Source organism: Candoia aspera, chromosome 3 (genome assembly GCF_035149785.1).
Source record: "Candoia aspera isolate rCanAsp1 chromosome 3, rCanAsp1.hap2, whole genome shotgun sequence".
Classification (NCBI taxonomy): domain Eukaryota; kingdom Metazoa; phylum Chordata; class Lepidosauria; order Squamata; family Boidae; genus Candoia; species Candoia aspera.
In genome coordinates, this window is record NC_086155.1 from 56,704,929 (window position 1) to 57,192,515 (window position 487,587).

Genomic DNA, 487,587 nt, shown 5'->3' on the forward strand with positions numbered 1-487,587 from the left:
GATATGATACTATGACACCAAAACAGGGCTGGGTTGAGACAAAGTCCAGTAGTGATCAGTACCAAAGGCAGTTGTAAAAGTAAGTATACTGAACTGTGTACACCCTATTGCCCAGACCATGGGTGATGAAGATTGGTGGATAAGCAGTTCAAAGTGAATAACAGGGCAGGTTGTTTTTATACCACCTCCACCTCCATTTATATTTATACAGTGAAGGAGAAGATGAGGAATGAATTGGATGGGAATGTCTTTGAAGGTCAAGTGTTCTTCTGGGCAGCCTCCATCACAGTCTTCCAGAGTTCCAGGAGATAGAGTCTTTAGTTCTGCATCTCAGTGCATTGATGCATTCCTCTAACTGTGGAGGAAAGGTCAAAGAAAGGCAGAATGAGAAGGTACATCCAGACAGACTGACTGTAGATATTTAATTTGTATTCTTTGCTACTTTTGCTATATCATTTCTTCCAATCTATATTCCAGTGCACACATGTATACCACAAACACCATGAGGGGCAATAGCATTTTTATGTTCCGAGTAACCATCTTGCAGGATGCAAACAAAATCATTACAAAGCAGTTCTGGATGGAAACTTAATCATTACAACTGTAAGCCCCGCAGTATGTGTAGTGTACTTAGCAGGGCGCTCAAAGTACAGTCTAGCCACTTTAAAGATGTAGTGTTCTATTGGTAGGTCAATATTTGGCAAAAGCCTGCCTGGAGTCCCTTCACCTTTCTCTAAATGAAGTGGGGGCCAGGTGATGTGTTGTGCCCTTCCTGCCCTGTCATTCCACATATTCTCAAAGCACTGAGGTGTGTCACCTCCTCCCCTGCTTGTTGACTTTTGATTTCTCAATTGCTTTCCACCTGAGGTGACTTTACATCTTTTCCCTCTGTTAAGTAAACTTAGGAATGTCATTCCTGTCCCTTTTTGAAGAGCATGACTGAAGAATAGGTGTCCAACTGCCCCTCTCTTGCCTTCTTGATCCAGTTTGCACATAGCAAACTGAATAATGAGTGAAATAAATATGAAAGATGTTCAGGCTTACTTTTTCTGAGGACTGACCCCCCTGAGAGTCTCTGGAGGTGGCAGAGGACCTTTCAGATGTTGCTGTCTTTTCCACTAGGGATATCAGGATGGAGAAGGCAGACCAACACTGGTTCTGCTTTTGTTCCTCCATAATTTTTCTGTGGTATAATACAAAGGCAGCCTCAGATATGACTGCTTTTAACTTCTATTTTAAAGAATTCTTGCTAGAGAATGGACACACAGCTCTCAGTGCTCAGTACATTTGCAGCCTCAATTGGGCCAATGGGATTATCAGTTGTATGATGGCACAGTACGCAGAGGAGGCCTCTCTAAAATAGAGATCCCCCCTTACATAGCTGAAGAATGCTGGTAGATATGTTCCTTTACTATGCCCTGCAGAGTGCAATTGTCACCTTGCTCCTGGGGGGCTTATAGGGATGTTGCTTGAAGCTGCTATGACTCTCCCACTCTGTGGCAGAAATCAGTGTCTGCAACTCCAAAGGCGCAAATGCTCTCTGCAGTGGGAGACATTGAAAAGGTGGAGATAAAACTCTCTTCTCCTCTTGCAGCCCCAGATGGACATGGAGTTGATAGTGTATGCAGATTATAAAGCTATACACTCCAAGGTCCAAACCCACAGCTGGGTTTGATGCATGGTCCATCCAGGACCCAGCACCTGCTTCCAAGTACAGTGTTGCTTTGGCTGATGTGACAGAATCAACATACCAGTTGTAATTACCAGCAAGTTCTTCTACTTCCTCTGAATTGGTTCCTGATGCAAGCTCCAAAGAGGGGAATTGAAGGAGTAAAACAAGTACCTGAACCAAAACCTCCAAACTAACAATGGCCTTGAAGTCAAGGAATTTTCCTTAATAGCTTGCTTAGGCATTTGCAGATGCTGGCTCACAAGTTATTTTAAATCAGCACTTACATTTTTAGATGGAAACTAGAAAGTAACTAACCCCAAAAACTGATGAGTGCCAACCTCCACTTAATTATTCTATTTATTTCACTATAACAGAAAATCTAACCCATGTTATGATGGACATTTGATATCATTACTGGTCAGCATTTATTATACAACTATGTAAAGGTTGCTTGTACCCTCCTTCAGAACCACAGAACCTGTGGCCTATCCCCAGCACTGTTCAAGTAAATTTGGCTCAAGCAGATTGTGTGGCCTTCACTTGTGTCCTGACCAACTCGACTAGACACGGAAGAGGTGCAATAAAGTTCTTTATTTGCAAATTGTTAAACACAATAACTAAAAAGCAATAAGGAATAAACTGGTTTCCAAGTCAGTAAGGTGGCCAGCAAGGCGAAGCAGGACTGGAGTGGGAAGCTGGAATTCACACAGCAGCAGGGCAAGGCAAACCAGGTAGAACTGGAAGGCTGGAATCACAGAGTAGCAAGGCAAGGCGAAGCAAGGCGGGACTAGAAGGCTGGAGTCACAGAGCAGCAAGGCAAGACTCTGAGGCAAGGTTGAACTTGGTAGCAGGCAGGGCTCTGAGGCAAAGGCTGGACCCAATAGTAAGGCTCTGAGGCAAGACTGAGTTCAGTAGCAAGGCAGGGCTCTGAGGCAAAGGCTGGACCCAGTAGTAAGGCTCTGAGGCAAGACTGAGTTCAGTAGCAAGGCAGGGCTCTGAGGCAAAGGCTGGACCCAGTAGTAAGGCTCTGAGGCACAACTGAATTCAGTAGCAAGGCAGGGCTCTGAGGCAAAGGCTGGACCCGGTAGTAAGGCTCTGAGGCACAACTGAGTTCAGTAGCAAGGCAGGGCTCTGAGGCAAAGGCTGGACCCAGTAGTAAGGCTCTGAGGCACAACTGAGTTCAGTAGCAAGGCAGGGCTCTGAGGCAAGGCTGGACTCAAAAGTAAGGGAAGACTCTGAGGCAAGTTGGAGCTTGGTAGCAAGGCAAGGCTCTGAGGCAAATAGTGGCATGGCAGCAGGGCAGGCAGCAGAGGCAGGAGGCTCGGGGTCAGCAGACAAGGTAAGGAGGTTGGCTGAGGTGGCGCGTTCCAAGGGCAAGGCAGGGGAAGAGAACAGTTGTCTCCAACAACTGGCTCTGGCTTCTGGCGCTCTTTATATCTTCAGCTTTCCCACCTTTTTTGCGTAGGAGCCAGTCGCTTTTCTTGCTGCTCAGCCCGCCTTTCCAGTCTCCTTTCTTGCACACCGATAGGTGGCGGTGAATCTGCCTCCTGTCTGTCTTCAGTCAGCGGCTCTGGATCTTGCTGCTCCAGTCTCTCTCTCACTTTTTTTGCAATTGGCTGATCCTCCTCCTCCTCAGACTCAGCTTCCATCCTGACAACTTGTAATTTGGGTAATGGGGAATTTTTCTCCTTCACCTCCAGCTGGCCTGCTTCTGGCAGGAGTGCTTTGCTTGGTGGTCTTGGATCATCAGCTGATTCAGGTGAGGACAACAAAAGAATCCTTGTTCTGGCCTACCTGGAGTCCCCTGGATTGTAGTCACTGAGGCATTGGAGCTAATCCAACAGTGAATATGCCATTACAGAACACGCAGAGAGATGCAAGAACATGGGAAGTTGGTTCTTTTTCAAGGTGAACATGTCAGTGCACTCAAGTAGCAAACTTCAGTGTGCCATGCACTAAATGAATGGCAACTAGATGGAATGCTAGGTATATGGAAAGGAAAGTTAGCAGTGTGATTTTGAGCTTCATCATAACAATTCATTCCTTATCACACATGATTCACAGCCCATAGCAAAACAAATGTCCAGGATGCCTCTGACCAAGGCTGGGTACACAGACCTCTCTTTGAAGTTTGACCTGGAAGCAGCATGAACTTCCAGTGGAGACAAGCCTGGGTCTGCTATGTCATCTCAGTGCTGTCCAGATTGATCCCTCAAGCTCCTGCTATTTTCGCTTGCTGAACCCACCCAAAGGACCCTGCAGAAGAAGACAGGAATGAGTTGCAACCCAAGGAAGTAAGAACCACATAGAAGCAATGCTTTTGTACTGACATGTTTGAATTATCTTTTTCAGTGGTGCAACAAGCAACAAGTACAGTAAGATCCCTGTTCTTTAATATCTGCATCACAAACACATGCATACTTTAGATCTTAATAGGCTGAATAGATCCCTAGGAGCAATCCCTCCATACCTAGCAGTTGTTGATCCACCCTGCTGGGCTTGCCACGGGCCACTCAAAATGTCGTCCTGGTGTCAAAGGAGGGAGGACAGTGATAGATCAATGGCCTGCCATTATGTCCCTCTAGTAACTGAAAGAAATAAACTTTTAGCCTCTTGAACTAGCTCAGCACCTGGGTCAAGAATATTCACACACCCCTCCCTTCTTGAATGTTTTATTGTATGTACTACTTGAATGTTTTATTCTATGTACCGTATATGAAGGCTGACTGAAGGGGAGCTGGTCACCAAGATCTCTACCACTTCGTGCCAGGAGTATATACCACCATGGTGTCCTCCTCCCGTGAGTACAACCTCATCCTGGCAGTCATGTTTAGTGGGGAACTAGTGCAGCTGAAGTGAAGCCCCATGGGAGCGCAGTACATGTGTATTGTGGAAGTGAAAAACTGCCATACTACTATATTGAACTGCTCTTGACATTGGCTATGGCGTCAGTGGAAGAGAAATAGAAGCAAGGAAATCTCTGCAAAGGAGCAATAAAGAGGCTGGCCAACAGGTGAGAGACATGGCACAGAAGTGTGGGTAAAAATGGGGGTGGGTGGGAAATTCTTCTGATGCTTCTGTTCCCAACATCCCATCCTTACCTACAATCTTATTGGCAGGGCTACTTTTGAACATGGATTGATCCTTCCTTAGAAATGGTCCAGCTGACAGATTAGAGGTGCAAAGCACCTCTGGACCTGTGGCTTACTGTTTGTGCAACATCACAGGTTGATGAAACTGGAGGAATCCACAAAATGCTTTCCTTAACTAACCTCCTATTAAATCAGTAAGAGCAGTACCACTTGCCAGTTTGGTAACTGTGGCAGAACAGGGCATAGTAATCTGGGCAAGAAATGTTATGCCAGCATATGTGTCTGTTGTTTTAAGGGCTGGTGGATAGCAATAATTTCTAAAATAATCCCCAAATTTCCTCACAGTTTTAGTATATATTCACCTATGGCTGTATCCTCTCAGAAAAAGTTTGGAATCAAATAGTAGGTACAATGAACACATAGATGCCAAATTGAAAATACAACTGAATCACTTTAGAACTGTCAAAAGCTCTAATTATTCAATTATTCAATGCTTAATTAATGCTTCACATTAACTAGTACGTTCCAGTTACATGGAAGTTCTCTGAGGGTAAAGTTGGGTCAAGTAGAATTTTGTTGGTAGAAAGGAAAACATTTAGAATAGATAAGTCCCCCTTTGCGGGGAAATGGGCGGTGACAGAAATCTGAAATATAAATAAATGTAAATAAATAAATATAAGTTCCATCATCCCCAACAGGTACAGATGAAAAAATGTAGATTAGGCATGAGTACAATTCAGGAATACAGGTTAGTCTTTTTTAAAACAATAGCTAGAAGTTCACCAGCATATGCAAAACAGCAACTCGCAGAATCAATTGCCTTTTATAAACTTTGAGCTTACCCAATCTATAGAAAGAAATATAGGTCTCTGGGTTACATTAAAACAGAGTTTCCAACCTTCTACCTGAGAATTGGGTGGAATTTCTGCTGATGCTATTGCTCAACAGGTAAGAGCCTGAAATGTTTGCTGATTTCCTGCAGTGCGCCAATGGATTCCAGTCAAACTTTTGCTCCTCCCTATGGATCAGGTCTAACAAGCGGTTTGAATTCTTTCCCTGGATATGTACAGTATTATCACTGCTGTTTGATTGTCATGCATTTCTTTCAGCAAAGTGGAGACTTGTGGTATCCAGGTCAGAGTTACTTTTTTATTGCACTAGCATTCTTACATAATTAAAACTAACAAAAATACATTTTAAAAAGTAAACTGGAACTGACAGAGCTGCAAAGAAAGATTTATCCAGAAGCCTGTACCAGATGGCATTCTATATTAGCGAGCACTCAAAGCCTTGCGGAGGGCAGCCTTTGCTCTCAAATTGCATAACTCTATGCCCTGCTTCTCAGCAAGCAATCATATTAGCCTGGTCATCTTAGAAAGAGCAGAACGCCCCCTCATGGTTGTTGGAGCTCATAGCAATGCTGTAGTGTTTAGCAAAAAGCTATGCTTCTTGTACACACCCTTCTGCATGCCTTTTCTAATATTTTTGCACCCTAGTGATTGGGAGTGAGGAAAGATGCCACCATCTATCCCAGCTTTCTCTTCAAGATGGCTTACAACCATAAAAAAGTACAAACTGTAACGCAACAGTAAAATCAAATCAGAATGAAAATCATAATTGAAACAATTTAACAGTTAAAAGATTGGCAAAAGAGATAAGTCTGTGCCATTTTCCTAAATACTAGGAGAATGGGGGCTTAATGCACCTTGCTGGGGAGGACATTCTACAGCTTGGAAGCCATACAGGAGAAGCCTCTCTTTCATGTACCAGATAGCTGCGCTTTTGGCAGCAGGGTTCCCTTCAGAAGGGTATCTCCTGCAGACCTAAGTAATCAGGCATGTTCATAGTAGGTGAGGTAGGTTGTTTCCTTGAATGGACAGACTCTAAACCATTTAGACTTTAAAGGTCAGCATCTTAAATTGTACCCAGTAGTCAATTTGCAGCCTGTACAGATATTTCATATTAATGTCATGTATTGTATCTTGCCTTGAGTAGCAACTTGGCCATCACATTGTGCTCTAATTGCAATGTCCATACTCCTTTTAATGCATAGGATATATTGCAGTAGTCAAGATGGATTATAACCAAGACAGGAGTATGTATTGCCAAGTCAAATCAACTCAAGAAGCATCACAATTGGTACACTAGCCACCATTATGCAAATATTACAAAACAGTCTCGTGCAAATCCAGTGAGAGCTGGGGAACAAGGACCACTTCCAAATTGTAAACCTGCTCTTTCTGAGGCAGTACAACCCCATCCCTGAGTCCAGTTTTCTCCTTATTAAATACCACCTCCATCTTGCTTGGATTTAATCTCAGCTTGTCCTCCCTATCCAGCCGACTATCAAAACTAGATAATGTTCAGGGGCATCGACTGGTTCCTTGGAATTAGTAGGGAACTGTCATCAGAATGTTGATGGCACCCTGCAGCAAAGCTTTGAAAGACCTTCCCAGCAGTTTCAGTGTTAATGTTAAATAGCCTAGGTAGTATGACAGTCTGTGGGTTACTGTAAGTCAACAACAACCTAGGTATCAAACTATAGTCCCTCAACACTATCTTCTGACTGCATCCTGTCAGGAAGCATCATTCCCACGTCTGGGCAACATTAGCATGGACATTAAAATCTCCCAGGTCAAGAAATCTAAGGTAGCCCATTTCCATGCTAGAAATCATTCTGGCTACATCAGGAAGAAAGACAGTTGTACAGCGGGATGGAGTACAGTATCACTATCCTAGCCCAACCATCCTACAGCAAACTCATAATTGACCACAGTCGGATGGAGTTCCTGGTAATGAGATGGAATTCCTATAGACTACAGCCACCCTGTTATCCACTCTCCAGTTCAAGCCTGCTACATTACAGAATAGCAGACATAAATGAGAGATATTAATTATCCTGTCATCTCTCAGCCAGATCTCCATAATACATGCCAGATCAGCACTTTCATCCAGTAATAAATCCTGGATAATAGATATTTCACTAGCAACTGAACTGGAATTAAAAAGCAGGACTTTTCAATTGGAGGACCCACCTCTGTGAGTTTAATTTCTTTGCTATAATTGATAAATTAATTATACATTAATAAATTTATAATTAAAAATTAATAAAACCATCAGGTTGAAGCAAACCCTCCCCCATTAGAGCTCCAACTTACCATCAGTGCTCCTATATAAGAGCCAAAGGTTTGTCCTTCCACAGAGCAAACTCCTCTGCAGTTAGTTCTTCAGCAATGATCCCATTGATCCAGGTCAACTTTCTCTGCCCAATGGGCAGATGATGGAATCTTTGCAGAATGGCTTCAGCTGGGAAACTGGGGGGTATGTGACTGTAAGGGTCAAGTCTGACTCTGAGGCTGAGGAAGGGGAAACTGAAACCTATGCTAGGCAAAATGGGGAAATCAAAACTCAAAGTGACTTAGCAGAGTGGGAAAGTCCTGAGCAGCTGATTGGACAAAACTAGGAGCTGGATTCAAAGCCGCCAATCAGTGCAAGGGAGAGGCAAGCTGAAAAGCACGCCAAGGAGAAAGAAGCTTGATTGGCTCCTGAGGAAAAATGGCATGAAAGGGAACAAAATAAAAAGGACCCAGGGCAAGGACCGGGCTGCTGGAGACAAATGTTCCACTGAGCCAACAGCTTCTCATAGAGAAGAAAAGCTGGAACCATTCTTGGAGCCCTGCCCTGTAGCGGCTATGGAACCAGAGCCTTCCCAGCCTTCCAAACCCTGCCTTGCTACCTTGCAGTGAGTCCCGCCGCCTTGCCCCGAATCTCAGTTGAGTTTTGCCTTGCTGCCTCGCCAAGAAGTCCAGCCAAGTTGAGTCCTGCTGCCTTGCCCTGAAGCTCGGTCAAATCGATTCTCAATGCCTTGCCACAAAGTCCAGTCCAGTCAAGTCTTGTCACCTTGCCATGGAGTCCAGTCAAGCCTAGCCTTGTCGCCTCGTTGCGATCCTTAGCCGAGTTTTGCCTTGGGGTTTTACCGCATTCTCCAACCGAGGCTGGTTCAGTTGCCTTGCCACCATCTTTGGTCAAGTCCTGTCCAGTCACCTTGCTGCCAGTTCCTGCCAAGTCCGGCCTTGCCTCCTTGTCATGGTCCTCAGGCGAGTCCTACCTTGCTGCCTTGCCACGATTCCCAGTCGAGTCCAGTCCAGCCACTTTGCCTGGTTCTCCAGCTGAACCTGGCTTCGCTGTCTTGCCAAGCACTCTGCCATTGCCCGGTTGGGCTTGAATTGAACTGAACTATTATTCAAAGGACAATTACCAGTTGTATACAGTTGTATTGTAAATAAAGAATTCCATTTTACTTTCCTCTGGTCATCTCATAGTCTAACCAGAATAGTGACAGAAACCATTTCTTGGCTATATTGAAAGCCTTCTATGATTCTTCAGCAGCTGTTTTTTTTTTAATTTTCTGTAACTTATTTTTTAGTTCATTTTAGTAATTGTATATATTTTATTTATTTTAAAATTTTGCACCACCCAGAGTCATGTATGTGAGATGGGTAGCCATATAAATCGAATGAATGAATTTATAATAATAAAAAGAACATTCCTGGTCTCACAAAGAGAGGCGAAGTAGTTGTTACCTTCTCTCCAAATAGTTGCTGGTGAACTAATAGTGTGCTTGAAAGTGCAAATAAGAAGTTTAAAAATTAGAATAATTATGTCATAACAATATAGTTAGAAAGCATCACTTATGCTTTCAATTCCAACCTCCTTCAAAGTTAATAGATTGTGATGCTGCCTTTGAATGGAAACATCTAGGAAAAAATAGTCTACTACCTCAGTAATTGGTGCCACTGTCAAATGCTAATCATTATGAAGTTTTTTGAAAATTCCATTGAATCTTCCTTCCTATAACTTAAAGGCTTTATTTTGTGTCCAGCACTGTGGGGCAATAGAAAACAGGTACCCAAGGCATTCAGTTTGTATCCCACTTTTCAATTCTTTGGAATAATCAAAACAGCAACTAATACTTAATATACAGAGTATAAAACAAAAAGTAAAAACATAAAACCAATGCAAAAACCAATTAATAGTTAAAGGACTAGTTAAAGAGATACATTTGGCTGCTCAAAGACAGAGTGAGGTCCAAGTACAACCTCCAAAGGAATTGCTATAAATGTAATTTTCTTGCTTGCCAGACAGCTTCAAGTGCTCAATACATATGAATACAGTACGTGCGGAAAAATGTCCTCCATCACGTACACAAAGTAGTAATCTCAGCACCTCCCTCTACTGGAGAAAGAAAAAAGGACTTGGTAGAACTCAGGCGGAAGTTAAACGGGCTGGGAAATCCAGAGGATTAACATTATTCTTCCCAATAGCCTTAGAATTAATGTATTGGAATTCTCAGGAAATAGAGAGTTCAAGAAAAATGAAATAGAAGAAAAGAAACTTATTGTGAAGAAATAGGTAATGTCCAGCCTAATTTGTTTTAGATTTTTTTTCCTTATACGATGCTTAGCTAAGTCTGTCCCAATTTTTCTGTACTAATTATGATGCTGGGTTTTATGTCAGTGTTGAATCAGACCTCAGGCTGTGTACAAGTCTACAAGAAGATATATTATTTTCTCTATATTTTCTTTCCATGATCTGTAATTTTTTTAATCCTCTCCAGTCTCTCATACATAGTTTCTGACTGGAAACAAACCATTTATAGCAGACCAGGACCATAATTTTCTTTTGTAATTTTCTTTTACATTCCTGTCTATAATCAAAACAGCTCTATCATTATCTATCCACATTTAATATATACATTTTAAAATTGAAAAGGGGTATTATATTTTACCTTTTCTTTTTTCAAACAAGGTTTGATTTTGTCTGTTTCTTGTGATATTTGTTTTATCTCCCAAGGAAAAGGTGAATCCTCAAGCAACATATCTCTAAGTTACAGAGCTAGGAAGCTACATTATAGAAATTCCTTTTTTTTTTTAACCTTTTAGTCACCAAAAGGCAGCACAGAGTCTAACATCCTTATCTCTCTCAAACAGCAGGGTCAGGGGAGAACCCCATATGAAGCACCCAGTTGTGGACAGCAGGAACAGCCAAGCTTATATACCCCAAAATAGGAAACAGGATCACAGTTTGAAGACTCAAAGGCTTCCGGAAGAAGCCATTCCACCATAAGAATGCATATTATGTCCCTGATAAACAAGTGAGGCAATCTTCAGAAAGGCCTCTCTTGCAGTTCTTACCACATAATACTGAGGTATTTGTTGATTTGTGAATGTTTCATTATTATTCATCAATGGAAATTAATTCTCAAAGGAGATAAAAACAATTTAAAAGCCATGAACTGATAAACAAGTATTGTGGCTTTGTGAGACTATACATCTAAAGTCTGGAATCTCACTATCAAGCAACATTAACTCATATCATTACAATGTTTTCTTACAATCCAGAATAAGTTTATTCTTTTATAGAAAATATAAAAGGAAGGAGTTTGACATAATATAATAGAAATGCTAGTGAATATCCTGTCAGCTTGAAGGCAGATGCTCATTATGGGAAGAGATGAAATAATGAATAGATCATAAGAAATGGAAAGAATGACGAGGTAAAAGATTTTATAGCTCAGCTGGTATAGATAGCTGTTGATCACTGGTGATCACATCTCAACAATGAAGGAATCCAGAATGTCTAGTACAAGCAGAGTATCCTGGGATCTTTTCAGATCAGGCTGCATCCAGTCTTGGCTAAGTATGAAAGAATTTTAGGATTTAAATGCCTGTGATGTAAATTGATCATAGCCATAACTATATATATGGAGAATCTAAGCTGGACAGGACTGATAAAAGGGTTTAGGATGACATGCAGGCTAACAGGTGTGTGAAGACTGAACACAAAGTAAATGCAGCATTTAGTCATCAGCATTATCTTAATAACAAAGACTAGGAGAATATTATTCTGTGCTTTGAAGTTAAAAGACAATTAGGAAGAGAAATCTTAATAGGACATTCAAATCTAGCAAATATCAAATATACTTTCAGATATAAAATGAAATAATCACAAAGTACCAGATCTATTTAGTGCAATACATGTATTTAACCTAAATCCATTACATAGATTTCACAATGAAAAATACTTAAAAACCAAATTGCTGCATTGTAGTTATAATAGAACATTATTCTTTAGCCACTTTCATTGTCTGATGCTGATTCTCAAATCACTGGGACCATATTCAAATGTTGCAAGATGGAAAATATTTCTCTCTAGAAGGCATGAAAATATTACAGGAGATAATGGCATTTGATCCTTTTGTTTTACTGGCTATATATGTATTTGTGAAGCTACCACTCATTATCCATGAATCTACTGAAGGAAATATGGGAGGGGGTGAGGAGAATAAATGATGTTTTAGCTGAATATTCATTCATACTATACTACTGGTTACATCTGTATCAACTTTGGATCTTTCAGTTTTTATACTGATAGGTTTTCCATGAACATCTGTGTAAGAAAATGCAATTTTCTAGTCCCAACATCTCTCGAACAAATATGCCAGCTGTATAATTTGAGTGTGTGCCCAAATCTGATCTTTACCACTTTTTCTTGTTTTGCATGCTGTCCTATAGTTCTGCTTAGATTACAACTTGAACACCAAGATTATTAAATCACAGCTATCACTCATATTCCAACGGACAGGCAAGTCCCACCCTTAGGAAACATTTGCTTTTGGGCCCTGAGTACATAGGGTAGCGATAATCCCCAGCTCCTTTTTGCTGCCTGGCATTCATATCTGGCACTATCAGACATCAGTCACACTCTCAGCCAGATTTCCCTCTGGAGGGTCTTATTTTGTTGATATCACAACCTACTCACACTGAGTCTTCTAGGTTAGCAGGACTGAGGTTGCAGGATAGGTTCAGCTGAGGTCTTGGAAAAGATCCAGCTAATGGGAAAAAAATTAGGATTTTGAGTCTGTACTTAATCTTCAATAAAAGCACAATGCAGAGGAAAATGGGGGTGAGAAAGCAATGCCTGAAATAATGGTCAGCCAAACTTATTTATCTATCTTGGTGACAAGTAAAAACTCAGCTAAAAACAGCCTTCTCCTGGGCCTTCCAAATGTAGTGGGTCTCCAGCTGCTAGAATTCCTAGAACTTATGACCACTATTGCCAGATCAGGAATGGAAATTTAATGGTAATTTAAATAAGTCTGTCAAAGAAAATATTAGAAAGAAAATAAGAATCTACTAGGAAGGTAATGCCACACAGGGACAATCCAGTCAGGTATTAGTTTTCCAAAGATGGCCTCTGAGAAACCCACTCACAAGGCTCTCTATTTTGTTCTCTCCCCACTCCATTACTGGGATTAAATGAAACATTTTCTCTAATCTGGAAGCTGGAAATGCCCCTTTTGATTAGCACCCACTGATAGCTTTGTCTGTCATTAATCTGTCTGGTCTCCTTCAACAGCCATCTTCAGTAGCGGCCTAAACAACCTCCCTTGAGCCAGAAAATTCCATATGTCGAATATGCAGGAGATTATAAATTTTTTTGTTTTATCTGTCTTGAACCAACTGCCAAGCACTATATGTGTGACAGTCCCAGTACCAGGATCTTAACCTTAGAAATTCTCAAGACAGTCCATGAGGAAGCTTAAAGAATTCTTTATTAAAATCCAATTGACACAAGACAGTTGCAAAGCTCTGAATAAGGTTTTGGCACCAGAACATTCAAAGTGATTCATTCTCTCTGATCTAATCCCTCCTCCCTGTCTTGCAAACAAGCTCTTTCTCACTCCTGAATTCCCCACTCCCAGCTCGTTAGAGTGATTTAGATTCCAGGTGTCTTATCAGAGTGCTCTGCCTTGGCTGTAACGGGTCAAGAAGGAATGTGCTGAAGCCTTCTGTCTGTTTGCGAAGCTGCAAAGCTGACACGTAAGCTGACACGTGTTTGCAGTGCTTTATAGCAGGTGAGCAAAGGGAGCCTGACAATGTGTGCTACCTTGAGGTCCTGAAGGAAAGGTGGGATATAAATCTGACAAAATCATCATCGTTGTCGTCATATTTTCCTCATAACTTCAAGAACTTTTTCCTGGCTAGATGGTCCTGTTCAGTCCTTTAGTATATTGATGAAGATATTGCTATTGTTAATCTAGTCTGTATTACTTTGTGGTTATTTACCTTGAACTTTATTAGTCATTTCTATCTTTTTGGATTCCATCACAATCTATGTTGGGTTTAATGTCCTGAATTTGCACCTTTGGTGCAAATAAGATTCCACAAATGAAACAGTGACTGGCCAGAGGGCTCATACTAATTCGTGCTTTCTCTTTACCAGTCTGCCTATTTTGTTCATCTTTTGCCTCCCGTATCACGATCACCCAAACACTGCAATCCTATTCATTATAATTGCGAAGCAAGTTCTGTATTCTCATATAAGTGGGTAGGATGACCCTATCTTAACCTGGCACTTTTCAGCTGTGTTGGATCAGAGCTCCTATCACTCCCAGCCATCACACTGTCTGGAAGGCACTAAATTGGGGAAGGCAAAGGTAACCTTAATCTGGGAAATTAAAAATAATCTGGCTCAGATATCAGAACATTTCTCCTCTATCTTTTTCTTTTCTGGATTTTCAATCATCTTGTTTTCTTCAAATCTCAAAATGTGCAGTTCTTTTGAAAACCTAATTAAAGACTGCCTCATTATGGCTGTTGGATTCTCCCCTCCCCTGAAGCCAGTGGAGTTACATAATTTTAGCTGTTATATTCACCTGATGTGAAAATGCAGTACAGAAAATCAGCACAAGAGGGCATATTAGAAGCATTTAGTTAAATTTAGTGGAAGTAGAGCATCTTCACCTTCAGTCCAATGTTAGAATTTGTATCATGTTAAAAGTGCTGCTCCTTAGAATCCAACTTGCATTCAAGAACATAGAACCACTAGATTGACTTCATCTGGCATTATATTTCACACATAGAATACCAGGCTTTCTTTGTATTTGTCCAAATAGCTTCATTTCCTTCCCTGCACAAACCTAGCTAACAGCAGGAGCTACCAATACAGGATAAGCTGCCCCCACCCGACACCCAATGTTTCATTCCTTGCCAACAGTCCAGCAAGTAAAACCACAGATCCCATTTACCCTTTTTGTAGGATCAAATTGCTAAGGGATTCATACTTCCCTAGCATATTACAGCATTACTGCCTGTCTCTCTCAGGGAATTTCTCTTTCCACCAACTCCCTGTCCAGCTCTCAGAACAGGCACAGTAGTTCCAGAGTGACACCAAATGCTAAAGGCACAATTGTGAGGAACTCATTGTGAACAATTGTGAAGAACTCGTCAGAACATTCTTGGTATTGTTTTACTTCCTCTCCACTTTTCATCTATTTGCACAGTTATATTCCTTTCTTTCTCTGCTACAATGTTACCTTCCTCATTAGCATTGGTATTGTACACTTTCCTAAGAGCCCCTATTTTGCAGGAGATGTAACAGTGCAAAAGATCCCCAAATGATAGCAATTTCCAGCAAGCTAAGCTTAGGGTCTACCTGCCCAGACACTTTAGAGCAGTGTTTCTCAACCTCAGCAACTTTTAAGATGTGTGACCTGCAATTCCCGGAATTTCTGAGGTTGAGAAACACTGCTTTAGAGGCTTTCTTTAGATTTCACCACCACTAAATGTGATTAGAAAACCCCCTCAGTTGTTATTGCCTTGATCTGGAGATGCCTTCTGGAAGACTGCTGTATTTAGTCCATGCAGTATTGGGCCAAGATATTCCTTTTCCTCTGGGGTTTTACCTTAACAGTTTAATTTTGAAATTAAAAGTGCCCATGTTAGGTTGGCGTGATGGTTTTTACATATTTTGTTTTTCTTTCCACTGTGCCATTTATGTTGTATTTCCACGTTATTGCTTTTATTAATTTTATTGATATGTGCATGTCTTTGGCATTTATGGACAACTATGGGCTGATGAAACATAATCATTTTGCCTTAAAGGGTAAAAGCATCATTTTAGTCCATTTTCCTTCCCTTCTGGTATGCCCTCTTCTCTCTCATTAGGATACCGATGTCAAATATTATCTGAACAGAGCAACAGACAACCAAAGGTCTAAGTGGCAGTTGTGAAATGTAGGCTGAAACATCCTGTTCCACTTCTCAGAAAGATTCAAATCAATCTTACACTGCAGATTTTTATACCAAGGTGATGAAGAAGACAAACTCTGGATCTAGCTTTTCCAGCATTACAGGAAATTTGGAGGAGCTTGGGAGCACAACTCTACCAAAGCCAGTTACTCATAAACATACAAAGCTCATCTAGTACAGCTTTCCCAATTCACCGGGCATTCACTTTATTCATACTTCTCACCAATTTGCCAACAAAGGCTTTTCTGAACAAGCCTGGAAAAATCATCCAGAACCTTGATCTGTTTCTTTATCAAGATTTCTACAAAATCTCTTCAATTTTATCCAGTTTGCGGCATGTTTTGTTAATATTCAATCATAGGGGGAAATTATTTCCACCTGAACCAAATGTATTTATCTCCCCTCAAGTATAAAATTAGCAGTACACGTAAAATCTAAGTAGCTTGTTGAAGCCAAGTGATGTTTTAATGGGTTAACCTTATCCAAAAATATGTCTATACTAGATTTAATGAGTCATAACTCGCCCAAGTGCTTCCAGCAGGAGAAATAATATGTTTTTATACTGTCAGCTTGTGTTGAATCCCTTTTCTGTAGTAGGAAAGTGAAAATGAATCTTTGAAGGTTGTCTGTGTACATTTCCAGAAGGGCAAATGTGTTAATCCTACTGTAGTGTACTAAAGGCCATGAAAGTTTATACTGTTTGCTACTTTTCAGTGTGCTGTAAGACTATGTTGCTTTCCATACACATACTGTACACAGCCCAACAAGTGAAACATGCCCTTTTCACCTTAACTCTTTCCCAACCTGATGCCCAGAACTCTGCAAGATAGTTGCCCCAACTTCATCTCTAACTAGGGGTTCAGAAGTGCTTCCAAGTTTCTGTACTATTCTGTACTCTTCCATTTTGCATCCACCTAAGAAATAAATGACAGAAAAGGATGTTTCTCTAGCAGAATTATGCAGTGGATGATTTTGGCTCGTGATTCTTGCATGTGGCTGAAACTTCTCCAGTACTCAATTCTAGCCACAGCTTACATTGTTTGGGATAATCAGTTTTGCCAGTGCAGGTAATGCCACATCAAGTCTACACAAGCCTAGCTCCTAAAATGGAGTACATAAGTGGCTGTGGGAGGGAGAGAAGATGGAGCAAGACCTGCTAGAGCTTAGTCACCCCTTGTTAATTTAAAAGGAAGCCTCAGTACTTAGTGAGGAGTGAAACGACCAGTAGATCCAGTGCAGGAACTCAACTGAGCCAGAGGGATAGGCAGTGCCCAGCTTCAAAAAAAGAACACATTGATGAACTTAGGATCATTTTAAACTGAGAATCCAAACTCCTTGTTTGCATCTTTCCACAGCCAGGAACATAGCACTGACTTCTAAATTTCTGTCTGGCTTACTTTAGCCACATAAGGAAAAGAGGAGAAAAGATGATAGATAGATAGATAGATAGATTTATAAAACTGTCTTCCAAAGAGGTGTAGTTACTGAAAAATGGCACATGTTAGATTTCCTTATATTGTGAAATGAGATTTGGCAATGAAGATCTCCAATTTAAGGATTTAGTAAAACTTCTAAAATATGTTTTTTCTTCAACCTGATTGTACTAGAAGTATTGATGCTGTTATATTTAATGTTGTAACAAGATTGCTTTTTATGTATTTTAAAAGTAGCTTTAGGATTTAAATTTGAAAGCTAGCTTTGCCCTTAAAGATGGTATATGCATCTCTTAAAACAAATCATCTCACTATTCTTATTTAAAGACCTTCTTTCCAATCATGTCAGAAGCAAAGTTGTTGCTTTTTATTATATTTTATTTACTTTATATTGGATCAACAATATTTCTAGGTATGCATACACATAAAGCTAACATTCTGCATGGGAGATGACAATTCACAAAATGTACAGACAGGTGCAGTGCCCATACCAGAGCTGAGGTCATTTATTAAATGGGCCCAAGCTATTAAAAAACAAAACACATATTCTCATTTACAGCATTTTAAAAAAAAGAATTAAAACTTCTTTGCATAAGCTACATATTAAGAGGTCTTTTTCTCCTCCAAAAAGTAAGTTTCAAGTATAGCAGAAATGGACAAAAATGCCCTTTATAAAAATAAAATCCAAAAGCTGCTTAGAAAAAAATGCAGCTGCAGCAGTACCTGGTTTAATGATCATCCTTCAGAGGATGTCACCAACACCACAGATAAAAGTCTGGAAAAGACACCGTGACTTTTAAAAAGGTATTAGTCTCAACTCCCATCAGCCTCAGCCCACTTGTCAAATGTCCTGGGCAATCGGAGCTTTGAAGCAAAATATAGAGGAATAGGGGGTTCCCAACTTGCAGATAAAAGTATCCTTAAGAGTCTATCAGTTAACACTCACAGGGTAAAATGAACCGCCCCCATCAGAGATCAGGTCCACAAAATAGAATTTTAATGGATGCAACCAGCATCTAAAGTTACAGATGGTTTAAAAGCAATGGCCAATTAGATAATAATTAGCTTTCTGGAACAGACTATTCTAGCAGTTTAAAGGTATCTTTGCTTGTGCAAATGAATACAGAGTTCAGAAAATGCCTTAGATCCGCTGCTTTCAGTGTTGAGAGATGGAGTGGCATTCCCAGTAAAATTCATTAACTTACGAGCATTAGAACTTTGTCAAATTTACATAGTAGTTAAAAAGCAGTACAAATGGCTTTCTTCCATATATGATTTACTCCTATAAAGCATTTTGAGGTATTATAATATGTACAACCATATTTTAGCTGTAACCCTATGCATACTTATCTGGGAATAAAACATAGGACAAACTGAGATTTACTTCTGATTCAATATATCTAGGCTTGCACTTTAAATCATAATCGCAGTACTATACGTTTATTTGAAAATTTATTTGTTCCTCTTGGCGGGTTGAAATATGCTAAGCCATAAACCATGGTTATGTCTACATTTATATAATATGCCAATCAAATACATTATGGTTTGTTGTGATATGTAAACCAAGTGGTGATTAGCTGTTACATACAAGCATGCATAGGATTGCAACTTACAATGACTATTCTATGCTCAAAAGTGGAAAGGTTTGACACTACCCACAATGGAGGAATGGCTGGTGAAGATGATGGAACTTGCGGAGATGGCTAAATTAACTTCTTTGATTAGAGAAAAAAGAGTATCTACATTTATGGCTGAATGGAAACCCCTTATAGACTTTTGCATGAAACAGAAAAAAATGCACTTACGATTTGTGGTTTTGATGATTAGAAAAAAAATTGGGATAATAGAAAATAATAGTTAATTTTATAATTGTACTTAAATTTGCTACAGAAGAAATTGGAAGCTTCTTCTATTTCTTTTTGTTCTCTCTTCCTGCACTTTTTTCCTTCTTTCTTTGCTCTTTTTATTCTTTATTAGTTTGTATTAGTTTTTATGTTCTTGTAAAACTTTTAATAAAATTTATTTTAAAAAGGATTGCAACTTACACTGACTTTCATTGCTTAATAGCACTGAAAAAGTAGAGTTTATTTCTATTTACTTTCGAAAGGCAATTCTTTCAAGGCTCTGTCTATAAGCAAGTGGTTTTACAACCTCTCATAATAGTGAATCAAGGTAATTGTTGGTCCTGGTTTGGCAGCATCTCTGAGCAAGAAAAAGAAGGGGGAAGATGTTCATGCATTACAGTCTAAAACATTTACTTAAGACTGAAGCTACAATCTTTTGCCCACTTATATGGAAAAGGCTCCACAGAACTCAGTTGGATTTACTTCTGAACAGCAAGTGTAGTGTGCTCTGCAAACCCATTAAATAAATTTTTTAAACATGTATATTAAGTAGGAAGCCTGAAGTGTATGTTTGTAGCTTTACTTCTGCACACAGAACTTTGCTGCAAAACACTTGTTCCTAAACACTACAGCTTGCACAACCTACCAATACAACTCTTGTCTTTGTTCAGGGCATATATTATTTTACAGCCTATTCCGGAAGTGACCATTTTAGTTTCTTCATATGGATAATCCCAAAACACGCACTGCTGTCAGCTGGAGACTTATTGGTGGATGTTACTTGCTTTAAGAAGGGTTACATCATCACAGGCTGTTTATTGGTCTGAATAGATTGACCATACTGGAAACTTTACAGCTGAAATAAAATGTCATTAAAAAAAATTTTAATACCAAAAAAGCTAATACTAAAGGTTGGCAAAAAATGAACAATTATTTTTAAGAGGTCAAGAAAGCTTAAACATTTGCTTTTAGTCTATAACATACATATTCTAACTCAATCTGGATGTATATGTGTGGATTTTGAACTCCTTTGTTTTGATACTACCCCTTTGAAGAACAAAAGGGATTAGTATTTCCACCCACTTTAATTTGTCCCCATCTCCTCAAGGAGGTCCACTTTAAAAAGTAGTTTTACAAAACAGCCTTTTAACATGACAAGAGAAAAAAATAAAGACTATTGTATAATAAAACAAACAATAATTAAAATCTTATGAACAGTTGGAGACAATCAAGATGGGATCTGCATTACAGCTGTGTGTACACTGAAGATTTGGGGACAGGCAGAGATATACTGCCACAGTTACACTGCCCACACCAAACCTCCAGGATAATTTTTCTTAAACCACAGTCCTTATTGCAGGCAGATTTGTGTAACTATTCACTTTAAATACATTTTTTTCCATAAGAATAGAGTTCCTCTTTAAATATTAAAATGTTTCATTAATATATACATAAATTAACTATTCCAATAAGAAAATATTCCATCCCTTCATAAATAGAGTCCTCAATCTCTTGTAACCTCCCCGCTCCCCTCTTCTTTAGCCCTACCATAGTCCACCCCACTGCCCCAGGGAGCCTGCCATGCTTCACACATGCCTCTTCATGTGCAGGGCCAGATGATCTGATCGAGAGAACGCACGGTCACATAGTTGGCACTGGAAAGGCCGGACACCTGTATGCTTGCGGTAGTGGCGTGTCAGTTCATCTGACCGTGCAAATTTCCAGCCGCAGCCTTCCCAGGTACAATGATAAGGCTTCTCACCTGGGAAAGAGTACAAAACAGCTTGGTGAACTTTCCAACCCAGTGAAAAGAAGTGCAAAACTTCCTTTTCACATTACATACACAGCACAAAACTTATTGGGGACTCATCAAACTCCCATTAGGAAAGGCTACCAACCTGAATTGAATTTGCTGTCTGTGGATTGCATCCTTTACCTCCTGAATCCTGCCTCCACCCATCTCCCTCCGACTGGAATAAGGAGGGAAGAAATTCTATGGCCTAGCTGATAGCCTGTACCCTGGGTATTCTAACAGTGATCTGGCTGACGCACACTTTCCTGGGAGTGCCCCACTGAACTGGGGGAAGGGGGTTTACTTTTGAATAGACAGAGCTCAAATCCATAAGTGATTTATTTTAAGCTATTTGATGGACTGAATAAAGCAATCAGCCCAAATGCATTGTCCAAGAAGCCAGAAAGTTAAGCGGGACAAATTAGCAATACATTTGGAAGAATCTTAACTTCGGAGGTCCGGTAGCTCAACCCTGACGCAGAGCAGGATCAGCCGCAGAGCTCTGGCCCCGGGCCGCTGCAGATGTCTTCCCTTGGAAAAAAGCCTCTCGTGCCCTTTCATTCTATCCCAACACGGGTGGGAGACACCACCCGAAGGGGCTCGCTCCCCGACATGCACCAAGCTGGGAAGGTCCCCCTCTACCTATGCCCCTCCCGCCCCACCCCCGCGCCCTTACCTGTGTGGGTCCGCATATGCGCCTTGAGGTGCGAACTTTTGGTGTAGGTCTTCCCACAGCCGGCGAATTCACAGTTGTGGGTGGCGGTGCGCTTGCGGGCCCAGGACCGCCGGCCCCTCTTCGGCTTGCATTCCTCCGGAGGACCCATCGGGGCGTAGTAATCCAAGACGGGCGAATTGGGCGGCGTGACGAGCAGTCCGGGCATGCCCTGGGCGCGCGGTTTCAAAGGCTCTCGAAAGACGCTGAAGTGTCCGTGGAACTGGGGCTGCATCTGCCCGGCGAAGTTGGGCTGGAAGAGGTGGGGAGGTCGCGGGTAATGCTGGGGGGCCCCCATCTGCGCGCCCAGATCGCCGCCCACCAGGCACGGGGCCCCCGGGCCCATTTGCTCGGCGGGGAAGCCGGAAGGCGCGTGGTGGGGCAGCGGCGGCTGGAGCAGGGTCTGCATCAGAAGGGGCTTGTGGTCCAGGGGCCCGGGCGCCAGGCATTCGGGCGGGCCGCTCAGCATGCAGGACTGCCCGTCCATCGGCTCCTGCTTGACGCGCAGGTGCTCTAAGGGCAGCCCCCCGGGCAGGCCGGGGGGCGGGTGAGCCAAGCCGGGGGCGCGTAGCTCGGTGTATTCCCGCCGCTGGAGCTCGCAGTGGCTCGGCCCCACCGAGGGAAGCGGTTGCTGCACGTCCTGAGTGAAGAGCTCGGCTACGTAGCTGTGCCCAGGGCTGGGCAGGTAAGGCGCCCCGAACTTGTTAGAGGGCTGGTAGTTGGAACTGTCGCTGTCGTAGGTGGTGCCGCAGCTCTCCGGGGTTTCTGGCAGGGGGTAGTTAGGGTTGCCTCCGGGATGCGCGGGTCCTACCCCGCCATTGGGCTGCCCGTTGGTGGTGTGCGCCAGGATGAACTCCAGGTCGACGAAGTTGCCTAGCTCGTCTGCTTCCCTCTTGATAGCGGTGGCGCTTTCCACGGAAGGAGAGGCCAGCCTCTGCGGGGGAGGGGAAAGCATGGGTTACGGTGTGGAAGGAGTTAATGCGCCCAGGGAGCCAGATCCCAGCATCAAGGACAGCACCCCCAAACTTGAAAAACGGGTTACGCGCTCCTTCTCTCCCCGAGCAGCCCCAGCGAGGGCAGGACGCGCTTGGCCTTCTACTTGCTTTCCCGGAGACCCACAAGGCCGGGCTTCTCTGAACCCCGCACCGTCCCGGCGCCTACCGCGGAGTCGGAAGAAACTCCGAATGGCTCTCCTAGGTACCCTCCTCCGGGGAATGATGGAGGAGTAAATCACCTTGAACCCTTCAGTCCCGCCCTCTGCGCACCGCCACCGCGATATTTTCTTGGCGCGAACCCCCTCGCGCCGGACGCGGAGCGATCGCCCCGGTACTTGTCTGAGTGTAAACAGATGCCCCGAGCCAAGCGCCCCTTGCCGAGATCCGTTTTGTTCTGCCGCCAAGGGGACTCAGAGGGGCTCGAACCTACGCATATTTCAGCCCTATCCTGCATATAATCCTGAAAAGACACTCAAAGGCAAAATGCGTTTTGCGCACAAAGATCTGCTTCAAGGAAGCCACTAAAAAGATGAAAAGGCGGAGGGGGTCCCGCCAAATTCGGACGTCCAACCTAACTTGCTTTCAGTTAAAACGAAACTGGTAAGCAAGCCCAGGAATCTTTTCTAACAGGTTTGCCCTTTCCGACGGTGGTTAGCTCGCACGGAGTTGGGACGTCAGATAAAGGATTCCGCCAATTATGGGAACACAATTTTCTGGGATATCAAATCAGCCCGATCAGGAACTCCACCCTGCTTAGTCTCTGCACGTACTTCTGGACCAGGACCAGAATAGCCTAATAAACGCGCCCACCTCGGATAAGTCGAGAGTGGTGTTGCCTCTAAGCCGCTCCGGGCAGTGGGTTGGCGGAAAAACGCCACTCCGGATTCACAACTCCAGAACTTTTCCCTTACAAATCTAGCTAGTATTGATCTCCTAAACTACGCCTTTGATCCATTTTTCAAGAACGCGGTTAAAAAACAATTTTACTTGCCGCAGATCTGCACGTCTCCTTCGAGTCCCCAGCCCATGCAAAAAGAGCAGAAGCCGAGCTTAGCTACGCGCATCTAGACCTCGAAGGAGAGACTGCGGGTGGTAGCACCTCAAGGCAATTTGGAACAGAAAATCTGCCCGGGGGAGAAAGAGCCTTTGCGTTCCCCTATTCGAAATTTCCCGGCCGGTCCGAAGCTCCTTCTAGCGATATTTGGGCTCTTTACATCTACTCTTCATTTCCAAAGGCTGTAAGATCCTCCGTGCGCGTCCCGAGTTTAACGACACTCGCTCCCTAGTTGAGAGATCGCAAGACCGCTTTCCCGAAGAATTCCCTCCGCCAATAGCTCCCGTACCATCTCGGGCCGCCTCTCTTCCAGAGGCACCAAGCCGGCGAAGGTGGAGATGGATGGCAAGGCAGCTTCCTCCACTGCTACGCTCATCTTGCGCGGTGGCTCGAGCTGGAAAGAGCTCGGTAACTGCCCACGGTCCGGCAGCTCCGCTCCAGGCACTGATCGAGCGCTGAACTCTTCCCAAAGCGAAAAAAACAAACAAACCCCAAACCCAAAACTTTCTGTACGAGTTCAGCTTGTGAAACAGCTGAGCCGGCTGTAATTGGTCGAGGGTAAGATTAATATTCATGACAAGCCGCTTTGGATTTGATTTCGCAGGGAAAAGCCACGCCCACCACAAAATGTCTAGTTGAAAACACGATTCCTGCCAGGAGAGGAGCAAGTGGAGGAGGCCGGATGCAGAACCGGCCGAATGGTCCTCCGGGGTGCTGAAGTATCAGTAAAACAACTACTTCGCAGTAAATTTTTGAAAGTGGCAGCTTCCCCTCCATGTGTTGTAATGGCAAAGCAACCCTACCATAACTTCGGCCCTACAGATATCTGGCATCTTTCCAGACTAGCAAAGCAGCGATGACTGGGAGTGATGGAGGGAGAAGTCTAAGTCGCCTAGGAGGGCACTAGGTTGGGGAAGGCAGTCCTATGGCATCTGACCACACGTGGGAAGGTTCAGATTACATTCCCCATTCAGTGATGAGGCTCACCAGGCTCTGCTACTCTCAACCTATGTTACCTTACAGCAGTGTTCTTCAATCTTGGCAACTTGAAGATGTGTGGACTTCAACTCCCAGAATTCCTCAGCCAGCATAGCATAGCGTCCACACACCTTCAAGCTGCCAAGGTTGAAAAACACTGCCTTACAGGATTCTTGCACCAATAAAATGAGCATGTAGGAGAGGATCACATGCCTTGGAGTACTGTAGCTGGGAGTTTAGGGTTAAGGGAAGCTACAGCTCATTTTGGAGAGTCATAGCATGAATTCTGATCCTACCTAAGACATTCTCAAGTCAGTGCCCCCTTGTTTGCCATGCAGGCAGCCTCAGACTTGCAGATGACCAATTTACACTTAGTTATTGATCAGTCAGTACTTGGATTAGCAATTACAATACTTTTAAAACTCAGAAGAGTAGATCACTCTATTATGTGGAAAACCCTCTCAGTGTTACAAGGAAATGTGCTTGGGGTCCTATTTTACTGTAGCAAGATTTAGATGCATTATAGTAGACACTAGGAACAATAGATGAAACAGCCAGAAGCAAGTATCTCTGTATTAAAAAGTCAGAAAAAATGTCAAAGTAATGAAAATGACTGTTCTGCACTTTTGGTGTGGAGATTGGGCGAAGGTGTCAAGAGAATACAGTATATGGATTTTAAGGAAGGCAATGAAGGAAGAGATTACACTATGCACTTGTTTTGGCTGAATTAGGCTGCTCATCCCTTGTCATCTGTAAAATGCAAGTGGGGAAACTCTGGCCCTGCAAATGTTATTGAACAACAAAGTTCAGCATTCCTCACCGCTGGCCATATTGACTGAGGCTGCTGGATATTAATATTCAGCCATACCTGCAGGGTGACTTCCTTGAAGTGCCATGCACATTGGTTATTATAATGATAATATTAATACTGAAACTACTTGCAGATCTACTGTAATCCAGAGCACTGTTTCTCACCTTTGGCAACTTTAAGATGTGTAAACTTCAACTCCCAGAATGCTGGGAGTTGAAGTCCACACTTCTTAAAGTTGCCAAGGGTGAAAAACACCGATCCAGACAATATCCAGCATACTTATATATTGTTACTTATACAATTTATATAGTATTGTATTGTGTTGTGTATTGTATTTTGTATTGTATTGTATTTTGTATTGTATTGTATTTTGTTTTGTTTTGTATTTTGTATTGTATTTTGTATTGTATTGTATATAAGATACTTATATATTGTTCACAAAACTGACCATGAAGAAGTTAAACCATTCCATTAAAGAAGTGTCTTCCATTATTGAACTACTTTTACATTTAGGAAATTTAAGCTAGAATTTATTTAATGTAGCATACTGATTGCTTTTCTACTTTAAAAAAAACACCCTGATTTGATCCCATCTGTTTTAATGTGAGTATAACATATTTTAGTTTTTAAACTGTTCCTTGGTTCACATAAGAAAAAGAAAGGTATCTACCCATTTCCTTTTCTACACCTTTCGTGTACAAGATTCCACATTTAGCCTTTCTCAACATAGTATCCTTTAAATGTGCTAAGCAACAATTCCTATTAACACCCCTCCCCCAATATATGGTCAGAACTGGTTAGGGTAATGGGAATTCCTGGTTGAGGAAGACCACTCAACCTTACTCTCAAGTTTTCCCCCAAAATCCAGAAAGAAATTTGAGGTCATGCAGAGTGCTCTAATTGGTAAGAAAATGATATTCCATGAATTTTAACTATGTTCCATTAGAGAAAGAAAGTTAAGATCCAAGCCTGGGTTGAAAACTTAATAGATTTTCAAACTGAATAGGCAGGAAGTTGCACTTTAAAAATAAAACCTATTTTCATTTCATTGAAAAACACTATTTTTTTCTATTATCCTCAGTGGAAAAAATGGTGAAAGGTCCCCTGTGCAAGCACCAAGTCATGTCTGACCCTTTGGGGCGGATGCTGCTTTCACATTTTCTTGGCAGACTGTAGCGGGGTGGTTTGCCATTGCCTTCCCCAGTCGTCACCTTCCCCAGCAAGCTGGGTACCCATTTTACCAACCTCGGAAGGATGGAAGGCTGAGTCAACCTGAGCCGGCCACCCGAGAATCCAGCTTCTGCTGGAATCAAACTTGGGTTGCGGGGAGAGTTTCAGTTGCAATACTGCCACCTACCACTCTGCGCCACACAAGGCTCTATTATCCTCAGTGGGCACCCCTTTATCCCTTTCCTAAGATATTTTTAAGTATTTGACCTGAAAATTGTTCAGCCTATTGTCCTCACATATTTTCACAAGTTGGGCAAATCCAGTTTGACTATTCTGTTTAAGATTTCTTCAAGGAAGGTCTTTTTTTTTATTTCTTTCTCATTATGGTCTCTATGCTGTGAATCCTTTCCTGCTAAATCTAACTTTTTGAACTGCTCAGAAATGTCACTCATCTTATTGGTCACAGATCACATAGATAACTCATGTCTAGTTTGTTGTCTGTTCTATCTTCTCAATCGTATTCACCAATGCTGCTGTTTCTTTAAGTACTTGCTTATTTTCTACCTGAGTTTGTTTCTTTCTATTTAACACACTTGCCTGCACTAATTCACTTTTCTTTGTTATGTTTTTATAACATTATTTTTAACTTGAAAATTGATGAAGCTTTTGGGGTGGAACCAATCTATAGAGCTAATTGGCCCATTAGGAAAAAAAAGTCATTTAGGGTCCACAGACAGTGAACATTGGAAAACTAGGAGGAACCAAACCCAAAGGGGAAGGAATGTTACTGGACTGTCTAGTACTCTCTCTCCCACTCCTTTGCAGTCACATCTTTCACTCTATTTGCACTCCATCCCACTTGAAATTAAGCTTTACAACTGGAGTTAAGCAACTCACAGATTAGGATCCTAGAGCAAGGACAGCAGTCCCATTAGGACTATGATGTACGAGGGAAAATTAAGAGTTGTTTCTATACTGGGCCTATGTTGCAGACCAAAATGGAAGTGAGGAGCATGGGGGTTTACTTTGGAGCAGAATCTAAGCTATTCAGGACCTAGAAAACTTATACCTCCAGTTTTTCACAAGACCAGACTTAGCCACCTGACGAATAATAAAGGAGATGCAAGTACAGGCGCTTGATACCCATGAGGGCAATCCTGTTCTTTCTTCTCTGCTGTCATAACCCATCTTAGGTCCCTTTATTGGAGATGCTTAAGTGCAATTATAGGGTAGCATACACAGAAAAGTTCATAACAACCCACTTCAGTGTGCAGGAATTCTCCAAGACTACATTGCTTGCAAATTTAGAGAGAATACTATTTTTTCATCCTAGGCTGGACCTTGGGGCCCAAATTCAAGCTCTTCAGCCCAGTCTCTCCTTCATCTAGATACCAAAGCAAAGCAGATTACAGGGTTTAGAGGAAGAGAATCTGAGTTGTCATGGGGGTGTCACAACCCATCAAAGTTAACACTACTTGTTGCAGTGGCCTTATTTTTCTAAAGAACCAGTTTATAATTAGGGAACAATAATCTAGGACATAGCAAAAGATGCTCCTTTACTTCTTCACTTATAAAATACATGATCATTGAGTGCTACAACATTTTGCTTATTCCTAAGCATCATGATCCATTGCACTCATGGAATCAAAATGGTGCTATGATTTCAGGGAGTTTAGAATGTGACCCTGCTTGTGCTGTGAATGTTTTCAAAATTAGGGCTGGCAAAACCCTTTTGTTGTTGGTTATTTTGCTGTAAAATTTCAGAACTATAGTAGGTGTTTTAAACATGGAATGGGGATTGGGAAGAGGAGAAGAACATTAGATGCATGTTTCACAACATACAGTACACAAAGCTATATAAAATGGTCCCCAGTTAAACCATTAGATCCAGATTTTAAAATGATCTGCCTACTCCACTGTCCAGAGAAGTGATAAAATAGCAGTACACACATCACTGATCTTTACAGAAAGCTACTGAATAACAACTCTTTACCAGGTAATGTTAACCTATGTATTAACATGGAGGGGGGCAAGAAAAGTGGTGTAGAAAGTAATAAAAAAATCAGATAAAATTAACAAATGTTATTAAAAGCATAAGCTTTCACAAGCTGTACTTGTTAATAAAATACGTTAGTTAGAAAAGGTGCTTCCAGACTCCTCCGAATATTTTGCTACCATGGACTAATACAGCTTTCCTCCTCTGATACAAAAGTAATATAAATGTAAATGACATGTCCCAATTTGGAAGTGCAACCACAAGAAGATTCATATCCTTCAAGAGGCAGAGACATGCATTTCCTTGTGTATGGACTTAACACTGTGCCCCTGTTCCCCACAACAGTTTTGAATGTCTGAAATTGCTCAGATAATACAAGAAGGGAAGGAGGCAAAGAAGAGATTATTTCTACTCTTTGGATGAATACATAATGGGTGGTTCATCCCATAAATTGATCTCTCAGTATCTTTTTGGGTGGACTATTTGATGAGGTGATGTACTTGTTAAGTAGCAAAGTCAGCAGGTTCATCGAATTCTGTCCATGTCTTTTGCCCATCTGCACAACTGGTGGTAAATGTCAGAACTGTGGGATGTCTAGCCTGCACAACTGTTTGCCTGCTTTATTCAAATTCTCTCTTCTGGTTATGCCCTGTAGTGCCACAATGGGAGCATGGATGTGATTTTATGGCTGTGTCCTTTGACAATATACTCTGAAACACATTTTCTTAGAAAAAGTGTAAGAACCTGCAACAAGAAATTGCAATTTGGAATTATACTGTTCAGGATGCTAGCTATCCTGACACACTTTTTCCAGAATATGCCATTCTATTCCCTGGGTCTCCCTTCACCCCTACCCTGTGTCACGCAATGTAAAAGCCCAGTGAGTTTACTCAGTTCTTATTGAACTGTTTTGTTTTGCTTCCTAAATATGTTTTACATCTCTACAAACCCTGGAATTCCCCAACCCAGCCTCTTATGCATGGATGATACCATTTGGGCTATAAAAAAGATCCATACCTGAGATTTCCATACTTAGCATATTAGCCCTCATTGCAGGACTTGCTTCCAATGAGATGTGCTAATCAGCTGATAACAGTGTATATGACCCTATGTTAATGCTCAGGGTACACAATCCCAGTTCATTAAGCTATTTAAAGCAATAACCCCTGATCAATTGCACTGCTTTGGAATAAATTACTTCAAGATCCTGATTTGCATATGCATTAGGAAAAACAGACAAAAATCCCAGACACACACAATTGCCTAAGCACTTAAAAATGTACTCCTAATTGTGTGACAATCTGAACTTTCAACTTTTCAGAGAGCTGAAAATATTTCAAAACATTATAAGCCAATATTATTTTGAATGTTGACACTGGTTCCCCAATGAATAATCATCCACTATATATGGAAGTTTTTGAAAAAAAAAGGTATCAAGAAAAGATACCAACTTCATTTGGGAAATACAGACTATGTTAATCAAACCTTATGTGACAATTAACCAATTATTCCTTTAGTTACCACAGCATCCTTTGTTTCTGCATAGTTGTAATTACATGAGCATGTCTCACAGATTCTTTGTGTTTGAGTAGCATTTAAGTCTCAGTCTTCATCCGATCTCGGAGTTTTTTGTTTTTCAAAACAGCAGCACCTTCAAGTCTAATGTCTTTCTTAGATAATGTGAACGTACACTGGTAATGTCCGTTGAGTATTCCAAGCAGTGACAATTTTATCACTACGTATGGAGTCTCAGCTGCCTTCTCTGTGAGGTACAGTAGCTACAAATATGTGTTGCAGGAGAAAGATAATGGGTCTTTTTTTTCTAGTCCCTTATTTGTGGTACACAGAAATCTGCCAAAGTAGTTATAATTACTTGAGCATGTCTATTTTGTGAGTCATTGGCTGAAAATGGGCATATGGTCCATTTCTACCCAAGTACAGAAGGCTGACTGTTTAGTAGACCTCCATCATACATGAAAGGGGCACTGCTGATCTCAGTATAACATTTCCCCTTAGTTCCCTCAGTCTAGGATGTTCTGCTTTTGTGAAGTTGGGGCTTTCCAAGCCTTGGGCATAAAAGGCGGGGCCCTTCTGTTTTTCACTTGTCAATCCTGGCAGGATTCCGTACATAAACTAATGGGAAATGTTTTCAGCCTCTTGAAGAACTATATGAGAAGATGCCCATTAGAAAAGCTCAGCATATGTGATCTTTCCTGGTAAGTTGGGACTTGGCCTCCAGCCACTCAGTACCAGGAATTTCCTTAAAGCTGTTGAGTTTGTCTAGCCGAGATAGGCTTTATCTCTCCAGGGCTATTGCCTGCACAGGGCTCCCCATACCCAGTTACCTTTCTAAGAAGTTTGGGCTGATGTTGCAGCTCAGAAGGCATAGAAGACTCTGGCAAATAATGTGCATATAATTGCCATCAAGGAAAAGGCATGCTGGCTTCCTAAGGCTGAATCTAAAGTTACTTTTCCAGTTACTCTCCTTACTAGACCTTAATTATCAGGGTGGAGTAGCACAATAAATTGATGCTGTAATCCAGAAAAGCAACAACTATGCAAATCTTTCTCCAAGAGATCCAACAGTCTTTCCCAATGTACATAATGGTCTCTACAAGGAAATTGTCTTGTGGCACACTATTCATATGTTTCATCTTTGCTTCAAGTTCAGAATTAATTCACTGGTATTAAATCAGTCTCACAGTGGTGACACAAAGCCTGGAAAGTCCTTTTCCCTCCATGGTGAATTCCAAATGGAAACACCAGGTTGATCTAGTTGGTGCTTTTTTACACTTTAAGGTAATTCAGTAAGCTAGTTGTTAACATTGTAATCAAACTGTTTTGGAATCAGATACAAGTGCAATCAAGTACATTCTGTCCTTGAAGTGAGAGAGCTATTCACTGTCACTAGAAAGCAGGACAACTGCACAGCAGAAAAGATAATTTAAAAAATAAGCAGTTGCTGGATGATTCTGTACAAGCTATATCCCACAGCCTCCTATAATTTAGCGCCATCCACGTATGTTGGAGTACAGTTTCCAAAAATGGCCATGCCGGATGGGAAAGCACATTTACAGGGCATCAGGTTTGATGGGCAGCATTTGAATCTTTATTTTTGAATGTCAGCATACATATATTTGGTGGACTAGCAAAATATACACACACATTGTATAATTTTATATATACATACACACAAACCTAATTATATTTAAATATGTAGTGATCACATGTAATAATTTCTGATTAGGTTATATCAGTGTTTCTCAACCTTGGCAACTTTAAGACGTGTGGACTTCAACTCCCAGAATTTCCCACCCACCATGGCTGGCTGGGGAATTCTGGGAGTTGAAGTCCACACATCTTAAAGTTGCTAAGGCTGAGAAATGCTGGGTTACATGATGTTAAATGTCAAATGTACTAGAGAGAAAGGACCATAGCTTAGTAGTAGAGCATGTGGCCCAACTCCAGTTCCTGAATCTACATTTTCAAATGGCAGAAGATGAGAAAGTAGACTTCTGTCTGAAAGCCTGGGGCACTACTGGCTTCTGCCATAAGGTGTCTTGCATTCATGTAGAACAACCCACTGTAAAGTTTTCTTAACCAAATTGGTGCCTTCAAAATGTATTGGGGCTATAGTTCCCAGAAAATGTAGCCAGCATGGCTAAAAGTCTGCTAGGGAGTTTTTGGAACTGTTGTGCCAGTGTATCAGGAGAATACCAGATTGGGGAAGACTACTATAATGGAAGAAGAAAGCCTCTTCACAGAGACAAGGAATAGTTACAACATTAAAGTAAAAGTGCTGTCTCTGCTAATGATTTCTATTTTGTTTTTTCTTTATTATTATGTTTTTGTAAATCTTAATACATTATATTGTTTCAATATAATATTTATACAGTATTAATTGAAGATTATTGGCACTCTATTGTTTAGATATCTTAAACTATTGGAAATAAAGGAAAAAGTAGTACTCTATCAATATTAATTACAATTTAGGATGACTGTATTACAAGCATAAGATTATTTGATCATTATTTTTCATCCAAAATTGAATATAACATTAGAAAAAAAATGCAGCAGAGATTGCATCAAAGTACAGGTAGTCCTCACTTACTGACCACAATTGGGACTGGCAACTTCATTGCCAAGCAACGCGGTTGTTAAGTGAAATGTCACATGACCGCGCTGGACCTATGACTTCAGTTCTGCTGCGGTCGTTAAGTGCGACATCATGTGACCACGACTTGTGACTTCCTGCTGGCTTCCCCATTGACTGCTTGTTGGAAGCCAGCTATGAAGGTCACAATGGCGATGATGTGACAAGACACTGCGACCATCATAAACTTGTGCTGGTTGCAAAGTGCCCAAATTACGATCACATGACTATGGGGATGCTGCAACAGCCACAAGTTTGAGAAATGGTCATAAACCTACTTTTTGTGCCACCATAATTTCGAATGGTTGCTGAACTAGGCGGTCGGTAAGTGAGGACTACCTGTATTTGTTCCACGATAAAGGTTTCGGTTTTGAGCTGTTTTCTTAGTGTTAAGGTCTCCATTGTATTGTTACTTAAATATTAATTTTTACATGTTAATAAAAGGTAACAGTAGATATAAGCAAAGCAAATTTAACAACAATTAAAATACCAAAACATTAAAAAAAGAAAATTAACTATTAGGTATCTAACCTCCCCTTTTTATATATCTGCTGCTTTATAGTGTTTGTAGACATTTAGGCCCCCTTAGAAGCCAGACTGTGATTATATTTGCCACGCTGCGTGATATATTGTATGTATAGGAGCCATTCTTGTTTAAATTTGGTTAAACTGTAAATATATACTGTTAGTTATGCCATTGGTGCATATTCTCCAAGTTTAAGTTCCCAATCAGATATTGTCAGGATTGTATCTTACTTCCAATGCTGGGCAAAAATTATTCTCACTGCTGTAAACATATATCTCATTAAATTGTGAAGTTTCTTATTGATTTTTTATGAATAAGAAAAGTTGTGGTTTCATTTCAAATTTAATTTCCACAATTTTGTGCATTGTACTCTATCCAGCGCTTTTGGGTTTTTTACATGTCTACCACATGTGATAAAACAGTCCTTCAACATTTAATACTGTATGTTTGGTTATCTTAGATAATATTGATGGAGTTATATACCAACTGTAGAACATTTTGTACCAAAATTTCTATTTTGTGTAGTCATTCTGAATTGGAAGTATCATGTTCCATACAGATAGATAAGTCTCAGAGATAGATTATACGTCAACCATTTCTTGAACCAGGTTTTTGTTTTTGACTTTAGTGAAAAAACAAGTGTACTTACTCCCAATTTACTAGACCAAAGGGATGTGAGCAAGCTTGCTCAAAGTTACTGTCTACGGGATTGTGAGGAAGAACCCAACTTCCTGCCCTGTTTACTTGACTGGTTAATCATAAAAGGGCTTGGATAATCTTGGGCTATTCTCTACCTCAGTTGAATGTTCCACATAGATCATCCTTAAATCAATGGGGAAAGAAAGTAATTCTTCACACAAATATCTGTGGTTACAACAGCCATTAGATAACTTGAGGTAATGGCCATTAGATAAGGAGGCTTTACAGAGGAATTGAGTCCATAAAAGAGGATATATCTGTCACCTATGAACACTAAATGAAATATCAAGAGTCAGCAGCACTCTCTCACTAGAGGAAAAGGTGGAACAGAAATGTGAATAACACAATTTGTAGCAATAGAATCCAATACAGTACTTGGAAATCCTTTCATACACCAAAACCAGGGCAATATGAACTATGTAGGCTTATTACAGGGAACTGGTGACTCTGAAAGAAGCTCAGAATTGGAACTGACCCACTCACCTCCCCAACCCTAGATTAACCCCACAAGGTCTCCATGTAGCCACCATTTTTCTTTGCTCGTCCTCAGAAAAGAGGATGTGAAACCATTCTGTGATCTTGGGGGAGACATACTGATTTTCAAAAACAATCTCTTGGAGCACTCTTACTATTAGATAAAAAGAGGCAGATGGCTTAGGCAAGCACCTCGATATTATTGTTGTATTTTAACTGCCAGGGAAGGAGACAGCCAACCTTGAAATAGTAATTTAATGTTGTAATTTTAATCATCACTCTGGGTTAAGCCTTGGGCCCCAAAGGAAGCAGTCCTTCTTACAGAGTCACAATCTGGTGTAGTTTTGATTTGGCTGCAACCAAACAACACGATGTATATGGAGAGGGGGAACCTTGCTTAAAAAGCAAATTGCCATAATAAATGTGCTTCTGTTTGAAAGAAGGTTGTCCTAACCTAGATGTCTTTGCATAACCTTCTAAACGTACGTGTGGTTGAAGGGTGTTGGGGTTGTGTTGCACAAACCCAGCTCATGTGGTTTGGAGCTGGGTTCTGTGAGAATGCAGGCAACTGGGCTAATTCAATAGAAACTGCGGCTCACTAAACCCACGTTAACTCAACGTTAGCAAACTGTTCAGAAGCATGTCAAACTTCTACATAAGCTAGTAGGCTGCTTACATTAACCAAGTCCAACGAGAAGACATTTCACCCCAACTACAAGGTCCCTTCGAAAAGGCCTGAGGATATCCCACCAGGGCCAGCAAGAAAGAAAAACGAAACGGAAGAAATAGAAGTGACCTCGGTTTAGAGGCAGTTTCACTTATCACGGTCTAGCAGCTTTTTCCCGCTGATAGAAAGGAAGCAATGCTATCAGGCGTCTCCGTCTCGCTAAAGAAGACCCGCAGGTGGTGGGGGGAGTCAAAACTATGCATCCCCCAAGCCGGATCAGGACAGGTGATGCTTCGAATCCCGTCCCCAACGCCCCTTTAGTCTAGGCCAGTGTTTCTCAGCCTTGGCGACTTTAAGATGTGTGGACTTCAACTCCCAGAATTCCCCAGCCAGCCATGGTGGGTGAGAAATCCTGGGAGTCGAAGTCCACACATCTTAAAGTCGTCAAGGTTGAGAAACACTGGCCTAGGCGTTGCTGGGGGTGCTTCGGACGCCTCGGGTACAAAAGTACATAGCACATCCCTACAGCTCCTCCCCCCAGCCTCCGCGTTATTTCCGTGCCCCCAAGCCCGCGAAGAGCCCTTTTGCAGAATATTCAGAGTGGGTTTTCTGGAGTTCAGTACCGGTTTTCCCCGACCGGATCATTGCCGGCTGTATTGGGCCACAACTCGCATCATCCCCAGCTAGTAATGGTCACTAGGAATTGCAGGCAGCCCAGACACACGCAGGGCAGGGTTGTTTACGCTAGCGCGCGTGCATTAATAGAGGCTCTGGGAGGCGTCGAAAGGAGTTTGTAATGTAACTCTCCTTAATAAGTACAGTTCATTTGCCGTGTACTATATGTATTTATTTGGATGTGGTTCCCATCCCCCGAATTTAATAGAGCTTTCTTCCCCAGTCCCCCGCCTCTGTATGCTTTTCCTTGAGGGCGAAGCAGGTGCGAATTAAGAGCACACTAAGAAAAGGAAAGACCTCAAACTGAAAAGTTGGCGATTGTGAACTCTTCCAGCCTTCTTTTACAGCGCTTTTAAATCAATATTCAAATCTCATAATGCTTTGAAGGAATTCACCTGCGCTTTCAGCCGTTGTGGCAAGAAACCTCATTTGGTGTAGATTATGTAAAACTAATTACCGCGTTTCGTCCCTGCTTCCTTATCTGGAAATAAGCCTGATTGTATTAACGCAGCGGGATCCACAGGACTGCGATATCGGACCATGGAAATAAAAGGGAATTTTGCTAATCGCCTCCTTGACTTAAAAGGCGTTTCGTGCCTTTTTCATGTTTGGCCCTTGACTTCCTGCGAATATTCTTCTGAACCTCTCCTTAACCGAAGCTAAACTAAACAGGAATCTTCCACTCCGTCAACGTATTTCTGTTAATACACATTCAAAGAGTAGGGAGAAGAAACATATCTGTCCCGTTCTTATAAAAAAACAGTTTTAATTCTAAAAGCAGAGTTCCAATTTGTGTTGTTTTTGCATATCTGTTATTGGGAAAGAGTAACCTATTATTTTGTGAAAATCGTTTTAAAAATGCATGTTAGGACCCAACATTTCCAGTGAAAATGTGCTGTTTAGAAATGTTGCTTTCTGATTACTTTCCTTTATACATTGAACTTGATAAATGCACATTTGCTGGCCTATAAAGGGTTACATTTCACACACCTGTAAAAGTAATTATCTCCCTTGAAAACTTCAATAGTTACAGACATGCAAAATATCAATTAGATATTTCCATATTAGCACATGTAACTCCACCTGGTATTAGGAAGATTTATGGTTATGGTTATTTTCCAGGATGGATTATAAAACAGAAGCTAACTACAATGCATTGGAGGGCAGGAACTATTCTGATTTTTGTGCATTGGTGTGGAAACACACATGCAGTTTAAATCCCAGCTCAATTAAGATAACATTTTACAGTATAGCATTCTGAGCTATACCAAGTTTTTCAAATGTGCATCTAAATCTGCAATCCTATGCTTGTTAGGAAGTCAGGTTCATTATGTCAATTGGAACTTAACTTTTGAACATACTTAGGATTCCTTTGTAAAGACTCAGTCTGCTGACATCCATTGGAATTATGCCATTGGGGAGCAGGATTGCCCTTTATTTATACTTCTGGCACTGATTCATACACCCACTTACATACATAAACACACGCGCACACACTGGAGTTTCTTGAACAATTCCATTTTGGAACATTCTGGCTTGCTTTGATCGTATCTCCTGATGCAGTGCTAGGTCTGGCCACTTTATTGTGCAGCTCTTAGGCCCTTTGTTATGGATTTCACTGGCCCTCGGCATTTCTCCTTATATACCCGTTATTTTTAAACCTGCCTACGCAAATCCCAGATCCGGAATGAGCCACGGCTCAGGGCCAAGGGGAAATGGACACGGCACAAATTTCCTGCCCTTTTTACCTCTCTTCCTCTATAACATGCTAAGCACAACTTTATTTTCTCCCACTACTAACTTTCACTGTTACAGGAAAGCTTGCCAGCTGCCCAAAGTACTGTGCAAGGGGGCAGCCCCCCAGGGTTTGAGTCATACAGGTGCAGAAAAGATTAGCCTAGCAAGCTGGGCCTTGAGTGTTTCCAAGGGCATTTTTCACATTTATGACATTGGGACGAGGCCAGCCACTGAAGCAACAGGTAACATGGCAGCTAGCATCTTCTATCTCCAAATGGTGCATCAGAGGGTAGTCGAATCACTACATTTTGAGTTGTAAACTGTAGTTTATGATTTAGCATGTTGTAGAAACACAAACATAAGACAGGTACATTCCAGCCTCTAATGGAAGCAGGGATGTCACAGTCAAGCACAAAAGTACAAATGATCATCCACCCTACTTTAGCCCATTTGTATCCCAGTTGCTTCTCCAAGTGAAGACTTTGTAGGATGATGACAGCTATATTACCTCTTCTATTTTCCCAGGAGGAAAAGCTCAGTGATATATGCCACTTATTCTCCAACTTTATTGGTTCCTGATTGGGAATTCTGACAATTTAGTCCTAATGCAGCTGGAAAGTACATGGTTAGGAAAGGCATAAACAGACTTGTCCTGGTTGTGTTCCAGGTAGTTGTAATACTGTATATAGAAAACTCATTTATACAGCACATTTGAGGGATCCAAAACCATACATATACAGAGACTTCAAACTGCTGCCTGATAATTCAGAATTATTTGTATATGGTATACATTGGGATGTCTTTTCTTGGTTGCAAAATCTGCCAATCTTCTGGAGAATCCACCAGATGGTCTTGGATTGACAGTTGCCACATTCATTCAATGCATGTTTTTGCAAGTTCAGGCTTACATTTTTATGATATGTCAAATCTTTTGAACCCAAGTTTTAAATTGTTTTGCCAAACTGATTCTGACTATCTCTTCAAATGCTTTAAAGTAAGTATGATCCAAAGGAGAAGAGATATGAAGATGCAATCCAGGCACTTTTGAAATGGATACTTCTCTGAGTAGTAGATATGAGCTGAATGACATAGTGTGTTCCAGAAAATAAAAACCTGTACTGAATCAAACACTGAATCAGACTGTAATGAAAAGGCTCATTCACATATCCAAGATTGTTCATTATAACCACCTGAAGGAAGAAGCAATCAGTTAAGTAATATTAATGTGTTGATAGGCTCCCCTTCCTGATTTTAATTCATGTGAGTGCGGTGGTATTAAAATACTCTGTCTCATTCACAAAGGTGACTGCCAGAAGTCTGGTCCACAAAATTGCGCTGCCTCATCAGTTCTTTTCTTCTGGAGCTGCAATTCCAGCTGCCTCAAAGAATTTACAGTGCAGGAAAGAATCAGTGCATTTGAACCAGCCAAATTTTTAAAAATGCAGATGGATTTTTTTTCCTCCCCAGAATTTGTGTTCAGGGCTCAGAAAATATAATGGCTCTTGTTTCTTTTTTGTCCACCAGTAAGTGTTGGCTGCTTAATTAGGGTGTCTGATTGACAGTTACCTCTGTGAATGTGTGTACTGAATGCCATATTCACAACAAGTATATCTTCAAATGCATTCTGCATGATATATCTGTGTAACATTCATGTAAATAAGTTATTGAATAATAGAAAATTGCAGAACCTGCCTGTGTGAATTTGTCATTGACAAAACATTTTGGACATGAGATTTATCACTAGTAGTGGGGGGAAAAGGAACAAGGACCCAAATTAAACAACTTTCCCACTGCAGATTTCATACTTGGTTTTTAAACAAAAACATCGCCAGCCATGAATGGATTGGCTTGTTTTCAGTGTGGGTCTTTAACTGGATTTTAATTTGTTCTTCCTTCCAAATGAAACCTGTTTACTGCTAATTTAGTATAGACTTTTAAACTTTCTACATCCATCTTTTCAGTCAGTGAATTGCTCCTCAAACTTATGTTAAATGAATACAGAAAGCATTACCTAATTAAATAACTGGAAAATATTTCCTAGAGTAAAATAGTTCAATGTTTTTAACTCAAGTCATTTATTAATCCACAAATCATGAAATGTGATGTAGTAAATCATCCCACCCAACCCCAAACTAGGAGAGAGATAATTACAGTAATTGAATTAATTCTTACTTTTATATAAAGTCAACATGATAATATACACTAGTTTTACACTGGGATGGAGGAGCGGACTGTGGGTTATATTGGAAATTCATACAATAGGTTTTGGCATAGTGTTGAGTCATTTTAGTATTAGGACCTTAGCAGCTATTCTGTGCTTACCTTAAATTTAACCACAGAGCTATTATACAGATCAATTTTACTAACTGTAACATAGTATACAGGGAAGGAACTACAGTTGTTTTTCCAATTTGCAAGACAGCAACAATGTAAAGCATTGCTAGGTCTACCGTTTAGCAATTAGCTAAATTTCTATTGCTTGACAAGAATCAAATTTCTACTGCATGACAAGAATCTTTGACATATTCCTCCCTGTCTTTTAGCTTATCAGCTCCTTATAGCATTTGCTCTGAAAGGTCATGTGACACAAGAAGAGTTAATCAAAAAATACTGTTTAGTTTATAATATCGCTACAGGGCCAGATACACAAGTAGTTGCCCACACTATATGCAGTTCAGTTCTTTTAGTAAACTATGATTTTGGAAAATTCCACCCCCACCCCATGTTAGGACTGTAACATATACTCAGGCATTATGCTTACATAAAATTCCCATCCTCCCCATGCACATACTCAGAGTAGACAGCCTTGCTCATGTAGAAGGAACAATACCCTCCCGATTAAGCAGTAGCTCTTTTTATGTAGCATTATGTAAAGCTTCCTCCCTGTGCTCCAGGAAGTGTCATATAATTATCCAGCTTTCATGTTAGTAAATAGGTTTGCTACACATCACAAAAGAGCTGTAATTTTTGGAAGCAGGTTTGTTCACTGTTCAGATTAGTTAATCTCTTGGGGCTAAGGTTCCAAAACAGTTTTGGTTGCTGGTAAGCAAGAAAAAAGATGCTCAGGGATACTGGAAGGAACATGGTTTGTTTTTCTTTTTAAAGTACAGGAGGGGTGTTACATTTTGGCCCCAAGGTAGCATCTGGTGTGCCAGACATGGGGTTGAAGATAACAGATACCCAGACACATACCACACATATTTGTCACTGGGGGGCTGTAAGAGGGAAAGACTTGTCTATTTCTTGCACCAAAACTCAGCTTCTCCCTATGAAACCTCAGCTTCTTACCCCTCAGCAAGGAGGTCTTCTGATTCTTCCTTCAAGAGACCTTAGTGTGGATTGCTGCTTTCTTGCTTGACAATTAGCAGCACAATATTTGGGAGGACTGTTTGCCCCACTTCCCAGGGTTCCAGCTTGATGCTTCCCAGGAGCCAGTGATCTTAGCCAGGATCTGCAATTCCTGCTCCTTAGGTGCAGACTGATCAGGTAGGCAGCAGGGAAAGGATCCTTTCAAGAGATCTTGCCACTTACTTTTTCCTTTCCCCTCCTTCGTAGAAGTTTGCAGTCTTCATTTTTCTCTTCCTTGCTAGTTAAGCCAATACTCACACACACTTTTAATTGAATTCATCACTAGACTTAACTTTTTCTCCTGCTACTGGCCAGGTTTTTTACCTTTTCAAATTGAATCTGCAGCAAAATGCTGCTGATGCATTCGAATTGTGGTGTTGGCGAAGATTACTGAAAATACCATGGACTGCCAGAAGAACAGACAAATCAGTTTTAGAAGAAATACAACCAGAATGTTCCCTATAGGCGAAGATAACTAGGCTTAGACTCTCATACTTTGGGCACATCATCAGGAAAGACCGATTGTTTGAAAAGGACATCATGTTTGGTAAAGTTGAGGGCCAGTGGAAAAGAGGAAGACCTTCAATGCGATGGATTGATACAATTACTGCAACAATGGATGCAAACATTGGAACAGTCAGGCATATGGTGCAAGACTGAACAGCATTTCGTTCTGTTATACATGGGGTCGCCATGAGTTGTAAATGACTCGACAGCAACTAACAACAACAACAAAAGTCCTCTTATTCAGGGTTCTACCTACCTACCTTTCTACATACTTCATGCCCATTCATATTCAGTTCTCCTTTAGCATTTTTAAATATATACCCACACATTTTGGCAAATCTTGAAAATCCTCCAAGCCTAAATACTACCCTTTATATGCAGATAGTGTTGTTTTGTCTACCTCTGCATCAGCACTTAGTTTAGAAAAGGAGTTTGCTATGAACATAGAGAATCTTTCCCTTGAAACCTACTCTGCCTATAGTCACATGGATATAGTCTATATCCATTGCATAGCTTCTTGACATTGTTTGTTTTCAGTTCCTTCTAAAATATACTTATGGGGCACAATTAGGTGACTGAATCATTATGAGCAAAACTGGCAGTTTTGCCAGCATGGCTTAGTTTAGGCAAGACCAATTTTCAGCAATGAAACATCTGGCCAAGGATGGTGACCTACTGGCTAATGACACTACTTTACATAGCACTGGGAACACTAGCTGGCTATTTAAAACAAATTAACTTTCCAGGTGAACAAGGGTTAAGTGAACCAGCCTTATTCTTTCCCTCCTTGCATTAATGACTTTATTTCATAATATGAAGACAAAAATCAAGGAACACGTATGGAACCAAACCTCATATCAGATTCAGCAATCCTCATAAAATGTCCCTTGCCCTCTTAATTCCCAGCAGATATTTTTGGGGTGGGGGTGGGGAGATAAAAACTCAAAGAGCAGTAGGAAAACAAGGGAGGGTTACAGATGAAGATTCCTGGTCTGGACACACATTCATGCATAAAATTCTTTGAATGCTAGTCTTGCCACATAAAGTATATGAAATCATGTGCTTCCGTTTTACTGTGGGTATCCCATAGACCAAAGCCAGCTCAAAATGCCTGCAAATTGTCCCAGTGCAACTGGTATTGAAAAAAGGATGCTAGAAACAGGCAAAATAACATTTTCTTCTCTCCAATAAAAGCAGCAGAGTGGTTTGAAGTTTTTAGCCTTAGAAATATAGAGGAATATGTTACCTGCAAATACTCTACTCGAAGAGAGATACCCCTATATTGGCTTCACCACTTAGTTTAGCAATGGTGTTGAATAAATAACCCGAGATTTATAGGATTATTATTGCTTTAAATTACACTAAGCTAAATTAGTGAGGCAGGGCTATAGACACATTAGGAATACATCAGCCATACACTTTCTGAAAAGAGAGAATGTATTCACAATTTTGAAGGAGAACTTCTATTCAGATCTGCAGACAGCCTTTTTTTCTCCTCTAGGACACTCCATTTTATGTCGCCTAACCCTGCAGAGTAACAGTAATCTAAAACTAATGAGCTACTCAATTTAGAAACTATTTATTTTGCATAATTCTGCAAATGTTGAGGTATTCTTGATTGTCAGGGACTCCATTTTGTGCTCTGCTTTTGTCAGTGCTCATTACAGAAGGTACTCACCACAATCAAGGAGAGAGGTGGCCTTTATTATCTAGAGCTTCTAAGAGGGAAGCACAAATGGTATTTCAAGAGTAAACCTGGGAGGATCCACCTTGCATCTGAAATCCACATCTTCCCATCCATAGCATGAAGGACTTGGAGAAAGCTGAGAACTGGAGGCTTTGATAGGAAACAACATCTGCATGGCTAAGGATACGTGGGACAGGGAAATATCTTTTTTTCTTTAGAAAAGTTTCTTAAACTAACACACCCTTTCCCCTCAGTTTGCTTTCTCAGAATGTTTCCCATTACCTCTCATACTAAGACTGCTTGGATGTCTTATGTGTGGGTATTGTATGTGTCTGAAAGCCACAATAAATATTGCAATAGGGTATGTATCTCTCCTTGGCTGTTGAATAGCAGGTGTGGTTCTCATTCCACACCAAAACCAACAGTTGCTGTGTAGCAGATAACCCTGTGAGCAAATATACACACATCAGGGAGATATCAGAGTGTGAACAGGTAGGCAGTCTTCCTAGGAAAGCCTGTCAGTGTTTAGCCTGGGGATGGTAATGAGAGTATTAGTTTAATATGTAAACCACTGATACACCTTGGTAGTCAATGATATATAAGTTTAATACTGTAGATAAATAAAATAGTGGTGGCAGTAGCAGGAGCAGAAAAATCTCACAAAAGTCGATTTGAGGTTAATAAAAGCTGCTTTGTGAATTCTTGAAGGAAATATTGGTGTGTTTGTATTTCCAAGTAGTGATGTGAGAGAAAGTAGAAGAGCTTTTCAAGTAAAGTTCAGTTCTGCTTTTCACCAGAAGTACCTATTAATTTAAATCAGAGAAGCATCCAGGATGTTGTGGGTGCTTTCCAAACATATGGGGATATACTTTGCTATAATTATCAGAATTAAAACATATTCTTGTATGTTCTATTAAGAAATTTTGGAATAATTACCTCCTCTTAGTTTGATACAGGGGTGGGCAGAAGGTAGATGTGGATATCCTGGTAGATCTGGTGACTAGTAGTTTGTTGGCAAGGTCTTCTCTTTCCCAGCTGTTATCAGCTGAAGTAACAGTGTGTTCCTACTTTAAATTATACTGATGAAATAAAGAAAAGAAATAGAAAACATGGATTTCAAAAAAGAATGCCATGTGATTTCACTAGGTGGCTTTACACATACTAAGCCACAATTTTTTAAATTGTGTTTTATTGAATAAGCCACAATTGGCTGGATTCTTACCTGCTAACTCAAACCATGGTTTACAAATCACAATAACTGGGTTTGTATAATACCATACAAGGCACATTACCGCTTAGTACAATATGTAAATTCAGGACTGCCAAATAGATTAAATGGTTTTTAGCTATGGCATTGGAAAGCAGAGAAGTGATGGGTTGTATGAATGTTATGGTAAGCACTGATTGTCTGCAATGCAGATAAACCATCATTGAAACTCAGAGGATTGAGATTGCATGTCACACATTAAGCCATAATAACATTTGTTTGATTTTCATGATACAGTATATGAATCAATCCTTTTTAGTTGTAAAACATATTTTATGGCTTAGCATAAGTGTGAACCAAACTGTTATAACTAGTTCAACAAATCATAGTTAAAACAAACCACAGCTTAGCACAATTTGTGAGCTTAGCGTTATAAATCGGCTAAAACATGAAGAAAATCACTTCTTATGCAAAGGGTATATGAAGGTAGATTCAACTGGCTTTGTAAGAATTCACTTGCATGAAAATATGCTTGTGCCATTACATATTCTTTCAAAAGAGAGATGAGAAAGGATAACTATTTAAGACAGACTGCCACACTCAGAAATGTTCCTCGCAAAGGGATAGACAGGAGGCTGGGAACATTATTTATTAACACAACCCTGGCTGCTCCTCTCTAGGTACTTGTCACGGGAACTGCACACCCTGCTGCAAGCAAGCAAAAATTAAATCTGTGGAGTCCCAGGCATGTAAACAGAGTCCTCAGGTGGGGCAATGTGCCAGCTAGCAGCAACAGCATGCAGGATGTCAAATGCTGAAATGGATTCTTAAAGCCCACAGGACGTGTCTGTGGCAGGGAAAACAAGGAGGGAAGTGCATTCATATCAGCTTGCCTTGCATGGAAGGGGACCAGTTTGAGTGGTGGACAAGACTATATTTCTGAAAGGTGATCTTGACTTTAAAGATCTTTGCAGCTTGTGACCAGTAGACCTTGGGGACTATCTGCTGGCCTGTGCATTTGCTTCAGATAGGAGATCCCCTTCAGAGTCCCTTCTCTGGGTCCTCTTGCTTCAGAGTTGTGGCAAGGGGCAACCCAGGACAAGGTTCATTCTTTATGGTGGCTCCACAATTGATGGCCCTCTCCCAGCTTGTCCCTCTGGAAGGCTTTCTGGGATCAGATTAACTCTATTAATATGCCTTTGTTTCTTTATAGGCCTTTTAAATGCTAGTGAAGTATTTCAATAGTTACCAGCACTAGACATACTGTAAATTAGGACAAAATTAAACTAAATCTTTTCTTCTGATCATAATACTGTACTTTTAAGCTTTCCAAATCATTTTGTTCCATATCCCACCCAGAAGGACATTTTTCTCAATCTGTTCTGTAGCAGAATTGTCTACATCAGTCTTTCATAACCTGTTGCCTTGCAGATGAGTGGGTACCACTACTCCTGAAGTTCTCAGCTACCAATAAAACATAAAATTTCATTCACTTCAAGCTTAATTCCTTGAGACTTCATGGACACATCTATACCATTTTCTTGCCAATAATACAGTAGTAGTGTTGCTAGTTCTGACAAATCTGAATATCAACAGTTTGGAAATGGCTGATCTACACCAACTGGCAACAAATTCCAGGGTCTGAGAAAAGCCTAGCTAAAGATGTCACAATTGCACTAAGAGGTTTTTGCAAGTACTGATTATGCTTTGAAATAGGATTATGCTTGTCTCCAGATAAGCATCTGATATTCTTAAGCAGTGTCAATCCAATCAGGCCTGACTAAGCTGACCATATTTCCTTGAGACCAAAACGGGACATTGGGATGGCAAAATGGGGCAGGGCTGGGTGATGGGCTGGATCAGCAGGCAGGAACTTCTCCGGTTTTCTCGGGCTGGGAATCTTAGGATTCCTTCGTTTGCGAGAAGCAAGGCTGGGCTGGAAAGTCTAGTGAAAAGTTTTCCCTGACAAGCCGTTCCTCCTCTGGCTGTGCTTTTACGTTCTTTTCTTCCCGCCGTTTCAAGGCAGGAGCCAATCGGCTGGCCCTTTGATCACTGCCTATCAGCTGATCCTGTTTGTTTTTTTTTAGGTTTCCTGCTGGGTTGAGCTCTGCGGCTTTTTTCCCACCGTTTCTGCTGAGCTCCCCCTCCTTCCACTCAAAGTCAGACTGCATTCTGACAGGTTCATGGTTCTCAAATGCAGTCTGACTTTGAGTGGAAGGAGCAGGAGCTCAGCAGAAACGGTGGGAAAAAAGCCGCAGAGCTCAACCCAGCAGGAAACCTAAAAAAAACAAACAGGATCAGCTGATAGGCAGTGATCAAAGGGTAGGTTTTTAAGAAAACGGGACAAAATGGACATTTATATTAAAATGACGGGATGGTCTGGCAATGTTAAAAAAAATGGGACTGTCCCATTCAAAACGAGACATATGGTCAGCCTAGGCCTGACCCTGTTTCTGAGAGCAAACCCAATTAGGTTTGTTGACAGTGGTATGAACACTCTTTCTTAAAGGGTTCTAGAAAGCCTAGGTAAAAGGTAAAGGTTTCCCTTGACGTAAAGTCCAGTCGTGTCCAACTCTAGGGGGCGGTGCTCATTTAAATGTTTTCAGCCATCATTCCTCTCAATTAGGTTGAGAGGAACGTTAACACAGTTTGTACATGATACTCATTCTTTGTGATGTTTCATGAAGTATGCAATAACCAAGCATTATGTAAAATGGTGCTACTCTCAAATGACAAGTTATGGAACTCTCTGTCTGAGATAACTTACGTTCTGCTATCCAGTACAGCTTTTTGTTATTCAGTGCACTTTAACTGAGTGATCCACAGTTCCTGCCTTTCTCTGGTTTCCAACTGAGAAGTTCCATTTCTAGGATCTTTCAGTTCACGGATCACACACACACCCACACAATTTGTCTCTGCTCTATTGCAAATCGCATGAGTCTATAAGCCATGGCACATATCCAGGCCATGGGGTAGTTTCTAGGTCTTGGTAGGTAGGGCAGTGTTACCCTACACAGTCACACTCATAGAATAATTTGGAGGTTAATTGTGTGTGCAGCACACCGAGGGATATGGATCCAGTATGTAGATGACACTTTTATCATAATACAAAAAAAACAACTGGAAGAAACACACAAAACCATCAATAACATCTTTAATGGAATAAAATTCACAAGGGAGGAAGAAAACAACAACTCACTACCATTCCTGGACAACCTCATCAGTAGAGGAAATGATGGTAAGTTAGAGACACAAGTCTACAGGAAAGCTACCCACACCAACCAAGTGCTCCACTACCAAAGTAACGATCCAACCTCCCACAAGAGAAGCTGTGTAAGAACATTATTCAGATGAGCACTTACATACTGCAGCAACCCAGAACACCAGAAAAAAGAAAAAGAACATCTGCACAGCATCTTCCAACAAAATGGATACCTGCACAACTTTATCAAAAAGTGCCTCACCACCCAACCCACTACAACCCAACCAATGCAAACTGTGAAAGGGATAACACTGCCATACATCAGAAACATCTCAGAAACCACCAACAGACTGCTACAACTGCATGGCATCACCATAGCACATAAACCAACTAAAACTCTTCAAAACAAATTAAGCAAGCCAAAAGACCGAATAGCCCAAGGAGAAAAAACAGGAGTTATTTACAACATACAGTGCAAAGACTGTAACAACCACTATGTAGGACAGACAGGCAGAAGACTAGCAGAGCACATCCACGAACACCAACTAGCAGTCAGAAGACATGATGAGAACTCCTTAATCTCACAACACATGGACTCAACCATAGTTTCAACTGGGAAACTGTGAGCACCCCAAACCAAGCCAAATCCAAAAACACCAGAGAATTCCTGGAAGCCTGGCACTCAGACCAAGCAGCCATCAACAGACACATAGAGGTAAACAACATTTACATTCCATTCAAAAGAGACAATAGAAAAGCCAAAAGACCAGTACACTCCCTTGCCAGCAATCAACACCCAGATATGCAAAAATCAACACTAGGATTAACACCAGATGAACCATCAAACAGCACAATACACCCTAATCAAGGAACTATTAACTCAGGCAATCAACCAAGCAGCAAACAACAGCCCAATCAAAGAACTCCCAAGGAGAGAACAACACCCCTACCAACACAAGCAGGGCAAGCCACGGTATATAAACAGAGAGCAAGGCCCTCTCCCTGTTTGCACTGAAGATGTTGCCTAGTCTGACAATGAAACGTCTGCAGGAAAACAACAAGGCTCAGGGAGCACCAAGGACTCCACAGAATAAAACTGATATTCATTCAAGATATCTGGGAAAGATTTCTGCTTGATCTGAAACCATTGTTCCCAACGTCTGGATTTACCAACTCACTGAGCTATGATTTCCTTAATCTTGGTTTATGGAATACAATATAATTGGCAGGGTTCAATCAATATCCTAAAAGCCCTAAACTATAGCTTAATATGATACATGATCCCAGCCAAAGAAAGCAGAGAATACTGAACTAACTGGGACAATGTTCTGCACTCCATATAGCACATTGGTATTCTTAACTGATAAATCTTTAAATACAGTAGCTATTTTAAAATAATACAAATATATCTTGTAACAGTTCAGTATAGGAGCTTTTAAAAACCCAACAACAGACTGGCTTGTAAACAGGATCCTGGAGCAACCTTAGGCATCAGGCTCTCCTAACAAAATTTTAGACAATTCCTACCCCCTTCCCAGGACTAAATGGGGTTAAGCCCAATTTCTGTCAGATAAGAACCATACTCTCTTTCTCCCTCCACAATAAGTGTTAGATAAAATTCAGGACCTAGAGATCATGATGTTTTGCAGATTGAACTATACATAATCCTCCTGCCTCTATTATTCTGTCATTGAGAAATGAGAAAAATGCCATTTCCATAATATCATTTTTCTTTTACTGAGCACTTTGAAAACTTGCCCCCCTGCGGTATGTTCTTCAAGATTAAGGCCAAGATGGTGTTCATTTTAGAACCTTCCTTGTGTTTGAAGAAGTATAGGAAACTCTTTAAAAGGATGGTTTCTTACAACTCTCCCTGTCCTACTAAAACAAAACATCCCAGATAGTTCCATACAGCAGCTTCCTCCATCCTCTCAGCCCTCCTTGGGCTACCATATCTGCATTACAAATTAGGGGTTGTCCTGAGTTTTGCAGGTCAGATCAAATAACCCTGCTGGCTCTCCCTGCCTGTTCTACAGTCATGTAATTGAATGGAACATATCCAGCATAGGAAAAACCAAAACCAACCCACTAGTTCCAAAGTTGCCTCTCCAGCTGGGAAAGCAACATCTGTCCTACCAATCATCACTGGTAATTTTCTCCCTTCTATTCCAAATGTCATCAACCTACAACATCCTCTACTTGCCTACCTAGAACAGCACTCAGGCAAAATGGGAATTTTCCATCAATATTAAAAATATCAGAGCACATGAGATATTTTGTCTGGATATCTGCCCTCCTCATGCCTCATTGTTTTGGAACAATATGGGCAGATTATCACATGCTGTGCCTATAAACATTCAATTCCATTTGTCCATTAAAAAACCTGCATTGTTTGGAAAAATAATCACAGCCTGCAATGCAGAGGAAGAAAGATATTTGTACGGCATTTCAGCCATTGCACTTTCAGCTAGGACAGGACAGCCTGCAGATCTTTTCCATTCTATAACTCAGTTAATTCAAAGGGATTTCTTTCTCTTGCCATCTGTGCATATGTGTGTTGTACAAAAGGAAGACTTGGTGTTCAGAGAGAATTTCTGGTCAAATGGGGAATCAAGAAGAATGTTGCAGCCTAATCCTCTGATATTTTTCAGAAATAATACTATTCTTGTTGGAGAACCTGACAGAATATTATACTTTAATTATTGCAAAGGCAAGCCAAACCAATGTGCAGGTCACCCAGCAATTTCTCTATAAAAGTGGTTAGTCCAATACTCAAGTAAAGTGAGCAATTTGCAAAACTGTGAATTTACCACTCTCCAATTTTCTCATTCTGGCTTGATATTGCACCCACTATTTAATATAGTGAATAATGCATTGATTTGGAAGAAACAGAGCTTAATATGAATGTGTTGCTTCTAGAATTCCAGGTTCAATCCCTGGTATTTCTAAGTTGAAAAAATAGGATAGATATCAACTCTGATTGACAAACTTACATTGTTCTTGCATGCACACTCAACAACAGTCTTTACTGTGGTCATTAACCAGCACAAGGAAATTAGTATTCAAATATCCAAAACCAAATTGACAACATCAGGGCAATCAGGAAAAGTACATAATTTTGGCTAAAGGACAATATTAGATCAAAATATGCTAAGGGGCTTGCTCAGGCTATACATACTGTATACAACAACAGCAGCAGAAAAAGAGTAAAATTAGCAATCTAGGTAATATGAACTTTAAAATAGCAATATAAAATTCCAATACAATACATATACACATTTATCTATTTATCTATATATACACACTGTACATGCATGTTTGTAAATAAAACAATAAAATTATCCAAAAGGGATTTAAAAATTATAAACTTCTCTTACAGACACCTGTCAAACCTGGGAAGGATAGAGCATAACAGCTGACATGGCAAGTACTCACCAAAGCATAAAAAGGAAGTTAAAAAGTAGCCAATGGTTAATGCTGAGCCGTTACTGACTATCCGCACTCAGGCAGGTTCAATTGCTCTTAATTATTCCTTGCCTAATTCTGCTTGCAGCCACGCAAAACCTGGCAACCTCGTATGTTATTTCAGGGTTGATACCAGAAAGTAAAAATTGCTTATACCGTTGAGTATTATATCCTGATTTGCTGGTCAGGAGTGGGGTGATTAGAGCATTTCAAAGTTCTGTATAAAACTGGCAGTATAGAATATAGATTGTTTCTACCTGTCCTGAGATGCAAGGACATACACGTAATGAATATGGTATCTTTTTGTATCCTCCAGCCAGAAGTGCTGAAGGAACAGCCTTACACTGGGCTAAGGTAAAGGCCCTTCTCTGACTGGGGATGCTGTGTGAGATACATGGCTGGTGCCAGAGCATATCTCCTGTTATTTGCCACGGGAAGCTGAGTGGTATTACTAGCATCTGTTTGATGGTCGATGTTGAACAGATGTGTGGCCCTTGCTTACTCATAGCCGAGAGATACTAAGTAAGTGGGGGAAGGCCTAGGAGACAGAGCTTATTGTAAACTGCTTGTTTCCACCCACTTTGAAATGTCTTCTAATGTCAGTGGAGCTAAGCCCATAGGGAAAAGTGTCACCTTCAACCAGTAATGTAACACAGTTTGCCATATTCTAGTCTCTAGTCTCACCATTCTAGCCTCCATGCATAGTGAAGCATTGGAGACACAGTGAGGAACTTGGAAAATTGCTTTTAAAAATTTAGATTGAACACGTTTCATTGGTGCAAGGTTGGGGTGGTGGTCCAAGTTGTGCTCCATATAGTAATTGAGCTAGGGGGCAGGCACACTCTGCAGAGAGGCTTTAAAATTGTTTCTGCTGATATTAATAGAGACTATTATAAAGCCTTTTTTTGCAGGGGTGTTATCACTACTGGGAAAAACTAGCTTTCCTCTTGCAAATTGCCTCCTTCAACACTGCAATAAGGCTTTGAAATAGCTTCCATAGTAATCAGATTTATAAAAGCTAATGTGGGAGGGAGAGAGGATCAATGGAGTGAATGGAATGTGGGGAGCTACCATAGTCACCAACAGCAGGCAATACTTGTCTTGCATTTCTCACTTAGATAAATCTTTTTCCTCACCCCCCCAAAACATTAGCATGATAATACTGAATGCCTTATATGAGGTTATTATTATAAGATTATATACATACACACACACACATTCTCTTTGAGCCCTCAAATGCTAACTAAGTATTGTGAAGATGTTCCAATTTTATCAGAGAGCCAGTCTGGTATAGTGGTTAGGGCATCAAGCTAGAAACCGGGAGACTGTGATTTCTAGTTCTACTTTAGCCATGAAGCCACCTGGGTGACCTTGGGCCAGTCACACTCAGCCCTAGGAAGGAGGATGAAGGAGGCAATGGCAAGCCACTTCCGAAAAACCTTGCCAAGAAAACTGCAGGGACTAATCCAGGCAGTCGCCACAAGTCAACACCAACTTGAAGGCACAAACATACACACAAAATGATCAGACTTTGCTTTGTGAGTTTTTCAAATACTGAATACTAATCAGATGTTGAAATGCAACATTGGGATGCAACAGGTGTAGCATTAAAAAGGGTATTACAGAAGCCAATATAGAACTGAGTTGGGTATAACCTACAAAGTAAAGGCTGAACAGAAACACAAGGTGAAAAGGCCTATTTGCCTACCTTCAATGCGGGGAGCCAGTTGATAACAAAATGTGGAAAAACAGTTGTACAAGTTAATTGATTCCAACCACAGTTTAAGACATTTCTTATCAAGTTTAAGTGTACTGCAAGGGAAGTATCTACAAGCAGGGTATTTTTTATTTTTTTCAAACAGAGGAAATTTTCTTTGATAAAGAGAATATCATAAAATGCACCTGGGAGTCAACTCACCTTAAAAAGTGATCTTTTAATTTTTCTTTGCAGCTTGCATAATTTCTTATTAAAGTACATAAAATCCAGTCTGGAAAAAGACACGCACTTCTTTTACAACTGCTAAGAAAAGTGCATCCTTACTTTTTTTAAAAAAAATATTCACCTCATTGGAAATCTTCCAATCAGAAGAATTTTTGAAGACTCAAATCCATTGCAGTATGATTCAGAATTTCAAATGATATGGAGGCCTTTTTTCTCAGATGAATTCTAAGCTCTCTCTCAAACACACTCCACAAGCGACATTATATGCATGGTTTTGTTGCTTCTTGTTTGGGATGAGTTTCCTTTGATCAAAGATTTAACACAGTATTTCTCAAACACAGCAACTTTAAGGTGGGTGGACTTCAACTCCCAGAATTCCCCAGCCAGCCATCTTAAAGTCCACACATCTTAAAGTTGCTGAGTTTGAGAAACACTGGTTTAAAGGAATCAAAAGCTATAGGCAGATTTTGGACAACTATATTAGAAGATAATTGAAAAGCAGTAGTGGCACATTAACTCTGTTAAAACCAGCTATACATGTCCAAGCTTTCAGTTCACTCAAAACCCCTTTTAAGGCTAAATATATACTTTTCTTAACCTTCCAAACCAGTAAGAAATTGAAACAAAAAACTAGAAAGAAAATAATTATATTGAATCTATCCACAGTTTTGCCTTATGATAAACAGAGGAGCAATGTAGATTTAATTAAATCAAACCTCTTTTGAAAATATAAAAACTATATTTAGGTAACTAGTAGCTCATTGGAAAACTAGTAGCTCATGGAAGAATCTTGTGCACAATAGAGATCTGAATAGTGATAGCTCTCCTCTCCTTTCTCATCTGCCTGAATGCAAAACTAAACCATGTGAAGAGGTGTTAATGGGCTACAATAGGGAAATCTTAAAACAGCAGCTATGACTCATGGATAGGAATGCTTTGTGGCCCAGAGGTATAGCCTAATTTATTTAATTTCTTATACCTTAAGTGCCCCGGCCAGTAAAACCTACTAAGAGTTTAACCAAGATCCAGGATAAAAGCCACATGCAGACAGAACAGTTCTAGGCATGTCTTACTGAGATATGCTAATCCTGGAAAGTAGGTACTGGCCGACAACCTAAAAGTCCATTTTTTATGGCATTTCTAGAAAATTCTGTCCTTGCTAGTTTTAGCATATTTCTTATTTGGTGGTCAATGACCAAAATAAAATGACTGACTGGCATATTTCTTACATTACATGTAGAAAATAGTTGTATAGTTTCTACATCAAGACAATTTTGGTTTGAAGCAGTGATAAGCTTTCAGGCTAATTCTGGTTTGTCTGCTGATTTTTTGGGTTACACCACATTCTAAGATTCTGCTCCTATTTTTAAATATAAACATCTTTTAGAAGTAAGGCTTTTGCCTAATCAGCCAGGATACAAACTGAATCCATTATTTCTTTATAGAAACTGTTCTCTTTTTTTCAAGTGTTACTTTAACACTTTTTTCTTCTAAATATAATCTTCCAGAAACAACACCGTTGCTATTCCTACCTTTTCTTCACCTTTCCCTTTCTCCTGTCCAAGACTAGCCATTATAGGACCATTGGCATTTGACCAGCCTCTCGTCCTTCCATGGACTGAAATGTTTACCCTTTTGGCCTTGAACCCATGCCTTTATTTGCACTTGTCTAGCTTGAGTATTGCCACTGCTATCCCTTGTGGTCCTTGCAGTGCCTGAATTGGCCACTCAAATGTTCATCATACTTTCAACTCTCTTCTAGGTGGGAGAGAGACCCAGATCCAAAAGACGGTCTGTGAGGGAGAAAAATTTACCACATTTGTCATTTTCATCTTGTTCAGACCTTCTAGTATTTGTCAGGATCCACAAGCAGTTCAGTTTAAAGAAGAGCAAGACACATCTATCTGAGTGGTTTCAGCTCTCCCTCAAAATGGTTCAGAGGATCCAGGTATGAAAAAGCAGCACTGGTGACAATTTTCTCCCTAGGAACAATTTTTACATTTCTCTATTTGCAGAGGATGGAGATAACTGCATTATCTGAAGATTATTTTCAGTGCCATTAGCAATCTCTATGGCTGTGTTCACACAACAAGCATCCCCAGAAGCCTCTGTATACAAACCACAATGACTAAGCCAAAATCAAATAATTCACATGGTGTTTTCATGTGCTTTGTGAATCAGGCCATCAACTTAAACCATTAAGCTTATCTTGCTTTAGGATGTGAGTGAACAAAGCAGGGTTGGTTTGTTAATCCTGGTTCATGGCTTAGCATGTTGTATGAATATGTAGAGTCTCAGTCTCTAGCAAACCACTAGGGTTGGTGAATGGATAAATTAAGCTAGGCCAGGTTCTTAACCATGGTTTGTTAAAAAAGGAACAATAGTTCACAGAAATGCTAAGCCAAGCAAACAAGTCACATTATAGTGCAGCGTGTTAGGCCACTGTCTAACATAGATAGCTACTACAATGAACTACTGACAATTTTATGGTACGGTAATAGCACTACTCATGATAAGTACTTTCACCCTTTTCCTTTCTCTTCCCATTGCTCCACTCAAATCTCAAGCAGAGAGGATAATGCTGCATCTGTTCATTGTGTAGCACACAATTTAAATTTAGTACTACAGGATGCAGTTGCTGAAATGCCAGAGTTTTCCAGCTTGTTGTGAAGTGATATAGACTTAGTACACCTTTTTTTAGTGGAAAAAGAAAAACACCTAAGGCAATTTTCATTTCTCACATGCATCTTCCCTTACACTTAAACAAGTGAATTGTATATGCAAGGCATCCCACTGTGACTCTTTAATTGCTTTGCTGACATTATGAAAGTATTATCTGTGCCACATGATTTAAAAAGAACATGGTATTGTGTCAGTTTATTTTTCAGGAGAATATCTACCTCATTTCAAAGATGCAGCAGGCACCAAATCTGCATCTATGCAAGGCATCATAGCTAATGCAAAACGTTACTCAGTTCCTTTTCAGTTATTGATACAATTTTGAGGAAACAGAAGCAATTTCTTTTGTCCCAGAGTATGGCACACTGAATTCACCTTTAGCCATTTGAGGATTAAAAAGTCAAATATTTTAATAAGCTTTGCATGGATGAAAGGCTGAGGAATCCCCAGGAGAGCTTTCAAGTCACTTTGTTTTACAGGTATTAACATTAGCACAAATCAGCTCTCTCCCAGCTTTAATAGAATGAATAACATTATTCCGCAGTTTTTCATACTTCAGCCAACATTGCTTTTTGTGCATCTGATGACAGTTTATTCAAGCCTGCATCAGATCTACCACAAAGTCCAGAAAGACCTACTGCCAGATTTTCTTGGGCAACTACTAAGCTTTCATTCTGTATTTCATGAAGACATACATACCTCAGTCACTGTGAAGAATTCAGCCCATCTCCTGCTAACAGAATTCATTATGATGTTAAGGCTGATTTGTTGTCCCAGATCAGTGCAGAGCACTGTTGCTGTTTTTGAACTACTCCAGTGACTGAAGCAAGTTCAGAAAGATTTTTAGCAAAGTGAAAACTGATGAAAAATTACTTGAGTCCAATTGATCAAGGCTCTAGACTTGCCATACTGAGTATTGAAAATGAGAGAGCTAGAAGACTTAGCCTAGATTGCCAATATGTTTGCGGAAATGAAGGCATAGTGATGAAAGTGCAGTAATGATTTTTTTTTTTAATGAAAAAAATGTCCCCTCCTCTTTCTGGACTGCCAGTACAATCCTGGTTGACTTTGCCTCATGAGTTGATTACTACTATTTGGGTGAAGCTGAACTTTGGTTACAAGAGTTAACATTCACAGGCATGGACCACCACTGCAACAGCACATCACTTTGTTTCTCATGTTTTGAGTTTTTCAGCCTATTATGTTGTTTTACTATAGCATAATAAAAGTAATATTTGCTCTGGGGCCCAGAGATCTCTACCCATGCCCCTGATTGGTGGTCATCAGGGTTTGATTAAAAACCCAAGGTGGACCTGCAAAACCTGTCTGCCTACCTGTGCCCTGTAGCACCACCATACTTTTTAGCAGGACTAAGTATGAGGGCTAAAATCTATCCAGTCTCTTCCATTTTAGTGTATCTAATCCTTTCTAATGTCATACTTTTCCAGCTTAATTCTGTGCCATCCCTTTAATTGCTGTACCAGACATTAGGACAGTAGCAGCAGTTAAAATGGCTTCTTGTGCTAGGAAGCCATTTGGAACATAGACAATGACATCAACTTGAAAATGGGCTCATTTGAGGGGTGATTCTTCTTCCTTGGCAGAGAGGGTCAATTTCGTGCTGGTATAGTTTTCTACTAAGTCAAGGATGGGTGGACAGTACTTCAGCTCAGTAATGGGGAAGGACTCTGAGGTGGATATAGTCCTGAAATCAACTCTGTAAGGAAATAATTAATAACTATCTCTTTCTGGAATACCAACGATGATGAGGAAGAGAGGATGAGGAGTTTTGATGTGAGATGGATACAGACTTAGAATAAATTTATACTCAAATCATCTGGACATAACCCAATGATTTAAATATTTTTTACTGTAAGTAAAGCAGGTGATATTATTTCAAAACAGTATCAGTATATTTGCAATTTTTTCTTATTTATGGACAACATTTGCCTTTTGGGGGAAGGACCTATTCGTGTTGCATTGTGTATTGTATATCAAATAATTTCTTTGCAATGCACTTTATTTATACACTAAGATTGTTTGGTTTTTGGGGGGGGGGTAGTTTTCCAATAACAAGAAGAAAGAGGAGGTTGCAGAGTTCAGCTTACCACACAAAGATCGACTGGAATACCAGTACAGTTATACCGAGGGGTATCTCAGCATCATTTGTAGCAACCTACCCAAACCATGCCCTCCAGATGTTTTGGAACTACCCCTCCCAGAATTTTCAAGTAGCAAATGTGAAGTCATGTTGCTCATCAGTAGGGCGAGGATTTCTATGACATATCATATTTTTTCTGGAACCTTTATTTGAATTTGTAAGTAAGTTAAAACATGTTTTAGAGTAATCTGGTGAGAATTAGATGCTTTTTATTTTGCCTGAAAAGTCATATCTTGACTTTTTAAAGGTACTACATCATATTTCTGCTTAATTTTATAACAAACATCATATTTTGGTCATATTTTGGTCATTGGCAATCCTCATGATAAGCCAACAAGTTCAAGCCAGCAAAGAGAGAATTTGCCTGTTTTTTTTTTCTTATTTGCTCCCCAACTCAGGGAGGTGTGTGTGTGTGAGAGAGAGAGAGAGAGAGGTGGGAACAAAGACTTCTCCCCTGACCAGGGCTGGAAAAAAAAGGTAAGAATTTGCCAGTTTTGTTTTCTTTTTCTTATTTGCTCTCCAACTCAGGGGTGTGTGTGAGGGAGGGAGGGAAAAGGAAAAGGCTTCTCACCTGGCCAGGCCTGAAAAAAAAGGTGAGAATTTGCCTGTTTTTTCTTATTTGTTCCCCAACTCAGGGCTCTGTGTGTGTGTGTGTCTGTATGTGTCTGTGTCTGTGTGTAAGAGAGGGAGAGCAACCTTTTTTAAAATGACTTCAGCAGGCAGAGGCTTCTCCCCTGACCAGGCCTGAGAAAAAGAGTGAGAATTTGCCTATTTTTTTTTTCTTTTTCTTATTTGCTCCCCAACTCAGGTGTGTGTGTGTTCGAGGTGGTGGAGTCATATGAGAGCTGCAATCTGATTTCAACATGCCTAAAAGTAGATGTTCAGTGAGTGTGAAATTGCAGTGTCTTGTTCAAGAATTTGGGGAGCAGATTTTCAGTAGCGATGGTGATATTTTGTTTTGTAAATTGTGTGAAGTTAAGGTATCGGCCCAAAAGTGTTTTAATATTCAACAACATTGTGACACTGTGAAACACAAGAGTTGTTTAGCAAGATTTACCTTCACTGAGAACAGGCAACATCTCCTTTTCGAGAAAGCTTCTTCTTCAACTGCAGGTTCATCAAATACTCAGAATTTTGTAAGGATCTCTGTACAATGATGGTTACTTCAAATATTCCCTTAAGAAATTTAGGTAGTGGTAGCCTCAGGCATTTTTTGGAGAAGTACACCAGTCACCCGAATCCAAATGAATCAACTGTAAGGAAAAATTACATCTCTGCCTGCTTTGAAGATGTGTTAGAAAAGATAAGATCTACTGTTGACAACAATAAGATATGGGTTTCAGTAGATGAAACAAGTGATGTAAATGGAAGATATGTAGCCAGTGTTATTATTGGCACTTTGATATGTGACAAGCCTGGTGAAGTATTTCTTCTAACATGTGAAACTCTACAAAAAGTAAACAATTCCACTATTGCTATGCTCTTTGATGATTCTATGAAACTACTCTGGCCAGATGGTGTAAAAAGGGGAAGTATCCTTCTCTTTGTAAAACAGATGCTACTCCATACATGACTAAAACAGCCAAGGGACTTAAACTTCTTTATCCAAAAATTATCCATATCACACGCCTTGCACATGGTTTACACAGAGTGGCTGAAAGGATTCGAAGCAACTATCCTGATGTAGATAAGATAATTTCAAATGGGAAAAAATGTTCATTAAAGCTTTACTTTGAGTACAAAAGTTCAAAGAAATTGCTCCTACTTTGGCTCTCCCTCCCCAACCTGTTGTGACACGTTGGGGGACTTGGCTGGATGCGGCTGTGTATTATTTCACAAATTATGCTTCCTTGCAGCAGATAGTTAAAGAATTTGACTGTTGTGAATCTTCTTCCATCAAGATTGTGCAAGATTCCTTTTCTGAAACCTTGGCTGGAAACTTAGCATATATAGGATATAACTTCAGTGGATTATCAAGAGCAATCACCCACCTTGAAACTGTAGGAATGGAACTTAGTGATGCGCTGAACATTGTAAACAAACGGAGAGTGATTTAAGCAAGCAAAGGGGAAAGTGGCTGAAAAAATTAGTGATAAATTGCAAAGAGTACTGCAATCTAATGTGGGTTATTCAACACTTTGCAAAACAAGTAATGTTCTAAATGGACTCAAAGCAAAATTTGAAGACTTCGAGCCAGAATTTTCTCCGGGTCAGTTTGCTTTTTTCAAATTTGTTCCTATAACCTCTTGTAATGTCAAACAGGGTTTCTCCAGATATAAGAACATACGTGTATGTTTTGAGTTTGATAACCTCAAGATGCACATGGTCATCCAATGCAATTCTGCTGTTAATGAAAACTGATCCAGGGATGACCATTTTACTCTCAAAATGTTCATTTGATTCCTTCAATACTAGCACTTCTGCACTGGAAGTGAAGAAGAATAAACCTTTTAATTTGTGTGTATGTGTGTGTAAGCACAGATTTTAAAAAATTGGGTGCTAATTTCAGAAAAATTGTAAAGTTATATTTTTGCTTTAAAAGTTATATTTTTGGTTTAATTGGTCATATTTAAATGGTTTTAAGGTCATAAACGCTTGCATATTTCTAACATTTTTAGGTCATAGAAATCCTCGCCCTACTCATCAGTATTTAATCTTATTATGTCCAATGATGTCTTCATGTACCATTACATTATTTTAATTGTGCTTCATTGCAGAGTTATCCAATTAAAAAAATTGGAGAGGACAATCCACCTTTCACAGCTGCATTACAACTAGAAATCCAAAGCTTAATTACAGGTGGAAATGAGCCTTATAAACAGTAAAAACATTACAGGGTTTCTAAACTCACAGCAAAGAAACCAGGAAGTAAAGGACAAAGATTCACATTTTTGTTTAGAAAGAGCTTATTTGGAATATTTAATATTTTAATATAATAAGAATAATGGATTTCTACTATGGTTAAGTATAATTTATATATAACCTCATGAAAGATATCACTACTCCCATTTTTAAAAATGGAACATGTTTGCCTGTGGACATGCATGGATTATATCCAAGGTTTCCCAAATCTGCTCTGTGTGACATTCATAACTATTAAGGGAACAGTTAACTATTAAATTAACTCAGTGCAATAGGAATTGTGCTTCCCAGTTTCTTTGGAACAGACCACACTGACTTTGTCATTATTTGTTTTTCATCTGTTTTCCAATTAAGTTCTAAATTAAATGACAACTTTTCATTAATTTATCTCAATACTATTATAGAACTATCATCAAGATAGGCAGTCCAGCTCTTACAGAAACATTTCATACAAAGAACTAATTTGATTAGTAGAAACATTTTATGACAATAATAAAAGAATAGTAGATACATATTTTAAAAATGGAGGGGTAAATAATCTTTATTGCCTTTGTATACCCAACAACGCTAATGCCAAAAAAGTAAAAATAAAAAAGTAAAGACCTTAGTATTTTTTCAAAGCCACATTTTTGACTAGATTTTAAATATCTGATTTGCATTTTGAGGCTCAAAACTGTTTTTGAGTATTTTAAAACAACAGCTTATGCTTTTAAGAATTACCATATATTTTCTTCTGTTATAATTAGTTTTGTAGTTTTTCTTTGTGACAAGACTCTTGTGCTTTTGATATCAGTATTTTGAAATAAACAGAAGTGTACATACTGTATTTCATCCCCTCCTGTCCATCTATAATGTTTTAAAAGCTGCAAGAAATGGGCAATTTCCTAATCTCACCCTACAGCTATTGCTTTTCCTGCAGCAAAGCTGTATCTCCTTTATACCAATCCATTTTCTGTATGCAAATTGTGTAATATGCCATTATTCTGGAACTAAGAGGAAAATATTTATGCATGTTGAAAAAAACAATTGTTCAGATGAATTTAGCATTGGAATATTCTGCGATTGGCTCATAGCTTCAGTTCGCTTCAAAACAAAATTTTGTGTATCATAGTTTCCCTTTGGCTGATCATTAGGAAGTTGTCACTGTCTATCTGTCTCTTTCACTTATCCTTTCCTGGCAACTGAGTCTCACAAGGGACAGTAAATCTAGTACTGCAATTAGAAAATTCTTGTGCTGTGACTCCAGACCTATATTCTGGACAATTGGGGCCCTCCCAAACAGAATGACATTTAAAGATGGCAGTTGCAAAACAAAGGGACTTTCACCTGCTCTGTGACTACCATCTCTTAGTATGATCCTATCTATAGGTGGTTTTTATACATTTTGTATACAACCCTTTCCCAGCCCCATTTCCATTGGTGGGCTAGAGCGGGTCACACAAACAAATGACTACCCAGAGAATTTGGTTCCTTGGAGGGGAACATGCACATAGAACTGCTTTCCCCAGTTTGGTGCACTCTCAGGGTATTGGACTTCCTCTTCCAGAATTCCTATGCTAGCTGCAACTTGGGGGTTGAAGACTGCAGATCTAGAAAGTACAAGGATCAGAGCAGCAAAATGCTCAGTCATGTTTACTGCTTGGAGATCTTTCATTGCCATCTTGCAGTGCAACTGGGAACTGATGTAAAAAAAAAAAGGTATATCTGTGGGCTCTGCAAACCACCTACGTGGTGCTTATAACAGGTTTTATTTATTTTATAGTTTTCATTCTGAAGTGAGGCATTTGGTTTGGACAAGGGATAGCATTTAATGGATGTTTCTTTTCTGCAAAGTTAGGAGCTGAGTTTCCTGGTCCAGAGCAGTCAATAAACCTTGGCTTGTGCACCTTACACGCTGGACTCTGATGATATTGGTATTTTTTTTTATTAATCCTTCCTGGATTTCTGTGCCATTTTTTTCTGGATGATTTCCAGCTCTTGTAGGAAGTGCTATAACACTGGTAGCTACAGTTTCAAGAGAATCCCTTCACTGTTGTTTTAACCCATTCTTAATAATACTCGTTAACTGAACCTACTTGTTCTAGGAATGGTGCCTGCTTCCTTCCCTGAGAATCACATGCTCTTTGTTGTACGTGAGTGGTAGTGGGATGACACAAAGGACAGGCTTGGATTTGCACACTCCTGGGCAAGAAGCAAGGCAAAGAAAAGAGCTGTCAGCCTGCTGCAGAGCTATAAACCACCTCCAGTGACACCTGCCCATTACAGAAGGAGACAGCGTGGAGCTGGCAGTCAGAGCAAGGCTGCTCCCACACAACTGAATGAGCAACATGCCTGGGTAATAACAGCATCCGAAAGGAAATGTACTTTAGCGGGTGTGGCCCAAATCTCAGGCGGTAAAGTGCACCTGTTCCTCTGACCAAGCACCCCTGGAGAAAATGCCACAGAGAGGCTTGAAGAACAACTAGGAGAGCCAGACTTTGGGGCTCGGGTGGGGAGGGCATAATTCTTCCAGTAGCCAAAGAATAACACAGAAAAGCAAGGAGAACAGATGGAAAATGATTGACATTAAATGTAGTTCTGTCTTTGCAAACATCAGAATATTGTATTTGTAGGATCAATTTGTCAGAAAAGATGGCTGTAGCTTGGGTGAGATACGCAAGTACGACCCTATTTAAAAATCCTGTTTATTAGCTCTTTCTAAATCTATGGGATAGGCTATGAGATCTGGACTGTAAAAATCTGGGTGACCCACTAGATGGCAGCAAAGAGAGAAGAAAATTCTAATTATCTTTGCTCCCATCAAATGGTCATCCAGTGTTTTGTAGCCCAAATTTGCTGGCCCTGCTTTAAGAAAAATGCCTAGCCATCCGAAAAAGGTGGCCACTTGTTTGAGGTGGAAGAGGAGGAGGAGGTGGAAGCTTTGGGGAAAGGGAATGATACCGGAGGAGGACAATCTAATACAGTCTTCCTCAACTTTTTGACCCTGGAGGAACCCTTGGAATATTTTTCAGGTCTCGGGGAACCCCCGCACATTCAGGCTCAAATATAGGCCAGAAGTTACAAAATTATTATATTCATTTCATGGGTAGGCCTGTACATATGCATTAACAGTGTTCTTAAACTAAAAATAAAGAATGAAACTTACCTCTTTAATGTGAAGTTGCCCAAATTTGAAATGGTTTTTTAAATAAATTGTGATCTCCCAGGGAAGCCCTAGCGACCTCTCATGGAACCCTAGGGTTCCATGGACCCTGGCTGAAAAACCCTGATCTAATAAGACATGAGGCCAGACATAGATGATCTGCTATGAGGAGTTTCTATTGATATTGGATCTACGGTTAATTTGGGTAGGAGGGCAACATTATATTCTGTTCCTTCCCACTTTCCTCCAGAACCATTTACAGGCAAGATTAAGTCAAGCTGATATACCAATTTGTTATTTATTTGTTGTATACTACATTTCACAAATACAAACAAGGTTCTCCTTTCTCCTGAACCATTGGAACTGTTTGCTCAAACTTTTGCAAATCAGTGAGAGAAGAACTATACTTATTATCAGGAGACATTTTTATGAGGAACAAATTTCAGACTGCAGCAGATTTGGACTGACCAATCTATATTCTATAAATCATGGAGGCTCATAGAGTGGGAGTGATATCTAGAGTATATATCTGAGAGCTTTAAGCCCAAGCTGATTTCCATAACATAGGTGATGTACACTATCCAAGTGTAGAATTTTGTATACAATAGTTCTTCTTTTTTTTCCCATGGGAACTTTTCTGGATCACAGTTTGATACTACTTTATATGTAGATGTTCCCATTAATTCAGATGACATTACTGTGACTTGAGAAATCAGTAGATAAAGGATAGAAGCTTGCAACTGATAACAGAGTGGTTGCACTCTCTGAAGAGGCAAATATGCAGCTGGGAAATTTTCTTGGTGTCAGCATTATTTATGGAGGTGCAGGTGCTGTCATGCTCAGAAGTGCTTACCAGCTCAAGTTGGTTTGATAGCTGCAATTATATCTAGGGAAAAAGATCTAGTCAATAATTGTACATACTCAGGTTAGATTATACTTCAGATGTACCTGCCTTTGAAGACAGTATTGAAATTCAAAATGGTAAAAACACCAGAATAGCTGAAATAGTTGTAAAATCTAGATGTTCAGATTATAGTACATCAATTATGTACTTAATACTTCCACAGCTACTTAGTTATTTCTGGACCAGTTCATGTGTTGGTTTGGGCATTGAAGGCCCTCAGTGATAAAGTATTTCTTCTTTCTGAACCTGCTAGCACAATAAGGTCAGTATCCTATAAGCTGCTCTCTGGTGTCGATTAATAAATGTTAGATTGGTGGGTCTTTCCATTGGTTGCTATGGTTGGTTTCAGAAGAATAACATAGTATATTTATTGGATACTGACTGTGGTATTTTAAAATTTTCCCTGAAAAATTCCCTTATGTGAGGGCAATGTGTCCTCAAAAAGTAGCTTGCTAATTATTGAGTAGTGTGTGATTGGGGGCATAAAGTAGAAGATTTAACTGCCGAATTTCAGTATATCTAATTTATTTCAAAACATTATACCAGGAAACCTATAAATAGAGGTATTTTGATGTCTTTTAACTCTAAGTGTACAATTATTGTTTAATCCTGCATCTTAGCTAAAGAAATCTGAGAGAGAGATTTCCATTCCCATCAAAAAATTTATTGTATACATTTGGACAAATCAGTTATGAATAAATTCTACTACACATGCAAACAAACATGAATCCAAAAGGCCAAAACACTCCTATCTACCAACCCAAATATTTGTGAACATGTTTGAGTTGCTCTTATTCCAAAATTATACCTTGATCTACTGAGAGATAAAGTACTTTAATAAGCATCCTTAAATTTTAAAAAAGGAAACTATTATGGTCACTTTACTAACACACCCTGTTTTGGAGACAATGCAAGACAGCTTAACCATTTATAGAGTAAATGAATACAGCCTGTAGTCAGCAGAGAAGAGCCTTCAGCCACATGTAATTGGGGAAGGGAGTAAACACTTGGGCAGCAATCCCAAACTTACAAAAATCTCCGTTGTCTACTATACAGGACTGTTGTAGGCAAAGCCTCTAATGGCCATTGAACTAGGCTGGACAACCCATGCCCCATGGACTGCCTGCCGTGCTCCCCTTAGTGTTTTAGTGGGGCCACTAAACCTCCCTTCTTATACTTTTATACATGCCTATTGACTACCTTGGAATCAGTCTGTTGTATTGTTGTGTTTTTTATTATTGCTGTTAGCCGCCCAGAGTTGTGTTTCACAAGAATAAATCTTTTTAAATAAATACATTTTAAATAAATAAAGTTCAGTGAGATTTACTTCTGTGTATAGATGAACAGACTTGTATTGCTAAGGACTCCAAAAGAGATGTGACTCAGAAAACGAGAGTAGTGGTTTCCATGATCTTCCTCCCCTTTTGTAGAAGGGTAACAGCCCACCAAGCAGCAATCTGGGTGGTGCTCACTGAACTTAGAATATAAGTATATTGAGCTGTGAAGTTCCCCAAGTGGAAGTTGTGGGTACAAATGTATCATTTGGGGCTCCCAGCTCACTTTCCTGCTCCCCTTTTTAATGTCTTAAACATTTTAATTTTAATCACTGGTTCTGGTAGGAAGCAGAGGAACAGCTTCCAGAATCATCGTGCTTTTCAAGAATACCTTGATGCCACATAATTCCCTTAAAGTTTGTAAAAGAAGAAGGAGAAGGAGAAGGAGAAGGAGAAAGAGGAGAAGGAGAAGCAGCAGAGTCAAAAGTTGCTGGTTAGTTCTTCGCTTGTAATTTTTTTCACCAGCCTAGAAAAAATAATAATCAGCTGGGGGTTGAGAGCAATTATCTTGGGGGCCAGAATGAGGATGACAGATAAGCCCACCAGTTTTCCTTCTGGGAACTTAGTGTTTTGTGGTTGGTTAAAATAACCATGGCAACTATAAGCTAATTGGCCATCTCCTTCTCCTTATGGTAACCATTTTCTCTCAAAATGTCAACTGAGCCCTCTGGTTCTAAAAGTGGGAAACCTCTGATTTTTGCCTTTAAGATTATATCAGTTCATGGAGGTCTGTGACATGGGAGGTTCTGTCTAAACACGAGAGCTTTGGATGTTTAATTGCCATGAAGGTCTATCTAGGAGAGTGTAGAAGGTAGGATCATGAAAGTTTGGTTGCCCCTTCTCCTATTTTCAAGAGCTTGCCAGCTGAGGTTGTGAACTTGAGAGTAAAGAGAAACCTATTCAGAAAAAGGGTGCCAGATTTTGTACTGGTGACTCAAACCTAGGCTGGCAGAACAGGTTAGGGCTGGTACTGCTCACTTGCCCGTGCATGTGAGAGAACACCAGTGACCCCACAACTTTGCCTTAAACCTGAGTGCCTGGGTGCCAGTGTTAGTCTGGACTAAAACCAATTATACTGACCTAGTTGAAAATCACTAAAAGGTCAGATCTCTGCCAGACAGAATCTGAATTCTTCCCATGAACATTAACTAAGAAATGTTCTATATCTTTACAATGGAAATGGATAGTTTCTGGGGACTGCTATCACTTGCAGCTAAATTCAGAACAAATTTATTTCAAATCCTAAAATGTATTTGCTTTAAACATTTAAGAATGGTTAATAGTTAACTAATAACTATTCTTAAATGTTTAAAACAAATACATTAAAGAGCCAAGTTAACAGTTTCATTGGCTTTGCTACCTGTCAGCGTAGTTTGAATTCAGGAAATGTCATCTTGGGATAAAAGGGAAAAGTCAGGGAAAAATTAGGAAAATTGGGGAAAAGATAGTTTTTTAAAGAATTGTTTAAAATTATTATTTAGACCAGGGGTCCCCACTCTTCAGCTCATTGACCCCTTCATGAAGTTTCAGATTGTTCATTGACTCCCAAACATTTATTATATGAAAATAATTCAATAAATACTACTTTGACTAATAGTACTACAAATCAACAACAACAACAACAACCCTTGGATAGTCCCATCGACCCTTGGGAGCCAATACTAATCACTTTGGAGAACTCTTATTTAGACAGTTCAGTTGCCATTTATCTGTCATTTTTTGTACCAGTTTCTCTATTTCACCACTTAACTTAATAGAAGCCAATGGAACTTTATTTCAAGTCTCAACAAAAGAATGTTAAGTGTTGAATGGAATTAAACTTTATATCATCCATCCATCCATCCATCCATCCATCCATCTGATTTATAGAGCTGCCCATCTCACATCAGTGACTGGATGGGGTAAAATACAAGCTACAGAATGTGACCATTTATCTACAATCTAAAACAGACTTTTTCTTTTTTCCCTCCTAGCTGTTCAAATTTTTCCTTTTTTTCACATTCCATCTTCTGTATTGATTTTTGATTCCACATTCAGAAGCCTTTCTTATCTTTAACAGCAGTTCTTATGGCTTAGTCACACCAACAAACTGGAACAAGAATTACCAGATTGTGTTTGAAAGTAGCTGTTTTCCAGTTAGAAACAAGACCCATTAATTAAAAGGGAGAGAAATTTTCTTAGGAATGAAAATCAGTCTTCTACTATAAAACATACTTTAAAGTTTAGCCAGGCGAGTAGAAACATAGAAAGAGTCTGGTTTTGGACCTGTGTGTACAATACAAGATGTAAAGCTAGCATTCAGTTTATATAGCATGCTTCATTGGATTGTTCTCTCTGTGTGCATGTTTGCATATGTTACTGCACAAAATCACGTGACTCATATTTCATGCATTTTCAAAAACTGCAGAATCTTCAAGTTTTGAGCTCTCTATCTAGAATCTCTTTTTCACTACAGTAGTATTTAGCTACAGTCAGAGCTACATTATCCAGTTTGTGAACCTGTGGTGTTGTTTGGACTTCACAAACAAGGTAGTGTATGAGTCATATTGATTTTGAAGTCATGCCCTGCTTTCACTTCTCAAAAGTCATGAAGCATGGCAGAGAAAATAAAGAAATGGTGGGAGGCTTAAAGGATTCCTTTCCATCTTGCTCTTCCTTGGGACACAGACTCTTTTTAAGGCAAGGATGCTTTTTCTCTAGTGCACATGCTAGGATTTTCCTGTCATTTGAATAAAAATTCCCTTATTTAGTAAAAACATTGTTTACATTTTCAAACAATCTTTCTTGGCTCACATTCTTTCTGATTGTCCAGGCCTTGGCCCTGATGGCTTATAACCTGTTCAGAGGAAGAGAAGGTTGAATTCTTTTTTGTACTATATGAAGTTCTACTTGTACCAGCTTTAATTTTAAATTAATTTTGGAATTCTTTGCCTTATTTTGTTGTTTGGCCTGTAGGTAAGGAACATGCACCTGTTCTGACTCAGGCTGGAAAATTAAGGCTGCCTCTTCTGGTCATTTAAAAAACAAGCATATAAAATATAGGCCTCACAAGGGCCATTGACATTTATTTCTTGTTTTTTAATACTTATATCTATATTTATTATCTTGTTCAATCAATGGCTTTGCAAAGTACTTAACTTTAGCTTAACTTCCATGTTTGTTCTCGCATCAGCTTGAATGATTCACCACCAGTCCTTCCTTAATCTGTCCACTTGCCACTGACAGAAAGGTAGCCTCAACATAGATTAGTAAATGGCTAGCTAAATCAGGGGCTGAGATTTCAAAGCTTTACAATACATTGTAGTTTGAAAATAGTATTTTTCTCTTCTCCTGACGCAATTGATGCTGGGGATAAAATCTTGCACACTTCATTGATGATATGTCTGCTGATGTGGTCAGGGGTCTTCCAACTTCTAATTGCAGCTTTAGACTGCAGCAGAATGCCCCCCTCCCCTCTGGTCACTGTTTTCTAAAGCCATTCTGGCTTGGGCTCTACCAGGGGTCAAGTATCTGCTTTCCAAAAAGGCATCTACTAGCACAATGTCAGATCCTACACAGGCTCCTTATATAATTCTGTTGAAAGACTGATGAACCTGTTTTTGAATCAAATCAATTGAAGTCTGGAAAGAGAGCTGGGTTCTGCCCATTGTGTTTTGTTCGTTCCGTCAACATTGGGTGCCTCACACATTTTCTATTGTTTCTGCCAAAAAAAGGTGTCTGTTTTTTTTACTGCTTTTATTACTTTTTTTGGGGGGGACCATTTTGCATGCTCCACTCTGGCTCTAGGGACATCCATGGACTACTTCCAAATGCTGCCATCCACAAGGTTAGAACTGGACATACTGCTAGCACTGCCATTTGTTTGCAACACTAGACAAGGACAGAGCTTGTTCATCATCAATTGCTCCCTTGGGCTTGACCACACAACTTTCCTCTGTGCCCTGTCAGATGGAGTATTTTGAACATGGGCTTAGTGGCCTTTCAGAAGAGTTTTTAGTTGGACATTTTGACAGGTAGCTAAACATTGTTCCAAGCACTCACTTGTACACATGTTCAGAGTGATTGGTGGCTGCTTTCCCCCAGAAAGTGATGCCTGGTAGAAGGGGAAACCAAGCCAGGGGGATCCACCAATTGCTTTCCTTAACTTGTCTTGCTTTAAAACAATAAGGGCAGCACCAGTTGCCGCTGTTGCTACTGAGACTAAATACTGTAGGGTCAGCAACACATTTTATGCCAGCATACTTTTCTAGCAGCTCAAGGACTGGTGGACACACTTTAATATGGCCATCTAGTTTGGGCCAAAGATACTGCTGACTAATAAGAGGAATGTAAGAAATTATATTTCACTGAGTCAGACCATTATTTAATCTACACCAATATTTTCTGCATTGACTTGCAGTGGCTCTCCACAGTTTTTCTCAGCTTTATGGGGAGATGCCAAAGATTAAATCTGGGACCTTCTGCATGCAAATGCTCTCTACCTAAGCTATGATGCTTCCCATATAGCAAAACAATTCCTTTATGATATCTACACCTGTTCTCTTTGTTATATGCAAGCCATTTTATACACACACACTCCAATATAATGATGGACAATTTGCCAGAACTATAATATGTCCCAAGAACAAGATTTTTAGGACTTACTTGTCTGATTATAACAAATACTTCTCAGCTTTTGCAGTTGTGGGTGATCCATAATTATGCCTGACTGTTGAAGTTCCTGGCTTATAGCAGCTATGGAGTGACTGCTAAATGGATAAGGGGAGTGGTGACCAACTCTTTACAGGAGGTCATTGTTCCAGCAAAGAAATGATGGTAGGACCTTTATAAAAAAAAAAGGAAAAGGAAAAGCTGTCCATGAAATGCACTTTATTAGATAATTTTTGTTCAATCTCTGACATTCTATTCTTGGACAAAATGTCTGAGTGAATAGTAGTACTGTAATGTCAGGTATTCCTGGATGATGATCAGATCTAGTCATGGTGACATCTCATTTGGATTACATGTAACATCCTTCTGAAGAAGCTGTCTTTAGGATTGCTAGGAAGTTGATTGTCATGATCACCGTTGCGATGCTTGTGACATCGCAACGGCTCGCATGACAATGCAGGGAAATGGGTACCGGGCGGATTAAGGGAAAAGGCAACTAGCTAAAAAAGAGAGCAACAGGTGCTGGCAACAAAGTATCAACTCTAGCTGGAGGCGTGGAAGAGAGAGATACAATGTTGCAAAGAAGGTAATTGACAAGGCCAGACCACGAGGCGCACCCGAGCTGTCAAAGAGATTACGAACCTGATCGCCCGGCAATGAACCATCACCGGCCAGGGAAGTAATTAAGGAAACGCCCGGAGCACAGGAGGGGCTCCACGACCCCTCACCTACCGGCAACGGAACCGACGGGGCTTGGAGCGCACCCGAAGTAAGAAGGGGTGGAGCGCTGACCGGCGCAGGCTATTTAAATCCCGTTCCGGTGCGCTCCACTCACTCTCAGCTTTTCTAAAAGGCATGCACTCTGTTCTATCAATAAAGCCAGAACCTAAGCCCATGCTAGTGTCTGTGTCTTTACTAGTTAGCAGGCAGAGCCTGACATAAAGCTGAGAGTCACCAAACCAAAGTCGCCAAGCTCCACCGGACAAAATTTTTTCCGCGGGAGAGACCAACTGGCGAAAAACAGAACCGGGGACAGCGATGGAGCCAGCACTTCACACCAGAGGTGTGAAGGACGGCCTGCAAGAGGCAGAGGCGACCCGAAAGGGGACACGGACACCCTCCCTGCCCACACCGCACCCCAGTTCCAGATCTGGAGCTCCAACCCAGACGGGAGAACCCCGACGGAAGACGAAGTCGGGGACCAGCAACTCCTCACTTGGGCTGGTGGAGCAGGACCCTGGATGGGAACACCCTACTCCACCTGGAGGCTCCGCTACCCCCAAATGTCCGAGCAGGAAGGTGCAAGACTACAGACCGGACAGCATCTGGCAGCACCGACGTCGGATGACCAGGGCATGCCAGACAGGGTCACGGCCCTGGAAGCCAGGGTACGATACCTTGAACATATGCTCCAGTCCCTGGCAACGATCGTAGGTGAGCGCTCCAAGACTGAGGCGGCACAGGGGGCAAGAGGGGATTGGGGCACCATACCCACCCCGCCAACAACCCCGAGCGGAAGGGGCCAAGCACGAGACTTTGTCGCAGGGCTTCATGGCCCCAGGCCAGTGGGAGCCATCCCTCACCACCCACAGGTAGGGGTCCCGCAAATTGGGAGGTTTGCCAAAGACTTCCCCGTACAATTCAACGGGAACCCTACAAACTGTCCTTCTTTCTAACAAATGCGAGGGACTACATGGCCCAATACGGCCATTGCTTCAGCACAGAAGCCGCTAAAATCTCGGCAGTGGCCACCAAGCTCCAAGACAGGGCTGCGGACTGGTACGTGCAGATGTCCGAGTCCGGAGCCCCAGCCTTGGCCAATTTCCACGACTTCCTAGCCAAGCTGAAGCATTACTTTGAGGACCCCCTGGCAAAGGAAAGGGCCAAGTGCACACTTCAAGCGCTGCGCCAGGGAAGAAAAATGGTGGCCGACTACGCCCTTGAGTTCAAGGTCCTTGCAGGCAAAATCACGGAATGGTCTGAGGCCACCCTGATCGACATGTTCAAGCATGGCCTCAACTGGGAGGTGCTACAATGGGCACTCTATAGGGACGACCCAGCCTCCCTTCACGGGTGGATTTGCCTAGCCGGAAAAGCGGAGCATGCTCAGCACACGTTCCTGCTCGCAACCGCAGATGACAAAATCCCTCCCAGCACCAGAGGACCAGTCCCACAGTCGGACCCGTCCTGGAACGCAGACCAACAATGGAGGCTTGCCTGCGGGCAGTGTACCAGGTGTGGGAAGACGGGCCACCAAGCGGCGGACTGTTCCAAAAACAGGACAACAGATTGCCTGGCCAGACCCACACCGAAGACACCGCACAAGCCATCCAACCCCCCCAGATGCCTGACAGGAGTGTTAGCAACCCGGGACGAGGACGCGGATGCCTACCTCATAGGGGACGTGATCGACGCCCAAGAACAGCCGGCGGAAAACGCTCCCCACCTGCTCTAAGCAGCACTGCTGGGCAGGTGGTGAAGAAGGGGCGCAACAACCCCAGGGTGAGTGACGATTGCTTCATCCTGGCAGGGACAATTAAACTCTCTTATGGCCCTAGAGCCATTGTGGTCGAAGCTCTGGTGGATTCTGGGTTCTCCAGAAATCTGATCCACCCGGACATTGTCGCCGCACTAAAACTGCCCTGTTCCCCCCTCCCTAAACTGCTGGCGTTCCAACAACTAGACGGCTCTACAGTGGGGGGGGGGGACCGGCTACCCAGAGGACCGGAAAGGTCACCCTGACAATGGGCACCCACAAGGAATCCATAAACTTTGTGGTAACCCAGATAGGGAAACCCATAGTAGTGCTGGGGATCCCCTGGCTAGCATGTCACAACCCACACATAGACTGGAGGACGCGCTCCATCAAGTTCAAAGATGGGGTCTACCAGGCACCGACACCGGACAAACCATCTGCTCCGACGGTGGGGAGGGCAGAAGTCGTCGACCATACCCACAACACCCCCCCCCCCCCGAAGGACTGCCGGAGCAATATGCAGACTTTGCAGATGTCTTCGGAGAAGAGGAGGTGGACCAATTACACCGCAAGACGGACTGCACAATTGAACTGCTCCCAGATGTCCCATTATCCAAGCCCAAGATCTACCCCATGACCCAGAGAGAATTAGCGGCGCTGCGGGAATTCTTGGACAAAAACCTCTCCAGGGGCTTCATAGAACCAGCGAACTTGCCGGTTGGAGCACCCGTCCTATTTCGGGAAAAGAAGGATGGCACCCTGAGACTATGCACCGATTACTGCGGATTAAATTCCGCTTCCCTATCCAACAAATACCCCCTACCCCTCGTAAAGGACATGCTAGCACACCTGTCAAAGGGAAGGGTGTTTTCCAAACTCGACCTCCGCGAGGCGTATTACAGAATCTGCATCAGGGAGGGGGACGAGTGGAAAACGGCATTCAACTGCCCCTTGGGCTCCTTCCAATACAAGGTACTGCCATTCGGTCTTGCAGGGGCCCCAGGGGTCTTCATGCATGAACACCTATTCAAGGGCGTACTGGTTTACCTGGATGATGTCCTCATCTACACGAGGACGCAGAGGGAACACAAGAGGTTAGTGAGGCAAGTCCTCACTAAGCTCCGGAAAGCCAAACTCTACGCTAAGCTGCCCAAATGCGAATTCCACAAGTTGCGCTTGGACTACCTAGGGTACAGAATCTCTGACAAAGGCGTAGAGATGGACCCCGCGAAGGTTCAGGCAGTTTTGAGCTGGGAACGCCCACGCACCAGGCGCCAGCTTCAAAGCTTCCTCGGGTTCACGAATTTCTATAGGTCCTTCACGAGGGGGTTCGCGGAAATCGCCCTACCCTTAACCGATTTGCTCAAGACCAAAGGCGTTGGGGAGACGTGCAAGGTAAAAAACCCGGGGGCCATACTTAATTGGACTCCTGCCTGTCAAACAGCGTTTGACAGGATAAAAGCACTGTTCACAGCGGAGCCAATTCTAGCTCACCCGGACCCCGAACGGCCTTTTGTGGTGCAGGTGGACGCCTCTGACTTCTCAATAGGCACCATCCTGCTGCAAAAGGATTCCGCTGGAATCCTGAAGCCATGCGCCTATCTCTCGAGGAAATTCTCGGAGACAGAGAGGCGCTGGCATGTGTGGGAAAAGGAAGCATTTGCGGTTAAAGCAGCGCTGGAGGCTTGGCGTCACCTTTTGGAAGGGACGACTTGCCCATTTGAGGTCTGGACAGACACCACAACCTCGAGGCGCTCCGTACGCCCCGGCACCTCAGTCCCAAGCAAATACGCTGGGCTCAGTTCTTCAGCCGGTTCAACTTCCAGCTGAAGTTCATACCAGGCAAAAAGAACTTCCTGGCAGACGCACTCTCCTGACTGCCTCAGGATGCAGAGCCTATCTCCGACATCGTAGGGACGGTGCTTTCCGATTCCCAGCTGGGTATGGCAGCGGTCACCCGGGGTCGCGCTCGGGGACAGCCTGCCCCCCCTTGCAAACAACTACGATGCAACCTACCCCTAGACGCAGGCAACCTCAAATGCCAGGTGGGCTACAGGCAGATTTTATAACGGCATTAAAATCTGACCCCTGGCTCCTCGCCAACCCCAACAAGGTCACTATGGACCAGGACCTCGCATGGGCGGAGGGAAGGTTATATGTACCCGACTCACAACGGCAGGCGATCCTCAACAGATCGCATGACAGCAAACAGGCTGGTCACTTCGGGTTCTTGAAAACCCTACACCTGACTCAGAGACAGTTTTGGTGGCCCTCGCTGAGGAAGGATGTCAAGACGTATGTGGCGTCCTGCCCAGTGTGCGCTATGGCCAAGCGACCGGCTGGCAAACCCCAGGGGCTGCTGCAACCCGTGGCTGAACCCTCCCGCCCTTGGGATGAAATTTCAATGGACTTCATAGTCGACTTACCGCCCAGCCGAAAGAAAACAGTCATTTGGGTGGTAAAAGACTACTTTTCAAAACAAGCGCATTTTATCCCCTGCGCCTCGATCCCATCAGCCCAACAGCTGACGAAACTGTTCCTAGTCCACGTGTACCGCCTACATGGCTGCCCCTCCCACTTGGTGACCGATAGGGGTACACAATTTACCTCAAGGTTTTGGCGGGCTTTTTTTGAAACTGATAGGTACCCAGCAAGCCCTGTCAACCTCCTGGCATCCCCAGACGGATGGATCCACAGAGATCCTTAATGCCACACTGGAGCAATTCCTCCGCTCCTACATAAACTATCACCAAGACGACTGGGTGGACCTCCTCCCGTTTACAGAGGTCGCATACAACAACGCGATACACCAAAGCACGGGAAAAAACCCCTTTGGGGTAGTGTCGGGTCGGGAGTTCGTCCCCATCCCTGAACTACCTCAGCCTCCGTCCCCAACAGTGGCCGCCTGTGATTGGGGTGAGAAACTCGCAGATTCCTGGCTGGTCATCAAGGACGTGCTTAAAGAGGCACAAATGGCGTACAAATTACAAGCGGACAAACACCGGTGCCAGCAACCAACATTTCAGGTGGGGGACATGGTCTATCTATCCACCAGATTCATAAAATCGCCGCAACCGTCGAAGAAGCTGGCCCCCAAGTTTATTGGACCATTCCAGGTGACACAAATCGTGAACCCAGTCACGGTGCGCTTGGACCTGCCCCATAATTTAAACAGACTGCACCCGGTATTTCACTGCAGCTTACTCAAGCCGGCAAGTGATCCCTCCCGGTGGCACCCACCCACGCACGCCCCCCCTCCACCAGTGATGATAGACGGGCAGCAACACTTCGAAGTGAAGGAGGTACTTGACTCCCGCAAGTGGCGGGGCTCCCTCCAATACCTCATAAAGTGGAAACACTTTCCACACCCTGAGTGGGTTGCTGCCCATGACGTTCAGGCCCCCGACCTGATCCGCACCTTCCATACCGCCTACCCCTCCAAACCCGCGGCTTAACCTTCTCAAAGGGGGGCAGTATGTCATGATCACCATTGCGATGCTTGTGACATCGCAACGGCTCGCATGACAATGCAGGGAAATGGGTACCGGGCGGATTAAGGGAAAAGGCAACTAGCTAACAAAAGAGAGCAACAGGTGCTGGCAACAAAGTATCAACTCTAGCTGGAGGCGTGGAAGAGAGAGATACAATGTTGCAAAGAAGGTAATTGACAAGACCAGACCACGAGGCGCGCCCGAGCTGTCAAAGAGATTACGAACCTGATCACCCGGCAATGAACCATCACCGGCCAGGGAAGCAATTAAGGAAACGCCTGGAGCACAGGAGGGGCTCCACGACCCCTCACCTACCGGCAACGGAACCGACGGGGCTCGGGGCGCACCCGAAGTAAGAAGGGGTGGAGCGCTGACCGGCGCAGGCTATTTAAATCCCGTTCCGGCGCGCTCCACTCACTCTCAGCTTTTCTAAAAGGCATGCACTCTGTTCTATCAATAAAGCCAGAACCTAAGCCCACACTAGTGTCTGTGTCTTTACTGGTTAGCAGGCAGAGCCTGACATTGATTCAGAAAGCTGAAGCCAGGTGCTGACTGGGACCAATTACAAGAAATGCATGATTGGTCCTTTCTGGACCATTTTGTCCTGCCAGTATGCAGAATGTGTTGGATAGAGAGTGCTTTTTATGGAAGGCCAATTCACCCCCTTTGTGATGATTTTCCACCTAAGCAAAACTGGTGCTGCCCAGAATTCAGCTGCCATGATATATGTTTCTGTGTCAATTTTCATCTCCTTTTTATTGCTGTGTTTTATGTACACTGATGTTATATTCTGATACATTTCATTGACTGATTCATTATGTGCCATCAAGTCACTGTCAGCTCTTAGCAACCACATAGATAGATTTTTCTCCATGTCAATCTGTCCCTTTCAGGTCTTCCAATGGTGTACTCATTGCCACTCTGAGTCCATCCACCTTGCTGCTGGTCATTCTCTTCTTCTCTTTCCTTCCACCTTTCCCAGCATTAGAGCCTTCTCCAGAAAGCTAGTCTTTGCAAACATATTGTCCTTGTTTATGACTGCCTCATTTAGTGACTGTTCACAGTTATGACAGTGATGAAAATGTAATTTTACAACCGAACCTCACATTTATGACCTTCTCAGGTCTGTAAAGCAAAGGAAAGCTGAAGTAAGATCATAAGCACAGTTATGGTTTCACTTAGTGACCGCTTTGCTTAATGACTGTGTTGTCAGTCCCAGTTGTGATGGCTAAATGAAGATTATCTGTAATGTTTATGAAGTAGGATAATCTGAGCCTGATGCATTTCATTATGTTTATTTTATTATCACTAGCTGCTTTGGACACATTCCTGTAGAAAGTAATGATATAAATAAAGGAAGAATGCTTCTGTAAGCTTTCTACTGGGGACAAATATTCTTCCCAATAATGAAAGGGCAGAACGCAGCTTCATTCACTTTCAGAAAATCTAACTAGCTTATAGCATTTAATTAATTTATTTTTTATTTATTAATCAAATTTATCACCGCCCATCTCCCAAAAGGGACTCTTTACATTTAATGTATGTATTACTCTTAAATGAACCTTCCCTAATTTTATATGGCCATGCTAGCCAGGGATGATGGGAGCTGGAGAGACCCAAGTTTGGGTAAGTTGTTTTAAATTGTTTTGTTTTGTTTTAACATTCTCTTCCTTGTAGAAATTGCTTCATCCCTTCTTTAGGCCTGTTGAACTTGTTTGCTCATGGATGTTGCCCTAAATGATTTGATTCTAATTGGCATGGCATTGTAAGCTTGCTAGTCTCTGGCACAGTGTATGCATTTCACAGCCTTTTGCTGGTAGAGTGTTTTTCATCTCCAATTGCCATCAGCAAGTGCTTCCACACCCTCTAAATCTTTGGAAAGGGCATGATGTTTTGATGCAGCTCTGAGGCTTCTCTGACACAGCCACATCAACGTCTTCTCCCCTCCCTGTTCCCCTTAGATAATAGTGCTTATTGCATGCACTGTAGGAAAAAAAGAAGTTGGGGAATCTATGTGTGTCTGTGAAAAACTGTCTTGTTGATTTCTGTAGAATCTCTTTGTAAATTTTTTATCTGAAAATTATTAATTCCTACTTGTTTCTGGTGTGTTCGTAGGGTGCACCATGCTCCTTTAAATAAGTAAAGGAAACAAGAGGGTACTGCATTTGTATATAGTACAAATGTACTGATAGTAATTCTTGTGGAACCTGTAATATTCCAGACTGTCCCTTTAATATCGGCAGCTGGATCTTGGATACTTGGAATTACTGCTGAAATGTGCAGGGACAACGACATTGGAGAGCCAGTTTGGTGTAGTGGTTTAGGTGCTGGCCTAGAAAGCAGAAGAGTGTGAGTTCTAGGCCTGCATTACACATGAAAGCTGGCTGGGTGACCTTGGGCCAGACACCCTCTCAGCCCAACCCACCTCATAGGGTTGTTGTTATGGGGATACTAGGAGACAGGAGTATTCGGTATGTTCACCACTTTGAGTTATATATATAAAAAGGTGGGAAATACTACCACCACCACCACCACTACTGCTACTACTAATGGTTTGAGTTTACAGTATGCTCCCATTAGTGAAGGGAATGAACCAAAAAGCAGTTGGAGCAACTGCACTTCCTACAGTAAATGAGAAGAAATGAGAGTATAGACCTAAACCATGGTCGTATATTTCCCTTTGGGGGCAATCTGTCAAAGGCCACCTTACCAGACATTCAGCAAGTCAGGTGTCAGAAAAACATCCTCAGTGCATTATTCTAAAGATGGAGTGGTAACAAGGCTGATCCATATGACTAGCTTGCCCCAGCTCAAGTACCAGGGTCACTGCCCATTTCTTGAGGTCAGGAATGCACAACGTCATCCTCTACCTGTCCCAAGCTTGCTAGAAGCCAACCTCCATCTTGTCTTTTTCTGCCATGCATCAAAAGTCCCATTTTCTGACTTGGGCTAGCTCAAGTCCTGCTGTCGATTTTGCTTGCTGCACTTCATTTCATTGTAGTTAACCCCCTTCACTCTGACTGCCAACTGTTCACTGTGAGATAGACATCCCATCTCTTCCAGTTTTTTTTTTAAAGGTAAAATTAACATGGCTTCTGCCACTTTTCTATTCTAGCCCCCAAATAGTAAAACTTGTGTTTTCTTTCTTTGTTTTTTTCAGTCCAGGAGGGATAAAGAAGCAGAGGAGTCCACCAATCAGGGACCATGGTAAAAAATGGTCTGGGCAGAAGATGAGGCCATCACTGTAGCCAAATTGGAGGAAGGGGATGAAATCCAGGAAGGGACTTCTTAAGCCAGCTTGACTTCCACCTAGTTTACAACTAGTTTACACACAGGGGTGAGGCTGTTAAGACTGCACATAGAAAAGCACACAATGGAGAAATCCCTATTTTTCTTGTTTTAAGAGTACAATAGTTTATAGACTGGAAATCATCAGCCACCTTTTAAATACCTGGAACAATTCTCAGGGTCTTAATTGCATGGTTCCTTTTGCATATTTTTGTGAAATAATGAGTGATGGGTGGGGTTTTCTCCTATATTCTTGTACTGTGTAACAAAGCAACAATAATTTAAAGTCATTTAAAAATTAGCTAGAGGCTGCAATTTCTTCCTTGTATCACACCAGTGAAATGCACATTAGCCATGCATGTTAGAAATGCTAAGCAGTATAAAAATTTCTTGTCATTTCTGTATTACAACTAAGTCTTCTTCAATATTTTGTGGAAGTTTTGTCTTTTTGTTTTCATGTTCTGCCTTTAAAGTGCCTTTGGAGGCGTTACATTCCCCTCCTCCTGCTGCATCATTGTTCAGCTCTCATCAGTAAGAGTTTCAGACAGGTAGAGGTGCTGCTCAAATTTCTTCTGTTTCTCTCCACCAGCCATGCTCTTCTCCATTCCTGGTTTGAAAGCACAGAAATTCAAGACTGGTTACAATGACCATCGAATATCCTGTGAAGAACTGATTTGACTGGGAAACACAAATATGTTTCATGCAGAACAGTCCTGACTTTTCTGAGAAACAGAGGAGTTTTCAAACCCACATGGTCTCTCCTGCATTGCCTATACGAGGCTGCCAGCAAGCTCATTGCCCATTTTGGACACTTGTGCAGGATTTCTTCATTTTTTGGGTCAGTGGAATTTTGAGTCATGGAGACTTTTGCAAAATGAATGCTGTGGGGAATGGCTTGGCCATGTAGCTTCAGGAAGGACATTGCTATCCTCCTCCTCCCCCCCCCTCTCCCTCACACACATGCACATCTCAGAAGATAAAGCTGAATGCATGCATGCATGCCAGGAGGGACAGGCATATGGCCATGTAGATTTTATTATATTTGTATTTTTACTGTATTTTGTATTGTAATGGTTTTGAATTTTAATCCTGTTTCATTGTAAGTCGCCCAGAGTCCCCCCGTAGGGGAGAGATGGGCGGTGAATACATTTATAAAATAAATAAATATAAATAAATAAATATGGGCAGACAGTGCAGATATCAACAGGAATGCTGTTGCCCACTGCTGAGGGCTATTAGGACCCTGTAACCTCAGCTCATCTGAATCAAAGAGAAATTGCTTTCACTCTTTCAGCTGCTACTCAATTCATATAAATCATAAAGTTGTTGGTTGGGTGCTCTTCATTTTGTGCTGGACCAAAGCCAATTGCAAGACACTTATCAGTGTAGCGATATGCCTGCACTGCATATGTTGTGTGCTTAAAATAAATGCCATATTTGCTCTATGCCATGTAACAACAGGCAACCTCTGCTACAGTACCCTGTCTTGACCCAGGCACGCCCCAGCATTCTTTGGCACACTGTTTCAGGAGACTCTGCTACTCCACTAATGCCACTGAATCAGTGTGGGCAGAAGCAAGCCAAAGGTAGAGGCAGGACAGTCCTTTGGAGATCAGAGGCAGACCTGGCATCTCTAAGAGTGAGGTGCTTAGCAAAAAACCACCAAAACAAAACAAACAACAAATATAAACACAATACAAACAAAAAGGCCTTCTTGGTCCAGCTATAAAGTTGATTAGCTTTCCAAACAGATTATCTGTCAGAAGTAGGTAGGCTGACCATACATCCTGTTTTGAACAGGACAGCCCTGTTTTTTTAACATTTCCAGACTGTCCTGTTGTTTTAATATAAATGTCCATTTTGTCCTGTTTTCTAAAAAACCTTACTTAAAAATTTGAAAATTCTCATGAACCTGCCAGAATGCAGTCTGACTTTGAGTGGAAGGAGGGGGAACTCAGCAGAAATGGCGGGAAAAAAGCTGCTCAACCTGGCGGGAAACCTAAAAAGAAAAAACCAGGATCAGCTGATAGGTGGTGATCAAAGGGCCAGCCGATTGGCTCCTGCCTTGAAATGGCGGGAAGAAAATAACATAAAAGCATGTCCAGAGAAGGAACGGCTTGTCGGGGACAACCTGTCACTAGACTCTCCAGCCCAGCCTTGCCTCTTGCAAACGAAGGAATCCGAAGATTCCCAGTCTAAGAAAATTGGAGAAGTTCCTGCCTGCCGATCCAGCCCATCGCCTAGCCCTACCCCGTTTTGCCATCCCAATGTCCCATTTTTAACCCTGTCCTGTTTTGCCATCCCAATGTCCCATTTTTGTCTCAAGGAAATATGGTCAGCCTAGAAGTAGGACTACCTGATCTGAGCTGCAAAAATCCAGACAACTACTAAAGGCCAACAAAGAGAAACAGAAAGCATTAACTCTTTGCTGACATCTTGGTGGCTAACCAGATTTTTGCAGGTCAACCTGGGAGCTGCAGCCAGAGGACAGTTTTACAGGTTGGCTCAGTAAGCTATGGCTAGTTGGCAGACAATCATGCATGTAGCTGTTGACAATCCAGGCATCTGTAAGCCACCCAGAGTCACTGTGTGAGAGTTGGGCGGCCATATACATTTGTTTAATAAATAAATAAGTCTTACATACCTTACAAAACAGGTAGGCATAACTATCTAACCACTACATAATATATCTATGGTTTTTTTGTGTGACGTGTAAGGTCTTTTAAGCTTAAATTCTCTATTTCAAATTTCTGAAGCATTCCTGTGCTCCATCTCCCACCATCACCTTCTTTGGTTACAGTGAACTAGTACCAAGTGCCAAAGCTTCTCTCCATATGATTGTTCTACATCAGAAAGTTCTTTGTCATCAGGTGTAATCTCTACCCATTTCAAGACATCATATCATATTTCCAATTTGTTACATTATAATCACTGATAAAACTATCAGTCTGACCCTACTGAGAGTTTAGTGTACCTAAAGGTGCCACCTTCTGCCTAAAGCTTCATTCTTGCTCCAACAAATACATTCAAAGCTTTTCTTCCTCTCTACTGGGAGAAAAAAGGGGGCCCCTGTGATGAATATTGGGAGGAAACATTCCATTCACACATTACAAAAGGCACTTTGATCTTTATTGATCTTTGCTCCTTCAAAAGTTTCAAGGCAGAAATCCATAATGGAGGGAACCATATCAACATCAATGTTCAGTAATTGATTCAGATCTACAGGAGTAGTGCTTAAGGACTGCAGATGCCCAGGTTCAAGTCCACCTTCATCCATAAAAGTTCACTGGGTGATTTGGGGCCGGTCATTATATTTCAGCCTTAGAAGAGAGTTGCTGTGGAAAAAAGTTGGAGAAGAAGTACCAGATATGCCACCTTGAGAAAAGGTGGGATGTAAACACAAGAAATATGTAAATTGCACTAGTCTCAAAGGCTACCTTCCCAGAATGCACAGTAATACTCACCTTCCATGTATTCCATAACTCTTACTAGCATTCCAGAGGTTATAAGAAGGTACTGAGTGACATGAACTTGTTCTGTTTGCCCGCCCACACTCCTACTGAACACCCTTGGGCACCTAATCACTCTGCAATCTCCTTTTGTTCTTTCAAGGCCTAGTTCTTACCAAGCAATGAGGACTAAGATCCCCAGTTGTTATGGCATGTATTGTCCTGTCTAGGCCTCATGTGGCACATTAGCCTCCATACATTTTCCACATTCCTGCTTGATATGACTCAGAGGAACTTGTTTACCAGGATCAGCTGTTCTTGGAGAATTCCAGTATCTCTTATGCTGGAATTGTTTACTCTTACTTTATCCACCATTATCAATTTCTATCCCTGAAAGTAGGGATATTGGAGTACCTGTTCATCAGGACCATAACTTGAAATAGCCAGGCAAAGCAGATGCCAGGAGATCTTTGCTACAGACCTCCAATGCATTTTCCAACCCTTAATCTCTCTTTCTTTGTCCAAACTCTCTCAAAGAGCAGCTAAGATAGTCCTGACTTAACTATACCACTTCAGACTACAATTGCAGGCTCACTGTAGGAGCAGGAAGTTCAGTAAACCTTCTATCATCTATAGGTTGAAGAGATGCAATAGACACAGTTCTACTGCTCTTCATCCACCCTACCCTAATAGCCATTCAAACTTTTGCTAAGATGTTGCTCTCTAGAACTTTCTCCAACTATGGTTCCATCTCCTCTTACGATTTTTGTTTCAGCCTGAACTCATTTTGTAGGAAGACATTTCAATTGCCAGTTGCAAACCTAGATAAGCCAGCCTTTATCACATGGTCAGAAGTCATGTAGGCTCATGGAAAAACAGAAATAAGCATGTGAGATTTAATCCCATCTTCCCTTCTCATGTGTATTTTAGCTGGTTTCTGGCCATAAGAAGAACACTGCTATCACTAAAAACTCAGAAGGGTTAAGCAAGTTCACCATCTTCCACCTAGTGGGTCCAACAATCCTTTGCTCTTGCTGTGCAGTGCTACTGGAGTCTATCTGCTATATAGGTGGGAGAGGTGTTGAGTAAAAGGAGAATTAACAGTAGAGGAAAAGGCATCTCTCATTTATATTCCTGTGTTGCCTCTGATTTAGTAAAGTGGTAAATGTTGTATATGTACATTAAGAATCCTAAGGACATGTTGCCTTGCACCAGTTGGGCTGGGTGGGAAACATAGCTCGACATCTCTCTTTACAATGTAGTCTATGTATGCCTATTCAAAAGTAAGCCCCACTTAATTAAATGAAACTAATTTACATCCATATATAGGTTTGCAGCTTTGTTATGCAAAACAGTGAATGGGGTACTCAGATTAACATAGAAGAACATAGCATTTTAAAATTTGGGTGCCTTAAATCTGTTAAAAATTGTATCCATGGGAGGCTGTTTAATGTGAGATTATCACTCCATGCAAGGTTTGGATCTGATGAAGTTTTTTTTTAAAAATTAGGTTGTGCTCTTCATATCTTTTAATTTAAGGTACACAAGGGTAGGGGGAAGAGGCTGTTACAAAAGCATATGCCCAGAGACAAGTGTAAATTATTTTGAAATGAAAGTGTTCAAAAACCTGAACTGAAAGGGAAATCATATAAAATGCCAGTAGATTTTCTGCTGTTCAGAGATTTTAGTGTTCTGAATTTCACTGCAAGGAACATTTTTTAATCCTCCTCATCTGCCATGCTGAGATCTTTTTTTTTCCAGGGTTGTCAGCCAATGCCAGCTACATTAGACCTGAAAAGAATGAATCATTCCAATGATATGGCGTACAAGCAGCCCCACCCTGGGCACTGTGCCAATAGTCAAGTATACAGTAATGGCAAGAGTAAAAGAGAGTGCTCAGTAGAGAAAGCTTTACTTCGAAACAACTTTGAAATATCACTCATGAAAATGATCCTTTTTCTATCCTATAGGTGTTCAAGGCAACACACCCTAAGTGAGTGACCTTTCTTCGCCATGATCCACTTGCTGCCATTTCACCAGCTGTTGCTGCTTCCTGCATCTTTTTATCTACTCATCCAAGAGAAGCTTGACAAGAGAGAACGTAGCTAATGCTGCACCTCCTTTTACTTGCAATCCTAGTTCGTCTATCCTGATAAAGAGACTGGGTGAGCAAACTATAATGTATGATATGAGGTAGAAGGAATCTTGGCAGTGGATCCCCTATAATGTTTGTGAACCATGACAGTTGGTCAACCATGCCAACATTAGCTGCTGGCCCTGCACCCATGCATTCATTCTGAAGAGGAGTTCTGATTAATCTAAATGCTGCCTCACTAGCTTCTGATATTTCAATAATCCTAATCAAAGAATCTTTCTATGATAATTTTTGGAGTTATATTTTTCTTAACAAGCCAATATGCTTTCTTCAATGTTCTTCTTTTTTGATTCTCTTCTTCCTTTATTATTCATTTTGCTACTTGATTGTTCATTTCTGTGAATCATACCTTAATTATTAATTCTCACATGAAAGATACTGTGGTTCAAACTTCTTGGAATCACTTGACCTAGAAAATGTTGGGTATGCTTTAAGCTGTATTCATGAACAGAACAGATGGCTGGACTTGATGGCTATGAAATGTTATTAAATAAATTCAATGAAAATACTGGACATTAATCATAAATATCAAACAAAGGTAAGACTTATACTTTCTTCCCATCCTGCTTTTTGTACGACTCATGATTAAAAATTCTGAAAAACTTGAAAGCTTGCACATTCTTATGGCATTTTGGTTGGTTTAGATTGGTTTTCACTTCCCTTTTTGTTTGTTTATCAAATTTATACACCACCCATCTCACTCTGCAAGTGACTCTGGGCAGCTAGTATATTTTTAGTATATCTAGGTATAGATCTTTTAGAGCCAAGGTTCCACTTCTGAATTTGAGACCACAGATTACCAGCATGAGCTCTGGCTCTGCTTCAAGATCATTATCTAGTTCATTGCTGGCTTCCTGATCTTTTTCCAAGTGGAAACAGAGAGACCACACCATTATGGCTGGGATCGGCATAGTTTTGCTTGCTCTGTGAACTGAATTCCTCAACAGGATCAATATCCCGCTGTGCTGAGCAAAATATGCTTAGGTTTGGCTTGAAAATATTTTATGTTGACTATATGCCAAGTATTAAATCCACAATGGGTGAGTCATACCTGGGCCTTGTGTGTGCAAATAGAGGGTAGTTATGTCAAATGAATGTATATGCATTTATCTGACACAGAGAGACGGGTTGCCATTGTGTAAGTTGGTGTACCTGATTATGAAAGATATGTGAGAAAAGAAAGAAAGAAGAAAGAAAGAAAGAAAGAAAGATCAAGCCCAAATAATTAGACTCGATTTGCATGAAGGAAAATTTGGAATTTGACCGTTAACATACAGTACAGCACTATCAAAAGGAATCCTGCCTTCCCTTCCTGTTCTGTGATGTACAGCAGAATTAGAGCTCTGAAAACATGTGGATCTATCCTAAATGTATAAAGAAAATACATTTAAAACATTTAATATATTTTCAATTCCTACATTTTAGGATATTATATAGTAACACAAACATATCTTATGTATGAAATGTATGTTGGTTTTATGGATGGTAGAATTACATGGCATCTTATAAAAACTATGTGGCAATGGGTAATTTGTGTGCAGCCTCATTGTAGGAATCCTGTATTTTTTCTCCATATCTCCTCAAATGTGCAAGAAAAGAAAGAGGAGAGAGACTCATTGTGATATGAGAAACAGTATCCAAATTCTGGATGAATTCTACAAACAGATGTTCCTCACTTGCTAATAATTGGTACGAACTGAAATAGATGAACTGAAATAGAAGCTTCATATGGTCCTCTGAAATACTTTAGCAGATTCTATAATTTTGGCTGGTTTCATACACTGGTGTGTTTTGATCATGGCTGGCTGAATAAGTCATGATTGGCTAAGTTCACACACAACGTATTTCAAACCATATACACTTACTTACAACCCACAACGGCTAGGTTCACATAACATGCAAACCTGCAAGGTAAGACTGCTTATATGCCACCCCACCCCCACTGTAACAAATTATACATTCTACACCACAAGGAACCACTGGAAGTACATGTTTTGCATAGTAGTTACCAGATAGCTAGCAAGAAACAATATTCCTACAACTCATTGGCTAATACTAAAGTTGAGTAAAGTTGTTTCTGAACATCGAAAATGATGCTGGGAAAAGCAGGAGTAGTTCACACAATTACAACGAAAGAATCTCTGTATGCAAATGACTGTCTATGCAACAGCTGCTGAATTTAGAAATAGCATATCTCAGACTTAATGAAATTCTGCTGTCCTAAACTTATCAGATCTACCATGTCTACATTCTCTTTAAAAATAATAATTTCCACTGGATTCATCCACCAGTTTCTAAAGTACCTCTGATGCATCTTTTCCTGTCCTGCAAATCCTAACCAATATCTCCCTATACTTCATCCCTCTGTTGGCTCATTGCCTATATACCCTTACAGCCTTTCACCTTACTCCACTCTTAAAATGACTGATGACATTGAACAAGCTAGAGCAACGTGAAATATGGATGAAATTATACTTTTTAATTTTGCTGCTCTGAGTAGAACATAGAAAGATGTTTGGTTATGGAGTTAAATACATTGTAAAGGAATAGAGTTCTGAACTTTGCTCATTATAAAGTATTAGGACTATCCCCAACCAAAGACAAAAGAAAAAGAAGAGAGGAATAAACCTCTCTTTTATTCCTCATACATTGAAAACACATTCATATTTAGCCTGCACAGCACACTGTCCTTATAGGGTTCCATCCAATGGATGGCAAACTGGGGGATTCCCAGGGGTACAAAACTCATCCTGCACTTAAGGCCATCTGCAGTTTTCATTAATGAAGCCTAAATGTATTTTTGGGGGGAGGGGGAGACATTAAAGAATCAGAAGAATGGGGAAACTAGCAGAATTCTCTATTTTTTTAAAAAACGAGTTAATGATCTCTCTTTTGTATTCCTACAACATGATTCTCATGTTTTGACAACACTGTTTACCTACCATCTTGGTTGAACATGTGATGCGGGACTTTGGGGTGATTTGTTATATACCACATTGACATCAGCTCTGATTGACCTTGAGGATCTAGGCGATAACTATATGGTACCCAGATAGAAGAATGTCAACAGCTGGACATGGAATAGCAACCTTTTCATGTACCTCTGCACTCACAAAATTGAAGAACCACATACCACTCCCTGTTGGGCCAGGGCACAAACAGCCCATGAGAAGTACTGCCCAGTCATTGTAAGGTAAGGAACAGGCCTGTCACGTGCACAGATCCTTAGTGGCAAGTGAACAGACCAGTGTCTATAAGGGCATCACTAACCTGTTGTCTTAGTCATATCAAAAAGAAACCCGCCTTCATGTTACTGGCACAACTGGACTGACTAAACTGGTTTTGCCAGTGTTAGCATCCAATTATATTATTCACTGAGAGCCTGTCTCTTATTCTCATCCACTGCTGGCTGTGTTCCATGCTCCCTGCACCACAAAAGAGCAGGAATTATTGCTTTCCCTCTGTTAAGAATTATTCAGACAGGACTGGGATAATAAAACTGGGGGAAAAAAGCCAACCTTAATCACATACATGTCTGTGATACTACATAAGAGTGACACAGTATTGGCAAAGACAGTATTTTTTTTTACCTGGGCTAGTTTTTATCTCTGAGAATATGTAAGCTTTGGGAGTGTTGAGGTTGTTTATATAGGCAAATTTCCTGTGTACAGTCCTGAAATACGAGCAGAACTATGGAATCCCAGGAAGAGTCGGAAAACATTTTATTCTCCAGAAACAGGTTGATCCAATAGGAGTCAAATGTTCCAGTGCCACAATGTCAGTGGTAGAACAAAGACACAGATTTAAATAAATATCACCAACCCATTATCACACCAAGTGAAGGCACAACTTAAGAGACTATCATATAAAGCAAGGCAAGAGTTCTAGACAAGCTGATAAGAAAGCAGCTACCCAAAGGTTTGGAGGCAATTTGGAACCCAAACTATAATACTTATTGTATAGACCAAGGGTGGAAGATCTGTAGTTTTTCAGATGTTGCTAAATTATAACTCTCGGTATCCCTAACCACTGGTTGTGCTGGCTTGAGCTGCTGGTACTAGAATGTTCTTTTGACATGCTCAGAGAGCAACCTTCCATTAATTTGTCCTTTTGGAATGCCCTTACAGCAAGTAGTACATTTCAGACATTAGAGCTCTGATCAAGCAAAGTGATTATTTTAAAAGCAATTCTGGGCTGCTGTTCCAGAGTGCTCAAACTAGCTATATTCAAAAAAAGATGCAAGTAAATACAATCTCACAACAGCAACAAAATCAGCCAGTAAAACTATAAAGGCACCAAAGACATTGGCTAAATGAAAATTGAATTCAAGAAAAAATGGGCAAAGATGAATGCCAGGACAAAGAAATGTCAGAAGTGTACAGACTATTGCTGAAATTGTGTAACATGTAGTACATTATACAGCTTATGTTCCCTTCAGTTTGGCTTAATATGAAATAAACACAAATGGTTTAAGCAGAGCCAACAGCCCAGTTCATATAACACACTCAACCCAATCTGCCTCTAACCTTATCCGGGCTCCTTACCAGGGAAAAGGCCACCATTTTCGAGAATACAGAGTCTCATCTACTTTTTCCCGTCTAGTCTGGTATCTCCTCAGTCTTCAGGATAGATAAATATATGACTAGCAGTGAGATTTCATTATTTCCATGGCTACTTCCCCATAGTAAGGGCATGGAGAATCCATTTACATTGTCCAGTTGTCAAATTCCATGTTCTACGTATGTAATTCAAGAGAATATTATCCTCTGAAAATTTTAACTTTTGTTGCACAGTCATATTTATATAATCCACTATTTTCTCCCAAAATGTAGTATGTATAGACACTGTAAAAAACATGTGTTTTAAAGAAGCATTATCCTTATTACATTTCCAATAAAAGGACTTAGATAGTCCTTTTCTATACAAATGTAGTGGAGTCCCATAAATTCTAAATACTATTTTTTGTTGTATAAGTTGTAGTTTAAGGTCCATTGACACTCTTGCTATAGAAGTTAAAACTCTCTCCCATTGTCTAGGCAATATAGGAATCTCGAATTCTTTATTCCACTCAGTTCTTAGCATCTGCATATCAAACTGATTTATTGATAACAAATATCTATAAAAACTAATAATAGGTTTTTTATTTTTAAAGGATTTAACAAGTTGTTCTAGTACCTCAGGTGTTTCAGAAGCTGAAAATGCTGCTGGTCCAAATAAATAAATAAATAAACAAATGTTGTAGCTGTAAATATTGCCCTTGGGTTACATTTGATAAACGATATTTATTTCTTAACACAGCATATGTTAAAAATTCATCTTCATTGTCTATCAGTTGGTCCAAAGTTAATATCCCCGCTTCCATCCAATTTTTCCATATCACCATCTAACCCTAAAGGCAATTTGGAATGGGAAAAGGGGTTGAATCTTTTTTTATTAGACATTACATTCCATAGCTTTCTGACTGACATAATTGTTTGCAGAGATAATAGCGTATTTAGATCCTAATACTGTCCATCCAACCAAAGGTACTATATATGTATATTCCAAAGTTGCCCAAATCAGAAAATTAACACCAGTTGTTGGCTTCCAACATTTAATACTTGACAATAGGTAAGCATGATGATATAGCTCCAGATTTGGAAAACCAAATCTTCCCTCATTAATTGGTAATTGCATTTTTCGCAAAGATATTCTCAGAATCAAAGAACCCCATAGAAATGTTCTAAACAAAGAGTTTATTTTCTGAAAATATTTTCCAGATATATGAGCTGGAATTCCTCTCAGAATATAAATTAATCTGGGAATAGTATTCATTATGAGATCATTCACCTTTTCCCAAAGGGTGTAGTTTAATGATACCCTTCTATAGATATCTGAAGAAATCTCTCTATGTATTTTATTTATATATTCATGTTACTAACTGAATTATATCTTTTGGTCTGCATATACCTAGATATTTAATGAATTTGGTACAAATATGGAATTGATATTCCTTAAATGGATGGGTAACCAAATTTTCACCTATTAGCATCAGTTCTGATTTGGACCAGTTAATAGAATATCCTGCTATTTTAATAAAGGCATCTATCATTTGCATCAACACTGGAATAGTAGTATGAGGTTTAGAAATAAACAAAAGAATGTCATCTGCAAATAAAACCAATTTGTATTCAACTGAGTTACAGTATGTACTACTCCGTAGATCTCCTTATGTTGCCTAATAGCACAAGCCAAGGGTTCCATGCAAATATTAAAAAGCAAGAGTGAAAGTGGACATTTTTGTCTAGTTCCTCTAAATAATGGGAAAGTAGCAGAAAACATGCCAACTTTTACTTTAGATGTGGGCGACTCATATAATATCTTGATCCATTTTAGGAATTCTGAAGGGAATCCAAACCTGTTTAGTATGGCAAACATGTACTGTTTATCTATTTTGTCAAAGGCTTTTTCAGGATCTAATGATAACATTACAAATTGGTCTTTGTTTTTATTCAAGCCTATTAAATCTAAAACTAGCCTAATGTTGTCTGCTGCTTGCCTAGTTTTTATAAACCCTGCTTGATCATTCTTAATAAAGAACAATATAACATGCTATAATCTATGTATTTGCTAACACTGCTATTTAGATCTTTGTATCAACATTAATCAATGGATGATAATTAGCACACTGAGTGTTACTTTACCTGATTTTGGTATAACTGTAATATAAGCCTGATTAAATGCCTCTGATAATATTCCCTTATCAAATATCCCGTCATACAATTGACAGAGTTTTGGCACCAAAAGATCTATAAATGTTTTATACCACTCTATAGGCAACCCATCCAATCCTGGTGTTTTACCACTTGCCATTTTTAACATTATTTGTTTATTTTCTGCCTCAGATAGTAGAGCAAATAAAAGTTGTTTCTGTATTGTTTTTGTATATCATCTAAGTGTGGTAGGTTAATTTTATTTAGAAAGGCCTCTATATCTTCATTTGATATATCCTCTGGTTTGCTATATAACTCTGAATAGAATTTGAAAAATTGACAATTTATATCCTTTGAAGTTTTATATATTCCATCTCTTTCACCTCTAATAATTGCAATCATTGCCCTATCTTTCTTCCATTTTAAGTGATTAGCCAAAATCTTGCTGGGTCTTTTACCATTCCCCCAGTATCTCTGTTGTAAACATGTTAGCATGAATTCTGTCTGCTGTGATATTATAGCATTTAGTTCTTATTTCTTTTTCTGTATTTCTCTGCACAAAGTAATAGATGGGCATCCAACCAACTGTGCCCATAAATGTTTCAATTCATCTTTCAAATTATTTTCCCTTTTATTTTTAATCTTACTTTTGTATGATGCATAAGCAATAATTTGACCTCGGATATATGATTTATATGCTTCCCATTCAAATCAAAGTATTGCAGTCTCTACCCACATTTGTTGTACAAATTTTTATCATTTAATAAGGAGACATTAAAATACCGATTTCTGGATACCTTGACCAGTTTCTGAAATGCACATTTCAAAGTAATTGCACTATTGTCTGATACATAACAAAAGTCAATATTACATTCTTAATTTGGTGATATAAAGTCGATGATACTAAAAAATTGTTGTTGTTTATTCGTTTAGTCGCTTCCGACTCTTCGTGACTTCATGGACCAGCCCACGCCAGAGCTTCCTGTCGGTCGTCAACACCCCCAGCTCCCCCAGGGACGGGTCCGTCACCTCTAGAATATCATCCATCCATCTTGCCCTTGGTCGGCCCCTCTTCCTTTTGCCTTCCACTCTCCCTAGCATCAGCATCTTCTCCAGGGTGTCCTGTCTTCTCATTATGTGGCCAAAGTATTTCAGTTTTTATTAAAAAAATAACCAATCCTAAAAAATTCTGGTGCACACTTGAATAAAATGTATTTTCTCTTTTAGTTGGAAACATCAAGTGCCAAGGGTCTATTAAATTAAATTCTTCCATATAAGTCTTAATTATTTCCCTCACTAATTATTGTTATTTTTCATGCCAGTGTATTTTTATCAGTCAGGATCCAATATTTCATTAAAATCCTATCACCACTTTATCATAAATGCACTCATTCAGATGTTGAAAACATTAATAGAACATAATAGGAGAATCTAAATTAGGCCCATAAACATTAACCATAGCTATTACAGTCCCTGCTATTTTAGCGCATAAAATTAAATAACGCCCATTTACATCAGTAATAACCTGTTGAAAATCCTTTTTGAACCAAAATGGCCACACCTTTAGCTTTTGTGAAAGTATCTGTGAGGTAAACCTGTTCTACCCAATCCTTCACTAATAAAGATTTATACTGCTCCATTAAATGGGTCTCCTGTAGATAAGCAATATCTGCCTTTAACAATTTTAAATATACTAAGATCACATTTTGTTTATTTGATTCTCGTAACCCTTCTACATTAAGACTAACTTCATCCATTAATTTTATTTTGACCCACTTATCGATGTTCATCCAATACCAATTCATTTTATGACCTGTAGGTAAAGGTAAAGGTTTCCCCTGACATTAAGTCCAGTCATGTCCAACTCTAGGGGGCGGTGCTCATCTCCGTTTCAAAGCCGAAGAGCCGGCGTTTGTCCATAGACACTTCCGTGGTCATGTGGCCGGCATGACTACACGGAACACCGTTACCTGCCCGCCGAAGCGGTACCTATTAATCTACTCACGTTTGCATGTTTTCGAACTGCTAGGTTGGCAGGAGCTGGGACTAGCAATGGGTGCTCACCCCGTCACGTGGATTCGAACCGCCAACCTTCCAATCAGCAAGCTCAGCAGCTCAGCGGTTTAACCCACAGCGCCACCGCGTCCCTTATGACCTGTATCATTTATGACCTGTATCATTTAACAAATATCTAGTAATGAACTTTTCTATGGACCTGCAACTTAAGAATCCTTTCCTAGATAACTGATATGATGGAAACAAAATCATGCTGGAACTGTCCCATCCATTGCCCTGAAACTGGAATGGCCTAATTTGCTTAAATGATTCTTCTATGGCTCATCCTCAAGGTGATCCAATACTTGATTTTTTTTCCTCTGTTCTGGCTTCCCTTCTTTAATGCTAACACAAGAACAACATCCTACTCATCTTGTTGATAAGATTCTCACTTAACTAAGTTGCTTCAGTATTGCTGAGCTCAGCAGTCTTTCTCACTCTGGATTTATGGTGGGTGGGACTAGTCTGGAGGAAAATCTAATATTGCAGTTGTGTGCTATAGATATTCAATTATTTCCTATTACAATCTGAGTTGCAAATAATATTGAGAAATCATAAAGCACGGATGTTCAGACATCAGAAGCACCTAGGTGTACTTGCAATAATTACATTTACCATGCTACTCTGACTTGGCAATGGTTATTCATGCCTTGGTCATGCCACTAGGGGAACAGGTTTCTTCTTTTCAGAATAAACTACAGAAATAACCCTAAATTAAACTGAAGTTTATCTTCTCCTAATAGGAGAATGTGCCCACAGTGTTCCTAAGGTACCATTACTGAGGCTTATTATGGAAACTGAAATGGTGTCTGACAGGACATGCAGCCCTGAAGGATAATTAAACAACAACAACAACAGGCTGAGAACAAGCATTAGGGGCCTGGTATGGATGAGAAGATGCTGAGCAGTACACGGTACATAGTTTACTTGGGATCATTCAGCTTATATCTTATAGCAGGCAGCAAACTGAGCTGCTTGGAGTCACAGTGGCAATAATTTTATTATATGATTTGAACTCTATGCTAGTTAACTAGCTTTTAATTACTTCTTTTCCTTCCTTCCTTCCTTCCTTCCTTCCTTCCTTCCTTCCTTCCTTCCTTCCTTCCTTCCTTCCTTCCTTCCTTCCTTCCTTCCTTCCCTCCTATTTTGGCACTTTTCTTATCTGTTCAGAGCAACTTACGCTCTCTATGTGACTCTGCTCATTTAAAAGCAGAAAACAAAATGCTGATGTGGACATAATGCACTGTGTTGATTGGATTCTACATAGGCTTTCCATGAGAAAAGCAACAGCTTCCCTCTGTATAAATTGCAGAAAGTGGATTGAAACAACTAGTTCAACTGGAGTTATTTTGTGTGAGAAAGAAGCCCGGGGAGATCTGTGTGAATTAGCACAGAGTTGGATACTGTTTTAGGCCACATCGAACTGGTGGCTTAGTTAGCCTGAAAGATTCAGCCAATCAGTCCTTGTCTTTCATGGCTCTTTTGCATATTTAGAGTCTGTTGGTTGGAATAATCTTTTACCAAGCACCCTGACTAGTAGATCTGCATCAACTAGTCTAATGACAAGTAGATCTGCATTAGGATTATGCACAAAAAAGCCACAAACCAGAATTAATTAAATATATAATAAATCTGGAAAAAGTATTAAGAGTAACTGCATATAAGTAACATATACAAATCACCATTTCATAAACAAACTCGTCCTACAATAGAATGGGATTGTTCAGTCTACTCTGGAGAATAAGTATGGTAGAGGATATGAAGCTCTGTGCTCTTTAGCATACATAATGTTAAAGCTGTGTAGAGAGCTGAACACCGCTATGGTAAATCCTCAATTTAATAGATCTTAGTTTAGTGCATTTTTATTTAATGGATCCAATTTGTTGGACCTGCAAGATTGTTGTAGTTGGCAATTGTTCTGGCTGCAGTGTTCCCAGGCTGCCACGTGACCTCAGATGTGGCTCTTCTTTAGAGTGCCAATCTACTATGCTTGTGGCTGCCAATTCTTTTAATTTTATGCTCAAATGGCCATACCTCATGCTTCCTCTTCAATTCTGTTTTTCCCTCATGTATAGTTTTGTGGCTCATAAAAGCCTATTCATAATTGGTTTTAACAGATACCACATCACCCTAATTAGTCCATTATATCAAGGGTTTACTGAGTTTTATAAATCCTATCTTAAAAAAATATTGTATTATTATTCGAATGGTCACTCACGCCCTTGTTATCTCCCATATAGACTATTGCAATGCACTGTACATGGGGCTACCCTTGAAGAGTATCTGGAAGCTACAGCTGTTCCAGAATGCAGCAGCTTGGGCTATCTTTGGTGCCCCTAGAAGGGCACATGTAACACTTTTGCTGCGTTAGCTGCATTGGGTGCCAGTTTGGTTCTGGGTCCAATTCAAAGTGTTGGTTATCACCTTTAAAGCCCTACATGGCATGGGGCCAGGCTACCTGAAGGACCACCTCTTCCCTGATATGTCAACCTGTCCCACCCAATCATGCAGAGAGGGCATGTTGTGGACCCCGTTGGTAAGAGAATTCCATCCGGCAGGGTCCAGGAGGCAGGCCTTCTCTGCAGTAGCACCCACCCTCTGGAACATCTTGCCCCCGGAGGTGAGGCTAGCCCCATCGCTCCTGGCCTTCCGGAGGAATTTGAAGACTTGGCTCTGCCCACTGGCTTGGGGCAGGGAGTGGAGTCATCATGTTTGGGGATGGCTAGTGCCCTAGAGCTGTCGTCACATATAAGGACTGAGTTATTATATGCCATTTGGATTCTATTTTTATTCATAATTATTGTTTTTAAATATTGCATTTTTTATATATTGTAATTTTATTGTATATTTTTTGTTTAATTGGTTATTGTAAACTGCCCAGAGCCCCTCTGGTGGGAGGAGATGGGTGGTGACAAATTTGATAAATAAATAAATTATCTTTTGATTATTGTTATTACATTTCATTATGTTACACTCTTCTGACATGTCTTATAGATTTAGGGCCACACCTCATTGATGCAGCACTGTTGAACTTCATCATCTTTTGGCAAAACTCCCTGCTGTAACCGGTTAGTTGGGTTAGAATTTGATCAAGAAGCTTTGGGTTGGCCTGAATAAAATATCTGTACATATGGTGACAGTGCCTGCCCCATCTGACACAGAGATGCATGTGGGAGCATGTTTGTATGAGCACAAGAGGACAGACTTGAATCTGTTGCCTCACTGTGTATGTTGAGCAAATATGGCTGTGGATAATTACTTTGACATACAATGTTTAAACATTTTGTAATGAAATGCAGCATTGTAATAGTACTTCTCGTTCACGGTAGTGTTACATCTAGCTTCTGTTTTATTTAGTTATGACAAACAAAGTAAAGATATATGCTTCAGGGTTTTGGTTATTGTTAAACAAAATAATACAAAAATAATACAAAATTATCTCCATGAACTAGAGAGAAAGAAATGTAGTAATACAATTAAATTGAACAAACATTAATGTAAAGTGTAATGCACAGGAACTAAGAAAACCCAGTGGAAGGGAGATTTTTAACCTCCTCTGCAAACAGTAAATCATGACCAACATTTTGTAGACTTTTTAAAGAATAATAGTAATAATAATATGATTATGGATGCAGCAAGGAAAGCAGAAAGATTAGGGTTAATATTACTGTCCAATTTTCCTCCATGGTTTTTCTTTATAAAATTTTCTTTTCCCCTGACCACAACAGAGAAGCTGTAGAATCTTTCCATGGAAGCCTTCAAAGAGAGCTACTGATTATAAATCCTAACCCCATCATAGCTTGCTTGTAAATACACAACAAATCTGCAATCAGAGAAAGCAAGTAGGATGTTTGGAGAAAGCTAACAACATGGTAATGGGTGCATCTTTGTGAGGCAATAAAAACTGCGTGGGGGGGGCGGGGATTCCTGGTGCTGAAGTGCAGGTAACCCTCTTTTCCTATACAAATTAATAAGATGAGGGTTTTTTGAATGCAGTGGAACAAAACAAGGGGCTTATAATGCACCAGGTGTACTCTCCCAGTTCTGTACATCCAATTTAACACTTGACACTAGAAATTCCTCCGACAGGTATTACCCTACTGATCCAAATATGTACCTTCACTCCAGGAAAATGGTAAATAGTATTCTGTTCCCCAGTACATGACTGTTTATAGTCTTCCTTCATCAAGCAAGTGCTTATAAGTATTAGTTGCTAGCTGAAGTATACAATCTTCAGAGTAGAAGTTGCTCCACTACAAGAAGAAAAACAAACTAGGCAATGAATATATACTTTTAGTTCCCTTTGTAGATCAATAACATAACCAGAATATTTTGAAAGCTACAAAAGGGACACGGTGATATTTATTGCTCTCAAAGAATAAAATATAGTAGAAATGCTAGTATAAAATGTTTTAGATATACATCATTTATGCACAAATATATAAGGCTATATTTACTGTAGATCTAAATTTGTTTCTTATTTGCTAATAAAGCAACCATAGGCACAGAGGAAGAATGATTGCATGAAGTATATAGAAAATACGTTTTTTTTATTTTTAAAAAAAATATTACTTAGGCTTATATGCTGCTTCAATTGCAAACTGATTCTAAGATAGCCATGAAGAAATCTATTCTTCCTTATAAAAAAAAAACTTGGTACAATTAAGACTTGGAAAAATTAATAGTACTATCTCATACATGTCTACTCAGAAGTAAGTCTCATTTAATTCTATTAAGCTTTCTCCAAAATGCTATACAAGAACAAATAAAGAAAATGCTATACAAGAACACTAGTAGCCGTGTGTGATGCTCAGCCGGCCTCTCTGACAGTTTTCTGGTGACTGTCGGAGTACACCAAGGCTCTGTGCTGTCGCTGCTCCTATTTATCTTAGTCATGGATACCATCACATGAGACCTGCAGCGAAATGCAACCTGGACCATAATCTACATGATGATGTCATGCTTGCTTCTGCTACTAGGAATGAACTGCAGTGGCAAGTACAGGCATGGAATGACCGCCTCAGCCATTTTGGACTCCACCTGAACATAAAGAAAACTGAGTATCTAGAGACTGTAACCACACATGGGATGCTCCAAATAAATGGAGAAAACTTAAAGAAGGTAGATATCTTTTGGTACCTTGGCTCCCATCTCCAAGGTGATGGTGGCATCAGTGGTGATGTGTGAGCAAGGGTGAATGCGGCCTGGTTGCGCTGGTGAGAACTCACCGGTGTGCTTTGTGACAAACAAATATCAACCTGTCTCAAATCTAAGATCTATAAGACGATTGTTCGTCCTGTGGCACTGTATGGAACCGAGTGTTGGGCAGCAACAAAGGATATAGAAAGCCGCCTCCACATTATGGAAATGCGTATGCTTCATTGGATATCAGGCATCTCCCTGCTCGATCACATCACAAATGATGCCATCCGACAACAACTAAGTGTGTCATTAATTACAGAGAAGATGAGAGAAAGTCGGCTTTGTTGGTATGGACATGTCCTTAGAGCAGAACCTTCCACTGTCGCCAAAATAGTTTACCATCTTAAAATCGATGGCCAGAGGCCACATGGGCAACCAAAACAGAGATGGCAAGACACCATCAATAAGGACATGCTAATTGAGGGTCTGCACCCTGAGGATGCGGATGATCGGGCAAAGTGGTGTTTCAGGATCTGAAAAGGAGACCCAGCGATAGCGGGAAAATGCTAGGAAGAAGAAGAAGAAGCTTTCTCCAAGATAATTATATTATTTCATGGTGATTTGCTGATTAATATAAGGTTGTTTATGTATTTTAAGAATTTACATGCTGTCCTTCTACCTAAAGTTTTTTCCAGAAAGGCTTACAAAATACTGGAGATTCCACAATCATTCCAAATCAACAGGTGCATGCTTGGAATGTGTGTGCTTGAATATGTGCATGTGCTTATGTATGTATCTATCTGAAAAAAAGGAAAGATTAAAAATAATCATATTAAAAAGATTTTTCTGTGACATCTTCAGATTCAAGTGAATTTATTTGTTTGTTTGTTTATTTATTATCCTGCCTTTATTATTTTTATAAATAACTCAAGGCAGCGAACATCCCTATTACTCCTTCCTCCTCCTATTTTCCCCACAACAACAACCCTGTGAGGTGGGTTGGGCTGAGAGAGAGTGGCTGGCCCAAGGTCACCCAGCCAGCTTTCATGCCTAAGGCAGGACTAAAACTCACAGACTCCTGGTTTCTAGCCCAGCACCTTAACCACTAGACCAATTTCTGCACAGAACCTCTATAGCATTAAAACTGAATACATAAAATTGTTTTTCTACATATAGAATCCTGAAAAAGTAGACTTTCCAATGGCATGGAGATAGTCCTGTGCACATATTGTTCTATTCCTGTAGAAGCTCTGATAGACATTATACTGAATGGATATATTCCCAATTTATTAGCATTTGTTCACTTTAAGGATAGCCATATTGGTCTGTCCATGAGATAACAGTTTCAATAGGATCCTTGTGCATAGATTTCTGCTGAGTGCAAGTCACACTGAGGGCAGGCAACAGCAAAGAGAAAACTATGGGAAAATTATGCTTTTAATTGGAAGCTTAATACTTATTGTGCTATGGTTCTCTTCAAGGGCTTAAAGAGAACATATAGAAATGGAATCAAATTTACAATGCCAATTTTAAAAATCCTGGCAAACTAAAACTACAGGAAATCATTATAACTATACCTTGAAAATTATTTTCAAAAAAGATACACATATATGATACAAACAAATAAAAAAGCACTGGAATCCAATCACCTGAAGACAACTAAAATACATTCTGGTCATTATATGCATTACAACAATTCTCGAATCATAATTATACAACATTCATATATTCTAATGATATCCAGAGAAATTAATTCAAATATTTGCAGGTAATATAGCTCTGAAACCACAGATAATTTGTAGTCCACCCCAAGAAGGCTAAATATAGCTACCTTATTTTTTTCCTGGCTTCAAAAAAGAAGAAAACCTTTATATTAGGTCCCAGATTTGAAGGCAAATAGAAATAATCTTGTTTTACTATTTAAAATACTTGAGGTTTGAAATACTGCCAATCATGTACTGTATTAAGATTGTAAACATAACTGGAGCTGAAAAAGTTGTGCACATTGACAGGAAGCGTAAACCAGTCTTGCCGTCCAAGAATGGAAAATGCTTCAGTAGAGGCCATTGCAATTCATTCAGGCTTCTTGCCTTTTCTCAGAGGACTATAGCTTTCTGCTGTCCCATATATGTTTGCACTAAGATATTCTAAAACAAAGAATATTTTGCTTTTTGAACCAACTTCGTGCTTCTAAAAGCTGTCTTTCCATTCTTCCTGATTAAGCTCTGAACTGAAAAGATAATTTTATGTTTAGAGCAGCTGTTCAAAGGATAGAATTTACAAAAGACTAGAATTTCAGATATCACAACATTCTTGTTTTGTGTGGCTTCTGTAACTCTGGGAGAGACAAGGGCTATTGAAATGTATATTTTATATGCTGACTCCAGATGAGCGCCTTTCAGTTTCTAATTTCATCAGCCTGGTCTGAGCAGAGGGAGTCTAGCAGATTCCTTATTTTCCTTTGATCACATCATTATTTAACATGTGGGTCTAAGCAATGGATTTTGCCTGGCAAAAGAGGGTCCAAGCAATTTTTTTCTCCTAATGCTAATACTGACAGAAAGACCCATTACCAAGTTTAGTGGTGAAAAGGGAGCAATTCTAAACATACTGTTTCACTTCCATCTTTTTTGTGGAGGGCACTCTACAAAAAACATGCAGCTGTTTAAAGGAATTCCTGACAGGAGCCACATGAGTTCCCTATGTTCTCCAAAACACCTTTTTGCTCTCACATCTGAAGCCCTGTACAGCTATAATATATGCACATTTCTCAGGCTAATATGCATTGCACAATATTTAATATAAGATTACTCAAGAAATACCCTTTACAGTGATTTGCTGAAAAGAGATTAAAACATGATTCTTCTGAAATGTTTAAGGACACAAGGTTTCTGCATTAAAAACAGGATACTAATGTAGATACAAAGAAGTACTGAATCTTTAGTATTTATCCCTTGTACGTGTACAATATTTCTACATCAGACCATCTAACTAATTCTAGCCGCAAATACAGCTAACCTGTATTCCTCATTAAGGCTCTAAGCTACCTTTGTTGAGCCCTCCTGGTAAGTCAGATGGGTAGGGCCAGCTCCCAACATGGGGTCTTTGCAAATCAAACTATAACCCTTTGCTAATGAAGCCCCTCTGGCCAGTCTCTTACTTCAAAGCCCCAAAAAGGAATTGCACAGGTGGATTGGGGGAAATGCCAGGGATCCAATTTCTTCAGAGGCCAAATTACAGGCTTCCTGCAATGGGTTACCTGTCTTGTGCTCAGGTGCAAGACAATCACAGGCCTGCCTCCTACAGGGCCATACTGTAGACCTGTGGTTACACCTTCCTCAAACCTAGCAGGCTAGGGTAGCAGTTGTGGCAGAGCAACCCACTTTGGGCTATAGAGGAATGGCATAGGGGAGGGTCCAGATTGTACCACAAAAGGCTCCTGTGGGGATGCTCTATCTCGCTGAACAATAGCAGCAGCAGGTAGTAATGGTTACCCGTAGGGGCCTTAATATTTCAATGGCACAGATGGCTCCAACAGGTTCTTGGGATGAGATGCTGTGTGAAAAATAAAAATAACACAAGCAGTGAAGCACTTGTGGCACCTTAAAAATCAGGGCATTTATAGTGGCAAAAGCTTTTCATTAACTTCAATCTTTGTCATTAAAGAGTGTTTGTGAAAGATACATAGCAAGAAAGTGGAATGATTTATAGAAATAATGTGGTTTGGTTTAATATAGAATAAGAGATTGGTTATAGACATTTTTGTGTATCCCTGCTGTTAAAAGTTGGAAGTCACATCTTTCTGTAATTTTGAAAAAAAAAATTCTTTTGTGTTTTCACACATTTTTAGTTCTTTTTTCTTTTTTTTTCTAGTTTTTTGTTTTTTCATAGCTGTTATCCTTGTCTTGAAACTTAATAAAATTCTTTAAAAAAAATACATAGCAAGGAATTCTTCCCTCCAAAATGGCTTGGTGGAAGATAGTAAAAAACCCCAACCCTAATTGTTTGGAATCTGCAACTGTGCTTCTAATTTGAAAAATATCTTCCTTGACCTTGCTTCTCTAGCTTTCAGGGGACTGCGATGGTCCTAGCTGATCAACAGCATTGATTGTGTAGCATGTTTCTGCATGGTATTTAATTAATTAATTTGGATGGTCATTCATTTACTTTTCTAAAACCAACATTCAGCGAGATATTTTAAAAGGTTACATTACCTGTAATTCAACAAAAATACATTCTTTCTCCATAAGCACAATTATTACATATTAAAATTGTTAAGTTAACCACCACCCATTAGTTCAACTCTGATTTCTGTCAATATACATTAGTTTATAGTTCTTCAAGCATGGCATATGTGAGATATGAATGTGTGTGAGAGAGATGTAATATGTAGGTGGGGAGGAGGTGATACTGAATATTAAATAAAGGATGGATATGGGCTAAGGCATGTTGTGGTTTCGCTTGGAGCAGATGACAGAATCAAGAAGCAGACATTTCCAGTTCTCCAAATTAGCTATGGATGAATGGATTTCAAATGAAACCCAAATTCCTGAGCCAACAGGGAAATGGATTTTCCTCAGTGTTTCTCTTATTTCCTTCCCAAAAGTTGAAGGAGTTGAAGGAAGAATAGTGATGAAAGAATTATTAACTGATAGATGAGTCAACTAAAATTCAAGTTGATTCATCGGCAGTAGCCAAACTAATTAGTAAGAGCAAACTTTAACCAGTGTGCTGTTGAAAGTGAAGGGCATGGTTCTCTAATTTGTTGGATTTTTATTTTTTCTGGTGTGTTATTATAACAGGACATGAAAAAGCAAATACTGAAAGCAAGCTTCTTTTCAAACAAGGAGTGGTAGATTTTTAATTAGTAAATTCTACACTGTCACACATTTCCTTCAAAAATTCAGAATATGTCTTTTGGCAATTTTTTTGGTGGGTGGTTATTAATATTTTTAGTTATACTCCCTGCTGCTTCATGCTCCTGTCCCAATTCTGACTTTGTAAGAATCCTTAACCTGCTCCGGTTAGGTTAAGGATGGTGCCTTCAATTAAGTTCTGCTGGATGTGGCCTTGTAGGCCACCACACAGATCAAGCCAGAGGGCTGTATAGTAGTTCTGCAGAGATGGTCCTTTTCCAAAGCTTCAAGTGTCTCCAAATCATGGATCCATGTTTTACTTCTTGGCAAATAAAATTTGGTCAGTTCCCTCTTTCTCAGCTGTCACCTGTCCTCCCCATCCCACATCTTTAAGCTTTGAGGTGCAGATTTTCCAGGTGGGAGTAATTCAGGAAAAACAGACTGATGTAATATGAATAGACTGCAGAAGGTATAATACTCAACTAAAAACGAACTGGAGTTTTATAGTTAAAAACAATAGGGTGCCAGAGAATACTTTTCCATCCATTGCTCAGTTTCTTTACAAAGACAGCACCCATTACTTCTCATTGGGCAGCAAATGGCTTTCATCCGGTCAAAAGGGCAGTGGCTGGGGCTTCTGAGAGGGCAATAATTCCTCACCTTCTCTATGACAAGCAGATTATTCAACCAAGGCAAACATATGGATATAGAAGTGGCAGAATACAGTTTCTCCTCGTATAGAATGTTTCTGCTGGAAAGAATTTCAGGGTGATTTTTCTTACTGTAGACAGCATACAGTATATTCCTATGTATTAGACATAAAACCTTCACTGAGTTGAATGAGAATTAACTTAAAGCTTATTTCATTCAAGCAGCAGATGTTTTCCTGATTACCCCACTACAAATAGCAAGTAAGGCTCACTGGAGTGAATTGTTGCACATAGATAGGTGTGGCCCAGCCTGACCTTCTTGTTGATATGTTAATATTTTACATACAGGAAGCTGTTTATATAGATGAACCTTTCATCTTGTCAGTCTCTACCCCAACCTCTAAAACAGTACAGTCAAGAAACAGGTTTACCAACCTCTTTGTCTTATGAGAACTAGGCTCTTCTGTCAACTTACTAAGGAGCTGCATTCTGCATTAAGACAGAGTAGTCATCTGATCCTATACTTCAAATATACAATAAAAACAAAACATTTATATGTCTCATGTTTCAGTTTCCTTCTCAGAACCTGTTTGGCAGCATTCTTAGCTTCATAGTTTATCTACATTAATAGTTCCAAAACTGTGGTCTGGAGTCCTTTCATGTCCATGAGGATTTTACATGTGGTTCCTGATGTGTACTGCCAACATTTTACAAGGTCACCAAATCTTGCTATATTTTGGCATTCTTGCAATATGCCTCATGAAATTTGGGCATTTTTTACCCCAGATCTCATAGGATTTCAAGTGGGAGCACCAACATGTCTTGAGATTTGGTGATCTAATGAGATTCAGCCATTTTGTAAAAAAATCAATTTTTAAAAATAATTTAATTGGAAGTCCCATGAATACCATTCAGGAATGCATATGCAGCATAGTATGCATAATCATATTACCAACATCTGGCTAATCTAGTAGTCCTCAAAAAACTTTAGATGACAATGTAGCAGTTTGCAAAAAGGAATCGATGGGAAAAACTAGTTTAGGCTTTGCCCAAATGGATCATGAAACAGAAAATATTGGAGACATTCTTTTTTTTAATAAAAAAGAGTCAACTTCGAATTTGAATGAATGGTACTTTATACACATTCTCCCTGTTCCATCTATCCAGTATATGTTTGTAGTTATTTTCTGTGAGAACTGATTATTTATTTGGTTGCCTTTTCCAGCTAGTAATACTTTGTACTTTCATCAGAAATCTGGTAAAACCTTAAAAACCTTAGGCATGAAAGCTGGCTGGGTGACTTTGGGCCAATCTTTCTCTCTCAGCCCAACTCACCTCACAGGGTTGTTGTTGGGGGAAAAATAGGAGGAGGAAGGAGTATTAGGTATGTTCCCCACCTTCAGTTATTTATAAAAATAATAAAGGAGGGTTAAAAATATCTAAAAACTATTTTTGGAAATCTCCAAATTCTTCAGGACTTATTTTTCTTCATTGAGTGTATTTCTGAACTGTCTTTCAAGATAATGGTCTTTCTAAATTGTCTGACAATATAAAATGCTAAAAAAACAATATTAGATTAGTGATTCCCTTTACATTTCAACCATTTTAAACAAAGCCAGTTAAGTTAAATTAGAGTTTCAAATATCTAAGAGCAGCAAATACCATAAAAATTTCAAAATTAAATGTCAGAAAAGCAAATACGATTTTAAAATTAGCCACAGATTGCTGTATTAAATCCTAGGAAGCTCAGAAACAGATAGATAGATGGAAGGTAAGCAAAGTTCTACAGTTGATGGAGGGGAACCAACCACGGTGAAAAAGGCTGGATGACAAGTCCTGAAAATCAAGAGCTGGGGAATGAAAGAATTCAGATTACTTTGTCTTCCCCACCTTATGTCCCATTCTGCCTGAATTGCACATTGCTGTATTCATTGGTGCCTTGGTGATTACTTGCGGGGAGGGGGGGTGCCTCAGGGCAAGAAACTCTTCTCTCAGATCAAGCAATCGGCTTTTGGCTGAGAGCCCGCCCAGTAGTCAAGTCCCGACATGGGATACTACATTTTTAGCATGCTTTTCTTCCTATAGCTCTGCAAGGCCTTGTGACGAGATTTGGCAGCATAACCTACTGAAATGACATAACTGCTCAAAATGACAGAGGATGGGTTCAGAAGGGATCAAGAGAGGACACAATTGACCCATGTTAGTTAAAAACATTGAAGTTAATTTGAAACAGGCCAGGTACTACTCCATCTTGCCAGGTCTGTTTGGCCTGCTGACTGCACAGTCAGGTACATGCGGTATGATTTTAATCTGCTAAAGATAATCCATGTCCCCCTAAATATTGATCTCTGCCTTCATTAGAATCTCCCTCTCTTTCCTTCCACAGAGTAGTGTCAAGGGAGAGTGTGCAGAACTGGATAGGCAAAATGACACTACCTGGCCGTGATGCTGCTCCTTGAGCAGAAAGCCAGGGCTGTATTCGTCAGAATGAGCAGCAGGACCTCCAAAACTGTCCCCATAAAACTATTCCATCACACCCTTGTGTAATCTGAGCATTCAGCCAAGCAGAGAAGGAAAGTTGAAACTTCATACTCAAAGCAGTTGTAAGAGTAAACCAAATGATGTTCGGTAAATGCCTGCCACAATTAATAGCCAGGTGGGATATATCATATATACAGAGATATTTCACAGGCCACTCTTTTGATATTATCATTGTTGCTGTTGTTGTTATTCTATATTTGTATTCCACCTTTCTAGGAACCATAAGAAGATCATAGACAATGATGCCATCTGTGTGATGATAGGCAGAAAATTTTATTTTATATTATTGTTCTGGTCCTTCAGAACAATGTGATTAAAAAAATTAAGTGGGTTAAGATCAGCCAGTGAATCACCTACAGTGGTGCTTAAAAGTTTGTGAACCCTTTTGAAGGTTCACAAACTTGTAAGTACCACCATATATCCAACTGGTTTGGTTTCAGTAGGAAGGCAAATATGTTGAAATAATAAACACCAAATCAAAAAAGCAAAAAAATAAATAAAAATCCACTCATGTAATAAAAATCCATTCATGTGACTGTGATGATCTGTCAAGGTTTCCATATGGCCAGATGTTCTCCTGTTGATATTACTCCTCCTTCCTCCTAGCAATTAGAATTGTTCTTTCCATCTAATATTTTCTCATCATATGATTCCATTAGACCTGGCAACTTACAGGTCTAAGAACCCAGAGTAGTTAGATGATGATGATGATGATGATGATGATGATGATGATGATGATATTATTTTATGTACATTTGTAATCCATTACCTCTTTTATGATAGGGGTTCAAGGACAAAGGTTTAATGATGGGACCCAACTCTATTGCTCCCTCCCATCTAACTCCAGGGAACAATCAGCACCTTTGAATATTGCTTAAGCTAAAAAAATGGGTTCAATGACAGAGAACAAACTGAAATTGCATCTAAATAAGATGGAAGTGCTGCTGGTAAAAAGAAAGCTGGATTTGGGTATTGAAATGAAGTCTGTTCTGGATGAAGCTGGACTCTGCCAGTTTCACAGTTTCAGGATGTTCCCTCATCCCTAGTTGCCACTGGACCTTGCATGACCTCTGGGGAGGATCATGTTTGTACAACTATGGCTAGAGTGCTAACTGCAACCCTTCCTGAGACATATCAACAATTATGTATACCGTGGTTACATCCTGTCTTGTGTACTTCAACACTTTAAATGGGACTGCCTTTGAAAAATGTCTGAAGGTTGCAGTTGGAGTGAAATGTAGTGGTTAGACTGCTAATAGTTGGACAGTACAGGGATCATATGATTCTTGTACTGAAAGATATGTACTGGTTGCCAGTTCCTTACTGGGAATAACAGGAGCTGGTGTTAACCTTTCAAACCCCAAATAGCTTAGGGCTGAACTATCTCAGGGACTCCCACTATTTCTCCCACTATGAAACTTCTTGGTTACTTAGATCTGCAGGAAAGCTATTTTGAAGATGCCCCTGCTTCCAAAAGCTCATCTATCTGGCACACAGAAGAGGTTCTTTGCTTTTATGGTTCTCAGGCAATGGAACGTACTGCTCAAGGAGATGCATTTGGCCCCTATTCTCTGTTCAGAAAAATGGCAAAAATCCATCTCATCCACCACTGCTTTTAATTTTATTTTTTTTATTTTGTACTGCTTTTAGTTTTATGTTTCATAATTTATAGTTAAGAGTTAAAAGCTGCCTTGAGTATTGCATGACCATAAAAGTGGGATACAAATTTAATATATTAATACATACAAATTATCTTTGGATTATTAATATTATTTTATTAGTCTTAGGTTGCATTATTTGGGGGGTTTTTTAGTATAAGATACCTTGATGAATTTAAAATAAAAAAAAAACCAGACACGTCATTTGATACAATAATAGAGAGGTTTCCTTGATCATTTCTGAACCTTATAGAAATTCTCCAAGCCCTGCTGTCCAGTTATAGATGCTTTAAGTGCCCCAGTCAGGGACATTATAAGCTGATCAGGAACACAATTAAAAGCAAAAGGGTGAACTGAAGGGCAACCACCTTCCTGTGCTTCTCCATCCTCTGGCTAGAAATAAATCTAGTGTGCTCTCTCAGTCTCCCTGGGTGGTGTCTGTTTATTTTCTGAAAGTGATTCTACAAGGAACAGATTTGCTGCCAAAACTTCATGGTGGGAGAAGGACAAGTTATACTAAGGTCATTTCCAACACAATGTGTCTTCCAACAATAGGAAAATGTTTTGTTTCAGAGCTAGTAAAGTGCCTGATCCAAGGATAAGGCTGAGGAAACCATTGCAAAATCCACTTGATTTTTGTTGTTCAGGATATGTAGCTAAACATGTTTTTGTGTACCTGTGTGAATGTGTTCAAAAAACATTGGTATCTTCTGTTCAGTCTTAGAACTAGAAGGACAATTAAGACCTGTATTCTCCACAGAATGGAGTCTTAGTTCTGTATTCATTTCAGTTCGATTGCTTTGGAGTTTGCCATTGTGAAGAATATGTTAGCTTTTTTCCAATATCAATGCTCTCTAAACCATAGAGAACATGGCATCTGCTCCCATATTACAAGCTAGAAGTACAAGAGGAAAATTAATTAACAGTAGGAAATTCTGCTTGCCCATAAATAAATAAATACATACATACATACATACATAAATACACACAGACACACACACACACACACAGAGAAATACTGTACATGTCCCGGAAGATATTTTAAAGAATTGAACAGCAACATTTTTAGTGCAATTTTGCAAAATTCGGCAAATGGAGGATACTGATATATCAGCTAATCTTCAACTCCTTCCTTCTATCTTCTATGTCCTCAATTTAGCATTCATAGTACACTTGCATTTAGATCTGGGAGGCAGTTAGAATTTCAGAATAAAGTTTCTACCAGGTCTCAGTTGTAGAAAAAAGTCAACAAACACTTGTGAAGCAAAAGTTTAAGAACCTCTGAAATAATTATTTACTTTGCATTTGTACAGATACCAGTTATCTTTCTAGGCTGTGTTGGAGAGGTTGTAATCAAATTAGTACATATTACTATCTCTGGTGGCAATGTTCTTCTGGTTACTCATGCTGTTCCAGTTTCTTTTTAAAGAAATTGGAAATATTACTCAGCAATCTTTCATAATTAATTCTGACATAGCCTCCTATTGTCCACATTCCCTAACGCTTTTTATAGGTTCTCAAATTTATTATAGCAAAACACTGGAAAATGAAAGTACCTTTTTGTTTGAATAAATTGTATTTAAATGTGTGGGAAATAGCATCAGCTGAAAATTAACAAAACACCAAAAAGTCCTATAGTTAAGAATTGTTCTACTCGACCTTAGTCTCTATTTTTCCTCATAGATTACAATATCTATATAACTGTGATTTGGAATAGAAATATTGAAGATGGATGTTTAAATTGCCATTTCCTTAAGACTATAAAGGTACTTGCATGCTTTGTTCTTTAACATTTGTTCATGTGTGGTTTTGTCCTTATTATGCTGCTTTGCATTTTTAATATTTTGTTGATACATTGAATGTTGAAATAAAATTTAAAGTATGTTATTCTGATTTTTGTGCTATATTCAGTCATCTCTCTTTCATATGCCATCATCAGTTTTAAAACACAATAGATTTCACTAAAAGAACAGAAAAGGGATACTTCCACACCACTTTTGCTTTTACTGCCCACAACACTCCACGCACCCAGACGTAGTCTTCCAACAGCCTACAGCTATTATCATGCAGATGTATTGAACTGGACAACGCTCCCTTCCAAGGCGAATGAGGGACTGCAAGAAACTAGCCACCAGCTGCCACCATACACTATCTCCCCATTCTTACACATTTTTGCTTTTTTTTTCCTACCACAAAAAGCAAATGTCTATGGTTGCCAAGTCCTCCTGAAGCCTAGCATGAAGGTACCAAGGTACATTGGCAACTTAGCTGATTTATCAGTGGTGAAGAGGAGGAAGGTCACAATGGAAGGTTGACTAGGATTTCTCAACTTTGGCAGCTTTAAGATGTGCAGACTTCTACTCCCAGAATTCCCTAGTCAGCATGCTGGGAGTTGAAGTCCACCCAGCTTAAAGCCACCAAGACTGAGAAACACTGATCTAGAACTAGCCTTTAACAATATGTTCTATTCTTCAAAGAGATGCATTTGGATAATATTATATATGGATTTCAGAGTTTACTTAAAATCTTGTTTCATTCATCTTCAAATCTTGTTACTTAAAATCTTGTTTCAACAAAAAGTTCATATGCTTTTTGTTCCTTTTAAGAATCCCAGGAATATTTTTCCACCTGTCAAGAAGATATGAGCTGCATGTTTCTAGCCTTGTCCCCACATGTTTGCTTGGGAAAGCTGGAAATTTTGCTGCATGCCTTAGGCTTAGAAAGGAGAAGGCAAATGGAATAATAACACAACATATAATTGTTTTCAAAACATTGGAGCCCTTCCCTACCCTCATAATTTTGAAAATGCTAAATGGATAATCAGACACATGAAGAATTACAGAACTTATGGTATTTCCCAAAACATCAATAATTCCTCTATCCAACCCCCCAAATTAAACACCACACAAAACCCAGAATTTAAAATAAGATGGGCCCAATAATAGTGTTACTTGGAAGTTCAGAAGTCATTATGTTAGCTCCTACAACCAGCATCCAAGGAGTCTAAAGCTTAACGGTATGACCTTGGGCAGGTCATTCTTGGTACCCAGCTAACAAAGAGATCCTATAACATCCTCCCACCCTTTCCCTTTGTAACATTGACAGATACCATTCAAGCAGATAAATACCTACCAGGGGAGGGAAGCCCTGGGATTCACACTCCCCAATGTCTCTGTTTGATAACACGCCCCTTGGAACTCCTGTTTTAAAAAGGTGGTGTGATGACTGTATTACTCAGCTTGCCTTTAAATTCAATTCATACATTGTTAAAGTAGAAATCTCTTTAATGGAGTGTAGTATACAGTAAAGTGGAAAAGTTGCGAATAAAAGTTCCCACACTTTCTCCAAGTTAAACACCCCAATGAACTCAACCCCTCCCCCTTCTTCGGTATGCAGCCCCCCTTCTTGCGCCAGTTCATTCTGTTCTGTGCAGATGTCTCCAGCAGCTTGGCAGCTTGACCTTGGATGCCAGAAATAGTCCAAACAAGATGCTTTCACACTCCTGGTGTGTCCCCCTCCTACTTTTACCAACCCACAAGTCCTGACACATGTTCACTTGATTCATGAATGAGAATCCGATCAGATGTTCTGGGATCATTTGATCTGGGAGCATGACAGGTGGTTGTAGTCTGAATGCATATTCCCTTAAATGTAAAAACTCAGTATGTCCAGCAGGTAATGATGCTGTGCAAACAAAAGCTAATAAGGGGATCTCTGCCTCATTCTATCCCTTTCAAGCACACCAAAACAAAGTAATACTATTCAGTTCTCAATCATACTTGGTTAAAAGTCAAGTGGTCCTCAGACTACTGAAGTCAAGAAATAGTTTACTTCTCTGGAAACTGTACAGCATAATATTTAATACAGAATCTTTTCTGTGCCTTCTGTTCCTCTCTATTCTCAATTTTCCTTGTAATCCACACAAACGCCTTGAAATCTGAATGTGTTTTACACAAATGCATTGTACTGCATACCTATATCTTCCCTTGATCTGATGCTAATAATCCCCATTCTCATGCTGTCCACATGTAACTGATCAGTAGACAGAAAACTGTTATAATTCCTATGTAAGGTGGCTACATACCAAAGAAGGCAGAGCTCCTCCACTTTTAATAACTGTAAAAGGGGGACATTTCGTCACTCGGTGTTTACTTCTCTTATGAAAAGCTTAGCTACTAACTGACATGTGAAACTGTAAGTAAAAGGGGTAGGCATAGGAGTAAGCCAATCATTACTGCTCAGGTGACAATTACTAATGCTTTTATTACCTGTAGGCTGGACTACTGCAGGGCCATCTATGTGGAGCTATCTTTGAAGACTACCCCAAAACAGGCAGCCTGTTTACTGGCAGGTGAAAGCTACCAGAATCACATAACATCAGTACTGCAGGTAGTCTGTTGAATTCAAATAGGCTTCCAAGAACAATTCGAAGTGCTGGATGTTACCTATAAGGCCCTACATGGGTTGGCATCTACGTAGGTGCCTTCAGGGCCACCTGCTTCAAATAGAACCAGCCTACTGTATTCAGTGTGTGAGTCCAAAGAGACTCTCCCCCCATGTGAGAGTTGAGGGAGGGGTTGGAAACAAAGTTTTGCTTGGCGTGCTCCTTCCTTATGGAATAACCTTCTCCCAAAGACCCAGATGGCACTTCCTGAAGACTTTTAAAAGGGCAGTCAAAATGGAATTGTTCCTGAGAACATTTGATCTATAGTGTTGCTAGGGGTGGTCACTAAAGAAGGATATATTATGGTTTTAATAGGTTGGTCTTTTGTTATATGTATGTTGTTGTTAGTTGCCATCGAGTCATTTACGACTCATGACGACCCTATGTATAACAGAATGAAATGCTGTTCAGTCTTGCGCCATATGCCTTACTGTTCCAATGTTTGCATCCATTGTTGCGGTGATTGTATCAATCCATCGCATTGAAGGTCTTCCTCTGTTCCGCTGGCCCTCGACTTTACCAAACATGATGTCCTTTCCAAGCGATCAGTCTTTCCTGACGATGTGCCCAAAGTATGAGAGTCTAAGCCTAGTTATCTTCGCCTCTAGGGAACATTCTGGTTGTATTTCTTCTAAAACTGATTTGTCTGTTCTTCTGGCAGTCCATGGTATTTTCAGTAATCTTCACCAACACCACAATTTGAATGCATCAATTCTTCTTCTATCTTCCTTTTTTAAAGTCCAGCTTTCACAGGCATATGTGGCAACTGAGAAGACCATGGCGTGAGTCAGAAGCACCTTTGTTTTTAATCTGACATCTTTACTTTTGAAAACTTTAGATAGGTCTTTGATGGCAGATTTTCCCAGTGTGATATGTCGTTTGATTCTTGATTACTGCTTCCCTTGGCATTGATCGTTGATCCAAGTAGATTGAAATTGTTGACAACTTCAATTTCTTCTCCATTTATTGTGACGTTGTTTATTGGTCCATTTGTGAGTATCTTCATCTTCTTCACATTCAGGTGTAGTCTGTATTGCTGACTACCATCTTTGATCTTAATCAACAAGTACTTCAAGTCTTCTTCCCTTCCAGCAAGCAAAGTTGTATCATCAGCATATTGTAGGTTGTTAATGAGTCCGCCACCAATTCTGATACCCCATTCTTCTTTGTACAGTCTTCTGGCCACGGCTGCCACCTGCTCTTTGAGCAGGAGCAGTGAGTCCAGGAGGACCCCCAAGTTACACACCGGGTCTGTCTGGGGCAGTACAACCCCATCCAGAAGTAAAGATGACAAAGTCCCTGATAGAGAACAGCCCTTAACCCACAGCCACTCCATCTTACCAGGGTTCAGCTGAAGCCTGTTGTTCTCCATCCAGACCCCTACAGCCCACAGGCACCGAGAGAGGGCAGTCACAGCATCACTTACCTCACCTGGGATGGAGATATACAATTAAGTATCGTCAGCATATTGATGATATCTCATCCTGTGGTGACGGATGATCTCACCCAGCAGTTTCATGTAGATGTTGAATAGGAGAGGAGAGAAAAACAAACACTGCAGCACCCCACAAAGGAGGGGTCGAAGGTCAGATCTCTCACTTCCTATCACCACCGATTGGGATCGGCCCTGGAGGAAGGAGGTGAACCAGCTCAAAACCACACTGCCCACCCCTAACTCCCTGAGCGGACCCAAAAGGATACCATGGTCGATGGTATCAAAAGCCACTGAGAGGTCAAGAAGAGCAAGGATGGATGCACTACCCCCATCCTGCTCCTGCCAGAGATCATCCATAAGTGCAACCAATGCTGTTTCCATCCCATATCTGGGCCTGAAACCTGACTGAAAGGGGTCTAGATAATCCATTTCCTCCAGAACCCTCTGGAGCTGTAATGCCACCACTTTCCCAACCACTTTCCCCAAAAAGGGGAGGTGGGAGACTGGACAAAAATTATCCAGTGCAGTAGGGTCCAGTGACGGTTTCTTGAGGAGGGGTTGTACCAGCGCCTCCTTAAAGGCAGTTGGAAACACCCCCTCCCTCAAGGATGTATTGACCATTGCCTGGACCCAGCCACATGTCACCTCCCAAGCTGCTTTCACCATCCAGGAGGGAAATGGGTCTAGATGACAAGTGGTGGCATTTACTGTCTAGAGGATCCTGTCCACTTCCTTGGGTCCAACAGGATCAAACTGTTCCCAGATAACATGGTAAGTACAATCCCTTGGTATCTCCACAGACCATGCCTCATGCTTGGAATCTAATGTAGAGCAGATCCAAGCGATTTTGTCTTGCAGATGCTCTGAAAACTCCTCTGCACGCCCTGTAGGTGGGTCACTGTGGCCACCTTCTTCAGAAGGGGTTGAGTAATTTTAAACAGGGCCATTGGGTGGCATTCTGCAGACACAATAAGGGTGGAGAAGTATTGACACTTCGCCACTCTTATCGCCACCAGGTATTAATAGCAGCTCTAACCAGTGTTTGGTCGGATTCAGTCTTTGTCTTCCTCCAGTGGTGCTCTAGATGTCTCTTAATCATCTTCAGAACCCTCAGCTCCTCTGTAAACCACAGGGAGCATCGGGTAAGAGAGGTCGCACAGGTGCAATCCTGTCCAAGGCCCTAGCTGCCTCTCTATTCCAGGCGGCGGCCAGGACCTCCACTGGACCGTGCAGCAGATCATCAGGTATAACCCCCAGCTCCCTCTGAAACCCTACCGGGTCCATCAGTCGCTGGGGGTGGACCAATCGAATGGGTCCAGCCTCCCTGCAGAGGGGGGTGGCACAAGAGAATCTCAGGGCCACCAGGGCGTGATCTGACCATGACAATGGGGATAGCTGTAACTCTCCCCTTAGGTCACGTTGCCACTACTCCAACAAGAAAACTAAGTCTGGGGTGAGGCCACTGTCTCGAGTCAGGTCCCAAATAATTTGAGCCAGGCCCATGGCTGCCATGGTAGCCATGAACTCCCTAGCCGCCTCCGAGGCATGCCCCAGGGACGGCAGGTTGAAGTCCCCCAGAACCATAAGTCTGAGGAACTCCACCACCAACCCTGAGATGGCCTTCAGCAGCTCAGGCAGGGAGGTTGCCATGCAGCAGGGAGGCTGGTACAGCAGCAACACTCCCAACTGCTCTCGGGCACCCAACTTGAAAAACAGGGTCTCACAGCTGGCCACTTGTGGAGCAGGGCCCCTGAAGGCCACTAGAGACTCCCGGATGACAACTGCCATCACTCCAATATGGCCTTGGTGACAGAAACGACGCTGGAGATCACATGATAGAATTCCATAAGACCAATGATTTAGTTATTTGCCACTTTTTTCCAACAACACAGTCAACGACTATATATACTTGTATTGCAAAGTATGTTCCTTGATAGTGTTGGAGCCTTACATAGGCTTCAGTATATCTAATCTGATGTATGTTCAAAACTTCAATTCACACAAATGAATTCAATAGTTCCTGACCATTTACACAAATTCTTTTGAAGTTATTTCGTTCTGTATTTTAATTTTAGGGAAATAAATCAGTATTTTTCCATTTAACTTATTGCATGGGTCCAGTGAAGTTCCTAAAGGAAATGACATTCTCCAAGTATTCCCATGACAAAATTGTTTTACATCTGTGCAGAACTTTGTTCCAAAATTAACTCTTTGCCTCTATAAATAGTAGAATTACAAATGAATAAATATAGCAAAACTATATATAACAACCATGGAGAAAATTTATCTATGTGGTCACTAAGAGTTGACCACAACTTGATGGCACATAAATCTAACAGGGCAGGTGATCTCATTTAATTACTTTTATTTTCATAAAGTATAATTTAAAAATAAGAAAAAAGAAATTACAGTAAAAGTATGAGAAATAGAAGGAATAGAGGTGCAGAACAGAAAATAGAAAAAAAAAGAAACAAAAGAAGAAATACAAACATATATAGACATTTAACAAAGTGACTTCCGACTTCCTTTACAAAGGATATAAACAAAAAACGTTTCATACAACCCTTGTTTAACTTTATATTATTGCTTCTACTTTTCCTGATAATCTATAATTATAACTAATCATCAAAACCATATGTCACTATTTCACTATGTTCAGTTTCAATGAATGAAAGTCAATGAATGGCTTCCAGTTGTTCTTAAATTTTATCAATGTTTTTCCTTTTATAATAGCCATCAGTTTCGCCATTCCCGCTAATTCTGAAAGCTTAACTAACCACTCCTCAACTCTGGGTAATGCCTGGTTGTTCCAATGTTGGGCCAAAAGCCGTCTTGCAGCCATTGTCATATAAAGAAGTAAAGTACCATGCACTTTTTCTAGGTATATGTCCATCATCCCTAACAAAAAAATTTCTGGTCTCAATTGAATGTCCATTTTCAAAATCTTTCGAATAGTTATATAGATGTCCATCTAGTATTCTTTAACAATTTACAAGACCACCAAAGGTGGTAGAAGGTTCCTTCATGTCTTTTACATTTCCAGCAGACATTCAATACTCCTTTATACATTTTAGAAAGTTTATCTGGTGTCAAATACCATCTATATATCAACTTATAGAAATTTTCTTTAAGATTATAACTTACTATAAATTTAAGACCCTTTAACCACATATTTTCCCATTGTTCAGGTTGGATGTTATATTGAAAATTTTTCACCCATTTTACCATACAATCTTTTACTAATTCCTCTTCCATTTCCAATGTTAACAATAATTTATACATTTTAGTTACAAGATGATCATCATTTGAACATAATTCGGTTTCAAATATAGTTTTATCTCTTTCAAATTCATAGAATTTCTTATCAGTTTTAAATCTTTCTGTTAGTTGCATATATAGAAACCAATGGCACTTTAAACCTTGTGCAGTCAAATCTTCTCTAATTTTGAATCTAATGTCCCCTTGATGATATTCCAACAAATTCTTATATCTTATCCAATTATAGTTACCCATTATCTCTTTTCTATGATCGGCTTCTTGTGGAGATGCCCACAAAGGTAGCTTGGGACATATTCTGGGTTTATATTTATTCCAAATTCTTAGAATGGCATGCCGAATATAGTGATTTCTAAAGTCCGCATTGGAGCAGGAGAGGTGAGCTCATAGAGGTCTGGTAATAAGAAGAGCAACTGTTAATATTTCTGTCCTGAATTCATTATTCAAGATGCAAGGCCTTTTTCAGGGTAGGCAAAAATTAGCACTTTGATCTTCCTTCCCCCATTCATCCTCATCAGTTGGGTCTTGAATTTAGATGAGCACATTTATAACTTATCTCTGTTTCCTAATAGGGAATATTTAATGTTTAATGGTGCTCCTTCACAGGAGGTACTTGTAAAGTACTCTATTTCTAGCAAATACATAACCAATTGAATAAATGAAGCAAATAGGAATTCAGCTGCTTCTCATTGTTCTGCTTTATTTGCCAGCCCTACGGAAACAGTGATGCCTCATTATCGTTCTATGTATAAATGCTGTTATGGATACCATTTTTTTTTCCTGTTAGAAGTGGTATGTTTAAAAAGCTGTGTTAAGCAAAATTTAGTAAGTAAGAGTTGTCTCATCATTGCACCTGCAGGACAGGAAATATTTCAGCTCTCCAACTTTTGCTTATGCAATTGTTGCAACCATAGCAGCTCTCCCAGAAAATAAGTAAGTTTGTTTATTTTATTAATCAAATTTATATGCTGTCACAATCACAGGACTCTCGGTGGCTAACAAGATACAAAAATACAGTTGAATATAAAACCATAAGACTGAAATAGATAACATCCAAACAAAATACTAAAATAGATAACATCCAAACATAATACATGACATCAAATTCCAAAAGCCCTCCAGAAAAGCTCCATCTTCACTGATCTTCTGATTTTCTGGAAGGCAGCCAGCGTTGGAGACAGAAGAACCTCCAACAGGAGGTCATTCCAGAGGATGTAAAAGTTGTAAATTTTGAGTGCCCCAGTGTGCTTGTTCTGTCTGACAGTCATAGTGCTTTCCTGTCATGTCTTCCTGTCCACCAAAATTCCATTTTCTTGCGCAACTGATGGTATAGCCAAGAAGATGGAGGGTCACATTCTCTAAACAGAACAGCCATTTCTTTGTCCTGCACTTAGCACCATGACCACCTTCTCAGATTCTCTTTCCCCACAGTTACTCTTTGGAAACACTCCTTCTCTGTCAGATAAATATTATTTCTGGGCAAGTATATGTGAAGCAGGTCCTTTTGTTTTGCCTAGCTTGTCACCCTGCTGTTTAATTACCTCTCTCGCTGTGTACAGTAGGCTGTTCATTAACTTCTAACCACAGATGGCAAGGAGCTGGCACTGTGCCACTGGGAACAGTTTGGCAGTGCCAATCACAAGTTGCCAGCATCTCTTATGCAAAACTGAGTATACAACTATAAAGCTTCGTGTGAGCAGAGAATATCTACTCTTAACAAAATATAGTAATTCCTTCTCCAATGTTTGATGCCATCTTCCTAAGCCTTTTGCCTCCGTTTCCACAGTTGTTCTATAATCTCTACTTTACTTCAATACTGAAAAGATCCCAAAGCTAACTGCATGGAGTTTATCAATATTTCTTTGTGTCAACTGCCACCAATATGTTGCACAAAGTGCATAACGTCAAGTGCATAATTCAATATTCTAGTGATCAATAGCCTCGAAAAAGGATTCAGAGAATTTCACAGCTCTGGCCAGAGCGGTACATATTCTAAAATTCTGTGGTCATGCTATAAAATTGATGGTTATAGCATTCATTAAAAGAAAAGCCCAGAAAAAAGCTCATGATCCTCAACATTGTGATGAGTCTTAATAGTACATGGGCAATCCCTGATGAAATCTCAAGAGCAGTATGTCAACCTTCCTTGATATGTTATTCTCCAGTTCTGTTTGTATATAACTCCCAATGACTTAGCATGATGTCTGAATCACTTTAGTGTCTTATTTAGCTTTTTTTGTCCTACGCTGTAAGAATAGCAGTAACAGAATATATCATAAAGGTGGGAAGAAACATATGTGTATGTATGTATAGGAAAGCATACACATATAGGCTTGTATGGTAGTCAAAGATCCTGGTATGGAATACAGGTTTTTGATAGCTCTCCACCCAGGTAATGGAACCAAACAAACTGATTCTTCATTAGCAGGAAACCCATGCTGCTTGACTCATTATGCAGTAAGCAAGAGCATAATGCAATAAAGCATTCTTTATCAGGGTAAACTGGACAGCAGCACATGTTTCCATTTGCCTGAGTCACAGAAAAGTTGCATTGGTTTACCTAGTACTAGTGTAGATGTCCAGAGGACATCTTTCTTCCTCACTGTTAGAAACTTCATGATAACATTATGTTATTCTTCTGATCTTCATTGTTAGAAAATAGAATTTGGCTAATTCATAAATGCTACAATCCCATAAATGAAGGAGGAAATTAATTATGAGAGCAGAAACAACTATAAAAGAAAGAAGTAATTAAAGGAACAGTACTGAAAAACTGGCAAGTTACATCATATTATTATTATTATTATTATTATTATTATTATTATTATTATTATTATTTTGCACAAGCTAGAGAATGCAAGTTATTTAGCCCTACCCATAAAACTGATGCTTTCTGCTTTCTCGGAATACCTTTTAGCTTATATGTATCCCCTTTATGTTCTGAAGCAGTAAACGAAATGAATTCAGGAGATGAAGCATCTCAGTGGTAGTGAACAAAATTAGAAGTGAATTAGGTAGGAGATTTAGGCACTTGTGCATTGTGTAATCTCAGTATGTCACAAACAGCATGGTCTTGAGCAAACAGGAATGTTGTTGTTTATTCGTTTAGTCGCTTCCGACTCTTCGTGACTTCATGGACCAGCCCATGCCAGAGCTTCCTGTCGGTCGTCAACACCCCCAGCTCCCCCAGGGACGAGTCCGTCACCTCTAGAATATCATCCATCCACCTCGCCCTTGGTCAGCCCCTCTTCCTTTTGCCCTCCACTCTCCCTAGCATCAGCATCTTCTCCAGGGTGTCCTGTCTTCTCATTATGTGGCCAAAGTATTTCAGTTTTGCCTTTAATACCATTCCCTCAAGTGAGCAGTCTGGCTTTATTTCCTGGAGGATGGACTGGTTTGATCTTCTTGCAGTCCAAGGCACTCTCAGAATTTTCCTCCAACACCACAGTTCAAAAGAATCTATCTTCCTTCTCTCAGCCTTCCTTATGGTCCAGCTCTCGCAGCCATATGTTACTACCAGGAACACCATTGTTTTAACTGTGTGGACCTTTGTTGTCAGTGTGATGTCTCGGCTCTTAACTATTTTATCGAGATTTGTCATTGCTCTTCTCCCAAGAATTAAGCGTCTTCTGATTTCCTGACTGCAGTCAGCATCTGCAGTAAGCTTCGCACCTAGAAATACAAAGTCTTTCACTGCTTCTACATTTTCTCCCTCTATTTGCCAGCTATCAATCAAGCTGGTTGTCATAATCTTGGTTTTTTTGAGGTTTAGCTGCAAGCCAGCTTTTGCACTTTCTTCTTTCACCTTCATCATAAGGCTCCTCAGTTCCTCTTCGCTTTCAGCCGTCAAAGTGGTATCATCTGTATATCTGAGATTATTAATGTTTCTTCCAGCGATTTTAACTCCAGCCTTGGATTCCTCAAGCCCAGCATGTCGCATGATGTGTTCTGCGTACAAGTTGAATAGGTAGGGTGAGAGTATACAGCCCTGCCGTACTCCTTTCCCAATCTTAAACCAGTCCGTTGTTCCGTGGTCTGTTCTTACTGTTGCTACTTGGTCGTTATACAGATTCTTCATGAGGCAGACAAGGTGACTTGGTATCCCCATACCGCTAAGAACTTGCCACAATTTGTTATGGTCCACACAGTCAAAGGCTTTAGAATAGTCAATAAAACAGAAATAGATGTTTTTCTGAAACTCCCTGGCTTTTTCCATTATCCAGTGGATATTGGCAATTTGGTCCCGAGTTCCTCTGCCTTTTCTAAACGCAGCTTGTACATCTGGCAATTCTCGCTCCATGAATTGCTGAAGTCTACCTTGCAGGATCTTGAGCATTACCTTACTGGCATGTGAAATGAGTGCCACTGTTCAATAGTTTGAACATTCTTTAGTGTTCCCCTTTTTTGGTATGGGGATATAAGTTGATTTTTTCCAATCTGATGGCCATTCTTGTGTTTTCCAAATTTGCTGGCATATAGCATGCATTACCTTGACAGCATCATCTTGCAAGATTTTGAACAGTTCAGCTGGGATGCCATTGTCTCCTGCTGCCTTGTTATTAGCAATGCTTCTTAAGGCCCATTCAACCTCACTCTTCAGGATGTCTGGCTCTAGCTCACTGACCACACCGTCAAAGCTATCCCCGATATTGTTATCCTTCCTATACAGGTCTTCTGTATATTCTTGCCACCTTTTCTTGATCTCTTCTTCTTCTGTGAGGTCCTTGCCATCTTTGCTTTTGATCATACCCATTTTTGCCTGGAATTTACCTCCAATGGTTCTAATTTTCTGGAAGAGATCTCTTGTCCTTCCTATTCTATTGTCTTCTTCCACTTCCACGCATTGCTTGTTTAAAAATAATTCCTTATCTCTTCTGGCTAACCTCTGGAATTTTGCATTTAATTGGGCATATCTCCCCCTATCACTGTTGCCTTTTGCTTTCCTTCTTTCTTGGGCTACTTCTAGTGTCTCAGCAGACAGCCATTTTGCCTTCTTGGTTTTCTCTTTCTTTGGGATGTATTTTGTTGCCGCCTCTTGAACAATGTTGCGGACTTCTGTCCATAGTTCTTCCGGGACCCTATCTACTAAGTCCAGTCCCTTAAATCGATTCTTCACCTCCACTGCATATTCCTTAGGAATATTAGTGAGCTCATATCTAGCTGATCTGTGGGTCTTCCCTAATCTCTTTAGTCTGATCCTAAATTGTGCAAGATAAGTTTGTGATCGGAACTACAGTCAGCTCCAGGTCTTGTTTTTACCGACTGTATAGATGTCCGCCACCTTTGGCTGCAAAGGATGTAGTCAATCTGATTTCGGTGTTGTCCATCTGGTGAAGTCCATGTATAAAGCAGTCTCTTAGGTTGTTGGAAGAGAGTGTTTGTTATGCACATTGAGTTGTCTTGGCAAAATTCTATCAGCCTATGTCCTGCTTCATTTTGTTCTCCCAGGCCATGCTTACCTGTAATTCCAGGCATCATTTGACTGCCCACCTTAGCATTCCAGTCTCCTGTGATGAGAATAACATCTCTTTTAGGCGTGCTGTCCAGTAGGTGCTGCAGATCCTCATAGAACTGCTCTACTTCAGCTTCTTCAGCATCTGTGGTTGGGGCGTATATTTGGATCACTGTGATGTTAGATGGCTTGCCCTGAATTCAAATTGAGATCATTCTATCGTTTTTTGGATTGTATCCAAGCACTGCTTTAGCCACTTTACTATTAATTATGAAGGCTACTCCATTTCTTCTGTGGCCCTCTTGTCCACAGTAGTAGATCTGGTGGTCATTTGATGTGAAGTGGCCCATTCCAGTCCATTTCAGTTCACTGACGCCCAGAATGTCTATTTTTAATCTTGACATCTCACCAATAACCACATCCAATTTGCCCTGGCTCATAGATCTTACATTCCAGGTTCCAATGGTGTGTTGATCCTTAGAACATCGGATTCGCCGTTCACCACCAGCACCGTCGGCCGCTAGCCGTCCTTTCAGCTTTGAGCTAGCTGCGTCATCACGTCTGGGGCTAGTTGAACTCATCCTCTGTTCCTCCCCAGTAGCATTTTGACCATCTTCTGACCTGGGGGTCTCATCTTCCGATGGTATACCGACATATCTCTGGTTGTACTGATCCATTTAGTTTTCACGGCAAGAATACTAGGGTGGGTTGCCATTACCTTCCCCAGGGATCGCATTTAGTCTGACCTCTCTGTCATGACCTTCCCGTCTTGGGTGGCCCTTCATGGTTTAGCTCATGGCATCATTGAGGTGCTCAAGCTCTAGCACCACGACAAGGTAATGATCCTTTGCTGAAGAAACAGGAATACTCAGATACAAATACTCCACAAATTTGCTCTTAGTGACAAATTCAGGAGCAAAAATTATGTGATATTGGGCATATATTATTATCCTCCAAAACAGAATGCTCAATCTTGAGATTGAGAATAAAATCAGGGAAATGTGCAAAGGGAGTATGTGATAGTATTGCATAATTTCAATTATTCTCATGAAGACTGGATAAATGCATGTTTCAGTCACAACTGTCAGAGGAAATGTCTAGGTGGATTAGAACAATTGATCCGAAATAAGTGAACTTTGGACTGGAACCTAAATTGTGCTTAAGACATAGTATAATATAGTATGTAAAATTTTTGGAATCACACTGATTGATTGATTGACCGACCAACTGACTGATTGATTAATTATGTGCCATCAAGTTGGTGTCAGCTCTTAGTGACCATGTAAATACTTTTTCTCCATGATGATCTATCCCTAACCTGTCCTTCAGGTCTTCTATAGTGCCACTGCAATTGAGTCTATCCACCTTGCTGCTGGTCTCCTTCTTCTTCTCTTCTTTCCCAGCATCACAGCTTTCTCCAGAGAGCTAGGTCTTTACATAATGGGTTCAAAGTATGATAATCTTAACCGTGTCATTTGTACCCCGTGTGAGATTGGAATAATGATAACAGATCTAATATATACAGAAGCGGAACATAGTGAAGGATGTCCAACACAGTTCCTTTTCAGTCAAAAGAAGACAATTGAATGAAAGGGTATTATGGCACTTTCAAGACTAAACAATTTGTTTATTATGCATACTGTAATTTTTGTGGACTGTAGGAAGTGAATTGGAATATATGCCCACCTTAAGAATTATATGATAGTTCTCAAGAAAATACAGGTCTATCAGTGGGATAAATAATCTTTAGAAGAAAGATAGAAGAAACTGAGGCTTATTGATTTAGGAAAAGGATATGCTATCGAACCTTATAATATTGTGAACAGTGCTAAAATAATGAATAAAAACTAATTAAACTTTAAAACATGACATTATCCAATGAAACTGGCTACAGAAAAAATAAAACAATGAACATTCTGAACACAAGATGCTGGGATGACTACTGAAAAGATGAAGGACTGGACAGATTCATAGAGGATATTTATTTGTTTATTAATTTAATTTATTTATTTGTCAGATTTTTATCACCGCCCATCTCCCACACGGGGGACCCTGGGCGGTTCACAATAAAAACAATTTAAAATTTGATAAAATCATAAATACTACCAATAATCAATCAGTATAAAATGCAAGTCCAAGCCAGAGCAGATCTGATTCAGCCCATGAGGGAATAACACCAGTCCTGGCAGAACTAGGGAACCAACCAGGCCCAAGAATGGCTCTTCCCCTCCCTACTCCAGGCAAGGTGGCAAAACCAGGTCTTCAGCTGTTTTCTGAAGTCCAGGAGGGAGGGGGCTAACCTCACTTCTGGGGGAAGGATGTTCCAAAGGGCAGGAGCTGTTGCAGAGAAGGCCCGCCTCCTGGACCCCGCCAGATGGAATTTTCTTACAGACGGGGTCTGCAACATGCCCTCTCTGCATGATCGGGTAGGATGGGTTGATGTAACTGGGGTGAGATTTCAAGGTAACCTGGTCCCATGCCATGTAGGGCTTTAAAGGTGATAACCAACACCTTGAATTGGACCCAGAAGCAAACTGGCAATCAATGCAACTCGGGGAGCAAAGGAGCTATATGTGCTGATCTTGAAGCACCTAAAATCGCCTGTGCGGCTGCATTTTGGACCAGCTGTAGCTTCCAGATACTCTTCAAGGATAGCCCCATGTAGAGCGCATTACAGTAGTCTATATGGGAGATGACCAGAGCGTGAGTGACCATTCGAAGGGCCTCTCACTACAGGAAGAGGCGTAACTGGCGCACAACACAAAGTTGCGCAAAGGCCCTTCTGGCCATGGTTGCCACCTGCTCTTCGAACAGGAGTCATGAGTCCAAGAGGGCCCCCAAGTTACACACTGAGTCTGTCTGGGGCAGTGATATATCAATCACTGGCTATTAGCTAGTTAAACTAATAATAAAATGTCTATAATTAAGAAAACCATGTTAGTACACATTAGGTAGAAACAATATGACATACTGTACAGTCCTATAGTAAAACCTTGATTTTATTGATCTACTTTCAGCATATTTTGGATATAATGGACAAAATCTGAATGTGTACATTTTATGTAACTTATATATGTTTTATATGACTTTTACCCAAAATTATATATTACCCAAAATTGTATAATTTTGTATACTCTGTGTGTGTGTGTGTGTGTGTAAATACACACACACACACACACACTGATTTAATGGACATTTGGCTTTAATGGACACCCCTTTCCCCAGACTGAGCTGTAAAATCAAGGTTTTACTGTATTTTTATCAAGCATCTATGGAGGGGAGCAATGTGACAAAATATACAAGATGATACAAACTCCATGACTTATGTATTTGTGTCCAGTCAGTATCAGGATGCAAGTGCAAAAAGTTTGTGTCATGATGTCATTGCACATGTGTCCTCATTTCTGCAGCATCATAGACACCAATGGTGCTAGACTAACTGGACATAATTTAATTTAGCAAGCCAGATAATTTGCTAAAACCTACAGGGAGCAGTTCCAGGAGCTAAACAACTTTAGACAGTATCAGAATACAGGTAGTCCTCACTTAACGAACATTCTTTTAGTGATGGTTCGGACTTACAACAGTGTTGAAAAAACCAACGTACAAATGGTCCTCACACTTATGACCATTGCAGTGTCCCCATGTCATGTGATCACGATTTGGGAACTTGGCAACCAGTTTGCATTTATGACCATTGCAGCGTCCTGTGGTCACACGATCACCATTCTTGATCTTCCCAGCTGGCTTCTGGCAAGCAAAATCAATGGGGAATCATGTGATTCACTTAATGCCCATGGTGATTTGCTTAACAACCACTGCAAAAAAGATCATAAAATTGGGTTGGATTTGCTTAATGACCACTTCACTTAGCAACCAAAATTCCAATTGTGGTCGTTAAGCGAAGACTACCTGTATTAACTCTTTGTTTTAGGTCAATGCAAAAGCACACTGCCAACACTGTAATAATGACTCATACTCATTATATATTTAGTCTTCCACTCACAAACACACACACACACACACACACACACTTAATCTCTTAGAATAAGTTTCTTGCATATAGATGAAGCTTTCCCTCAAAGCCTGGCATATTACAATTCAGAAAAAGAATGCTGATTTTATTTTCCTGGAGATATTAGGAATTAATGCTAAATAAAGGGGCAGGCCTGGGAACCATACAATTGCAAAGCATATAACACTATGGTCAAATAAGAAGGAATCTGAAGTGCTGACCTAGTCACTGGATGTCAAGGAATGAGATTAGTTAAAGAGGAGATACCTGCCAATCTTTAATTGTACAATTCAAAGCTACAGGCTCTTCAGAAGATTTTTTTTCACCTGAGTTGCTTGTTTGCTTGTTCAGTCCCAAAGAGCAGAGTCAAAGCAGAGACTTTGCTTAGTGGCTGGCAGGAAGTATCTATCTTTGTTTATTGATGCAAGCAGTATATTATTTATACCACAGACAGAATCCGGAATACTCCCAAATAGGAGAGGCTGTGCCAGAGGAATTGAGAGGGACAAAGAGAAAAGAAAAGGCCCTCCATATAGAGAAATGTCCTAGATAAAGAGATCCTCCTAGGGAACCTGCTCTGAATTTGGATCAAAAATAAAACGAAGCTTTCTGTAATATGAAGTGTAACATAGTATGCAAAGCTTCCCTAACAAAGTTCTGAAAATAGAGGATTTCATCAGGATAAGTTTAAAATCTTCTAAGAATACATCAGTGGTCTTTTTTTTTTCTCCAGAGTTTTAAACATTCTCCTCTGCCTTTGGACTGAGATTATTATACCAAGGAGGTGGGATAATGGAGATATGGTGATGTGGAGAAGACTACTGTAATAGTAAAGTATCAAGGGAATGTTGCAGTTCTCACTGTTTTAATATGGAACAAATTAAGGAAGATGATTGGTAGATTCCCCTGACTTTATTTGCTCTCCCACCAAACAGCCGTCAGGAAATACCCACTAATAACTCTCCGTAACATGAGGTGGGACTGGGGAGGAGGTGGGCTTTGACAGATGGCTAGGGTGGCAGATTTCACCCTCTCTCCAACCTTGCTCTGGTTTTGTGCAGGTGTTTTGCAGAAATATGTTCACAGTGAGTCTAGGCAGGCTCTTTTTGGACACAGGTTTAGCACTTTTTTGGAATGGTCTTCTAGGATAATGCTGGAATAGCCCTATTCCAGAAAAGAGGCACCTTCCAAACCAATGCCACTCCATTTAAAAGCACCTCCTGTAATTCTAAGAGATTTAACAATACTATCTTGAGAGTAAGGGAAGGGAGGGGAGTGCTGAGCTTTAAAGCAAAAATAATTGTATTCTGTGGTTCAAGAAGCTTTACATTGTTGGACTGGAATTAATCAGCATTCAGAATGATTACTGTACTGTTATTACTCCAAATCCACTAATTGTATGTTATATGTTGCCCAGCTTTCTTCTTCATGATCCAAACCCTTTCCAAGGGCTTGGAAATCATAAAGGTAGCAGTTGATAATGCATGAGGAACCCAACATTGCTGTTGTTTGTAGCTGGGTTGTAAGTTGTTCCAAATTTAGACAATCCAGTTTTTTACTAAGTTCCCATGGTATTGCACCTATTTTCTCAATGGCAGTTGGTGCCACTGTCATCTTCCAAACTTTTGCAATTTCTATTTGCAAATCTCAGTATTTTGTAATCTTTTCCAATTCCTTGTCTTCAACATTACTATCTTTTGGATGGCTACATCAATATACCAATATATGGTTCTTTTTAATGACAGTGTTATGTTCTAGGTATCAATCCGTCTGAATTCTAACATTCTAAAATCCCATAAAATTGTTACTGAAAATTGTCATTTTCAATAACTTTATTTGTGATTTCATGTCTCCAGTAATTCTTATTGATTATGAATTTGTACTTTTTACATAATGACAGTGTAATATTTTCCCAACTTGATAATGCATTTTTACAATTAGCTTGTGTAATTTTGCTGCATACAGTTATTATACGGTCAATTATTTCTTCCTTATCTTGTAGCATGTATTATTCAAACTGGTCTTTCTATTTTTGCTTTGATCTGTGCATAGTGCTTATTCTTGAGCAGCAAAAAGCATTCCTTCTATTTCCTTTCTAATGTACCATTCTTAAGGCACTGCCATGTACTCATGTTAACCAATTTTCCTTAATTATCTTTTAAAAAATGTCTGTGGCATACTTTGGTTTTCCAATTTTCTCATCGAAATGAAATTGTTGAAATTTATAGTCATATTTAAACTCCATTTCTGCAACTAGCCATTCTTTCTGAGATTTTTTTCAACAATATTTCTTTACTTGTCTTGATGGATTCATTAAGCCAGCATTTCTCAACCAGCGTTCCATGGAGCCCTAGGGTTCAGTGAGAGGTCACTAGGGGTAGGAGAGGTCACTATTTATTTAAAAAATTATTTCAAATTCCAGCAACTTCACATAAAGAGGCAAGTTTCATTCTTTATTTTCAGTTTAAGAACACTGTCAATGCATATATACAGGCCTACCTATGAAATGAATATAATAATTTTGTAACTTCTGGCCTATATATGAGCCTGAATATGCAGAAGTTCCCCGGCACCTGAAAAATATTTCAAGAGTTCCTCCTGGGTCAAAAGGTTGAGAAAGGCTGCATTAAGCCCTCATTTTTTCTCCTGTACAATTAGTTTTACTTACAACATTTATTGCCCACTACTCTTTCTTGGGGGACGCAGTGGCGCTGCGGGTTAAACTGCTGAGCTGTCGATCGGAAGGTCGGCGGTTCGAAACCGCGCGGCGGGGTGAGCTCCCGTTGTTAATCCCAGCTCCTGCTCACCTAGCAGTTCGAAAACATGCAAATGTGAGTAGATCAATAGGTACCGCTTCGGCGGGAAGGTAACGGCGTTCCGTGTCGTCATGCTGGCCACATGACCCGGACGTGTCTATGACAACGCCGGCTCCAAGGCTTAGAAACGGAGATGAGCACCGCCCCCTAGAGTCGGATTCGACTGGACTTTACGTCAAGGGAAACCTTTACCTTTACCTTTACTCTTTCTTGGAAGATATGATCTATCAATATCACCATGAGGATACGGCATTATTCATAGCCATCAATTTTCTGGTTTTCAGGCCAAGGTTATCAAGGTCCAGCTGACTGTTCCTGCAGTATACCAAATTATTGGTATTGCACATGAGCTGGTATTCTGGGCTTATTTTTCTATTTATTTGGTTGTGCAAAATATCTGATTTCTCCAAGATTCTCAAATATATATAAGCTTTTTTAGGTGCAGCTGGTTGATTCATTTATGAGTTGAATACCTTCTTCTGAATTAATGATTTTCCCTTTCTTTATTTCAATAATCACACATTAATCAAAGTCCAAACTGCATTGCAATATAACTAGTAACTATCTGGACAGTATTTAGTCATGATTCCAGTTTCAGCTTTTGATTAGGCTATCCATGTAAAAAAGATGGGAGGCATTTGGCCTTGCTCTGAAAATTGGTAGCCACATTTTGTCTTATATACTATCTTTGTCAATGAGATCGTTGCCAGCTTGATTAATAAAAGTGATAATCACCTTGAAAGATCCTATTTTTATTTTGACTTCATCTAATTCATCACTATTAAGCATTAACTTTGACTTCTATGTTTTATTTATTGTTTCTATAAAACCTTGGATATTTTCACTAACAACAGAAAATTCTATCTTTTTCATGATCCAGCCATGTGGAAAGGAATCAAATACTTTCTTCTAATCAATCCAAGCCATACATAATGCACTTTTTAAGAAATTGAATTGTTTAGGATTGCTTTATCAATAAGGAACTAATTTTTGGTATCAAGTTTTGCAATTTTCTTTTGCTCAACTGGGTAGAGAAAATTTTCCTTTGGATAAACATACGCTGAATTTGCTATTATTCCACTAAGCCTTTCAAGCATGAGAGGCATTCAAATTACTGATTTGTAATTTTGGGGTGTGGCTCTTTTTTCTTTATCTGCTCTTTTTTCTTTATCTTTCATAATTAAAAACTTCTTCTAGTTGTCATCTAATCTTCATTTGTTTTATTCTTTTTTATTCTTTTTTTTAAAGATATTTTTTATCCAGTCTTTATTATTTTTATAAATAACTCAAGGTGGGAAACATGCCTAATACTCCTTCCTTCTCCTATTTTCCTCACAACAACAACCCTGTGAGGTGAGCTGGTCTGAGAGAGAGTGACTGGCCCAAGGTCACCCAGCCAGCTTTCATGCCTAAGATGGAACTAGAACTCACAGCCTCCTGGTTTCTAGCCTGGTACCTTAACCACTAGTCTAAACTGGCTCTCTTGACTGTTCAGCTAACCATACATGTAGGCAGTTCGATATTTAAGCCAAAATCCATGCAACTTCTCAATCCAAGGTGTATCCCAGTTCTTGAGTTTCTTTGACTGCTTCTGAATCTTTACTTTTGTTACATTAAATTTTCCATCATTTCCCCTTTCAATTCATTTTCTGTAGTGTAAATCCATTGTTCCACTTGTTTTATTCTGTGGGGTGATCTTACTGACCTCTACAGAACTGCAAGCTTTCTTTATAATATATATTTTTTAATCTTTAATGGTGCTTGGAGCTAAGATTCCTGTAGAACTGGTACTGATTTATTCTGAACTGTAAATTTTGATTATACTGGCTTATACAAGCATCAATCTGCTTGATTTTTCTTGATAATGCCTCTGTTTTAGGTATTGAACTTCAACACTAGTTGTGGTTCCAATGTTATATCATTTTTTAAAGTTGAACTTCAGTTGTTCATTTTCAATTTTCCTAGTTTTAGTTTTTTCAAATTGCTCAGCTCTGCCTGCAGTTTTTTCACTGTTAATTCTAAATGAATTTTCCATTTAGGTTTACCATTGTTGTTGCTGGAATAATGACATTGACATGGGACATCAGTTTCATTCCTCTTGCTAATTGGTTTTTAGATTTTAAAGATATTTTCCCAAATCATGTGAAGACCTTCACAGAAACAATTTAAAAGAGCATAAGATATGCCTTTGCTGAAGAAAAAGAGAGTTTGCTGAAGAAAAAGAAATCCAGAAGTGACTAGGTAAAGGTAAAGGTTTCCCTTGACGTAAAGTCCAGTCGAGTCCGACTCTAGGGGGCGGTGCTCATCTCCGTTTCTAAGCCTTGGAGCCGGCGTTGTCATAGACACTTCCGGGTCATGTGGCCAGCATGATGACTCGGAACGCCGTTACCTTCCCGCCGAAGCGGTACCTATTAATCTACTCACATTTGCATGTTTTCGAACTGCTAGGTGGGCAGGAGCTGGGACGAGCAACGGGAGTTCACCCCGCTGCGCGGTTTCGAACCGCCGACCTTCCGATCAACAGCTCAGCGGTTCTGGAGAAATAATGAAAAAAACCTCCAATAAAATCAATAGGATCAAAGCCCATAGATTTGAATGAGATACCTAACTTTTTAGGAACTGAATGTTCCTTGTCCAGTGTTTACTAATTACTTTAAGAGAATCCAAAGTTCTTCGTTCATATTTGCTGAGTGCTTATTAAATATTGGGAACAGAATATTTTGTCACTGGAAAGTATAAAGCAAATGAAGTTTCATACACATTCACAAGTAATACAACTGTTGTACAAAGCCTTTATTAGCCAATATTTGTGACATCATCAAAATGTGTGACAACTCCTACACACTTGTGCAATTATGTAAATTTAAACAAAATGTATTTTATATTAATTATTTTAGAGGCAAAGTATTCATCTTATGTACAATAGAAACATAGACATATTTGTGAAAACCTAGTTTGTGAAACCAAGATAGTAATCCATTGAATAGTACAGCCCTTTAAAAGTACCTACCTAACAGCAGCAAGTTTTTATTTTTTTTCTTGCAGTCATACAAGTGATAGCTATAATTTCTTTTTCAAATTTAGTTACTAGAGGTTGCAGTTTTCAGCAGATCAATGTACACCTCCAACCTTTCAAAGTATTGCTAAAAGTGGTAGAAATGGCCGTACAACTTTTCCCTATTTCTTCTTACAGAAAGTATAGCAGCTATGTATTCTGGCTGAGTTACATCTGCTCAGATTATAACATTGAGAATACATTTTAATTTATTATTCACTTGCTGTAAGTGGAGAAGTTCCATGTAAGTTATTTAAACAGAAGGAAGTTCCCAATGTGACACATGCCATGGTTTCCCAATGACACCAATCTTGGATCTTATTAAGTATGGCCTAATCCTACAGTTAGCTATTTCCAAATGTATTAAAATGTTACATGTCCATTCTCCATAGAATCAGGCTGTTCATTAGTAGTTAGGGAGATCATATGAAGTGGAGAATATGACAGAGAAAGACCCTGACTGTTTAACAGCAACAATTAAGGCTCTAAGTTCTTTATTTTTTACGCAGTTAATTTTACTTTTGTATTGTTATTGTTTTTAATAGACATGCTATAATTATATCTTTGTTGTTCAGTATTTGTTCATCATTTTGAGATATCTTTGACATGAAAATCAAGACAGAGAGAGAAGGAATGAGAGAGAGAGAGAGAGAGAGAGAGAGAGAGCACTAGTTTGGTGTAGTGGTAAAGGCATCAGGCTAGAAAGCTGGAGACGGTGAGTACTAGTCCCACCTTAGGCACAAAGTCAGCTGGGTGACCTTGGGCCAGTCACTTTCTCTCAGCCTAGGAAGGAGGCAATGGCAAACCACTTCTGAAAAATAAACCTTGCCAAGAAAACTGCAGGGACTTGTCCAGGCGGTCTCCAAGAATCGGACACAATTGAACCGAGGTAGATAGATGATAGATAGAGATAGATAATAGGTCAGTTTTTCCAAAGAAGTCAGCTCTTTATCCTGGTTGTAAAATGTGAGTGCATATGTGAAACATGTATGGCAAATAAGACCCATTGCTTATCATATGCGAGCTGGCAGTCTTCTGGAGGACAGACAGAAGCATCCCCAATGGCTCCTTCCAGTGGTGAATGCTGCCCTCTCCTGGTTAGTGCTAGAGAACCAGTGAGACTCTCCTAGATTCTGTAAACTGGAAATTTCTTTAACCTGTTTAATATTACCTTCACAGTTATTTTTCAACATAGACAAAGTAAAGATGTTTCCATTATTACAAAATGTTTTGAGCTGATATACAAATATAGTAGAGATGTGTGTACTTAGCTGATTATGGAGAAAGGGGAGTGATCGGAAATATTGCCCAACATACTGTTTGAGCACACATGTACAACCAGCAAGAGAGCCAGTTTGGTCTAGTGGTTAAGGCTCCAGGCTAGAAACCAGGAGGCTGTGAGTTCTAGCTCTGCCTTAGGCATGAAAGCCGGCTGGGTGACTTTGGGCCAGTCATTCTTTCTCAGCCCATGACGTCAGGCTCAGGTGACAAGTCAGTCGATCAATTCCTGTCGCAACCAAAGGATCAACATTCGGTTGATCTGAAAAAGTGGACCCTGCACCTGTGGGAAAATGCTAGGAAGGGAAAAAAACACATGTACAACCAACAGTATTAGTGCTAAAATAATGCTAGTTACAGTATTTTAATAAGGCCATGTCAATATAATTAACCATCCAAATTCATGAATGATTCTTGGGTTGCCAAGATCTTACTTAAGGCAACCCAAGATGACAAAGCAGTGTATAAGTTTTCCAAAACGTTTCATCAAGTAAAATGGGAAATGTATCAAAATCAAAATGGGATAAACTATTGGAATCTGCATTTAAGGTTCCTTCTGCCTCGGTGCATTTCTAGGGAAGGTTGTTGAGAAGATGGTTGGGCAACAGTTGCAAAGGATCTTGAAGGAAGCAGATTACAGATAGTCCTCGGTTGACGATAGTAATTGGGACTAGAATTTCCATTGCTAAGCAATGAAGTTGTAAAGTGTGACTTCACGTGACTGCATCACTTAGCAATGGCAATCCTGGCAGTCCCTGTTGCCATTGTTAACCAAATTCCACCATTGTTAGGCAAGGACCACCCCAATCCAAGCCATTCCCAGCTTGGTCACTCCCAGCCCCGAGCCTTGGCAAGGTAGGGGACTGCCTCCTCTGCCTCCTCTTGAACTCCCCCACCCAGCTATCTCACCCCATCTCTGCCATTTTGGTCACCTGCCTACTCGCTGCCACCAGCTGCCCCCACCACCCAGCCCCGCCCACTGCTGCTCTCACTGCACCTCACGCCACTACTGCCACAGCCAGGGCTTTCTTTCATGTGCCTGGCTTCTTTCACAAATGAAGGCCCTAGACAGGGCACAAATGGAGGCCCTGACTGTGTGCAAACAGAGGCCCTGGGAGGGGTGCGAGAGAATCCCTGGCTGCACCAGTGCAAAAGAAGTCAGTGTGAAAGAAGGCCCTGGATGGTACAGTAATGGCACACAGTGCAGTGGTCACAGTGGTGGGCAGGGCTGGGCGGCAGGGCAGCTGGCAGCAGTGGGTAGGCAGGCAGCCAAAGGTGGTCGTAAATGCAGGTGGGCCTGAGTGGGCCCGAATGGGTTCATGTGAACATAGGAGTGGTGCAATGGCCAGAACACCAAGGACCGGTCATAAGTCCCTTTGTTCAGCGCAGTTGTAACTTTGAACAGTTGCTGAATGAATGGACATTAAGGGAGGACTACCTATATCTGGACCTGTGTCAGTTGGGTTTCAAGTCAAGGTAAAATACAGAGAGAACATTGGTCATTGGTCATGCTTACCAGTGATCTTTGATGAACCTGGGATGGAGGTGGAGTATCCATCCTAATGCTTCTTGATCTCTCAGTGGCTTTCAATACCATCGATCATGGTATCATTCTGGACCAACTGTGGAGTTTGAGAATGAGAGGTTCTGTATTATGGAGGTTCTCTTCCCTCCCTTATGGTTGATTCCACTTAATGTTGACAGGGGAAGAAGTCATGCCCACGGCCCCTCATTTGTGGGGTATCTCAAGACTTGATACTCTTGCCCCTCCTATTTAACATCTACATGAAATGGCTGGATCAGTTTGTAGTCCAGTATCATCAGTTTGCAGATGACACCCAGTTATACATCTAGGTGATGCTGTCTATGTCATGACCCAGTGTCTGAAGATGGGGAGTGGGGAATGGGGGGAGATGACAAGACCAAGTGGCTGTGGTTTTTTGAGATCCCTGGATCTGGGGATTTTTCATCTTTTGCCTTGGTTGGGGTTGCACTTCCCCATGCAAGACTGATGCACAATCTGGAGATCGCCCTGGACTCACAGCTACTGCTCAAAGAGCAGATGGGAGCTGTGGCCAGAAATGCCTTTGCACAGATCCATCTAGTGTGTTAGTTGCACCCAGTCCTATATTGGGAAGCCCTTCAGACAGCCACTCATGCCGTAGTCATCTCACAAATAGACTACAGGTAATGCAATGTTCCTTACATAGGGCTTGTATTGATCTAAAACTGACTGACTGAACATAGGGCTGCCCGTGAATACCACTTGAAGAAAGTACAATTGGTCAGAACACAAAAGCATGGGCAGTGATGAGCATGCCATGAAATGCCCGTGTGTCACTGCTGCACTACAAACTGCACTGGTTCCACTTGGCTTCCAGGTGGACTTCAAGGTGCTGGTTGTTAACTATACAGCCTTTTATGGCATAGGATCTGGTTATTTGAGGGTCCACCTATCTCCAATACTTTCTACTCATCCAATAAGATTGAGCAGAGTTGGTGTACTCCAAGTCCCTTCAATTAGACAATGTCATCTATTAGGACCTAGGAAGCATTCCTTCTCTGTGGCAGCACCTGCCCTGTAGAACAGCATCCTCCAGAGATCCATATGGCTGCCACCCTGATGATGTTCTAAAGGGCCTGGAGTTGGTGGTGGTTGAGACCCTGTTAATTTGGTGCATTGTGTTGCTTTCCTCTGGACATGCCTGATCTTTTTATTTCATTGTTCTCCACTTGTTAAAGTGTAAGCTGCCCAGAGTCATTTGGAGTCAGGTGGCCTATAACTTTAATAGAGCAAGCAAGCAAGCAAGCAAGCAAATAAACACATTTCAATCTTAAAAAGAAATATCAGTAGTGAATGATACTCAAGCCACGAAGTGTGGATTTAATTGAATGTAGAGCAAGGCTATATTCAACTGCCCTATGAAATGTAAAATCCAACCTGATATTTAAAACCCTCCCCTTCCCTAAGTCTGCACTGCTTTAAAACTGGAAAACCTAAATTGAAATTTATATTGCCTCTGCGATGAAGGTGACATCATGAGGATGTAACTAAAAAAAAAACAAATTGAGCCACCTTCATGCTGCTTTTAGCAGCACATGAGGATGAGCCCTCTGGCTGAATGTTGGAAAAAATTGTTTGGTACAAGCAGTTTTCAACAGTAGAAACAATTATCTAGAGCAGCAGTTCTCAAAGTGTGGTCTGGGGACCCCTGGGGGTCCCCGAGACCCTTTCAGGAGATCTGCGAAATCAAATATTTTAAAATTTCTCAGTTTTAATTTCTAATACAGTAAACATTGATAGATATAACCCACATAAACCAAAGCTCTTAGGGTCCTCAATCATTTTTAAGAATGTAAAGGTGTCCTGAGACCAAAATGTTTGAGAGCTACTGCTCTAGAGGTACCTAGGGCTTAACTTCGTGGGATGTGTACAAATGTTTAGGTTGCTTTAATCTGGATTCTGCACTGGATAGGGAGTTAGACAATGTAGCTTAAACAGCTCTATGACTTTATGAAATTTTATTTAAAAAAACAATTTTAATCTGCTTGCTTCACAGAATAAATTATTTAAGGATAAATAAATACATGCAGTATTCTCTGCAAAAAAGCAGAGGGACAGAATGTCTGCTGGAATAAGGATGACAGAGAGAATTTTTGTTCTACCACATCATTATTATTAGCAAGACTCTTGACACTAAGTTTGTCTCTTCTCACACAGCTCATATAAAATAGCATATGGATTTGATGCTAATTAAATAGCCGTCATCGAATACTATCCACATTCGTTTAGATTTATTTTTCAAAATTGCTCAGATATAGGCATTGATGGTTATAACACAAATGGGCTCCGGAACTAGCAAACTAGATCGCAAATAGTATCCGAGCCTTGATTTGAGCTGCACTGCATGGTGGGATCGAAGGAAGACTAAGAAATGTGCTGTGAGAACTAGAAAGCGGAAGTAGCCTTGGAAGGTTTATTATAGATGTTGCACAGCCGGTCTATGGTGCTGCTGGTCTGGATCTCGGAGTAGTTCGAAGTAAAGTTGGAGGTATAAAGGGGGAAATGCGATCGGGCGTGCTTCCTGAGGGGATGGGAGAGCGTGGGGACGGAGGATTTTATCAGGAAGCGGGAACAGTTCAAAACATAAAATTAACGGAGTTAGTAAGATTGCTCAGCGGACCTACGAACTCCTTAGTAGAGAGTAGCTCATAACATATGGACGAGGGAGGGTGAGAAAATAGGAATGAACTTCTGGGGTTGGGGAGACGAGAATTTGGGCAGTTCGGAAGGCAGTAAGTGCGACATTTATTTTAGTTCTTTAGTTTCTTTTCCTGAGATATATCGGCCTTCAAGTCTGAAGATGGAATAGTATTAGATGTCTATAGGATCAATATTTTGTGTCCACAGATTGTTAAATCTAAGTGTTTGTATGGTAAAATGTAGTCTCCTTCACTGTTACTCCATATTTACTGACAAGCTATCACAGGGAAATATGATTTTAAAGCAATATATTATTGCTAATACAAAACAGTATGATAGTCAATCACATGCTGTGCTTTTTAAACAGAGTCTTTTATAATTCCCCTTAGCTACTTAATAGAATATTAACAAGTTTGTTTTTTTAAAAGTTCCAGTAAAAATCCAAAGAACAATAAATGAGTTTAAAGAAAAGATATCACAATGAGGAAAATAAGAAAGAAGGTTTAAGCATTCTACTGTAGTGCTTTATATGCACCAGCTGAAAGACTGGAAGTACTATCTTGTTTGACTCTACTCAGAAATAAATTTTACTGGGTTCACTAAGCATTTTTCTCAAATAGATATGGACTGGTGTGTTATAGATAGAAGATTGCAGTCAATACACTTAAAAACAACTGATGGAAATGCTCACTCATTGAACTGAATTAATTCCTTCTGAAATATTACTGTGATACTAACATCATTCTTAAGAGTTGCAGTGTTTTTTATGTGGATATTTTTACTGAATGGTATATTCATTCTTAAGTACACTTGATGCCTCTGTCTTGACAGTGTAAGAAGATTCATTTGTGTCTGTCTGTAACTCCAGAAAGTAAGATGACAAATCTCACTGTCATTTTATAAATAAAAATAGCAATTAATACTTTATTCTTCATAGAAGATGTTCAGCAAAGCAAAATGGTGATGGTGGGGAAGTTTGAAAAAAATGGCTTTCGTTCTAGTCATGAATTCAACATTAATAACCTTTTCTTTTTGTCCTCCTCAGACATATTTTCTTTGTTTAGTGTTTTTCATGGTGAAGAGTTTAGGAGAAATTAAAGTTTGTACACTACTTGGAATCCTTAGTTGGCTTAATAAAAGTTATTGCCTTAATATAAGAATATTTCAGCTAGCCAAACACGCCTGTCTTTTGCTTCTAGTCTTTTTCCTCATGAACTCTACCAATTGTTCTTGCAGATACTAGTGTTTTGGCTATAACTAATAATAAAGTTGTATTATATGCAACATTATATCATATTTATTTTTAGATTATTTTTATGATACAAGGAATAGACAAATAGCAAAGAAAGAGAATATTATTTGAATTCTGACAAACCTTCAATAAACTAAACATTTCAGAATATGTATATATATATATATATATATATATATATATATATATATATATATATATGCATGCATGCTAATGCTTTGCACACTTTGAAGATAATTTGGAAGAAGTTGTTTAGATCGCATGCGAGTGTAACATTTCACTGCTATTCATTAAAGTAGCCCTACTTTTTCAGGCTTCTGTGTGAATCATTTTCTATGTGTGCACAGCCCTAATATTTCTGTGCATATGTTTAATTATGCTTTAAAACTATGTTTTCTGTATTCATTTATGATATCAGCCCCCTCTTTTTTAATAATAACAATTGGGATAGATTTCAAATTATATCTTTATTCCATGTTCCTCATATTTGTTAACTTGATGACAGAAAAAGTATATTGCACCACAAATTGTGTTACTTTTTCATCATAATTATGTAGACTTGCTTATTACATTTTGTGAAGCATGGATAATAGCTTTTTGAGTCTAGAATTCTCATTTGACTCAACACACATGTGCAAAATTTGTAACAAAAAGTCTAAATGTTTTGTTTGGTTAGACAACACATTTGACCATATTTATTTATCCCTATTTCAGAGATTCAGGATTTGGTGTTTTTTTTTCTTTTCATAAGGTTAGAAAGGAGGGGATATCTGAACTTGGTAATCATCAGGATGGGGGAGGATTAGCCAAAACAGACAGAATGATCTAAGACTACATTTGGGAGACAAGTTTTAGATTTTGCCTTTTGTCCACATTTAATGCCTGGAAACCATTTCTTAAATGAAAGTAGATTTTCTCAGGATCCAAACACCAATTTCCGTATTCTGTTTTGAATGGCAAACACGTTGATGCAAAAGATACCATTGATACTTATTCTTCATTTAGATGTTTCAGATGCCTAACATGCTATTATTTAGTAGAGAATCTAGGGTGAAGAAAAGCAATTAATTTTGCAAAGGTTACTCTATGTCTCTGGGTATCTGTGTTTTCCTTTTTTTTTATTTTAGACAATCAGAATGGCTACAGGAGCAGATGTCCGGGATATACTTGAGCTGGGGGGGCCAGAATCTGAAAACATAGGAACCATTAATAAGAAAGACATCATCAATTCTGATAAGGTACAGATGGGGATGGCTGACTGAGATAAGTCTTCAAGATGATGAATTTCACTTTAGGTTTTGGACTACTTCCATTGAGTCCTTAAACCTGAGGCTACACTTGCATGATACTCTCCATCATGTGTTGTTGGTTACAGTGCGTGAGCTATGAATTACAGAAATTATGTAGAACATGGCACAAGAAAGAATATTTCTATAAACATGCAACAAGATTATATTGTTATTTAGGATCTTGCCAGCATGATTCTCTCATGGAAGAATCTTGCCACTTCTGTGCTTGAGGAACCTAAGGGGTTTTAATAGAAAATATAAAAATAAAGTACAATGTTTCGTGTGTGTTTATAAAATTTGATGCAGTTTTAGTCTCCCAATTCTGATGTCCTTATGTATTTGGATATCTAAAGAAAATACTGTCTTTGTACTTTGTACTTTCACTTATTCCATTTTGTTTAATGGAGTCAGTGAAATATTACAGGAATTTAGAGCTAGAATACATCACTTGTATGGCCTCTGATTGATTTATCAGTCTAGATTAAAAATTTTATTCTACTTTTTTTTTCATAAAGTCTGCATGTTTCTACATCATAATTTTGGAGTTCACAGAACACCTTATAGGCACTTCCCCGTGTCTCATTTGCATATTTATCTCTGTTTTGTCTTTGTAGCTTTGTTTACCTTATTTGGCAAGAAGGAAACAGGGCTACCCAGCACAATGACAGGAATGAGTAAGGATGTTAGAATGAGAAGGAATGCGATTCGTCTGGGGTAAAAGAGATTTGTTTGTTCATCAGTCAGCTGCCTCTAGAATCTCCACTAACTCCCCCCCCCCTCATTCTACGTTTTGAGAAGCAAAAGTGAAACGGGAAGTAGAGGCTTTGGGAACTTGGACTATGAGAACATGTTTCAGGATATCACTAAGGAGGCATAACATTGTCTTAACTCAGAAAGGCAGAATAACCAACGTTCTTCTAGTAATTGACCTTAATGCTCCCACTAAATATTTAAATGAATATTTTTTTGTTTCAGAAAAAATCCAAGAAATCATCAGAGACCCTAACATTTAAGAGACCAGAAGGAATGCACCGAGAGGTCTATGCGCTGCTGTACTCTGATAAAAAGTAAGTGTTTTGTTACTCATTTGCCCCACTTAAGTGTATACACTCAGTCAGCTTTTCATCTTCTAGATTTCATGCACATAAAAGATTTGACAGATCACTTTTTAAATGTTGCCTTTCTTCCATTTCTTATCTTTCCTAGAGTTCCTGGTCCTTGTGATTAGGTCAGGAATGTGCAGTGTTTTGGCACCTAGGACCACACTTGGTTTTTGAGTGTCATATACCAAGCTGAATTTCCGAAAGAGGGTAGAGGCAAGACAAAATCAACTTATTTAAAGTTGATTTAATTTTAAAGCATTATAAAAATTATTAGACTTGCTAGGACTGCTCCCTTCAATGCATGGAAAAGCCACCACAAGCCTTCTTTTTTAATTTTCTTGAAAATAATGGGTGAAATTTGAAATACATCTAATACTTTCTTAAAAATAATTTCTGAAATTATTTAATTAAACTAAGTGTATGGCTTATTTGCTTGATAAAATTGTAATTTGGGGGTTATTTATAAAATATAAAATCAGTTATTTGTTTTCCAAACTAAACATCTTAAGCTACCTAGATATATTTATTAGCTAGGAAAATAGCAATTAACTAAAAAGTGAAAATTACAATTCTTCAATATTATAATAAAAAGTAAGGCTTTAGCATATTACATCTCTATAAGCAAGTATTCTTATATCCTCATACCAAAAAAGGGAAACACTAAAGAATGTTCAAACTATCGAACAGTGGCACTCATTTCACATGCCAGTAAGGTAATGCTCAAGATCCTGCAAGGTAGACTTCAGCAATTCATGGAGCGAGAATTGCCAGATGTACAGGCTGCGTTTAGAAAAGGCAGAGGAACTCGGGACCAAATTGCCAATATCCGCTGGATAATGGAAAAAGCCAGGGAGTTTCAGAAAAACATCTATTTCTGTTTTATTGACTATCTAAAGCCTTTGACTGTGAGGACCATAACAAATTGTGGCAAGTTCTTAGCGGTATGGGGATACCAAGTCATCTTGTCTGCCTCATGAAGAATCTGTACGACGACCAAGTAGCAACAGTAAGAACAGACCACGGAACAACGGACTGGTTTCAGATTGGGAAAGGAGTACGGCAGGGCTGTATACTCTCACCCTACCTATTCAACTTGTACGCAGAACACATCATGCGACAAGCTGGGCTTGAGGAATCCAAGGCTGGAGTTAAAATCGCTGGAAGAAACATTAACCATCTCAGATATGCAGATGATACCACTTTGACGGCTGAAAGCGAAGAGGAACTGAGGAGCCTTATGATGAAGGTGAAAGAAGAAAGTGCAAAAGCTGGCTTGCAGCTAAACCTCAAAAAAACCAAGATTATGACAACCAGCTTGATTGATAACTGGCAAATAGAGGGAGAAAATGTAGAAGCAGTGAAAGACTTTGTATTTCTAGGTGCGAAGATTACTGCAGATGCTGACTGCAGTCAGGAAATCAGAAGACACTTAATCCTTGGAAGAAGAGCAATGACAAATCTCGATAAAATAAGAGCCGAGACATCACACTGACAACAAAGGTCCACACAGTTAAAGCAATGGTGTTCCTGCTAGTAACATATGGCTGCGAGAGGTGGACCATAAGGAAGGCTGAGAGAAGGAAGATCGATGCTTTTGAACTGTGGTGTTGGAGGAAAATTCTGAGAGTGCCTTGGACTGCAAGAAGATCAAACCAGTCCATCCTCCAGGAAATAAAGCCAGACTGCTCACTTGAGGGAATGGTATTAAAGGCAAAACTGAAATACTTTGGCCACATAAGGGGAAGACAGGACACCCTGGAGAAGATGCTGATGCTAGGGAGAGTGGAAGGCAAAAGGAAGAGGGGCCGACCAAGGACAAGATGGATGGGTGATATTCTAGAGGTGATGGATTCATCCCTGGGGGAGCTGGGGGTGTTGACGACTGACAGGAAGCTCTAGTGTGGGCTGGTCCATGAAGTCACGAAGAGTCAGAAGCGACTAAACGAATCAACAACAACAACAACAAGCAAGTATTCTAAGCACCATGTAACTCATTTGATGTGTCCAAGAAAATTTGGGGCTTTTTTCTCAGATACATGGCCTTTGGGAAGAACAGTTAAAATGTATGCATGCAAAGTCATAGTTTTTTTTCTAAAAATGAAAATTCAACTTAGATACTTTTTGGCATTTAAATTTTGTAAGAGCAGTGCTCTTATGAAAACAATGCTGAACAGCAACACTATTTTAATCCTTGATTATGCTGGCCTGCTGTATAATAAAATATAACCACCCCATACTTCATCTTAGTTAATAGCAAATCTCCTAAATATTTTGCTTTTTTATTTTAAAAAAAAAGAAGACATGATTTCCAAGCATGGTAAGCTATTGTAATCTTTTCAAATCTAATCTCTCAAAAACATTTGCAGATATTTCAAACATAATTTTGTCCTAACCAACTGGATACCTGTGAAGGAGAAATCTGAAGTGTACCAATCTGTATTTCAGAATGACTACATAGGACTTGCTTATCCTGTACTGTGAATTTGGACTCTGCTAAGCTATAACGAGAGTCAGTTTGGTATAGTAGTTAAAAGCACAAGGCTAGAAACAGGAGAGTGGCAGTTCTAGGCCAGCTTTAGCTAGCTGGGTGACTTTAGGCAAATCTCTCTCTCTTTCTCTCTCTCAGCCCGAGGAAGAAGGCAGTGGCAAACCACTTCCGAAAATGCTGCCAAGAAAACTGCAGGGACTTGTCCAGGCAGTCACCAGGAGTCAAGACTGACTCGAAGGCACAAAAAAAGAAAAAGAAAGGCATAGCGTCATAATATAAATATATAAAATAAAACGGGAATAAATTGTTAGGGTATAATAAAAATAAATAATACAGCTGGGTAACAGTATCAGTAAGGGAATTCCACTTGGCAGGGTCCAGGAGGCGGGCCTCCTCTGCAGTGGTGCCTGCCCCCTGGAACACTCTGCCCCCAGAGGTGAGGCGGGCCCCTTTGCTCCTGGCCTTCCGAAAGGCTTTGAAGACCTGGTTCTGCCACCTTGCCTGGGATGGGAAAGGCAATAGCTCTTCCTGGGGGTGGCTGGTGTCATAGAGTCCTCCCTGCTGAATGTAATCTCCCCCATTTGGATTTTATATTTTATATTTATTTTTATGTTGGTTGTTGCATTATAATTTATGTGTTTGATGGTTTTAAATTGTAAATTTTATTGTAAACTGCCCAGAGTCCCCTGTTTTTGGTGGAGATGGGCGCAGGTAGAAATTTGAATAATAAATAAATAAACAAACTTTTAAACTCATTCCTATAAACAGCATTGTCAGTATAGCTGTTTTTCCTCACATCTTTATCCTTCCCTTTTTTGTTTTTTATGTCATCTCTTATTTTATTATAATACAGATAAATGTCAACAATATGAGGGAAATCAGCAAGACTATTCAGATAAAAACATTCTTGTAAACCCTTTTCACTGGCCTTTGCATAAAATAACACATTCAGGACTTAATAATAAATTACTTCCAAACTCACCTAACTACAGTTTTGTACAGGTTATATAAAATAATTTGAAGGTATGCATTGTTATCTTGTCTTTAAGTTGTCTTTACAGTAACTCTTCTTCAGAAAAACATGGATTGAGCAGTAAATATGTCTTCAGTGATCCTTATACTGGCAGTTGGTTGGTTTAGGTCTTGTGTTTTTCTTTCAGGGATGCACCCCCTCTTTTACCAAGTGACACAACACAGGGTTATCGTACAGTAAAGGCAAAACTTGGTTCCAAGAAAGTGAGGCCTTGGAAGTGGATGCCATTCACAAATCCTGCTAGGAAGGATGGGGCAATGTTCTACCACTGGAGAAGGGCGGCAGAAGAGGGCAAGGATTACCCTTTCGCCAGATTCAACAAAGTATGGAGGCTTGATAAGAGTTTTATTGTATGTGTGGGATTGGTATGCTTAGTAAAAGTTCATAAAAAATCTTTAAAAAATAGTCCCCAATACTCTTTTTTACTTGCTATGTCTAGTGCTAACTCCCACATCAGTTTTTAGTGATCTACAACTATAATTTACATTGCAGCTATAGAAGGCAGCCGCAGAGCCATGTTTGTTCCCCCATGTGCTCCACAGCATCTTTTTGCCTTTGAATCTGAGGCACTGTATAGCCATCCTCTTCAAGTTCAGTCAAAATGATGGATGAATCTAGGAACTATAGAAAAAATGGTGGAGGGAACTAAAGATGTAAAAATGGCATTTTGAGGAACTTTTGTTTTTGGAACAATGAGATTTCTATCATGAATTTCTGTTATATGCCTCAACATGTCTCCTGCTTGATGGAACTATTATATGCATGGATAAGAAGGACCTGTTGTGTGAGCAATCTTTTCTCTCTTTGGATAGACAGTACAAGTTCCAGTCTATTCAGAGCAGGAGTATCAAATGTACCTTCATGATGATGCCTGGACAAAAGCTGAAACAGACCACCTCTTCGACTTATCACGACGTTTTGACCTCCGTTTTGTGGTCATTCATGACCGCTATGATCACCAGCAGTTCAAAGTAAGCCTCTAATCTCATTCAGTCATTCTAATCTGTAAGTGCTGCTTGCAAAAAGATGAAACAGGATGAGCTTGCTAGCTCCACTCCTTTTACCTTACTGTTCTCATTGTCATTTATGTGGGGATGACTGTCTACCAAGGAGAGTTTAGTTTACAAAGACACTATAGAAGGTGTCTGTGAAATCAGGCTCCAGTTATAGAAGGTGACAAGAACAGTAAGAAAGGTATGAAGGTAACGCGTGCATCACTACAGCTCCTCCTTACAAGTAGAGTTTATAGGTGAGGAGAATGTCATGAAAAGGGTTCTGTTGACTGATAGTTTTATATAAATGCTGTTTTGGTGCAGTGTGCCAAGGAACTTAAAATTTAAAGAATCCATTACTTTATTTATTTAATCAAATTTATACACTGCCCATCTCACTACTTGTCCGATGGTCATCCCATAGAAGAGTAAACATTGAACATCAAGTGAGAACTGACTCACATTCCCTGGTTAAAGATTTTTGGCTTCTTGTCCTTGTGTGGGATAAGTGAGATTCACTGAAAAAAAATGGAAATTGGCTTAATAAACCTGTCAGATACAGCTCTGTCCAGGAGGTTAGTGTATCACTGGTATTCTCCTTATTACTCCTCAAATATGCTTCAACTTCTATCACAGGGTAGCCAGAAACTGTGCCTAATTATAATCCAGATTCTGACTTTAACTCTGGAATTAGCATGAGATTTGGAAGCTTTTTGTTTCTTTGTTGGTTGCAGGCAAAAACAGATAAAAAGCATTAACAGTTGTGAAATACAAAACTATGTGATGTTAGCATGTGCCACATGGCCAACTTTTCACTCAAAGGCCCGCAGAAAAGATGTCCAACTTACACAAAGACCTTTGGACACTTTACAGTTAGGCCAGCTTAATTGAATGGTTGTGGAGAATATTGGATAAGATGATGCATAAACAAGAGTGGCACAGTTTGATAATTTTAGAAGATGGTTGTTTAATGAAATATAGAAGCATCAACAGATTAACACTCTTTTTTCTGATTTCTTGGACTGTCCATATTAAAGATTTTCAAAGTTTTTCTTAATGGAAGATATATATGTCTAAGAACAAATACTAAATGATAAATATGTCTGTATAAATACATTTTTCTCATAAAATTGAATATTGGAAAGAATATGTACTGCCTGTTCTTTTCATTGTTGAATTAATAATAACATGGCATCATGCGTAACCTTAGAGTACCAACCAGTAAATCTTATTCTGATACTGTAATGTCTTGGTGCTAGTTATAGTCATTTCTCGTGTGTGTTCTTTTATCCCTAATCTCTTCATTTCTTTTCATCGTTTCTATTTTTAATCCTTGTTCTTAACTTAGAAGCGGTCAGTAGAAGACCTAAAGGAGCGTTATTATCATATCTGTGCCAAGTTAGCCAATATTCGTGCAGCTCCAGGCACAGACCTGAAAATCCCTGTCTTTGATGCTGGCCATGAAAGGCGCCGGAAGGAACAATTAGAAAGGCTGTACAACCGAACGCCAGAACAGGTAATGGCAATGAATATTAGAAGGCAGATAGGTTTTGAATTACTTAGTGCCAGAGTAGTAGCAATGGCCACTGGTTGCTGGTTCCATTACCCTTTGAAATTGTTAACATGATTCCTCTTGAAAATAATTAGTAATATATTGCCACCATTTGAAGACCAGTAATCAATATGTGCATATGAATTGATCAGTATGACTAATAATTAAAAGAACATACTGGGTTGAAACGTGTTACTCAATTTTTGTTTGAGAAATCCTGGAATAGGGTACTGAATAGTGTGCTGATGGTACTTATGAGATAGTACTTCTTAATTTTGGATAATTTTTCCCCATTAAGAGATGGATATTTGCATTATTGCGCAGTTATTAAGCATTTTCACCTTACTGTATTTTTGGAGACTGGTTTTTGTTAAGACATTTAGACATGAAGCTTCTGGCAACAGTTCATTGATCTGGTATAAGGACATAGAATGTATATGTATATGACTTTGACATCAAGAATGTAAATAGACTTGGGAACTGTAGGGTGATGGGTCATAGAACCATGGCATTTAGTGCTGCAAGATCGGTAACTTGAAAGCCTTCCTAGGCCTTTAAATGTTGCAAAGAAAAGAATCCAAAATATAAAGCATCCTAAGTATGTGAACTGGGTGGTGGGATGTGGCCAACACTATGTTAGCTTGCAAGATAATATTTGGATTAGGTATCCTAGTTTGTATAGAATAGTGTGAGTATGCTTGGGTTAAAACTGGGCTTTGGTTGTACTTGTGGCATCTTGGCCAGAAGGTGCCCAAACTGATTGTTAACAGTCCTTACCATTAGCAGGAAATACTGCTTGAGGTCCCAAGGAAGAAAGCATTTGAATTAGTGGACTATTAAGGGGTTGTAACGAGTGCACTGCAAATGTGAGTGGCTACTTATAAATCAAGAGAAAGGCATGGCTTCTTTAAGGCTCTGTCAGCAGATACAGCAAGTTCACCTATATACCATCCTCTTGTGCTAACTAGAAGATGGAAGTTGGTAGTAAAAGTTTCTTGAAGCACGGGAGGGATAAATCAGTCCACTAGGAGGGAATTCCAAAGAATGAGAGCAGTGATGGAAAAAGCTTGCCCCTGAGGCCTTGGCAGATGACAGTCTCAGAGAGACAGGACCTGGAAATAGTTAACCCTATGACACTTGGTTGGTTGGATAGATGAATGCCAGAGGATGCAGCCTCTTAGATAACCAGGATCAGAAGTATATAGGGTCTTAAAGGTGACAACTAGCATCCTAAGTTGCACCCAGAAGCCCACTGATAACCAGTGGAGCTCCCAAAGCAGAGGTGTCATACAAATATATTGGAGCACACTTGTCATTTCCTGGGTTGCCACATTCTGTACCAGCTGTAGCTTCCAGATCTTCTTCAAAAGCCATCCCATGTAGAGCACATTACAATAATCCAACAGGGAAGTGACTAGGGCATGAGTGACCATGAGCAAGGGCTCTCCATGAGAATGATTACAAGTGAGGGGCCAGATGTAGCTGTACAAAAGCTATCATAGCCTTATCTATCACCTGCTCTTTAAGCAGGAGCTGTGAGTCTAGGGGGACTCACAAATTATGGACATATAAAGATATGTCCCTTGAATCAGTAGGCTCGCAAACCTGGAGCCGCTCTGCTGAGTCTGTTCCTCTCCATCCTGACCCTGATAATCTCCAGGTTCTGGGTCAGCAACACCACCATATTTCTTGTCCAACTGAGAAGTGATGGAACTAACACTGCAGAGGGCCCTATCCACTTCCACAGGATTCACAGACTCAGATTATATCACAAGAGAAAGCCACAGTCATCTTCATAGATATGGTCCAATTAGAGTCCATCTCTTTCTAAATCTGAGTGATTTGGTCTACTAAATGCCATGAAATTCCTCACAGCAGCACTTCGGATGATCCAAGTAAACATCCTTCCCTAAAAGGAAGTGGGTTGTCTTACAAAGGGCTACTGGGAGGCATACAGCCAGTGCAATAAAGTAGGAAAATATTTTTGTGTCTTTTCTGTCACTTCATCTCCCTGGGCTCCTCAGTAAATCAGGGAACAGTAGCAGACTTATGCACAGAGAGAGACTGCTCCAGTTCAGTCCAGTCCAAAGCCCTGGGTGTCTTAATTATTCCAGTGGGCAACCAAAGTCTCAGCTGAACTGCCTATCACACCTCCAAGAATTCTCTGAAACCTTTGGGATCCATTAGGAACCTGGGGTGGACCCATCTAATGGGCCCTTCCCCTCTGTAGAGGAGGGGTCATTATGCCAAATTCCATAGCAATCAGAAAGTGATCTGTCCATAAGGGGTTGAACTTCAACACTCCCCACTTTCAGATCATGTTGCATCCATCCTGAGACAAAGACTAGATCTAATATGTGACCTTTAATGTGTGTCAAGCCCTCAATAAGTCGGGTCAGATTCATGGTTGTCATGGCTGCCATGAACTCATGACCTCTCCTGGCCCCTCACCAAGGGAAGGCAGGTTGAAGCTAACTGGGGGAACACCACCACCAACCTGGCAATCATGTCATGCACCCTTCCTGCTCTATAGCAGAGGGAAAAGTACCCAAGCAGCAGATTCAACTGGTCGCTCTGGCCCAATAGCACAAACAAGGTCTCACGTCCATCTACGGTATTTCTGGATAGCACCTCTAAAGGCCAAGAGAGTACAGCAGATGACAACAGCTATTCTCCTCCCTTGCTAATGGCTGGTACCTAATCTAGAGCCCAGGTGGACAAATTTCTGAGAGGAGACCCTGTCCTTTTCCCTGAGAAGGAATACATCAATACAGGTGTATTACAGCAGATGCACTGTCCAAAGTTGCCCCCTCCTTCCCAACAGTTGTAAAAGAAGAACCTTTCCTCCACACTTGCCTCCAAAGCAGTCTGGACAGAATCAGAAATCCATATAACAAAGTCCATCAGGAAGGATTCCAAACTAAAGCCCATTTAATGTTAGTAGCCACCAACCCAGACTTCGTACAACATTCACTGTACCTTCTGACTTCCGGTGGGGACATGGACTGAACAGCCGTGCTTGCAGGCTCAGGGGGTGGAGCTGACAACGCGGCAGTTTTTTTGGGCTCAGGCAGGTTTTCCTGAAGCCCAGGAGTGTTTTCTGGAAAAAGAAAAACAGCTGGAATCACCCCATCTGTCCTCCAGACGGCTGCTTGCACCAAGAAGATTGCAAACAGTGTTCGCATTTGACTGGTAAGAGCTAGCTGGGAGGCTGGGACGTCACCATTTTCCAAGCCACACTGTAGTCTTAAAGGGACACTAAGACCGGTCACCCCATTTCTAGATCATCCAATTTATATTTCTTTTAAGTATGCATACCCTAAGAGAGCTTTCTACAGCAAGGAGAAGTGGTCTTGTGCTTATCATTATTTTTGGAATCAATTTTTAAAAACTTCTTTTTAAGTTTTGGACTTTGTTTTCCCTCCAAATATTAAGGAGGATTGAGAGTAAATAATTGTCTCCCTGTTACTACTTTTGTACTAAATTTGAAGATATTAGCATTTTCCTGTATGTTGAATCGGCTGATAGGAACCTTCAGCTTTCTGCTTCTACTTTCCCTGGGGAAATGTCTGCATATCTCACTTTCGCTTGTGTAAACACATTCCGGAACTTTTTCATATCTTCAGCTTTCTCTGGTTAAGCTCCTAGGAGGCACCATAATCTACTGTGTGGGGCATCGAGGATTTTAAACAGATTTTCTCTGACTTCCACCAAGATTTTAAACAGATTCTTTCTGGCTCCTACCAAGTTTTTATGCAAGACATTCAGGACATTATGGAAAATATGAGGTCTAAAATGTGTCATCTGGTTGGGGATGTTGTGGATGAAACTGAGGATTTTAACAGTGACAGAAATGAGATTGGGATTTTTATTGAAATGCTGGACGAAGATTGGATAGTTGAGTTGGAGAAATTTAAGGGAGAGAGTGAATTGGAAGCCACAAGTGAAATGGATTTTCTGGTGGAATGCCATGAAAAAGAAGGGGTTATTATGTATGGGAGGTTTCCTGAAGAGAAGTCGGAGTTTTTAAGGAGGGGCAGTTGGGCTGTTTGATCTTTCTAAGAAAAAGGCTCTGTGTACATTGTGGGATATGTAAATGCTCTGGTTTATTTTGAAGTGGGATAAGGAATAAAGACTATTTATCTGGATCGTTTTTAAGGTTTGGCTGATTTTATTTATCTTTAATGATTTGGATTAAGAAGGAGCCCTAAAGAAGATTCCCAGGCAGCAGCTGAATCCAATAATGAAGTCACCGCATTGTGTTTCTTCTGTATCAGGCAAGCTGGCCAAGGCCTCTGCAGCTGCTCTCCAGCATTCCTTGTGTTGAGAACCACCAGTGTAGCCTCTTTTTGGCAGGTGCACTAGCCCTTCTCCAACTTTCAATAATACCTCAGCCCCCAAACTGAGGTGTCAACCCTCCATGACACTTTCCAACATATTCTAATGGCTTTCCAACACTCACTCAAACCTCTTCAAACCACTCCATTTGCGGCACCATAATGGGGGGAAAAGTCAGTCTCCCCTCAGAATGAATGGAAGGTGGATAAAAGGAAAGAGGTTGTAAAAGTTACTTGGAACAAAGTGAAAAGAATTATATTACAGTCTCATAGAAGTGTGTAGAGTTAAGTTAATGAGAAGTATGAAAAAGTTTTCTTGGTGGAATGATGAAGGGAAAGATGCTGTGGATGAGAAAAATGCATGAAAAAGTATGGTTACTGCAAAAACTGATGAGAGAAAAAATATTGTACAATGTGTCTCGAGAGAAAAAGACAAAGAATGTAATCAAAGAAAAGCAAGGAATGGTTAAAATTAAAAGTGGCACAGAAAATGTAGGACAATTTTAATATATTAAAAATTAAAATTGTTTTGAAAGTAGGTGAAAAGAGCTTTCATTCCAGCAGAAGGACTGAAATTAAAAATAATTGATTTGGGATGAAGCAATGCTGAAGCAAGCTGTTATCTCTAGGTGTTCACTCTAATTTGTGAGAAATGGTTGCTAATTTTTTTCTAGGACAGAGTGCTTCTTCACTTGGCTTCAACTGGTAATGGTGGGCTGCATGATAGAAGGGCAAAGGGGCAGCAAAATAACCTCACCCAAGCTGTCTGCAATGCCAGGGATGACGTATAAGGTGGGGCACCACTCCCCCCACCTTCTGGAGAGCTCCATGGCAGAAACAACCACAAGTGTTAGTCTCTCACTACTGGGCTTGTCCTGCCCCTTACCTGCTCTGGAACGGTTGTTGCCTAATTTTGCTAACACCCCTGGTTGGAAAAAGTGTGCTAGAGATTTGTATGCAAATAATAGTGATATGTCAAGGAGTAAAATTAAATCCTATAAAGGTTAGTATTCAAGAAAGAAATGGATGAGCAAGAAGTCATAAATTCTGTGAAAATATTGTAAAATGACTGGAATGCAAGTGCCGATGGTATAACTGGAAAAATGTTAAAATGTGGGTATGGTTTGCTTAAGGAGTGGATGTGTGACTTGTTTAATATGTGTGTGAAGACTGCCTGACACTTGGAAGAGTGCGGTTACTTTTACCTGTACAAAGGGAAAGGAAGCAAGAGTACAAAAGCTACTTGGGGATTAGCATGCTTGAGAAGGTGTTTGGCAGGATTCTGATCAAAAGGGTAGAAGAGGCAAAATGACCAAAATTTGAGAAGTGCTTTACCCTAGGCAGATCACTGAGCATTGTAAGTGATAAAATTATGAAAAGTTTTGCACTACTGTGGAGCTGAAAGTTGGTTCACGAATGCAGCAAGGGCCATATATAATGAAATCATGTGTGAGAATAAATAGAATGCTTAGAAAATGATTCAGCTTTGAGCAGAGTAAGACAAGATGTATGATGCCTTCTTGATGTTCAGTATATGGAAAATATATAAGGAATACTTTTGATGAGGGTAGAGGTGTGTTGTTTGAAGGTTTCAGAGAGAGAGAGATAAAATTATACACACACACACACACACTTTTGTATGTATAGAATGCCATGCTGTTGGCTAAGAACTTGAATGATTTTCAGTAAATGCTTGATGGGCTGTATAATGCAACAAGGAGGATGGATCTGAAAATGTAGCAAAGATAAAGTAGTTTTACATTCTAGAGCAAGGAGTTGAATTGTGAATCCTGGTAGAATGTTTACCGAAGATGGAAAAAATTTATTGAGAAATTTTAAGATGTGCAAATGCTAGTAGGAAGGTAGTAGATAGTATAGGATCTTTTGTGGTGAATGAATGAATGAATGTTAAAAAAAGCAAAAATGTTATACATAATAAACATGTTTTTGCCTATATTGTTATATGGATATATGAGCTGAGTATATCGTGAGAAACTTAAAAATAAGTTAAATGCAATTGTTTCATCATATAGAGAGAAAGAATGTAAAACAAATTCTTTATGTGTACAGTCATTTATATTTGCTATATTCTAGGCAGCTTACAATATAAAATCATAAAGCAAATAATCAAGGAGAGTGAATGGATTGAGAGGAAGGGGGAGACTGAGAAAGTATAGACATTTAAAATATAAAAGGCAGTATATGAAGCAGTGTATGGATGTGGTGGTTGTGGAAGTAAGTATGGTTTTCAGGAGTATTCAGAGTTACAATTGTTGCATATGCTAGATTTGTCTATATTTCATTCCTTAACTCAGGTCATTAACTTATTTGGCTTATTGTTCCCTTTATGTCCTTTGCATAACATTGCTCACCCCAAAAGGGAATAACATGATAGGTAAACCTGTATCTGTATATGAAAAGGAATACATTATATGATCTTTGCAGCATTATTTTCTAGGGGCATGCACAGCATTTGAAAGAAGTACTTCGCAATGCACTGGAGTACAAAGAAAACACCTCTTTTTGAGCTGTTAATGCACTTGCAGTTTGTCAGGTTTCTGTGGCAGCTTTGAAGACTGCTCCTGGCTATTTCTGCTTGAATAAGCTTCGAAATGCATGTTGCTTCTACTTGCCACTTTGTCCCTATGTATTGCAAAGCACCTTTTTCAAATGGTTTGCCTATAGAGTCACTTTTTGATCGAGGTGGCATACGTCCAAAGAGAGAGAGAGAGATGGATAGATGGAGATAGAGATAGAGATAGATAGAGAGATAGGTAATGAAATATTCCCTGGCTTTTAGAAACCATAGGACAGAGGATCATCATCTAAAAATAAAATAGTTGCCATTAGGTGGCTCTCCAATACTGCTTTACCCATCCTGTAATCCTGCTGCATTACCTCTTTTTCATCTATAGGTGGCAGAAGAAGAATATCTAATCCAGGAGTTGCGGAAAATTGAAGCTAGGAAGAAAGAGAGGGAGAAGCGGACACAAGATTTGCAAAAACTCATTACAGCTGCTGACACAACCACTGAACAAAGACGTGCAGAGCGCAAGGCACCTAAGAAAAAGCTGCCACAGAAAAAAGAGACTGAGAAACCTGTAAACATCTTTTGCTTCCCTTGCTCATTTTCTTATGGTGCTATGTTACAGTTTGACTGCCAGGAATGGTTGGTTGTCTGTATAAGTTTTGCTTCCTTGATTTGGTTTGCTTCTTTTCAGACCTTAATATCTCTTGAAGCAGTCATACAGGAAGCTACGGTGTGGCCACAGTTAAGCTGGAAGGAAAGGAACTGAAATTGCTAGGCTGGAAAAGAGATAAAGTGGGCTTAAGACAAACCCTCTCAAGGGACATAGTGAATACACAGTCAGGAAGTTGCTCTCCTCTGTGTCATTCTGCACAACAAACATGGTCAGTGAAAGATGCCAATTTTAAGCTGTAGTGTGAATACTAAAGTTGGATGGAGAAGTCTATTTCCAATTGCATTTGGTCATTCATTCAAGTTTCTTCTTTTCCTGTTTCTAGAAATTAGTATGCAAATGCCTATTTAACATTGGAATATGTTTTCTTTTAAAATACACAAACATACAATATTTTATTTAAACACAAGCATTTCTTTTTTTAAAAAATAGTTTTTTAATATTGAAATACAGGCAAGGCACCAACTCAGGTAAATAAATAAATAGTGGTTATGCAGAGAGAAAAGAACATTATAGTAATTCAAATAAACTGAACATAACAAAAATGGAAGAAACTAATTTAAAAAAAGGAAAGAAAAAGAAACCATATAATACCCATTTCGTATTTAATATAAAATTAATTAAATCCTCAGGCTTATTAAATCTAGACCATAGATAATGCACTTTTAAAGATGATTTCCCTTACAATGTGCATCACAAAAGTATGAAATCCAGAAGATAATGCTATTTTGATCTGCTCAGGAGGATCAGAACAATTCACATTGGAATTTATAAAATCTCAACTGCTCAAGCATCCGACTTGCTGCCAGGTAGAAAACCTGCTGTTAAGATGATGTATTGATAGTAAAAACATTCTCTCCTCTTAGTCTGACAGTGAGCTTCTAAGATTCAGCATAAGTGAGGGAGTTAAAGAATAACTGAAGCAATCACCTGTACGTGATTGAGTTTGTGATCCCTCCCCCCCATTGCAGAATGATGTTTTCCTGAAGATACAGACAGTAGACAAGACTGGATAACTTGGGGAGCAGCTTTGGCCTTGAGTGCCTGCTTGACACTTTTTAGCTGTCATCTGGAATATCTCACTTGTTCTGTGAAATACTAGTAGATCATTCATATTGTGGTCTGTAATCTCTAGATCGTGGTTAGATTTTGCATAGAATATAGTGTGGAATGGCAGCATGCCATATAATTTGGGAAAGATGAAGAGGGGACCTCAGCACAAATTTCATATGAAAATGCATCATTTTGTGTGAGCAAGACTGGCTTTGTATCTGTAAATCCTCTGTGCAGACTGAGATTAGGAAGTCACAAACATTTGAAGTCTGTGCCTTCAGTTTCTCTTAGCTTCTTAGTCATCAGTCCCTCACTAGACAGGTTATTTTATTCCAGTACATGTGGGATTAAGTAGCCATTCAACTTGCTTTAGGCATGTCTGCCTCCTTCCCACAGTATTGCCTGGGGCCCTTATGCCTGCATGCCAGTAAACACCTCAGGGTTCCTAAAGGCAGCTTATGTTGTTGCACAAGTGCTGTTTCAACCATGACAGAGTCCATTAGGAGTCAATTACCAACTGTAGCAGGAAACCACTTTTTTTTTTTAAATTGCATTTTAACTAACAATTTGAATTGAGGGCTGTATCAGCATCATCTCAACAAAGGCAAGTCATTTACCAAAGAGTCAATTGAGGTTGAAGCTTTTACAGCTCATGCTTGCGTGTGAGGTATAGCAACTTGTTTAATTGCTCTGATGAGAGGCAAAGGCAGGTTGTACAGTGCGGGGGGAGTTAACCTGCCCTTCATTTTCATTAGAGATTAAATGGAAAATTGTTAAGGGGAGGTAATAAGAATTTGCCTAAAACTGTTCTGAGGTTACCTTGAACCAAATAAAATCAAGGCTTTAAAAAAGAAGTTTAGATGCCTCCACAGTGCTTAGTATGGTGCAGTCCACAGGATCTAGCATGCATGGCAAGTGATTTGATATTTCCTATTTTCATGATAGTATATTACTTTGGCTTTGACTGCAAATTGTCCTGGGTATGAAATTTAGTTAATTAATTAGCACCAAATATTTTGGCCTGCTGATATGGGTTGAGGTATTAGAAGGAATTATTTTAGCTACTCTTCAGTAACTTGCAAGGACAGAATAACTGGTTTGTTGTTACTGAGGCAGGTTTCCTGTATAGAAAGTGAGGTTTTCCTTTGCTTGCAGCTTGAGTAAGTTGAATTTGATGTCTTTAGTAACATAGGTTTTGGCCAGACACAGGTAAGAATATTTGAACATGACATCAGGAAATTATCTTATATGTTTTATTTTCTTGACCATTGGATTTGTTTTTAGTGGATCCTTGATTTTAGAGAATATATGAACCATCTCATGCATCTCACAGCGTATCTATTTACACAGCTTCTAAGAAGGCTGTTCAGGAGGAGTAAAAGAAAGATCAAGAGCTGATAATAGTTTTTCTTTTGAAGAAACATATATGAAGTTTCCAGATCATCCCCATTTTCTAGTGAACTGTGGGAGTTTGGGGAGGCAAGGATTGTATTCCTTTTCCAATAAGCAACTCTGTGATACGTGATAGCTTTTCTATCCTTAATACCACTGAGCAGTTTCTAAGTAAAAAAAATTGGATCACCCAGCTGTGAAGAAAGTGGATAAGATCCATCAGCCCATTGAAACAGCACCATATTTTTCTTTCTGATTCCATTCAGTTGTAATAGGGTTTTTAAGAAGCCATAGTTTGTTAAAATGTGAATGAACAATGTGATTGTGCACTCTTATCTTGTGCACTTTCTGCAGTAGAAGCTCTGCAGTTTCTTATATCACAGTTTTCTGTCACTTCTGAAGTTCAAAATAAAGGTTTATGTTCTGCCTACAGAGCAAATCCTAGTTAGTAATTCTGATCCATAGAAGGTATTTAAATGGCATAGTTTCCACATGCAGACATTAAAGAGAAACTGTGGCTTAAGTATCCTGGATCTGGCATAGTCTGAAGAGAAAGGATTGGGAAGACAAGCATATTTACATTCATTAATAGTTAGTATTTAGACCTTCGTTTGTTGGAATGCCCTGTTATGTCAGAGCAGAATCACTATAACGTTAAAGAAGGTAAAGATATAACCCAGACAGTTGGCAAGCAAACCTGAGTGTATCCATATTTTGTAGATTTAAAAACTCATATTTGAGATATGCAAGTGCCCGAATTTATATAACAATGAAAATTCTCTGCCTATCTTAGATTTAGATGACAATGATTGAGGTTAAAATGATAAATTTCAAAATATAAAATAATATAGTGCTGTAATGAACAAAACCGGGGTTTTGTTGGACATGTATATTGTCTTTTTATGTTAACAGTGCAAAACACTATATGGGAATAACCACTTTTGTTCACTAGAACAAAGGAAAATGTAATGTCTTTGTAGATGGCCATTAACACACCTGTTTCTGTGAGCAGATGCAGAATTTGCTTGTGAGAGAGGGAAGAAGAAAGAGTCTGTGATAGAGCCTCTTCTATCGAGCTTTTTTTCTGTGCCAGGGATTCACCCCCACCCATACATATTTTTAAAATTATAGTTTATTTGTGTAAGAATTTATGACATTGAAACATTTGTGAATCTGTAGTGTTTAAATAGCAGATAAATTATATGCTTAGCTTGTAATGGGGAAATATGTGGCTAGAGGGGAAAGATGTTATTTCTTGTGAAAAATGTGAAGCTGCAGTATAAAGCATAAGGAGAGAACAAAGATTAGGATGAATGTTTAGTGTAAATAATGTAGAAATTAAAAGGTTAACAGCGGATGACCCAGATGTAGATCCTGGTTTTCTGGAGGCTGGAAAATTCATGCTTTCCTGTATAACAGATGTTCTGCATATTTTTCTTGTTTTATACAACCATGTACATCACACCTTTGGTTTATTATTTGCTTGGGAAACTATGAAAATACAGAATCATAGGAATGAGGTAAAAAGTTTTATAATAGATGTTATACCATAAAGGAGGATTTGGGATTTGACAATGAGCCTTCTAGTGATGAACTGAAGTAAAAAGATAAGACACCCAAATCAACACATTTTGAAATGGGCTAAAGCAAATTATGTATTTAATTTCCTAAACAAATCATATTTGGAGACCTTTGGGCCCAGATACCATTTTAAGGGCCTGATTAATGAGAGACCTGGTGGATTTTAGTTTGTAGGAATAGTGCTGCCTTTAATTTAAAAAAACATAAAGATAGATTCAGATACTTTGCCTTATCTGATAGATGTTGGATAGTTTTGAGCAGTAAGCAAAAGGACATAGGCATCCCACAAAAGAAAAGTAATTTTTAAAAAAATATATCCTATTGTATGAAAGGTACCTGTAATAGTAATTCTACAAGTAGTTTTCTGTTGTAAAAAAGTAATTTCTTCTGTTAGTTTTTAAATATGTTGCATGTTTGTTTTGTTAGATGATTCTAATTCTGATAAGAAAATACTTCACCTTGAATTTCACATTTTCCAATTCTATTTTCTTGCTATTGATACAATCCATGAACTGTTAGATTAGTAGTGTCACAAGAAAGCTAGCCAGCTCTATAGGACTAAACTTTAGCCCATGTGAGAGAATCCCGTAGTGAGATGTATCCTTTGGAAAAGTCAATTCTGGGTACATTTATGTGGGAATAAGCACTAGTGTACTTAACTTAAGTGTGATACTTGATCCAGCTCTGAGTTCACATCTTTTGAACCTTTCTTATGGAATACTTTCTGTGGATAGGTTCATGTTTGTTTTTTATGCACTGTTCTCACTTTCAGTTCTAGTCTGTTTTTGAGGAAAGATTATTGAATATATAAGGAATTAATGTCTAACACCACTAACTAATTCAGAAGCAAATATAGTGTAGGTATAGTTGGAGCTACCTAGATGCCATGCATCACTTTGTGAATAAACTGAATCTAATCTGACTTCATTGTCATACCTCACTGTTCGCGTGCCTTGAATAATTTTAAATAGATACTAGATTTGTACTAGAGTAGATTGCAGATATCTTAATGTACTAAAGCCATACTTTTACAATTTCAATTACATTTAAACTAGTGGATGGATGTAGAAGCAGCACAGTAAATGAATAGTTCACCTCATTCCCTATTCATCAGGTCCTTCCAATTGTACTTAGAAGGACTTTCATCTGAATTCAAATTTATCTCTGACAGGTGTTTCTCTAGCAGGAAACTCTGCTTAGGTTTTTGTCTTACCTTCACATCTTACCTTGAACTGTCCTTCTGTTTTAGGCTGTCCCTGAAACAGCTGGCATCAAGTTTCCAGATTTCAAGTCTGCAGGTGTCACGCTGCGGAGTCAAAGGGTAGGTTAATGTTCTGGTCTTTGAGGCCTATGGGGATACCTGTCTGCTTAGTTTCACTTTTTCCTCTCCTGTTAATGGTCTAATGGAGCATGAGCTGCAACAGTGAAATGGCTTCAGCTAAACTCTTGAGTATAGACTATGTAGTTGTTTTATCCCTGAACCTGTCTCTTTCCTCTTAAGTAGGGGTGGGTAACTTTTGGGGGGTCAAGAGATGTACTTTAGTTTTTAAAATGCTTTTTTTTTTTTTGAGGGCCACTTCATGATATCAACTAGGGTAAAATATTTACCACTTTGGGGGACTTCTTAAGTAGTGAAATGGGTCTGTTAAATCTTATGGAGCATTAAATCATCTTTTTTGTGTCCTACCTTGCCCAATTGCAGGCTGTTACACTGTGGAAAATCAGTATTATTGCTCTAGGGGCTACAGGTTTTCCCCCTTGCTCTGATGCTAAAAGTGCTTTAATCTGATTCTCTGCTTCAACCTATCATTTCTCATAATGGAACTCTAGCAGAGAATGGAAACAAGGGAACAGAAGAGGAAAACTAGTGATATCCATGATAAGGGAGCTCTGCCTCCTGAATGAAGACTGATATCTCCAAGTGGTATACAGTTTTTGAAAAGATAAATCTGACTTCGTGATGTAGATTCCTTTGTAGGTTTCATATATCAACATGCAAGAAACAGATCCTTTCGGAGTACATATGTTTTGGGAGTAGAGCAAACCTAGTTATTTCATTTCTTGGAAATTCTAAGAGTATTTTTAGAATAAAAAATATTCTAAGAGTATTTCAAGACCTAGTAGATAACAATTCGGAACTTGTATCTGAAGGTCTAGGTTTAAAATGCCAGTTCAGCAACCCTCAGTTTGTTAGTTAAATTGGAAGAGAAGTGGCTGAACTCCATGCGAGTTTTATGGAATTGACTGAGAAAATAACTAATAGTTGTATAAAATAATTGCCAGCTAGCCAATCCCGCCCCACAACCTTCACAGTGGAGTTGTCAAGGGTATAGCTTTGTTGTGTGCTATGTTTCAAAAGCTTTAATGCTGGTTGTGTATGGTCTGTTTTCAAATGTCAGGTTGGGAAATACATGGACGGTTATATTTGAAACTAGATATCAGAGTAATTTTGGAGCATGATTTGGAAAGCTACTTTAAACTTTTGTGTGTGGCCAAAATTCTTGCTATTTCAGAAGGTAAGAGGCTCTGGCCTGGTTCAGATTTGGAATCATAGAGTTCACAGCAAATCATAGTTGCTATGAATATGAATATTGGACTCAGTGCTCTTCTTTTAAATCTCCTATTTTAAATATGCTAGTTCTAAATTGAAGTTTGGCCTTTTGCTCAATCTTGGCAAATGTGATTTTTTTTTTTTTTGCATGAAAGGCAAGAAGAAGTGTGTGAGCTAAGAAGGATCAGCTTGATACATCAGGGTGTTCAGATAAAGCCAACAGCTTTCCCTTCCCACCATGGGCATCCAACAAGAGGTAGTAAATGGCATTGCATGTATCACAACATAATCAAACAACCTACCTCATGACATATGCAGCCTAATTTTGATGTCATTGTGGCTTCTGTTGGATGCCTGCCCCTCTCATAATCAGCATAAAGAGGAGGCAAGGATTTTGATTAGTCCAAGTGGGCAATCTAAATTTAGGTTGATGGAGGTCTTAGGCCATTTACTCATGAGGCTCTTCTTCTGAACTGAAATTGAAACTAGCATTTTGTCAACCTCATTTAGCTAACAATAGTGATCCGATTTGGGATATGTTTTAAAAAACAACTTTCTGGTAAATTAGATTACAGCCAGCTTTGGACCAGCAGACCTGTTTAGAATTTTGAAAGAATATTGTTGGTTTTCTAACAGAGGAGCTGCTTTGGGGTGCGGGTTACAAGTTACAGAATGGTTCCCATGAAAGGCATGAGGCCCTATGACCTCCTAAAGCATTTAATACCAAAGGGCATTTACTCTCTGTCCTCTGAGATACTCTCTACTACTCCATCCTTCCTCCAGTCTGGGCAGGTAAGCACACTTTGGGACAAAGTGCAGGGCTTTTTTTAAAATGAATTATTTTGGGATCCTTGTGGGGCCTAGAGACATTCTTGTACATAAAGATGATACTGGAGCCTGGCGCTTTGCTTTCCACATACCCACTTTAAATAGAAAGTCAGGGAACCTGGCAGAAATGGGGTAGGTGAGTACAGCTGTAGCTGTGCTTATAGTAACATATTGTGAACCTTCAGTTATATTTACCTCAATATTTGGATTATTTTTCTAAAACTATAAAGCTATAGATTGAAAAGAGAGAGGTGGTTATTATATAATAATAAAGCTATAATATTAAAAGGAATTGTGATATCTGACAGGATTTTCTACAGGGGTTCTCTAAGGCAGAATTCTGGGAATTGAAGTCCGTACATCTTAAAGTTGCCAAGGTTGAGAAACACTGCTCTAAAGCTTTTTCAAACTGGTTCCCTGCACAAGTTTTGGACTGCAGTTTCTGTCATGTCCAGCCAGTTTATCCAGCATGCCTGGGAAAGGCTGCCACAGAATACAGAGAAGCTTTTTCTTTGTATTCCTTCTCTTTCGCTGGAACATATTGTCCAGAGAGTCACAATTGGGGAATGAATTACATGGAAAGGTGGTTAAACCATTTATTTAACCTTGTCTGAGCCCCAGTTCATGCATTAGGGATGTAGCAAAGCTGTCATTTCACTGTGACTTGGTTCTCTTGCTTCACTGCTAACATTCAAAGGATAGAATTGCATAGAGTTATGTGGCTTAAGCATTATCTGTGTGGCATTTCAAGAGTTTCTCTAAGTCATTGGACCTGGATCTGAGAATGCAGGCTTGTTGGGCCCCCATTTCTACTAACATGTCTCCTATGGCAGCTTCTTCCTATTTCTGTTCTTGATTGGCAAGATTTGGAAATAATGTACAGTATGACATGCAAAGGTGGGTTGATATGGAAGCTCTGGGGAGCAGTCAGGAGGGGATTTGTTAACTGCCTGAATTAAATCCTTTTTCTAAGCAGTTTATTCATATTCTGTCTTTCCATTTAATGCAGTAGAGAAATCAACATGAGGTTTACTGCTTAAGAAGAAGGAATATTTTTTTTTTTTTTAATGCTAGGGCTCCCTGCCCCTGCCCCATGCTTTTTACTCTTTTGGTTTAGGATGATCATAGAAAGTAACAGGTATATTTAGTATAAAACACAGCATATTTTGGCTGTTTTTTGAAATTGGTGTACTCTTTGTAGCAGAATACTCCACTAATAAGATAAGCACAGATATTGAAATATTTCTTATGTGCACTGTTTCGGGTTTGGTGAAATTGTGCACCTATCCAGGACCTTCTGTTTTGGAGAAGTGTAGGATAGTCATATTTTCTTGTGTTCTCTTTCTGGGTGACAGTGATATTTCAATGCAGGAATTCTGATCTGTGGTCAAAATCTGCAGCCTAGAGAAATTTGAAGGGACATAGGTACTTTTAGCTGCAGCCAATTTCTAATTAAAATTTAACTTCTGCCTTTGAGTGTTAAAGGACCAAATCTGGGTGCTGTTCCTGTGTACTTGCATTTTCCCTTTAGGCATTTTGTCTTTATTTCTCTTTGCAATAGCAGGTTACAGTGGCCATCTTGAAAAATGGCTGTTTTTCCCAGGCCCCTGTGTGCTAACCTTGGTCATTTTTAAAAAAAAAATGCAAAATCTACTTAAAATCTTTTTCAGAAATGGAGATACTTTATAAATGGTGTTCCTTTGATCCTCATTACTATCAGTTGAAGCTAGAATGAAAACATGCAATTGCTTCATGTTAGGATTTCATAGATTTAGTTTTATTAAGATGTGATTTCCTCTGTGTAAATATATATAGTAATGCAATTCTAAGTCACACTTCTGAAGAAAATGTAAGAGAAGAAGTAGTATGTTTGGGGGTTCTGATTCAACGTTGTTGCACTGTTGCATCTTCTGTATGAGATGAGACAAGAGGTCTGGACTCTAACCTGCTAAGTCTTTGATAATGAGGGAAAAACAGTAGGGTGAAAGAAAGTTTTTAGCAATCTCAGAACCATGGAGTGCTCTGGGGAATGCTATGGTGCAATTGTTTAGTTCACAGCTGGACACTTTCCACCAAGAAAGGCTTCCAGCTGGTAGTTTTACTTGTTACCTGCTAACTAGGATCTTGTAGACAAATTGGTGGTCAGACCAATTAAAAAGAAATGGGGGGAGAGGGAGTTTTCATTCCCATTGATTCACACATCCATCCTCACTGGCTTTTAAATATTTACTAGCCAACTGAGCACTTTTTTAGCACTGATTAATGAGGTACAATCCACTGTGGTGCTTGCTTTCTCTGAGCACAGAGAAGGAGGGTGTGGGCTAGGACTATTCAAGATAAAAGAGTATTTTCGTCTGTGTTAGGCACAAGGGAAGGGGGTTACTTGAATACATGTGTGTATTAAATGCACATTCTCAATATTTGACTTGTCCCACTATGAAATGGCTAGATGTGATGCCTGTTTGCTGTTCTGCAGAGGCGCTTTGTCAGGTGCCTTCTCTCTGACATTAATGCAAAGCCAGACCTCATCAGCTGCTAACAGGGGAAACATCTGTCTTTCTTCGCTTGATCAATACTGTCCCTTCAGAAGCTGAGCCTCGAAAGCAGTTACATAAAATACCAGTAATATTTATTTGGATTTGATAAATTTAATTACTTGGAACAATTAATAATTTATCTCTTTAGTATTGACGGTGCTGCAAGGCATTTTGGTGAGATAAGCTGATGGTAATCAGCGCCTCCTTATTAGCTGGAAATTGTGTGTTGTTTATGATGGGGAAAACTTCCGATGGTTAGAAAGATGAAGTGTTCTTGTTGTTTTTACTGACACGTTCATGTAGCAACTGTACTCAGAGCCAGAGTCCGCTACACAAATGAATAAGGTAATAGCTAGGGACACAGAGCACATGGCTGGATGGGGAGGTATGTGTGAGTTGAATGTCATCTCAGTTTTGCTCACAGATATTAAGCACTGATGCAGTTCAATAAAAGTGGTTGGTTTGCAGTTCATCAGCAATACTGCAGTGGCCCTCTAGCCTTTTATTAAGGGTGACTGATTATGATTTTTTTTGTGATGGGGGGACATGCGTGGAAAAGATGATGTCAAATGCTGTTGTATTGGCAAGCTTTAATTTCTTTATCGGTACATTTTATTGTACTAATATATTTTAAATATTAACGCCAATTATAAATAATTACAATTATTTTTAAAAAGCTACTTTCTGATAGATTAGATTACAACCAGCTTTGAGCCAGTGGGTACATTTAGAATTATTATAATTATTTATAATTGCTATAAATTTTAACTATCTATATGCCTTTGAGCACAAAGTTGTTATTCATCTTAAAAAAATAAATTGAATTTATTTTAACATTACAATAACATAGATAAGCTTTATAAACTGAAGACAATGTCTCCAGTTCCTGAGGGTTTGTTTGGAGAGGAACTGTGGTAGCCAATTTTCTTTGTCTTATTTCTTTCATCTGGTAGTATCCCATAAATCTCAGTTTTCTTCTCTTTTCCTATGGCATCACTGTGCAGTTAAGGATGCATGTTTTAGCTGCAATGCTGTGTGCACTTATTTGGGCTTAAGTACCACTGGCCATAATGGGGCTGACTTTTTAGCACACTTTATAGGATTCCATTGTTAACATTAAAAACGGAGTCATTTCAGAGGGCATTCTCTTAACCTTAAGCACTACACCATCTTTTATTTCTTTATTTTTCACTTGTGTTCTTTTAGTTGGAGGATTTTATGATGTTATTTGTCATCACTGTAATCATGCAGTGGATGTTTTAATTTTTTGTTTTATGCTATGCTATGCAAGCCGCTGAGAGTTTAATAAATAAATTTACCAACCCCTAGAGCCCTACTTTGTGGGGTCCCTCATGCTCTACCCTCTCTCTGCTTCTACTTCACATCTACATGAAACTACTGTGTTTCGCTGTGGGGTTAAATACCATCAGTATGCTGATGATACTCAGCTATACATCTCTACCCCTGGCTGACCAAATTATACTGACAAGGTTCTTTCCCAATGTCTGAAGGCTATATGTGTCTGGATGGAGAAGAACAGACTTCAGCTTAACCCAGGAAGACTGAGCAGTTGTGTGTGTGAGGGCTCCTGCATCCAGGGAGTTCCCATCTGTACTTCTGGACGAGGCAACACTGCCAGATTTGGAAGTCCTCTTGGACTCTTGGCTCCTATTTGAAAAGCAAGTGGCAGCTGTGGCCAGGAGGGCCTTTGCATGAATCCATCTTGTCCACTAATTGCACCAGTTCCTGAATTGTAAAGCATAACTCACAATACACCCTGGCCACTTCCTGGTTGGACTATCATAACACACACTACATGGGGCTGCCCTTGAAGAGCATCTGGAAGCTGGAACTTGTCCAGAATGCAGCAGTACCATGGTACACTCAGGTAATACCACCGCTTCACAAGCTGAATTGGCTTCCAGTAGCTTCCAGGTATGATTGAAGGTGCTGGTTACTACCTATGAAGCCCTTCATGGCACAGGGCTAGGTTACTTCAGGACTGCCTATCTCCAATTGACTTTACACATTCCACAAGGGATGCTCCAAGTCTTCTTAATAAAATAGTGTCATCTGGTAGGATCTAGCAGGCATGCCTGCTCTGTCGCAGCACCTATCCTCTGGTTAATCCCCAAGATTCGGATGGCTCCAACCCTACTGGCCTTCCATAAGGCCTTGAAGACCTGGCTTTTCCCCTCGGCATTGGGTCAGGGACGCTGTATGGGTCAGGGTGTTGGGTTATACTCAACTGTCTGTAATGATTGGGAGTTGAATGACTGGGTTACCCTTGATTATATTTTCTTTTATGTTCTTTTTTTACCTTGTTGGTTTTGTTTTTGTTCTTAATCCTATGTTAGCTGCCCAGAATCGCAATTTATGAATTGAGCAGCCATAAAAATTGATTAAAAATACGTGATAGTTCATGATTATGAATTGCTGATTTCAGTGAGACTTGATTTTACTTAATTTTTCTCTGGATAGCTTCTAGTATGTATTTTTGGATATATTTGCTTATAACAAGACTATATTCTGTCTAATCAGATTTGCTAGTAAGAATTGTATGCATTTCTGTTTGTAGTGCAGTTGTGAGATGTGATTTTTAAGCAAGGTGTGGAACTCTGAATAGCTTTTAATTTGGATTTGGCTGAACATTACATTTGGGGCATATTTCATGACAAAACTATTCTGTTATCAGTGGAGAGGAATGTTTGCCAGAATTACTTCTGCTTAACAAGGCCTTGAAGTAACTTTTGCAAATAATATTAGAGAGAGGGAAAAAACAGTATCAAGAATTGCATATCATAAAATCAGGTGTGAATTGAAAGAATTTAGTTAAAAGTATGTTGTTATTACAAAAATAACATTCCAGATTCCAGATATGAGAAAGAATAGCTGGAAAGGGTAAATACTTTGCATAGTTGTGCACAATCAAACATTAAAAGGAGAACTCTACTGAACCTGCACCTGTGGATAGGAAATGTCAACCAGATGTTGGATTACATAAAGGAAGGGAAAATATCCTAATGCTCTTGATGACTTCATTCCTCTTATCTGAATAAAGGCTGTGTCACCATTCACTTTACCTTTCAAAGGAAATTACTCTGCTGGAGTTTGAGAAAACGGAGATGCATTAAAATGTGTTGGAAGTAAACATAAGCATTTTAGGGCTGTCAAATCTGAGCTGTCAACATTTGGATATTCCAAAAATTTTAATTTAGAATTAAGTATGTATTTATTAACTTGAATTATTTTGTATAACTCATGACATTTTAACACAGACTTGCCAATTTAAGAATATCCTTCCGTAGAAATCTCTGAGCCTGAAGGGATGAGAGATGAGTGGATTACTTGTGCAAGGTCACAGATCCACTTAGCGCTGCACACGTGGACTGCAGTCAGTTAGCCACAGTCAAGACCTGTTTCCATTTGTCAGATTTCTGAATATTAGATCTTACATTGCTGCTTGTGTTGTGTGGACTGATGTGTTCTCACCAACTGACAGTTAAGTGTGTATGGAGAGGCAGAACTAAGGAAGAGAGTGGATTCTGGTCAGGGGTCCAGGTAGATGGGGCCAAGGTGACAAGAAGGTTTTTGCCAGCTGACTGTTGGCTCATGTGAGGAGGTGGCAAGTGAGCTCTAGCTAGTGAATGTATAGAGACTGCAGCAGAGAACGTGGTGGACCTTCATACTTTGAGAGTCGCTCTTAGATGATGATACTGTGTATCCAAAAGGTTGGGTTTGAATTTTGTAGATCATCTCAATCTACCTTTCCTTTGCTCATGTCCTCCAGGATAGGAGAGACACAGATTGTACTGTGGAATTTAAAGCAAATTTGGGCATTTCTTTTAATGAAAAGCAATTCAAAGCTTTGGGCAACTAACAGGGTATAAAAATCTAGCCCTGGGGAGATTACTAGTAACTCTGAATGATGTAGAAATGTGGGCAAATTACCTTGTAAAAAGAATCTGGCTCTTAGTGGCTGTTATTCAGCTCAGATTTGGTATTCCTCTTCTCGGAGAGTTTTATGAGTTCAGGCAATGACTTGCAGCATATCCAAATGTATAGTAAGGTAAATGGTCATTGTTAATGCTGTTCATGTATAATAGTTATTTGTTTGTACATCTTCTTAGCCAAACAGTGAGCTTTGTAAATATGACAGTTCTGTGATATTCTGTAGTGAGCTCCGATTGTTAGTATTTGCAAACAGCTTATCCATTGTGATGTGAAAATTAAGTATGAGTTCTTTGCTGGCAAAATCCCCAAAGAAATAAGCCTTATTTTATTTATTCACATAAAGCACCAATTTACAAAATAAAGTGATGGTATTGCTTATTAGGAATGAATTCCTGATACAGTTTTGAATGCAACTTAAATGTTAGAAATGACAACTGTTCAACTAGAAACCAATCTATTCTAATCCATGAAATTAGTTTCCACGTAATGAATGTTGAGAACTGAGACAGGTAATGTTACCTTTTCTGACAACGTGATCTAGTACTGCAAGCATTTCCAGTTTGTGGGATGGAGAGGGGCTTTGGAAGTGAGCCAAATACGAGTCTTTAGGGTTCTTACGGTCAAACTAGGGCCATTCCGGTTTTTGCTTACTGGACTGCTTGTATTGCACTGGTGGCTAAGCAAAATTGCTGCCGTTCGGCAAACCTCTCTGCTCATCTAATCATGTGCCTTTGATTCATATATTGATGTGTTGTCCTTTTATTTATTTTTCTCTTGCTGCACAGTTCATACATTTACTGGTTGTTTATAGTGAGGACAAAGACTCAGAGTCCTTAAATCAAAAGCGATGTTGGCATAATTATAAGCACAAGCTGGCGTTGCAAAGAGGGCTGCAGGGAGAGGTTGTCAGAGGAAGAAAGCACCCAAAATATATTAACCCAAAAGATCTTAGCTAATCACTTCTTCAGCATGAGCAATCCATTTTTTTAAAATTTGATAAATGGTTATTTGGGGACCTGAGCAATAATAAATAATTCTGGTAGATTGTTACAAAGAGGAAGGACTGAAGGTTAGCTGTTGGCTATTGCACGGACTCAGAATGAAAGTATTCCCTATGTTGCACTGAACTGCTGTCAAGAAAGTGCTTTGTTGCGTTGTGAAAAAAAAGTAGCTGTTGTTAATTGAACACAATAGGTTTAAATACTATTAAAGAGACCTCATTCTCTAATAGCCATTCTGAACTGAACCATAAGACAGGATAGAGAGCCAGTCTGGTCTAGTAGTTAAGGTGCTGGGCTAGAGACCACGAGGCTGTGAGTTCTAGTCCCACCGTAGGCCTGAAAGCGGGCTGGGTGACCTTGGGCCGGTCCCTCTCTCAGCCCAACCCACCTCACAGGGTTGCTGTTGTGGGGAAAATAGGAGGAGGAAGGAATATTAGGTATGTTTGCCGCCTTGAGTTATTTATAAAAATAATAAAGGCGGAACAAAAATTAAATAAATAAATAAATAAATAGAGTTGCGCGGGTAGTCCTCACTTAACGACCACAATGGGGACCGGAAATCTGGTTGTTAAATGGTCTGGTTGTTAAGCGAGTCACCGCATGACTGGACCCAATTTTATGACTATTTTTACAATAGCCATTAGGCAAATCACCACGGTCATTAAGCAAATCCAGCTTCCCCGATGGGTGTTTTTTGCTGAAAACCAGCAAAAAAAGTCACAAATTAAGATTGTATGACTGTAGGCTGCTGCAACTGGTCGTAAAAGTGAGCCAGCTGCTAAGTGCCAGAATTGTGATCATGTGACTGCAGGGTTGGTGCGATGGTTGTAAATGTGAGTACAGGTCGTAAAGCACTTTTCTTGAGGCCATTGCATCTTCGGACCATTGTTAAATGGTTGTTAAGCAAGGACTACCTGTAGTTTCAGACATGTGATCTGCTGATTCCATCTGAGAGGCCGCACAGTTGTCTTTTGGCTACGGTTAACTTTTTTAGACAGATCTTTGCCAAACTGACTTATCTTCAGTTCTGCTTCATGTTTCATTATTTTTCTTCCACTATGAGCCAGTTGGAAGATTATATTAATCTGCCCCTGTCTTGCCCTGAAAAGGAGTGAAGAGCTGTGCTACATTGTGACTGTAAAGGCTTGCCCATATTCCATATGATCTTAGAAGCAAAACCAGAGATTACAGGGTGTGGGCAAGCCTTCACAGTCACAGTGTGACAGTTCTTCATATTGGGTATGCGCAAACATTCACAGTTACCAAAGCAGAAAAGCTCAAGACATGAGAACAGAATGAATCTGGATCTTTTTTTTTTTTTTTTCAATTGATGGGAGATGTAAGTATTCATGTAGAATACCATAACAATTCGATCAAATTAAGATTTGGCATATTCCTCTTCCTCTTCTTGGCATTGTCATTTTTGTAGATCATTATAACAAGTTTTCTTTTCCATTAATCTATCTCATGTTTTTTGGCTCTCAGGGACAAACTGTTCATTCAGAAATGCTATGTGCTATGGTTGCTCTAATCTAGAGACCACAAAACTGAACGCTCCACATGTCAAAATCATAGCTAATAGCAGGGGTGTCCACAGGAGTGGTCAAAGAAGTCAAGATGGCACTATGATCACACAATGGAAGCCCCACCCTTTTTATGTGCACATTAAAGGGGAATGGGGGCTTTGACTGCATCCACCTCTGTGGATGCTTCTGGCTAACAGTAAACTAGCATGTCAAGAATAACTATTCTCAGTTAGATTTTCCTCTATTAGACTAGTTTTCTTTGTTGCCAGGATTTTTTAAAAGCATGGGAGATAGGTGCCACTCCAAGAAAGATTGTAGCCCATGGTTGTTCTTTTGGGGGATTCTTCAGCTTGAATTGTTAGGGCAATTGTACTATATGACCTGCAGAAGACATGCTAGGCCATCAGTGGTCAAAGGATGATGTGGGGACAGTTGTTGTATTCACTTTTGCCCAGGGCATCCACAGGGAGGTGGTCAAAAAGACAAGATGGCAGCCATGGGTGGATAATCAAAATTCTGCTCCCCCTAAAAAAGAGGCGGGGATTTGACTGCATGGTTGAGGCTACTATGTTGACTCTCTTTACTCACCCCAAGGCTGCCTCTGCATCCAACGTTGTTGTTATTTAAATAATTAGACATTTTTGGTTTCCTACAGGGATTTAGAAGTATTTTGTGTGATGTGGCACTTTAATTGTCTGGGAGTCCTTAGTAGCTACATCTCATGACAGAGACTTGATCAAAGTATGAGGTACATGTTCTTCACTGATAATGGTTTAATGCCATGCTCTTTCCTTTGCTGAAATTCAGTCAGAGCATAGGATTTGTTCCCACTATTATGCTGAGTGGTTATTTCAGCATAGCCAGTAGATCTGTGTCTGGTAGTTATTTTAATTTACTACAAGGTAATGTCTTTCTTTTCCCATTTTATAATTTGGGCCACATACTTAGAGAGTTTTAGTGAACTCCATAGATATCAGAAAGGCGGTTCTGTTGCAGAAGCTGGGTTATTCAGAGTTTTTTTTAATAGGAAATTGATGTTGGATGTTGCTCCCCAACATTGCTAGGTTTCTCAAGCAAGCAAGCAAGCAACCCCCCAACCCCCAGAGCAGCATGAAAACACCTTAATTGTATAACCTGCAAGCACTTAGCTTTATCAGTGAGAAGCCTTACTGTTTTGTCAGATTAGATTGCACCAAAAGTCTGCAGCTTTTCAGAACAGCAGCTGTCTCAGCTGTGTTGTGCTGTCTAGTGTTGAAGCGAATGGAGCATTGGGCCTTCCCCATCATTGAGAGTGCCAAGCTAACGGAGCCTACCTAACAGATTATCAGGGCCCTGTGAGTAATAGACTCCTCATTTAGTTTTAATACATTTTGCATAGAGAGCAATCAACCTTCATCAGTCTTAAAGATAAATTGGCTTAGCCAGCTAAATTTTAAAGATATTAGTCCAACAGTAGTCGCATAAATCATAACATTTTCTTAACGATGGTAAAATTAAAATATACTCTTGCTTGAAGAAGCCAATGGAGCTTTAATATTCACAGGGCAAATCCTCCCACAAAATTAAAGGGAAGCTTAATTGATGTTTTCTAAAGCCAATTCAAACAGTACCACTTCTTCTCAGTTATCCCTATATATCTTCTGTGTTCTATTGGTATGTATACATCCATCCAGACCACTTCTACCCTTTGCTAATATGCAAGTGTCTTTCTTGGGTTGTCAGTCCTCCATTTGATTATCTAGATAGAGGAAATCATTTACCATTGACAAAGCTCCAGTTGGCATATGAAGGACATCTTTCTTGTGTCTCTCTCCATTTTATTTTAGTAAGTTTCAAAAAATTACAAAAAGGGTACAAATCTGAAGCTGTGGGAGGAGTAAGACAAAACCCTAATGAACATTCCGTGGCATCGATAACTTTTGAATTTGAAACTTCCTGATTTGCAGCTCACTCTCTTAGTGATTTTGATACACCAGTGCTCTGAGCTCCTGCTTGAGCCAGAGAACTACATAATGAAACTGGGCCCTAGAGCTGAAAACAAAAGATGAAGACAAACAAGGATGCTTTGGTCAGTACAGGGCAAGGCTTTCAAACAGGGTATGAAGGAAGATGAAATAATGTTTATATGAGGACATGGTATTCTCATATAAAAGAATACCAGCTTTTCCATATTGAAGTGGTTAAGAATAATATAATCAAACAAAATGTTATTAAATTACAAAGTGAAGCTTTCACATTGCATTGTTTACTTTTGCTGGCATCTTCAGTTTACTGTTACTTAGTTTAGAGAGACTGGGGAATCTCACAAAGTTCAAGGTATTGCTACAAGACAGCCTATGTCTGGCAGAAAATGCAGAGATACAGAGAAAAAGAGATTGATGGACACAGAGTGAGAGAAAAGCACACATACCAGGATATTATTCCCTACTGCCAAAGGTTTGGCTAGAAAGTGGCAAACCTGAGTTTAAGAATATAGATTTAAAATCTATATAAATTCTTCATTGGCAACCAACAGAAATAAACATTTCACTCTGCTGCTGCAGCTGATCATGTGTCTGAGCTACACAGATCTGTGCTGCATCTTTCCCCCTATTTGAGCATTCTGTTTCTACGCCCCTGTAAGGGCAGAACAAGAGTAAACCCATTGGCTTCTGCCTCCCACCTCCCAGGTTCCCATTTCCGCTTGCATTTTTTAGTTGGGAAAAACGATCTGCAATAAAGGTCCTTCTCAATATGTGGGTTTGGAATCCTGGAAAATCAAAATTGTATTTGTATAGGGGCTTCTTTAAGTGAAGGCAGTATGCTGCAGCAGCTGTTATCCTTTCACACTGTGAGGTTCAGAGTGGAACCCATGGACTTGGCCTCCTTCTTGGCCTTATGTGATAGCAATTGTGTGCATGTGTGGGCCCCCATAGGACTTAGGAGGATTTCACACTCTTTTTCTTCTCAGTATGATGTAACTATTATGTGCTGGTCCATTCATCTGAAACCTATGCAATGCGGGGACAGTAGAGCCTTTGTGTTATGTTCCAAGAATATCTATGAAAGATGCTATTGTGAATAAGTTCTAAAATATATCACTGAATAGAGGTTGAAATAAGCTGCAAAGTTTTTCAGATTGTTTCTCCCCAAAATTTGAAGTGTAACGGGCTGGGAATGTGGCAGGGCTGTCTCTATCCTGATGCTGGGTACTATCTGAGTGCATGCAAAGCTCAAATCACTGCACTCAAATAAGAATAAAGCACAAAGCTGAACGCTCCTAGAATGCAGAGTACAACCAGGACTGCCTGTTATAATATAGCCAGCACAATGGCCTTAGTAAAATAAATAGTACAATAAAATATGTATTATAGTCTCAATTTCTCTTGCACCATAAGGACAAGTGAAGTCCTCCATATATTATCTGCCTTCTTAGATTGCTGATGGCACAGTATTAAGCCGAGCTGATACAGGCCCTATGTTGCCTTAGAGTAATTAAATAGGTTAGGTGTTTGCCTGGTTGGAAAAGATTCAGAACTCCTCTGGGATAGGTGATACCTTTAGCTACATTTGGTTGATGATCATACTCAAATGTTGTTTTTTGTCTAATGCTTTTGTTTAGCCTTTTCAAACCTCAGAGATAATAAAGCATTGGATGAAAATCTGTATGAAGCCAACTTAGATGATACATTTCTATGCCACGTGGACTGATACTTATCTAGCAAGGTGAGAAATGATGAACCCACTGGAATAAGTTTAGTTTAAGCCAGTAGTTGATCAAAAAGAGTCCAAGCTCTCGGTTCAACTGCAGTGCTGTTTCCTGTTGTGATGCTGAATTAGGCACAGTTGAAGCTACTGAAAACAGAGCCTGGAGGAATTTTGATTAGACCCCTTCCAGCTTAAAACTATGGTAAGAACAGACCTGAGAGCTGCACAGCAATTGGGCCAGAGTTTTATGGTTTTGATGGTTGCCAAGATATAACGTCCACCTAAAGTTAGGAAATGTGTGAACGTAGCTGATGCACTACAGTGGTCATTGACAACCGTTCTTGTGCCCTCCATAAACTTGTTGCAAAGAACATAATTCCTTGCTAATATTTGTAACTGGATCTGTAACATTCATGTCTGTTTGTCATGTATGATTTGAAGGGCTTTTAGCAAAAACCTTTACTTCGGTCTTGTTACAATTAATGGGCAGAAATTCCTGCCTGCAGTATATAACTAAGGCTGAGATTGCTGCTCTTGTTGTTATGAAGGGTTGGAATAATAATAATAATAATAATAATCTTATATGCCATCCTACTCTGAAACTGAATTTGAAATTTGAAGTTCAAATATACCTGCTGGCTTGTTTGGGATGAAATTCCAAAGTATCAAAGCCTGCAACTGATGGATAATGCAAACATTAAATAATGATGGAGTTAGAACACATCCAGATGCTGGTCTGTATGCTGGTCTGTATGACATCAGATAGCAGTTCCTGAAGATTGCATGTGACCAGGAGAAGTGTTACAATAAAGCTGGTTGAAAAGCAGAAGTAATTGTGGGTTAATGGAGAAGGTACCAAGCTTCATCTAGAGCATCTCCCTAGAGATGCAATCAAAGACTGATTTAAAATTTGTATATACTACCTGTAGGGACAACTTGGGTGAGTTTGTGTATTTTTATAATAGTTACAGTACTAAGTCCTGATTCCAGGTAGACTGACATGGTCAGAATCCAGCCAGCTTTTCTTTCAAGACTGTGTTGGCATCTTAACCAGTCCAGTAGCTTTCATAAGAAATACATAATGTACAGTTTGCTGATAGTACTCAACAGACTGATTGGTTAATACTTGTTTGGATCAAAACCCACACTTCTTTATATATTAGAATGACATGCTAGGCTATAGTTCACGGGATGTGGGATGTGATCGATACAAATGGAGAATGTATTGGAGCCCACCAATCAACTTTAGATTTTATTAAATCAGGTGTTACAAGACTTGCTTCCAGAGCCTTCCCAGATTTTAACTGAGCTATAAGATTATTAACTTCCAAAGGAATAACTATGCCACTTTGGGAGATAGTCTCATTTGGGTAAAAAGTGAGAGTAGCGATTAACATCTAAAAATAAGCCATCTTGAAATAAGCCATCCAGTCATCTGCAATTGCTTGTATACTTATGTCATTTTCAGCAGTTTTTCTGAGCCCCTGCCCATAGAGTTGTAGTAAGAGGCTCCTGCTAAGTATGATCTCATGCCAAGCTTCGGTTTCCAGCCCCTACCTAATGCCCTCTTCGGCTCAAACGTGAATGTCTGTTCACACTTCTGTGAATTGAGTAAGAGTGTGCATGCTTTGTGACTCTTTGCATCTTTTGTTAGAAAACTGGCTCTGTAAATGAATCCCATGGCTCTGGGCTCAGCAGGTAAAGGAAGAAGGAAGTCTGTTAGTGCGTGAGTCTAATCAGGCTGGCAAGAGCAAGTAAAGTAGGGCAGCATCACACATTAGCTACTGTGTAATTGAGCTCTTTGATGGGCAGGGCACTGCAGGAGAGGGTGCAAAGCGGAGCAGAACTTTTGTTGTTAATTCAGTCACCCATGGAAGCTGTAAAGCTGTACATCTCTGCATCTCGGTGCCTAGAGAACTGAAAAGCCCTTGCAAGCAGCCTTTTCAGTCCCTGCCCTTGGCCCTAGTCTGCAAACTTTCAGGCCTTCTCTCTGCCTCCGGTTCTCAGCACTTGATTTCCCTTTTCTCTCTTTCTTTCTTTGGTTCGCTTTCTTCCCCATGCACTATGAAAAGCAAAGCTCCCATGCCGTTTGAACTAGGCGGCTGTGAGTGAGGGCTAGCTCAGAGCTGCGTGGCTGTTACCTTTGTATTCCAGATGAAACTGCCAAGCTCCGTGGGACAGAAGAAGATTAAAGCCTTGGAGCAGATGCTGATGGAACTCGGAGTAGGTGAGTAAAGAGGGCAGGGAGAGGGAAAGAGAGAGACCCGTGGAGCAGTGCCTTTGTAGTCAAGATGGGCTATTTTTCCCCCTAGTAATACAGCCAGTTCCTTCAATAACACTATGTGAATGGGTTTGAAAATAATATGTATTTTGTTTAAGGAAAAAGAAGAAGAAGGGGTAAAAACCAAAAAATGATGCACAGGATTTAGGAAAAAATAACTTTCCAGCAGAAAACTGTTTGAACACAGCCTTTGTCTCTTTCTCTCTTGTTTGGGTTCTTTAAAGCATCAGAAGTAATAGAATAGTATTAAGGAGGTAAGTCTCTTCATGTAGGGAGAAGTACTTAGGAAGGAGTTAGTGATCATTGTCCAGAAGACTCTGACCCCTCTTTGGTACCTTGCAGCTGTTCTTTTGGACAGATCCTATGTGACCAGTGTGAGGATCTCTCTGGAATGTTGTGAATTCCTCCCAAGCACAAATGGCTGCCTCGTGTCAAGGCTGGATCTGGATTTTGCTATCTTTATGTCCAGAGAGTAGCAAACTCCTTAATACATTGAGTCTAGGAACCCTTGGGTGTAGCAGCAAGCTTGAATAATGAACTATCTGGTCATTCAATTAGCGCCTTCCCAGCAAGACGGGCTGGCATCTAAACCCTCTTCTCATACTGTTGAGGTGGTGGCAGGAATCTGAAGGCAAATTCTTGTATGTCCAACTGCCTGGGCAATAGAGGAGCAGTTTGGGTTTACTGCTGTATATGACTTAGAATGAAGCAAAGTCACAGCAGCCCCACAGCTAACACAAGCAGGTTCTGGGCCTCCCTCACTTCATTTTTTTCTCTTGCTTTCTCCAGATTTGAACCCAATGCCAACAGAAGAAATTGTTCAGATGTTCAATGAGTTGCGCAGTGATCTCGTGCTACTATATGAGCTCAAGCAAGCCTTTGCAAACTGTGAATATGAGTTGCAGATGCTGCGCCACCGCTATGAGGCACTAGCCAAAGCAGGTAGCACAGGACCTAGCACAGATGGTGGCTCGCATCCTGATGGTCAGTCAGGCTTGTGCACAGAAGAGGCCAAAGGTGACAGCAAGGAGCAGATCATTGATGTGGTGGGAGCACCCCTCACACCCAATTCAGTGAGTATTAGTCAGGAGATCTTTTGTTATTGCCCAGTATTTAGCATCCGAAGATAAAATCTTTGGGGAGCCATTAGAATAACAGAATGCCTGGGCCTTTGAGAGAGAACCTTGTTCCCATTGTCAGGCTATATACCCAAGAACTGCTTGCTTGCCAGTAAGCAAGAAGGGAGCAATTTGGCATGCAGTCATAAGCCCCTGGAACAAAGTCCAGCTGATGGGGTGAAGTCAGCATAGGGAGACGTGGGCGTTTTCTCAAGGACAGACTTCCAGGATGCTCCATTCAGTATATGCAATGTAGTCTGTTGTCTCAAAAGGGCCTGACACTCCAAATCCCCCACCCCACCAAATTAAATCTAGGGCTTCATCACCTTACTCTTTACATTGACATTTTCTGAAATCTCAGACGGCTATGTTCAAATTCTAAGATACAAACTTTGTTATAATGGGGTCAGTGAGTTATTAGTTACATTTGCTTAACATTGTTGTGATCAGGCTGTTAGTCAGCTGGCCATCACTCTCTTCTTGATCATTGTACTGCAGCTATCCAGTGCATTGGCAATGGCATGTCACAGTCTTTACAAAATTGGCTTTTAAAATTATTTTTTGCCTGTTAAGGATCTTTCTCTTTCAGTGTTTGAGATTAAATTGGAATTTTATGTAGCAACTCATTCTTTGGGGCAGGATAGAAGTCTCTCCTGGGAATGGTCTAGACCATGTTGCTGAGCACCAGTACCCTGCCATTCTTGGGGAACTCAAAATCTCATTCATGTCTGGGTTTCAGCCAACCTCATAACCAGTTCTTATTATCCAGTACTGAGCCATATTTCTGTATAGCAATTTTCCATTACATGTTGGACCCTTGTTCTGCACTTTATTGTTCCCATCCTGGACTTGGGATAGGAACAGAATGAAGGCAGCATCAAGAGGGTTAACATGATCTGGACTCTGACATATTTGAAAGAAATATAATCAAGTTAATTCACTGCAAGGCAAGTTTGGTACCTAAAGGGCCCCCTGTTAAATACAGCTCTGACCTTTACCAGCTGGTTACACAAAGACGACACAATTAGATTAGTTCAAGACAAAAGGTCAAGCACATTCACACTGTGACCACTTTATGCTGTCTTTGGAGAGGAAAGAAATTCCACCCAATAGGAGGGGCAGCTCAGGAAGGTTTATTGTTATTGCCAGGATAGAGGGGAGGGGCATACATTGGTTGGAGGGTGGAGAGAATTTTTCCTTTATAAATTTGGGAAGAGGAATACTGCATGGAATGTCCATTCTACTACCTTGGTAGCATGTTGCAGAAACCTACCATATTGCACATACCTCTTGGTCTTTGCACTAGGTAAGCACCATGAGATTCTAAATGGCAATTGTTTGGACTACTTATTTCTATTAGATTGGCACCTAGGCTGGAGGAAGTAATGCTGAGATGGCCAGTGTCATGCTATTGAAACCAGCTAGTTTTTTCTTGTAGAGAAAACATGTATTCATTGGTGTGGGTGAAGGGGACTACAGGTAGTCATCGTTTAACAACCACTTGTTCAGTGTCCATCTGACACTGAACGAGTGGTAGCTACAACTAGACCTCGTACTTATTTATTTATTATTCACATTTCTATCACCACCCATCTCCCCCTAAAAGGGGGACTCTGGGCCGTTACTTATAACTGTTGCAGCATCTTGCAGTCACATGATAGCAATTTGTGAACTTCTCTGCTGGCTTCCCACAAGCAAAGTCAATGGGGAAGCCAGCAGGAAGTTGGAAGTCATGTGAGGCCCTTGCTTAACAACTCGCGTGATCCTCGTTTAATGACAGCAACCGAGACTGCTGGAACTGCTGTTGCTAAGCAGCAGGATCACATAGTTTTTCAACTTACATCCATGTTACTTAATGACGGAGTTTCTTGTCCCAATAAGCATTGTTAAATGAGGACTACCTGTATACTGATGTGGGAGTATAATTCCACAGGATTTGAGTGAATAAATAGACATTTGGCTGAAATAGATCTCAATGAGCAAATTTCTGCCAAGTTTAAACATGGGAGCCAGTTGGTTGTGGCTGGAGTATGATGGATATGGAAATGGGTTCTTATCCTGGTTAAGTTGTGAGACTATGTAGTGAACTTGAGTACTAGAAATACATAAAGTATAGTTCACATTGCCAAATGTTTAGTGACAGATGGTGGGTACGAACTGTGAGTTTTTTACATACGCCTGTGGCATATGTGGGATTCCAGATGTTTAGCTGTGTGTCTTCTGAGCAAAACACAGCAAAGACCCTTCTTTTATCAAAGGTATTTATTGCTACATAAATCTGTGGATTACAGTCTACCTTCATCAGCTGCCTGGAGTAGATAGAGACATCCTGGTTCAGACAATATCTGAAGCAGGCATTAGGATGTAACCTTATTATATTCTCTAGGAGTTCTGGATTATATCTTCTCTTGCTCTCTTGTTCCTCACAACGTCTTGCTCCTCTCTTGCTCCTTGACAACACTTCCTTTCTAACCTAAAACTTTAAAAAAAAATCGTTCCTGACCATGCATTCCATGGATTCACATGCATTCCCAGATTAAGCCACACATGGTTGCTCTATCACTAGGCAGTGATTTGGACTGGATGGAGGGCGACTTCTGTGAGGGTGACTTTTCCTCCTCATAACTATTCAGATATTTCAATTGGGAGCTAGTTCTATGGCAAGGGAAATGGTTTACAGTTCACTGATAACTGTCAAACATTTAACATATGATACGGCCACTAAATATCTTGTTCCTTCAGATTAAAAAAAAATGACCTCAATAGGCTTAGCTTCTAGCAGTCTGAGAGTCAGCTTCTTCTAGCTCAACCCAGTGCACTCTGTACAAATCACTTTGGGGTCCTTTAAATATTGTGAGGTCCACTATTGGTGGTTCCCAGTGAAGGTCATTTTCTCCCCCTACTCCAGCTGACCCAGGAAGGATGTTGCTCTGGGCCTTGAGGGGGGCAAAAAGTGAGCATAACTTGGAACAAATTAGTTCCAAGCAGAAGTGCAACCACTTACTCCAGATTAGAGCCTTTGATTTGCACAACTTGGACTCCACTTGTCCATCCATAATGAGTTGACTCTCTTCAGAATTCCTCACATCAGCACTCTTGTTCCTAGGCTCACAAGTCAGCCTATTAAAGGGGAAACGAAAGGACCTTGCCTCTAAGAAGTCTTGGGTTCAGAGTTAGAATCATTTGACGTTTAAGCTGCCTTTATCTGAACTCCTGCTGGCTCCTTGTTTTCTGAGCCTACTTGAAAGTGCAAAGTTACATTGTTAACATCAAAAATCTTTCCTTTAAGCATGGAGTTAGAAAAGCTCACTCATATGTCTCTATAAAATGTGTATCTCTGTCATGGGGGGCGGTATGTATTTTCATTTTAAAATAATTCCTTTCCATTAACAGTGAGGCAGGTTCCCAGATTCTTGTAAATTATAATATAGGGCATTTTTTTTTCTAACCACTTTTCGTTTTTGCCCACAGCGACAGGAAAAGCCAAGCTAGGGAAGGTGATTTATATGAATTTGTGACATATTTGAAAGATAGCTCTTTTGCCATATCAAGATTATCAAACACATGCACTCATCCCCATTAATTCAGCAGCCTCACTGAGCAGCTCTGAAGCTTCCATGCCTTTGTTTTCAGGTTGTGCTGGCTGTTTAAAGCACATCTTTTGACCTTGTTTCCCCAAATACTAGCAGGTACCACATGAAAAACAAAAGAATGGAAAGCTGCTTTGCTGAGTCCACTAGGAGCCTGCTATTCCAGAGAAGAGGAATAGTGCATCCCTAAGAAGTGGGAGAGTGTGGGCTTTATGTACTGAAGTTCTCAATCATTTATGTCTCAGAAATTTACAGCAAGCCTACTTGCTTTAAAGTGGGGAATGCGGGTCTGTGTTCCCAGAGACTTGATTGCAACTTTCTTCTCTACTTGATCACAGCCAGTGATTTTCTTTTAGAAAATGCCTTTCATTCATTCATTAACCCAAAGTTGCTTTATAATCCTTGGTCATCTCTCTAAATTATTTTGTTTCTCCCCATTGGCCTCTTGAGCAATTGAAATATTATTATTTTGGGCACTTGTTAGTCCAAATGGAATATCCTCAACTGCTTGCTAAGGCAGTAGAAATGGAATTTCTATATCCTTTGGAAATGCCCTGTGATTTGCTTAAGGGGGAGGACGTGGATCAGCCAAGGAGATTGTATGTCAGGCAGACGTATAGTGTCCCGTCTCTTTAGGCAAACTTATGTCGTATGTTCCCTCCATTACCCAATGTATACAAGCCAGAAGTAACCATCTGTTTCATGCTATGGCTTTGGCTATCAGAATTCTACATTTTGTCACTGTAGTGATTTATAAGAGCAACTGTCTCCCTTTTCTTGTGGATAGCCTCAAGTAAGCTTGTATTCCATCTGTTATGTTCTTTTAAGTACTACGTCAGGATCTGCACGCAGGGCTTTCTCCTGCATTTCCGCCCTGGATATATCTCACTTTTCGTTTTGCGAGGTTTCTTGGAAAGAGGTTTTTTTAATTGAATCAGGGATTTCTTTGCCTGAAGAACTGACTCCTGTTGACAATTCTCTTTTGCTTCTTGTTGGAACAGAGAAAGCGCAGGGAATCTGCTTCCAGTTCCTCATCTGTCAAAAAGGTGAAGAAGCCATGAGCAGCATGATGGCCCAAGTCCTGGATCTTGGAGGACCAACTTACTGACGGCAGGTGCAAGAAGGATCTGTCTCCCCATACTTTAGTAGGGACCGTTATGTTGGAAGGATTTTGTTTGCCTTTGCTTAAATCAGGAAAAAGAGTATTACTGCCCTGATAAAGAGGCTGAGATCATAATCCTGAATTGTTGCTGTGATTCTATTGTATATTTTTCCTATACCTGAGTTCTGTAGACTTTGATGTAAATATAGAACCCATAATCTCTTGTTCCAGAATCTAAATCACTAGTCATTCAGAGGGAAGGGCAGGAGGACAGACCCCTATGTCATCAGGAGTTAGGGCTGCATCTTGTGCTGGAATGAACATGGGCAGGGTAATTAGTATTATGGTAGGCATGTATTGCATTACCAGTAGATAAGATTGACCCCTGGTTGAGCACTAACTCTAACCTCCTCCTCCCATTCTCATAAAGTTGACATAGGCTTCTTTGTGGCTTTGCAGACCATCTTATAGGATGCTAAATAGCTAACAGAACTAAATAGTTCCCCCCAATATTTCATCTTGTTAAAGAATTCTTGCTTATTAATCCAGAATCAGTGCATCTAAATTAGATGTTAAAGCAAAGAATATTTCCTCCTTGACAGTTAGGTAAGGCAAATATACATTGCAATAAGCATTATTTTCAGGGTCATTCTCTACTGGACGAAACAGCTACTCCTTTTGCTATGATAGTGCCCCACTATCTGTCAGATTAGTGTGTAAGTATTGGTACAAAAAATGTTGGCTCAGCCATTTCCAACTTCATACCCTCCAAGTGGGTTGGGATCTCCATTCAGTATAATTGTTCTTAAGGGTCCTCACAGCACAATCTTTTCTATTTACTGAGAAGCATATCCCTCTGGGTTCTGCACGGGTATTGAGGAATGCAGAGGTCTCTTATTGCAGTGCTGTTGATGACCCAGTTTTTATTTGTAGCATCATCTAGGGGTGCTGCCTGGTGTGTCAGTTGTGTTGGTGTCCTGTAAAGCAGCAAACTAAATATATGCTGGTTTTTCAAGAACAGGAAAGCATTATTATCCTATAGTTGGACTTAGCTTCAGCTATAAGTGTTGTGAGGGTTAAGTAAGGTGAGACCTCCAAAGCCAGAAATGTATATAAAATAAAAGTTCCAGTGAACAGAGGGGTTCTTTGAAAGGCTACTAACTGTCTTTTTTCTTAGTAAATTATACAAAATAAGAAAATATTTGTATTTATGCATAATGCATATAGATCACAGAATTCTAGTTTTGTTAGTATTTTTAGTGCAGAAAACACAGAACAAGTTCCAGGATATTGGAATGGAAGAACTCATGGTTGTATGATTAGCCCTGCCTTGGCAATATGAAACTCAAATATTTAGTAATAAATCAACAGGATAGACTCTGGACTACACTGCCTGAAGCTTGCTGACTTTTTAATGGCTGGATGTCCCTGTTGCTACATAGAAAGCTGCTTCCTCCCCTCCCCTTTTGAATATTCATCTTCTTTCAGATACATGTCAGAAGAAGACTATGACACCTCTGTCCTGCAGCTGTCAGGCCTAACTCATGTGCTTGCCTCCTTTTCCCCTCAAGTGCAACTGGGAATCAATAGTGCATGACAACGCCCTTTGATTTACATTCTTGCTGGCAGAAAGAAAGGTCAAAGGCCAAGTTCTTCGTTTTCATAGAAAACTAATTAGACGACTCCATCGACACTGAATCAATAAAACTGATCAGGTGATTACACAGAGGGAACCATTAAAATCCCTGTGACCTTTGATCCTGAGTCCCTAACCTGAGAAGGAAGAGGCTTGGTTACATTCCCCAGTGCCTTGGAGGGCAGACCCTGCAAAGTAAAGATGGACTGGCCTGAAAGGGAGGAAACACAGACTCTGTCTGTCATGAGTGCATATGCTGCTGCTCTCTTGTCTCTCCATTGGCCAAATCATCTATGGGAAGTGTAGACACAATGCTGCCATAGGTGTACTGAAAAGCAATCTAAACTAGATTAAGGGGGGGGGGGAAAGAGCACTGATTCAAAGCAGTCATTCAGCATGTTCTTCAAACACCTGGTGACGTTTCCAGTCACCCATTTATCATTGTTCTCCAAATCAGAAGAGGTGGTTCATAGATCTTAGGTCAAGTAGCAATCAACAAATGGCTGGCAATTATTCACTGGTCTTCAATGTTTGACTGCTTTAAAACGGAATCATTGTTTTTAAAAACCCTTAGTTCTTGCCTTAGCTGTACTATATATTGTATATTTCTAAAAATAATGGAAAATATGTGTTCTGTATATAAACAGTACCAATGACCAGTTGTTACCAGCATATATAACCTTATGCTAGTTTCTCTTGTATTCCTAATAGGGAATTTGCTTTCCTATTTCCTGTGGTTCCAGAGCCAATACATCCCATGTACAAATTATCCCTGGTTGTGCAATGATAGAGATGTAAATATTTGCCAGCTCAAGATTCTCATTTCACACAAAAGCCCTTTAATAATTTCATGCAACTTTTTAATTGTGCCTGATAGCTTGGCTTCATCCTAGTCCCTTCCCACTGCCTATCGCCATTCCCCTTCTTCAAGAGCACAAAGTCTGGAGCTGAAAGGAGAATTCTGCTTGCAGGAACATAAATATTAAGAGGAGTAGTTCCTTTTCTCATAGTCTCCCCTATTGAAGAACTAAGGAAAGAGATACTAATCCCCAAAGGCTATTAGTAAACTACAACTGGAAATGTTCAGTGTTATAAACACAGGTGATTCCAGAAAGCAAATATATTTGAGGATGAAGCCAATATCTACGCAGAACGGCCAGCGTTTTTGTAATTAAAGAGGCTTTAGAAAAAGGAGGCAATACACCCAGTAAGAGATTGCTGGCAAGGCCACGCCTTTGCACCCCTTGCAGCACATAAGGAGCCAAGTTCCTTTCCCCCAGACTTTATTCAAGTGGCACATTTACAGCAAGGATGGGAGTAACGAGCCAATGAAGAGGTCAGGTTGGGTTCAGCTGGAACATCCACACACCATGCATTATTACTGGGAAGGCCCAGTGCCTGTATCAGCTCACAGCCTGACTGCTGCATGGGCAGAGCCCTCTCGGTGTGGCTCCCAAGTTGATGGCAGCTGGCGCCTATGCCCCTGGGGGTCCATTCAGCAAAGGCCAGGGAAGGATATTCTTTCAGGAAAACACTGAGCTAGGAGAAGAAGAAACATGTTGATCCTCCTCCTCCTATACTGATGCAAGACATTGAGAACTAGGGGGAAGAATAGGCCATATCTCTCAGGCAACACACCGGTTTCAGCCATGGTGAAAAGGGCAATTAGTCAGATTGTAAAGGGAAAAGAACAGGGATTTTAATCATTATGCAGATTGCTATAGTGTATTGAGGCTGGGAACACAACCCCTTGCTGGACAAGCAGTAACGGGCATGTCCACTGCCCGCAATGGACTGCGTACTACATGGTGGTCGTGTGCAAGGACAAAAAAGACAGCAGGGTCCCTGACATTCTGAGGATGCACCAACAGGAGACTAGGGTGCAAGAAGTGCCGCACATCAGATGAGCATCAACCAGGATGCTCTAGCATGTAATAGCCCCTGCTGAATGAAATCCCAGGAATATAGGTGGCTTTTGGTGGGCATGGAATACAGGCACTTCACCTTGAACAGAAAGAGCCGAGCTTCCTTAATCACATACAGGAGGAACGAGGGATGGGGCTTAGTGTTTATTTAAATCAGAAAGGAAGCGGGCAAAAGGCTGCTGAAGAAGGGGGGCTGTCTGGATGCTGCTCAGTCAATATTTAGCTGACACGCAGGAGACACAGTAACAGATTCACACAGGAGAAGGGGGGCTTGACCGCAGCTGTTGAGATAGTGTACTCAAAATAATGAGGGCAAGTGCCCAGAACATAGCACCACGGTCTTGCTACAGGCGCAATTGTGAGCACAGAGAGAGAGAGAGAGAGAGAGAGAGAGAAAGACGCCAATGGAAATCAGAAGCCAACAAAAGGGAAAACAATCTACGTCTCTAACCATGTGGAGCAAGCGCCCTAGGGGGCTGCAGGCTGGACCAGGCCGGGCAGGCAGCTGGCCCTAGAGAGGGAGTCACTTCAGGCCTACACAGAGAATCCAGTTCCATATATACAGCCTCTACTGGCAGAACAGCAAAACTGACGGAGTCGTGGGGTTGCTCGTTCCTCTGTCCTCTTTCTGTCATTCAAATGCTCCAGCCCATCGCACCCATGTAGCAGGAGCCGGCCGCATGCAGCCCTGTCCGGCCGGCCCCAGAGATCAAAAGGGCTTGGAGGTCTGCTTGAAGATGAACCCTCTGTGGGCCAGCGTCTTCATGATGTTAGCAATGTTCTTGCAGTCATCTGGTATCCAAAGAAGAAAACAAAGAACAAATTTCACTTGTGGGTAAGGAAAAAGGATCTCTCACACACACACAAACACAGATGCATGTCTACAGCAAGCTAAGCATAGTGGGAAAGGCATATGTAGCAACGCATACAGAGTGCTTCATTGAGGAAAATACACTCCTAACATGCCACAAACTATGACCTTACCTGTAAAACCTCAAGCCCCTATGAGCATCTTGACAATTAAACATATTATGATGACTGATATCCTGTCTTTTGCCCATACAGCACAATAGAAAATAAATAATTGAAACAATTGAAAAGAATAAAACTGGCAATTACTATGATTCAACATTTTTTCAACATATGCAATGAAGCAGGGTGAATTCTAATCAGATTGTACAGAGCCCATTTTTACTAACAAAAAGGAAAATAGGAAGTATGCGAACTACTAAAAATGGCAGCTACAACAACAACAAAAAATTCTTCACCACTACAGTGTGCATGGACAATGCTGGCTTCTCCCATTTCCTTGCTCTATCCATCCAATCAACATTTTATTTTAGTACATGGGAGGAAATTCTCAGCACATGAACAGGAAGGAAGATAATAGCAGTTTAAAAATGGGAGGAGAAAATAAACATAATTGCATGGGCAAAGATATGGTTCTTGATAGTTGCTTAACTATGCTACTAACACTGGGAGCAGGTTTTGTCTCTGACATTTATTTTAAAATCATTTGTAATCCGCCTTTCTTTCAGAAACCCTCAAGTCAGCTACAGTATAACATTTTGGGACAATACATTTTAAAATAATGATATACAACTGCCTCAGTGAAATACAGGATCTTCACAAATTTGTTATTATATCAAACTTTGATAAAAGCAGAAAGAGACCGTCCTTAAAGTCTTGATTCAGAATATTTAGGGCAGAGATGGGGAACAAACTGCTTTTGTATCAAGTGCCACAGTCTCTTGGCAGTACCAAACACAACCTGTATAATCAAGTCCAACGAAAGCACTACAGTATTGTCTTTTTCAGCCTACAGTGTTCTGAATGCCGAAATTCTCTTCACTCTGGAAATAGCAGCCAAGGAACTATCTACCAGATGAATCTGGCAAGTTACTAATTTTGCAGTTCCACACATAAATACAGAATAACCTATAGAAACCCTTTTGTGGCAGGGAATTGGTCATCCAGGCTGTCCATCTGGCTGCTGGCTGTGACTGAAGACTCCAACAATATTTAGTTTTCCTCCATCTCTTTTAGGGGAAAGAATTCAGGGGGAGATTAAAACTTCTGCCCCTTGTATTCAACAGGATCTATGAGTGCTTGCAGCCATTGTTCAGCTGTACCACTGAGTGTAGGCACCAGTAAGAGAAAAGACCTTTTCCTCTTCTAACCCCAAAACAGAATGTCTGCTGCCAGTTTGTTGCCTCCTCCTGCTGGAGGTTGTCTACTCAGGGCTAGGAGCATGGGAATAGATCTAATATTGCTAGATCTCAATTTTAAATATATTTCAGCTCTTCACAAGTAGAAGAGCCACTGCTTTAAATTATGCCCACATTATATTACCTCTTGTCCTGGGTTGAGTTCAAATGAAACAAGTTCCTTTTCAAATGTAGCAAAAGGTAATTCTGACCTGATCTAATTTCCAGCTAAAACATTGACATGCCTGACCTTGGATTCGTTGTATATGTGACTCCACTAGAGAGGTGCCAGATGAGGATACAACAGAGAGCACATGGTATTAGGTGGATGTACTCTCCACAATAGCACTATCTTGGAGAAAGTCTTTAATGTAAGGCTAGCATCAGAATGACACAAATGGGACTAGCAATGCTAGAAACAACAGTCATATTCAGAGCATGTTCTATCTAAATACTTCCGATTCTATGCTTGTAAAACTCATAATTTATAAGTATTTTTTCTTTTTGAAAAGTTAGATTATCTAATTCATATAAATTAAAATTAGTACAAACTGGTGACAGTGAAAGAAGTATCAAGGACAAAGATATCATTTATCTGCCTTAGATTCCTTTCCTTACAAAAGTCAACAATGAGAGCTAGAACCATGATTTAAAACTTAGATTTAAGTTTTTATAGATCTTAAATTATGTATTACATCACAAATGAGGAGCTAAATTAGGAGCTAACCACAAATATTTTTGTTAAGAATATACTTTTGTTCAGAACTTTTATCACAGGCCCTGCTAGCTGCTTTCCTCACATTTAACAGTGGAAGAATGGTAGCAGTTAGAACAAAAATTAGGGCAGAAATATGAACAGATACAGCAAACCATTCCCTTCTGAACTAACAGGGAAACAGGACTTGAGCTGATTTGTGTTACCTGGGACTAAACGCAAGCAGAGTTTGCTAAAATAGAAGCAAGGCTTAAATTGATTCCTGGTGTCTATATTTCATGTTGAAAATTGGCTTGTAAATCCATGTTTTGATCTATGGTGGCCGTCTCCTTAAGAAAAAGCAAGAGTAAATGTGTAATTTCTCCCTTGACAGCACACAGTGGCGAGGTGATCCTTCTTCCCGCTCCCCTCCGACTTGGGACAGCTCCGCTGCCTCCCATCAGCACTCTTTCTTTCTCGCCCCACGCCTTGATGTCTCCATTTCATTAGTGTGCGCCCATTCATCACGCTGTTACCGTAAGGGTGACTTTGCCCACTTGCATGTGGCAGGCAGGGCCTGGATGACATGGGGTGGCGCTGCCACTCTAAAGGGGGAACGAAGTAGAACACACACACACACACACACCTGCTAGTAAATGGATGTTGTGGCAGAGGGACAGCTGCATCATTACTGATGTGTAAATGATAAAGCAGTGCCTCTACATCCATCTCTTAACTGTAAATCCAGGGAGTGCTTTATAATCAAGCGGCAGCGATAATAATGTGAAATTAGGTCTCTCTATCAAAGGGGGGAGGCCTTTTAATCACGGCTTAAAGGGTGCAAGCGCTGTTTATCATAATTGAACTGTATCCAGGCTAATTGTGGCCATATTTCACTGTCTAGGAGACAGGCACACTGTCTGAGGAATGAACACAAGGGGCCGAATGGAGCAGGAAACCGCTGTCCAACCAATCTTGGCCCCAAAGTGATGGTACTTCACTATGCAGGGAGGGTATCAACAGATATTCAGAACATCTCCATCACTTTCCTTCCGATTAACCTATGTAGTGCAGGTAACACAGCAGGGGAGCAGCAGAAAAGGAAACTGTAATCTTGACCTACAGAAGTTTGCAACTGCATACAATTTAATGGTTGTGTGTGAGTCTACCACCACCCATCATTTTGTACCAAAAAACTAGAAAGTAAAAAATCTGTGATAGAATTATGCAAATCTGCATTCAAGCCACATACTGTAATGTATTTGAGAACAAGTGCAAAGCAGAATTATTATAACAATTACAGGAATAGAGATCTTACATAATGAGTACATCTTGGCCAATTTAGCTCAGAGTAGTATGCAGAAGACCCAAGATCTACAACAGCAGTAATAGGGCAAAAGTAAAAGGGACATCTTGTGTGGTGAACAGTTGCAAATGGTGTAGTTATAACAAGCATGTATTCTTTCTGTAACATTTTCCCCACAAATATTGTATCGGCCTTAGCCAGAGATTTGGGGCATATCTAAAGTGATCTTAGATGGTAAATAGAAACTATATCCACAAGCCTCAGACACAATCAACTATGGGCACTGCCAAAAACGGGGAAAATAAAAGGGATTCCTCTTCCCCAGTGAGAATCTCATTCTGTTGGGAGGCCTAACTGGTTTTATATCTCAGCTGTACATCTGCATGGAAGTACCTCAACAGTTTCTAAGCAGAGCACAATCATTCAGAAAATATGTTAACCGAACATACAAACTTAGAAAACATGTGTAATATTAAACTCTGAATGCCTGAAAAACATAGCTATTCTAAAAATTTCTCCTACGACTTCCCAGGGTAGGTGGGTATCTCACAGAATAACAGAACTGGAAATCGCCTTAGAGGTCATCTACTCCAACTCCTTGCTTACTATAGTATGTACTAGAGCATTTCTGATTTATATTCCACTTTTCTGATCAGAAAAGTGGGGGCTTACACAACATATAACAAGCACAAAACTAAATTAAAAACACAGTTTTACACACACACACACACACACACACACACACTTATTTGCTGTAACAGCCTGTCCCGCTCAGACAATGTTTCCCAACCAGAGAGCTATAAGCTAATACATTTTTAAGTGCCACCTCGATAATATGGTTCTAGTGGCCTTACTCTGAGAATAGTCCATAGATGAAATGGTTTGTGAAGATTATACAGGTAGTGCAACTTTCCTCATCCTAGCATCCCCCATGTGCTGTTAGGATTTGCCAGCCAGCATGCGAATTGGGGCTGGAAATCCTGGTATTTGCACCCTCAACACTTCTGGATGGCTATAGGTAAAGGAAGGTTGCAAGAACATAATCACATTGTATAGTTTTTAATTATTCAACTAAATGGCCAATCCTGGTAGCAGTGATTCTATGTGTGAATCAATTGAGATAATAAATAGATCCTATGTGTGTAATATATACAATTTGACATTGTGTTTTCATAACCAAAAGGTATCAACTGAAAGTATACCATTATGCATCCCATACTATTGCATATTTCCACTAAGAAAATTAACACAGGAAGTTTGTTGCTGTCTGTAATATTAAATGATTACATATATGTGTGAATCAGTCATAGATCTGATACTATGGTGACAATTTTTAATTTAATCCCCCATCTCCTCAGATGTAAGGTTATCAAGAAAGGCAATTCTCACATTAACTGAGCTTGAGAGGGCACAAATTAATAAGATGCAGCACAATCTACATGGATTCATGAAGCCACTCTGTGTCAGAGTCAAGATACCAGATTGCATGATTCAGCTGTCCTTGTGGTCCATAGCAGTGCCCACCCTGAAACAGTCCCCTCAGACCCATTCCTTGAGAGGTCAAGAGCTTGGGGCCCAGACTATAACCTTCTCAGTGGCAGCCCCTCCCTGTGAAACAGTTTTCCCCTCTGACAGCAGATTAGCTCCCACCTGCCTATCCTTTAAAAATTGTAAAAATAATTCTCTCCTGCAGAGCTTTTGGAGAGAAGGACATTTAATCATGGGACAGCAACTGAAATAATTCATATTTGTTATATATCATTTTAATGCTTTATTAGTGTAAGCCACCAGGAGTCTGACAGGTAGGCACCATACTCGTTTCTGTAATAAATAATCAATTATTCAATCCATCTGGGAGGGTGACAACACTGGATGGCACAAAGCCTCTCCAAATACTACACACACTGCACCCATTCCATTCTCTCATTTTTTCTTTCCCTTTTTTCTTCTTTCCAACTGTTAAACCATTGACGTGAATAGACATTTTCTTTAAAGTCTTTAAATTTTCCCATGAGACGGAGCAATTTTCAGGAGAACACTGAAGCACAAGGCATTTATATGTATGTTTACTGTGTCTTTTTTTTTGGAATATCCTAGTGCAAAGAAAGCAAAACTGAAACAAGAACAACCACCAAACGGTTGCCCCCCAATATTTTATGATCCTCCATTTTAAGCCCTGGCTGAACCAAGTGGTCTTGAACCACTTGGTCAGATGGCTGTGGAAACATGCCATTACAAACCTTGCTTGCCACAAGTCATTTAGCAAGACTGACTTCAAATCAGCATGAAGGTAAACACGCTTATTACAATTATCCGTGTACAAAAAAATCAACAACAGCCGAACAACTTTCTAATATGCAATTACAGCCGCTTATTGATTTTACAATGTAATCCGCTCCGATTGATTTAATAACACAATTATAGGCTGGCTCTCGGGATATTAGTGCAAGAGATTTTCATAAACTCCAAAGCAAAAAACTAAGCGGCTTTTAAAACAACACTGTCAGATAGCTGTTTGGGGAATTATTAGCCATATGAAATCTCCTAAATCTCCTCGTTGTTACCTTGAAAAAGGATTTTCTGTTACAAAAATGGCAACTGAGAATAAGAAACCTCTGACTATAGAGCACTGGAGGCTTCACCAACCCCGATAAGCTTAAAAAATGGGCCCAGATGGCTGCAAGGAGAACTGCTTTTCAAACACCAAGAAAAGAATCCACGCATGATCACTTATGTGCATATGCATATAGAGAGTGGACATACCAGTAGGTTGTTATATAATTTAGGCATATTTGTATGACAGCATGACAGAAGAGCACATAAACTTTCTCACCAAAAACTTTTGAACTGTAAGAAGCCATGCCAAGCCACACAATTCCTGTTCAGTTTTGCAATCCCTGCACTATAAATTTGTTTCCAATTTGCTCTTGAGGTGTAATATTCAACCCAATTTGAATAACATTACATTCTATTGTTCATGCTCAACCTTTACATTGGGAGTTCCTGACCTTAAAGAATTCCCTATTTTTTACCCTTGAGTTATCTTGGTCCCTCCTAAAATCCATCCCTTGGTTGCTGCACTGCAACATTTGGAAATGTATATAATTCTCTTAAAATGGTCCAATCTCTGTGTCCATTACTGAGTTGAACTGGAGTATACTGCTCTTCCTTCCTAATGTCAACATCCTCAAAGATTCACAGAGTGCCAAATCAATTAATGAGTGTAGCATCTATTCCTTGGCATATAGTCCCTCTCAAAAGAAAGCATGCACAGAATTGCTATTGTTTAGGCACTTACTAAAAACATTATTTGCCCTGGCACTTGAGAGCCCATGACGATGCTGTCAAAGTAATTACTGACACTGTTATGCCTTTTGTTGTTCTATTTTGTAAGAATCAAATTTAATTCTGTATGCAGCCTGAAGATATAGTGAAGGACAAGCAGCATTTCAATACAAGTAGTCCTCACTTACTGACTGCAATTGGGACTGACAACTCCATCGCTAAGCGATGCGGTTGTAAAGTGAAATGTCATGTGACCATGCCCGACTTACATCAGTTCGTCAGTTCTGGCTGCAGAGATGGTTGGTGAACCTGGTTGTTGCTGCATGAGGCAAAAGGAGGTTGGCCTGGATTTATTTATGGAATTTATAGGCTGTCCCAATCTGTCATGACTTGGGGGTGTGGGGGCTCACAAGGTACAACAGTAAAAAGAGAAGATTAAAAACAAAGAAATTACATTGCCCAAAAGATAAAGTCTAGAAAAAAGCCAATAACCAAAATACCACATAAGGGGTCCCTCACCCAATCTCTATTGTGGCCAATTTAGCTGGATCTGTGCAAGCACCTACCCACACAATGAAATCTCCTGAGATCTGTTCAGTCCCAAAAAGACACAGGCTGGTATATCTACCCTTCCTTCCTCCCCCCCCCCCCCAACTAAAGTGTGCCACATGTTCAGATCAACTGATAAACCCACCTTTCCTAGTCTTGCCTATGGGCAAAGAATAGTTCCTAAACACACAACATGCACGAGCTTCATTCTTGGCCTTCGATGTATTTGCCAGCTTTATGGGCCCATTTTTCTTGTCAAGCTGACAGCACTGCTAAGTGGATTTCTCTGTGATATGCGGACAGATTATCACATTACCCCAATGTCCAACACAAACATATTACTTTATATTCAATAGCTCTAATGAATATAAACTGCTTTTTCTCTTTTTGGGAGGGGGAAGAAGCTGGTGGGAGGGGGCAATCTATAGATTTTTAATGAGGGCTGCTATTTACACGCTCCTCTTTAAAACAGGTTTAGGTGCAGCCCCTGGCTGGAAAATCAATGCTGTTATTGTTGGAATATTGTATATTGATATTGTAATAATAAGACACAATTGATTTAGGGGTGTGTATGGATGGGGTCAACCCAGGGTTACTTTGCCTGCAGAGTGGCCCTGTCTCTCCAAGTCGACCATTTATTTTAGGTGACCCGTTTTCCCTTTCAAGCCCAGTGAATAGTCCATCTCCATCCTTAATCCCCAACAACCACACATACAATAAAAGAAGAATGTTCAGAGTACTATAACACTGAACACGTAAATAGTCAAGAAGGTAGGCATAGGCTCTCATCAGAAAGAAACAATCAACTGAAGTCCATCCCAAATGTAAGGAGTAAACTCCTTGGGGATTTTTGAGAAGCAGGGGACCCATTCCATAATTTGTGTTGAAAACCAGTTGCTAGACTTCATCAGAATCCTAAGACCATTCTCCACAATGGCTAACACTGAATGCTACAAAGGAGAATCCAAAACAATAGAAGGGGATCCCATTCATTTATTTGTCCCCATAAATGAGATGTATGTTTTTAAGTATATTCAAAAGGTGTCTATTTTTCATACATCCCTTATGTGTCGTGAAAAATTAAGTAAAAATTATCAGTTTCTCAAAGCTGGAACCAAAAACTTTGGCCCCTCTTGTGTATATGATACAGAAAATTCCCAAGGATACCTGGCTATTGTGGTTACTAAACTGGGACCTTGCATCTTTTAAAATATAAGCAGGGTTCAAGGACAGGTCCTTGTGTTGATCCGCAATAACCCAGATACATAAAAATGCATTTTTAAGGATGCTGATGTGGGTAGTAAAGTTAAAATGCTATTTAGGAGGACTACATTTGAATTACATCTTCCATCCCCAGCCAGTTCCTGCTGTGGAGCAAAGTATGGAAGAGAAAGCACCTCTGCAGTACTAATATGCCCACACCACATACAGTATATTTCCCAGATCATGTGAAGAGATGAGAATTGTAAGGTGGAGGATGGGAAAGTGAGTAGAGAGTGGCCAATGGGAAAAGAAGAGGAAAAAGAAGGTAAAGGAGGACATCTGAGCACCCCAAGGAGCAGTGTAGCTTTTCCACCTTGAATGGTTCAAAGATTAAGGTCAGCTCTGTCTTTTTGTAGATAAAAATTTAAATTCTGACCTCAGCAGATGTGCAAACACCAGAATGGTGCAAGACATAGCTAGGCACAAGGGGGATATTAAGACTAGTGTTGCTGGTTACAATAGTCCCTTCAGAAATACGAATGAGATGCTGGAACTAACAAGTGTACATGCCTGGCCTTGGGAAATGTGCTCATTTGGAGGGAAGCTGGCTGCACCTGCATTATAGCCACTAAGACAGATCACCCAGTGGCCTGAGCTGAGCAGGTCCATATTTAAGCTGTCCCCATGCTTTATGGTCTGTACAGGAGCTGATGCAGAGGGAGCGAGAGGCCATTTGTCACTGCTGGAATGGCAGATTCCTGCTAATGAATAATATTAGTGCTCTCTTTGTACAACAGCTCTTAGCACTGAGCATAGTGGGGGGAACATTCATCGGACAGCTGCCTTGTTTCCAACTTCCTTTTATTTGCCTTTATTACCAGCTGAAGGTTCTGCGCAAACAACTCATGTATCCTTACCTTCTCTGTGGCATTAATATAGAATCTCACAATTCTGCTTGTGCAATTACAAGGAAAGGTTTTCTGTCTTATTATTATTATTACTATAACATCTGCCTTTGCAGCTTACTAATAACTAAGTCCATAATTAAAACTACCATCCTACCCAGATCCATAACTGAGCAACTATTGTGCATTTGAGAGAATATTAATGTATCTTTCACTTTCCAAGAGACAGGTATCTTGCAGCACTATTTAGTATCCCACATTAACTTCCACTCCTTCAAGCTTTCCATGGGCAAGCTTCATATCAGGTTCATTCAAGATCCCAGCTTAAATATGAGCCATCAGTCTGATGTAGCTGCAGAAAAGAAAATGCTATTTTAGGGCACATTAATCTGAGCCCAGAGTCCAATTAAGAGTAGTAGTTATTCCATTATATTTTGTTGCACTCAGACCTCAATTGGAGAACAGCGTCCATTCTGGGTACCATAGTCCAAAAAGGACAGTGACAAATTGGAGTGAGATCAAAAGAGGGCTACCAAGATGGTGCAGGGTGCAGAAACCAAGCCCAACAAGATTAGCTAAATGATCTGGGCATGTTTAGTTTACAGAGGAGACAACATGGGAGGGATACAGTAACAGCCTTCAAATATCTGAAGGGTTGTCACATAGAAGAGGGAGTAGATTTATTCTCTATGTACCAGAGGGCAGGGCAAAACCAATAGGTTAAAATTGCAAGAAAGTAGGTTCAGGCTAGATGTCAGAAGGAACTTCCTGACTGTATGAGCTGTCAGCCAATGGAACATACTGCCACATGAAGTTGGAAGTTTTGCAACAGAGAGATGCTCTAGAGGAGGAACCTGGACTAGATACCCTCTAAAGCACATTCCAACTCTGATTCCATGAGTCTAAGATTTTTCTTAATTCACAAAAAGCCTACAACAATAAAGACATACCCACATTCTGAATCTTGCCAAGCATTGTCTTCTGACTTTATAACAAGAGTTTCTACTATGATCAAATTCATTTCACAGTAACCTGAATCAATACTACAGATAGGATAGTCACAAAATAAAAAAAGAAAAAGTAGGTAATATTAGGTTCATATTTGTTGTTATGCTACTGTCCCTTTCAGGGTTCAGGAGCTTGCAATTTCCCCCATTCTTCTTCATGCTTCCACAATTCATAGCATCTCCTTAGGTTCATAAGCTAAGCAGGCTCAGAACAGGTAAAGTACACGGATGGGAAATTACCAAGAAATACCAAGACTTGGGCTTTACTGTTTAGCCTACAGTGCCTTCTCAGAAGGCAGTGGTTAATCACTTGGACATTGTTGCCAATAAAATTGCAGGAATGTGTCCAGGAAGTCACCAGGAGTTCATATCAACTCAAAGGAAACTTTAATTTTTTACCAACTTTACCTCAGTCCTAAATATATTTATTTATAAGCAAATGCTATTGACTGTACTTTTTTCTGGCAGAAGGAATTGCCACAGTAGAAAGTAGAAGACCTATTCATCATGATGATAACTTCTTTGTCAAAGGATGTGGATTCCAACAATAACTTGGTATTCTTAAGAAATTAACTTCCTTTAAGTACGATTGATATTATTGGTTATCATCTTTGGTTATTTATTTGCTAGTCTTCATTTTTGGGGTCATCTTATTTTGTATGACAGAATTCTTGCTTTATATCTACTGTTCAAGAATGATAATACAAGTTTTAAAAATGAACACGTATAGTCAGTTTGTCTCTAGTGGGTATCACTTAAAGATGCATTTAGTTGATAGATGGCTGGATTGGGAGATAGCAACTGGAATACAAAATTGTAGTCAAAGCTAAATATGTAAGATTAGATTAACAGAAATTATTTTGCTATGGCAAATAAAGAGACAGTGTAATCCAAATGTATTCTGCCTCAAAATCTCAACTTCCCTAGCTACCTTTTAGATCACAACACATCATATATATCAGGAACATGCCAAATTCAGTGTTGTCTAACACTATTAAAAAGCCAAGCCTGAGGTGTGTGTGTGTGTGTGTGTGTGTGCGTTCATGTGTGTATATATCTAGATAGACAGATACACAAACACACACACTGTGTGTGTGTGTGTGAAACAAACAATACAAAATGAAATGTGACATCAATGTTGGCATAAATTTAGCATAATTCCCCTATCTGGTGACAGCCAGATGTTTTGATCTATAATTTGTACCCACCCCAGTGGACGTGCTGGCTATAGTCTCCTAGGTATGACCCGTTCCATAGGGATGCTTTGGGAACAATTAGTGAGAAAATACTTCAAAGTATTCTGCATACTAAAGTTCCAATTTAGGACCACACTGTTGTTCAAAACTTTGAAAGAAAAAGTCCTAATACTGACTTCACTCAAACTTAGAATAGGCTGGGCATTATTATACTGTATTTATCTGAAGGGAAAACATATCATCCCCCCAAGGACACAAAATTCTGTGCTATGCCCAGCTTCCTTACCTTGTTAACCTAGCACTGTCAACTTCACTGAACTCCAGTAAAACCCATCCTGGAGTTTCCCTCCAACAATGTATATATACATATAATACACTTGTATATGCCTATATGATTGTGTGTATATCATAGAACTGTAGAATTGGAAGGGGCAATTTAGGCCATAAATCCAATCCCAAGTAATGTTTAACTCATGCATCGAATCAAAGTCTCCCAGGCAGAAAGTAGTTTGGTTTCTGCCTGAACACATCAGTGAAAAAGAACCCACCACTTCCCTGCATAACTGGTTAGTTCCAGTATTAGACTGTTCTTACCGCTGGGATGTTTTTAATACCATTCAGCTGAAATCAGCCCTCTTATGATGTAAATGCATTATTCCATGTCCTGATGTTAGAGCAATGGAAAACTGGTCTCACTATTCTGTGCAACCTCCCTTCAAGTATTTGAAGAGTGCTATCAATTAAACTCTGCTGATGTTGCTGCTTCAAATGATGTGCCAGCAATTTACCAGCTTTGTCACCAGACTCCCAACGCTTTAATTTAAATCTACTCAATCTACCTTATCAACATAAAAATCCCCTAACCCTAACTGTAACTTAGCTAACACAAATGCTTTGTAAGCCAGTTCTGTAGGCTTTTTTGCTCCAGTCTTCTCAGGCGAAACATTCCCAAATTCTATCAATCTCTCATCAGTTTCTACACCCTGATCATCTCAGTTGCCCTGGTCTGAACCTGATCCATTTCTTTCCCACTGAAAAAAGTGAAACTAACAATTCCTGTAATTTGGAAACTAGTTCTGTTGGTGCCTTTCTTGCAGCCACATCACACTATTGATTCATATGCAATTTGCAATCAACTACTATTCCATCATATTTTTCACCAGTAGAGTTACCAAGCTCTTCCTATACTTGTGCATTTTATTTCCATTACCTAAGTGAAGAATTTTGCTTTTGTTAACTTTCATTTTGTTACTTTCTATCCATTTCTCTTACCTATTGAGATAGTTTTGAATTTTATTTCTGTCCTTCAGGGAATCAGGTATCCCACTCAATTTTGTGTCATCTGCAGATCTGATAAGCATTCCCACCAAGTCATTAATAAAAAGGTTGAAAAGTACAAGGCCCAGGATTGACTGTTGTGCCATCCCATTTAATAATGCACTCCAGTTTGATGAGGAAGCTACCCAATCAAAAAATAAGGTAAATCTATTTATCTTTAATAAATAATTGTCTTCTGGTAATTCAAGTGGAGGTTACTGGACTAGGAAACTCTGGGGCTGTGGGGCGGGCTATCCGATCAAGGTGATGAAGGGCCAGGGATGTTACAACGGGACCCGGAGGGAAGGCCATCTTTGGGGAAGACCCCCCCGGTGTTTGTTACCAGTGGCGTGTTCCGGCTCTCTGTGGTCATACCCAGGCCTTGGACAGCAGATCCCCACAAACCCTGGTCTCCGGCTGCTGCTTTTCAACGCCAGGTCAGTGAACAACAAGGCCCCCCTCATATGTGACTTGATTGCAGAGAAGGGGGCAGACCTGGCATGTATCACCGAGACCTGGCTGGGCTCAGAGGGGGGAGTGGCCCTTTCTGAAATACTGTATGCCCGGCCGGGTTTCAGGAGTGGCACTAGCGAAGACACTGGGGCAAGGGAGGAAGGGTGGCAGTTGTCATCAGAGAATCTTTAGTGGCCCTCAGGGGCACTGCTCCACAAGTAGCTGGTTGTAAGTCCCTGTTTTTCAAGCTGGGTTCAAAGAACAGCTGGGGTGTTGCTACTGTACCAGCCTCCCTGCTGCGTAGCAGCCTCCCTGCCTGAGCTGATGGAGGCTGTCTCAGGGTTGGCGGTGGAGTTTCCCAGACTTATGGTTCTGGGGGACTTCAACCTGCCATCCCTGCGACATGCCTTGGAGGTGGCTCGGGAGTTCATGGCTACCATGGCAGCTATGGGCCTGGCCCAGATTATTCGGGACCCGACTCAAGACAGCAGTCTCACCCCAGACTTGGTTTTGTCTGAGCAGTGGCAATGCGATCTGAGGGGAGAGTTAGATCTGTCCCCGTTGTCATGGTCAGACCACACCCTGGTGACCCTGAGATTCTACTGTGCCACCCCACTCCGCAGGGAGGCAGGACCCATTCGATTCGTCTGTCCCGGGTGACTTATGGACCTGGTGAGGTTTCAGAGGGAGCTGGGGGTTATTCCTGAGGACCTGCTGCATGGTCCAGCAGAGGTCCTGGCCGTGGAATAGGGCTGTAGCCAGGGCCTTGGACAGGATCGCACCTGTGAGTCCTCTCTTGCCATGTTCAACCCATCACTCCCCGTGGTTCACGGAGGAGTTGAGGGTTTTGAAGAGGGTTAAGAGACTTCTTGAGCGCCGCTGGAGAAAGACGAAGACTGACTCTGACCGAACACAAGCTAGAGCCGCTATTAAGGCCTACCTTGTGGCGGTAAAAGCAGCGAAATGTGAGTATTTCTCTGCTCTTACTGAACCTGCAGAATGTCACCTGATGGCCCTGTTTAAGATTGCTCAATCTCTTTTCAGTCAGGTAGACTCAGTGACCCACTTACAGGGCCATTCGGAAGAGTTTTTGGAGCATCTGCAGGATAAAATCACTCAGATCCATTCTAAGTTGGACTCTAAGCATGAAGTGGAGTCTGGGGAGATGCCAAGGGAATGTACTTACCTTGTTATCTGGGAACAGTTTGATCCTGTTGGGCCTGAGGAAGTGGACAGGATAGTGCATCCATCCTTGCTCTTCTTGACCTCTTAGCAGCTTTCGATACCATCGACCATGGTATCGTTTTGGGGCAGCTCAGGGATTTGGGGGTCGGCGGTGTAGTTTTGTGCTGGTTCACCTCCTTCCTCCAGGGCTGGTCACAATCAGTGGTGATAGGAGAGGAGAGATCCGTCCCGTGACCCCTCTTGTGTGGGGTGCCGCAGGGTTCGGTTCTCTCTGCTCTCCTATTCAACATCTACATGAACCTGCTGGGTGAGATCATCCGTCACCATGGGATGAAGTATCATCAATATGCTAATGATATTCAGTTATACATCTCCATCCTGGGTGAAGTAAGTGATGCGGTCTCCACCCTCTCCAAGTGCCTGGGGGCTGTGTGGGTCTGGATGGGGAATAACAGGCTTCAACTGAACCCTGGTAAGATGGAGTGGCTGTGGATTGATGGCCCCTCAGTCTCTAGAAGTTGTTATATTTGGTGCTGGATGAGGTAGCACTGCCCCATTCGGAACCAGTATGGAACCTGGGGGTCCTCCTGGACTCACGACTCCTGCTTGAAGAGCAGGTGGCAGTCGTGGCCAGGAGGGCCTTTGCACATCTTCAGGTTGTGCACCAGCTACGCCCATTCCTGGATCGAGATGCCCTCTGAACAGTCACTCATGCCCTTGTCATCTCCCATATGGACTATTGCAACGCGCTTTACATGGGGCTACCCTTGAAGAGTATCCAGAAGCTTCAGCTGGTCCAGAATACAGCTGCGCAGACAGTTATTGGTGCTGTAAAATTGGCACATGTGATGCCACTGTTACGCGAGCTGCATTGGGTACCAGTTTGCTTCCAGGTCCAATTCAAGGTGTTGGTTATTGCCTTTAAAGCCCAAATGGCATGGGACCAGGTTACCTGAGGGACCGCCTCATCCTCATGACATCAACCCGCCCCACCCAGTCAGGCAGAGAGGGCATGCTACAGAGCCCATCAGTAAAGGAATTTCATCTAGCGGTGTCCAGGAGGTGGGCCTTCTCTGCAGCGCCCTTTGGAATATCCTGCCCCCGGAGTTGAGATGGGTTTCCTAGCTCCCGGCCTTCCGGAAGAATTTGAAGACCTGGTTCTGCCACCTTGCTTGGGATGGGGAAGGTAACAGCTCCACCTGGGGGTGGTTGGTGCCACAGCACCCCCTATTGATTGTGATTCCATCTCCTCTTGGATTTTACATTGATTTATCTTATTTATATTTTTAGATTGTAATTTAGGTCTATATGTTCTTATTATTACTTTTATTGTAAACCGCCCAGAGCCCCCCGTTTGGAGAGATTGGCGGTGATATAAATTTAAATAATAAATACATAAATAATAAGCAATGATTAAAACTACCTGCTTCTAATGTTAAGGTATTCTATTTACAAAGCCAATTTGCTATAGTGGCTAAGGCATCAGGCTAGAAACTGGGAGACCATGAGTTCTAGTCCCGCCTTGAGCACAAAGCCAGCTCGATGACCTTGGGCCTGGCACTTTCTCTGAGCCCTAGGAAGGCAGCAATGGCAAACCACTTCTGAAAAACCTTGCCAGGAAAACTGCAGGGACTTGTCCAGGCAGTCTCCGAGAATCGGACACGATTGAACGGATTAAAGAAAAAATCCTATTTATAGAATCAATCAATTCCGCCCTTTGCATAAACCAACTATTCATTATTTCACATATTTCACAAATAGGCACACAAATAAGGGGAAGAGGTAGCTACACAGGAATGGAAAGGGAAAAGAAAGGAGAAAAAGGGGGAAAATAATAAATCTTGTTTAGGCATTTCAAAAAAGGGTTAAAATTATTAGGCAAACAGTTCCAACCAAGTCTATTCACAAACATCCACTCAGCAGTGATGCCTATGATCATTCACTTCTGCTCATTTCTTTGTTTTCAACAATTTCTTTTATTCGTATCTGTAAATGTAAATAAGTAAAGGTTCCTTAAAGTGGAGCTCATTTCCTGGCAGTTACATGAATATTTCCATGTAACGTTCTTGACAATGACAGGGAAGCAGTTTCCCATTACTTTCTTCCAGGATGTCCTCTCAATCTCTCAGTCCAGTCTACAGCTTTGGTATTTTCTAGTGGTCTCCACTCTATGTACTAACTAGGCCTGACATTGCTTTACTTCTTTTCCAGTTTAGTTGCTACATGCTGCCACCTTCTTTAGGTGAACATAAGGTAATCCCCTTAATTCATAAGTTTGTGAGAAAACAATGGTCTTCCTATCAGATATATACAGTATTCGACAAGTACTCTTATTTCTAAAAAATGGCTATAGTTCTTAATGCCAGCCACTGGTAAGTGTCAGTTAATGATACAAATTCAATTCCTGCCATCTTCAGTTAAATGGAATAAGCAACTAACTCAACATCTGCCAGCTTTTACTGCAAACCCATCTGGGAGAATAAATAACTTGTTATGCAAGGTAAACTCACTTAAATAGGTATTATGTGACTACATGTTAATAAGGATCGGGTACAACTGTACAATAGTTATCTCTCAGAGAGCCTGGACGTCAATCAGATGGAACATGGCTGGTATGGACTTATGCTGATCTTTGTGAGATTCACGGACATGGACAAAATCCTACAGCTGTGAGTTCCACAGCAGAACACATTCAGTAAAAATAACACTGCATTTTTTTTAATAAAGTACCAATAAATGAACAGGACACTAACTTCCTTCCAAGCCTGCAAGATGATGTGAATATATAACAAAAAAATACAAGAATAAATTTGGGCATTCTTTCTCCTTTGTTTGACCACAATGAGGTCCTTGAGACTGCCGGCAGGTATCTCAGATGATGCTGACAGCAGCTGGACAGAACATTAAGAATAACTTACCTCATTATCTGCAATTACATTACTGCCACACACCTCATTTCTTCGCAAAGAAAAGAAAATTAGTTTTATATTGACTTCATCCTAGCACTTTTCCCAACCGGCCACTGGATAAACCATTCAATGTTTTAAAGTGGGGGCTGGGAGAAGGGGGGGGCTTCGATCCTGTAATTAATAACCATTTCTCCTAACTTGTTGCCTAGAGGTGAGATTAGCCTCAAGCAAAGGAACTGGTTTTTGAACAGAAAGACATGTGTGAGTGGTTTGATGGGGCTTGGTCTTGCATTAGACCCTGAAGTGAGAAACTTAATTCACATATCTCCCTCTCAAGCACAATTCCAAAACTACCTTAGCTCTGAGGTGAGGAGTTCCCAGATCATCTAAGCATTTTTGCCTGCTATGTGCAACATGCTTCATTTCCCATCCCTGTCTGGGAGACATCACCTTTCAAATGTATACGAAGACCTTAAATGACGCTTGCCCTAGAGGCCTAGATGCACAAACAGAGAAATGGAGGGAGCCGTGCAGGGAAGGGGCAGCAGGTTATAGTTAAGACAGCTCAGCTTCTTCAATGTCATCTCCTTAAGTGTCGGCTTGCTGCAACCTCTCTGTCCATTAGCTGTAATTGCTGGCAGGAGAATGGCAGCATTTTGAAAAACAGAGACATTGCTTTGATGGGTAGACAGAAGGGGGAACTTGCTCCCTGCCTCAGGGTGCAAATGCCAGGCCTCCAATAGGTCAGGGAGAAGGGCAGACAGAACCATTTGAGAGGCCTTCACATCTCCATTTTGCCTTGCTCAAAATCTCAGCACTTTTTAGTTTTTTATTGTTTTGGTGCCTTCAAGTCAATCTTGACTCCTGGCAACGTCCATGAAGTTTTCTTCAAAAGTGGTTTGCCATTGCCAATGCCATTGCCTTCTTTCTAGGGCTGAGAAAGTGACTGTCCCAAAGTCACCCAGCTGCATCTAAGGCAGGATTAGAATTCAGTCTCCCAGTTTCTAGCCTGGTGCCTTTAACCACTACACCAAACTAAATCTTATATGTATATTACATTTCTTATATTCAAAGAGAGTACTAGCTAAGCCCTTGGAGTTATACAGCAAATAGAATTCATGGCCAATCCTCAACTAAGTAAGGCTAGATCTTACTAATGAGCAGGCACTTTAAATCATTATAGTGTAAGCTGCCTACAGCCAATAAATTGAGGCAGCATACAAGTTTGTGTAAATGCCATGGCTGTGAGCTGGCCTGCAAACTGGCCAACCACATCTTAGCCTAGTGTGTAGCACAAACCCAGTCATGTGTCATAGTTTATGGTTCAGAATTGATGCAAGCCTAGAATAGTGGGTTAACTGAATAATCCCCAGTTAAATTAACCATGGATAAAAGTGCTTGTGTGAAGAAAGCTCGCCCCAAGCCAACTCTGGACAGAATCCAGACATGCATACTCCAGGAGTAGGATCAGCAATAATGCAGAAGCAGGGAGCCCTTTCCAGTGGCTGAGGCACATTGTCTTAGCTCTAAAACGGAGGTTAAGAAGTCATTCTGCCACTCATATTCCCATATAGTTCCTCACAGCTTAATCCTAGTAACCTGGCAGACCTAACCTGGCTTATTTGAATCTACTTGCAAGTCTCAGAATAGGATTGGTTATTTATTATAAACTGCATTTAAACAAAGATAAAATCAGAAATCTAAGACCTGCCTAGAAATGAAACAAGGATGAGCTCTTTTCTCTGCCAGCCTTTCCATTCATGACCCACCCCAATCTTTGCTTATATAGTGGGAATGGCCAACATAAGAACATACAGAGAGGCACATTCAGAGGGAGCTGCCTTTCATTTCAGATCTCTTCTATTTTAGGGACCATTCAATAAGGTAGAAAGCTTCCATGGTTAAAATCCTTTTGACTTTTTTTTTAATGATGTAAATAAATGCCAGCAGCACATCAGTGAAATTTATCTAGTGATTTGTGAAGTTGTTACATTTCCTTCATTTTACTCCAGGAGCACCAATATTTCAGCCTCTTGGAGGTTTGTTGATGGGGAAGGTGGACTGAGAAAAGCCAGCTAGGGAACTTCATGGCTGAACTGGGATTACAACTCTGGCTTCCCTAATCTAAACTTAAACTTCAAGTCACTGCCTCATGCCAGTTTTCCCATACAGATATGGCCAAGCTGTTTTGTATGGTGCACTTAAAGAGAGGTATTAAATATAGCTGGGCTTCAGAAGCAAAAATACAAATTAAAGAGATGCTTGTTTTCAGTGATGGGGGACAGATATTTTTCCTAGGAAAAGATTTCATAGCTAAAAGGCTTCCTCCCCCAATAAACTGATAAATTAATGAATTAATTAATATAAATGCCAGTTAAACCCAATAGTGTCAAACTTGTAATTAACAATGTTCATGTGATCAAGTAAAGTTTTCAATGACTTCATTTTTTTCTTAATATTGTATGGTCTATAGAAAATAGTATATCATTATGTTGTCATGCCTTGAGGAACTAACTTCAGTAAAAGTAATTGTTGTATCAAGTTATTAACATGGCACAGTTTTAAAATCTTACTTACTAGTTATAGCTAGTTTTTTATTGAAAATAACACATTAGTTTGCAGTCAATTAGGGCTCCAATCCTTTCTCCCCCATCACTGTTCTCTATCACAGCTGTAATCATTGAACATAGAGCACTAGCTCGAATTGTGCCCACGAATACTGCTTCTGCTCAACTCCTGATTGACACCCTACTGGAAACAGGAAGTCAATGGAAACAGCCACCCTGTATTTCAGAAAGTTCCCAATACATCCATTATCAGGCTTCTACAGTTCCCTCTGTGCTGCTTATATAGTCAGGGACTCCTGGTCATCTAAGAAAAAACCAGGTAGCCTGTGGTGAATGACACCTGCCTGAGGCCACTCCCAACCGTAGATCTGTGTATGAGAGAAGATGATCTTTACCCTTTTCCCTGTACAAAGATGAATGAACGCCTAATATTTATTTTGCTCTGGACTTGCAAAGCTAAACAGGGAGCCCCACTTTTCCTGTCTGGCTCTAAGCTGGAATAAGATATGAGGAAAGGCTTGTTTCTGTATTTGCTGTGCAACTGAAGCTCAAGGTAGCCAGCAGGCTCACAGGCAGAACAAGCTATTTAAGCAAAGCCCTATCTCTAGGAAGAGGAGCGTGGTAATGGCAGACCCAATTTTGGGGCTGGCTATCAAGGTTGACCAGAGGACAAAGATTCTAATTCCCTGGTCCAGCATCAGACATGTGAAAACCTGAAACTTAAGTCTTAAACATGTATTGTATTGTGTTTAAATATGATACATCTTCCTATGGGAAGATGGGAATCTGAAGGTAATCAGGTAATCAGTAATCAGCATTATGATTACTGTTGGCTTGATTCCTTGGATACAGCTCTGACTAGATGGGAGGCCAAGCAGCTGAGGAACTTATTTTCTCCAGCATTTCCTTCTTTCCTGGCCAACCTGGTAACAACTTCCTCCCTATCCCCAGGAATGAGAGCAGCAATCTTCATTAGCCTGTTTTTTTTTCCCCTCTGGCCACCATCCAAAGGAAAGAGGCACATTTCAAGATAGCAGAATCTCTTTCTTGATTTTCTCTGGGAGAATTTTTAGCAAACCATATTTACATATTTGTGGGCCACCATGCCCCAAAGAATAATGCTAAAGAAAATGTTCCAGCATGCTATTCCACCCATCACTGACAGTTTTTCTTATTTCCATCAGTTTTGTTAAAGACGACAGCTGCCAACTGTGGTTTAGCCATAAATGTGACTGCATCATTTCTCTATGATTTGCTTTCTTTTCTGACCATCACACTGTGGGAATCCCATAGGGTAGCTATTTCTGGTAAGAAGGTACCCAAGAGAGAACCCACAAGCAAATGTACAACAAATGGATTCTCTCTCCCTGCCTTCTTCCAAGTAAAAAGTAGACTTCAAGTCATATAACATGGCTATCAGAAAACTTGGTAGGAGAAAGCACCAGGATTCCCAACCACCTCTCCAGCAAGTATATTTATAATTGTTGCTTCCCCACCATGGGAAATCAGTGACCCACAAAAAGGTTGCTAGAAGGAAGGGAGAAAACTTGTTGCTTCCATCTTCATGCTCAAGAGTTCAAGATTGAGGGAATATATATGTTGTGTATGTGTGTGAGAAAGAGGGTGGTGGTGGTATGTCAGAATGAGGATGCACTGTTTCCAGGCCAAGAAATTTACCCATCCTTTGTCTGGAAATATTAAGTGAAACTCAGATAGAGAAAGAGACTCTCACTATTCTCAACCACTGTTTGAAACAAGGCTTTTATGCTGTGCTACCCCTATAAAACACTTTCTCGGGGGAGATTAGGCTGCCATGATTTAAAACAACTGGTAAAAAAAAATGTATATTGAGTTTTGCTTTGAATTCTATTGAGCCCTGCCTTGAATACTTTGTGTCTAGAAAGACAAGTAGAAACACCCTTACATAACAACACTAACTGGCACCAATACATGCACAATGCTGCGTGGTGGAATGGAGGTGGAATGAAATGCTATCAGTTGTGGTCCTCAGCAAGGCTTTTCTCTCTCCATTCTTGAGATTTTAAAAGCAAAAATAACAGTTTTGTAATCTCAGAGAATACTTCAAGAATCAGAGAAGTTGCTTATGGAAATTTTGAAAGATCTATTATTATAGATTAAAGGTGACGCTGGGAAAGTGTTCAAATGTGCCTTTAATCTCAATTTTATATTAATGGACACAGCAGCAGGTGGGAGCACCTAGCTGTCCTTGGCTGATCTGGAAAAAACTAAGCAGGGGCAGACCAGGTTAATGTTTGGATGGGAGACCACCAGGAAATACCAGGTATTACAATTAGTATAGGAAATTCCAGGTGGTATTTCCTGTACTAACTGTAACCCTCACTAGATATGGCATGGCTTGCAAACGTGGCATCTCCACAAGCCAGATATTAACATACCGGTAAGTTCCCTTCCTTCTCTTTTGTGTTTCCAAATGTCGCAACCTGTTTCACGGCCAAGTGTTCTGAACAAACTTCATCTTGCAACCAATGAACGTACTGATAAAACTCCAATAAGTTCACAAATCCGAATGTTGGGGAATACAAACCTATCAGCAACTGATTATAAATATAGTCTCCCATCCATCAGAGAGGTGTCCAGAAGCTCTTCTAATACATGAGCTAAAACTTTTGAGTACCCTCCCTTTTGTTTTTTTGCAACATATGTATTGCCAATGTCTTTGTAAAAGCAGAAATCAGGCAAAAATGCCATTAGCAGTGCCATCGACAGACAAAGCAAGGCAGGAGCTGTACCTCCACCCCTCCCATTCTATGAGATAAGGACCAGGCTGATATTGAAGGATAGCAGCCGGTTTGGCAATAACGAAGAAAAGGCAATTTCATCTTTATTAGTGGGAGATTTCTCTTTTAGTAATAAGCACACTTCAAATAATTAGCGTGTTTTACGTAATAATGAAATTATGGAAATGCAGTCCACTTATTCAAACAAGTCACCATTACCATATTTTTAAATATTAGACTTAATTAGAGTTTATCACTTCACAGAAGTACGAGGAGTGGAGAATTTTTTTTCTCTACTTTGTGCAAAAAGAAAAATCCTCATAAAGTGTTTATTAAGAGCGGGTAAGAAGGGGATAATGATGTGTTTGGAAATTAAGGCAATCAAACATTTAATGCTATGCACTCCTGTAGGCAAAAGCATTCAAATGAGTCAATTAGACATCCATTATCCAGGCACGATTAAACACGGCAGGACGAGAGGCTGTCCGCCCCAGTGCCTGTTTGTGCCGAGGACTTATGCCCACTTAAAGCTGGCTAATAAAACACTAAACTTAGAAAAGGATGCAAAAAAAAAAAAAAAAAGAAACAGAAAAAAGGAAAAGAGAAACAAAAAGAAAGGTAAGATGTAAGGATTGGGTTGCCAAGATGACAGGCAGGCCACGAGAAGAGGGACAATGATACTGTGGCATCTTGTGGATCAGAGTTTCATAAATCACAATAATTAAGTTAACACGAAAATCAACTTCACCATCCCGTTAAATTACAGCATTTGCATATTAGGGCTTAAATGAAGTCTGTGGCTTGGCAGGACAAGGAGGGGGTTGGTGAGAAAAAAAGTAGGTTGGGAAGGGGAGGGAGTGAGCGAGCTGATAAGGGATCCATTTATTATGGTGAATAACTAATTTCAGAATTTATAGTGCTGGATTTTCGTCCCCATGCCATTTATATTACCAGAGGAAATTAAGGGGCGGGCAGGAGGCTGGCTGGACATCTTTCTGCGTTATTGCTTGTCTGCCATTTGCAAATCATTATTAATTGTGGCCCAGCGCATGGTGCAGCAGGCCACAGCGCCTGGACAGACAGTGCCAGCACACATATCTCTTCATCAGGCCCCCAGCCACTGGCCCTGAGAGGCAATTACCCCTCCCTGATTGGTATCAGATAAGGAGGGAATTTTTACAAATTAGAGAATAAATAGGATTTCCACATGTGGAGCAGAGAGGACTTGAGAGGTGGTAATGAAAAACAATACATCACCATCAGCTAGACAATCCTATTCATACACTTTTGTATTATGCTCACCACTCATAAAAATCCCACCAAATGACAGACACTGACAGCATGTTGTGCAAAATCAGACTCATTCTCCACAATTAGAATTTCCTTGGGCAGTTGAGGAAAATGTTCCCTCAAAAACAGCTGTACCTAGAGTGGTACGATGAGTCAAAGGTTCCTGCCCATTTGGAAGCCATGCCTTCAGCCCTTACAGCAATCTGTGACGCAAGGGACGGACCACAGCACTGGTGATACTTGTTTTTGAAGCATGCTTGGAAACACTGCTGAATTACCATTTCACCAGTGCAGGGCTAAAGTAGCTCTGCTGGAAAAAAAAAATTGCTTTATGGGACAAATCAGTTTCAGAGAGAAGAAAACAATTTTAACCATCATGTCATATTCTTGTATTCTATGTTGATATTATTTTTCTAACAGCATGTTCATGTAAGTTAATCAAGTCTGTCTTACTAAGCATATTGCATTTTTAAAATATCTTCCCCACCTCACCCCAAATACCTCATTTTGCCTTCTGCTCCCCAGCTTTTTGTTTCTGGCACTGAATTCGCAAGATGGCCATCTTCCATTATCATTATTTTCCAAGGAGTTAGACAAAATGAACAGGCCTTGCATCTAAAAAGTTTGGATTGTCTTCTTTGAGCTTAAAGGGTTGCAACCTGTCATGAGTAAGGATGGCGAGCAGGGGGCTCCCACCCAGACTGTCAAGCGCATGCGTAGCACTGAGGAACTGTTCAGCCATTCAAAGAGACACAGATCGGGACCGCCTTAACCCTTGGGGGTTATATGTCTGGGTTTTTCCCACGCTTCTTCAGTTTGTTAGGATTCTTGTTAAGTACTAGTAATAAATATTAGAGACCAGTTCATTGACTCAGTGTGTTTCCTGGTAGTTAGGACACAACCTCAATGAATAAACGCAGTGAAACCCTGGTATAAACAGGAGTGCTTAGGCCAGTATGGCACTGGGTGCTTCCTCCATTTCAGCCCCTGATGTCTTAATTTTTCTGGGATTAAATTACATTTGAAGGGCTTTTCACTTCTGCATCTCAAATAGAATCTGGAAATACAAAACCTGGATTAGTAACTCACATCTACAGTTTGTTTCAGCATGAAATCTGTCTGGAGAACACCAGTGCTTGCACATTCTTTTCTGCCACTTTTGGTTGGCCTTAAAAATGGTATTACTAGTTAGTTTATTTTTTTTTAATAGATTGCTTTGTAAAGGCTTCCTAAGACCATTAAGTGGTACTGCATGTATCTATGTCTGTCTGCTGGGACTTTCAGCCTTTGTAAGGCAAGAGACTACGTTACACAGCTTGTACAGGCAACAGGAGAGTTCAGAACACTAACACACATCAGAGCAAAGGAACAAACTCCCTTTATGATGAGACCATATATGCCCTGTTTGCCCAGAGCTCTCCAATTAACAAGGACCCTGTCAAACCAGAATTACAGATACCAGTTTCCTATGTATCCCTCCTTTAAGTTATACCAACTAGGTCTGACTGGGAATAAAAAAGATCTTGCCATGAGTTGTTTTCAAATGTCCTCATATTGGCTAAAAATATCTAGTCTGAAATTCAGGTCCCAAAGAATGAAGATTTCCCTTTCTCAACTGTCATACTATCATGTCAAACATGTCATTTAGCAATGTTAATTCTATCTGTGGACCACAGAAACCATATACACTCAATTCCATGCCTTGCTTCTATAGTGCTTCCTTTATTTGGGAAACAGGATCAAATTGCTTAAAAGGAGAGTGACAAAAAGGCAGAAAGCAAGCTGGAATCTTTCTTTTAGGACTTAAATTATTAAGCCCACGTTATAGAATAGTTGCTAATAAACAAACCTTACCCCATGCTAATAAAGTTATTGGTTTGATCCACATATTGTTGTGCTCAATCATAACCTTTAATTAATTCTAAACAAATTCTGCTGTCACATTTGCAGATATAGGTGTTCTGATCTGGTCTGAGACCCCAGTACAATAATAAGACTTTAACTGAATGTCCCCGACTATAATTCTAGACTAAACAAGGACATGTGGTTTGATACTTGCACTGTAAGGAAGCAAATTTGAATTTTCTTTCCAGAATAAATATCAATAACCTTCACCCCAATCCAGGTTAGAACTGCAGTGTGGGTCGAATCTATTCCAACCAAGGCACCAATCCAGAAGGCTTCTCCACTTTGATCCATATACAAGTAGGGAAAAAAACCCCATATGTTATTGTCCCTTGCAAGATAAAGAATTCTGGGAATTAAATAATCTGGAGGGCACCAGGCTGTGAAAGGCTGTTCTATAGGAAAAATATATCTTTAAAAAGATATATTCAAAGATTTGCCATGGTCAAAGTTCAACAAAAATCATGTCCCCCATTTTTCATTTGAAGCCTTACACCTATGTACAACACCTAGCTCACTCTTTTTCCTCTGAACAGTATTAACGATGTTTTTCTATGTAATCTCAATTGAAATATATGGCAGCTCTGCCAAGGTGTATCAGTATGATTAAACAAGCTCCATTCATTTCATAGGAGATGCTTGGAGGAGATCATTCTTCCACTGGTTTCCACTGTTTCTATGTTAATAAGATGAAATATTTTCAAACATATGTAATAAAGTAAAGCAAAAACAAGATTTTCAAGTAGAAATTGTATTTTTTTTTAAAAACCAGCAAATATCACAATTTGTTAATTCCTGAGTTTTAGTCAATTTAGATTCCTGAGCTATAAGAGCTGGTTTGATTTAGCCACCATTTACCAGTTTTGCTCTGCTGGGTATTCTTAGGTCACAGATTTGCACACACAACAGGCAGGGTAGAGGAGTGTCAGTACTCATAAACTAAAAGTTCCTCCTTTCCTCACTGCTCCAAACCAGCTAGGTGTTAGACTATCTCAGCAATGGGGACACATTACTGTTTCTGGCATAGTGGCACAATTAGAAATGTGCAAAAGGCCAGAGAGACAGGGGCAGACAAGAGAACCCAGTTCATGTTGGCACAATAGAAAAACAGTGTTTGGAGACCTCTACCAGTACAGCAGTAACTTCAGAGGAATTCACAATCAAGAGACTGTGTTAGCACCAGGAGATCCAGTGTATTCCCTTTTTGCTAGAATCCAACTAGCAAGAAGAACCCTAGTTTCTGTTCCTTGATCTGCCACAACCCTCCTATGTAACCACAGACAAGAACATACTCTAAGTTATTTTCCAAAATTTACCATGTGCAACACTAATATAAAGAAGTGAGAAGACATCAGCATTTGCAGCATCATGCCACATGAGAAGAGGAAACACAATTCATTTTCACAAAACACTGTTCTAAAAGTTACCCAGGTAAACCATAGACTGTAATACACAGCAGTACAGTACATGCATTGTAAGTAGCACCTGGGGCCATGTTTTTGGTATACTGCCATATATTCTCCGGGGGAAGGTCAGCTCTCTGCTTGCTGTAAAGGAACGGAGTCATGTCGAAACACTTATCCTCAAAATATTTATGGTAAGTTTATGTCTGGCTGTTAAAGTCAGCAGTAGTTATTGTGAGAAAGATAGACCTCTTCTCCTTGGAACTCTAAGCCCTTGCTGAATAGATGGTTCTTGGCTGCTGTAGCTAAGATTTTCAAATGAACGTTTAGGTTTCATTTTTAGTGCAGAGCCAGTGTGACCCAAAGAAAGCACTAAGTTGTTGCTAATTTGTAGCTACTATAGAATCTGTAGATTTAACAGTCCTGTGCAGATACTGAAAACAGAGATCAGCTTGCATCCTTGGGTGCCCAGGTTCACTTGGATTATAGTCAGGTATTCTGGACATCTCTACAACAAAAGGTTTTGGGGTTTTTTAAGAAAAATAAAATCATATGAAATCCACCTATCCATCTCTAGTAGGTGATTTATTATGTTTGTTATCCTATACTTCACAGAGAACTCAGTCCTGAAGCTTCTTTCTCACACAAAGAATGGGAAAAGGGAAATGAGAATAGCCCATATCCTATGAAATTCCTGACTGCACCCTACTCCAGACAGATAGATGGTGCAACTACGAGCAGCGTAGAAGCTTCTTTGACAACTCCATTTTGCTTCGCCTTGTGAAGGAATTATCTTAATGGACCTGTTTGTGCACCAGCATCCCCTGCTGGAATGACACAGATCCTACAGTTGCAGTAAGCCACTTGGTGGGAAGGTTTTGCATCACTTAACTAGATAGAAAAAAATTGCTTCTCACTTGCATGGTAGCAACTGCTGCTCTATCTCTGCTGTAACTATGTCCCCTAATCCCTTATCAATCATTGTCCCATCTCACTAAAAAGCCTCATGTAACCCCCTGTTCACTTCCTAGTCCAACAAAGCTACTGGGATTGGGTCCTTAATTATGGAGAGATTTCAAAGTCAAAATGAGAGAATCTATTAAATAAAGCCACTTCTCCCTGAGAATAACACATCATGTCAAGGAAAAAGAATAAAAGGGAAGGGTTGCAATTTTGGAGCTTCCAAGAGTCTAATATAAAGTTCTCTGCTTTAAAGCTAGGCGAGATGGCCTAGTTATTGTGTTGAAAGGCTTCAGAATGAAACTGCAGAGTTATACTCAAATCTTTCAAAAAAGCCCAGCTTCATTTTGGCAGGTCCAGCAAGGCAGAGGCACTGATTGCACACAGAAGGGCAGCTCTCTTTATCTTGGAGGGAGACCTGCCTATTTTTAAACATTAGCTCCCAATCCTCAGCCCAGCCCTTTGTCTCTCTTGCCTTCTGAAGGACAGATCAAACATGAGACCCTTGTCATTGTTTCTCTCCCAGCGAGAAGGATGTGGAGCTGTAATCTTCCCACAAAGCCACACACTTCAAAGGAATCAAAAGTGCTTATTAAAACTCCTGGAAAACTAATTTAATAACATCCCAAAGGGCTGGAAAAATCAGCATGAGGCACACAAAATATAGTCAGGGTGATGGACTATTTTATCTAGCCACAGATGCACAACAGCCTCCTGTGGTCAAGAGGGAGTTTCTTCCATCTCTGCAAGGAAGATTCTACGTTTGTTTTGTACCTTTAAATGATTTCTCCAGCATTTTGCCTATTGATCCCTTTGCTAGGACTACTTCTAAAAGTTCGCAGCTACCTCAGAGATCCTTCAGTCTGCGTTAGCTCTAATGAATGCCTCCAAAAACTTTTATAATGAAGGGTAACTATTGTATTTATTTACACAATTTCTATCCCATCCAAATCCAGAGACTCAGGCTGGCTCATATAAAAATCATAAAAATCATAAAATCAGTAAGTTAAAACAACACACTTCTTAAAACCAATGGCAGCAAATATTATTATTTATTATTTATTTAAATATGTTAAAGCTGCCCACTCCAACAGAGTCTAGGTGGCTTACAAAATTGACAAACAGTAAAAACAGCTAAAAACAAAACAACACCAACAGCCCAGACCTAAACAGGCATAGCCATAACAAAAAACCACCACAGGGACCCCACAAACACAATCCCAGGCCTGGGACGAGAGCCATGACTTAAGGGTCCTCTGGAACCCCAGAAGAGCAGGCACCATCTGTATCTCTGCAGGGATGCTGTTACGGGGGTGGGGGGGGGGGGTGGAGGCATGACAGAGAAGGCACACTTCTTCAGTCCTGTAAGATGACAATATTTAATAGAGGATACCTGGAGTGCACCTACTCTGCTGGGATGTATCGGGCAGACAAAAACAACTGGAGATAGGTGGTCCCTCAGATATTCAGGCCCTATGCCATGAAGCCCACAAAGTCCAGAGTAGAGTCTTGTGTTTGCTGACCTCCTAAAATCTAGAACTATGGGATCTTGGAAGATAAAGCATTCCAAAGTGATGGGGCCTCCAGAGAAAGCCTGCCTCCAAGCCCACACATGTCAAACTCCCAAGGGGAGGGGGTCTACATTATCACTTTGTAATATGGGTGTGGCACTGCTGGGATGGCTTTCACTGGCCAGCAGATAGGCTGCAACATTCTGTACCAGCTATCACTTCTGAGTAATCTTCAAAGGCAGACCCAAGGAGAACATGTTGCAGTTCTCCATTCTTGATATTCATTATGTCACATGCCAGTGCCTCCCTCTTCAATGAAGACCACAGTTGGTGTACCAGCTGAAGCTGGTAAAGACTCTCTTGGCCCAGGCCTCTATTTGCTCCTCAAGCAGAAACTGAGAGTCCAGGAGTACTCTCAAATTACAGGCCTGCTCCTTCAGGGGGAGTGAAACTCAATCCAGAATCCATGTAGGATCCATCTCCAAATCTGATGGCATCTGAACGAAGAAAAATAGCATCTTGTTGTGATTCAATTTCAACTTGTGCTATCCCATCTAGTCCCTTACTGTCTCAGACATCAGGTAACAATATCCATTGCATCTCTTGTCTCATGTAAGATGTAGATCTGTAACTGAGTATCATCAGCACACTGCATACCTCACTCCAGTCTAATACATCATTTCACCCAGCAGTTTCATGTAAATGTTAAACAATATAGGGGAAGGAAATGATCCCTGTGACACTCCTTACAGGCTTCACCAAGACCTCAATTGTTCACCTCCCATTGCCCTCGAATGGAACCAGTTCCCACATGTAGTCTAGAAGGATACCATGGTCAATGATACTGAATATCACTAAGAGATCCAATAAGACCAGGAGAACTGCATTCCCCCAACTGGGTTCTGACGGAAGTTATCCACAACTCATGCAGTTTCAGTTGCATGACCAGGTCTGAACTCCAGCTGAAAAGGATCAAGATAATCAACTTCCTCCAGGATTCTTTTTAGCATATGCCACAGCATCTTCTCCAATAACTTTCCCAAAAAGGGAAGGTTGGACACTAGGCAAAAATTATTCAACACAGCTGGATCAAGCAAAGTGATGGCTTCTTCAGGAGGGAACATACTACCTTCTCCTTCAAAGCCAAAGGCATTCTCCCCTCTCTCAAAGTACCACTTACCATCTCTCAAATCCAGCCACATATATCCCCCCTGGCTGTCTGAAGGAGCCTGGTGGGGCAATGGTAGAAGCTACAAAAACCCCATTCACATTCTTTGAGACCACCATATCAAAATAATCACAAATAACTCAACAAGACATTACCCACTTGTTCCAACATCATGAAATCTAAGTCAGAGCAAATACCAGTTATTTCTTCAGCCAAATATCTTACAAACATGTTACAGCAGCCTGGAGGGAGATTGCCCTGCCCATCCTTCCCTAATAGGATACTAGCCACTTTAAACAGTGCTGCCAGACAGCATTCTGGCAATGCAATGAGAGTGGAAAAGTACTGAAACTTCACACCCTCATTACTGCACTGTAGGTCTGAATGCTGGCTCATATGTGTGTTTAGTTGTACTTATCTTCTGCCACTGTTGCTCAAGCATCTCTTCTGCTGCTTTGTATCCCAGGCCATGGAATCTCTGAATCTCTGCTTTCTGAGAGAGTCTGCTTGGAGAAAACTGCAGCTAGTGCCATAAATTGTCCAACATTTTGCTGAAAAACTGAACAGATCAGTCAGATGGATGGGGCAGAATATCTTAATTGGTCCCCTACAGTTGCAGAAATCAGTGATATTGATGAACTACAACTAGCAGTGACTGATCTGATTGGGACAAAAGACTAAACACATTGTCCTCCATCTTCAAATCACAAACCATCCGCTCTGAAACTAGACCAAGTATGTGTTCAGTCAGATATCAGCTGAGACACCCATGTTTATAAAGGACACCATGAATCCCTGGGCTACTTCAGATCCCATTGCAGGACATGGGGATTGAATTCTACCAAGCATTAACAACCAAGGAGAATCCAACACTAAATTCAGAAATGAAGCTGCTGAGCAACAGAGTAGGTAGTACACCTGCAGTATCTTTGCCCCACAACCCAACTTCAGGTACAGACACTTGCATCCAGTCACCTGCAGAGCAGGGCATCTGCTTACAGGCAAGGACGATTGCTGCCATCCTAATTAATCATATTTGGATCTTACAGGCCAATCTTCCATAATGTGATGCCCAGAAGACTGAGCAAATTCACACATCTTTCTTGCCCTGGCATGAGGACAGCCCACTAACTATTTCCAGAGGACATGTTTGTATGTCACCACCTGTATCTCAGCATCTACTGTACCTGCAGCTGAGGCACTCAACAATGGTTTTAAATGCTCCACTCTGAAAGTGGGCTCCTCCTTATTCTGCCTCCAAATGCTCTGTGGGGGCAATATAGACTGAGAAAGTCATGCTAGACTGTCTCCAACAAATACAAGGAACATACAGAGATAACCCTTCTGAGGTACCGCCAACTTTTACAGGTGTGGTGTGAGTGGTAGTAGGTTAATCAAAGCACTGTTGAATGATATCTAATACTTTAAAGATGAATAATGACAACTTAAGCTGATACATAAAGTAATCTAATTTTTCATATGCTTATATGAATTTAAATGCCACCAGTAGCTACTAATATCTCAACTGTCCTGATACCATCAATTATTTAAATAAGTTATAAAGCACACAGGGTTCATGGGCAGCATGATAGAGTATAAGGCAAAACATGCAGGATTTGTGACTAATATACATATAATGTGATCATCAACTTTTATTATGGCTTAGCAGGAGGAGAAGCATAGTATGTAAATCCCAGAAGGTTACCATGTATGGTCAGTCTTTGTTCTGACATTATCCTCATTACTTGACATAACCATTTGGATGTATATCCCCATTTTCTTAAACCTGTAGCTAACTTGAGAAAATGCCTGCACATCAAATTATCTGTAATTATTTCCTTTATGAACAGAATGGAAATCAGTTATAAGATAACTCTGGGGATAGTTATCTGAAAACAGTCTTGGAGGGGAAAAAATCTCCATGGACTCCCTAGAAATAACTCATTCTGGAAGTTAACTTTTGATTGTATCAGCACTGACATTTCAAAAGATAACTAGTTCAATGAGTTATTACCATGAATATACTGAATCAAATACTGTTTTTCCTAATGTCCATATTTACATAAAGTTCAAACATTATAGTTGCAGCAGAAAAGGAAGTTAACATCTGAGAATATTATTAACAGAATGCCTGAAAACTCAGGTAGAATTTTTTAAAAATGTCGTATCATAAAGAAATAAATGCAAGTTTGATATAGAATGCTGCATTTTTTTTCACACTGGGCATATTTATAGCTATAACACCTCTCTCTCTATAACTCAGAAATGTGTAATTGGATTCATCTGAAAGGCTGGGTATCAAGGGGCAGGGTTTTACTGATGCAATTCTGTGAGTTTTAACTGTTATGCAATATGATGATTTTTTAAACATCATTTTTTCCAATAAATCCAAAAACATTTGTATTATTTACCTTAGGAAGTTTCTTGAGTATGTAGAAAGTACTATCTCATTTTTTAACAGGCCTTTTTTATTCCTAAACAGATATAAACTAGGTAACTGAGTACCTGATAAAGGGAACAAAGGCCTGCAACAAGATGGTACTACCTACCCATCACTTGTATTCATTCAGTTCTCTCAAGGTGAAGAGTTTCAGGATTTAAAAAATATATCATTGCTTTTTCTGCTGTACTGTATAGCGGTAAAAGCAGGGATGCCCAATTTTCAGGCTTCAGGTGAATTTCTTAAGGCCATTAGCCTAATTTCAAAAGCCCCCTGAAAATAATGCATTCAAATCTCTAACAACAATGATCTGACTCTTCACGTAGGAGCAAGGGAGGTAATTGAAAAAAAAAAAAGGAAATGAACTGCACACTTTGGACTCTGGCCCAATTTACTGTCAGCTTACCACTAAAATCCAGTAGAAAATAAACTATTTTTTTCTGTAATCCTGAAAATAGGTGCTAAAGAAATAAAGAAACAAACAATAATGAATATTCAACCAAAGTGGTTATTAGATGGAATTATCATATATACGGATCTGACTGCAAGCGTGTGTGTGTGTGTGTGTGTGTGTGTGTGTGTATGTCTATTTTCACACATGAATGCATAAAAGAAAGTTAGGAACAGAAAGAAATGTCAGGAAATTATGATGTCCCAACTAGCCATTCTGCATTCTTCCTTTGACCTATGAAGTTCTATTTCTCCCATTGTTGAATCAAAGCTATAGAACTTGATAGCTGCATAAACTGCAGTATTAAGTTCTCACATGCAGAAATCCAAGTGAAATATGATGCTTGATTCCTATCAAAATTGCACTGGTATGCTGTTTAATTATCAGTTTATTCAACCAGATGTGAAAACTGTGAATAACTACAGTCCTTTTTTTTTTTAATAAAGCCAAAGAGATATCTGTTTGTAACCTTATAGGGGGTGAAGAGTTACTAAATTTGTTTATATTTGTTGTGATGAAGGTTGGAGGTCACTTCTTTATATATTTCTTTTCTTTTTATTATATTCTTTAATTTTTCTTCTTTTTTTCCTACATTTTTATTCTTTTTTTCTATTTTCTTCTTTCTTTAACTTGAGCTTGTATTAGTTTTTACTATTGTAATCAAAATCCTTAATAAAAATTATTTTTTTAAAAAATAAAGCCAACGGTGACTATGCAGAACCAATTTAATCAGAGATATATTTGGAGAACCATTTGTCAAAGGGCCTTCTCAGAAGCCTTTCCTCAAATGTAAGACTGTCCAGTCTGAAAACATATCTCAAAGAACCCTTCTCAGGAAGTTACATTATTTAGAACTTAATAAACTTAAAGTGGGCACACCTTTCCTCTTACAAGCATGGTTAAAGCATAGCTTTTAAGCTATTGCTCTGGAGTGTGAAAGCAGGGAAGCCGTTGCTAGCTGCTTTTTAAAAAGGGGGTCTGATCAGAGAAAGGCCAGTTGAAGCTGGCAGAGTCAGATCCTTTAAGAAGGGGAAAGAATAGATGAGTCGACCCCCATTAGCAGGCTGCTCCACTCTGGATCATTAAATATGTATATCTTATTACACGCCTTGTTAGAGGATCGAGCTCTATTGACTGATAATAAATTCCAAGCCTCATCCCAGCCATAAATTTAACTGGAGACGATGAAGACTCAATAATCTAGTCATGCAGATAATATGATAGGGCCTTAAAAAGATCATTACATTGGATGTCAAAATTAAAAGTGAAATACTCTTTATTAACACTATTTCCACACTCAGGCCCATTACTTGTTATATCCCTCCTTCCTACCCAGCCTGTCCATCTTGCTGACTGATGATCTGAGCTCAGGAAAAACAAGCCTCCAATTCTGAGAATTCCCTGAGAGTACAGGTTGTACAGTGGTTTAATTCCAAAATAAGAGATTCAGGAGTGAAGCCTGCTTGAAAAATCATATTTTCTGAACTGGAAAGCCACACTTCTGATCTTAAATGGACGGAGGTGGGGTGAGTGCTGCAGATTTTAAGAGGCAATAAAGAGATTTTACAAAACGCCAGAAGCTACTCTTTATATGTGGTACATGCTCAGGGGCTGATCCCTAGCTCTCAAAATACATCCACATCTGAATGTGACAACTTCTAGCTCAAACACAGCCCTCTGATACCATCCTCACAGACTAGAATTGCATTTCCTGCTATAGTGGCAAATCCTAGACTCTCAAGTGGAAATTCTAGAGTGCTGGAACAGAAAGTATGGCAAAGGTTTCTGTGCAAACCTTCCACTATCCTAAAACCTAGCACAAGACAACAGCCAAAGGCTCCAAATTTGTAGACTGCAGGCATCTCTTGCCAAGGCCACAAACACAACATGAGGAGAGAGCTTAGAGGGTTTTGTTCACCTTTTACTCCCCAGTGAGCTACCCCTCCAGACTTGATTTCTCATGTCTAATCAGAAGGTCACAACCATTTAAACCCCTTTGATTAAGGCTGGCGGCTCCTGCTCTTCTCACATTGGCCCTACTGGCCTCTTTGTGCTCCTGCCTCCAGATCAATTGGATGTATCAAGTTTAAAGTGGTTCCACCAAAGGCTCACACACTTCAATTCCACTGTACATCCCCCCTTCCCACCTTCTTCTCTAGACAAACAAGGTGGAGGGCACGCAAATCGATAAGGCAGCACAGATCAGCTGCCAGGAAACCAATCGCAGATCAGATTGAAACTGACTTCTGCTTGTATCTTACCAGCTCTCTCTACAATAGATTGGTTTGAGAAATCCGATGGAAGAGAAAGACAAAAGGGATGGGGGTGGGGATCTGATAATACTCCCTGCCACCGCTGCTCTAATCTGTGACAGCCCAAGGATTTGCTGAAAACCATTATCACATTGCACGCTCCCTCCTCTGATAAAACCCTGGCTAATCTATTTGTTGCAGGGACTGAACAAATGCAATTACTAAAACAAGGAACAAGGTTTTCCTTTTTACTAAGAATGTGAGCAGGATGAGGGCTGGTGGAGAAACCCATGGTAGACCGTAAACCTAAGCATTGGCTAGTGGATGGGCTGTTCAGCAGGTTTACCCCGTGTACTGATACAAGGCAACTTTGCTAGTCTACATCTTGAGAGCAAAATTCACAAGGCACAACATACTGAATAATGGGTGTAACTGTCATGAGATTTTTTAAAAAATTGATTTAATCCAAGACAGAATGAATTAGAGAGATGAAATGGCAGCCTTAAAACTATGACATATGGACTTTCTACAGCCATGATCAAGTTTAATCATGGAGGGAAGGCAGGAATGCAAATTTTGTTCCTTCCATGGCTTTTCAAGTTACTGTACACTCTTTATAACCTTTCCTCCAAACCAATGTGTTACTTATATCAGCCCTGGAACTGGTTTAACTGAATTCCTTCCTAGTGGTTTCACTGGGAGAGATCTGGTTGAGGAAAATCCTGTCTGGGGAAGGATGGAAAAGCAGAAATACTCTTTCTTTTTTCTCTGTTGCCAGCAAGGCTTCAGCATGGAGTCACAGCTTTCCACGATGCAATATAGGATCCTCGTGCATGCCTTCAGACCTTTTACTTATGAAGACATGAAATTCATTCAAAAATGATTATTCATGCCCATATTTTTGTATTTTGGACAGCTTGTATCACTGTTCCATATACCTCTAGGTACTAGGGCTAATGCCATTATGAAGTATTTAGCTAGAGACATCTTTCCAGGACGTATCAAATCCTAAAATCCTATCAGGGAACTTGAGGCAGAGCAACAGATCCATAAAAAAAAAACATTAAGGAAAAGGAACTATATCTGTTGGATGCAAATAAATATAAAGGCTTATAGACTCTAAGCAGATCAGATTAAACACAATGCTGATCAGATGGGGCCCTGACATTTTGAATGAGGCATAACCACATTACTTATTTGATATTATTTATTTGATATTATTTATTTTATTTATCAATAAATAAAAGGAGGGACTTTGGGCGGTATTAAAAGCTTTGTTAATGTTGTTAATATATACAGCTAATATTAGTGTGTGTACATGCATGCGTGTATATAGTATGCTGAAAAAAAATGGTTTATTTTAGTCCAATCTTTTTAAAAGACCTGCTTAAGGAGAATGATAGAGATCAGCTTCTCCCCTGCCCCTCCCCTGCTCACCCCCCTGCCAATATCAACATCCCAGCAGGGCCAAGGCCTGCCTAGATTAGACTGTACACTGTCCATTGATGTGTCAATGATGAAGTCAGTCCCTTGAGATAGAGAAACTGGATCAGTTAGAGTATTAACGTAACTTTGTAATTAAAAACTGAACACTGTTAGGGAATAAGAACTGCTTGTAGGTGATGTGCACTGTTACTCTTGTTTATGTGGTATAGTAGCTGCCACCCTCAACTCTTTTCTGGTCATAAAGTCTTGCTCTTTGCGACAAACTGATACATTTTTAACAACCACATGATTAAAGGGACAGAAGCCTGCAAGGATACAGAAATGCATTTATTCAGGGCCGCAACTAGGGTCTGTGTCACCCAGGGCAAACATGGATTTCATGCCCATTTTGGCACCCCCCCCCCCAGCACAGAGCCCTGGGCACATGCCCCGCTTGCCCCCCCCAGTTACGGCCCTGCATTTATTGACCTCTATAGTGCCATCTTCTGGGGGCATATAGTCAACATCTCTTTGGCTTCCAATTCTGTTGCACAAGAATACCAAGAAAAAGATGACAGTCCTACTTGGCTTTTTGCATTCATGATAGGGATGTTGTGGGAACAAGATGCAGGGAATGTTGAGAACTTGAATAATACTTGGTCTTTTTCTGTTCCATCCTCATTTGCCCCTATCCCTAATATCCTCCGAATTAGAAGGGTCCTGAGTTAAGTAAGTAGCAGAACCCAGATGACCTCTGCTAATCTCAAAAGTCTAAGCAGGATGAGACCTAGTTAACCTTTGGATGGGACACCAGAAAATCTCAAGGCTGTTGGTTAGAGAGGGAAGTTGAAAAAAGCATCCTGGAAGAAGGCAACGGCAAACCATTTCTATATCGCTCCCAAAAAACAATATGGACATGTCCATGAACTCACCTGGAGCTGAGCTGCATTTGAAGGAGACTACCTTTTATTTGAACTCTACTCAGCTACACATTTACCTGTCTCTTTATGCCAGATTTTAGATTGTGAAAAAAGAGAAAGGGAGCAAGATTGTGCAGAGCTATCTTTATTTCTGTGATATCACACCCTCTGGCAATCAGTTAACCCAAGTGCTGCTTTTCCCTCCCTCCTCTAAATAAAATACTGCTCAACATAGCTGGGCACACACAGGGCAGCATTACAGCAGTATGTCAAACAGAAGGACATTTTCCTTCTATCTCAGCTGCTGCCCCAGGTTACATTCCACCTATATTCAATCTTTACGCCACTAACATATTTCCTCTCCAGTTTTGGATTATTTTTTATCATCAAATTACTGTAGCGATAAGATAGACTCAATGTGATAGCAAACACAGCCCCCTCCCTGCTGTCTCCCAGCTCAGCATCAGCCACCAGGCCTGTGCTGCAAATAGGCAGAGTGCTTTATTCAAATGTCATTGAGGGTGAAGAGATGCCCGATGGCTGCCTTATTCACTGGCTGAGACCAAACAGCAAATGACAGCAAATGACAGCAAACGCCTGGGAAATGGAAGAGGCTGTTAGCAACTTAGCTGTGTTCTGCCAAAGCCTTTGTGGGGCAGCAGCAAAGTTTCACACACTCACAGACTCAACAAAAGTGTAGCTGAGGCCAGCAAAAGAAATATAGGGCTCCACCTACATGCAGATGAACAGCATTGGTGAACAGCTTATGCTTAGAGTTATGACCAATATTCAGCTACTGGTTAGGCTATGCAAAGTCAAGATATCTATGGCCAGTTTCTGTCTTCTACCAGATGTTTCCAGAATTTTAAAAAAAAAACAAGAAACAACTGAGCTTTGATCCTGTACAACAAGAAATAGTACAGTACTGACCATTCATTTTTAGCCTCCATTTAACCTTAGAGAGGGGTTAACTGTAGAGAAGGATTATCTCTGGGACTATAGAAAGGGGAGGTAGTTAATCTCCTTCTCATAGTCCTCAATCTGATCCTTCTTAGTTGCAACTAACATTTTAAGAACTAAACATAATGATTTTTGTCACTCACTGTTATATCTAATTTGAGCCTGAATGGACCCTGGTTCAAGAAGACCCTTTTCTCTTTTGTCTCACAAAATAAAATATCAAATACAAAACCAACAGGAACAATTCTTAGTAAGTCAACCATGGTTTATTTTGTGGAAGTAAACCATAGTTTACAATGTTTGTTCTTGGCTTATCAATTACAATTGTGGCTTATGGTACATAATGTTGAATTACTCCTGATTTGTATTGCATCCAACTCTAACCAACTGAGGAATTAGCCAAATAAACTATAATAATTGGGTTGGCGCACTTCAGGTTCCTTCGATTAAACAATGTCATCTATCAGGACCCCAGAAACACACCTTCTCTGTATCAGCGCTTGTCCTCTGGAACAAGGTTCCCCCCAAGATCTGGATGGCTCTCACTCTGCTATTGTTAAGAAGAGCCATGAAGACCTGGCTTTTCACCCAGGCCTTTAGCGAGGGAGAGAGAGACCCCTCATTTCATTCCATCTGTCTGTCATGTGCCATCTTTTATCTTTGATCTGTTAACTTTTCTTCTCTTTTCCTTTTATCGATTTTATTGTAATTTCTTTGTTTGATTGTTGTGAGCTACCAGAGTCATTGAGAGTTTAATATATTATTGTTGTTGTTGTTGTTGTTGTTATTTGCAAAATTGACCCTGGTTTATTCAACAAAATTGCTAAAATTAACTATAGCTCAATACAATGTGTGGAACACAGCCACTGACCCCATATCCAAAAATAAATAAACCACATTATGGTTTAGTGCATTATGTAAATCTCTATCACAGTACCTTTCAATATGGCTCCAGGTGCACTGATAATAATGAAAGACATACGCCTTAAATACCTACTGTACTGTTACCCGGATAGTAGTCTGGAATCTAATATGTGCTCTTAGGAATTTGAAAAGGAACACATAACTTCTATATTTAGCACATTTGCTCAAAAGACATACAAGCCTTGCAGACTTCTGGGGGTGTGGGGGGGACCAGACTGAAAGAAATGTCTCTAAATAGCGAATAATGAATTTTTAAAAACTTAGGAATTATTCCTATTTTGTATCATAAATCAATTCAGCATGGGACCCATTAATGATGTAAAAGCATATTGGGAGATGGTACCCACCAACTGCTTTCAACCTCACTAGCAAATGTGAAAGCATAGCTATTCATTTCTTGAGTGAGCTTTACCAGGGAGTCAAAAGAAAGCAAACGGCAAGAAAGAAAACCAATGCAGATGGAAGGATCCACTTATGTTTGCAAGGCCAATGAAACTCGGTAAAACCTTATGTGATGAATCTGCTCTACTTCTTGTTTACTCCAACTGCTTCTGTGAACAACTGCTTGCCCAGCTAGCATGTCAGGACACTCCTTCTAATCCCTATTAATTTAAGCAATGCTGTGCTGCCGTTTGCCCCAAACTCTTTATTATTTATCAGGTTTGTTTATTTGTAGCTAACAGGTAGTGCTCAGCATGGGCCCCCAGGATAGGGACAGGGGCTGTTAATCATGCTGGCTCCCCTGCCATCCGCTATCCGTCAATTACTCCTGCTTCCTTTAATTAGTAATGAGAACTAATATCCCTGGCTTGCACACCGACTGGAGCGGAACTCCCCTCCAGGGGAAGGAGAGAGTCAGGGCCAGGCGAGGATTTGAAATAAATAAGGGAAATGGGGTTCCTCTTTCTCAAGCAGCCACTAAGCCCCAGGCTCCTGTCACTCCTGAAGAAACAAGCCAACCCCAAGGCCCTTATTTATCACCCAATTGAGAGCACCTACTGCAAAAAGCAAGCAGGAATTATTTTACCAAGTACTAGGCCATACTCCACAGAGATGTCGATCATATATTCTTAGACAGAGATGAGCAGGCAAGATTGGCAGACTCAGGTGCTTTTTGTTCATATATGCCTAATCTGGCATTGTTCAGATATGTTGGGACTGTAACCTCCAGCATTTCCAGCCAGCATGGCCACAGAGTTACAGTCCTCCAAAATCTGAAGAGTGCCAGGTTGGGGGAGGCTAATTAATATACAGAAGGCTTTGAAAATAAACCTTTGGGAAAGAAAGGTGGAAGGGGGTTAATTCTAGTGAACAAATACATTTAATCATACTTTTCAATCTTGACTCACATCCATTTCTCTCTGTTACGCCAGGAAGCTCATTGTTAAAGCCATAATTCAGCTTTTATTTCAGAAGCAGTTCTGCAACCTGGCTTTGAAGCTCTGGCTCCAGAATTCTGACCTAGGATTCCAGCTCCAAATTTTCAGAGGCTAACTGAAGAGCTACATTTTCCATGCAGCAATCTTATTTTTGCACACCTACGGGAAAAAGTGGGACGCGGTGGCGCTGCGGGTTAAACCGCTGAGCTGCTGAGCTTGCCAATCGGAAGGTCGGCAGTTCAAATCTGCGTGACGGGGTGAGCTCCCGTTGCTAGTCCCAGCTCCTGCCAACCTAGCAGTTCGAAAACATGCAAATGTGAGTAGATTAATAGGTACCGCTTCGGCGGGCAGGTAACGGTGTTCTGTGTAGTTGTGCTGGCCACATGACCACGGAAGTGTCTACGGACAAATGCTGGCTCTTCAGCCTTGAAACGAAGATGAGCACCGCCCCCTAGAGTTGGACATGACTGGACTTAATGTCAAGGGAAACCTTTACCTTTACTTAATGGAAAAATATTTTAAACTATAAGTATTTTTAGACTGGAAGTCAAAAATATCAGAGTCTAACAGCCCAGAGTAAAGATGAAGAATATTTTTTATAGCTCTACTGGCTTTCAACATTTGTGGAGAACAGGACTAATGATATAGTGTCCAATCCTTCATCGCAGAATGAAACTATTTGTAGCATAGCCAAATCCATTCGGTTTTCCTGTGACTTTTCAAATACTAGTAAAGGGACAAAGCTGAGTCAAATGGCGATTAAACCTGTCTGATGCAGGGAATCCTGTATGGGAGTAGGCTCACCCAATGACTCAGCATATGGGATACAAATTATGCCCCTGTGATTTATTGACTGGGGAAGTTTTTATTCTGCAGCCTGTTAAAATAGATAGTTCTATTTACGGCTAGGCCTTCATGCTATAAAAACTTAGACTAGATGCTGAGCTTATGATGACTCTGCAGGTGGACATCTGTATCAACACATCTGTATAGTCTGCACTCTGGATCCAATCCCCAGGAGCCCCAAGGGAGTTTTTTTTAATGCATTTAATATGTGAGATAGTTATCAAGTCTTCAGGCCTCTTGGTTTACTAGATCTACAGAAGCACATGCAGAACTCTGCAAATCATGCAGCTATCATTACTGCACCTGCAATCAAGCAAGTGTTGCTTCTGCCACCCATACTAGAAAGTGAGACCAGTAATGGTTGTTAGTATATACTATTCAAAGAGGTATTGAGCAGTATATACTAACAGGAAAAAGTTATCCAGCATTTCAGACAAGAGTCTGCCTGTCTTATCTGAAGGTGCCAAGGACTGAATATTGGAATCCTAATCTGAAAAGTAACAATCTTCCCCAAAGTTAAGAGGTCTCCCAGACAAAGAGAGGAGTCAGTTTCCAAAGGATAATTTTTTTAAAAATGTCTCCAGGATCTTGCCTTGGGCTGTGGCACAAAAGATCCTCACAATATGCCTCTTGACAATTGAGAATACTGTCAGGCACTGTGTGCATAATGTCATGTTTGAAGGTATATAAAATAAAGAGTTTTCCCCACCTAAAAGTCTGTGAGGCAGGTGCTATAAGGTATGAAAAAAGTGCTACTCTGTAATACCATGAAGTCAGCATATCAAGAAATTTGTTAATTTGGTAGCCCAATTTCTGCCAAAATTAGAAAAGGGCTATTTTCTGTTTTATATTGTAACTCAACAAATTTAATCTATTATTCTACCTTTTAAAAGTATCTTGTATTTAGACAAATTGGGGTTGAAGTGTTGTATAATCACACAGTGAAGGTGAATTGGTCAACTTTAAGTTGTCCTATTATTTGCAAAATTAAGATCACTTTTCTAATTCCTTTCACGCATGCTAAATGCTCTGAGCTGGAGGCAGATACTGTTCTGCTCCTCCAAGAAAAATCAAGTCAATAAAAACCTGGGAGAAAACTTAAAATGGCCTGAAACAGAAGAGTTCAGAAGTGTGCTGCACAAAGGTTTTGCTTGAATTGGCTTAGAAGCAGCAAGGCTTACACTAAATCTGTCCTCTGTGATTTCTCTGTAGCCTGGATTTCACAAAACTAAATACAGTAGGAAAAATGCCCTGGACACAATCATTTCATTGTATCATGCTTATGGTTAATTACTAGCCACGCAGTAGTCTACAACATCTGGTGAAAAGCTGCAGTGGAGTCTAAGTTGCTTCAGCCAGTTTTCAGAAGCAGAGCTGTAGAGAGGGCCGGAATCAGCAACATACAGTATTAGAAATGTACAAACGTTTTCTTGGGAATCTCAAATGTGATCTGGTTTTACTAATATTCTCAGTACTGATACTGAGTACTTTTAAAGCCTCAAAGTACTTTCATCAGTACTCAATAAATGCTGAGCTAAGGAGAAGAGCACAACACTTTATTTTTTTCTAGAGGACAAATAACCAGCCTATTCATGAGCTGTTTCTGAGATAAACATCCACCTCACTCAAGAGATCTTTGAAGTAACAGTACCGTACATAAAAGAATTAAGCTTTTGCCATCCAGAAGGAATTTTCCAAAGTGCAGCCCTTCAGTGCAGTCTCTCATTTCTAATTAAGCTAATTCTGATTTTTTTTCCCCTCAAGGCTTAAGGGGCTGTTGGGGACCAAAAACATTTCTTGCCACTTGTACTTTAAGCCCTATGCCTTCACATTTGAAATGACAGGTGTCCCAACCCTCCCTCTAGTAACTGTAACTAATTCCAATTTTCTTCCTTGCTTTGATATGAGGAACAGGAAAGATATTGACCTCACCACTCCACTGTATTTCAGAAAAATTGAACAGTTCAATAGTGTATTACATTTAAAGGAATAATACTAGCTTGACAGTTCCAAGCAAAAGAAAAGACCAAAAAAAAAGTTTTTTTCATGCAGAAACATGGTTAAGTGACAGTTCGTATAGTTGCCTTAACTGTACCCCGGTCTTAGGCCTCTGATGGGCAGCTATCTGGATGAGTCTACCTTTAACATTTGTTTGTCACAATGCAGTGCCTAGCACTACCACTTAGTCCCACTCTGTGCACTTATACTATTCCAAATAGCTTCTTTGAAAAATGTGTTTGTTTGGAGTGCAAAAGAACAGTGGCACCCAGACCATTATCTGCTCATAGACCACTCCCCAAATCCTTTGGAGTAGAACTGTCTTTTACATTATTATTAGCAATACAATGTAGACACCTGTATCCACCTGCAGTCACTTTTCTGTGTTCGAGTATCTGTTTACTCCCATACCCATGGGTATCCCCGCATCGTTTGATGATTTCAATTGCCAGAACTAATTAGTTACCTAACTAATGCACAAGTGCATTGATAGTGGTCAAGGTGAATAGATATATGCTATTTTTCACAAAAAGTATACAAATAAAAGGTCCACAAACTAATGAAAAATGTAGAATAAAGTTATATTCACCAAGCCAAACTATAACTAAACCAAGAAGGGGTCAAATCCCAAATCCCCCCTGGAAGGGCTCTGAGCAGCTTCCAGAAGGCAGTCCAGGTAGAGCCAACCAGATGTTTACTGGCATGCTATTCCAAAGAACTTGTACAGCCAATTAAAAGCAGGTCCTCCTCACCTTCCTAAAGTGGGACATCACTAATAGTTTTTCCCAGGGAGGTTGAACTGACCTAGCCAATCCCAGTGGCAGAATGTGGTTCTGCAGATAGCAAGTCAAGCCACATAGGGCTTAACATGCTCATACCAGCACTTTAAATTGCACCTGGAAACCTGTTGACAAATTGCGCAGGGCCTGTAGCACTGGTATAATGTGTTCCCATTGATAAATGCCAGTCAGCACACAGGTCGCTGCACTTTGAACCAACTGGCCACAGCCTCCATCTGCTGTTCTAGCAGAAGCCTTGAGTCCAAAAGAGCCCCCAAGTCATAAGCCTGCTCCTTCTGGAGTACTGATACCCCATCAAGAGACAACCCTGAAGCAGAGAACCCAAATGGACAAACAGTAATTCTATCTTACTGTTTAAGCCTGTTCTCCCTAATCCAATCCCTCATAGCCTCCAAGCATTGGGACAGGATTTCAGTGGCATCACCAATCTGGCTGGGGTAGTGATGAAGAGCTGAGTATCATAGGCATATTGATGATATCGAATCCCAAACTTTCAGTTATCTCTTACAGTAGCTTCATGAAAATGTTAGATAGGAGGGGGGGAAATAACCAACCCTTGTAGCACCCTGCAAGGGAGCAGCCATTGGGCCAATCTCTCCTGCTTCCTCCTCCCACCAACTGGAACTGCCAACAAGGAAGGAGCAGAACCACTGCAATATAATGCCTCCAATCCCCAACCCCTGCAGATGGTCCAGAAGGATATCATGGTAGATGGTATTAAAGGCTGTTGAGAGATCCCATGTAATTCCTCCATGCAGATCCTGACAAAGGTAATCCACTAGTGCAACAGATGTCATCTCTATTCCATGTCCAGGCTTGAACCCTTACTGTAGAAGGCTCAGATAATTGTTTCCTCTCCATAGTTGTCTCCACCACTGTCTTAATAACCTTCCCCCAAAAGGTAAGGTTAGAGACCAGGCAATAGTTGTCTAGTACCTCTGGATCTATAGAGGGCTCTTACAAAGGGGATGCACCGCAGCCTCCTTCAAGGCCGCTGGTAGCATCCCCTCTTGCAGTGAAGTATTAACAATCTTCCTGATCCAGGAAATTACCTCCACCCAGCTATCCAAAGGAGCCAAGAGGGGCAGGAAACAAACCCATAGGTGGCAGAGGACACCTTAGAGAGCACCCTATGTATTTCATCAGAGATCATAAGCATATACATTACTGCAAACAAACAATAAAATATAGACAGCACAAAAATTTGAATCATATAATACACATTGCAATTCGAAGAATCTCAATATTTCAAGTTTAATCTAAATAAAATATCACTCTAATATGGACTTTCCTTTTCCTCAAAGCAGGATTAAAATAAGCACATCAATATCTATAACATCAATACAGGTGGGCAACCAAAATCAATGGCAGATGAATAAGGTGTATATTATTTTATCAGCTCAGAACTCAAACATATAATATCACAAAGATTCAAATCTCTGCAACATTCCAACAAAAGCACCAACAAAGGTGTCCAGAAAACTAGAACACACTCTGTTTCACCACAGCTAATCTACGCACAATCATATATTGTATGTTTACTATGTGATTTTATCTAAATAAGAGAAAAAGGAGACAAAAGATACTGGAAACAATCAATAAAAAATCCTTCCTCTAGAACTTTTTTTCCCCCCAGCTGTCAGGTAGCTCCTTCCAAGGATTGCTCCTGTTGCTGTTATAACATCCTCCATTGTCTAGTTACAGATGGAGGTCCCGCTGCTGCTGTTGTTGTTGTTACAGTATTATATTTTTATCCCACCCTTTTTAATGTATTTTGGTCAATTCAAGGCAGCAAACATGAGTTCCAGCAAGGAGACTGAAAGCACTGAAGCAAAGAACAGGAAAACCTTGCTGTTAGTTCTTAAGATAGCAAAACGCAGTATAAACACAACTTTTAGTTTAATCTACTTATGAAGCCCATGTTTCAGAGGATAACTGAATCTTTCTATACCATGGAGGAGTCTGTTGTATAGGTCAGGATAGCCAATTAGTCCCCCAAATTATCTGGATGGAAATATATCATGAGAAGAAAGAAACAGAATTGGCAGTTTTGTCACCAATTTTCTCCTAAATAGGCTGCATCTCTCAGAAGTGAAATTTTGAAGGTGATTAGCTCACAATGTGAACTTAATCATTTGGGGTATTTAAAAAGCCCCATTAAATTAAATGGCCAAGATATTGAGGTTTAAGCAGTGGCTGTGTCCAATGCACAGTAACTCCCAAGCTCATTACTGGCATTGCCAATTTTGCAGTCAGAATTACAGATCCATGAGAGGCTGAGTTATTTAATGCTCATTCACAGAACACAGCACAACAGAGCTTTGGGGGAGATGAAATGGCTACACTACAGAAAGACAACTGAGCAACAAAAAGGCTGATATGACATTTGCAGGTTAATAGAGAAGAAGTGAACAAGGGTTTGCATGGAGCACTAGGGAGTTGTTACTAGATATCAAACACAGTCCAGAGGTCCAACAGGTTAAAAAAAAAACTGGACAAATCCACAGCCCATGTGTACTTGTGGTCTTATTTTATATATATAAAAGATATATATATTTTATATATCTCCCAGTATCTCCTGTACCAGGGTGCCACAACTGCTCCACAAGGAGAATGAAAGAGAGACTTGGTAGATAGACATTTGTTAACACTTGAATGTGTTACATAATTTATTTTTGTTTAATTTAATGGTACAGAACTGGGAACAATTTTATGTAGGAGAAAGCTCAAAACTGTTTCCTTCACATGAAGTTAGAGAAGCATTCCAGCTAGCTGTTCCCATCTTCCCAATTCTGACACTTTCTCCCCACAATCTTACTGAAAGCCCTATCTGACCAATGTAAGATGCAACAAATGAATTCAAATTTGCTTTAATGGCATTTTATATGCTTCTATTGATGTGGTTTGACATACAGTTGCTTTAAGAGCTCCCTAAGTTGAGATTATGGGATGTATATCTAAGAAAAAAAATAAAGTTTTCTCTCTGTTTCATGGCAAGAATATAATCTGAGTCAATTAATAACATTAGTATTAAAGAAGATGCATACCATAATGAGTTGGAGCAATCACTTTTTTTTAGAAAGAGGAAGCTGCATTAGAAAGAGAGACCGATAGGGAGGCAGACTGAAACTGAGACTTTCTGGCCATTCTACCTGCATGTGTGTATGCAGAAACAGTGGGGAACAGCTCTGAAGCAGCCATGGGAGCCAAGAAAAAGATCTGGCTGCTTTAATTCAATTCAAATTTAATTTAATTTAATTTAATTCAAAAAGAAGTGCTTCATATACATTTCTATGTGTTCCATGCCAATTCTTTTGAAGGATTTGCACAATGCCATTATTTTAAATATGTTTTTAATTTCATTTTCAGATTCAGCGGACCACATGTCACATATGCTAAATAACATGAGCCTGTCTGTTACCCCAGAATAGGATGGAAATGCTATCAGCCCTCAACATTTCCTTTTTGCCTTTAATTACACAGAACAGAAAAAATAAAGCAATAGAAAAATATATTAGAGAGTGGGTTTGTTTTTGCTTTCAATCAGTCCTTAAGTTTAAAGCATTCAAAACTTGTAAAAAGCAGCTTTGGAATCCTTGGTGCTGAGCATGGTACTTTGCTTGCAGATGTTTCATTACCTGACTAGCTAACATCAGTTCATGATGTTAACTAGTCGGATAATGAAATGTCTGCAAGCAACCAACCAAGCTCAGAGAGCATCAAGGGCTCCACAGTTCAACCCTGAGCTACATCCATCCATCCATCCATCCATCCATCCAATTTATCACCACCCATCTCCCCCCAAGGAGTGACTCTGGGCGGTTTACAACAAGACGCAATTAAAACAATGCAATATAAAACTATAGAATAAATATAATACATAATAAAATATAAATATGGTGGAAACCAGATGGCTAAAAGATCTCTATAAACCCACAAGCAAAACAGGGCCATTCTAGGGAGCTAGCCATCCCCAGGAGTGACTGTTCTCCCTCCTGCCCCAGGCATGGTGACAAAACCAGGTTTTTAATTGTTTGCGGAAGTCCAGGAGTAAAGGTGTCTGTCTCACCTCTGGGGGGAGAGTGTTCCAAAGGGCAGGGGCTACTGCGGAGAAGGCACACTTCCATGACCCCATCAGATGGAACTCTTTAACAGAAGGGGTCCATAGCATGCCCTCTCTGGATATACATACATACATACATATGTACATATTTTCTTGTATTGAAATAGAAACTTCTACTGTATGTACTCATACAATATGGTCCTTAAAAGAGAAAAATAATCATACATAAGAGTCCCTTAAGATTTTGCTTATACTATTTTAAAATACTTATAAATCTAGCAGAAGTGAGGCCTACAGGACAGTAGCAATTGGATCAAAAACAGCTGCTTATTCCTGCTCTAAGTGAACGAAGAGGCCACTCCCAAATACACACACACACACACACACACACACACACACACACACACAGCTTTTGAGTCAGTTTTTGACTCCTGGCGACTGCCTGTACAAGTGTCTGTGGTATTCTTCGTAAGATTTCAGAAGTGGTCCGCCACCGCCTCCTTCCTAGGGCCGAAAGAGAGACTGGCCCAAGGTCATCCAGCTGGCTTTGTGCCTAAGACAGGTCTTGAACTCATGGCCTCCCTCCCACTTTCTAGCCTGATGCCTTAACCACTACACCAAACTGGCTTTTACATCCAATCCAATCCAATCCAACATTCTTTATTTAAACTATCTACACTCCTGGAACATAAGGAAGGCTGAAAGAAGGAAGATTGATGCTTTTGATCTGTGGTGTTGGAGGAAAATTCTGAGAGTGCCTTGGACTGCAAGAAGATCAAACCAGTCCATCCTCCAGGAAATAAAGCCAGACTGCTCACTGGAGGGAATGATATTAAAGGCAAAACTGAAATACTTTGGCCACAGAATGAGAAGACAGGACACCCTGGAGAAGATGCTGATGCTAGGGAGAGTGGAAGGCAAAAGGAAGAGGGGTCAACCAGGGTCAAGATGGATGGATGATATTCTAGAGGTGACGGACTCATCCTTGGGGGAGCTGGGGGTGGTGACGACCAACAGGAAGCTCTGGCGTGGGCTGGTCCATGAAGTCACAAAGAGTTGGAAGCAACTAAACAAATAAACAATAACAACACTCCTTAATGGTAGAAATGCAACTTCTTTTAAGTGCCCTGAAAATGGTAGGGAGGAAGGAGCAGGCAGCAGTTTTTAAATTACTTGCATCTATCACTCCATCGCTTTCAGGTCAAAATATACTGCTCCCATCTTAATGACGTCATTCCTACAGCCACATTGGTTTTGGTCTGAAGCCAACAGAACCCCCCGAATCAGAACTGAATAACCCAATTCCCAATTATGAAAGTACCTGTCATTCAAACAATACATTTCTGCAAGTGGCATAACGTGCTATTTGTCCTCTCTTCAATGTTGCATTATAGATCACAGAATAGACATCTTAAATAATGTTCTCTTTCATCTTAATTATATACTGAGCTATAAGCAGAATCAAGGGATCAGTGACAATAGTAAGGAATCAGATCAGGCAGGAGGCATCAGGCTGCCTATTTCTGCTTTAAAGCACCTCAGACTTCCCATTCATATCTGTTTTCTCTCCTTCAAAATATTAAGGTAGGTATTCATCCCAATTGAGCTAGGCTAAGATAAGACACCAACATACCAGTACTCAACAGTATACAAACTCAAATAAATAAACAAGAACATCTAAGAGTAGACTAATAGATATACTGTGTAGTACAAAGAAAGCACTGGATCAGACAGGCTTTGGTGAGAAGCTAATAGGAAGAGATAGCAAGAGATCCTGGCTGGAAATTATGAAATTTGAAGACACACACATGTGAAGGATATCACATTGCAGAAGACTGCCCTAATAATATCATAGAACTTTCTAGCTGTATGCATTTCTCCTAAATTTGCAGTGATATCTACATGAAACTGCCAGGAGAGAGCCTCTAGATCTGGACTTTTCATAAACCAGATTATTTTAAAGACTATTTTGCTTATATGAACTTCCAGCTCTATTCTCTGGTTCATTTTTGTTGCATATTTGATTGGGATTTTTCAGTGCTAGTGCCACAGTTATAGAATTCTCTGCCTAGGGAGAACAAATAAACATTCTTTCTCTACATTAAAAGAGATGTGGAATATTTTTGCCATAAAAAACACAAATATAGATATAGATATATAAGATTATTTATATTTACAGAACTTGTATGGCCACCTATCTCATACAATGACCCTAGGCAGCTCACAACAATCCATAAAACATAGTTAAAAACATACCCTTCCCCCCAGGCGCCAGACCAAACATCCTCACAGCTCAAGCCCCTCATCCTAGCCCAATGCTTGGGAGAAGAGCCAGGTCTTTACAGCCTTCTGGAAGGCTAAAAGGGTAGAGGTCCCTCTCATCTCCAGCGGGAGGCTGTTCCAAAGGACTGGGGAGACCACTGAGAAGGCACACCTCCAAGGTCCCATCATAACTCTTGATACTGTTAGCCCAATTACATTATTTCATGGAATTATTCACATTTATAAGCCACACTGGTTAATTTGCAAAAAAAACGATGTAATATTAAATACATACATACATATGTGCATACTATTGTATGAGCATAGTGAATTTGTGTGTGCATGTGTACACACACACACACACACACACACATATAAAAATAGTGATTTAAAGAGCCACCAAAACCTCTCTGCAAAACTAATATAATGCTACTAAAATTAAGTAACCCCAAGTCTTTGCCTCTGCCATAGATTTTAATTCAATTGAAATTTTGTTTTGACCTTCTCTCCCACAACATTTATTCCTAAGCAAGCAAAAACTGTTTTGCAGCTTTTTGGCTTGGAAGAACGATGGTATCCTAGTGAGCAGCAAGAATATACAGGGATAAACTATCATTCTGGCAAAAGGAGAAATGCTTCTAAGTCAGTTTCTGTGTTAGCTATGATAAAAATCTCTTGAACTAAATGTACTGTGAATTTTTAGAAAAAAAATCAAGATAAATTTATTGAGCTCCCCAGTGTTCCACTATAATGGTTACCCAACTGCTTTCTCCATTGCCAAGGGGTATTATCCTGGTGAATTTGAATCTACAAAAAAACTTTTTATTCTGAGTTAAGAGTTCCAAATGATGTGTTTTCTAGAACAAAAATAATCCAAGGAGTGGAAAGAAGAAAGAGAACAAGCTATTCTTTTTAACTACATTGCTGATTATTCTAAGCCAAATTTGTGTAAGTCTGGATTTAAATTATTCCAAAATGCAACCCAGTGCTTAAGACCCAGGGACCTTTCCAGCAAATCTGGAATTCAAGGCTGTGTGCCCAAGCTTAACCAATCACATTCCAGGGATACATTCATTGTGCCGTTCCACAGATGCAAAGCAAAGGGGCTATTTCTAATGATTTATAATTGTGTTGGGAAGATTTTGTCAGTCCTGTGAGTGGGAAGTTCAGGAACCAGAGCTACTATACAACTGCTAAATAATATTTGTTTTTTGTAATCTAAATTGTAAAGATAAACAAACTTGAACCCTTCCAATGCTTTTCATTATTATTCCATTTGTCATTGCTGCAATATGTAGCAGGAACTGAAGGTAAATAAAAGTGGGGCTGTTGGGCTGCTGTCAAGTATAGTGAGCCTAGCAACAGGTAGGAGATACCACAGGAAAGAGAGAAGAAACGATTTGCTTCCATTACCATCCTATTAAGATTTCCAATTGGAGTAATGAATGAAAAGAAAATCTGAATGTTATCCTTAAGGGGAAGGAAAGAAGTTTTCACCAAGTTTCCTATAGGCAGAGGAAACAAAATATTATATTCCGTTTCACCAGTCGGATCCCTGAAACAAAATTCCAGGTGTATCAAGAGCAGCAACCATACACTACTTGATAAAACAAGCCTGGCTTTTCTTTTTTTTCTTTTTAGGTATTATGTTTTTCTTTGCCCAATGACAAAAACTCTCAGTGTGTATAATATAGTACAGCTATTAAAAGCTAAAAACACAAACTAAATAAAGCAGAAAATCTTCATTTCTATATAACTAAGCCATTAGCATTTCAAAAATGTAATCGTTAAAATGCTCAAAACAAGAGGAACAGAATTCCCTTACGCAGAAAATTGAGGGCCAAACAACCCTCTGAGGAAAAGATGTTCCATAAGCAAAGTCCCACAACTGAGGAGAAGCCATCCACCTGACTTCATTTGGTCAGAGCTTGGAGAAGGTCCTCCAAAGAGGGCCAAATTGCCTGGGCAAGTACACCTGGGAGAAGACATTTCTTTATATATAACATGCCTCATGCTGTTCAGAGCTTTAAAGGTCAGCATGAATTGGACCCAGAAATGAAATGGAAGTACAGCTGATGAAGCACTGGCATAATGTGATTGACTGACCAGTTCCAACTAATAATCTATCAGCTCTATTTTATAAATGTCCAAATTAACTTCACGTACAAAACATTCCAGTAATCTAAAGAGGATGTTACCAGAAAAAGTGTATCTTACACTAGACCACCTCTGTCTAGGTTTGGTTGCTGCTAATACATCAGCCTAAACTCATAAAAGAAGAACTTGCCCACTGAGGCCACGCCTCCTCAGTGACAGTCCTAGGAACATCACAGAAGTAGTTACTTTATGATATTGCCTAAACTGTTTTCTAGCATGACCAAAAACAGCAGTGAATTTAAGCAGTAACATACCAAACATCCAATTGGTTAAAAAAAGAGAAAAAAATGGGTGCAAGTCCAGTTATAAAACCAGGGAGTAACAAATCCTTCTCAAACAAGGCAGCATTACTAGCATTTTGGGTTTAGCCACCCACTCAACAATGATGTACTGACATATTCCCACACCTAGAAGAAGTTTGTGAAGGACAATTTTCTACATCAATTTTCAATGCTCTGGCATCATGTATTAGTCCACCTCTGGTGCTTGCCAGCTCCCTCCTTTCATTTTCTTCACAATGCATTGGAACATAAGACAATCATTCAGAAAGAATTATCATCAGGGGGTAATGCATTAATGGGAAAGACAGCCCATGGGGGACAGTTTCTTCTCTACTCCCAAAAAGACGGGGCAAAGCATTGTCTCTTCAAGAGTAATATCACAAGAGGCAGAGATGGAAGGCCTTCAGCCCACGGAGTTTTGTTTCTTATTAGTAGCAATTTACCATGTGAAAGGGCTGGATATTTATAATTATGCTCAGAGTGGCCACTTTGAAAAATCTATATATCTCTAGGCTCTGCGTACATCACCATGTCAACTCTCTGAACAGAGACATCCATCAGCTACCATGCATCATAGATCTTGGTGAGCACTTGGGGAATGTTCACTGATGCCTGTGTCCCAGATCCTGATTTAAACAGCATTCTAGTCCAAATCAGGACACCGCTATACAGATTTAGGTACAAAGACATCTCAGCCAGAAAATCAGAGAAGCATACATTATGAATCAAACATTCAATCATGATACCCTTGGTTTTAGCCAGAAAGTTATGTAGGAACTAACAATTCAAGTAATAATTTTAGCTCTGTCACCAAAGAATGAATTCAGTTTATGGATGTTCTCTTTCCCCATGAGATGTAAATCTGCATAGACACTGAATTAAAACCTGCAACAACTGAAATCGAGATAGGATCCAAAAGCTCACCATCTATTTTGCCAGCCATATAAATCAACAATATCTGGCCTTTATAAAATGCACGTACAGACACAGTGTGTGTCTCCTCAAAGTGCTTCTGAGATTTCAACTTTCTCTAAGTAATTCTCATCACAAGGATGAAGATACAGATATTCAGCAAAGCAATAGATCTGCCTTCAGATAGAACTATGCCAAAGTAAAGGGTTTTTTTTCATACTCATTGGGGAATGTTCTCAATACTTCTTGATGGGTTGAAGTGGGGCCTTTTCCAGAATGGATCTGGGTATCCTCTACCCCACTACCTTAGCCATCCTCCTAAAAAAGAGTGAATGAGAGTTTGCATTAAGCAGAGATAGGGCTAGAAGCCATACTTCCTTCCCTAACAGTCTGTCCAGGCTGTTCTTAAAAATTTATTACTCTGTTGCAACATGAAAAATAAGACAGAGAAGCAATCATTAGTATAACCATAACTCCCTGTACAATAGTCACACTTCCAAATTGAGATTTATGATTGCAGCTGCCAATATTTTAGAGCAGGGTGCGGGCGCCGGCATCAGCAAAGCCCCGCTGCTTGCTGCCCCAGCTCTGTTACAGTTTATCACAATCTGCAGAGATTATTGCAATGAATAATACAGAACAGTCTGGCAGTGAAGAACTATTCCTGATCAAACGCTTCTGTAAACAACTGAATAAATAATATTTCTCATCCCCTCATTGAAGCTGTTGCAGGCCAGGGGAGATTGCTCATTGTACACTAGAAGAAAGTGCTGAAGGCTGGGGAGGGGTGAGGAACACATTAATTAAATGTAGCACCAGGCATATGGTGGAAACTCTGCTTATTCTATTCACTATCAGTCACAGCTCACAAAAACTTCACCCTTTATGGAAAAGGCAACCAGTGGAGAAGGAGACAGTATGACCAAGAGCATATTACAGGTCTGTAGCAGAGGTAAAAATAAATTCCAAATCTCCTGAGATTCAGTCCAGTGGAACTGATTGTAGGCAATCCAGGGATAGGCCAAGAATGCTTTTTATACATATATGATTGTTTAAATAAATGAAAAGATCAGTAGACAGTTGACAGAGAGGGGGATGTTGTAGAGGGAGAAGTTGCTTAGAGGCAGGTTCAGCAGCAGGTGTAAGTATGATGAAATACCATCCTCAAAGACATCAGAGCTGCCTCTCAGGCCATAAGCAGTTAGAAGGTATACAGGACAGCCAGAATTTCCACTTGCATAAATGTCAATAAGTAATGTAACATAATGAAGATTATGTGCCAACATCTGCAAAAAGGGCATCTCTTGGAGGATCATAAAGGATAAAGTTCAACTTTGAAACAACCCTCAATTTCTACTGCTATATCCTATCTGTCTCTGCCTCATTTTAACTTGCTCTACAGCTTGGATTTTCACTATGACAGCTGATGTACTGGGGAAGTAGAGTTTAACGGCACTTTTTCAATTAAGTAGTAAAAAAGACTGAAGATTCCCCACTTTAATTCTCTAGTTACCCCAGCATGTGAATCAATAAGATGCAAAGAAAGCATACAGTTGTGGGAAAAAGTAAGTGCACCCTCTTTGAGTTCTATGGTTTTACGTATCAGGACATAATAAAAATCATCTGGTCCTTAGCAGGTCTTAAAATTAGGTAAAGACAACCTCAGATGAACAACAGCACATGACATGTTACACCGTGTCATTATTTATTTTACAAAAATAAAGCCAAAATGGAGAAGCCATGTGTGAAAAAGCAAGTACACCCTTACTGCTTCCATAGGTATTAAGAGGCTAAGCAGCAGCCATGTGCTGCTAATCAAATGCTCTTGATTAATTGATCATCATCAAGTGTGACCACCTCTATAAAAGCCAAAGTTTTAGGGGTGTGCTGGTCTCGAACATTCAGGTGTTGTTAACACAGTGCCAAAGAGTAAAGACATCAGCAATGATCTTAGAGAAGCAATTGTTGCTGCCCATCAATCTGGGAAGGGTTATAAGGCCATTTCCAAACAATTTAAAGTCCATCATTCTACAGTGAGGACACTTATTCACAAGTGGAAAACATTCAAGACAGTTGCCAATCTTCCCAGGAGTGGACGTCCCAGCAAATTCACCCCAAGGGTCAGACCATGCAATGCTCAGAGAAATTGCAAAAAATCCGGGAGTTACATCTCAAACTTTGCAGGCTTCAGTTAGCATGTTAAATGTTAAAGTTCATGACAGTACAATTAGAAAAAGACCGTACAAGTATGGTTTGTTTGGAAGGGTTGCCAGGAGAAAGCCTCTTCTCTCTAAAAAGAACACGGCAGCATGGCTTAGGTTTGCAAAGTTGCATCTGAACGAATCGCAAGACTTCTGGCACAATGTCCTTTGGACAGATGAGACCAAAGTGGAGATGTTTGGCCATAATGCACAGCACCACGTTTGGTGAAAACCAAACACAGCATATCAGCACAAACATCCCATACCAACTGTCAAGCACGGTGGTGGAGGGGTGATGATTTGGGCTCATTTTGCAGCCACAGGACCTGGGCACCTTGCACTCACTGAGTTGACCATGAACTCCTCTGTATACCAAAGTATTATAGAGTCAAATGTGAGGCCATCTGTCCGACAGCTAAAGCGTGGATGAAATTGGGTTATGCAACAGGACAATGATCCCAAGCACACCAGCAAATCTACAATGGAATGGCTGAAAAAGAAAAGAATCAAGGTGTTGCAATGGCCCAGTCAAAGTCCAGACCTCAACCCGATTGAAATGCTGTGGCAGGACCCTAAGAGAGCTGTGCATAAATAAATGCCCGCAAACCTCAATGAAGCAATGTTGTAAAGAGGAGTGGGCCAAAATTCCTTCACAACGATGTGAGAGACTGATAAAGTCATACAGAAAACAATTACTTCAAGCTATTGCTGCTAAAGGTGGTTTTACAAGCTATTGAATCATAGGGTGTACTTTTTCACACATGGCTTTTCCATTTATTTTTGTAAAAATAAATAATGACAAGGTGTAATATGTCATGTGTTGTTTATCTGAGGTTGTCTTTACCTAATTTTAAGACCTGCTAAGGACCAGATGATTTTTATCATGTCCTGATACGTAAAACCATAGAATTCAAAGAGGGTGTACTTACTTTTTCCCACGACGTATGTGTTTTAAAAAATTATAATACATGAGTCTGCAAAAGAAAGGCAAGGTTTATTTTAATATATGTACACATAACTTGGAAGGTGCGGGGGGGGGGGGGAGACAAGAACCCATAACCACTTATCTTAGGAAAAGCAGACAATTTTTGCTTTATGAAGAGTGTGTAGGTGAGTGGGGGTAACCATGAGACTGGGTCCAGAGAACAGAAGAGAAGCACAATCTGCTTTAGATTTCAGCTAGAACACTGAACTTACTAGAAAGATGTATCCATGCCTCCCAGAAAGAACATTATGCAAGCAGGAAACCAACCTGTTCTTATGTTTGCCAGAAAAGAAAACAACGAGAACCTCTTTGCCTCTGCCTGCCAGGCAAAACTCCCAGTTAGTCTGTTCTGGGTCCAGAGAGCTGAAGAGCACCACAACCTGGCCTTGATTCCCATCAGCCTGGGGATCAAGAGCCACTACCAGCTACTGTTCAAGTCAGAAGAGTCAAAAGGGAAGATGAGGCCAGTTTAAGCTGCTTGAGCATCAGTTTATTGGTCTCCTGTTAATTCTACCATGAAACTCATCTCCCTCACCATGTTTTCCTCTCCACTTCCCTTCCTCGTTGCTTGTTTTAGCTTTTTAAGTTGCGTGTCTCAAAGCAGGGTCTCTCTCTCTTTTTAACAGAATTAACTTTTAAAAAAATTATCTGAAAGGTTAGATAAATCAAATAAATAAAATCACATTAATTAATTAAGATAAGATAGTTCATTTTATTCATACTGACATGTAACAGAACACTTGATCTTCCTGCTACTTTATAGGTTTCAGTGGCATGAAAGCAATGGAAAATTGAAGCACAGAAGGGAAACAAAAAACAAAGCAAAAGTGACCTTATACACCAGAAAAGCAGAACACCATCCAAAGGAATTCTGCCTCATTGAGAAACTTAGGCATAAAAGGATGAACCAAAACCTAAGCCATAAGCATTACTCTGATTCTTTGGATCTCAGCTGTTGCCTTTTGGAGAGTATTCTTCCACCTGACAAAGCCAGATTTCACTGAATTCATCCCAGTCTGATTCCTCATGCACTGTTGAGCTAGAAGTCCCTTCATGTTCATGTTGATTTAGAATGATGGAAGTTGTAGACCAATGCATTTGAAGGGCACTACATTGGAACTGTATAAGATAAACATCAAACAAGTTTTGTCCCACCAAATTAGCCTGTCCTCCTCACTGTCTTCAAAGTGAAAAGTATATCATGACATTAGCCAACAATTCTGCCTTAGACCTTTCATGGGCTCTAGCTCTTGTTCTTCCTCCCTGCCTTCAGCTTTGCTGCAACCAACTTCCTTCCTATATGAAACAGATCTGCCACCTTCATCTTCAACATGAATTTGTGGCTGTTTTTGGTTTCCCACTTGTACAATTGCCATACAACCAAATGCATTGTTTTTGATGGCTGAAGTTATGGGGTTTTAATAGGTTATATTGGATAAGCATATCTGTATTATTAAACACCTAGCCTATCATTCCCATCCTACTGCTATACTAAACTCCTCAATGATATTCCATAATGCTTTAATAGCCCAAATCCTTCTGTTTCTACTTCTCTCACTGTAATTTATAATTATAGTTCATGGGTTTTCTCAGTAAAATAGGTATAATACCCCCAATTCTGGAAAAAAAAAGTAAATTAGATTAGTAATTTACTTTTCTGAATTTAAACTGGTACATTCACTAAGAGCAAGTAGATGCAACATAAATTCTATGTATTTCCAGGGTATAAGTATCAACTTGTAATAAAAAGGCAGGTTCTTTTGAGTTGAGTTTTACTTCTGATAACTTCATGGATATGTCCATGTAGTATTCTTGGCAGTAATATGGAAGTGATTTGTCATGCTTTCTTCCAGGAAGTTTTTTTTTTCCATTTCCCAGTTAAGTCTACAATCCCAGAATTCCCTGATGATCTCCCATCTAGTCCTAATCAAATCCAACACAGCTTAGCTTTTCAAAATCAACCAAGATTTGCTAGATGCTTCCACCTAGATGAGAGTCAGGTTGGAATAGTTATCAACAAATTAATAGCAAACGTAGATCAACAGAAAGGCCATCCCTGTTTTAGAAATGTCTGTAAAAATATTCAACTTTCAGAGGCTGTCCAAATACCCCAACATTCGGCAGGCCAAGAATCTCGCCACTTTGCATCCCATTTGGAAGCTGATCACCCTGCTTCCTCTAAGGGCCCCTGGACAAGGGCCCAGCCTTAGCAGAGGAAGGCTCTGACTCTGTGCTCTATGAGCAGGGATGGTTCCAATTAATCCCCTCTCGGCTTGGCCTGCCTGCTTCATTACCTCTCCTTGATGAGTACCATCAGTGGGCCCTGTATGATTTTGCTAATTAGCCTCACTTCGTTTATCATTTCCATTTTCTCTCAGTGACGCACGGCTTGCTGGGCGACAGCTTCATCTCCTGCTGAAACAATGCAGCCCCTTCTGTGCCTGTCTCACTTAGCGCTGTCACCACAGCCATTATGAAATTGGGGTTTCATTTACACACTAATTAAACATTACAGCTTGTTCACAATTACAACACGGGGATGAGGAGGTAACTAATTACTTAAGAAATGAGCTAACATTTATCTCCAATCCTTCTCCCCTTTATCTGGCTCCCCGCCTTCTTCAATCAAGATTAAATTGTTGCTCAGCGGAGATGGTGCTGGAGGCCTATGGTAGTCTCTGCATACACAGTATACCCCTTTCTGAAAGTTTGTGGGTCTTGTACCTAGAAGTATAATTCAGTCCCTAACTGCTGGTAGATTGAACTGAGCTACTACACTTATCCTTATGAGACACACAAGCTAAACAAGCAAATATCTCAGTCCTGACTCTAAGTATTTTTGGTTGGTGAGAGGATAGAAGATGGAGGTAGAAGGGATGTATGAGGCTATATTCTCCATAAGCAGATTTTCAGAAGGAACATACACACAAAGATTTGAATCTTTCACCTGGAAAAAAAGACAAATTCATTTTTTATTTACTTTTTAGAAAAGCTTCTGAGTCTCTCTGTTAAATCACTGCTGTGCCTCAAGTTCTTCTTTCCAAAACTCCTGGTGTTAGTGGTTGCAGCCTCTTCCTAGTTAAGCCTGCAGCCTAAGCCTGCAGGATTTGCTAACACTTTTTCTTTCAAAGACCATTGACCCTGCCTCATATACGTCTGAATTCATGCTGTTATTATCAAGAATCAGGCAATATAAGCAATGAAGGAAATCAATGGTTCTTATTTCCCCTGGGAAGAGTAGGCAGGGAGTTAACTGCCACATCTCTAGAAGGTGGAGCCAGTACTGCTGGCTCCCTTCACACTGGTCATTCCTGACATACAGAGAACTGCACTTTTCTCTTACACTGCCTCACCCGAGACTTTTCTCTTCCAGTATCTATGTGTGAAGCCAAACATTTGCTCTGAGCACTTCCCCACATCTCATTAAAGTCTTGGCAATAGAACTTCCTTGAACATTCACATTTTGTAATGCAGTATGACATACATACATTCAGGATACCAGCTTAACTCTCTGAACATCAAGTTAACTTGTATACCCATCCTTAAGGTAGGAAGGAATAGATACATTATGTTACAACTTCATATACTGTATGTCTTGAAGATTTACACATCAGATACAAGCTTAGACATTGTGTTGAAAGTTCATTGTCCACATCAGTTTTCAAGAAGGCCACAAAAGTGTGATTAACACTTTTTTGAGCCAAGGGACATATTTGGAATTTTAAGAGCATGTCATGGATGCTATGAAGGGGCAGATCCAACTCCTTAAAAGGCTGACACAAGACAGAACTATAATCTGAATTCTAAATAGCATAAAGTCACAATTGACAGCCAGCTTCATGTAGAGGTTAAGATTCTGGATAAGAACCGTAGCCCTCTCTTCTGCACAGAAGCTGGCTAGATGGCTCTGGGCATCAGTCTCTCATAGCCAACCCACCTCACAGGGTTGTTGTCAGGCTCTGCCTGCTACCCAATAAAACACAGACGCTAATTTGGGGTTTAGGTTCTGATTTTATTTGGGCATAGAATGCATGCCTTATGTAAAAAGCTGAGAGTGAGTGGAGCGCACCAGAACGGGATTTAAATAGCCCGCGCTGGTCAGCGCTCCACCCCTCCTTACCCTGGGTGTGCCCCGAGCCCCGAGTGTCCTGTTGCCGGTGGGTGAGGGGTCGCGGGGCCCCTCTGGTGCCCCGGGCGTTTCCTTAATCGTTTCCCCCGGCCGGTGATGAGTTTAAGCCGGGCGATGATGTCCGTGCTTCTCTTGACAGTTCGGGCGTGCCTCGTGGTCGGGCGTTGTCAATTTCATTCTTTGCAACATTGTATCTTTCCTATCTGCTTTTCCGGCTGGAGTCGTTACTTTGTTGCCGGTGTCTGTTGCTCTCTTTTGTTAATCAGTTGCTTATCCCTTAATCCCTCGGCACCCCTTTCCTTGTATTGTTATGTGAGTCGTTGCGCTGTCATAATCATCGCAACGGTGATCATGACATACTGCCCCCCTTTCGGAAGGTTAAGCCGCGGGTTTAGTGGGGTAAGCAGTGTGGAATGCGCGAACCAGGTCAGGCGCCTTGACGTGGCGGGCAGCGACCCATTCAGGGTGTGGGAAGTGTTTCCACTTCACGAGGTAGTGAAGGGAGCCCCGCTGCTTGCGAGAGTCGAGCACCTCTTTAACTTCAAAGTGTTGCTGTCCGTCTATCATCACCAGGGGAGGGGGCGTGCGTGGGTGCCACCGGGAGGGATTACTTGCCGGCTTTAGTAGGCTGCAATGAAATACTGGGTGCAGCCTCTTTAAATTGTGTGGCAGGTCCAGGCATACCGTGACTGGGTTAACTATTTGTGTCACCCGGAGTGGCCCAATATACTTGGGGCCCAGTTTCTTTGAGGGTTGTGGTGATTTTATGAATTTGGTAGAGAGATATACCATATCTCCTACCTGGACTGTTGGTTGCTGTTGCCGGTGCTTGTCTGCTTGCTTGGTAGGCTGTTTGTGCTTCTTTAAGCGCGTCTGTGATGACCGGCCAGGAGTCTGCGATCCTCTTGCCCCAATCACATGCGGCCGTTGTTGGGGACGGGGGTTGTGGCAGTTCCGGGATGGGGACGAACTCGCGACCTGACACTACCTCAAATGGGGTTTTCCCCGTGCTTGTGTGTATTGCGTTGTTGTAGGCGACCTCTGCAAACAGGAGTAGGTCGACCCAGTCGTCTTGGTGATAGTTGATGTAGGAGCGGAGGAATTGTTCCAGCGTGGCATTAAGGATCTCGGTGGCACCATCCGTCTGGGGATGCCAGGCTGTTGATAGGGCTTGCTGGGTACCGATCAGTTTTAAAAAAGCCCGCCAAAACCTCGAGGTAAATTGTGTGCCCTTATCGGTCACCAAGTGGGAGGGGCATCCATGTAATCTGTACACATGTACTAGGAACAGTTTTGCCAGCTGTTGGGCTGACGGGATTGATGCGCAGGGGATGAAATGCGCCTGTTTAGAAAAATAGTCTTTTACCACCCAAATGGTTGTTTTCTTTTGGCTGGGCGGTAAGTCGACTATGAAGTCCATGGAGATTTCCTCCCAAGGGCGGGAGGGCTCCACTACGGGTTGCAGCAGTCCCTGGGGCTTGCTCGTCGGTCGTTTGGCCATCGCGCACACTGGGCAGGATGCCACGTACGCCTTGACGTCCCTTCTCAGTGAGGGCCACCAGAATTGCCTCCGAGTCAGGTGCAGGGTCTTTAAGAAGCCGAAATGTCCTGCCTGCTTGCTGTCATGCGATCTGTTGAGGATCGCCTACCGTTGCGAGTCAGGTACGTATAGTCTGCCCTCCCCCCATGCTAGGTCCTGATCCATAGTCACCTTGTTGGGGTTGGCGAGGAGCCAGGGGTCAGATTTTAATGCTGTTATGAGATCTGCCCGTATCCCCCCCGGTAGTTGCGGTTGCCTGCGTCTGGGGGCGGGTTGGCTCGCGGTCATTTGTGCAGTGGGGGTGGGCTGTCTTTGAGCGTGGCCCCAGGTGATCGCCACCATACCCAGCTGGGACTCGGAGAGTACCGTCCCTACTATGTCGGAGATGGGCTCCGCGTCCTGGGGCAGTCGGGAGAGTGTGTCTGCCAGGAAGTTCTTCTTGCCTGGTATGAACTTCAGTTGGAAGTTAAACCGGCTGAAGAACTGAGCCCATCTTATTTGTTTGGGGCTGAGGCGTCGGGGCGTCCGGAGTGCCTCGAGGTTGCGGTGGTCTGTCCAGACCTCAAACGGGCAGGTTGTCCCTTCTAGAAGGTGACGCCAAGCCTCCAGTGCCGTTTTTATCGCAAACACCTCCTTCTCCCATAGGTGCCAGCGCCTCTCCATCTCCGAGAATTTCTTTGAGAGGTAGGCGCATGGCTTAAGGATTCCTGCGGAGTCCTTTTGTAGTAGGATGGCGCCTATGGAAAAGTCAGAGGCGTCCGCCTGCACCACAAACGGTCGTTCGGGGTCTGGGTGCGCAAGAATTGGCTCCGCTGTAAACAGCACTTTCAGCCTGTCAAACGCTGTTTGACAGGCGGGAGTCCAATTAAGTACGGCCCCTGGGTTTTTTACTTTGCGCGTCTCCCCGACTCCCTTGGTTTTGAGTAAATCTGTTAAGGGGAGGCTATTTCCGCGAACCCCCTGGCGAAGGACCTGTAGAAATTAGCGAACCCGAGGAAGCTTTGAAGTTGGCGCCTGGTGCGTGGGCATTCCCAATTCAAAACTGCCTGAACCTTTGCGGGGTCCATTTCTACCCCTTTATCAGAAATTCTGTACCCTAGGTAGTCCAAGCGCGATTTGTGGAATTCGCACTTGGACAACTTAGTGTAGAGTTTGGCTTTTCTCAGTTTGGTGAGGACTTGCCTCACCAACTTTTCGTGTTCCTTCTGTGTCCTCGTGTATATGAGGACATCATCGAGGTACACCAGCACACCCTTGAATAGGTGTTCATGCAGCACCTCGTTTATGAGTTGCATGAAAACCCCTCGGGCCCCTGCCAGCCCGAATGGCAGTACCTTATATTGAAAGGAGCCCAGGGGACAGTTGAATGCTGTTTTCCACTGGTCCCCTGCCTTGATTCGGATTCTGTAGTATGCCTCACGGAGGTCGAGTTTGGAGAACACCCAGCCCTTTGACAGGTGGGCAAGCATGTCCTTCACCAGGGGTAGTGGGTATTTATTGGATAGGGATGCGGAATTTAATCCACGGTAGTCGGTGCATAGTCTTAAGGTGCCATCCTTCTTTTCCCAAAATAGGACGGGTGCTCCGACCGGCGAGTTCACTGGCTCTATGAAGCCCCTGGTAAAGTTCTTGTCTAAGAATTCCCGGAGAGCTGCTAGTTCTCTCTGGGTCATGGGGTAGATCTTGGGTTTGGGTAAGGGGACGTCTGGGAGCAGTTCAATTGAGCAGTCCGTCTTACGATGGGGGGGTAGTTGGTCCGCCTCCTCCTCTCCGAAGACGTCTGCGAAGTCGGCATATTGTTCCAGCAGTCCTTCTGGGGGGGGGGGGGGTTCGTTGTCTTGGGCGACAGCCTCAGCCCTCCCCACTGTCGGAGTAGGTGGTTTGTCTGGAGCTGGTGCCTGGTAGATGCCATCTTTGAACTGTATGGTACGTGTTCTCCAGTCGATGCGGGGGTTATTGCGTGTTAGCCACGGGATCCCCAATACTATAATGGGTCTTCCTATTTGGGTCACCACAAAGCTTATTGATTCCTTGTGGGTGCCCATTGTTAGGGTGACCATCTCGGTTCGTTGGGTGGCCAGTCCCCCCCCCCCCGCTGTGGAGCCGTCTAGTTGGTGGAACGCCAGCGGTTTGGGGAGGGGAAAACAGGGCAGTTTGAGTGCCGCAACAATGTTGGGGTGAATCAGGTTTCTGGAGCACCCAGAGTCCACTAGCGCTTCAGCCGCAATGGCTCTGGGGCCGTAAGCGAGGTTGATTGTCCCTGCCAGGATGGAGCAGTCGTCACTCACCCTGGGGTTGTTGCGCCCCTTCTTCACCACCTGCCCAGCGGCGCTGCTTAGAGCAGGTGGGGAGCGTTTCCCGCCGGCTGTTCCAGGGCGTCGCTGGCATTCCCAGCGAGGTAGGCGTCCGCGTCCTCGTCCGGGGTAGCCAATGCTCCTGTCAGTCGTCTAGGGGGGGGGGGGGTTGGCTGGCTTGTGCGGCGTCTTCGGTGCGGGTCTGGACGTGCGGTCTGGTGCTCTGTTCGTGAAGCAGTCTGCCGCTTGGTGCCCCGTTTTCCCGCACTTCGTGCACAGTCCGCGGCCAAGCCTCCGTTGTTGGTCTGCATGCCAGGTTGGTCCCAGCTGCGGAGCTGGTCCTCTTGTGCTGAGCGGGGTTTTGTCGTCCGCGGTCGTGAGCAGAAACATGCGCTGTGCGTGTTCTGCTTTGCCGACTAGACAAATCCACCCATGAAGGGAGGTTGGGTCATCCCTGTAGAGTGCCCATTGGAGCACCTCTCGGTTGAGGCCCCTTTTGAACATATCAATCAGGGTGGCCTCTGACCATTCGGTGATTTTCCCCATGAGGACTTTGAATTCCAGGGCGTAGTCGGCCACCGTTCTTTTGCTCTGCCGTAGCGCTATAAGTGTGCACTTTGCCCTTTCCTTCGCCAGTGGGTCCTCAAAGTATTGTTTTAGTTCGGCGAGGAAGGCTTGAAAGTTAGTTAAGGCTGGGGCTCCAGATTCGTACAGCTGGACGTACCAGTCTGCAGCCCTATCTTGAAGTCTGGTGGCCACCGCCGAGATTTTGGCGGCTTCTGAACTAAAGTAATGTCCGTATTGGGCTATGTAGTCCCTCGCGTTGGTTAGAAAAAATGACAATTTCGTGGGGTTCCTGTCGAAGTTCACAGTGAAGTCTTTTGCAAACCTCGCGTGCTGCGGGTCCCCCCCCCCCGTGGGTGTTGAAGAATGGCTCCCACTGGTGTGGAGGCGCGGGCCCTTGCGGTGGAGGCTCGAGCTTGGCCTCTCCCGCTCGGGGTTGTGGCTGGGGTGGGTACCTGTGCCGCCTCAGTCTTGTAGCGCCCGTTGACAATCAGGGACTGGAGTATGGATTCCAGGTCGCGTACCCGGGCTTCTAGGGCCGTGACCCTGTCGAGCGTGTCCTGGTCGGCTGGCGATGGCGCTGCCAGGTGTTGTCCGGTCGGCGTTTCGGGGTAGGGGAGCTCCCAGCTGGGGTAGGGCGGACCCATCCGGTATCCTGCTCCGTCGGCCCAGTCTAGGAGTCGTTGATCCGCGACCTCGTCCTCCGTCGGGATTCCCTCATCTGGGCTGGGGCTCCAGGTCTGGAACTGGGGTGCGGTGTGGGCAGGAAGGGTGTCAGTGGCTCCTGTGGAGTGCGTTGTCTCCGGCTGTCGTCGGGTCTCCTCTGCCGCTTGCGGGCCATCCATCACGCTTCGGGTGCGGGTTGCTGGCTCCATCGCTGTTCCTGGTTCCGATTCTTGCCGTTTGTTTCCTCCCGCGGAAAATTTTCGTCCGGTGGGGCTTGGCGAGGTGGGTTTGGTGACTCTCAGCTTTATGTCAGGCTCTGCCTGCTACCCAATAAAACACAGACGCTAATTTGGGGTTTAGGTTCTGATTTTATTTGGGCATAGAATGCATGCCTTACGTAAAAAGCTGAGAGTGAGTGGAGCGCGCCAGAACGGGATTTAAATAGCCCGCACCGGTCAGCGCTCCACCCCTCCTTACCCTGGGTGTGCCCCGAGTGTCCTGTTGCCGGTGGGTGAGGGGGCGCGGAGCCCCTCTGGTGCCCCGGGCGTTTCCTTAATCATTTCCCCCGGCCGGTGATGAGTTTAAGCCGGGCGATGATGTCCGTGCTTCTCTTGACAGTTTGGGCGTGCCTCGTGGTCAGGCGTTGTCAATTTCATTCTTTGCAACATTGTATCTTTCCTATCTGCTTTTCCGGCTGGAGTCGTTACTTTGTTGCCGGTGTCTGTTGCTCTCTTTTGTTAATCAGTTGCTTATCCCTTAATCCCTCGGCACCCCTTTCCTTGTATTGTTATGTGAGTCGTTGCGCTGTCATAATCATCGCAACAGTGATCATGACAGTTGTTGTTGTAGGGAAAGAGGAGGAGAGAGCATTATGTACAGTGCCTTGAGTACATAAGGGTGGGGTATACATTTATTAATTAATTTCATTCATTCATTCATTCATTCATTCATTCCTGTTCTAGCATTCACATCAGGCTCAATGATATGTAACATTGTCAGGAAATTGACTATACACAGAAGTGCAGTCCATTACTCACACAAGGCACAACAAAGTAGTCACTGCAGAATGTAATTCAATAAAGATACCAAAAGAAACAACCACTTTATTCACATACCTGTTACACACATTAAACATACCCCTGTAACAGAGTTCCAGCCACAACCTCTAGCTTTCTTACTACCTAATTTTTTACTTTTTCTGGGAAATTGGGCACATGTCAAAAAGCACTAGTTAACTGCTGTTATCTGCCATTTTATTTTCTAAGAACACCTTTGAAGCTCCTAAGGTGATGCTGGAGACTTAAGCTTTAAGTCTATGCATTATCTTTAATTAAAAGAAAACTAAAAACTGAACAGAAGTATACTTGGTTAACACTTGATGGACACCCACAAGGAAATTTAAGGATTGCAGGATAGATTACAAATTTTTAAAAAGTCCCAGAAGAAGGCAACAGCAGACCATTTGACCATTTGTCAGATCCTCTCGATCAAAGGTTTTACAGAAACCCTTATCGGAGCATCTACCATCATTTCCTTCTCCAAGGAATGGAATCTGTGTCGCCAGATGGGAGAGGGTGTGAAGTTGGAGCGTGAAGTGGTTTATTATGGCTATGGAGGACATCAAGGACACGGGGTTGAGATAGGCCAGGAATACCATCTGGATGGGAGGGGGGGTGACATGGTTTCATGGGAAAGGGGACTAACTAAGGGAATGTAGTTTTTAAGTTAGGTTTGAGCGGGAAATCTTTATTCGCAGCTTGCCTTCTGTACCGTTCATTACGCTTCATTAAAACAGTCAAAGGAATCCCAGCCTCCTGACTGTGATTGTGTGAATGCTCGAATGATCAGGTGCTGACACCATTTCTCTGTTGTTGAAGAACAAGACATGGATGAATTCTTGGACATCAGAAATTGAGCTTGACTCAAATAAGACTTTTATCATTTTAAAATAATTTTTAAAAATCAAAAGTAGTGACAAATTTAGCTTATGCCAAGGAAGCTATGTGTGAAAACAGTAAAATCCCTCAGACACAGCATGGAGAACCTCAGAATGTATCAGCTGTCTACTCCATATAAGACAGTTTCATATGTCCAAAGCTCCTTGACAAAGGAGGCATCACAAGTTGTTGCAGACATATAGAACACAATTTTTCATTTCAAAACCTAAATTCCAGACTTCTTTTCAAGAAATATAAAGAAATTATTTTTTTTTAAAGTAATGAGGTATCTTCTTTGAAAGTTGTAATATTGGTATGAAAGTACATGATTAAGATGTTTCTTGTGATTAAGGAAGGGCAGAATGCAAAATATGCTGAGATGATACTTTAAAAACGATTATGTGAAAGCTATAGTTTACAGGTAACTGCCAATGTATGGCCTGTTTCAGCCATGTTCCCCCACTCCCCAGAGTGAATTGCTTAAGAAATGAGCTAATAATTATCTTCAACCCTTCTCTACTTCATTTTAAACTTGCAGCCAGCCCACCTGAAAATAAGTTATATTTCCCATATTTAAATCCACATCTCAGGCATTATATCACATGGATTCTCATACAGGTGATTTACAGAACTGAACAATTAGTTAATATGAATTACTCCATCCAAAGGTCTGTATCTCAAAGATTAACAGGAGTCCCCAATCATTTTGAGCCCAGAGATACATTTCAAAGTCTGGAAATGAAATGTGTCATTACCATAAAATAGCTGCCATAGGAGCCTGGTTAATCAGAAAAGACAAGTAGCGTGTATAAGAAACTAAATACAAGGAAGATACTGGGTCCTATGCCTTTTACTTACTATTAATAAAGTTCTATTTTTCTAGAAGGAAAATTGGTTCTTTAAATAATACGCATACTACATATATATAAAAAGTACATATCCACTCTGAACACTCAGCATCCTGAGACAGTACATTCTCTACCACCTCAGGATGCTCCTTGGTGTTCTATCTGCCTCACAAGCTTATTGGGAAGCAGAATCCCATTTCCATTCTTTTTTCTTGTTTTTGACTGAGAGAAGAGCAAAATTGTCTTTCCTTCTTTTTTTAAACACATGAAGTCCAAAGAGATTCTGAGGAAAAGAAACATGCCCAGGCCTTAGAAGATGGAGCTTGCCTCCCAAGAATAAAACAAAACTGAAACAAAAATAAAAAAATTAGAAGGAATAGGATATTTGCAGATGTTAACTAACTTTGAAAGCCTGCTCCTTATCTTCTTAAAATAAATGCCTTTCATGAAATAGGCTACTATTTCAGACTTTGACAACAATTACTGTCAACCAAACAGCCTATGTCTGGCAGTACTCCTTGACTATCAGCTGTCACTGGATTTGCAGATGGCAGCTGTGGCAAGGAGCATACTTTCATGCCATGGCTAGAATGCCAACTGTAACCTGTCCTGAGTTAGCTGAATCTAGTGACATTTATCCAGGCCTTAGTTACAAGCCATCCAGATTACTAAACACATACTTTACATAAGGCTATTACTGAAGAAAAAGACTGTTTTGAAAATGGGCTTTGACTGTGGCTGCTTTCTCCAAGAGATTGTTTAGAGTGTTGATTTAGAATGTGGATGGAAAAGTCAGGACAAGAAGATGCAGAGGTGGTGATGGTTATGAGAGAAGTCTGGTTTCCTGGAACTGAGTGAAGACTGGGCCAGCTCAGATGATGTCAGGCTGTGGACAACAGAGTGGAAATAAAGGAGGAGGTTTTTGCTTGATTTGTTGTCTTACAGGGACAAGGACTACCAGACCCACCTGGACACTCTTCCGCAGCACTTTGGTCTCTTTTTGGTAACACAATGGCAGTGTAAGCAGCTCCCAGGAGACTTTTTCAGGCCAGCTATATCACAGCAGCAGAAGACTTCTAGGAATCATGGCAGCTGCCATTGCTAGCAAGGCAGCCAGCTGAGAAAGAGACAGGACAGTGTGAGGTGGAGGGCTCTGAAGTGTTAAGCCTCAGGTGAAGACTTCCATTGAATCTCTGATACCTTTGGTCCTGGAAGATTTTGGAAGTGGTACTGGATGTGACTACTTTTCAGACTGCAACTTGGACCTGATTAGGAAAAGCCTGACTTCGTTTTCTGTATCCCCTGAAAGAGCAGATCCAGAACTTAAAGATCCTCTTGGATTTACAGCCATTGCTCTGATTCCATCTAGTCTGCCAGTGATGGCCCTATTTGGAGCAGGAGGACCTTGCAACAGGGGCTCATGAACTCATCACTACACAGTTTAATTACTGTTGTGTGCTTTAAAGGGCTTAAAAGCTCCAGTTAGTTGAAAATGCAGCAGCACAGTTGTTGGTTGGTGCCCACAAGCACATTATACTGAGGGTTTGGGCCCTGCATTGGCTTCCAATTGGTTCTGGATGTAATGCAGAAGGCTGGTTTTAGCCTATAAAGCCTTACATGACTCCAAGGTACTTATAAGACTGCGTTCTGCAGCTGGAATTGATCCATGCATTTATAGCATCCTAGTAGACTTTGCTCATGGTTTCACTATCATTGGGGGGGCATGCGCTGAGGCTTACAGAAACTGTTTTTCATTGGCTGTGCCTATGTTATGGAATGGTCTCCCAGTGGTCATCAGATTTGTCCCCACATTGCCAGCATTCTGAAAGCTACTAAAAACCTAATTGCTGCAGCAGGCCTAGAGTGAGTGAGATGACGTTGATGAAAGACTGATGGTTTTTGTTTTTGTAGTATTTGATGTTATGACTTTATTTTACATACTTTTTACTATGGATACCTTACTGTATTATTATTGTATATGATGTGAACTGCTGGGAGTTTGGTTGATTGATGTAGGTACAAATTGAATAAACAAGTTGATAAATAAATATGGCTAGAAATTACAAGAAGGGTAAAATGCAGCAGCTAGGCAGGTAACTGATACAAAGGGACAGTGACCACATGGTATTTTAACAAAAATATGTATTTGTCCTGGCTGCCCTACTGTCCACTGGGCAATTTAAGGTGCTGGTATTGACCTTTAAAGCCTCAAATAGCTCAGGACCTGGCTATCAGAGGATTGCCTTTCATTCTGTGAACCTGCTCAGCAAGACAGATCTTTCCAAGATGACCCTGTTGCCCGAAGCTTAATTATGCCCTCCCAAGGAAGTATGTTTGACTCCTACTCTCTCAGTATTTAGGAAAATGGCAAAAACACATCTCTTTTATCAAGCTTTTAACTGTTAATTGATTTTAATAATACTGAACTTAATTTTGATTTTAATTGGATCAGTTTTACTGTTAAGTTTATATTTTAATTAAATATAAAATATTTTAAATTATTGTAAGCCTACACTGTGGGTTTACTCAAAAAGAAAGGCAGAATATAAATTTAATAATACAATAAATACATGGTATGAACAAGAGAAGTAATACTAAAAAACCACTGTGGATAGGATCAGTAGCTCAAAACAGACTGCATCCCATCAAGTAACCCCTCTAAGTGGGTGTATGTCATATAGACTATGGCTCTGCAATAACACTTTTCAAGAATATACTCAAAAAGGTGTGGGCAGAAATATGATGCCAAAAGACAGAGGGTTGGTTCATTTAGGGGAAAGATGAAAATGTGCAACTGACTGACATAGTAGGGGTAACATCTCTCTACATTCTCAGCTACAGGGGTGATGAAAGACTTTGTGTGCACTCTGAAATGCTCAACTCAGTGATGGCCAACTCATCTTGAAGAGACATTTTCTTCAGGGGGAAATTAACATTTACAAATGAGACCTATCAGATTAATAAAGGCGATTGTCATATGGCTCAGGAGGCAACGGAGACCCTAGACTTAGATACAAATCTGATTAGGGAGATGTGCTTTTTGGAGGGGGAAATAGCCTTTGGCACTTTTGTGTATACATGCACTTTCTTTCTTGGCTTGGATACAGAGGAATTGTCTATTTGACCTAGACAAAGCTGCTAAATGGTTGAAGACAGCTTCAACAAGGCTGATTTGGGATAAACCAAGCAAGTCTATGAAAATTATGTCAAAATAATCAGGCACAGAGTCACTAAATGGACTGACAAAAGCTGGTAACAATACATTTTCCATATATATTAACCTCTAAAATAAAAATGTCTATTATTGGGTTGAATGGAACCTTTCTTCTGTTTCTCATTTTGGAATGCTGTCAAGAAAGAAAGTCAAAAGCCTCAACAGATCAAATGGCAAAGCCTAAAGGAAAGATCAGGAAAGGCAACTCCTATCTGTTATTATTGACGAAAATCTCTTAAGAGAAAAGAACCATCATCCATGTTTTTCAATAGCTCTGGAAACCTAAAGATATTCTAAAAAGATGGAACAGCAGAGAAGTCATCCTAAAGAGTTGTTTTGTTTTTTTAATGGGGATTTGGTAGAGAGGACAGTGTTATAAATTTCAACTTTTAACCTATTTTCCCAAGGGGGGAAAAAAAACCCTAATCCATATTTTTAAATAGCAATACATGTGGAAGAAAATTCATATGTGCAAGTTAAAGAATGTGAAATAGTCTGCTATCTATTTAAAGTAATTCTCACCGAACTATCAGAACCATGCCGAAACAAGATATATAATGGTAAGACAAAAAACTGAAATGGTTTCATACAAATAGCTTGCCACAGATAAATTCCACCTAGTTTATGGAGAAGAGTTGCATGTCTGAATTCAGCTTTGTTCAGTCTGCCTGAGCATCATTAAGATCCCAATTGTCCCCTAAGTCTTAGACTGCACAGCTACATTACTGGGCTGGGGCAGAGATTTGATCTTCACTGGAGTTCTGCAAAAATGTTAAAATATATGGGCCTGGAAATAGTTAAAGCATGAACGGGGATGGGGCTTGCCAGGTTTTAATAATAGTAACTCCTTATTCTCATAGTTTTTATCCTTCCTGTCTTTGGCCTTCCCCCCACAAAAAAAATGACAGCTAAACTACTGACATTGGCTGGGAGCTTAGAACTTCCAAATCAAAAAGGGCCCTTGATTCTCCAGCACATAATTGTGCTGCCCTTTCACCCCCACCTTCAATCAGTGTCGTTTAACTATCTCGTTTAGCGTACGGGACCCACCCCTCTGCTAACTAGCAGCCATATTCTTCTCATTAGGATTGAGGCTGTTCTTGCTTTACAGACAAGTAGAGACAAATCTAAAATCTCTCCCTCTCTCTTTTTAATAGTAATTTTATTAAAAGTTACAATTAAAAAGATAAAAATAGAAACTAAAAATGAAAGAAAAAGAACAGAAAGTGCAGAAAAGAAAAGAATATAGTAAAGAAAAAGAAAAGAAAATATATAGAGAAATGACTTCCCCCTTCATCACAAGAATAAACCATTTTAGTAACTTATCACCTTCTCTTAAAATACAACAAATGATCTCTTCTTCCTATATACCTTCTCTTATCTATAAAAAAATACTTAAAGCCTCATCATTCAGTCCTGATCAGCAAAAATCCATTAAGGATTACCAGAGATAACAACATACCTATTTTAACCTTGATCAAAAAACCAACTTTATATTCCTTCTATTTTTAACAAACTTGATCTTTAGTCCCTTCAAATAATGACCTAGAATTTGATTTCTTTTCATTTTTTCTTTATCCCTTCCACAAAATTATTTTCCTACATTGGATTTACAAAAGTTTCTTTTGTAAATCCAATGTAGTAAAATAATCCAGGTCACTCTCTTGGTTTGTTATTTGTATATCCCTTTTAATTATTAAGACATCAGCCAGTTTCTTTTGTATGTCTAGTGGAGCATCTTCTTCCATATCATTCTTGTAGCCTGTCATTTTTAAATCCACTTTCAGATCAGTCTCAATCTTGTCCAATAAAACTTGTTCCTCTTTCATAACATCTTTGAAATGCAATCTATCTATAGAGACAGAGCCTCTTAAAATTAACTTCTGGGTCCATTGTTCAAAAATATCCTTCAATATGTCCAATGTTAAAATATTTTGCTTCATTCTGTATTAGTAAGTCAAATCTAAGTGCTCTTCTCCTTTAATTGTAATCTTTAGTTCCTTCTGGTTCCCTCGGGTGTCCAACCTTCAAAGTCTTGTTGTGTTTCTCCTGACTTGAGACAAATTCCTGTTTTTCCTATGAACAAACTGTACCCATCTGTAATACTGGAAAAAGTAAGGGAGAAGAAAGTAGGGGCATTAAGGCTGCTAATTAATATTAATTAATTAATCACTTATAAACCTTTAAGGGCTTATGGGTCAGTTTGGAGCCAGAAGCTCACCTGGTACTATTTGATTACTGTACTATTGCTTTATCATAACTTTCAACAGCAGGTCGCAATCCAGGAGTAGGCACTCAAAATGGGCCACAGATATATTAAGGAGGCTAATAACATAGTACAGCAAGAATACCTTGCCCATCTGTATCAAAAGCACACCATTTGCAAACTGCTTGCTTTAACTAGAAGAATGCTAGTAAGATGCTATTTTCCCATTACATGTAATGGTTCTCACTTTGTCTTGAAATTGAGGATCAACAAATAGCAATCTCCCCCCCCAAAAAAAAATACTGCTTAAAAAAACAGTTTCTGCACTGATACACATTCCCATGGATAGGAATGAAGATCCTAGACAATAAAGTAAAGGCAATTTTAGTGATACATAAAAGAGGGAATACTATGGTGTCTATTCTTAACAATAAAGAACAGGAACCCTCCGAAAGAAAATTTTAATCAAGTGTCTGTCTTATGAAGCGTGCACTATGCCTGAAAATCAGTTCTTGGAACACTGTACACCACTGAGGACTGTTTTATGCATATATGCAGCATCAAGCAATGAAGAGCATTAAATTACTCACTATTCAATGATATAAAGCTTGAGGTGTGAATTTCTCCATACTGTACTATGTTCTAAGCATTATGAAATTACATATTTTATGCTTGCTCTTCCATTATACTTTTGCACTGGAAAAATCATCATATATTACACACACCAAGTAGTGAACATGCATGTAAAAATTAGTTAAGCAGACAAATAAAATAGTAATTTTCTCTACAACATTTGTTCAGGACCCCATCTCACTAAACTTAGTCTCACTAAATTACTTTATTTCCTCCAAAGGAGAACAACTCTGAATTTAAGACAGCCCTCCCAAACAACAAACATCAGACAGAAATTCTAGTGAGAATTCTAGTGAGTTCTAGCCCTGCCTGAGGCACGAAAGCCGGCTGGGTGACCTTGGGCCACTCACTCTCTCTCAGCCCAACTCACCTCACAGGGTTGCTGTTGTGGGGAAAAGAGGAGGAGGAAGGAGTATTAGGTATGTTCCCCGCCTTGAGTTGTTTATAAAAATAATGAAGGCGGGATAAAAAAAAATTTAAAAAAATTATTATAAACACAAAAATCAGTGCAATGAAAACCAAACCTGGACATTTCCCCCTCAATATGTTTTTGTGTTATGTAATTCCAAATGTGTGCACATATGTGCATGTGTGTGCGTGTGTGTGCAACTGGTAACACTGACTCTTCAAGTGTAATAAACCTTGACATTTCTCTTTTACATAAATTTATCAAATCCTCTTTTAAAGCCATACAAGTCAGTGCCAATCACTATGTTAATTAGAGGCTATGCAAAGATGTCCTTTTTTGGTCTGCTCTAAATCTTGTTCCATTCAGCTTTATTGGATGCTGCTTGGTTCTAGTGTTCTGAGACAGAAGGTATACTTCTCTCTGCCAAGTTTCTACATGTCATGCATGATTTTATAGACCTTGATCATATCCTCCCCTGGTCACCTTTTTTTTCTGAACTAAAGAAGCACAAACATTCTAATATTTTCTTGTACGGAAGGTGTCTGATCCCCCTATCAATTTGGTTGCCCTCCTCTGTACACTTTTCAGGTCTATTGTATTTTATCCTTTTTCAAATGTGGCACCCAGATATTCCACAGTTTTGCATAAGGGACTACAATACTGGAAGTTTTATTTCTTAACACCCTTCCTATTGATCCCTAATGTGGAATTTGCCCTTTTCAAAGGTATCACATACTGAGCCAACAACTTCATTCAGCTATCCAATACAACTCTTTTTCCTGGCTAATTGTAGACAGCCCAGATCCCATCAAGGTATATGTGAAATCATATATTTTTAAGTTACTTCATATTACTCAAATTATTCAAGTTGAACAATATTTGCTATTTAGTTCACTGGTTGTGATTGTAATGAAGATTATGATGGGAGAAAGACACAGAGATGATATTCCTTGTAACTTGTTACTTCAGTGCAGTTATAACCATGGTAACATGATGGAAATTGGAATAGCACGCTGATGATATCTGATCCAGTGCTGGACGATGAGCTTGGCCACTGGCTTCATGTAGATGTTAAAGAGGAGTGCAGAAAGTATCTAGGTCTCAGTACTGCAGTCTGGATGAGATGAGATTTATGACCAGCAGACCTGGCATTTAACAATAACAGCCAAAAGCCAGGGGCTTAAAGGATCCAGTTACCTAGTTTTTGAGTTGAAGACATGGAGTCAGAAGTAGGGTTTTGCCTCAGGTAATCAACCCTCTTTCCTAAGAGCACCCTGATCTCACCACCCATTAAGTCTCTTTCTGTCTGTCACAGCCTTGATCTCTATCTCCTCCTATATATCCCCATGCCATCTCCAAGAAGGTTCTTCACTACTTTGTCCCAAAGTAATGGAATTTATATGAGTGCCAAGACCTGTAAAACTGGCAAACTGAGAAAACAAGAATCACTTGAATTTCTAGAAATATCTTTATTACTAGTAGGCTACTGTAACAGAATCATGGAAGCCAACCAAAACAACTCTCCACATCAAGTTATACCTAGCATTATACGAAGCATAATTAAGATGGAGTTACTCTGAGTCTCTTTCTCACATTTCTTCCTTCCCACTGACCTAAGGAATCTTTTCTGTAATGGTCTGGCTTCCTTCCCCATGTTCCCAGGGTCTATTAGATATTTCATCAGATTAGCTAAACAGGTTAGTTAAATGGATTATTCTTGCTTTTCAACTATACAGTAGGTGAGAACCCCAGCTAAAAAGTAAAAAAGATGTCACATGCTTCTAGAACTTGAGAGATCACCACCAAATGTTTGCTGTAGAACTTGTCACAAATGTTTTAAAATGACCATTAATAAATACAGGTTGGGAATGTTTTTCTTCCACTCTTCTGCTTTTGTTCAGGAATCAGTTCTACCTATGTGGAAATGTTATCGCATACAAATTCCACTCCTACGCTCCATATAATTAGCTGCTTGGGGTGAAGAAGTAACATGGCTGAGCTTAAAATGTAAGGGAGGGTATGTATGATCTGTCATTTTAACCAATAGCCTTGTTTAACTAATACAAGTTAGTGCTTGTATCTGGTTCTAGTAGGAAAATCAAGATGCACAATGGCTATGCTCAGGCTATCAGATTACATGAGTTTATTCAGGTCACTGAAATTTACCTGCTTTCATGTTTTTGAGTTGGAAAGTTGGAAAACTTTCTCAGACCTGCAACAGAGTTCTGTGATATTTTAAAGCTTGTCTCATCTTTCAGCAAAAGGTACTACATTAAGAGACTCTACCTGACCCACCTTGTCAGTCTTTTGTTAGCATTCTGGGACTAATACAGTTGTGATCATCTACTAAAAACACTCCAAGTTCATTATTTTACACAGACTATCCAGGACATAGGGCAGTGAGGCTTAAAACCAATTAGCACAACACTTTGGTTTTAAGCAAGAAGGAACTGAGCTGAGGCTTCAAGAGAGAGATGTCAGGAAGGAACACGTCAGGGTCACAGCAACCCTGAACAGAGGCTTTGTTAGATCTTAATGATAGCTGGGAAAAGCCAATCGACTCAGGTCAGACACTCCTGTTGCCAAGTCTGGGTTGTGCTATGGAATGTTACCAAGGAATGAAAACTCCAGAGAGCTTTACAAACAGGCAGAACTATTCTGGTTGTCCAAGAAAACAGGAATTCCACAAATGGCACAGGGTCAGAAAGGATGAAGCAGCTCCTGCCCAAAAGGTTCCTGTACTCCCTGAACATGCATATGGGCAGTACATACTAGGAATTTCACCCAGAGGTTATGGAAGCAAAGGTCATACTAGAGAAAACCAAAGCAAGCAAACAGAGAAGAGAACATAAATGAGTTAAAAGGATTAAAAGAAAAACATAGTTTGACCATGTATGTATACAACAGCTCCATATTGTTAATCTAGCATAATTACTTTGTTCTGAGCATAAGCAGAAACTGCTGAATATCAGAGGGCTTCCCTAGAAAGTAGGTGTTAAAATAAGACAATAATAAGCTTTGTGTACATTTTGAAGGACTTTACAAATACTTTATTTTTATAATTTTTCATAAATGATACATGTAGTTACAGTATACACAGAAGCTTTACCATTTCACATAGTCATGCTGGCCACATGACCATGGAAGTGTTTACGGACAAACGCCGGCTCTTCGGCTTTGAAACGGAGATGAGCACCGCCCCCTAGAGTCGGACACGACTGGACTTAATGTCAAGGGAAACCTTTACCTTTATGCATATTTCAATAGTTCACAAACAGCCAATTTTTAAAACTACGTATGTAGTTCAACATTTCAACCTACCAATCTGTAACAAAATTTGTAATTTTGCTCATCGGCATAACAGAACAAATCTTTTTCCAACAATCAATTAATGGGATGTTGCTCCATAGGTTTTTGCTAACTTAATTCTTGCATATGTTGACATATGACTTACCATACAGCATGATCTTTACGAAAGTGATCTTTAATACCTATAAAAATATAGTTGCAGGAATTATTAACTATAAATAATAACTTGCAACTTCTGTGATATTATAGTAACTTCTCATGATACAATGTAATTCTGAACTTAAGAAGAAAAGGCAAGAGAAAATACAAAATATTTTGGATGAAATTAAAAGAAAAGAAGAGGAATGAAGGAACTCCCCAGGGAATACAAGTATCTCCCAACAAATTAAGATTTTACAGCAACAGTTATCTATGTTAACAATAAGAGAAATGGAAATAAAATTAGGAAAAGAAATTTTGAATTTGTGAATAAACCAGGGAAATGGTTCACTTATAAACTGTGAAGAGAAAGAGAAGACGATGTTGAAATTACAAGAGGGAGATACAGTATTTACGGACAGTGCAGCCACACAAAAAACATTTTATCAATATTATTCTAATTTGTATAAAGTATATGATATCTCCTTGGAGGATAAGGGGAACAATAGGGGAAATCTCAGAAATAATTAAAAATGATGGACTATCAAGTTTGTACTGTAAGTGTTTTGAGGACGAAGTTTTACAACTTTACAAAATATGGTGAATTCTTTTGTACAGGGAAGAAAGATGCCAGCGACTTGGAAAGAGGCTAATATAACATTAATACTTAAAGAGGGACAAGATTTGACTTCAGCAAGAAATTACAAACCAATATGATTACTGAATAAATATAAGTTGTTTACAACGATTTTAGCTGGAAGACCAAAATTTTTGCAAGAATTTATTCATGAGGATCAATGTGAGTTTACCAGTTGATATACTACCTTCACCAGTCAAAAGATAGTATTAGAACTGTGTTGGATATTTTGGAATATTTGGGACAACATAACAAAAAACAAGCTGCATTGATTTTCTTAGATGCAGAGAAAGATTTTGATAATTTGAACTGGGCTTTTTTGTTGAAGGTTTTGGAAGACATGAATTTTGGAGAGAATTTTATAAAATGGGTGAAATCGATTTATACTTCACAGATAGCAAAAATAATCGTTAATGGAGATTTAACCAAACTATGTGTGATACGAAAAGGAACAAGACAAGGCTGCCCACCATCTCCTCTTTTGTTTATTCTAGTTCTTGAAATATTAAATAGATATATAAGGCAACATGAGAAGATCATGGGTGTAAAGATTAAAAAATAGTCATACAAATTAAGAGCTTTTGCGGGTGTCTTGGTTTTGATTTTGGCTGACCCTCTAAAGGGAATTGAACTTTTAATGGGTAAATTAAAAGAACTTGGAGCATTGGCAGGTTTTAAGATTAATAAACCAAAGACAAAGGTTTCAATAAAAAATATGATGTTACAAGATCAAACAGAACTAATGAATAAAATAGATTTTAAGATTGAGAAAAAGGTAAAATATTTGGGTATATCTATGACAACTATGAATTGTGTGTTATTTCAAAATAACTATTGAAGAGAATATTTGTAGCTCAGGGTTGAACTGTGGAGTCCTTGGTGCTCTCTGAGCCTTGTTTTCTTGCAGACATTTCATTGCCAGACTAAGCAACATCTTCAGTGCGAAAAGGGAGTGAGACAGCCTAATCAAGGAACTCCTAAGAAGAGAACAACACCTCTACCAACACAAGCAGGACAAGCTACGATATATAAACAGAGAGGAAGTCTCACTCCCTTCTCGCACTGAAGATGTTGCCTAGTCTGGCAATGAAACATCTGCAAGAAAACAACAAGGCTCAGAGAGCACCAAGGACTCCACAAAATAACTAGACATGGAATGAACAAGACATGGAATGAAGTAAAAAAAGATATGTCAAGATGGGACAAAGTACAATTGTCATTGTTGGGGAGAATTTCTGTGATTAAGATGAATGTTTTACCTAAAATGTTATTTTTGTTTGAAACAATACCTGTTTTGATAATAGGTAACATAAACATACATTTGATGACAGGCAATACCTGTTTACATTTGATAACAGACAATTCCAACATTTGATAACAGACAATATGTTTTGACATTTGATGTACCATTTAAACAATGGCAGAAGGATGTATCTAAACTTGTACGGCAAGGGTAAAAAAAACATGAGTTAAAGGGTAAAAAAAAACGAGTTAAATATAAGGTATTACAAGATGCAAAGGAATGAGAAGGATTGGGTTTACCAGATTTGAAATCATATTTTGCTGCCTGCTGTTTAGTTTGGATAAAAGAGTGGGTGTTGTTAAGAAGTAAAAGGTTATTGGATTTAGAAGGTCATGATTTGAGATTTGGGTGGCGTGGATATCTATGGTATGATAAAACTAAGGTGAATATAGATTTTAAAAATCATTATATTAGACAGGTTATTCTTAGAGTATGAAATAAATATAATTTTTGCCTGAAAACATCTTTGTGGCTTTCAGTGCAAGAAGCATTTTATAGATGAGAAATGATAAGTAAACATAAATGGTTAACTTACCAATATATACTAGAATTTGTTCAAGGGAATTGTAAAATGAAATCAAGAGAAGATTTGACAACAGAAGGATATGTTTGTCAATGGTTTTCTTATACACAGCTAACAGAAAGGTTTAAAGTAGATAAAAGATTTCATGGTTTTGAACAAAATAAGACTGAGTTTGAAACAGAATTATGTACTAACGATGAACATGTTATTGCTAAAATGTATAAACTTTCATTGAAATATGAGACAGAAGAAGAACAAGTGAAAGAATGTAAAATAAAATGGGCTAAAAACTTTGGCTATAATGTACAAATGGATCAATGGGAAAATATATGGTTGAAAGGATTGAAATTTACACTGTGTTCCAGCCTTAAAGAGAATTTTTATAAAATGTTGTGTTGTTGGTATTTGTCACCAGAGAAACTGTCTAGAATATATAAAGGTATCTTGAATCTTTGCTGGAAATGTGAACAACATGAAGGGACATTTTATCATGTTTGGTGGACATGCAAAAAAGCCAAAAAAAAAAAAAAACTGGATACAAATACATACATTAATTCAGAAGATCCTAAAGGTTAAAATACAATTGAAACCAGAGACTTTTCTTTTGGATCTAATGGACAGGCAACTAGAAAAAACTCATGGAACTTTATTTTTATATATGACAACTGCAGCAAGACTATTATATTCTCAAAAGTAGAAAGGTTCAACAATACCCACAATGGAGGAATGGTTGGTGAAGATGATGGAACTTGTGGATATGGCTAAATTAACTTTTTTTGATCAGAGAAAAAAACAATATTTACATTTATGGCTGACTGAAAACCCCTTACAGACTTTTTGCCTGAAAAGGAAAAAAATGCCCTTATGATTTGTGGTTTTGATGACTAGAAAAAAATTCGATAATAGAAAAAAGTGATTTTTTTTTTGTAATCATAGAGTTAGAGATAATTTTGTAATTGTACTTATATTTGGTGCAAAGGACATCAGAAGCTGCTTCTTTCTATTTCTCTTTATTTGTTTCCTTCTGCACTTTTTCTTTTGTTTCTTTCTTTGCTTCTTTCACTCCTTATTAGCTTGTGTAAGTTTTTGTGTTCTTTGTAAAACTTTTAATACAATTTTAAAAATATTATAGTAACTTCTTCCCCCAACTTTCTTAACTAAATTACAGTACCATCAACAGATAAACACATTTGCTTATTACCTTTTCATAATCCTGTAAGAGCCCTGTAACTTCCCATATAGTCAGTGGGAAACTGTGGTAACATCAGTAGGTTGCCCTAAGGTTACCAAGCTAATTCATCTAAGCATGTTCTGATTTAACGACATTTTTTCCGATTCTCAGTACTACATTACTTCTCACAACAAGTGAAAGTGAAAGGTAAAGGAAAGCATAGCAAAGGTTCATAATTTAGGATACATTATAAATTCCAAATATGCATTTGGAAAGTATGCGTAGTCCTGAGAAAAGAAGGATATATCTCAGAGCCTAGCTTTTCAACTTCTCCTTTATTCGTTTCACAGCAGGGAGAGTAAGGGGAGATCAGAATAACCAGTGCTTCTCTGGGCTGCAAATCCTTGAACAAAACTGGATGAAAATCTCACAGTATATATATTGACATGAATACTGCTAAATACCTAAAGAGGTAGAACATCACAATACAGAAATAGGATAGCATGATTCATTTTTGACAGGATCTGTTTTAACATTGAAGTCTAGGATACTTTGATGACTGTCCATCCTTTGGTAATTTCTAATAGCTAACTTCAAACAGAACAGAACAGAACCTATACCCATTTAGCACAGCGAACTATTTAACAGCCCATTATGACAATAGGTGCTCATTAGGCAATTCATGAGAGAATAGGGCTCAAAAGATCACACTTTTACTTTGCACACTCTGGATAGCAAGAAATAGCTTACTATTACCATCACCACTACCAGTCCCAAAGGAATGAAACTCATTTTTCTTCAACCCAGCCCTTTTTTCCTAGAGAAAAGAAGGAGGGAAAGTATGAAGTTAAAGAGAATTGTCTTGCTACTCAAAGCCTTTAACAAGTATTTTTATTATCAGGTTGAGGAGCAGGATTTTGAAATGAAACAGCTAGTCCCTCTTTGATGCAGAAAGTACAGATCTTGAAACAAGGTCTATTCCCTCCTCCTTCACTAACTAACAGCCATATTTTTCTCATTAAAAGACAATCTGACTGTATTTTCAAACTTCTTAACAAGACGACCATCATAATTTGAGGTTTCTAATCTTCTTTCTTATTTTAGCCAGAATCAGGAAGCAGAATGCTCTTTTGGGACTGATGGGAGGGGGGCAAGTCACCTCTATTTTTTCTTCTCCACTCAAAACCGCTGCTAGTGGTAATGATGACTTGTAAATATTGATTAAACAAGACTACGGTGGTGATGGTGGAATGGTGATTGTTTTTGTTGTTCTTGCTGGAAGCAGGTAATAAGAAATAAAATAAAAACTAAATCAAAATGAAGTTTATCTAACTCCCATCTAGAGTTTGGTTCCTAAGCATCCTGGAGACAAATTAATCTGATGCATTCTCATTTTCTGTCACTCTGGCTTTCCCAACACTATCCAAATGCAACAACAGTCAGACCTTCAAAACACCTCCTATTTGGCTCCCTCTCTGCTCACCCAGCATCCTTACTTCTCCGAACCAGCTCTGCCAGATGGATGCAATTTGCATAATATCATCAGCAGAGGCTGCAGGATCAACAGGGGTCAGGCTCTGACATCTCCAGCACAGTCTATCTCCGAGTGCTAATTTGGACTGCATTGATCTCTCTTTCTGATTTCTTTGTCATTTACGTCTGCAGCAGTTTGACAGGAGATATGGAGACAGACAAGGTTGGGGGGGAGTTGGGGGAGGCAGGGAAAGAAACAAAGATTGTAGTTACAGATGTCTTTAAGGAAGAAAAAAGATTAAGCCAAGGACTCTGCTGAGGGTCATAGCTCAGAGGCATCCTAATTACCTTGTTCTTAGAGATTCTTGTACAGACTTAGAGGGGGGTCTTGTCATGGAACTCATAGAAAGGGAAAGTTATTAAATTGCAATAGAGTGCTTTCTGTTGGCTGCCATCCCCCACCCCACCCCACCCCGTTTCAATTGTTTCTCACTGAAGGTTGCTAGAGAGTTAGTATTCTCTATCAGCCCATCCTTGCCCACCTTCTCTGCAGAGTGTCAACTGAAGACAAAAACAAAGTCATTCCATAATACACCTGGTGCCCAAAGTCTGGTTAGGAGCAACATGAACTGCAGAGCTTGCATAGTCAACGTCTTGTTCTGGAAATAGGAAAATCCTAGTGAAAACGTTATTGCTTTGTGTGTTTCTGTGAATGTGGTGCTGCTGGTAAGAATCTTTCCCAAGAACAATCCTCTACACCAACTTTGGCTCTGGCTTTTTAGAATGCATTGGCACCACTTCAGTTCTCACCTTCAGTAAAAGCAAGTACAGAATATGTGTTTGGTACGTGCAGATTCAATTTTAAAAAAACTATTATTGGTCCAGGGGTATCATTCTCATAATACCAGTCAGAAGCCTAGATCTCCAGCAATCTGAGTATGTTTGGGTGAGGCTATTCCGTATTCACATCAAAACCATTTATAAGTTTTAGCCTGCTTTTTTATTTGCCTAGCAGATTAACTGGAATTTCTTCGGAGGAAAAAAAAATTAAGAGTACTATTACCCTGAGTATTCATCCATGCACTGAGAAGGCAGAACAAAGCCAGTGAGAACAACACTGACTGCATTTTACAGGGAAAGGCTGAGTGAAATCACATGGTGTTTTCCCCAAAACACATTGTTTAGAACATGCAGAATATAAAAAGTAGATGCATACAATACCAAGGAAGAGAGCATCAAGAGATATTCAAATGCCATCATAATTTCTTTTCTCAAAAGATCTCAAATTTAAGAGGAAGATTTCAGTTACTGTAAATGTATCATTCTATATATATTATATCCCTTTGAACTCAAAACCATATGATCCATCTCAAAAGCTATACATAAAGATATCCTCCAAAATGGCTACCCTGAAGCACTTATCCCATCCCTCCAGCATTAAAGAAATGAGCTACACTGGAGATAGCGCGCAGCAGTACATGCCTCATTGATACTCCTAGCATTCTGCAAAGATTCCCTACATGGTAGGGAATAACATGCAATGCCTAAACACAACTTTTTGGGCCCACCCTATCTACCTTAGCCACAATATTATTAGGCCTATTCATACCTTGCTGTGTATGTGGCAACCTACTATAAAGGCAAGAAGTCAACACAAACACCCAGTCAAACTCCCTGTCTCTTCATTCCCCCATTTGTTTGCTAACTACAGGAAAAGAGCTGAAGGACCTTCTCCATTGTAACATGCACAGGAGTAGAACAGCAGTGATAAGAACATACCCCCTGCTGCCACCAGGAAAAACGAAGCACCAAATCTCTGCTAAAAAGGGCTGAACATTGGCAAGAGTGTTCTGTCACTTTTGTGCACAGTAATCCACTGTGCCACTGAGTCCCATCAGAGGGATTTTGAAAACTTAAATGACTGAAAGCACAAGAGCACCAGCTCAAGGTTCCAGCCAGCCCAGACATCCTAATTAGCTTTACACACACTCCCACTCAGAGGGAAGAGAGCACATACTGAAAAAGGACTGTCACGCTGCTTTTCTCTCTTTCTAAAAGCCTGGCTCTGCTTACCAGCTTTCCCACTGTGACACCTCTCATGGTAGTTAATTAGAATCATGTCACTGATTGGACCCTGACAGACATTCGGCCTGCATCTTGCCACAACCCACTCCCCTCCCAGGCCAACATTACTTGAGCAAAGCACCTCTCTGCTTCCAAAAGCTTTTTATAGTGTCCTGGACAGAAACTCCTCCTTGCCAGAAATGTAGGCCATATTGCCTCGCTCACAGAACATTTGCTCCACCTGTTTTGAGCTGCCTGACCTTTAGCAGCACTAATTCAAAATGACACTGCTCATTTAATGACATTTCTCTTGATTTTTGTTTTAGTCTCTTTTAATTATTTAACTCTGGAGCCTTTGGCCCTTTTTCTTCAACTGTAAGAGGGTTGCCCCTTTTCACAAAGCTGGTTTAGGACAGCACCCCAGTTCTGCCCATTCTTGTCATTATCACATGAGCACAAAAGGCACTAACAGCAAATCAAAAATAGGAGGAGTAAGGAGAACTAGGTATGTTCACCGCCTTGAATTATTTATAAAAATAATAAAGGTGGGATTAAAAAAATCTAAAAAAAAAAGATGGGATGCTAATCACAGAGGTTCCTTAGTATGCAAAAGATCACAATGGAGAAACTGCAAAGTAGTTACAGACATTTGTTAGCACTAGTTTGGAAGGAGCCGTCTTGATATCACAACTCCCTTGGTTCTATAATCCAGCATCACACAGAAGCAAGCCCCCTTTTGGCCACACACTAAATATGTTATATATGCAGTTCATCATTATTTTACAGTTGCCTGACAAGCAGTTTACCACAATTTAATTTTTTTTCCTGGAACTAGAGACATAAATTTGTCTTCCCTGTAATAAAGTAAGAATTGGCCATGATATTTCAGGTTATGGAGAATTCTGAAGGGGTCTATTCTCAGAGAGTAGAATAATCCCATTCTTCACACAGGATCTTCATACCACCATAGATCCCATGGTTAACCAAGGCCTCCCTTCTGGAAGCATATGACATAGGAAGTAAAAATAAAATATTGGGAAAAATTACATGAATGCCCAGAGACATGAGAGAACAGCCATATTCAGTCTGTAACCCTATAACCACTAAATATAATACAGCTGTGAGATTTCCTGTCAAAGCAACCGACATGGAGAGCAAGGGTAACAGGAAGAAACTGAACAACCCTAATCATTGTGTATTTGTTAATGCTTGCAGCCATCCCAAACCAGAGAGACTTTTCAACCTAAAATGTAGAGCTTGACTGAAACCCTTCCTAGACAGATCATCCTAAACTGACCGCTGTTATACAAACAACATACTGATGTTTCTCTGAGACGCTCTTGAAGAAATATTTGAACAAATGATGTTTTGATTTAGCCTCCCAAATTCCTTTATACTTAGGGCTGTCAAGATACAGTGACTTGGGCACAAAGGGAGCTGGAGACTAGTTGCCATGATCTAATCCAGTGGTTCTTAAGGTGGAGGTAATTACCCCCAAGAGAGTAATTTGGGAATATCCTGGGGGTAATGCGGCAATTTCTAATTGCTTGTTTGTGAGTTGAGGACCCAGCTTGGGACTGCTGCTGCTGAGATGCTTGTGTAAAACAACAGGGTCCGGTTTTTTTGTTGGGGTAACAACATTATTTGAGACTGGGAAAAGGAGTAATTAGGTCAAATAGTTTAAGAGTCACTGATCTGAGCAAAGGCTCATGACCTGAATACCAGCTCTCAGGCCATGAGTAGCAGCTCCATTTTTAAACAGTCCCTTCTAAGGAAACTTGAGCAACAGAAACAGAAGATCTTCAAAAAGTACTATTTCCAAAATACTTTTTTTTTTAAAAGGAGGGGATTCAATACGCTAAGAAGAACAAATCACAAACATTTGTAATTTGCAAAAATATAGTATTAAACTTTTTTAGTTTATCTTGTTTAATAAACTTAGGTTGGAAATTTGGAAAAAATTTGATAGTGGAAGGTAAAGAGAAATAAGCTTCTCTATTTTTAGATAATTCTTTAATGATATGGCAATGAAAACAACAGATGAGTAAAGCAACCAGGCATTTTAGCTATTTGGCTAAAGCATACAACAATTCCTTCAAGGCAAGGACTTTTGTTCATGCCTCTCAGTACATGATAAGAACATATAGATAACCGGCAAAATCTTACGTGAATTGATCAGTTTTGTGCTTCTCAACAATGGTCATATAAAAGCCTCAGAATTGGAAATTGACCCAAATACAGAAGGCCATACATATCAGCACCAAAACCATTCCCAATTTCAAGAAAAATCATTAATTTGAACACCACTAAAGCACCAAAATTCCCAGAAACAGTGAGAGCTAGAACATTATTTTCTTTTTAAATAGTAAGAGATTCAAAAGGAAGTGGGATTATTTTCTATATTCTAATAAAAAAGCTGAGTTATACTATATATAGAAATAATCATGGTATAGTGAATAGGCAGGTAACCATGCATCCCACATTCAGTGATAGCCAGCAGTGTCCAAGTTTCAATACACATTCAAGCCAACTGAGGTATGGGTAGAGATCACGTATGCAGGGAGATTACCACCACCACCACCCCTTTCTGCTAGAGAGAAAAGCTGTTTCTCTTTTTAAATCAAAGGCAGAAGCTGAGAACTGAGGCATAGAAGGGAAATGGGTTTGTTGTATGGCCCCAGGGGCCTCAGAATTAACCAACTGAATTCTCAAGGATCTGGAGGGGAGGTCTAGAATAATTGAGACAAAGGGAAATATGTTTCAGGAAAGGTAAGTAAAATAATGTTCAGCTAGAACTATTATGTAAGATTAATTTTAATTTTAACTATTTGTATTTAAAGTCTGAGTCTCTGGTACTACTGTTCTCTAAATAAGAAACAAACCAATATCATCTTGAAGTCTGACTAGAGCCTTATATTTTCCTTTATATTTTTTTTTCTATAGGTTTTCACTATTTGAGATTTGAACTATTCATCATCTCCTTTGCCACTTATGTTTTGCTTGGGATCACTTAAAACCCCAAAGAGTTTTTATACTTTCTCTTCCTCCCCTTTTTTTAAAATGTAAGTTTGATTTTATTTACCTCTTGTGAGATTGATCCATCTCCAAATGGGAAGGGGGAAAGGTTCATTTCCCTAGTCATACTGCTGAAAACCACAAGCCAGTAGGTGGCTTTTTCCTTTTAATTTGCTAGAAAAGCAACACAGGTTGTGAAAGCCCTATCTTTCTCGCACACTAGGTCTGAGGGATGATGCTAGATAAGGTACTCCTAGAAAATGAACTAGCAAGCCATACACAAAGGCAGGAGGCAGAGCTAGGATGTGATGACCCAGAGGGCTACTGGTAGAGAGAGGTTAAGACATCCAATCTTTCATTCTATAGGCTCAGTCCTACCACTACACATAGCCAAGCATACTTCTAGATCTCTCAAAGAATTTCATAAGTTCTTAGGTAGAACAGCTGTGAGTAATATGAGAGAAATTTTTACACAGCAACTGCTCTTTTTTTTTTACACAATTATTTTGACCTTTAAAAATATGTTGTTTCATAAAATTGATTGGCAATGTAAAGACTGAGTAAAGAACAATTCATACCTGGAAACTAGAACCAATACAGTAATCAATATTTTAAGATGCATAATTGATCTTATTCGGATTACCATACTTAGCAACAACAGAGAGAGAGAGTCCTTGGTTAATGACTGCCCTGTTTAGTGACTGTTTGAATTACGACGGTGCTGAAAAAGTAACTTTACAACCAGTCCTCACACTTAGAATAGTCGCAACATCCCCACAGTCATGTGATCATGATTTGGGGACTACCTGTGTGTGTTTGTGTGTGTGTGTGTGTGTGTGTGTGTGTGTATGTATGTAGATATACATGCATACATACATAATCTTGTCTCAAGAGAGATAAGAGATAGGTAGGTAGGTATCTTGTCTTGAGAGAATACACACACACACACACACACACATGTATGTATGTATGTATGTGAATGAATGAATGAATGAATGAATGAATGAATGAATGACAAGAACCAGAAGACAGCAGTGGTGATAGATGTAGCAGTGCCAAGTGACAGCAACATCAGGAAGAAGAAGTATGAGAAGCTGGACAAGTACCGGGGCCTGAAGGAGGAACTAGTGAGGATGTAGAAAGTGAAGGCCAAAGTGGTCCCAGAGGTGGTAGGAACACTCAGGGCTGTGATTCCTAAACTGGGAAAGTGGCTCCAACAGATCCCAGGAATAACTTCAGAGCTCTCTGTCCAGAAGAGTGCAATGCTAGGAACAGCTAAGATACTGCGTAGGACCCTCAAACTCCCAGGCTTCTGGTAGAGGACCCAAGGTTGAGGAAGATACATACCACCCATAGGGGTGAGAAGGGAATTTCTATCTATCCATCCATCCAATTCTGCTGTCATGCATAAAAAGCTTTCAAGTATATAAAAAAATTCCAACTTTTTAATTTGTTTGACTATGCTTAAAGCAGATCAAGTGTACTTTTAAACTTTTGAATCAAACATTTTAGTTCAGATATATTTTTGGCTCTTAAAAAACTACTGAGGTATTTATTTACGCACCTCATAAGTTAACAGGACAGTTTAAGATTTATTTCTTAAATGGTAACATGCTAAATTATCAATTACACATGCACCAATATCAGTGAAGAAAGTGTGGCAATGCTTCTCCAAAACAAATGCTCCACAGAGAATGAGGAGTTTGTAAGGATAAGAGGCTGCACCTTGGCAGCTCCCTATGGGGTTGGTGAGTGGACAGCTTGGTAGGAGTTAATTAGAATCTTGTCACTAAGTAAATGCACCCTGCCTGGACTCTGACAAATGCTCTACTCTGACACTGGGGGCCAGGAGACAATCCACATCAAGCTACTGCAGGATGACCCTTTTAACACCAAGAGTAAACTCACTGCACAGCAAGTTGAAGCTCATTAAAACTGTCTACTCTGTGAGCATCCCATTAACCTCCCTGTTAAAAACACACAATCCCTCTTCTTCTCTTGCAGGCCTAATTAATGCCCAGGATCAGGAACAACGTAACGCCCTAACCTTCCTAGATTTCTAATAAGTAAATGAAAAAAGAAAGGGGAGAGCCAGAAAGATACAGATGTATCACCCACATCTCACACCATATTGGTGGTTGACCCTTTCCAATAGGTAGGCTGTCTCTTGAGGCTAACACGGAGTTAAGGGAGATTGTCTAGGCTTAATCGGCAATGTAATTAGGCTGTCATTTGACTACATATTTCCATAGGTTCACTTCTATATCCTATTTCTAAATTTGATTTGCCAACTGGAGATGATTGCTAGAGTATGTATATACTATAAGTGTGTATGTCTATCTGTGCAATGCGTTATCCTGGCAAGCTTAAAAAAAATCACCCTGTATGACGCATTTTTTCCTCCAACTCCAAATAGTTCCATAATCAATGACAGCTTCCGTCTTGAAATTTTAAGCCGCTTAGGCTAGCACCTGAGTACTAATTTACAGAATGCTAGGGGAGGAAAGGATTTGAAAGATTTACAGAGAAAAATGCAAAACCCTCCATCCACATTTCAGCATGGCTGAATAACCAGAATTCACGTCATTGAGCACTGATGTCTAGAAGGGCATGGCTGCCTTGGACTCTGCCCATTCTATAGAGAGGTATGTTCAAAAGAACATCTGCTACCATTCTGACTTGCCAGTAGTTGAGGTATTCAGGAATTCATTAGCTGTCAATGCTGGAAAATATGACCACAGGATTACTCTACAAATGTCCTCTTTCAGGAAAGCTAGGAGAGGAACTCAGTGTCATTCCAAGTCCCTTCCAGGAGATCACATAAAGCCCAAAGCCTGGAAAAATTGAGATGATTTGCAAGAGAAAAGGTGCTGCTAAGATTTGTCAGAAATGTCATCTTTGAACCACTACGTGAGAAGAATGGACAGAACCCAAGGGACTCTTACTCTGCTAACTAGAAGACAAGCAGGGTTATCGAAGATAAAAAGTTATCTATGTCCATTCTTCAGTCACTCTCAATGAGAAAAAGAAATTGCATCCAGAATATGCAAACTCCTCTCCCACAGCATCAGACAACCAATCATCGTATCTTATATCTCATTCAGAAAAAAATTACTGAAGAAAAATTAAGGAAAATAAAGCTGGCAATACTAGATACTTTTGCTAGATACTGCAAAAATAAGTTGTGACTACTTTTGGAATGAGAGCGAAGCAAAACTGGGCAAGTTTTCTGAAAATCACTAGTGAGCCCCCTGCTCTCTCACTTTGCAAAAGAGCTATGATTTGATTTGAAGAGATGAATTGTTAGAATGTTTCACTGATGTCCAGTATTTCTCATGTGATCAATAGAGGAATTAATGGCCTCTCTAATGGGCTTCCTTTCCTTTCCTTATGTTGCAACACAGCATATTCAGATTAGCTGTGTTGGGCGATGTCTCAAGGATACATATGTAATCTCTGGTTGGCAAGTTATTACTCAAAAAGGAATAACATGGGGAAAAAACAGACCAAAACAACTTTGAAATGGGAGAGTTCATCCCACCACAGTTTTCTAGACAAAAAGCATACCTGAAAATGACTTATATCAAAACAAAAGTCATATGAAAATCAAGCGGGGGGGGGGGAGATTAGATATTTCCCCCTGAACTAAGCTTCCATATACAGATGCATTCAGAACAGTAATGTTTCTCATTTCTGCATTCTGAATTCTAGTCTTAGTAAAACTAGAAAGCTAAGTTTTGTTTCTCATCTTAACCAGTTCTATGGAAAAGAATAGCTAAGCATTCAGATTTATTCTTTGACTAGTTTGGCTTCCAATAGTCTTGATATCCCTTCTTCAACTGTGTGTGTGTGTGCGTGCACATGCATGCGCGCGCTATTAGTTTCACTGTACATAATGCTTTAGGCTTAACAGCTGATTAATCCCATGAAGCACAGTGGGTAACAGCAAGGCTGATCAGCTGCCAAATAAGTATCATTAAACATATGTAAACATTTTGAAAGAATGAAGGGGAAGGGGTGATCGTCCATAGGCAGCCAATAGTATAAAGATATCCTCTTGTGAACTCAGAACAAAAGTATAGTAGAGATTGTTAAAGTCTTTCCCTCATCAAAGGATGCTTCAGCACAGCTGTGGTCCACAATCTGTTTCTCCTGGTCCACCATTCATCCTACAGATTCTAACCCTTATTCATCTCTCGTTCTCTCTCCCTGCCCCCCAAACTAGCATGCACAATTATTCTTTATAGCCAAACTTACACAAGTGTGCAGTGCTAGACTATTACCTACCCATTCAACAGCCTCATGATTGCCATTACCTGTCCTTCATATACCACAGCAAGAGTTATACCCACAAGATCCTAGATTGAAAAGTCAGCTTCTTCTGAAGTGAGGCTATGATATCTGCCCACATCACATCAGACTATTTGGCCTTCACTTACTACACTGAAATACCACAGTTATCCAAAAGGTTGATGATCTTGAATTTAAAATGATTCCCTTCTATCAAAAAAAAAAAAGTTTCAATAGAAAATATTCAACCGTTTCCAGCACTATATTCTCAGTAAATCTAAGCCGATTCCCTCATTATAATGTAAATTTAAATATAAAACTAATTTTGCTTTCAGTAAATACAGTATTTGGTTTTTTTAAATTAAAACACCCTGTGCCAAAATTATATAACTCTGTTAATAGCAAATAACACTAAAGGAACATTTAAACATTTGGAAGGTTCAACAGGAATATTTTTAAATACAAGAATACAATGGTGATCAAATCAAATCAAATTCTGTCAGTGAGCCTGGGGACCCCAGGTTGATACAGAGCCAATCAAGTTGCTGATTTGACTGTGTTTGTAGAAGCCACCGGGGGTGGAGGTGGGGGGTTAATGGGTTTTCATATTGTGGATTTTAATTTTGTAAGCTGCCCAGAGCCATTGTGTGTGAGTTGGGCGGCCATATAAATTTGTTAGTTAGTTAGTTAGTTAGTTACTTAGTTAGTTACTTAGTTAAGTAAATAAATAAATACATAAAGGTAGTTTGAGGGAGAAGGATAAGAGCCACCTAGTTTCAGAGATTTGCTCATTTTAAAGCTATGCTGATTTTGTTACAGCCTACCCCAAAATTTAAATAGTTGTTTAATTTTTTTGCACATTGGGTTGCATTTGGGGGCCAATACTTTCACGATACTACAGTATTAAAAGAGAGAACCCTTGTTAAAAGAAGAAAATCTGCTTTACAGGCTTAAGTCAAATTGCTTAGCTCTCATCAGACACAGAGGATGAGACACATTTAATCTTAGTGTGTTGTACCCATAGATAATATGCTGATGTTTCACACCACAAGCAACACATTTAGGCTGAGTAAAATAAAGAAGCAAAATCCCTTAGAAATAAAAGGCAGTCAAGAAGATTGGAGAAAATAAACCACCATTGTACCCAACTTTCCAGCAGGGAAAACAAGCTAATAACAGTCCACTAGGTGTACAAGTAATTAAAGACAGTGACAGATAGTATTGTAGAAATGTTTGCGGCTTTAGTGTGGTAAGAAAAGCCATTACAAACACTTCTACAAAACACATGAGAGGAGATAAATGGCTTGAAGGAGATCCGGACAACAATGTAAAAAAACTTCTACACAACCCCAGCATACATGAATGGCTAAAATGAGCCTATACTCAAGAAAACAAGCAGCATTTCAGTGGTATATTCCATCAGCAATGCAACCAGATCCATAGTTCAAAAGGAGCTTGCTAATTAAAAGCTGGTGGGCTTTAAATAATTCATCTCCTTAACTCATATTGATTTGATAGTTTAGTGGTAGGGATCTTGAAACAATATTAAACTGTTTCCTCCAGGCTTGAATGGTAGGTGACTTTTTTCCTGTTACCCATGTGCAAATTTAAATGTACAGCTGAAAGAGGCTGATAAAAGAGGAAGAAACACAGCAGAGAAGACATACTTTGACAGGTGTAAATGAGGAAAAACTGTCAATTAACATATCCCAATTTTTATTAGGACCACTAGGAGATATAGTATGCATCTATTATTAAATGCATACCACACTATTTCCTATACTGCTACCCTCTAGTACATAGGTCAAACACACCATATTCCAAGCTGTATCTGCTAGAGGTATCATTTCATAATTTTTCCCATATATCTTAAAATCCCTAGAGGTCTATAACATCTCTCAGAAACATCAGCAGAAGAATAAAGAGCATGCTTACAACTGAGTTCAAAAGGAGGTATGAATATACTCAAACCTATTCACTTGAACAGAAATACGGATTAGAAAATCAGGGACCTCATACAGGGTAACCTGGCATGACATCAGGATGTCCATATCATAATGTCTAAGCAGGGGAGAAAGAGAAAGCAATTGCTGTTCTGAGATGTTAGTATTAAAATCTCAAATGCAACATGGACCCAAATATTTTAGAGACTTATGAAGATGTTATGGTTGACACAAAAGATGAAGGACATTAAGCAGAACATGTGTGATTGCCAACTCTGCTTAAAATTACTATTCTAAAGCAACCTTACCATTCATAAAACACCCCTATCCTTCTGGACTTGGCTTCTTGCCTCTTCTCTGATTCCTACATCAAAAATGGGACCCAAAACTGGAGGACCACACAGCAAACTGAATTTCACTGGTTGAGAAATGTTGGGAATTACATCTGAGCAAACGCATGGTAATTTTCTATTCTTAACACATAGGCTGACCATATTTCCTTGAGACAAAAACGGGACATTGAGATGGCAAAACGGGACGGGGTTAAAAATGGGACATTGGGATGGCAAAATGGGGCAGGGCTGGGCGACGGGCTGGATCGGCAGGCAGGAACTTCTCCGGTTTTCTCAGGCTGGGATGTGACGTATCTGACTCCATTACTGCACAGCTAGATTGCATGTCTCTCACGTAGCCTCAGGGCATGACTTGTATTTCCCTATTCTCTTTGTACTCACTCCCCCGCCCTGATAGAACTGCTGAATAAAAGGAGGTGGGGGCGTGGCACCAGGAGGCAGTACCAGCAACCTCCTGAGATGTAGCGTCGCTCGCCACAAAAGAATCCTGTGCCTACCGTTGTTTTTTCGACCTCACCCTTGCGAGGGAATCGTTGGCTCATTCCCCCCCAGGGAATCCCATAGACCGAAGGGCGAAGGACTGGTCGCGTGACGCGACAACTGGGGGCTCGTCCGGGATCCCTTCGGTCTCACGGTGTGATCTCTGTCTAGAGGTGCACTGCCTTCACTCTCGTTACTACGCACCTGGAAAAGGCTCTGCAATCGTAAGTAATGGGCTCCCCACTCTCCAAAGTTTCGTCAGTTCATAGGGACGAACTTTATGATTTAGTGAAGAAGGCTAACTCTTGTCAAAAGGCTAACGGTACGACCATCTTTCCCATTTCAAAAAAATCGGTGACTCAACTCCTACTGTACATGGACAGACACTGCCCTGTCTATCCTTCAGAGGGGTCGCTCAAAGCATCCACTTGGGAAAGGATAGGAAAATATTTTCATGATACCCCACGAGCACCCGTGCCTATTCTGACTGCCTGGAAGGCTGTTATGGCGGCCATCAACACTCTTTACCCTCCCCCGTCTTCCCCGGAAACTTGCCCTTCTCCTCCCGGCCCAAAAACCCCACCCCCTCTTGCCGCCCATCTCGATGCTGCCTCACCACCACCCCCTCCATACCCAGCCGTTCCTCCTCCCCCTTCAGCTCCAACCCCCGACTCCCCTCAACACCACCCCCTAGGAGGCGCCATCACTGAACTCCTCTCCTCCCCCCTCTCATTGGAAATGGAGAGTCCCTCTGCCTTTCCCATGACCATCGGCCTAGGGGCGGCGGGAGGAAATTTGTATAACAATATTGAACTTAAGGTTTTGAAACAAATCAAAGATGCTGTAACCACCTACGGCTTGCACTCTCCTTTTACTAGGGGAGTTTTAGACTCTTTAGTTACTGCTAACACTGTTATGTTATTGTATGATTGGAAAATGCTTTTTTCTATGCTTATGACCCCGGCGCAATACGTTGTGTGGCAATCTGAATACGACAAAGGGGTGGAAGTAGAAATTAGAAGAGGTCTTCCCGCAGGGGTGACCGCAAATCAATTATTAGGAAAGGGACAATTCGCAACCTTAGTCCAGCAACAGAACTCCCCCCGTCGTTGTTTTGCTATTATTCACATGTGCGCCATGAATGCTCTCAAAAGAGTGGATGATTCCGACTCTCAATCCACCCAAACGTTTTTGAAAATAATGCAAGAACCAAATGAACCATATGCTTCCTTCATAAGTCGCCTTCAGATTGCTTTAGACCGACAAATTGATAATGCCACGGCTAAACATGAGCTGCTAATGAAACTTGCTTTCTCTAACGCTAATCATGACTGCCAGACCATTCTGCAACCCGCAGTCAATCAACCGGGTGTAAAGCTTGCAGACTTCCTGCAACTCTGCAGAATCGTTGGTACCACCTCTCACAAAGTGAGCGCTCTCGCTGCTGCCATTACCACCTCGCTGCCTTCTACTAACCCCTCCCCTCAGCTCCATTCCCCGGAAGCCCTCGCAATCACTCGTCATGGAAATTGCTTCAATTGTGGGAAGCCGGGCCACTTTAAGAATCAATGCCGTGCACCCGGGGGAGGTGGGGCGCCCCCTTCCACTCAAAGGGGGCCGCCCCCCCCCTCCAAACCTAAAACTCCTTGTCCCAGGTGCCGCAAAGGGTATCATTGGGCCTCGCAATGTCGCAATAACTCCTCCCCTCACCAGCCTTCGGAAAACTAGATCGGGGGTTGTCAGCTAACCCCGCCCCAAAGGCTGAATTACCCATCACCAGCTTCCCTGTGGAGTTGGCAGAGGATCTTTTGTATGACGATCCGGGGGCTGTCCTTTCCCTTCCTCTTGTTGTCACGCTGCATAAACCCCTCCCTCCTCTTACCCCTGTTTTGCTTATTCCCAACTCCTCGCTTACGCTTGAGGGAATGGTTGCTGCTCCCTATTTGTATGATTCATCAGATTTGACACAAATTGCTCTGGCAGGAGTGGGAGATAGGTGCTTTTCCTTAAATAAAGGAACAATTGTCGCCACGCTCATACTTCTCCCTTCTCCTGATATGCCATCATTGTTTGCCTTGCAGCAACCAGTCCAAACCTCTAAACCCACCCTCCTTGTCACACTAAATGGTCGCTCTTTCGAAGGCTTGATTGACACCGGCGCCGACGTCTCTGTCATTCGTTCCGCTGAATGGCCCTCCTCCTGGCCTATCGCTGAAGCCTCCTCGGTGCAAGGAGTAGGCGGAGCACAGGCCGCTAAGGTCAGCTCTCATTGGCTTTCTGCTGTGACTGCTCATTCTCATATTACAGCTTATCTAAAGCCTTATATCTTGCCTTTGCACTGTAACCTATGGGGCCGTGACTTGCTTTCACAGTTCCACGCCTTTATTCAACTTCCCTAATGGCTTTACAGGACCCTTCAGGGTCTCTCTCTCTCTCTCTCAAAACCTCTGTGCCGGTATGGGTTGATCAATGGCCACTCACCAAAGAGAAACTGGACGCCTTACATATCTTGGTCCAACAGCAGTTAATTGAAGGCCATATCGAAACCTCCACCAGCCCATACAATACTCCGGTATTTGTCATCAAAAAGAAGTCTGGCAAATGGCGCCTCCTACAGGATCTTAGGGCTATCAACACCATCCTTCAGCCCATGGGACCTTTGCAGTGTGGACTTCCCAACCCCAACTTGATTCCGGAAGGACACGACCTTATTGTAATAGACCTCAAGGATTGTTTTTTTTCCATACCTTTGGCACAAAAGGACAGAATTATTTTCGCATTTACGGTACCGGAACTTAACAATTCAAAGCCTACTGCTCGGTACCAGTGGAAGGTCCTCCCACAAGGCATGTTGAACTCACCCACAATGTGCCAATTTTTTGTCGATAAAGCATTGCAACCCTATAGATCCCAATTTCCGCATTTTCTTGTGTATCATTATATGGATGACATTTTAGTCGCTGCTGAGGGCCCGAAAGGGACAGTTCAAAAAACTTTTCCTATTCTTTTAGCCACCCTAGCAACGGCAGGGTTGCACGTTGCACCAGAAAAGGTCCAGTCTCGTTATCCAATGCAATATCTAGGCCACAAAGTTTTAGCCTCCACAGCTGCCCCACTTCTACCTATGCTCACGCTTCCCCAGCCGACCACCTTGGTCCAATTACAACAATGTCTGGGGGTCATTAATTGGGCCCGCGCATACCTTGCTTTAACTACACCCATGTTATCACCTTTATTCCAAGCGCTAGTGGGTTTGACAAACCCAGCTGACAAGGTATACCTTACAGAACAACAATTGCACGCCCTACAACAGGTCAATGCCGTCCTTACGACCCAATGGGTGGACCGTGCGCTCACTGACAAACCACCCTCTCTTGCCATTCTTTCAACACATCAATTATTAACTGCCATCATTGTCCAAACGTCTGATAACAAACATCTACATATTTTAGAATGGCTACACTTGCCACACACACCTAAGACATCCATCATCACCAGAGCAGCACAAATGGCCTCTCTTGTTGAGAAAGGCCGGAAGAGGATTAGAGCCCTAATGGGACTGGATGTTTCCACCCTGTACATTCCCCTTAAGGTTACTCAATGGGAACCCCTCCTACAAAACTCCACTGCACTGCAGGATGCCTTGGAGGACTGGTGTGGCCAGGTGTCATGCCATCTTCCCCCTGATCCTCGATTGCAACTGTTGCGAACAGTACCCTTCACACTAACCTCGCCGTTCGTTCAGCAGCCACTCAAGGAAGCCCTCACTGTTTTTACAGACGGCTCCAAAACCATAGGGGCTTGTACATGGCAAAATAATTGCAAATGGCATAAACGCCTAACAGGCCCACAAGCATCTGCCCAACAGGCTGAGTTAGCCGCCTTTTTGCTAGCCTTGTCTCTTTTCCCAGAACAGCCTTTGAATGTTATATTAGATAGTATGTATGTCACTCAAATGGCTGTGGCCATGTTTGATGCATATATTTCCCCTGTTACCCCCCCCTCTCTCATGACGCTTTTTTTGCAGCTTCAAACTCTCCTGAAGGACAGAACATCCCCTTTGTTTGTAGCGCATATTAGAAGCCACCAACAGCTACCCGGTTTCCTGTCCGAAGGCAACCACATGGCAGATGAGGCTTGCAAAATTATGGCCTCTTCCCCTCTTCCTCCGCCGCTTTCAGCAGGGGACAGCCATGCTTATTTCCATCAAAATAAAAAAGCCTTGGTGCGCCAATTTGGCATTACATATCAAGAAGCTACCGCCATTCTTCAACAATGTCCAACCTGCAGTTTGCAGGCAAAGTGCATCCCTGAGGGAGTTAATCCCAGGGGTGTCCAAGCTTGTGACACATGGCAGATGGATGTCACTCATTATCCCTCTTTTGCACCTTGGAAGTATATCCATGTATCTGTGGATACCTATTCGGGATTCATCCTGGCAACTTTGCAAAGAGGAGAAGCCACGAAAAACGTAATCAATCATTGTATTCGCACTTTCGTCACATCGGGATGTCCCAAAACTTTGAAAACTGACAATGGCCCCGCTTACGTCAGCACTCCCTTTGCTGAGTTTTGCCGTAAGTGGTCCATTACTCACAGATTCGGTATACCATTCAACAGCCAAGGTCAGGCTATTGTGGAAAGGGCTAACCAGACCCTAAAGAATGCCCTTGATCGGCAAACGGGGAAAAAGGCCTTAGGCCCCCCAAGCCTCCCGATGTTACAAAACATCCTTAATCTCACCTTGTTTACCTTGAATTTCCTTAATCTTACCGGTACCCCCCCTGCTACGGCTGCATCTCGACACTTTTCCAAGCCAGTAGTTCCCTCTTCCCGTCCCCTTGTTTATTTTAGGCAACTGCCCAGCCCTGAGTGGAAAGGCCCTGCGCAACTCGTCACCTGGGGAAAAGGCTACGCTGCTGTGCAACTTCCTGATCGAGTGCTCTGGGTTCCTGCTCGCTGCATCCGGCCATATCATGGGCAGCCTCCTGACAGGCACCTTCTTGACCCTCCTTCTCTGTTATCTCTCTTCCATCTCTGCTCCCCTCACAACGAACCCTAAAACAACCTCTCTCATTCGAACCCATCGTTTACGCTACCCTGCCACCATTGGCCGCAGCTCAGCATCCAACGCCATGGAATGTCTTCAACGCTCTCCCATCAAAAGGAAAGGCACCTTCTGGCGCTGGTTCCGCAACAACACCCTTCTCCAAGATGGCGATTCCTACTCCATCACTTATCACTTTCGCCAAACTACCCTTGCTATCACCAACGTACAGTTGACCGATCTAGGACAATATCACTGTGAAATAACAAAATTAATTAAGGGGTTCGCCACCTCATCTCGCCTTACGCTCACCTTATTTTTACTCTCCCTTCCTGAGCCCGCCCGTTGGCAGGGACGACGCCTACTGGCATTTGACGCCCAGGGATCGCATCGCCCTTACAATATCACCTGGACAATCCGCGATGCCTTGGGACAGATCCTGAATACCTCCTTTTGTTATAGCCCAATTATATCTTGTTTCCCTAACCTGTATTTTGACTTTTCAGAAATGCTTTTAGGAGTGACAGCCTACAGGAGGCTGGCCGGCTTCCCAGAGCCCAGCCACTCCACCGTTAAAAGGTATCCCCTGTATGTGTGCCCAGGACATGACACCAGCCCTGATCACGTGCACGACTGCGGAGGCATAGCAGATTACTTTTGCAAATCTTGGTCCTGCGTTTCCACTGGCTACATCTACTGGACCCCTCCATATAAGACTGATTACATCACCCTCACTCGGTTGAGAAAGGACATTAGATGCACCGCAACCAAAAAGAATGCGGCAGGACAGGGGGGTTGGAATAGATGTAATCCGGTTATTGTACAATTCACTGCTGCAGGAAAAGCTCAGGGGAATGCCTGGGACTCAGGTGTAAAATGGGGAGGTCGTATATATGCCGGATGGCCCGGGTATCATTACGGCAACATATTCTACATTCAACGACAGGTCACTCTCCCTCAGTCCCCACCTGTTGGGCCCAATGCCGACGACATTCACTCCACCTTTCTTAAACCCCTCACCAAACAAAAAAACCCCCTTGTCTCTCTTCTTAACTCCTCCTTTTCCCTTGTTCACACCGCTTCTAACACATCTCGATGTTGGCTTTGCTTGTCTTCCTCCCCACCATTCTATGAAGCAGTCGGTTCTCCTGACCCTATCCGAAACTCTACCTCAGCCGCCTCCTGCCGCTGGCAAAACACCACGTTGACTATCACCTCTATAATAGGGCAGGGCTGCTGCCTTGGCCGTGTTCCTGCTAACTATATTCAATATTGCCTTAATTCTTCTCATGATCACTGTGCCCTCTATCTTCCAAAAAATCGCTTGAACATCAACGGTCACACCGGCCATGGTGGCTACGGTGTACTCTACACTACCTCTGGTAATATCTCTGCCCGATTGACAGGGCAATACTTTATCCCTGGGAACAACTCTGTTTGGGCATGTTCTTCTGGCCTCACCGCATGTGTATATGGTGATACCTTGTTACAAACTAACGCCTTTTGTATTCAGGTGCTCCTACTCCCCAAGATTTCTATCTATTCCCCTGACGAACTTCTCTCCATTTTAGAGCCCCCTCATTATCCCCTCAAGGCTAAGCGCGAAGTAGTGACTGCTGTAACTTTATCAGTCCTACTGGGCTTAGGTGCGGCCGGAGCCGCCACTGGTGTGTCAGCCCTTGTTGTCAATGATCAGAACCTGCGTCACCTTAGCGTTATCATTGACACTGACCTTCGCGCCATCGAACAATCTATTGTGGCGCTACAAGATTCCCTTACCTCTCTATCCGAAGTGGTTTTGCAAAATCGTAGGGGTCTCGACCTTCTGTTCCTCAAACAAGGGGGTCTGTGTGTTGCTCTAAAGGAAGACTGCTGTTTTTATGCCGACAACTCAGGAGTAGTATTGGACTCTATGAAAGAGCTCAATTCCCGTTTAAAAACAAGGGAATTGGAGCGCCAACAATCCATGTCATGGTATCAAAATATGTTTAGCATTTCTCCATGGCTAACCACACTGTTGTCCGCTCTGTTGGGGCCCCTCCTGTTATTGATTCTCGTATGCACCATAGGCCCCTGTGTGCTGGGTCGCGTTCTCCGCTTCTTAAAGCAGAGACTTCATACATTGGACTCAGAGGTATCCGAGACAAAGCTTGCTGTTCAACACCTGGTCACTGCTGTAGGTATGGAGAAAACACCACTCTTGGAATGGTCCTCCGATAGTGAATCGGAAGTGGAAAAGGACCCCCGGTCACACTACCCCCCGAGAGAGGACGCTGGGATGGGTCTCCTTGGACTGAAGAGTCCCTGGCTCCCCGACTCAGACCCTCTGGGGGAGGAACAAAATTAAATAAAAAAGGTGGAATTGTGACGTATCTGACTCCATTACTGCACAGCTAGATTGCATGTCTCTCACGTAGCCTCAGGGCATGACTTGTATTTCCCTATTCTCTTTGTACTCACTCCCCCGCCCTGATAGAACTGCTGAATAAAAGGAGGTGGGGGCGTGGCACCAGGAGGCAGTACCAGCAACCTCCTGAGATGTAGCGTCGCTCGCCACAAAAGAATCCTGTGCCTACCGTTGTTTTTTCGACCTCACCCTTGCGAGGGAATCGTTGGCTCATTCCCCCCCAGGGAATCCCATAGACCGAAGGGCGAAGGACTGGTCGCGTGACGCGACACTGGGAATCTTTGAATTCCTTCATTTGCAAGAGGCAAGGCTGGGCTGGAGAGTCTAGTGAACGGATGTCCCTGACAAGCCATTCCTCCCCTGGCTGTGCTTTAACGTTCTTTTCTTCCCACCGTTTCAAGGCAGGAGCCAATCAGCTCACCCTTTGATTACCACCTATCAGCTGATCCTGCTTTTTTCTGTTTAGGTTTCCCACTGGGTTGAGCTCTGCAGCTTTTTTCCCACCATTTCTACTGAGCTCCCCTTACTTACTGTCAAAAGTCAGACTGCATTCTGACAGGTTCGCAGGAACTTTCAAATTTTTAAGTAAGGTTTTTAAGAAAACGAGACAAAATGGACATTTATATTAAAACGACGGGACGGTCTGGAAATGTTAAAAAAATGGGATTGTCCCATTCAAAACTGGACATATGGTCAGCCTATTAATACACAAAGAGGGACCAAGGGGAATGTAGGAGGGAAAAAAAGACCTGTTACTTACCTATCCCACTATGAGGCCTTCCTATGTGCTGTAGGTTCAGCCCTTTGTTCATGTCTAAGAGCCCATTCTTTGGCCAGCTCCCCATGGCAAAGCTATATGCCTGGAAAAGAAAGAAAATGTCTTAACATGATAGTACAGCAAGACTTTGACTCAACACCCATCAAAATAGTTGATTTAGCCGTTCTTCAGCATTATGAAGTCCAAATATTTGGTTCATTATTAGGAAGTTTACATCCCCCTTTCCAGTGCTTTATTTTGGACACTCTCATCCCCATATTACTACACTATTAAATACAAATTTACATCCTCCCTCCCTCTCTCTCTCCTGAGTCAGTCTTAACTTCTGGCAACTAATGGCAAGGTCTATGCAGTTTTCTAGGCAACATTTTTGGAGGTGGTTCACCATTGCCTTCTTCTAGACAGAACTAGAACTCAGACATAGTCTAGCACCTTAACATTCTGCTTCAATAGCTAGGTTGACTCTTCCATTAAGGAACACTACAGTGGGCTCTATGAATTACTTGGAGAAAAGGTAAGAGAGAAACATATTGAAAACAATAAGCTCTAAACTCTCAAGAATGGTAACTAGGCTTTTTGTCCTTTTCTCAGATCATAATTTTTTATAAATAAGCAATGAATCCATTAGCCAAGCAATATTTCCTTTTCTATTTGCTTGACTCTCTCAAATGCACATAACGTTTGTGTTGTTTTTATCATTTTGCCTGCCTGTGCTTTTTTAAGTTCATTTGTGCCTAAAATCCAAAATTTGGAAATGTATCTGAGCTACAGTATTATAATGTGAATCTAAACAATTATATAGACAAGCTTATTATGCCCTGAGCCAAGTATATTAAGGCAAATAGGTTTTAAGCCAACTCATCTAGTGTTCCTGGATATCAATATTTCAGTTGCGCTTAGGTTTAGTTTACAGTGGGTCTGTAGAATAAAACAGTAGACCATAATTTAGTTTGGACAGTTAGTTCTCCTGAGTGGCCATCATTCCTCCTTTCTTCCCTCTATCTCTCCAAGTTTTCCAGATAATCTTTCTTTGGGTTCCAATGGATAATGCTGAACTTTGCCTCCTGATTCTCCCAGGCTTCCTCTCTCTGTCACATAGCAAAAACAAGGGAGGAAAAGAATTACTTACTACACTCCGTTGTCAGCTTTGCTGCCAGGCTGATGGAATACAGCCAAAACTATGTTCTACCCATTCTTCTCTTTTACAAAAATACTAAGGATATTAAGGTAATGCAGATAAAGCATTCTTGAATCCAAATTTCTCAGCTCAAAAAGCAAGCCATCGTTAAAAAAGGAACTGTAGTAATTTTTAAAAAGGAGGGGGGATTCGCATTTCTCAGGAGAATCAACATACTGCTCATGATTACTCTCATATTTCCAGAACATTTATTTAGAATATTTGAAAAACATTATGGGAAAGCAAAGGGAACAGAATGTATTTAAACTCAGAGAAAAGCAAAGGAATCATTTTCAAATTTCATCCCTCTGCATGCTTACTCAGAGATTTTTTTTCACAAACCTCATATTATGCCTTTTTATTCAGAAGTAACCACAGATTGCTTGCAAATTCCACCTCAGTGTGTATTTACCAGAACCAAGGTAATCAACTTTAAGAACCTGAATGCATGGAGGAATGATCCATTAAAAATTCATCTTTCAGACCCATATTTTTCTGATTCAGCAGTTTAGCAAAACAAGCTCCATTGTACAAACAGTAAACTAAGACAAACAATTTCAAGAACGTGAATACAAAATGGGAAAGAGTATACATGGCAGCACCTAATCCCTTGGATCCACATGCAAATTCAGGAAAATGAATTTGTAGGGAAATACATTTACACACACACACACACACTTCATCTCTCTCTCTCTCTCCCCTCCCCCTTTCTCCAGTCTGATATTTATTAGGAAATTATTTAATTTAAAAAGTACCTCCTGGGAAGGATGTTCACTCTCCTTACTTTGCTGACACTGTTCATTTAAAATAAGAGGACTACCATATAGCAACTTTTTTTGCTAAGACTGTACATTTATTTCATCAATTAAAAAATGCCACTATATTTCCAGTTAGCTCTGTGAGTTGATTGCCATGAAACTACAAGGAGGAGGAGTCTGTGCCAGAGCCCTACCTCATTACCTATCCCAAAAAGCTGTTCTCAGCTTCCACACTCAGTGTTAAGTGTGTAATTAATAAAATAAGGTCAGAAGCCTCTCTAAATAAATGGGCAATAGTGCTGTGCTGTGCTGCTACCACTAATAAGAACAATCACTTGAGTGGCCGGTTGGGGGTCTAGGAGGGACAAGACAGCACTACACTCTACCTGATCTTGTCAAAAAGGACTTGCTGCCTCATATGTGCATATATACTTTTGGGGGAACCAACATTATGCAAAAGTAAAGAAAAAGAGTAAAAAAATAGTATAAAAAGTTAAGATGTGAAAAGCAAGCAAGCAAGCAAGCAAGCAAGAAAGAAAAGGGAGGGAGGGAGTGAGGGAGTGAGGGAGGGACACATTTCTAACATCACCACAAACATTTTTATACATTTATCCATTAAAAACCCAAAGGGACATAATTCATACTTGTCTTACTTCTTGCTCTATGCTGAGCCATTTGCTAAGAATTTCATTTATACTTTCATATGCTTTACTTTCACCAAGCCACTGTTACTGCATTCAGCAACCAACCTTCAGCTCCAGATTCATGCAAAACAGTAATTCAATCTTACTCACTTTATCATATGCTGTTTTTAAAATCAACAAATGTACAATAAATTTTCCTTCTTACATTCATGCACTTCTTAATGTCCTGATGAAGAGCAAGAATCTGGTCTGTGTCTGTCTTGCATAAACCTGCACTGCCCTCGTCAAATTTTGCTCACTGTCATATTTCATATCCTTTCACTTACAGTTTTCCCAAACACTTTCCCAGACCCAATTGACAAACTAATTTCACTGTAGTTCCTGCATTCACTCTTGTTATCTTTTCTTTTGTATAGGGGGAAAGGAACAGCATTCTTCTGATCATCAGGCACAGAAGCAGTTTTCATACACACATTAAACAATCGCACAGTTAATCCATAAGCAGACCATATCTATATTTGACATTTCTCTAGTTACACCATCTTATACCTGTGATCTTACAATTTTTCAACATTCACAGAGCATTTATTATGTTGTTATTCAATTAAATTTCCAGGTAATTTACAAACATAAAATACAATAAAAGCCTTCAAAGCATAAAACACAGAAACACACTACCAAACCTAGATCAACAAAATAAAATCCCAACAAAATAAAATCCCAACCAAAAACAGCAGCCGAACATCACCACTAAAATTCAGAAGCTTGTCTGAACAAGCTAATTTTAATTGCCTTGAAAGTGACCAAAAGTGATGCACCTCAGGGGATAAGGCACTCCAAGTATTAGGAGCCCCACCCCAACTCTCATGGGGCAAGAACTCTAAGCATAACTTCTCTCAATGATTTCAAAGGATGGGCAGAAACTATTTGGAGAAAACCATTCTCATCGTTGCTTCAGACATCTCTTCAGTTGTTTTATTTCAGCTCCTCAGTAAGAATCAAGTGACCCCTGGGAGAGGAGAGGCCATGCAGTTGCAGTCTCAACCAGTACCCAAGTAATCTTTCTAATCCAGAGACCAATCAGGCATGAGATGGAGCTGTCTGAAAGTTCCCTCAGAAAACCTTCTGATCTGTCATGGCAAATACTCATTCTTGTAGAGTCCAGGTTGCCAACCATTCACAGCTTGAACAAAAGTGATCCAGTGACAGTAAACAGCTGATGGCAATGTCCTCCATCCTCAGGTGGTAAGCCATCTACTCCCAAATCTAACATGTGACTGCTCTTGAGAGCTGGGATCACTTGGGACCCAAACGCTGCAATAATCGTCATTTGACATCATCATTTCTTCTCCATCATGAAGTATTACACAAGATGTGCCACTGTGAGATATTAAAGCTGCAAACCAGTGTAACTGTTAAGGCACTAGGCTAGAAACCAGGAGACCATGAGTTCTAGTCCCACCTTAGGCAAAAAGCCAGCTGGGTGACCTTGGGTCAGTCATTTTCTCTCAGCCCTAGGAAGGAGGCAATGGCAAACCACTTCCAAAAAACCTTGCCAAGAAAACTGCAGGGACTTGTCCAGGCAGTCTCTGAGAATTGGACATGACTGAACGGATTAAAAAAAATTGTCTTGTACCTTAAAGACTAACAGTATGTTACCCCAACCATGAAATGTAATCTCTAGCTGACAAACAAAAATACTTGCTCTGGCCCAAGGAAGCTTATGCTACAATAAACTGCTAGTCGATTTGCTACAAAGGGCCAAGATGTCTACTTCTCTTGAAAACAAAAAATAACATTCAATATAAATATTCTGTAACAACAACAACATATAGTGTGTGCATAGTAACTTAGAACATCAACTCAGCATGCAGTGGCAGTGAAAACGTCAAATTTATTTGGGAATTAAGTAGAAAACAAATGAAAACAAAAAGCTAATCTCATAATGCTTTTCTATATAAATTTGCATAGGGGCTGTACTAGAAATATGGGATAGTTCTCATTGTCTCTTTTGGAATTTGGATACAAAACAGCAACCGAAAGTGATCAAGTATATACTACATCAATACAGCATTTGGGGTTTTAGTTTAGAAAAAGGGTTTAGTAAGAACTTCTAAGAATTACTAATAGTACAGGGGAAAAGATGGAGATGTTTGTCCTCTTATAATACTGGAACTTAGGGTCCCCTATTAAATTGATCAGCAATAAAAAGGAAGGATAATTTCACACAATATACAACTAACTTACTTGGTGCCACAAGATGTAGGGGAGGGCACTGTTAGACAGCTATTTTTTTAAAAAAAAGACAAGTTTATCTAACAGGGACAGTGTAGATCAGATGCCGGAGGCGCATCATGGATTGTTTCAGAAGTCTGGGGCCCTCGTGCTAGCCATTGCTGGAATTTGCCTGACCTAGCAAGTTTTTTTCACACATTATTTTCTCAACTAAATGACAGAGAAGCACATGAGAATAAAAGTTGATGAGCTGCAAAGCCTAGTGTCCAATTTATGAATCCAACTAACCTTACCCCAAAACCAGATGCTTAAATTTCTCTACTTGAACAGGAACAAATTCAGAATGGCTTGATCCATTTTAAAAACACAACTTGAGGGTCATCAGCTCTGAGAGATTACAGTATTCAAAAGGAACTCCCTTTTTCTCCAAGAGCACTTCAGGTTGCCACAACAGTAGCATATGTGGAGAAAACACACCAATTCCTCATTCTGAAGACATACAACACAAAATGGTTCATGGAGAAAAAAACATCCTTTACCAAGGAAAACAAGGAGGGGATATACCAAAGAAAGAGAATTTACAGTCCAATTGCTGCATGGTGACACAGCTAAGAGACTTGGACAAATATCAACTGCAGCTCTACTTATTCGGAACCTTGCCTCTTGCAAATCCAGTGTATTTAAGGCCCCTCCCCACCTATCAGCACACTGTTGAGATGTCCCTAGAGTTCCATCTGGGATTTGGGATAGTTAATTTATTGCCACATATGTAGCCATTTATGCTGCTTTGTTACTCCTGCCTTAGCAAAACACAGGGGCTCCACAGGTAATTAATAGACAACATTGCTAATCCTATTGGGAGATGATTAGCAATTAAAACTCCTAATTAAGTCTATGCATAATTCACTGAAATTACATCCTTGTGTACACAATGGAGAGGTTTCCTCTGCCTTTGACAAATACGCACTGATATCTTTATTACTCATTTAAATCACTGTAGGCTAGGATCTGGTCTATTGCCCACAAGGGAGGCAGAACTTCTGATTTTCTTCCTCTTGTGTTGAGCTGCCCTGATCTTGCCACCTCCCGCCAAGAAAGAAACCTGCTGGTGGGGAGGAGAAGTTCTGTACAATATCATCATGGAAAAGCCACACTACTTTTTTGAAATAGACAGAGTGTTGTCCTTTCCAAGGCTTGAGCTTTTATTTCCAAGATGCCAGAAGAGAACTCCATGCAAGCAACTTACCTAAATATATTTAGGGAAGCCTCACTTGCATGCGGAGGAGAATATCATGTCAAAACATAGTTCTTCCCCCAGATTTTTATGAGAAATGAGCTACATTTGGTGGCAATGGTATCACAATGGCTGATCATTATGTAAGGAGTGAAGCCTGAATCATTAAAGATGCAGGATTACTTCACACATTATATTTTGCCTTAATAAATATAACTTCTGCGTATAAACTGACAGACATATCACCTGTAAATTGTAATCTGTAAAGGACACTGATATTTTTCTGCTGTACATGTTCATTTGTGTTCACCACACGTATCATGTTGATGTGCTTTACTGTATTTCTCTAACAGGAAACAATATCCCTGAAGAAGTTGTGCCACAAGAGCTTCACTCTGTGCAGAACACAAGACTATACCTGTGCTTTGCTGGACAAAGTGCCTGACAAGAACTAAATGGTATCATTTTCTCAAATCCTGCCCTCTTGTGGTGTGCAACTGATATATTACCCATCTATTCGTCTTAGGAAATGGTGTTCCTCTGAAACAGAAATCTGGTCTGCACATGCAGAACCATGTCCTAATGAAGCAAAATGGACAGAAGCCTGCCTGTATGTGCATCTCCACTTACCTATTAGATCTGAGAAACAAGCTCATTAAATGCTCCTGAAATTTTAATGAACAAAATTAGACAAGACCCAGCATGATTTTAGAGATGACCAACATCTCTTTGGTTAGTTCATAGAGTTTAAGTCCTGCTTCCTACAGCCCCTTAAATGGAAAGGCTGGGGATTGGGCTCAGCTCTAGTCTGTCATATAGCTGTAGCATGTGAAATACAAAGGAACAAACAATGAGACATGAAAAGAAAAAAAGCCAGCTGGGAAAGGAACACTGTCCTACACATTCCCTAAACCTATCATCACATTTTTAAAAGAGTTATGGGACTGTTTTCTAAGGTACACACAGGAGTTCTTAAATCAGAATCAGCACCAGAAATGGGTTTTCCCTTTCGTTCCATTCTTCTGTGCTTATCAAGGTCATTGCAAATGACAAGCATACCTGACCAAACTTGTTAAGGCAGCAGCACGGAAGGTGGCCTGAGCACTGAAGGTCAAGTGTACCCTTATGCATATTCACAGCTGCCTGCAAGATCGATTGGGTTTTAATTGTTTTTCCTGGGGTTTTGGAAGGAAGTGCCAGGGGCATTGATCAGCCCTTGACGAAGCCACTTGCACTCAGGGCCTTGCACAGACTGTCACTTTGGTATAAGCAGACAGAAATCAAGGAGCTAAAAATGAGAGACAGAAAGCAAAACTTGCCACTGGAAAAGGGGATGCAGTCCCAGACAGTGGCAAGAAAAGCAGGGAGGGAAGGCAGGAATTGCGCTTGGAGATGTGTGACCAGTGAATTGTATTTGAAAATAAAGTTTTTAATTAAAATGGGCAATTTTGAGCCGCCTGCTGGCAGTGGCCAAGCAATCAGGAGATAGGAGCATGGCTGTTTAATATTTAAACACAACGTTTAATCTTTAAAGAGGAAAGTTCTTCTTCTGACTGTTAAAGCATCTATTAAAGCAGGATAGAAACGGCTTCACAGTAGCTGCCACTGGGGTTTCCCAGACCATCCAAAGGGTAAGATAGATGAAAGACAGAATGCTGTCTATACATTCCCTAACAGGAAATTTCAGACATCATGTGTAGAGAAAAAGGAGAGTTTGTAGTTTGTAATCAAAAGAGGACACATGTAAACAGAAATCTTAGGGTCTTGCCTTATATAACTTCATCTACTGCTACTAATAACAGATATACTGTAGATCTATTGTACTGCAATAGATCCCGTAATTTAATTGTGAATTTCAAGACATATTGAATTTATCTGCTTATTCTTGAAGTTTCATGGAAGTTATTCCTTGCAGGAAAATCTAGGTATCAGTCGTGTAAAGAACAGGTGGAAAAATATAGAAGGAAAGTGCACTACTTTAACACCACTGCCAATACCAGAGAAAGGAAAACGGGTCTGTGAATCTGTGTCTCGGAAGAGGTCTCTCTCAGTTCTAGTTTTATAATGAAAACCCTTCTGTTAGTATTAGATTTAAAGCTGTAAAGTCTTTAGCAGGGCAATTTTATTTTATGAACTTGATGCATCTGGTACACAATCATACAGTGCAACAAAGTCTTGGGTGGTCTGAAGGGAAGTGTAGCTATGGGAATATTTTGTGGGTTAGAACTTTCTCTCCAAATACCACTAATGTCAAAAGACAGAATAGATGGCATAGCCAAATTTACTATTATTTTACAGCCATATGCTGCAATTTTTCCATTTCTACCTTCAAAGTTCAGATTATGCTTCCTCTACAAAGATGAGAAAGTTAACTATAATACTCATTCATTACATGATGTCAAAGAAGTTCTTCTGCATAAATATTAGGCACTGCCCAGTATTTTCTTAGCAGCTCTGGGAGGCAGCATAAGCCCACCAAATGCAAACCAAGCTTTCTGTTAAAGAAAAAAAGCCCCACCAAGGGGCAGGCACAGAGACAAGCACTTCAGAAGGATACAGCATTACAAAATGAGCATCTGAGTTTAACTCTGAGAATTTCATGGACAGGATTATTCTTATATCAGGTGGACATTTCAGTTTCCTTAGCAATAGGCATCAACAGAAAGTATTTGAAAACAATAATAAAAGAGAGCACTGGTATCTATTGTCCAAAGAGTCTTGTGCTGAGACAAGCCTATTTTCAAAAGATATCTTAGCAATCTCAATCTCTCTCTCCCTCTCTTCCAGTACCTTATTTAATTTACTAAAGACCCAGAATACTAGAACAGTGTTTGTCACCTGGTGGTATGCACTGGTGGTACATAGGATTCTAAATGGAATGCAACCTCCTAGACTATCTGCAAGGGTTGGGAATCGGGAGCACCAATTTGCAATAATTCCACTTCTTCCAGAGTGGATGGTTCAGTCACTGTGTATGGAAAGAAGAGATCAAGCCTTTGGGCATTTCACTATGGAGTCCCACAGAGCTAAACCCTCTCCCCTATATTATTTAACTTATATAGGAAGCTACTAGGTGAGAGCATCCAATGTTCTGGGGTATGGTATCATCAGCATGTGGGTGATACCTAGCTAAACACCTCTACTCCAGACCACCCAGAAATCTTGTCCCAGTGTCTGAAGGCTGTAACAGTATGCATTGGAAGCTACGGTTTCAAACTTAACCAAAACAAGGTAGAGTGCTGTGAGTTCAAAAGCTTACTGATTATAGGGCATTAGAAACTCTAGCTCTGGACAAGACTGACTTCCCCTGAAAAGATATGGCCCACAAATTGGGAACTGTCCAGGACTCATTACTCCTAGATCAGTAGGTGGAAGCTATGGCCAGGAGGGCGTTTGCCCAGTTTTGGCTGGTGTACTGGCTGGAGCTGTTCCTGGAATGGAAGGCAACAGCTATGGTCACTCATCCTCACATCACAGGTGGATGATCGTAACATTCTGTATATGGAACTGCCTTTGGAGACCATCTGAAACTACAAACAGTGCAAAAGACAATGGCCTACATACTAATAGGGACCCATTCCTGTCAGGTATTGCAAGAGGGGACTTAGGGATGCGCCTTCTCTGCAGGGAAATATTATTTTCTAATATTTACAAAACTTGTGAAAACCTAGCTCTTTCACAAAGCAATGTGGGGACTGAGGCATGAGGGTCAGAGGCAGCTGATATGGACAAAAAGGCTTTAATGAGCTATAGTGATGATTGTTATCGGATTAGGGATTATTACGGTCAAACTATTGTGCTGATGTTTATTGATTCTGATGATGATGATTGTATTTTATATTATTGTTTGTGAGCCACTTAAAGCCATAATGACTGAAAAAATTCCAAATTAATATATACAGAATTCAAGTATTTCTCCTCTAATTGTCACCATCCTGAAATTGCAGGCCTAGAAAAGCTAGGACTTTGCTCCAGTCTTACCATTTTCCCCTCTGTCTTTGCTACCCCCACCTAACATTTGTATTATGAATTATAATTAACTGTATTATTAATTATAATTAATTATAACTATTGAATTATAATTAAATATAATTAAATAATTAGTGAGAATTAAAATGGTTCCACATGAAGGAAGGAAATAAATAAGCTAGACAAAAACCGGAAAGGTGTAACTACATTCTTGCAGTATTGAAAGAAAAATTCTTGACAGCTGCAAATCAAATCCCACTCATAAAGAAACCCTATTTTTTTCTTTAAAAGCTGAGAACTATCAACTGAAAAGATATGAAGAAGGCTGTAAGCACCAAAAAGAAGAAAACTATTTTCAGGATGACTTTTTTTATGTGACAGAAATTACTTGAGAATCTTGGAGACATGAAGAGATCCAGAAAATAGCACCCAAAGATGGGATTTGCCCACAGACTTTCTAAACAAGGAAGTCATATGCACATATGATGATTGGAAAGGACTGTTGGAAGAGTACATTATGCCAGAAGCCATAATTTGGGACCGGTGGACATTTCTGAATTTTGAGAAAATTTCATGGGCACAATAAAAAAAATGCTTGGGGGGGTGTCACTTATAAAAAGTATTATTGCAACAAAACACACATTCTAAAGAAGTGAAACTGGCAAGGCTAAAACAACTTGCTCAAATAACTTAATAAATAAATGTCCTAACTTAGTAACACTAATTAATTCTGGTTCAATTAATTCTCAAGCCATCTTTTTCCCCTCTGTCAATCAACTCAAACTCCACTTCTAACCAATTAGTCTCTCTCCATTAGTCAACCACCCAGGGCCAACCCCAAACTTTTTATTGGCTAGCATTCCATGTCCCCATCTCACACCTAAGATCATGAACAAAGCATATATGTAAGTATATATAGCCCATTCTTCTATCATCATATAAGTCTCTTCTCTTCCTTTTCCCTCCCATTCTATTGCTCCATTGCCTTCCCTAAGATTACCAGTCGGTGGTAAAATACTCTTTTTCTTCTCCAAGACATATACAAAAATGTGAAAATATTGTATGTCTAGATTTTACTTAGAATTTATCACATGGTGCCCTCCAGATACAGCGGGCTACAACTTTCATTATCTCACATAGAATGGTAGGTTATTGGTGTCTGGAATTTCCCATTGCAACATGCATCCAGCCATTAAGAATTTAAAAGTATATGTACACACACTCAAAAGGCATAATGAAGACAACAAAGGAATGGGGTTTTTTGTTCCCCCCTCTTCACAGATACAATCTAAGGCATCTCACATCTCATAAGAAAAAGTTATATCTAATAATCTCAAGGCACTCCTTCCATCTTTCAATCATATATAATACAAGAAAATAGAAAGCCTATTACAAGGATAATTACTAGAATTATTACAAAAGGCAACTTAAAATAAAGGTGGGGGATCTTTGGTTCTTCAGATGCTTCTGAAGTACAATTTCCAACAACCCCAGCAAAAGATGCTGGAACTTGGAATTTACCAATATAGGGAGGACTATAGCTTTCTTTTCCTTTTTTTTTAAATTTGTGTGTGTGTGTGTGTGTGCTTTCAAGTCAGCTTTTTGACTCCTGACAACTGCCTGGACTAGTCCCTGCAGTTTTCTTGGCAAGGGTTTTTGGAAGTAGCTTGCCATTGCCTCCTTCCTAGGGCTGAGAGAGTGCCTGGCCCAAGGTCATCCAGCTGGCTTCATGCCTAAGGCGGGACTAGAACTCAGTCTCCCAGTTTCTAGCCTGATGCCTAAGCCTATCCTGAGGTTACTATTAACCTCAAAAGCATTTAAGTTATGGTGATAAGTGAATGGAAAAGGCTTTAATCTATTAGAGCTTTATTGCATCTGGTGCATGTTCCTGTTATACTGAACCACATCCTCCATCACCCTAACTAACCTATGTCCATGCTACCTAGTGACTTCACCAGTTTTGCCTAGCGTTTCTAGAGGGCACCAGATTTTGAAGACTGACCTATAAACTTGACCTAACCACACAAGAAGAAAAGTAATAACCATTCAATTAACATCTCCAGCATCACAGTAGATGTCTTTAATTTCTTACATATATACTGTACAAGAAGAGTTAAGCAGCTAGAGCAAAAAAATATTTTTAAACAAGAAATTATCAGTGAGGATGGCACCACCTGTTATTCCAGATTTTGTTTTCTTGCATCTTCCACACAGGGGATTGAGCCCAAACTGGGCTTCTTGAGGGTGGCTCTGCTAATGTAAGGAATATTTCCAGAAGATCAAAAAAAAACCCCAAAATCGGTAATGAGGAATATACAGGCCTGATAAAATTCCAATAAACATACAATTCCATGTTCAAGACATTCTTGGACTGTGTAGCAACAAAAACAACTAGTGTAACAATATTAAAAATAAATTTCTGCAACAACCTTACTTTCTGGACTCCTAGAGAACTTTGAACATTAAACAGAATTTCTCACACAGTCTACCCATCTCAATGTACAGTCAAAAAGCAGATACAGCTATCTATGCCCATAGATAACCATAGTGTGTACCCTTTTAAGCAATTCAGATAGAGGGGCTGCTACATTCATGGCTTTTCAAGTATTTTTAAATCACTTACAAAAGCAGGATTAAACTATCAGAAATTCCATTTAATAGGACAAATAAAGAAATAACAATATACTCTATCAGATCCAAGTAGGCAGGCTTGATTTTAAAAAAAGGGGGGGGAAAGGAAGACAGGGATAAAAAAAAAAGGATAATGTGTGTTTACTCAAGCAAAGAAAAAAATATTTAAGTGATGTAGGGAAGAAGATTGCAGTAACTAGTGAAGAATAACATCGTCTGCTTTGCTGTCAAATCACACAAAAATTTCAGTAATAGATTCTCATTCTGACACTCAATTCAATTCGAAGGTGATCCTGCTTTATCCCAACACATCAAATATTAAACACTCGTATTAGCCAGGGTGCTGTCGCCTTCCCCGGCTTAGAGACACGGCACAGGAGGGGGAGGGAAAAAGGAAAAAAACCCTTTCCTTCACTCACTATAATATTCTCAATGTTATCTAAACATGCCTTCATATACTAGGCTTCTTATCAATTCTATTTGGGGAAGGGAGGGGTACTTAAAATGATATTAGGTGTGGGGGGCTGTATTATTCTGATTTCCAAAAGCTTTTCAATTTTGTGTGGAAAAAGCTTAAGGGGAAGCGAGGAAAGGAGGGGAAAGGGAGGTGGGGAGCTGGAGCACGAGAGTGAGAGAAAGTCTAAGAAAGGGAAAAAAGCAGCCAGCAGTTTTCATTTGACGGATGCCTTTCAACAAGGGCAGTCTAGCTTGTCAAAGCCCAGGCTGGAGATGAATTGGCATATCTATTCAGCCTGCCTCTGGATGTCATGCAATACAGTTTCATATTCCAAGATAAGGCATGATAAGCAATTGCTGCCCTGACACCAGCTCCATCCATCCCTTTCTGTCCTGAGCACATGAGTGTGTGCCACATCCCGCTGCTCCACTGCTAATAAGTGGCACTCTGTACTCATAAAATGCACAAATAAAGAGTCCCTAGAAACACCCCAGAATTCCTGGACACATACGCAGCTCCTTAGCAAAATACTATTCAAACACTTCAATTTTAATTTAATTTTCCTTCATATATGCTAAGCAGGCATGAGATGTTCCTGCAAAGAACTGGGAGCACCTGCTCCATTCCATGTGAGACAAATACCTGTATTGTAGATACACGTTAATTCAAGCAACAGGAATGGAAAAGAATTAGATTTGCCAGATTTAGATTATGACCCAAATAATCAAAAATAACCAAAATGGAAGACTTTGGTTTCAGGCAGGGATAAAACTATATGTTGATTAGAGAATCCCTAAAAAGACTACTGCAAAGAGACAATATGCTGACTGTTGGACTTAAGATTTCTCTTCCACAACAGAAGCAGAGTTCCTCAAGTGTGCAGATACCATCAGGCAAAAGATCCATTTGGGCGAGGGGAGGGGGTCAAACTAGAAAATACAGAAGGATATTATTATTATTATTATTATCATCATCATCATCATCATCATCATCATCATCATGGAGAGGGGAAATGAACTGTGACACTTTAGGGAAGGATTTTAACTTTCATCTATCTGTTGTTCTCAATTTTAAAATTGTTCTAAAGCTGCTATTTGTCTCTGGGGCAGAGGGAGTAAAGTACATGTACACATGCCTCTTTTGTCTTCTCTTGCATCTCTTCTATCTATAGAAGAAGGATGAGGGAAAGGTTATCTGTCCTACTCTAATGCTGTGGCCCCACCAACATTTTTAATGTTTTGCGGTTACTGGTTCAAATATCTAAACTAGTTCAGCCTCAGTGTTCAGACCAGAACATTACTTCCCCAACACTGAGACAACACTATCCATTACAGATCTTTCAAGTGAGAAAAAAAGGGGGGCTTCTGTGTGATCAGGAGAATTTCCACAGATTTGGAAAGAGAGCCACATAAAAGTACTATAGTTTACTAGGCTACGCTGTGGAAATACAGAGATGGAGATGTAGCTAGTGATCTTATTAGAATTAAAAAGGAGAAACCTTCCACGCTACAACTCTATTGTAGATCATTTCTTGACTCATCCCCTTACATTTATATAGTTACACAAGATAGAAATGATTGTGCCATTATCACCCGCTTAATATGAAATACTGGGAAAATCTGTCATCTGGAGATGACACTTGTCACTTAATTTGGTCACTTTTCAGTATCTTCCTGTAGCACTGTTAGTATCAGGTACTTAAAAATTACAGGACATTTGCTTAAGCCAAGTGCAATTCATAAAGATACGGATTATTTGTTTTATTATTAACCATAGTAATTTCTAAATTTCCCTTTTGAATTGAGGAGATACATTTTTTTTTCTTTACAGCTCTTATTTTTCATGGAGAAGAGAATGAGCATCTCTTCTTTACTTTTTTTTTAAACTCCAGGGGCTAAGTAAATAAAAAACAAAAAACAAATTCAGACTAAACCTCAATAAAGGTGATCACTCATTTTTCTTTTAACTGTCTTCCCAGAGAAGCCCGACATTAATATATATGGCACTGAATTAATTAGCATATGTGCCATTAAAATAAATAATTACAGAATCTTAGAAGAGCATATATTTTTAACAGCCTACAATTAAATTTCTGTATTAAAATATTAAGGACTTTATTGGCCCAAAGCTATGAACAGATTCTACAGAATGTTCTAAAAGTACAGCTAACCTGTCATAGGCAAGGACAGTCAAAGCACTATCAAAAGAGATACTGCTTAATTTAGGCAAGCCATGAGAATATGAATATGAATATGAATACACACACACACACACACACAAAATATATACCATGGAGCTTTCTGTACAGGCCCATGGTTCTCCATAGGTCTTTGGATTTAAATAATCCTTTAGTACAAGTTTACTAATAATCTGTATTAATGCACTGAGCCTGGGATCTGCTTCATGTTATAAAATATGTAGGTCTGATCTGCAACTTTTAACATTGGTTACCTGAAACAATTTTTTGCAAAATCAAGATTTCTACACAAAATGTTTCAAACAAAGGGATAGAAAAATTATTATCATTATTGTTGTTATATTCCATTTCAAAGAAATTTGGGCTCTCATTACTCCAAGTATAACCACAGCCCCAGATTCTTTTTTCTTATTACTCCATTGTTTTTGCCCATTTTCTTCTTCTTTCCATTATTCCATTCCTTACTGTATATCTCCAACTCTCACAGAATTTCAAATTATGAAAAAGGGGAAAAAACCTGAATTTTAAAAATCATGTTGAATATGTTTATGCCAATTCATCTGATTTGGATTACTGATTTTTAATTGTAAAGTACAATCTAGCTGCAGAATTTTAAAAATATTAAACATGGAAAAATATTTCTATAATTGCTTAGAAATCAGAGACATATTATGCATAGCCAACTGCCAGAAAAAAGGGTTTTTAAAAACTGATCTTTAATTCTTGTACCCTTGCAGGCCTAAGGTCCCACCATTTTAAGTCCTTATTTTATAATTGTAAAATTGTACTTTAAAATAAGGCACATAAAGGAAGAAGAGAAAACTTCGTAATAGCTCAGCAAATACAATGACAGCATAATGCCCAAAGAAACTCACTTTGTCAGAGGCTGGGTGCTTTGGCAGGATTTCTCTTTTAATCCTGGTCTCATTGGGTATTTTGCCATCCTGTATTCTTTAGCTTAGTAGAAAGGGGGGCAGACAGAGGGACTGTAAAATATTACATGGATTGCAGCTATTTTGAATCTAGGACATCATCTGGCCAACACATACCTATGGGCATGTCTGGTATGCCAAATCATCTTTTCACAGCAAAAAAACATTTTTAACCAAACATTCTCCAGACTATATAATGAACAGGTGAGCATATCTCTCAATTAACATACAGGAAAGTAAATTTAAAATCTTCCTATACCTTCAGGCTGATTAGAACTTGAATCAGATCTGATTCAGGTGTATCAAATCATTACAAAATCAGTGGCCATAATATTTTAACAAAAAGTATTTATCATCAGGAGACCCATCATCCAAAAATCTACTGAATGTGGTTATGCCCCATTAGGTGTCTTACCTCTAATCTCAGTGTTAAAATTTTATTGATAAGCTCTAACACTTAATTTTGGGGCTTTAACAATCCATCAGCTCCTACTGTGGCACATTATAGCATAAGTGTAGTTGGAACTGTTCCTAGTAATTTTCAAATATAGATGTCTTTTTTATTTTTCAATGCATAGTTTTATGTAAAGTTTGACAGACAAGGAGAAAAAAAAATTGATATAGGTCGACTAAAAATGTGAAGTATGTTCTGATCCACCAAGAGCCTCATGTGGCGCAGAGTGGTAGGCGGCAGTATTGCAACTGAAACTCTCCCCACGACCCGGGTTTGATCCCAGCAGAAGCTGGATTCTCGGGTGGCCGGCTCAGGTCAACTCAGCCTTCCATCCTTCCAAGGTCGGTAAAATGAGTACCCAGCTTGCTGGGGAAGGTGACGACTGGGGAAGGCAATGGCAAACCACCCCGCTATAGTCTGCCAAGAAAATATAGCGAAAGTGGCATCCCCCCAAAGGATCAGACATGACTCGGTGCTTGCACAGGGGACCTTTCACCTTTTTTCATGTTCTGATCCAGCACTGATTACAAATTATAATTCGTAAGACATTTGTAGTGTCTGTATGCTTCTACACTTGTATGTGAATGCATATCTGTAAGATAAAGGAGCAAATGAAGGGAACAACACAGGGCCCAACAGAGTACAAGTATACAGTATAGTGTCAACAGACTCCGATACAAAAATATCCATGCAGATTTTGTTGTTGGGGGTGTTCTTACAGCACTTGTGGGTTTGATCCAAAATTGGCTCAGTGTGAAGAGTATTTTATCCATTCACAAAGAAAGCTGGGATTCAACAGAACCTTCATGCTGGAGGAGGGGTTCAGGCAGCAATGACTGCCCTCTTCTGCCCTCAGTGCTTCATCCTGCCACACTATTATGGAGGTTCTCTCATCCTCCAGAAGAGTCACCCCATGTTCTTCCCCTACTGCAAAAACTTCAGTGAATGCACATTTAAATCCAATCCATTGTCAACAGGAAAGTTGTTCTCAAGCAGACCAGCCACCTTTTTAAGAAAAACTAAGGAAACCTAAAAATGATGCCAAACAAATTGCAGCTACCCCCAAAATCACTTCCAGACCAAATGTCAGCTGAGGAAATTGTCTCTACTCCACAAAATTCTTATTCAGATACCTCCCCTCTCCATCAGCATATATGCATATTATCCCTGTGCCCTATCAAGGATCACTGTTACAATGTGGGAACTCTCTAGACAACTTACACCTTGCAACATACTCATAGAGGCTAACACATATGCGCGCGCACACACACATACACACACACTCTTTTTAATTTCCATGCAAAAAAGGAACCAGGTGCCCATGTTCCCATAGTGCTCCCATCTCTCATTTTCTCCCCTGCCTCCACCACCCTCCTTGGATCCTGCCCCATTAGCTTAGTGCCCAGCCATCTGCGACGTCTCCTGTAATGCTCTCCCCCCTGTGTATCAGGGAGCTTTTCCATTAGCGCCTTTAATATTCTGACACCTTAGCACAGGCTGCTATTACATTCAAACACAGATCGCCCTGTGAAATTACATTGCCAGGCTTGCTAAAATGGAATTGGGTATAATCAGGCTGCTCCATGCGCTGTCAGTCCCATCACAAATACAACGCAAAGCAGGCTTATGGATGGGCTTAGCAGCTGCTACAAGTGTATTTTTTAGTAGATGAAGTATCCCTTATTTAAAAGCATTTCCTTAAGAAGAGAAAATACAAATATCTGTGTGTGTGTGTGCATGTGTACATACAAGTGCACAAACACAAAAGAAAGACAAATCAAAAGCTGCATCAGTGTATTACTAATACTACTGATCTCTTTAAAAAACTGCTATTTTCTTTGGAGCTATCTGTTTATCTATTGTTACATCATACACAAAGTGGAAGAAGGAAAGATAAAGGTAGTTAAACAACCAGTCGGTGAGATATGTGCTACCAGGAACTAAGAGCTACAGTAAATGAAAAACCCTGTTATTTACTCCAGAAAGGAAGTATCTAGGGTGATCTTACAGGTGTCTTGTTCAGATGTTAACACACTATGTGCTACTTTTATAAAAAGCTGATTCATAGAGACCAAAGCCTGTTAATGACATTTCTGTACCTTTGCACATCTACAGGGCATGCTCAGGCAAGTTTACCAAATGAACACTCTGGGAATCCATAAAAAAGTGTTTAGACAGAAGTTGGAAGCAGGCAGTCAACAAAAAGGTTTAGGGAATTGTCGTAGGAATGTTAAGTAAGGAACAAAGATGGAGAATATCTTCCTGTTTAGAGAGCAAGTTCAACAAGTGAACCACACTTAATAGGTAATAGTGTCATTATGTAAATCTATGGTGCAACTACATATATTGTGTAGAATTAAAAATAAATCAGAGCTGGAAAGATTACAGAAACAAATCACTATATGGCTCCAACAGTTCTAGGAGGAAAGACTATAGCAATTGAGACTTTTTAGCCCAGAAAGAAGTTAGCAGGGAACATAATAAAAGTATTTAAAATAATGCATGGCATGGATACTAAAAATGTTTTTGTTTCTTTTTCACAATATGAGAAGTTTGGGTATTCCTTGAAACTAAAATGGGGAAATTCAGGATTGATAAAATGAGGAACTTTAACAACACACAAACTATGGAATTTTCTGTCATCCAATACTGTGATGGCTATCAATTCAGAAGGTTTTAAAAAGCACTGGATCAATTCATGCAACATCAGGCTATCAACAGATGCAAGTCTCAACAGTTATACTATTCTTTCTGGATCATAAACAGTCTATCTTACACAACAACTGCTAAAGACCAACAAGGTGTTGCCTTCACGTCTTGCATATGAGCTACTACGCAAAGCGTCTAGTTGACCACTATGGGACTCTGAATGCTTTGGCCTAATGTAGCAGGGTTCTAATTTTCTTAAACTTACACTTTATAAAAACGAAAATAATTTAAGAAGTAGGTAGTCAGTAGTGTTTAAACGAACTTCAGAACAGAGGAGAAAATGCACCACAACCAAGCAAGGTTCAAGTCCATACTTAACCATGCAACTAACTGGGATTGTCTTACAACCATGGAAATTGAGGGGCAGGAATATCTAAGTTCAGGTCCCTAACTGACCATGGAGCTCACTGGAGACTGGGCTAGTCATTATCTCCCACCCACATAATCTCATATTACGAAGATAAAATAATAGGAGACTCTGATGTAAGCTTGACTGCCGTAGGAAAAGTTGGATAAAATAAGCAAGCATCTCTGCACTACATATTATGTTTTGCAGTAATGTTGCAGTAGAAGAGAATTTTTCCCTTTAGTAGTTTTGCTATGGAGAATCAGACCTGCATATTTCAAAAATTGGCCACCACTGATCTGTGTGTCTGATTCAGAATAGGTGTCCCAGTAATCACCTACTCCAGTATCTATTGATGAGCCACTGCAGTCATTACTTTCTATCCCCACAGAATTACTTATTCAAATTACAAATTGTGTACAAGCATGCGTTTTTCCAAATCTGGACAAGCATTTAAAACTGCTGTTTTACAGGAAAAAGATTATCCCTGAAATGACCCTAAGTCTGTGGTGATCTCCACTGGGATCTCTTCTATTCAACAAATGTAATAGTTGTTGTAATGTAAGAGTTACAGAAAATGCTACAATGGTAATATCTGATCAATGCATTGTGTGCAACAGTTTTAGTAGCCAGAGATTGCAAAAAGTGTATAAAATGCAACACCAATAGAAAGAAAGAGATGTCAGAAAGAAAGCAGGTCATAAAATATCAGTGTCCATCTATAATTTCACAGTACCACAATATTAAATGTTTAAAACGTGATAACTTTGGCTCAAGTTAGTTTGTGGTCTTTGTGATGTGAGTTTGTTTTACCCAGCTATGTATATCATTAAAACTAAGGAGCTATTGACTGACATTTCGGATTATTTTTCTTCACGCTGAATATTGCAAATTGCCAACTGAATTAGACCCATATCCATCAAAATTAACTTCTGAAACAGGAATTTTCAACAAGAACCTCCAAGAACAAATGCCAAATATATAGATGAAACAATAGACTGTGGTAAATAGCATCTCTATTAATTGAAGCAGCTGGCTTGAAAACCATAATGGAGAGCTCATTAACAATTTCTCATCAAACTGGAGTAAGACATCAACTGGGGTGACACAGAGTTTGGTCCTAGATCAGTACTCTGCAATATTTTCACTAGTGACTAGGTGGATAAGATGGAAAGAACGCCTATCAAATTTGCAGATGGCACATAACTGGTAGGAAAACTTACATCACAGAAGACAAACAAAATTCAAAATGATCTGGATAGGTTAGAAAAGTAAACTGAAAAACAGAAGAGACCTTCTAAAGGTCTTCCCTGTGGTGGATTTTGGCGCTGCCACTGATTCCCAGGAAGGAGAGAGCGCATTCCAGGCAGATAAGAGGATTCACAGTCCGGAGACTGTTGCTGGGAAAGTTAAGAGGTTCAAGGTAGTTCTGCCCTAGAGTCTCCCAGGTTATTTACCCTTAGGTCAGTTAGAGTAGCTTTAGTCTGGCAAGATTCTGTCTGTATGGTGAAAGCAATAAAGAATTGGAGTTTGGAATACACTGACTGAACATTGTTCTTGGGCTGGCCCTGATATTCCCTTAGGAAAAAGAAACCAGATGAGGGATACCTGTCCTAACAGCCAGGAACCACGCTGAGACAAGGAATAGGTCTCTAGTGTTTTATTACTGCTACATAACAGAGAATCCTAACAAACTGAAGAAGCGTGGGAAAAACCCAGACATATAAACCCCCAAGACTAAGGCGGGCCCGATCTGTGTCTCTTTGAATGGCCACCTAATTCCTCAGTATTACGCATGCGCTTTACAGCCTGGATGGGAGCCCCCTGCTCGCCATCCTCACTCATGACATCACCTATATGAAAGATATCTTGGAACTATACTTGACCACAAGCTGAGTAAGAGTCCACAGAGTGATGCAGCTACTAAAAAAAACAAATAAGTTTTAGATTACATCAACAGAAGCATTATTTCTCTATATTGAAAATTGTGTCCAATTCTGGGCTATTTTAAGTAAGATTCAGAAAAGCTGGAAGAGGTCCACAAAAAGGCAACAAGAATTATCAAAGGACTAGAAACTAAGTTTTACTAGAAGAGACTGAGGGAACTGGATATGTTTAATCCTGAAAAAAGATGACAGAAGTTGGGAATTATAATAGCACTTTTCGAATACTTGAAGTGGTGGCAGCCAAAAGATGGTCAAGACCTGTTCTTTATCATTCCAGAGTGCAGAACACATAATAATTTTCTCAAGTTACAAAAAAACAGATTCTGGATGACCATTAGGAAAAGGTCCTAACAATAAGAACAGCTCTAGAGAAGAATCAGATACCAAGGGAGGTGGTAAACTCCCCTTCACTGGATGTGTTCAGGCAGAAGCTAGCCAGCCATCTATCAGGAATGCACTGAGCAGTGAGTGGGTCTAAATGGCCCCTTCCAATTCTATGAGTCCTCTTAGTGTAGAAAATCAAACTCATGGTGGGGGGGGGGGACAAGATAAAGAATGCAGTACACATAAAGATCAATATGAATTATCTGAGCAATATCACAAGTCAGTTCCCGTCCAGTTTTCAAGATCCCTTGAGTGAGACAACATGTAAAAACCAAGAAAATTTAATAGCCTGAAGGTTACACAAAATAGGGAAGTGACTTAACATTGGATCATTTCATTTCTTACAGCCTGTTCTATTTTCACAATTTAAAATAGATAAAGTCAAAAGAGTGATAACATCATAAGCATAGAAGTAGACAAATAAGAAACAAGATGTCTATAATGTAAGGAAGATAAAGTAAATGGATTATTTATGGATTATTAAGCACAATGGACATAAAATTAAGGACTTTTTCCTTTTTCTACCTGACCACATGGCAGCTTCCTTGTATTAGTAAAAATTGGTGGTTCTTTATTTGATATCACCACCTTTCTCACAAAACAGAAACAAGACGAGCTGCTGTTTTGGTGTATTATGCCAAGAAAAGCAGCACTTTTCAATAAGCATCCTATCATCAACTGATGCGGAGAATAGCTACTTTTGTCAGGAGCAAGCCAGGATGTGGGTGGCAGTTATATTAAGGAAAGCCAAGTACATCTACCATGCAGAAACTGAGCAGAGGGAGACAAAAGAAAACAACTGCCTATCAGGAGGATCCAGGATAGCCAAGAAACTCTGGATAAGAGCGCTGACCAGCTCACCAGCAGCTTGTATCTTTTACCAAAAGAAAGCACATACGTTCCAAAGCTAGTCAATTAAGGAGTAGGTGAATGAAATTGTTCCCAACTCTGGATTTGTATATTTGTAGTAAGAGCATAAACTATAAAATGAGAAGCGACTGTCAAACAAAATGGCACACAGGTATATAAAATAGTAAGAGATAGAAAAGATATTTGGCCCAAAACTAACCACATGAAGAAAAATAATGAGCAAGCAGCACTGACAATGACAAGAAGTGCTAAGCAGATGCTCATTACAGTATATGCTCGCAAAGATCATGTGGCATGAAAGTAAATGAGAATAGCTAGCTTAAAGATGCAACAATATGCAGAGACTCAGAGCACTGAGAAAGAAGGCAAGAAGGCAAAGCAGCGCAACGCAACGCAACGAAAAGAGTTGGAGGAAACCGAGGGACTAAGGAGACCAAAGGCATGGCCACATTCCCAAGAGAAATGTAGTGTTACTAGCAGAACCCATGGCTGCCTTCCCTGCAGCCCAGGCAAGTGAGCAAATGAGCCTGCAACCAATCGTCCCTGTAACCAGAGCAAGATACTGTCTATGTATGTGTGTTCATGTTCCGCTTGAGCTGAAGCCTGGTGTTAAATTCAATGCCTTGAGTATTGATTTCCTCACACATGCAGAACTTTGTTAAAGGGTTGTTGTGAACTGAGATCAAAGAGAGGTTAACTCACTGCTTATAAGTGATAAAATGGGCCTCAAGAAAATTCCTGCCACCCAGTCTATCCTCTGAGACCGCCAGCTAGAGTTGTTAGTTGTCAGGGGATCACTACTGCAAGGCAGCGAGCCATGTGGCTTCTAAATACAGCTGGGATAAAAGTGAGTTCAACAGCTAACAATGTCTGATAAATCATAATGTGGCAATTCCTGGGCTATTCTCACCATTCAGTCCCCAATATCTCATTCCCAACTGGGAGGAAAGGCGTTTCACAAGGAGAACAGTTATTTTTGTAAATGGGGTTCTGAGCACTCATCTAACCCCTATATACACCAGTGTTAATGACATACTACCAGAATGAATGTACAGGTAGTCCTTGCTTAATTACCCTAATTGGGACCAGAATTTCTGTCACTAAGCAAAGCGGTCATTAGGTGAAATATCATTTGACCGCACTGCTTAGTGACGGCAGTTCCAGTAGTCCTGGTTGTGATCGTTGGGGAGGACCATACGCTTCTCCTGCCCTGCCGCACTCACCTCCACTTCAACTCCCCCCACTCACCTATCTCCCCATCTCTGTCCTTCTGGCTGCCCTGCACTCCACCACCGCCTACCCCTGCCGCCCCCAGCTGTCATCTTCTTCCTCCTGTTGCTGACAAGGTACACCTGGCTGAGGCAGCTGCTGGCCCTTTGTGAGGCTTTTGTGAGGCCTTCCGTAGCCTCGACTGGACACACCTCATCAGCAGCAGGAGGAGGAAGATGGCAAAGGTCAGCTGGTGGTGACGGCAGAGTACAGGGTGACCAAAAGGGCAGAGATGGGGGGGGGGAGACAGGTGGGTGGGTGGGAGTTGAAGTGCATGCTGCAGTCGTAAATGCAGGTGGGCTGCCAAGCACCCAGGTTTTGATCACGTGACTGTGGGGGCACTGCAATGGCCATAACTTTGAGGACCAGCTGTAACTTCAGCACCATTGTAACTTCAAACAGTCTCTGAAAGAATGGTTGTTAAATGAGAACTATCTGTATCCTCATGAAACCTACTGAATCTGTTTGTTTTCTTTTAAAAATGCCTAGAGGTGAAAAATTCTACTACTACATGGCTCTAATGTAACTGGCACTTTACATGGTTATGTAATCTAAAAGTAAAATCTCTACTCAATGAAGTCTGTTATGGGAAGATCTGAACGATTAAGCAATTAAAAAAACCTTTCAAAGTTGTGCCAAGGAGACATTTTTGTTGAGGCAGTATAGAGTTTTGATAGATGTGAACTTCAACACAGGGCATGGGAAAATGAGCATCAAAAGTATTAAGACAAATGAATAATAAAGCAAAATGTTTACAAAATTGCAGGAAGATGATTAATATTAATTGGTGAGCTTCCCTTTGTTTTTTTTTCATTTTTCTTTTAAAACAAGACAAACCCCAACAATATAATTGCAAAGCAGGGAAAGCTCTAAAGAATAAAGAATAAAAAACCAAATAGAATGGCAGAATGAGATTTCAATTATAAGATTTCATACAGCAGCTGCAATATTTGCTTTATTTTAATAATGGTGGAAGTCTTCTTTTCATAGATATAAAAATCTATTTCTAGTTCTGTTTCTAGTGTTAAGAAAGTCTGAGGGATCCGGATCTTGTGAAACAAATGAGTAACAGTATATTTACTGTACAAAAAATATACAAGTTGCATTCAAACTAACAAACCTGCCAGTTTTTTAATCTCACCCCCACCTTGTGTTACCACCTAGCTCTGCCTACAGTGTTGATTCATATCAAACACCAGTAGTGGTTATAGAGCAATTGCTGTGTATTCTCTCCTTGCAGAGTGATGAAGATTTCACTTAAACTCTCAACATCTACACATTTCAACTAAAGTAGGCTATTTGCTATTTAAAAAAAACACAGTGACAGTAATGGAATAATAACTGCATTAATAAAACACAACAATTCTTAGATGAAGAGCAGACACATTCACAAGCTTCAGGGAGAGAGTGAGGAAGAAAATTGAGCTATTTTTTAAAATAGTCATGCAAAACCCAATCAGGGCTGGAAAAAAGCAGCAAAGTCAAGATCAGAAGAAATCTGTAGCTTTAACCTTAGAAGCAGTTCTAAGAGAGAGCCAGTTTGGTCTAGTGGTTAAGGCACCAGGCTAGAAACCAGGAGACAGAGAGTCCTAGTCCCGCCTTAGGCATGAAAGCCGGCTGGGTGACCTTGGGCCAGTCACTCTCTCTCAGCCCAACTCACCTCACAGGGTTGTTGTTGTGGGGAAAATAGGAGGAGGAAGGAGTAATAGGGATGTTCCCTGACTTATTTATAAAAATAATAAAGGCAGGATAGAAAAATAAATAAATCAAATTCTTCCCCACACCACACAGTTCCATCATCATCAGCTGGAGAGTTTCCCATTTAAAAAAAAAGGTTTCTAATAAGCACATAAGGGACTGGCAATATAACCTTTACCAAACTGGTGCTTTTTAGATGCTGACTGAGAATTCTGGAAGTTGTAGTCCTACTAACATATTTGGAGGATACCAAGTTGGGGAAGAAAGCTGTAATATATACAATTGCATGGTTGGAAATTTTCTTATGGGGAAGAATCTAGTATCTACACTAAAAGAAGCCACTGTGAGCAAACCAAATATGCAAAAAGGCAATTTGCAATAATCTATAGGCAGAAATAAATCTCACTTGCAGACAAGAGCTCTTGAATAGCATAGGGCAAAATGAATAACAAATGAAAAGGTTTATTTAAGAAATAGAATAAAACATGCAATCTGGTACACACCACACAAGGCTAAGATAAAGAGTTATAAATCTAACTCAGAAGAAGATGAAAAACATTATGAAAAAACATGATTTTTAGTTCAAGAACAGTTACCAATCCAGAGGAAGGTATGCATTATAACATGTAAAAAAGAACAAAGCCAAACTTCCATTCCCCAGCTCAGGGTGGGTAAGGTTAAAAGTAATTGTCACACCTGATTTTGCTTTCCAGGGAATTGGGCCACACACTTTATTGAAGACAAATGTTCAGTTATGAGCCAGATGGAACCCAAAGTGGAAAGTGTGATCCTTATCTAAAAGCCTGTTGTGAATGTGGATTACCCTGATGGATAGGGATGAGAAAGAAAGGGGCATTGTTCTAAAAACTGTTCTTACCTTTGACAAGAAGACAGAGTACTTTTAACAGTGGAAGATAGTTTGTTCAATGATCTCAGGTGCTTCCAAACAATCATAATCTTAATACTTTGGTTACTTTCTATTTCCAACAATATTCTATAGTTTGCATCCTTTCCCTTATTCTTCTTCTTAGCATTTTTCCTGCGCTATGGCAGGGTCCGCTTGTTGGCATACCCGTCTCCATTTGGCTCGATCCAAGGCATCTTCAGGGGTGATGTTCACACATTCCATGTCCTCCTTAATGCGGTCCATCCACCGTTTCTTGGGTCTACCACAGGGCCGCCGGCCGCCAGGGTCCAGGCGCATGGCTGTTCTCGCCACCGAGTTTTCTTCGCTGCGTATGACGTGTCCATACCATCTAAGCCTTCCTTCCCACAGTTTTGCCACGATTGGTGCGACTCCCATCCTTTCCCTAATTCCTTGTAGCAGAAGTACAGAGCCACATATTTTGGTCAAAAACTTTTTCTATCCCTAAGCACTAGGACAGCTCTTTGAGGCTGTTGAGAGTTAATATCTAAAGTATCTTGAGGGGACAAAGTGGCTTATCCCTCCCTTCATGATCCCCTATTTTGCAGCTGACCACAATAAGTAACCTAATTTATCCAATCCATTCTGTTAATTTGGAAGGAGGTTTATCTTCCAGTCAATTTAAGGCCCTGCTTAATTTCCTTAACAAATCACATAATGCTTTGTTTGGATCTCTAGCTCAGGACTATGGAAGTTCCTTCAGCTCAAAAGCCACACTATGCTTTGCGTAGCATATCAGAATGGGACTCCAAAATCAGTAGGGTTATGACCTGTTTTAGAAAGGAGCTTCAGAAAATTTAAGAAGTAAAATAAGTGCCTTTAAAGATTTGCAAAACTTAAGAAACCCATTTTGCTAACCTCCCATACCAAAAACAATTTCCCAAAGGTAATCCAAAATTTGGACCCATCCACTGTAGAGGACTCTGGAGGACCACAAAAGGGATGCTGGCAGGCTGCATATGGCCCTGGGTTGTACTTTTTGTACCCTCGCTGAATTTTATGTTCAAATTAGGGCACACATCTCCAAACTACTTCTACTTGAAGAGGTAATTAAAGCTGCAATTCGCATAGAATCTTCAGAAGGAATGGACATATGAAAGTTCACTTATTTCAAACAACTATTTTTATGTGCTTTTTAGAAGTGCAATGTTGAAATGTGCTTTTGTATTATTCCTTTTTCTCTAGTCAAAGTGTCCTCTTAGCTTTTATGTTTTGAATCAGTCTTGAATTGTTTTCAGGTTGAACAGAAATATGAAGAGCATTGTTCCAGGACAGACTGTTGTTGTTTGTACTGCATGAAAAATACCCCAAATCCTTCCAAATCATAAAAACTGTTTCATCCCCTCACATGGCAAAAAAGTAAAAATAAAATTTTAACACATTTAATATGAAGCTAATTATTAAGAAATGCTGAAATACATAGAAATTCAATTCACAATTGGAGTCTAAAAGGGTAGCACCATTTCCATCACCATTTAGTAATATAGTCAGCGCAATAACACTATTCACAAGTAAACTGAAGGATATGCACGTTTGGTGTTCTTAATACAGCCCAAGCATGTAGTCTTAGAATGGTCCCTTTCATAGTGTTCCTCAGATGGACTGTCTTAAACTATGTGTCAACAATTGTTTATTCTGACAATAAAAAAATAGCACATCTATGATAAAAGCAGATGATTTAACAAGAATTTTCTTCATTTTGTGTTATAAAGCATCTCTTAATAATAAAGCCCAGGCATTTTAAGAATATCAGACAAAACACCCTGGAATCTTGAAGTGACAGCTACATGGTTCACCATCAGCATTGTTATTGCTGTTGTTCTTTGAATGTTTACCCTGCTTTTCTGTTCTGGCAAGTACCCATGGCAACTAATATATTTTAAAGCAAAATGGAATAAAAACATGTTAAAATACAGATTAAAATTAGCAATAAAATAAAATAATCTAACAATGGCCCAAAAGACAACCTTTACAGATTTCCTAAATTATAGGTGGGGGGTATAACTATACAGCAGTATTGCACTAACTTTTTGCAGTGGAAGGAATATCTCCCATGTAGTGACAAATTACTAGAATTTGGATCAAGTCCACTCCTTTTATGCTCAGAATTTCTTCATAGAACCAAATTAGATGAGAAAGTGAAAAGACAGAAGACCAGTTGCCCAAGATACAGAGAAGATGCAAACGTCTCTGGGTCATTAATATTTTTTCTACTCTTGCATATTTTAGCCATTCTATGTTTTGTCCCCAAAGGGGCCCATGGTGACTGAATGAAATACAACCCTCAGTTACAATAAGTATATTTCAATTACATCTGTCACCAGATAACAAAGTAATGATACATCATGTGATATTAAATCCATGGTAATCATATCAGTGATTTTTATGGGGTGCTAATCATGTTATTTCACCTCAGTAATTAACAACAGAAAATATTGAGCTCATTGCCTTCCACTGTGTCTATGAGAAGCCTATAGTCTGTCAGGAAGGCAAGGACTAGACAATTTACATCTGGTAACTGCCAGGCACTGAGTGGCAAGAGTAAGAAAGCACAGGGAGATAAGAAAATGGTGACTGCTTTTGGTATTTTTCACTCACCAGAATGAGGACAGACTAGTCCACTGTGAAATGAAGGAAGAAGAGTAATAGATAATAGTTTTACCATTGTTAACTGTTAGGTTGGTATAAGGAGAAAGAACAGAGCAGGAAACAGAGACTCACCCAGTGCACTGATTCAGTTTCACCCTGCTTGGCAGCCACATTCTCCTTCATTAAAGGCAATCACCTCCTATAGTAAAATGTCTACAGCATGAGGCAATGTCCAGCCAACCTTAGACAAACTCAAGGAAGCTAAGTAAGTTAGCTCTGGTTAAAATTTAGGTGGGAGACCACCAGGGGTCTAGGCTGAACTAGGAAGTTAAAAAGAAAAAAAATCAAAGAAGCTCTTCTGTACTGTTGCTCAGAAAACCAGACTAGACTCTAGGGAGTCCCTACCTTTATAGTAAACTAAAAAGCCAACTCCATCCCACTACAGGTAGTCCTCAATTTATGATCATTTGTTTAGCGACTGTTCAAGGATATGATGTCATCTAAAAAACTGACTTGTGACCAGTACTTGCACTTATGACCATTGCAGCGTCCCTGTGGTCATGTGACCAAAATTCAGGCGCTTGGCAACCTGTATGTATTTATGACAGTTGCAGTGTCCCAGGGTCACATGATCACATTTGCAACCTTCCCAGCTGGCGTCCGAAAAACAAAGTCAATGGGGGAAGCCAAATTCGCTTAACAACCACATGATTCATTAGCGGCCATGGTGATTCACTTAACAGCAATGGCAAAAATGTCGTGAAATCGAGTGTGACTCACTTAATGATCACCTCGCTTAGTGATGGAAGTTCTGGTCTCAATTGTGGCCGAGGACTACCTGTATTGCCTGAATAAAAGAAAAGAGTTTATATTTCAATCTGCCATTACATAATGCTCTGTTTTATGATGAGATGATGCCAAATAAGTCTTTATTCAAAAGAATGCCAATTTCAGTTCTCAAGGAGCCATACCTAAACTTCCCTTGAATTACCACAAACTATAGAGAATGTCACTTCAGCAAAGGATCGTTACCTTGTCGTGGTGCTGGAGCTTGAGCACCTCAATGATGCCATGAGCTAAACCGTGAAGGGCCACCCAAGATGGGAAGGTCATGACAGAGAGGTCAGACTAAATGCGATCCCTGGGGAAGGTAATGGAAACCCACCCCAGTATTCTTGCCGTGAAAAATAAATGGATCAGTACAACCAGAGATATGTCAGTATACCATCGGAAGATGAGACCCCCAGGTCGGAAGATGGTCAAAATGCTACTGGGGAGGAACAGAGGATGAGTTCAACTAGCCCCAGATGTGATGACGCAACTAGCTCAAAGCCGAAAGGACGGCTAGCGGCCGACGGTGCTGGTGGTGAACGGCAAATCCGATGTTCTAAGATCAACTCACCATTGGAACCTGGAATGTAAGATCTATGAGCCAGGGCAAATTGGATGTGGTTATTGGTGAGATGTCAAGATTAAAGATAGATATTTTGGGCATCAGTGAACTGAAATGGACTGGAATGGGCCACTTCACATCAACTGACCACCAGATCTACTACTGTGGACAAGAGGACCACAGAAGAAATGGAGTAGCCTTCATAATTAATAGTAAAGTGGCTAAAGCAGTGCTTGGATACAATCCAAAAAATGACAGAATGATCTCAATTCGAGTTCAGGGCAAGACATCTAACATCACAGTGATCCAAATATACGCCCCAACCATAGATGCTGAAGAAGCTGAAGTAGAGCAGTTCTATGAGGATCTGCAGCACCTACTGGACAACACGCCTAAAAGAGATATTATTTTCATCACGGGAGACTGGAATGCTAAGGTGGGCAGTCAAATGACACTTGGAATTACAGGTAAGCATGGCCTGGGAGAACAAAACGAAGCAGGACATAGGCCGATAGAATTTTGCCAAGACAACTCACTCTGCATAACAAACACTCTCTTCCAACAACCTCAGAGACGGCTTTATACACGGACTTCACCAGATGGACAACACTGAAATCAGATTGACTTCATCCTTTGCAGCCAAAGGTGGCGGACATCTATACACTCGGTAAAAACAAGACCTGGAGCTGACTGCAGTTCCGATCACGAACTTCTTATTGCACAATTTAGGATCAGACTAAACAGATTAGGGAAGACCCACAGACCAGCTCGATATGAGCTCATTAATATTCCTAAGGAATATGCAGTGGAGGTGAAGAATAGATTTAAGGGACTGGACTTAGTAGATAGGGTCCCAGAAGAACTATGGACAGAAGTTCGTAACATTGTTCAGGAGACGGCAACAAAATACATCCCAAAGAAAGAGAAAACCAAGAAGGCAAAATGGCTGTCTGCTGGGACACTAGAAGTAGCCCAAGAAAGAAGGAAAGCAAAAGGCAACAGCGATAGGGGGAGATATGCCCAATTAAATGCAAAATTCCAGAGGTTAGCCAGAAGAGATAAGGAATTATTTTTAAACAAGCAATGCATGGAAGTGGAAGAAGACAATAGAATAAGAAAGGCAAGAGACCTCTTCCAGAAAATTAGAAACATTGGAGGTAAATTCCAGGCAAAAATGGGTATGATCAAAAACAAAGATGGCAAGGACCTAACAGAAGAAGAAGAGATCAAGAAAAGGTGGCAAGAATATACTGAAGACCTGTATAGGAAGGATAACAATATCGGGGATAGCTTTGATGGTGTGGTCAGTGAGCTAGAGCCAGACATCCTGAAGAGTGAGGTTGAATGGGCCTTAAGAAGCATTGCTAATAACAAGGCAGCAGGAGATGACGGCATCCCAGCTGAACTGTTCAAAATCTTGCAAGATGATGCTGTCAAGGTAATGCATGCTATATGCCAGCAAATTTGGAAAACACAAGAATGGCCATCAGATTGGAAAAAATCAACTTATATCCCCATACCAAAAAAGGGAAACACTAAAGAATGTTCAAACTATCGAACAGTGGCACTCATTTCGCATGCCAGTAAGGTAATGCTCAAGATCCTGCAAGGTAGACTTCAGCAATTCATGGAACGAGAACTGCCAGATGTACAAGCTGGGTTTAGAAAAGGCAGAGGAACTCGGGACCAAATTGCCAATATCCTCTGGATAATGGAAAAAGCCAGGGAGTTTCAGAAAAACATCTATTTCTGTTTTATTAACTATTCTAAAGCCTTTGACTGTGTGGACCATGACAAATTGTGGCAAGTTCTTAGTGGTATGGGGATACCAAGTCATCTTGTATGCCTCCTGAAGAATCTGTATAACGACCAAGTAGCAACAGTAAGAACAGACCACGGAACAACGGACTGGTTTAAGATTGGGAAAGGAGTATGGCAGGGCTCTCACCCTACCTATTCAACTTGTATGCAGAACACATCATGCGACGTGCTGGGCTTGAGGAATCCAAGGCTGGAGTTTAAATCGCTGGAAGAAACATTAACAATCTCAGATATGCAGATGATACCACTTTGATGGCTGAAAGCGAAGAGGAACTGAGGAGCCTTATGATGAAGGTGAAAGAAGAAAGTGTAAAAGCTGGCTTGCAGCTAAACCTCAAAAAAAACAAGATTATGGCAACCAGCTTGATTGATAACTGGCAAATTGAGGGAGAAAATGTAGAAGCAGTGAAAGACATTGTATTTCTAGGTGCGAAGATTACTGCAGATGCCTACTGCAGTCAGGAAATCAGAAGACGTTTACTCCTTGGAAGAAGAGCAATGACCAATCTCGATAAAATAGTTAAGAGCAGAGACATCACACTGACAACAAAGGTCCACATAGTTAAAGCAATGGTGTTCCCCGTAGTAACATATGGCTGCAAGAGCTGGACCATAAGGAAGGCTGAGAGAAGGAAGATAGATGCTTTGGAACTGTGGTGTTGGAGGAAAATTCTGAGAGTGCCTTGGACTGCAAGAAGATCAAACCAGTCCATCCTCCAGGAAATAAAACCAGACTGCTCACTTGAGGGAATGATATTGAAGGCAAAACTGAAATACTTTCGCCACAGAATGAGAAGACAGGACACCCTGGAGAAGATGCTGATGCTAGGGAGAGTGGAAGGCAAAAGGAAGAGGGGCCGACCAAGGGCAAGAGGGATGGATGATATTCTAGAGGTGATGGATTCATCCCTGGGGGAGCTGGGGGTGTTGACGACCGACAGGAAGCTCTGGCGTGGGCTGGTCCATGAAGTCACGAAGAGTCGGAAGCGACTAAACGAATAAACAACAACAATAGAGAATGCCAGGCGTATATTTCACTCTCTTATTAGCAGCTATCCTGGGCAGGGCAGGGGACACCAAGATAGAAGCACTACCAATTAGCCAGTGCTCTAAATTTACAAAAACAGTAATGGCATAGAAATCAGGAGCAGGTTTCTGTTAGTCTCTAGAAATAAGCAAATGATGCACAATTTTTTTTTCAAATGTGTCCTACAACAGAGAGGGTCAGAAATTTGTTTTGTTTTTAAAACTGAATATGAATTCCATATGAACACAGTTCTATGAAATTTTCAAAGTTCCATTAGAATAGGATCAGCTTACACATTATCTCTTAATAAGATATTGTGTGGGGTCCACACCTCATTTCCTATTTGACTCTTGCAGTCATGACTTGTTTCCTTGATTGTCTCAGGAAGAGAGGGAATCAATGTGTTACACTCAATTCAGGTAACTGCCTCTTATAGCAGGAAGAAGGAAACCTACACCAATGCTCAGCAGGAATTGGCGTTTGATTCCTTGCTTAGAACTCTATTCACATTGGAAGCACCAAATATACTGACCAAACTATTCTTTTTCTGCAAACAGGAAACAGAATCTTGGAGACCAAGCCTGGTACCACTGCTTCAAAGTCTTAGTCAAAATGGCTTGGTTATATATAGAGGGTAAAAAGAAAGGATTCCAAGATCAAAACCTGGGTTCTCCTGCCTGGGAAAACTTGGAATGAATTATAATGTTGGGGGAAGCTAAATGCAGCATCCTGTAAAGGAGATGATGATATTCTATATTACTCATGATATGTAAGAGAGGGAAGAATATCTTCTAGCTGTAACAGAGCATCAACTTATTGTATTCATGGCCTGATCAATCTAGCAGTTTCCACTCATGAGCTAATCTGAGAGAGCCTCATTACCTGCCTTAAAGTTTCAGCCATGCACTTAGCTCTTCAAAATGGGATTTCAGGAATATCTGACTGATCATTTTTCTCCTCATTTATTTCAGCTGCCCTAAACCAATTCAACTTATAAAGTTGAGAGCAGGATAATAAGTTGGAACATATTTGGAGAGCATGTGGCACATTGTGCTCTTGACTTCCTGCATTCCACTTCAAATCAAAGCTGGAGAAGCCATTGTCCCAATAGTAGCGAGAAATTCAGGATGTCCTTTGTGAGCTTCTTCAACCTAAGCAGTCCAGAAATAACTAGACCAACTCACCTAATTCCCAATCACCACAAACCTTTAAGAGCAGGCAGCTGCAGTTTGGAACTTTAGACAACAGATGTTGGAAATAAGGAACCTGCTTTAATCCCAAGGAGCACTAGAAATCAGTGGAACAATCTATTCAGCTACAAGAGTCAGAAAATTATTTAACTTTCCATCTTCTCTTTATACCAAGTATTTTGTAACTTATTTTTACCTTTATCCATCTTAACGAATAGGCAATATTTTTGCTGATAAATCTACAACTTGAGTGCTAGCTACCTGAAATATCTGAAATTAACTGACAAACTGGGAAACACTGCCTCTCTCAGATTTTGAATTCTGTGATATGCAGAGGCCACAAAAGCAAGATAAACAACAGGAATAGCCTGAAGGTGCTATCACACAGACCAATAGATTTTTTTTAAAACAATCACTAGGAGAGTACATAAAAAGGTAAAACCTGATAAAATCAGCATGGTGAAAATCTGGGTGGGTCTGGGCTTATAAACAATAATACAGTGGTGCTTAAAAGTTTGTGAAACCTTTTGAATTTTCAAACTTTCTGCATAAATATGACCTAAAATGTGATCTGTTCTCCACACAAGTCCTACAACTAGATAAAGAGAACCCAATTAAAGAAATGAGTAAAAAAACATTAAACTTGTTCATTGATTTATTAAGGAAAATATTTTTATTATTTATACTCTCAAGCAATAGTATGATACTTAAAATTCTGATGCTACAGGTTAATCTCAGTGCCATTACATCCAAATGAACTATTCATCTATCAAAGTGCAACAACTTTCTTACAGTTCCAAACCACCTCAGCTTTGACATGAGAAATGTATTGTTCAGAAGCGTTTGTGTGCTGGCACACACATATACAACACACCATTATAAAAAATCTCTCTCCTTGAAATGCTCATCTGGCACAACTATGTCTCAGGAAAACATTTTACATAAGCACAGTTTCCATATGAGGAAGATTCTTTCAAACAAGCAACTAACCGGAAGTCCCTCAAGACCTGGTTATGTCACCAGGCCTGGGGGTCTCAGGGAACCGGAGACTTATTTAGATGGCTCCCCTATTGAAGTGGATATACTCATTCTCTCTCTGCCTAGGGTTTATATACTTCTAATTTTAATAATTTTTAATTTTTAATGTTGACTTCTTATATTTTTAAATGCTTGTTTTATATATGTGTTGTTTTTTACTTGATTATTGTACACCACCCAGAATCAGTTCCTGTGAGATGGGCGGCTATATAAATTTGATAGATAGACGGATAGATAGATAAATTAAATAAATAAATAATCCTGTGGCGCAAGCCAGTGACAGTCTTACTATGCCAGCAGTAGAACATATAAATTCATCAGCAATGTCTGGCAGTAAAATTTTAAAAAAGGGGACTGTGAATAAATAGTTCTTGTTCCCATACCTCTGCTCTGTTCTAAGTGTACATCTTTAGAATAAGTCAACATGCACAAAATATCCCAGTGAATATCCTATGGAGAAGGATTAATTTTGCCCACCATTTTCAGAAAGCATTTCTAAATTACTGCAAGTTTTTAAAGTTGTTGCCATGACATTTTTTGCAAAGAGGTCACAGTGACAAGACATAATGAGGACTAGTTCACAGATGTATTGTTCCTGTATGTATGGCAGTTCTTAGGAACTAGCGTCTATGGAAAAACAACTCGAACCCAGGTTGGCTACTGATCCAACCATAGCAGTACTTAGTAATACTATAGACCAATTCATATTAGCATTTCTCTGTGCAATCAAGAACATGCTATAGTTATTTATAAATAGGGAAAATGTAGACTGCAAATGTTTCATTACTTTTTAACCTCCAGTTCGGGCAGGCAAAAGCAGTAGTTCATTTGGCCCATACAATCTTTGACAACATACCTCTAACAAAAAAAGTGTTGCGACAACTTGATGAAGTCATATCTCCAGTCATAACTTGATGTAGGTATTTGTCAAGCTACTGAAAGTTGGATTTATTTCAAAAAAGTTTTCCTTCATTGAGGCAGAGCATTTTAATAATATCCATGTCTCATTAGCCCTGCCTTGGAAATCCATATAGGATGGTGCATTGTAACCAGGAAGGAAGAAGATACTACTGTAGTTAAAGCAATACTCACCAAGCAGATCATTCTTTTCCTCAAGCTTGCAGTCATACATATCACACAAATTAACCCAACAACATCTTCTCATGTGTGCAAGTAATGATGACATTGATCAGGAGTGGGAATCCTATGAAGGAACAAATTCTAGCCACTGAAGCTCTTACCTTTCATCTCAAAATAATTGGTATAAACATTTTTATAAGTACCTTTTCTCTCTGCTATTCTCAGCTCCACATGTATCAGAAAGAATGGAAAGCCTGCACAGTGTTCTATTATTTGCAGGATAAAAAGTCTGCAATAAATTTTAAATATATATTGCTATCGGGGAATTGGTGCAGATAGGAGTGGGAATGTTCCAGATTCATTAAGATCCTGTTCAGTCTCCCTCTACTTTCATAGATAGCTATCATTCCTATATTTCAAGCTCAACTATAAGAACCGGTAACTTGGGAAGAAGAAAGAAAACATGGGAGAGATTTAGAGCAATGGATTTGCACTACATTCTAGGTTGTATGAGTATATGATGGAAATAAATCCACATACATACAGAATAATGCTACTCTGAAGAGCAGTAGAGGCCTTCCTATAAACTTCAGAATAAGAAGTATTTGCCTGCAGTTCAGTTCTCTCTCACTGAAGCAGCGTGGCATTTAGCTAACTAGGGAAGAAACAACATCACTAGGAAAGCATATCTTGTTCTTTCATGAGTGGGTAAGCAGCAACTTATACTGCTGTAATGTAAAGAAGAAAAAAAAGGGGGCGGGGAGATTATGCTGGCAACAAAAATTGGTGGAAGGATAAAATTGGACTCCTCAACATGGCAGTCATGAGCATCAATGCATTTGTGCCCACCTTTCCAAGAGCTCACAGGGCTTACTGTTCTCCCTGACTCATTATAATAAAGCATATGATAAAGGAAATGGACCTAATAAGCTTCTGTGGAAATTAAAAATGAAGGATAGCCACCTCACAGCTTTGTTTGGAACTGAACCCATGTGCCTAGAAAAAGGAGAAAAGTTCAAGTACAAAGGGATAGTAGGGGGCATCTTGCAGGAGGAGTGGGGCTACAGAGATGTCAAATAAAATTACGGTGTCTTGTAACAGGGTTCATTCACCATAGCAGCCATTTTGTGAATGGCCACCCACAATATATTAATAAATTCTGAAATGTACCCACCTGCCAAAAGGAATGCAAACACTAATTCTCATGTATGTAGGCTAACTAATATAAGCAATGCAATAGTGAAAATATTTCCATAAAAGGCAAGCAGAGAAAGACTGCAATAGCTGCAATAGGGCATTTTATATAACATTAGTAACTGTAAAATGATTTGATCATATTCCTCAGCCATCTTAGCTTCCATGTGCCTGCAGAAGTTACACTTATATACCCATGTTATTAGCATAACAGTATTTGCATGATTTAAGCTACTCCAAATCTGACTCTCCCTCTTCTCTGAAATGTAAGAAAGCAGTCTGCAACATGCAAGCTCAAGAAGATCCAAACTTTTCCAGATATATTTTGATCTGAAAGCCTAAACACTACACCCCAGCCACTAATTCAGGCAAGAATAACACAGCTTTCTTCAATTTTTTCAAATGCTGTGGGACCAGAGCACAAATATGTCCAGTATGTTCTGGCAATCCTAAATGTCTGCAGATTGGGGCAGAAATGGCCACAGCCACAGCCCTAGAAAGGATCCCACCTATGCATAAAACTGTCCAAGAACTTGACAGGACTCAGTTAGAAAAAGCCATTGAAAGAAATGATCTCTTTAAGTGCAATGGGGAGATATTTGTCTCTGATTTACCCTTGGCTTTTTGCTCTGGTTCAGGTAGGAGCGGCATGGGACGGCTGGCAGATCTGAGAGCATGGCACGCCCCAGCGGGCAAAGCGCTCAGTGCGGAGGAATGCGAGAGTCAGTTTGGAGTGCTCCCCATTTATCAAACTCATGCAGCCCGCCAGCAGAGCGAGTCTTTCTATCATTACACCTCTCAAAATCCGATTCATACCACTAATCCTGCCTTCATTCCCCCAGATTAATAACATCTCTTTCAACCTTCACAGTGTGATAAATAGACAAAGAGAGAACAAAAGGAGAAACAGAAGTGAGGGAGAGAGCCAGAGCAACTCTAGATAATAAAGAGAACCAAGGAAGGGGAAAGGAGGGAAAAAAGAGGAAAGAGGAAGAAAGATAAGGAAAGAAAAGAGAGCTGACCTGACTGCTATTTACCTTAACAGAACCTTGAAGAGAGACAGCTCAGTAGAGCTTTAAAGAATGCAAAGCTTTGCTCAAAGGAGAGGGCTCGTTAGTAGCTCCTGCCAGCCAGCTGTTTGCTTGGAATACTTTTTCACTCCCAGCATTAGTTCAGGTCATCAGTCATAACAAGTTTATTGGTTTCTTGTGCAGTTTCCAACCAGCTCCTTTTAATGTGAAATTCTCAGGACATGTTCACTTCTTCTATTGCAAAACTGGCCATCCAGAAGCCTAACATGAAATGCTACTAATCAGAATTCAGATGAGCCAAAAGCTCAAAGCCTGATCTGTTTGATCTTCTCTCTTTGGTGGCAAAGGACCAGATTAGGACAGATCCTTAGGATCACCATAAAAGGGCAGCAGGAGAAGAAAGAGTACCCAACCAGCTGCAGGCAGAATGATCACATTCCTCTAATTTACAGACACAGGTTGTTACTTTACTCTCTCTTTTTCTATCAGAAGAGCATACTCCAAGACTGACAGCATATTGAAAAACCCATTCCCAGCAAAGCTTCATGAAAAATAGCTCATCAGTTTTGTCCTGAATTCTCCCATAAAGGAAGAGAACATCAAACAAATGCTCAAAGAAGACCAGCTTTTTGAGGTTTAGTGCTCTCAGGGCAGAAAGTTGGGATACAGATTGAAGTAGGAGGAGGAACAGTAACAGATATGTAGAAAGGATACCATCCCAGTGATCAGGTATTATTAAGCTATATGGTCAGGGTTAGTTGTGTTCACAGACTGGCTACCATGCCTTGAAATTAGATATTGCAACCTATCTGAAAATGTTTGAAGATATCTGAAAGTACACCCATGTATTCTATGACCCCATGCCACAAACAAAGGCATTACTGAACAAAGAATATTTGCTTTTCCTCCAAGAAGCTCCAAATAGGTCAGAAGAATGCAGAAGCAAATTATCTGATTACACTCTTTTGGATCTACCATCAATGGCTTTGAGGTCTATATAACTACATGCACTAAACAGAAAACAAACAAACAAACAATCATCACACAAGTAAACAAGCACATATTTCTCCTGCAATTTACATATTTTTAACATTTAACCTGAGGAAGAAGAGCCTGGGAAATCCTGCAAATATTATCCTAACAGCACTGCCAGAACTGTAAATCAAATTAGGCTGAGAAACCCAAGAGATGTTCAGGGGAAACCTGAGGCTTGAAGAAATACAAAATATAGTTTTAAAAATATTTTTTTTTAAATCCCACCCCCTATCCCATCCCCAAAACAGAATCCAAGGATCAGAAGAAGTAGAAAGACTGTTTGAAAAGTAAAATAAAACAGAGATGAAAAAGAAGGAATGAAAGATACAACTAGAAGGGCATGACTGGCTGAAATCACTGACAGACTCTTTCCTTGTATTAAGGAAGAAATAATGCAACACTTTGAGTCAATTATACATCTCAAAAGCTTAAGTGCAAACTAGTTAAAAAATGATCATGGACAAATCTTTCAGTTTCAGTTTACTCAAACTAGAGAAAGGGAAAAGAAAGAAGGAATTAACCCTAAAATTAATGTAAGTAAATATTAAGATTATAAAGCATTGCACACAGTTAAGGAGTACACAGACAAATCCTCTTGATAGGATGATGTCCAGGATTTTTTGCCTTTAGTAAAATGTTCTAGGCAATAAACTATAATGTTATATGTCTTCTCTCAAGCATCTGTAACTGGACATTGTTGGAAATACTACGGCTATAATCTTGGGCTAGATGAACCACTGGTTTAACCCTCCCCCCCAAGACATTATTTTATCATGCACTGCTCCACTGATGTTTTAATAGTATTTCATACCTTATCCCATTAGCTATCCCGTCCCACCTTAAATCCCTCAAAAAAGCTTTACCTCAATCCTATGGCTAGCTTCCCTCAATAAGCAAAGACCTCGAATTTACATTACTTCAACCCTTACGTTATGGAGCTAATGCATCATGCCACCAAGTCACTTTAATGTCATATTAAAGGTTGAAGAAGATTGCTGCCCCTTTCTGATACTGCTGCTTCCAAAAATCATCCACAGTCTAGGAAAGGCAGGGGTTGCTTTTTTTTTTAATCTATCTTACTTCAAACTCTAAAGTACAAAGACTAGTAGCACTCACATACAGGCTAGGAGTTTTTTTTTAATGCCGTTTTTATTGGAATATTTATTGGATTCCTTCTCTATATCAGTGGAGATAGATAATCAAGTCAAAAAGTCTCTTCTAACAATGGATTCCTTTTTCTTTCTGAACTTCAAATAGGAAACTCTTATCTGCAACCACAGTTGACCAAGAGAAGAGAAGAAAAGAACAGAGACACACTCACCAAACCTCCCATTTACTCCAAAGGCCATGCTAAATCCACGTATCCTTACCATCTTCCCCCACTTCACAGAGAAGAGCATTGAGAACATTTTATAGATGACATTTACTCACTAGAAACACGGCTGAAACAGAAATGCTTCTTTTTTTCTCAGATCTCTAATATGATATCTTACCAGGTAAGAGTAGCTGCTATAAGAACAGATTTTCAAAGCCATCTTCCCATATCTAATACCTGTGAATCAGTGTTGGGGGCTTTCCAGTGTCCTACTTTTAGAAATCTTATTTTCCTAGTTTCTCCATTATTTATTTAGAGACACCTTTTATATTCAAAGAAAATAATCCTGGACTGAACATTCTGGAATCAGCAACATAGGTTTGCAATTTTTGACACTCATGGGGTAGAGGTTCTATATGACACTGACTTGGATAAATTGGATAGTTCTCTATATGGAAACAAACTTAGTATGTTGTTTCTATTGCCACTCTCTAGTGCAGGAAATCAGATCATTATTGGCCCACTCATTTTTTCCACATTAATGAAATACAACAGCATGCTGGAAGTACCTACGAAAATGTGTGTGTGTGTGTGTATGGCTACTAAAAGTTTTTGTAAGTTTAATTAGAGGATCTAAACAATACAAAAGAACAAATCCCACTGCCTTCCTCAGAAGCTCCTCCAGGCCATTGTAACAGAAACCTGCCTTTCACTCACATGCAGGCACACAGGGCTATCTATCACACAAGGTATCCTCACTTCAATCTACCTGATGACTGATGTTCCACTACCAGCATATCAGGATTGGCTGAGCACCCAGACAAATGTTTTATAACTCCTTTTTCCTCTCCTCCTCTACCAATGTCTCCCATGAGAGGTGTGATGATAGACGGTGACATAACTGGCCGTTCCCAATCAAGGTAATGTAAGTAATGACAGCTGACATGATTCCTAGAATGTGTTTCCAGTTGTTGGCCTTGCTGCTTTGCCTGGTATAGTGTAGCAGAACCACAGAGCTCACATGGAAGGCAAAGAGGTTCAGCGCAAGCTCACAAAAAGTCTAGGTAAAAGCTGGCATAAAATCCAAAACTACAGTACCACAGAGACCAAATTAACCTGCCCTAGGAAAAAGCTCTCAGAAACCCACACTTCTTTCAGGCTTTGGTCAAGAAACCTTACTGTGCTAGTGATTGATACCCACAACCTCGGTGATGTGAGTACTTGAAAACCACCAGACTCAGGGCTCCTTCATATTTCATAGACAGATACCCTGCAAAGGAATACAGTATGTGGGGAAATACATATCAGATTATAATATTTACTTCAAAATAACAAATAGCAAATTTTAGCCGACCCTATTATCACTTTCACCACTGTTTGTCTGAGATCTCTGCCATATCATAAGAGCTTGTGGAAAAGATGTGATCAGCCTTTCACTTTTCATCAGAGTAGGAGACCTCAGAATTAATAAGAATTATTATTACCCCCTGCACTTCCATCTACAGCCAAGTACAAAGCACAAGGGTAAGAAAGTAGTCACCTTTCCATTTTGTGAGAGGACAGAGAGAATGAGAGAGATGCTTTTCAGTGGCATGTAAGAAGACAGCTGGACAAAAATGTAACCTAGAATGCGCCAAGGTTTACATATCTGACATACAGATAGGCAGTCCAATGAGAAGCAGGGGCTGTGAACTGGTTCTGCAAACTAAAAATTGGAAATAAAATTGCAGACCAAGATGTTTTAATTATTGGTTTTAAAATGTCACAATCACTGTATTATACCCCTTTGTTCATCATACTCTTTGGGGTCAATACAATTAGCAAGGCAACCAAAGGGAAGAAGAATATGGACACTTTCAAATAATGTATTAATATGGCTATTTCATGTGTTTTTCCACCATCTACATTTCCCATTACTAACTTGATAGCTTTATTTTTAAATTCCTTTTTGTTGCCTGTTGTTTGATTTCCACTCAGACAAGACAGAGTGATATATTCAGAGTTAAGAACATGATACTACAGGAAAGCAATGTTCCAGCAAATGAAAGGCCTAGCAAGTCCAACGTTCTGGTCTTTGGGTGGCCAATCAGATATGTATAGGAGTCCCATAAGAAGAGCATAAGCACATTAGCATCATATTCACTTCTAAATATTAACATTATTCAATGTTAATATTTAGAAGTGCATGCCTCTGAGACTGAAGATATTACACCTATTACACACAAACACAATTTAATACCTTCTCCCTCAGTTTGAAGAGGTCCTTTTGAATAAGGGTATTGTTATTATCTCTTTTTATTTTAGCCATGTATTCTAAATATATAAATAATGACCACATCAAAGCATCATTTAAGAGCAACACATACAGTCAGAGAGAAATGCAGCAACCAAGGACTTTTGCTGAAAATTCAGACAGCAAAAGGAAAACAAGATTTTGAATTCAATGCTGTTAAACTTGTCTGTCCTTCTCCATACACTCCTAAGACAATGCCAAGTAAAGATACCAAGATTTAATATCTACAAAGTTTCAAGGGAAATAGATTGTTTATTAAGCCTAGGAACAGGCATCAGAGGACTTGAGATCTATTGCTAAGCTTGTCCTTTGGTAACTGAATTTCCAAGGAAAAACATTAATCTCTCCTTTAGATTTCTTGTTATAAGTTTTATTTCTAACTTGTATAAATATAAGGTGAACTTCTGAACTAAGAGGGACTGGGGAAAACAAAAAACTTCAGTGCACATTTAAAATGGAAGTAAACATTTGTATGGGAATTTTAAAAATCAGCAAGGTGGTATTGTGCTATTTATATAATATGGACCAATTCCAACCAAAAAGACTAAAATGAGGCATTCCTACCATCACTGTTTGAAGGCAAGTAATACCGAATAATCTGAATTCAGCTGAATTTGAAGAGAAATTTACTACAGGTAATCCTCGCTTACCAACTGCCTTGTTTAGCAACCATTCAACGTTATGACCGGGGGAAAAAACAGCTTCACAACAAATCCTCACATTTACAACCATCACAGCAACCCATGGTCACATGATCACCAGCAGAATTAATGGAGAATGTGGAAGTTAAATCACAAGTTGTGGTCATGGGATGCCTCACTTAATGACTGTGGTGATTCACTTAACGACCAAAGCAGAAGTGAGGTCTTAAGTCCGGCATGGTCACATAATGTTTTGCTTAGCAACTGTGGGACTTAGCAATGGAGTTGTCAGTCCCAATTGTGGTTGGTAAGCGAGCACTACCTGTAATCACAAAATCTAAGCATTTAAAAGCAAAACTAGCAAAAGCAAAACCCCTAAAATGAATCTCAGTGTCCATATGTACTCTATAAGGCTCACCTGTGGAAAAGGCCATTCAGAGTTACAAAATGTTCATACTGCCTCATCCACCTCCAACCCCAAAATCTGATGAAACAAGCCATTGTTTACTTCTTCAGCTATTTCTCAACAGAGTTTATAAATCTTGCATGAGCAGAGCAGACTGTAATTTTGTAATAATATATAAAGGCATTTGGATAGAAGGAAGAAGGGAAAGATAAAAGTGATTGAATCCTTAGCAGCCAAGGGTTAGTAGCAAAGAACATCCTATGACATACTCTCAAGAAACATGGCTCATCTCCCAAACTTTACATACATTCTTTTCTCTCAATTCTCCATATGATCTGTCTTATCCTCATTTCTATACAGCATATTGCTTTAAACAGCAACACATTTTCCCCTTTCAATCAATCAGAACGTTCAGGGCAATTACCCTCTTAATCAATTATTGCCATCAGCAACCCCCTTAGATTCCTTCTCATTGAGGCACAACAGAGAAGCTAAGGGGCATCACCAGCTCAAGTAAATTCATTTTGTGTGGATGTATCTGCCTAAATCAGGGTAGAAACATGTGAAGGCCACTTCAAGGAACACTTGACAAAATGAAATGAGCCTGCACAGGAAGAGGGATTTAGAGAAAGAAATGAATACACAGGGATCTACAAATATAGCAAGGACCCTGGGGTAGACAGTCATCTGCTGAAGAACAAATCAAGTTATGCAATTAGACTGACCGCACACCATATAGTCTACATGATAAAACATCGCTTATGGTCTGGGACAAATATATCATATTTATTAAATGCGTAACAACAACATTCCATTTTTGCGAAAAATCAAGTATAGAATTTATTGGATCCAAAATTTTGGTTTAATAGGTAAATATCTGTATTTCTCAGAACACTTTATTTTCTCACACATGCATATACTGGAGTCCTTCAAATAAAGGTTCCTCTTGAAATGTAGTTTTTTGCACTTCTCTTTTCAACTAAAGGAAGCAGGATTTTTCTGAATAGAATCCTATTCCCATGTAGAATTTAGACGACTCTTCTGTTTTGTAGAATCTAAAGGAGCAAGTGAATTCTTGGAGCATTAGCTTATGCTGTTATTGCCATCCCAAAACTGTTCTAATACCAGCACCATTCGATACTCTGTGCATAGCTCTAACGAATTATATTGAGTGCTGATAGCTTCAAAGCCACAACCCTCTCATTCATTTGTTGTACAAGCACATACTTTTTACTGGCTTTCCTATTTCGTATGCTTGGAAAAATGTTAGCACATCTTACTGAACATGTTACTGTACTATAAAATGTACTGCTTACAGTACTATAATATGTACAGTTAGCAAATTTTACTGTCATGAAAATTACTCCTTCATTCTTGGTTCACGAGCACATTTGCCATATACAAAAAATGCCACTGGTGAAACTACAAAGGTCACATTCACACAGCCTCCTTGTCGTTGTGCAAAAACCTGCCACTAATCATTTCCAGAGGACACAGCCCCGGTGCCAGATACAGGCGCTGGCACAGTGCCAGTGCCTGTATCTTTTTGTGAGCCTGCAGCTGAAACTACTCAAATATGGGTTTTGGTGCTCTGTTCTGGAAGTGGTGTTTTCTTTCTTCCCCAACTCAAGAACTTCCATCCAGACAATCCATGGTCTGTGGAGGAGGCGGCTTGAAGCGATGTCATTAAGGAAGCCAATTTGCTCAGTCCTAATTAGCCTGGCAGACCTGCTGTGGGACTCCACCTTCTATCCAGTCCCTGGGCTTAATACCTGTTCCGCGGTGCAGTCGCTTTTCTATTTTAAATGGACTGAATTTAAAGGAGTGCAAAGCCCTGAAATTGACTAGCCTACCCTTGGCTTAGCCCGTGTAACTGAAAATGTAATTGAAAGGATGGGGCTCTGTAGCCTGTCTAGGGAATTCCCTTTCCAGTGGCACTGCTTTCAAAGAAGCCTTGGCTCTTCACTTCCTTTCCTTGCATAATATTCTTCGGGTAGTTTAGAGCTTCCACACTGATCCCCACAGCAAAACCTTTTTTCTCAAACTCCAGCTCCTCAATAACACTTATCCAGTGGCTGCTTCTCAGCTGTACAAATCAGGACAACCACTAGATGACAATAAAGAGTTACTTAAAATGTTAATTCTTTGCTGCCACCTTGTGGTTGAATGGTTGACCCATCCTAATAAGGAATTTTTAAAAAATCAGTCAACAGTATGAAAGGAAAGAAAAAAAAATGAAGTGCATGGAGTGATCAAAATGTTGTGCATGCCAACCAAAGGAGAATTTGATTCTGGGAGCACTTGAATTCCAACTGAGACAATTACCAGTCACAGCCCTTAGACTGTTCGTAGTAAAACTGAATGGTCTGCAGCATAGTATAGATCTGCTCCAAGTGCACAGTAAGGGTGTATTTTGGGGGTAGCAAGATGTAGAGCAGCATGATTTCCTGCCAGCTCCAGAGCAGAAGGGGAATATAGAAAAGTGTGTTGATGTGGCCAAAATAACTAGAAGTGAAGGAACATCCAATCACAAAAAGGCTGTTGTGGGAGTGCAGCCAGTCATGAAATACTGATAGAACATCCTTCCTGCCTTCTTCTCTCTCACACAAACACTGTGTTCATGTTTTCCTCGTTGCATACAGAGCAGAAAAAAGTGGGAGAGATGGCCCTTCAGCTGAAGCTGAGATACTTAGCTGCAAAGGTATGCATGGCCAATCATGAAGGATATTGGGAGCTATAGTTCAGTAAAATAGGAAGAGCCAAAAGTTCCCATCTCTGGAATAAACAACAATGAAATAGATTCACAACTGTCTGTACAGTTTTCAGATAAAGTTTCAGAAATAATTTAGGCTCTAAAATGTATCTATCATTCTGAAGCAGCTGTATTCCAATAAAGCAAATATAGCTATTTATTTGCTATAATGGCAAGGTAACTTTGCAGTGACACTCTTCTTGGAGAACCTCTATAAGTCAAAAGCAAAAGGCACTGCAGACACAGGAGAACCCAAGCAGGTCAGCATGCTACCAGACCAGTCCTCGGCAAAGAGCCTGATGGATGGCCATGCACTTCACTAGATATTTCACATGGACCATGGCCAATCAAAGCTATTTCCACCGTGTACTGTGGAGCAATAAAAATTTAAAAATCCACAGGAAGAATTCCTTAGGCGGGCAATGGGCACTTTATTCCTTTTTATGGCACTAAACATAGGCAGCTGGCATAATTACACTACAATAAAGGCATAATGTGCACCTAGCAGAACAAATGTGAGGCTTCTGATAATTAGGCAGAGCAAATAGTCTGGGATTCAATCACAGGGCTTTACCTACTCTCCTGGATCTTTCTGAGTCCCAATTCCCAAAACAGACTAAACCTGTCCCTTATGATATCATACCTAATTTAGCTTTTTCTTGGGTGGAAACATATCTCAATTTTTCCTTATTTCTGCATCACCAAAGTAAGAAACAGGAGCCTCCAAAAGAGAAAATGAGGATCCTTTTATCAAAATGTATCTATTAAAAATATGTGGAATTTTAAAACGACAAGAGATCAGTGGCTACTACATTTGTATCTACCATAAGCTTATCTTGGTTTATCAATCTAGACTATTTTCATGTATTTAAGTATTTATAGCTTGTTCTCTATTCAAGGGATCTCATGGTGAGTTATAATCCATAAAAAAATTAATGTAAAATAAATTAAGTTTAAAACACACAATTTAGAACATACAATAAAAAATATAGCAACACGGGCAGAAAGGCTTTTAAAGGACAAAACACAGAGTAAAGCCCTGAACATAAGATCCCAAATGCTAGAGTAACAAGACCAGTATTCAGCTGGCCTCAAAAGACAGATCATGTCAGCATCTCTGAGGAAGGGCATTCTAAAACCAGAAAGCTACAACAGAGAAGATCCTCTTCTGTGTCCCTGTACCCTTGGATGCTGAGTAGCACCACCCCTGCCAGTAGATCTTAATGTCTGAGCAAGTGCGTACTCAAGTAAGCTCCCACAGAACAAAAAAGGCTGACCATCAAGAGCACCAAATGTAATATAATAACTAATTCCTTTAAGTCCAACCAATAACTTATAGGCAGGCAGTGCAAGTCTTTTATGACTAATGTTATGTGGTCTAGATAAAACCCCCACTGATGCATTCTGAACTACCTGAAATTTCTGAGTTATCTTCAACCCCTGCAAAATGTGTTGCAGTAATCCAAACAGTGGATGGACTACTACAGTGGAAGAGCTGCACCTGTCAAACCTGGCACAGCTAACCAAATATACTCCAGGTCACCAATGCGGTGTGTGGAGGTTGAATGGAGTCTCAGCTCGAGTAGTTAGCTGCCAGTAGTTCACGACCACATGGCAAACACGGCCCTGGTTCAAATTACTGATGGCCCGACTCACAGTGGGGGTCACAAGTTAGATCTGTTTTTTGTCTTAGAGCGACATGAGCTGGGGTTGGGGAAGTTAATATCAGTACCTTGTTAAGAACAGATCACTCCCTCTTGGCCCTAGAGTTCTCTGTAGCCCCCTCCTCTGCAGGGCAGAAAGGCCTATTCAATCAACCTGCCCCAGGCAATTGATGAACCCAGTAGGGTTTCAGAGGGAGCTTGGAGTTATTCCCAAAGCACTGGTGCATGGTTCAGCCAAGACTCTAGTCACAGCTTGCAATGTGCATGCAACAGGAGTCTTGAATCAGATTGTGCTTGTGAGGATTCTCTGTGATTGTGGATTCTGTACAGCCCCATGGTTTACAGAGGAGCTCTGAGAGATGAAACCATGCAAGAGGTGCCTTGAACGCCATTGAAAAAAAGACAATGAGCTAAGCTGACCAAGCACAGGTAAGAGCCTTTATTAGAACTTAACTTGTGGTGATAAAAGCAGTGAAGTGAGCTTACATCTCCACTCTTCTTGTATCCACAGATAGCTGACCAGCAGCTCTGTTCCAAGTGATCGGGTCCCTTCTGGGTAAGGAGGGACTGAGGGAGCCCCTACTATTCTAGGCAACTGTCAAAGTTGCTTGGCTTAGCTTTGAGTTGGACTTCAGCTAGACAGGTGCTATGGAAGTGACTGAGGCATATCCTCGTTTGGTTATCTGGGAAAAGTCTGAGCTAGTTGATTCTGAGGAAACAGACATGGTCCTTGCTGCTGTGAGCTCTGCCACTTGTATCCTGGATCCTTGCTCCTCCTGGTTGGTTATGGCCTCTCAGGGAGTTGCATGTGGTTGATTCTATGCAATGGTTAATGCCTCTCTGTGGGACGGGATGGTTCAACCTACCTTGAAGAAGTCAGTGGTGAGCCTCCTTCTCAAGAGGCCATCCTTGGACTAATAGTATTGAACAACTTTTGTCTAGTCTACAACTTTCCTTTTTTTTTTTTAGGGAAGGTTGTTGAGCTCAGCTTTGGAAATCACTAGATGAAGTGGATTATCAAGAACCTACCTGAGGGTATGATGGCAATCCCTGCCTCCCAGCTGCTAGCTTACCAGTCAACCACAAAACACTGTTTTGCAGTCTTCTGGCTTCTTCCAGCCATCCAGAGGACAAATGGGGTAATTCCTGGGGTTTTCCTTAATCCAGAGAACACTTCTGGGCTCTAGAAAATCCTGCCTGAGCCCAAAAAAGTCTGTATTGCTGGGTCAACCATGGAGCTCGCGGAGACACGTCTCAAGTTGCCAATCCCCCACTGGAAGCCTTAAACAGACTCAAAAGCTGCCTACCCCATTTCTAAAACACAATTTTTTCTTCTCTTTTAATTATTATTAAGGAGAGGCTCTTTGCAACAAAGAAATGCAGAATCTCTTGGTGGTTTTCATTACTTTTGGAAGTTATTAATTTGTTAATTTGGCTTTTTTTTCCAAATATATTTTTTCTCTCTTTTTTCTTTTTAAATTGTATTGTTGGATTTAAAGACTTTCGCCTGTTTACTGTTACTTTTTTCGGATTACAAAAGAATCACCCACTTCATTGAATTTGCAGAGCTGAGCTTTGATCTATCTGCTTTCCTGTGAGAAAAGGCTTTGTTTACCTTTATTTTTCCACCCCCACCATTAACTCTCTTTCTGAAAGACAGCCTTTTCCTTAACATCCTGAGGCACTAGAGGGCGCCATAACGTTCTGTGGAGCGATATGGAAGATTTTGAAGATATTTTTAAGGAGCTGTACCTTAAGGTTACTTACGCTTTGGACTATCTCTTAGAAAGTTATTTGGAAATAAGGTCCCAGTTTCAAAGAAAAAAATGAGGAGTAACATCCCAAAGCCAAAAAAGTGAAGGGAAGAAGATTCACCTCTGGGATGTTAATTTTGAAGAAGGAAAAGCTTTGGGTGTAAAAGGAACAGAAATGGCTGCATTTTTGGAATATCAAGATCAAAGACAAGATTTAAGCCAAGGGACAGAAGGTCCTTGAAGATGAGTTGGATTTTACAAAGCAAGTTGAGGATTGCAAGGAGAAAGCCTTGTGTGTAACAGTGAGATATATAAATGCCTTAGTTTACTTTGAAGTGGGTTAACGGTTTAATTGTGTTTATTAGGATGGTCTTTTAAAGGTTTAGACAGATGTTTTTGCTTTTGGGATAATGAATTTACCTTGGGTAAAAGGATATTAATAAGTTTATTGTTTAAATATGTAATGGTGGAGATAGAGCCAGTTTGGTCTCGTGGTTAAGGTGCTAGGCTAGAGACCAGGAGTCTGTGAGTTCTAGTCCCGCCTTAGGCATGAAAGCCAGCTGGATGACCTTGGGCCAGTCACCCTCTCTCAGCCCAACTCACCTCACAGGGTTGTTGTGGGGAAAAAAGGAGGAGGAAGGAGTATTAGGTATGTTTACCACCTGAGTTATTTATAAAAATAATAAAGGCGAGATATAAATAAAAAAATGTTTAACTATATAAATGCTTTGGTTAGGAGTAAAATTGTAATGAGGAAGGATAATATTTGTTTATCTGTCAATTAAGGGAGGAAATATTTTATGTTATAAAAATGTTTATTTATATATATATATATATATATATATATATATATATATCCATTTCAAGGGAAAAATAGTATTTTAGAGGAAACGTTATATTGAGAATGGAAATGTTTTATAAAAGTAATGCTTATTCCACTTTGAATTAGAGTAAGAGACTGATACTGACTTATTCATATCTTTGCTGTAGAAAGTTGGAAGTTAGTATGTATGTATGATGTAGTATGTAGTAGTCTTTTTTTGTATTTTTATACTTTTTAGTTCTTTTTTTTCTTGTAGTATACTTTATTTAATTTCTAGTAGTTTTATGTATTTGTTGAAAAACTTAATAAAGCTTTATTTAAAAGAGAGAGAGAGAGAGAGAACCTACCTGAGGGTGATGTGTCTTTCTTGGCCATTCAGGATCCCTTGGTGCCTTTCAACGCCATCAAGAATGGTATCCTCCTGGACTGGCTTTGGGGATTAGGAATAGGGGGCACTATTCTGCAATAGTTCTCCTTGGACAGTTCCAGCTGGTATTGGTGCAGGGGACGTCTAGGGTTCAGGTCTCTCACCATTCCTATTTAACATTTACATGAAACTGTTGGGTGAGGTGATTTGGTGGCATGGGGTGCAGGATCATCACTATGTGGATGATACTTAGTTATACATCTCCACCCCGGGGCAGACAGGTGATGCTGTTCAGGAGCTTCCCAACACCTGGAAACTGTAAGGGCCTGGACGGGGAAGAACTGGCTGCAACAAAACCCTGGCAAGATGGAATGACTTAAGGGTTTTGGACCCTAGTCCAGAGAGTTGCCATCCTTAATTTTTAACAGGATAGTTCTCCCCAAACAGAGTTGGTGTGCAATTTAGAGGTCCCCCTGGCCTTTCAGCTCCTACTCAATAAACAGGTGGCACCAGTAACTAGGGGAGCTTTACACAAATTCATCTGACCAACCTCGCTCACTCTTGGTCCCGGAAGACAAGGTCATTTCCTGATTGGATTATTGCAACAGACCAAAGGCCAACTCAGTTGTCCAAACAAGTGATGATCCTTTTCCTTGCAGGAGAGAAGCTCTGCCATATAACATTTGTAAGGCTTCTAACTCTGAACAAATAAAAGCAAAAAAATAGAACAAGTGCCATGCTGTCAGCCACAGTCCTTCTACTTACAAACAGAATATAGGGATCAATGGGAATAATACATGACCTTTGAAAGCTTTTTGCTTTGAGAAATTTGGCAGATCCCAAGGGCCTGGAGGTATCTGGAACCAGTATCAGTAGTGAAACAAAAACTGAAGCAAAGAAAAACACCAGGAGACTTCATAGCCTAGAAATCCCAGTACCCATTACATTACAAAGCAACAATTCCTCACCTGTCAGAGTCTTATAACAAAACCTTGAAGTCAAGAGCTGGCATAATCTTGTTTGAAAGATTTACCATCTCAAACATTTGCACAAGAGAACTGAAAGCTAAGTGGGAAGCAAAATCAAACTAGCACCCTCAAACAATCCTTAAAATATTAATCAAGAAAATCACAGAGTCTCACAAGGTTATATCCAGATCTCAAAGTTTAGAGACTAGCTCACTTGGACAACATTATTTTACAGATAATTGCAACAGTTTTCCAAATGTACAGTAGAGAACCATTTTAGCAAGAACATTCATACCTGGATTCTAATTGTTTGAGTTGTAATATTAAAAATGTACATTCCTTAGGGAACAGAACCATATTTTTCACTGTTCTAACAAACCTTAACACCACCACCAGTAACCCTCTTCAGAGTGAAGATGTGCAATTTTTCAGTTACTTACATTAACACATCTCTACCACTTCAGGAAGATGTTAGCTGCACTGCTGGCCTTGGGACATTCCTCAGTGATGAGCACATTGTAAAACTATCCTTTGTATGACAAAAGGTAATACTATATGGTATTAGCTTTGTTCTCTGCAGATGGAACATTAGTTAAAAAGTTGTTCTTTGTGTTCCTCTACCAATATCAACATTAGGTAAAGGTAAAGGTTTCCCTTGACGTAAAGTCCAGTCGAATCCGACTCTAGGGGGCGGTGCTCATCTCCGTTTCTAAGCCTTGGAGCCGGCGTTGTCATAGACACTTCCGGGTCATGTGGCCAGCATGACTACTCGGAACGCCGTTACCTTCCCGCCGAAGCGGTACCTATTGATCTACTCACATTTGCATGTTTTCGAACTGCTAGGTGAGCAGGAGCTGGGACGAGCAACGGGAGCTCACCCCGCCGCGCGGTTTCGAACCGCCGACCTTCCGATCGACAGCTCAGCGGTTTAACCCGCAGCGCCACCGCGTCCCCAATATCAACATTAGGAAACAATAAAATATGAAAATATGCTGTGATGGTCTTAAGTGCGCAGAATGGTCGTAAGTCAGTTTTTTAGTGCTGCCATAACTTTGGACGGTTGCTAAATGAATGGTTATTAAGTGAGGATACCTGTAAAGCCAAAGGGGAATTCTGGGAGTTGAAGTCCACACATTTTAAAGTTGCCAAGGTTGAGAAACACTCCTGTATAGTATGGGAATTACAGGCACAGGACAGCCAATTCCAGACAATACTTCCAGAAAACTTTTGCTGATTGCTTTTTCAAAAATACATACATTCAGCTGGAAGCCAGCTGGGAAGGTTAAAAATGGTGATCATGTGACCGTGGGATGCTGCAACCATCATAAATGTGCGATGGTTGCCAAGTGCCCAAATTGTAATCACATTACCGCAGGGACACTGTGACAGTCGTAAGTGCAAGGAACAGTCATAAGTCATTTTTTTCAGCACCATTATAACTCCATACGGTCACTCAACAAACTATCGTTAAGCGAGGACTACCTGTATTAACAGTTTCATGGTGGTTTTATGATTTCTGGTGGTTTGAATGCATTATAGATTTTGTGTTTATATTTTAAGTTGTTTTATTTTTAATTCTCCTGAGACTATAAATTGATTCCAGATGCAAAGATGACCTAAGCACCCAACTGTTTCATTTACTATTCTTACTCATTTTCAAAACCTACTGCTAGATAGTTCAGAATTATTCTTATGATTGTTTGCATCTGTAAACTAGATACAGGAGCACTATAAAGCCAAATAAGATAAATTAATAACCGATCAGCTAATGATGGGGAGATTATATACAAATTTTACACTGCACTTAGATAATGATCTTCTAATTATAACAACCCAATGACATGAAGCACCTGCAGAACCCATGGGTCAGAAGATGTTACGATGGATACAGTCAATATTTACCTCATACAAACATGATCAAGAACTTTAGTTTGAAGAAGGGGGTGGATAGCTTAAGGCTTGTGTCGATATGAGAAGTCCAAAACAGTGGAAGGTAAAGTGACCAATACCATTAGTTTCTATTATTCCCTGAAACCAAGAGAGCTCTATTAGCTTCTTTTTCCCTGACGGTATCAAGAAAACTGGAGGGATGCAGCCCAACTCCTAACAGGATAGGCATCAGGGTGGTCTCTAATAGTTAAAAGCTTCTGCTTTTTCTGCTGTACATGCTGAATTGAGGTTATCTGTCACAGGCATACCAAACAAAGCATTGACCTCTCAACTGGCAACTCCAATGATATAAAATACATCTGCTTGCACAGATAGGCAGGTGGAAGAATGCACTGCTTACCTCTGTGCTGCCGTAAGAGACAGCTAATACTTTAATCTCAAAGAGCTGTATTTAACCTTCATCCCTCCTCCCTCTCCTTAAGGGAATCAGGGATGTGAAGGGACTTTGCATAGTGAGAATTCTTCATGTTTGCTATACAGAGTGGGTAAGGAGAACAAAAGGGAGGCTTGTGCAAGATTTATCTTCTCATATCTTTCCAAACGATTTTCTCCACTTCGTAGCACAGGAATAACTAACTCCACAGCATACCATCTTGCCAACAAGCTCCTATAAGGCTTGGCTACTGTTCAGTGATTGCTCTTCAATTTTATGTCCTAAAAGATTGTGATTAGAATGAGGAGAAGGATATTCACCCCAGAAATATCCCAATTTTTTCTTCAGCTTGCTGGATCCATTCATCCATCCTTTTCCATGTATGTGATAATTTTCTCTCCACTCTCACCAGTCAAGGAATGCAGTCCACGTTGCATGATTATTGTAAGACCTGCCCTGCTTTTAATCCCTTCTTCACTTTTGCTCCAGTATTGACTGCGGGGCAGGATGGGTCAACTCTGAGGTCAGATTTATCTGTTTCAACACTGGTATGCTATAAGCATTCCAGCCTCTCAGCTGATTTCAACTTCTTATGAAATCCAGCAAAGCAATAGAAAGAAAAACTTGGGTCACTGAAGAGAGTATGGTGCCAGGAAGAAGTCAAGATTGTTGGCATCTACTAAAGCAGTGTTCCCTAACTGGAAACCCTTGAGAGGCATAGATTTCAACTCATAGAATTTCCCAGAAATGTGGGATTTCTGAAAATTCTGAAGCCTATGCATTTGAAGGGTACCCAGGTTAGGGAAGTCTGAGGTAGGCTATGATTTAACTTCAGGTTAATGGTGATGTTAGCTCTTAGAGGTAGGCAAGATCAAGAAACAGGCATGGCAGGAATTGCAGGAATGCTGTTCATTGCTGTAAGGTAGAATAACAGAATCTTGAAAGCCTGTCAGAGTTTCTCTGTGCCCAAAATCAAGATAAAGTTATTTTGAAGTTTCTTTCTCATGTTTTTCCCTTTTTCAGGACTGAGTAATCTTTTCTGAAAGTCTCCCTTTAATGATTTGCTCATTTATTCCCCATTTCCAAGATCAGGTCTACATTCCTTCACAGAATGCGGCTGCATTGACAGTTATGCATGCCCCTAGGATGGCACAAGTTACAGACAGTATTTGTTCTGTAACTTAACTCTAGCCCATACATTGTTTGAAGTTTCAGATTCATAATTGTTCTTGAAAATACAGATAGTCCTCACTTACCAACTCCCTTGTTTAGCAACTGTTCGAAGTTACAATGATTGAAAAAAAAAAACAGCTTTGCAACCAATCCTCGCATTTACAGCCATCACAGCATCCTGCGGTCACAGAATCGCTATTCAGGCGCTTCGCAACTGGCTTCCAACAAGCAGAATTAATGGAGAACACGTAAGTGAAATTGCAAGTTGCAGTCATGTTGTGTCTCACTTAATGACTGTGGTGATTCACTTAACAATGGAAGCGGAAGTGAGGTCATAAGTCCAACCCGGTCACGTGATTTTTTGCTTAGCAACTGCAGCGCTTAGTGATGGAGTTGCCAGTCCCAATTGTGATAGGTAAATGAGGACTACCTGTATTATTATATCCTCAAATGTTGCTGTTCAAAACTTTTAATTAAGGATGCCATTATCCTCAATTCTGATGTTCTTCTAGATTTGAGCCAGTACTGGCAGTAGCTCTAGAACTTGGTACTAAAATAAATTTCATCACCATACTACATGCATACAAAAAAATGCTTCCCAATGTTTTATTTGTATTTTGGGTTATACCCTCAGTATATCAGCACTGATTGGAATTTGAATATTAAAAAAGGGTAAATGTAAGGCATAGATTGTTGATGATCAAAATAAAAACTGGACTCTTCACAAAAAGGAAGAATGCTGATTAGAATGAAGACTTATTTTTACATGCCATTATACCATATTCATGTTTAAATTTTGGCAAGTTATAATAGGGAGTAACTTTATTTATTTATTTTCTATCCCGCTTTTATTATTTTTTTATAAATCTTCATACATAGTGTTGTATTGTTTCAATGTAGTGATGTTTATATAATATGATTAGAGATTATCAACATTCTATCATTTAGAAAGCTTAAAATACTGAAAATAGAGAAAGAAAAGTAAAAATTCTATAAAATATTAATTCCATTTAGGATGTCAATATTACAAGCATAAAATTTGGCTTTTCATCCAGAGTTAACGTAAAAAAAGAACCACTGCAACCCACATCAAAACATTGTTTATATGATAATAGTTTCTATCTTAAGCTAATTACTTAATATTAAAATCTCCATTGTAATATGATAATTAGCAGATTTAACAAAAGTTAAGGTTTTTTTAACTGTCCAACAGTTAAAAAAAAAGAAAGAAAAGGGAAATATTTATAATAAAAAAAACCATTTGTTTCTGACTCCCCCTTTTTTCTATATTTGTTAATTTGCGATATTTGTAGGCATTTAGGCCCCATTAAAAACCAGACTTTAAATGGTTTTATTTACCATACTGAATAATGTGTTGTATGTATGGGAACCATTCTTGCTTAAATGTAGTTAAACTGCTATTATGTATTGTCCTTGGATATATACGTAGTTTATACCTTACATACTATATAAGGAGGACCTTTGCACAGCTTTGTGTTGTGTGCCAGTTGTGCCCCTTCCTGGATCGTGAGGCTCTACTCACAGTCACTCATGCCCGGGTCACCTCCAGAGTAGATTACTGTAATGTACTCTACATGAGGGTACCCTTGAAGAGTAATCGTAAGCTTCAACTGGTGCAGAATGCAGCTGCATGGACAGTTATGCATGCCCCTAGGATGGCACAAGTTACATCTCTGTTCCGTGAGCTGCACTGGCTGCCGGTTTGCTTCCAGGTGCAATTCAAGGTGCTGGTTTTGACCTTTAAATCCTACATGGCATGGGACCAGGATATTTGAGGAACCGCCTCTTCCCAATCACATCTACCCATCCCATCAGGTCCAGCAGGAGGGATATATTGAGGGCCCCATCTGTTAAAGAGTTCCATCTGACAAGACCCAGATGATGTGCCTTTTCTACTGTGGTTCTTGCCCTCTGGAATATTATCCCCCATGAGATGAGGTTAGCCCCATTCCTGTTAGACATTCAGAAGGCCCTGAAAATGTGGCTTTTCCAGCAGCCTTGGGGATCCCATGGGGAGCCTGTGTGATGGTTATATTGTGTTTAGATTAATGTTCTCCTCCCACAATCTTGCTTTTATTTATATTTTTAAGGTTTTTTTTTAACAGTGATGATATTGTTTTAATTGTTGGTTATAGGACGCCCAGAGTCATGTTCAATGAGATGGGCGGCCATATAAATTAAATAAATAAATAAATAAATATTTCAGGATTTGAGTCTCAACTGGATGTAAATCTGACCAACTCCACTGAAGGGGCAGTGTGGTAATTTGGTGCCTATACTTTTGAACTTCCATCCAACTTGATACACACATCTTGAAGTTCCAGCATACATAGTATAAAGTATCAGCTGGAAACTATCTTAATGACAGCAGAAGATTTAAATGGAGATTCATATCTCATTTTGAGTTTTGAAATCTGTTTGCTTCCTGACAACTTCCTGACAATCTTGACTGCTGATTTCCTACCGGCTTTGCCAGTTTGCTTGCGGGAAGCTGGCAAGAAAAGTCACAAATTGTGATCATGTGACCATGGGACGTTGCAACGATCAGAAATCTGGGCCACTTGCCAAGCACCCTGATTGCAATCCTGTGCCCGCGCAGGCACTGCAATGACTGGAACTTTGAGGACTGGTCATAAGTACCACTTGTTCAGCATCGTCATATGTTCAAACGGCCATTGAATGAGTTGTCATTAACCAAGGACCACCTGTAGTCTGTTATCTCACAGCAATTTACAGTATTCTTTAAGGCTGTACATCACTTCTGAACTCACATAGGGTAGGAATCTAAAGCACTCCTTTTTGAGAAGATTACATGGGACCAGCAGATTCCATCTGGAGGTCTGTATGTTATCCCAGAGCCAAGCTCTGTAGGACTTTATATGTTAACACCAGTTATTTGAACTGCACTTGGAAATCTATTGACAGCCAGTATAGTGCATACAAAACATAGTGGGTCTCACTTGCTAGTAAGCAGGCAGTTGCGTTCTGGACCAACTGTAGTTTCCGAGTGGTCTTCAAAGGCAATAGCAAGAGTGGCACATTGCAGTAGTTTAAACTTGAGGTGATTAAAAGCATAAATTATTGTCACAAGGGCTTCTCCAAATAAGGCTGCAACTGGCACACCAGCCAGGATATGTACATTTCCTTAATCAACAGCCAATTCTTGCGAACTTCCAGTGGGGACATGGTGGACTGAACAGTTGTGCCCGCACGCTCAGCGGGCAGAACTGACAATGCAGCAGTTTTCTTGGGGCTCAGGCAGGTTTTTCCTGAAGCCCAGGAGTGTCTTTCTGGAAAAAGGAAAACACCTGGAATCACCCCATCTGTCTCCAGACGGCTGCTTGCAACCAGAAGATCCCAGTGTTCATGCTAGACTGGTAAGAGCTAGCCGGGAAGTCGGGATTTCACCATTTTCAAGCCGTGCTGTAGCCTTAAAGGGACACTAAGACCAGCCACCCCATTTCTAAATCACCCAATTTAGACTTCTTTTAAGTACGCGTACCCTAAGAAAAAGGGGACGCGGTGGCGCTGCGGGTTAAACCGCTGAGCTGTCGATCGGAAGGTCGGCGGTTCGAAACCGCGCGGCGGGGTGAGCTCCCGTTGCTCGTCCCAGCTTCTGCACACCAAGCAGTTCGAAAACATGCAAATGTGAGTAGATTAATTGGTACCGCTTCGGCGGGAAGGTAACGGCGTTCCGTGAGTCATGCTGGCCACATGACCCGGAAGTGTCCTATGGACAACGCCGGCTCCAAGGCTTTGAAACGGAGATGAGCACCGCCCCCTAGAGTCGGACACGACTGGACTTTACGTCAAGGGAAACCTTTACCTTTACTACCCTAAGAAAGGCTGTTTACAGCAAGGAGAAGCGGGTTCTTTTGGTGCTTATCATTATTTTGGGGATATTTTTTTTAAAAAATTCTTTTTAAGGTTTGGTCTTTGTTTTCCATCCAAATCTTAAGGAGGATTGAGAGTAAATAATTGTCTCCCTGTTATTATTTTTGTACTAAATTTGAAGATATTAACATTTTCCTACATGTTGAATTGGCTGTTTTGAACTTTCAGTTTCCTACTTCTACTTTCCCTGGGGAACTGTCTGCATATCTCACTTTCGCTTATGTACAGTAAACACATTCCAGAATTCTTTCGTATCTTCGCCTTTTGCTGGTTAAGCTCCTAGGGGGCACCATCTACTGCTTGAGACATGGAGGATTTTAAACATACTTTCTCTGACTTCCAACAAGATTTTAAATAGATTCTTTGATTCCTACCAAGTTTTTATGTAAGGCATTCAGGACAATGTGGAAAATATGAGGTCTAAAATGTGTCATCTGGTTGAGATATCATGGATGAAACTGAGGAATTTAACAGTGACAGAAATGTGTCTTCTAAGAGTGAGATTGGGACTTTTGTTGAAATGCTGGATGAAGATCGGATAGTCGAGTTGAAGAAATTAAAGGAAGAGATCGAGTTGCAAGCCATAAGTGAAATTGATCTTCTGATGGAACGCTATGGAAAAGAAGGGGTTATTATGTATGGGAGGTCTCTTGAACAGAAGTCAGAGTTTTTTAGGAGGGGCAGTTGGGATGTTTAATTTTTTAAAGAAAAAAGCTCAGTGCGCATTGTGGGGATATGTAAATGCTTTGGTTTACTTTGAAGTGGGATAAGGGTTTAAGAATATTTATCTGGATTGTTTTTGGGGTTTGGCTGATTTCATTTATTTTTAACTATTTGGATTAAGATTATTAAGGTATAATAAATAATAAATGTCTAGTTTTGGGTTTAATATGATTAAGATTATTAAAATTGTTGTGTTATCATGTACAATGGCAGACAATTTATATGTTTTTTAGTTTGACCTTTATTATAGTAGACAGAAATTTATAGAATAGTAGTAGGAAGGAAATAATTAAATAAATGTTATCTTTAGGGGGGAAGTTGATTAGGAGGTTTATATTTTTTTTTCTTTTAATATAAGTGGAAGGAGGAACTGTATTTAGTTATTTTTACAATGTGCCAATGGAATGATTTATAGAAATAATGTGATGTTGGCTTAATATAGAGTAAGGGATTGATTATGGAAAACTGTTAAGTAGGAAGTTACCTCTTTTTGTAACTTTGTACATTTTTCTCTTGTGTTTCTACACTTTTTTAGTTTTTTATTTTCTTCTTTGTAGCTTTTTGCTTTTCTGTGGCTTTTTTATTTGCTTGAAACTTAATAAAATTCTTATTTAAAAAAAGCCAATTCTTGCAACAGTCAGACAATGGGTAATACATAGCATTTTGCAAACCAACAGCTCCATGATAAAGCTTTACTTTTCAGAAGCCTTCTTTTTCTAATTGGCTCAGTATCAGGTTAAATTTTTAATATGGCTTGCAAAAAGTGCAATATCATCAATATCTGTTGATCAAATAGGGTGGTAGTGGGGGTTTTGTTTTGTTTTTTCCATACCTTCAAAAACTGAGGACACACTGATATATGTACGAATTTTAGAGACTGCATTCCTTTCTCTACCATTAGATGCCCAACTTGCCCCAGGCGTCTTACTTAGAGGCTACACAAACTAACCATGCACAAGGAAAGAGAGAAAAAGAGAGATAATTGTCATAAAATAACCACCTCTCAGGACACTTGATGCATATGGAACGAAACACATTCTCAAATTTCATTTGACGCAAATTACAAACTTTAATCCCAGCATTCCTGTAGTTTATGATACCTTAAAAATAGAGGACTCACATTTTTACTATATTTAAAATACATATACATACTTAATATCAAGACATCACATACATTTTTAAAAAGGTTTACATTTGTTTGAAGATATTTTAGCCAATTCTGTTTACAGCAATATTTACCACACAAAGTTAGTGGACAAAATACCTACTATTTCAACCTGTTCCCAGCAATAATAAATAATTCCTCCAAGGATATTCCAATGATTTCAATTATAGTCATGCACAGGTCTATGTCTTTATCTGTATCTTCCCTCAACCTTGCCACATGTAGTGCTTTTTTCTAGTTTATTAACCAGTCACATCACATGCCCAGAGTGTTTGCTGATCGTTGCCTCAATGGAACAGTCAGCCTTTATTTCATTTAGGACCGAATGGTTCTTGCAGTACATGATGCTCTTAATAACAGACTTCAAAGGTCTCTATCTTTCTTCTCTTTCACACCCATGCATTACAACTAGAAACACCTTGCTTAGCTACTCTGATCTTTGTTGTCATAGAAATTCCTTCCCTTCCTGATCTTGTCTTAGTTGTCATTGCCTTCCTTCTTAGGATTAATTTCTTTAGTTCTCTACCACACTATCCATCTTAATCTAGTTTTGAGCTCAAGAAAACGAAACTAACTAGTACATTCACTCTTTCACTACCAATTTTGCTGGTTGACAGTCTCTTTGTTTTCTTAGTATTTAGTACTAACCTAGATTTTTCACTTCCCACTTTTGCTTTCATAATGAGCTCTTTGAAGTTGTTATTTTGAGCTAACAAAATGGCATCATCTGCATATCTCACATTCTTAGAATTTTAACCTCCAAGTTGAATGAATGAATTTTTATTATAGCCTTTGGCCAATCAATAAATAAATCTGCAAATTTGATTCCAACTGCCATCTCTTCCAGTCCTGCCATTCTTATATTTGTAATATAAGAGAATATACACTTTTTAAAAGAAACTGTCAAAAATGTCATTTAATATCTTAAGCCCCTCATTGTGGCAGGGTGCAGCTACAGCACTCAGGCAAATACAGCAGGCAGAGGTCTATGTTAGCAGTTAGCCTATGCAGCCACACATCAACCATCACAGAGAAGACAAGATGGTATCTAGGATTATAAACAAGAGCACAAATGCTTAAGCATCATAGTCTAACATTTCAGGATAGGTCACGCCAGGGCAGTGATGTACAGCTATAACAAGCTGGATTGGTCTGGACTAGTTGCAGATGAAGTCTACCATTTGCTGCATTGCATTATATTGTATAAATATAATGAACAGTTAGAAATGTGTGAAAAACACAAGGATTATTTGAGAAAACCCTTTGTCTTTTAACATCCAAAGTAAAAAATTTGTATGGCAACAAATTAAAGATAGGCTTTGAGACAAATACAATTCAATGCTGAGTGAGCCAGAGTTACACTCTTAAAATATTTGTCAACCATGTTTTATTCTGTCAGCTGAGTTAGAGTAAACATGTGAACTTAGGCCCTTGAATTTGTATTAGCTTATGACCTGCATTATGTAATACTGATTCACCAAAGTACAGTAGAATGTACCCAGTGGGGATTTAGGAAATAGTTGTGGAATATAGTCAGGATTGTTCATATACATGACCTACGTTATACAGTTGTCTATTCTGGATTTGATTTTCTGCTCTGCCATTGATAAATACAAGGATAGGACATTTAATGTTTAAACTTTTCAGTTCTCCCATCTCTTTCTTTCTTTCTTTCAGGCTTAACTATGTATTAATTGTATACACGTACAAATCTAACAAAAACACCAAATTTAAACAAGAGAAAGGACTGTTTGGGATAGAGTAGCAGCATGAAAATGTACTTAATTTTTCCCAGTTTCCCAGTCTGTTTGTTTATTCAATTTCTATGGCCGCCTATCTCAGCAAGTGACTCTGGGTGGCGTTTGCTGTTTCTCCACTTGAAATCACTTTGTAAGATTATATTTCTTAAATGAAAGGAGCGGGAGATGTATACTTAGATCTTTTATTAAACTTACATTTATGTTAACCCATGTTAGATTGTTTTTCACTTGTATTAACATAGATTAAAGTAAAAGTTAATACATCATTACAATAATCCTAGTAGACCCTGGCAGATCTGGAAAAAGTGAAGTAGCACTGGATTGATTAAAACTTGGATGTGAAACCAAAAAAATACCAGGGTTGTAGACTGATTGGGAAGTTGGAAAAAAATCACAAACAACCTATCTTATAGTATAGTAGTGCTACTATTATTATTAATAATAATTTTAAAAAATAATTTTAAAAAACTTTCAGACAGCTTTACATCACGCAGTCCATGATCAAGTAAAGCAAGCTTTACTGGGGCCTTGCTAATTCTACAATATTTTGCAATTTCTTGGGTTTTATCAAGCTGCCTTTGAAATATTTTATAATATCCCTCTGGGAAATAATACCTGGCACAATTCTGAAGACTGTTATCACCATCTTATTCAGCTGCTATAACGTTCAGCTGTATATCCATGATTGTCCACAAAATGTCACTCAGTACAGCCTTAGCTTTAGCTTTCAAAAAACAATTATTATCTCATGATAATTCTAGGCTTATTTTTTTAATACACCCAATACCTATGTGTTTACAAGAAAATTTGTATCAGATAGTATTTAAAAAAAATAGTAAGACAAGGGTAAAAAATAAAACTTTGATTTGGCCAACAAAATCATTCAGAATATTTAAAGCTTTAAAAAAAATTGGACTCCTGTGGTTCAGTGGCCATCAAGCCAATCCTAAGAACATCCCTAATCTACTTGGCAAACAGACAGCACTATTAAGTAAAGTATTCCCCAATAATTTTCAAGTTTCACAGGAAAAGAGATGGTCCTCAGACAAAACCTTTACTAAGTATGCTTCAATACATTCAAACTTTCTAGGGCAGGTGAAATGAATCACTATACATGGCTTTACACTGAGAGCATGATGTACATCAACACTAATATTTGATAACTCCAGGAAAATGATAGGAAGGACCCCTGTTGATAAGGAGTGGCTGCTGTTTCTTTCTGTAAACAACAAGCATACAAGGAATGCTGACCCACTGAACTACATTGTAGTGGTATTTGAAATGGGTGCTAAATAGCTCTGTCCTTCCATTTCTGTAAGGGCACTGTGCCTTTGCTATACAGTTGCAATCGAAATTATTCAACCCCCATTGCAAATCAGGTTGATTGCCAAAATGTACAGACTTTCAGCTGTTTGCAATTAACAAATCAAACAAAAGCAATTGAAATAGCTCAACACAACAAATGCTTCAAGTCGTGTCCCCAAATTCAAATGAAAATGAATGCAATTTATCATGACTTCTCCAATCTCAAAATTATTCAACCCCTTCATGGCAAGCATCTTCAGTACTTCAGAGGATGCAAAGCAGCCCCAGAGAATCACCGAGCCACCACCATGCTTAACTGTAGGCAGAGTGTTCTTTTCAGCGTACTAAACACAGAAGGTTTCCATGCTACAACTCCAAGACATACACCACTACTGACCCAAAAGCACAAGGAAAGTTGGCTCCAATATGCTCAAACTCATATCAATAAGCCACAGAAGTTTTGGGATTCTGTTCTTTGGAGTGATGAAACAAAACTGGAACTTTTCGGCCCAATGGATCAGCGGTATGTCTGGAGAAGAAGAATGAAGCATATGCTGAAAAGAACACGCTGCCTACTGTTAAGCATGGTGGTGGCTCGGTGATGCTCTGGGGCTGCTTTGCATCCTCTGGCACTGGAAACCTGCAGCGTGTGGACTGCAAGATGGATTCATTGAAGTATCAGGAAATCCTAGGAGAAAACGTCATGCCGTCTGTAAGGAAGCTGAAGCTTGGGTGTCATTGGACCTTCCAACAGGACAATGATCCCAAGCATACCTCAAATTCCACTAAGGCTTGGATGCAGAAGTAGTCCTGGAAGATTCTACAGTGGCTATCACAGTCACCTGACTTGAACCCCATAGAAAAGCTCTGCTAGTGGGATTTGAAGAAGGCGGTTGCAGCACACAAGCCCAAGAATATTACTGAACTGGAGGCCATTGCTCATGAGGAATGGGCTCAGATTCCTCAGGAACGCTGCCAGAAGCTGGTGTCTGGCTGTGCATCTTGTTTGCAGCAGGTCATAACAGCAAAAGGGTGCTTTAGTAAGTACTGAAGATGCTTGCCATGAAGGGGTTGAATAATTTTGAGATTGGAGAAGTCATGATAAGTTGCATTCATTTTCAGTTGAATTTGGGGACACGACTTGAAGCATTTGTTGTGTTGAGCTATTTCAATTGCTTTTGTTTGATTTGTTCATTGCAAACAGCTGAAAGTCTGTACATTTTGGCAATCAACCTGATTTGCAATGGGGGTTGAATAATTTCAGTTACAACTTTATATGTTGGACACAAGTATGGAAAAGCAAAAAGTTAAAGTTTATTTAAAAACCCTGAAATTTGGTTTCAAAACTCACATTCCTTCCCCACAAATTTGATTTTTATTTGTAAATGGATATTCATGCATCCAAGTTAGTGGATACACTTCAGTTTCTTTAAGGCCTCTCCGGATGCCCTTTTTGTCTCCAGTGGCTACCCGCTAGCTCTTTCTCTATGATTTAAGAGTTCCTCTCCTAGCCCTGACAGTAAGGTATTTCTGTCCCACAGATTATAACTCACTCTCGGCTATTATTCAACTCCCAAGCCCTGGCCCTGCTGCATTTAGTCCAAACATAATATCCTTCATGCATATATTATCTGTCTCCCTATTATCTGGAATCATTTCGGAATTAAATTTCAGTCCTGCAATATTGGCTCGAAGAGCAGCTCGCTTTATGGGCTAGTCAAAGGTTAGAATACCAATCAAAATAACACTGCCGATGCAGCGAGACATTTTAATATTCCAAAACCCGGTAATTGTAAAAGGACATAATATTTTTTCCCTGATTACCCCAAAGGCAACACATGTTAACAAGATGAGGGAGAGAGTGAAAAGATTCCCAGAGTTCAAGACAGCTGTGTGACAGATTTAAAGGCAAAGAGGTAGAATGCTGGCCACAGTCAGCCTTCCAGGGTGAGAGGCAGCAGAAGCACACCTGCCTTCCTGGATCAGATCAATGCATCAGCGTGTGTATCGGTAATTGGCCAGTTACCAGTATCATTTGAGTTATCACATGACCAACAAGTTGATCTCATGCACCGGGATGAAAGAACAGATATCTTTGTTTATTCATTAAAAATTTTAAACTGCCCAACAGCCAAAGTTATCTTGGTGGTTTACAGTAAAACATGTTTAAAAAAAATATGTTTGAATTTTTGAATTAAAACATGTACAGTAAAATCAAACAGAATACAAAATAAAGACACAATACTAACTGGGCAGCAGCAAACTAATCACCAAAATTGTAAACAATCTAAATTAAAATACAATTTAAAAGTCTGGGAAAATAAAAAGGTCTTCCACCTGGTGACGAAATGATCTCACTGTATACAAACAAAAAAGTACAAACGCTATGGTGTTCTAAACCTAGCAAGGAAGAAAAACAAGAATAACTAGCAGCAAATTTTAACTTCTGGCAAACAGCATCTCTGTCACACTTCTAAAAGAACAGTCTCCAGGCTAGATAGTTGAGCAGATGTTTGAGAGCAAGGATGCTAATGCTAATTAAGCAGTTTGTTATGTATCAGTTATTTCACTGAGCTATTTTTGCCTAATAGTAAATATATATAAATCTAATGCTTTGACCAAACCAACAATTCAAACAACTTATATTCTATTCCTGATAAAAAGCCAGATAAAGATGCTCCACAAAATATAACAGCATACTCTTAATCATCCCATTCCAATCACTAGTTTTCAAGTTTAGAGTCATTCTAAGCATTAGGATAGATGCCCATCACATCCTAATAAAAGGCAAATTGATACTCTTATCTTCCACTAATTTGTCTAGGTGGTATTATTATTATTGCCAAGCAGTAGTGATAGCAGACTTCTCCACATAAACCATGAGCCTTGTGAAAATAGTTTATACGCTTCTGTTAAACCTGCTGCTTGTTAATTTCATTGGAAATTCACTGGTCAATAAAGATCTGTTCCCTGGATCTTTTTTTGTTTGTTTTGTTTTTGTTTAACTCCTTGATTTTACCCTTCTGTCTGGAAAACTAACAGATAAGAGAGGGTATTACAGGAAAGTCCTAATCTTTAGCCTTTCTTCATATGGTAATTTTTTCCCTTGCCCTTCTTGCTGACATATTCAGTGGATTCACAATAGGTTTAAACCCTAAGTTTCTCAGACAAAGCTGCAATTTCATCTCCTAAAGCAACAATTCCAACAGAACCAGCAAAGAGACATGAGGAGGTCCAGGCAGGCACCAATCTTCTGGTAAATTTTTGCATAAAATGTGTGCCAGTGCATAACTAATCTATCCAGTCAACTTCATGCTGTCATTTGATATATAGTTTGGATTCTGATATTCCAGTGAACACAATTATGCAGAGCATATGCATGTAACTCAAGGAGGCATATTATAAGACAAAAGTGCCCCAAACTGTAGAAATGTCTACAAGTGCTAAAATACATACTAATGTTGCATTTGGCATTACTGTACAATTGTAACAGGTACCACAGTAGTAGTGCCGGGTAACAATCAGGAAACATTTGGCCTAGTAAATGCACCATTTGCTCCACACAATAGAATTGTTAATTTATGACAGCCTGATTTTTCTCTAGAGGTGTATCATGATATTCTCAATAAAGATTGCCCCTACCCCCTTCTTCCTCCTTTCTACAACGCTGAGCCCAAGGTATCTTGAAAGCTCTGTATGAAGCTACTGGGACCAGTCATTAAAAAAAAAAATTGAGATACGGTATCATGAATATGCTGATGACATTCAGCTCTACTTCTCCATAATATCTGAATGGCGGGTGGGGGTAATGCATGTTCTGAAGCAAAGTGTAGAAACAATGATAAACTCAAGAACTGAAACTAAACCCTGACAATATACATCATGGGTGTATGCTTCTTGATATGGGAAGTGAGGAATCTGCCTGTTGTAAATACAGCTATACTCTTTCCAAAATTAGGAAAGCTCATAGCATCATCACTGTCAGTGAAGGTCCAAATGACCTCTGTGAGCAGGCCTGTCTATTATCAGCTTCAGTTAATATACTTTATGAACAATATCCTTTTCTGGTCAATGTCAGTCTAACTACTGTTGCTTACTTTAATGCACATATGCGAGGATATCCTTGATCCAATGGTGCAATTGGTGGAAAATGCAGAAACCAGTTTGTTGAGTGAGGCATCTGACCACGCACGTGTTAAAACTGTTGAAATAAATGCTTTGGCTGTTAAACAGGGAGAGAGCGTGCACACATGATCACATTCCCCATTACAGACCTGGATGTATGGAGATCTTCCTGCTTGTTCAACAGCTAACACAGTTTCATAGACAGGTCTTCTCTGCGGTAGCACCTTCTCTTTGGAATAAACTCCTACCCAAATCCAGGAGGCACATACCTTACAAGTCTCTCTCTTTACCCAGGTCTTGCCTATGTATTTTTTTTTCCATTCTACCTCCCCGTTTAATGAATATGCTTTTATATTGTTTTAATTTAATGTATTTTATTATTGTATTTCTTTTTTTATTTTTTATGTATATACCACTTTGAGATGTGACTACATGGGAAGAATGTAGTAATATATTAAGTGGATGGATGGAGATTGCACTGGTGATGAATAAGGCTGTTTTGTTTATATGAGAACATCCCTTTTGCTCCCTGTAATCAAAGTTGTTTTATTACACAGCCTGAGGAACTGCATTTTATTATACGGCAACTCCTACTACCAATCGCTTATACAGCATCATCAATGCTCGTGGCATTCTCAGACAAAGAAAGGGAGCTTTCTCTTGTCCTGAGGAATTTGTAGCACATATTTTGAAGATAAATTGCCATTTTTGGCTCTATCAAGTGGATAACTTTAGACAAATATGTAGGTAAGTGCAGTTCTGTGAATTCCCATAAAGGGGAAAACCCTAAGGAGGGTTTTTGTTTTGGGTATATGATCTCATATATTTCTGTTTTTAAATATGCATTACTATCCTGCCCTCACTTTTCCTCACACCAGTACTTTATTCACATGTTTCTGTTTTTGTTCTCAACTATTTTCAAGCATTTGCCGTTTCCCTAGTGCATTTCTATTCTGATCTAATAGGACTTTCGGCTTTTCAAGTAAAGCAACATAGCTTCTGTGTATGAAACTTAATTCTGTCCCATAAAATCTCTGCTAATGCTAAATACTGACTTTGACAAGAGCAGAACTAAAGACACAGTCAAAAAGCTTCAGCAACTATCTCAACACTACCCCTTGACAGGGTTAAAGGAAAAATCTGATATACAGAAACATTCTAATAACATCCATATTTTGGGCCACGCTTCCAAATCTAGATCTAGTCAAGGCATAAAACATGATAAACTCTCTGCCCTAAGTCCTCACTAAGCTGATAACTCACAAAAAGATACAAGATAGTTCAGTGACATTAAAAATGTCAGAAATAATGCAATATGGTTTGGCAAGGAGAAGCATTTGAAGACAGAGGAAAATAAAACTTCTGACAATATATTCAAGTAGAAGCAAGGTTTTGTGTTTATCCTAAAATCTTGGATTTTATCCAGTCACTGCACTAAGTATCAAGTTGCCATTAATAAGACTGAGCAAAGCATTCATGAGGGTGCTTTGTGAAGTGCACTGATGCAATTGAAACACTCCCTTTCAAAGTACTGAGGCAGCAGCCACTCCTGGAAGGCTTGGTGTAGCTCAAGGCTCTTCCAGACTGTCTGCATGTGGATATGCTCAGATTCTGCAGAGACTGCTAGCAAAGCAAAGTGGCTGTACATGTGCATACATGTGGAGATGATTGGAACAGCTTTCAAAGCAGCTATACCCAGCTTACCAATGGATGCAGCTGTCTCCACATTTCAAAGAGGAGTGTTTCATTTTCACCAACATGCTTCACACAATGTCCCTTTGAGTACTTTGCACAGCCCTACTATTAACCTTCTCATGCAGGAATGTCTTTCCTTTCTCACATATCCAAGATGGGCTATTGGATCTGACAGATAGGTGTGGGAAAATGGACAGCTCCTCATGCAACAATAGCATATCATCATTAAGTCATACAAGGTTACAAGGAATGAATCAGTTTCCTCTCTATTCTAATGTAAAGAATAGGAAACAATGAAAATGCAGGTGCCTTGACCTTTTCTAAGAATAGTACTTCCCAATCAAATAGCAAGCCTTTCTGAGTCACCGGTTCTTTTACCAATGGCTAGATACAGAACCAGGGCATGAAATCTGTAAATGATTAAAGGTCTCCAAAAGAAACGTTTTTAAAATGCTGAGCCACTCTTCACTCCTAGACACCCTCCATGGTGAGGTGCTGCTGTTGTTTATTCCAATCTCCCTGAACAAACGAATACCTCACTGTAAGACTTCGGTCTGCAATCCCATCAGTTTTTTTATGATGTTCATTAGCAATTCCGAAAGATGACCATATTAGCAGGGGAAAGATATGTTAACCTTTGCTAGCCATTACACTCATTTGGACTCTCCCTTACTGACCATTCATTACCTGCCATGCGTATTCCATTTTTTCTCCCCACATACCATGCACACGTTTCTTTTCCTAGTCTCTCCCTATCCTCTATTATCTTTCAAAAGCTCTATATGTTTGGGAAAGTTGAAAGTGAAAAGAATATGGAGGTTTTTTTTACACATCCTTCTTGAAAATTTATTTTAAAAAATTGAACAGAAGAGTACCCTAGTAATACAGAAGGGATAGATCCACCCATTTAATCTAAAACAATGTTCACTTCACAGAAATTATAGACAAGATTTAATACAACGTAATCACACTGAAAATTGAGGAAAAGACTTTGTTCCCAGAGACTATAATGATATGCTTCTCAATCTGAACACAACCTTCATTGGAATTCTGGCTCTACTTAGTCTAAATAGCAAGTGAGGTTCTTATTTATGAGTCTTTGGACCATAGACAGGTCAGCAAAGGGAAAGCCAGGTTCACAAGAAGCTAAAAGAAAAGCTAGAGTTTTTCCATGAGCAGGAGAATTTTCAAATTGAAGGGTAAATGAACTTACTTCACAGTCTGGCAAATGTGAGGACTTGGTACAAAGTCAAATCCTGCTCTTCCTATACTAAGTAGAGCAAATGAGCTTTATTTCCCTCTAATAAAACCAGCAGGGGTCACCATATCTGATAAAAAAGCAGGTGATGTATAACTGATATTAACCCCAATTGTTGTTATTTTCCCTACAGGAACCCTGATTCTGTGTCTCTGTCCTGAGGTTTTGTCCTGTTCCCATTCTATGATTCAAAAATATCATGAATTCTGATCAAAGCTTTATATCATGAAGCTATTCTCTTAGAAAGCTATTCTCTTATTTCCCTCTGTTGGAATGTAAGAATGGATTATATGAAAGTCAGATTTCTAAAAGGAAAAGCCAATAGCCCTAAATGATGGTAAAAAGATGTAACATACTGCCCCAAAGTGTAAGAAGTACAATACAGTCAAAAGTTCCACCCAGCTAATATCAAATGTTCTCACACAAGGATATTCTACTTTATTTTCCTTGATACATCCATTAATATTGGTTGATTATATCATTACTATACATTCACCAGAGGTTTAGTGAACTTCAAATGGCAATTATTAATGCTTACTGAGTTGCAAACATCCCAACATACTTTCAGCTTACATTTGCAGAAAGCCAGCAATAAGCTAGGAGATTCGGTCTGACAGCAGGGAATGAAGGAAATCCTTGTCAAACTGAGGAACATGCTGCCAGCTTCTCCCTCATTATACTTGTGCCCTACTCTGAATTGACAGAACAGATTATGCTAATTTTCCTTCCATTACTGCTCAGAATACCTCTTTTTTATTTATTTATGTAACAGATAAAATGGGAAAGACAATATTATCAGCATATTTCATCTGGCAAGCTCTTATTTAAATAGAAAAGAATTTAAAATGCAAAACTATCCTATTTGTTTATACTCTGATTCAAACAAAATAATTTTTAAAGTTGTTGCAGGTCTCTGCACTGCACAGTTTTTGAGTTCTTGATCCCACTGCCGATTTCCTCTTCCTTGGTGCATATTCTAAAAGTTGGGTTCAGATGGGGTGTGTGGGTCCATATATTAATCTGCGTAGGTAGAAAGCATGAGCAGCTTTCTAGAAAAATGTAAGGTATTTGAGTAATCCATCAATAAAGTGTGAACTAAGAAATGAAGGAGGCATCCGTGCCTCAGCAGCTATAGCTATAGTCACTTAACTGCAAAAGGAAAGAGGATCAGTGGTGGTTTTGTTAAAGTGAATAAAGCAAAAAGTCTTAAGCCAGCTATTTCTCTATGTATTTTTAAGACCTTCACAGATGAAAAACAGCTAGCTAATTTTTGGGGCAGGGGAGAGTTAGAAACTCTGGGGAAGGAAGATTTAGATATGCTCCAGCTGACCCAGCCTATCCTAGAGAGATGCTAAGTTATTATGCATAGAGGTGCTGCTTCAGGGTGGCCACAATGAGATTTTCCAGATGCAGACCATATTCCATCAAGTACAGTAAGACTCTATTAGGGGAAATACAATAGGAACTTTCCTTCACCCAGGTTCTGAGAAAATAACTCCTCATTTCAATGCAAAACAGCAGGGCTTATTAAATACTTGAAGGAAGAGAAGGAGAATAGAAGAAGTAAGGGGAAATGATGGAAATGAAGAGGCAACAAAGACTTAGGTGGGGGTGGGCAAGAGAGATATATCTGCAATGAAAGTACCTTTTTGAGATTAATCCACTGTTTGAAGTAATCAGCAACTGGAAGCCCTAAGTACTGGCATTGTCCAGGTAACCTGTAAGACAAAGAGCAGCTTGGTTTCAATTAGAACAGCCTAAGTACCCAAGATCTTTTTTTTATTTAACATGCTGGCCGTAAAAAAGAAGAGATAATGAAATGCATCATCTGTATTTCAGCCCAAACCCTAGACCACTTAGGAGTACATGTCCCTCTAGTTCAGGGATCCCCAACCTTTTTGGGAAGGTAGGCACATCTAACATTTTGAAAGCAAATTATTAAGCACTCCATTGTTGCCTCAAGGTGTTTGCCTGTTTGCCTATTCACAAACTGGCTGTCACTATGCATGGCCAATCTCTCTAGTCCTTCAGATATTCATTATCTACTTACCTTTGTATTTTTTTTTCTATGTAGGTAAGCACATATATCAAGTATTGGGCTATAGCTACTCATTGTTTTTATTTATTGAAAACACCTATGGGTGCATGAAATATTTCTTTGATGATCAATGTTATTTTATTTATTTATAAATTTATATTACCCCCCCATCTCACTATAAAAATGACTCTGGGCACCTTACAAATAAAAATTATAAAACCATTATAAAAATAGAAAAAGTACAAAAAAATAGAAGATAAAAGAGGGCACTTTAATGGTACTATCTCCCCCCCCCCATTGCTTCATTGGAAAACAAGTACAGTTGCAGTTTGAAAATTCAAAATAATTATAATTTAGTTAGAATACAAATTAGAAAAATATAAATTATATTTTAGAAAATCCATGAAAAGAAAAAAAAAAAGTGGGTTAAGTCAGATAGAACCAACAACTCATACATTTCCATATATATATATATATATATTCATATTCCCTTCTCACCCCTGTGTGTGGTGTGTGTCTTCCTCAACCTCAGGTCCTCTACCAGAGGCCTGGGAGTTTGAGGGTTCTGTGTAGTACCTTAACTGTTCCTAGCACTGCACTCTTCTGGACAGAGAGCTCTGATGTTGCTCCTGGGATCTGTTGGAGCCATACTGTATAATTTTTTTGGAGTTGGATATAGTTTTTTTAAATATATTTATAGTTTTTTAATACATACATACATACATAGGTAAAGGTAAAGGTTTCCCTTGACATTAGGTACAGTCCTGTCTGACTCTAGGGGGCGGTGCTCATCTCCATTTCAAAGCTGAAGAGCCGGCGTTTGTCCGTAGACACTTCTGTGGTCATGTGGCTGGCATGACTAAACGGAATGCCATTAGCTGCCTGCCGAAGCAGTACCTATTAATCTACTCACATTTGCATGTTTTCGAACTGCTAGGTTGGCAGGAGCTGGGACTAGCAACGGGAGCTCACCCCGTCACGCGGATTTGAACCGCTGACCTTCCAATCAGCAAGCTCAGCAGCTCAGCAGTTTAACCCACAGCGCCACTGCATCCCTACATACATACATACAGTCTGTTAAAACGTCAGTACTGGTATCTTTCACTAAGTAAAGACAGCTCATGGCACAAATCTTCCTTGTGTTGTCTCCAATTATATGAACAACAATGTTGCCAAACTACTGGATCATTTACCATTGGTGACAACTTCACACATCCTCGTATTTTATTTTTGAATTCTCAGGAGTTAAGAGACAAACAAATTTTAAAATATTACAAGTACTTTGGCAGTGCTCATAAAATATGTTTGTTTGGTTGTTTTTAAAGAGTAATATACTTTAAATACCCTCTCATTCCATGTGCCACAATTCATACTTACAATGATACACATCCCTCAACACATCATAGATATTATGACAACTCTCTGTATTTGTTTTATAGCTTGCAATATATACCTTCTTGTGTCAAAGAATCCCTTTATTGACTAATAGATCGTACTCAATGAAATGAGTTGTAAAATGAGCTGGCTATGTCATTTCCCAGAGCTGTCACTCAAAACATTTTGCATCTGTTTGAACAGACTATTTAAATCCATTCAAAGAGAATGGAGCTATGTACACTGACTATCCCCTAACATCCACCCATATGCAAAGCTGCAATGCTAAGTAGCAAGCTTTTGTGTGTGGGGGGGGGGGGGCTGGAGGAGCCATTCAACACAGCAATGCTGGGGGCTGAGAAAAGGGTTTATCTTGAATTGTCCTTTGTTTCCTGTACAAGTTGAAATGCATTGTTCAGGCTTAACACCTCATAGATTTAAGACCATCAGGACAAGAGATTGGCAGAACAAGCATATGTAGCCAAGGTACAAATGTTTAGCATCCTAGGATATTAAATACAATCCTTCTATTTCTGTCATCAGAAGCAAACAAAAAGGGACAAGTACTGAACTTTTGTTTCCAGGTCAATACACCTGCTACATAACCCATAACACACATAAATATATACAGCCTTCCACTACTGGTGGAGAAAAAAATGGACATTGTGTCCATTATTTTAGAATGTAAATTCATTTGTACTCAATCAACTTGATTGATATGGGGTAGTTAACAGGTCGTATTGCTTATTAATGCTTTGCTAAAGATTTTTAGAGATGCTTTGAATGCTGGATTGGGTATGAATTAGGTGGCCATGGGAAAGACCAAAAATTAATTAAATAAATGATTAATAGATCCATTTACACATGGTAATTACTTCAGTCCAAGCAATTGGATATGCAAATCAAGCATGCACTTTGCACCCAGCACTTTGATGTAAACTGTGCTCCTTAAACTGTTGTTTTTTTTTTAAAGAAAAAAGAGAGAGAACAGATTGGGCAAGGTAGAGTCAGTGAGGAGTCAGTGGCATTAATGCTGTACCCAAGAGGGTAAGATATCCTTCCTCAATCTGGTAGCCTTAAACTTTGTTGGTGTACAATTCCAATCATCCACAGACAACATATCAAATGGCTGCATTGATGGCAGTTTTAGTTCAGTATATCTGGAGGATGTCAAGTTCGGAAAAGAAACCAAATGGCCTGGTTAGCATCAACAAAATAAAACCAGCGACTTTCCTTTTATGATTTCCACTAGCTCAGCTCTATAGATAAACAAGCACTAACATTTAGGTTTTACCAAACAGCATGAGTACAATAATTTATTACTGTCTTTAATGAGAAAATGATGGAAGCAATTGCCAGAATTGTGTGTTTCTCTTAAGAATCAAGCTTGATTGCTGTAGGGTTTGTGTGTGTGTGTGTTTGTATGTGTGTATGTGTGTATAATTCAAATTTAATTATTGCCCATCTCTCCCAAAAGAGGGACTCTGGGCGGTTTACAATAAAATCAAACTATAATAATAAATGTTAAAATCTCATAAAACCAGACACATTACAATTATTATAAAACGCAATAAATACATATAAAATCCAAGAGGCTATAAAATTCCAAGCTGGTGGGAGGGCCTCTTGGGTGCAAGCCACCCCCAAGAATGGTTACCCACTTTCCCGCCCCAGGCGAAATGGCAGAACCAAGTCTTCAGGGCCTTGCAGAAGGTCAGGAGGTGAGGCAGGCAGGAACCTGCCTCACCTCGGGGACAAGATGTTCCAAAGGGCGGGGGCCACTGCAGAGAAGGTACATTTCCTGGACCCCACCAGATGAAGTTCTCTTACAGACGGGGTCCGTAACATGCCCTCTCTGGATGATCGGGTGGGGCGGGCTGATGTAATGAGGATGAGGCGGTCCCTCAGGTAACCTGGCCCCATGCCATGTAGGGCTTTAAAGGTGATAACCAACACCTTGAATTGGACCCAGAAGCAAACTGGCACCCAGTGCAGCTCGCACAGCAAAGGTGTTATATGTGCCAACCTAGGGGCACCAAGAATGGCCCGCGCGGTTGCGTTCTGGACCAGCTGAAGCTTCCGGATACTCTTCAAGGGTAGCCCCATGTAGAGCGCATTGCAGTAGTTTATATGGAAGATGACCAGGGCGTGAGTGACTGTTCGGAGGGCTTCTCGTTCCAGGAACGGGCATAACTGGCGCACAACCCGAAGTTGCGCAAAGGCCCTTCTGGTCATGACTGCCACCTGCTCTTCGAGCAGGAGTCATGAGTCCAGGAGAACCCCCAGATTACGCATTGAGTCTGTCTGGGGCAGTGCAACCCCATCCAGAACTAAAGATGAAAATTTCCCAGAAGGTGAGGCGCCGTCAATCCACAACCACTCCGTCTTACCAGGGTTCAGCTGAAGCCTGTTGTTCCCCATCCAGACCCCCACAGTCCCCAGGCATAGAGATATATATCTCCCCCCTTAATACAGAGATAAGGAACGTGTGCCCCCCCATCCCTTTTAAAAGTCCTTGGGTTTTCCTGATAAAAACTGTCAAAGAGTAATGTTAATATCCTTCTGTCATTTGAAGCATGAAACACTTGAAATCTGTAACGTAAACTCACATATAACCGTACCAGAACTAAAACGTCCATCCCCAAATCTAGAAAAACAAAAACAAAATAACTGGCTCAGCCAATTTACATCACCACCTCACCTATTGGAGGTCCTCAAGCTCCTCCCAAATGTTAAATGTGGTCTTAGCCAATACAAGGCAGCCCAACCCTGCCTTAATGTTTTGCATTTATATATTGTCCAATCTTGGGCATCTCCAACAGGTACTGTATTTCCCCATCCCAAGTCAATGGATCAGGACACAGTATCTTCTGTGTATATTCTTCTACATAAATATAACAGTCCTGGGATAAACAGGATTCAAGTTTGTCCTTGTCTTGGCAGACACTTTTATTCTTATTGTCACACCAATCCTCCTCAGATGAAAATATCAGAAAGGTTATCAGTTTAGCAACATACTGTCACCTAAAGCCATCTATCTCAACCCAACCACTTCCAAAATCTTGCCAAGAAAACTGCAGGGACTTGTGAATTGCTATCTGAATAGAGGTGTGTGTGTGCATGCATACTATTCTGATATCAACTGAGGAGACATTCAATAAGACTCCATTTCTAATTTAAAAGGGCATTAAGCTGTTTTTGTACACATACGTATTTTAATTTTTTTTTTCTGGAGTTGTGAAATTAAAAAAAACAAATTATTTTTGCACCAAAATTACAAGCCAGCACCATGTCAAGGAAGCCTTCTTGGCAGTACACAGCAGTTTTGCCATTCTGAAGAGCCAGAGAAGGAAAGGTGGAGGCAAAAGAAGAGCCCAGCTTGCGGTGATAAACAGCCATGCTTTGGTTATCGCTTTCCTTAAGTTGAGAAGAGGCAGCAAGTGATGGATGGCCAGGAATTTGGTTATCGGGCAAGGCTGTCAGCCAGAGTTGCAGATAGCACACACACATTTAGCAGAGCATCATTATGCAATGGCATGGAGCTAAAATATGGCCGAGGGTATTGAAAGAATGAAAGAACAGGACTGAGGGGGGGCAAATTGAGCAACAATAAAGGAGTGCAAGGCGAGGACATTATCGTCCTAGTGACACCTTTTATCTCAGTCTGGTTAGTTAAAGGAGGACACAAATTGGTCCTTCCTCCACCATTGTATCCTCTTGTACAAACAGAGGCAGATAAAATGTGTCACCAGTGTGATAGCATATCAATTTAACCCTAATTATCTAGGGGGTCATGCTAAGAAATAAGGGTTTCACTTTTCAACAGGTCCCTCCATTTCTTTTATGGAGGTGCCACATTAATAACACAGGGAGGGAAAGTGGGGGCCAACAAGAAAGGGAGGCAGCTTGTAATTGAATTCAGTCACTCAGGTGGTCCTACTGTATGAAAAATTAATGTGCAAGTCCCCCAGCTAATCAGAGATGGTTATTGTCCATCTGTTAGGTTTGGAATGTCAGAATCTTTCAATACCAAGCTGGCTTTTTAAAGAATTTCCTCTTTCAAAACTGAAAGAGAGTATTCAATCTTATAGACCTAGTCTCGGGCATTAATAGAACAATATGCTCATGATCTAAAAATATTTAAAATGCACTGTTAACTTTGCCTTGGCAAAGGTCCTTCTACACAGGTAGTAGGAGGAAGAGAGCTGCCTGCCTCCAGACTCAAGATTTGTTCTTAAAAAGATTACATCCTGTTTTAATATTTTTACATTTAAAATATTAATATCCCATCCTGCAAGCATCTAATAGCTAAGGAAGCCTTGCAGAAAAGCTTCTAAATTACATACAAACGACCTGAAAGATACTGTTGCAGGAAAATGAGGAAGTAGAATGACACAACCTCTTCCTGCATCTCAAAGTCATACAACATTTATGCCTACATTTTATAAACAAGAGGGCAAAATCATGGCCATGCATGCCTTCAAAGCTACCATAAAGTATTCATCTGTCTGGAAAATTTAAAAGACCTAACTATGTCAGATATATGTTGTACCTAGAAAGCACTGCCGTTCCTCAAGTGTAACTTACCATCTCAGGATACAGGTAGCATTGCCTCCTATGTCAGAATGAATCTTTGGTAGAGAACGGAAAACAGCCAATGAGAAAACTATACTTTGCTTGGTAAAGGCAACTGTTTATGGAGGTACAAGATAACAACAACAACAAAAACAGACAATTACTTTAGAAAAGGAGAATTATTTACTTGGAAGGATACAGGCTTAATATTCAATGCTGCATGCATTTAGCAAGCAGCAATTTATGAATTAAGCACTGAATTATGGATCTTGACACCCTGGATCTAGTTAAGACCTCAAAATATATTATGGCATAAGTTGTTGTAAACACATTGATTTTTCTTTTAATCTTGGTGCTAAAAGTGTACTTAAAAGGGAAGCATCTACACTCAAACACTTAAGATGTATAGATATATGGTTAAAACCAGAAGGAGTCTGGAAGCACCTTTTCAGACTAACACAAATAATAACCGTTTGTGAGTTACAGCTCTCTTCATCAAATGCAGTGGAGTGACTAGATTGATGTAGGATTTAAACTGGGGTGTGGGAGCAGAAGAAACAAAAGACAGGGTTATGCAGATGCAGGTTACATGTGAAACAGATCACAAGTATTTTATCAATTAACAATTGTAATGTGTTAAAAATCCATTGTGTTTGCTGAGCCTTTCTGAAATAGCCTGAAACCTTTTGATGTATGTGAGTTCAGCAATCTCTCACACAATTGTGCTGGCAAAGTTTCTTTATATATATATATGATTTTTGGCTACCAGAGACCAACACATCTCTCCTCCTACAAGGTATAAAGTAAAAGACCTGCAATGCTTACAAATTTTACTGCAAGTTTTAACAATGTAGTGATAGTGTGGTATCTTTGTGATTGCGTGAAATAACTAAAAATGAGTTTCTGAGCTCTGCTAGGTCATCAAAAGTCCCTCTGTCAAGACTACTTGTGGCTAGCTTCCATATCTCCACAGCAGACTTAATCACTTCTGGAAGTCGTCTTAGTAGCATCCAATCAATCAGAGAGAAAGCTTTGGTATACATTTGCAAGTAGTTGCAACAGGAAGCAATACACTTACTGAGAAGTTTTGGAATTAATATAGTAGTCACCTTTCACAATAATATGAGTTCTCCCAAATCTCTACCCTCAAACATGTTATGGTTTAGCCAGGCTCTGTGAGCCTCATCCATAGTGCAGGAAGCAAAAACATGTGACACAAAACATAAATACTCTATTTTTGGTTATCTGCTGCAAACCAGCAACACCCAGTGATGTCATGACTCAAACTCCTTCCCAATGTCTGATGCAAATATGTAAGTCATTTTTTGGTGTCATGATATACATTTCTTTACTCCTCTTCCCCGACACATAAGACTCTATTGACTGACAAAAGATGCTAATGAAGTACTGTTTCTGAAAGGGTGTTGGAAGCTGAACCTTTCTCACAAACATCTGTAGATTTTGCTATTTAGTCTCAAGCAACCTTACCCAAAAAGTAATCCAGGAATACTGTTGTCCATAGTTTCCAATGACAGTCAGGTATTCCCTAAGATAAGCAAGAGAAGTATCCGGCTTGCAGGACCACAAGTGAGTCCTCCCCACACAACTACCAGTCTTCCTGCAGCTCAGAGGGCCTCCAAACAACCCATCCTCCCTGATAGGGTAGCAGTAGCAGCAAGCAAGTAATCATAAAAGGAAGTGCTACACCAGCCCACCAGTTCAGGCTATATTTTATATATTTTAAAAATATTTTCCCCAATCTAACAGCAAGTTGATATATCCTTTTAGGGTACACAGCTATGATGGCTTTGGAAAATTAATAGGCCTGATCCCTTGCTGCTCCTGTCATCTTACCTCCCAAATGGTAATCTGGTTGATCCAGCTCACTGTTAGACATGGATTTACAGAAATACAGAATTACAGAGTTGGAGGGGTCCACAAAGTTCAGCTAGTCGAACCCTCTACAATGTGCAAGGAAATCATTTAAATCATCCATGTGGATGGATACCCTCTCAAATCATGTAGCACCTCTGTTCAACCTCCTTGGTTTCAATCCTTCCATTTATGAATTCTGTACTTTTAATTTAACACAACAAGTGCAACATCTAGGGCTCTTCTGCATAGCTGCACTAAAGTGATGCTATATAGCGCAGAAGTCAGCTTAAAGAAAAACTGACTATACTTCCAGCCCGTTTTGTCTCATTAGTAAAACTGAACAGGAGTTTTGTTTCCTGAAGCAAGGGAGAGGAAAAAGGTGGGGTGCAGAATGCCACCTTTGGGGTAGTTACTGGCAGCAGAAGACTTGCATGTTGGGGCAGACATGGGCAAATACAGAGAGGCAGGCTTGGGCAAGGGTAGATAAGTAGCTGGGATGAAAACTTTAGCAATTTTTAAGTAGCCCAGGTGATGGGCTGCTGGTGTGGGGGTGCTGTTCATCTAGAACATTTCACTTGGGCTATTTCTGAACATGGCTTTACAGTACTGATCTTCTGAAATACAGATGACAGGAAGAAAAGCAAACCTGTCTATTGGTCTTCTGTAACACCAGGAAAGCTGTCTCCCAAAATAGCCCAATAGTCAGTGGGATGCAACAGGGGTATATGGTGAAGCTCCAAGCTGTTCTGCAACCCACTAACCTGTCAGCTGAGCTATTCTTGGACAGAAGTCCCTTCTGGCAGCACCAAAAAATGATAATGGAGGGCAGTTACCAGTGACTGGAGGGAAGAGACCCACCACCGCATGAAGTGCTACAGACAAACCACACAACACCACCTGTGCTAGCAGATATCAGAAAACACCACTTTGATGTAGAGAAAGAAAAGATGGGTGGACATTGTGAAGTTTGAGCCCGCTTCTGACTCTGAAAACGAAACCTATCCAGAGTCAGAAGGGGACAACGAAACTCACCAGGAGAGACTTGGAGAAGCTGAACCAGGAAGTGACTCAGCAGAGCGGGAGAATTTGCAAATGTGGATTGGACAAACTCCTGGGGGGGGGATTTGAATTCTCCAATCAGCGCTCGAGACAGGAGAACTGAGAAGCACGTGAACCAGAAGGCAGTTCAATTGGCTGCAGGAGAGAAAAGGTGCAGAAGGGATTGCTTTAAAAGGCAAGTGCACAAGGAGCAAGCTGCCAGAGACAACTGATCCTTCAGGCTCATAGTGTTTGAGAAAGAGCCATTACCTGCATCGGAAGCCTTGCTTGTAGCCAGAGTGGAACCAGCGCCAGCGTCTTCTACCACCGCGGAACCATCTTTTGCACAAGCCACTCCAGTCAAGCCTCTCCTTGCCATCCCCGCTAAACACGGCCTCATGTCCAGCTCCAAGCCTTGTTGCTTCGCTCCAGCACGATTCAGGTGTGCTCCCAGATTCAAGCCTTGCCTAGACTCTGCAGTCCAGTCCAGTCTTGCTTCCAGTCTGCAGCCTTGCCGAGACTCTCCAGCCCAGTCCAGTCTTGTTCCCAGCTCTCAGCCTTGCCTTGACTCTCCAGTCCAATCCAGTCTTGCCTCCAGTCTGCAGCCTTGCCTAGACTTTCCAGTCCAGTCCAGCCTTGCTCTCAGATCTCAGCCTTGCTTAGACTCTTCAGTCCAGTCCAGCCTTGCTCTCAGATCTCAGCCTTGCTTAGACTCTCCAGTCCAGCCCAGCTTAGCCTCCAGAGCCAAGCCTTGCCCAGAGGTTCCAGTCATGCTTGCCTAGCCTCCACGTCAGCCCAGTCCTATCTGTGTGCCAGCTCACAGAACCTTGCCTCCAGCTTCTGCCTTGCCACGCCCTCCAGCTTCACTAAGCCTGACAGCTTCCATCAGAGAGTTAGCTGAATTCTGTCTTGCTGTTCTGCCACAGTCTGATCCTGCAGCCTTGCCTGTTCATCCGTCATTGCCTGGGTGGTCTTGATTGAAATTGCTTTGCCTTATTTATTCACCAGGACTTTACTGTTTTAAATAGTTATTTTAAATAAAGAGTTTTGATTAATAATTCTGTCTGGCCACCTCACAGTCTGAACAGGACAGATATCATCCTTGAAAAGGGTTGGGGCCAGGTTGACGGCAATGACATATGTTCAGTTTCCTCAACAAATGGTTAGAGTGTCTTTGCAGTAGAGCAAGCAGGACATGTGGATGAGCCCCTAAGTGACCTTGGCTGATCCAAAAATAGTTAACCAGGGTCAGATTTGATTAGTATTTGGATGGGAGTTCATCAGGAAATACCACAGCTGTAGTGTAGATTGGGAAGTAAAAAAAAATTAAAAAAGAAGTGTTCTGGCAAGAAAAATTCAGGAATGTGTCCATGAGTTCACCAGGAACTGAGCTCAATTTGAGGAAATCTTTTTTTTTCTTCTACATTAAAATTTTTCTTCATAAGCAGAATATAACCAGAATGGCAAACCACAGGCAGCACCTCGTTCTACAATCCTCCCCCCACATAAATAACAGCTGCCACCTCTGCTGTTCCATTTCACACTCCTGCTCCTTCATTGCTGTTCTACGTTTTAAAGCTGAGAAGCTGAATATTTTTTTTCCTCCCATATTCTTCTCCTCATCCTTTCCAATGGTAAAGAAGATAATGAATCAACCACTTCCTTCATCCCACATGTATTTCTGAGATAGAAATAACGAATTCGGTGCTGGGCACCATCAGGCCATTAATGGCAACAGCATTACTGTACAACATTCATTCATTCATTCATCAAATTTAGCCACCGCCCATCTCCCCCAAAAGATTGTTATAAGTTTTCCCCTACTAATGTCACCCTGATGCCTCTAGATATAAGATTAACTTCAAGTAAAAAGGCTCCCATGCTCATTAGCAATAGGACAGTAAACTACCTTGAATCAATTTGATTGGGCAGCATACACAACAGGAGGAAGAAAAAAAGAAGAAAGGAGGCACCACAGATAAACACTTAGTAAATTTCAGTGCAAAAGTGCTCCTGTGAGGTAACCATTTTCAAAGATATTTGGATAAAGGTAAATTCTGCTTTTTTTAGTTTTTATGCTATAAATGTTTATATTATATTTATATAGCATCACATTTGTTAACAAATTTATTGCCAATATTTTAATATATTTCATAAACCAATGTTATAATAAGCTGAGCAAGCATAGCTGGCCTTTAAAATCTTGCAAACATCAACCTGGAACTATCATCTAAACATATTAATTTTTCCATGCTCCAATGAAGGCTAAAAGCTTGTCAACAAAGTAAACAGCTTAGTTATTGTAAACTCAGTTTTTTCTAAACACTATTATCTGAGGGGAGGGATGAAAGATCAATGTCAATTTCCTAACAGAAATCATAATAAATGGTGATCATATGAAGAATCAGTAGGCTACTCCAAATATTTTTGTTTTTTTGCAAGCATGGCAAGCAGAATTTTGGCACCAATTTTACTGTTAATTTTAATCTATTTTAATCTATTTATAAGCTATTTTTGTTTTTAAAATTTTGTTATTCATATTTTGTTATCTACTCACCAGAGGAGGAAAATGAATGAATGAATGAATATTTTAAAAATCCTTAAGAAGCTGTTAGGAAATCAATATGGGGTTTCCTTATGTGTTTCTTCTTTTATTTTAATTTTGTTGCTGTTTTAAATCGCTTTATGTTGCATTTACTGCAGATTTATTTATTTATTGTTTTCATTATTTCTTGTGTTTAATTGTATTTATTTCTTTAAAAGATTTATATGACTGCCCACCTTATGTAACATAACTGTGGGTGCCTCACAACAACGTACAAAACTAAGCATAGAAAAATAAAACTGTTTCACACAACCAAGGGACAACATTCCTATCCAAAATACACATGCACCAGGCTCAACTCCCATCCTGGCCCAATCCCTGGGGGAAGTGCAAGGTCTTCCAGAAGGCAAAGAGGGTGGGAGCCCTCCAAATCTCAGGGAGAGGCTATTACAATTGACAGTACTTTGAATTTATTTTTAAGTAGAAAAGCACAATATAATTAATGCGAAGCAAGATCAAATGAAACACTTCCCAATTCTTGGAATAACCAATTCTCTCTATATTTTCTACTTAACATAGTCAACCATTCTGTACTTAGGAAACTCTAAGCCATGAAAAACTGAATTCTGTGATATTTTGCAAAACAACAAACCATGCATTATATATCTTTAAAACATTTATTCCCCACTCTCCTGGCCTTCCAGAAAGGGGTAAAGACCTGGCTCTGCCATCTCGCTTGGGGTGGGAGGGGGATAATCAACCGTGGGGGTGCTTAGTGCCCTAAAGAGGCCCTCATGTAGTCATGAATTTAAATTAAGAACTTTTAGTATCTCCATCTTGAATCCCTCTCTGAGGGAGATGGGCGGTGATGAAATTTGAAATATATATAAAATAAATTCTGGTTTTGCTAATCATGAAGACTAGACAAGAGCTATGCAAGGAAATACTACATTACCATCTTACATTAGCAATTAGTAATTCCAATTTATTAAAATGCAGAGCTTTGAGATAGTACTGCTTGTTTACCTATCTTCATAATAGTAGATCTAGATTTACTTTTTTTTAGTAAATGGAACACAAGATTTTAAGGATACAAGATTTCCAACAATGCAACAGTGCCATATAGAGCAGACATGGTTCTTAATAAATAATCCACATGTCCATACATACAGATTGGTTTAGAAACCTTTGGCTCATCTACTTTAAGTAGTAATAAATGCCCAGGATTACAGCCAAAAATCTTTCCCACCATCTAGTGGAACATTTCAGTGGAAATGACAAGGAATGAACCAGGAACTTCTATATATACAAATCAAGTATACTACTTTGGTATCACCGCTATTTAAAAAGCAATCTTCATCTTTCAGTGCTCTTTTCTAGGAAACTAAGCTGAAGAGTTAAAGTATCTTCCGCTTCTACCTGTCCAAAACTATCAATTCCCTCTCCAGCTAACAAAAGTATGCAGGAAGTCAGGACTTCTACGAAAGATCAGCCTGACTCCCGAAAGTGAGTATTGATTTCAATCTCCAAAAGAAGATAGGAGAAAACAGAAAGTCAAGTGGAACAAATATCCATCCAGTGAAGGGTCAAACAGTTCTTTAAAGACAACATGGTAACACAGTGCAATAGAGCTAAGTAAGAAAACTGTACAATATCAGTAACACAGCAACTGACCCTTTGTCCCACATTCTTAGCAGCATACAACCAGCTGCTGTCAGCAGAGCTGAAAATCTCTCCTGGGCCCTAGGAATCTCAGCAGACATGTTTGGCACTTGGATCCATACAACTAGAGACAGCTTTGCTATTGCTGTGGCAAAAGAAAAGAACACCCTGCCCAGAATAATCTTCCATTAGCATGAATGTTGCCAGTGAGAAACCTCCAGAGCCAAAGGACAAGTGCAGCAATTAGAATGCAAGTGGGGTGAGGGGGGGACTTGCAGGAGCTGTTTAACTGCAGCACCGCAGAGGTCAGTGCATCTGACTCCCAGCCCCTTAATAAATATTACATGAGTTTGGCAGAAGCAGAACTGTTTTAAACTATACTCAGTGTTTTTCTTCAACTGAACTTGTGTGCACACAGCTCAACATGCAAGCAGAGTTATTTACACATACAAGAGCCAGATAATTATTTGTGTCAATGAAAAGGAAATCAAAGAAAATCTTGCCTGTTAGATTGGACCTGATCTCCCCAAAATAACAGTAATCTTGGTGCATAGTTGTGTGTATTACATTTATCACTTGTCAAACCACTCTTCCACAAAACATCAATGAAGCAGAAGGCATCAATAAAGGTAAAAGGAAACACAGCATTTTCAGCAGAACATACAAAAAATCCATCAGAATTATGTCTGTAATGATTACATTTGATCACCATGAACCAAAATTATCACAAGTGGCTATGCTTCCTAGTACATAAATTAACACTCTCCAATCCTATCTAGACCCCACAGCCTCCTGTTCATTCTTCCCATCACTCAAAATGGCCTAGTCTAAACCTTTTAGTGCACCTCGTTCCATTCTTATAGTTGGAAAACAAGTTCAGCTCTTGAACCCAGGTTTATTAGTTTTTCTTCAGTCACACTAGAAATACATTTTATTTTCCTCCTTTATAGAACTTTTAAAATGGTTGACTGCTAACACAGCCATCCTCACTCCCTTTGCAGTTTTCACTCAATTTCACAGCTCTTTGATGAATCTACATGATTTTTTGCTTGTTATTACCTTTCTTAAAATAAATAAAGTTACTATAACAGAAGAAACATGATCTCAGTTGGGCAACCCATCTTGCTTCCACATGACAAAGCAACCCAACAAGATATTTGCTACATGTCTTTTGTGTCTCCAAGCTTGATATCAAACTTCTTGGACAAGGTAAGGTATTTCCCATATTGGGCAGTCCAAGAAGGCAAGAAGAAGGTAAGGTCTAATACCCTACAAGTGAGAAAGAGATAACATTGGTTTCTATGCCCTTCCTATGGTCATACTGTAATGCTTCCTGACATTCCTCTGAAGACAGTGAGCAATCTGAGTCACCACCATAGTAATTATTTTCACAGTGTCACATTGCTGTCACACTATTAACAAGGAGACAGGCAGCTCATGGCCACTTGCAAACGACACTCAGGAAGGGAAGTAAAAATGATTGCCAGGCATCCAAAGATTCTTTGCTCAACAAACCTTTCCAACCAGAGCCCTTATAATATTCTAAATCAATGGGTAGGAAGAGGAAACCTGTACTATTTTGCAATTTGACCACTATGGATGAAATACCTATTTTCTTCCAAATTCCTACCTGTACCAAAGCCCACATATCTAGTAGGTTGCCAATAAGGTTTGATCTTTTTAATATGACAAAGGACTAAAGCAAAACATATACCTACACAAACTTTCAGTATTTCAGGCTGTAATTTTTAATGCAATTATTATATTCTGTTGCTCAACAGGAACACAGCAAAACCACTGTGAAATTTATCATGTCTCAATGCCTGCAATATTTTTATCTACAATATATATACTGACAACATACTTATTGTCTCACTCCAGCCTCATTAGCTGTATTATACCATTCTGAACATACTTTTAAGTTAGTATTTCCCAATGACTAGGGACAACAGCAACCTAACACAAATACATTCGTCTGGAGAACAAACCAATCTCTCTGGAACTTCCCATAAACTGGCACTATGCATCCATCTTGCACATATGACTTGAGATACTTCAAACAGATGTATCAGTTAAAGGTATTCATCCCCCTCTATCTGTGTAACTTGGCCCCCAGACTAATTTTTCCTTATGTGTCACAAAATACATATAACAGCCAAATTAGATTTGCCTGACCAGCTGGTCTTTCAAGATGCCTTCATCTGAGCACAGAACAGTGTTAAAGATGCTTCTTTGGGATTGCTTAAAACCATATTGCACCATATAGGAACTACTGCAATTACTTACCCAATAATTTGGAAGACATCAAGCCTAATGATAGAAAAGCAGATCTTCCATAATTAGTTATTTGGAACAATCATAACTATCTACTCACAGCTTCATTTATCTGGTTCAGCACAGCATGAAACCACAATTCACAAGGATGCCTTAATCTCAAACACACAAAAAGGGTGCAAGATAGATATAGGCCCCCCAGTTTGCATATTTCTATGCGGCTACAAATCCATACCTCAAGCATCTATTTTTGTTGTTCAGTCATTCAGTCGCTTCTACAGTACCTCTTCCTGACCCGGACATGAGTTGGCAAGGACTGTCTGTCAGCAATTGCTTCTTTGTCATCAGTGGTAGCATCTAACCACCTTATCTTCTCCAGGCCTCTTTTTTTATTGAATGTGATTTTTTCCCCCAACCATCAATGAGTCTCCAGTGACTCTTGCTTTTGCATTATGCCTCCACAACATTTAAGTTCTACCTTCATTATTAGTGCTGTCAGTGAGAAGTCTAGTTTTATTACATCCAATATTTGTTGTTCTTGCAGACCAAGATATTCTCAACCATTTTCTCCAGCAACTCAACTCAAAGATATCTATTTCCAATGATCCCACTTTCACAGCCATATATTACAACTGGCAAAACCACAGCATTGAAAATAAAGGCATCAGTACTTTAGCACTTAGGTATTTCAAGAACAGAGACATCTACAGTATACTTCAGGAAAGTAATCTGTTAAAAAACCTGATAGGATCATAGGCTTATTTGTAAAGCTACATGGATCGTTACTAGTTTCTACACGTGACTTCTCAGATTCAGTTATGAAAAAAAAATAGACAAATGCCCTCTACCAATCACTTTGAGGAGCTATCCCACATAGTCAAGTCCAGGTTTTATTTCTCTGACTTGCTTACTTCCACACAATACTACCACTTGTAATACCTGTTTGGCTCCATTCCCATGTTTGGAATTTCCAAACAGCAGATACCACTTCATTCTTGTGACTCAGACTGTGTCAAAGCTCATTATGCTTTCAACTAACACATCACCAACCCCTTCAAATACAGACATGAAGCTCTTACCCTTTGTGTGTGAAAGATTAGACAAGCCGAAGTTTGCCGTCCATAGCAAGGTAATCCCTATGTGAATGGCTTAGTTACAAGCATCTCTCCCAAAACCAATTCCAGGAAACCACAGGGGGAGGGTGGGACTGAGGAAGACATTTACTAAATTGCACATATAAATCCCTGTTCTCAAATAAAGCAAGGAAGAGAAAGCAGAAGAATGCAGAATCATGAAATTAAATATTCACAAAAAAATGCAGGATCTGAGGAAGGAAGTGATTGATTTATAAACCAGTAAGCTTGTATTTCCTTATGACATTTAGGATGCAAAATGTGAGGTAAATTAACACAGCCAAGGTTTTAGAAATGCAAAATCAATAATTAAGATCAGAAGACATTAAACAATATATATTTAATAATTGAAATAATTCATTTAATAACTATAGTGAATATATAAATAACTATATAACAGTGTGTGTATGTGCATGTGTACAGCGTGCAATTAGAAACACAGGCAACATTTTCCTTATAAAGCTGTAAGTTATCTCCCCCAAAGGTTTTGAAGCACAGTCAACTCTGTAACCTCCAATGGACAAGTTCAGAAATATAGGCAGCTTGCTCCTTACAGACCAGGGTCCTACCCATAGGAAACCTACATGACAGCATCATTTACACTACAATCTTCCATAAAGCTCACATATTGGACTCAGATAAACTTTGTTTTCAATTAAAACTTTATACAATATGTTTTAGATCAGTAATTCAGACATAAGTCCTAGAACAAGAGGGAAATGATGCTCCTAGTTCAGTGATTTCTGATGACTGCAAACCCTCTCCCTTTGCCCACAGAATGTAATGGAACAATATAAATACATATGCTTACTTTGCACAATTTATTCTGCTAGTGCTAATATATGGAAGAGTAGAACATAATTGCTAGAAATTTGCCATCTTAAAGAAGAAAATGCAGAGTGTCTTCTTTAACTGAACAAAGACAATTTTCATTCCCTCTTCATAGATCGTTATCTTGTACTAGTGAAGGGGTACTTTTTCTTTAAGTAATTTTTATTAATAGATTTTACATAGATAATAAAAAATACATTCAAAGACAGAAAAAAAGAAAAAATATAGCAAGCTAAGTGTGAAAAAGAAAAGAAAAACAGAGAGGAAAGAAGATAGAAAAAAGAAAAAGACAGAAAGCATGAAAAAAAATTAACATATATAAAGAAATGGCTTCTGATATCCCTCTCAGCAGTTATACATACAGTTCTAATTAAACCACTCTCTCCAATTTCATCATAATTCCCTTCTTTCTATAACCTATTCTTTCTAAACATCAAAACCGTAAATCACAAAATCATCTTCTCATGCAAAATGTCCATAAGGGGTTTCCAGTCATTGATGAATGTCAGTAATGACCTTTCTCTAATTAAAGAAGTTAATTTGTCCATCTCAACAAGTTCTGTCAATTTCACCAACCATTCCTCCATGGTGGGTAATGCCAAATCTTTCCATCTTTGTGCATACAGTAATCTTGCCGCAGTAATCACATATTGAAATAATCTTCCACGGCCCTTCTCTAACTATTTAGTCATCAATCTTAAAAGGAAAAGTTCTGGCTTCAATTGAATTTTGATCTTTAAAATCTTATATAACAATGTATGTATTTGAACCCAATTTTTTTTAGCTTTTTACATGACCACGAGGCATGATAAAATGTCCCTTCATGTTGTTCACATTTCCAACATGTATCTGAAGTGCCTTTATACATTCTAGATAATTTCTCTGGTGTCATGTACCAACGATACATCATTTTATAAAATTTCTCTTTAAAATCATAACATAATGTAATTTTCAACCCTTTTAATCATATATTTCCCATTGATCGATCTGTATATTATAACAAAAATTCTTAGCCTACTTTATCATACATTCTTTAACCTGTTGTTCCTCTGTTTCAAATTTCAACAAAAGTTTATACATTTTAGCAATTACATGTTCATCATCAGTACACAATTGCACTTCAAATTCTATGTTACTCGCTCCCTACCGTATTTTTATCCATTTTAAATCTTTCTGATAACTGTAAATGGGAAAACCATTGACAAGTATATCTTTCTGCCATTAGTTGCTCTCTTGATTTAATTTTATATTCCCCTTGATGATTTTCTAATAATTCCTGGTATGTTAACCATTTGTCTTTGCCTGCTGTTTCTCTTCTACAGAAGGTTTCTTGTGCTGAGATCCACAGAGGTGTTTTCGGGCACAGCCTGTGTTTATACCTATTCTATATTCTCAATATGGCACATCTAATAAAATGATTTTCAATATCCACGTTGACTACTTTATCATACCATAAGTATCCATGCCATCCAAACCTCAAGTCATGGCCTTCTAACTCTAAAAATCTCTCGTTTCTCAGCAACACCCATTCTTTCATCCAGATCAAACAACAAGCTGCAAAATGCAATTTCAAATCAGGTAAACGCAATCCTCCTCTTTCTTTTGCATCTTGTCATACCTTATATTTAACTCGTGGTTTTTTCCCTTGCCACTCAAATTTAGATATATCTTTTTGCCATTGCTTAAATGGTACATCAGTTGTCAAAACAGGTATTGTCTGAAACAAAAACAACATTCTAGGCAAAACATGCATTTTTATCACAGAAATTCTCCCTAAAAGTGACAATTTTAATTTCTCCCATCTTAACATGTGCTTAATTTCATTCCATGTCTTAACAATTATTTTGAAATAACATACAATTCATATTTGTCATAATAATACCCAAGTATTTTACTTTTTTCTCAATCTTAAAATCAGTTTTCTCCATCAGTTCTATTTGATCTTCTATTTTCATGTTTTTGTTAGCATCTTCATCTTCTGATTATTAATCTTAAAACCTGCTAGCATACCAAAATCTTTTAATTTTCCCATTAATGTTTCTACTCCCTCTAGTGGATCTTCCAAAACTAACAGCGGGCCATCCACAAATGCCCTTAACTTATAAGTTTCTTTTTTAATCTTAACTCTGGTGATTCTCTCATCTTGTCTTATGTCTCTATTCATCACCTCAAGAAGTAAAATAAACAAGAGTGGAGACAGCGGGCATCCTTGTCTTGTCCCTTTTTGAATCTCACAAGGTTTTGTTAGTTCTCCATTAACAATTATTTGTGTTTTCTGTTAAGTATAAACTGATCTTACCCATTTAATAAAATTATCTCCAAAGTTCATATGTTCCAAAACTCTAAACAAGAAAATCCAGTTCAAATTGTCAAAAGCCTTCTCTGCAGATCAATGCAGCTTGTTTTTCATTGTGCTGCTCCAATTGTCTTTTAGGTTAAAACCCACAGTGATCTTTTCTGTGCCTTTACTAAAATTCTTTTTTAAAAAATATTTTAACTTCTTTTTGCAATCTTCCACTACTGCTTCCTTTTGCAACAACATCTCATTCAATCTCTACCTAAAACAGTCATTTTTCCTTTTAAAAATTAATGTCACCGGATTATGGTCTGAGAAAGTCTTTGGTAATGTCTCCATTTTGTGAACATTAATAGCCAAAGTCTTAGAGATCCAAATCATATCTATTCTTGAGAAAGATCTATGTCTTTCAGAAAAATAAGTATATTATTTTGAGTCAACTTTTTTTAATAGTAAATTTTATTAAGTTTCAAAGAAAGAATAAAAATTACAATAAAAAGAAAAAAAGAAAAAAACTAAAAAAGTGCAGAAACACAAGAGAAGAAAAAAAAAATAATTTACAGGAAGATGTAGCTTCTGACTTTTAACAGCAAGGATATACGAAGTTTCCATAATCAATCTCTTACTCTATATTAAACCAAAACACATCATTTCTATAAATCATTCCCCTTTAACACATAATAAAAATCACTAAGTACAGTTACTCCTCCCCCTTATATTAAAGTAAAGAAAAAAAAAGTTTATAAACTGCCTGAACATCTTTCTCCAGTCCAAAATATAAATCATATATAATTATGCCCTTCCTACCACTATTCTATACATTTCTGTCTACTATAATAAAAATCAAATTGAAAGGCACATACATTGTCAGCTATTATACTGTCATTCTCCCAGATCAAACGTTCTCAGAACACTTGACTGGACTCGCACGCATGTTTCAGTCAACACGTGTACTCTTCTTGTGAGTCGAAAGCACGGGAGGGGGAACATTGTTGGAGTGTGAAATCATTTTGTTTGGACTATTTTGTAATGCCAAGGTCGTTTGTGAGGAGCCGTTGAAGACAGCTGCAGATGCTTACACTAACTGGCACAAGAGGGAGGGGTGCATACCTGAGATGGGGAGTGGGGCGGAATTTGAATTCACTGAAGATGTTTAATGGGGGAAGCGTGGGCTTTTCCATTTGCAACTTTTTCCTTTGTACTGAATGCTACACACCATTAAAGAGAATTCTAAGTAATTACTTATGAGTCGGATTTAATGGGAAGTTGAGTGTTCACGTATAATTAATGGTATAACAATTCTAATAATCCAATCTTAATAAAACCAAAATCTTAATAAACACAAAAAACAAAGCCAATTCAAAACAATAAATCCAAATCTTTAAAGGCAAATAACATCAGTCAAATCCTTAAAGCAAACCAAATAAACATTCTTCAACCCTTATCCCACTTCAAAATAAACAGAGCAGTTACATGTTCCCAAGATATGCACAGAGCTTTCTTCTTAAGAAAATCAAACAGCCCAGCTGTCACCCTCCAAAATTCCAGGTTCTTTTCATGGCATTCCACCAAACTGACCCTATTCATGGTTTGCAGATCACTCTCTCCCCTAGATTTCTCCAACTCCATTCTCCAATCTTCATCCAACATCTTGACAGAAATCCCAATCTCAGTCTTAAAAGAAACCTTTCTATTGTTCTTAGATTCCTCAATTTCACCCACCACATCCCCAACCTGATGGCACATTTTAGCTCTCATATTTCCCACAATGTCCTGGGTATCTTGCATAAGGTTTGATAAAAGTCAAAAGATATTTGTTTGAAATCCTGGTGAAGGTCAGAAAGGATCTGTTTGAAATCTTCCATGTCTCATGCAGTAGATTATGGCGCCCCCTAGGAACTTAATCAGCAGAAGTCAAAGATACGGGAAAGTTCAAAAGTTGTTTACACAAAGTAAGAATGAATAGCAGACAGTTCTCAAGGGAAAGAAAGGACAGAAAGCTGGAGATTCAAACCAATCGATTCAATGTGTAGGAAAATGCTAATATCTTCAAATTTAATACAAAAATAATAACAGGAAGACAATTATTTACTCAATCTTTGAAATTTCCTTTGGAAGGAAAACGAAATCCAAAAATTAAGTAATCCCGAAAATTACATTCAGTACCAAGAGGACCGGCTTCTCCTCGCTGTAAAAAGCCTCTCTTGGGGTACATAGACTTAAAACACACACACACAAATTGGTAATTTAGAAATGGGGTGGCCAGACTTAGTGTCTCTTTAAGGCTACAGCGTGGCTTGGAAATGGTGACATCCCTGACTCCCAGGTACTCTTACCAGTCAAAAGCAAAACACCATCTTCTGGCTGCAAGCTGTCATTTTGGAGGACAAATGGGATAATTCCAAGTATTCTCCTTAATCCGGAGAATGTTTGGGTTTCAGGAAAGCCTTCCTGAGCCCGAAAAAAGTTGCCACATTGTCTGCTCTGCCCGCCAAGCCATTGGGCACAGCTGTTCAGTCCGCCATTCCCACCGGAAGCCCAGTCACCATTTTATATCTCCGTACATCAACCAGCTCCAAATTGTCTATAAAATCAAAGAACATTTATGGTAGTTTGCCTTGTATATTTTTAGTATTTTTCACAGAAGTTCTATCTTTTTGTGGGGAAACCACCCCATTCCAATCTCCCAGGAGACACCAATTTTCACACCGAAAAGTCCAATAATTTATCCATAAGTTCTTCATAAAATGCTGTTTTATCTTCAACTGGGGCATAAATTCCCAGTATTAAAGTCTTAGCCCCCTGTAGATTAACTTCCACCCCAATATATCTGCCATGATCATCAGTCAATGTAAGTTTTAGATATAGTTGAGGTTTTATATACAGAACTCCATTTTTTTCATTCCTGCTGAAATAAATTCTTCACCCAAATTTTTGCAACTCAAATATTTCATTTTCCCCCCCCAAAGGGTGTTTCTTGTAAGCAAATCACATCTTGTTTTAACTTTTTCAAATGATGATTTTTTTTCCTCTCTCTTTTCAGGAGCATTTGCTCCATTTATATTCCACGTTAAGCTTACTTAGTTACCCCAAGATTTTAGAAAAGTCAATACCTATAGCACCCAATGTGGTATCATCTTCAGAGTCTTGTTGCATCTGTTGTGGCATTTATTTAGTCACATCTGTCATTGTCACATCCATTTGCATTTCCTCCAATTCTTCTTTAAATTTTCCCAAAAAATCTGTTGTTTTTTGCACAGAGTTCAGCCTGAATCTCTGCAGTTTAAAAGTAAATATCACCCCTTCCAACTTAGCCCATCTAAATTGTATCTTCTTCTGCTTAAGTTCGTCAGAAAAAATACTCTTTTCTCTTATGTAGTATTCTAACTGGAATTTCCTTAAGTACAATTACACCTGTGTTATCAATCTTCAATCTAGCATTAAAATCCTGCTGCAAAACTTGATCTCTAGTCTTCTTCCTGACAAAAGTGCACAAGGACATCCCTTGGAACATTTCTTAATTTTACAAATCATGTATTGATCCTATAAACTTTATCAATCGCTGTCTCAGTGTCATCTTCATCTCAATCCAAGAAGTTAGACAGGTAACTTAACAATTTTTTCTCTGATACCTTCTCAATTATCTTCTGGAACTGCTCTAACTCTTAAACAATTTTTTTCTCTTAGTTCCCATAATGCCAAGTTGTCCAAATCTTTCTCCATCTCTCTATTTATAACTTACTTTCCAAAACTTCCACTTTGTCATTAATTTGTTTTACATCTTCAGCCAACTGTCCTACAGATTCTTCAATCTTCTTAACCTCTTCTTTCATATCCCTTTTTATCCCAGTAAATTCTTCTTCCATTTTCTTTTTAAAAACATCCAAACTATTGGCAACTGTTGCAGTCATCCTTCTGCCAAATTCCTCAAACATTTTCTGCAATCAATCTACTGTAATGCCCATATCTATAAGTTGTTCTAGTGAACCTCTCCTTCCTTCTCCTGTTTTTGCTGCTTTTCTTGTGCTTGCCATTATGACAAAGTATGTCAATTACTAGAGAGAAAGTAAAAGGCAGGTTTTCCTTTTTTTCTGTTTTGCTTTTCTCTGTCTTTTAACACTTTAGTCTGAATTAGCGCTCCATAATTACAGTCATAGAGTCTGGCTCATATTACCTTTACTTTCTCACTTTGTAAAATCCACCAATTATCTACTTTCCTTAATAATAAACAATCAGCATTCCCATGAAGGTCCGGTCTATTTGTCTGATTAATTTTACTATTTTCAAAGGCACTTTCATCAGAAAAAAAATATTGTTTTCTAAAATTACTGTCCCCTCTATCCATTTAAAACTTTCTTGAATCACAATCACAGTCTTGTTAAGCTGTTTGCTTTTAAACTAAAAGCCTTTAAGATAGTACCTTTTTCCTCTTAATTCCAAAATGAAGGCAACTGTCATAGTTCCTGTTTCAATGTTCCTGTGAACATCATAACTAGTTTCCATGCCATGCTAGTGTTGACACGTGTTACTGTTTGGGAGGAGGCTGCTCTTGTTCTTTGTACCAGGCACTGATGTAGAGACTTCGGAATGTCTATTTGGGTTATCTCGCCTGTTCAAGGACACTTTCCCAAAGACCGGCAGGAACCGTTAGGAACACCTGCAGGCTGCAGGGAGTGGACTCTTTCTGACTCTGGGGGGAGGGATTCGAACTGTTTAAGCTTTAATTGTTTGAAAGACCCACGCTTTTGCCATTCTCAGCTTTGCTCTTGAACTTGCATACTATCCATTAATAAATCAGATATCCATAAGCTTCTTGTGTGAGTGTGGTTGGAAACTTGGGTAGGCGATCATCACAGCAACTCACTGAGTAACTTTATTCCTTCCTGCCATTTGGAATATCTTTCTTAAGTTGTAAATTAATTGCATCCAAAAGTGTTTTAAAAAGTGAGATTTTTGTGGGTCAAATGTCCATAAAGGCTACACAGCTTCTAGGTGAGGACCTATGGCAGATTAGCCATCCCTGTGAGCATCTCCATGAGCAGGGACAGCACCGTGGCAAAATTGGCAGCCAGGCAGCAGGTTCTGGCTGACAAAATTCTCTCCAGAGAAGGAGAGATCAGGGGATTGTCCACTTGCACTCTGGATAGCTGCTCCTCACAAGGAGACCACAGGAATTGAGTTTCTTATGGTCGATTATGAGTTGAGCAGCTTGGGAGCTGAGGGAATATCAACATGCCCCAAACTGCTGTGCAGCCTTTATGGACGTATGATCTGTACTAGTGAAGGGCTACTGTGAGATACACTGTTCAGAGTGCATGCTCTCAAAAGGGTCACCATAATGAAGAGGTCAAAGACAAGTGATCAGACAAAACACAACCCATTGGAGAAGGAAATGGTAATCCACTCCAGTTTTCTGCCAACCCCCCCAACATGGATATTCACAACCAGTGCAATGTCAGCATTATACTAGGAGATGACCCCTCAGGTGAGAAGGTACCAACAAGTTACTGGGGAACAGCAGAGGGTAAATATGAGTAACACTGATACTTATGATGTGGCTAGATTAAAGCTGAAAGCATGTCCAGTTGCTAATATTCCCTGAGGCAAATGAAAATTTTGATGCTGCAAAGAAAGATATACTACTAGTATACGGAATGTCAGAACAATGAACCAAGGCAAACTTGATGTTGTCAGAGCAGAAATGTCAAGACTGAACACTGACATTCTGGGAATCAGTGAACTGAAATGAACTAGAATGGGTCACTTCACATCAGAGCAGCACCATCCTCTACTGGGGATAGAAAAACCATAGAAGAAATCAAGTAAGCCATCATTATTAACAAGAGAGTGTTAAACTCAGTGCTCTGACACAACCACAAAAATAACAGGTTGATCTCAATTTCAGTCCAAGGCAAGATTTTTAATAACACATTGATTCAAGTCTATGCTCCAATCACAGATGCAGAGGAAGCTGATATTGAGCAGTTATTTGTAATACCAAATTGATACACCACCAAAAAAGATGTCATACTCATCACAGGTGATGAAATGCTAAAGCTGGAAGAGAAATAGCTTCTGGAATAATGGGAGAATCTGCCTTTGGTATACAAAACAAAGCAGGAAATAGATTATCAGTTCTGTCAGGAAAATTCACTATGCACATCAGCTGAAATCTCAGAGCAGGGGCACAGGAATAGCTATAGCTATCTTAGACATCCCCCAATGTAAGACTCTATTTGTTAAGTTGGGATCGATGGATTAGATGGGACTGTTACTGCTATGCCAGATTCCCTGCTGCCAAGCAACCCCCCTGCCCAAGCTCCTTGATTCAATGGCTGGATTGGCAGTGGAGTTGCCCAGGCTATGGTCTTAGGGAACTTTAATCTGCCTTTTCTGTGGCAGAGTCAGAGGTAGCTCAAGAGTTCATAGCCACAATGTGAGCTGAGAACCTGACACATAATAGCAGTCACACTTTGGACCTGATTTTCCTATCAGGGCAGTATGACTTGGAGTTGAGGGAAAATATCATCACTTCCCTGCCATGGTCAGACCACTTTTAGATTGCCTTGGAGTTACTTCCCACCATAGGGAGACTGAACCTATTTAACTGATCTACCAAAATTCCTGATGCACAATTCCTGAAGGCTTGATGCATGGTCCAGCTGAAACCTTAATCACTCCTCAGAATGAGAGGGTGGCTGGGGTTGGACCAGATCACTCCTATGCAGCCTCTGTGCCTCCAGGGATCTAAGTTTACAGAGAAGCCAAGGGAGATTAAGCAGGTGAAGGGATGCCTAGAGTGCTTCTGGAGGACTACAAGGAGTAAACCCAACCGAGCATGAACTAGAGTCACCATTAAGGCCTATCTTGTGCCGGTAAGGGGGGGTAAAGTATCAGTATTTTTCCTCCCTTTCGCAACAGCAGCCAGGAGGTCTGTTTTCGGTCCCTTTGGGGGAGCGGGCAGCCTGAGACATAGGCTGAAACATTTGCAGGGCTCATGTGAGGAATATGCTAGGTATCTATCAGGTTGAATTTGCTCCAAGTTGCACTCCGGCCTTGTGGACTTAACTGAAGCTTGGTCTTACATGGTTATCCCAGGTGAGTTTGATATTGTAACTCCTGAGGAAATAAACAGGGTTTTCAGAACTATAAGCTTAGCCACCTGTGTGTATGATCTATGTCCCTCCTGGATAGCTAGTTATCCCGGGACACAGTATGTGGGTAGATTCTGACACTGGTAAATGCATCCTTGAGATAAGGACACAGTGGTCCATCCCTTCTCCAAGAAGCCACTGCTAGACCCTACTGGTCTGAACAATCTCATCCTGTCTCCAACCTTCCCTTCTTAGGAAAATTGTCAAGATGATAGCAGCTACAGAGAACCCTGGATGAAGCAGATTATCTGCTTCTATTTCAGTCAGGTTTCAAGCATAAGCATGGGCATGGGACCAAAGCAACATTGATTCCGCTTGTGGATGACCCCAGGATGGAGCAGGATGGGGATAATGGATCCATCTTTGTGCTTCTTGACTTCTCAGCAGCTTTTGATACCACTGATCATGATATCCTTCTGGGGCAGCTTTGGGGGATAGGTATGGGGAGTTTTGCACTTGATTCTCCTCCTTCCTACAGGGAAGGTTCCAATTCATGTTGATGGTGAGGAGAGATCTAGCTTGCGGCTCCTGCTTTTTGGGGTACCCTCCCCATTCCTCTTTAACATCTGCATGAAGCCACTAGGTGAGGTCATTTGACAGCATGCAGATGATACTCAGTTGTACAGCTCTGCCTTGAGCAAACCAAGTAATGCCATGGAGGTCCTGTTCCAGTGTCTAGAGGCTGTGGGGGTCGGAATGGAGAGCAACAAGCTTCAGCTCAACCCTAGCACAACTCAATAGCTAGGGATTTTGGAGCCCCCTGGGTCCGGTGATGTTCCATCTTCAGTTCTGGATGGAGTTGCGTGACCCTAGATGGAACCAGTGTGCAATTTGGGGGTCCTCCTGGATTCATGACTCTTGTTTGAGGAGCACGTGACAACAGTGACCAAGAGAGCTTTAGCATAGCTTTGTGTTGCATGCCAATTGTGCCCTTCCTTCCTGAACTGGGGGAAACCATGCATGGTCACTTCTGCTTTCACCACCTACCAAATGGACTACTGCAACATGCTCTATATGGGACTGCCCTTGAACAGCATCTGGATGCTAAAATTGGTCCAGAAGGCAGTGGCACAGGCAATTGTGGGTGTTTCTTTGATTCACCAACATTACATCTTTACTATGCAAGCTTCTTGGCTTCCAATAGGCTTCTGGATGCAATTCAAGGTGCTGGCTGTTACCTATAAAGCCTTTCAGGCATGGGGCCAGGATACTTATAGGATTACTCTCTCTGATGGTCTCTACTTGCACCATTAAATCCAGCAGGAAAGCCATGCTTCAGGTCCCATCATTTAAAGAATGTCATCTTCTAGGACCCAGGAAAAATGACTTTACAGTCACAGTGCCTTACCACATGAGATTAGTTTGGCCCTGATCCTGATGGCCCACTGGAAATTACTGAAGACCTGATTGTTTGTCCAGGCATGGGGGCCAGGAAGTTAGTAAAGCCTGGGTAGTCTGATATTATTCTGTGATTTTTTTTTAATCCGTAGCTGTTTCTATCTTGGATTATATGCTCTATTTTTAATGGTTATTTATATTGTGGTTTTTAAATTTTTCAACTTTGGTGCTCAGAGTTGCTGTGGCAAGAGGGGCAGACATATAAATGAAAAATATAAATAAACAAATAAACATTTTCCCCCCAACAATCTAGAAGGCAACCCTACACATGGAAATCACAAGGCAGTCAACAGTGAAGTCAAATTGACTACATTCTTGGTCAAGCAAAGGTGGAACTCTATTTACCCAGTAAAATATGGTGCTGACTGTGGTTCAGATCACAAACATCTTGCAAAATTCCATTTAAAGTAAAGAAATCAAACAAAATCAGCCAACAAGCAATCAGTCAGCAATCTTTAATGTGAATATGCAATGAAGATAAAGAACAGATTTAATGTACCAGATGTAATAACAGTTTGCCTGAAGAACAAAATTCATATTATTAAAATGAAGCAATTAAAATACTTGCGCTGTAAAAAGCAAAAGAATGCAAAATTATTGTCTAAAAGGGGAAAAATTACCCAACTAAATGCTGAATTCAAGAGACCAGCAAAAGACACAATGAGATATAGCTAAGTAAGTAGCACAAAGGAACTGAGGATAACAATTGAATGGAAAGGACAAAATATTTATTTAACAACAACAGAGAAATCAACAGAGAATTTTATGCAAAGACAGGCATGATAAAAGATGAAGACGACAAAGATCTTCTGGAGAATGAACATAGAAAGAGATGGCCCAAATACACAGATAAACCAAAAAAGACCCCCTAATGAATGACATGTAGAATGGCATGGTCGCCTAAGTAAAACCAGGCATTTTGGGAAATGAAGTTAAATGGGCCCTAGAAAACAGTGTGAACAACAAAGTCATAGAAGTTGATGAAATAACAGCAGACTGTTTAAAATCTTCCAACATGGTGCTGTTAAAAATGCTGTTTGCAATTTGCAATTTATAAGCAAGTACTGAAAGCACAGCAGTGGTCAGAGGACTGGACAAGATCAATCTATGTTACAATACCAGAAAGAACAGTGCTAAAGAATGCTCAAAGTCCCAAGCATTTACATTTATTGCACATGCTGAGATAATGCTCAAGATTTTGCAATTCCAACTTAAACAATATGTGGAAGAAACTCTACCAGAGGCATAAGCAAGTTTCAGACGAGGGAAAAACAACCAGGATCACATTGGAAGTATCTAATGAATAATGAAAAAGGAAATAAAGTTCCCAGTTTACAGATTATGCTAAGGCTTTTGACCATGTAGTCTATAATAAACTGGATAGCCCTTTAAAAAACATGGGTGTCCTGGACCACCTCATCTGCCTACTGAATTATCATTATACTGGCCAGGAAGCAAAAGGAAAATGGAAAATGGAAAATGGAGCAATTAATTAATTAATTAACTGGGACAGGAGTGCACCAAAGCTCTATACTATCATCATATCTATGTAATTTACATGCAGAAGATATTATGAGAAACGCTGGATTAGGAAAAAACAGGTTAGAATTAAAATTGTTGGAAGAAATATTAACAACTTCAGATATGTTGATGATACTATTTTAGTGGCTGAAAGCTCTTCTTGAAGCTAAAAAGTGAGAGGACAAAAACAGTATGATATTCAATATTAGATATACTAGAATTATGTCAACTGCTAATGCTACACAGGTGAAAAAGAATGGACATAATAACAGACTTTGACTTCCTAGGATCAAAAAATCCAAGCAGATGGAGACTATAAACCATGAAATCAAGAGATATATGCTTATTGGAGACAGCCTATGAGAAATCTAAAGAAAAATATTAAAATATGGAGACAGCATGCTACAAACAATGGTATGTATGTATATGTGTGTGTGTGTATGTATATGTGTGTTTGTGTGTGTGTAGGCAATCATGTGTGTGTGTGTGTGTGTGTGTATGCAATCATTTTTCCAGTCATAGCATACGGCTGTGAAAGCTAGACCATCAGAAAGGCTGAACTACCTTTGAACTCTAATGCTGGAAAAACCATGAGTGTACATTGACAGCAAGGATAATAATTCAGTAGTAAAAAAAAAAAGTAAATCCAGGCTGCTCAATGAAGCTAAAGCTTAAGTATTTTTAAGTCATAATGCAGAAGCAAATGTTTTTTGCAGAAGTCCTTGATGCTTGGCAGAATCAAAGGCAAAAGACAAGAGGCTTTCAGGAGACAAGATGGCTAGGTACTGTCGCTGGTATCATGAACATGAGTTTGTAAGAAAGCAAGAAAGTAGTTACTGACAAACAATCCTGGCAAAACTGTTCTGTAACTGAAGAACACAAAACAGCAACTAATTTTGTGTTGTGCAGGACACCATTCTTGCTTCATGAATAAAGTCCATCAATTCCATCCTATGAAATAATGAGTCTGCAGCACTGTTCTTAGTAAGATTTGGCTCCATTACCACAATGGGAAACCATATCTGAAATTAAACATTAATATTACAAACTCATACCCAGACTAATGCTGGGAATGGACTAGATTAATGCTAGATGTTGATCAGTTGAAACATAAAAATTGCTTGGAGTGGATTTTACTTTCAGGTCACGAACAATAACTTTTGATTTCCTAGTTACTCTTGAGCTATTCTTAATATGGCACAATCAACCCTTCTTATAAAACTTGGGTAAGAAAACATTAAAAACAGTAAAATCAAACTAAGCAACAGAATAATTTATTATTAAAGACTCACTAATGTGAATCCCAAGAAATACAGTAAGAGCAATAAACATATCAAGCCATTCCAGTATGTTTTATCACTGTATCAGAAAGTGAGAATGCTTGTTTTTTATCACTTATTAAAATAAAACATTGGAACAAGTAGTTTTCTAAAAACAAATGAGTTAGATCTTGTGTGTATGAAAAATATCAAGTAAGCAGTTTTTTTCCTGCAGATCATCGACCGACTTGTCCATGCTCTTGTTAAACTATACACAAGAGGCTTTCTTTATCAGACCAGAAGTTCATCTAAGCCAGCATCTTACATCACTAGTGGGATCCAGATGTTTTGGAAAAGGCAACAAGCTGTGAATGAAAATAATAGCTCACTACCACTATTACCCCAAACATTTATTCAGAAGTATATTGCTCAGACTAGATTACATGTATTTTTCATGGCTAACAGCCCTATCTTCCACAAATCTATCTTATCTTTGTTCATTTCACATAAAAGCTCAACTTTTATGATAAAATATGGATTTTTTTAAAAATAAGACTTCACTTAAAATATTTTTTTAAAAAGTTACTACACCAATAAAAATTGCATAAGGCTGTGTAGTGACCTGGATTCAAAGAGAAGAAGGTGATTTAGACTATGCATGGGCATGCACATAGCTCCTTAAGGAAGATGGGTCTTTTCCAGAGACTAGAAAAAATATGTTTAAGGGAATGCCAATGGGTATAACGTATGTACCCATAGCCCTATTGGATACTAAACTTCAAGATCTTGGTAACTTTCAGTCAATGGAGATATCCTAAACTGCAAGTAGAATCTGCTTTACCTCCAAGGACTCTCTAAGAAATACAAGAGTAACTTGCCTCAATAAAGCAGGGAAACTATAGAATGCCTCCAGGGGAGGCACGGCGAACTGAAGACATTTCCGCAAAAGCAGAGCTGACAACCACGGCAAAGGCCAAAGAATCGGTGAGTAGACAGACTGGTTCTTCAGAACCTCTCCAGATAAGGAGATGGGAGATCACCCACATGTGCTCTGGACAGCTGCTCCTCATTAGGAAGCTGCAGCACAGTGGTCTTCCGTGGGTTTGAGCATTGAGAGATGAAGGGATTAACCTTCTTGCTTGCAACTGTAGTGGAGCCTTTTAAAGGACACTAAGTTCACAAGCTTGACTTTTTAATCACTTTTGGAAATTGCCTATTAACCATCTTAAAGCTGTTAGAGACTTTCGGAACAGCAAGTTTGAAAAAGTTACTGGGCGAGTTTAGCTTCAACTATGAACAAATAAAAATTAATTACAAGCTTAAGAACTTAAAGAATGAAATAAACAGCAAAAAGCTAAATAAGATTTTGATCTAAGAAAGTTACAAATGGATTAAAGGTCCAGTTAAATTTGGAATATTGACTTTTACTATAAGATTTTGGAATTAACTTTAAAAAATGAATAGCTTCTCATGGGAACCAGAGTTATTTTGGCTATCTTGGCTCATAACAGATAATCAACTTTATGATTTTAGAAATTGGACACTAGAGGGGACTAAGGATTTTAAGTAGAGGGGAAAAAAATACAAGCCAGCTTTTAATGTTGGTTAATTGGGACTTACAGAGTGACACAAAACGTCGTAACATTGGAAATATTAAAGGAGATCTTTGAGGTATGGAGCCAAAAATTAGTAGCTAGAATATCAACTGTGTCAGTAATGATGTCTGATTCTATGGATAAATTATGTCTAAAGGATGTCAATGAGGGAATGATAGATGTGGAGCAAATTTTGTCTGACAAGACAGAGAACATAGTGAAAGTGGAACAACAAATGACAGGCCAAGAGAATGATTTGGAAGGGGATGCTTTATTGGATATACTGTACAAAAGAAACTGGCTGAAGTTTTAAAAAATAAAGGGGAAATACATATGGCAAACCAAGAGAATGACCTTGAAAATGTTTTCTTACTGGATTTACAAAAAAGACTTTTTGAACCTTTAAAGAAGCCTGTGCGATGGGATAAAGAAGAACTGAAGATAAATCAAACCCTACAACAATATTTGAATTAACTAAAAATTAAGACTGTTAGAAGTAAAAGGAAGGAATATAAAATTGGTTTATTTCATCAAGGTTAAAATAAAACATTTATTTGCAAATTTCTGGCAATACTTTACAGACTTTTTGCTGAAACCAGGATTGAAAAGTTGATGTTTTATGGATTTGCTTATAGATAAGGGAAGGGGTGGGAAGGAAAGGGATATGGGGTGAAGAGGTATCTGTTTGTAACCTTATAAGAGGCAAAGTGTTACTAAATTCGTCTATAGTTGTTGTAATGAAGGTTGGAAGTCACTTCTTTATATATTTATTTTCTTTTTCTTCATCATATTCCTTTTTTCTTTTCTTTCTTGCACTTTTTATTCTTTCTTACTATTCTTTTCTGTTTAAGTTTAGTTTGTATTAGTTTTCACTACTGTAATCAAAATCCTTAGTAAAAATTATATACAAAGGGAACTATAAAACAAACCCAGCTCAGAGGAAAATGCTTGGTTTGATAGACAGTACAATAAAAAAAAGTATCTGTTTATACAAATACACTGCCATACAACGCATGATTGCAACAAGTGTAACTCATTTTAAGAAAATTGTGTATAAATACATGTAAGATAGTCACTAGCAGACTTATTTGATATAATATAAAAAAGTGTAGTTATTTTCAGAGACAAGATTCTGGAGACAAAGAAAAAACATTGCCATTATACTCTACTCCAAAATACACCAACATGCTTCTGGCCATTACCTATAGATAAAATATGAAGTTGACAGTCTGATCGATCTTCATAACTGTCCTATTAAATTATCTTGGGTTCCTACTCTGAACTGAAACATAAACAAATCTCCATGTAATATATGCAAGTTGCAGCATCACACTCAGTTTCTTGTGTGCATGCAAAAGTATGCATACTCTTTTATGTAAATACATGCTGTGATCATGGGAAGAATGAACAAAAGATGGAATGAAACAATTATTGAAGAAGATTAAATTTAAACTTCAGTGGGAGAGTCTGGACTATAATATCACATCTTAATAAACTGACATATAATAAACTTCATACAAACTGAAAAATAAGCTGTTGGAGTTCTAAACTCTTAGCTTCCTCAGCCTACTCAAAATAGTTAACTGCTGGCTTGTCTGCTGGCTCACATAAAACGCCTGAACTTGAAGCAAAAGACGAATCCATACTCCGACTGAAGACAAGATATCGCAATTGGAATGCCATCTGTATAACTTTTCATAAATTCAGTGTGAAAGCTATGCTCTAGTTCTGATTCTTCTGGACCGCAGTTAGGTCTTCTTCTGTTAGGACAATCTCCATGAAGTAACACAATGTAACCATACAGCAATCAGAAAAGAATTTGAATCCTTTTCTCAGAGGATGGCTGTCTTTCAGAAAACAATATTATATCCCTCTCTTTAATCATACTGTTTGAAAAAGGCAGAAATTGCCACAAAATATAGTGGGAACATTGAGTCAAGTTTTGTGCTGCGATTCCTTCATCTGGTCCTACAAAGAAGCATGATGCAGTGTATGTTACAAGGATACACAAGTGATTGCTTATAGCAATGAGTATACTTCAAACTTTGCTATAAATTCCTCACTAAATTGATTCCCAAGATGTGCTTCTTACACATCTTACACAACCTCTAAAGCATGGCCTCCCAACTTTCTATTCTCAAATAGTTCCCATCAAAATAAGTCCCTTTCCATTTGTTCTTAGGCTTAAGGTTCCATAAGCTTAACAAGACTGAATCCCAAATCATATATTTCAACCTGGCAGCTGTACTGTCTCTTATCTATAGCTTCAGGTAGTTTTTCTTTAATTAAGAGTATTTCTTTGCCAATGGAAATGGAGGACATTTTATATCCAGAATGAATGGACCTCTCCCATTAGATCCACTGCTGTCATGAAATATTCAAGCTGTGAGATATGGTTCATTCCCTCTTCTGTTCAAGGACTTCTTTCTTTCTTTAGTAGAGAAAGGTTTTGGAATGAGTGACTCATATTTGCCAAATTTGACATGAGAAATGTTGATGTGAAATGCCTTTATCAGGACAAGCCTTCAGAAAGGTGATGTTCCACCCAGGAACTTTTTCCTTGTTAAAGATACTGCATCTCAATAAGGAACGAAGGGTAGTGAATAGGAAAGGAAAAGCTGTCTCCCCTTTGCCAGTCCAATCGATGTTGATCAGGGGAAGCCAAAATCATTGATCCACCAATGCAAAGAGTGAATATAAAATCAGCACCTCGTTATTGATTCTAGTTTTACAGTCATGGTGAGAAGGGAGGCGTAATTGTACACCCAGCAATACACTTCCAATTTCAGATAAGCTCATGACATTACCTTGGAAAAACGAAGTCTGTCTTTTTTTTTTATGCCTACATGCTTATAACTGCCATCAACCCCTAACAAAGAACAGTGCCTCTAAGATGCCTCAAAATAATGTAATCGTAAGCAAACTACATTATTTCCTGGACAGAATAGCTTTCCTTTAGTTACCCATGCCTTGGAAGCCTCCCATGGGGATCACAGCCCTGCACTGTATCCAGGCTTGCCTTCAAAACTGTTTCCAAGAGTCTTTTAATTCTGAATATGTCTGCAAGACAACAGGCTTAGTGATATGAATATACTAAGCCAACACTTCATCAACTTCACAAGTTCTTGACTGTTTTGGAGTCCAGCGCAAAGATCTGGTTTTGCCCTTCCAGGGTCTTCCCTAACCAGAACAAGAATACATTCTCTCTTCATTGTACAATGAAGAAGAAAAGATGTATCCTGAAATGAAACACCGTATTTTGAAGTGTCTCACCCAGTGAGATTCATTTGCCTGCCTTGTTATTTCTGTATGGGAAATACCAACATTTCCCAAAGCCTTTCACATCTTTTACCTTGAAATAATTATTTTATCCCCTGAGTAATTAGGTTTTAAGTAATTATTAGAGAGCCAGTTTGGTGTGGTGAATAAGGTGCTAGGCTAGAAACCAGGTGACTGTGGGTTTTAGTCTTCCCTTAGGCATGAGAAACAGATGAGCGAATTTTGGGCCAGTCTCTCTTTCTAAGCCCAGCCCACCTCATAGGGTTGTTGTCATGGGAAAAATAGGAGATGGGAACTTTAAGTATGTACTCTGCCTTGAGTTTACCAAAAATAAAGACAGGCAAAAAAAAAAATCCAATAAATATATAATATTGTACCACAGTAGAGTTTCATTGTTAACTGTTTTATCATGACAATCTTTCCACCAATATTACCACTAAAGATAGGAGGGAGCTGTGAGTTTTATTTGTATGTGTTTGTTAAGCTTAAACACAAAGGTGTATATAACAATTTTGTCTTTTCCTTTTGAGAAAAAGCTGTACAATTTCTGGTGGTTTCAGTGACTGCCCCCCAAAATAGATCAGTGGCTGAAAAAACTATGACCACAGAATGTCTACACTTCTGCCATAAATGAACAGGCACTACTGAAAATACAGACAACCCTTTCCCTCCTCCCTTGCATATATTACTAATGATAATGATACGTAAACAAATGTTTTTTCTTGAACTATAGAACATGTATTTTCAAAAGCACATAATTTTATTCCTCTAGAATTTATTTGGAAAATGTGTTTAATATCTGTTAACTATGCCAAAGTATTTTTGATATTTTTTTGATACCTGGTCTTTTTCTTTATTTTACCACTGCATCCTGTGCCCCCAACTCTCAAATCTGGATTTCAACTCACAGTTCTCTATCATAAATGAAACAGGAGTTAATACTTTGTGCAGTAAATGCATACTGGCTAGTTCCTCTCCAGGTTACCTTTAGACACAATTAAACTACTCCGAAAAGTACACACTATACATGCTGCAGATCCAACCCTCTGCGTTTCTTTGATCTCGGAGGCAGTCTATGCTCTGCATCAATCCCATTTGAAAAGAGATGTAGTTCAGTTCTGCTTTGCTAAATCTTATTTGGCAATGTGTCTAAACACATGCAAACTTAATTAGTTAAGGGGGAACCTCAGCATTTGTAGTGATGGATAAAAGTAAACGGGGAAATGAGACACGTCGGAATTGGCAGCAAGCCCTCTCTCATTCAAGCCAAGACATGGTCTCTGACATATAGCTAATCAGATGTGATACCACTAAGCCTGCTACAGCCAATCTGCAATAAAGTGACAAGCTGTTCACTAACAGGTAGCTGAATTTCTTACTTCTGAGAAGCTGGAATCACAAGATCATGAATTTTCTACTTGGCACCAGCAATGCTCAGGAATCAGCCTAATCATCAGCCTCTGAAGCTGTTGTATAAAAAGATAAATGGAAAGAAGGAATAAATGAGCCATTTTCATAGCATTTTCTGAATCTGGAATCAAGACTTCTGTGCCACTTAAATGAAAATGCATGTAGAAAACAAAGATGGATATTAACAGTCCCCAAACTGTTCTGTCCCATCTCTTGCGGGCCACAAAGCTACACATTCTGCTTGAAGATATAAGCTTCTCTTGCTTTCCATTCTCTCTTTTTCTATGTCTATTTCATCATTTTACTGAGAACAGATTTTAAGCAAATCAGCCTATAATTTCCCAAATCTCCTCCAATACCCTTTTTAAGACAAGGTAATAAGTTAGTTGCTTTCCAGTCCTCTGATCCAAAAGCTGACCATGGGAACAAGTTATATGTTTGGTTTAAGTTGTGAAATAAAACTTTTATTGATATTCAAGATCAAACTTTCTTAATCTGAAATGTGCTCAGTGGAAATTATTCTCGCTAATATCACACATCCTGAATATTTAGTTAGAGAGAGTATTTTCAAAAGTAGAAAAGCCTAAAGTAGAAATATATCAAATGGGTGGGGGGGTTGTTATATGCCATTTATATATTTGAACAAGCAACAGGTAAGTACCAAGGTCCTTCATTATTGTGCTTCTAATATGGTTACATGCTGGTACACTGAGGAGTAACACAGCAAAGTCAGAACTGACATAACAAGTAGCTGCATGCATTAGAAATACACCATTTGGACACATCCCCAAAGAAAGAGGTGCATGGATATTCCAGTGAGGAAGAAAAGTGGGAGTGGGTAAGAATTATCCGAATATGAATACTTAATCCCCTGTCCCATACTTACATTACTTTCAAGTCCCAATCTCCACAGGTAACAAAAATAGACTTGACCATGGGATCCAAAAGGCCTTCCTTTGCCATCCACTCATCAACTCTCTGAAAGAAACAGACAGAAAGGAGATGAACCTTCAGAGACCTAGAAAAGAGATGCATCAGTTAAATGCTGATAAGCCTCACAATCACAAGAGAAGAAAATTGTGATCTTATCCAGTACAGCTGCCTCCCTACTTCCATCTCATCCTGTTCCCCTTCTCATTCCTATGAAGGTAAGCTTGGATCTTTGAAGATTTCCAATAGGAGACATCAAGCAGCCAGTGAAGTGGTGATTTTATCAGGCATCACATTTCTGCTTACAGAACAACTGTTGAAAATTAATATTGCTTGGCCATTTCCTGCATGCCCTGACCCTGTTTCAACATCCTAACAAGTAATTATTTATAAAATCATGTCCAGATTCTAAATGAGCTAGCCTAATCAGCCACACAGCAGCAGCGACAAAGCAATCCAGATAAATACCTTTCTAACAACAATTCTTCCTATATTATTCATTTTGTACTCAAGTCTTTCTACCCCTAATGAACCATGGTCATAGTGGCTAACAGTAAAATAAAACTAATTTATTAATACAATATTAATAAAGAAGACAGCACCCTACTCACCAAATACTTCTGCCTAATTAAAAACATGTTTGTTTGATGGCAAAAGGGTAACAGGTTGGGAACTAGCTTGACCTTCCTCAGTGCAGCCCAAGAAGGTCCATTCTCACATTTTCAGAAAATGTGCCTCCACTAAGTTTAGAATCCAGGTAGATTTCTTAAGTCTGGAAAGAACAATACGGTTTCTCATATGGCCAAGTCCAAAGATGCATATGGCTTTATAAATCAAAACCAGGACCTTGAACTTTGCCTGTAGACAGACTAGTAACTAGGGCATCTATATTAATAAAGTAGTCACATGCTTCATATACTTAGTCAATAAGCTGATTTGCAAATATATTAGACGTATTTGCAATATATATTACATTTTTAAACATTTCTGAAAGGCAGCCTAATGTATAGAATTTTAGGTAGGCTTATTATAGCCCAGAGATAGGCAAAATTATGCTTATGGGAATCAACATAACTATGGACACACCCTTCATTCTTTGTCCTCCATTACTCACCAGGTCCTTTGTCCCCCATTACTATAATGGTTTGCTGGAACTCTTAATTTGAAAAATACTAATACTAATAATAACAGTAAGCTGCATGCTGCAAAGAAAGGTGCCAGTTTCTAGCATCATCTTTGTATCTGAGCACCATGTAGTTCCTACAGGCATTTAGAAAATAAAAATGATGGGTGACTGCAGCCTTGTGACTTGTTTGAACATGTATCCACCTGCCCAGAAAAACAACATGGGAAGCTGACAGACAACATCCTGAGGTACTAGAGGACATAAGGGGAGGAATCTCACCAGTTTACTTTATGCCAAATGTATTTGTTGTGAACCCACCATAGCAACTATTTCATAAATAGGCAACCTTTCCCTGGCAATCATTTAGTCACAAAACTCATTGTATCTTCTCAGACTTCCAAACGTAGCACTACACCTAGCTCGATACCCCCAGAAACAAATGCAACTGTTAGTAGCCTTAACTGTGAAAATACACTCTTTATCACCATGAAGACATGGACACTCATGGTCAAGATCAAATCCAGAAATAATGCAAACTGTAATTCTAAATTTTCAAGGGAAGCATAGCTCCATCCTTTTCATCCTAAAATACGATAAGATATAAACATTAACTAAAATTTTACAAAATAGCTAAATCTCTTAAAATTGCATTGAGTTGGAAGATATTTAGACCCTGAAGTTCAATCCGCTGCTGAGAGCAGGAATCCAAATTAAAGCAGCCCCTACAAATATTTATCCAGACTTTATTTATTTATTTATTTATTAAACAGATTTATAAGACCGCCAAACTCACACACGGTGACTCCAGGAGGCTTAAAGAATTAAAAAACATAAAAACACAATAGACACCCACCCCACCCTACCCCGGCAGCAGCAAACACATTCATACCAGCCACTTGATTGGCTCCGAAGCAGCTTGGGGTCCCCAGGCCCATTGACAGAACCATGTCTTCAGGGCCTTCTAGAACAGGACCAAGGAGGGGACCAATCTTATATCTGGGGAAATGATGTTCCAAAGGAAGACAGCCACTATGGAGAAGGCCCTTTTCCCCAGTCCCACTAGATGTACCTCCCTAACTGAAGGGACCCACAACATGCCCTGCCTCCCTGCTCTGATGGGTTGGGTAGACGTGACTGGGGAAAGGCAGTCCTGCAAATAACCTGGCCCCAAGCCACAAAGGGCTTTAAAGGTGATAACCAGCACCTTGAATTGGACCCAGAAACAAATCGGCAACCAATGCAGCTCCCGCAAAAGAGGTGACACATGGGCAATTCTAGGCTTGCACAAAACTATGTGGACCGCTGCATTTTGAACCAACTGAAGCTTCCGGATACTTTTCAAGGGCAGCCCTATGTAGAGCGCATTACAATAGTCCAAACAGGAGGTAACTAGGGTGTGGATGACTGTGAGAAGGGCCTGTTGGTCCAGGAATGGGTGTAGCTGGTGCACAACACATAGTTTTTGCTAAGATAGCCAGCAAATGGAAGCTTCATTATCAACTATTCTTACCACTTGGAAGGGTTGAAGCTGGTGAGGAAGGAATCTGGATTCTCACACCAGAGAAAACCATTTTGTAAGCAAAAGGCAGATGGCAGAAACATTTAAGGCAAGGAAACACGTGGCCAAGGAAAGGACAAAATGACCCCGTATTCATACCTTGGTAGTAATATTTCATTCATTCATTCATTCATCATATTTATATAGCTGTCCACCTCATAATCAAGTGACTCTGGGTGGCATACAAGAAAGTTAAGAACAAAATATACAAATTAATATTAATATTAAAAATTATAAAAAGCACAAAACTAAGAACAGAATAAAAAAAGAGATTAGGCAAAGAGGAGGTGTTAATTACCCAGGAGCCATCTCAATATTTCACCAGTCCCCTGGGGTCCCCAGGCCTACTGACACAACCAGGTCTTGAGGGACCTCCAGAAAGCTAAAAGGAATGAGGCCAGCCTCACTTCAGGGGGAAGGATGTTCCATAAAGGGGGGGCCACAGCAGAAAAGGCCTGCTGCCTAGGACCCGCCAAATGAAACTCCCTAGTCGACGGGACCCACAGCATGTCCTCTCTACTGGATCTGGTGGGACGGGCAAATGTAATTGGGGAGAGGTGGTCCCTCAAATAACCCAGCCCCTACCATGTAGGGCTTTTAAAGGTCAAAACCAACAGCTTGAACTGGACCAGGAAACAACTGGTAACCAATGCAGCTCGTGGAGCAGAGGTGTAACCTCTGTTCTTCTGTAAAAACACATAACTGTGCACGCTGCTGCGTTCTGCATAAGCTGAAGTTTCCAGATACTCTTCAAGGGCAGCCCCATGTAGAGTGCATTACTGTAGTCCAACCAGGAGGTAAGTCACAAGTGACTGTGAATAGATTCCCTTGATCTAGGAATGGGTACAACTGATGCACAACACTGACACACAGTTGAGCAAAGGCCCTCCTAGCCACAACTGCCACCTGCTCCTCAAGCAGGAGTCATGAGTCTAGGAGAACCCCCAGATTGCACACGGGGTCTGTTTGGGGCAGTGCGACACCATCCAGCACCAAAGATGGTACAGTCCTAGGACCAGCAGGTCCCCAAACCCAAAGCTACTCAGTCTTGCCAGGGTTCGGTTGATACCTGTTGTTCCCCATCCAGACCCTCACAGCCTCCAGGCACCGGGATAAGATGCCCACAGCATCACTTAGTTTGCCAGGGACAGACAGCATACTGATGATACCTCACCCAATGGCAAGTGAACTCACCCAGCGGCCTCATGTTAAATAGGAGTGGAGACAGCACCCATCCCTGCGGCACCCCACACAGTAGGAGCCGAGGGTGGGAGCTCTCCCCCCAATCACCACTGACTGGAATTGACTGCTAAGAAAGGAGGCAAACCAGCACAACACTGCGCCACCCACCCCTAATCCTCTGAGTCAACCTGAAGGATACCATGGGCAATGGTATTGAAAGCTACCAAGAGGTCAAGTAGGGTGAGGATAGATGCACAACCACCATCCTGCCCATGCCAGAGATCATCCTAAACCACAACCAATGCCATTTCCATCCCATATCCAGGTCTAAATCCCAACTGAAAAGGATCTAGATAATCTGTTTTATCCAGGGTCTTCTGAAGCTGTTGTACAACCACCTTCACAATCACCTTTCCCAGAAAGGGGATGTTCAATACTGGATGAAAATTGCCCAGTATAATGGGGTTCAGTGATGGCTTCTTGAAGACAGGGTGAACCACATCCTCTTTAAGAGGTAATGAAACAACCCCGTCACTCAAAACAGAATTTAGCACCGCTAGAACCTACTCATACAACACCCCGGGGCCGCCTTAACCAGCCAGGAGGGGCATGGGTCTAAAGGGCAGGTAGCTGAGCTCACAATCCTAAGGATCCTGTCCATCAGGCCCAACAGGATCAAACCATTCCCAGATAACCAGGCAAGACTCCTCCCCAGGCACCTTCTCCAGACCTGCAAAAAGGCTAGAGTCCAACTGTGAGAGAATTCAAACAATTTTGTCTGACAGATACTGGAAAAATTATTCTGCATGCCCCTGCAGGGGGTTCTCCAAGCCCCCTCTACCCAAGAGGACACACGTCACCTGGAACAGGGCCACAGGATGGCTCTCCGCAGATGTAATAAGGGCAGAAAAGTACTAACACTTTGCCATCCTTACCACTACGAAGTAGGCCTTAATAGCGGCCCTAATCCATGTCTGGTCGAGTTTGTCCCCTGTAGAATGCCAGCAACACTCTAGATGTCTCTTCTCTTGTTTCAACTCACTTAGCTCCTCCATAAACCATAGGGAGTGCCAGGATCCACGAGAGGGGAGAAGTTGCATAGGCATGATCAGATTCAAAGTCTCAGCCAACCTCTTATTTCAAGCAGCGACCAAGGCTTCAGATGGACCATGCAGCAGAACAGCAGGAACAACCCCCAGCAAGCTCTGAAACCCATCAGGGTCCATCAGTCACTGGGGGTGGGCTGATCTAATGGGTTCAGCTTCCCTGCAGTGGATGGAGGCACCAGAGAATTCTATAGTAATCAGAGTGTGATCTGATCATGACAAGGAGGACACCAATTTCAGATTACACAGCAGCTGGTGATAGGAACACTGGATCTGGTGTGTGACTCCTGAGCCACCCCAGACCCCACTCCCAGAGAAGGCAGATTAAAGTCCCCCAAGACTCTAAGTCTGGGGAACTCCATTGCCAACCCAGAGATAAAGGAAAGTAGCTCAGGCAGGGAAGCTGCTATGCAGCAGGGAGGCTGGTACAACAGCAACACTTGCAACTGATCCTTAGAGCCCAACTTAATGAATAGGGTCTCACATCCAGTGACCTGTGGTGCTGTGCCCCTGAAGGCTGTAAGCGATTCCTGGATGACAATCGCCATTATATATAAACAGCAGGATTCCTGGGGATTGTCAGACGGAGAACTTCTTGTATGCATAGCTTTCTAATTCTCTGCAATACCTAAACCTTCTTATACTTGGAAGTGTGGAGCAGGAAGAGAGTCTAATTGTTACAGCTAGTATGAGGCCTTAGGAGATATTGGGACATTTTTCCTAGCAATCAGTTTGAATCATGTACATGATGAATCCAATCATAATCTGCCCTCACTCTCAGTTGTCTTTCTTTGTGGTTAATATACTGATAATTCAATTTTCTTAGTACAGGACTTAGTTTGTTTGTTTGTTTATTTTATAAATTTATTCACTGCCCATCTCTCCCCAACGGGGGGACTCTGGGCAGCTTACAAAAAAACAAGATTAAAATATAAAACCATTACAATTAAAAATACAATAAAAATATAAATATAATAAAATCTACATGGCAAAGAGATCTTAATCAGACCTTCAGTGTGGTAGGTCCCTCCGGATCACTTCATGGCACTAGCCATCCCCAGGTGTAATTATTTACCCTCCCATTCCAAGCCTGCCTACAAAACCAGGTCTTTAAACTTTTGCGGAAGTCCAGGAGCGAGAGGGCTTGTCTCACCTCTGGGGGAAGAATGTTCCAAAGGGCAGGAGCTACAGCAGAGAAGGCACGCTTCCGAGACCCCGCTAGATGGAATTCTTTTATAGATGGGGCCCGTAACATGCCCTCCCTGCATGACCAGATGGGGCAGGTTGATGTAATAGGAATGAGACGGTCCCTCAGATATCCTGGTCCCATGCCATGTAGGGCTTTAAAGGTGATAACCAACACCTTGAATTGGACCCGGAAGCAAACTGGGACCCAGTGGAGCTCACACAACAAAGGTGTTATGTGTGCAAATCTTGGAGCACCCAAGATTGTCTGCGCGGCCGCATTCTGGGCCAGCTGTAGCTTCCGGATATTTTTCAAGGGTAGCCCCATGTAGAGCGCATTATAGTAATCTATATGGGAGATGACCAGGGCATGAGTGACTGTTCGGAGGGCCTCTCGGTCCAGGAAAGGGCGTAACTGGTTTCATGTACCTTTATTATAACTCTGACCTTATCTGTACCTATTCCAGTTTGTCAAACTCATTCTTAGTGTGGTGCCTAAAAATGGATACAATATGAAAAAAACCAATGCAGAAGAACATAATAGTTATCTGTAACTGCAGTTCGGTGAGTGGTTACTTTATCTGTGAACTCAGATATATGGATTATCTGTTTGGAATTTTCTGGAGCCTTCCACCCATGCATAACATCTGTCTAGACAGAGTTTCTGCTGAACCTCTTCAGTTCCTAACATTGACACAACACAGACAAAGGAAGAGCAAAGTCACCTGACCCAAGTGGGTAGGATGGCAAGTTCTACCAATTCACAGATGTTCACTTGGGGCTGCAATCACAATTAAGGAAATGGTCCTCCATCATGGTTTTTGTGATCACATAAATGGGTGAGTAGCAAGTTCCTTTGATGACGGCGGGTCAGGTCACAATGTGACTGAAGAAAGTATGGCCTTTCCAAAATTTGTACCCCGCTGGGCACAGAAGTCCAGTCTATAAAACTAGACAAAGAAGGAGGCCAAACCAATGTAGCTGCCCAGTATAATTTGAACCAGAATATCCCAGAGAAAAGCTGCCAATGCTGTCATGGAGTTAGCACAGACTGGAATTGGGCATCGCTGTTTGTTCAGGTTGTAGCACAGACTGACTGTTGCTACCATCAATCTGGAGACCTTTTGAAGAGAAAGACCATGCCCTCTGATGAATTTTGAAAGGCCAGGGATAAATATTGGCCCCGATGAAACTATGTTATGTAATCCAAGTAAAAAGTGACAGCACAATGGACAATGAATGAAGCAGTGTTTCCAATGGCACTGATGGGCTGGGGGAAAAGGCAATTTAATGATTTAAATAGAAAGACTTAAATAGAATATATAAGAAATTTATACTGGAAAGAAACAAATATCTGAACAAAGAGCTATGAAAAATAGGGAAAAGAGGATGTCTTCATAAGACATACAGTTTTCCAGCTCAATGAGTCAATATCATGGTTATCAGAAAAGCAACCTTCCATGACAGAAGGTGAATCAGAGTGGTAATCAGTGGTAGTCACAGTAATCAGTGGTAGTCATTGGGGTGGTAGTCACTTAAAAGGTTTTAACATTACCATAAAGAGAACAAGGGAAGTATTCCAGGCTAGGAACAGTGGGGACACCAGAGGATAGAGATGTGCCATGTTTTTTATGAAACTCTCCATTAATAGGCATGGAGGGGGTTGTATTGGGTGAAGAATAAGGGAAGTGATGGACACAAAGTATACCCATGAGCTAATCTTGCTGTTTCAAAGCAAGAAAAAGGATGGACTACTAATTGCATGGGATTAAACTGCTGTTTTGGGCCAAACTGCTTAAAAAATTTCCATTTAGCTGCCTAAAAAGCCCTTCTGGAAGGCTTTTAAGAAACCAATATAACCTGCTGTACCTTATCCCCAAGGACCTTGGACTCAAACTGAAAGGTCCAAAAAAGGGGCAGACTTTGTGCCACCTTGCTCATTTATATATCAGACTACTATGAAATTGTCTGATATAACCTGGACAATCTGGTCATGGAAACAGGTTTGGAAGGCTCAGAGTGCCTTACAAAATGTGAGGAGCAATGGTAGGTTGATATGTTGTGATGTTCTGTGGCTGGACCAGACAACTTAGATGCTAAGAGGATATAGATGAAATCCTCATCTGAACATGGTGTGCTAGTTATGAAGACATCTGCTGGGGAGAGAGACACAAAGAGAAAATCTCCAATGAGATAGTCAGAAAACAGTCACCAGAGGAAAGATTCCATGATGCAGGTCAGAACCAAAAAGAACAATCTTATGGCCATGCATACAGAAGGGGAATAAAGCTACCAGTCTGAAGGGAAAGCATCCAAATATGGGTGAAGCAAATAAATAAAGTCTCAGCTATCATATGGCCCACTAAGTAGAGAACAACACAGGCTCTGATCCACATTAAAAAAGAGATCTTGTGTAGAAGTGCCTGGAGTTGCAGCGATAGTAGGAAAGCAACTCCTCTAGTAGTATCTGTCATTGCCCCTATGAATTGGATAATCTGTAGGGGAAGAAGGAAAGACTTCTCACAATTGACCCAGAGAGCTAAGTGCAATAGGAGCAGAAGGACTTGAGCTATATGGCATAATAGCTCAGCATGGGAATACACAATGTATTTAGCCAGCTGTCTAAATAAGAGAATAACCCTGGAGGTGGAGAAATAAAATGACAGGTGCTATATATTTAGAAATAACTGTTTTGGTCATGGAGAGGCCAATAAGTGAAAGATTGTAAGTGAAGGAAGGAGTGAAGGCAGAGTACTAGACATATTTGAAAACATGCAGCCTGCAGTAGAGAACCATAGGTACGATCTTAGAGAAGGTATGCAGCATCTGTTAGCAAAACATGAGGCACCTCCAGACATAACTCTGCCTTAGAAACAGTTGGGAGGTTTGCTGTGAATTCAATTTGATAATCCTGAAAAATGATCAGTGGAACCCAAAGATTGTAATAGAAGTCCACATATCTTAAAAACAAGCAAGGAAAACCCCAAACCTCAGTAAACAGTACTATCAAGATCAAAGATACCATTTTGAGCCTTTAGGCTTGTAAATATGTGCTGTACTGCGTTTTAGGCAGCCCCAACAACCAGCAGGAATCCCTGACCATGAAATGGTATGCTATTTCCATTTGAAAGACTGGGTAGATTTTGGTCAAGACATGAGCAGATCTGTGAACAGTAGCTGAAGGCAACAAAGCAGTTTTACTGCAGTCTCCATTTGCACACTGTTTTACAAAGCTTCTGTACTATGTCCCAGGTCTCATCAGTTTTACTGCAGAATAGTCCATCCTCATCAAATGGAAGATTCTCAATTCTAGATTTAGCCTCTAGTGTTATTCCAGTGGAGCAGAGCTAGGCATGATAATACACGGCGACAGAAGATGCTGTAACTTTGGCTGCCAAGTCAGTTGCATGACGAACCATATTTAATTCCTACCTGGCAAAACCTACTGCTTCTATTTGAAAAACATGGACTATTTGCCTTTTGTTCTCTGACAAATTAGAAGGAATGGAAATATCTTCTCTCACAAAAGATAATATTTTGCTTGATAGTTGGCAATACAGTATATAAAGAGAATCTCTGAAGAGTATAACTTGCCTCTGCAACTATCCAATTTTCTGCCTTCTTTGTCCAAGGATGCAGAAGGTTGTTGATGGTGGGAACCTGATTGCAATGTCTCCACTATAATGGAGATAGTGTTATTAGAATATGAAAGAGTATCCCTTTTCTTTCACACCATAAAGATTCTCACTGATTCACAAGAAATTAATGTGATATAAGTTGGCTTCTCCCAGAAGTATCTTGATTTCTTTAGCAAGACTGGAAGTTTTTGTTTTAGGACTGATGAAGTGGCAGCATCTTGAAATAACTGGTATATCAGGTCCTTTACCAATTGACATGCCTATTAAACCTCTAGACCAAAAGTCTGTGCCATCCTATCAATTCATTCATCGTAGGAATTGAGGACTTGAAAAAGAAATAGGTTCTTCAACTTGACTATTGGGCAATAATGATGAAGGAGAAGTCAAGTAAATCAAGGAAGTGCAAGCATTATAAAAAATGGACTGAGCACACTAAACAATGAAGAGGGGAGGTCCCTTGGATTCAATTTCAAGGCAAAAGAATGTGCCACTTTACCAATTTGTTCACTGTAAGAATTGAGGCCTTCTGAAGGAGAGCTGGATGCTTGATTCCAAGCATAACTGTTGATGAACACTCTTTGACTATTGCTTTCAAGCCAGTTCATACTCATCTAGCCACTGCCATCCAGCTGGTATTTACTCACTAATCAGAGTGTTGTGGGGTATTTTGTTAAAATCAAGATACATTGTGTTCACAGCATTCCCACAACCTAAGGAACAAACTAAGGAAATTATTTTTAATGAAGTAAGATTAGTCTGATGAGAAATGTTCTTGGCATTCCATACTGATTTTTTGTAATCCTACATTTTCTCAAGGTACTTACACATCAATTCCTTTATTATCTATACTAAAAAAAATTTCATGTATCAATACATGAAACAATCTGCTTTCTTGAAGTCCAAATTATATTGATTATGCTCAGCTTTATTTTTCCTTCAATCAATAACTCCAGAATTGCATAGCCATTTTCCCCCAAAGTTCCTGCTATCCCTGCTTTATCTACTAAATCTTCCCTATTGGTTAGGATCAAGTCAAGAATAGCTAATTACCTTAGAGTTTCCTCCATCTACCTCCTTTAAAGAAATTAGCTGTCAGAAATTTCTTGGAAAGACCATGCTTGGCAGAGTATTTCTCAGTAGATGTTGGGGTAATTCAAGTCCCCAGTCATTAGCACCTGATGCCTTTTTGAACTATCTGAGATTTAGAAAGTACCATCCACAACTTCTCCTTGCCTTAAGTCTCATACAGCAATATAAGAGGCACAGTCAGAAAATCATGGGTCAAAAACCACTGTTAAAAGATTTACAGAATGGTTGTGATCAAAATCCAACCCAGGATTCAAGGTAAAGGGATTTATTATCTATAGCAAGATTTGCTTTAAATAGCAAACACTGTCAAAGTTTTAGCAAAGAACAGGTTATTTGAATAATCACAGAATTACTGATTCCCTGCAATCCAGATCAGATTGTCACAAATATAGTTCCAATGTCTGATTGAGCCCAAAGAAATCCTTTTATCAAAGAAACTCTTATTTCCACTCAAGCAAAGCTGTGCTGGTGCTACTTAGATTAGATTGTGGTTGCAGGCCTATTAAGGAACAACAGCTTCTTCAAACAACCTTTAAACAATCTCACATTAGACATTCTTTTTAGCAATCTAGTCCTTTTCTCTTTCTGCACTCTCTAGTGCTCAGCTTGCAAAGTTGTGCTCTCACAGGTTTGGGGGCTGTATCCATGCTTGAGGGTCAAGTCCAGGGTTGCAGAGTCACAGAAGTGTAAGACAATTCTATCAGGACTTTAGTCACCCAACCTTTTATTCTCACCAGCTTCTGCTCTTCATAGGGAGAATTATCTTGGGGGGCCATGTTCCTTCTTCTGCTTATAACTCAGATCCTTTCAAATGCATCAGTAGTGTATAGTATAATTCCAATAGTACAGAAGTTCATTCTTGCTTCATAGAAAGCAATTTTCAGGGATTTCACTTGGATTTCTGTGCAGGTGTGGATCTTTCAGCGTATTGTGTAATTCCTCTCTTTTTATTGCTTCTGCTACCTGTAAACAAGTTGTATCCTTGGATTATGTATTTCAGTCACGAGAATTATCCTACTAGGACTTAGTTGTATAAAGCTTGACTCCAGTTTCTAAAGTCCAGCAATGTGGGGTCAGCAGCCTCTAGAAGTGAGTAGAAGTAACAAATGAAAACTTAGGTTTGGTTTTCTTTTGGGGGAGTTTGATTTCCATCAAGCTTCTTTAAAAATAAAAATCAGGCCAAGCTTTGGAAGGAAGGGATTAAGAGGCAAAATAAATGTCTTAAGCCTCTGACATCTAGTATGTGCCTTAACCCATTTACCCTCACCCTTCTAACATACATACACACAGGTTTACATTTAAATCATTCCCAATATGATATCACTGGCAAGATATGCAAAAGAAAATCTGGGTCCCAAACCAAAAACAGTTGCCCATTCCTGGTCTAAATCTCTTGCATTTTTTCTCTTTCTTGTGGTAAGTAGTTTCCCATACTGTAGCATTTCCTAAATTTTCTCCAAGAAATCTTTATGAACTCACTATCCCCGTCTTCTTAATGTTTTCTCAAGCACCAAGAATCTACATTTGTTACAGACACTGTTTTCAAGCAGGAAAACAGACTCTAGAGAAATACAGAGATGGTCTTGAAGAAAGTATGAGACAACCATTAGTAAAACATGAGCTTAGCTTGGGAAAACAGGAAAGTGTAAGAAACAAACTCCAGATTGCCCTGCCTTGATTCTCTTTGCAGAAGGGGAGGGAAGGCTATCAATCTTCTAAGTTTCTGCAAGTACAGTCTGTATCAGCAAAATAGAATTCTAGTTTTTCTTGTGGTATCTATTTCCTGGCCTGGCCTGGCCTACCTCAAAGGGTTAACAAAAACATACCACCAGCACTGTAACTCACAAGTGTAAAGGCCCCTTCATATTTTTTCTATTCATTATATAGGTCCCTACATATTATAACCTCAAAAAAACGTCATTTGTTTCTTATTTCCTGCTTCAGTGTCCAATACAGTTTAACCAAGAATGCACTGTGCCAAACTGTTCTGCTAAATTCCACTTTTACTGGAATAACTAAACCAACTTCCCACATTTTCTTGCAATATGGAACCGGTAACTTAGTATATTCATACCTGCATATTTCAAGGTAAATTATGAGGAAAACTCCAAGAAATGTGATGACATATTTACCAGTTCAGCTACCAGAACAAGTTATTATGGCCTGGTTTTAAAGAATTACATTACTAGTTCTGCATACTAAAAAGAAATTTTGGGAATTGTGCTACTTTTCTATGTCATGTCACAAATCCTTTTGAAACCAAGAGGAATTTAAAAATAGTTTATGGTATAGTGCAAATCCTAGCTCTCCAGAGAAGGCTCTAATGCTGTGAAAGGTGAAGGAAAGAGAAGAGGATGACCAGCAGCAAGGTGGGTAGACTCAGTTACAGTGACAGTGACTGTACTGTTGGAAGACCTGAAAGACCAGGTTAAGGAGAGATCATCATGGAGAAAATCTGCATGGTCACTAAGAGTTCAACACTGACTTGATGGTACATAATCAATCAAAACAGTGCAAATGCCTTCTCAAAGGAAAGAAAAGAAAAGAGTTTCCCTATTTAATTAATATAACATTTATTAAAAGATACTCAGTAAACAGGGATTTTAATAATAGTAATGGAAAAGCAGAGCCACGTTTTCATTGTGTGTGTGTGTGTGTGTATTTCGAATTTCGTCACTGTCCATCTCACTCAAAGAGCAACTCTGGGTGGTTTTACTAAATAAGAGCATTAAATGGGGGAAAGGGAACAATATTATTAGAAGACATATGCATGCTGGGAAAGAACAGAGAACTGTGTATGCCACTGAAAGTTCAGTCATTATTCTGGATGCCTTTTCTCTGTGACTTAACCTAGAAACCATTGATATAGGAGAAAAAGTTGCTGAATTATTTATTTATTTTAAAGATCTATACACTGCCAACATTATAAAACTCTAGGCAACTCAGAATTATAATAAATTAAGACATGATTCAATATACAAGATGTTCAGGGTGCAAGATACATTTATAAATAGGGATAATTTATACAGCTGTAGCTCAGTGGTAGAGCATGTATTTCAATCCTGATATTTCCTGGTAGGATTGGCAAAAGCTCATGGCTGAAACCCTGAAAAAATCCTGCCAGTCAGCATAGACAATAAGCAGTGAACTAGATGGAACAATGGCTTGAGCGATCATATTACAGTCAACGTAATACAATTTTCTATATTCTACAGGGGACATCAAGCCTTTGCTACAGTTTCAAATTTTCAAATGCCACCATAATGAAGTGGTGTTGCCCTTCCATACAACTATGAAAAATACATTCATTCTGTATTGGCCAAAATACTTAAGTTCCTTTCTCTGCCTTGTATTGAACTGTATTACAGCATGAGTACTAACTAAATTAACAGGAGGCAGGGTCCCCTCAGGCTTTGTTCATGGTTCTGATGAAGGAATGAGATCCCATGGGTAGTGAATGAACTATTAAGGTTAGTTCCCCTATTAATGAGAAGATAAAAGATAGGCCTTCTCCCCAGGATTAGCTGAAGCAGATCCCAATGAAGCAGGGAGGAAGGCTCACTACTGAATGTCATTCAGGATACCCAGCTGTCTTTCTTCCCTTCACCAAGCAATTCCATATTATCACTGAAGCAAGGGAATGCAACTTCAGCTTTTAATCAGATTTCCTCACACAGCTGCGGTTGCAATTATTTTGATCAAGAACTATTAGGCCCAAATCCTGAAGGGAGCAAAGCATCACATCATAGTCAGCTAGGATTCACCTCTTGAAGAATTCCATTCACGGAAACCAAACACCAAAAGCTATTGATTGTGAAAATTATTTCAGCTAATTAAGCTTTAAATCCTGTAAGAATGCCACATTAAGCAAATGGCATTATTAAGACTATGTCCTGTATACAGAAACCTTAAATAAAATGGTTTATTACTAAATATTTAAACTGGTATGTATATTATCTATTATCTTCCATGCAGTATTCTTAATATAACACTGAAGACCCTCTCCAGTAAGAGAATTTCCCCTACATATACCTCCCCTCATGACTTCTGGCAAGAGTCGAACACCTTTGACATGAACAGCTGGAAATGACAGATCAATGGTTCAATATTCACAACAGCATGTCACTGACGTGACAGAAAATGTTATTCTAATGAAGCTGTAATCATAGTCAAATTATGTGGTTCAATACAGAGGAAGAATAAGGGGGAAGGGAGAAATAGGGTCATGGGTCAGGAACGAAAGGTTGTTCCGCTTACCTCAAGCACTTGCTGGAGATTAGGCTGTCCATCCACCATGGCTTGAATAATTCCAGTCAGCTGAAACAAAAGAAATGCAGAAAACACATATCAGTGAAAAATTAAAGGGCCGTGGAAAAAGGATAGATCACCTCTATCCCATCCCCTTTTTTTTGCTGCTGCTGTTGCTTTCTTTGATTTTCTAATATACTAAATACTAATGCTAAAATACTATATAGAAAACATCAAAGGACAAACAACAAAGACAAGGAAGAATATTGTAAAACATTAAAAAATAAATATTTAAACACCATCTTTTGTTTACTGGAGTTCTTAAACACAAACAGGATATAATTGATCACTGTAGTGATTCCAAGTCAGATGGATGAACAAATTTCTTTCCCTGAAGGCTTACATTTAGATTACCTACTGGAACCTATATACTGTATTTCCTATTAATAACTTTGTCCTTTATCACTACTGTTATCTCCTTTCATCTTGTTGTACACAAAAAACTTAAAACAAAGCAACCTGTTTGCAGTGCTGACCTGGGAGAATCCATTTTCTTTAGTTCAAGGAGTTAAGACTAAATGCCTTCTATGCTCCTTTCCGAGCTACACAGATCACCCATTGATGAAATGTGTCGAGTTTCTCCCCCAGTATCTCTTTGTCACAGAACTGCAGTTTTGGAATTGCTGGTAATTTAGGGACAATTCAAGCTTTATCTCAAAGCCTAAGAATTCTAAAAATACCACCATAAACATCTATGTGGTTCAGAGCAAAGCAGTTTTTTGTAAGCTAAATATTGTGAGGCCAATCATTCTAGTTTTTTCAACTATTTTGAAAATTCTACTGCTATAGTTCCTAATGCTGCAGTAATTATGGGGACAACCTTTGTTGGCTTATTTTATAATATCTGTATTTCACTGGGTAAGTCTCAATATTTTACAATATTTTCCAGTTCCTTTTGAGCCACTCTGTTGTCATTTGGCATTGCTCCATCTGTAAGTAAAGCCTACTTTTCTTCAACTACTGTGATATCCAACAAATTGCATTCTAGATGTCAGTCTGAATTCGAAAGTTCCATAACATTTTTATATGGTAGTTCTGGAGCACTCTTTCAACACTTCAACACAATTCCAACGTATCATTTGCCCTGCAATCATGTCTGGGCAATGTTGCTTCAACCACTTTTTAGGTGATAAACAGTCTTATCTTTCTCTTTGTATAATCTACATTTGGTGTTTCCTGTTTTTTAAATGTATGTTTTTATGGCACTTGCTGCTAGGGCTTGCTTTTATGTTGTACATGGTAACTCTTACGTTTCCTTCTTGATGGATCCAATCTAAAGCCATTATCAAGTTACTACTTTCTTTCAGGTATTGATTATGCAGAGGCTTATCTTTCCAATTTTTCATTCACGGTTATAAATGCTCGGTTGTGTATGCCCCCTTTGATTCCATCACATTCAAAAAGTTTGCCTTGCAGACCTTAACATCCTCCCTTTGCTTGCTTTTATGTAATAATTTACACCTCTGATTTCATCCTCCACTGTCTGGTACACATGCAATTAAAGACCACCAATTTTCCTTGGTAAATACAATCTATGTTGCTTATTGGGTGTAGTGATGTATTGTCTTAAGTTTGGGGTCTTGTGATCTAAAGCATCTAGTTCAGTTTTTACCCAGTCAACAATACCTGTTGTGTAGTATATTAGATGACTGCCCAAGAATTAATGGCTTCGATTGTATTACTGCAAGTCAACTTCAATACTTTTCTAAACTTGTGCCAGATATTCCAAGCTGATCTTCTTTACTTGAAACGCAAAATATTATTTGTTTCTAAATACCCAGATACTTACAACTTTCCTCATTGTTTGTCATACCTTGATTCCATAGTTCAATCCGATCTAAGTATTATTTTTTCCTTTTTTTATTCCCAGTGTTGCCTACTTATTCAAGGCAAATTTGTTTTTGATATAATCATTAAAGACTCAAATTGTATTTTAAAATGACTGTATTTCTCTAGATGATTTTGCATATAATTTCAAATCATCAATGTACAGCAAATGAGAGACTTGTGTCCCTTGATAATTCATAACCTAAATGATCGTAAGTGGAATCATATTAAAAAGCAATGAAGAAATATTTAAAATGTTCAAATTATTGTTAACATTGGAAATGGGATGTCATGAGTACTGATGGTGAGCAGGAGGGGGCCCCTATCCAGGGGGGAAAACGCATGTGTAGTAGTGAGGAGTTGAGCAGTCACTCAAAGAGACACAGAACAGACCCGCCTTGACTTTTGGGGTTTATCTGTCTGGGTTTTCTCACGCTTCTTCAGTTTGTTAGGATTTTCTGTCGAATGTAGCAGTAATAAACACTAGAAACCTACTCCTCGTCTCAGCGTGGTTCCTGACTGTTAGGACATGGAAGAGGAATTAGTAAAAGATTGTATGGTAAAATGGGCAAAAAAATTTCAATATAACATCCAACTTGAACAGTGGGAAAATATGTGGTTAAAGGGTCTTAAATTTACAGTAAGTTATAATCTTAAATAACATTTCTATAAGATGATGTATAGATGGTATCTGACACCAGATAAACTTTCTAAAATGTATATAGGAGTATCAGACGTCTGCTGGAAATGTAAAAGACATGAAGGACATTTTACCCCTTTGGTGGTCTTGTAAAAAAGTTAAAGAATACTGGATGAACATATATATAACTATTCGAAAGATCTGAAAATGTATATTCAATTGAGATAAGAAATTTTCTTATTAGGGATGATGGACATACACATAGAAAAAGTGCATGATACTTTACTTCTTTATATGATAATGGCTGCAAGATGGCTTTTGGCCCAACATTGGAACAACCAGGCATTACCCACAGTTGAGGAGTGGTTAGTTAAGCTTTCGGAATTAGCGGGAATGGCGAAACTGATGGCTATTATAAAAGAAAAAACATTTGATAAAATTTAAGAAAGACTGGAAGCCATTCACCGACTTTTTGCACAAAACTGAACATAGTCAAATAGTGACATATGGTTTTGATTATTAGTTATAATGATAGATTATTGGGAAAAGTAGAAGCAATAATATAAAGTTAAACAAAGGTTGTATGAAAGGTTTTTTGTATATATCCTTTGTAAAGGAAGTCAGAAGTCGCTTTGTTAAATGTCTATATATGTTTGTATCTCTTGTTTCTTCCTTTTTTTTCTATTTTCTGTTCTACACCTCTATTCCTTCTATTTCTCATACTTTCACTGTAATTTTTTTCTTATTTTTAAGTTATACATTACAAAAATAAAAATAATTAAACACAAAGACATATTAAAAAGCAATGAAGTCTCCTAAAAAGATTACTCTTCTGAATTTGATTTCTCCACATTCTTCTTTGTTTGCCATCAGTGTTGTTTTCCATAGTTTTTCTACTGCATTATTTTAAAGCATTATAATTTCGTTAATTACACAAATGTCCAAACATTTTAAAATCCAACAATGAGGTAGTGAGCCATACGCTTTTCTGAAATCTGGGCAAGCCATATAGTTTGTCTTTACACAATTTTGAGTTTTTAAATAATTGTTTTATCAAACAAAATTTAGTCTTTTGTACCTTTAGAATTTTTGAAATTCTATTTTTTTTCTACAAGGTATAATGAATTTGAAATCAGGTTTCTGTAGATGTTACTGGCAATGATTTCTGTTAACAACTTGAATGTTGTAGACAAATGATTGGATGAAAATTTTGGAGTATTGTTCCTTTTATTTTGTCTTTCATGATCAGAAATATTCAGATGTAGTGAGTCTATTGATCCTTGCTGTAACATTTGATTGAAATGATTTGCAAGACGAGAATGGATAGATGTTTTAGCCAAAATCCATTAGCCTTCTCTTCCTGATACACTCAAATTCTTCATCCTCTTACCTTGTTCTTTTACAACTATTATAACTACAATATTTTCATTTGTTTTTCTGTGCCAGACATCCATTTCATTGTGTTTTGTTTGGTTATTCCAATTATTTTTCCAAAATTCCAGTTGTTTTTCCTTACTTTTAGGGATGTTGGTTTCTGTGCTTTTAAATTAGGCTTTAGGGAAAAAAATTGTTTGAAATTGACTATTTTGCTGGAATTGCTTGATCCTACTTCCATATTGTCATGTTACCCATTTCAATGTGCTGTTAACATTGTAACGTTTCACATGTCATCTTCTGTTCCGTGTTCCTTCACCCGGATTTTTCCATTCCCTCGCCCTCCGTTGTTTTGAGGGCTTGGAATGTATGTTTGGGTTTGCGCTCCTGCTCAAGGTTACTTTCCCAGGCGCGTCTAACGGCTCCTAGCACCTGGGAGGGGGAGCGCCCTGACGAGGGATGGGGCGGAACTTGCTCACAGGCAAGGCTTTTAAGTTTGTATTTGGCGCGCTTTTGCTCATTCTCAGCTTTCTCTGTATTTGCATACTATTCCTTTAATAAATCAGTTATCTTTAAGCCCGAGCTTGTGAGACTGAGTATTTGGGATTAGGCAACCGTTACATAAAGCTGAGAATCATTTCAACCATTTTCCGCTAGCCCCATCCAATCGCTGGATCAGAGGGAACGCTAGCGATGACCGAACATCAGCTTCGCGCAAGTGATGGGAGTGAGGAAGAGCGGGAGGCGGCAAGGATCCGGCCAGCTCTAACCTCGAGAGCGCAAAGAGCAGCACGTCGGGAGATGCGGGATGCCCAATTAGATGAATTGCTGATATCCATGCAGGAGAGCCTCAGGAGTGAACATAAAATTGTAATGGAAAGAGCACCGGGGAGGGGGTCTCCACAACTATCCTGGGAGCCCGAAATTCCCCTGTCACCGAGGGTGGTGGTAACCAACCAACCTCTGGAAGAACCGGTCACTCCTGCTCGTATGAGGGCATTGGAAGACAAAATGGATCTAATAGTGACAATCCTTAAGGATCTCCCCAGAGATGCAGAGCCCACCCCGGAGGATTGGGAGGAAGAGCCGTCACAGTACCCCAGGCATAGCACCCTGCCATCCAGGGGGAGAAGCAAGACTCGATCAGCCCGTCAGGCGGGGGGGCGAGAGGCAAGACCTCCTAGGGATCGGCCACCCATGGGGGCTCGGCGTACGCTGACATTCGCGGAACCGCCACAGCCAGCTGAGCCGGCAAGAAACTTCCCACCATTTGGGGTGAAGTTCGATGGGGATCCCACTACGCTCTCCTTCTTTATCACTAATGCCAAGCATTATATGGAAGATTGGGGCCGGAACTTTCGGTCAGAACATGGCAAAATCAATTTCATTGCCAACAAACTGAGAGGAAGGGCAGCTGATTGGTATGTACAACTGTGCCAGGCTGAGGCAACTGAGTTAGAGGACTTCGATGACTTTTTGTGGGCACTTAAACAGCATTTCAAAGACCCTCTAGCCCAAGAAACAGCTAAAAACGCCCTGAGGAAACTCTACCAAGGGTCCCTCTCAGTTGCCAATTATGTGCTGGAATTTAAAGCTTTGTCAGGGAAAGTAGAAGACTGGTCTGAGCCAACTTTAATTGAAATGTTTAAGCAGGGGCTAGAACCAGAAATCCTTCGCTGGGCACTAGGAAGAGATGATCCTAAAACGCTGTACGGGTGGATTCAGTTGGCGGGCAGCGCAGAAAATGCCCTGCAAACCTATGCCCATACCAAAGAGCTTAGACAATCTCGTCTTGCTAGAGGAGCGCGTACATCTGGGCTTGCCAGCCGCCCCAAACCGAAAACCTGGGAAGAAGAAAGGGAACGACGATTCTCCAAAGGTCAGTGCCTGAGATGTGGGAAAGAAGGGCATCGAGCCACATCGTGCCCCAGACGTCGTGCAGAGGAACGACAGACGAAACCTGCAATAAAGTCGCCTGCGCCTACTCTACCGCGGAAACTGAAAGCGGCCGTCGCAGAACTGGACCCCCCAGAACTACCCTTCGGAGAAGAGGAAGAAGAGTTGCAATTCGAGCAGCCGGCGGGAAAAGCCTACCACCTGCCCTGAAGGGCGCCCTAGGGCAGGTGGAAGAAACCGGGCGTAACCACAATTCGGTGAGTGGAAATTTCCCCACACTGACTGTTAAAGTTAAACTGGGCTCAAAAACCAAAACTGTGGAAGTTTGGGCCATGCTAGACTCGGGCTGCTCCCGTTCCCTTATGCACCCTGATGTCGTAGCGGCTCTGGAACTGCCCACGTTTCCTTTGCCAAGACCTATGATCTTCACCCAATTGGATGGAACTATGGCGGGAGGGAAAGCAGTCAATCATTCCACGGGACTGGTAGCCTTGCAGATGGGCTCCCATCAGGAAAAGCTGCCATTTGTTGTAGCTCCAGTGGGGGGTCCTCTGGTTATCTTGGGGATGCCCTGGTTTGTGCAACAAAACCCTTTTATCAACTGGCTACATAGAACTGTGACTTTTGCGGATGGATTTTACAAAGTACCCGAAAAGGACCTACTGGAAGACATGGAGGGGTAGCGTATACTACTGTGCAAACGCTTCAACCTCTTGAGGGATTACCCAATCAGTAGCAAGATTTTGCTGAGGTATTTGGGGAAAAGGAAGCAGATCGCTTGCCACCCTACCGAAAAACGGACTGTGCCATTGAATTCTTACCAAACGTAAAATTGCCTCACCCCAAAATATACCCCATGTCTCCCAAAGAGCTCACTACGCTAAGGGAGTTCATTGACAAAAACCTGGCTAGGGGTTTCATTGAGCCTGCTAATTCCCCGGTAGAAGCCCCTGTCCTATTCAGGCCAAAAAAGGATGGGCCATTACGGCTTTGTACCGATTTCCGCGGGCTCAATGCGGTCTCAATATTAAATAAATATCCTTTGCCCCTGATCAAAGAAACGGACGTCACCACGTTTCCAAAGCCGTTTTTACAGCAAAAGCCTCTTTTTCCCAAACGTGCCATCTCCTCTCAGTTTCAGTGAATTTGCGAGAGAGGTATGCACAGGGTTTTCAGGCGCCAGAGTGGTCAGATTGTAACAAGATTGCTCCTATGGAGAAATCAGAAGCATCTACTTGTACAACGAAGGGTTTAGAGGGGTCTGGATGCTGTAAAATTGGCTCTGTGGTAAAGATTTGTTTGAGCGCTTCGAACGCCTGCTGACAGGCTGGAGTCCATTTAAGGAGCGTGCCTGGGTTCTTTGAACGTCGCGTATCCCCCTGTCCCCGTTTTCAACTGTCTTAGAAGTTGCTACCGCTATTTTAATTTTTTCCACGATTTCTGCAATTATTTTTATAAGAATTTTATTAAGTTTGAAACAAAGATAAAAACTACAAAAAAAACTACAAAAAGAAAAAAAACTAAGTGTGAAACACAAGATAAAAAAATTTTGAAGTTTACATAAAGAGATGACTTCCAACTTTCAAGAAGAATATACAGCAATTTCCATAATCAATCCCTTACTCTATATCAAAAGATCACATTATTCCTATAAATCATTCCATTAGCACATTATAAAAATCACTAAACACAATTGCTCCTTCCCCTTAAAATAAAAGAAAAAGAAATATAAAAACCTCCAAATCAACCCCAAAACATTTAATTATTTCCTTTCTACCGCTATTCTATATATTTCTGTCCACTAATAATAGAAATCAAATTATAAAAACATTTAAATTGTCTACTTTTATAATTAATACTATAACAATCTTAACCCTATTAAACCTAAAACCAAGCAATTATTATATCTTATACACCTTAAAAATCAAAGAAACCTTAAAAGCAATCCAGTAAATCTTAATACAAATCATTAAAGAAAAGTAGAATCATACAAGCCTTAATATTCTTAATTTTTTACACCTCCTCAAAATATACCAAAATATTTACATATCTCCATATTACACATAGGGAATTTTTCATACAGAAATCAAACAGCTTAACTGCCCCCTTAGAAACTCAGACTCAGCAAAAAAATCTCCCACAGAGCAGAGCTTCTTCTTTCCCATAACATTCCATCAAAAAAACCCAACCCCATTTGTAGTTTGCAAGTCAGACTGTACCTTTAACCCCTTCAGTACCAAAAAGTAATCGTTGACTGGCATTTCAACAAAAGCTTCAATCTCACTGTCAGTGGAAACATCTCTTTGTTAAAATCTTCATCTTCTTCCATGACGTCCTCAGCCAGAAGACACATTTTAAAGCTGATATTGTCTGCAATGTCCCAAACATCTTGTAAAACTGCTTGACAGGTATCATAAAAGATCTGTTTAAACTCACAGCAAAGCTCACAACGGAACTCTGAAAAAGTCTCTTTGAAATCCCCCATGTTTCAGGCAGTAGATTATGACACCCCCTAGATTCTTGACTAGTGAGAGTAGAAGTTAATGAGTTAATGGAAAATCTCTGAAAGTTGTTGACATAAGAGATAGTATGCTAACAAGCAGCTCCAGGGAAAGTGAACAGAAGGTTTAAGATGCAAAACAGCAGATTCAACGTATAGGAAAATATTAAATCCTTCCAATTTAATACAAAAATAATAACAGGGAGACAATTATTTATTCTCAGTCCTCATCAATATCCAAATGGGAAAACAAGCCAAAGCTTAAAAAGATTTTTGAAAATTAATCCCAAAAATAACAACAAGCACCAAGAGAGATCACTTCTCCTTGCTATAGAAAGTCTCCCTTAGGGTACGTAACTTTAAAAAAATATATAAATTGGATGATTTAGAAATGGGGTGGCTCAACCTAGTGTCCCTTTAAGGCTACAGCGCAGCTTGGAAATGACGTCCTGGCCTCCCGGTGACTCTTACCCTATCAGCGCGAACACTGTTTGTGATTCTCAGGCTGCAAGTCACCATTCCAGAGGGCAGATGGGATGATTCCAAGTGTTTTCTTTGTCTGTGAAAGTGCTCTTGGGCTTCAGGAAAAGCCTGCCCATGCCCTAAAAAAACCCCGCCCCTGTCAGTTCTGTCTGCAGAGCTCATGGACATAGCTGTTCAGTCGGCCATGTCCCCAGCAGAAGTCTCAATCCATGATTTCTGCAATTATTTTGCTGCCCAGATTTCATCACTTTCTCAGACTTGTTTTTATTTTCCGATTTTTCAGTTTTGTTGTTTTAAATTGTGTAAGTTGCTAATATATTTTCAAAAGTGATTTATTTTCCAATTTAATTTCCTACTTTAGTATTTGATTTTTGGTTGCATGGCTGGCTATCAATTTATAACACAATTTATAACACAGGACTAATCTAATCTCCAGGGGATGATATTTCAAAGGGCAAGCATCGTGAGAGAAAAAGATCTCTTCCTGGGCCCCGCCAGATGACATTGCCTAATAGATGGGACCCAAAGCATGCCTCTCCTGCTGGACCAATGGGACAGGTAGATGTAACTGGGGAGAGGCAGTCTCTCAAATAACCCAGTCTCATGCCATGAAGGATTTTATAGGTCATCACCAGCACCTTGAAATGAACCCAGAAGAATACTGGTAATCAATATAGCTCACAGAACATAACTGTAAGATTATGTAATAATTTTCCATATTTGCATTATGGAAAAATTTCATTTAAATGATTTCCTTGAGTAGATTGCAATGAACTTAATCTTTATCCTACAATTCATGCATTTCAAAACTTTTTCTCGAGGTTGTTGATATTCAGACAACTGTAGCTCTGTTTCATTATTTTGAATCGGCTGTTCAAAATTTTCATCGGCTGCATCCAAATGGATGTTTATGTACTTCATTTGCTTCTCTAGCATATTTTTCTTTTCTGTATTCAAATCATTTTTCCATTATTTGAAAATGAATATGAAATGTCCTTGATCCATACCATAAGATCTTGTTCAGTGATATTTGCTTTTATTTTCTGAATTTAATTCATTTATTTCTGGAAACCTAAAGTTGATAGATTTGACTCATAATAGCATTTCATAATTTCTTCTCATTAACTGTCCACATTTTTTGCTGATTTCCTTCTAGTAGCTTTGCAGTTCCTTGTCCTGGTTATCTGGCAGAGCCACTGAGCTCTGTAACCCACTTGTCACCTGATACCCATGACCCATAACATCAGACACGGCCCTTCTTGACCCAGGCAACCACTAATCCAGTACAGAAATTTGTTTTCTAGTTTTCACTACTTGGAATGCGTAGTTGCTGTTGGTTCAATTCTCTCAGTTAAGGCCTGTCCAGTTTGGGAGAATGTCTATGGTACCACCAACACAGCCCACAGCTTCACTGAGCCTTAAGCCCTGCCACCACAACATATTTAAAGAAAAAGTCCTGTGAATCTGCAGAGGGTGCATACATCCATAATTAATATAAAATAATTACTAATCTTAAAACTACCAAATCTTAAATAGAGTAAGTTAAAATAGCTAGACATCACACTAACTCACTAGTGAGGTTAGTTTGAAAGGGAGACTAACTCTATTCCTCATCAAAGGTAAACCCTTCAAAGTAGGCTGGGTCTGGAAACAAGATTCCACAAGGACTGCTGGAACTCTATCATTTCAGAGTATAATACAGGTAGTCCTTGGTTAACGACAGCAATTGGGACCAGAATCATTAAGCAACGCAGTCATAAGCGTGACATCACATGACCAGCAGTTCCAGCAGTCCCAGTAGCCATCATTAAGTGAGGACTGCACAGGTCGCTAAGCGAGAACCTCATATGACAACTTCTGACTTCCTGCTGACTTCCCCGTTGACTTTGCTTGTGGGAAGCCAGCAGGGAACATTGGAAATCGCAATCATGTGACCATGGCTTACTTCAGCGTCATAATCACAAGCTGGGCACCAAGTGCCTGGACCACAATCATGTGACCGCAGAAATGCTGCAATGTCTGGAACTCCAAGGACCAGTCATATCTACCACTCATTCAGCGCTGTCGTAAGTTTGAACAGTGACCGAACAAGTGGTCATTATATGAGGACCACCTGTCACAGAATCTTGAAAGCCTGGCAGAGTTTCTCTCTCCCACATCTTATACCAAACAGAATCAAGGCAGGACAAACTTGAATTTCTTTCTCATCCCCTCCTGTCTTTCAGGACTAACCTGATGTTTATGTATCTGCCCTTGAATTTCTTCTTTAAGTTTATATCTTCTACATCAAAGGTACTACTCCAGAGAGTAATTAAGTAATCATTAATAGTTAATAGTCTTTGTATCTGTATTTATATTGTTGTAACTGCTGTTATTTAGTATTTATATTTATACTGTATTTATATTGCTATGACTGCTGTTATTGCTATAACTGGTGTTATTTAGGCAACAATCTCCTCTATCCCCAATCACTCCTGGACACAAAACATTTTGAGATTATTAGTGATAGATAAAAGGCAGAGCCTTTGGCACGGTTGTACTGATGGTTGTTGTTTGTTATCTTGGCTGCTGCTTTGTGTTTATTGTGACATTGTGATGTTGTCGGGATACTATGTTTTTTAACTCTTGTTAGCTGCCCAGAGTCCTGATGTTGAGATGGGCAGTCATATAAATTGAAATAAATAAGTTTCTGAAAGTTGACCTGCTGGTGTATGGACACAGTTCAGGGTGCTTTATATTATTTCTTTCCAACATTCTTACATAGCTGGAAAGAATAAAAAGACAAATCTCTATTCCCAATTGGCAGTATAAGTTGAGTTCAAGATAAAAATCTGATTAAAATTGCTAAAAATCTATTAATATAATTAAATGGGCAGGAACTACCAAAAAAAAGTGTGTTATCAGGCTGGTAGCTCTGCCCCCCCCCCCCCCACTCAACTGGCAGAAAATCTTAATGTTCATCCCACACTAACCCCTGTAATGCAAATTTATTTATTTATTTAGATTTAGAAGACCACTCAACTCCAAAATTACTCTGGGAGGCTCACGTAGTTAAAAATAAAAGAGAAAAAACAAACGCGAGAAGAACATGCGTGCTCAGGTAAAATCACCCAATTTTTTTTTTGAAAAAAGTATATTCTCATGTAATTTCTCTAGAATGGTAATACATAAATTTTTTAGGGATTTTTAAAAATTTTCTGGATGCTGATTCCTTATCAAGTCATTATTAGGTGGAATTTTAGAAAGAGTGGGGGAATGATCAATGTTATATTTCAAGAAAATAATTTCACGTTATAAAGTAATAGCAGCTGCCTACAGGCCTAACATACTCTAAAAGGAAAACAAATATGTAAGTTCATTTGTGTCCTGCTGCTTCCTTCTCTGTGCTGTACATTTCTTTACTGTTGACAGGACAGCTGTACAAACGCTTCAGATCTGGTTCAGAAGTACTTCAGAACATGCAGACGCAGCACCTATCTATGACTCATTAAAGTAGCCATGTAATCCTGGAAACAGATATGGCTGATTACTTTACAAGATAAATCTGAATTAAAAATGTTCCTTGAGTTGAGTTTCACTCCTTGTGAAATCACAAATAAGGCTACCATATCTGGACTGCAAAAATCCAAACAACTGCTAGATAGCAATAACAAATACATAACTATCTTTCCTGCCATCTTGTAGTCATCTCAATTTTTGCAGTCCAGATATGGAGCTCTATTCATGGACATGTCTAGATTATATTCTTGGCAACAGTATGGAAGTAATTTGCCACGGCCATCTTCCAGAATTTTTTTTCCAACTTTCCAGTTTAGACTACATTCCTGATAACTCTTAATGATTTTCCATCCATATTTTGAGATAGGAAAATTAAGAAATTGATCACTGGTATGTGTTTAAATTTGGACAAGTGATTCCAGCAATTTTTTGTCAGTCCCAATCCCACTCACCACAACTTTTTTAGAGGGGGATTTCTGTCAGCTGATTTCTTTGTTTTAATGTGTCCATTAGGTTGGGGATAGGAACTGTTACATATTTTACCCTAACCGTAGTGTAACATGGTTTTGAAATAAATAAAAATTTGTACTCATTTCAGCCTCTGCTATCGAAGATTTAATACCATATATTCACATCTATGCTTTTCTGGTGCCATGCAAAAATAGAAGTTCTCACTTGGCTTTGAGAGCAGTTAAGAAAGCAAGTCTGACATTCTTTCAGACATGGATAACATATATTATCAGAAAAGATATTATGCCTTCCAGATCCCCCTGTTGGCATAGTATTTCTAGCCTCATGAATGACAGAAGATAATTGTCAGGCTCCACAATCAAATGAGTTCTGAATCTTCTGATCGTGTTCGTCTGCACAGATGAGCCAATGGGTGTCAAGGAGGAAGATGGGAGGGGGGAATTGCAAGGAGTGTGAATCACTGTTGTTTGGGATGCCAGGGGGGAGTCAAGGTCGTACTGCCCAAGGCATCTGCTGCTGGTATGGCTGACCGTTAGAGGTTGGATGAGAAAGGAGGAGGGGGGAGTGGAGTGCTGGAAAGTTTAATGAGTGAGTTTAGGTGGGAATCTCTTAATCGTAGCTCTTCTTCTGATCTGTACACTAGTTTCAGTAAACCTGATTTCTGAATATTCCAATTGTGCATGAGTTGGGTCAATACCGGGACTGATGGTGTCAGTTCTTACATAAATTTGCGATTAATAGAACCTTTTAACTTTACTAAGAGAAGTTGCATTCTCTGAGGAAACTTTATTCCTAAGCTCTCCAAAGTCGTTCACTGATGGAATGGAGGGCAAAGCTCAACCCGAGCCAGAGGTGGTAGTAGATGATGGAGAGGTTCACAGCCCCTCCAGGGAACTGGCAGAGACTACGAGAGATAAAGGGGCAAAGGTCCAAGGGGGAAAGGCAAAAGAAAAAGGAGGAAAGGCGAAAGCCAAAAAACAGCAAGTAAGTCGACCACCTTCCCCAGAACCTGATGAAGCCTGGTTGGACTTTTGGTGTTGGAGATGGAAGAGAGGGAACACCAGCAAAGTGGTGCACCTGGCAGCAGGAAGCCAGAAGCCGGGAACTGATAAATGACAGATGCCTCGCTACAGTAGAACAGGAGATGCAGATCGTGACAAAAAGTGTCCAGTGTCAAGGAGGCGATGGATGGGCTGATCAGCCACCTGGTCCGAAAAGAGCAGGTAACCACACTTGAGAGCACTCAATCGATGTTGGAAGAAGTGGGAGCTTCGGATCAGGCCACAACCAGTGAGGACGAAGATGTCACACCAGGCAGAGCCGAAATGGGCGAGAGACGGGTGCGCATCCAGCCTGCCCCACGGAGAGCTAAAGCCAGAGGAAGTCCAGTGGGGTTCCGTGACCTGAAAGTGAAGTTCAGGGGGGATCGGAACCGAGTTGGGTCAATATTGGGACTGATGGTGTCAGTTCTTACAATAATCTAAGAACCATCAGAAAACCTGGATTCACCTTCTAGCTCAAGTCCACTCCAGCAAAATACATTTCTTACTCCTGCAGGGAATGAGAAGGTCATATTTTTTTCAAATAATTGAAGAAAGTTAGACAACGGAGTACAGTTGGTAAATTTGCCACAGCAGCTTTGCCTAGTGGAAAAGGAAAAGACAGAGAGCAGAGGACCAGGCAATCTCCAAGACAATGTTAACACCATGGATTTCCCTATGGCATTTATCAAATAAACCCTCGTATTTCTAATCCAAGGCAGTTTCCTGATACATAAGCATGTCTCTCTGGCATGCCATCAGGTAATCAGACCTGGTCCTTCTGTGCAGACAAAGAGATCTATAAAGCTTACCATTTATAAGTAGAAGTGCAAAGACAAAACCTTTTACTAGCATTTAGTAATACCAATCCTGTTGAAGAAACAGACTCAGAGCAAGGAGGGAGAGGGAGGTTACTGTAAACAGCTATTTAGACAAGAAACCAAAACCTTATCAGAACAGGAAGAAAATATGTACGGGAAAGAGGAAATCAAAAAATTGTATTTTTGCTTTGGAACTGAACCAATTGCATATGGCTCATATTGTCTGTTTTATGCTTTGGAGTGGTTTTTAATGATGAAAAGTTAACATATATTTATTTTTTGATTTGATTTGATTTTTAGCCCACTGTGATCTCAACAGACTCTTAGCAGTTTACATAGCAAAGACACAACAATACAGCTAGTCCTCAAGTTACAACCATTCGTTTGGAGACCATTCAAAGTTACAGTGGTGTTAAATGAATTGTACTTATGCCTGGTCCCTGAAGTTATAGCTGTTGCAGGGCCCCCATGGTCACGTGATCAAAATTTGGGTGCTTAGCAGCCCACCCACACTTATAACCACCAGGGCATTTCAACTCCGCCCACCCACCTATCTCCCCACATCTCTGCCTTTTTGGCCACCCTGCACAGCGGTACTCCTTGGCGGTGGTGCTAGGGCTGAAATAGAGGCCTGGGGCCTCCAGCAGTCTCAGCCAGCCACCATTGCCCCCAGGCCTCTACTTCAGCCCCAGTGCCGCTGAGTGCCACCTCAAGCCCCACACCGCAGCCAGTCACCTCAGTGCCACAGCACAAAGCCCCCACCACCCTGCATTCCAAAGGCCCTGCCATGCCCAGCTGACCATAGCCATCTTCCTTTTGTTGCTGACAAGGCGCGCCCAGCCCAGCCCTATGCGAGGCACATGCTGGCTATACCAGACCTTCTTGCCAAGGCTACTTGCACCATTCTCCAAATAGCGTGCCCCATTCTTGCAATGCTTTGGAAGGCCTCAGCTTTCCAAAGCATTGCAAGAACAGGGTGCACTGTTGGGGAATGGTGGGCATGCCATTCTCAAGATGCTTCAGAAGGCCTCAGAAGCTTCTGAGCCAAAAGGGTAGAGATTGGGGGGAGAGAGGTGGGTGGGGGGAGCTCAAGAGGAGGCAGTCCTTACACTACTGAGGCTCGGGGCTGGGAGAGACCAAGCCAGGAATGGCTTGAATTGGGGTGGGTCCTTGCTTAACCAGTGGGATTCAGTTAACAATGGCAATGGCGAGTGCTGGGATTGCCATTGCTAAGCAATGTGGTCATGTGATATTTTGCCTAAGACTGCACTGCTTAGCAAAATTCCAGCCCCAATTATTTTATGATTGTTGTTTTAATCAATTGCTGTAAACTGCCCAGAGTCCCCCGAAGGGAGGAGTTGGGCAGGGACAAATTGGATGGATGGATGGATGGAGATATAGATATAGATATAGATATAGATATATAAAATTATTGTCATAACTCGAGCACTACCTGTACAACAAAATAACAGTAACTCAAGACTTAAAACATAGATGTAAAAGATATAATACTCATCCACCTGCATCACTGCCCAAATGTCCTCCAGAAAGCATCTGTCTTCAGCTTTTTCCCAAAGCTGGCCAAAGTTGGAGCTAACCTAATCTCAAACGGGAGGACATCCCAAAAGGCCAATGCTACCACTGAAAAACACTGCTAACAATTGGATTCTTTGATCTCCTGAAAATGGGGAACAATCAATTGCCTCTCCCAACATATCACAACAGTCAGGCCAATTTCAGTGGATAAATGCATTCATTTAGGTAACTTAGAGCCAGGCCATAAATAAATATCATCTAAGAACTATGCTCATTTCTGGTCATTCTATAATTCACGTCAAAAGAACATCTGATTTCTACCCATATTTGCAGCTCTCATGAGTCACAACTTCAATGCCTTTTAAAAACTGTACAGAAGAGAGAATTTGCACAAAGTCAGCTTTTCCCATTATTATCAAATGCAATGACAGAAAGTGCCCTGTTTAATTTTTTCCAAGCACTGTACCTCATCACTAACGGATGTAAGAGCTGTGGGTTATATGAAATCTGGCAAGCTAACCATCTGTTTCTGTTTTAACATTCTCTCCATCTCCTGGATCACTTCCTGTTACTCTTTTCAATTCAGAAGACAACCATTGTCAGAATTCAAGTATCAAAAAATATTCTACATATATTGTAATAGTTACTGTATATGGCTTATAGCTTTCTACTGTATCAAAGCAATTTCTAAGATTGTAAATGCATGAAACAAATTTTTAAAACTACACCATTTCAAAAGTGGAATACTATGATACAAATTTCTGATATGATTCAAACAATTAAGCACCAGGCTTATGCACTCCTACTTCCCCACTCTCTTACTTTCAGGTGCAGTGATTCTGTCTCCTTTTTCCTGATTTGAAGTGAATTATAGTCTTCCTTTTAGTTAAAACCTGCAAGCTGTCAATGGAAGCCAACCTGGTAAGATTCCATTATTCCATTACTGGGTTAGACAATTTCCATTTCCCCTGCTGTGCCCTGCATGGTCCCAATGTCTTATCTAAAGAATTAGTCAAAAGTCTGGTCCCTACCCAGTATAGATTTGGAAGGGATAGACAAATCTTCTTGCATTACATTAAATTTCACCTTATTTCTTTTCAAACTAGCAAAAAAAGGAAGAAGAGAAAGGGTTATCGTATGTACAAGGAGAAGGAAATGTCCCAACCCAATTAATAATATGGGTCAATATTACACCTGAGCCCAAGCATTTTCCTTCTCACCTGTTTTTCTGTTTTGTGCTATTTTGTTTCCCATTTCACACAATTACTCCTTTCTAATAATAACTCATTACTAATACTACTAAAGTTACATAAAGAAACATGTAAAAATAGAACCAGTTTCATTTTGTTTTTAGGGATTTGCTATGTCATGCAAAAAAATCTGTTTAATTCTTCACAAATACAGCTTCCATAACAAATGCAGGTTGTCTCTTTTTCTATTTTCCTCCCTCCTTTACAACATAGTTTAGGAGGAGTGGGGGGGGGTCCCCTCATATGACTTATAGTGTCATGTTCATCGTTTCCATGTTCTGTATACATCGTAACGTTTCGCATGTCACTTTTCTAACCCGTGTTTGCGGGTTGGAAATTTCCAGCCGTGCCAGGCCGTAATCTTCTTACTGCAACTGTGGAATGTATGTTTGGGTTAGTGACTCTGTTCAAGGTTACTTTCTCAGGCCGATGTGGGTAACGGTTGCTAACACCTGGGAGGGGGTGGTTGCTAGGGGGGAGGGCGGGGCTGGTTTTGAAGCGAGGGTTTTTAGTTTGTATTTGGCGCGCTTCTGCTCATTCTCAGCTTTCTTCGTATTTGCATACTATTCTTTCAATAAATCAGTTTTCATAAAGAATCCCCTTGTGAGACTGAGTATGTCAGAATAGGCAATCATTACATATAGATTTACTTCATCAGATGTTTGTTTCAATTTTGATTTTTCAAATACTATTTATGCAATGGATTTGCTCAGGATGGAAAAGAGGCAAATTCACAACTGACACAAAATCCAGCCAATCATTGCTGTGGAAATACAGCTTCCATTGTGAACCAAAGAAGTTGTTTCTCCTGAGACCACGCAAGCGTACATGTACCAATGACGTCCCCTACCAGATTAAACTCATAGCCAAAATTACATTTGGACGCAAGTAACGCATTTCTCAGCCAAAAACCACTCCAACAACTAAGTTATAGATAACTGATTGTGTGCCATCAAGTTGATGTCAGCTCTTAACAACCACATAGATTTTCTCTAGGAGGATCCATCCCCAACCTGATCCTTCAGGTCTTCCGGTGGTGCACCCACCACCGCTGTAACAGAGTCTACCCACTTTACTACTGGCATCCTCTTCTTCTCTTACCTTCCACCTTTCCCAACATTATAGCTTTTTCAAGAGAGATTGGTCTTTGCATAATGTGTCAGACACATAATAATTCGAGCATGATCATTTGTGTCTTATGTGAGAACTCTGGGTTGATTTGATGACCATTTGTTTGTTTTCTTGGCTGTCCACAACATTCTCAGGAGTCATCTCCAATACCAAAGTTCAAAAGCGTTAATACTCTTTCTATCCTGCTTCTTCAGAGTCTAGCTTTCGTTTCCATAGTGTGTCACATGCCTGCACGATTCTGATCTTTGTAGGTATAAACACGTCACGGCATCTGACTATCTCTTCCAAGGTCTTCACAAATACCCTGCCAAGTGCTAGTCTGAAGTGAATTTCTTGACTGCTGGTTTTTAAAAAACTATTCAAAGCTGATCCTAAAAGGCAGGAACTATCCATCACTTCAATATTTCCTTGTTCACAGGAAGTAAGCAGTATCAGGAAAATAATTCAAAAAGTGGGAGTAATATACTGAATGCAGGTATTGGGGTGGATGGTAACTTGAATCTGGCTGTGCAAGATATAATTTCAGTCTTGCAGTGTCTACAAATTCAGTCTTGTAGTTCGTTAGTTTCAACTTTGTTAAAATCATAGCTGCTTAAACCACTGAAAATATACTGGAGTCTAGATACCTAGTTATATAGTTTTACTGTAACTAAAACAATGAACACACTTAGAGACTTAAACAACTTTTATAGCAGGTAGAACTGCCTGCATTTCAGATCCCCCTAAAGAAACTGCAAGGCAACATTAAGCTCTCAGAAGAAGAAAGAGTTTTACCTCAGTGCAGAAAGGTGTGAGTTGTGGATGGACCACTGGCTGCACATACATGTGGAAGGTGGATTCAATCTCCATTGTCCTGCCATTTAACTTCAGGATGGGGAATTCAATTATCTCCTACAATAAAAAAAAATCACACATTAGCCTAATTTAAATAAACAGCTATGCAAAAAACTAACAAGTTAAACCCAGTTCAGGGAAACCCTGTATAATAAGTGATGCCAGTCAGGATAAGAACAATAGCTTGGATTCTAAAAATCTACTAGTATTCCACTCAATAAACAGAAGGTTTTCTTCATCCCATGAAACAGTTTAGTACTTCTTGAAAAAACCTTCATATGACACTTTCGTTAGTGTTGGAGACTGCAGCTAGAAAGATATAGAGTAACATTGATACCACATATAAGTTAAATTGCCTTCTTATAGTGGTCTACTGAACAGTTCTGAGCCATAATATGTAATTTTAAGAATCTCATACTGGTATTCAACTATGTTAGTCCATCAGAAGAGATACAACTGGTGAAAGATGGAAGACTGGGAGGAAGAAAATAAAACTCTTTTATAGAATCTCACTCATACAACACTGAATGTCAGCCTCAGTGTTCTTCCTACAAAGATGGACAAGTGTTAAATCTATGGTGGAATCTGAGAAGATAAAAAATCATCCTCCAGTCTAAAGTATATATTGTAGCCTTAAGACTCTTCAGAGCACTGGGCCTTTTTCTTATTAATTCTTCTACTTTCTCCAGGTTGCAAAGGTACCAAATATTGCTGCAGTATATGCAGATATCAAAAAAAAAATTAAATATGCAAATTAAAGTTTCATTAGCTATAGTAATTAAACATACTGTACTTATTAATTTAGGTAGCACCATCCATTACATAAAGCTTTAAAAAAGACAGTTGAAAGGCCCCTTGCCCAGCTTTTACAATCTAAGACAGTATTTCTTAAGCTTTTTTCTCTCAGGACCCCTTCCCACTTTTAAAAATTATGGAGGACCCCCAAAGAGCTTTTGTTCTTGGATTTGTTCTTTGGATCTATAATCCAAATGTATGGATTACATTTGTCAATATTTACCATACAGGTAGTCCTCACTTAGCGACCACAATTGGGACTGGCAACTTGGTTACTAAGCACCCATTATATATACTGTATAAGCTCACAGACAATGTGAGCTCACATTGTCTTAATTCTTAAGCTTGTCTTAAGCTCACAATGACGACATTCCATCATAAAACATGTACATATTGTGCATGAAATGTGTACAGATGCACACATTTCAAACTTAAAACATGTTGATATCATGTTCACTCTGCAACTTTTTAAGAGAAACTTAGAATAAGCTTTGAGTGTAATTCTATTCCCACCTTTCTTTCCATACATTACCTTGTACATGACTATTTTGGTGACAAAGTTACCCGATACAGGAAAAGAGAAATATCAAAAATTCAAGTACTTCAATCATCAAAAATAAATTTAAAAAATTATAGTGGTTTGTTAATAAGAAATTTAAGCAAATCCAGCTATGATGGGTCTGGCTATTATTAAAATATACACATGAAATTAGAGTGGAAAAAAAACTACCCAAGGAATAAAAACAATAAAATCCTTTGTCTCTTTCTCCCCACTCCACCCCATCCCGAGTTTAATGTAACAGGAGTGACAATTTGCTTGGTGTCTTTAAAGGATAATTTGTCTGTGTTATTTAATAGAGAAGCATGATGCCGGGGCTCTAGAGTGCAAATGAGCCTACTGAGTGATAGCCAAGCATCCAGCCTCTCAAATCACTTGTGGAAGGAAGAGAATAAAAAAAATTGCTTTTTAATATTCAAAAACAGTTTGCAAAATTTAATCAAAGCAGAGCAAAAGCTAACATTTTTACCACTTTGACATTTTTATTAGTGCTTTCATAAATTTTTAAAACATGAATAGAATTAGTTTAAAAACAACAAAACTGCCTGAAAACATCTGGAAGAGGGGAAAAAAATAAGCTTTAAAAAAGAAACTCCTCTGCCAAGCAACATTTGCATCTTAAGAATCTAACTCCTGCAGCAGAAAGAAATGAATTCAGCTTTGGGGTTCTCACCATACCACTACTATACAACATATAAGTACAGACACCATCCTTTTTTAAACCATGGTTTGTTGTCTATGTCCAGGTTGACAAAGAAACTAAATTGTAATGGCTGAATTCACACTATGGACTAAATTATAAACAAACAATACTCAACTTAGCGTGGCATATTACCCCAACTATAATTCAACCATAGTCTCCTTTTTGATAAAATGGAACAATGAGGGATGGATGATCCCACTATCAGATAGATTCACAGTTGGTTGAACAACCATACTTAATTAATGAACCTTAATGGATCTATGTCTATATGGAGAGAAGCATGAAGTGGGGTACCTCAGGGTTCTGTCCTGAGCCCAGAGCTCTTCAATACTTTTATAAATGACTCAGACAGGGGGATAAAAGAGATGCTGAGCAAATTTGCAGACAATACAAACCTGGGAGATTGTTAACACCTCAGAAGACCAGCTCAAAGTTCAAAAGGATCTTGATAGACTTGAACATAAAGCCTTTCCCAATAAAGGGTGAAAAATACAGGGCTCTGTACTTAGGTTGGAAAAAACAGATGGGCAACAAGTACAGTTCAGGCAATACCTGGCTCATCAGTAGTACTTGTAAAAAGCATTGGGGTGTCCTGGTGGATCACAGATTAAGATGAGCCAGCAGGGTACTGCAGCTGCCAAAAGAGCCAGATGCAAGACCCCCATTGAGCCTATCTGCTATAGTGATAAACACAATCTCTGCCTCATGCCCAGGCCTGAACCCTAACTGAAAAGGGTCCAAATAATCCACTTCTTTTAGAATGGATCCCAACCACATGCTCAGCTAAATCCTAACCACATACTCAGCAACCTTACCTAAAAAGACATCAAGTATGCCCAGATTCAGCAAGGACCTCTTACAGACAGGGCCACCACAGCAGTTTTCAAGGCTGCTGGCATAACCCCCTCACAAAGAGAAGCTTTTACATCTCTTGAATCCAGGTTAACACACACACCCAGTTCCATGTAAGTACTAGGAAGGGCATGGATCAAACCCACAAATGACTAGTATCATACCAGAGAGCACCCTATCTACTTCCTCAGAGTCTATAGGCTAAAAAAGAATCCCGGATAACCAAGCTAGATGTTGCCTCAGTCATCGCTGAAGACTCTGACCAGGAGGAGTTAAGAATGAGCATATCTGAGCAACTTTGTTGGAAAAGCATTAAGCAAAACTGTTACAGCTGCCAAGATCTTCCTGAACATTCCTTCCTTATCATAGACAGTAGAAAAAATGTAGGGGACTATAACGACATGATATTATGATGAAATACGCAAAGACCTAGAGTTAGAAAATCAAAGAGGAAGAACACGAACAGCATTTCTCAAGCTGAAAGAGCTAAAGAGAAAATTCAAGCCCCAAGTTGCTATCCTTAAAGATTCTATGAGCAATACATTAAATGATGTGGGTAGTATTAAGAGAAGATGGAAGGAATATACAGAATCACTGTATAAAAAAGAGCTAGTCGATGCTCAGCTATTTCAGGAGGTACTGTAGAATATGATCAAAAACCATCAGTCTGAAGGAAGAAGTTCAAGCTTCACTGAAGGTATTGGTGAAAAACAAGGCTCCAGGAATTGACGGATTACCAATTGAGATATTTCAACAATCAGATGCAGCAGTGGAAGCACTTATCCTACTATGTCAAGAAGTTTGGAAGACAACGACCTGGCCAACTGACTGGAAGAGATCTGTATTCATACCCATTCCAAAGAAAGGAGATCAAACAGGATGTGGAAATTATCAATTTCATTAATTTCACATGCTAGCAAAATTTTGCTGAAAATAATTCAACAAGGTTTGCAACCTTACATCGACAGAGTACTACCAGAAGTCCAAGCTGGACTTAGAAGAGGACGCAGTACGAGAGATATCATTGCTGATGTCAGATGGATCTTGGCTGAATGTAAAGAATACTGGAAAGATGTTTACCTCTGCTTCACTGATTACGCAAAGGTGTTTGACTGTGTGGACCATAACAAGTTATGGTTAATATTACGAAGAACAGGAATTCCAGAGCACTAAATTATACTCATGCGGTACCTGTACACGGATCAAGAGGCAGTCGTTAGAACAGAAAACAGTGACACCAAGCGGTTCAAAATTGGAAAAGATGTGCAGCAAGGTTGTATACTTTCACCCTACTTATTCAATGTGTACACTGAACAAATAATTTGAGAAGCAAAAATGTATGAAGAAGAACGGGGTATCAGAATTGGTGGAAGACTCATTAACAACCTGCGATATGCTGATGATACAACTTTGCTTGCTGGAAGGGAAGAAGACTTGAAGTACTTGCTGATGAAGATCAAAGATGGTAGTCAGCAATACGGATTACACCTGAACGTGAAGAAGGTGAAGATACTCACAAATGGACCAATAAACAATGTCACAATAAATGGAGAAGAAATTGAATTCATCAACAATTTCTATCTACTCGGATCAACGATCAATGCCAAAGGAAGTAATCAAGAGATCAAATGAAGTATTGTGCTGGGAAAATCTGCCATCAAAGACCTATCTAAAGTTTTCAGAAGTAAAGATGTCAGATTAAAAACAAAGGTGTGTCTGACTCACTCCATGGTCTTCTCAGTTGCCACATAAGCCTGGGAAAGCTGGACTTTAAAAAAGGAAGATAGAAGAAGAATTGATGGATTCGAATTGTGGTGTTGGCGAAGTTTATTGAAAATACCATGGACTGCCAGAAGAACAAATCAGTTTTAGAAGAAATACAACCAGAATGTTCCCTAGCAGCAAAGATGACTAGGTTTAGACTCTCATACTTTGGGCACATTGTCTGGAAAGACCAATCACTTGAAAAGGACAGCATGTTTGGTAAAGTTGAGGGCCAGCGGAAAAGAGGAAGACCTTCAATGAGATGGATTGATACAATTACTGCAACAATGGATGCAAACATTGGAACAGTCAGGCATATGGCGCAAGACCAAACAGCATTTCGTTGTTATACATAGGGTCGCCATGAGTCATAAACAACTCGATAGCAACTAACAACAACAACAACAAAACAACATGAAAGTCTTTGTGGGAGATGTAAACAAGATACTTCTATTTTATGGTTAATCTTTAGTTTTGCCACAAGAACTACACTATTCAGGTATAACCTGAAAATTTCCACATTCTATGATTATAAAATCTAGACGTGTGATGGATTATAGTAACACAGCTGGTTCTCAGGAAGGAGGGAGCACATTCCAAGGAGGGGAGCAAGACAAAAGACAACACAGCCTGGAGATGGACCGTGGGAAGAGAAAGAGACTCAGAATAGCTACGCCCTAGAGTCTCCCAGGTTATATCATTTAGGTTAGAGTAGTATAGGTTTAGTCTGGCAAGATTCTGTCTATATGGTATAAGCAAATAAAGAACTGGAATTTGGCTGGATTGTGTCCATGTCATTTCTGAACTACACCTGACAAGAAGCCTCTATTCTTTATAAACTATACAACTGCTGATCAGCTCAAAATGTAAGGAGATATGGAGATAACTCCTTGATGAACTGAATAAACTACCAATATTTAAAAAAAAACTGGGTTAAAGCAAATTCGGCTAGAGTGTATTCCACATTTTAGAATCCAGTCCTTCCAATAAATACATACTTTTGTGCTATCTTCCTGGACTCTAGCTAAATCAATTTATGCATATTCATTGTTGAAACATGAACTAGTATATTTGTCATGAGTAAGGATGGCGAGCAGGGGGCTCCCATCCAGACTGTCAAGCGCATGCGTAGCACTGATGAATTGGTCAGCCATTCAAAGAGACACAGATCGGGACCGCCTTAACCCTTGGGGGTTATATGTCTGGGTTTTCCCACGCTTCTTCAGTTTGTTAGGATTCCTGTTAAGTACTAGCAATAAATATTAGAGACCAGTTCCTTGTCTCAGTGTGTTTCCTGGTTGTTAGGACAATATTGTAGTAAATTACCAATGTGTAATCCAATAGGTGCAATGTTGCAGATATCATGGGTATTACTAAGGCTGGTACTCTAAAGCCTTGATTGACCACATCCATGATGAACAGTTGAGGTCAATATGCGAGGCCCTATTTGTAAACAACCATGGCATATGAAAGATTGTGACTTGGAATTTATGCGGAGTATATAGTAAAAAGCATAAATTATTTTTTTTTTAAAAAGATGAGTGATTTGTGAAACTAAAAGAAAAGGGAAAACTCTAAGAAAAGTTATGAAGATGGTCTGATCTTGTGCAGTTGATAAATATATACATGGGAATGAAAGTATAAGTCCAGTTATGAATGAAAGGGCTAAAATGTAAGAAAATATAAATTTATGTAATCTGGATACTTGTGAGTGTGAATAGAAGCATTCATAACTTGGTGACAGTTCCATGTTACAGGTAGTTCTCAGTTAACAATCACTCATTCAGTACCATACAAAGTTATGTCAGCCCTGAATGAGTGGTACTTATGACCAGTCCTTGAAGTTCCAGCCGTTCCAGCCATCCCAGCATCCCTGCGATCACATGATTGCACTTACAGTGGTTGCAGTGTCCCGCAGTCACGTGATCACCATTTGCAACCTTCCTTGCTGACTTCCCCCAAGCAAAGTCACTGCTGTAAGTCGCTCACACTCCCACAGCTTGGCTAAAGACTACAGGATCCCAGGGATCCCGTACTCTGTAGCATGAGTGCCTGCAGCACCCCCCACACCCATGGCAGCCGCCTGTGCACCCTCCCTCCTGGCGGCAGCTTTGTGCAGCACCATGGTGGCCACCTGTGCATCTTTTCTCGCCTGGCAGCAGCCACTCCTGACCCTGCCACACTCACACCGCAGCAGCGACTTACCCACCCACTAGCCTGCTTGCAAGCCATCTGGGATTTGCAACCTCCTGCTGGCTTCCTCATTGACTTTGCTTGCTCGAAGCTGGCAGGAAGTTGTGAGGAGGTCCTCTCTTAAAGACCCACGACCCTTATTGAACAATGGCAACAGGGTCTGGCAAGATTGCCATTGCTAAGCAACACAGTCACATGATATTGCACTTTACAACCACATCACTTAGTGATGGAAATTCTCATCCCAATTACAGTTGTTAAGCGAGGACTACCTGTATAATCCACTGATCTTTTTGATAACTGATTTTTTTGATAATAAAAGATTCAGGGATATATTTTCGGAAAAACTTCGTAATCTTCTGAATGACTGCACTCCTAGAAAAACAATTATTTCTGGGTAATATGAATAGATAGGTGGGAACAAGATGAGAGAGGACAGAAAAATTGATTAGGTCAATTGAAGACCCAAGAATGAAAATTTTGATTGTTTGATGAGTATCTCTTTAAATTAAGGTCTCATTCTTTCCAATATATTGTATGCTTTAAGCATTAGGTTTATGCATGCATACACATGGCAAAGGAATGTATCAAAAAGTTTGATTGATCTGACTGAGAAGTAGCAAAGGATACAAGGGTAATCAGAGATTCTGAATGTTGAACAGACCATCTGGTAGTAACAGGACTGGGTTTTGGAAGAAAATATAATAAGTGAATGAAACAAGAGTAAAAGTAGAACAACTTTAGAAAGAGAAAGTCTGATTTCTATATGAAAAACATTAAAAAGTATATTAATTTCCCAACAGAAGGAATGGAAAGTGGGCATAAGGAAAAATAATGTAGAAGCTGCTTGAAAAAGAGTGAAATGAATTATGTTGCAAAGTATGTTGAGTTATCTTAAGGGGCACTATGAAAAAGGATGTTTGGTGAAATGATGAAATGAAAGAAAACACACATAAAATAGAATGGTTGCTGCAAAAAAATGAAGACAAGAAAAATATACTGTATAATGTTTACAGAGAGAAAGATTTTGCAAAGGATGTAGTCAAGGAGAGCAAGGAATAGTCTAAAAAGCCAGAGGAAAAAGGAGAGCAGTTTTTATAGAAATAAAATACTGTTTAGGAAGTAGGTAAAGAGGGCTAAGAGAGCCAGTTTCGTGTAGTGGTTAAGGCACCAGGCTAGAAACCGGGAGACCATGAGTTCTGAGTTCTAGTCCCGCCTTAGGCACAAAGCCAGCTGGGTGACCTTGGGCCAGTCACTTTCTCTCAGCCCTAGGAAGGAGGCAATGGCAAGCAACTTCCAACAAACCTTGCCAAGAAAACTGCAGGGACTTGTCCAGGCAGTCTCCAAGAATTGAACACAATTAAACAGATTAAAAAAAAAAAAGAGGGCTAAACAAGAAGCCTCCAGAGTGGAGTGAACAGAATTAAGAATAAACATGATGAAAACATTTTGGATGAAAGTGAAGAATGCTGGAAAGAGTCTGTTCAACATTTATATGGGAACAGTAGTGATATGTCACAGAGTGAAACTGAAATAAACATTCTAAGTCTTACTGCTCAAGGGAAAACACTGACAAAGGGAAAGGTAAAAATGTTCTAATTATGTTGAAAAATGCCATTATTTCATTATACAAAGGCAAACTTTTAAAACTACAAAATTTGTTAAGTCTGCTGGGGAGGTACTTGGTGGAATTCTAACTGAAAGGGAACAAGAACTGACAATGAACAAAATTTGGGAAGTGCAGAGTTGCTATATGCCAGGAGGTGTTGTTTAGGCCAGATTTTTGCTGTTCAGCATGACATTAGAAATGTATGATTACAAGAAAGAAAATTTACTGCATACTTGTTAAATTAGAGCAATTGTATGATAAAGTCAATAGATGTGAGTTATGGAACACCTTGTAGGAACATGAAGGTGAAAGTCACATGCTAAATGCTGTAAACGTAGCAGAAAAGTACAGTAAAACCCTGATTTAAGAACTTCTATTTACTAGTCTTCAGTTGCAATGGGCAAAATTCCATCCAGACATGCTTATTGTATCTGAAATAGTCTGAACAATTCATTAAAAATCCTTTCCATCGATTTATGTCTTTACATACCACGCTAAGTATGCAAATGGTGTAGTAGTTAAGGTGTTGGACTGGCACTGTGGGAGCTCAGGCTCTAGTTCACCCTTAGCCATAGATATACACTGGGTGATCTGGGCCAGTCACACTCTATCTACCCTACCTACCTCATGGGAGGATGAAATGCTAAGTACACTAGCGTGACTTCCACAACAATAGGCAGGAGATAAATCTATCAATTGAAGAAGTGAATAAATTTATATCATTGCATCAGTTTGATGTAAAATTATGTAAATTGATAGAAATGACATAAATTCAGATTTCAGTCATTCAAGGGTGACAAACATCCCCTCCCCCCACAAATCAAGGTTTTACTATACAATGATTACATTCTATGTTATCGTATAGATAGAATGAATGAGGATTGAATTGCAAAACAAATATGTAAAGAAGAGTGGACCTATCAAGAGAAAGAAGACAGAAAACCATGGATAGATGGAGTTGATGAAATCCTCAAAACTAGAGCACTGAGAATTTTTAAGAACAAAATATAAATTTTATAAAGAATTCTCAGCCATATAGATTCTATCTCATTTTTATTCTTATTGTATTTATTATATTTATAATTGTCTTGAATTTTAACTCTGTTTTTATTGTAAACCGCCCAGAGTCCCTCCTTTGGGGGGGAGATGGGTGGTGATACAATTTGATAAATAAATAAATAAAGTTATGGATATGATGGAAGCAAAGGTGGTTTGCAAGGATAGAAAAGTATAAAGACATATAAGTGAATAGTGTTGATATAAACTCGTTTTAGTGAGATTTCCTTTTTCTTCTTTTCTCTTACCTTCTACTTTTAATTTATTTTATTTACTACTGCTTACTCTTTTCCTCCTCTTTGCATAACACTGTTTATCCAAAAAGGCTATAATATGATGGATATGTAATTTATGGGTGGATGGACTGAATTCAAAAGCAAACTGAAAGCCAATCCAGATCACAAGACACTAACGTAATATGATCATATCAATTAGTCCCTGTTAATTTTACTACTTTTTTTAAAATCAGCTGCATTTTTTGAATTGACCAGTTCTGAATACTTTTAGGTCAATACACACAATTGTGGAGATTTGCAAAGTGTTGCTTATCAAAATTAAAAATGTAGACATTAAGTGGAGACATTACATCATATAATTATCAGTATTACCACCAATTTACAAAAAAAGTGCATTCATTCGTGAATTCAGCACTAATTATATGAATGAGAAGCCAAGACCCAGAGTTCTCAAGGCCGAGGTATCAGTTATGTCAACAACCAACAACTGCTCACCTTCAAGGTCATGAAGCAAAGGGCAAAAAAACCACTGAAACATGGGAAATGCAGGAAAACGAAACAATGGATTTAAACTGCTATAGGCATAAGAGGGAACTCCAAGAGATAAGGCAATAAACTGTTTAATATGGCTTCATTCTAGTTGGCAATAAATTTATTCTTATTTTTATCTAGCTGCATCATGTTGAATATATAAGAGAATTCAGGCTAGTCTGAACGTAGCAGGTTAGTAAAACTGTGGAAAATTAGGGAACAGAGATTTACTGCTAAGTCCTAATTCAGGGATCCTATTGAATGCCTCTTTTTATTGACGTTACAGATATGCTATCAAAAATTATTTTGTTCCTTATTGAAGTTTAGTAGGATTTGGAACACCTGAATAGGTGTTGTGATATACTACAGCCAAGGAACATTCCACAAAGGGGAACAATTATATATGACATAGTCCATAGTCTATGGACATAGTCCACCACCCTGCTACAAATCTATTGTTTGCAATCAGTCCCCATACAATATACATCAGGTTATGCGAAGGATTTACCAGTTCTGAAGTTTCCTTTTAGACTATTACCAGCATACTTTCATTTCTTTCTCCTCCTTACCAGATCAACTCTGTGTCATAGCTGCCAAGCAGCTTTGCGTTATGAAAACAAATGAATCCATACATGAAAGAAGACAAAGAATGGAGCATACAAAACACCCTCAAGAGGGCAAAAATAAACCAGGTAGATAAAATAAAGCAGTGAAATGAAAAATTCTGAACATTTTATGACTGTCCAAATTATGAAAGCTACAGGACTAAAAAAAACCCTACTGTATAAGAAATCCAATATCTTGGGGGAAAAGATCAACTTATTTTCCACACCCCCATTATTTCTTGGCTTTCCTGTTCAGTTTTTCAAAATGAGAAGACCTTCCCAAAAGGTTGGTCTCCTAGTATTCCCGTGGGGATGGATTGGAAGACAACAGCTTTCTTCTTCAGTCTCCAGCAATGTTTGCAACTGATACAAGCCCTATGAAATCAGCATCATTGCTCACTAACAATGTTAACTAGCCTTGCAATGAAATGTAACCTGCAACACTCTGTGGTATTTTCCATTTAAGCTTCCATTTGGAGAGCAAGAGCATTTGGGCAGCGCGCCGTCCATCCAGATAATAAAGACAAGTGTTGGGACCTTTAAAGCTGCCATTCATCTTATGCCTTTATTAAATTCAATTTTCCAAAACCCATGATACATCATGAAATTAGGAGCTGACATTCCTGCGGAAACAAAAGTATCTATCAAACATAAAGAGGAAAAAAGCGCTCCATTACCCAGAATTTATGGCTTAAAGCCAATGTGTTCCCACTTTTTTACAACCATATGGTTTGTTTTAGATATCCCAAATGTTATTACAGACCTAGAATTTCATTAGAAGCTATTATGAAATGGTAAGCACTTGCATACACAGCCAAATAAGCTGAGTTTTGGAGCACATAGATGCAAACGGACAACCTACCCACTTTAAAGTACTACAATGCATTTATATTGTCAATCAAATTCAAGAAATAGATGGAAGAGAGGATTTTCTAATAAGGGAGAGAGCCTGAATGTCCACATACAGACATTCTGATGAGTGAAAAGACTCATGGGGAGGGTGTTATGAAAATTCTAGTTAAAAACAAATACAACAAAAATGTGTTTGAGACAATTTGAACATTAAATTCATAACTTAAAGAGTTGGAAGGGCCACTGAAACCATTAGGTCTACCCTATTGTTTCCTCCCTCCTTCCTACAATCCAATATACCTTTACTTTTCCATCAACCCAAGTTTCTGTTTTTTAACCTTTTTTTTAAGTTTGCCCTTCAGGTATAGTTCATGTCATGCTTTTGTCAGATAATCAATCAGAAAAATATTAATATGTTTTCTGGCCATACCATCAATTGTGAACTAATAATATATTTTCTTGGATTAGTTTAGCAATCCTTGACTTAAGGGACCCCACGTACTCTTCAACTATAGGTCCTAAAAAATAAGTTCAGCGCATTATACTTTGTACTAAATTACCCTCTACACTAGTATGCTGTTACATTTCTAGGGTACTTTTTGTCTCCTCTACAGATAATAAAGTAAGTTCATTACAAAATGAACAGAAGAAGTTGATACAAAATAAAGACCCTTCTCTAAGATGATAGAAACAGATTTAGCTTTGTCTATCACCAATGGACACCAATGGCAAGAATATACAGAAGACCTGTATAGGAAGGATAACAATATCGGGGATAGCTTTGACGGTGTGGTCAGTGAGCTAGAGCCAGACATCCTGAAGAGTGACGTTGAACGGGCCTTAAGAAGCATTGCTAATAACAAGGCAGCAGGAGACAACGGCATCCCAGCTGAACTGTTCAAAATCTTGCAAGATGATGCTGTCAAGGTAATGCATGCTATATGCCAGCAAATTTGGAAAAAACAAGAATGGCCATCAGACGGGAAAAAATCAACGTATATCCCCATACCAAAAAAGGGGAACACTAAAGAATGTTCAAACTATCGAACAGTGGCAGTCATTTCACATGCCAGTAAGGTAATGCTCAAGATCCTGCAAGGTAGACTTCAGCAATTCATGGAGTGAGAATTGCCAGATGTACAAGCTGAGTTTAGAAAAGGCAGAGGAACTAGGGACCAAATTGCCAATATCCCCTGGATAATGGAAAAAGCCAGGAGTTTCAAAAGAACATCTATTTCTGTTTTATTGACTATTCTAAAGCCTTTGACTGTGTGGATCATAACAAATTGTGGCAAGTTCTTAGCGGTATGGGGATACCAAGTCATCTTGTCTGCCTCCTGAAGAATCTGTATAATGACCAAGTAGCAACAGTAAGAACAGACCACGGAACAACGGACTGGTTTAAGATTGGGAAAGGAGTACGGCAGGGCTGTATACTCTCACCCTACCTATTCAACTTGGATGCAGAACACATCATGCGACAAGCTGGGCTTGAGGAATCCAAGGCTGGAGTTAAAATCTCTGGAAGAAACATTAACCATCTCAGATATGCAGATGATACCACTTTGATGGCTGAAAGCGAAGAGGAACTGAGGAGCCTTATGATGAAGCTGAAAGAAGAAAGTGCAAAAGCTGGCTTGCAGCTAAACCTCAAAAAAACCAAGATTAGGGCAACCAGCTTGATTGATAACTGGCAAATAGAGGGAGAAAATGTAGAAGCAGTGAAAGACTTTGTATTTCTAGGTGTGAAGATTACTGCAGATGCTGACTGCAGTCAGGAAATCAGAAGACGTTTAATCCTTGGGAGAAGAGCAATGACAAATCTCAATAAAATTGTTAAGAGCAGAGACATCACACTGACAACAAAGGTCTGCATAGTTAAAGCAATGGTGTTCCCCGTAGTAACATATGGCTGCGAGAGCTGGACCATAAGGAAGGCTGAGAGAAGGAAGATAGATGCTTTGGAACTGTGGTGTTGGAGGAAAATTCTGAGAGTGCCTTGGACTGCAAGAAGATCAAACCAGTCCATCCTCCAGGAAATTAAGCCAGACTGCTCACTTGAGGGAATGATATTAAAGGCAAAACTGAAATACTTTGGCCACGTAATGAGAAGACAGGACACCCTGGAGAAGATGCTGATGCTAGGGAGAGTGAAAGGCAAAAGGAAGAGGGGCCGACCAAGGGCAAGGTGGATGGATGATATTCTAGAGGTGACGGACTTGTCCCTGGAGGAGCTGGGGGTATTGACGACCGACAGGAAGCTCTGGCGTGGGCTGGTCCATGAAGTCACGAAGAGTCGGAAGCGACTAAACGAATAAACAACAACCACCACCAATGGACACTCCTACATCTAACTAAAAATAAATAAATAAAGCAATTAAAATTGCTGGTGATGTACATTTTCCTACCATTTGTATTACTAAATTTGTGCAATCCAATTGGTACTGAAGAATTCTGCACACAACCCCAACCCATCATCACAGATACAGTATTTGCATTCATATAGTAAGAAGACAAACATTCATATCTATTTTAACCTATCTAAAAATGCTACAAATCATCAAAACACATATGAAGTTAAAATTATAAATACTCTTACCAGGCATGCCTGCTTTAAACCATCTTGCATATAACAGTCTGCAGGAATTGATTTCTAAAGAGTTGGCAGCCCATGAAGAGTTTTGAACCACCACCCTATGAGGGAAACATACATACACCTGTAGCTATATTTTGTAGCTACCTGTAGCTACATACAAAAAGTAGTCAAGAAACAGATGGGAGGCTGATTCCAAACCAGCCTGTTGAAAACTTAAAAGTACTTCCTTTTACAAGGGAATGTGTACATTCATGGGGCCCCAAGATTTTAGCATTTAAAAACTCCATCTATTTTACTTCACTCCCTAGGGAGGTTCCTGAAGTGATTTCACAATAATGACAAAAGGTGGAAACATGAATGAAGGAAACAAAATTAAGGCTAAGGGTGAGTTCACTGAAAGGAAAAACTACAAGCTTCACTACATGAGCTACTTTGGGAGAAATCTCTTGATTTGGGAACAGAAAAAAATTACATTGATATTCACTGAGGAACACTTTGTCTACAGTGCTGTCTACAATAGAAAATAAAATACCTGAAAGAACATTCCAGCTCTCAAATGTCTATCTGAATGGAGGGCAAAATACACTAAAAGACCACTATGTATTTATTGGATAACTTTACCCCATTTGATTAAAAAAAGAACAGTGACTGAGAATATTTTATTCTCCCCTCCCTGCCCAGCAAAATAAAGGCACATGTGTGTGCATGCATATGCACCCCCCATACCCACATATATAGATAAATAACTATAGAATAAAAAGTATAGGGACTGGGACCGGGTTACCTAAGGGACCGTCTTCTCCGAGTTGTTTCTGCTCATCCAATTCGATCTAGTAGGTTGGGTGTGCTGCAGGCTCCATCAGCCAAAGAATATCAGTTGGTGGGGACTAGAAGGCGTGCCTTCTCTGCCATAGCCCCTGCCCTCTGGAACATTCTCCCTACAGAGATTAGGATGTCCCCGACCCTGTTGGCCTTTTGAAAGGCCATTAAGACCTGGTTATGTGCCCGGGTCCAGGGCCCCAAGTGTGTGAATCCCATTCCTTGGTATTATTAACATCCATGCATTGCTTACTTGGTGGCCATGTATATTTATTTTGTGTTTTAGATGTTTTAATTGAAATTGTTTAAATTGTTTTATAGTTTTTATTTTTGTAAGCTGCTCAGAGTCACTTGCTGAGGTGGGCGGCTATAGAAATCGAATTAAAATAAAATAAAATAAGACTGTTGAAACTAAATGTTCCCAATGCACTATAAAGCAGTATTCTGTTGAAAGTAAGGTGTTCTTACTTTCAGGACAATGTTATCTGCTTTAGAAAGGACAATGTTATCTGCTTTAAAAACACCTTTTTTACACCTTCAATAGAAGATATTAAGGTATCTCATCTCTTTTAACAGTTTTTGTTCTCTTCTTTCAGAAACACAAAAAAGGAGAGTCATTTTATGCACAAGGAGCTTGTTTCTTAAACAAACACTTGTGTTTTTGATTTACACCACAGGCTGCTCCTAAATAATTTATGGCGAGTTAAATTTATTGCACAGCCCTGGCTGGCTGCAAATTCGAATTGCCAAATAATTAGATTTTAGGGCAATGCTTATAAATTATCCGCCGATTTGTCCGGACTTGTTTGTCAGTCGCTTTGTGCTCCAGGTCATCTTTGGCATTTCGCTGTTTGTGTTTTAATTGCTGATTTACACTTTGACAGATGAGAGTTGATGCCTCCAAGTTGGTTGGGGGGGATGATAGAAGAATCAGAAATTGTGGAAGGCTTCAGTTCTATCCCCCCCACCATCTTTTTTCCAAGGCAATTAGAAGAAGGGACAGCTTGTGGACAGTACTGGCATAGTGAGTTTTAATTATTATTTTAATGAGAGCTGGCTGAGTTCAGTGGTCCTTCACTGGCCTCCAGAGGTAATGGACAACATGTTTTAGCAGCCATCCACCCATTCTCAAATCCAACTTCATATATTCTGCAAATCTGACCATACAGACTGGTTGCAGGAAAAAAAAAGAAAAAAAAAAGCACTGCTGCATTAGCATGATGAAGGATGGTTAACTATGCCAACAAACTATGTATTATACCACCACACATCTGCCTTGAAAGACTCAAGCCAGTGCACTATTCAGGTGCACTGAAAAGGCATTTAGAATGCTATTGCAGTACCAATGTATATTTATCCTAGTTATCTAGAGGGGAAAAAAAGTACACACATCCATTTTAATTCACTTAAATTAAATATGCCATGTGTTTGAGTAAAGAAACAAGAAAAGTCAGTGATAAGGTTACTACACATCCATAAACAGGTATTAAGAACAGAGTGAACTGCCACATAATAAATGATCAAAGATATTAAGTTGTTAAAGTTTGCATCCTATGTTTTTTGTTTCTCGAACTGTGTTCTTGCCAATTGTGATAAAAGTGATAAACTCAACTTCCTAATGAGAAACTTTTATATTCATCTGTTTGTTTTATGTTGAGTTTTTCTAGTTTGATACGTTTTTCTGTTGTACACTGCCCAGAGTCACATTTTTTGAGTCTAGAACATAAATATTATCACACTATCTAAACTACAGCCAAATCACAGCAGCAAAACTATTATTTTGTACATTAGGTTGAGAAAGGCAGACTTAGCACACTATGTGAGTTCTGTCGATTTCTCAGAAATGAGAGTGGGTAAAGATGACAGGAAGGTAGTTAGGCTATTCAACTTGTCTTAAGAATACAAACACTTTATTTTAGCTAACATCAAAGGACAAAGAGGCAAAACATACATTTTTAAAATACTTAATAAAAACCAAGATGCATTCTGTACGTGTAACCAAAACACAACTTTAATACACAAACATGAAACACGTCAATAATCTCTGATATTTATTTATCCTGCCTTTATTATTTTTATAAATAACTCAAGGCAGCGAACATACCTAAAACTCCTTCCTCCTCCTATTTTCCCTACAACAACAACCCTGTGAGGTGACTTGGGCTGAGACAGAGTGACTGGCCCAAGGTCACCCAGCCGGCTTTCATGCCTAAGTAAGGACTAGAACTCACCATCTGCTGGTTTCTAGCCCAGCACCATAAGCACTAGACCAAACTGGCTCTTCAGATTCATTTTGATATAATATAATTCTGAAATAATATAGTGGTTTAAATTAGAATAAGTACATTCATTAATAATGTATAAATAGATGAAGATCATCAATGGTTTTCCACTCAGGATGTTTCTACTTCATGTTGAGAAGAGCATCCAGAAGTAGGATGTGATGAGAAATACTGAGAATAAGTGGAATCCCCAGTTAGAGATTGTCCAATATACACTTTTTTCTAAAGAGCTAGGCATAGAATATTGTTGAAAGACAGGACAATAGGTTAAATATACTTATTTAATTATATTTGTATCCCATGTTTCTCCAAGAAGCTCAAGAAAGCATACATACATGTGCTTCCCATCTCTATTTTATCCTTACAACTTCCCTGTGGGGTTAGGCTGCAAGCATGTGAGTGGGCTTAAAATTACAATTGAGCTTTTGTTGTCTTGGTCCAATTTTTGGTTTCTATAACCCTAAGGTACACAAACAGACTCACATGTGTCCATGTGCACTGTATGAGGAAATATCTGGAAACTACTCTGTAGCCACAGGCAAGAAGCCTGCCAGCAAGAATTTCAAGAGACTACAATATGAACAATGATAATATGAAGGTGCTTTCAAAGTGGCTTTTATAATGACAATAATAAAAATGTAATTCCAATGCCTGAAGGGAAGATTAGGACCAGACAAACCATGTAAGGATATATAAGCTTAATCTGATCACAGCCAAAGTACCACACATCACATAACCACAACTATCCAAAGCTACCAATAGAAAAGGAGGTGCTTTTTAATCAAGACAATTGCAGCAAGTAGTACAGTAGTACATAGATAAATCTAAGTACCTTCAGAGCATATGGCTCTGAAATTCTTAAAGTACTGAATATTAGCTAACGCCTTCTTCTTCTATTATATTCTCTTATTAAATGTTCCAAGCTTGCCTTATGTAACAATTAAACTAGTCTTAGTACCACTGAATATTATCCAACTAGCACTGCAATAAGAAAAAAAATCTCTATGGAAAAATGCATTTTTTCTGCTGTTGCACTTAACATTTTCTATTATTACAAATTTCATGCTATTAAGTGAATCTATAAGGAAAATCAGTCATGGTGTCAAAGGTTATTTACAAACACATAGTACCTTTGATGTGTCAAAGATAAGCAGAATTTTTAAAATATATTAAATTGTAACTAGATAACTGCCATCTGCACTTATCAGCATAACTTAATATTTGTGGGTAAGGAGGAATCTAGTTTTCAGAAAAAAGAATCAAATGCATCAACATTAGGCTTTTAAGAAAGTTAAGATATGTATCTATCAAGAAGACGACATGTTCTGAAAGACTCTTACCATGATATAAGAATCAAAACTGCCCCAGAACTGAAGCAATTAACTAAGAGAAAGAAGCAAAGAATAAAATCTGATTTTTGAGTTCACATGTTCAATGTATTATGTGAGAATCTAAAAATGTGAATAGAAACATGTTTAGAAATATATGTATTAGCAAAATGCACTAATATGGGAGGCAGGAAGAACCGTGATTATCTGCTACACATACAAATAAGAAAGCAATCAAGGAAGGAAGAATGCAATACAACCTTCAGCCTCAAAGGAAAACAGAGAATATCAACAACACAAGAGCACTATGGAGTACATCAAACTCCACACTGACTGGCAGCAGCAACAAAGATCTTACCTTCATTCCCCAAGAATATTAAGATAATTCTGTATCATTTCTCAAACATGTATCAATAAGCAAGTTCTGCAAGGACAGACTTCAACAATAATTACCAAAACAAAAAAGCCCATCCTCTGACAAAAAGAAAAAAAGAGAAAAATAAAATAAAATACAAATACACCATACTTCATGAGAAAGGAAGAGGAAATTTGATTTTTGGAACCATCTAGATTGAGAGTTCGTTTCATTCAATCAGCAAATATATACATTTTACAAGCTCACTCAAGAGTAAATTTGAAAGACAGTATTCTTATCTCCATTGTAAGCCTAATCACAGCATCTCTGTTTAGAAATATATTTAATTTGGGGGGAGGGGGAAATTGTATTAAATTTGAAATTCTCTTATCAAAGACATTTTATTTTTTTCAATAAGATTTGAAAAGTCGGTGCTAGCAACTTTACCTATTTTTCAGTTAAGTAGTCAAGCAGGACATTTTATTGTATTTACATTCAACCTCCATCTACTTAAGCCTTCTACAACATAAGGAGCCTCCAGATAGTTCCCAGAATTCCCCAGCTAGCATGGCTATTGCTAGCCTGCATGATGTTAGGCTAAATGTTTCAGATGCCATAAATCATTTGCTCTTCATTTTTATATTCAAACACTGGCCCTGATCTCATATACCAGTCTTAAGTACAATTCTTGGTTTACATTCTCCAAGACATCAGAATTTGTCCACCCTTAAGGATTCTGGTTTTCCTACAGACATACCTAGTTTCTGAACCTCTATGTGGATGTTTACAGGCTGATAGGCTAGCTAGTTCAGGTGTTTCTGGTCTTCAAACTGAGTTTGATCCAATGCTCTAAAACCTTGCTCTCTGCTTCTTACATCATTTTAATCACAGGCTAGGTAAGCCCTGAGTCATTCTACTCATCAGCTGTTTCTCTAAAAGTGCTCTCAAGGTTCATATTAAAGAAGACAGCAATAAAGAAAAAGACCTTTAACAAAGAGAACAAATTCTTATTTTTAGCAACCTATTTTGAATAAAGTATTTTTAGTTCCTCTGCAGATTTTTATAGAAATGTAAGCTGATTATCTGGACAGAGAATTGCATGAAAAGGCAACTACACAGATACAGTGGCTGAAGAAATCCAAATGAATAATATCCAGCTTTAATGAGCAATCTTACTCTCAAAATATATAGCAAAGCTGCAACAACTCATCTTGTTACATGCTACAGCAAGGACTTGGGGGACATAGCTCTTTAAAACTACAGTAATCGTATTCCACTCATGCTCCATTTTTACTGCCAGCTGTAAACTAGCTCTACATGCATCATGGTTTGCATCAAAATGCACACAGACCAAGCCCATATCCAACAATATTGTAATAGTGTCAATTTATAGCTTTGACAGTTTTTTTCAGGGGTGCATACAGAAACAAGTAAGAAAAGAATTAAAATATTTCTGTAAAATTTGTTTTAAAAAGTCAACAGCACTTCCTCAAAAATTCTCAACCCTGCAGGAGAGTTTGAAAAACAAAAGTAACATTTCATTTTCTTTCAGGTAAGCTGCTTTTACTAGAATGAACTAATACAGAGACAGTCATACCTTCAAAGCAGTTTATATAGCCTGTGATCCAACTGTAACAATGGAAAGCTTAAGAATATTGATACTCTTCAAACTAAACTAGAAAGAGCTGAAAAAAGGAGCTGAAAATAGCAGCATAAATAAAAACAAATATCTTTCAGTTTTTTTCCAGTTATTGGGAGTAAGTTAATGAAAACCATAAGCCTCCTATCTCTTGTACCCTAACATTTTAACAAGGATATCGCCCATGAATGACTTCTAAAACTGGATAGAACCATCACAAAAGAACAAAGGGATTTCTGAGCCTCCTCCCCTTCTTTGTAATTCAGATGCTATTGTCCTATTAGAACATAGCAATATTTCAGGAGAAGGATTTCATGAAGCTTAGAAACTTCAATTTTTTATGCACACTGAAGGAAAAAAAAATTCAGTCAAAAGAAACACACTGACTGACAATATTGGCTCAAGGTGGTAAAGTGCAAGCCTCAGGTAAAACCAATGCACAAAACACAGCTCCACTTAAACCCAGAACTGTGAGTAGTCATCACCAGGATACCCAAAAGACTCATTTTTATTTAACATTTTTTTTCCAATTCAAAATCTCAAGAAGTGAAACTAGAGGTCTTCCCAGTGATCGGTATATCATCTATCCATCTATCTACTACTAACTCTGGTGTCTGTTTGATACTTGTCACCTTTAACTGGGCGAAATGGTGCATCATAGGCTAACAATTTTTGAACCAAGGTACCTCAAATGGGCTAACTTACAGAATGCGTCCAAAATCTGGGACCCATGTCTCCCATGGAATAGAAATTTGGCAAATTTTATAAAACATTTTATGACATAAAAATTATCATAAAACATTTTATGACATAATACAAAATATCATAAAATATTTCCTGTGGTCAACTTCTGATGTTTGACTGCACTATACAGTTCAACATGGGCTACTTACAGATACATCTCTGAATGTCTCCCTGAATTTTTAAGAACTTTTCCACTACATTAGAAGCTCTGCTCTTGTTAAAGGCATTGAGGAATTTGGTAAGGAAATCTCTCTGAAATGATGACCCAACGGGTTACGGGTTGCCTAGTTTCAAATAGTACTACAATTAAGCAAGTCTATGCAAGATACCCTGGAGAAGATGCTGATGCTAGGGAAAGTGGAAGGCAAAAGGAAGAGGGGCTGATCAAGGACAAGATGGATGGATGATATTCTAGAGGTGACGGATTCGACCTTGTGGGAGTTGGTGGTGGCGACAACTGACAGGAAGCTCTAGCGTGAGCTGATCCATGAAGTCACAAAGAGTCGGAAGCGACTGAACAAATAAACAACAAAGCAAGATACAAAAAAATCTTCCCTTTGATTTTTAAATATTCATTTGCTTTGCTGTGAAAAAGTCAAAAGATGCATATGCATTATTCACATTTAGCAAAGAAAACCAGAAAGGTCCCCCTTTTATAGTAATCAATCGGAAAAGAGTTATATTTCTTTGGGCTCTTATATTGTCTCCAAATGTAACAGGAAATATTCCTTCTCCTTCCACCTCCCTATACTCTTGCCAAAATTCCCTTCTCAAGCTCAGTAAATGAAATATTTTTAATGAGAATAGATTAAGGAAATCAGATAGGCATAAACAATTTTAAATGAGGAATCATTATTTTTAGTTGCAGAATATTAAGGCCTTGTAGTAGAGACAAGTGGATCAAACTATGTAGTTTCTAACAGATTTTTTCAAAAAGACATGCACTGCCAGTTTCAGTGAGAAGTTTGGCAGAAGCAGTAGTGCAATCTAAGTTTATCCTACAAGATTGAACATCTGGAACTTATTTTTAAAGCATTACAAAAATCTTTAGGCTTGTAATTTAACATCTAAGTGAAACTAATGGAAACAATGGAATTTAGTACCTAGGGTGTTGTTATCCTAGCTGTTCTGCAGAATCCAGCAAATAAGTATGCACAGTCACACCAAATATTATTTCACTTGCAAACTAAGGGTCTTAGTTATTTCCACTGAAAAATAGATAGAAAATGGAAAGGGCACCAAATACATTATCAGAACATTATAGCATGGAAGGCCCAAAAGCAGAAATGCTTCAGGTTGCCCTGGTGAATCCTCCCACAAATGGAAATTACAGAAGCGGATCATCAATTTGCAGGAGAAAACAGAAGGGGGAGCTGTAAGAAATAAGAAACAACATCACTTTCTCTGGAATCATCTTGGTCTCCCAAATACCATATCCATCTCTAAAATGGGAATAATCACCATCCTTCAGAAGATATGTGAGATAATAAAATACAGAATGCAAATGTCTTTCTACCCCACCTCTCCCTTTATTGTCTTTTGCAGAAATTTTTGAAAAGAGAGACAACCTGAAGCCAAATAATTACCTGAGGGTGGATCTGGGGCTTGTCACATGTGGCCTCAAAATCCAGTACTAGGAAGTAATGATACCTCTGTGGGGGAAAGGATGACATTGCTGCCATGGAAGCAAAGCCGTGAGAAGCCAGTTTCCCGGTTTTAGTGGAGCTGTACCTCTGGAAAACACCAAACAACAGAAAGGAGAGCAGAGGAGTCCACGATTTTGGGAGCAATCTGGGGTGAAGCCTTGCTGCTGTTGAACCAACAAGTACGATCATTGAACACCTAGCAGCATCTGGAACTTCAAAAGAAAAAGAAAAAGAAGCTGGGATCACTCTACAAACATAGACTTCTTCATTTTAATGCCATCAAGGAAATACAACTTCCACTTCTTTATTTGAACAGAAGCTGGAGATTAGCTTCTATTAATCACAGCATTCATTTAAAGCACTTCTACCCTATTTTGCATCAATAGTATCCGCAGCAGCTAACAAAAGTAGCAAAAATACAACTACAATAATCAAACTACTAAAAAAGACATGAGAGCCAGTTTGGTATAGTGGTTAAGGTACCAGGCTAGAAACTGAAGACCATAAGTTCTAGTCCTGCCTTAGGCATGAGACCAGCTGGATGACCTTGTGCCACTCAGTCTCTCACAGCCCGAGGAAGGAGACAATGGCAAACCACTTCAAAAATCTTGCCAAGAAAATTGCAGGGACTTGTCCAAGCATTTGCCAGGAGTCAACACTGACTCAAAGGCACCCCCAAAAAAAGAGAAAGTGAAAAAAACATAAAATGGAAATAAAATAGTGGCAGATTATATGTTACACATGTCCTTCCCAAATGCATGCTAAAAACAATATCCTTCAAAGCCAGTATTAACTTGCCACCCAAACCAGAAAATATTTGCTGTCAGGAGAACATCCACCGAGATCAATAACTATCAGTAAACCACACTACCAAGTACTATGGCTGATCAAGTTCAGACTTAATGATTAGGACCAATATATTATAATATAAATATTATATAAATTTGATAAATAAATAAAGGAGAGAGCATTGTACATAAACCAGGGAAATGCAGGTTTAAAATTTCACTCAGCTATGAAATCACTTTCTCCCAGCCTATACCACCTAGGAAGATACAATGTAGGATGGATCAAGAATGCTACACTGAACTCTTTAGGGGGATAGTGGGCCTGAAGAAAAAAACAAACCTGATCACTGCTCTTGGTGTCATTTTGAACCACATTTCAAAATAATAGTTCCAATATAAATGTAATTAATACAATTCTTAAATCATACAAATCAGTCTAGTTAATAGTAGCACACATGTCCTGTCTTCACAGCAATGGTTTATAAAATAGGCACTCAAGACCAGAACAGTTACCTTATGGCTTTATGTGCCTAGCAGTGCTCAAGCCATCCATAACAATTTGCATCTGCAAGCTTAAGACAATGATTTTTAGTTTCAGATACTACTGTCCAAAACTTTTTGGATAACAAATCATATCCTCTTCAGCTGGCTAGGTGATCATGGAAATTACAGTACTACAGAACTAGAAACAGGTTAAAAAGTTGCATTAATGACTGTATGACTGAACTAGCAGTAATTAAAAAATACATGTTTAGATCAAGCATACACATTATATACATTACTTTCATGGGCCAGATATTATGTAATGCTCTCCATATAACAACATTTGCAGAGAATCATCAAGTTCAAATCCTTCAGCCCCTCAAGTCCAACCCCTTGTCCTGTACCAGAAGCCAAATTAAAGGTTCTGTAATAGATAATGTCCAGCTTCTGCTTGAATACATCCAATGAAGGAGAGCCCACCACCTCTTGCATAATTGGTTCTACTGTATAATTGCTCTTATTGTTGGGAAATCATTGCTAGCATTCAACTAGATAAAGCTTTCCTGTAATTTAAATCCATTACTTCATGTCCTGTAATATGAGGTAATAGAGGACAAGGCCTGACCTCCTCCTTTGCAATACCTTTTCAGGTAATTGAGGAGTGTTTATTATAAACATCCTCAATCTTCCCCTTTCAAGGCTAAACACATCTAGTTCCTTCATGGGATTTAGTTTCTATTTCCTTGATCATCCTTGTTGCTTTTCTCTGAAGCTGTTCTAGTTTGTCTGAATCATCTTCAGGTGTGGAGTCCAAAACTGGATGCAGTCCTTAAGATCAGGGTCTGATCATTGCAGAATAAAAAGGAACTATTACTTCAGATTATTTGAAAATATTGTTCAGTTGATGCAATCCAAAATTGCATTTGTCTTTTCTGCAGCTACATCAGGTAGAAAATACTATTACCAAGCCATTGGGCTATCTAATTGGTATTAATATTTGCAACCTTTTATTTGATTATATTTTGTCTTAAAGTTTATGGCCAAAGAGGGGAAAATCCCCTGAGGAAAAATAGTAGCATCTCCTCATGGTTGATGGGGGTTGCTGTGGTACAGAACTGTCTTCCATTGATATATGTATTATTAATGTGTTTCTGCCAGAATGATGATTAACAAGCACCCTTTGGAAATCATTCTGCACAGCAGGATAATCTTACTTACATATAATCACAAAGAAGAAGAGACTATTGTGAATATTAGGGTTTATTTACACAACAGACTCTGTTCTTCCTTTGTATCCATTAATCCATGACATTAATGCAATACAGGCCAAAATACATGTTTACTGAGGTAAACAATATGCCTTGGGAAACAAAAAAGGTGCATTTACTTGAGAAACCAGCAAAAGACCAGATAAGAAGATAACTGCAGATAACAGGTCAAGAAAATACAATTCTTTTTATAACCTTCACACATCATGATTTGGGATTTTAGATACATGCTCATTTTCCACAAGGAGAGACTAGAAACTGGGACTTTGTAAGCAGAGATAGCTATGGAATACACTGGTTCATAGTATTTGACATAAATACTTGGGACAAAAGGAGAAAGAGCAGAAATAAGGGATGTTACTATAAAGTAACAAATCAAACCTCTAAAACTAGAAACCTAAGCTAAAAAAAAATAAGCAGCTGCCCTTGTAGCATAACATTATACTTATCGTAGAAGTTCTTGGCTGTAACTATTATCCTTCTATCTAGAAATGTTTATTGTCATTAATAAATGCATTACTGCCAACCAGAAGTTAGTAACAGTCACTTCCAACCCATCATGGAGTAACATGTATTCAAGAAAGGTGCTTTTAAATCTTCAAAGCTGCCAAGATGCACAGCTGTATGGCTATCAGGCAGATGTGAAGCTCTCAAGTAAAACAGGTTCATCAGTATTATTTGTGGCAAAGCCCAAGCCACACTACACAGAGAAGCAACAAAAAAAAGGGGGAGACATAGCCATTGTACCAATTTTATCCAATAAATAGAACAAATTCTATCCATCCAGCCATGCATATATCACCATTTTGCCAGTATGTTTTACTGAACAGCAAGATAGTTATGCTAAATGAAAGTGAAACTGAGATTGAATTCAGACATGACAAAGGTTCTATTGGTCAGAATAATGACAAGTTTGGGAAACTCAAGGTGTTGTGGAAGGAATTGGTCTGACAGAAATGGACTGTGTATACTACTCTTTGATTCTGTGCTGTCCATGGATCTTTAGGTGGTGGTGGACTGTGTTTGTATGCTAAATTTAATGTATAACCTTTGATTATTCCTGAGTCAGCCTGAATTGACAACAGAAATCCATCTTTTGTTACATCATATTTAGAGTACAGGAATGTACTTTATCTAATATGACTCTTGAAAAGCATTTTAAAAAATACCATATGTGGAAATTCAGCAGGTAGTCTGCTAAATGGTACGCAAGATCATGATATTACTACATTATTTATTTATTTGTCAAATTTCTCTATTGCCCATCTCGCATACGACGACTCTGGGAGGCTTACAGATAATAAAATGACAAATTGCTAAAAACACTACAATATAACATAAATATAGGTATAAATACACATATTCATACGCATTAATAAGGAAACATTTATCAGCTCCAGTCAGCACAGGTAATAGGAATGAGTAGACTAAAAACCTCAATTCTGCAGACTATTTGGGATTGTGGAGGATGTCTCTTGAAGCCAAATGTCCATTAAATCCAAATTTATATATGTATGTTAATTATTAAAATTTACATAATGTTTGCATACTTATATAAGACTTATATAAATTATGTAAAATGTACAAAATTGTCCAGAGTGATTTGCCAAACAATGGACTTGGCCACTCTTTGGCAAAGCATCCAGATTCATATTTTGCCCATTCTATTCAAAGTCTGCTAAATGAAGGTTGATAAAATCAAGATTTCAGTGTAGCTGCAAGGTTCTCCCGGCCTATTTTAAATAGTTTGCAGTGTGGCTATCTGTCTCACCAAGAATCTGTCCCTGTATTAAATCTGTACAAGAACTGTCTTCAGGTGTTCCTGAAAAACATACAAAAACATAGAGGCCCAGTTGTTGGGAAGGGAAGAAAGAGGATTCTCCTGCAATCACTGCTATAGCATGGAATCTCTTTTCAGAGCCTCTGTTCCTTCAGCATTTAGGAATGGAATTAAGACACAACTCTAGCCTTTTAAAACATTGTCCTTCAAAATCTGCAGGAAAATGTATTCACATTTCCTTAACATGTCTGCCTGCGTGCATATCACAACATTCAAGATTTTAGGACACACGCACTGAATTCCAGTTTATGCATAGGGCCAAAAGTACAAATCACACAACTGTATATGTAAACGTAAGCCACATCAAAGAAACAACTGCTTTAAAGAGATGCTGCCACACAATCTTGTTCCAAACCACCTCCTTTTAATCATTTTTACAGAATGTACAGGCCTGATACATATATTTCTCACCTATGTGTTGGTCTGGTTGTACACTGTGACAAAGAAAACCATTCAAAATGGCCTGCACAGGTCATATTTTTGTATTACAATGAAACCTTGATTTAACAGGCTTTGGATGCAAGAGACCAAGTCTGCCTATGGGCTTCAACCCCAAATAATGGAGAAGTCCACTGGTTCCCAACTCTGTTCAGACAGTTGACAAAAATGTCATTTGTCTTAATTTACATCATTTGCAGAATTACATAATCATGGAAATAATGTAAATTGGTGCAGATGACATAAAATTAATTATATAATTGCAGAAATAATATGAATTATGTCAAATGTATCAATTTGGACTTAAGAGACTTTAGGATGGACACCATTTCCACCCAAGCGGTCCCTCATTTAATAGAGGTCTTGCTGCATCCAATCCACCACCATTCTTATTTTAAAATATAACTAGATACCATGTAATTTAACAGATTCAGCAATATAATGTAAGAAAATGTGTAACAATTTTCCTGTATCCAGTACTTTAAGAACTGTTGACCTGGAGAAGTAGGAGACAAATATTAAGACTGCAGTACTGATAAATGTCTATCCAAATATAAGCCCAATAAGTTTAATGTGATTCCCTGAGAGTAAGCATGTATTGGATTGCACTTGAAGGAAACACTATGTATACTCTCTTTAGCTTCTAAATGAAAGGAGGGAAATAAGTCTGATAACTCCTGATAACCAAAATAAGTTATCATTATAGTATCATAGGAATCCTAATTTTTTTCTTTATAGTGACACTAGTTACCATTATGTCCCAAATAAAAAACCCTTTTTAAAAACTTGTCACCATATGTAGAAAGATGGAGAATTAGAGTTGTGGCTGATGATGTAGAAAGATGAGAAAACAGGACTGATGACCCAATCCCCAATGGATCCAGTCTCCAATGAACAAAACCACCAATGGAACTTCAACCCACCTATTTCAACCACCTACTTATTCCATCCCACCTATCCATTTGCACTTACAATGTGCAAATGTTGGGGAAAATTGCCTCTTTTTGCCATGTAAATATTCTACACAAATACTATGTTCTTAATTGCATGAAGCATTGTCTAACATCCACATGTATTCCTCTTTAGGTTTTTTACTCTACCCATACACCACAGAATTTTTTTTAACACTTTTCAACTAGTGATAATTCTGCAATAGTGTGACCTACAATATGATCACAGTTTTATCAAATCCTTTTAAAAGATAAAGAGATTCTGGGAACTTGTGGGTAAGGAATGGTGAGCTAAGACTTCTCCAAATGAGTGGAGACAACCACCATGCCTAAGACTGAAGGACCTGCAAGTAGACCAGCCTCACGGAACCTCTCCGGATAAAAGGATGGGAGATTGCCCACTTGTACTCCAGACAACTGCTCCTCACGAGGAGACCGCAGGACAGCAATTTGCCGCAGGTTTGCACACCAGAAGACGAAGAGAACCATCATGTTCTCAACCACGGCGGAGTCTTTTAAAAGACACTGAGTTCAATAACTCACTTTCTAATCACTTCTGGAAATTACCTATTCAACTACCATAAGGACATAAAAGATCTTCAAGATGACAAGTTTGAAAAGTGACTTGGTGAGTTTACCTTCATTCTTGAATAAAAGAAAAATTAATGATAAGCTTAAGAACTTAAAAAAATAGAAATAAATGGCAAAAAGCTAAATAAGAATCTGATTTAAGAAAGTTAGAAACACATTATGGGACCAGACAAACTTGGAATAATGAACTATTAGGACTTTTGCTACAAGATTTTGGAAATAATTAAATAAATGAACAGCACATCTATGGAACCAACTTGTTTAGTCTATCTTAAGTCAAAACACCAACTTACGATTTTATGATTTCAAAAATTAAACATTAGAGGGGACTAAAGATTCCAGACAGAAAGAGAAAAGGAAAAAAAAAGTTAAAAGCCTCTCTCTTGTCTTTGGTCAGCACTGGAACTTGCAAAATGATAGAAAACACTTTGACGTTTGAAATACTTCAGGAGATTTTTGAAGAATGGGGCCAAAAAATAGCAGCTTCAACCTCAGCAATGATGCCTGCTTCTATGAATAGATTATGTCCTAATGATATTAAAGAAGAAATTATTAATGCGAAAGGGAACATATTGGAAGATTTACAAGATAAAACAAATTTTGCCTGATGCACAAATATCAGAAAATAAAGAATTTGAAAAATAAAAAAAATTATGGACTATAAGACAGAAAAAACTAATAAAGTGGAAGTACAAATGACAAGCCAAGAAATTGACCTGGATAAGGACTTTTTACTGGACTTACAAAAGAAGTTGGTTAAAGTCTTGAAGAAATCAAGAAATCCATAATAATTGAAGAAATCCATAATTTGGAATTATGGCCAAAAAATTCAACCTTGGTCTCATAAGACTATTACACATTTTCCCACATGCTTTTGTCAGACTTGATGTAGGTTTTTGCAAAATGTAGCCGGGCTTGGATGTTTTTCTTTGAACTTTTTGGCCATAATTCCAAAAAGTGTGTTTGGCGCAAAAACAACACTGTGCATCACCAAAAGTACACCATACCCGCAGTGAAGCCTGGTGGTGGCAGCGTTATGCTTTGGGGATGCTTTTCTTCAGCTGGAACTGGGGCTTCAGTCAAGTTGGAGGGAATGATGAACAGTTCCAAGTATCAGTCAATTTTGGCACAAAACCTTCAGGCCTCTGCTAAAATGCTGAAGATGAAGAGGAATGTCACCTGTCAGCACGACAACTACCCAAAGCATACCTCCAAATCAACAAAAGAATGGCTTCACCAGAAGAAGATCAAAGTTTTGGAATGGCCCAGCCAGAGCCCAGACCTGAATCCAACTGAAAATCTGTGGGGTGACCTGAAGAGGGCTGTGCGCAGGAGATGCCCTTGCAATTTGACAGATTTGGAGCACTTCTGCAAGGAAGAGCGGGCAAAGATTCCCAAGGCAAGAGTGCCATGCTGATAGACTCCTACCCCAAAAGACTGAATGCTGCCATAAAATCAAAAGGTGCTTCAACATAGTATTAGTCTAAGGGTGTGCACACTTACACAACCACATTATTCTAGTTTTTTATTTTTATTGTTTTGCCACAAAAGATTTCAGTTTGTTTTTCAGTTAAATTGTACAGTTTGTATGTTACATTAAAGGTGGAAAAAATTCTGAAGTGATTTATCTTGGTCTGATTTTTTTACATCTCAAAAACCTGGCATTTTAACAGGGATGTGTAGACTTTTTATATCCACTCTATGCCCTTTTGGCCCCATGCATTCTGCAGCCCCTGCTGCCCTAGCTGACCTTCGCAGTCTTCTTGCTCCCACTGCTGACCAAGCATGCCCAGACTGGCCCTTTGCGAGGCAGCTGCAGGCCACGTGAGGCTTTCTTCCCAACGTTCCATATGGTGGTTTCCTCATGAGACCTGGGGAAGAATGCCTCACAAAGTCAGCAGCTGTCTCGCAAAGAACCAGGGCAGGCACACCTCATTAGCAGCAGGAGCAAGAAAATGGCAAAGGTCAGCTGGGGCGGTGGAGTACAAGGCAGCAGGGGCCTTAAAGTGAAGGGTGGCAAGGGTGATTGCGGCTGAGACTGGGCTGGGGCAGCTGCGGCTTCCCAGGGTACTGTGGCTTGGTGCCGTGCCTCCTGGAGCTTCCTGGGTACTGGGGCTTGCTGTGGATTCCTGGGCACTGGGGTTTGCTGGGGTTTCTCGGGCGCTGTGGCTGGCACGCTTGCTGTCACTTGCAGCTTCCCAGTCACTGGGGCTTGGTGCCACACTTGCTGGGGCTTCCTGGGTGCTATGGCCTGCTGGGGCTTGCTGGGACTTCCCAGGTGCTGCAGCTTGCTGGCGCTTGCTAGCACTTCCCAGGGCTTCTTGGGCATTGCAACTTGGCGCTACACTGCTGTGGCAGCTGAGGCTTCCAGCGGTGGCTGCAGCGTCATGCTGTGCTGCGGCTCAGGGGTTTCTTGCAGCCCCAGAGCTGTAGCACACCAAGAAGCCCGAGCCACAGCACAGCAAGCAGCCCCAGAGCTGCACAGTTCTAGGGCTGCTTGCTGCCCCACAAGGCAGGGTGCAGGGTGGCCAAAGGGACAGAAATGGGGGGGGGGGGAAGGCAGAAGGAGTTAAAGAGGAGGCTGCCTCTTACCTTACCGAGGCTCAGGGCTGGAAAGGACCAAGCTGGGAATGGCTTGGATCAAGGTGGGTCTTCACCTAATGACCCATGGAATTTGCTTAACAACAGCAGTGGGGACTGCCAGGATTGCAATCGCTAAGCAATGCAGTCACATTACGTCTTGCTTTACAACCGCATGACTTAGCAATGGAAATTCCAGTCCCAATTGTGATCGTAAGTCTAGGACTACCTGCATTGGTTGCCATCATTGGAGTCACAACACAGGTTTGTAGAAATCAAGCATACCCCAATCAAAAAGATCTCTACAGATGTCAGAAAAAAAGACTGCTGATATTCCTGAGGCTAGAAAGGGCTACAAAATCACTTCCAGAGATTTCGCCCTCCATCAAATCATAATCAGGCAGATACTGTACAAATGATAAAAATGCAACACCACTGTTACTGTTCCTAAGAGTGGATTGTTCAACAAAAATTATCTTAAGAGCATGGCATACAATATTCCTGAAGGCCACAAAGAACCTCAGGGTAATAGTGGAAAATATGCAGACCACTCTTGCATTGTCTGATGTCAGTGTTCATGAATCCACTATAAAGAAAAAAACAAACAAGAGTGTTGTGCCTGGAAGGATACCAAGAAGGAAACCACCATTCTCCAGAAAGCACAATGCCACCTGGATCATCGAGCAAGCTATTGGAACAATATTTTGTAAACGGATGAAACAAAAGTGGAATCTTTTGGCATTGATTACAAAAGTTTGAAGCAAATGAAAAAGGACAGAGACCTCAGCCCAATCCTGAAACATGGAAATGGCAGTACAGATAGACTTCGGGTTACAACAGCAATTGGGACTGGAATTGCCGTTGCTAAGCAATGCGGTCATAAAGTGCAACATCATATGACTACATTGCTTAGTGATGACAATCCTGGCACTCCTGGTTACCATCATAATCCCAAGATGTATGGCTCATTAAGTGGGAAGCAGCAGGAGTCCCGGGTAAGGAGCATAGGAGTGCCGTGGGAGAGACGCCAGAGGAGTCCCTAGGAGTCCCAGCGTAGGCCGTGCACAAGCAAAGGGAGGCTAGAGAAGGAGGGTGCGGCGCCGCATGAGTGAAGGGAGGCTGGAGAAGCAGGGTGAAGCGCTGCGTGAGCAAAGGGAAGTGGGAAGTGGTATGCCACACTGCACAAGCAAAGGGAGACCAGGGAAAGCAGGGAGCTGCACCGTGTGATCGCAGGGAGGTGGGAGGACTTACTGGAGCAACTTGTGATCTTCCCTGCTGGCTTCCCCATTGACTTTGTTTGTGGGAAGCTGGCAGGGAAGGTCGTAATTGGTGATCGTGTGATTGCAGGGCACCATCGTAAGTGCAAGCTGGTTGCCAAGCACCCAATCATAATCACGCGACCACAGGGGTGGTACAATGGCTGGAACTTTGAGGACCAGTCATAAGTACCACTCGTTCAGCATTTGAATAGTCACTGAACAAGTGGTTGGTAAGCGAGGATTTATGATGATCTGCGGCTGCTTTGCAGTCTCAGGACCCGGATGGCTCACAGTTATACAGGGAACAATGGATTCTGGATTGTGCAGATATTCTACTGGACAATGTCAGAGTATCCATCCTTGACTGAAGCTTAAATGAATGCAACATGCAGTACAACAACAGTCCTAAGCACAGAAGTGATTTTCAATAGAATGGCTGAAGTAGATGAAATTTCACATTTTGGAATCGCCAAATAAACTCTTTATGTTAACCTAACTGAAACGTTATACCATGAAGTGAAGCGAGCAATTCATATAAGACAGCCCAATACAGTATTATCAATTGAATTGAAACAGTTATGTAATAAAGAATGAGCCAAAATACCTCCAAGCTGATACTGTATGTGGGACTGATCAGTAAGTTTGGGAAATATTCAGTTGCAGTTATTGCTATAAAAGGAGGTAACACCAGTTACTAAACTTAAAATCTCACATACTTTTCCCAACAAAGACAGTGGATGTTGGCTTAAACACTATATTGGGTATTGTTTATTTAACCAGAATCTCTTCATCTATTAATATCATTTAGATAAATCTTAGATTGCATTGCAGGCCACAACACTGAATGACTATAAACAGTTCTAAAAGGTTCACAAACTTTCTCCTACTACTATAGAGGACTTGGGCCAAAAGATACAGTCCTTCCCTCCAAGCATTTTCTACAAAAAAAGTGAAATTATGAGCTAATTATATGTCCATGCATTATATTTATTTTAATAGCTTAGAAAATGGTAATAAAGAAATAAAATAAAAATTATATTTGATTGTGATCTCATATAGGTCATACTTGAATTTTTTAAGAAGTAAGTTCTTATACAGCCCTGAACAGTAACAGCAGATTTTCCACTCTCCCCTTGAGAATGAAGAGTTCTGGACAAATTTATTTGGAATTGTAACCTTTTATTTTAAGAATTGATGGAAGTACACTCATTCTGAAGTAGTACCATACAAGACCCTTATTCCTTTCTCCTACCCTCCCAAAATCAGATTAATTTTTAGGAATCGGAAAAAAAGTGGTTCACATACGATACAAAGTTCTGGTTTGCTTTAATCATTGTATATTGAGTAAGACAAATTCTGGTACAGATATAACACTGGGTACACACAACATGCTCAGCTAAATCTAAAATCACATTACGGCTTAGACCTAAATCTAAGTAAATCTAGCAACAGTGTACAAGATATTCTGCTGATCAGATGGAAAATATTCATTACAAGTATTGACATCTATAGCATAATTTACTTCAACAGAATCAAAAATAAGCACCAAAATACCCTTTGGGGGAAAAAGGAGTGTCACTGAAATCCTGTTAAAGTGGCACCTCTCCATCTGACACTACAAAATTGATCCGTTTCTCCGGGCTCCCTTTCACTTGTGTAACTTGTCCTTTAACTGTATTATAGTATGAAGGCAGAGCTTGTATCTTAAAAAAAAGTATGTGTAGCATTTGGTTAAGTGGACATATTCTAGAAATAATGCCACTTATACTAGTTAAGGAAGGACAAGATATTTGCTATAGAAAACAGACTTTTAGATTTTAAAATGTTTTTGAAAGCAGCGTTAGAGCTCACCAAGTTTTCCATAGAAACTAGATACTGTAAAAGTCTCCAATTATTCTAGAAAGTAATGTATTCAAATAACATTACTTAGAAAATACATTATGTCCTTTAAAAATCTAGATGCTATTTTCTGTTTCTCTATTCCTGTGGAACATGACCATGCCATATCAACAAAAGCTTGAGGATGCTGAGGGAACTACTGCTTCAGCAGGAGAAACTAATTTAGTGCATTAATATCACATAGATTATGGTTGAGCACTGGCACAGAATGCAGATTGCAAGATTCAGCCTCGATAAACTCTGGTTCAAATAAGCCATGATATTAGCTTGTTTGTTGATGACTGGAAGATTATCGTACAGTTTGAATCTGTGTAAACAGTAAGAAGGAAAGAAAATGGAAAAATATGCAGTTGAAAGAGAGAAAAAGAGAGATCAGAAAAGGCTTGGGGAAGAGAATATTTCAAATCACTAATATTGAGACAGACTGTCCCTACCTGCTCCAGGAACTGTATATAACATCTGCCTTGCAGTTATGAACACTTAATGATACTCAGGCTTGCAACTAATTTTTGCACAGAGACAAGATAGCCTATGAATTTCAGCTTTATGGGATCTTTGTACATAGTGCCAAAATTTAAATTTTATAGGTGACTATAAGTAAAACAAATCAAATCCATACATGAACATAAATGAGACAGATAATTCCAATAGCTTATTTTCAACAAAAAGCAGATAAATTCATTTCAACTGTATTTCCTGACATCATTCTACAGTCAATTACTGCAAGGATAGATTGGGCAGGGGGGAGCATAGACTCTAATAAGAGTTAGGACATCCCAAATAATTGTTTTTTTATCTTTTATGGCCCATTCACCAATCAATGTAACTAAAATCAGGTCTTCAGCATATAAACTAATCCATATTCTAACATGTAAGACTACGATCAAGTATGAGTAGATCCAATTTATGCAGCAACCTAAAAGTTACAAAAGTACTCCTGATCATACGCACTGTCTGAACATTTAATAACATGGCCAGCTGTTTGCCCAAACTATGAACCTGATCTTTAAGTAGAATGCTAACACATGTAGACCTAGCTAATATTCAATCTCTAGGCAGGAAGGCTTCTTAAAGAATTACATTTCTCTTTTGTCTGGATAATCATCAATATACTAATTAAAATCTATTCTTCCCTGCAGATATAACAGTATAGAATAAAATCAAACAGGTCAATGAATTAAGCCTGGAGTCACAGCACTTTTTCAAAGAACTGAAACCACAACAAATAATTCCTCCTGCCCAGCACAGCAAGATGGACCAAAATATAATACTGCAATGCTCTTAAAAGCCAAGGCCAACAAACGGGTAATACTTCCCTACTTGCCTTTAGTTAAAATCATCTACTAGCCAAATGAAATTCATCCATTTCATCCAGCAATTCTTGAACATGGGATACTACTCAGATTGTTTGATACTGACTTATTTGAAATAGTGAGATCAAAATAAACCTTCAGTTTTTATACAAGATGGCATAGAATCCTCACATGAAATTGGGTGATTTAAATTAACCATTCTTAACAATCTACTAGACTAGTCTAGCTTCCTTGACATGCAAAAGTCCATGACGTGCAAAAGTCAAACCACTCTGAGAACACGCTCCTTGACTTAAGAATCCTTTTCAGACCTTAAGGTTGTACAAGCTGAAAAATACTGCTTATTCTACTGACAAGTGACTAATGTTCTGGTAATTTAGGGATTTAGATAAAATAATGAAGAATGATTTAAGAGGAAGAAGACAAAGGGCAAGGAACATATCTATGGAAAAAAGGTAAAAAACAATCTGTGACCACTGTGGAATTTGGACCGCTTCTGACATCAACAAATATACATGATTTTCTGCAATGAAAATCATTTCTGTGTGAAGGAGCCTACATCCAGCAGGTGGGACTTAATTATCTTCATTTTTATGGCAGACCTCCCAACATTCATAGTTGTTTCATGCTTATAAACTATTTGTTAAATACTCACCAACAGCATAATCTGGCCTATTAAATTAGGAAAAATCAAATGCTGAACAGGGCAAAAATTATTGTGACATACCACCACATGCACCTTAGGCGACTCCTAGCAACAAATCCAGCATTCAAGATGCTGATACTAATGAGAGTTTGATGTGCCAACAGACTAAAGAATGAAACTATTTTAGGAATAAATTAATGATAAGCAAATACTAAGTGCAGTAAGATTATAGAGATTCTTGATGTTGTGTAAAATCAGATCAGTTGTATCCATCTGTACCATCCTAGTTTTTAAGTAGCTTAAGCTGTTGTTTTTTTAGATTGGTGTTCTCTAGATGTACTGGGCATGCAACTCCCAAACTTCCAAGCCAGTATGCCTAAAGAACAATCATATATGGTATGGGTGTTGGAATGTATGGCAGAGCCTGTGAGCTGATTGCATAGATTGTTGTTCATGGTTTATCTTGGCTACTGATTATATATTTATTATATTGTTATGTTGTGTTTGTTGTTAGCTGCCCAGAGTCATGACAATGAGATAGGTGGTCATATCAACTGAACTACTGCAACTAAATTAAAAAATATATGATGGACACCACTTTGACAAAGTCTGCTATGGCACATGTGTTAAAAAATAAAATATTATTTAATTTCACATAATTTCTCTTTTTTTGGTTTGGCAACCTTTTCCCAAAAATGGAAATCTTGCACAAAATGTGTAATGTGTCACTATTAAATCATAACATGTCTAATAAAAATGAAGTTTCAGGATATAGAAAAGATGTACCTACAAAGGAGCAACAGAGCAAATTCATGTGTATAAATAGGGTAAGGTATTTATTTGAATTTGTTATAGCCACCCAGCTCCAACAGAGGTACAAAGTAAGTGCCACTTCTCCAAGTGAGGAAGAAAACTGTTCACAAAAAATGTTTCTTTTCAAAAATGCATTGTCTTGCAAAACTAGTAATAGTAAGAAACAGAATGAGTGGGTGCAAAGGTATAAAAGTAACACAGGACAGTTTCTAAATGGAAATTACTAGTTTTACGTGACAATTTTGAGAAAGCATGTGTAGTAAGAATACATAATTCTTTCAGTTTCTGAAGTTAGTTACTGGGTTCAAAGCCTACACTAAAATATAATCCAGTTTGAATGGTTTTTACTTGGTATATTGTGTGAAAACTAGGTAGTGTGGTTTTGTAAATCACAGATTATCACTTACTATGATGTGCAAACAGTGTGGCTTCCCCTTGAAAATCTAGAAATGTTATGGAAATGCATGTTCTTCGTATTTTATGTCTCAGAATATTTATAAGTATCCAAATAAAAATACTTTGCAAATGAAAATTTGGTTTGAGTATAACATTTAAACAATGCTAAGTACACTATATTGATTTTTTTCTTCCTAATCTAATGTTTTTTTAATTTTGTATTTAAATGCATTTCAGATGTATTTTAAGGAACACAATACTGACCAAATCCATAACTGCATTCACACAACACACTAAGCCACAGGTTGTTTTAAACATGATTTGTTGAACAAGTCAGCATCAGTGTTTCAGATGAGCAAAGTAACAGTGACTTGTTTGGAATTTCAAGTTTGTATTCCTTTTTTTTTTTTTGCAGCTTTTGCTTTCCACTTCTGCGAATTGGATAAAAGCTTAGGGTTAGGCTAAATACAAAATCAAACCTAAAATAAATAATTCAATCATAACCAACCCCCTACTCTCTATTTACGTGTCATTCAACTCACCAACAAACTACTATTTCTAATTCTGATTTACTGCCCTTTTGACTTAAATGATGTTAAGCCAAAAACAAGCCAATCACATTACATCTTAGGACAAATAAGTGCACCCCAGCCAAAAATATTTTGTCCTCATTTTCTACCATATTATGATAAAGTTATCATAATTTCTTTGATTGTTTGGAGCCACTCAGAGTCATTGAGAGCCAGGTTGCACACAAGTTTAATAAACTATTATCATTATTATTAGGCTCTGTGCTTACAGTTACTAGACTCTTACAGAAGCAACACCCAAATATTGACAAGTGAGCTTTTAGCCAGTGACGAATATCATCTGCTACACCCTAAAGCAGATACATTACAAAGCAAATATGGAACTTAAATACTTCTGCATATTTTTCTTTCTTAACATGTGTCTAATATTTTATTCCCCATATTAAACTTTAGTTCATGACAATATATTATACTCAGTAATTAGCACTTACACATTTCAGTTCAATTGCTTTTTGTTACCAGTACAACATATAAAGTGAATATGCCATTTTTTATTTTTTAAATAAGGACACATTTGTATGACAGTAAACCATTCCAACTCCTTTCTATGACTGTTCTATGACTGTTACCTTATACCCATATAAAGTAGCTCCTTAAACTGCGGAAATGGCTCTCCTATAGTTAAGCATGATGTGCAAATGGAGAGTAGACAGCATTTTTGTCAAAACTAAGCAGAATTGGAAAACAAATGAATACCAGTTCATATTCTGGTTAATATTAACCAGAAATGACAGCCGCTTTGCACAGCATATCCCACTAAAATACAGAAGACTCATCAGCAGTGATTAAGAAGCCACTTCAGACCAGGACAAGTTCCAGGCAAAGCAATGTTAAGCTTCCAGGCAAAATTCCAGGCAAAGCAATTGCCAAATGTTGGATTAATGTATGTGATTACCTCATCTAAATCTAACCAGACACTTCTGGAAGATGCTGTAAAGAAGTTCTTCTTAGCAAATTAAGAAAGCCAATTTCAGATTGGTCGTAAATCTAAATGAAACATGCTTGAAGATTATACCTGATTTCCTAATTGAAAAAAAAATCTTGAAATGATGTAAAACTCACATGTTGCAAGACATGTTTCTTGATAAGATATTGAAGTTTGTGAAGAAGCTGTAAAATATTTGAAGAATAATCCAAATCCTAACAAATCAAAATGGCTGAACAAACTGCAGACCACATGAACGATGACTGATGTTTGGGGGAGAATTTCATATAATCCAAGCAAAAGACTGCCCACTGTCATACCTTTTCTTCTGTTTGGATTTTAAATTATAGAAGAATAAAATAATAAAGCCTTGAAAGATCAGATGCTGTACCTTAGATTCTTCATCAAGTACAGCATATACTAACATATAGTGAGGTACTCAGCAAGGAGACAAATACAAAAAGTGAAAAAAAATTCTTAAGAACTTTTTATTAGCATATTTTCAAGTGGTTGGTGACAGTTCATAACATTTTTCTATCTGTGTGCATGGATCCATATTAGATTGCATATGTGTTTTCACAGTATCACATTTTTTTTAATTAAATGGCTTGTATCTTTAAAAAATGAGAGTAAATACCTGTTTGATAAGGCTGGGGATAAATTTAGATTCAAGGGGCAAAATAGGATTCGGTACATATAATCCTGTTAAAGAGACAGTTTGGCGTAGTGGTTAAGATACTGGGCTAGAAACTGAGAGACCGTGAGTTCTAGTCCTGCCTAAGGCATGAAAACCAGCTGGGTGAACTTGGGCAAGTCATACCTTCTCAGCCCTAGGAAGCTGGCAATGGCAAACCACTTCCAAAATCTTGCCAAGAAAACTGCAAGGATTAGTCTAGGCAGTCACCAGGAGTCAACAATGACTTGAAGGCACCAAAAAAAAAAAATCCTGTTAGGAATAGTTTAAATAAAATATATATTTTCCCAGGATTGCACATCAACTGTGGATAGCAATCATGAAAGTTCAGAAAAATTTTGCACCTGCTTTAACATATTCCAGACATTTGTGTGCATCCAAATGACAATTGCCCTTCAAATCCAGTTCTCTGCACAGTACTACATAGTGTAGTTGTTAAAGTGTTGGACTTTGATAACTTAACCTCTATAACACATAACTGGATTTTGACAAGGGCACCAAGACTGTGGCTGGTCTATTAATATTATTCAGGATTCACTGAAATCTACATTCCATCTCTCAACCTACATATATTTCAACATACAATCAGTACAGCAATTAATAAGGTTTAATATAACTAAAATTAAGCCAACACTACACTGCTGTCTCAAGTAACAAAAGCATATTGCAGTATCCTTCTTGCAAAAGAAAGAGATAAAAAAAGGCATGACTTTCAACATCATCATAAAAGTTGATAATTTGTACAAATATTATGATTGACCATATTCATATCTTCTGTTTATGAAAACAGCTATAACCGTCTTTTTAAAGGTTGGACTATGATAGTCAAGAAACAGATTTCACTGAACATTTCAGTATAAGCCATTTAAAACTGACTAATGTAAATGGGTATTATTAATTATGTTCTCAATAGTTATATGCAAAATAGAGCAGTATGCCTCCAGAAAGTTTTGTCTTCCCTAGAACAATCCAATCTCTAGTTCCAGGAACAGGAAACTCTATACTGGAGATTGTTCTTGCATTTCCAGAAGTTTATCTTCTGGAATAGGAAGTGGTTTGTGATTTCCAGATGAACCACTCCTGGATGCTTAGAACACTCCATTCTGGTGAAAAATAGAACCTTCCAGGGACAAACTGTTCTGTTTTGTTTATCTCCAGGTCCCAGAATAATGAAATTAAGTTTTGTTTAGGTCCCAGAATAATGAAATTAATTTTATTTTGTAATTAAAGAATCAGGTTAAAAAAAAACAAATTGACCAAGTGCTCTGTTTCTGGAACTGTATCTGAAACCACCGGTTTTTAGCATTCTTTTGTGAGCTATCTAATTAACTGCATTTTGCACCCAACAATGTTTAAAAATAATCTAAGAGGCAAGATCTCACACACCAAATTTACTAAAAGTATCTTGAGCTACTCTATTATTAAAATGCACTTTGAAAAATTAGAAAAATTTATTTCCATCTCCCCCTCACGGGGATTATATTAAACTGATATTTAAAAAATCTCATCCAGCAACTATTTTTAAGGCTGAAAACTATTTCATCTACCTGCACACTGTAGATGAAGTACAATTTAACACTCAACCAGTTAACTGAATCCTTATTACATTATAGGTTAGAATGATCACACTTATTTACCAATCTAGAACTCTTTACATGGAATACCCAGAGTTAAATTCTAAAAGAAAAGCTAGTTTTTGTACCTTGCTTTAAAGATCCCTAAAGTATTTCTAATGTGTTTCAGTAGCAAGAAACAGCCAAACTTCTCCAGAATATATCATATCTACAACCATTTAAAACTGTAATGATCACAAATAACACTAGTCAAGATTTTTAGCATGCTTTGAAAAAGCCATAATGGCATAATCCATAAATAAGCTATAATGCAGGGTTTCTCAACCAGGGTTCTGTGGAACCCTAGAGTTCTGCAAGACGTCACTAGGGTTAGATCACGATTTATTTAAAAAATTATTTCAAATTCGGAAAACTTCACATTTAAGAGGTAAATTTCATTCTTTTAGTTTAAGAACACTATTGATGCATATATATATAGGCCTACACATAAAAAGAATACAACAATATAACTGGAGAGCCAGTTTGGTTTAGTGGTTTGGTCTGGTGGTTAAGGCAACGGGCTAGAAACCAGGAGATGGTGAGTTCTAGTCCCCCCTTAGGCATGAAAGCCGGCTGGGTGACCTCGGGCCAGTCACTCTCTCTCAGCCCAACTCACCTCACAAGGTTGTTGTTGTGGGGAAAATAGGAGGAGGAAGGAGTATTAGGTATGTTCGCTGCCTTGAATTATTTATAAAAATAATAAAGGTGGGATAGAAAATAAATAAATAAAATTTGTAATTTTTGGCCTATATTTGAACCTGAATGTGCAGGGGTTCCCTGAGGCCTGAAAAATATTTCAAGGGTTCCTCCAGGATCAAAAAGTTGAGCAAGGCTGCTATAATGAACGGATCCTCATAATATGTGATGGCAAAAAAAGCAAGCAAACCATATTATACCTTAGTTCAATGTCTAAATCAAGCAGTGTAGGCCAGTGCACACTGGGATGGATCCATGGCTTATGATGAGACAAATTCTCATGTAAATTTAATATGTAACCTAAATACATTGTCCATCTCAAAAGGAAGATTTGAAGCTACTGAACTAGTAGTAAGAACATATTGTCTAGCAAAATTTAGCAATGGGAGACAAGATATTCATGACACATGATGCAAGAAAAATGCACCATGGCTAATCAGATAAGCCATGACCTATGTAAACCAACATGCACATAATACTTTGTCCTTAAATCACAAAATATTTTTTCAGTTAAAACGCCATGGGTAAAAGCTTATCCTTCTCCACATGAATTTCTAATAACATTACGTCTATTCTAGAAGCCCTGATTCCATAATCAAGGGATACTTTTGAAAAGCCTAGATAGTTATCAAGTTAACAATGTTTTTCGAATGCTTCTTCTAAGTGCTGGACAGCAAATTATTTGCAGAGGAAACAGGTTTATATCCTAAAAGTCTTATATCTACTAGATGTTTAGTTTGACATATTTAACACAATGCAAGATCACATTTGTCAATCAATATCATACCAGATATGTTTTAACCAGATTCCTGTTTCCAAGTCTTTAAAGAGTGCATCCTGTGAATACAATATTGACAGGGAGATCCTACTGATAATGAGATTTACTGACTGATAAATGCATTAGGATGCCTACTCAATAACAATCTCTTCATCACAGCATTTCTCCAGAAACACATTTTCTTCCAAAGACCATATACCTACATCACCCATATCTATATGTATGTAAGTTCTGGCTACATATCCATTCTTGTTATTTCCCCATTTGCAGCCCAAACAGTTTATTGCAGCAGGAGGGAAATAAACTATCATTGAAAAGGAAACTATTAGCATGGTACTTTTTAAAACATGTTCTCTTTCTACCAACATTCTTATTGCAGAAAAACAAGTCTAATAATCTAAACTACCAATATCTCTATTGCGCCTATCACTTTTGAGTCCTAGACTGCACTCTATCAGACTTTTGATATCCAACATGCTTACACCAGCCCTTAAAAAAAAAAAGCAGCTGCATCACTTCTGATTGAAGTCTGAACTCAACTCTTGCCAATCAGCCTGAGCAACTGCCTTTCAATTATTTGTCCTTCTCTTTCATTCTCACAACCCCAATTTTAGATAACTTTGCCAGCTTCAGGTGCAAAGCATAGGGAGTTGAACAGTCTTCCCCCCACAAAACGGATAAAAAATAATTGCCAATACAACATAAAGACTGTAGGCATTAACAAAATCTCAGAACAAGTACATCCATCCCTTCCCACAAGCCATAGCTATTCCTACCCACAGCATCCCGTGTCAATTTCTCTTTTTGCCCCGTAATTCACACCGACTAATCCAGGAACTACATCCCAATGCAACTTGCCAGCCAGGCCTTACTGAATCCTCCCTTGTACCTCCACCTCCCAATCACCGCTTTTCTTGATTCTGTTAATTGAGCTTCTGCAAGGTTCCCGTCCACGCCAACTAGCAGGGACGCTGGCAACTCCACATCCCAGAATTGGCGGGGATTCGTAAAATCCGTCACTGCAGGCCGAGCTCCATCCCCCAATGCATCCTGCACCGCGCCCCCCAATCTTGGCCTCAGGGCCCACTCAGGCCCTCAGAGCCCCATCCGGCAGGCCCCTCCCATCCTCGCCACTCAGACATTCACCAGTCTATAAACCCCCACACCCCCGCCCCCAGAACGGCCCCGGTCACCCCCATCCCTGAGCACCACGAGTCCCCAACAGCTACCACTCACCTTCGCGCCCTCTGACCCTCGAACTCAGTATAAACGACAGTAGCATCAACCAACCACAACTGCGGTTCCCACCCTAGGGGGCGGACCTCTTGGATGTGGACATGCGCGCAATAATAATACCGCGCGCCTCTTGCCTCTCTGGCATTGTGGGATATGTAGTTTTGAATCCTATCGGAGGGGGCGGGGATGGATTCCGTAGGTAGCACCTTGGAATCCTCCTTCTCTGATGAGTTCAGGAAGGAAGCAGCTTGGACTACAGTTATCGCATAAAAACTGCCTTAACATCATGACTTTACGTCATCATTCATAGTCAAATTTGGCTTTAAATTGACAATATTTTGATTTTAACTCTGAGGCAATGTATAAGGTATGTATGAATTAAATTACACACACACACACACAAACACATATCTCAGTAGATCTTAAGCCCTTTCAAGAAATCTCAATATTCACCATGTATCTCTCATTCTGTTCTCTGTCATTCATAAAATACCCATTTCATGGTTAAATGTCTCATTGAATTCAGCTGAAGATGGCAGTTTATGTGCATGACATATTTCAATGGGTTCCACCTCCATTTTACCTCCCTCTTTCACTACCTGCTGTGCACCTTCCTACCTGCTTTAGAAGTTTGGAAGATCTTCACAATATATTTGGAGCACACAGGAAGGAAGCAACAGGAGACAACAAAAACCTCCCACTCTTCATGCACAGAATACTGGATGTAATATATTATTATTAGATTTTTATCCTGCCTTGTATATATATAACTCAAGGCAGCGAA

General features: G+C 39.8%; 3 protein-coding genes across 3 annotated transcripts; 1 reads left to right on the forward strand and 2 right to left on the reverse strand.

Annotated features, from left to right (window-relative positions):
• Positions 1-18,265: 18,265 nt before the first annotated feature.
• Positions 18,266-24,263, reverse strand: LOC134493337 (Krueppel-like factor 2). The gene is made up of 4 exons (XM_063297789.1): positions 23,977-24,263; positions 21,603-22,572; positions 20,731-20,896; positions 18,266-19,990 (listed from the first exon to the last, which is right to left on the reverse strand). The coding sequence occupies exons 1-4, from the start codon at positions 24,061-24,063 to the stop codon at positions 19,939-19,941; spliced, it is 1,275 nt and encodes a 424-aa protein (XP_063153859.1). The 5' UTR covers positions 24,064-24,263; the 3' UTR covers positions 18,266-19,938.
• A 115,648-nt stretch (positions 24,264-139,911) lies between these two features.
• On the forward strand, positions 139,912-186,534 carry DMAP1 (DNA methyltransferase 1 associated protein 1). Its single transcript, XM_063297798.1, has 11 exons — positions 139,912-139,962; positions 141,471-141,581; positions 142,608-142,699; positions 146,384-146,579; positions 147,069-147,227; positions 148,597-148,764; positions 156,053-156,238; positions 161,613-161,684; positions 178,602-178,674; positions 179,518-179,801; positions 184,438-186,534. The coding sequence occupies exons 2-11, from the start codon at positions 141,480-141,482 to the stop codon at positions 184,495-184,497; spliced, it is 1,392 nt and encodes a 463-aa protein (XP_063153868.1). The 5' UTR covers positions 139,912-139,962; positions 141,471-141,479; the 3' UTR covers positions 184,498-186,534.
• A 906-nt stretch (positions 186,535-187,440) lies between these two features.
• Positions 187,441-486,866, reverse strand: ERI3 (ERI1 exoribonuclease family member 3). Its single transcript, XM_063297801.1, has 8 exons — positions 486,804-486,866; positions 464,948-465,219; positions 441,784-441,900; positions 422,492-422,551; positions 407,307-407,398; positions 368,809-368,881; positions 294,488-294,587; positions 187,441-188,891 (listed from the first exon to the last, which is right to left on the reverse strand). The coding sequence occupies exons 1-8, from the start codon at positions 486,847-486,849 to the stop codon at positions 188,809-188,811; spliced, it is 843 nt and encodes a 280-aa protein (XP_063153871.1). The 5' UTR covers positions 486,850-486,866; the 3' UTR covers positions 187,441-188,808.
• Positions 486,867-487,587: the final 721 nt, after the last annotated feature.

Coding starts and splice junctions, on each gene's coding strand:
- DMAP1 (XM_063297798.1), top strand. CDS start 141,480: ATGGCTACAGGAGCAGATGTCCGGGATATACTTGAGCTGGGGGGGCCA. Junction 156,239..161,612: donor AAAAAGAGACTGAGAAACCT/GTAAACATCTTT, acceptor CTTCTGTTTTAG/GCTGTCCCTGAAACAGCTGG. Junction 178,675..179,517: donor GCTGATGGAACTCGGAGTAG/GTGAGTAAAGAG, acceptor TGCTTTCTCCAG/ATTTGAACCCAATGCCAACA.
- ERI3 (XM_063297801.1), bottom strand. CDS start 486,849: ATGCTACTGTCGTTTATACTGAGTTCGAGGGTCAGAGGGCGCGAAG. Junction 294,588..368,808: donor AGTGGATTAATCTCAAAAAG/GTACTTTCATTG, acceptor TTTCTTTTCCAG/GCATATAGCTTTGCCATGGG. Junction 188,892..294,487: donor AAGGCCTCATAGTGGGATAG/GTAAGTAACAGG, acceptor TTTGGATACCAG/ATGACTGCAAGAACATTGCT.
- LOC134493337 (XM_063297789.1), bottom strand. CDS start 24,063: ATGAGCGTAGCAGTGGAGGAAGCTGCCTTGCCATCCATCTCCACCTTC. Junction 20,897..21,602: donor GCATATGCGGACCCACACAG/GTAAGGGCGCGG, acceptor ACTCTTTCCCAG/GTGAGAAGCCTTATCATTGT. Junction 19,991..20,730: donor CTGGCCCTGCACATGAAGAG/GCATGTGTGAAG, acceptor ATTTTATTTCAG/CTGTAAAGTTTCCAGTATGG.